We start from the raw sequence: 576,716 nt of genomic DNA, 5'->3' as shown, positions 1-576,716 counted from the left end.
GCCTGATCAGCTGATTGCCATGCGAGAGCAAAGAAAAGAGAAAATAGTCATTCCATGCCTCAGCAAAGATAACCTTATACGAAAATGGACAATTAGGGTGAGTACATATGTGCGACCCTAAAAACAAGCAGTGTGTAGGCAAGAACAGCCCTTTGACGTGCAGGAAAAACAAAAAATGGGCTACCGGAAGATGAAGGTCAGACTGCAAATGCAAGATCAGCACATCATGATAGTACAACTCAGGGAGACTATTTGCTCAACACAAGTGCCCATTTAAACACTAGAGAAGTCATTTTCAATTTCACCTTCAGGACTAACTTGCTAGGAGAAGGTTAACAATAACTTATCATTTTACTTAGTTTTCTTTGTAACTCAGTTATATGGATCTTAATGACAAGTCAGACTAATGGTTGATTTAAAATTAATAATATCATTCCTACATTGGAAACAAAAAAAAGGAAACAGCATCTCTTTTATTATTTTCTTTTTAAACTAAAATCTCTATTAGCCAATGATACCTTGTTGCAGCAATATTGTGCTTTCTGTTTTTTACTCAGAAATACATATTATTCCCTCACCTGCTTTTCCTAATTTTGCAGGAAACAGGAGTCTATCTGCATGGCCCTTCTGTGGCTCATAAAGGTGCAGCTGCTATAAATCAAGGAAATGGTGGCATTACAGAAGGCAGAGAGAGCTGCACGTAGCATTTTTTCCTGACCTCTTTGCAAGAGAGTCAAGTCTAGAGTTTAATGAAATGAAATCTCTTTCGAGGGAATACGAATGAGGCTGCCTCTGGAGCACTGTTCTGGGGAAATGATTTCAGCTGGCCTCTGAGAAGATTTACACCTGGGTCTCCTGTGTCAAAAGCTAAGGTAGGCTGCATGCACTACCTGGAGACCTTCCTATCGCTTATCTTAAAGCCAAGAGCTGCCTCTGAAATTGCGAGAAGTAAAAACATTTTAGAGACAGAAAGAGATATAAACAAATTAAACAAGAGTCCAAGAGGACTATGACTTTCCTATAAATAAAAATGTTAGCCTACCTAGGAATTTCCTGACCATAACAGAGAAAGAGATTATTTATTATTTGCTCAAAAAGGGCAAAGGATGCAGGAAGTTATCTTCCTCTTATTATTACTAATGACTACTGTTTGTATTACAATAGTTCTTAAATCCTACTTTCTAGTCTTTAGTCAGCGAACTTCGCCTTTCTTATACTCAGCTGTGAAGGCTACTGAATTTTTTTTTTTTTGATATAATTTTGTTTGATGAATTTGGGTATTTTTCCTTCAAACTATACAGAGCTTCACAGAGGAGAGAACAAATTTCAGTAAATAATTTGGCTATTGCTTTACATCAGTCACTACACAAATTATACTCAAAGTAATCTCAATTATTTAACCGACTGAACTATTAAAAATCGTGTTAAAAGGAATTTTGTATAAATAAGCCACTACCCTTTCACAACTAAGATCAAGCAAGTTCTTTTCTCAGATGTTAGCAAATGGTAATTGTGTTCCTAAATTAAATCTTTTGATGTATATCCCTGTCTGCTTAATATTAAAGAACTGAAACATGACACAACCACATAAACATTCATTTGGTTAGCTGATCTTTAAAAATGTCTCCTATTTTAACAGTTATATTAATGCTCAAATAAAAATTTACTATTGAGGATATTCAAACGTCTGAATACAGTGATTTAAAATGAAAATACCAAAACCCTGATCCCTATTAGGCTGAGAATCACCAATGCTTCTGCAGTACCATAAATGGCCTGAACTCCTCACAAGAGAATACAAGCAGAAAGGTCAATAATTATGCAAAATGAATAACGGGTTTAGGACCATCACCATTTCCAGCTGCCACAGAGTAATCTCTAAGTCTGCCTGCCAGGTGTCTGTCTGTTTTCCCTGTGGGTATGGCCAGGTCCTTCCAGAAAATAATGCAGTAAACAGCATTGCTCGATACCAAGGAAAAATACCTAGCAAAATTTTTGAAAGAGTAAGGGCCCTAAATACAAATAACAAGAAAAAATGTTTACTTCTTATGTCTGGTCAGTTTTATCAACGAATAAGTTATTTTCATAAAATATATTGGTATGAATAGTATAAAATCATAATCTGAAAATAGTTATCTGAAAATTTTCTTCTTTGCTGTTGTTGTTGGATGAGTCACTTCCAATCTGCCCTCATTTCCCTCAACTACTCAAATTCTCCAGGTTACCACCACTGTTTGAAAAAAGTGAAAAAAGTTTTATAGTTACAACCACAAGTATTTAGAGAATTAAGCTCAAACTCCCATCATACTAAAAATGCTATTACCCTGTTTCAAGGGATAAAATCAATACCTCGTGACTTACGTGTTCAATCTCTTTGTAGTTTGAATGATCACACAGAACTCTTCATAGGGCATCTGCTGCTTAAAATTTGCCAGAAAGCTTCATCAAATGTTTTGAATAAAAATATATCCAAAGGAAGAATGATTCAATTGGGAATTTATATAAGCAAAAGACTTTACTAAGGCTATAGATTAAATTTGGTCTCCTATAATCTCCATACAGCAACAGAGAAAATCCCTACAGTCTAGATCTACTCTCCCTTCCTAACAACCATCACCCTTAATAATCCTTCCATCCTTTACTGGATTTTTTTTACCTTGCTGTATTCAGAAAAATGAGGAACCATGGGCAGAGCCTGCCATATGGTACATGGAGCTCTGCCAGTGCTTCTCTTCTCTAATTTGAAATATCCTTCCTGCTATTTAAATCTTTGGTCAGTTTTAATGGTCCTTAACCTATCCTTAGCAATCAGCTATAGTGCATTAAAAGATGAGTCCAAAGTACCAATCAGAGGCGCATAGAAACTCACCAGCTACACTGTCATTTATGTTTTATTACTGACATCAAGAACTGAAATGCAGGAATTACAAAAGAGTAAAGCATCCTACAGTCCTTCCTGAGCTGGGAATAGGACTTGGACAGTATAGGATGCACTGAAATATAATGGTAGGTTTGAAACACAGGGTCTTGTCCTTATGCAACTGCTAAGCATTACAGGAAATGGGAGGTAGAGCTATAGTAGAGGGGGATAATGGATAATTAAAAAATATCTTCCCGATGTGTCATGGACCCGCCTCTCGTTGGCTACAGGGTGAGGAGAGAATGAAAGACTCTCAGAAAAACCAGACTCTTAGAAAACCCAAGAATTCGGTTCTCTTTGGACTTAGGACACTGAAGTTGTACATGGCAAAAGACGAAGCCATATCAAAGCTGAGACACTGGAGGGTCCAGATATGGAAAAGCCCTGGAGAATCATCCTTCTAAAAGCTAAATATGAGGAAAAAAAGAAAAAGTGAGAGAGAGAGGGGAAAAAAAGCAGCCTCACATTTGCCATAGAACCAGGGTCTGGATTGTACAAATGCAAAGAGAAGTAAATATTACCTCTAAGCAGAAAATCATATGAAATAATGAATGAAATACTTATTCACTTAGAAGTCAGTGCTCTTACATGGCTTGGTTACAAGGAAAAAGGAGTCTCCAGTAACGTCTGCAGTGCGAGCACCGACAGCACATCAGCACGAGGACTTACTGCCTGCCAGTCGGTCCCAGCAGCCTGGGACACGGGAGGCCCAGTACGGCAGGGCTTTCCTGGGGAGCACTGGTGGTGCTGGAGGAACGTAACGAGAGCCTGGCACATCTCCTCTGGTTGTTAAGGATCTCCGTATTAATCTATAACATTAGCCTGTCAGTTGTGCACAGACTAAATTCTCGGTCACAGGCACCCAAAATAATGGTTGGTAGGATTTACACAAACCAGGATGAAACAGCACGGTGTTTTCCTGAGGAGAAAGACTAATTAAGGATAACCCTGGCCTCTGTCCCTTTAGAGTCAAAGAACAATAAAACAAGTCCTAGAAATAAAACAACGACAAAAAAACAGCTTTCAGATGATATTTTGGCTGCGTGACTTTCCTTTGGCTGCATGATGATGGGAACAAGCTCAGATGCAGCCAGGTCTATTTTTCCATAGCCAGGAAATAAAGGTCTCGGAGCTAAAATGTCACAACGCTTCTTATTTTCAATTTTCAGGTTGTAGTCAAAAGCCGAGGCTGACATTTTATCTTGAACTCTCATAGCTGTGGGAAAACAAAAAGGAAAAAAAAAAGGCGCCAAGGCGTGAGGCGTTAGGGACAAAGCGCCGCTCAGACGTGCCTCTGCGGATCTTGGACGCGGGCTGCTCGCGGCTGCTCCCGGGCCTCGTGCCGCGCGGTGTGTGGAGCGCGCGCTGCCGCGGTGGCGGTGGCCGCGGCCGGTCTCTCCGCGGGGCGGCTTGGGCGAGGAGCCGGGCTGGCTCCCGGCCTCAGACCATGGGCACAGATGCCTCTCGCTGCTGCGTCAGCTTCTCCTTCCGCAGCTGAAGTTGAATTTTCTTCCCAGCAGAATGCCCTAAAATTTCCACTCTAAGTGCCCCCAGATTACATAATGGGTGTTTCATTAAATTAAATTAACTGCACCTTAGACACTGTTATTATAATCATTTTCCCCATCAGCTTTAGAGTATCGCACATGGTAAAGATCCTGATTAGACACTAATTTGTCTCTCCGAGATAAACAAATAAATACATGCTCCAATTTCCTATGGGTCTGTCATATAGAACAGGAGTTCAATTGTGTCATGAACAATGTTATTACAAACAATTACGGTTTCATTCGGTGGAGGTAGACTTGCCTTTTCACCCGGGCTATGTTGAAGCTTGCTGCAATCTTTTTCAGCTCTGTCATTTTCTGATAGCAGGAATGAAGGGGAGAGCTGGCTCGTGAATCCAAGCCTCCGGAGCAAACACAGTGGTAAGTGCCACACTCATGCTGATAATCCAGGAAGTAAGCACATGCAATTTAAAAAGGGTCAAAGGCATTATTCCTTAATGTTAACAGCATTCACTCTGAGACTGAGATGAGACATTGTGACAACCTTTCTTATTGCCGAGTGACACGTTTTTGGGATGAAGATTTAAAATAATGCAAACACCTTGCAATAATAAAGATTTATTGCTATATTTACATTTATGTTACATTAATTATTTATGCCGCTGTAATAAACACAAAACAACTTCCTGTGCTTGTAGCTAGCTATGCTCTTCATGCTGTGGCTTTGATTTCCCATTTTGTTGTACGACACCTCTTTTGTCCTTTATACACAATTTACACTCCATTGTTGTTATAGCTCAAACAGAAAATCAGGCCCATATGTTAACAGTAAAACAGTTTTCTGTGAAATCATTTCAAATACTACATTTCATTTTTTGACAAGTTTCTTATTTAAAATACAAAGATTAGAGCTAAGATTGTGCAAGAGAGAGAGAGGAGAAAAAGAGGAGAAAAGCTGTTAAAGTTCCGATAAATCAAGATATAAGTGGACATAAGAGAATAAACAGACAAATGTAATGTGCCAGGATATTTGCTCATCATAAGCATATGCTCTTTACCAAGCTAATGAACTAGCTATTACCTGTACTGCATGTTCCCACCCATTTTCTCCAGCTGCTCCCTGACTCAATGGAAGACACGATATGCATTTTTTTTCTATTATTCTTCCTGTTGCTTTTTTTCTTTCTTTCTTTTTTAACAGGTTTCCGCATCATGGTACCATGTAAGTCTCACTTTCTAACCTTAGAACACCACTCAGCACAGGAATGAATTCAGTAAAAATGATGCATACAGCAAGGCAGTCTTTTATCATTTGTTTGGCATTGTGCTTTGTTATGGAAAAAAGGAGAAGAACAAAAAAGATGGGAAAAGCATTGTCAAGGTCACCAGCATTTTTTTGGTGCAGGATTTCCCCAGGTGAAATTATTTTAATTTACAAATTTGCAGAGATAAAGAAAGGTCCTGCTGTGAAAACCACAATATTCACTGTAGCGTGTGGTGCTGATGAGCTCCACCAGATGATAAAGCAAATTGAAATCTCACATTTCTAAGACCTTTTGTTAGTGGGGGGAAAAATCATGTGAAGAGTTATAATGTAGTTAATGGTATTGCAGGGCTGATCTCACTAATTTTACAATTCTGTTATGTGCATAGGTTATCATACTAATTAGCTTCATCTGGAATATTAGTCATCTTAATAGAGGGCTTTCATGTTTCCTTTTACTTCAGTTCTAAAGCTTCCAGTTTGATGGTCTCAGACTGCAATAAAACTCAGATCTCGCAAAACAGATGAAAACTAGATAATTGGATTTTAAACAAACCACTTTGCTGTAGGCATGCCACCAAAGGAAAAATAGCACAACCGAACTTTCTAGTAGCTCTCAAACCCAAGCAAATGGGAGGTACATCCCCAGAGTCAGAAGCAAATCTAGCGTATGCCAGATACTCTTTTCTTTTGTTTTTCCTGAGCTCTGTCCTGCAGGGTCATGTGTTAGTCAATCTCTGTAAAGACGTGATCAGAGTTAAATTACATAGAGAGGTTTTACCTGGTTAATTTACTACCAGGAATGGGTGGCTCTGACAGAAGAAGGCAAGCAACAGACCTATTTATTTTGCTTGGCAGTAAAGCATGCACACAGCAGCTAGCCACTAGTGACAAAAGCATGTAACACCTCTACAGGCAAAAAACAGATTCCTGAAGGAAAAGAAAGAAAGAAAGAAAGAAACTTTCATATTTGTAAATGACTCTGTATCTTTTTGGTGTTGTTCCCATGAATATTCTGGCAGACATACCTGCTAGCAAGCAGTTCAAAGAAATCTCACCACTTTAGGAAAATATTGCAAAAGGTCATTCCGAAATTCAGAGACTTTTTATACTTTCAATTTAATTTAAAAATTATGAAACAGAATCCTATGATATACTTGAGTTCAATTAGAAGGAAGCAGCCTTGAATATATCGGCTCATTTGTGGCTCATCTGGCTCGAAATTAGCTGTGAAAGCAACTAGCAACTGCTCCAGAGGGAAGTTATTTTTTCTTTTTTGAACACCTTGTAGCCACTTGGGAACTCCCTCTCAGGCTTTTCATTTGCTGTTTGTCCAAGACTTAAAAAATCAAAACCAGAAAACATTCAATGACAAACAAACATGTCATAAGTAATATTCTTATTATTATGTGTTTAGAGAAAAAAAGTTCTCTACACAGGTAAACTAGATATCTGGTGGTTTTGACAAAGTCTTTCATTAGATGGTTATATTTTGGTTTGATGGTTGGTGTTTCATAGGCTCTAAAAACTTTAGAAATACTTCAGCTTCAAGGCAACTTACTTGCTGAGTTTAAAAAAAAGTTTGAAAATAATTTTGATTATTTGGCAATCAGAAACACAACAGAAGCAGTGATCAAAGCAAATAACTTTCTTCTAGTTCAGGAGAATGTTGTAAGGGATCCAGAAAATTTTACTCTATTTCTACAGTTTTAATAAGGCCATCATGAGACATGATTGAGGTTTAAGGATCCCTAGAGTACTGATACCTGAATTATTTTTGTTAGCACAGATACTTTCTCTCAATTATTTTTACAGGACAGGAGATGACTGCTCTTCAGATCTCATTTTTTACACTTCCCTCAGAAAAGATAGTAACTTTAGGCTCAAAGTGATTCTTCCAAAACTGGAGTAACGTGTATGAGCAAGAAAGCAATACCTTTATAAAAATACATATTTACTGCTTTAAAATGGTTTAAGAAAACCTCAGGGACTTTATGCAGGTTCATATCAGCGTTTGTTGTCAATGTCCCATTTTCTACAGTTATAACAACAAGAGGAGAAATCCTTTCTCAGAGAAAACACTGAAAGTAACAAAGCCTCTGTGATGAATCCCAGTGATCACTCTTTTAGAACTGAAAGGGCCAGTTGCCAAATAAGTAATAAAAATTTGTTTTCATCTATATCACAGTAAAACAAAGGATAAGGCAAGGGAAAAATCATAAGCATTTGTTTTGATCTTGAGAGTATTAAAATCTCTGAAAGGACAGAATTACAGCCAGCCATCTGAAAATAAAATTTTATGGACTTATGGAATTACGGACTTATGGAATTCTTCATTTGTATGATTTTATACACAGGGAAACAAATCAGAAATAATGTTTGGGTTGAGATGTCAATGGAGGGTCATAATTGTGCAAGATCTTGCTGGTTTTGGAGCTCTGATGAGGTCAGTAAGACACTCGCTATTTCAGCTCACTCGTAGGATTCACTGCACTAAAAGAAAGGCCTGCTGTTGTGTTTTCTGGTTAACAGATATAGCTGTTCTTCTTATCACCACAGGAAAGTTTCCATAAGATATATATCCGAAGGACAGAAAGGTATTTAGCTATGCTACTGTAAACAGGCAATTTAAGCTTCTTCCAGACTTGGGAGACCATCAACTTTCTATTCTGTTTGGAGTAAGGCATATGTGTTGCAGAGTAAGATATTGCTCCTAAGAACGGCAACCCCAAAAGGTGGTTGTCTGAAGTTAATAGTTTTATTCTGAACATACTGTACACCATGTAAAGGGCTGGCATTTGTCAGCCTTGTTGTGTAAATAAAACTATGGTCTTTATTCTCTAGAACTCGTGTGGGAGCAAGTCAATGAAAACAGGAACCAGGGAGCTGGAAGTAAGATCAAGTCAGTGGCAGTTCTTTGCTTAAATGACCTCTGGGTTTTCAGCTATCTATCAATCCTTACTTCAGGAGGTTTTGCAGTTTCCTGTGAAAAAACTGCTGTGAAGAAAAATGTATAACCCTGCCTTTTGGAAGTCCTAGATCTTTCTCAGCTTTGTTTAGATCTGAGAATGTGAAATTCAGGCTTGCTTTCAAAAAATAAGCTTCAGTATATTAATAAATTTCTCCTTGTCGAGGTTTGTGAAATTGGGAATATGAGAGACTGAGGAGCCAAATGTTCTTTGTAGAGAGTAGGAAAATGGAAAATATTTATAAAAACTGGGCAGTTACTCTTCTTAAGGCTATGGAAGAAGATTTTGTCTGGGTGATGGGTAAGTGAGTTCATATGTTGACAGTAGTTAAACGCAGTCAAGCATAACAAGATGTCTATCTTTGTAACTGAAGAGAACAGGACCAAAAAGTTAGTTTGTTTTTTATTCAGAAGGCCTAACCTCAAAGCTACTCAATGTCCTTCACCCTCAAGGGACTGGCTTAGCACATTGCTGAACCAGGCACTAATTGCTTTGTTAGATTATTTAATTAACCCTGAACAAACTCTCTTAGGGGATGCAGCAGGGGACATTTAACCAACCTCCCTCCAAGTGAAAACCTTGACTGGTGTAAGCTGAAAGCGGAGAAAAAATGGCCCCATATGAAATTACATTGATGACATTTTGCAGAGACATACTCAACGTAATATTTAATTAGCACAAATGCCATCTCATCCACCTATTTTTAGATGAATTTGAAAAACTTGGGAGTACAACCTGTTTTCCTTGGGATCTGCTCTGGAGTGTGACATTGCTTTCCTGTCTCTCATTGCCCCGTCCATCCCTCACAAGTCGCTGCCAGCAAGAGGGATAGCAGCTGAAGGAGAGAGGATGCTGCAGACGTCAGCAGGATACGGGTCTGCTTGTTCCAAGTGACTTCTTAGGACAGCAATAGCCAGCATTTTAACTGGCAAAAATGCATTCAGCAAGCTCTAAAAATGTTAAGCAGAAGGAGCTTATATGACAGTTAAGGCAATCCCAGTTGTGACACACAGGAAAGGAAAATAAAGCACAACTGAAGTCTATCATGCATACAATATTTTCAGGCTGTGCTAAGCAACTGCTTTAACTGTGAACATCAGGGAACACAGAATATATTTAAGCACAGTTCAGTACTGAGTCTTCATGGAAACTCCCCCAAAAAGCTGTTTTAGATTCAAAGCTTGGAGAAAAGCGGGAAAAATCCAGTCTAAGAAATGTGGTAGTGTAATTTACCTCATCTGAGCAGTCTCACATTTTGTTCAGGAGAAAAAAAAGTGTTTAAGATTTTCAGTCTAACCTTTGATGTTTTTGGCAAAGACCTTGGAAACTGTTTCTTAAATTGAGAATGAATAAAGCAAATATGATATCATAGTACCCGTGAAAACTACTGTAGGATATTTTATTGGACGTGGCTGGTCCGGCTGGGGTGAACAGCTACCAGACACTGATGCCCGTATAAGTAGGAGGCGCTGAGTAATATGAAAGTTTGAACAGCTGCATCTTTTTGGTAGCTCATAACATGTCTGCTAAATTATAATATCCAGCATATGGATCTTATTCAAAAATTTTGATTAAGCTATTAAGTATAGCCACAACTAGCCAAGGCAACCATGCAGTGGGCACTTTGAAATTCAATGTCCAACGCAACATTTTACTGCTTCCTTCTTCTGGGCTCTCTTTTCCTTCACAGTTCACTGTGGAAGCCAAAAAGGACAACAGCTCACATGCTCAGGATGTATTTATTGTCTTGTGATTTTGAAAGGGATGCTTTCATAACTACATTTTTTTAAACACTTCTATAGCACTGTGAATAACAGCCTTCATTTCTGTTAGCCTGAAAACACCAGGAAATTAAGGAGAAAAGCTCCCATTATTGAAAACGACCCTGTTTCCACAGACATCCTGCCAGTGAGTAAGCCCAGCCAATAGCAGGGCAAGAAGGCAAGTTTTTATTAGGCAGTCCTGAAGTACCAGGTCAAGGGGCCCTCACCCTACCATCAATTTCTGTTTAAATTGAAAGGATGACAGTCTGAGTACCTCAGTTAACCTCAGGTCCTATGACATCTCTCATGGAAATCTGCAGCTAATAAAACCGAACCACTTCTTTAGGGCTCCAGTGGTCAAAAATCAGTGTCTTAATTGTCTGCCAAAAATCTGTTGGAAACCAATTTCGATAACTAGATGGAATCCAACAGAGAGTGATCATACCATCCATTGCAAAATATGTTTATCCTTGCATGAAAATCCTCTTACTAGTGGACTCAGATGTTGCTGCTGCCAACAAGCATGGAAGGAATTGAATTGTGCCTGTGCCAATCAGTAGATGGCCAGGCTTTGTGATGAATGCCATTCCCTTGTGCATCCAAAAAACAGAAAAAGCAAACATGCTATTGGAGTTTTTCTGATGTCCAGCCATGGCTACAGGCTCAAGTAGGCCACCATGAGAAGTCCTTGTGAGGAAATCAGATAGGCTGATGCAGCATCATGCCCTATTTGTGTTTTTGCCAAGCAGCACAAATTAAACCAGCCTAAAGGTTGCCTTGAATTCTACTGGCAGACCAGCTACAGACACAGAGACCTTTAGGGCCTCTCTACGCTCCCTTTCCCAGCCTACATGGGTGATTTCCAGCCAAACTTTAATATTCAGCCTAGCAAACCTTGAAGTAGTGGTGGGTAATGGAAATATTTTTTGTAGTTTGGACTAAGATTTGACAACCTATTCCCTCATTATTAGATTTCTGGCACATTGTAGTTTACAAGAAAAGTTTGCATTATAAAGTAAAATGCTGCTGTAGTAATTGACTGTAGTGTAAATATAATTTCCTAATGTGTTCTGTGTTTCTGCCAGCCTTATTTTTCTAGCTGGTTTTATGCTTTATTGGCCATTAGAATAGAATATGGAAAGTGTCCTTTATTACTTCATGCAGAAAGATATTTCAAGTTTTGCAGCATAAATCCAGTGCTATCCCTGTGCTCCTTCTCTGCTAGAGCTCAGTCATCTGGATAAGAAATAAGCTTATGCTGGTGTTAGGGTTTAACTAGCAATGAATTTCACTTTATTGCAATATTTATGAAAGCTTTTAAAAATGTGGTTAAGTGCAAACCTTCCATGGGGCTTCAGTCAATATTTCTTGAGGAGGAGGACTTTAAAAAGCTGTGGAGTTTAACATTCTTTTCTGATACCTCACCTTTGTCTGCCTTTCTTCTATTCTGCTATTTCACTGTGTCCTGCCTTTGTATCACAATGGTCAAGGAAAGTTGTTTTCGTTCATTCACTTGCTGTTTAGCAAAGATATCTCCATGTTGTCTATAAGATAAGCAAGCAGCTTGGAAAGCCTGACCAAGAAGCCCAAGACACAATAGTTTCCAGGCCATTGCAAGGTCTTTCCCATTAAATGAGTATAGCAAATCAGCTCCATACAACAGTTGTGAGAATTGTTATATGACCTTACCAAATTGCAGTTACAGCTCAGAAGAACCAGTTTGTAAACACTTCCTTTGCTGAGGACTGTTTCTTGGGATTCACAGGGAATTGGGAATTTTGAGTGTTCACTGCCACACACACCCCTTTTCACAGTTGGGAGGGAGATGAGAATAGAAAACATTACCATGGCAGGAGCATAAAGTGTAGCTGATTAATGACTTATAAATGCAGTATAGGCTGCTGGTTTGGGGGCTGATCTTCTGAGATGTCCAGCACTTCATGAGAGCCCCTAAAGTAGCTGATAAGACTCAACAGTGTCTTCCAAGACAAGATCTAGCAAGGCTTAATTTATTTTTGGAGCAGAACAGCTCTTATAATATGACATCTGAGGGTAAATGTAACTTTAGGCACAACAGGGAACAAAGGATGATTTTATTTTCCCCCCAAAACCCTCTTCATTACAGGCATAAGCAGCCATGAAAAACAAGATTTGGAGTCCTGATCTCCATCTTCCCAGGGATTTATCCTGGTTTCCATCCTGCTCACCCTCCACACCCCATACATCTTGTACTTCTGGTTGCAGGGGAAAGGTGTTAGGAGACACCAGCCTGGCGTTCCCAGCTGCCATATGATTAAGATATTCTCCAGTGAGCTGTAAATTTGAACCCTTTTATATTACAACCCAGCATTCAGCCTGTGGTAAACATGCAGGTGCTAAAAACCTTTCCCTGGTTTTGCGTGAAAATGCAACAGCTATTGTGCTTTGTGCTTAATTTACCCACTCAGTTTATGAAAAGTGCAGTCTGAAGATGCCTTTCACAGCAACTCTCTTGACGGAGTTCAGCTTATGAACTCGTAATACAGATCCCAGGCAGACTTAGCTACAACATGCTAATCTAACCTCTGAGCGTCTGTCGTAACCCAACTTCAGGTGTGAAGCAGCTCCACCAGTAAGAGCCCAGAGTATACTCCGACCTCGAGGGAACATCAGGACACAGTACCATTTCAAGGACTGAAGCCTTATCATTGCATCAAACTGTAGCTCATAGTGTGGACACACCAGGTCAGACCAATTTCCACTCAGCCATTTCTGCACCACATACTCCTTGCTGTAAGACATACCCCAGATGAATAGACAGAGGGTTGCTTTATTTTTGGATCTGGCCTCTTGTAGTTGGAAGCTTAACAGTCTGAATTTTGCTATTGCTTCTTTATCACCCGAAGGCAACTGAAAACCTAGAAAAACTGCTGTTCTCAGCTAGCAAATATCTTCATTGCACCAAGAATTTTGAACTGAATAATTCACAGATGACAGAATAATTTAGGTTGGAGGGTACCTCCAGAGGTCATAGAGATCAACATCCTGCTCAGAGCAGATCTGATTAGATCAGCTTGCTCAGGGACTTGATCAACCTGGACTGCAGACCGTCACTACTAACAGATTGTGTGCCACTGTAGCATTTAAATGTGGCAGTCTGGCTGACATGAAAAAGATCGTAGAATTCAGCGCACTCTTTTTCAGCCACCTTCTGTTTGCAATGCTAAGAAAGGTAGGAAGCATGTAGTTAAAAGTCAGATCTAGTTGTAGATATAACTCTGAACTCATGCAACACACCCATAGTCTTTGGGATGCTTTAATAAAATCGCATTCGTTTGCAGGTTTAAACACATAAAGTGACATAATTGCAAACTCATAACTACAGACAATGAAACAGCAAAGAATAGTAGAGAAGGATTTGCAACAACCTGCAGTTTGCTTTTTAGAGAAGTTAAAAGATCAAAATGAAAGTGATTAGAACAACAGTGATCAAAATCACTTGAAAATAAGGTAACGGCAACACCAGAAACAACAAAAGATTTTGATCATGTCAGAAAGGTGGGATGTCAGAGCTAATAATCCTGGAGGAACAACTCGTAGTCAAAGCCCACCTTCTTTGGAGGGGTCTTCTCCGGGCCCAGCCATCTCCATAAACACAATGTCTTCTGAATCATGACAACTGACACCTCCATGTCCAAGGATTTCACTGCAGGGCATCAGTAATGTCAAAGAAATCTTCTGAAATCTTATGTAAGAGAGAGCTGAGCATGTACAGTAACTAATTTTCTGGACTATAAAACAGCATGAAACAAACAACAAGAGAGCAACTACCACCAGCTGATTACTGGGAGCAAGCATTGAAACTAAAATTTTGCATACATGCTTTTCTTCCCTGAATCCTCTGGGATGAATCGCAGAGAGATGGAAAATATTTGCTTATTGCAATAATACATTTCAAAAGAATGATGATCATATGTATTTTAAAGGCTGTTTTATTCCCAAAGTCTTTAGAGTTTTCACACATTTCAATTTTTCCTGTTTTAAGAAAAATAAAACATCAGTGACATATAAATAAAAGCATTGAAGGATTCAGCTTGCTTCCATGGTGCACGTTTGCTTTTCAGTTGTTATTAACAGATTTTAAACTGAACACCATTGCAGCATAATGCTCCTAAGAAACAGAACTGCCCCGACCGTAGGCAAAGGAAAGTAAACCACCTGTGGTGAATATGTACTTAACTTTATCTGCTTTCTAAAATGTACAAACAGAAACAGAAATCTTGACTGAAAGTGCAATAAAAAGGATGCCAAGGATATGCAGATGCATGTTAGTAAGCAGTGAAACTTTTCAGACTGCCAGTGATGGTACAAGTATTACTGATAATAGTAAGAAATGAGATAATTATATCCTTGGAAAGATAGTTGCTGTCTTATGTCATGAGGATATTATACAGCAAAGCTTCCCTCTCTCTCCCTTTCCAAAGGAATACACGCAGAAAGTGGAGCTCACCAGGTTAAGGACCAAATAAAAGCAAGTCAGGTGCCTTGCCTGCCATTTATAACGTCTCCCTCTTGTAATTAGAGTGACTTCACTTTCTTATCCCATGGGCAATTATCATTAAACCAGAACAGCACATACTTTAAAAAAAATCATTGTTCAAATGATTTTACTTTAATTCCACTAACGACTGCTAACCGTATCCTTGGATCTAGCCCTTGAGTAAGGTACTCCTTTCCAAGCATGGCTACAAATTGACTGCAATTGTTATTCTCCACTCTCCTTGGTGTGCTTTTCTTTTGATGAATTTCACAATTAGCTTATTTCAAAAAAGGCAGGAGGTAGGGCAAGGCAGGTAGAATCAAATACCTTGTTATTTAAACACTGCTTTCCAAATATCTGTGCCTTCAGGCACTTACTGCAGCATTAAAGTACGCTGGAGCCTAATTGAAGAGCACCTATTGAAACCACAGTCCTCTTAAAACAGTTTATTTCTGTAATCCTCACTAAAATATAGTCAAAAATACAGTGAGTTTCTCCCTCTCATTTAACTAGTCCATAAAGAGATGTGAATTCTAGAAAACAAAAGCACCAATGGATGTGAAGCTGTAGAAACACAAAAAGCTTCTGAATGAATACACATTTGTGCATGGACCAGACATGGTACTGCATATGTGTGATGGATATAGCCTACAAAAAAAAAATCTACTTAAAAAAAATTTTTTGGAAATATCATTTTCGTGGGCAAGATAGTATTTAACAGATGTGCATTGGACAAATAATAAAATAATAAGGGATATAGTATCATACTGTATCATACATTTTGCTATACAATAGTCTAAGAAGGTGGTTGAAAATAATAATATTTTATTTAAATGCTGACAAGAGAAAGTGGACTTCTCAGTGAAAGTGCATTATGGTGAGACAGTGAAAACAATATTTCTTGAACTCATTTTTCATAGAAGGGTTGAGGAGGTTAAGAGATTTTGAAAAATATAGGAAGCTGCATTTAAAGCAGTCCAACTAGCAACAAAAATTCTGGTTAGTCATTTGTCCCTGGGTATATGCACTTGCAAACACAAAAATAGCAGAACACAGATAATGAGAAGCACATACAATAACAGGCTAAGACATGAGATGAGAGCACAATTCCTGTTTGCTGGGCCCAGAGATTCTTAGATTTTAAAGTGTCTTGTGCATCTATCCTATTGCAGCTGAGACGCCATTGTGATTGTCCACAGGAATTTTTTTTTAATAGTAGTATTCCTTTACAAAATATTTGTATCTAGTAAATTCAATAAAGAAACAAGAGAAACAATTTCCCCTTGAGGCCTGGATAAGCTCATCCTACAGCTCGAGGATTGTCTTTTTTATTTTTATTCTCTTTGTCTGGGGTCTGGATGAAGAATGCCAATGGTAAGAACTTCACTGAAAAAAATTACTTGTACAGTGAAACAGATTTCAACAAAGCTGCACATTTAAAACAGAACAGAAATGTGTTCTTTGTAAACTCTCTGCCCAGTTTTTCCTCTGTGTCGGTCAGGAATTATGAGATCTTCCTTCCTGCTGGATGAAGCCCTGCTTTCACCAGGTCCCAGTGTACCTGGGATCTAATGGAGAAGAGAGGCACCACAAAAGGTCTTTGCGGCAGCTTTGGGACAGCTTTACCCCGGAGCAGAGGAGATGGTGCTGGAGGCTCTTTCAGCACTCACGCACTCACATTCATGCCCCAAACCCAACATTTCCAACACTGATTTTTGGGAGCTCTGAAGAGGTCAAGCCACCTCCACCGACGTGCCCAAAGAGCAGCCCCCGACCAGGCTACCCTGCGTCCCCCACTCAAAGCACGTGTTGCACCCTTTAATAGGTCAGAAAATCAGCCTTAAGCAAGCCAAGCAATTTCTCCATTAGACATCTGGAGCAGAGCAGAGTTGTCCATCTCATGAATGTAGATTAATTATTGTTTTTCACGCAGTCTTTGTAATGCACGAGGGTTTTTTTTTCTTTTTCAATAACGGAAATGGCTGTCGTTCCTGTGATTTTTTACACAGAGGAAGTACATTTTGCCCCATACACAAAATCTTTCTAAATAGTAAATTCTAAATGGCAAAACTTACATTGCACTCTCTATACTCCATGGGTAGTGCATATTGCACTCTCAGCTTTCACGTTTAAATGAACTCTCAGCTTTCAAAGGGAGGGATCCCAATTTTCTCTTTGCTCCTGTATAATTCCCTTTTCCAGCTCCCACAGCTGGAATATTTACGAAAATGTTGGAGACAGCTCTCAGGAGTCAGCTGCTGTCCTGTTCTTGGTTCACGAGAAGAGATTTGTTAAACATGTCCATAAGACATACTAGCATGTGCAGAGAAGAATAACTTCTCAGAGCTTCAATACAGAAGAGGAAGAAATTACATATTTACATCTCTGCCTTAATATTTAGTAGCTAATATTGCATTTGGGGACACCTAAAATCTAGTAGAGTTTAGATGATCGCAAGGGATGAAGAAGGTAGCCCTTTATCAGCAGTAAAATTTCTCATTTGGGCAGTGTTTTCTGTGTCAAACAATCCAGTCATTTTGATGTTATTTTAATTATTGGGGTTGGCAAGCAAATGATCCTATTAATTATTTTGACAATTATTTAATTTTCTGCTTATTGCTAGCTATGTTTTTCTGCTAAAACAGAAAAAAAGAAAATCAACCTAACATTATATAGTCATTTAATCTGCACAATAAAGAATGCCTGAAAAATGGAATGATGTAATTGGCTAGACTGTAAAACAGCAGAATTCTCCACTCCAAGCTTATTAGCCTGTTCATTTAATTAACATTATGCAAATTCTTTTACAAAAAGTAACATTTTATAATAATATTGCATTATCCCATTCAGACATTCCACTATTTGAATTGTACTAGAGGATATTCATTTAGGACAAGCAGCTTTGATCATAAATATGCACTTATTCACGCCCTGCCATGTCTTATTGATTAAACAGGATATTTTCCCTCTTGTTAGAACGAAGTTGCAGTTCAAAGGTTTTAGAAAAACATTCACTATAAGAAATTGGCAAAGCAAATGTGTAGTGCACTACAACCTCCTGAGAATTACATAGCATTACCTCTTCTCAAGCCTCTGTGGGGGTTTATTGTTGAAAAAAGGATGCGTGCAGTATGTGCTGTAGTTGAAATTTAATAAATATTTGAAAAAAGTCTGCTAGAAGACAAACGTGTTCTGTGTCAAAAGCCATGAAATCAGCAGACAGGTCCCCATCTGTTTATTTATTTAAACATATCATGATGTATTTCATCCACAATCTGCAACACACAAGTGACAACTTTGGCTCGTATCTCCTAACAGGACTAACTCTTGCATTAGACTGAAGAAAAGCAACCCCAAAACATGGCAGAAATGACTGAATCCCAGAGAGTTGTTAGACGTAGCAGGAATCGCTCTGATGCCCTTTGTGTACAAATTTGAGGAACGATGTATGTGGGCTTTTTGCAGAATGAAGGAATACAAAAATATTCCCTGTTCAGACAGCAGGTTTGGGTTGGAGGGGGTTGGCTTGGGGGTTTTGGTTTTGATTTGGTTTTTTTTTTTTTTTTCATCCTGAGCTCTATGTGATTTAAGCATTCTCTGAAGCTCTCAATAATAATTCCTTCTATGGTAAGTTCCAAACTGGGAAGCAAATGTCTCTTGAGCCTCAGATAGAACGCACTGAATAATAAAATAAAACAAGGCTTTGTACTTATATAGCATTCTCTGAGGATTTTAGAGGATTTCAAAAATAAATGAATTCTCACGGAACCTTAGCAGGGTGAGTAAGATCAGGAGACAATAATGGGATTATCACTTTGCAAACCTAGATACCAAGGCAGGGAAGTTGAGCAACTTGCCAAGCCTGCAGGACAGCAGTAACTGAAACCGGATCTCCCAACTCCTGGTTCTAAAAATTAACATAGAGCATTTGTAGTGCCAATGGTTAGCCAAAGTTTGCTGCCTCCAAACCTTGCAAAATCTCTCCTGGGATATTTTATAACAACCAGAAAGCCAGGGCATGATCCAAAACTTATTAAAATCAATGCGAATTTTTCCACTAGAATAAACACGCAAAAGTCTGAAGATTTTCCTGAGCCGTAATCAAACCTAACACTACAAAACTAGACTGGAATCTGCCACTTCCTTCCACACTGCCAGAAAGAAATCTAATAATCATCTCTCTTGCAGCATATTGGAACTACTTTTCTCAGCCTCGGTCAGAGCAAAATGAGGGCGTTCTCAGGAGTATTTGTGTCCTTCTTGGCTGGCGCCGCGGGCCCCGCCGAGGGTGCAGGCAGCTGTTACCCAGGGAGGATGCAGGCCGACAGGGATGCTTTTCTCTAGGCTGCCTTCGAATGCAAAGCAGAGCACTGTTTGCATTGTGAGCCCTAGATGTATTCACACGTTTTATGCTGGCTCCTCACTTTTAAAATGGTCACTGAGTAGCACCTTTCAAGAGAGCTAAAGAATTTTGCAAGCAAGAAGAAAAGAGCAGCTAATTTCACAACTGGATCAGCCCTGTTCTAGTCCATTCACTTTTTAATATCCACCTCTTGTTTGTTTGGGCTTTTTTATATCCTGTTTCCCTGTGCATAACACAGTCACACAAGTCCAGCTCAGAGGTAAGAGTGCCACCTATTGAGTCCCTGACAATATTCGTCATCTGCTACAAGGAAAACGAAAGCTTACATACCTTTTCTTAGATACATACTCCTGTAACAAAAAGACAAGCAGCAGCTTCCCAGTTGAACTCAAAATTTTTATGTATTCAGAGAAAAAATGCATGACAAAGACTGTAAGAAATGATGTCTCCCTAGCCAATACATCTCCCAGTAATTTTTTTTCTTTAAAAAAAAGGAAAAGAAAAAACAAGAAAAAGAAAAAGGTCAAGTACTTATGATAAAAAACAGTGCCTCTATTAAAAGAGCAGTTTGCTTAAAACAGTTCAGCTATAGTTCAGGGTAAGTTTCTCTCCTGACATGACCCAGAGAGAATTTTTTCCCCTCATCATATTGGCTAGTCATTATACTAATTAAATACTTTACTAAGCCAGGGTGTGCTAGATGTCACCTTGGAAACACTTCAAACAGTATTGAGTAATATAAAAGCTGAATATATGCAGCCACATTATGGGGTCATATTACAGAATGAACTAGCTTTTCTTTTTTGGCAGGAAAATTGCAAAGACAGTGCATATTTTTAAAATTTGCTGGAATCTCTAGAAAGTGCAGAAAAACAAAAAGATTTACAAGAACACTGATTATTTTTCCATTTTATTACACTTGCATATGAATCGCATTTTCCTGGCATCCCAAGCAATGACACATATGAGAAACATGTATATTTTTAGAAGAGTTGTATTATTGTTGACTTGGGCGTATATACTGAGTTTAATCATCAGAAATCCTGCCCATATTATATGCCTCACATAATGGGCACTAGCTAGACAAACGAACCATTTCCTGAACTGTGCAGAAAAATAATCAGACAAGAAAATTATCAGAAATTCCATCAGTACACGAATACTTATCTCCCTAGACCAGGGAATAAATGTGTATGCTTCATTTTAACTTTCACTGAAATGCCCGCTTGTTTCTTTCCCGGTGCCGTATTATTTACTCATGCTCCACAGCAGCATCTGAGGACAGGATCTCACTATGCTGGTGACATGAGAAAGCCAGCATGATGAGGGGGATGCAGCGTGAGGAGAAATGCCAAATAAATGCATTCAGCTTAGCTGCAACAAGACCCTGAACTAACCTAATCCTGATTACTTTCCAGGAGCGGTCTCCCTCTCTCTCAGAGCAGTGATGTGTGAGAAATGGAGTACGTGTGAATTCGGGTAGCTTTATTCTGATGTCGGTGCGAGCATTGCTTCCGTGAAGTGCAGGCGGGGAGGACGGCTCTGAGGAGGTCTGCAAGGCAGGTGGGAGAGAGCGTGCATGTAATCATTGCACCCAAACGACTGCAGTGATGATGTGATAACCCTGCGATGAGCAGGCAAACATGACCAGTCGCAAACCCCAAAGTCTGAAATACCATGATAGAAAGCTGGATTCTCCTCAGTATGCAAATATAGGTGAGTACGGGGCAGACAGCTACATTTTCCGACTTCAGGGGTATCTTTTTATCGACATTACTTAGGCTACTCTCCTAAGAAAGCTGAGAATCTGGCCAGTGAGCTATGCAGAAAAAAATCCAAACCTTGTCTTCAGACACTTACTCTATTCACTGCCATTCAGGAGCCAGACTGCCCAAACTCTCCAGTGGTGCAAGGAGATAGATAGCCCTTTCCTACTCTGCTGCAGAGACAAGGCCCTAACTCCTCCTTTGGACCGATGACCTAATAAGACAGTGTAATTCCCACAGCCCCTGTCTGCTGCTCTGAAAGCTCTGACCTTCCTGCACATTGGCAAGAAAATCGGCGGTCACGGGTCAGCGGAGGCAGCTCTGAGGAAGCTCTACCTGCCGGGACACGACGGCTCTCCCAAGCCTAGATGTACGCGCGTTTACACGCCTGGTACACCCAGGATGGCCAAATCCTGCCTTTCTGCACATCTCCAGCTTACCACCATCAAGCAATGACACAGCTCTCTCTCTAGGTAAGAGATGTATTTTTCACTTTATACACCAGAGAAAAAGACGATTCCTGGTCATCCTCACTTCATGCAATTTATAAACTGGACACCAATGCTGGCAGGATGGATCGAAGAAAGACAAGGAATATTTGTTTCACAGGAGCAAAGATTGCCTCTAAGGGTGCTGAGTACCGCCCTCTCCCCGAATGAGTTTTTTGCTTGGGTTTTGGCAGCAATCAGAGAGAGGTAAAAATCGCTCCAAGTAAGGATGGAAAAAAAGAGGGGGAAAGGAAACAAGTCAAACAAATCAAACAAAACACGCTGTTTTAATTTAAAGAAAAGTCCTTTTAAGGGCTCAAGGCTGAGACTCTGTTAGGACTGCTACACAGGCTGGACGACTGCCAATATATCAGGTTGCAATAGGCCATTAGAAGGGGTTGAATATGGATAATCTTCCCTAAGGGCTGAGCAGAGTCATACTGCCTTGATTACTTTTTTTAATTTAGATTAAAAATCCCTATAACAGTTGCAGACTAATTGGAAAAAGACTTTAAAGGAGCTTTAGGAAATTAGGTAAGAATAGTTTTTATTATTGTAGTGTGCAGCAATTGCTACAAACCTCTTCTTTCTGAGAGATGGGGAGTCAATCCCATGAAACTCTTATCAGTATAGAAAACCAACCCTTGTCCCTTATGGGGTTTCATCTTTTGAAAGCTTGTTTTGGTGCAGTCAAGTTAACATCTGAGAGAAAAGCAACTATTTGAAAGGCAGGCTTCTCAATACTCTACACATTTCTGCAGTCTTATTAAAAAAAATAAATTACGTCCACATGTAGATGACTAGCCACTGTAAATATCGGCTCAACATTATAATTTGCTGAACTTCTACAAAAATATTAGTATTAGTATTTCCATTTAAAATAAAAAAAATGTTTCTGATTTAATTTCGGCATTCTCCCACATCGTTGTGGTATGAATCCCCACATTCCAAACAGACATAATCTGCGGCTCTTTATCACTCGTGATTAGTAATCTCTGAACCATACAAACTGTAGTGCTGATTTGAGCTCTGGAATTCAAAGGTCAGGTACAGTATTAAAGACTCCAACCACCATTTAATTTCAAGGAAGAATCATAAACATAACAGTCCTGTGCAGCAGCAGCAGCAGCGTGCTAATGCACAAAAGCCAGAATATGAAACTGAGTTGAAACAAGGGGAAATCTGACCGCCTATTGCCATCACCCAAGATGTGGAAAGGCCCAAATTAAAACAAAATGCACAGATGTGGGAAACAAAACAAACACTGATACATAAAAAATGCTAGCCGAGGCTTCTGCGGCCTATTTCTGAGTAAATTTGTGTCTGAGTTTTATGATAGCAATGCCTTTGCAATCACTGTCAATCTGAAGGAGTAAGAGGATTTGGCTGCAACCTATATTGCCTTCATTAACAACCTTAATAAAAGGTTTGCAGAGGTAGGCACAGCATCCATGTGATTCATTCAGATATGCAATCACTTCATTTCATTTTCAGGGAAATACTGTTTGGGGAAACAGAGCATGTAGCGATGCACTGTGATTTGTATATTCCTGACTTCTGGGGGCAGATTTTCAAACGCTCAGCTCCCTCTGCTTGCATTTTCCAAAGTGCTGAGGGTTCATTAGCTCTATTGTCATTTCTTTGACCAGCTTTTACATATATACACACATATATATCCGTGTGTGTGTGTGTGCGTGCGTGTATCATGCATACCCACTTCTTACGATAACCCCGACAGAGCTCTGGATTTTCAGCCTGTGAACAGGGAGTCGTATTAGTATCTGATGCTTGAAGATTCTCCAGGACTTCCTTTCAACCCGGTATGCTCATTCAGTCTTTATTTTTATTGTGTGGTGCAGAAGCACAAAAGCTAACACCCTTGTACTCCCCAAGAACATCTAAAGCACCTGGAGCCATATTCGAAGAAGAGAGGCTGAGAAAAAAACAGAGCGCTCCGTGTATGTATCAAGATTGAATCTGAAATAATATAAAGGCTGTAAAGGGATTTACTGAGCAAATCAAACTAAGAAGGCAAATTCTTTAGACTCACTAGACTTTCAGAGCAACTTGGTCCCTGACCCAAGACAGTTATTTACAATTCCCGGCCCTTGCTGGAGGTGAATGTGTCTCAGCAAATGCTGCTCAGAGTGTCCCCTATAGCTAAGCATCTGGCTCCACTGTAGACTCCTCTACTAACAAATGAGCAAATGTTCACAAATCTGGAGCACATATTCAAACAGACTTCAGCTAGCTTTAAAATTAAGCAACCCTCACGTAGCATATACCGCACGTATCTGGGAGAATGCGGTGTCTCGTGACGAGTACTGACCGCCTCATTTGACTCAGTTTGGCAAAGTAGTCCCCCTGTATGCTTTAGGCCTCTTTTGCATCCCAGTATCTCACATTTTTTATATACAAAACTAAATTCACATATGTGTTTGCTGAAATTGCAACCAATTTATACACTTGGGGGCCTATCTGCTGTTAGCTAAATCCTTCTTTATAGGAAATCAACTTTTAAACTGTCCTTATTATTGACTATACAGAATGACAGACAGAAATATCATCCTGTTTAAATACTGAATCTAAATCCTGACTAGACATGATTTCTAAATAAACTTTTCCCTTGCTGTTTTTGTCTCACAGTTCAGTCATAACATAAGGGAAAGGCTGAGGCCAGGGGGAAAACACCAGAACTTTTTTAAGTCTGTAATGCCATTATAATGATCTAATGGGAGAGGATTTGTTGTTAAACCTATACATTTAAGACTGTTTCAGTTAAGTAAAAGGAAGTTGCTGTATTTCAGGACTCTTGGTAAAACATGTTGCTCTGCTCTCACACTGTATAAGCAAGTATGAAGGAGCCTCAGAAAAAGATGCCAACTAGTAGAAATTGACACTGGACCCTGGACATTTCATATGTTTCTGTGGTAGGTCTAAATTCTGGTGCTAGATTTTAGATGCAAAGGAAAAAAGGTGGATATAAGTTGAAAAACTTAACAAATAAGATCAGAATACTCTAGAAGCATAAACAATTCATAGCTACACATCAAACAGCTTTATACCCCCAAATCACTCTCAGTGCCTAAACCCTGAGAAATAAAGAATTTATGCATGAAAACTATTCCTCAAAAGCCAATAACAGCATTCTTCCATGTTACTTGCCTATATATGTCTTTCTCCTGTAAGTGACAGAAAGTCACTGAGTCTTCAAAAAGACAGCTGGAGGCTTCTACCACCAGCAGTTTTTGAGCCCACTTATTTGTATGTATTGATATTACAACCAGAATAATCTAGAAATCCCAGTAATTGCCCTCAGTTGCTCCTGCTACATTACTGATTAGGAGCAACCGTCCCCACTGCAACCCAGCTTCCGACAGTGTCAAGAAAACAGCCTCTAAAGTTGCTTAGCTTTACTGTCCCACCATCTGATGTATTTTGGTGACATTTCCATCCCCTTTTGTAATCCATTAACCTTCTTACCTTCTCTTCAGTGGTAAAACAGCTCTCAATGTTTTTCTTCCTCCTAATTTCTGTGTCGAGAAGGAGTCTGGTTACCCGAGTAGCAGAAAGACAAAATCAGACAAAATCAGGCATAAAATTAGAATTTATTAGGATTCCTGATTAGGCTATTCAAGATTAAGAAATTCCTTCCATTTAAACAGAATATATAAAACAGGGAAAGGGAAAGGAATACACAAGTAGCCAAGTTGGATCAAATCACAGAGCAGGATCAGAGGATCACAGGACAGTTCGTGCTGGTGGAGACCCTGGGAAGTCCCTGGTGCTGTGGGGGCAGACTGGGTCACTCTGGGCTTTACTCCATCAGGGCTGGACACCCTCAGAGGACGGAGCTGGCAGCGCCTCTCTGCCCGGCTCCACGGGGGAACATTTCTGGCCGTTCCTGCTGGAGCCTCCGGTGCTGCCCCCACGCCGGCTCTCCCAGCCCAGCCCCACGTGGGACCCTCTTCTGCTGCCTTTCGCTAATCACGGCCTCTGCTTATAGGTCCACACAGAGCATCCTTTACACGAACAGTACCGTCTTGAAGATGGCACTTATGGAAGATTATAACCGGGCAAGAATCACAATATTATTCCACTGGGGTAGCTTTCCAGCTTTTAGCAAAACAGAAACTTCTAATACTTGTGTTTAACAGTGCTTGGTGGACTTTTATTTTTTGAATGTTTTCAGTTGCTTTCTGAACACATCTCACCTGACGATAAATTCTACAGTGTCATGTATTGTGTGGGGAAGAAAAAAAATCTCATTTGTTGTAAGTGTACTGCCAAATAACATCATTTTTTCCATCTTCATTCTATTGTGAGAAAGTGTGAATAATCAGTCCCTGTGCACTTTTTCCACATAGTTCCTGGACTTATCTAGTACCTCCAGTCATTTTTTTTCCCAGAATAAAGAATCCTAGTCTGTTTAATCTATCCTCTTGTGGAAACAAATGGATCATTGTTGTCATCTTTCTCCCTTTCTAGTTCTATTGTGTCCTTTTGAGATGCGGTAACAAGAGTTGTGCTCAGTATTAATGATATGAACATATCTTGGACTAGGGGCATAATAGTGTTTTCTGGTTTGCTCTAATTTTCTTTCCTAATAATTTCTAACAGTTGATTTTCCTTTTTAACTGTCTCTGGGTATTAAGCTGATGTTTTCACAGAAATATGCACAATGCCTCTACAATTTCCCTTCTGAATAGTAACAGTTCATTTAGAGCCCATCACTGGTTATATATACACAATGTGTATATACAGATAGTGTTTTTTTCCTGTGTGCATTACTTTCTCAGCACTGAATTTATCTTTCATTTTATTGCCAAGTCACTCAGTATTGTGACATCCTCCTGCAGCACTTTGCAGTCAGCTTTCATTTTGCTGCCCTGAATAATTTTATATCATCAGCAAACCTTTTTATCTCACTATCTATCCACTTTTCTAGAACTCTGATGAAATTGGGGATTAATACATGTCTCAGCCCATACCCCTGTGGGACTTTACTGGTGAACACTGTAACACCTGTTAGTGTTATTCCTTCTCTCTTTCTCTCTCTCTCTCTCTCTCTCTCTTTTTTTTTTTTTTTTTTTTTTTTTTTTTTTTTTTTTTTGGTCATAGACAGTTACTAGCCCATAACAGAATTTCCTCTTTTGCCCCAGGTCAGTTTAGTATTTTTGACAGTCTTTGCTGAGAGATCATCAAAAGCATTTTGGAAGTCCAGGCACAAAACATCTGCAGGATCACCTTCAGGCATATAATTACTGGCTCCCACAATGAATTCTAATACATTTGCAAGGTGTGATGTCATTCTGCACAAGCCATGCTGAATCTCCCCATGATATCACTTTTATTCATGTGTAGTATTTTCTTTGTATTACAGTTTCTTGCAGCTTGCCCAGAATGGAAGTCAGACATATTTACGTGCTACACCCAGCCGCCTCTGAATCCCTTTCTAAAAACCAGTTTCAGATTTGCCACTCCATGCATTTCTGGTCTCTGTGTCATTTTAAACAGCAGGTTATACACCACAGTTAATAGGTCAGAAATTTCCTGCTGAGTGCCTTTGCAGCTCTTTGTCAAATACAATCTGATCATGGTAATCTGCTGCCTTTCGGTTGTCTTTACAGAAACACTTCAGTTTCACAGTGTCATTGCGGATTCTGGACCTTTCCTTCACGATGCTTGAAACCTCTCCCAGCTTGGTGCCACCCTGGGTGTTTTGGACAAATATTGTCTCTTCCATCATCTAGGCATCAGTGAAGATGCTGAACTGGCCTGCGACTACACGTGAGATACACGGGTGCATCTCATCAGAAAAGGCTTTCTAATTTGACAGGCAGCCGTCAAAAATTACTCCCACCGTCACGGCCAGGATTGAGTATCTTTATTCTCTTGCATCTGAAGCAAAGCCGGTCTTCCCTGGTTTTAGGCATTAGTAGTGAAACCTACCCAGAAGGATATAATATATTTCATCCTAGCTTCTCTGCTGTGACTCTGAGACCCTTGTTACTGAAGGGGAAAGAGCTGGAGGAGCGGAGAGAGCTGCATGTTTGACTGCGCTCGGTGACATTCGCTGCAGACACGCATTTGAGAGAATATCCAGACACTGATTCAGTGCTCTAAATATCTGCCTGGCCTTGTTAGCTCCTCTCTCAGCCTCTGCGGTATTCCTGGCGCTCGGTAAACGGCTGCCTTCAGATGCCTGCCTTGACAACGGCGCGCTCTGCACCGACTGCCAGCACAACGCAAGTTGAATCAAGGGGCTGCTTGAATAATTTATACGAGTGTTGCTTTTACAGCTTCGACACATTTACAGCTAAATCCAATACACGTGGACTGCCATGTAACAGTCTACTCATGGCAAATTGGGGCAAAGACGAGCCTACGCATTCCTGGGATGGAAAAAAAATAAAACAAGAAAGGGCAGCAAGTCAATTCCACTGGAGCTGATTTTACATTTTGTGCTGATTTTACAACAAGAAAATTTAAAAAAAAAGAAAGAAAGAAAACAAATGGCTTATCAGAGCAGCCGCAGCTCAGGTTTGTTCAAGTGTGTGCCTTCAGCCTGCCTCCATTCAGATGTTTTTCCTGGAATACACAGAGCAGTCTACACTCAAAATTACTCAGTTCAGAAATATGTGTTAACTAAATAACTGTTAAATCTGGCCTTACATTAAGTGGAAAAATGAAACATTACACTCACACTGGCATCAACTTGTCACAGTTAAGCTATTCTTACCTCAAAGGAATATAAGACATGAGTTTATATATGTAATTTTCCTATGTACACATTCCTTTTAAGAGAACTTGGCAGAGTAATATGCTGATTATAAAAAGCAAAGAAGCACAATTAAAGTAAATTATGATTGTTTCACTGGCCCCATCTGACATACACAAGGCGAGCATCTGATCTTTTGATTCAACCCACTGAGATCCATGCAAATGATAAGGATGAAGGATAGGAAGGAAGACAGGAAGGAGGGAAGGAAGGAAGGAAAGAAGGAAGGAAGGAATTGGAAGGCAGGCAGCAAGGCAGAAAGGAAGGAAGGCAGGAAGGAAGGAGTTGAGAGGAACAGGAAAGAAGGGAACTCTGATCTTAATAAACAAAGCATTCTGTAAAAAAATAAATAAGAATATATGCATAAACATGCATTATTATTTCAGTCAGTCATTTTTCTGAATTTGCTTAGAAAGAAAAGTGTATTCTGGATATTAATGTGCAATTGAGCAGGGTAAAATCTACCACTTATCTTCAGGGCTGCATTTTCCTCAAGGTGAATATACAGCATAGTTATGTGAGTGGGGGGTTGTCTTGTAACTGTAATTTCAGGTGGTAAAAGTCATGTAAATCATTGATCATTTGTGTGATAAAGTGTGGTTAAAGTCAAATCATAGCTTGTAACTATATAATCAAAAGAAAAATGACCTATTATTTTTATCGTTTGAGCCCAATAAAAGGTTTGTCAAAGTCTTGTCTTGCTTTAAAACTCCTTTCCTTTTCTGGAGCAAACATTGCCATTAAATACAGTCATACTGCCCCTTACTGACTGTTTTAATGGCATCATTAATATTGTAATTGAAAGCACGGTTTGATCTTTTATTATAAAATTTACAGTAACAAAGTCTTAAGCGTTTAAGATGAAAGCCACAAAATAGCTACAGCTACAGCCTCTGTTAAATCATCAGGACAGACATCATTCCAGTGACGAGGGCTGTTACGCAGCACACAGCCAACCTGTTTGCTCTATGCCCACACTTCAAGCCAGGTCTGAGGACACCAGGACCTGGCGGCAGCCGGCACTGGACTGTCACACAGCAGAGCCAGCTGTGATCGGCCGGGGCACGGGCTGAGTGCATTTGTTCATTGCACTTAGTCGGTTTAGTTTCAGGGACCAAAAACCAAACTGTGTTTTGACCTAAAAACAAGCTCTTTACTGTTGTGGGTCTGGCAGCATTTTTGTCTTTCTTTTTTCTGCAACTGTTAAGCAGCAGTAGTATGAAAAACTGTCCTGAGTTAAAGAGGCTAAGGCAAAGCGAAAGAGATTTAGGAAAGAGAAACTTTACTAATGGTATATTTAGAATCTAAGAAGGATCTTAACACAGTTCACAAATATTTTTCCGAGTTTTAACTGCTATCTGCAAAGATAAACACTGCATGTAATAGTGCCACCTGGTGACTGAATCACATTAAACACTTAAATTAATGAAATAACTCTATTAACTATTGATAAATAGGCCCCTGGCATCCCTGGAGTGAGTGACATAAGCCCAAACAATGAGCAGGCTATTGCCCCTGTGCCACGGTTCAAAGCTTAATTCTGAATTTGACAAATGTCAAGATCCAAGCCCTTAGAGCTGGTAATACATATAATTCTCACAAACACAGCAAAGCTGAGGGTATTTAGCCTGGCAGCATTAGTTCATGGTTGAGGTGTAAGTAAGTGCCAATATTTACTCCAGAGTAAATACAGAGAAATGCACTTTCAGATCATATGCCTTGATTCAGTATTATCTGTAAGAGGCAATCCATCCTGTACATAGGAGAAACACTCAGGATTTATTTGGAAGTCCTCAGTAAAAAAGCATTAGCCTCTTCCAGCTCACTAAGTTTTTTTGTTTTTTTTTTTCAGTTATGGAGCCTGGAAGCCACCATACACCAAAGTCTTACTAATAATTGTTCCTGATTACACAAGAGCATCATTGAAAAAAAAAAAACGAACACTTTTTTATTAATTAACATAATCTAGTCAAGGAAAACAGTCCACGTGACAGATAGCTTGTGTAGAAATAATTGACTCATTAATCTTAACCACATGAACATGTTCACATTAGCAGGGTCAACTCCTAGAAAGGATGCAACCTTAGTAGCATATTCACAGAGGTGTGAAGTTGAAGTTGGTCTACTTGCACAAAAACTTTCCTTAGGAGCTGGATGAAGGCTTAAGATAACCATTCAGTTTCAAAAGCAGAGAAAGTTTCAGTGAAAATCTGAAATTGGAGCCTATGGACTATAAATTATTTAGGCAAAGGACTGTCTTTTCATCATATAAAAGAGAGCAGCCAGCACGAAGATATTTGGCTCACTGACTGGGGCCTCTAAGAGTATATACAAAAATACGTCCTCGACTTCAATGCAAAGGTGTCAGTTATAACCTCTTCTTAGCAACAAGGCAACTAAGTCTTCTAAGCTAAATATCTTCAGAGTTGAATTAGGTTAATATAAAAGATTTCACACTTGCAGTAATCATTGGTGACAGGCCTTATACAGATAGTCAGGACCATACAGATGTCCAGGTAGTTTTCCACAGCAAATGAAAATACAGCCAGAAATGCATCAGTGTTAGTTATGCATTATAAAAGATAAGTCCCTGTAGCAGTGCAGCACCACCAATATGGTGTTGCCGGTGCTTGCAAGGGATTTGCGTGGGGCTGTTGGGCCTGCCTCGGCACCTGTCGAGCTTTGGGCTGGGCCTGGCCTGCCTGGAGATTCGCCTTCGCTTTTGCAGCAGTTACAGCAATTGTCCAATAACCAGGTAACTATTCCTTGCTTCGCTTTAGGTTTTGTTTAGCTTTGTGAAGTGATGTGTTAAAACGTTGTTGTTGTATATAGATATGCACATGGTGACTAACAGCCAGCAGTAGGAAGGCACCCTGCACGGCACGAGCTACCCGTGAGCCAGCAGAAAAGGCAGCCCGGAGGCGCACAGAAAGGGAGGGCAGCGGAGGCCCGGGGAGCTCGGACGCAGCTGGCACCAGCGGCCCCAGACCACAGACAAACCACCGGCTGCTCCCGACCACTGAAGGGGTGCAAGCTTGGCAGCTGGGCAAAAGCAATCTTAGTGGTAGCAAAGAAAACAAAGTATCCAACATCTGTAAAACATGCCCTATGTAGTAAGTGTAATATGAACTTGCAAACCCCTTAAGAAAGAGCAAGGTGTAGAGTGAGTTACCAAACATGCAAAATTGGCCTGAAGTGTATCCTAGAGATACACAGGGAAGGGAAGGGAAGGGAAGGGAAGGGAAGGGAAGGGAAGGGAAGGGAAGGGAAGGGAAGGGAAGGGAAGGGAAGGGAAGGGAAGGGAAGGGAAGGGAAGGGAAGGGAAGGGAAGGGAAGGGAAGGGAAGGGAAGGGAAGGGAAGGGAAGGGAAGGGAAGGGAAGGGAAGGGAAGGGAAGGGAAGGGAAGGGAAGGGAAGGGAAGGGAAGGGAAGGGAAGGGAAGGGAAGGGAAGGGAAGGGAAGGGAAGGGAAGGGAAGGGAAGGGAAGGGAAGGGAAGGGAAGGGAAGGGAAGGGAAGGGAAGGGAAGGGAAGGGAAGGGAAGGGAAGGGAAGGCTGAGCAAAACACAGAGAAAGGGGAAGGCAACAGGAAGCTGGTGTAGATATCACATTAACTATACCCAGTTTGAACTGTAATGTTGGTGTCATTGCAACTGGATCACTACAATTCTTCAATTAGCCTGTTAAGATTTTAATTAGACTGACAATGGATTATTGGTTTTGCATGTACGGTGTGTTCCTTTTGCAAGGAAAAGAATTGTGTGTGTAACAAACCTGTGGGAATTCAATCAATCTCTTCTGTAATTTAGGTGCAACAAATTGGTAATACTTCACATTAGTTGCGTTATTTAGCACACAGGCCCATGAAAGAGGGTGGTGTCTGCTACAAGATGTTGCTGCACAGAGCATGTATCACGGTGAAGCACCTTAATTCTTGTGCTGGTGATATTTCAGAGGAAGCACAGAAAGTTAAGAAGGTCTGTATTGCAGCTATGCAGCTCTGAGTTGCTACTGACTGCACATATCTGGGATGTATTTCGTTGCACACTATGTTACTTGAACATGAGATTTCTACACACGTGAGTCAGCTGTTGTGACTGTATTGTCTGCAATAATATACTATAATAAAATGTGGTGTGAATAAGTATTTGGGACCCAGCCAGCTTCCCTGAATTTCAACTAAGCTGTGAGGACAGCTTCTCAAAAATATCCAGGTTAAAACAATTGATGGCAGCTGAGGATCTGGGTCAGCATATTGCAGAATAGGGAACTGTCTCCACTTTGACTATTTGAGAATAATGGTTGAGATAAGCTGATTACCTCTGATCTTCTCTAACATCTGCCTTTTCAGTGTTCATGTTTGCTCTCTTTTAATTCTCTTCCAATTTTTTTAGTTCAGAGATCACATCAGCTCTTAAAACCTATATTTTTTTTAGTATACTGCAGGGTTTCTCTTGGTATGAGTATGGCTTACCAGGTAACAAGTCATTCATTATGGAGTACAGGCCAAAAGGCCAGTTATTTAAGCACATCTCTTCTAGAGCAATGTAAATATAGAGTAATTTAACAGAGTAATTCAGAAAAGTTACAGAAGTTTACACAAGTGCAAATAAGGTTGAACTGTAGCTTATGTCTTAATCAATGCAAAGCATCAAGTACTTGGATGACTCCTCCACCCCAAAAATATAAATAGGCATTATATCTGTGAATAGCGTCTGTATATGCATGTAACCCTTTCAGAATAGTAGTAAATAAGTTTCTCATTTCTTATTTAGATGGGGTCTTTTTAAAGATCTTTCAAATCTGTCTTTTTAGATAGGATATTTCTAAATGTTTATTGGCATAGAAGCCATGCCCCACGACCCACACAGAATCTGCGATAGTACAGGCCCTGGACAGCAGAGAATTTAATCATACCAATCAGCAATGATGAATTTCAAAATAATTAACTGGGATTTCTTTCTTTCTTCCTTCCTTCCTTTTCTCATGCCCTCCTCCGAATTAAGAGAAACAATTACTTCATAATTTTAAACAATCTACAGTCATTAGACAGACTAATCAATCATCTACAACTTTTTATAAGGAAATAAAAAACATTAGCTTTTGAGAAATACATAGAAGGAAAAGCAGGCTTACAAAACTAATTCGTGTGGATGACAGGACAGTCACAGTTCAAACACACCCAATCAAACACCACAAAAAAAAAGGAGATTCCCTTTTAATGGTTACTTAGAAGAACAAAACCTTTCCCACTGAGCTTAGACCAAAAAACAGCACATTTGCCAGTGACTGAGAGATCTACAGCACTTCTTATCTGATCCAGAAAGGGGCTTTTCACTGTATCCAGAAAAGGGATTTTCACTGTATTGGGTAATAACTTAACAGTGGAGATTTTAACCATACTAAATCTGTGAGAAAGGGACACTAAAAGGGGAGGGCGGGGGGTGAGGGAAGGAGGATTCACATTCTATTGTGAATTACTAACAGTATTATTTATTCAGAATAAAGTATTTTTATAACACTCAAATCGCTTCTAGATTTTTCTCATTTTTCTCTGTCAGTTTTCCTCACACGTGCTTTAATAAAATTTAGAGGTTTTGGTATGTTGTGAGCCTCTGCAAGTTCATTCTTTTTAAAGTTTATGGATATCCAAATGCAACCTGTGTCCCCTTAAAGAAAACACAGTTAGAGAGCTAGCTGGCAGAGAAAGAACTGCGAGACTGACAGGTATATTAACCAAATCTGTGAGGAGCTTTCTGGAAGATGGAGAGTTTAACCTGAAAGCTAAATAAAAAGTTAAAAACAGTTATTCAATATACTGTCTTCTGTAAAGATACCATTGTATCACTAATGAGTGCAAGGCAAACTGAAGTTTAGTGAGAAAAGTCTAAAAAGGAAAGAATTGGTTAGCTTTTGCTCTATTATGGCAACGGTGTCTAAGCATCTATTCAAACTTGTCTTTGAGAAGTCCCCCTAGGACTGCACTGCCACTTGCCAACACTCCCAAATGTATAGCTGTTTCCTCCAGCTCTGGTAATTTGCTCCAGACTCTCTTATAAAAATAAACATTTCTGAAGCTATTGGTCCCCAAAGTTGTTTCTCATTATTGAGCAACCTGATTTGCACTCAGCAGAAACAACTCTAATGCTACTTTCGCATGCCCACCTCCGTACCACCACCATGCAAGGCTCGCCACCCTGGCTCCTCTCCCTTGCCCAGCGCCCATGGTGGGCTGCCTCACTTCCCGGGAGTGCACACCTGGATGCCCCGACATTGCCTTGCCTCCCCTCAGTTCTAGACGTGTCGAGCCGTGGCTGCAGCATGCACCTAAAATGGAAGAAACTAGGATCTTCAATTAGGATTCTTTTTTTCTTGTCTTTGCTATAAAAAAGGTAGAATAAATTAAAACTGTTTTCCTTGAACTCCCTGTGAAGTTGATTTAATCAAACATCTCCCACTTAGGTATAGCTATACCAGAAAACTTCTTAAATCATGTTACTATATAAATAAATTTACTCCTTCTGTGGCTTCATTCCACCCTCTTACTCTTCCTCCCAAAACCTGTATACAGCTGAACCTAGCTAAGTTCAGAAGAGAGAGTCATGGAAAGCACACATATTTATGCCAGAGTCCTTTTACATTTCCTTTTCTTTTGCTGTTTTCAAGACATATCTTTCTTTTAAAACTCTTGCTGACTCCTAAAAACTATGGTTGTCCTCTGGAGTAGCTATTTCTGGAGTCTGAAGTGATGGAAAGGAAGGAAGCAATGCTCTACACCTCATACCTGACCTCTTCCATGTTCTGACTTTTTCTGTCACTGTGATAATATGTCATTACATCAAATTCCTTCAGAAGGAAGACAAATTTTGAAGAAATTCACTGCAAAAGGTGAAAAAGCACAAAAATTCAGTTCTGTTGAATAAGATAGCTGTCACTTGTTTTCTCAGTGTATCCATTTCAATAAAACTGGTGATGAAGAAGCTGCATTAGCCAGTGAAAAACTGGATGGCAAGTTCCCTAGAAATTTTTCCCTATATTTGGAAAAAGTTTTTGTGTAATGTCTCATAAGCCTCTTCCCTCTATTTTCTAGCTGTTCCATGGCAGCTCCTCATTCTTTCATGCCTGTGAAATTTAAAAAAAAAAAAAAAGTATTTTTTTCACAAAAACATTCAAAAATATAACATGAGAGGCACTTCAGGAAACTAGGAGATCAGTTTAAAACTGGTAAAAAAAAAGTACTTTTTTACACAGCAGAGAGTAAACTTCAGGAACACGAAGCCAAGGGAGGGGGTAGAGAAGGGCGGTAACAGCGGCTTCTTGCCTGTAGCACCTGAGGGCTGGACTTGATGACCAAGGGAGTGCTGCACAGACTTCTGCCAAATAAAAATGAGCTTTTCAAGAAGGAAAGCAACATTTCCACAAATAGTCTTTCCATTCAACAAATTCCATTCAACAAATTCTTGTTAGCCCTTCCAAGAAGGGGGCTAAATGTTGAGAGTCATCTCTCTCCCACAACAAAGAAACACTAACTACGAGGGTGCAGAAAAAATACACACACACATGCACATACACATTTAAGCAAAAATCTATTGCCATCTCAAAAATAATTTCAAGGAGACTGGAACTGATTCTCCCTACTGATACAATAACCAAAACCTGTTCAAAATTGGTATAAAATGTTAGAAATTAAAATGGCTGATTTCTCTGTCTCCTCTCTACTCTGGGGACTCTGCTGGTTTTCAGGAGAAGAAAATAGAGGTCAGTACTTGGCAACACTTACGCAACATGTTCAACGTTAAGTGAGCACTTAATCCCACTGAAGTCAGAAGAACTCAAATTCCCTGACAGACATACGTATTTTCAGGCTCAAGGCCACCGTGCTGGTTATTTTTCCCTGCATGTGATTATGCAAATCTCACTTTCTATTTGTGATGTGAGCCTTAAATTGCCATCTGCATTATAACTGCATTAGTAAAAGCAAACTAATGGTTTAGTTAGAAAGTCAACACTCCTACACTGTTCTGAGATTACTTTAAACCTCTAACTAGCAACAGATTGCAACAAAGGGGAATGAAAGTACAACTGGTCCTGGTTGTCAATACTTCTGGCAAAGAAAGCTTCCTCCCATGAGCTCCCGCCCCAGCAGGACCGCTTTTAAAATCAGGGAAGATTATTTTAGAACCAGAGTTACAGAAATTTGGGCTATTATGGACTAAATCCAGGCTATTTTGAAAGCCTTACTAACACGTGGTAAGGCACTTGGACCACTTTATTGCAAACATACCTATGCAAACAGACCAAAAAGACCATTTACTCCCTTTTGATGGCTTACAAGTTAAGTCTACCTAACCCTATTAACTGAGTGAATAAAATGCCTCTCCCAACCCAGGGAAAGTCAAGGCATACAGGCATTTAACAAAGACATTCTGTATCGTGATTCCCTGCTGTATCTAGCGAGTTAGGTATCGAGATGCCTGTAAGAAAAATGAACGGTTGCAGTTAACAAGTACAGTCAGCTACCAAAATAGACTGTTTTTTTCCTTAGGTGCAGAGCCCTTCCAAGAGGCTGGCTGACAAAACCCTGCTGTAAAAACAAGGGTACAGCTACACCACGAATACTGCAGCTGTGTAGGCAAAATCAACCTCTCCCTTAAGCAGTGGGCTTAGGTACCGCCAGCAGCACAGCCATGGCAAGACGGACCGCTGCGAATACTGCAAAACCCACTCAAGAGGTTTACTAACCAATGTTTATGTGCCAAACGCATCAAATTATTTAGTACATTTTGCTAACGGTGAGCTCCAAGGAGCAGAAATTGGTGAGATCGCTGTCTTCAAAACTGAAGGCAGATTTGTAGCTTTTACTGCTGCCTTTTCTGCTGACTGCTGCAGGGAGTCTTAGCACCATACTACCACGTGCCACCATGCCTGATGAAGGGGTTTGCGTATCGCCTGGTCTCCGTCCAGGGGTCAGCCAAAAAGCATCCAGCAAAATGTAACATCTTAACTTTACCGTCAGAAGTAAACAATTTCTAGCCATCAATATTGGCACTTTTGTAAAACACCCTAGATGAAATCGCTAATTCCATCTTCTAAACCCCGTACTGGCTTGTGGAGGTGGATGAAGCCTGAAGAATCACATTTGTCATCCCCTAAAGTATCAGATTTGGGGAATAAGCTTTCTATTCCAATTGTTTATACTAATAGAAAAATTGTGTCTAGCAGTTTTTTAACTGTTTTTAATTACAGCAAGTACTTGGCTATGGACCAACAAAGAAACCCAAGTGAAGAAAACTCTTGGCATTGGTCTGAAAGTGGCTCCTTAAATTCCTAGAAAATGCGGATGTTAAATAACCTTGCTTAAAAGAGCTAACATGCACTTCATTTTATGTGTTAGGATGTGCATGATTAAGCATAAGAAGTTGTTATCTTCACTTACATTTGTTATTATAACCTCAAAGGTAAAAAGCAGTGCTCTTTTAAATTACTTTGGGATGTTTCATCCTAACCCACAGTTGGTGTTAAAGGGAAATAGACTAGGAGAAAAAGGAGTGACTACTGCCTAGCAGCCAGTAACCTGAGCAGATATTTTAATTGATCTCAGAAGAGTAGTCTCAAACTGAGAATTATTTGATCCTTTTTGTTTCAGGTATTGATCTGGCATTGAACATATTAATTAGGGATTGAAACCAGTGGGGCTGGCAACTAAGAGTACACTTCCATCAGTGTTTTCGTTCAAATCAGGAATGCACTTCTGGAAAACACCTTCAGATCATTCCCATTTACCACACTTTGTTTCATATCTTAGAGCATCCCCAGAGCTCAAGAACTGGATTTCTTCTGGAGGAAAATGAACTGGAACACGGGCTTTGAGAGGCCACCTAACATTAATGTGATAATTTGTTACCAAGGAGACTTTTTTCTAATTTAATTTTTGACCATACTTTCATTTAGAAATTTCACTGCAAATATGCACTTTTATTTAATAATACAATAAGCATTGTAAACATTGTTTGGATGATTTTCCCTCAAAAGTCATGGTTCCAGACCTGCAAAACCCTGAAGAGAGAGGAAGTCTGCCTCTAATTCATTAACCAGAAAGCTATCTCACATAACGTATAACCAGGCAAGGTCATTGTTTGCCACGTTTTGGAGGAAATGTAACTAGCATATTGATTATATTTTCCAAAAAACTAGTGTGAATTTCCTACAGCATTTGAAGACCTGGGCTAGATAGTACACATCAACCTAAAGGTGACCAGTACTTCCTAATATGTCTGTATTTCATGCTGTCACTGTCTGATGGCAGGTACCTGAGCATTAATGTTGTGAAGTTACTCTTGTCGTTGTGACTGTATGCCTTGACCTTTTTCTGGCTTATAAACTTATTCTAGATAAAAACAAAGCCTTGCACATTCTCAGTCTGTTCGTGTTGGGTGAAGTTTCACTAGCAGTTTCTCCCTGCTCTTCCAACTCGTGCTCTTTTGTCTCTGTCAGGAAATAATTCAAGGTACTGAGGCTTGAAGCCAGGCCTGAGCCCACACTCATCTCTTCCTCAGGTGGTTAAGCTGCGCTGTAACTATTAGACTACAGGACTTCTCTGAAGGATGGCAGGTGTGGGACTTCTTAGCTGACGGCCGCAGGAAGGTCCTTGCACCAAACCCAGGAGGTCCTGGCAGCAGATCACCCCCCAGACAGGCTGGTGGGGCTCAGTTTCAACGTGAGCTGAGTCAAAACTTGGAGGTGGTTGAGAAGATGGTCCAGGCGTCGTCCCTTCCCTAAAACCGATCCCGAAAATCAGAAAAGGGCTTTGCCAGGATCAACACACAGCAAAGCCGTATCTACAGCCCGGTTTCTCTGCTTTTAACACCTTCCTACCCTCGCGCTTCGCTCCGTATCCCAGCGTTCGCCAGCACTGACTGCACTGCGGAGTCTGCTCCGCGCCCGAACCCTCCCCGCTGCCTGTCCCCAGGAGCCCCTGCTCCCCGCGGCTCTGCAGTGACCTTGCGCACCACCGCGTCAGGCAGGGCCGAGCCGCCAGCCCGCTCCCCGACGTGCCGAGCGGCTCCGCGGCCACCTGGGCCGCCGGCGAGGTGCCGCTCGGGCGGCCGAGCATGCGGAGGAGCAGCTGCTCGCGGAGCGGCAGCTACAGGAGCAGCGGATGCGGAAGGAGCCGGTGAAGCTGCAAAAGGAGCTGCTGTTGTTTCAGCAGAAATCTGCAAGCTGATCTTTTCCTCTTTAAGGCTTTTTGGCGACGTGTGCGTGTGATGGTAAGGGAGAGGAACGCAGAAAGCACAGAAAAGAAATCTCTTGGAAATCTCGAGAGGAATTTCACGTTCTGTGTTTTCATGTAATCAAAAAACCCTCTTTTTTTAGAGCTTACGGTTAGCTTTTTAAAGCTGGCTGAGGAGTACAGATTGTATTCCGTTTTCTGAGCTCAGTAAACATCATGTTCTGCACTAAGAGTCACACACATTATCCAGAGAACAAGACAATTTTGAGCCTGATATCTTCAGACACAGTCTCCCCTCTCCTATGCCAAAGAACAGTTAATCCAGAAATTTAAATAATCTCAAAGGTTTACAGACTACCACTGAAGAACAACTGAAGTATGGTTATCCTGCACTTCCTTAGCACTAAATAATTTTATCAAAAAAAAACCCTAATTTGGGGTGCCAAGAAATTTATCATTCCAACAACTGATATAGTTTTGTTTCCATTTTTAGTCTACTTCTTTCAGGAAACAAAGCCAAAGCCAGCTAACTGCTTTTGCTGGAGTTTTTATACAAGCTCACTTTCTGGATTTTTGGGTTGTTTTTTTTTAATAGACAAGAGGATACTACATTTTCAGCAGTTCAACTCATGGTCATTCTTTAAAACTAACTTCTGTCTGTTGAGAAAGATTAATGTGCAAACTTGGCTTTAGGGATATTTGTAGACTACACTGTTGCAGGGTTTAGCCACTGATGAATAATTCAAATCACTAATTTACCCAACATGCAGTCAAATAAAAATCCACAAATACATTTTCCTCATTCCCTCAGTAGCCTGTTTATTTTATTCTTTACTTCTTCTTGAGACAGTTTTTTCTTCAAAGGCAAAAAATATTTATGTATTAGGCATATTACAATGTGTTCAAGTTAACCAAGCAACACAACCTCACATGTCAGTAATTCAGAAGAAAATGAAATCTGTTGGATAGCCGGTGGCAATTCACAGTATAAGGATCTCATCCAAATTTATCGCCATGGCTGGGGAAAAAGCAGATGACCAAGTACAGCCAGGATACACCAAGGGCGACATTTTTATATGTGGCTGGGCAATTTAATTTGTCTTTCCTTTTTATGAATTGCAGGCATAGATGTATTTGCACAAAAATACATGGGCATTTTAAAGCAATTAATTAAGCATGCGATTTATATGAAAACAATTTATTGTCGGACATTATCTAGGCATCCAAAATGCACATGCAATTTCTGTGCCTTCTCATTTGTGGACATCATTTATTTTGATTGTGCAATTAGGAAAGTAGATTAATTAATTTCTGTCTTACAATGAGAAGCAAGGCAAATTCAACAGCCAAGATGTCAAACCTATCAAGGAAAAAGAAAGAGCAACACACAGCACTGAAAAGAAAAGCTTCAGGCAAAGCTTCTACATACCAAAATAGAGAATATAAGAATCCTGAATTTAGGAGTCAAAAGCTAGGTTAAAATGTGTTACTGGAAGACTCACTGTGGGAGAAAATATAGTCAATGCCAAATGTTAGGAACATGAATGTAACAAATAAATGGGAAAGATCGCCTAACTTAGATCAGCTTAATGGTCCCACTGGTTCAGAAATATTGTATGTGGCTCTTGTTAGAGCTCACTGGGACATTTTCGTTAAGATAAGTGTTTCGCAGAAGCTGGAGCATTTTGCAGAGGCATATTGATTTTGATGTGGTTTTCAGTGGGAGAAACAAAGAGAGACCACCAAAATAAATAACATGACCTTCTCAATTGAGAAGTGGACTTTCCAGCATAACGCTATATAGGAAAAAACATGAAAGGGTCACTTTTGCCCCATTACATAGCTTAAAGCTAACTGAGAGTTCTGGAAAGCTTCTGAAAACAAAAGAGTCATTCCTCACCTGGTGTGATACCTGCCTCTGACACTTTCACTTGCCATGAGATGGATCAGCATCCCAGCTCCACTGATGGGCCATACACCTGTACCTACAGTACTGCCAACAGCTTTACAGTTGCTTTCTTGAACTCCCTTTTTATGGTCCTGCTTCAAAGGTCATCTCAGCCTTATGAGCTGTAGGAAAAAAATCTGTGCAAGCAGCACACGGGCATGTTTGGAAGGTGCTGATCGCATTGCCTGAAATATGTAACTAAAGACTGAATGAGCAGAAACCACATATCCTCGAGTTCCAGAATATGCAGCTTCTTTAGAGAAACAAGACATAAGCATGTGCTTTGCAAGGTTATCCACATTTCCAAGGTCATACGCATATTTCAGCGTAGAGGATCCAATGTGAAAACCATGATAGGTCACAGCTGCTTACCATAGTCCTTGCTTATACAGGGAATATATACACAGAGAGATATATACATAGGGTATTCAGAGAGGGTATACACATATAAACATACAAAGGAGATACAGTGGCTCTGCAAAATATGCACTATTGTGCAGAACAAGTTGCCGATGTACAGAGGAGAGGGAAGTTTTGCTTCTGCTTCTTTTAAGTTTTGCGCAGCCATCCAAGGCAGTTCAGAATACTGGCCTTGTTTAAGGCAAGTACAACGACCACATTTTCAAGTGATATAAGTCAATTCCAGCTACACTGATTTCATCCTAGTGCTGCTGATGGACCTCAGCTGCAAACCTGGCCACCTACTGATGCCATTCTTGTTTCTCCTGCTGGTGTCCTACTGCAGACCTACTCTTTTTCTTAGGTTTTGCCACAAATCCTTATTTATGCTCAACAACATAAAGCATAGGGCCATTTGTTAACCTGCAGAACACGCGGACGGTTCCTTGCAGACCTGTAATACTGTGTGGGACAAGCACTGCTTGGCCACGATAGACTTGGAGCTCCCCCAGCCATGTACTGATGAGACCTGATATTGCAGAGTTTGGGAAAGTTGGCAAAATCCAAACTGAAGTGGAGGAAGGAAGGGAACACTTGAGAAAAAAACGTAACCATCTGAACTTCCTGTAATCCAATGAGCGGCATAAATCAAAACATCAGGCCTGGTATTCTCACTTTACAAGTGGGGTAAAAAGTTCCCGCATAACTAAGTGTTCAGCAAAAATAAAAGCCATATTCATATTTAACAAGAGACAAGTCTGTCAAAGGGAAAGCAAATTTCAGTGCAGAGAAAAAGTTACCATGTCCTTCTGCTGAAGAGAGAAAGAAGGGGGAGTGAAGGTGAATAAATATAAGAAGCAGAAAATTTGGCATAGCGTAACCATGAAAATTAATGCTGGAAGCAAAGAGAGGGACAAAAAGGATCTGAAGAAATACCGATAAGACTCCAGAGAAAGAGTTATAATAATGTACATGAACGAGGAGAAGTTGAGGGGAAGAAATATAATATATAGAGAACTAAGCTGGTAAACCCCACAACTTTTATATGCCACTGGATCCAGGAATAGACCGTCTGGGATTTCCCCCACCCCTATCAAATTGATGCCAAATGAAAACCATTATATATTTCATCTAAGAGAACACTGACATTAAAAGACACCCATAGACAAAAAAAAAAAAAAAAAATCTGTAGAAAATTACATGGATTTTCAACATGAAAGGAATTCTTTGTAAAAGCTTTTTGTGTAATGGGGTAATTTCATAGAAAAAAAAAACAAATAAGCAGGAAGGTGGTAACTCAAATTGTTCATTTCTATTAATCTAAAGTTAGTGTGGAAAAACACTGAATTATGGGTTTGTTTCCCTACCATATATCATCTAAAACCTGCCTAATGTGGCAAATCAAAGACTAAAAGAAAGGAGGTCTTTGCTGCAAGACTGCAGAGTAACAGAATAAGGAGCCGAAATGGGTTTGGTAGCTCTAAGAGGAGGAGGGTGAGAGCTAGTTTCTGCATCAGCACTGGACTAGCTGGGCTAGCTAGTGTAATGAGGCACAGCCATCCCAGGGGAATAAAAAAGGACTGGTATCAAGACTGGTCCCCCTGGTTCCCAAACGACAGTTCCCCTGCCCTAAACCTTCTCTACCTGTAGTCTGTTGCCTAAGTGGAGAAACCAAATAGGAACCAGTTTCCTGACTTTAGAAGTAGTACCACAATATATAATTAATTTCCTTTCAGATTTTACTACCACAATTAATCATATTTTTGTCACCAAGTGATTTGGGTCAGGTTTGAGGTTTGTTGGTTTTTTCTTTTTCTTTTTTGGTCTTTTACAAACTCTAAAATAATCAACTCCTAACAAACTACCTTTATAATCAAGTATCAGTCTCCTGTGTTTAATTACGTAATTTCCCTGATTATGACAGAACGAGCTATAGCAAATAGAAAATAAACAGCCTAAAAACTTTATAAATATCATTTTCTTGCACACTTTGCTGAGCATTTCCTGCAGAGGGAGAGCCAGATGTATAGCTGATGTTCAAAGTCAAGGCTGTTCTACAGTTGTGGAGATAGATGGGTAAAGTAATAAATCATAGAGAAACTGACTGATGACACTGCTGCTCTGTGTAGGCTGAGAGTGGAAGGAAGTACGCACCATCTGGATCCCTTATACTTTGGAGGTAGAAAACCTCCCCAAAAATCCATTTCTACTGTCATGCAGAAGGGCTAACATCTGAACTGTGCAGACACAGAGCAGAGCACACAGACAGCACACTATCTTGTTCAATTGAAAGGAAGAGCAAGAGCTCGGTGAGGCATTTTGCAGGTCACTGTTGGAGAACCTCTACGAAATAGCAAAAATCATACACGCAATAAGGGCACTTTGCATCATTTATACACTTTTGAAGGAGAAAAAAAAGTAACTACAGTATAGCCAGAGATGGAAGAGGTGAAGAGTGGATGCTGACCTCAGATAATACTGCTTCCAAACCTAATGTATGTGGTGTTATTTTCTTTCATACTTTTTATTAGGCAGTAACTAAATCCAGTTCCCTGAGATGGATTCAGATACAAATACATTAGATTCATCAAATTCCTCTGCACTGGAGAAAAAATAACATTACTTTATTGTATTTCTTTTTTTTTTACCAATGTGGAACAATGGAAATATTAATGGTATACTCAAAAATACTTAAATTGCTTTTCTACAAGAAAGTATATCATTCATCTTACGTCATTTTAATATATTTATTTATAATATATTATAACTTAGGCATTGGAATTATCGCTCATGATCAATAACTAGTTAATGGTACATTTCTGTGTTTAAAATGGATAGTGCTAGGCACATATTTTCAGCTCATAACTGATGCTGCCCACAGCTTTCTTGCCTATTTTTCATCACTCTGCTATTCAGTTTCTTGCATACGTTATGATGCGCATGCATGGAAACAGGCTCAGCTGCTTAGGAGGCTCCTAAACGTGGACATTTTCTGAACTACTTTGGAATGGTAGTGTTTCAAAACATTGTCATGATGTCTGCAGAAGAAGCATTTATGGTGCTGTTTATTGAATATGTTTCCTTTGTATTATATTGTATGGTATCTTACCACAATAATAGAGGTCAGTCATGACGGGCTACAGTAATTCAGAATATAAGAGGGACTTGCCAACATTCTGCAGTCCTTAAGAGCAGACTAACTGTTCAGTTGTTCCATTACACTCTCATTTTATTGGTGGGAACCTGAAGCAGAGACCAAGAAAGTAACTTGCCCAAAACCACATAAGTGTGTGCCAGAACCAAGGAGTGAGCCCTTTGACTGTCTCCTCCTCTGCCTCTCTGAGTTATGGTCTTCCTCTACATTGATGCCTCTGCTCAAACTAACAAGCCCAAAGATCAGCTGGAAAGATCTCCACCGCCCTGTAGATACAGCAGTGGCAGTGTGTATACGATTTCCTGGACTTTTCTCTCCTTCCTCAGTCAAGGCTCACCTTTCATGACTTCTTAAATCAGGTCTGTGCTGAAAAAGGTCAGTGGCTTGGATCTACTCTTCTCCAACAGATATCTGAGGAATTTCTCTGGGAGTCAGCAGTTCTCATTTTCTCTCACTTTTTCCATTTATAAGCACTAGTGTTTGGGGCTTAAATTCACAAAAGGCTATAAAGCCTTTCAAGATGCCTAAGTTCAAAGGAATATAATTAGTATTTGCCTGGTTTGGGTTTTTTTGTTTTTTTTTTTTTTTTTTTGGTCACATCTTTCATTTAGACATATAGTCTCCAGGGGTTCTCAGTGACAGATTCTTGCAAACAAGAAAGATAAAAATAGTCCCAAAAGAAGTCATTTTCTTGAAGTTACTTCCTTAAGAGTCATGACTCATCACTGCCCTTGTGATGTTTATCAGAAATTGCAAGAGGGCAGAATTAGGTTACCTTGGTAGATGGCTTAAGGACCAAGCAGGCAAGAGATGGATCTTAATAACACTAAGCTGGAGATCAAAGGACACAGTCTCAAAAAAAATAAAGTGTTTGTTCCTCTTAAACTCAACCGCAGTAATTGTGACCTTCATCCTCAGACATAACATCCTCAAATAGCTAACTTTCTCCTCTTTTCAGGAGGCCACTATAGTCCCCACATATATGTTTCTCCATACTTATCAATGAAAAAATTAAACCATGTCTATCTATTCTTATATACTCCAGCTGGCCACAGCTACATCCTGAAAGTCTGTCTTGCCTCATTCATGCTGTCATCTACAAATGAAACAATTAAATAGATCACCTCAAAATGAAAAGGTAAAGGTTTTTCTTCTCCCTTTGCTTTTCCTTTCTGAATGAGAAAATGAACCTTTGATCTGAGCAGACCAACTACATTTTGAGTATGCATTCTGTCATGAAACACAGATAATATAAACACATTATGGGAAGTCTCCTGGCTTCAGTCTTGGTAGGAAGCCTGGCTATATTTTTTCTAGGGACATAAGAATATTGCAGTTTTGACTCATAGATGCTTGAGATTGGCAAGAATGGGAGCGGTGGGGACCAGCAGAGAAGGTCTCTTTAGTCTTTAGTTCTGTCTTTAAAATTCTTTTAAATTTAAACAAGGAACATACAAATCCAGCCTAGTTTTGGGTGAAAACTATTTACAAGCCTTTTTGTCATTAGCCAGATCACCTGCAGGGCTGAAACAGTTTAGTCCATTTTACTTGATGCCAGACTGTAAAGGGCATTTTAGCATGGTCTTTGGTCACATCTTGATATTGCCAGAGTGGTAGGCACTGGATGGTACCATTACATTGAATTTGCAAGGCGGGGGGGAGGTGAGTGGGGGATTCTTTTCTTAGTAAGTGAAGAAAGGTGTTATTGTTGCTTCTTTTTTTGTGATTTTTTTGTTGTGATGCAAATCTTTGCAGGGAAGAACTGTTACACAAGGAGAGCTTACGCTCTGCCCTCTTTTTCTTCGGTCAGTTCTGAGGCCAGCTGCATCCGTGGAAGCTACACCAGTGCTGAGACGACCACTCCTGAGAGGGCACGCAATAACTGTGCACTGTATTCAGCCACCACTACTCTTGAGCTGGCAAGCATATTGCTGAACACACGAGGTAGCTTAAGAAAATAATCTGCGCCGACATTATTTTTCCGTTTGCACTCAACCTTTGTTTGATTCTATTTATGCTTCTGTTAGATGAGAGAATTTGTCAACATGGCTTGTTAGGTAAAAGATTTAATTTGACACTGTAGAGAACATCCTTTTCCACCAGGAACTCAATTTTGTTGACCTCAAAAATATTTCGAACTCCTTCTGAGTGAGTAAATGAGAGAGAAAGATGAGGAGGCAGCAGTTTGTCAGTGTGTGGCTAGCCATAGCAGTAACTAACTTGTTTAAACCTCTGCCTGGCAGCAGTTGCTGTCTTTGAGGTACTCCATAAAATATTTCTAGGAGATGGTTTCCAATTTTCTTTTATTTGAGCCTGTATATCAAAGGCCACACCTGAGTGATTTTTATAATTAAGATCTCTGAAACTCTGATTCATGTTGATCTTTCAGCTTCAGACCTTTCATGCTCCATAATTTCTTTCCTAATATACGGTTCCCAGAATTGAACATGTAGGTTCCAGCTATGTTCCCACTAATGCCCAGCATTAACCAATTTATAATCCTAACCCCTCTCAGTGTCTTTTTACTCCCACCAAAGACTGTACAAATACCTTTGGTGTATTATTTATGATTAAACCTGTTTTCCAAGGTGTTCTTTTTTTCTCCATATGACTCATGTATTTGTTAGGTTTCTCATTTTTAAGATTACTAGCATAGCTTTTTGCCTTCAGTTAAGTGGACTGCCTAAATCAGTTCCAGTCTATCCTTTCTGCTGACTTTTTCTTGTCTATTTGCAGCCAGTGTGATTTTCATTAATATAAAGGACTTTTCCTTCTTCATCTAGCTATTAGTAAAGTTAATTTCCACACTCTACATAGCATACTTATTTGTTGGCAATGAGAATTGTCAGATCCACTCTGCAGAATTTTTGAAAAATTCTTTTTTCTAATGAAAGCTTTTGAAGCTAAAATGTAGTGTCTCTAGTATAGTCAGGCTTCCGCTAAAGGGAGAGGCTGCTTCCACAAGGTGATGTTTTGAATGGTGCTGATACTAGGCCAGCTAGGGATCAGTGGGCAAATCATCATGTGAAATTTGACATTCAAAAGCCATGAAATTAAAAAAAAAAAAAGAAAAGAAAACTACAGGCACATAAAGTAGTGAAGTTAGAGGATGTTATCCATCTACACACAACTCCTAAACAAAGCAGGGAAAGCAGGACATCACTGCTTCAGCAAGATCATGAACTGAAACAGCAGAGAATTCCCCTTGATAAGGCACATCATTTAAAATGCAGCAGATGAGACAGAAAGCAAATGCAAATGCATTCATCCAGGCCACTGCTAAACATTTCACACTCAAGTACTAATGGACTAAAATAGTGCTTTAATAAAACATGAAACCCTTGTAGCTTTTGGTCTTAGAAATGGCTAATGGACATCACAAGGAAATCTAATCAGCGGGTTCAGAAACTGAGTTTGGCAAGTACTTATGCCAGGTGTGCTCCACTTTAGGCACCTCTATGAACCATTTTTCTCAGGCCCTTTAGATTTTTAATATCTCTCAAAGCCTCATTGGTGCTCATGTAAATTATCTTGACTGCAAACTATATAGCTCACTGTTTCTGAGGATAGATCAAAAGAGCATATGTTATATAATCTTTATCTCAAAATGATTTAGAAGAGAAATTATCATCCTCAATTAAAATCATTAACATGGTCTCTTTTGCTTTATCACAGCTGTGAGATACAGACCAGATGAGATACAGATTTTGGATATGAAGTTTGAAAAAGAAGTTCAAGAATTTTTGGTTAAGAAGTAAATATGAAATCAGCCTTTTTCAAAGAATGAAAAACCTGGGAAGAAATGAGAAGCTGTGTCCTAAAATTTATTAAAAATCCTGCAAAAAACACTTTTTCATAGAAGAAGAACAAGTTATTTTAGTAAATTCAACCACAGTTTCATAGAGTTTAAGACCAGAAATACTCAGAATGTCTAGTCTGAAATATTGTTTAATTTCAGGTAATACATCTCAGGTAAACTATATTATGGCCAAAGACTTTGGTTATACCAAACCATTTCAGCCCTTTGGGGTTTCAGCTATGTGCCTTGGGACAGATAAAAATCGAAACCAAAATGCCACCAATATCTGAGGTCCCTGTAATGGTAGGGAAAAGAACAGATGAAATATACCTATATATGTCTCTAGAGGACATTGGTGAGATCACTGAACACGATGCTGCTAAATCCAGCTCTCAGCTACAAGAATGATGTGGAAACCTTAGAGAGAGAACCATAAGAGAAGCTGAGTAATCACAAATAAGCCATGGAAATAAACCTGCTTTGCGTGCTGTAAGCCATCATTTTATTAGTGAGAGTTTCCATGAAAGGTATAAATGGCTGAATAACAACTGCACTAAAATGTCATGAAAACATGACAGCTAGGCACAAAAATGTACTAAACTGTAGTTTTGCTTGACAGTGACTATAATTGGATTGAATGGTGGAGATGGACCATATTCAATGGTAAAGTAAGTCACTCTGAATCAGATCAGAGTTCATTCTAGTCCAGAATCCTGTCTCTGACAATGTTATTACAAGGTGCTTTCAGGAAGATGAGACTAGTAAGGGAAAGAATATGGTGTGTTTCCCCAAAATACCTTCCCAGGCACCAGTGGCTCAGGAACTACATGATTTTGAACATACAACCAGCATTTTCATGTAAAGCAGAGAGGGTGAAAAGGGATCGTTCTTCTACAATTCCATAATGATCTATCAAAGATTCCACTGGGGCTGTGGTTAAAGAAGATGTACAGTCTTACAGAGAAGTGTTTGGTTGGAGGAAGTGGAAGACTTAAAGTTTTGCATGGTTTATCTAAAAAAAAAGTTTTCCCCTTAATTTTGATCTTTGAACATATAAGGAAATAATGAATTAATATTTTCATATGCATATAATCAGTTTTATAACTTAGTTAAGAGTTGCTGCTTGTTTTTCCCAGAAGAACACAGTTAGGAATACCACTGTGTGCATCATTTTGCACATATTAACATTCAAGTTAACACTCTTCCTGCTGCCCAGTTGGGGAACAACACCTGTTTCTCATAAAATAGAAGGGGTTTTTTTGTAATGGAATTCTGTATACATCCCATTGCGTCAAACCACACCATACTTAATCATATTCTATGATACCCAATCCCCTGACATAACTTAAGGCAGTATATTATGTCCACTATGGTGCAGCATACATTTGGGGAGAAAAAGAAAGAGAGATGGCAATGTGAACAATGTCATATGTGTGTTTAAGAGATCATAGACTTGCCTGTTCCACAAAAATCCAATATTAGATCATAAGAAAATTTCTTCTATGATGTGGAGCATTCTGAAGACTTCATCAGGCCTTCCAATGCTAGCCATTCAGAGCTTACAAATTAGATGGGGGACACTGCAAAATTTGGAAAGTTTTCAACTAAACTTTGAGTCCAAGTCTATAACATTCACGGCATTAATAAATCAGTATTATTTGGTAGCATATCCTAAGTGTTAGTCATAAAAACTGCTACTCACTTGAGCTTTGCTGTAAATACAGAAACCTTTTTGTCCCCAAAAAATATGAGAAAGATGTTCATTAGAGAAAACAGAGGTACACACAAAATATGCAGAAAGAACCTTGTTTTTCTTTAAAGTTGCTAGCTGTTAAGTTTCCAGTCAGTAGAGTCAATCTGTGTTACCAGCAGGAAAATAACATCTATCAAGCTTGTGCCCTCTGCACCGTCAGAAGGGAGCAAACTCCTGAAGGAACAACAGGCCTTTTGCTTGACTCTGGCATCACCTCTGCTTGTACCAACCCACGGGGTTCGGAGAACCCTCACTTATACTGGCATCATTCACAGGAGAGTTTGGCCTTCTGGCTCTGTGTTTCAGGCCTGAATAAGAAACTCTGAGAATAAAATCTTAAACAGACGATTTTAAATGCAGGTTCCTAAAAACAGTGTCGGGTTTTTTGAGGTGGCCAAGCACACCTGCTTCCCACCAAAGTCAATGAGCTTGGTTTCAGCTCTCACTTGCACTGATTTTGGGTTAGTATAATACAAGTAACATTATTCCTTAGCATTTTTAGTGAATAGAAAAGAAAGTCATGTCATTTTTTTAAAAACACTGATTTACTTCAAAAAAAGAACACAGATCCTGTAATTTAGGCACCTCAGCGTAGATTTCAGTTCCTAATTCCAGGCTATGATTAGATAGATGACTCATTAATTTCCAGGTATTCGTAACTGGTTATTTGTACACAGCAAGATAACTAATCCTATCTGCATGGTGCAACACTGGAAGTCCAAGGACAATATTACTGTAATACATAATATAAAGTGCAGCTTTCATTTGCACTTTACCAAGACAAGAGCAGACAATGAGCACATCAAACTTTGTAGTTTAATCAAGCATTCAGTAGAGAAGGAAGGAAAGAGAGTGGTGGTAAAGAAAAACGTAATCGCACCATTAAAGTAGTCTTAGCAACTCAATTTGTGCCTCTGGCTAAGAGAAAGCATCGACCTCCCTACTGCGTTCTGCTGTTCGCACCAAAGACAGCCTTCCTCCCAGTCCCACTGTGACACTTACGGATTCCTTGACTTCACAAGAGCTTTAAGCATTGCTCATATGACAAATGACTGACCCCCCAGTGGAAATACTTTTCTTACATGGTCACTGATACATACATTATTAGCAAAGTGAAATAAAGCAGCATTGCAAAATGGAGCAGTTTTGAAGAAATGTGTAAAATGCACTGTATAGGATTGTAAAATTAATCACAGGTTTTATCTTAGCTTACCTACCGCTTTTAGAAAAAATGGACCTCATGTTTTATTATTGATGCCTCTGATGCACAAGGGCACATTTCCAGATACAACTGTATATTGTGCATGCAGGTACTCATTCTGTGAATTTTCAGGCTACTAACCCACTCCTACATTAAAATATTGTGGGTACAAACTCCCTGGCTGATGTTTCAGAAGTATCACCCTATATTTTTTTAAAGACTACAGACTTCCATACAAATGTATGTATCTTTCAACAAAGACTGTTAATTCAGTCTCACTGCATTTTTAACAAGACGCAAGTCTTCAGAAAAGGAGCTTTTAATTTGAATGAGTTACTTTGGAGTTAACAGGTAAAAATCATCACAAATTAATTAGAATGTCTTCCTTTGTTTGGGGTGATTAATAATACATAAGGAAACCAGGTTTTACATAATTCATCAATCTGACGCAAACTGGCACTCTCCAGTTCAACCAAGTAGAAACCCAGCTACTCTGTGACATTTGAAAAACAGCTCTGAATTGCTGCACTACATCCTTTTGCCACTGGACTTAAAGTCATATGGATCCCGTTTGTCACATACTAATGAAGTTTCTAGGAGGGAACGCAGGAAGAAATCAAAAAAAAAAAAAAAGAGTTTGAAACCTTCTTTTTTTTTCTTTTTTAAATGTAAATGCCTAGAGAAAGCATCCTACAAATTACGGATTTTTAGCCTATGCTCATATGAGTACAGCATTATTTCCTGAAGGACGTTAAGTTTCCAAGCACGTTGTTCACAGGGCGATCCAAAGCCAAGCACATAGGACACAAGTTACAGACTTAAATGACCCTCAGAGGGCAAAGGGGAATGAAGCCTGCTCCCCTTCCAAAGCAGCAGAGCAGCAGAACAAGGGATTTCCTCGGGGTGGTAGCAGATCCCTCTCCCTTACAGAGACGCAGGGTAGCAACAAGAAGCCTTTTGCAGTATGAGGCAGGCAGAGAAATACTTCCTGAGAATATTCCTCTTCCTGATATAGACAGACTTTGTCGGAGAGTGCACAAAAAACGTGCGAGCCTTGGTACGGAAACCGTGCTGAGCTCCCGTCGTTTTTTAGCCCTGATCAAGCTACATACTTTTAGCTTCCCTGATCTTGTATCATGGCTCTTTTTAATCCACTGCTTGACTGTGTGGCCCTTCTAAATCCTTTTTTTCCTTCCACATCTTTCTCAAGGGTCTTTAATTGTTTGCTCTCTGGAATTTGAGTTTTTAATGGTTTGTCTTTCTTCAGAGGCAGCATTACTTGGTGTTTTTCCTCCTTTTCACATTGCACTAGAACAGAGGAAAGAAAGCAGCTCCTTGTAACCCAGCACCTTCACCTGATGGGTGATGATAACCTTTCGTTTGTGTTTGTGCAGCATGCCGCACCTGATTTTCACTCCACATGAGCAGACGCAATCAGAGGCGCTTAGACATGGGGGGTGGCTCGTGCCCAAGCCAACCTCTGCGCAGCACGCGATGACACTAGCACTGCAGCCCAGACCAGCCTGCTTGGCCGCCTGTTTCCAGGAGTCTGGGCTTCCTACGCGCAGTGGTTTGGGGAGAACTGGTTCCTCTATAGCTTTAAATTTCTGGGCCAGGTATCTGTATCCTGCATACCAAACACATTTTTTAATGTTCAGTGAAACCTGGACTATGCAAGACAAACCTAAATCTCTGGTGAGAATAAAACTAATTAGCATTATATTTGAAAAAAAATTAAATAAACATTATCAAATACTTAAATCATTAGAAAATTCTTTATTTATGATGTATATGAAAAATGTTTGATAGTGATGTCATTTAATTAGCTATCTTAAATCTCCACATTTTTTTCTGTTGAGAGTTATTCTTTATGGAATATTTGTTACCAAGTGTCATTTAGCTATTCTCTACATGTTGTGATTAGTATAGTATTTGTACTGTTGCTCGCGTTGGAAGGTAAATACTCTGATTGACATTTTTGGAATAAAAGGCATAACATTTATTTTTCTTCCAATTTTCCAACTGATCATGTCTTGAGTAAAAACATATCATAGAGTAAATTCTTGCAATTAATTCTTCGAACATCTTGGATGTTTTTGATCCTTGTACCGGTCTCTCTTTTAAGGCAGAGACTTATTTAACATTAATGGTATTTATATTTAAGTATTGAATTGAAAATCAGCAGCTGGTTCTATTTAAGTGCTGTTCAAAGCCCCCTTTTAAAAACAAGGTTTCTTGCATGAGCACCTCTTCTTCTTTCTTTGTTTAATTAAAAGTGCTCCACATAGTCCTGGCTGGATCATTTATTTATGTTCATATATATCCATTTTTTGAGTGACCTTTTATGTACTTGCAGTTTGAGCGATTTTTTTTTCTTGCAAAAGGCAAATGTTATGAGTTCAGCAACTCAGCTGATTGAGTCATTAGTTTCAGCCTCCTGTTTCTTAATGGATTGTATCTTTCTTGTCTGGTATTGCTTTTCTGAAATTTTTATATTGTAAAATTGTTCTTTTGGGCACCCTCTCCTAGACAACTGCTTCTTGGGAGACTCTAGGAGTGGTTACAAATGACAGTAAAATTAGGATGACATAAGGAAATACTGTAAAATACATACACTCTAGTGCAATACGTATGGTGACGGGCCAGTAACCAAGGCTTGCTTAGTTAAAAGCCAAGCTCTTAATCTTACTATAACAAAACACAACGTTACTACAGAATGGACAAGGGGTGCACCACTGCTATGATAAATAGCTCTGCAAATCACATAGAAAGATCCTGGAGTCTTCAGTGATATACAGATCTATTGATGAATACTCCCTTTTTCTTCTGTAAACATTTGTTTACAACAGAGAAGTATATTTCAAATTCCTCCGGTTAGTTTTATCTCACCATATGATTCCCTGCTTTTGTCCTGCAGAGCACATAAAAAGCATAAGTCTGTAAACTCTGATCCACCTTTCATTAGCCCATTGTTTTCCAAAGGCCCATGGGCATCAAAACATATGGACAACTGCTGTTAAATTACAAACAGATTCATTTTTGATGCCTATCTATATCTTTGATCCTTAAATCTGGTACAATCATATGCATACACCTGGAACTGTACTGAAACCAGAAAATCATTTCCAAATGGTTAGGAAAATACAGTGGGTGATTTTTCCTTCTTTTCTTTTTAAACTAGTAGAGTTTGTTACTAGATTGTTTTTAGTTTTGATGCTTATGTCTCACACAGTGCCTTCGTCTTCACTATTAAATTTTGACTTCTGAATGCATGCTGTCTGTCTTTATTTAAGACTTTTTTTCAATAAATAATCAATATTTGCCTGAAGGATATCCTAAGGCAGTTCTGGAAAAATAAAGTACTACAAGCCTTCCGTGTCAAAGAGATGCAGAAGAAAACAAGTTCACCTGCCCCTTAAGTAAATGACCATTTCTAACTCTCGCAGTAGAAAAGGAAAATAACTCCATTTGTGCTAGAGAGTGGGTTCATCCATAGATTAGAAGCATTTATTTTTTTTTCTAAAATATTTACAGAAATGTCTCCATTTTAATGCTCCTACCATTTCTGTTACAGAAAATACTCCAGTCTGTTCAATGCACATGTCAGCCTAAAATTCCTCTGGGCACCTAGAGGCTTAAAGAAAAAAAGTTGGGAAGCAAGTTAAAACTTCATAACAATTTAGCTCTTTCATTTTCATTGATTTAGTCCCATACTGATCCTGATTCTTCTTTTCTGCAAATCCAAGACGGTGAAGTTGCAAGACCACCTAGGGTAAAGGTGTAACCTGACATATAAAAAAGCCTTGGAAACTTCAACAGACATTTACCAAAGTTGAACATTTTTTCCCCTTTTCTCTGATTTTAGTTTCAACAGACTGTCTCAGAATACAGAATATGAACCTTATTGCACTTCTTAGGTTAGAGCGTCAGAAACTCCTTCTAATCCTCCATCATCCTCAAATTGACTACTGTCTGACATTGTCAGTTCTGAGCACCACACGTACCTGCAAACACTGGAAAGTGAAAAACTATTTCATTCTAATCCAAGAAAATGTAACTGGAACTTCATAGACATTGATTGTGTCTTCTCAGGGAAGGGGAAATTATCTAAAGATATATATATGATTGAAAAAGAAAGATGCTTGCAGAGTATTTGGTTGTGCTATACATTTCTGAGCCAACATTTTATGTGAGAAGAGTTGTGCCTGTATTTTACACTATTACACAGCAGAGATGCATCTTTGTTAAACAGGGAGCATCTACATATTCAAAGTAATAAAGATGGGTACAAGCCAGGGCTGTGAATCCAAACAGATGACAGGTAACAAAGGCTAGTTCAGACAAGAGTGTTGATGGCAGAAAACAAAGGCTTATACTGACAGGATGATACATAAAAAATTTCTCCAAGCTTATGCTGAGGCTGTATTACAGACCAACAGATTTTTGCCTGTCAGCCTCCACTTAAGCTGCCAAATCCTGCCCCAAGGAGCTATCCAGTGCAGTACATCATTTTCTCAACACTGAGTGCTCACAATATGCAAAAGAACAGAGCACCAAGACCTCTCTGAAAATGCCGTGTATCTGGAAAGCCTTTTTAAGCATAGATCCCCCATCTGTTCCACCAGGCAGTAATCGCCTACATTCCCAGTGTTCAATGCATTCATTTTTTTTAAAGTTCCTAGAAAACATAAGCATTGCTAATCCAAGATTTCTTGGATTTAAACTACGCCCTTTCTGGCTAACAAAGCATTGTGAATCATCAGTGTTCCTCTTTTCCTAAAAAGCCAACATCAGAAAAGGGACTTTCACATCCTTCTTCAAGCACACGCTAGTCTAACCATCATGGAAGAAACGTAGCTTGCAAGGCTGAAACTAGGAAATGGGATGTTGGCTTGATCTCAGCAGCCATCATCTCTTGCCAATTAGTCCGTAAGAGCATAATTTTGCACAGATATTATCCATGTACCATATGTACCCTCTCCTTTCTATATTGGCTGAACATGGAAGCTTTCTTCATGTCAGGTCTATCTTCAAGGTTTTTCTTTTCTTCTTTTTCAGTGGATGACAAGTGGCAAGCCCTCAGCTACATAGCTCCTCTGCGTGGGAAGCAGAGGTTTCTCAGGAGCTGAACCAGGACTCCTGAATGAACTTTTCAAGCAATTATGCACCAGCACAAACTTCTACAGGTACATTTTTTCTTCACAGTGCAAAACTGTTTTCTTTTTACCTTCCCTGCTGTCTTTAATCTAAACATGTAATAATCTGCATATACGTAAAGCACAGAACAACTCCCACCAAAATAAGACTCCGTTTCAAATAATTCTGCACTTGAGAACATGAAAGGACAACACATAATCAACGTGTCACATTTTCCTCCATGTGTTACAGGAAGCTCTTCAGCTACTAGAGTGAGGAACAAGGTAGAAGGCATTACATTAAACAGAACAAAGCACCAAGTAAAAAAATGCATTTAGAAGGTATATTGAAGGTTAGTTATATTAAAAAGTACATTTTTACTTCGCTTTCATAAACGTTAGGCTCTCTATGACAACTCCCAACATGATGTCCACTTGAGGGATGTGAACATGGCAAATAGCAAATATTACCCTCAGAACTAAGTATCCGTTGTTTCCCTGTGCCTCCACCAGGCACTTACCACTTTTCAGCCTTCTGAAGTAATAGATCCATAGCTTTTTAACTTATTTCCTCCCTCTTGAATAAAATTACCTCTTAAATGGGTCCAAGCACATGAGTAAGCAACATGTTGTTCCAGAATAGAGTATTAGCAGTGACAATTGAATTCAGCCATATGGCTCTTCTTAAGCCTATATGGGCATCAGATTAACTATTGGCTAGTCAAAGTGCATCCCTTAAATGGACCAGTGTCAGGAGCAATAGGCAGATGCCCTAAAGAATATACTTTGTAAATAATTACGCTTTATCCCATCATTGCTCTCCCAGAACTAGTAAATCGGTTTTAGAAAGGAAGAAAGCAGAGATGAATTTGGGACAGTTTTGTTTGTTTTGTAGATTTAGGGCCATATGAGTCCTAGAATTAGAGCCTTTAAATCCCCAATGGTTATAACATGATTGCATTTTCAAACTTTTGTCTGCAAACGTGAACTCTAGAAAGCAATTTACAAAAATGAAAGATGAGATTCATACATAATCACAAGAATGTGTGGCTTAAGTTAGGTGACAAATATTGTTTATTCACAATAAAATGATAACTACTGGAAAATTTCTGTAAGTCCATAGATGTCTTGATGTCACAGGAGAATTTAGGAGTGAGGTAGCTGCAGGAACAGAACCGCACCAATCACTGACATAAAATTTAGATCTTATTTACTAAATAGGATGGGTATATTGGAGAACTAGTGATTTCCAGTCTCGGTTTTCTGTGTTATGACACAATCAGACTTTCTCTGCAGACCGTGCTCTCACACCCACACTGACCAGCACCAGGGAGCAGGGCACTGGCTCCAGCTGCTACTATTTTCACTATTTTTTGCTTTCTAACTCAGGTGGTCAGCACTAGCCACCAATGGCCTTGTTGGTCACATCATCCCTAGCCAGATTCTATAGCTTTCTCTATACCTGGTTGTTAACTGGACTATTACCACCTTCTGGTCTTCTGCCCCAAAATGTTACCAGGATGTAAACCATTATTATCTGTGCTTCCTCGTTTCTTCTCTGCCCTACCTAATCAATACAGCGGGCCGTAGAGCTCTCAGCTGATCCCCCCGTAACAAGTACCCGAGTTTTCATTGTTTTCAACACACATGTCAAAATCACTGAATGAGCTAGGGCTAGGCAGATGCAGTCAAAGCGGTGCTTTCAGGTAGGCATCACCTTGCCTGCAGGACAACAGTGAACGGGACATCTAGAAACAGCAAAGCTGACAAAAAGCTCCTTCGAACTCCCTAGTTCCTGCCAAACAACCACTATCTTGTTTTTGATTCTTTCGGTGTTCAGAAATAGGTGCAGTTTTTCGTAGCCTTATTTTCCACTCCCCATTTATAAAATAGTGCAGATTTATGTATATACACCTGACCTTGACAGAATCATCTATTCACCCACAAGCATATTCATAAATTCAGACTAGCAAGATCCACTGAGTCCTATGGCAATGAGACAGCAATTACAATGAGAGGACATATGCGAACACGTAAATTCATTCTGACAAATTGCAATTCTGTAGAAACTTTCGTATAAAGCTGAGACCGAAGCTGAAAATTTTAATATTGAAAATTGGTCAAACATACACGTTTTTAATTTTTACATTAATCTTTTTTTACCACAGGTACTTGGTGAGGGAAAACCTGCCTGTGTTGTACTTGCATCATGGTAAACAGGAAGACTAGAAAGGAAATCAGCTCATGAGACTCAGGAGACCACAGCCTCCATATTCCTGCCTCAGGTCTGTCCCATCCCACAGGAAACAGAGCAAATATTAGTACAGCTTTCCAATCAGAAATAATGGGATATTACACCTGACTTACTTGTCCCACTAGTTCTGTAGTATATCCAGGCAACAACAGGAAAGAAGCAGTTGTATCTTTACCTTAGGAATGACAAGACGGGGTTAACTTAACAGTTGTGTTGTGAAATTGTTCACTAAATAAAAAGGGAAAGCTACTTTATTTACACATCTATGTTTTCTGCTATTCTTCAAGGCATTACGTGTTTCAGGCATGGAAACAAAACAGGCTGCACAATGGTCTAGTGATATTACAATTTGCATTGTTCAGCAAGATGACTGCAGAAGAGGAATCATTAATAATAATAAATAAGGAAAAGAAGATGATCTCATCACTCCCCTCCGAAAAAGCCATATCTAGGCAATAACACTCTGACTGCTGACATTAGTCTCTTAACTATCTAGGTTACCAGCCAATAAATACTCATTGCTGACTTTACACTTGCTTTCTAAATTAGAGAAAAGAATCTACAGCGCCACAGAATAGGACTGTTCACGGATTAATTTACAGAGGCCTCTCCTACATTTCAGAGACTCGGGGATGTATTTAGCACTCGACTAGAGGCAAGTTATGATCTAATTCTTATTCACTTCCTTAATCTCTTGTTGCCTGACAGCCTTTCTGTAGACTTTGGAAAAGCAGCGAACAGGATCCACAGCAGGGTTCAAGCCCCAGGAGGAAGGTAGAAACTGGAGGGATCATGAGACAGCGACTGTGTCACCTCTGAGCTCTGCTTCAAATTCACCCATGCCTAGTGATGATCCACGTTATCTGAAATGACCTGATGGGCTGCTTTTCCAATAGATACTTGTAGAAATTGCACCACAAACTCTATCCCCAAGGAACAGAATTTAAAACAGAACAACAACAGGGGTTGCCTTAGGTTTGAGTGAGGAATCTAAATGCCTATTTCATACTGTTTTTGTAATCCTGCAGTCATTGCAAAGACAGGAAATGCTTTTTTCCTTGGTTTTGGAGATAGGCTGAATCTAAGTGATGAAATGGCCAGAGCAGGACCAGGGGTGTTGCAGCACAGTTTCAGAATCATGTTCTACATAAGCCAAGCATGTTATTTAAAGACAGTGGTTTAAGAACATAGGTCTGAATTGATGGAGTTTGCAACTTCACTGGTGTCACTAGGTGCTTTTCACTAGGTAGTGAAAAAACTGCTGAAACACTTATGCAAAAATAGCAAGATAAATACACAATCAAACATACAAAAATCAGGAATTTTTTCAGCAAACATTTGATTTGCCAATATTCAGGTGAATATTATCCTACAAAAAGGGCTCATCTGTGCCAGAAAAAATGCATTTCTATTCAGCCTTAGCTTTTAAGGGCAAAACACATTATTGATGCTTTAGTGTTTTACATCTGAATAAAATTTGCTTAAAAACAATAGAAAAGTTAACAATAATAAAGATCATAAATATGCAAAAAAGCAACTATGTTCTAAATCCATCCCTGGTGCTACCCCAGAGGTAAATGTCTGTCTGATTCTTTTACCAAATCTGGTCTCTACTAAAAAACACTTGCATTTAGTAGTTTTCAGGATATGCGTGTAGTTTGTTTTGGCAGTTGCTTCCCCTATTTATTGAGGAGTACAGAGGTTTTCCAGTAACAAAATTTGTAATACTTAGACACAAAAGTGGCATGTGAAACCAAAATTGTTAAAGACAAAACTTGCATTATATGCATTAAATAAATCATATATAAATGCTCAGACTCACATTCTATAGGAGATTAGGAAATATGCAGACAATACAAAACATAACATTAAGCTGTCATATTGCCATGCCTGAGACTAAGCAGATATGAACAGAAATCTCAGCTACATATTTTTTCTCTATTAAAATGACATTTAAAAGCTGTATGAAAAAGAACTCAGGAACGCTGAAACACAGTCATGTGTGCAAAAGCACTAGATGTGTAATAAACATAGTGTCCTTTACAGGACCAGAGCTGTGGCAATAGCAAACAAAGCCGTGGCTTTGTACCATGCCACAAAGGCATCTGTTGATAGACACATCTGGCAGAGGAAAAAAATGAGCAAGCATATGTCCCATCAGAATTATTATCTTGGTGTGAGCTTCCACTTCAGCTCCATTAAGTAAAAGTTAAAACTTAAAACATTTTTCACTGATAGTGTCAAAGAGCAATATAAAGGAAGAGCTTGGAGATCAGCAAGTTCAGAGCCAGGACCCCCGTGGCTGGGTGTTTGGAGGTTCCCGTGGGTTTCTCAAAGTCAGCTTGAATTTCATGAGGTCCATATTTTTTTAACAGCAGAGCACTCTGGGAGGAAGTGACTTCCAAAGTTTCCTCTGGTGAAGACAGAGAAGAAAGTGGAAACAATTTGCTTTTGAAGCAGAAGCCCATAAGGAATTTGTTGAGCTTCTCTGCTTCCCTTTAGGCATTGATTTCCTTATTTTCCTTCTCTGAGAAGAGACTGCGCACATACAACAAAGGCATCTGCATCCACCGTGGCAAACAACCAGAGCAGACATCAGTTATTCATATGAGCAAACCAGAGATTATCGTTGAGTTGCATCAAATTAGAGCTGTGAATTACATGGAGAGAGTGGTGTGTCCCCTGGCAGAGGACAGATTCACAGCCTCCAAGGAATCACGATGAACATCTGATTTTCTGCACAGTAGAAACCGTAAATGTCAGTCAGCAATTCCTGCATTGGCACTGTAATTTCTGCTTCAGTTATGACATTTGTTTAATAAAGACACCCAAGTCTGGATTTAGAGAACTCTTGAAGGATCTCAGCATGCCTAGTAATAGTAACTTCATCAGGACTGAGTCATCAGTGAAATAAAGATAGACCTGGATACTCACCACTGGATCAGGAACAGCTAAGTCCAGTGAAAATTTTTCTCAAGAAACTCATCTCACCACAGCCAAAGAAGGAGACACCACCCAGCAGAGTGGCACCTGTTTTCCAGATGCTTTTAAAGCACACCTTGCCCAGAAAAGCCGTTGAAAGACCTTTCTAGGCAGGAAAGCTTTCTTCTACATGGTGTTTTGAATCTCCACCTACTTGAATCCCTCTTCCCCCACAAACATTGTAAGCAAACATGCTGTTTGTGCAAACACCACAGAAAGTCCCCGACAGTTAGCAATAACTTAAAATTCTTGGTTTTCCACTGTATCTTGGATTTTATTAAACCATTTATTAAAAAGTAAATAGTCATTCTACTATAGTCTCCACATTATTTTAAATAGCTCACCTATCCTTGCTAACACTTTGTGAGGGGAGAAATAATGTAATGGGTTTAATAAAGACCGTCCATATTTTAAGCAGGCCTGATGATGCCTTCCACTGAAGGTCAATACACTGTTACTGAAAAAAAACAGCTATACTAACGTAGAGAAAATATCTGCATGAACTATCCTGCTCCATAACCTTTAACCACTTAAACTGCTCTAAAATATGGTATAGTTCAGGGGCTAATGAATACCTCCAAAAAAGTCAGCACTTTAAGAGACCTAAACATGTCATATACAGATAGCTGCTCCAGTATATATGACATTTTCCTCTTTGCTTTGGATGTGAGCAATTGGCAAAGGGGGTCATGGAAAGGATAGTTAAACCAGCACTTCAGCTCCTATAAGGCTGATTGAGAACAGGGAAGATAAAATAACTTTTAAGAAGAATTGCCTCGTAAAAATCCATAATATTACTGAAGTGCCACGTGAGTTACAGCACAATATAGCTGAAGTGGCACTTCCATTTCAAGACCCTGCTTTCAAATATTTGTAATTTTCTTAGAAGGAGGCAGAAAATATAGCTGAAATTTCTATATATGTTTTCAGTTTGTATGCAATTTTTTAAGCTTTCTGCATATTTTCTGGTGCAAGAACACCTATTATAAATTAATCTATAGTTTTAAATGCCACAAACATAGTTCAAAATGCCATAAAAACACTAAGGCATACTATATCACGGGAGTGTAAGACTACTGTTCAATTAATCACAGGTGGAAATAATATATATCTTCTTTCACCAGCTTACAAAACCCAACCCAGTCGAGTCTCCATCATGAGAAGATAAGAGTGAAGAATTTTTATTTCTGAAACTGGAATAGATTTATTTTGTCACATGCTTTCTGAGTTTTTCTGAAACTCCTTGCAAACCATGACCGTAAACAAAGCTTTTGTAACAAAATGAAGAAAAAATTACACATTCTGGCTTTAATTAGAAACACTTCATGTTTCCCCAGCAGTCAAATCCTACTAATCTTAAGAACTGACCTTATGACAGATGGAAAAGCCAAATTTTTTCTTCATGCGTTTGGAAAGATGCAGTGGGCACACTGCAGTGCTTGTACTGGATAAGAAAATGTAAAACTTCCATTCAGCAGTCAAGTGCTATAGCTAAAACTTTCAAATGTATTAATTTAAGCTTAGACACCTATCTGCATACATCAGATGTAGGCTAGGGTAGTAAGATGCAAAGCATCTATAAATCCTAATAAATCTTTCTGGCACTGTTAGTGCTGCAAATCTTTGTGATTCAGGTGATGTTAATCTGAGCACGTAGGTCAACCTACATCAGGAATTTAACACTGAGGAGTCAGGACTGCGAAGTCACAACCCACTAGTACTGCACCCACTTTGAGAGTGGCATAACTTCTTTATTCTTAATACATGCTAAGAGCATACAGTGGGGAACTGGCAAGGAGTAATCGTCATGCTGTAATTCCCTATCTTTCATGATTTACTTTGCACTAAGGTTTCTAAAGGGGATTTAAGTGCCTACACAAAGACTTTGGTCTACATTTTCTGGACAAACATCAACAAACAGCCATATGCCCTAAGCAACACCATACATCTATGGGTGAAGGAGTAGCAACATAGAGATTTTACCCTCCTGAATTATGTGCACAGAGTTAAAGCGAAGCTGATTCATTTCGGCTGGTCAAGAGAAGATAAGCGCAAGTCTCGATGCTCCGTATTGGTGCTAGCAGAACTCTCCCGTCTTCATACATAGTGTTAAAAACATTTGGATTTTTGCTTCTCTTCCTTCATAACTCATCCAGACCTATTTTAATTTATATTTTACGTGACTTGATCCCTGAAGGAAAGGATTCAAATACAAATTCAGAGAAGGAAAGAACATGCAAGAGGCATCCTGTATTTGTTACAGTATAGTCACTAGTATCGCCAACTAGGTCACCCGCCTTTTTGCATGGCAGTCTAAAAACACACAGGTGCTCACAAACATGAGCAAGCAGAGACACAGGTTATAGTATTGCTTCTCACTTTACCCAAACACTTCTCAGCACCGCAGTCTGCAAATTCTGACCATGCCAAAAGCAGTCCCAGGTTTCTCTGATATCTCTCTCCAGTGATAAACACAGATCTATGTGGTAAAACCTGTAATAGAAAAAGAAATAAAATCATCCTAGATGACTAAATCACACTGTTTCTGGTGGGTAGCTTAGTAACTGAACTCTTTATCCCCTGAAGGACCACTCAAACCATTTGTTTTCATTTTCTTGACATTCTGTCAGTGTAACATAACTGCATGTGCTGCTCCGCTTGTTATTTTCTGCGATGAAAATGACTGGCTGTGCTGAGGAATCTTGAGAAGTAATGAATACTACGTTAGAGGAACAGACTCAGTCATGCGATCTCTCGGGAAACAACATTTGCTTATACACCTGTTTGCAAACAACAGAAGTCAATGAAGATGTGGGAGGGGCTCTCTTTATGCCTCTGAAAAAAAGAGGTATCTGATGAAACTTTAGCACTTGTTAAAGGCTAGTCCTTCTCAAAAGGATGCCTTTTTTTCTACAGAGAATAGTTGTTCGAATGTTTAATGCTTTGCTTCTTTTTTGCTTTCATTCTTCCTCTACATTGCCAAAGGAGGCGGCAGTCATCGTGGCGGCATTACAGACTTCAGGAGGAAGCAGTAATACCTGGGATATTGGCAGCACAGTGGGTTAAAACATGAAGTCACCCAGACCTTTCATTTCAGGCACAGTGAGCTCAAAATTTTGGCTTGGGGAACAAGGGAACACAAGTTCAGCGATCTCACCCTAGCCTCTAGTGGACATTAATCCACATCACAAAACCACCCGGCAATTTGTCAGAGTAGTTGCAGACTCTGTTGAACAGAGTATCAGAGAATAGCGAGTTCTGAGAGGAATCACTGCTTCTTTTCACAGAGATTTTGCACTGTACTTGGTGTCAGCATCGCTTGCTCCAGGCTTCGTTATTAAATACTCATTTTCATTCACATACCTGCCTGTAAAAGTGGCAGTTAATTTTATAGGGGAATATTGTGAAACCTACACACATGGGGAGCCAGAACCTCATGCAACAACAAGGGCAGAGACACAGCCCAAAGCAGGGTAATATCCAAGCTGTAGTCTCCAGGAGAAATTATCCACCTGAGAATCCTCCTGGAAACCAATTTCTCCACTGGTTCCTCCTTGTTCCCAGGGGATCAAAAGCTACTACCAGCCTAACAGTGCTCAATTCCACCCTCATGCTTTCAACACTAGCTGTGCTACAAAGATCAGTGTTAAAGAGGCAGCATATAGAGAATTTCCTCATCCATTTCCTATCCCCCACTCTGGTGAGGGAATAACCGAGCGAAGATCTCTGCTTCCTTCTAAGTGACAAGACCAAATAACTTTTCTGAAAATGAAAGGGGGCTGTCACATCACATCACGTCCTTGGAAAGGCTGAATAGCCTAGACAAGAGTCTAGTATTTAACCTTTTCCTTCTGTGTAGTTTTCACCCATATGAAGAGAACAGGACTGGAAAAAATTGCCTTCTTATTCCATTCATTTTTTAAAATGTCCTTTTTAAAAAGTTTACTAACGGGGTAAAATAAAACAAAACAAAGCAAATTAGAGTTTATAAATAGTCAAAACTCCTTGGCAATTTTGTTCCTAACTCAGAATTACTGCTATCAGTCAGTAATAATGTTTAAAATCTCTAAAACAGGAATGAATACCTATTTAATCAGACTTCTGGTTGGAATTCTGTACATTTAACAGTTTATAATCTGTCATTGTACTGTGAATTTGGCTTTAGAAAGGTATTTAACTGGAAGAATGTGCATACTTAGCTACAGTTAGCTTTAAAAGGAAAAGTACAATTTCTCTCGGCTCCAAATTCCCATTTTGCGTAGTTCTTGTTAAAAAAAAAGTTAACAGTTTTGCAAGTTTTAGGACCAAAATGTGAGGTCTTCATCAAATTTGTGTATTTCTTTACCATACAACAGTACAGGTCTGACTGATATAGCCCTCCATACTGCCCACCACAACGTGGCAAGAAGCAAACAAGCAATGCTGAGATTGCAATTATGTTAATACAGATCAGAAAGCACTTTCACAACCAGCAGGGATAGCCCCACCATCACATCGCTATGTCCTGCAACTTCGGCATCACTTTATATCTGTGTTTTCTCCCATGTATTCACATCTGTGTTGGACCATGCCATGTTTTATGACACAGGACACCCAAGACAGTATTTTTGCTGTCTGCCCCATCACAGCCAAAGTTCCTCTCTATGTCCTCCAATTTTCACATGTTGGCTTTTCTGAATCATCTTGAAAAATGCTATGTTGACACTCTTACAGAAAGCTAAATGTGACCTTTTTTATGTGTCACTGTAGCTGCAGCTGCCCACTGCACTGTTATCAAATATTTCCTTTCTTCATGGCATCAATCAGCAATTCCTGTTTTCAGATACAGTGAACTATCCTCACCATACTGGGTTCAAAAGACACGATCAAACTAGTGGCTCCATTCTCCAACCTGAGAGTGTTGCCCCTCTGCCAGCTCTTTCTCAGATTTTCCAGTTCCTCCTTCTCATGCTCACGTTGCCATCTCAGCGCAGCAGGCACTACCACAGTTGTCCCTCTTTAACACCCGCCGCTTCCATCATGCCTCTAACCTCTTCCATCATGACTAAATGGGGGTGGGCTTTAACAGAGGCTTTTTACTCTATCCATATGTGTTTCACTACTGTGTTTTACTTGTCCTGCCTGTTCTGCTCACCTGCTGTCATTTACCTTCTCTGGGGGACATTCGTGTGTGTGTGCTTCAAATGTTACGACTGACCCAGGGGCCCTTCCTACTCCTCTTTGAACATGAATGTGAACCAGATGCTGCTCAGTCTGGGGTTTGCTCTGAGAACGCCTGCAATTATTCCAAGAGTACGTAGTCTGTCTGTCTCCGTTCGGGAAGTGCGCAGGGTTGTTACAACCTGAAAAGAAGGAAGCTCCAACCCCTGCCACTAACAGTGCTGTAATTGCATTGTTAATACCAAGCAGCTACAAAATCATGTGTGTCTGCATAAATAAACATAAGCATACATGTTTTTAACTTCTACCCTATCGTGTAGAGCCAAATACCAATAACTTGAGAATAAGAGGGCGTGTAGAAATGACCTGTTAGAGACACAGCAGGGGCCTCTGAGACACAGGCCAGCAGAAGCCCTGCAAACTCAAGGACAGGATGGTACTGGAGGCCCCCAGGCTAGTCACACAAATAGCCAGCTGCTGATATACAGCTGTGTAACAACCTGATGAAGCAGCCCATGACTGATAGCACAGGTGGAGTTGTCTTTAAAATCTATGGAAGACTGCAGCAGAAACAGCCAGCTGTGCTGGAGCCGTATCTCAGAAACAAATATGCAGAGCTAATCTTCGTAACACCCTCTACTGTGCTGCCACATTTGTAAGTATTGTTGTATTATCATTAAGGGGAATTATGTTTTAGTATTTGGTTTAACGTTTTGCTGACCCTGCTTAATGGGTCTGTTTACCTGCCCTTTTGAACTAACTGTTAAATCTAAATGCCACAGGGTGCCTCCATCGGGTCCTCTAAGCTAATCGAAGTTCATTTCCAAAAATACAGTACAGCATTGCAAACCCTTGCTCCTACCAGCGTTTATAACCAGGGAAACTTAACCCCTTGTTCCGTACTCCCTGTGCATACCCGTCGTTTCAGGCAGACCTGAAACTGTGGAAACGGTTGGTTTTCTCCAACAGGGAAACCAACCAAGTGCAGGAGCTACTGCCAAGGAGAGAAAGCATCGGTAAATAAACATCAGTACAAAACAAATATTTACATGAAAAGTGACATAGCTGGGATAGAATAAGGATATCTAAAGTGTCTGTGTGACTAATACTTGGGCAGTATCTGCTACAGCTGCGGTCTATAAAGCTCCAATAAGTATAAAGTTTAGAGACTTTCATGACTTTAACCAAAAAAACCCCTGAAACTGCAAGTCTGCAGGATAATGGTCAATTAGACAGTGCAAACTGAGGTAGCACACTTAACCACCTGAATAGTGAGAAAGCTGCCAGCTTCCTAAAGCGAATAAAAAGCAGCAAACTCCCCCCAAATTGAATTAGATTGCTTCAGGAATTTGTAAGTAGTTTTGTTAAAAATAGGAGCAGAGCTGGTTGAAAAGAGCAGAAGCTCAGTGAAGCTGTCCGTTAAACTTCAGTAAGAACCTCCCAAGAAATACAATCAGTCGTTTCAGTTCAAAAGTGGCTTTATTGCCATTATTTAGCCACAGGTAGAGAAAAGAGTCAACACAAACTAAAACACAGCAAATCAGATCCTTTAAAGCTTTATATAAGGAGAGCCTTGTGCTTTGCCCAGTGCTTGAGCAAAGCTGTTAAGTGGTAATGCACATAGTCTATCTAGCGAGCTAACTAGTTTAATCCATCACACTGTGTGTGAAAACATAAAAGCAACCTAGCTGTGACAAGTTAATAGTAGGGTTAGGCAGTAAAATGGTAACAAAAACACACTTTGATTAATGACCCCGAATTGTCCAGCTCTAGTATGGATGACTTTTGTCTAGGTTTATTTAGTGGCCAATCAATGCAAAATAGATCTGGTAATTTAAAGCATTACACCAGATCAGAAATGTTACCCCATAGTGATAAAAGCTGGAGAAAATACCACATTTTGAAAGGGGAAGAAAAAGTAGCAATTTATATAACTGGAGCTGCCTCGGAAGATGAGAGAAAATTAAAATACACTAAACTCAGGGGCCCTTCCAGTATTACCTGCCAAAGAAGGGGTGCATTATTTGAATAAGATAAGAACCATGCCAAACCACTACTCAAAGAGTGAAGCAAAACCTTCTGTGACCTCTAAAAAGTGTGAGGCACTTCCTTTTCCTTCTATCTCACTTTCCATTTCTGTAACCCTCTGCAAGCAGTTTCCAGACATGGACAGAAAAAAGTTGATGTAATTTCAGAAGAAAACTTGTTTTTGTGGTGTCTCTCCAATACACAGTGTTCTATAGACTCCACTGAAGTATCAGATAGGAACACACTATTTGGGATACATCAGGGCACTGAGCCTTCCTCCACCTTTAGTTCATACAGCCATTCGTGTTAAAAACATCACCATCCTAAAATCCCTGTGGACTCAGCGTGTGCAAAACTTAGGACAGAGACTCCCAACCTCAGGAATTTAGGCACCTTTTACATCCCAAAGTGCTGCAAGCATCAGGCCGTAGAGTTTAATTACCTCCTTTTGACACTTTTCCTCTCAGTTTAAACAGATGTTTTACCACTCTGCAGAAAATACCTAATATGGCCGAGGATATTCCTAGGTATGCCCCTTGTCGGAACTATTTGGAGACTAAACTTGTAGCAGTGCAGAGAGCAATAAAGGGAGACAATAAACTAGCTGTAGGACATTTTACATTTTCTGAGAAATAAGGGATAGAAAGACACAAGAGAAAAGTCTACTGTGTACTGGATACGTTGAAGTAAAAATTAGAGCTAGTCCAGGAAAAGTGGAAGAAAAACGTCTGCTGCAGCACAGCAAGTAACTACATGGAGCCTACTGCTGTATGACAACGTAGTGCATGATCCCAGGCAGAATGTTTCCCCAGCCTGTGTATTTATAGAAAATCAGAATAACAAGGAAGTGCCTCTTTTTTTGCTTGTGCCCAAAACCGCGAGTTCTCCCTTTTTAATGACGCTAACCTCTCCCACCTGCACAGTTGCTCAAAGTTTGGGACTCCATGACTAGTTTCAAGTGGAAAATGGAAATGATGAAAGAATCTGGCCACGGGTATTTCCGAAGAACACAACATCTTGTTTTCCCAAATGCAAAAGGAACGAAGCAACTGGAGGTGGTTGCCTTGAGGGCAACCTCGATCATCCTGCCTGCCAGCCAGCATTGCAGCACACGCAGCCTTCTCACTGTTGCAACACGTTTGCGGTTTCTCTGGTTGTGCCTGGCTTACTTCTCCTTCTCCAACCCTGCATTTCTCTCTTCTACATTTTCTTTCATATAGGCTGCTATTAAAATGTAACTTGATGCATCACATTACATTTGGCTTTCCACTGGTTAAGTTTCCGATCGTGTTCATTCTCTTCCTTTCTTGTGAGTGGTGATGAAGAGCACAGTGACTTCATCAAAGGAACTAAAGTCCTCATAAGCAAATGCCGCCAGCACTGACTGATGCACCACTCAGCACAAAACAAGTTGATGTAACAAAAGCAAACCCACCAGTGAATGTGTCTGTCTTCACCTCATTAGAGCCATCGGAGGGTCTAATTCAAATATATTACACTGGTCTTACTGAAGTGGCCTTTAATGAGAGTTGCAGGCTTATGCTTGAGAACAGAATGCTGTTTCTTAGCTAGTTGCAAATGTATGAATTTTTTTATTATTATTTTGATGATGGCTTTAAGGCAAACTAAGCAACTAGAAAAGTCTGTACATAAAGAGTAAAAAATCAAGCTTGGAATATCTGGCAATTTTTAGCAGAACGGTTCCACAGCTTAATTGCGAATACAGCAACGAGAAACATGGATAAGGCTGTCATGTAAAGTGACAACATGATATGCCTGTAAGTGGCACAGCACTCCTAAAGAGGACTAAATTGGCCTGCCTGTTTGCAGCTACCCAGGATAAACTGCCTATTATAGTACTCTATCAGTAATGGCTGATAGCAAGATGTTTCCACCTATCACTTTTAAATGAGAAACATACCTGTCATCTCATCTAACACATGTATTGTCTAACTATGTCTAGAGATGAACAAGGGACTTGCTGTGTTAGGAAATGATAATAAGCTGAAGTCAAATGTTTTCAAAAAGTCTTTGTTAGAGAGGTATAAAGACAGTGGTACATTGGATCTGCACAGAAGTAAAAAAAAATATGTTGTTGGTGACTATTTTTGACAGTTGGTAGTTCAAAATTCCTGTTACCTGCCAGTATACTCTGGACAGCCATATTCAAAGCTACATACTGAGACATGCACAGTCTGTGATGTCTGAAAGAAAACACCAGCTCACAGCTGCCAGTAATCCTCAAGCACCTTTTAGAGATAAGTAAGTTCAGTGGGTCAAGCTAACCTAGCCAGCTGTCTCCAAACACACACTTACAACATCCTTTGAGATGTGTCGGATTACAAGCAGTGATTTGGAGCATCATCTGCCTCGAGTAGACCATAAGTGCTATTGGCAGTGTCCAATTACATGTTGACACAAACTCCCATAACACTGCAACTCTGATGTGATAACCAGCTTGCAAACCCACGTCTCCCAGAAGAACATTGTTGAATATGCCTACGAATGAGAACAAGCTCAGACTTCACAACCAAGTGGATGTGATCTTGGTTGGTTGTTTCTGGGTTTTGCATTTTTTAAGGGTATCTGGAATAATGACTACAGCAGTTTCATATTTCTACTATTTCCTGAAGGAGCCATGCCTCGTGGCAGAGATAGGCTTTCAGTGCCTTTGAGTGAAGAGTAACCCCAAGGGCTGGGGAGAGGACAGCATTAAAGATCCACAAGCAGTGTGACAAAAAGAACCACTTCAAGGACTTTTCTGGGGTTTTTTGGCAGGACATTTTGGCCTGGGCATGATATAATTTATGGCCACTCAGCAGGAAACAAGTAACACTTAATGATAATAGTAAAGGGCTTTGTCTATTTTGTATTTGTCTAGTTACTACGGTTATTCTCGAGCTTTACCTACTAAATAAGAGCATTAGCCTGACGAATACTGCACAGTAAGGATGGGGCCACCTGTCATGCTGCTAGTTCAGTTTTGAATGTAAAATTACTACACAGTGTACCATAAAGTGCAATTATAATCCCTAAAGAAATAGGCTGAAATGGCTACATGTCCAGGGGAATTTCAATGATGCAAAAAAGCACCTATTGGATTTTTAAAAACATAAGTATATCTTTATAACAAGGTTTTTTAAAAAAATCTGCTCTCATTACTTACTGACTTACCTATGAAAGCACTAAAAAACATGGTGATCAAAAAAATTAAGGGGAAGACTGCTTTATTTCTCGACAAAGCACTAGGTGAAAAGATGCGTTGTTTTTAATTTTCCCTTGAGCGCACGGGAATGCCAGGAAGTGTGCTGCAGTTGCGAACACCTGTTCTATAGCTTTAAGGAGAAGTCTCGTCTGACAAAAAGAAAGGAGATTTTCCTCAGAAGACAGAAAAAGGGAATGAGTGAAAGAAAGGAAAAACTCCTAGGGCTGAGTTTTTCTGAGGGAACATTTTTCTGAAAAGATTCTGTCCTTTCTTTGAGCTAGGTGGGGACTAACAGAGTGGTTTGCCAGGGTAACATCCTCTCTTCATGGAGAATGGGAGGCTGTACTGCAAGATAAGGATGTAAATGGTTAGAGGAAAAGAATCTGTGATTTCATTTTCCTGTATTATTCCTAATAACCAACAATGAGCCTTACTAAAAGTATCGGTTTTATGAGAAAAAAGATTCTTAACTGCAAGTTTTTGTGAAGTTCACATATCACTGAAAACAAACAGGCATTAGGCATATGAAAGATGATCAGAGAACATTTCTCTAAGTGATTTTCTCATAAAGAGAAAGAATGAGAATTAATCTAATCATTGGGATGGAGAGAAGTGGCAATGAAAGTATGGAAGCAAGCAAAAATAAGATCCTCATATTTGATCTAGCAAGAATCCATCACAGAGAAAAAAGAAAAAAAAGGAAGCAAGTCTAGACTGAGAGAAAGGATTGCCACTGTGCTGAGATGCATAATTTCACATATAGGACTTGCTCAGAAACAAAGGGATAAGAAACAAATCCTAGGGTACCATAAACAGATGAGCCTGCTATAAGCGTAGACAGGAAGGAAAACCAGCAACAGTAAGCTCACTAAAACACAGTATTTGCACTGTGTCTGAGAAAGAAGATTTCTGTACTATGCTACTTTCCCTGAAGCTTTCGGTCAGGAAGTATATTTACTGTTCATGGGTTAGTGGGCAAAGGACACCCGCCAGGCGTGGGCAGGATGGCCGAGGATTGAGAGGAGCACAGACTCTGCCCTCCTGCCGCTTAGAGAAAGCCGATGTCCTGCGCATGCCGGTGAGACATGACTTTGGCGGTCATCACCTTTCACTTCTTTGCTCTCACATTGTCCTGAAAGATCCTTGGTTCTCAGCCCGCATCAGGGACGCAGAAATGAGCTAAAACAGAGATTCAAAACAAGCTGGAGATCAAAATGATGGTCTAACTTCCTTCCCTGGCAAGACAGATTACAAGTCTAAAATGCAATTTCTGGCCCCTTGCCAGAAAGGAAGGAGATATATTGTTCAGAGGGATGCGGAGAAAGAGCCAATTCAGACCTGTGCACTGCTTTGGCTCATCTAACTAAATAAGAAATTTACACTAAACCAAACACTTTGGTATAAATGACCATTTACACAGAAATATCTTGAAAAAAACAGAGGGAAATTTCTAAATTCAAGATCATCCAATCTGGTTAATCTTAGGGCTGTTCAGTACCTCTAAATTACTGCAGTATGGGGGAACTATAGTCTGCTGTTATACGCTGTAATAGCTTGCTGAGCATTTGTTAACTCCAGCAGAGTATATGTGCAATTATTTCTAATGAACTCCCTAGCCCCTTAGGAAAAAATAATAGTCTTTTTGAATTGGTTCTACCTGTTGGCTGCATTAAATTTGGAAACAAAAGCCATACATTTTCAGATCTCCCCATACAACAGGGCTCAGAGCAAGATTGGCATGTTTATTTTCAGAAAAACTCCCTAAGCATTTTAGGCATGGCCACACTAATACATCTCTCCTTGACAGTTGCAGAACTTTTATTTCCTTTGCTAGAGTGTAACAGATTGCTTGCAGTTTAAGTCTCGATGTTCGGGTTGCACTGCAAAACCTGACTGCCTGCTGGGGTTGTAAAGAGGTCCCATGCAGAGAGGGGGATTCTGGGAACATCTGCCCACATAAACTTTGTGCAACCGAGGAGTCAAGAGAAGGAGTAGCAACTTGTGGGAAGGTGAGAGAAAACGCTTAATTTTCCCTTACTTATCAGGAGATTTTCTACCAATACAAGGATTTAAAAAAATCTGGCCATCCTTGAAGTTCTTCACTATTTAGCTGGCAGTACAATTAAATAGAAAGAAAACACTCCATCCTAATGAAGGCACTGTTCTTCAGTTTCACAACTTCTTATATTCACTTTTGCTTTCTGAACTTCCTTCTATGTAATGTAATTGGAAATGTAATTGGAAAAATGTAGCTTCACATGAGAGGATTTTCATTTTCATGGCAGATTTACATGAGATTGCCTATATCTGGGAGATTCTTGATCACCAGTCAAAGCAACAGCTGGTGCACTCTGCTTCAGCTGTATTTGGACATTGGGGAATGTCATGTTATCAAAATGTTTTAAGTGCACCCATCAAAGCTGACATAAACTGGAACCTGCTACATCAGCCAGGCAGACTGCAGGTTTATTGCATGGCTTCACATCCCCCTGTAGAAAGCAAATTGTGCACAGGAAGTGAAACACAGAAATTATTCTAATGCTAAACTTGCCTTACTTTCAACTTTCCCAGACAATATAACTCAATTTAGGTCCCAGCACTACACTCTTCTCGTGCTGTTGCTGGAGTTTAAAATGTTTACTGTTCAACAGCCTGTGAATATCTTTCTGAGATCAACTTTAAAAAAAATTATGAGACTCTAAACCACTTGTTCCACCAATATTTCTTACACACTCATGAACCTGGGTAAACAAAACATGCTTTAGGAGTGTAAGGGTTCTGCTAGTGTTAAATGGTGCATTTTACTGAATTTGCCTAAGAATACTTTCCTCTGTGGCTTGCATTGAAACCCACATAAAAATCTTTATGTGGTGTTAGATCAGAAAACATTATTCACACAGAGCTGCAGTCAAATCATAGCAGTGATCTTTGGTACTAAAACGAGAGTTTTTTTCCTCATAAGGTCTTAATTACACACACAGTATGCTAGTTGCATGCAGTTTATCAGCAGCTTTAATACCTTCCAATTGCTTTAGCCAAGGCTGGGTTCAATTGCCTTTTTCATAATGTCCAGATTGACACCATTATTTTTATGGCACATTATTATGTTCTAGAAGAATAAACAATGCACATCACCTGATGGCCTAAGGTGTGTAAGATGTGCACATGCTAACTATTCTTTTGACAGTGGATTTCCAACATTCTTTACATCGTATTTTGGCACAAAATTAGCCCATAAATTGACTGAACGCGGCTTTCTCACATTGAGTTAGAGTTCTGCAGCCTGAATTTCTAGCTGCCAATCGGAAGGCAGAAAAGATTTTAAGTGCAAACAGCTCAGGTGTAGAGGAACAGATTATAAGCATCTGGCAGAAAGTGATGAATTCAGAGGAATTAGATCTTGCAATAATGAGGATGTTGCTGTGTAGCTGCAAAGTTATTCTCTAAGAGAAGAAGACATAGCTGAGCACTTCAGCAGCTCAGTACTCTTGAGCACACGTCTGTTCATAAATGTCCATGCATTGCTCAAAGTACGTTTCCTGGAGCTGAGAGAGCATGCACACACTGGGGCGTGAAACTTACCAACCCTCAGGACAAAAAGTAAGCTTCAGCTTAAGGTTCTCACTTGTGCTCGTACACAGCTTTGTGGAGGTGAAAAAGTCACAGTCTCAGGAATAAACAGAAAAGGCTGGATTTGGTGCTGAGTCTCTTCCAACCTTTCCTAATATCCCAGAGTAGTAATCATTTAGAACTTGTAAATTTCCCCAGATTATGTTTACGCTGAGTAACTCTACCGCATCCTCCACTACAACACTAAGCAGATGTTAAAACCAAAATTCACTGAAACTCACCCAGATATGGCAGAAGTTTAGAATCTCACCCTAGCTGACAGCAGGCTTCACCTGGGGTGACCCAACTAAAACAGCTTACAGTAGACCTGGGTATGCATGTGGTACATGCTCTGTTCCAGAGAAAGGCTCGTGATATGCATCCACACAATCCCATTGTTGTTTTTCAAATCAGACCAAAACTTCCTATGTAAGTTAAAAAAAAGGAAAAGCATTGTAAAAATCAGTGCTCTCTGTTAAGGTGTCTCTGATAAGCACATCCCAGTAGTTTTTAAAAGTAAAGGATTTTTACATTTATACTCTCTTGACACATAGGACTTCAGCTATGCATTGCTTATTTTCTAGCTCCCTCCAGGTCTATGTGTGCTGCAACAACTCAGAGTTTCTGGGGTTTTTTCCCCTGCAGTCCCATCATAACTGATTTCTTCAACATGTATTTACAAAGGGTATCCATACTACAACTGAATCTCAGCCTACATCTGTGTCTCTACTACCATATTCAAGCTAACTGCAGACAGTTAAATAAAGGGCTTTTTGATAAGCCCATCTATGTATTTCAAGAAGGGTCTGTGCTACATGTCTTTAAGTGATATATTTGAGTAAACTGCTTTAAAGAGAGACAAAGCATCTATTTCTCAGAAATTACATTACTGATATTTATTCTCTGTATCAAATGTGAATTACTGGTAGATATTCCTAGCCAGTTATCTTGCATAGGTAAATCTAGCATCTTCTTTTCTTGCTATTGTGATAGTTTTGGTATCTTCATTCTTTACTATTTGACCACCACTATTAAGAATATTTGTTAATATTTTGCTTAATCAAATCCTGTTGTCCTTATTCATTGAAGGTACCACAATGTACTTGTTACAAAATGCAAACAGTAACTTGTAAAATAATGTAATCTTGCATTTCTGTAGTATTGACCTATTCTTTTGAATTCTTCCTCTACTCTTCCTCTAGGGTCTGCATCTAGCTAAGACAATGCACCAAGAATCTTTAAAGCAAAAATTCCTTGTCATTAATTAAACAGAACAAGAGTGGGACGGCTACGCGATGTGAGTGCCAGGGCACACGGGTCCCTTGCTGCTACATGGCTAGCGTGGGTGTTTTTTAGGTGATGCTTGTGATGAAACAGTCCCTGTTTTATTTCTGTGCTTCATCCAAGCATGGTACTCCTCTCTGATTTAGTGTTACCTGAAACTGCTGAAACCACCCAACTCAAAGGTAAAAGTGTAGTAGTTAGCCTTGCACTTCACTGTTACTTATTTTCTTACCACAGGTGGTTGACCTGCAGAAGAGACAAACAGGTAGCCCTACAGGTAGCCCATTAGCCTGAGGAAAGCTCCTTCCTGAGCTGTGGGGCTACCACAGCCATTGGTACCTCTGCTTTTCACATGCACTCTGCCTGCTTCACCAAATCTGACCAGACAGGTAAGGATGAAAGTCAAGCCCAGAGGCTGAACCCAGCAAGACCAAACATCTGGGCTGTCTTGCCAGGCAGCTCTTGAAAAAGAAAAAAAAAAAAAAAAAAGAAACAGAAACAGAAATCTTACACAAGTCTGACTTCTTAAACTAAGCTTTAAAATGTGAATGAGTCTTCACCTCTAAAAATGTAATGGAAGTACAAAATGAAGTATTCATGGAGGGAAGGACTTTAGGGTACAGAAGACCAGAAATAACATGAAATGTCAAGGGTGAAACAAAGGCAGCTATTACTATCATGTTATTTTCTGCAGTGCATACATTTTAAACACAGAGCTCCATTACATTGTAATCTCAGAGATATCCCCCTGTCATCACAGAGCTGTGCTATTTAATGTTATTGTTCTTCTGAAGTCAGACGTAGATTTTTCATATTTGGAAAAAAAGAGTCATTATTCAAATCTATGCAGTCTATTAAAGTGTCTGTGATAAGGGCAGCCCAGTAATATCTAGAAGGTGAAAACCTTATCTTTCTCCTGTCCTTCCACATCACTGAACTTTACATCATTTACCTCAACTAGCGTAAGTGCTAAGATCAACCTTCACTAACATTTTTTACCACAGCCTGAGAACTCAGTTTGTTCTTTCCACCTACCAAGCCTAAGCTTGGCCAGCAAGAAATTACTTCCAAGGAATTGAAATGCCCTAGAACAAGACACAGGAGTCCCAGCAAGAATCTCATCGTAGAGAAACAGTGAGCAACCAACAATTCCCTGATACCGTACTGTCCATGTGAGATGCTTTGGTTACACAAAGGACATGTGCTGAGTGTATGTTAGTTGTCCAAAGACACAAAAGCAATAATTTGAGATAGCACTGGGAGGTTTCTTGTTGAGTCCTACATTTTATTTACTGCCCCATACTGCCATTCCTTATATACATCTTAAATTTCAGAGCAGTTTATTTCCATACTATAAACCAAGGAATATCATGACAGAAAAAACATTATGAATGTGAAAAATGGGAAGTGCCCAAAGTCAAGTGAGTGATTCAACTGCGTTGCTATGTCCATTTGTCTTGTTTGCATTTGGAGGACTGTGGAAAGAGGCTGAACAACCTCAGGCCAACAGGTTTTGCTTTCCAAGCAACTACAAAAGCAGATTGGCCTTCCATTTTGGTGTGCTGCATACTGCCTATCTAGCTCTCTCAGTACTGTATTTACCGGGCAGATTATGTTCTCCAACGTTCTGACTTTTCAGAAAGAAATTAACGCTATAAGAGTGTGATCATGATATGAGACTCATAATCTCATATGTATTATGAGCATCTAAGGTGCTTAAATGACAGTCACAATTATGCTATATGACACTTTAAAAGCGCACTGGAGAAAGAGCTGAGGTTGTTCGTAAACTCGGATGAAATGGGATGAATCTGTAATCCACACTGGAACAGTAAAGTGGTATTGACTTAAAAGGAAAAATATGTAGAAGGCTCCAGCTTTCTTTCCTACTTCTTTTTTGAATAATTATATGGCAGGGTTTCTTTACCCTAATCTGTTTACAGAAATATTGAGCATGCATTACACATCAAAATAAATAATTCCCCCATATCTTTGTACTCCAAAATTTGCAGTTAATTAAACTAATTTGTCAGTTTTTGTAAGTTGGAAACTCTTCCTGTCATCGTATCCAATCACTACTTATTTAAATTTCATCCTTGGCCAGTTTCATGATAATGTTTATCTGCTCCAGAGGATTGGAAATGAGAGTAATACACTGCCATACCATTTAATTTCTTTCTTAAAGCTGGAAAAAGGAAAGCATCAACTGGCCAGTTAGATAACACAATTTCTCATGTAGGTTATTTGCTTAAGATGGCTGGGGGCTAATTTAATTCCTGAGTTGCTTATTTACTGGTTCTGAGAGGGAGTCCCTACAGTTAAGAATGAACTGTGCACAAAGTTCCTACAAAAACTGCATGAAAATTTTCTCACACCAGAGCAGTTTATATATATTAATGCAGTAGAAGTTTAACATCTTTCATTATCTGAACAAAAGAATATTTCTCTACTAGTTGTATACATTTTTATAGTATTTATCTTGCAGAATGAAGATAAAAAAAGGAGAATGTTTAATGTCAAATGCATGCTTCAAAAGCATACAGTTTCTTTATGGACAGCTTACTTTTGCCTCAAGTCTCATTTCTTTTTTAACTGCTCCTGAAAAGTCTAGCAAGAATCGAAGGCAGGATAACTTAAGCCATATAAAGAAATTCTTATGTTTACCTTTCATGCTCACAGTGCTTTATAAGCATTTAGCTAGTTCCAACACCATTTTTTTCAGATGGGGGGGGGGGTCCATGGTTGCGTTTTTGACACCCCAGGAATATTACCTCTTATATAGCAAGGGGCATTTTAAAGCTCCTTCTACTTATAAGAGGGCCCCAAACCCTCCAGACCAGTGAAAATTCTGGGTAGTGCCTGTCCCTCGGCACAGCAAGGATGTTTGCACGTACCCTTTCATGCTCACAGTGCTTTATAAGCATTTAGCTAGTTCCAACACCATTTTTTTCAGATGGGGGGGGGGGTCCATGGTTGCGTTTTTGACACCCCAGGAATATTACCTCTTATATAGCAAGGGGCATTTTAAAGCTCCTTCTACTTATAAGAGGGCCCCAAACCCTCCAGACCAGTGAAAATTCTGGGTAGTGCCTGTCCCTCGGCACAGCAAGGATGTTTGCACGTACCCTACCTCTGCCTTGGACAGCGTGCTGCTTGGCCAGAGAACCCTATCAGGCCTGCTGCTAGGTAAACTTCAGCCCATTCACCAGTATTTTATCACGCTGTTTCTTTTCCTACAGTCTTCCCTATTGTGTACCATACATAATGTCTGTTAAATACAGATGGAAGAGATTGAGATGTTCTTCCTCCCTCTTGTTGGCGAGGAAGATCGCTGACTTTGCTCTCAACAGCGGAGACCTATGCCAAGCATTTCTGTCTTTCGCAGTTTCTTAATGTATATTTTGCCTTGTATATTGGGTCAGTCTGTCAAAGAAAAGAAAGAAGGCAAAGCTCAAGGAAATCGAATAGCTAGAATATGTGTATTGCATATTGTGTCCCACTTCTGCTCACGGTAGGGCAGCATAAACTTCTGTTCATGCTAGGGCAGAAAACAGAAGAGACAATGAAATGTGAAGGCCTTCACATACCTGACATCAGCAAATGGGGTCACAGAGGAAGCTGCCAGGCAGCAGTAGTCGTTCTGCAGCAGGGCTGGAAAAGCTGGACTTCCTAGTCCCCAACATCAGATGCATGTTTTGAACCTCTTCTGAAAGCTCTTTAGGTCGCTGCTGTCCCTTTGCTTGTAAGAACCTTGGACTCCTTGGGTCTTCCCCAATCTCCTCTTTCTCCTGTATTCTTTGCCCCTGAGAAGCGAGGCCAGGATATTGAAGGACCCAAAGTGACTGATCGTAAGGGAATTCCAGCAGAGTTGAGCTGCCATCTCTCTGGTCATTCAACTGCACCTTTCAGCCTTGCCCTTGTCTTCTTGTCTCAGAAAGGTTATTTGGTAATAAGCAGTATCTGGTACTATTTTTAACTGGAAATATTTCACCTTATTATCACGGCAAGCATTTTTTTCCTTAGATCTAAACCAAATCTGTGTGGGAATGAGACTGTTCTTTTTAAGAGTCATGTGGACACCCTTGTAACCAATCTCTTCTAGAAGCTGTCCTACAGCTAGGATGCACTGTTTCATATCTGTATTTTGTATGTGTCTTCCACTCTTCCAAGTCATCTATGTGTGCGTTAGTGAAGTCTTCCTTGTGGCTATTAGGTAGTTTTAGATGATCCTGAAGAGTCTGGTACATTTAAAGAGGGACTATTGAGAGAGAATTCTTCTTTTTGCCGATGTGCATACATTATGTCTCTATATTACACTAAGATTTCCAGCGTGTTCACCCTGACCTAAAAAATATGAATTGTACACAGCTTCATAGACATGTGTTTTAAAGATGAAATCCCATTGTACCAGGAAGTCATCTAAATAATAGCACAGGATTTGTTTCTGTCTATGCAGCGTAAATAGAGTAGGGACTTCAAATGAGTAAATTTGCATTAGCAGTTAACAACAGCAGTGCAATACTTTCTTTTTCTTCTTAACATACCACAAGCTCAAAAGCTCTCTATTTTCTGGACTGCTATACAGAAAACTTATGCATCTGTAATTTGAGTAAACTATCAGCTAATTAAACAATTTAGATTGAATATGCTAATGTAAAGGATCATTAAAAAAGAATAATTACAAAGGGACTTCAAGAGGATAATTACAAATGGGGAATGTTGAATCTGAATAAAATTCTTGCTTTCTTTAATTACTGAAAACTCATCTAAACCAGGGATTTAGAATATCTTTATTTAAGCATTGTGCACAATGAAAGCCGCTTCAGACCTTTGAAAAATATTAATTTGATCATGTATTTGTTAGATATCACCTAACAACTTTCAAAACCTATGAGCTTTAGGCAAAAAAAAAAAGAAAAAAGAAAAAAGAGAAAAGGGAAAAAAAGCAGAGCAAAGAAAAGAAAAGAAAGAAACATCCAGCAATTCTTTTTCTACAAAGCTGGTGATAGGATGTCAACAGTGTTTCTCATCCCAGCAGTAGGGTAGCTTATGCCTTCATCGACACCATGCTCCTGAAGCTGTCAGAGAGGGAGTTCAACTTACCCAAAGGGACTTAACACAGCCCTACCAAAAAGATTAAAGCTGCTTAGGAAGGAGAAACACAACCAAAACCATTTAGTTTAGCAAACAGACGCATGCATACACATGCAGAGTGCTGCTTTGCACGCAGGTCTAGCAGTGGGCTCTGCACCTCTAATGTCCCACTTTCTACAGCTCATGGTTTTTTGGCCTTTGGCGTTTTGTCCCAAGTGTCCGCTTCCTCACATGGTGAACCGTTTGCCAAGACAGGACTTGTGCTTGTTTTCCCTTTATACTTCATTATCCTGATTTGGGGAGGTTTCCATAGCTGCACATTTAAAAATATTATATAAAAATATTTTCACAATCCCACCTTTCAACGCAACAATTTCATCAATATCAGCAGCAGGTCTGAAGAATATTATCATTCAGCCTTTGATCAAAGGGCTTGATGATTTACAAGGCCCTATGGTTTAATCAAGCTAGTAAGAAAGATCATTTGGCAGAAGAAATTACAGTGTCAGTATTACGTATGTGTTGCACTTCTATGCCAGGCTCAGATTGCATTTCCACAAGCAGCCCCTGCAATTTTTACTTAAAATACTAAAACATGTATCAGGCACAGCTGGGAGAAGGAGCCGTTTACAGTCAGACTGTCTTCTCGATTTGTATTTGGGTTTGTTAACAATTCAAACTTTTGACTAACATTTTAGGAGGATTCAGTTCCATCTTAAAAGGTTGAGAAACCTGTTGCTTCATTTCTCCATAGAGATTTGCAAGAAACATGGAAATATAATACATTATTTTTCCAAAGGGAAAATCAAAAAAGATTGTTTACTTTAAGTTTAGGTTCTTTCTATCATTGAGAAGCAAAATAAAAAAAAAAAAGACATAAAACCTTTCCTTTTTATTCACCCTAAAGCACAGCTGAACTAGAGCAATTCTGAGCAATTTCAGCGTGAAAGACACACAGTGATCTCAAAAAGAAAACCTGAAAAATGCCTGTTCATCAGACCATCAGAATCCGCAGCCAAATACAAATACAGAGGTGACAAAGCATCCAGGTTGGGGCTCATAGAAGCTGAAAGAATCTAGTCACAGATGATCTAAGACTGTAAGAGACTAAAATAAGAGAGCTGTATATGTCAATAGGGGAAATTTAAGATATCTGGACTAGATCCGCTACATTCCAAGGGAAAATATCACGATTTACAGTTTTTAGAAGAGTTTTATTTTAGATTTCTTTTTTGTGTGTCATTACATATGCATGCTGGTTCCATCTACAGTGTTTCAAGTTTAAGGAAGAGAGTTAGCTGTAGATTCTTGGGTTTACTGAAAGACGACCACTGAAAGCTGATGAGATGTATGTAGCCATAAGGGAAACGATCAAAGAAATAATGGCACGGAGCTGACTAGTAAGTAGGGTATTCAGCCTGCTGAATTTGGGATATGTGGGTTAAGCAGCTTGTTTTGCTGCTGAAATCATTCAGTAGAGCGCTGAACAGAAATCTTCTCTAGAATCATTGAAATGAGAAAATACTGTGTATGAATGCATTAAACATCTGAATTGCCTGGGTTTGGACCAGAAAGTGCAGTGCATTTTGTTTTCATCAAATGAAGCAAAAGTACTTGTGGAAAGTTAAGAGATGCATCAGAATAACAGCACAAACTTCAGTAGGTATGTGCAGAACCATACAACACTCTGCAGCTGGGCTGCACTCCCAAAGAGGCACAAACTTACAGAAAACAGTAGTGAACTTCAGGAACAGGACAGAGAGCTTGATGCTAGAAATCTAGCCAATTATAACCTAACTACAGAAAAAGAAGGTAGCCCAGGAAATTGCATTTACAATTATTCCACAGCTATTGTAACTTGTAGGACCTGAGACAAGAGAGAGAGACAGGCCACCACCTGTGACTGAGGAGATGTGTAACCTTAGTCCTTAGGAAATAAGCAATCTCACTCAGCCACCTTAAAATTTTCTGGTTTTATTTTACCTTATTTACTTCTGTTTTGTAGCTGTTAGATACAGCATTTTCCCCAACAGAGGTTCTTCCCCCCTCTTCACGAATGCTGGATTATTGAAAATTGAGCCAATCTTCAAGGCAATTGTGTTGCAACATGATCCTGTGAGCTGCTGAACAAAGGCTCAGGATGACTCAAATGTGCCTTCATTTGATGGCACCACACTGTTTTCACCTGCCCGATTATCCAACACTCAAGGGGAAGGCACTGCAGCTCCCTAATTGGCAGAATTTATGGCAACTTTTTCCCTTTGAGGAAAGTTGCCCTCTGAGGCATGGTCTGAAACAGACTCTTTAGAAGCAGCAGCAACACAATCCAATATAGCCATGTCTCATCCTAATTTTCCAACCACAGGTACAATATACATTCTTAATAGATTAGACAAGTCTTCTTTCTGTGAGTTTCAATAACTTCTTTAAAAAATACATTCACTAGATCGTCTGTAATTTCAGCTACAAGCCTGTTCTCTATTCCTGGCACACAGCTGCTTCACAAATCTAGCTTGCCCTAGCTGCCACAGCTGGACCTAAAACTTCTGTTAATACTTTGTGAACTAAGATTTGATGCTACCATTTTCACAGGAAATTTCATAGAAAATGATCATGAAAGAGTAGGAAAAGTGTGAATGTCCTTTCTTATAAACCCAAGAAATATTCAGAGCTGAAATCAATATTCTTCAGTCTCTGACTCTCTAGGACACAGACTGCAAGCATAGATTGCAATTAGACTACAAGCTCTTTGAACTCAAGGTCCTCCACCAACATCCATCCCAAGAAATGACAGTCAGACAGGCAAACTGTAAGACTAAGGTGATGAAGAATATCTGAGACACGAGCCCACAGGGCAGAGCTAGATAAAGAACCAGAAGTCATACATTTAGTTCAATTGACATAAACAGGCATAATTCTGGAACCCAATCCAAAGAACTGCACACAAGCGGATTTTTAAACTGGGTCTTTTCAGCCTGAAATGAAGAAACTAAAATCCAAGGCGAGAAGACTCTTTGCATTCTAGTTGAAGTGCAGGTTTCCTGCAGCTCAGAAAAGATTCTGACCTTTAAAAGCACCAAAATTATCTTCCTGAAGTACAGGCACTTTGAATCTCAAGGAAATGTAGGTGTCTAACTGCTTTAGGAATGAAGAACCTTCAAGGATGTCTATACTACTTATAGATTACCTAATTCATCATTAGATCAGTATTTTTACTCAGTCAGTCCTCAGCTGAAACCATACAGCTTTTAATCTGAATGCCAAAATAATAAAATCAGCATTAGATCAGGATGCACACAGACACACAGGCCTACTGACTCTGATATATTCACTCCGGCATAAACAGATATAAGACTAACAGTAACACTCTGCGTACCAGTTTCTCAATGGAGACTATGTTCTACCTCCACAGTCACTTCCCCATTCACAGCCTTACCCAAGGCAGAGAAAACATAAGCTAAGTGACTTGCAGTACATCCTGCTGCTTTGAAAAATGAAAGAGAAATGCCATTGTGCATTTTAATATAGTGAATGATCTAATTTTGATCTTATACAGGAACTGATTTAGAGAAAGCAGTGGGGTAGTTTGCTATAAAAGAAACACAGCAAATTGAAACAACTGACTTCTTTACTGAATAACAATTCTGAAATTTCTTCAAGAACCTATGGGAATGTTAAATTCATTAATTTACCCTGATACTGCTTGCTGCATGACATTTGCTGTTGTTACTTTTCTGTAGAATCTCTTTGTACATTTACAGTGGACAGTTGTTATTTTTTGATCTCTAGATTTGCTGCATTTCCAACACAATAGCACCAAACAAGTCAAAAATAGTTGTATAATAAAGCTGTAAGTTTATGGCATGCCAAAATCACAGGTATTTTGTATCAAAAGGTGTTACATTGTTAGTGTTTGAAGTCAAATTATCAAGTGTTCCAATATACATAACTACATTGGGCATAACTACAAGCTGTTGCACCAAAATAAAGAATTTTGCAGTTCTGCTCCCAAACGCTTACAGAATGTAATGAACTGAGGAGTCTGAGATGGAAAGGGTACAGTTACGGTACACTGCAGAAATGTGACTGTCACATGCACAGATACGCTTGAGCTAGCCAACAGCAGAGTGGTCACAGGAGAAAGACCTTCAGCACCAGTTTTGCAAACCTATGTATGATCATTGCTATCACCATCCAAGCTAGCCAGATGTATTAACTAAAATAAATGCCTAAAGATACTATGACCTTATTGTTCCGTAGACACATCCTGAAACTAGGTTTTGCTTGAATCCTAGAAGTAGCCTTGCTACTTATACCTATTGACACACATGTACTCCTAGCATTTCACCTCAGATGCGCAGGCAAATTATATATGGACTGTCAAACAGAAATGGCAAGCAATACAGATTTAACATGTGATATGAAATGGGTATGCTTGTTTTTTAGTGCGTAAGTGCAGAATACCCATTTGCCCACTGCTCAGGGAGACAGCAAAATTTCAGTTTTATGGATCAATTTTATGGATGGTGTTTGTAAGAGGCAACTTAGCATCTAAAGGTCTCTCTCCCTTTTCAAAGGCCCACCTCTCCACAAACAACATCCAGATTTTTCGTCTTTGTGTTAGCCCTTACTCATGGCTCAATGTCTTCTGGATTGTGCTCTGTCTCCCTGGACCTCAAACTAAACTCAACCAGTGACAAAATTGAAGAGTTTCACTTCCTCAGGACCATTTCTATTTTGCCATTGCTGCTATGAAAATGATGAAAAAAATTACCAACTCTGGCCAAACTGGTCTTTCCCCATAAGAATTCTTCCAGCTCTGCTGTTGCTGACAACCAACACAAATAAGCCACCTTCCCTATCCAATTGGCCTTTACTCAGATTCAATTGGCCTTTACTCAGGGCTTCCAGCTGGAATACGGACAGGGCTTTTATGGCTTCTCCAAAGACGATCCTGCCAGCATTGAGCACCAGACACACCTCAGCTGTACACAGTCTGCCCCAAGAAATGCATGTTTTGGACAGCGAAGGCTGTTAATGCAAATAGTAAGACATTAATCATATAATCAGTGAAACCAGCCCTCGAGCCTTGCAATGTTTTAGCAGAGAGAGCTGTGAAGGAGTTAAAGTAAATTCTTTGGTGTCTTCTGAGTGAGCTTTGAAAAGCCTCCTGCCACGGCGGGGCTGATGTGAGCGCTGGTGGGGGTGGCTCCTGACTGAGCGGGCGGTATAATAAAGCCAGCGTCTCCTTTCCATCGCAGGCATCCACAGCCTGCTCCGACGCACATCAGCTGTTGTTTTCCAATTTCTTCAGGCCACCTGCTGTCTATACTAATTTAATAGATAGCAAAGCACTTGGAGGAGAGGTGGGGCACAAATATTGTACTTAGTTGGAGTGGGAGAGGATCTGAAACTAATTCCATTTTTAAAGTTAGACTGTGTGTACGCTACTCTTTTCTAGGCATTAAGTACCATAAACACAAAATTTATAAGCTGTCAAGTTTAATGCACTAACAAGGAGTTATAAAATACAATCCCCAAAGGAGGATTCTGTAAGTGTCCCTTCCTTCTAGATATTCCACAAGATCAGTGGCAAAATCAAGCATCTCTCACCTCATGCTATTCTTCTACTTTCTTAGTAATGCGTGGATGCTTGGTAATGACACTGGAGGAAATCTTGCTCCCAGATTAGCACTGCAGGAGCGCCTATCTGCAATGCAGATCCCTGCTGCTGTTCAGTGCATGATATCCACAAATGTCAGTAATCTGAGAACAGAAAAAAAAGGGGGGGACAAAACAGCTCTACCGATCATGTACCACTTTTTTATCCATGGGTCTCAACAATTTAAGAAATCTTAACCGTCTAATCATATTTTGTGAATATAAACTTAAAATAAGCAAATAATTTTTGCATCACAATTGGTGGGAGTGAAGAGTTCATAACACTTCAGAGCTGTAGCTCAGCTCATGAGTGGTTATTTGTTAAAGCTCGGTGACTCCTACACTTCTGAGCATCTGCCCGTGCCCTGGCCATCCAGAGACTTAATTCAGCAACTAGTTCTTCCTCAAACTCTGGCATTTGACTTGAGGCAAAGTACTTCATCTCTTCGGCTCCATTATCATTATCCCAGTCCCCAAGGCTTTACCTGTCATATTTTTTTGGATTGCAAGTAGTGCAGGATAGGTGTGGGTCTAAAACTATAGGCTGTTTTTTTAATAATAACACAATGGGCCTAAATCTGTTTGTAACTTTTGTTATTAAAAGTATAATTTCTTTTTTTTCTGTCTCTGTAAGACAAGGGACAGAAAGATTAAGAGACAGAGAATCTGCAGTAATCCTAGCAGTAAAACTGACAGTTCCTGACTTCCAGTCTTACATGCTGTCCATTCAGTAATGCACCCTGAAGCCTTAGTTTTGACTGGTTATCACCCATTTCCAGAAGGACTTTGATATGCTTGAGAATAGACTTGCTCTTGATTAAAAAAAAAAAGTGATAAATTGGTTATCTATGATTGTTTTTTTAAATCATTGTTTTCTAGAGTTAAACACCACGCTAAAGCATGGAAATAAAAATACTAAATCCCTACTGATTTTAAACTTTTGCTCTCTGCCCAGCTAATTATGCACCATTTATGGAAACAAGCCATGAAGGGCGTTACGGTATTTAGGCTCCTGAGCAGTTAGATCATTCATGGTATCACAATAACACCAGAACAACACTAGGAAAAAGAAGTGTTAAACAGCTCCTGTCCTCTCTTGCTGCCTTATTCCATGAAGCAAAACAAAAAGTGCATGTGAATTTACAGGTTCCACTAAGGATTTTCTGCAGTTTCACAGAATATGGCCAGAAGGGAACACTGTGACCTCCTTTACAACAGAGGCAACAGAATTAATTGCTGTATGAGCTGGAGCATGTCTGTCAAAAATACAGCCAGGTCTGTTGAAAAAAAAATGGCCACAGTTAGAAATTCACCACCACTATTTGTAAGCCATCTTAATGGCTAATTACCTTAGCTTAATACTGCCTTTAATTGATATAAATATTGCCTTTAACTGATAAAGTGGTACATTTAAAAAGAAATAAAGACTGCTGCTTACCTGATTAAAACACTGTAAGAGCAGGTCAGTTCTGAGACCAAAAGTGCCAGGAGGTGTTTATTTGCTTAAACTCTGGCTTAAGAACAACTGTCTTTGTATTGGAAATACTTCTTTTTTATGCAAAAGCACAATGCAATAACATAAGAAATCTTCTTGGTAATGACAATGATATTAACTTTGGTACAAATTAACAAACAAGTTATTTTTTTCCTCCATTTTAGAGGCCGTACTCAAAGCCTTTTTCCGGTATGTGAAGACCATGAAGACGCCATGGGTGGTATTTCCCAAGACAGTAGGCAAGATAAAGTTTGTCAGTTGTCTCATGAGTTGTGATTGCTTAACATACCATAGCCCTGGATGACAGGCAGAGCTTTGGGGAGACTTTTGACATGGAAATGTAGTAAAATTATGGAAGTAGGAGATAGCAAGGACAATAATTGTTTGTGAGTCTGTTATGGGAATCCTCATACTGAACAATTCATCAGGGGTGAGACGCTGTTTAAGGAGGTAAAAATGAAGTTTTGTAGATTTGTATTCAAGAGAGTGGTCTCTTGAAGCGCATAGTCATCTACATTGGGACAAGACAAGAGATAAAGCAAAGGAGTTTCGATGCTGCAACTCTGTTCCCATCTCCTACAGAGCAGTAGGTTCCTCCATTTGAATCTTTCATGGATCAGATACCAAGAAAGTACCATGAAATTGCTGTTGAACCTTTTGCTTAAGGGGGAAGATGGTGAAGCTGCAGCTGAGCTTTTTTGCCACTCCTTTCTCTAAACCTCTACTCCTTAGACAACGTACTCTCGCTGGAGAGCCAGGACTAACATCGGTACCTCAGTCTTCCCCTGCCTGCCATCACCACACTCCTTCCTTGAAATGCCCCCAGAGACCTCCACTGCCAGCCGCAGGACACACAGGACCTGGAAGAGGCTACATACGACAGAGGACAGAAGGTAGCACGAGGCTGTATCATGGCCACTTTGACAGTGTCACCACCTAATAATTTTTGTCATTTGTTCTGGCATTCCTTTTGATTTGCAATAATATGTAGTGGTAGGACACTCATCATGACTGTAGATACATATTAAATCTATTATAAATAAACCATTTTACACAAAAGTTCAGGACTTTAATGTTCTTGGCCTTGACTGATACATGTGCACATAAAATAAAGCACTGAAATACCCCACAGGAAAATGTAGATATTGCTTTGTTTGCTATTGTATTAAATAACATGAAATCAAGTTCTTAGGCTGCAGTAATAAAAGCATGGGCTATATAAAGCTACAATATCTATAACCTGAGCAGGCCATTCAGTTATCAAACAGCAACCAACTGGGGCAGTGCCTAGGTTTCACAGTTCTCAGCACATGTATTCACATTGCAAAAAGTCTGTTATTGTCAAAGGGAAGATGAGAAAAAAATATAAATTTTCTACCTTGAGCATGCAGAAGCAGAGATATCTTGACCTCCTGGTCAGGAAGGGGCTATAGAGAGAATCAAAAACAGGAAGGTGATGGAAATCAGGAAATGAAAGAGATTTTGAAGATTTGTACCAGGCAGGCCATGATCACAGAGCACATAAATCCTCTGCTTTTCAGAAACAAGCCTGTCTTTCTTGGTGCAATTGCATTTTGAGCAAATGTACTGAAGGAAGAGAACCACTCAGAAAAGCTCCTAGCTGGATTGTGTAGATGGTGGCTGAACCATCTGAAGATAGCACACAATACCTATAGTTTAATCACTTTCTATTACTTGCTTGGAATAAAATTAGCTGTATTGGGCAACACAGCTGAGTCAGCCCGAGAGCTCCCATTTCCGTCCATCAGGGTGTCCCAGCCTGGTCCCAGGCTCCTGTGCTGGGGAGGGAGTCAGGCTCTCCTACAAAACTGCCACCTCATCTGGATCATGCTTGGTTTTATGACAGCAGCTGGAGAACAGCATCCCAGGGCAAAATCCTGCCGCCTTCCTGAAAGGACAAGGACAGTGACACAGGCACTGCCATAAGAGCAATATTTCTCCTTGACTATTTTCAAGCTGATTTCAGCTTCTTGCTTTTAATATCCTTTGCAGAAGGAGTTTGAATACCTTCCCTAGTTTTTTTAGCAGTATTTTTATAACTATCCTTTTTCTGATATGTCCTTAACAGCATTACCTGAGCAAAGGGCATCAGCACTGTTCCAGATGGGTGCATGAAAAGTGGAAATGTACTATCCTACAGCATGATGATGCGGACTTCAAGATGGTGACTCAAGTTTGGCTATGGACCAACATTTGAGCAAGAAAATGACAGACTGGCAGCCTGGTTCAAAGGCAATAGAGGCACATAGATAAATTGATCGGTTAGTCCTAGCAGGATGCAAAGCACTGTGGGATAGCAATTGGAAGGTGGTCAATTTAATGTGAGGTAGAGATGTGTCCAAGTGAATGCTAGGCCCCATTAACTTAATATGCTGTCAAGTTAACACCCTTTGCACTAGAATATAGGAAACACATTATCTGGCCAGTTAATTCACCTAAAGAGCCGCAGCAAGTAGAGGTAGGTACTTGCAAAACAAATAAATGCAGTTTAGTGTGAATTAACCCTTAAATCCCACCTAGGATATTCCTTACCCATACCAGTTTTCCAAAACGAATGAGTTAATTTCTATTATATGGGAAAATACGTTAGTAATCCCTTTGTTTGGATTATTACAATTTCTAATTCTGCTAAACACAATAATTAGATTGTAAATTGGCATCAGTTGAAGAATGCAGTGAAGCTGACTTTTTCTGATATTTTTCCCAGAGATTTTTTTCCTTTCTTCTTCTTTACAATCAGTTTCCAAGATAATTGTGCCTCCCTTCACTGAAAATGATGACTGTACTTACGTATTGCCCTGTAGAAAGTGAAACTGCAGGCCTCAGTGAATTCTATCATCATTTCACCCCCTAATGAGAGAGATTGTTTGCAGGCAGATGAAATTAAATTGTAAGCTCTATTGACTTCAACAACAGGTGCCATTTGTGCAAACCCAAAGGGAACCATAGAATTGTCAAAAAGATTTAACTCTTCCTGAAACAGTGCCATCAGATAACATCCTCGTAGTACCTGCACCTCACATAGGCGTAGCATCCACAGTATATAATCTCATCTATAACATCACCGGCATCGTGGCTAGAAAGAGCCGAATTAACTGCTAATGAAATAGCTACGCTTTCTGATTGCTGGGTTGTAGCAGGTCTGCGTTGAATAAAATGAGAAAGGAAGAGAGAAATTAAGCTGGAAAAAACAGAATCTGGAAAGCAGCAAGTATTTCAGAAGCTTTCCGGCTGATTTACGAAAATCCTCGATGGTGAAAAAATACCCTCAAAACTACACTTAGTAAATTTTAGTAGGAAGAATTTCATTTACAAGTGTTCCACGCTTCCCCTATGGCCTGGGGTTACGAATAGTGGATAATTACTCAATCTGCATTTGCAATTAAATTGAGATGATCACTGATAAGCTATGCAAAAGAAACCCATGCAGAATCAGGCCTTCACTGTTTTTGAAACAGTACAGCACAGTTGTGATCTTACAGTTTAAATTAGTATTAGCTCAATGGCTGGTTTTTGTGCAAGTGTAAAACACTGGCACTCTTAGTTCCAGACAGAAAGACTGCCCAAGTCCTGGTGCTGAACAAAATAAGAGCTGATGCTCTTTGAGCTACTTCCTTTTTTAATGCTATTTCTTTCCCTGACATAAGCATTCTGTTCTTGTCAGATTGAGAGTCAATCACTGCTATCTAGCAAGAGAATCCTCTCTGTTTCTGGATATAATTTGATATTTCAATGATGTGAAGAACAATTAAATACTTAAGCATTACATAACTTCAAAAGTCTCTTTTGAGATGAAAAATATGCAAATGATAATGTCTATTATGGTTCTGGTAAAATTCTTTAATTTTGACTTGAAAGCAGGGAGATTTCAAGACAGCATGATATATTTGATCCAATGAAATAATCAAACCAACTTTGTATCACTTTGGTGGCAATTTATCTTCTCCGCCTGAAGCAGAAAGATATTCCTGCTGCAATAATGGATTTATGTAGTTTCTCCCATATCTGTTTCTTTCAGTTTAAGTATTCAGAAATGTGAAGTCCTTTAGTGGGTAACAGCTCCAGGCGTGTAACAGATAGGAGACTTCCAGGAGACGAAGGTTAGAGCGTTTCCTTGTTGCATACGGTTACAGGCTGCAAGTCAGCACTCCCGCTCTCCTGGCGGGCCCTCGGATTCGCTTCGCCACGGTGCTGGCGGAGAAGGAGGGAGAAAGGCTCTGGGCACTGACGGCCCGCGGTTGCACAGGCAGCACGCAGCCACAAAACTCGGGTTTTAATGCCCAGACCGCAGGGCCTCCACGTAGCAGCCCCGTCCCCGGTCTGGCTGGGCGGCCGCTGCTCCCGTGGGAGTTCGGCGAGGCCGGCGGAGCGCCGGCTTCCCGGTGCCTTCAGGCACAGCATCGCCGTCACCTCGGGGCGCAGCGCGGCGCGGTGCAGCGAGCGAGTCGCGCGAGCACCTGGTGGGATAATGCCTGTTTATGTCGGGTAAGAAGGAAAATGTGCTAATAACATCTCTGACATTTAATGATGTTGCTTTCATTTTGAACACATCATTGCACAGATATTGAATCCATTCATTTTGGTAATAGACTCGGAGCTGCGGAGTTTCTGCTTTAATAAATAAATAAATCCGAACAACAGATGCTTTTTTTTTAAGGGGGAGAAGGAGTCATAACCCCCCCCCCATACTGTAAGTGTTTGCATTTCATGAGTTTTGCTCCTCTGTGTGTGTTTCCATATGTCTCTTTGAAAATCTAATTTCATTTTCCTATTCTTGTCTGCAGCTTTTTCAATTTTCAGATCAAGCTGCATATTACTCTTTGTCAGACTGGTTATTCCAAAACGAATGCTAAATCTTAAATATATTACCCATGTTTTCCAATTTGCCTGGAAAAGCTTTGGTTTACATTTTCTTTTTCAAGGTTGTAGCATTTTTTCTTATCAAACCAATTATATTTTGTAATTATATTTCTCTAGCTTGTAAGTAAAAAAGGGAGATTGAAATTAAATCAAATTATTTGTAAAAGCTGCATGGAAATTTTCAGGTTTTGCCAAGACTCTTTTTATGACTTGCAGAGCCCTGCTATGACCATTGCCACCTTTATTTCCCAAAATTCAATTCTTTGTGTTTTTATGCAAAGTAACATGACCAAAAGTATTTGGGCAAAATTTAGTTTGACACATTCAGAGTTGAGGCTCACTATGAGACCAAAAGAGCGGAGGCATACACCAAAATTCAGGTCTGGATTTTCCTCTTATTATAGGTGGGGTTTTTTGGACAGTGCATCCTCCACTGACTCTTTGAAGGTGCACATGGAGTTGAGCCAAGTCCAGAGAGTCACCAGATCCAGATCATGTAGAACCGCATGTAAACTGTGTAGCTGTGTTACCTGAAGAAAACATCTGGTCTCTGCTACAGACATCACCCTAAATTCTGCTTACAACTTCTGCTGACTCTGAAGATCCACCAGCACTTTTTCGGTTGTATTCTGCTAAGTATCTTCCAAGTCTCAGGTCAAGCAAGTGTTTTGTGGCTTGTTTCATTGCTCCAGACAGCCCAGACTTAGCAGAGAAATAGCAATGAGAGGCAATAGGATATCCAGTACATCATATCTGCTCCATAAACTCTAGCAATATGCACACTGCACGGGAGGGCTGACATTTTAGATATTTTTAAATTGGACATAACAGTCACTCCACATATCTTCCTGTAGAAACGTGGCTCAGTGTGAAAGGAGGGGAGGTTGCTCCAGCCCCTTCTGTGGCTGTGACCGCTAGCAGCACATCCCGATCTTTACCTATGTAGTTACCGGTTCCCTTCGTTCTTCCTGTCGACGCCTGACTTCTTTCCTGTCTCATCACACTTTCTTTTGCTGAACTCTCTTCCCTTGTGGAGAAAAGTGTATACTCTCTTGACAACAAGCTGTACTAAAACAGAAAAGAGGGTATTACCTTAATGGGCTCTTGCCAAATTCGGCCACTGCCTTACGTTTTTTGAGCAAGAGTTTCTTCCTCAGTCATAGGGTAACTGCTGAACAGTAAGTTTCAGCAGGAAGGTAATAAGCGATTAATTAAGACATTTGAAGCAAAACATGCTCATAAGATGACTAAATAGGAGCTTACTGAGCGATACAACTGAAAAAATGGGATAAGAGATCAGCCACATAATGCCGCCAGATTGACTGTCCTGTGTCGCAGAAGTGGTTTATGGCTCCGTCTGGCTCGATGTGTTAAGATGAAGGACCGCTCTGCTGTGATCTGCTCTTGCAGATCCGCCAGATCCACACTCTGCAGGCTGCTCTCTGCCTCTGCTCTCAGGTCTGCACGACCGGAGCTGTGGGGCGGTGGGGAATAAGGGAAGCCCTATGGCCTTTTATGACAAAGAAGTTGGAGAAGTTTCCTGATTTCCGAGTTTCTGAGGAAACTCCCGCACACAACAAGTGCAGGCGGTACATAACATAACATAAAGTCATTAGCTGTGCACCAGTGTGGCTGTGTATGTATGTGCATCTCGCTCACTAAATCTCAAGAGAAGAACTTTCCTGGTGATTTAAGAATTAGGTACCCGCATACTTGAAGAAGATTCAGGGCTAAGTAGCAGCTACAGATTTCACTTTTGGATCTAGCTACCCAAAGTGGCGGATAACTATCTAAATCCCTTTAAGGATCTACCTTGCTTTTAGTCTCTCCATCCATCAGTTTCCCATCTACACAGCGGAAACAACAGCAGGGTTGCTGCATGGATTCCCTTTGAAAATAGGTAGGTTAGAGATTAAAAACCACTCAGATAATCCACCAGCACATGAATGCCATTGATAGATGTCGGAAACAATTGTAAATATCTTTTGAGCAAGCAATTTATATCTCCAGTCACATAGCACCTAATATTCACAGGGCTGATGAACCAGCTTGTAACAAACAATAAAAATGGGTTTCTCATTTCATTTTTCTCTGGCTGAAGGCAGTTTTGTGTCTCCTTTCACTTGATATCAATGAGCAGGTCTCCAGCACAGCTGAAACAACACCAGATTTGAAAGATGCACAAACATCGGTAACATCAAACATATTAGCAGCTATGAAAGACAAACCGAGCCTCCGCCAACGGCTGCAGTTAGTTTCCCCAGTTCAGCGTAAAGGCCGAGAGTAATAAAGCAGCTCAACCTAAATCCTGGATGTGGTAGGAGGCAGATGATGAGACAAGATCTCCTTATAACACAAATTACCTGCCTTTACAGTGGTTCCCATATGAAAAATAGCTAGAACCTGAGTTCCAGTAATTTTTTTCCCGTGCTTGTAGAGTCCATGAACCAATAACTTCAGAGCCACCTCACCAAAACTCCAAAAATAAAATCCTATTTTTGGTCAAGCAAATTTTAGGCAGGAATCCAGCTCAAAAAAAGCTTGATTTATATTCTTTGTAATAGGACACAAATTGAATTTTTCATGTTATTACTATCTCTGTCCATATCAAACTGTTCGCAGTTGCCGTGTCTCGCATGGCAATAGTCTTATCTTTTGGAGAGCATTCAACATGAATGAAGTAAAAAACCCCTCCTGACTGCTTTGGATGGGCTTAAGTAGCAGTGAAATACCTTCATTCTGAAAGGAAAAATTACTGTCTCAGAAAAAAACCCTGATTATTACAGAGTGGTTACTTAGAGAGCCCATAAAAAGAAAACAGAATGACAATCACATAAAATTACCACAGTTCTGCAATTGCCTTGGATTTCCTTTTGTTTTGCTAGAGACAGAATTGAACTTGTTGCTGTACTTTTATATGCTTACATAAGGTACATTAAATTACCAAAAAAGAAATCTGCATAACAATGTAAATAAAATAAGATACCTTATAGTCGTATGATAAAGCTGTGACTCTAACATGTATATGTAGAATCATATGCAGAATCATTTTTTTAAATTGATTTCACAAATTCATATCCCAAAAGGGCAAATTTCTACTCAATAGTGAGGAAAATGCTATTAAAACATTAAATCTTCTGAACATAGGTCATACTCCATACTGTTTTGTAGAAATAGATATAAGCCAAAATATCTAGAGTTTTCTACAATTTGTAGTAAATTAATATGCATCTTATAAAGCATAAATCAAAGATTGTATGCTTCAGTGCCATATTAACAATAATGAGCAGTTGACAGAAAAATGTATTCCTAAAATTTCCAGCTTGTTTCTGGGCATCCGTTTAAAATACTTCTGAAATCTGGTATGCACTCCTTTCTACAAAGCATGCTTTGGGACAATGGGTGCAAAACTAAGATTGAACGGTTGGCACTTTTTGAGTGGTATGATTGTAAAGAAAGAATTACCCGTGAAAGATATGAACAGAGGCAGGTTACATTCTGCTCCAAACATTTCTTCAGCTGGTTTCAATAAGCACGCAATGAATAACTTTAAAATACTTCTGCAGATAGTAATGGCATTCCAGTGATGAACTGTATTTTAATAAAAGCTTTTTAATGCACATGGGATCCAAAACGTGCCTTCATTTCAGTCACAGGTTTGCACTGCCAAGGGAAAATGATTCTTCAGTGAGGAAAGCAACCTGCAAGTATATAACGCTGTGTTTTGCCCTTTGTACTATAGGTACAAAAAAGGCACTCAGTATCTGGCAGAAACAGTCTTGGTAGAAACAAGCACATGAATGAGTGATTAGTGCTTTAAAAGTCACATATTCTGGAGCACCTTTCTTAACTGTTTTAGGATAAAGCCACATAGAAATCCAGGTTGATCATATATTTGAAATTGTTAGTTCTTAATGCAAAGTAAACATTTAAGTGTATATCCCCCAGTTCGGAAAGCTGTTTATTAGCCAGCGTATCAAAGTAGGTAGAAACCTAGTTCATTTTCCATGACAATATCACATTGCTATGACTGTTCTACTATCAAAACTGTGTTTTCTTATATACAGGAGAAATCCAAACCATTATCCATGTGTTAATAAGGCGCACCAGTAGGATCTTCAGTCCATCTGCAGAGTAGTTGCCACGCATCTCTCTTCCAATATTTTTCTCTAAATGTTTTTTTCAGCTTTAAGCAACTTTCTACAGCCAGTCAAGCAGACTTCGCAAATATGAGAATGCCTGCATGCCAAAACTAATGCCCAAATCCCCAAGCTATAACATCAGCATGACTTTAAAGGAATGGTAAAATTTGTTTCATATATTAAACTGAAAAGATGCCTCCTGCCTAGTCTACCATGATGTGAACCAATAATGCACTAAGAGCATTTATAGACCAACTACAGAGACAATTTTTCTTGAGAATAAATGCTTGGTTATTCAAAAAGATGCCCTAATATGTGGACTTGCATTTAGCAAGAGGCAGATATAGAAATTGTGAAAGATCATGGCAAGAAACTGCTCTTCTGTAATCAGCTGTCAGTATCCCTAATTAATAATTTCTTTCTAACATGTTGCTAGTGTACTTCTTTCTTTTTTTCCTTTGTCCAGTTTTCAAGCAGCTGACGGTTACAGACTAAAAGTATAGGCAAGCTCCATCCAGAAAAACAACCTTGGGGGGGTGATTTAATTAATTTAAAGACAATTATCCACACACACACACACACACACCAGCCTAGCTAATGCGCCAACAGTATAACCCTAGGATAATATGAAAACCTAGCTCTAAAAAGGGATTACTATTGAATTATCACCATTCATGGGATTTCTCTTTTCTCCCAAATCTCCGTCAGTTAAACAAACCTATCTAACTAATTCCAACCTGAGGCTAACAAACAGTGCCAGTTTTCCCTTAACACCAGTAGCACAATAAAAGTCAAAATTCAAAATTTAATACCCACAGGAGTAAAATTATTAAGAGCTGGGTGGTGAAATTAGCAGAGCTGCCTTCCAAAGCAAGCCAGCAGCCTTTCCCAAGGGATTACCACTAAACCACTGGGGCAGAATCCCTTTTTTGCTCTTACCAACCACGGCAGCAAAATCGCCTGTCTCTGGCAGCAGTGCAGGCGGGGGGAGATCCTGAGGGCAAACTGCAAAACTTCAGCCAAGTCAGAAGAAGAGGAAAAGGAATGAGGCTTCTAACATACTTGGGAGAGGAAGACATGGAGGAGCTACATATTTTAAACTATGTGCACCTTAAAAACTACATCCTTATTTAAGAAGTGATCCAGTCCCACACGATTATTTTGGCATTTTAGTAAAATCCAGCTTTAGGAGCTGGACGGCTCATTTCTGACGAAGGTGAGGTGGGGGCAGCACTACCTTGAGCTTTTTGCCAATGTTGGGTCCCGTTGCACGGTCTTTTCTGAAGAGGTGTTGGTCGTACTCTACCAACACACTCGGAGGACAAGATGGGTTGAAGACCAGCAGGAACACCACAGGGAGGCAAAGGGCTGAAGACGCAGTAGCAGGATTTTGCAAGGGGGCCGAAAGGGCGAATCCCCGTCCCTCTCCGTGCTCACCAAAACCACGCCACTGGAAAAGAAGTCCCGGAGCAGCCCGCGGTGCTGCGTGACCCTTCCTGGGCTAGCAGAGCACACAGATATTTCAAATCCTGTTTTCCTCAACTACATCTTCGTTCAAAGGGCAAGGTTATTGCCTTGTTGACTAAATAAATCCACTCACAGACATTAGAGTTTTCTAGACCTAAAAGAAGTAAATTTGAATCTGCTTCAAGGAGTTTCACCTAGGTAGCTGCACTCACTTCTTATTCTTCAGCCTCCTCCGAAGTATTTGGCAGGCTTTTAAAACGTTAGCCCTTGTATTTGTTTGAAAACTGGTTTCCATTCTTACAGAAGCTGCATCGTCGAGACCCCCGCCCCGCTTTGCGGGGAGGTTTCTCCAAACATGCCTACGTGCTCTCCCCATTCCTGTCACACATCCAGTTCTCCAGCTGCAAAGAGTTCACGCAGACGTTAGCCCCAGAAAACAAAACGCCGCTTTCGGGTAATGCAGCCTCCGGAGATGAAAACCCCTTGGGTCTCAACTGGCTTGGCAAGAAAAAGGGACAGTGCTGAATTCGGTAGGCCCAGCAGCTCACCCACCTTCTTGTTTTCTTCTCTTCGCGAAGTCGGTGTGATGCGTCTAGTGCTTTGCTCTTCCAAATTGACTGCTCTGGTACCGCTTTTTCTGGGGAGAAAAATCACTGCCGGTAGCTCCGTGCTTAGCAGGAGATACCTGACATGTCGTACCTAGCTGTGTAACTTCATACAGTTAGCTACAGTTTGCACTTCTAGGCAGACTAACTACAGAAATGTGCTGAGGGGAGAGTGTGTATGGTTTATAGAGACAGACGCTTTTTGTGAAGCCTCTACATTGCCCTAAATGTAACTCGAAACTGCTCTTTTCTTCTACTGTTATTGTTTTTCCTCAATATAAAGCAAGAGACATTCAGGATAAAAAAAACCCACATTTGATATATTTATCTATGGAAAACATTCAAACTGCCTACTACTAATAAACCCACTAATGCTCAATATTTTTAATCTATATTTGCTAAAAAGAAATGTCCTTAGTTTCAAGGCTCCACAAAATTCTCCTCAATTATGAGTTTCAAACTCGAGAGACACCAATTTTTCTTTTGGCATATTGATGTAACTCAGTAAGTGTTGCACTTCTGAGTTGCTTTTTTTTTAATACCCCACATAATGGCATAATTAGATGCAAATATTACTTAAATAAAAAAACTCATTTTGGAAGTCAGTAAGACTCAGGCACCCAGGAGCTGTGCCTTTTAACCACTTCCCATTTATCTCTTTATCTGCCTCCTATCTTTTTTTAAATGTATTTTTTATACCTCTTCTATCTTTCCTACCACTCCTATTTTTTTTAAAGTCTAGTTTAACAATATTTTATGTTCTACATGTTGAAATACTATTAGACAGTTTTATTATGTGTACCTTTTTAAAAATGTGCTTAGCTATTTCATTTGTTTTGTTTGTCAAGCAGTTATATCTCTCTTGAATTTTCAGTAACATTAAAGTGTTATTAGTCTCAGAGACTAACCTGATTCAAAATGTTCCATTATTTGTTCACTAGCACCCTTGACAGTAGTTTGTTAGCATTAAAGCAGTACTGGGAATAGATTTCTTTAGTTAATTGTATTTCCTTTCCCATCTCTGCAGCCATAGGGCGAAAATATTATAGATACTATAAAATCAGTGGTTGTATCAGTTTTCTTGGGTTTTTTTTTGGGGGGGGTGGCATACACAACAATAAATCTGATGTCCTGGGCCCAGGGTTTAAAAACCATGAGATTTTTCCAGTGAAGGACAGTTCAACATACATAGCAGAAAACACTAGGCAATTTGCAGAATTAAATGTAGCATCCAAGACGAATTATCTTGTCCCATTTCATGCACATAGCACTTTTTGACAGTAATGAATGTTATGATATGCATATAAAAAAGAGAATAAGAAAGAAGCACTTATAAATCAGTGTATGGTAATTGCTTAAAAAAAAAATAAAAAGTATGTAAAGATATGCTGAGCAGGCACTGTTAAGTCCAGGTAAAGCAGAGTCACAAGATGATCTGATATTATAAAATTAAATATTGATAGTACAAATGCAAGCATGGAAGGATGATAACGATAAACTGAAGACAATCCATCAAAAGAACAGAAGCCACAAAGCATCTGATAGAAACAAGGGGATGTCACAGTGCAAGCAGAAAGCTCAATGGCAATACGGGTGCCTCAGCCTTGGCAATTCCCATGAGCCAAAAGCCTGAACAATTCCTTGAAAGCAGGATTTGCCAGAAGTTTAAGCTGCAGATGATTTTACAGCTCTTCCCAGCACCTGAGGTCAATGATCTGGGAAGGTCAGTGAGTGGTAGGCATATACTTTTGTAACAAGGCCCACGAGAATTCTGATTTGGGGCTAGTGAATGATGTCTTTAATTGAACTCTTTTTTTAATGCTCTCACAGCAAGTTTACTTTACTTACAACCCAGGCAAAGATTTTCACTGACTACCATCACTAGCAACCAAGAATCTAGTACTATGAATACGGGCAACATGTGGACATCATTTTGATTTGTCCTTACACATTTTCATCCATTCAAGTTGTAATGGTCCTGTTCAGAAGCACAGATAAAGCTCCAAAATAAAAGGACTGCTGACGCCTTAAAGAAAGTGCAAGACATGATCGAGTGCAATGTAATACCACATATCATAACACTTGGCTTAGGAGAAGGGCAACATCTTTCTAACTGACTGGAAGAAATCAAATATATTGTCTTATACTTCATACATCAGCTCAATCACTGCAGTCTTTTAGGGTGGACAGCAGTAGTAAAACATCTTGTAAATGTGACTAATTTCCAGCAATTCAGGTAAATTTCTCAGTAAAACTCAGTCTGACACTGAACAATGAAGCTTGCTTTTTTCTCATTCATTACATGAAAGGGTTAGCACAGCAACAATGAACTTCATGCCTAAACTGAACCATTTTCTCAGCATGCTACCCTTCAATATTCCTAGGTAGCTTCTTTAAAGAACTGACATGCTATTCATGGATTTTCTCTGTGACAGGGTGAATAAGCTAGACTTCCTTTAAATAAGCCATGAGATCCTGTAGTTCCTTTCTTAGAGGATTTAACCTACCTAACTCATTATACGCAGACAGATATACTCCTTCTCGTTACATTGTACTGAGTCATACACTACGGCACTACATGAACTTTAATGATGTGGTTTTATCAAAGCCACAAAACATTCAGAATTCAGACTTTTTGGAATACCTCCTAACTTCATGTCCGTGTACAAAAAGATAACACCACACTCTTTTGCCCAGCTTTGCAGTGACAAGCTGCCAGCATAATGAAAATAAATACTTTCAGGTTTCATGAAACCTCCTTTCTGGTAAATCCTCTTCTGGGTGAATCTTTTGCTTTTTCCTGACCTGAATGTCAGGTAGAGGTAGACAGGTTAACAAACTCATAGCTACCTAGGTAAATGGCAGACTTAAATCTTTCCAGCAGGAATTTTGCTTACCACAGATGCAAGTATTGCCATTTCTCCAACCAAAGAGATGCAACATACCTGACTTGGGAAAAGTGAACCTCTCTAGTTCCAGAAGGAACTACACTTTACAGTAGTGCCTGGGTTATGCTAAATCATAATGAGACCCATCTACAGCCCATGGAAATCAAGGGAAAGATTTCAACGCACTTATGATTGCTCCCATTAATAGAACTGTTGTGTGAATCAATGCATCAGAGCAATTCAGTGCAAACTGCTTCAGAGGATTTGCTGAACTTCCAGAGGCAAAATGTTGGAAACTCTCAGAAAAGAAAGCAAAATTCCCACATGTGCTCCTGGATCCTTGCAAAGTATCCCATTTGGAATGCAAAAAAAAGCAAAATTATGCTTGGTATTATTACAGGAATTAATTGCCTTGGTACTCCTTCTAAGCAATGCTGCTTCCCCATAATCGTGAGCCATTGGTAAGGACGGTTGGTTTGTTTGTTTGTTTTTTCCTTAAAAGCCACACCGGCTGCCAGAATGATAGCTCAGATGAAAATAGATCAGTCTCATGGGGGGAAGCCTAGCTAAAACCTTCTGTGCTAACAAACACTTTGGCAGTTTACCCTGATATACCCATGGCAGATCCCAGCTGTATGTCCTTCTTCTCTTCTTCATTTCTCACTCTCTTTTCATGCTTGCATCACGTAGCAAGGCTATACAGCAATAAATCGATCACAGCGACAAAGTGAACTTAGAAACGAGTAGACCCACAGCCAGAAGAGAGTATCTTCTTCCTGCCTGTGCTTCATAACCTCCCCAAAGTCTGAGTGTGGGCCACAGGGATGAGAGACTCATCCAGGTGTCAGGACACTGTGAGTTTTTGCTCTACCAACCCTTGCTTTGACACTGTATGTATATGTATATATGTATGTACGTATGTGTAAGGTATAACCGCCCTACCTCTTCCAACCCTGGCGTTCCTCTCCACTCTGTGCTTCCAGATCCCATCTGCCTAAGAACAATTCAATTCCATAGTGTTTCCTTTTCAGTTCCATGCACATTCCATTTCTGCATACCCATTCCAGGAAACAGGCCATCCAAATTCAACAAAATAGCAAGTTTTTCATCTACTTTGGTTTTATTCCCTGTGCACCTCAGGTCACTGACTCTTCCCTTCATGCTGGGTCCCTTGGCTTTAGGCCACGCCTCTGAGCCCCAGGAAGCAGCTGTGGTGGGAATCTCTTCCTTGACGGGTGTATTTGCTCCTTAGTTTCGGCCCCTCCGGAGGACTTCCATTACACCACCTGGTTGTCTGGGGAGTCCTGGCTGCCTGCTGCGATGCTTGGGTGAATACCAGCCCGGGGCAAGGAGATGTGCATCCCCTTTTCTTGCACTGCCACCTGCACAGGCTCAGGAACAAGGTGCTCAAGCCAAGGGAAGCTATGTGAAGATCTACTAGGGTTAAAAGGAAATCCTCACTGCTATGTGAAAGGCAATACTTTTGTATTTATGTAAAACTGGGCAATTTGGGCAATACATGTAACCTGTGTGCTTACTTGTGTTCGGCAAGCCATATCTTCCAGTGTTCTGCAAAATCCAGTCCTGTTATATGGGGGATTAACTACCTTGCTGTGACACTGCATGCACAAACAGCAGTCAGATACTTTAGTGTCGATAAAATTTATTTTACAGGAGGAAGAGCAACAGCTGCAGGAACAACAACAGCAACAGCACAGCAAAGAGAGCGAGTAAGGTCTCTCTGACTGAGCAGTGTTGCCCACCCTGTAGCTAGCAATTTGCATCTCAGCAAAAAGACTTATTTACCTCCATCTAAAATAAACAAGCCACTACAGTGAGAAGTTTTATGTACCCAAGAAAATGCAGCTGCGAAAGACAAGGAACTTGCAAGCTAATATCCTGCCTTTCCGATGTGAGCAGAAGATTTAGCCATTACTTAATCTCAAAGGTGTTACCTCTCCCAAGCATTTCAGTGACACTGGACATGCAGCAAGACACAAAGCACTGCTCTGTCCTCCTTATCCCATTCAGGCAGTCAGTAAATGCTTAGCACTTTCCTGCTGAATTTCTCCACTGCTCTGTTATATTTGGGTGCTTCAGAGATGCAATTTTCTCAAGATTTAACTTGCAAAACTTTCTGGCTGCTCACACAAAGCCCCAGGTCTGGTGCATCCCTGGGGTGAATCAGGGAGGAGGGTTAATGAAGTGCTCTCACTGTGCGCAGCAATGGAGCAAGGCAGGCTGCCGCCAGCAAATCGCAGATCAAAACAGCCCGAGACAGGACATACGGTTGCAGAGCACGGCTTTTATTGGAGAGTGGTTAGAAAAAGAATCTGATAAATAAGGAGAAAGACACAGAGGATGTATGATGTGCAGAAATAGAAATAAAGAGATCGAAAGAATAGGAGACTTACAGCAGCGTTTAAAAGTATTTTTCCCTTTGCTTTCTCCTCCAGATAGCTCTCCCGTGTATTTCTCTGATATGCAGGCTTGAAGCAGGAGGAAGAGGGGGCAGGTGAGTTGTTCCTTCCTGAGATGGCTGCAATTATTAAATAAGAAGAAAGCAACATCTGAAAACTTGCCAAAGCATATGCCCACTACTCAGCTTCAAAAATATATTCATATTTCAAGCTCCTATCTTTATAAAATGGGGTCAGGCTGGCTGCACCTGAATAGGAAAAAGGAGAGGGAATGGTAAAATTGCCGCAATTAGGTGGGGTGTCAAGGCTGGAAAATCTAAATCATCTGAAAATCAAATCACCAAAACGCTCTCCACACAGATTACTAGGACTGTTGCCTGGGATCATACTTTTATTTCACAACGAGTATTTTGAAGATTCGCTTCTCAAGGTATCTGGACCAGATCACCCCACCTTTGTTTATCGTGTGAAGAAGTATTCAGCATTATACAACTACTAACAATGACTTTTATTCCTTAGTCTGTCCCCCATAACAGGCTTGTTTCTTCAGCCTTTCATTTGACTAACTCTGCAATTCGTCCTGCAGTAAAACTGCTTCAGCAAGCAGCAAGGCAGCGCGGCTCCGGCGTGCCGCGCTCGCTGGGGTCACTGCCTGTCTTCTGCCTGGGAGAGGGAAGAGGCAGGCACGGGCAGCCGGGAGAGCCAGGCTGCAGAAAGACCAAGCCAGCCGCAGTAACCGTAGTATTCATTTGCTAAACCATTTAAATGAGAGTCTAATTACACAAGGACAACTAGTTTTGTTCATTAGAGTTCAATTAACTTCATCTGAAATTCAAGAGAGTAGCATTGTTGTAGTGCGGCCATATTAAAGATGAAACATAATCTCTCCTGACTGTTTTCTTTAGACAAAATAAAGTTTTCTTCACAAGGAATTCAGATACAGACATCTTCTTTAGTAAGACAACGAAGGCTGATGAACCGCAGGTTATTTTAAATTAGTCTCATCATAAACAGACTTCTCTTTTGCTGACAAAGTGGAAAAAACTTGATCACAGAACCTTTGTGTTTGCAGAAAAAGAATTGTTCAGTAAGTGTCTTCTTACTGCCATTACGGCTGACCAGAGAACACTGCTTTTAGAGCACCTATCCAGCAATCAAGCACTAAAGCTAAATGAGCCAAGGTGAGTGGCGTGTAAGGTCTTTGAAGAACTCGTACTTTTTATATCATATAATCACAGAAAGCTGGGACAGAAGCAAGCATGTCTCCTTCCTGAAAACTGGGCCTGCTATCCCTGAGCCGCTTCTGACGGATGTTGATCTAAGCTGTTCTTAAAGACCTTGAATAACAAAGATTTTGCAAATCTATTGCAGCACTTCTCTGCCTGTAACAGAGTTGCCATACGATGGGAACAGAAAAGCACAGGACTAAAATTATGCACTTCTGCAGAGTCATTAATTACTGTCTTGGCAACCTGTACTGATTTCAACTAAAATCATCTCAATCCCTGTTGCTGTCTTTAATTACAACCTTACTGTGTGTTTTCAAATACTTGTACGGTTGCTGTTGTTAGCACAGGGACAGTCAGCTAAGCCCAGCCACAGCTATTCATACCCATCCAGTCTGGCCTGGGCAGGGATCTCTGTTGGAAAATGGTATTCCAGTCATATTACCCATATTAGCCAGGGTTAATGGCATGGGCTTTCTATTCAGCTAGGGAACTGCGTACTTCTTCATGCTAGCTTAACTTGGAAGAAACATTCAGACTCCTGTCCTCAAGTAAATGTAGCTCCCTCTTCCACTAATATCTTTGTAATACCCTGTTACCCTGTGTGAGGAGCCATATGTTGTTGAATAAGGAGAGATCACTTGATGCCAAAATGGTAATAAGGAAAAGAAGCCTTTTAATAGGTAACAATAACTGGGGAATTAACTAGAAAGCAGCGTTATGTATTTTCTTACCAAATGCAGAAAATAGAAAGACTGAGGGGAAAACCCAATTACTGCCTCAATGACTATTTAAGTTTAAAGTCTGCTTAAGAATTAAGCTTTTGAAGACTTTTTTAATCATGAAAAGCTTTCCTATAAGGCTTGGCTCTTCATACTCTGCTGAAGAAAATGTCAAATCTTATTAAACTGCATTAAGGCTAAGGGATATTTTGTTCATGTCAGCAAGCAGCCAACAGTCAAACCACAAGAACTGAGAGCAAAGGGAGCGACAGCAGGGCACTGGGAGGAAGCCGCCTTCCAGTACATCACCAGTACCAACCACCAGGCCATAAACCTAAAAATCTGTGCCAAGGGAGCAGGTTTAAGCTTTCTCTCATAATAATTTTAAGGGATATTTGCACTCCATGTTAATTAAAGATATTATCAACCCCTTCATCTGGCAACAAAGTGTTTAAAAGTCATGTGATATATTGTCTTGAAAAAGAAAACAGGAGTGGGCTTTCACTCAGAATTAAGAGTCTGGTGTGCATTGATTTGCCTGCCACAAGACAACTCTTTGAATGGTTCTTTTAAGTAAATAGTTTAGGTACGTTCTTTGGTTTTGTAAGGCTTAATTGAGATTATTCTCATTTGCTAATTTATAAATTTTTTAAACTATACTTCTGTGGCTAAAAAGGTGAGAATCATATCTGTCAGCTAGTCTGAAACAAAATAACCATTAAGAATTAGCTTGTCTTACCCTTTCTTTTCTAGATTGTGCATTTGCAGTCATTTAAAATAAAATTACTTTATGCACTTGAAATGTCTATTCTGCCCCATAAAAGCATGATTAGAAGAGACAGACCAAAAAAATGCATTTACTCCCTTATTTTACCTAACTACAAAAGCAGATAATCAGGATTCATTTTACTGATGAGCAGGGAGGTTTTTAGAAGTTCTAGGTAAAACACAGTGAACTTTCATTATGAAAACTTTGGTTCCTTCTTCTGATCTATACTTCATTTTGTTTCCTCAGGGTTGTACATTTTGGTGGTCTCCTGTGCTACTTATTAGCTCACCTCTTGCCTACCTATTTCAAGTGTTGTTAGAGCTTTAGAACAAAAGGAAATGTCCTATTTTGCAAGAATCCATCATGATTTCTTCATTTCCTAATAGTTTTACTAACCTCTTTTCTAAAACAAAAAAAGAAAAATAAATCCCAGTATTTAGATATCTGATTTACAATTTTAAAGCATAAGAAAAAATTATGCATCCTCTGGTGGAGTTGTGTGTTACATTATGGAATATGCCTGATTAAAAATTCAACTACAGTCACACATCAAGCATCTTAATTTACTGCATTTCACACTTAAAGACAAAGCAAAAATTGGAAATTATGGTTTTATTACTGCTCTACTTTCTGCAAAAGTGACCATTTGTGGCTAGGCATAATTTCTTATCTCTAACAAAAATGCTAATGACATAATGACTGTCAAACGGAATACCTTCACAACTTTTCATTAGCTATCCAAGAAAACTGCTAAAAGTCTTCTTATTTAAAGATTGCAATGAAAAGCTACTAATATCTGTCTAAGGTTGATCAGAACTTACACACTTAGAAATGTATTTTACATCCCAGGACTGTTGCTCCGAATATCCCAATACTCAATTTGGACTTCCTTCTATGGTTTTCTCACCAAAATCATTTTCTAAAATGAGGTCCTTAAATGGATGTGTGGGAATTAACATGATAAGATTCACTGTATATTGTACAGAGATATGTTGCAGAGTAAGGGGGAAACACTTGTGGTTTTGAAAGGCATTTTATAACCAGTGGGAGAAAGCCATGCGGAAAAATGACTTTTTAATTGTACATGCTATCTACAAAATCTTTCAGAAAGATGTTTTTAATATAAAAATGACCAAGCAATTAGTTCTAAAGCAGTTGTGAATGACTTTTTCTCTGTATGCTGCCACAGAAAGACTAAAACTAGGTCCAGCAGGACTTCCAAATCTCTACTGATTTAGCAAAGGTTCTTGAGATATTTTTACTCTGGGCTGAACTCTAACCCCAAAACTGCACCCTTATGAATTGTGAAAGATTCAAAAGGAACAAATACATCATTAAATGCACCTTAAAGATCTTAACACACTCTGCAACAAGATGGAAGAAAATCTAGCTCTCATAACAGAAACTCAGAATTAGTTTGTTCCTAATACTACACTATTATATACAGAACTGTACAACGAAAAAGTGTGTTTTCAGACACCCACACTACCCAGACAGTCGTATGTTAACCACAGCTGGGGAAACGGGCTGCCAGAGAGAAAGAGACAGTTTCTAGCAAAGAAATTATATTGGCTAAGGGCTGTATGCAAAGCATAAAACAGAAAATCCTGATAAAAAGAAACACAGCAAAATGCAAAGCGGTGTTTCTGCCATAGGGAATACCACATAATTTACTAGAGAAAATGGATTACATGGCCTGACAACAGCAAGGGGATGCCAGCGACTGTTCTCATAGCAGAACTTCACTATAATTGCTGCATTGTTATAACTTCCATTGGGCCAAAACTTGGTGGTGGCACAAGAGAAGTGTTGGTGCTAAGCAGTGTTTAGCAAGAGACCTGGGCTCCCATCTTGCATTTGAAAAATCTCTGTTCTATGTAGAATAAAGGAAATTCTTGTGCCTTATCACTTAAACAGGCACATCAGACAGATAACGGCGATAACACTCACTGTGGAGTCAAACCTGCTCTTCCACTGCCTCACAGTTGCCCGAGCAGAGATACGCATGGCTCATGCCTTGGTGTCACTTCACCCTTCAGTGTTAAGGTGCCAGACTGGCTTGGGCAAGAAAGGGGAAAAGACAAGCCAGAGAAGTTGTGAAACAGGCAAATACACCCACAACATATCCTAGTACATCCAGTAAGGTCTACAAACTCCTTTCATGACTTTCTCCCCAGCAATCGTAGCTTGACTGCGCTGGTCAATAACCCAGAGGTAACGTTTCCTTTTCAACTGGAAAAAGTCATTTGTGGCTAAGATCAGTTGCTATTAATCACTGAGATACCACTTGGACTTACATACCAGTGGTGTTTTCCTCTGGGGCCTTTCTTAGTGGCTACTGTCATTTCCTTTAAAAGGCATCATGAAATTAATAAAACTGATGGCTAGTAATTACCCTCCTGGGGTTTCTCAGTTGGTTTCTGTGTCTTTTTAAAATATTAATAATTGACATCAATTTCCTTGCTACTATCCCACCCATTAATTTGATGGACATTTCACAGTGAAAGTGTCTACAATAGTGTTTTCTGGGTTTTTTTTCCCATAAAATACCTACTATTACACAGTTTTGAGGGAGTAACATAAAGTGCTGAAACTTGAGAATGATGCACGCAGATTATATATTTGTGGGAAGGGTTTGCACTCTATATGTGCACCTACAGCACTTGTTAGTGTCCCCAAACGTGGACACACAGTCAGAAATTAGGTGAATTTTCTCAGGGCACAGACTCCTCTTTGATCAGTCCAAAGTCTCAGGATGCTGTAGGGCAACACTGCCGCTGCGTCTCAGGCATCCATACTCTCTCAGGGACACAGACCTCAGAGAGTTCACCACTTGCTTTAACTCACCCTTTTTCCCTAGTGCTTCCAAAGACTGAGTAAGAACTTCACACAAGAACATGTCTTCATCCTGCTCATTTGCTAAGACATGGTGATATTTATACCACTGGACGAGTGCTAACCTATAACTCAAAGCTCCTTCTGCAAAGATTCACCTCTAGTTACAGCAGCTGTCACAGGCAGCCTCTCCTTGCCTCTCCTTTGGCAGAAAGGAGATATTAAAGAGTTTTATTTATGTGGTTGCTGGTGTTATGTGACAACACACCATCTATCAGATTTCCAATTTTTTAAATATAAATACTTATTGAATCAACCCACACAATGTCATACGTCCTCTAATTCCTCCAAGCAGAGGAAAGCCAGGAGGTCTGGTGACTTGCCCAAAATCACCCAGGAAGTGGTGCCAAAGCTGTGATCTGAAGACTGATAGTAGCACTATTGCCACAGCAGGCTGGGCCATGGGTGTTTCAGCTGTGAATGGCAAGGGTGCAAGTGAGACCATCACAAAACTCACATTCTTTACCTTCTGCTTATGACCACTATTTCCCATACTTGCATCTTTCTTTAGCAGTCTGCAAATACACATTATAGCAGGCACACGCTTCCTTAACTGGGCTAGCACCACTCCTCTCTTCCAGGTGGCCCTGGTGCTGCTCGTGTACAAATGAAGCACAACATACGTGGCCCATCAGCCGGGCTTTCGGCAGCCAGAGGAAAAAGGGCCACAGAGAGACAGTGGAGGCATCCTCCAGACAGCAGCAGGGCACTCTGAGCACAGAGCTTTCAGCTCTTTGGCATGCTCCATAGCCATCTATCCTGCACTCCTGGCATGACACAGCCTCATAGAGGAAGCACTCCGGGGAAAAGCAATAATGTTTTCCCGGAAACTGTGTTCTCAAAGTCGAGAGCTGACTACTTAGATCCTTAGCTCGTATCTCACCTGTGAGAGGTCCTACTCAGCTGTGCATAAATACTAAGAATCACTCAAGCCTTATTTCAAGTATCTCATTAGCTTTGAAAAGCTGAATCCCCTTGCCTTTATGCACATGTATTCTCAGTTACAAAGGTATACTATCAAATACCTCTACTCACTGGGGAGATAGCGGGAAAGAGTCATTGTAATAATTCTCTGGGATATGTGATAGCTAAAGCAGGAAGAATGGAGGGGAGGCACTTCATTTTGCAGCACATGCTACCACAGCACTCAGCTTGCAGGGACCATAATGCCTGTATTGTAAAAATACAATATGCATCTCATGCTACTGGTAGAGCTGTGTATATAGCTTAGATCCCTCTAATAATTTCCATGAAAATCTAACTTGTTTTCCCTCTGCCTTTCCCAAGACAACTTTGCTGGCCTTCTTTTTATTGAAGCAAAGAGATATTGTACATGCGTTGTATCTTCACAATGACTAATCATGAAGAAATCTACAAGTTAATTCCACTTCATCTTATTTCAGCAAGCCAATGAAGCCAAATATGCTGCTATCTAATGCATTCTGGTCATTTATTAATTTCTGGTGGACATTATTTTGTATTCAGGAATACACAGTTTCATTAAAAGTAAAACCAATTACGCTTCTAGTTTTTGCAGCTGCAAACATTGCCCTCGAATGATCAAGGACTGAAATTCATGACAGAGGGGGAATTTACCATTGATTTCAGTGGAACTGAGACTTCATTCCTTGTGTTACTGACCTGGATGTTTCTGTCATGCATGTGAATAATTAACTACTCAGCTGCTTCCAATCCCAAAATGCTGAGCAAGGGACTTTCAACATGTGGACACTAATTGAATGAAAGAAACATACTAAACTAACATCTCTAGGCAAGCTCCTTTACACATGCCGAAGTTTTGGAACTGTAGCCATTAAACTAGCTCCCTCACCAGAGACCTCTGTCTTTTGCAGCTGAGCTCCACACTATTGTCAAAGGAAGGCAGAAATTCCTCTTTTCTATTTCCGTGCTTGGAAGAAAAAATTCAGTTCTCTTTCCTCCGCTTTTTGGGAGAAGAGGAATTGTGAACTGGGAGTTTGATCTACAAAAGTGGATAGGAAGAGAACAGAATGGCTCCAACCCTTCGGGAGGATTTTTTTTTTTTTAACCTCAATTGACAAAGCAGCAGCATTCAGCCCAGAAATCTTACTGCTGTTTCCTCCTACTCATCACTGTCAATAAGAGAAGGAAAGAGAGTGTATGTTGTCTTCTGCTCTTCCTTCTCTCCAGTTAAAACAAAGTTTCTTCTGTTTCTGGCTTCCATCCCTTGACAGGGAAACAGTAGTGCCATGCAAGACATCCTTGATTGCCACATCAGGACTGGAATAAGGTAACAGCCTTGTTTTTTACTCATGTCTACTGCACATGCACACAAAGAAATAGGAGAGATATCTGGATTGCAGCAGAGTTTTAGACATGGAAACTTCTCAAAGAAAACTTTGTTCTGTTATGTTGTTCCTTAAACCTTTTCTCCCCAGTAATGCAGCAAGACATCACCATCAACTGTCATTACCTCTATCAAGAAACACCGTATGGGAATGGTGCGCCTCTTCTTCATTCCTTCTTTACCTACCGTACATCCCAAAGAGTCATTATGGTGACTCTGTCCCACAGTTTGTCTAGTGATTAAATCTGTAAATGACGTATCAGGAAGCTTCAAGCATGATGTTTCTTCTTCTGCAAAAATTCTGGCCTTTGCATTTGCCGTCTTCCTCATTTTGCAACTCAAACTCTAACCTTAACACAGAAATTTAGATGCACACGAGCACGCAAACCAGTCTTTCTAAACACCAGTGTGAAAAAAAAACCCAAATAAATCTAAAAGCTGATCACATCTAACTGCCTTTAACTCTGTACAGCAGGACCAGATCCTTGGGAGAACAAAGACAACTGCTCCCTGAATTCATGTAGTAATTGGTATCAGGAATAGCTGTCCTTAAGGGGAACCAGCCTGTAATTTGCTGGTACATTTCACAGCTATTTGCTTATACCAGAAGGCATTTGAGCCTCAGGCATCCTGGGTTCTGCAGAGGACTGTGACCAAATATCTTACTCAGACTCTGGTCCCCCTATTACTTTCCCTTCCAGCTCCATGTACTCTCCTGTCTGCCTTCAATGCTTCACCCTTTTGTACTGAAGTTTATTTTCTCCTGCTTCTCTGTACTACTGCAGCAACACGAGCAGGGCACTGAGAACAAAGCAGAGCCGGTTTCTTTGTCCTTCATTCAAGGGACCAGATCAGAGTTGCCAAGAAAAGGTCCCCTCGGTTTGCAGGCCTGCGAAGGTCAGCGCTGAGCTGACTGTGGTGGCAGTCTGCACGCAGGGACCCCCGCCACCACCACGGTGCACGGGGTGGGACGAGCACAGAAAGCAGATTTCCAAGGCGTTCACTGAGAGCCCTTCCCATAAACATCATAAACCAGGGCGCTCATAGCTGAGTCAAATGGCAGCACATTTACAGAAACACTAACAAACCTATTCCTGATACCTGATGGGCACACCCGCCTTTTCTCCATCCACCAGAAAGTCTTCGCTCCACTGTATAAAGGAAATACAGAGGCTCTCAAATAAATGACTAGGAAACCTCTTTGAGACAGAAAAAACGAAGATTTTTTTCCCCTAATCCTCCTCTTCCAAATGACCAAACTGCTTAAAGCAGAGTTCCCTGACTTTTTTTCAGGCACATAGCTGACACAAAAAAATACAGCTGTAAGAGATATGAATTGCCAAAGTTATTAGTAACTGAAAACAGGCTCTTACAGAAGAATGTGTTGGCAGCTACCGGCTCTGCCTACAATTCTAGATACAGAGGAAATGCATTAAAGGGTTGAGAATAGCATTTCAGCAGCATGGGTCCAGGACAGTTCTGCCTGCTAGTAACACTGTCATAACACAGCCATAACCAAATAGACAGTATATACAGCATTTTAGATGAACTCCAATAAAACCTCTATGCCCTACCATATCATCACTCATTTTATTTTTTCTAGATATGCCAGAGAAAACTCCTTTCTAAGGGATTTAGAATTCAAGGCTAGATGCCTCAGTGATGGCTTTTGAAGTTCAAAGGTGTGTGATAAAATTTAGCAGATCGGTGATTTTTTTTAAAAAGGTACCATCTTTGCGGCACCTCATATGGTACCTTGTGATATCCTTATGTATAGGAAAGTTTCTGCTTGCACACCATACACAAATGATCCTTCATACTAATATGTTACTGGATACCAGCACAAAATGCTTTAGTTTTTAATATAGCAGAAAAATACCATTACAAAATTTAGAGACTGAAAAAAAAGAACTACATGACTCCTAATGAAATTATCATTTTGCCTTCATCTCTTATCAAAGTTAACAGTTGTGACTGTGCCATTAAATGACTAAATGATTAAATGACTAAATCAAGCAGAGCAGGTAGCAAATATATCTATTCATTATTTATCCAGATGATCTTTCAAGCAGGATTTGACTTATCAGTAACTTTTTTATTTACGCTTTCTAGTCTGGAGAACATCACAGTACCCAAGGTCTGAAAGGGTGCATCTGTACAAATCGGGGCAGCTTTTGTCCAGCTATATCTTGTTTATAAGTATCAAGGTATCATTGATTTTTCTGTTACAAAAAATTTGCTGTTCACTTACATCCCAGCTAGAAAGTATAAACAAGCTTCAAAGCACAAAAAATTTGCAGGAATTTATCTATTTCTTCTTTTAATTGAAAAATTTTTAAGCACGGTAGCACAACACAATATATTGTATCATTCCTATTAAGCACCAACGAAATTGCTTTGCTATAGTAATACAAGAGCAAACAGGATTCAAGAAAAGTAATCTAATTTTTATCTAATTCTAGTAATTTGATTTTTATCAAACCTTAGCTACAGCTGTGGAAACCACAGCCATAGTGCTAAAACATTTTATTTTTCAAACCACCATAAATTCAACTACTTCACAGTCTTTTGATAATTTTGAGATAAATGTGAATACAGTGAGAAAAAATGCTTCAATCCACCATGGCCTATCAAAACACAGCTTTGTATGTTTACACACACACACAGACACACGTAGCCTTCAGGATTTTTGAGTATGTGAAACAACTACTCTGTATCTCACATACTAACAGAATAGAAAGAGATTGGTTCTTCTTGAGCCTGGGGTATGCAGTGCTCTCTGCTGTGGGCAGTCAGTTTTTTTTTAATACTTGGAAAATGACCAGTGATTCAGTTAACCCACCTTTAAAGCTACCACTTCACTCTCCTGGACCTCACACAGGTCCTGTAAGTAGAACGGTCATGAATGCTGACTGATCTGATGCTTCTTCATCAGAAAAGACATTTTTGTACCCAAAATTTTTGCAGAAAGGTATTTTCTTACAGCCCAGATGGGATTTTGGTCAAAAATAAAAGAACCAAGATACAGAGAGAACATTTCCAACTACAGTAGCCTATAATAACTACAATAACTACATTTGCATAAAGAAACAAGATGAAGAATAGGCTTTGGGGGGGTCATTTGATGTGGACATACTTCTGGTATTTGGTAACTGCATGGGCAACTTTTCTGTCGTTCTGATGAAGGCAACTTCCCCAGTCAGGGGCTTGAAAGGGCATCAGAGGAAAACTCCTATTTGCTGGATGAAAGATACACTGACAGTTACACTTTATTCTGCTTGTAAATGAGGACAAAGATAGCACATAAAGTCTTCATCGACGTGAGAGAAAAAGCTCAAGGTTTTCTTGTCTATTCAAAATTGTCCATGAGGGCTGCAAGCGGCTCCGCTTTGGTGCCCGCCTGCGTGACTCGGATGGTGGCGAGCTCCTGGTGTCTCGGAGCATGGCGCGCCATCCTCGGGGTGTGCAGCCGCCTCTCGCGTACCTGAAAAGTCCACAATTGATACCTGATGCGGAACTGAAACGTAGATGAAACTTCAGGAACACAGTAAAGGTGCAGGAAAGCTCCTTCTAGACCAGTTTAAGGCCTACAGAGTCCGCGAGTGCCATGAGGTCCTGAGACAGGAGGCATGAAACTGCAATCGTGACGATGACTGTGCTTTTCATTTACCTAGTGCCCTGCTTCTGGCATCTCCAGTGAACAAATCCTCACAACAATCCATGAGATAAGTATCATAATCTCAGCTTAATAGATAATGAAACAAAGACAGAGAAACCAGGAGGTCCAGTTGTACAGACGTCTTCAAGAGACAAAGTTCAATGGCTTAAGTAATAAAACAAAATTCCCATTATATTCTTTAAAGTCTAACATTCCTCCCTACTTAAAACATGGTGTTGTTATTAGAAAAATCTCATGACAAATCTTTGCTTTCCAACAGAAGATATTTGACACAGCCACTTTCCATCCCAACATCCTGAACACCAGGTTTTTTTAAGCCAAAATTTCAGACTTTCCACTACTAAAAAATGAGGCAGTTTTGTGCTTCATAAGGACCAAAGTGTTATTTTCCCTTCAAATTCTGAAGCTATTTATTAAGAATCAAGATAATTATTTTTCCAGTTTGGGAAAAGAAGGAGAGGTATTTTATAGGAAGGTAAAAAGTTAAAAAAAATTATTCAGAAGCCTTACAGAACTTCCAAAGATTTTTTTGCTGACAGATGGAAGGAGAACTGATTCTTGGAGCAAGACAACTGATTTTTTTAAATGGATATTTTATGATTTTTTTTTTTTTTCAGCACATTAACCAGCAGACCGGAAAGAACCTGAAGGGAAAAATTTTGACTCCATTTTATGGAGATTGAGTAGTTTATTCACTGGGTCATAACAGGTCACATCAGATCCAGGCGAAGAACACACATTTGACTTCTAGCCTCTGTAGTATCCCATAGGCTCATATATCTCATTACAAGATACATTTATATGTATTTAACCAATGTATAACATTATAGTTTTGTGAATCTTCATGAGGGATAATAAAATCATTCTTATTCAACAACAGTATGATAAGATAAATAGGTTATCGGTTAGATTTAAGTCTGAAAAAGTCAGCAACAATCCTGCATTTTGCAAGTGAGACCTCTATACTGTTAATTTTTCCTTTACAAATGCCAGGAAGAGCTCTGATACTCTGAAATATATCAGACAGCCCTCACTACACCCTACTACCTCGAGAAAGTGTTCTCAATTACAAATACATTACAATTGTCACAGCTAAGCAATTTCTTTGAGACTAAAGGGATGCTGTGTGATTTCATGGAACAAAAAAGACAGTAATACAGAAAATGTAACGCGGAAAAATTAAATTGTCAATTGACGTGTCACATTGTAAATGGAAAGATTTCACTGTCCACTCTAAAAAAACAAGACTAGCCATGCAAGGGCTACACTGAAACAAAGATACGTGTGCCTCAACATACAAAGGACTAATTTTATCAGGAAAAAATCTTTGGTTCTATATATCCTGCTTTTTGCAAAAAACACCCTAGAAACAGCAGCGTTCAAATTTAAATTGGATTTTGAGAGGGCTTTTTTTCCTGTGGCAGACAGAAATTCTCTTGATACAAGAAACAGATGATGTCATTTTGATAAAGCTCTATTTTAGCCTCATATACCCAAGTGTTTCAGACAAATAGACTGAAAATACATTCAGACTTTCTGCTTTCTGTGAAACATTCAAAAAGGTCAAGATCAAAAAGACAGAAGCAAAACAAAGACAAGAAATCAAAGTACAGTAACTACTAAGTTACTGCTTTAATACTAACCCTTGTGTGTGTCTGTGTGTATACTGTTGTGTACATTGATATTGCATATAGTGAAGTTGATTCCTGATTGATATCCACATCAACAGACACAGAGTATAGTAAGTAAAAGGGTATTATTTATTTATTTATTTTTAAGCATTATTACATTGACAAACTCTTATTTTAAAAGGAAGATCATATTATATTAGTTCAAAACTATCCTGTTAAGCATATATATTTAAACTCTAATTTTACATACACATAATGAAAGAAAATCTTACTTTACAAATAGCTATTTTAATAGACTTTATGTAAAACATGTTTAAAAATAACTGCCAAAATATCCATCTTTAAATATACAAAATCCCCTTACTGTGCTGAAGATTTCTTTCTCAAAAGCCAAAAAAAATTTAAGTCAACAGTTGATTCCACATCAAACCCTACTGAAAGCAGTAGTGATATAAAAATGTAAAAGCACTGTACAAAGTAAATAAGTACAGCTTTTGCAGGTCTTAATAATGTACATACTTTTGTTTGTCTTAAAAATGTTTTATAAAAACTGCTATTATTAAACTTAACATCCTTTCCTGTCTGCAGAAAAAAAATTAGCCACTGAAATCATCTCTGGCTACTAAAACTTCTCCTCTTCTTTGGGAAAGACAATGCAATACATTTTACCTTTGTTGCTGGATCACCCAGAACTTGAATCTTCTCCCATACCAGTCAATGGGAATCTTACCACTGACTTCAGTGGAAGCAGGACTGAAAGTTCTTCAGTATTTAACTGTGCAACCCCTCTTAACCTCACTTCATTTTCCCCCGTATCATGACGCAGAACTGACACAAAATTTGTAATACATTAACTGAAGAAATCATAACTGAAGTACTTGAACTTAGTAGGTTGATGTATGGACTAATTTGCTGTAAAACCAAGTGTCCAATTAAACCCAAACCAATTTAATAGACTGAAGAGATGCCATCTTCGAACCACCACAGCATCTGCTAATGCTCTATGCTTTTCAACCAGCTGTAACCTGTTTGGGTCTCTGCACCACGTGTCTGTGCCTGTGCTTGTGCATGTGTGCGTGCAACTTCATGGCATCCTTTATAGCCCCTTCTGGCACTTTTTCTGGAATGAGCTTTTCAAGAATGTGCGGTATCCCGGGTCATCCACATATTCATTCTTAAAACGGGAACTCAATACTCTCTGCCTCTTCTTTTCTCCCTGAATTATATCTGCTCCATAAAATGTATCTTCAAATCTCATGTCAGAGGCTGTAGACTAAAATCAGACATTAATTACACATTCAGTTTCATACAGGCCATCACACTCTGACGTATTCTAGGAAAGTCACATGTAAATAAAGATATATTTCATTACACTGCTATCAAGTTTGCTATGCTATTGCTTATGCAGATATATTAGAGTTTTCAGGAAAATGCCTCCATGTTAAATATACTTTCTAAACACAATTTTTTCTTTTCTAGCTTTTGCATGTACTATACATCATTTAATTCTCTAGATCTCTACTTTTCCTTAGAATCATGTGACTAATGCTAGTTATCTTCAATTCCATCCAGCGATCAGAGATCACTCTCATTGAGGGTTAAAAGCAGTAACACTGAAGTGATGCAATTGTTCAGCAGGCTCATTCCTAACACTACCAGGTATTATCAACCACTGTGTTTTATTCAGTAAGTTGTAAGTGTAATGCACTATGACATGGACCACTGAAGAAAAACCTGCCCACTGCCTAATTTGCAACGAATAGGAGTTACAGATTCAGCTACTAGTCAGCAAATGTAAAGCAACCGGGCATCAACTGAAACAAAACAGAGGGACAGCAAAGAGCAAGCCATGTGGGGAGAAAAGAAGCAGAAATTTTTGGACGAGCTTCCATTATTGGAGTCAATAGTAAAACTCCCAGGATTAGAAAATTCATCATTTAAAAGGATTCAAGACGGGAAACAAATATTAAAAGATACCCTTAAATTTCTCCATCTTCAGCATGAAGAGGTGAAGGAGATATTAAGAATACTTTGAGGACTAAGCAGCATATTTATAAAATCTGAGGGATTACTAGGAAATCAAGCAGAGGTCTGAGCACAGGCTGGGGTTTGTTTTATTTAGTTGACTAAATTTAATGTTTTTAAACTACACTTAACTCCCATAAAAACTTAATGGTGTCGCACACAAAAATAAAATATCGATCTATAAAAATGCCATTTTTAAAAGAGTAGCATAAACCTAGCTATATCTGTATTGTTATTCTTAGTGAAATGCAACAGTAAAATAGATTTACAGAACATCTAGTTAATTATAAATGCCTTCTACAAATAGTCTGTAAAAACAATAAATGGTAATGGAACCCTTCCTGAACATAATGAAAAACCCCATAATGAATACAGCCAGGTGGCCCATTTAATATTTTTCAAGCCATCTATCTCAACCCTAGATGGTCAGGACACTGAAAGATGAGTACACTTATCCCAAAGAAATTGACAAAGAAGTGTCCTAGTCAAGAATATTTGATCACTGCACCTCCCATTAGAAAGAGCTCTCCTAATCTTCTTTATTCCTTTGGGAAAACAGAGCATCCTCCTGGCTCAACACTGTAGCAGGCTGACAGCCTCGTGTTTCTCCATCTCTCGTCCACTCCTATCCTTGCTGCCCCTTTCACACATGATGCCAACCCTTTCCTCTAACACACCGCTAGCTTCTGACATGCATTGTATCTGTTTGGGGGGTACCTGTTGGGAACTGGCTGCAAGGAGATGCTGATGCTAATGGCAAGAAGCACGGAAAGGGAAGATCAGATTGAAATCTGCCTCAACCACCTCTACCCCTCCACGTAATGCCATGTTTTGTCCAGGAAATTCATCTAAACAGACATACCTCAGAAAATACAGCATCGGATTAGTTGCGCAACACTAATGACAAAGACAGGCAATAGCAATTGCCTGTCTCCTCCAACAGCAGTATATCAGATTTCAGCCCTTTTTAATCATAAAGAGTTATGCTCCTTATGAACCTTACCTCTTTTCCAAATGTCATATATTTGAACAACTATCTGCTGAAATTGCAGGAAAACTGAGAAAATATAGGAAAGCCTTGGCTTTAAACCAAAGACTACTGAAAAGATAGTGAGTCCAGCCATTGATTGATGAGTTCTGATCAGGTACTTAGCTTCCTACGACAAGTTAATTGCATTTTTATTAAATTCAGTGCTTTCAAAATCACAAAGTTCTTAGAACATGGGAAGTTTAAAACAGCAGTATACATATTTCAGAAGCATACAGAAAGAATGGTATGTCTGTCAATTTGAAAAGTTTCCTAACTTGGTCATTCATGATCTGACAGATGTTCTACAAAGATGTTCCCTTCAGAAGACAAGAATTATGTCTGATAACTGCATTTGCTTGTACTGGAAGAACAACTAACCGTTCTCACTGTCACCTATATATTTTTGTTAACTGTTCTGCTAATTTAGTTAGCCATATTTCTACAGCCTTTACAAAATCTTTGTTCATTTTAAAGGGAGGGTCCAGAACCAAGCTGAGGCTAGTGTTACAGGCATTTTGAGCATATAAATACTATAAAGGCTTCATCTGCAAATACTCACAAAACGTGCTTTTACTCTCTTAGGCAGTTCTTCATCTAGCGTGTATATCTCTTCTCTCTTCATTGCTATTTGAGAACCATCTTCAAACTCAACCTAATTGAAAAAATGAGAATTTAAAAATAAAGGAAGTTTCTGAGAATATCTCTGAACAAACACATACTTGCAAACACAAAAGATAAGCAAATATTTTGTTATCTGTTTTAGGAAGGTACAGTTAGGATAAAACAGAAAAAAACGTTATTTCTGATAAATTACAACCCAGTATAGGTTGAAAATAATCACTACTCAGTCTAAAGAACAAAAAGACTTCAAAATCAACATTGACATGCATACATACAACAAAGTAAAGGTTTATTAGATTAGGAAAGCCAAACAGTAGTAACAGACAACACTATTTTGTAGGAGTGGCACATTAAAATAGCTTCATGTCTTTTTTATTTGCCTCTAATTTTTTCCACTTGTTTCTAATAAATAAAAAATAATTTTAACATCCTGTGCTTCAAGGTTGAGGAAGACCATGTCAAAAGAAAGAAAGTATGAGTGACAACTAAGGAAATAGCAGTTAACAGAATTTTATTGAATCTGATGGAATTTCTTTAAAATGCTCTGTTCAGAAGATGAAAAGCTTTATCATGCTTAGGTTTAGATTTAATCCAACATGAACCCTGTTAGAAGAAAATGAGAAAGGAAATGTAACTAGGTGTGGGGAATGTTAAAATGCTGAGGCTTTGAAGCATTTATGCCTTTTCAGTAGCTGCTGATTTTTTTTAATACTTCATCTAACAATAGTGAATTTCAGCTATTATCTGCGACTGTAGTTCGAGTTCTTACAGAAACTGTAGTTAAAAAAAGAGTTTGGCAAAAAGTTAAAAGAAGTCCCATCCCAAAGCCATAAGTGGCTTAATGAGACCATTTGAATGACAACAGACTTAGGTTGGAAGAATAAGCCCAAATACACATATAGGAAAACATTAACTTACCAAAAGTATTATCACAGACAAATCTGAAAAATCATGTATTTGAACTCGTAAATATACTGGGTTTTGCAGGTTCAAATTAAAACCTTGTTATGAAGTTTCAAACTACTACCTTTAAACACAATTAACATGTTGGATGAACTGTGAACATCTGAAAAAAATGATATGGTATATCCAGTATCAACAGTCAGGGTAGAGATCCATGAGCTACTGACATATTTCAAAGCAGGATTTTTAACAGCAGTTTAACAGAGATGCACAAATCTGGAATGCATTTAAAATCCACCACGGACAGAATTGCAAAGGAATCACAAAAGTCATCTTTGCTCCTCTCTGCTCCCTTTAGTAAACCCATAGACATAGTCTGTAACTACTGAGTTACAGAACTTAAAAGTCACTTCAGCTTAAACTTGATGACAATTTAGCTATTTTTCACGAGAGCACAGGAAAGCCTTTATGCTATTCTTATTCTTTACTGCATGAAACATTTGGCAATATGCTTCTTGCATCACTGGCAGAAGAAGTTGGCAGGAAATAATCTCTGTTGACTCCATGTGATCTGAAAATCACTTCCTGAATGGGCAATCCTTTTGGTTTCCCTTGTAGTGTAGCAGGAGGCAACTGCTTCAAACCAGAGAATCTGGCATGTGAGATATACTGAACATTTACAATGAAGAGTAAATGGATTTTTTAAGCTATATTTCAGCATGCCACACTGGAAATAAATTTCCAGTACTGTTAAAGGCAAACACAAAGTTTCCTCTAAGACTTTCAGCAGTATCATGATTCATGCAAAATGTAAACCCACCATCTCTAATTGCTCCAATTTAATACAGACTGTAGATACTATACTTCAAACCAGCAATTTTATCTAGTATGATATTTTGTTTGCACTTCTGCCACTGTACTGTATCAGTCTGTGTAGTATGTCATCTCCATGAGATTTTTTCATATCAGGACCTTATAAATTACAGGGTCAGCTGAAATTGCTAGAAAGCAATTAATAGCGTGAGTGAATGATTTAATCATCTCCTAAAACTCACAAAAATATTGAAATCAATCATGTTAATACTGAAAATGATCATGACATCAAACAGATCTCAGATATTAATAATTTCACTTAAAGTAAACACATGCTTCATTTGGCACGTATAAGTCTGCTTCGGGATTGCGTAGCAAGACTGTTTTGCAGATGTCCAACTGGTTAACACGAATTCAGGTGCACTGTCAGCTCCTGCGTGCACAAGTGCTGTCACATTCTGTGCAAATGTGTCATGAACATGATGAAAATTCACAGATTTACCTGACTAAAATAGATTTGTTGATGTTTTGTAAGATTATAACAGCTTCTTTCAGAGCCTCCTTTTCAGTTTTGCCTTTTGTGGTAAGTAAGAGTTAGAAGGGTGTATACTCCAGCACGTGTGCTGGCAGCTGTCAGACAAAGTGTGCAGAAAAGAGTGGAGGAAGCACTACTGTGTCCTGAGGTTAGCCTTGCACCCTCCATGTCATAGGCTTTTTGTAACCAGCGGCCACGTTATGGTAGCCTCCTATCCTGTCCTACAGACTGAAATACCTGGTAGTCTCCAAAGTCCTATGCAGTGCAATCTGGACTCCTTCTAATAACTGCTATTTCCCCAAGGATAGGGGCTGTTACAAGGCAGTTCACTGCAGTTTCCCATCATTGTTATGCTGAAGAACTCAGAACCTTTCTGAATCTCCTTATGCTAATCTATTTTCCTTAAATTAATCCGATTTCCTTACATTGTGTTAGAAGTCAAAAATAAGACTAAGAGGTTCAGTTTTACTATATCAGTTTTTTCACATATGAAAGATAACAACAACATTCATCTAATCTACCTTATTCCTCAGAAGACAAAACGTTTAGAAGATTAAATGCTTTGAAGATTAACATTACTACAGAACAACAATCTTTATATTTTATAAAGAACTCTTCACCTTCACGACATAATACAGCCATTAAACATACGGGAAGAGGTAAGATTTAGAGACTAGCTCAAGGGATCAGGCACTTAAGGACTTGAGTTCGATTGCAAGTCATTGGCAAAGTGAGAAGGTCACCGCAGCAAGTCATTTAGCCTCTCTGTGCCTTAATTCATCTACAGATACAATAGTAAATTTGCCATTTTTCTAGAGTAATGTGAGGCCCTCAGATGAAAAGAGTTACATAAGTGAAAATGATTATATATATACACCTATATATGAATGAAATGTACCTAGATTCTCATTCCTTCAGAAGTGCTATTATTATTGTGATTGTTTTATTGCAGTTTCTACCATTCACTCGGGTACCAAAGCTGCTGACTGATTTTTCTCAAAGGCAAGCACATAAAAAACCAATGATTATGTCTCTGAAAGCAGAAGTCAGCTTTTTGCCCTTGCCTACAGTGCTCAGTTCCCAGTTCGTTTGCTAAGGATAAAGCACTCCTTAGATTATGTGCTAATTAATATGAAAGTGCCTCGGATAAATGAAAATGGAACTATTTGCACTCTTTTCACTGTCCTTCCTTCCATCCTTTTTATGCCTGAGGCTCATTATGGTCACACGTCACTAATTACATTTATATCATGAGTTAAATAATTACCTGACGTTAAATAAAAGTAAATAACCTAGAGAAAATAACAAATGTCATCTTGCCATCTTAATGTTCCACCTGTTCCACTTTGTAGAATGAAGACTATTGATTAATACTGAGTTCTTACTAAATAACCCATTTTCTTGCTTTCATAAGAACAGATGAAACCTCAAATCCCAAAGAGTGTATAGTGCTTATTAATGTTTTAGGCAGCTGTTAGTGTAAGTACATCAGTATTTATCAGTTACAGTAGAGTTCACCCTCCTACCTTCTGCAGCTTTCAAGCTGTGGCTTGCCATTCCAATGCTAGAGCAGAATCAGTAACTCACAATAAAGACATCTGAAAGACAGGCAACTGGTAATAAATACAGACACTCACCTGATACATGTGAGCTATGTTTGTTCCCAAATACTTTGCACCATACAGTTTTCCATCAGGCCACTTCACTTGGACAACCTCTCCCTCTGCAGGTGGACCCAGCTTCAGGCAATCTCTGCTCTATTTACAAAAAAGGACAGTTCTCAAGTCAGTGAGTGAGCTGCTACATTTTGAAATTAACAGTAAACTCTTCTTACAGGTTGATAATTGGATAAGAGCTATTACTACGTGTGTTTCAAATTTTATAATCTTGCTAATAGGCTAGAAGAACACACTGTTAGCCTTTATGAAAAGGAAATAGTGACCACAGAAACACTCCCTTAACAGCTGGATGTTGCACTGGCAAGACAACATATGCATAAACCAGACAGCTATCAGCAACTGCGCTACATTTCCCAAATTCGTTTCTGTCACGTATTGAAAAGGAAGATTACTAAAGTGCAATTGCGTATTTGCAGCACTTTTTCTATTACATATTTAAGTAATCCATGTTTTGTTAACAGCAGTGCATTTTTGGTAGATGCTAACTTTAGTGTCTGAAACATACTCCTGACTGATCAGACCACATATGTGAGGATGTCATGAGTGCTTTCCGCAGTTGATGGAGGAACACAGACTCTAAATGTTTACAGCAAGGAACTTTTTTTTTTTTTTCTTTTTTTTTTGAGAAGGTATCAGGCAGCTTTTTCCTGTGTATTAGCTTGGATGCTAGTAGAGAAATAAGCCATCTTTTTGACCACGTAAGGAAAATACATAAAATTGTATTATGCTCTCAGTAATTCGTAAGTGTTCAGCTACAGTCAAACAGCTTCCATCAACATGTAAGTATAAGAAATAGGTTTGACAGTGTTGGGTTGTTTCTACGTATTTGAAGCCTGTGAGGGAAGGAAGAGGTGCAGCTACTTGCTGTTAGCTTTCAAATGTAAGCCAGGGGCTAGGTGACACTGTGAAAAAGTATACCGGTTTGCAGACATGGATCCTTATTTTCAAAAGCACCTTTAAGAAGCAATACACTTGGAGAAACAAAATGAAGGGTAATTGCAGGAACAATTACACTTGCCTCACTTGTTGCACATGTCAGAGCAGCACATTTTACACTCATTGCGTTGTGTCCTTCCCATGGTTTCCTTTGCCCCAAATGCCCACCTGCAGAGCACACCAGCCACAGACCCATTAAGACAGCAGTCCCCATCAGGAGCTGCATGAGCAACTGGAGAAAAATTCTTATGTCCTATCCGTGCTTACCAGTTCTTTGGAAGCCATGTCTGCCACATATTCACCCCCCAAAAGACAGCTATAGTTTGTAGTGTAGTCACATGACTTGTGATATAAATCAGAGCTAATTTAGTGGCCTTCTCCGAGGTGTGAGAGGCCCTGATGCTCAGCACCCATGTTGTCTGAGCACACGGCTGAGTGATCTAAAATGGGAAGAGAAGGCATAAAGCCAAAAAGGACTTAGGTTTGTTGGCAAGGCTACTCAGTTTATGGTACTACCTCAGGTTGCTGCAGCACTACTGTCATTCTCAAAGTCTCAGATTTATACAGAGCAGTTTCCTAAAACGTATGATTGCTTTCCTGTATTTTTGAGTTCACCAGGTACTTCAGACTAAGGCTGCCAATCATTATGACAAAGAACAGAAAAACTGAGAGCAAAAACACACCAGAAGTGACACAGGTAATAATCCTGTTTTGAACATTACCTTGTTATCATATGAGATTAGTCAAATCCAGGCCTTATAAACTGATTTTAATCACATGTATCTTAATCCACGAATTTGATTCAACCCTTGAGAAAAGTAATGAAAAGCTGGACTTCCACAGGAACACATGTTCCTGCAGAACAGATGCTGCCTCCGTGGTGCCTCAGGAGCTATGCCAAGGGGACGGCTCTAAACTATGGCTTGCTTGTCTGCCTTGCAAAGGCTGCTGTTGCGGACACAGAAAAATGTATCCTCTCAACTTCGTTATCTACCCAGTGGGTCTGCCCACTTCTAGGGTAGTAGGCAGCATTACTGCATTACCCTGCTCTTCATTACAGGAGTAGACAACAGAAGGAAAAGAAGGGCTGCTGCCTGATTTTCAACAGTAGAATAAATATGACTTCTCAGGGAAGCAGGTATTGCCAAACTCTTTCACAGCACTCACTATAATTTAAATAAGATTATGTTTTGAATAATCTGTCCTTTGTGATGACAGTAAAGATGTCCATTCTCATAACTTATTTTACTTCTTCTGTCTGTCTAGTGTAAGGCACAAAAAGGAAACAAACAAGCAAAAAAAACCCCACAGACATCTTAGCTAAGTGTCTTGAACCAAACTTTTAAAATGCATCATGGAAGATAGCATATTTCCTAAAAACAAACAATCCATCAGCAATGTCAAGCCAAACATTAATTTTCCAAGAATACAAACCCAGCTTGAATTGCTCCCTCTGCACCTTCCATAAAAAAAAATTCTCACAGCTTCCCTAGGAGAGCTAATGGAATTGCTCATATGGAAAATTAGAGTTCTCATGCAAATAACTAAAGTGAGCTGGAATTACAATAGAAACCCATTTTTCATGTATTACCACAATATCCCAGTCAATGGAACAGTGTTTGGGAAAGCCATACTAAATAGTTTGTGCTGCTTTCTGCCACAGAAAACCTAACTTTTATTTTGTATTGATCTACAGGATTTATTTAGAGATTCTATCTTTTTTCTGCAAAAATAATCTTCACCATTTTCTTCTGGGCTAAGATTAGACCCATTTCTTAGGCTGACAAAGCTGCAAACACACAACCTCACACTTCTCAGTTCTATTATGAAAAGTCTGACACCAAGATATGGTGATCCCTCAACATTCCTCTACACCAATTGTAAATAACATATAATGTGGGTTAAATCTACACCGAATTTGCAAACCATGTATATTTCCGCTACAGTTCCATATTTTCTGTTCTGTAAACGAAGCCCCAGCACAGTACATTTTCTTCTTCACAAAAATGGATACAAAACCCACCCATCTGTACTGAAACACTTACGTGTATAATTTCTCATTCCACCTGTTTCATGGAATCACTGAATTGCTGAGGCTGGCAGGCGCCTCCAGAGATCATCTAGTCCAACTCTCCTGCTCAAAGCAGGTCGCTATAGCAGGTTATTCAGGGCCATGTACAGTCAAGTTATAAACATCTCCACAGTTGAGACTCCACAGCCTCTTTGGCAACTTGTTGCAGTGTTAGACCACCCTAAAAAAAAAGACCACCCTAAAAAAAAAGTTTCTTCTTATTTTTAAGAAATTCCAGGTTTTGGAATTTCCTCTATTTCAGCTTTTGCCCACTGCATATCATCCTGCCACTGGGCACCACAGAGAAGAGTCTGGCTCCTTCTTCTTTTCTCCCCTCCATCAGATATTTATATGCCTTGATAAGGCCCCCCTCAGCCTTCTCCTCTTCTGAACAGTCCCAGCTTTCCGAGCCTCTTCTGAAGTGTCAGATGCTCCAAAACCTTAATCGTCTTCATGACCCCTCCCTGGACTCACTTTAGTATGTCCATGTACCTCTTGTACTGGGGAGCCCAGTAACCAGATGTGGTCTCACCAGTGCTGAGTTTACAGCCATTCAAATAATTTTTTTATGAGCTAAAACCTATGCACTATCATAATTTTAAAACTGTTCTTGCTTATTACAACTAATATTTCCTGGGTTTAAAAATGTTCAATTTGGTGTGTGTGTGTGTGTGTGTGTGTGGGTGTGGGTGTGGGTGTGGGTGTATGATATATACATATTTATACATATATACACACACACACACACCGATATCATATATGAGATATATATATGATACGTATACACACACCCCCAAATATATATCATATATATATTTATATACACACATCATACACACACACACACACATATACATATATGCATTTTAATAAAATAGTAAACAATCCATTAGCAACAGATATTGGAAAATATGCTGAAAAGATGCTGAAATACTGTTTTAGTCTCCTAATGCTGTGACTAAGAAATTCTTGGGTACAACGCTACAGATACAGTAGGCATTTTGCTTTTCTCCTACATTGTTTCTCTATTGCTATTCATTTGCTTTTACCATAAAAGTTGAACAACACTTTGTTCCATTAAAGCTGGACAGAATATTTGCAAGTAGCAAATCCAGTCGCAGTGGTGGGGTGGTGATGGTTGACATGCATTAGATATAAGAAATGGAATATATGTGAATCCACACTAAGAAAAACAAAGCAGAAAGTCACCATGTGAAGCATGCACTTGGATCCAAGAACTGAGAAAGGTTGCAACGTTCCCCTAATCGAAATATAGCCACTGAGACCTGAGGTAAATATGCTAATTAAAAAAAAAAAATTAAGGATGTGTTCCTAATATATTATATATGTTGTAAGGACATTTCCTAAACAAAGGCTAAAAAGTATGGGTATTCTGATCTAAAATGAACTGAAGAACAACTGAGACTGTTCCCCAACACTGTCAGAAACAGATGTTCCTTCGACTCCTACAATTTTATTTTAACAATTTTTTGCCTGGCAATTATGTTCTGAATTCAGCTATTCCAAATTCTACGATTGTTTTAGGAATTATATAAATATAAGAGTCCTTGACTTCTTCTTGGTTTAACTGAAAGCAGACATATTGAAAACAAATATTTTCAGTGAATTTGAATGAAACAGAAAATTCTGTGATGCAGTCATCAAAGTCAGCTAGAGTAAAGTTCAGTGCCTATAAACAGAGCATCTTCTGCAAATGTGGTTCAGATCTTCAGCATTGGCTAAGAGAAGCCTGCAAGTTAAAATGATATTTGAAGGGATAGTGTAGCTTTTCATGTAAAGATTGTGGCAGGAAAGGATGAAATTAGTCTGTGACTATGCATATCAGCCAAAGTTAATTTACAAAGGCTCTAGTCTGGCAGAAAGCTAGATACAGAGGTAAACCTTAGGAAGGAAAATATTGGCATAGCCGAAGTGGAATATTTTAATAAAAAAAAAATATAGTTTTCCTTTTGAGGGTTTTTTTTCCCCATCAGTGAGGAAGGTCAGCACTTAAATGAAAAAGACCAAAAGGCTGCAATAAGCCAATTAACATCACTTGAAAAAAATTGTTCTTTTCAGGTTAAATATGTGAAACGCAAGAAGCTCTCAAAAAAATCCCTGAATACTGTGCATGGACAAAATCCCCACCACTACATACCTGCTGAATCTACCAGCAGAAAAAAAATTTCATTAACTTGTATTTTCTGTAATTTTTTGCCCTTAAACAGTCAGTTTATAATTCAAAGTTTGATCTTTTGGGAGCGTAAATGGAATCTTATCCTTCCAAATCTGATTCACTGTCTTGGTGAATGTAGAATATGATTGGTGAAGGAGGGAATAAATCAACAGATGTAAGATTGTGTATATTTAATATCATAGCAATAACATTGCTCATTGTCCTTGAAGTATTTGTTTGAAAAGAAAGAGCAAAACCAAAGAGGAAAATGAAGCCTATATGGCATTTTGTATAGGAAGTATAAACCTAGCTACAGCAGAATATTTAAAATTGCTGCTAGAAAACAAGCCCATTCAACATGGAATAATGCCAATATTTTTTTATTCAAATCATGGGACAACTACATCAAAACCTGGCAGATGCATCAAATCACCCGGCCCTTGTTAATTGTTTTGATTCTAGCATAAAAAATAATCCCAGCCTGATTCAAGAGAAGATACAATAATTGTGATGATGAAGGTCCCAGATTTGATACTGCCAACTGACAACGTAGACTCATATGTCTTGTCTTCAGAGATGTATTTTGCCTTCTACTTGCACTACTGCATGGGCACGGTGTGGAACCTCTCCTGTCAGGGAGAAAATCAATTTCCATCTTGATCAGATCAGAATATTTTTTGCAGGAGATTACTGTTCTTACAGCCATACTTTCACAGTGGGCTTAACAGGGAAGAGGAGGATGAACCATTACATTACAAAAAAGATTTGCAATTGGTAAGCTACTGTCTGAACACCCTCCTTCACAGCTGATGAGTATTACTGGCCATGAGTTTTCCCTGAGCAGAACCCTAAAACATTCAGATAGCTATAGCTATTAAATGAAGACTGTGACTTCCTTTTCAGCTTATACAAAAAAAAGGGTGGAAAAATGGAAAGATATTGATGAAAAGCTCATTTATGGTATACAGAATGAAGTGGGAATAATGCCTGCGAGCAGTTTGTTCTTGAAGTTCATTCATATATACCACTAAGCTATCTGAATAAGCATGAATTATCTCCCTAAAGCTACACTGTTTCACAGACCTGAGGTTTATGCTCATGAACTGGCATAAGTTAAACTACTTTGTTAGACATCTCCTCTAACATGCATAGTTGCCTCTTCCTCTTCTATGCCATTTCGTCTTTCTGGAACTTGTTAAGTCATTTCCATGTCCACCATGCAGTAACATTCCTCTACACTGTTCTCATGAAGGTATCTACAAATTCACCACATGAAGCAAACAACTTTCATCAAGTGTTAACCAAAAGAGTAAACATAATCAGGTGGGACCCTTTTCCATCAGCAGAGGGTCTAACCCACCAGACTCTATCACATGAATAATCTCAGGAACTCCAATTTTATTTTCATGAAAACTAAGAGAATTGCTTATCTGTGTAACTGGCAGCAACAGCACTGAGCCCTGTTATTTTTCATATCTTTGTTTTAAAATGTATTCTAAATGAAATATTTTTTTTTAGACTATATTCTAACCACAGCATTTTTCTCAATGTCACTTATTAAGAACTAATCTTTCTACCTTCTTGACATTCCTAGTTTTTATTTGCTGGTTTGCTTTTGTTTGCAAAACAAAGCACGAAATGGCTCATTATTTATTCAAACTCTTGCCAAGTACCACTGACAATATAATCGATGTGAACAATACAGGGCTAAAGCGGTTAAATGTGGCTCTTGCAACAGGTTTTGTGAGCTAGCACATGCTTCTAACACTATTTTATCCATATGTCTCTGTAACCCAGCAACAGATTGAAATATATGTAATTTTAAAAAAAAATTTAGTTACTGGTAAAGGAATAGTATAGACATTTTAAAAATGTACACAGAATCTGGCTGGTATTATTCTCTCTGAGATGCTATCAGTTTAAAGATAGTTTAAATGTTAGCTCAAAACTTGGCAATGAAAAATACCTATAACAATTATTTTAGCTGAATATATTTTAAACATTTGAAATTGATCATTATTTTTGTACAATGCGACATCAAAATCCTCTAGGAAGACATCTTCTAGTCACTACACTACAGTCTTGCAGGAAGACCATGTAAAAATCCCTGTTGCCGTGGTGCTGCTGTCTATATCCAAGGGCTGTTGAATTCCCCTGTACTGCTCTCAAGTAATTTAGCAAGAAGGAATGGCAAAAAAGCATAAGCAGCAACCAGACTCCAGACCCCTAACATGCCTGGTAATGCAGACCCACGACAGACTGTTTCCTCCCTGACTCACAGCTTTACCGACTTGCAAGAGCTATGGTGCAATATTCTAATCCTCTTCCTGGAAGACTGAAAGCTGATAATCTAGCTCTGAGGTTTTAAAGATCAAAGAGAAATAGATACCAAAAAGATGAATTAGAGCTAAATCAGACTTTATAATTGCAATAAACCTGGCCTTCCTATCCTGCCTATCTCCATTTTTTTCTGTCACTCATCATGTGTCTGTTGGTAATTTATACATACTTTTAAAATCAAATTATGGCATAAAAACTGTTCATTTTCTATCATCTGCTGCATTGCTTAAACTCATAACAATGGCTCACACTTTAGTATTAGTCAATCTAACTGCAATTTGCATGGAGTGAGACATGATATTGACTCATCTGAGCTTTTATAAGTAGAAATTCCATAGTTCCTGAAAAATAACTTAAAAAACCATATGTGGTCTCCAAAACTGATGAACCGCACCATTATCCTCTTCTTCTGGGGACACAAATTCAATTTAAAGCAAACAAGCATCCTAGAATTAATCACAGAATTCATGAAACTTTTATGGAAACAGATACTTTGGACAACTTTAAATGAGATGCACAAACCGCATCTGCTTTTTATTGATAGGATTTCAAGTGAATTTCTAGTGCCTAGATCCATAACCTGAAAAGTATCAGAATGGTAAGTCTGATTATTGGGCATTAGCACAGTAGTAGTCTTCTCACTGACTCCAGTTGAACTGCAGATGCCATTTCTAAATTTTCCTCTTAAATTAGGAACTGAATTTAATTTCCTATCCTACTCTACCACTACTAGGATACCTCCCATGAGACAGTGCTCTCTGTCCTAACCAGCTGAAGACTGTTTTAAACGGGTGGCATGCAGAACTGAACACGTGGTGAGCGAGCTGCCACAAAGAGTTAGCTCTTACTGTGCAAAATCCAGGAGAGAAGGCGGCTCCTGTGGCAAAGCGGGAAAGGTGATTCACCTGGGGTTCCCCGAGGTAGGCAGAACTTCCCTGACTGTGCAGCCGAAATGTCAGCAAGCCCATTCTGCTACGGCACATAATGCAAGTTGTCTCCTCTGCTTATGTTACTTCAGCTAGCATTAACTTTCAGATTCCGTGCTAGTGATTAAGCTTCCAGTCATGCTTACAAGTGATTGTTTTATAAGGAGCACGATCAACATGATTACAGCTAACACCTCTGATTTAGAAAAGCCTGTCATACAGACAAATAACGTACGGCAGTTAAAAACAGTGAATACATTTACTAACACCATTAAAACGGAAGTGAAGTAAGAAACTCCCTGAATATACCTGCTCATGTCAGAAGACTGTCAACTGTGTTTTTCTTTGGGAAACAGACAGCATACAGTACTTATGCAAATTGTTAAAAAAAAGGAAAAAAAAAGAAAAACAAATTAGTTTTCATATGTTCCAAGACATTCTGAATGAAAAAGAGAGTGATAGCTAATGTGCCACAGTCAGAGTTTTATCTAAACAGAAACAGCTTTTTACACAGAACATTAGCATTTGCAAGAGCAGGCCTGATTCCCAGTGGTGCAATTCTGTTTTCAAATTGGTATAAATTCACTGAAATCACCAGATTAACAGAATACTTGCTGGAATTCAACAAATTTAGTCTTGGACCACAAGTGAAAACAGAATGTACAGTATAAAAATACTTTAGACTTGTGTATAATACATTGTCCTTAAAATGTCAATGAATCTTCTCCTGTACAGTGAATATAGGCTTTCATTAAAGGGAAACTGGAAATCAAATGGATGATGCATTCCTGAATGCATTCTAAAAATTTTCTTAATTTCTATTTAGCTTAAAAAGTTACTATTTCAACTCTTACGCAATCTTTCAGCAAAGCATTAATAACACAAATACGTGCCTAATGCTAACTGACAGATGCAGAATTGCCCAAAGGACCACATTTTTAACCCAAACTCCAGAACGTGGCTTAGGATGTCCAGGGTGGCACTGGGCATCAGAAAGAGGTGCAGCACGGAGGACACTGAGGAAGCCTTTATTTAGGGTACAAGGAGCTGTTGTGGAATAGAACTTGGTGCGAGTGGTGGGAAGGTTGGGTTGGCAAGGATGCCACAGTGCACTGTGCCTGACTGGAGTACATGTAAAGTTATAGCAGACTCTAAACCCTGCAGTCCCACCTTGTGCCCTGCCAACAAGTCTAAAGGTCTAAAGTTCCTAGCAAATCTATTGCAAAGGAGTAAAGGACTAGTTCATGTCCTTCTCCTGCACTTGCCTCTGCCTCAGGATTTAATGTACAGAAAAGAAAATGATCCTCCTCCCCCCCCTCCCCCCAAGCTGTACACGTATGGCAAGTCTGGAAATAATCTGCTTCTGAAATGCACAATAAGTGGAGTGAATTACCATATCTGAAACTCCTACAATTCCCAGGCTGCCTCACAAAAAAGAGGAGGGGGAAATAATGCTGTTTCCTTACTCCAACCATTCTTACTTCACCTCAAGCGTTCATGTCCGAATCCCGAGCTTTCACTGCGCTCTGCTGTGTTCTTCATGATTCAGGACATGGGTGTACACTCACTTTGCAAACAGAAGCAGCATTTTAGTCCATTTCCGTCCCTCAGCCGCTGCCTTGCAAAGCCAGCCATGTTATCCGAAGCTGCTAAGTACTGGATTAGCTTCCATTTTGTTTCTGCGGCTGAGCTGTGCGGGTATTACCTTCAGCTCATTGAAAAACATTACTGATACGGTTCTGTAAAGTATTCCATTATGAAGTGGAAAGCACAATATACACAGGAAACTGTGTAAAGATAATACTTACATTTGAAGATTTAATTTGCCCTAGTCTAGCCTATATGCTTATCTGCTGAAATGCCTGTCTCTCATATAACAGGAAACTAAGAAAAAACAAAACCTACAGAAAAATTAATTCTTTTCTACATCCTAGAGTAAACAGAAAGAAGCACTGTTCAATCATTACAGTTACAGTACTGTAAAACAAGCTTCAGATTAGAATAATATTGTTACATCTTTAGAGCTTTTGCAGTCTCAAGAGTTAAAAGATAGAATAAAAGTCTCCACTCTGAATGTGCTTAGACTTTTTAAAGAAGTTTGATTTTAACTTAGTAAGACTAAAGTTTCAAATCCAGAAATTCATTTGCATTAATATTCAGAGGCTATAAACAATGATTTGTATATAGAAAGCATGGCATTTACAACTACAAAAATGTGTTTAAATAAATTTCTCAGCTCACTTGAACGTGAGTCCAACTTTTCAAAACATACTAGATATTTAACTTTTTGGAGTATTTCATAGAACAAGTATGCAAAATCGTATACCATTCTTAGAAATATATTTAATGCAAAGAGAAACCCAAGTTTTCTCTTCAGACACGTCAGGAAATTCTCAAACTTGCTTTCCTGAATTTTTCGCAATTCTCTGTCTACTTTCAGAAATATGAATTACAGAATGGTAAGTTCACTTATCAGCAAGTAATTGTATAATGCTGCAAAAAAAATGTTCCTGCTTAAGACGTGCCTTTGTTGAGACATAATAAAAAAGTTGCCAAACATATTATTATTCAGCCGTTCTCTTTTTCCTGCATCAAGTAGTTCTGACGACATTTTGACTACATTTATGCCAAATCCAACCTATCCTGCTCCCTGCAGATATGCATTACTTATTTTTCTATTTTACATTCTCAGAAATCACTGGTCATGGTGACACTGCTGAGCATCCAAGGTATGTATAGATTGCCAAGAAGGAGCATGAATTCAACTGTTCTAATTTCCTTAGCTATTCTCTGCATATTTACGTACCAGTGTAATAAAAATGAACAATAAGCTATTATTCACTGTCAGAAATCTAATGGATCTTTCACAGGTATAAGACAGCAGCTAACCGCTGCTATTTCAGGTTTTGATTTGAAAAGGTAGACAAGCAGAAAACAGTTGTCAGAAGATGTAAAGAGAGAAAGGCAGACAGAAAAGAAACTGCAGGAAAAACCTCTAGAACCAGCTTAGTCATTTAGAAGGCCAGCCAGGTCTAAGGGGGAAGAAGAGTTATATAATATGGTTTCCTGGGCAGATTTTCACAGAATGCAGCATCCTTAGGAGATGCTTATGGTGAGAATCAAGCCCTCTCTATGTTTCAAACCCACTTGGACATTCATGGACTGCCAAGACTTAAGTGCTAGCCCAGTATTTTCAAATGTTAAAGCAATACAGATATGCAGCAACAGCAAAAGTATTAACGCACATAGTAGCTGAGAAGCTGATTAAGCTGTCCACACAGACATAATCTTGAGCTCTGGGTCTCTAGATCTGATCTTACTACATGCTATTCCCTTTCAAAGGCCTTTCTTCCCACCAACTTTAGAAATGAAGAAAGGTTATTTTCGCACTAGCGAAAAACAGTACTCACAAGCAGCTCAAATCTTTATGGAGAATTTCTTGTTAATAAAAAGACTCTGTTTTTTGAAGCTATGCCACCCCAAGGGTTCTGCCTTAGCCCACAGAACTCCATCCTCCACATGCAAAACCTTCCACCTACGTTATGTCACTTTGCAATATTAAACTACTGTATCCTTCATCAAGCCTCCTGCTGTATTTTATAATCCTCCTTCCACTATAAGGCTGTGGAAGAAATTATTTTTGAAGAACTGCTAGGCTTCATCCCTTTGGTGCTATATCTCAAAGGCAGATGAAGTAAATTTGTTCCGTCTCTCAACAGTCTACAACACACAGAAAGTAATACTATCCTTGGGACAATCTGTATTCAGCCTGACCCCTACACCTATACTTTGCCCCAATTAGTTCACCTCATCTTGGGCAACTACTGAGATTATAAATGCCAATGCAACTTCAAACACCTGCCAGGTATCTAGGCCAGGAAGGATCATTTAGAATCTCGAACAGCCAAGAGTCAGCAAGAAAAAAAGGATAATTGGCAAGCCTAGATGTATGTGTATATGTACACACTAGAGTGCGGGTCAGGAGTTGTTGAAGCTTTCATTTCATAATTTTGTAGGGATGTCAAGTGAGCATTTGTGGGCAAGGACAGAGGTAGAGGACTGCAAAGAAGGTCCCTGGCTGAGAAGTGTCTTTTTTTAAATAGCTTCTCAAATTGCCTTGCTATTACACCGGCAGGTTTTTGTTCAAATGCTAGTAACTATAATGTGCTCTATTCTATTACAAAGAAAGCAGAGGATAATAATTTGGGGCTTTGTGAAATTTAGGTGCACGCTGTAAGCACTTGTAGCCCCGTTCCTCCCTTCATTGCCAGTTGTGAATTTCAAGTATTGATAGACACAGAAAGATAGAGCTTAATCTTCACCATTCTCTTCACAGGGAAGGCTCTCTTGGGTTCACTACAGAAAGAAGGTAGTCACATTAGTATCAGCATAATTCAGTTAAAGGTTCCAGGTATCACTGCTGGCATTTAGAAAATCCACTGCTTGATGAGGGTTTTTTGATGCTTGAATTTGTTCAGACAAAGCAGCTTCCATTTCAAAAAAGAGTGGTAGACCAAAAAAAAAATTAGCTATAATAAGCTATAATTTGGGATAGTATTCAGGTTATGAATTTTAATAAGTAAAGTCCATTACATTTTGGGTTGTGGGTATCTTAGCTCATAGATCAGCCTTAGAGTCTGGAAGGACAATGCCTGAATATATACACTTGATGGTCAGCTAAACTGCCACGTGGGTGTGTCACGGCAGCATGAGTAAATATGCTCATTGCTGTTCACCCAGTGTGCTGAGTAATCAGATGGTGAAACCTTGACATCAAAGAATTCTGTGTAAACTGGTTATTGGAGAACCAGAGTACTTACCAGGGCAAGCTGGAATGGCCATTCCTGCTGCAACATCTCTGCTAAGGCGATTACCTAGTTTAGTGAGATCACAGTTCCTTCAGGTGTGCTCACCTCTCCTGTAGTCAGACCTTCTTGCAGACTTAATCTAATGCTTAACTCCACAATCTTTTTTCTTCGTTAACATAAATATAATTTGGTGAGACCTTTCTCGTCCCCCACCAGGCCTCCCTTCCTAGGATTACCTAGAATTTTAATGAGGTAATGTGGGAACAGCTGCATCCTTAGTTCTAATGACCTTTTATTTATTTATTTTTTTAACTATACTTGCTGTTCAGGCACTTTTGACAGATACAATACATAAAGATACATACAAATACACAGAAAACCTCTATCTAAATAAATCTGGCCCAGCATATTCACATCTAGCAAACTGCCAAGCTGTTCCAATGCAGATATGTCTGTCAGGTATTAAAAAAACCCAAGCAACTGTGGGAAACCCATCCTAAGTGAGCAGCCTAAAAAGCAGAGAGCCTGCCCAGTGCAGCATCTGTTAACTGACACCTGGTCTGCTGGGTCAGCACCTGGTGCTGAGATAGGGTTTGTGTGACAAACTCCAGAGCATTATCCTGGATCATCCTTCAAGGCCAAGTGGCACTCATACATGCTGTTGGTAGCACTTACTGAGGATTGCAGCATACGCACTCCTCACTTGCATGTCCATATGGTTTAATCAACTGTTCAGGCTGCCATCCTATCTCCTTATAGATTTGACATGATATCCTCCTCATTGCAGTCTTTCTATGATGTACGGAGAGAGTTTTCCTGTTGTTTTGTGTAGCGGAAAACTGCATGCATATACTTTTTTGCACCCTCTCACGCCTGCTGCATGAAAGGCGGACCGGTTAGTGCATTACCAAGCTAACTAATGGGTCTAAACAGTGTAGTTCAGGAGTGATTTTTGTAAAAAATTCTGACAAGGTAGAAATGAGATATAGCACCCAAACAATAGCTTGAAATAAAAAAGAAACTAGAATGTAGCTACACCTATTTGGCAAATCCTGATGTATTTAGCAAATGCTAACACAAATCAAGAAAAATACATACGAGAACGATGTATACCCTGCTTTCGTAGTTATTGAAGACTTACATCCATACGGAATTCCATGAAGGAGACTGACATTTCCCTGCTCCCTATTTTCCTCTTTAAAAATAAATCACTGTGTCTGAACACTGAAATAGTGGTCTATTGTGAGCTGAGCTGAAATTATGTAGTGGATTCAACGCATACTGAAAAAGCAGAAAGCTCCTGCTATCTTTGTGAGTTAGTTGAAAAGTGAAAACAGATTAGAGAAATAAGTTCTTCAATAGGCAGCAACATTGCTTTCACACCAGATTTGATGAATAAGTCCTCCCAGCGGCACTAACACCTGATACGCACATTGCATGGATTAGCAAGTTTTAGTCCAGGCAGAAGAAAAAACAGGTTTTTTTTTTTCTTTCCAATAACTGCTGCAGGTATATTATCTAATGAAAACACAACAAGATTTCTCTAAGGAATGTGAAATTCGTTTGGTGTTTCCATCAAACAATTATATGTTGTTCATCCACTATCCGAGAAGCACTGAGGCATATCCGGGCCTGATTACATTTCTTCTTAGCTCCAGATAAGACTACCCCACTAGGGTGGCAAACAGTTTCTCATCTCTGCCATACCAGATCCTTGATGCAGGCATACACAAGAAAGGGGTTTCTAACAACAATACAGCCACATTTGCTTAATATCTTGATGATCCTAAATCAAAATGCCTTTGATCATTAATGAAGCCTTTCAGAGTATTTCAAATTAAAGGATAAATTTTCAAAGACATGTAACAGGGATTTGCTGCCTCTCTTCTGTTAACACCAATGGGAGGTAAACAGCTAAATTCCCATATGCTGCTTTGAAATGCCGTATTTTCGAAAGGCATCAGACTTTTCAATAACTAAGAAGCTTCCAAGAACAACAGTATCATTTCTACTGATGCTATCTGACAGTTAATGCTACTTCCATGAAAATGTTAGGCCTGCAGGAAACAGAACAGCTCAAAAACATCTTTACAGGACAGGAACATTGAGCACTGTTGGGGCTGCATCCCTTGAACTGCAAAGCTTACATCCTCATGTACACCCGACCCTCCCTCTACATCCAGCACAGGACACAGCGTGAAGAGCTGTCTGGCAACAAACAGGACTTTTGCGTACAGGTGTTAGCCTCCTGGAGGCTGAAACTGATTATTAGTAGGAGGTACACGAAAAAGATCAGTTCTGCACAAAGAAGCCTCATAACCACATGAGCGTGAAGGTAAATAAGGATTAGAGTCAAATTGTGACACAGATGTCAAACAGCATCTGATGAACACAATGAAGGTTACCATCCAATCTATTCACTGTAAATACGGAAGGAAACAGAATCCTTCCCAATTGTCTGCAAACACTGTTCATGTCTCTAAGTAAGTACACAATGTGTTCCTTAACAATCCTGAAAAACATGGCAGTTTAAGTGCATAAGGGAAATCAAAATCTCGATTGCTTTTTGGAAATGCAATAAACTACACATTCTTCTCCCTGATGGTTTTTATCATTAATAATGTAATCTTACAAACTAAACATCAGAAGGTGTAAACAAGTTGTTAGAACAGATTCTTGAGAGCTGTTCTTCCCATTACAGCAGAATTTTTCAATTCAGCAAGGAATTTTTACAAGTTATCTCTACGAGACAGATAAGGATATATGGAATTCCCACTCTCATATCCTTTATTAAATACATATTTCTTATTTAATTAAAAGACTTTGTAAGATTAGTTTTGATTCATTTGGTCAAATGGCAGAGACTAATTAGAACAACCAAGGTTTGGAAGCCCATTAGAAAATAATCATTCTCAGCAGTGAAAGTAGCAAACACGAACCGAATATTAAGGCATTATCTTCTGTAAAGGTCAAAAGAAATATTTCAAAAGGTTCCATCTGTTTAATTTTCAAAAAAACAGAAATAACAGGTATCTGAGAAAGTACTTACTACAATGTCTTCAGGAAAAGTATCCCGACTGAAAGAGCCATCATCAAACATGACTTCATAGAAAACTTGAGAAGTGACTCCTATGACTCTACAACTGTAGTACCGCGTATTCCTGTGTTTTGTGATGACTGTCTGCCCAACTGTAACGGCCTTCTCACATGCTTTAGTTCTCTTGAAGAAAGGAAGAATTTAAAAGAAAAAGTAATTTAAAAATACCAGTTTCCTCATCAGAAATTTATCACAGTTAAAACAGAATAGATGAGAATTCCCCACTTAATACAAAAACCTCAAATGCAAAATTATTCATTATAACCATGACCACACAATTTATATGACACACAAAACTTTTGCATTTCATGAGAAAACAAGCAGCATCCATAGAATAACAAATCACAGCATTCAAAAATATTTTTGCAACTGATGCCTTCTAACCTTTGCAGTAGGGCAAGAATACTTAAATAGCTAGCAATATTTGTACATATTAGTTGTTGTGCTGGAACATATACCATATGGCAAGCCTAGACAATGCTACGAAACCATTCTAAAAGGTGTATTTTTTAAGTACTGTATTTCTGTATGATTCTTTGCAATTGCTTAATATTTTGGTGAGTCGGATGAAATAATTAAATGCATACCCAGTTCTTGTCAGAGCTGTCTACATCAGTTTATCTGAGTAACTTCTTAACTAATACTGTGCAGAGCATTTGCTTTAAAACTTCAGACAGCATTGATCACTCTCCATTACTTATTTATGTAGCTCATCAGTAACAATAATTTTCATTTTTCACTTTGAATTCACTAGAGCTAGTTAAGTCACTCAGAAGTGTAGCAGGGTTGTCAAAATATGCAAAAATTCTACATCAGTAACAGCTTGGTAGTTTCTATATATAACAGAATTGAACCTTGTAAGTCAGCAAATGCTAAGCTCACATGATGCAGACAGATATACACATCAGCTCCCAAGTGATGCATCTCCATGAACCTCCTACTTAAAGAGCAAGTTTATTTTTCACCAGGAAAAATAAACTCAGGAGGTTCTTATCCTAATAAAACACAGAAAGCACTTCTCTCCTATTTCACACAAGTCCATTTGCTTACACAAAAGTTACTGTGACTTTGGCTACGGCTGGCCATTTGAACTTTTCTAACAATGGAAGACACTAAGACAAGAGGCAGTTGAAATGGTATGCCTTTATTAAAGTATGTTTGATTAGAAATATTTGTGTAAAAAGCAAGAAACTATTTTATGGCATATGCTAAATTAATTATTCAATTTTGTACCACTGCTTCTCAAATACTTCAAGGCAGTGAAGTCTTCAACCAGTGTAATCAACTATAAAAGTGTCTGGGAAAATCTGGAAAATACAGCTACAGAATTTTTAGCACTACTATGAAAGGAAAACTAAGGGCAGCATCAATTCTTTTTGTTAGACTCCAAACATTAATAGTAATGTCAATCTTTCTGAGCAAATATAGTGAAACTTGAACACTCCTGTTTAGTTCAGGTCACCTCAGATAGTAAAACTCCATTATGTTTCCAAAGCAATTCCAAGTTTACCTAGAAACAATGTTATGATCATACTAACAAACTATTTAATGATTTACCTGTATGATAAAATAATTCTGCAACTTAGTGTAACTACACAGATGCAGAAGGAGGAAAAAACCATTTACTGGCTTAAGTATTACTAGAGTGACTATACTGCTATGTCAGCTGACACTTTTTATCCAATCTTGAAATACCTATAAACATCAAAGTATTAATTTACCAATCAATTCTCAATTTGAGTCATCAGTTATTTGAGGGGGGAAAAAAAACAGAAGTAAACTGAAGAGTATTAACTGAATTACTTGTATGATATAATAGAAATTTGTGACTATAGCAGAGAAGTCCAAGGAGAAATATCTGTATTAAATTTTTTTAAATGTTTTTAAAGTCTTAAGATGGTACTCTATATAAGCGAAATATAATATTTTAAAGACAATACAGGCTCATTTAATGATAAAATCTTCAGAGAAGAAATGCCATAACTCATTAGAACACATAATAAAAATCAGAAATGCATCCTAGTTCAAGGAGAAGGAGTTTATTTTTCAGTATGCTATCTTGGTAGGATCCTTGATTTATTTCACAGGAAAAATATTGACAAGCACACTCTGTAACTGATTGCATGTCCCAGAAAACATTTCCTGTCAGAAAATCCTAAGAATTTATTGATGTTAAGAATGTCATTTTTGATCAGAAAGGACAGTTATGCAAGGGAATCTATCAGATTAAAGAAACAGCTGTGGTAGTTACCAGATTATTGAGGAAGCTGTGGTTTAAAAAGCATGATTTTCTTTAACAGTACCTAAGCCAAGGATGAACTAAGATAGCAGCAGAAATACAGAAAACAACCAAACACAGAGGAAAAAAACTTAACCTCTTCTTCTGTGTGCAAAAGATAAGAGGGAAAATTACTTTCTCCCTCATTTTCTGTATGGCAGGACATACAAAAATCTTGTTAAATAAAATATATGAACTATACATATATAAACATATAAAAGATGAATATCTTGAAATATGTGTGTGTATATATATATATATATATATATATATATATAAAAATATCTAGAAACATTCCCAGACTACAACTTTTAATGGAGGATCCTCAAAATTCTAAGACTGATTTGATATGGAAACATAACTTTCATTTCATCATTTCAAGCTTACTCCCTAGAACCGTAATTTCAACATGGAAATGATGTATGACATTTCAACAATATGCCAAAAATATGCCAAAATATGATTTTTGAATACTATGTCCTTCCAACAAGGCATGCCTCTAGACTCTCTAAAATGCAAAGGAGGGCTGGCAGCAGTGAGCAGGCAGGCGCATACAGTGACAATACATCACTCCTATCCAAAAGGAAAAGCATCTATAGCTTCCACATGACAGCGTCCCTTCATTCCCTATGCGCCTATGGAAGAACTGGCCCACAGTTGCAGTAGATCATCTGAGAAATCAAAGCCCATTTGATCACTTAAAATAGTTCAAAAAACAGTGACAGTGAGTTTTTCCAATTCTTATCCCAACTGTCTCTTCTTAAGACAGTTAGCCTTGCCAAATGCACATCACGATGGTGCCTAGATGGCCTTTTCTGATCACAGTCTCCAAATGAAACCTCACCCATGAGTTTGCTTGCCACCAGCTGACTTCCTCTGGCCCTTAGTGCAAGATTTGCTAACCTTATCATATCAATTCTTTGGGGTTTTCTTTTCCTCTTAGCTGTTTGTATAGTTGCATAATACTTCTTTTTCTCATTTCTTTGTGTATGAGAGAGATTTTTATCATCAAAATGAAACCCATCTGGAGCACCTAAACTCAGCCATAGTTCCAAATGTTCTAGCAATTTGACAACAAAATGATCTGAGGATATTTTTCATGCCCAGGGATAAACCTAGTCAAAAGGAAAAATGAAAAAACTTTGACCACTATAAGATCTGCAGGTAACAAAGCATAGCACCCTCCTTGCATAATAACACTATAATTTACATAAAGAAAATAATATAGCATACGAAAGGAATAACCAAAGCCATTCTGAGTAAGACTTTCCTGCTAGCAAAATTCTGTGTTATTTCTGGAGCTGTACCTTTGGTAAATACAAGACCCAAATCTGAGTGTGGACATCAAAAGTGCATATTTTGAAAAGTCATCTCGCTATTTAAAAATTAAAATTCGTAATATTTGTATATTTACTTCATTTGTCAGCACTATATAGATGCAAAGATTATGCTTTCCTTTATGATGATTTATCATCAGAAGGCCTACCAATATTTACCATGCTTGACATTAAAAATGTACTTTAGGAAGAAATAATGAAGACAATTCAGAAAGAATCTGACCTTCAGTCAAAAAGATATATGAAAGAATATTGATAAATAATTTGGACATCGTTTTCTTGAGATCACAGCAACAAGTAATTTGGACACAAACCTCACCTCAGCATTGCAACAAGCCATTATCCTGAGGTGAAGAGATACACTACCAGTAATAATACATATTTATCAGTACATAGTTAGGTTTCTGGTTGAACAACCTGCTTGATTTATATATTACAATACTACTATAGATATCTGTAATAGCCCAGAAGCCATCCTTTGGTTGGTGAGTTTTGTTTTGTGTTTTTTAACTTGAGGGAAGTAGTAATCAAAGATATTCACTGAGAATTCAGGCATAATATCTACAGGCTATATTAAGGAAACACCAGACAACTATAATTTTGTTTCCTTGAAATGAAGGAAAAACAATAATATCCTTACTTTATGTATAACTTTTTGAACTCCTAAACACCAGAAGAGATTTGTTCGTGCTGACAAGACAATCTAATTTGATTCCTGTAAAAATTTGCAAAATAAGTATAATATTTCAGTCTGCAGGATTACACCACTTTGCTTTCAAGCAAGAAATTTAAAACAGTGGGCAAACAAAAAAAGTTAATTATAAGTGAGAAGCATTCCTCTGCCTAATGGTGAAGAGCAATGTAGTTACTGCATCAAAGGCTAGCTAATAGCCAGGAAAAGTATAAAGAGAAAACCAATGGTGAAAAAAACTTCCACAGGCTTAAAAGATGTGATTAGATTAATTATCCAAAAGACAAAATATAAACCCAATCATATATAAACACACGGCAGTCTCCTTTGTCTCAGGATTAAGTTAAGAATTTCACACAAAAAGAATCTTTAGCAGCATGTCTGACCCTTCCACGTTTTGGCCCAATGAAAAAAACACACTTTCTCTTCTGTACTTTTGGCTTTGATTTGAGCCATATGAAATAAGCTAATCAAACAACTTTTTCAAAAAGGTTGGTGCCAGGTTTCAATAAAGGCCTGACAGAGTCTCATTCTTAACTGAGCTACCTTGTTCATGCTTCAGACAACCACTTCATAAACAATGCAAAACTCTTTTTCTCCATTTTTTTTTTAATACAAAATTTAGATCAAGAAAAATCACTGGGAGAAAAAAAAACTTTGTGGGAGTCCCTCTCACCTTATTAGTGTTGTATTATTTTAGATGAATATTCATTTTGTTTCTTAGCATACAAAATAATAGCTATTTAATAACTGTTTTAACTGTTCCAGGCAAGATGCATACTTAGTTAAATGGTAAGTAGAAAGTAAGCACTGTTTTAAATTAGAATGGAAGCATAAATTCTACTCAAACTGGCTTTCATAATATTGTGTAGGCATTATTAATAATAACTAACATTTATGCAGAAGGGCCAGAAAAGGCCTCTGTTTAGGACAGGGCTACCACTAGCTTAGGTGCTGTGAAAACACAGAAGGGACAATCCATAACTTCATCATTTATACCGCTTTGTACCACAAAAGAAAATACAGTGAAAAACATAATATAATCTATTTGACTTCACAAGGCACTCCAGCATCAGAGACATATGTGTATTACAGGAAGTTCAAAGAATTAAGGAGCAGTGGCAGCAATTCATAAAGTGCGTATAGAAGACAGTATACTACAGGAAGTCCTATTTGATCCAGGAACAGTTTCCCAAGCTAATGATGAAAATCTCACTACTTGAAGTATGGAAACTTATCCAGAACCATTAGAAAGTATTTGGTCAGAACAGCTCTGTTCTTCTTGGCAATGAACTTAACTCAGAGATTTTTAGCTAGTGGATAATGGTTTCTAAGAAAGCCACGAAAGTTATCTGAAAAGTTGCCTGTACAGACAGTGTTTCAAATTTGTTTTGAAACCAAACTAGTTTTCATAAAAAATGTACGAAGACAGTAAATACAAAAGTGTACTGGTTTCATACAATTATTTATTCTAGAAAGCAAAAATCTTTAAAAAGCAAAACTGTTCTGGGGAAGTTTTGAAAAGAACACACAATTAGTCTGCCTTGTTTTTTCAGAACTACTAGCAGACTGAACACTGAGGACTGACTGATTACTCTAGTTGCAAGGTGTTACATTTTATTCTACTCAGAAGAAAAATCTTACCCTTTAATACTCCTGTCTCTAAGACCAAGAATTCACTGACAACCTCTTGAAAGAAAGACATACATTATACTGACTTTCATTAGCACTGTTACATGGGTTTACTCTTTCATTTTTAATGTACAAAGGAGATAAAAAATGTATTCAAATATAGAGTTCTCAACTTGAAAAAGGTGAGAAACCACTGTCTAAAGTATCTAATAGTAATTTTCTTATTAAAACTATATTAAATAGTAGTCATTCTAGTTGAACATTGCGGGGAAACAACTAAAATATGATTTTAAAAGCCCAAGATAAATGGCAAAAGTTATTTCTTAACTGAGATAATAAGAATTTGGTGGAATAAAAGACATTAAAACCTACAAGACAATAATGACTAATTCTGTACGTGTCTCATCTAAAATTAAAGGTTCCTCCTCAGCACAGACTAGAAAATAAGAGGAGACAGTAATAATGGGAATTTTCATGACCAGTGTTACTTTGCCAGATAATAGAATAATTGTAATAGGATATTTTCAAGATATGGTTTAGAGGCAGGATAAAGGACTTAAATATACACCGTATCATTTTCTCACAGTATCTGTGGGTATTTGCAAGATCCTGTGAGCTGGTATTTGTAATACACTCCAAGTTAACAAAACAGAGAATTCAATGACTTGTTATGGCAGCCAAAACAATACATTCAGTAATGACTCTAATGGAAGAATGCACTAGGCATATCAAGTATCATTTCTCCCAGGTAACGAGATAAGAAAAAATCTTTGAGATACAATAGTTTTGCTACGTATGCAAATATGATAGATGAAACTATTATTATACGTGACATGAATCTCTACTCCCATTTTCTCTAGAAACATATTTTAATCCTACAATTCCATTTTTCAATAAATAAGAAAACAAATTCCTTACCACATTTTGGTTGATCTTGTGCCTGAAACACGTGATGTAGACAACATATGGCCAGTCATCAGGCTCCATAAGTACTCCTGCAGCATGGGCACAGGTAACATGGAAGGAAGCTGGGCAGCGTCCGTATGAACACTGAATGCAGGCACCAGAAATCTTCTTAATTCTCTGTCTGCAGAAAATGCATTTCTGTAGAAGAAAAACAAAACAGAATATTTACCATACTACAACTCAGTTGACTTCTGCAAGTATCTCAAGGGCTGCAGTGTTATTTGTGCTTTACCACTTACACTCTATACCTTGCAATCTGCATGGGAAAAGAACAAGCATTTATGAATTATAAGAAAATTCTGTAATATTAATTTATAGATAGCATTTTTGCCTCTTTATGTAAACATAAGGACTATCTGTTTTGTTGCTATAATAAGAAAATTGATACATACATGGTTATTCAAAAGTTTAATTTCAAATTCCATATATTGTTTTGAAAATTAACCTGCACATCCTAAAACAGGTAAATTGAAAAACCTACACATAATTCTGCAAAAAATAACAGCAGGACTAAAAAATAAAGAGAATCACAGAGCCGTGGGGCTAGGAAGGACTTCCAGATACCATTTAATCTCCCCCTCTACTTAAGGCTAGACTAGAGGTATACCTAGACTGGCTTTGGCAGATGGCTGTCTAACCTTTCCTTTATAGTCTTCCACGAAAGAGTTTCCACAACATGCTTAGACAATCTGTTATCTGAATTTAGAAATGTTTTCGTACTATCAAGCCCACAGATAGTTACACAAATGAAGGCTGTTTCCATGCCCCTTTTCATTTTTTCCGCTCTGTTTTTCATTGGTTGTGTATTTGTATAATGGTGATTGAGTAGGCCATATTCCCCCACTTTATGAAAATGTCATATCAAAAGCCTTACCAATGTCAAGCCATACCACATTTATTCCTTCTCCCAAAGTGGAGAACATGACAAAATGCTGTTGCTATTTTGTGTTCTTGTGATTAAGGTTTCTTACTGGCTCCGCCACACGGCCTTCATAGGCAGGTGGCCCATATGAAACAATTGAAGGGACTTAAGCCAGGTTAGCTAAGTCTGTGAAATAGGCTCCATGACGCCAGAAAAATCAAAGTACAAGAAGACTGGTATTGTGCCACCAGAAGAAATCAACATGCTAGACTGGAAAATTACTTTAGTATTTTGTATTGACAACTGAATTACATCATGTGTGGGAATTATTTTCTGTTTACTCTCATCATGGCTAACAATATTGTAAATGTCATCGATGATCATAAAATCATCGGAGCTATTCTAAAATTCAGCCACAATATTTTGCTTAATGATGTGACTAGAGTGAATTTCACAATTTGAAATCATACTGTTGCAGTAATGATTCCTTCCATTTGTTCTAAATTTGCTAGTCACTAATTTTGTTAAACATCCTCTTGTCTGCCTATTCTGTGAACACCAGTAAAAATAACCTCCACTTATTTTCACTGTATGATTAGTAATTCAAAATATTTCAAATTAGCACACATCAAATTCCTTTCTCCAGAATACCAGAGTAGTTATGTCATCGTTAAATTCTCAGCAGCTAGTTTCCTTCATATTCTAAAGGATCTGCAGAAATTGCACTGCAGCACTCAGCACTTAGCTACAGTGGCTTCTGGTGTTGAGTTTATGACCAAAATAATGTTTTTTTGCAAGCGCTAACCCTGTCAAGGTCATCAGAATCAGAAAGCCATGCAGCTTTCTAGTTCATGTATCATTTTGAATAAGAAAAGCTCTCCAAGTCAAATTCTGCCTTCATATGTAACCTGTGAAAGCCTATGGCCTTAATGACTTTGCACAAGGAGAAACAAGAGTACCATTTGCAGCTTAGTTAAATATCTTACCAATCATTCACTAACAGGACCAGAACTTTGACCAGTCTCATGCAGCTGCATTAGGTCTGCAAGAGTAGTAGGAGGTATAGATGATTTCAGCATCAAAAGGAAAGTTCGAGACTTCACTGATACGCTGACATCACATTGCATTTATGCCCATATGCATGAAGCCATTTTCAGACAGGTCAGGCAATTGTTTTCTGATAGAGGTTAAGGATTTTTACATATACATCCATATACGTTTATAAAAATTCAGAGCCCAGGAAATCAGCAATTCCAGAAGGAGAACAGAGATGAAGTCTACCATACGTAATGTCCAGAGACTGAGTTAGGTAAACACATGTTTTGAGTGCTTATTCAGACTGCTGTGATTGAGTTATATATAGAAACTCTTGAGTCACCTTAAGCAAAGAAGGAAAGAATAAAGCATGAAACGTATATGAGTTTAACAGATGTGGATCTTCCTTAATCTCATTCTCAAAAACAGCTGGGTGTTTTGACTGAAACACTCCAACAAGTGCAGTTCAAATAAAATGCAGAGAATGGGGAATAAGGCAAGAATGGTAAAGTGCGGCTAAACTAGCACTAACTTAAGACAGTATCTTACAGCAGAAAATGGTGCTCTCCTTTATTGTGAGCTGCACTTGTTCCAGGAACCAAAGACGCAAACATACATTGGAAGTGATGATGCAGGCATACCTCAGTTTTTTGATGACAGTCTCATACCTAGGCATGCATTTTGAAAAATGCACACATGCACACAAAAAAGCATCTGTATAAGCAAATTCCCAACATGCACAACCACACCAAGCAGCCTGTCCCCATCCAGAAATACGAGAAAAAGCTCCTTTATCTTTGAAAATAAAAGTCAAAGTTATTTAATTTCCCATACTTGATTAACAGAAAGCAGAACAGAGAAAACTATAAACATCTATTCTGCATAGACTTTTGAAACCTTAGCTGAGCTGTATAGTGAACTGGTAGGTATTAGCTGTTAGTAGTAAACTGCACAGTGCTATTTCTGACACATGCTGGTAATTATTTCCTACCAAGCTTCTTGTTGACAATGTATTCCTTCTACTCACATATGGGCTTTAATGCATGGTGAAGTCAAGTATTTTTTTCACCTTTTTCTCCCATGCTAATATTCTTTTGTTAGTCTATATACATGGTATGTGAATGCTATTATTCCATATTTCTAAAGAATGGTATAGATAAAGCAGAACAAAACTGAAACTATTTTTAAAAATTTACTTCAGAGAAAAAAAATCAAAGTGAGCAGAGCAAAAAGATGCAAAGACTAAGGTTTCACTCTCACTCTCCCCTTGCTCAAAGTCTGAATTTTGCAAGTTTGTAAAATGAAAAGAGTTATACAAAATGGGACTGATCTTGAACTGACCTTGCAGAGAGTATGTAAATATGCTACTTGTGAAATTAACAAGCTAGACATAGTACACATACATTTACTGAAATATACTCCAGCTAATTCAATATCCAACTGATAGCTCTTCAGTACCCTGAAACTAAAGCTGCTCCTACCAGGTAAAGCAAATTCAAAATCCTAGATAGCTACAAAGAATCTCATTATGATTTAATGCTTGCTAGATATTAGCGTAAAGCAGAGACAATGGGGGAAGTGGCTGAGAATCAATCTTAATCAGAGATTCAGATGCAAAATGAATTGGGGAATAAATAAAATTGTTTATATAACTGAAGATTAAGAATATAGGACAGAACCATGCACTGCAATTTTCTAGATGGTGAAATGACCTCTCTTTGCCCCCAAAATGAAAAATATTCTGCTGCAAATGGATTTCATAATCATGGAATAGCTCTTTAATATTAATAGATTGCAAATACACAAACAGAGTGGATTTTAAAGAATGACTCTGAGAGGAGGAAACTGGATGCCAACATTTTGCAGATAGCTTTCATAATGATTTTTATGCAACCTTATATAACCTTATATAAACAATTTGATATTGTTTCCCTCAAAGAGAGTAATACTTACAAACCAAAATTCTAGTTCCTAACAGGCTCATGATCTAAACACAGTAAGAGTGCAAGGATTTACAAAAATAAACAAAAGCTGATGATTGTGGCAGAAAGTAGGGGCTGGATTTTGAGAAACAATTTGGAGTATTGATTTCTCTCAAAAGTATTTCTATAACTTAGCAATAAGAGCACCTTATGTGAAGACACTCACTGCAGTAAAACATTAAATCAAAGAAAGATGATCTTTTAAGGGAGCCTCTAAAAATTATTAAAATTTAATTTCTGAAAGTCACTAAAAAGTGACCCATAAGATCTCCTCCTCAACTGTTCCAGATGGCTATTAACCACCAGTTAGTAACTCAGCTGTATATTCTCATCCTCTTTCATATATTTGGCATTTTCTGGCCTCTTAGGCATCATCATAAACAAACAATAAGACAGAGACACCATTTTAAAGTTTAGGAAATAAATGAAAAATAAAGGTTAGCTGTTTCTTTCCCTAACAGCACCTCTGCGTTTGGTAATTCATCCGCTTTGCTCCAGAATTTATATTAACAGACATGTGATATGGCTGTCATCCCTGATCACACCCTAGATACAACACGTTGGTCCTACTGTAACCAAGAGTAAAATATCCCTAGATTTTTACAAAGCAAAGATTTCACGGAGGATATTACAAGGAGGAGCTTCGCCATCTTATCAGCTGTTACAACTTGAGACATACAGTGTTAAGATGCGCAGTGATACTAATCCTTTCTTTCTGCAATCCAAAGGCATAACATGGATTAGAAATGAGAAAAAATTATAGTCTAGTCAACTGTAAGGGGTGGTAACAAGGTACCAGCACAAAGATTTTTCAATAATGCACAACGCTATCAGAAGATATATAGTATGAAGATGTTTTGACACATTACCTACAGGCCAGTGAGCACATGTTGTCTGCACAACCATCTTTCAGAATACAAAGTCAGAACTTTATTTTGGCAGACAGCATGGTGTGTTTCTACAGAAGTGAGCTCATGACTTTCTTCTTTTTATGTTTCGTTTTACCCTGATTAATTTAAAACATGCTAAATATTACAGCTACGAAATTGATAGAACTCAGAATTTGAGAATTTAAAGGGAAGGGGTTTCTCAGTTCACTGTATGCTCCACTTTGCTCAACATATTGAGACAATTATATAAAATTATCCAAGAAAGTTGTTAGGTTATGCCTCAAAAGACCATTTTGTATCCCTCTGGTATGAAAACACAACAAGCATCTAAGGAGAAGACACAAAATGAAACAATGATTGAAAAAAATGACTTAGGATTTCCTTTTACTCAGTAAAGTCTGCCTAGAGCAAATTAAAGACAGCAGACACTATCCAGAAGTAGGTGAAATTCTGTTAATCATACATCCTAGCAGAGAAGTAAACATAACACTTATGCATCAGTAGAAACTAAAAAAAATTATTTTATTTTCTAGTAACACTGAAGTAATGTATTTCGGGTCTACTCTAAGTGAACATAAAAGCTGATTGTGACTGGCAATTCAAGACTTTGAAACTACATTGTTTAATTTTGAATTAAATATCAAAAGAACTTGAAATTGCTCCAAATATACATATATGTTTAATACACAATTTTTAGAGGAGATAAAATATTAGCATGACTAACCAATATTATGCATAAAAATAGTATGCAACTGCTATTTCAATGCAGCTGCTAGGGTACCAATATCACTATATAGGAAAGGAAAGAGAAATATACAGAGTTGAACAAAACTTAGCTCTTCTGAAGCACAGATGTGTATGACTGTAATGAAAAAAGTCCTCATACTGTAGGTTAAATGAGAAAGAAAAACAAACAATGAAAACAAAACACTTGGCAAAGAAGTTCCTGTTAAAAAAAGGTGCCTGGAAGTGTTTATGTTTTTGTGATGTGCACTATATGTAACCTGCTTAACTGGAAAAAGGTGAGAGCTCTGTGAGGCAGAAAGGAAGAAAAATAACACCCTATCAAAACTCCAGCTGTTGCCTATATAGTGCTACTTACCACCACAATACCTATGACCATGCCATACCTACGAAAGTAAATTTCTGTGTATTTATTTTCGGTATTCTTGAAGTCCTCAATATTTGTAATAGGTTTCAGCACCAAGGACTGCAGCTAAGTCCCTACTACCATCTTTTTTCAGGTTACAGCCATACCATTAAGATTCTCTACTGCCGGAGATATCCAGTAAGTACATGAAATGTTTGTAATCCTAACCTGGAGATCTGTAAAAGCGTTGATAAAAATGCACATATCTGTACTTTCTCTTCAAATAGGCTAATTATCAACAAATATCAAAAGGAAAATACGGATGATAAATCATCAATATCCCTTTTAAAAAGCAGAATCACTGTATTTACAATGTACTTGTTGCTAGTACATAGCCTTTGAACACTAGAATACTGCCCTCTTCCCTCCAGATTGAGGAATACCAAGTGATATCCTGAGAATTTCGTCATTCTAACTGCTTCTTTCACCTACTTCCGATGTACTTTCCTTTTTCTGTTTTCCTCTATACTTCCACAAATGCATTTTTATTGCAGGACGAAACAAATCTTTTCACCCGACAATGCCTGTGGCTTTGAAATGTCACATCTCTTGTTTTTTTCCTAACATTTTGCCTAACATCACATGTTAGCATCCACATTGCATCATATAAGCAATCAAACGCAACCTTAAAAAGTGAAAATTTAAAGAAGCATCATGCCTATATTCTGTGCATCTTTCAGGCATCCTGAAATGAAACGGAAGTAGTGATTTACACTGCTGTTGGAAGAGCAATTTTCTAGGAAGACAAATACAAGAGGTTCTAAAGAATCTCCTTTTCATTGTCCTTGAGGAGGAAAGCATATTTATTACAACTTTGCTTCTGACTTGCACAGACCAGTAGGGCTAGATTTGGCATTTACACAAAGGCTGAAAAAACGGACAACCTGTGAAAGGCCAGTTTGGCTGAGAAGGTTATGAGGCATCAGTTCACTGCCCTGCTGCTGCAGCCTCCACCAGATATGGTGGTTAAGGCAGCTAAAATTTAGGACCCTCTTTCCAGCAGGTTTCTGTAGAGGTTAGTGCTTAACCCAAGTACATACTGCAGAGACAAAACAACAATGGAAAAGGAGAGCTTAATTATTTTCGCAGAACCAGAGAATAATCTAGGCTGGAAGGAGCTTCTAGAGGTCGTCTACTCCAACTCTTGCCTGCCCAGTTGAGTCTTGAACACTTCCAGGAATGGAGATCCTACAAGCTCTCTGGGCACCTGTTCCAGTGTTTGACCACTCTCATGGTAAAAAAAAACAAAAACAAAAACAAAAAAAACAAAAAAAAACCCTTCCCTTACATGTTCCTTGCATGTGAACTTCTCGTGTTGCCACTTGCATCCTTTGCTTCTTATCCTTCTGTTGGGCACCTCTGGAAAATGTCTAGCTCCATCTTCTCTGTATCTGTGCAAATACCAATTAGATCCTCCCAAAGCTGCATCTTCTCCAAGCTGAACAGACCCTGCTTCCTCAGCCTCTCCACATACATTTTGTGCTCCAGGCCCTGACCATCTTGGTGGCTCTTCACTGGACTCACTCCAGTGTGCCAATGTCTTTCTTGTACTGGGGAGACCACAGATGGTGCCAAATAAAGAGGAAGGATCACTTCCCTGGATTACCAGCTACAGTCTACAAATAAAGCTCATGATGCAGTTGGCTTTCTTTGCTACAAGGACACACTGCTGGCTTATGTTCAACTCCTTTTCAGTCATGATTCCCAGGTCTTTCTTTGCAAAGCTAATTCCTAGCCTTCTTCCATGCAGGAACATTACTGTCAAGATAAGTTCTAATGACAGACTGTGGATTACTCGGGTTTCAAAAAAGACAGAATGTCAACAAAAACAGAGAGTGAGTACACAAAGAGTTAGAAAAGACATCTAGAATTTGCAAACTCTGATACAAAGTCCTTAGCAGATGATGAATAAATAACTTCTAGGGATGGCCATGCCTTTTCAGGCTTCACTCCTTCATGAGTTGGCTTTTAATGCAAAGCACTGCTCAGAAAAAAAGCTATAATTATTTATACTCAGTAGATAAGAGGTCACTGTTTCTGCATAGTTTATAATAATTGCTTTATAATACTTCATACGAATACATACAAACACACAGACATACAATTTAACATTTTAATAAGAGAGCAGTTAAAATTAGAACATTGAGATGCAGCATTGAAAGGATTATAATCTTAGCAATATCCTGGAAGCAATTTACTGAAATGAAAAAAATGCAAAGAAAGTCTTTATCAAAATAAAGGTACCTACATCTCTTATCCCATAAACCCTCCATCCTTCTGAGAACAGCTAGTCTGTAAGCTATAAGCTAAGAAGATACTTTTCCCCAAAATATATTAATTTAAAATTAAACATATACTCAAGAGACAATCATGCAGTATTTAAGACATGCATGTTCAAATATTTAGAAACAAGAATCAAACAGAAACCTCTGATGACAATACAAGAACACATATCAAAATTTCATCTACCTACTAGCATGACATTAACGTGCTGCTTTGTGTCTTAAAGGATTAGGAAATGGGAACGGACTTCAGTACATGTCCTCTGGGTAAGAAGAGGTCATGGCCAATTATGTAGGTGAACGCACTCTGCCTCTGGGAAGGAAAATATTATGCCTGGGAAGTACACTGCATAGGGACACAGCTGCTTGTCAACTTATTCTCTTTTGAAGGGACACTATTGTGGACAGAATACACTATTAGAAAAGAGGGATAAGTAAAGCAGTTCAGTGAGGTTATGCAACTGGCCAGGAAGCACCTGGCACCCCAATAGTAAATTGAGCAAGTGCGTTATTTCCAGTTGCTAACAATAACATCTATGAAAGTGAGTAAGTCAAATCTGGGAAAAAAGGGGCTATTCCCAATGTGGAGGGGATTCCTTTTCTTTTCTTTTCCTTTTTTTAATTTTGGGAAGGGGCAAGGCACACAATTTAAAAACATTCTGCATCATGGTCTCACTGAAAGATTTTGTTCAGTTTTGAAAAGCTTAGGGAAATGCTTAGCTTACAGAGAAATGATTATTTGTGCAGCTTTCAGCCAAAACCCAAAATCTGTTTTCCAGCAGAGACTATCTTACTTAACATTACACCTCACCAGATAATTATGTCATTTGAACAGGCAAAGGTGCTAAGGCAGTATAGAAAAGCTATGACATACTAAAACGTATTAAGTATAAGAAGTTTAAAAAATTTCACAATCCAAAATCAATCAGCTTGCAGTATCTCAGAAACAGTCGTTTCTAAACCTTTCCCTCATTTCTAACTCCTGCAGCAACTTCACTGAGTAAATATTTAGACTAATCTGATCACACCGCAGAACAGGGTGAGGAGTGTCTTCGAGTTGTCAGCCACTACAAAAATTTGCCAAACGATTATCCGCTCTTAAACCAAAATGTATTTAAATCAATTTTGTATTTCAAATGGTTCTTGGAAAAATGCTGAAGCAAAAAATAAAATTATAACATGTTTAAAACAAGTTGTTTTCCTCCATCTTTTACTTCCTCCTATTGCTTTCCCTCAAAAGATCAAAAATTAAAAGAACAATACCATGGTCTGGTAGACAAATGACCTTCTGCTTCAAGAAATCTCATAAAGTATCATCTTTCTTGCATAAACTCAAAAGTATGTGGATGTCAGCACAGTTGTGAAGAGTTCCAAGTTTGCCATGGAAACAACATTCTTATTTCAAAATAATACAACTGCTCGCTGTGGACTATTGGCATGAAAGCTCCCAATCCAAGCTCATTGACAGCTTGTGGAGTGGACAGATGAGGCATGGAAAATATTTTAAATTAGTTCATTTATCTTGCTGAGACATGGGAAGAGACTGAGAATTTTTCATGTTTATAGAAAAAAGCAAAGAAAGAGAGAGAGAGGAAAGCAAAAAGGGGGAAGGGAAGAAGGAAAAGGAAGAAAAGGGAAAAGGGGGAAATAGGGTAGGGGAAGAAGGGGGAAAGGAAGGAAGGAGAAAGAAAAAAGGATAGGGGAAAGGGGAAAAGAGCAGAAAGGTGAAGGGGAAAGGGGGAAGGAATAAAGAAGGGTGAAATCCTGAAGGGGGAACGGGAAAACAGAAAAAGGGGGTAAGGGAGAAAGAGGAGAGAAAAGGAAAGGCAGATGGCATCTTTTTATATAAATTACTTCAGGTAAGCTAAATTTCACAAAGAATACATTTTTATTCATTAGCAAACGTACTACTTTTTGATGCAAGATCTTAAAAAGAAAGCAAAAGGTTAATGTTAGCTAAAAAAATGTTTTTAACTGGTTTTGATTTTGTCTTCATACTTTTCAGAAAATAAGCAATATTTTTAGTACCCCATTAAATGCAGGCATATTTAAATTATTTTCTCCAAAGGACTGAGATTAAAGGATATTTTTCAAACGTGAGGCATAATTTCCATCCTATACCTCACACATTATGTACCACACAACTCCAAGATGATGAATACAATAGATCAAGTACCTAGTTAATGCAAAGTGTCTTACTGCCATGGAGGCTGTTGGAGCCCAAGTTACAGTAAGGAAGACAGCTAAAAGGACAGAGTAATGTACTGCAGTCAGAAGACCAGTTCCGTTTCTCAGTTTCCACTGGGTCCTAAGAATATGATTCTGACAAACAGAGACAGCGTTCCTCCACTTTCAAAATAATCTTCTTCGAACTTAGGGCATCCTGTGGTTATATCCAGAAAGACAGCTTAGTAGTGCATGAAACCCACTGAGGACCTAGCATACCTTACAAGTACATGTCAGACTTCAAGGGAAGCTAACACTTAAATCAAGTCGCAAATCATGTCATATATAGGAAGTTATACTAGAATATAGGCAGGAATGCATAGCTTTTACACTGGAATAGTGAACAATGCCGGATAAAAATGTGCATATGAAAACATTATAAAGGCCTGTAATTACTGATGATTTCTACAATATCATGTTCAAATTCCAAATATACAGAGACAGATAGAGAGACATAAAATCCTATCTACTTATTGGAATGTAAGTTAGTATTCTAAAAGCACAATAAAAAGTGGAACAATGCCGTTCAAAGAAAACCTGAATAAAACTAAATGTCTTTGTTATTTTCAACCGAATTACCACCAGACTCATGGAACACATGATTGTTTTGTACAGCTCTTATTTCCTATATGCAGCTCATTTTGCTACATATTGAAGCATATATATTTAATTTTTATATCTGATTTATTCAGTATGACTCTCTCTTCTCCGAGCTTTTCTGTGATTAGGCTTGAAGGAGGTTAGACTTTTCCTCACGTCTTTGACATTTTTCATTTTCTAATTTCTCACTCTGGAGAACACTTCACCTCCTTGATGGACATATAATTGATTTGTTTAGTGTTAGTGTTTAGCAAGGACTGCTACCGAAGGGCAAGATGTACGCTCTACCACTGTGATGTCCAGTCTAATAACAGCATATTATAAAAAGAAAACACAAAAAGTCTGTTTTTCCCGTCCAGGGTGTGGAATGGCCCTCCTTTCAGTCTATCTGGACACATTTAGCATACAAACTATTGTTTTCAGTTTTAAAATAACCTTTTCAGCACAGTCAGTCTCTGCTGTCTGCCTCCCTACTGTCTGGCCCTGGAACGCACCATTTCTCACTGTAAATGGAATTTCCTTAGCTTATGAAGCCTCAAACAGGGCCTGGTCCCTTTTTATCTGCAATATGATTTTGAAAGCTTCTTTTCTTCTGTTTTTGTACCACAGACTTTTTTTTTTTTTTTTAGAGTGGGAGTCATTCACAGAGAATAAACAGCTAACTACATATTTTATTTAAAAAACGTCTTAATCTCCCTACCAAACAGTTTATCAGCAATGATATACAGAAAAGTATCAACAGACGCCCAGTATTTAAAAAGTCAGAAGAAAAGAAGAATGTCTAGCATACAGTTTGACTTTTGATACCAATTTTCAAGACAACTTTATGACTAGTTAGACTTTTGGAAGATGTTCTTTCTCTCCACACAGCGCATCCAAGTCTTGTGTTAATGGACCATTAAAAGATGCTTCATTGTATCTTAATGGCATAATACATTACAAAAGTCAGGTGAAGGAAGGAATTACACCTCTCAATCTAAGACATGTCATATAAAAGGCCACAGCTGATATTTTCAGAAAGAAGTATAACAACAATTTGCTAATACTGCACTGCCAAATAATCAGTGAATTTCTGAAAACTTGTCTTTCACAGAAAAGACTTTTTAAAGCTTGTCCAGAATAAAGTTAAACTATTAAATTATAGTCTGAGTTGAATTTTGTCAGTCATTGATTTCAACATGTCACTCACAGCTCTAAGCATCTTGCTAAATTATTACAACAGAACAAGAATAATATTTAAAAGCATAAATTTGTTCTTTAGTTCCTAAATACCTTTTATAATGTCCCAGTGCATCTATACATGATATCTAAAAATTTCTAAAAAGCTCAAGTAGGAATTGAATCAGCACACAAAAGATTAGATTAGGACTAATAAACCCCTGTAATTTCTGTAAACTGAGGCACATATGGTACACATTATCTCACACAGCACATATGGAGAGCCCTCTTCTGAGAGGCCTCTCCATAACCTGGGATTTCACAGAAGGAGGCAACATTGAGCATCTGTGACCCCAAGAAAAGAAAAAAAAAAGCACTGAAAGGAAATGTTGAGGGAATATCCCTGATTCTTTGGAATTCCTATGGATCGCTCAGGTCTGCAGATGACATAAGCATTATTTTCCCTCTTCATATTAATGGGGCACTCATAAATCTCCATGAGGACGGTTCACCCTTCATTTATAACCTCATTACAAATGGCCACTTTCACAGTGAGGAAGCCATACTAGTAAATGACACTTTAAAACAGTTGTTTGTTGTTTTTTTAACTACCTTTTTACAGAACTATTTCTAATAGACCAAAGAAAAGAAGTTGGACAAAGGCAAGAGAACAGACTTCATGTTGTATTTAGGGTTCAAAGGGTATTTTACAACCTTCACTGCTTCACTCAAAAACATTTTTTACTTTTTGTTAACAACTAGTTTTTAAAGTTTTAGGGAGTTCTCATAGAAACAAATAGTAGAAGAGCACCAAGTTCTCAGAGTTGTTTATCAGTAAATCAGAAAAACGCTAAGATTACAAACAATTTGAAAGGAAAAGTAAGAATGTGTTTCTCCCTAAAGTGAACTTTAAAAGAATTTTGTTCTATTCATCTTCATTCAGTCTTTAAAGCTCCGATAGTAATCTTCTTTTCTGTGCTTTCAGGAATAGTGAAAACCATTCCCTCTACATCTTTTTGCCCTGGGGGTAACTGGATCTAAAGCACTGTATGATCTGGAGCTAAGAATGAATGACAACTAAGTGCTGATGAGTTCAGCTATCAGCAATCAGGCAACATCTGGTTTGAACAAAATTACTTTATTGAAAAAATTTTGTGTAGTCCTAGGAAGTGCATCCTGGGATTGTGGTAATGCACAGAGTTCTGGAAAACTAACACAGCATGAAAACTTCTATTGCCACGGCTGTCACCACATTCCCTCTGCCAAAAGCATGACCAGCTAAACTACTCCATGAGACTTTATGAGAACGGATTGCATCAGTTTGAGTAGCTGCATTTTATTGCACTGAAAATGGACAAACTAAAAGGGTGCTTCCCCGCATGCCACTTCTATACAACACCAGCTACTTATCTATGATTTGTCCACAACAGGTGTGTTCAATTACACTGTGTTGCTGTGAAGTAAGGAGATAGATTTCTTTTAGATTTCTCTGATTTTTTGAATCAGTTTAATAACCCCACCTTAGAAATATTGGTACCTATTATGATCTGGTGTTGATGTTCAAAACACTGATACTTAATTTCAAGCTACCCCAGAAATACACATTTCAGCAAGCTTTAATACTATCTTGTACATCTAACAACAGTCCTCTCCTGATATTTACTACACCGCACTTCACACGATAAACTGATAAGTTTGCAAATGAGTTCCAGAGACTCATTAGCTTCCTTCATTTTGTTTAACACATTCCTGAAAGAACAATTTGAAGTCACAATGTTTGAAGTGATCATTTCCAGAGATGTTTCTTGACTAATTTTTATCTGAAAGGTACTGTTTTCACTAACCGAGTTAATCTCATCTCAAATCTTTTTCATTCTATTTCTCTACAAGCCCAGACTTAATACCTTTTTAACCCAGAGAGGAATTTTGCTTTCACTGGAGATTCCTCTTTTGTCCATTACTGTTCCATCAACTATCAAGAGCAATAAGAGGAAAATTAGTAATCCTGTTCTTTCAACTGAATGGCCTTCATGTTTTGTAAGATGCACAAAAACCTCACAAGTATGTGTCGAAGACCTAAATGAAGCATCTCTAACAACTTTTTAATTCAAAATAGGTGAGATTTTCAATGTCACATGATCACATTTTTAAATAAGCAACATGTCCTATCATTTGTCAATACAATATACCATAAATATATGTGCAGAAATCCTTTATCAATCCTTCATTTAAAAGCTAACAACTTGAGAAATTTCCTTCCCCTTAGCTGTATTTTCCCTAACTGAATTTCCATTGGTTCCTCCAAATATACTCCTAAACCCCTGAAAGAGATGCTAGGAGGCAGAACAGCCACTTCTCCTGCTAGAAGATATGGGAAAATAGTCTAAGAAAAAAAATATAATTTATTGGAAGCTGTTTATTCAATGACTACTAAAGTGGTTGTAAACATCTAACCAAGTTATTGTCATTTAAACTGGGATACCATATGGTAAACAAAAGAAAACAAGAAACATCTTTTTGGATACAAAAGCATCAATACTACCAAAACATTGGTGGGGAGCAATGTATGCTTCGGTATTTGTTTATGCAATGTTCAGTATAATTTATTAGAGACCATTTTCGGTTTGTCATATTTGTTTGGGTAATTTCTGTGCATGGTCAAGTTAGTTCATAAGTCTAATACTCTCCCCATGCTGAGTGGATTTTGCAATATTATATACCAGCAGATCAACGACAGAGATGCAACTGGTGTAATAAACAGATTATTGTGAGCTCCTATTAGTGGAAAGAAGACTGTATGCATTTCAAAGCTCTCACTAAAGCCACTTGCATTTAAATACTGTAGAAATATAGAATTTAAAATAAATGTGCTTCATCATATATTTGTTGGGCATTATTTTTCTTCCTTGCAGTATGTTGGGGACAAATGTTGCTGATTAGATATAGATATATGATTAGATGTAATTTCTCTGTATTAATTTTTGCTGATTTTTCAGATCAACAAATATGAGGAAGAATTAATGTGTAGCAAATACATCCAGTACAACGGTATATCATTTTTATAACAGAAATTAAGATAGAAGGCTTTCTCACTGCAAAAAAAACAGACATAATCAACACTATTGATTTTAAATAAATCCAGGGGTGCTTATCCTCTCATTTTTCCATGCTGCATGAGGAAGGAAGTGAATTACACATCAGTTGAGTTTTCACCCACTATAAAGAACCTCCTCCTATTTAGCATTCACACACATTTACTGCAATGGAATTGGAGTGGTTATTTGGTAGGTTTGGTCAAGAAAAGACCTACATTTTACCAAAATACTTGTGGAAGATATAATCAATGGAAGGGACATCTCTAAATGCAGCCTGGATGTTTAGCTACAAGTTCAAATTGCTTACTGACTCCAATCTCAAGCAAAGCACGTGGTAGAGGCACCCTGCCTAGACAGCACAAGGAAGTAATCACAAAATAGCAGCAGCGGCCTACAAAAGGTCTGACAAATGTTAGAGCAGACAGGGGAACTGTGAGTTGTAAAAGCTGACCATCTGCATTTCCTCCTGACTATTCCAACAAAAGTTTCTCAAGGAACTGATCCAACCCACCTGAAACCTGACCCTTGACACTTAACTTTGGCACAACCCAAAGATTTTCCTTAGAGCAGAGTCTCAACTGTAATATGCATATTCTTCTTCTTCTAAGGTCTTCTGAGGTTTTGTTTGCTCATATTGACACTGCCTAAGCACTCACATGAAAGGCATGATGCCCAGACTTTTGTAACACAAATTGTTCAGACTGTCACATAATCAGCACCTACATTCCAGAATGCTCTTGAGTTTGCCGGTGTTTGCTTTAAATTACATACCAGGATGAAAAAAGAAAACAATGAAACCACCCAGAAAAATCCACAACCTGAAACATGGAGCCTCAGACAAGAGCATCCATAATCATTATTTTCAAGAGACTGTCGATACACAGAAACAGCAATATGATAAATGATGATTAACGTGACAATGAGAATGGTCAACAATAACTTCATCTGTGCTTTAAAAATTAGGACAAAAGTAAATTGTCTCAGGATGTAAATTCAAAGATAAGATCGAAATTATTTGATTAGAAGTGGATAATTATGTCAGATGCCTTACAAGTGCTGTGATATCAGCAGTAGATAATTCTCTTCCTCAGAAAGACCTCTAAGATAAAACTTCAGTTTTCAGTCCCTACAGAGCAATGCATTAAAATGAGAAGAATCGGTATGTTTTAACCTGTAACACAAGAGAATGGAAGAAAGAACCTGCTCATATCACCAAGAGCTTGTTAATTAGAGAACCAGAAAATGCACACTCACCTGCTTTCTACCTACCCCTTTTCATTTGCAACATTTCCATATTCTCTGCATGTCTAATGCAGGACCCCAGGTGTCCCTCTTTAACCCAGTGAGCCAGTACATCTATTCAAATGCATGATGATATTTTCTGCCACAGTAGATTTCTAGCAGAACAGTTTCTTCTGAAAACAGAATGCTTTGAAGAGAATACTGCAGCAAAAGGAGTATACTGCTTTTGCTTTAACAAGACAGTTATTATTTGAAAAGTGTTTTCATACATTTTTAGTTAATTTGTTCTCTTCGCTGATGAATGTAAATATCATACTCATTCATTTCCAGACTAGTAAACATATTTTCAAGCTCTGAACAATGAAATATCCCTGCAAATATCCATTGAAAATCAGGTGAATAAGACAGTTCTTACATTTGATAAGTAAGTCCATTTTGAACCTGGCTACATCCCATACAAGTGGTCCATTCAATGGAAAGAAACAGAGCTTGCGTTGGGTTTTACTGCATCTACACAATCACGCGGTAAATGCTATTACTGTTAGTTGGGCTATAGCTAGCTGGGACATACCTCACAGGGACAGTTCATATATTTCTGTTAAAAATCTTTCAGTTTTGCTTTTCAAAGATAAAGAAATACCTTAGCATTAAACACTAATAGAAGAACCCAATCAAATATGCAATAGCTGCATATTCATACAGGGACACATGATGCCCTGAGATGTGTTGAGACTTTGTTAGAATCTGTTCCACTGATTCTAAGCAAAATAAAAGTTGGGAAAACAGAAGGTTGCATGCTTGCAAGAGAAAGAACCTTGTCTTTTTCAGCACTGCTCAGGAAACTGCTCAGGCGCTAGGTACCTCCTGAAGGTACACACTACATAAAAAGGAAAGGGAAAGGATGAAGTGACTGCATCTCACCTAAAGAACCGAGTGACAAGTCAGCAATGGTTGCTACTGGAAACCAGACAAAAAAGAACAGGAGGAACAGTGCTGAAACCAGCATGCTGCCAAAGAAGAGACACTATGGTAAGAACACTCTGCTTTGATGGAGGAGAAGATGGAGAAGAACACTCAGCTGCTGTGGCGGAGAGTGTTTCAAGTGTTAATGTTACAGGGAGGACTAGCTGTCAGTTTTCCACACTCCGCATTTTTACCATGTTTCCTGGACATCACGCCTGAGACTCCTGGATGCAACTGTGCAGCAACAGCAGCCAAACCTTGTTTCCCTAGCTTTCTTACTAAGCAGGGGCTGAGTCATCTGCTTCTGCTGTTCTGTTCTGCTACAGATTTGCCTTCAAAGACCCCACTAGATACTGGTATTGAAAAGTCTACAGAAAACTTGGGACAAAAAGGTCTCAGAATAAGGCTAATGGACCCCTAATCATAATCATAAATGGAGGCCAACACCTAAGCCCTAATTTATAGACTGCTTTAGTTGGGCTATTGGCTTGAACCCAAATGAATTTAATATGTACTCCTTTATTACAGGGGCAACTACTTCAGGATTAGAGCTAGGATGTGCTTATTCTAGTCAACCCTGTGAGACCATAGGTCTTATTTCCATGCTGTAAGGAGCTATTCCAGTACTGACCAGTATTTTCTCCTTCCCTTCTCTTTTTCCTCCCTCCAAAAGCTGAAAGAGAAGACCTCACCTACTGTAATTATAATTTGCATAAGGTATTAAGATTTAGACAAGTCATAAGGCAATTGTGATATTGACATAATACATCTCAGAGAGAATGCAGATTGCTCCCCTATTTGAATGTGTTTCTGTTTGAGAAGCAGTATTATCCAAAATTGGCTCTTCATTGATTTGAAGGCCGTGCTACTGACTTGCAATGTGAATCGGACAAAAGCAGCCTAATTCTTCTATGCCCCCTCATAGGTTAAGGCTATTCTACGCATTTGGGCAGCCAGGTATTTGCAAAGCCACTCCTAAGAATTTGTGCAACAGCTATATCAGAGGATTCTTCCACCCTGCCATTATAATCATAAAATTTATGAAATATAATTAACTTACATAGACACATTGTTCACAAAGAAATCCACTGACATTATCTTTACAGTTCTACCTTTGAAAAAAGTATTTTAATTCCATTCTAAAATCATGCTAATATAGTATCTCATAGGACACAAAATCCACACGGCTTAAGAAGAGATGGAGAAATTTATTAAATGAAGCTTTTTTTGTTAATGATATTTGATTTCATGCACAAGTCTCTAATTAATACATACTAATATATCTAAAAAGAAAGATTTAATTTGGGAAACATTCTTGTGGTGAACAAAAGCAAAACTTATGCACCGATATTTATAATCTGTTTTTAGAGGACTGCTGTATTTGACAGCCTGAAAAAACAATCTACCCTTTTACTTTCTTACAGCAATTCTGAAATTCAAGGGCTTCTTAAAATAAAGGAAGCATTTCACTGCATACAGTTTTGAAAGAAAGCTCAATGGCAAAAGTTATGAACAACACCATAATAAAAATTCAGTAAGTGTGTGAATTGAATATAAACCATATATAAAGGAGCTCCTGATCTCTGAAGTGCTAAATGCTACTGTTTCAAAGACCAGGGCTCCTGCAAATTTTAGATTAGTACATCCGTACCACCTCCGGTAAGGAATATAGACAGGCAAGCCTGAAAGGGAAGAGGAGATAAGAGACTGTGCAAGTAAAATAAATGCTATATAGGGTCAATGGAAGACATCAACATACAAACTAACAGAATAGAAGGAAAAGAAGCAGGTAAACAAAAAGATACTACGGACAAGATACAGAACACATCAGTATTGGTGTTATAGAAAAAAAATGGCACTGAAATTGAATATGGAAGACATTTGACTTTAAAATGCTATGAAAACACAAAAAAGTCTCAGGAAGAAGCAACATTTAGATGCTATGGTTGAGCTATTTCAGGAATAAACTAGTATCTCATACGTTCTATGACCTGGCTCTGCATGTCTGGATATCAGACATCGTAACTTGGTTCTGCGAGACCATTCTGGCTCTATGGCGTGAAGTGCCCTACTCTCCTGGCGTCATTTTGACCTGGAATCTGTTTGTGCTGTAACCTGAAGAGTGTAAGAAATATGTAGGCATTTAAATGAGTAACTGCCCTTTATGACTTTTTTTTCCAGGACAAGGTAGTTAAACATTTAAGAGAGGATATTTGAATTTTTTTTGGCTATCTGGCAATCCTAATGACATGCTATGTTGGCACTCATCCAGACTTTTCAGCTCTGTAGATGCAGTATGATTCTGATAAAGCTCTGCTGGCAGCTTGCCTATTTCATATCCATCTAGTTTCTTGGCATTTTGAGCTTCTAGGGTGTGCATGGCTGGTAAACTCACTATCAAGAGGCCTGAAAGCTCAAAATCTGCTCTTTTGTGATCTAAATTTTAAAAGGTTATTCCTAACTGAAGTGAGACCAAATTGTGAGTAAGCAAAACCTTCCTTCAGAAATACTTTTTTCAAAATCATTTTGGTAATGTTCACAGGGAGAAGTGTTATGAATGTTCTTTGGGTAGCGTCATTATTGTCAGTAACACTAGTATTGATACCTGTTCTGTGTTTTATTCATACTACCTTGTTTCTTTGTTACTTGATACTACTGCTTTCCTGCTTAATTTCCTTCCATTCAGTTAGTTTATTTTAAAAATATAAAGAAGTGCTAATAACAATTATGTAAAAATGCTAACACAGTATAAACCAGGACATAAGGACATTCCAAGGGCTGCATTGTAATAATGAACTGGGAAACAATGTTATGAGCACTATGAAAATGCTAGTCCTTGCTGGAAATACATTCCACATAAAACTGAAAAGAATGATTAACAAATATTATTTGTCTTCATAAGTCTAAACACTCACCAAAAAACTGGAATAAAGTCCATTTTGCAAATCTGTCACCTGAGCAAATCAGAAGTCAGCAGCTCCAGCTGTATGGAAGTCAATTAAGTCTTTTGTCCTGATCTGCTAATTGAAACTGCATGACATAATAATGCTCCCGGGGAATTAAGAACTCTGAGGTACAAAAATTATCCACAGTGATGATCCTTTTTCCTTATAATTCAGTAACATGGGTTGCAAAGACTGCTGAAGCTGCAAGATTATTCTGCACTATCTCTGCAGGCTGCACATTTTATTCCATGGCAGAAACAAGAAAGGTAAGGGACATTCAGATTCAGGTTTTCACACAAGGGAAGGAAGCAGAGTGAGTACGGCAAGAGCATTATATATTTTTGCATGATCATGAAGGCCATCGAAGAAACAGAGGATTGCTTTAGAATTACTTTGTAAGAGTTCTTGTAAAATCGAGATAGCTATACCATACATCACATCATACTTCCTAGATGGCTGCAAGAAATCGTCAGGTTTGCATTTGTGAGAATTCCCATCATGCTCAGCATTCATTTCTACCATTAAGGATCAATTATTTTTCTAGGCAAAGGGCATGTAATTCCTAAGAACCATTGGTTTGAATCCTAGCAATGGCAAAACAGCTATTATTCTACCAAATTAAACATTTTAAGTATCACCAGTTTTTTGAAGATTCTATGAACTGCATAGACATACCAGACACATGGACTGCATATTTCTTTGCAGGTGACAATAAGAGTTTGTACTATAATTGTCCTTTAAATACTAGAAGAGAGATTTAGTCTGAGGAATAAGCTGTATCTGACCACTGCTCTGCATCACAGTTTACTTCACTGTGTATTTCAGTTTCAAATTATGACTTGAATTCCAGATTTTTAGCAGTGGGAAAGGTTTGAACAGCTTCTGACTATTCATCCTTCCCTCCTCTCATCCTTCCTTTTCCCCTTCCTTTCCTTCTTTGTCTTTTCCTTCCTTCTTTCTCTCTCTCCCCCCTTTCTCTCTGTCTCTCTGTCTCTGTCTGTCTCTCTCTCTCTCTGAAGTTCACTCCTAGTCCAACTTCTTTTGTTACTATATGTTTTCTGTTAAGCATAGAGGGATCTACCTTTCATTTTTATGGTTGAAATTTTAATGATTTCAAGAACCTTAAGAATCTGGGAAAACATTATTGTGCAAAACTGAAATAGAGGCAATCAATGATCTGCATGTATAATAACAATAATAATTTATGCTTTATGGATATACAGGAACCAATGAATCCTAATAATGCTTCATCTTTAGTTTTTTCTTCAGTCTCAGGATACAAAATAATGATAGCATAATATGTAGCAAAAGGATAACACACTTCAAGGACAGTGAAAGAAATGTAAGAAAAATGAAAATCAAATGGAAGCATGTAAGAAAACCAGGAATCTATGGGCTTTCGATTTCAAAACCTATACCTTAATAGTCGAATTACTGCTGAATTTATATTTGGAAAGTTCCCTTCTCACAAAATGTACATGGTAGCTCACTGCATGTATTAAATAATGTATGTTTACTATGATAGTTCTGTTGTTGTAGTCATGATGGTCTAAGGATAAAAGCAAAAGATCTTTAATATCACATTTGAGAATCTTTAAAAAATTCTATTTTTTCTAATATAGCAGCATGTCTACTGAATTTTAAGTAGGACACATTAAGATTGTATTAATTCAGACATAAGCAGGCTGTTTTCTGAGAGTTTTCATTTCAACATCTGCAAAGTTTACAGTTTTAGCAAGACCACAAAAACGAGTGACAGCCTCGCAGATCTTTTAATGATGTTTACTAATCAGTTTATTATCAGTGCTGAAACTGTTATCAAAAACCTGGTATTGAAACAAACAAAATGTATTACATACATGTCATTTGTAACAAGATTTCTAGATTTTTCTTTAAATCATAGGTTTAAAAGACTTCATTTACAAGATGAGCTTAACTAAACTGTTCCCTTAGAAATCAACTAAATCCTCAACTTTAATCGCATTCAGGCATATATATTACATCTTCAAACTGCTGAATTGCAAGTACAGATGATACCTCCTTTAAGGCTACTTTTGCTGTAAAGAAGCAATGTGCTGTATCCTTCAGTCCCAAATGTGCCTGAATTAATAGGGTTTCTTAGAGTAAAGCATTTTTATAGATTCTTCAGAGCAGCTGCTCAGAGAATGGGTATTTTTAAATAATTTTATACTTGCATTTACTAAGTATTGGGTCTCTGCAGAAAAGATTTCACAAAAAGCAGAATACAACTCTCTTGCCCTACCATATCTAATGAACTACCACTGCAGCTTTTGAGATGGGATACAACTGCAGTGTGTGGTGTGTTGATTTAAGAAAAAATAATAATAGAAGGCTCATTATATTTCAGAACACTTAGAGTTTTTAGCATTAAATATGGGTCAAAAATCACTAAACATATCAACGACTGACATTCATTAAAATAAATCACACAAAATGGCACTTCTACACTAACATGTTATGACAGTACTACTGCTTTCATAAATAAAGAGTGAAAATTAAATTTTCATAGCAAAATATTTCACTAGGTTAGATTGCAATGTTTGACATGGTCAATTCATCACTGCAGAAATCAGACAAAGCTCAGTCTGCTGTAGTCAGGAAGCTCATTATTTCATTAAAATTACACTATATCTAGGACTCCAACATTCTTTTTATTAAAAATAATTACCAAGAAGTTGAAAGGTAATTGTCAACCTCCTCCACTACAATTTTGGCCTCCCATTTAAATCAAGGCTGAAAAGCCAAAAGTAGTCAATGTCAATAAAATTGTATAGGACTCAGTGGATACAGACAGCAGATGGATGAGTTCAAAGAGTTTATGATTTGTTCAGTAATTCAGAGCTGGTTCAAATGTTCCAGAAAAATAAACAACATTTTTAAACAGATTTTTTCTATCACAACTAAAACTACGAAAAGGGTGGGTCTTAATGTTCTGAATTAAAAATGGGATAGGAAGCAACTTCCCAGGTTTTTGAGCCCTGTCTTCCATTCTGAAAAGCAATCAGTTCAACAGGATCACTTTCAAGAACCATATGAGCTCTAGCATAATACCAGCAGGCTTGTCTGCACACTTTATTCCTATCAGATCATCCGAGAACTTCACTCATTATACAGGTTGAAATCTCCTTGCCCTTTAAAGCCTAAATCTAATCAAAGTCCTTTTATACTGTTATAGTTTCATAAAAGCATTACTCTTTAGCTTCAACAATTAAATGCTTTAATATAGCTAAACTTTCCCCTTCACTATTTCTAAACTTGTGTATTGCAAAGTGGCATTGTCTATTGAAAGATTACCTTATATGAAGGAAGATGAAAAAACAGGTTCAAAATGTAAACAAATAATTTGAAAATGGTTGAGATAAATTTTAATCTTGCTGATAGGTATCAACCCCCTTATTCAGGGTTTCAACCTGGTTCAATTTCAGACAAGAACATTTTTTGATATCTTGAAAATTTTTAGGGGTCAAAAAATTGCTTTCCACATTATTCTAATGGCAACTGCTTTGAAATCCTAAGTCAAATCCCACTAAAATAAAGATAATAGCATAGAACAATAAGGGCCTGCATGGGTGGAAATATTTCCTGACCAGACACTGTGTGCTATATTTAATCCAGTCTATATTCCACTGTAGATCCCAATATGATGCTTTCTCTTGCCTGATTGAAGGCTTCTGCAGAGACCTAACCAAGGGGCTTAGAAAGTCTAAACAATTTATGGGACCCAAGCTCAGAAAACCATTACTAGGCTCAGAAATTCTTATGGACTTTATGCCATTTAAATGTGGCCACAAAGGAGCTGTTGTACTGGGTACTTAAGATTCATCTTGGCCTAACGCTTGAATTTAGACATTTTTGTTTCATTTACAGTAAATGTAGAGATACAGGTATCACTAATCAGAACACATGCATTAAAAACCTAACAGTGACAGTGTGAATATTCCCTTTTAGGGATTTTTGTCACAGAACTCTCTCTAATCCTGCAAATGACTCCAGACAGGCAGAGAGCCGCAATCCCAAAGAGCTCTACAAACCTCAGCAGGTACAACAGCTGACTATGTTTTTCAGAGAAAAATTTCTGCATAGGTCTATACAAGACAAATAACAGCCAGTACAAAATGGTTAAGATTCAAGAACACTAGCAAAGCATCCGCATTGCTAATAGCTAGTCAGTATGGCTTGCTGTGCAGTAGAGGTTCATGGAAGTGTGGGGTGCTCCCAAGGCAGCTAACTCAATGCATCTACATCTTATGTATGACCAGGTAAGTGTGGGCTGCCTACAGATTCCACACTCACTGGTGGAAATGTTCGGATGAAAAAATCCCAGACCATTCTGGGAATGTCAGCCCATGGCACTGTCACAGGGGCAGACTGCGGAGATTTAAGCACTCTGGCCCCAGAAGTGAGGGACCAGACCTCTGCAAGTGCTATGTAAGCATACACTTGACTGCATCCTAATGTGAAGGCCATGACTGCAGTTCCCCCTGTAAGTATTATCTGAACAACACTAAAGCTAATCCAAAAATGCTTGAAAAGGTAAAATACATGGAAAGGTGGAAAAGCTTGCCCTCAGAGCCTCTCCAAAGACACAGCTTGCATGTCTACTAGATAAACACAACATTTCAAATCCAACCTAGTATCTTTCATGACCACTGCACTGACTTTATGTTTATCATAAAATCTTTACAGAAAAAGCTTTTGTGTGTTTCAGTCAGTTTAAGATACTAGCTAAACAAGCCCTTTAAACAGCACAAAGAATATTACACTTACACTGTGATCAAACATTGTAGTAAGACTTATTAAACACAACAAATTATCACTTTGTTTATATAAAAAATCTTTCTCTTTTCCAGTTGGCTGCTCAAGATTTGCCATTTTGATAAGTTTGAAGCTATGTGTTTAGATAAGGAGAAATTTCATCACACACTAAGAAACACAGAATTCAGACAATCACCAACAGTTCTGACTGCTGCACTCTAAACCCTCCCTAACCAGTTATAAACCTGCTCTGGAGAACTGTATGCATTTGTAACTATTGTGGAGTAACATTCTGCCAAGAAATTACAATGAAGAAAATCATGTTTCTTTAAAATGATTCCATTGAAATAAATAAATCACTATTGCTTAACTCTAAAAAACAGCACTGGTACCTACAAAAAGCTGAATTTGGAAAGAACGTTTACTGTTACTCATGTTTTAAAAATATTAAAGTAGAACGTTTTTTATTAAGAGAAATCAAAAGGGGTAGAATTCAGCTGTGATATAATTTACATACTGCTGAACAAAATAGTCTAATATAGTGAAATTTTAAGAATGAGGAGGCTCCAAAACATGTAAATTTAAGTATATTGAGATATTTATTTAAATTAGAACATCTATTGTTTTAGTTGTTTTATTCACTAGTTTGCTTATTATAACTAAGTGGTATGTAACCTCAGACTTCCTTCTTCGTAACTAAACATCTGGATCTGTAAAACTGTGTTTGTTCTGCTTAGCAAAATCATCTTTTTTAAATTTCCAAGCAAATTCTATGTAGAACAGAGAAATTTGAAACCTATATCAAAGGCTATACCTAAGAAATCCAAATGACATCAAGAAAGTTTTTACAAAACAAAAACCATCAACACAGACATATAGTAAGTAACATTTCTAGAACAATTTTGCCCCAATGTTTAAAACAGAGGACACTATCATCATTCCTTCTTCTATAGCCTGGTCCCCGCAGAATAACTATGTAAGTTTAAGGTCACCCCATCCAAAGCCTTTACTGCCTTGGGGTCAGCAGATGAAAAAATGTCAGTTCTGCTCAGCATAAACCTCAGAACAGTGGAAATTTCAACCGTAAAACAAAGTTGATAGCACTGAAGACATCTTTCGGAAGACCAGTCACCCACTAACTTAACCACTTTGCACTCCAGTGCAAACCATATACTATTCACATCTCTTCCCCTCACTCTTCAACATAAACATGCTGGAATGCATACATTTAAAACAAAAAAGCAAGGAAAAAAAAACCCTACAAAAAATTCAGACAACACTGTGCACATAAAATTCAGCCCTTATAGAAAAGATGACAAATTATGAATATTACAGATATTGCTTACATTGCTTCATGACTTCTTCAAATGTTCTCTGATGTCATGATGAGATATGTGACAAAAGAGCTACACCACAATAAAATGCAATACAAGCATTCAGTCTCATATAATACTAAATCACCTTATTGATTTGCAAAGATCTTTGAAATATCTGGAACATAATAGTTACTATATGTACGTTAAATTTAACTCCAGCCTATTAAAATTTTAAAGCAATGACTACCTCATATATCATTCAGGAGGTACAGTACAGCATTCAGTGACAGCACAATCACAAAAAGGACAACAAAACACATGCGCAGTTGCTTTCATGGATTTTGAATTGACAGCCATCAACATATAAGCAATTCTGAGTAATAAAATCTTCTGTAAACAGTAAGTGTGTTTTTATATACCTAGCCTATGTTAAACACAGGTAATCACAGTCAATTCAAAAAAGACATCACTGAGAGAAATAAGAGAAGCGGGTCTTTAGATGCAGTCAGAACACAATGCTTCTTAAGTTTCAATTTGAAATAGCTAAAGAAAAATAGCAAATCAAGGAAGAGGTTACCATGGGACCCCCTTCTTACCTCTTCTACAACTATTCTCACAATTACAATGGAAAATCCAACTTATCACACTTACATAGATGTTAACTATAAATATGGAAATGTACTTAGTTCCATTATGAAAACCAAGGAATATTTAAAGTTTTAAAAGCTTTCAAAATTGAATTTGAATTCAAACTTATTTGATATAGCCATTTTTGTTCATATTTTGCTGTATTATAGAGAAATATCTAGAAAAAGCTTCTGAACTACTTAAATAATGTAGCTGGCCACCCAAATGAACTGAATGGACAGTCATCATTTCTCCTAGTATCTTTAGTTTAAACACCCTCTCCCATTTTGCTTGGATGTAGAGTATATAGGCACTTTTAGGTTTTCTGTCTTTCCTTTCAAATTAAGATTAAAACTACTGAACTATTTGCTGCTTTGCTTATTGATAATAAATGAAAAAACAAAGAGCTCTGTAGTTTAAGCGTTACGTACTGAGAGAGGGCTCATTTCCTGCTTTCTAATCTTCAATTAAAAAACAAAAGGTGAGGAGACAAAAGTTTCCAGTATAAACCCTGCCCTTTGTGTGGATGAAACCTGTCCAAAGTTTACCAAGGCTGATCCATATTTGTATTGACCGCTTGCTAACTTTTTCATCATGTTCACCTTTTAATAAGAGTCTTGAACTTAATCTTCCTCTGATAAAGTAATCTGTTAGCAAGGGATAATATCAAATTTATTTCCCTTATTTCTGTGTTGCTTACATGCTCTTGTGATCCCTGAGCTATTACGTTGTTCTCTTAATTTTTTAAGATCAGTATGAGAAAGGTCTAAGTGTCATGTATTTGGCAATACTTGAATGGATGTTTGTAATTTACTAGGAACTATCTAGGATGGCATAGAGCTTTACATAACACAATGTTCAGTCAGCAGTATTCCTTTGTCACCTGCTTATATGCTAGTCACAATTACTCAACTACATAAACATGGAATAAAACTCTGGAAAATAGCTGTAAATACCACTCAGAACTATCTGCTGTGGTTATTGCTGCTTTGAAGATAAACACAAGGGACCCTCTTAAACTTTACATATTCTTGGCTGCTGTCACCCAAACTAGCTGAAAGATAGCCCCAAAACTGGACTGCAAAAACAGAAAAAATGTGGCAGGTTGGGTCATTCCATTACAATAAGTAACTGCTATAAGTATTGATAAATATAGTAGAATATACACTGTTGGCTCTCTTGTCCATTCTGCTGTCATGAACTTTGGAAACAATCAATTAACTAATACAAGCATTTATTTTATTAACAGAACAGATGTATATGCTCTAATAATAAAAAAAAAAAGACTGAACACTGGTATATTCAAGAGATGTAAAAATATCTGTTTTAATAAAACCTGGAATACTGCTAAAGACTAGGAATCCAAAACAAGTAAAACTTATTGCTGGAATAAAGGCATGCAAATGTACTGCATATTTATTTTAAAATTTATAAAGACAACCGAGCTTTTATATAGCTTTTTGAGTAATTTTCTAGTCAACAACAAATCCGTGAAAGAGATGGCAAGTGACCAAAGCCCTCTTGATTTTTATGAGAGGAGAATCTCCTTGCTCTGAGGTGAAGAAACAAAGACTTAGAAATCCCAAAAGGTAGATCTTTGAAGTATATTTGGATAAATGAACTTGCAATAATAGATTATCTCATAGTGAAGAATTTAAGACATAATGGAAGCTTAGGACACCTGAACAGAGAAGGGGGAAAAAAGTCTTGAAGTTAAATGACAAGAGCAGGGAAATTAGGCACTTTTTACCATAAAAACAATCTGGAGCAAAACCTCTATATTCTCGCAACAGAAACAGCAGGAGGTCACTGACATCAAAATTGACCCTGGATCATTCAAACATTTAACCTCTTTGTGCAAAAGAACAGTATGAATCACATCTTCCTAGCTTCCTATATTCTATTAATATCTGACAGAGATAGAAAGCCAGTATCAACTGTATGTATGAGAATATGTATATGTATGTATGTATGTGCACATGCATGTAAAAGCAATGCAACTGTGTAAGGTTACAGATAAATGTGGGAAAATGAACACACAGAGTAGAACTAACGGATAGCAGATCTTTCCTGTGACATATTCAGTGGACGTTTAGCTCCTACAAATAGGTAAGTTTCCCCTTAAGTCAAAAAGACACATCCAGCAAGAGTGGCAAATTTGCAATTTCTATTTAAAAGCTATCCAGTTGCTATAATGAGATAATTTCCACCATGGCTAGTTAAAGAAGCAGATCAAAGTATTGCAAACAGAAAATTCCTAAGGATAAAAAGACACCTGCATGACAGTCATCTCAAAGACAACTTTCACAGTGACCACAGTATTTTTCCATTAGACAAGGGTGTCTCAAAGGCATGATGCTGAACTGGAAAGCTTTAGGAAGCTTTAGGAACTTTAGGAAGCTCTGATGAGGATAGGCCTACACTGCAAATAGTGTTATAGCACCAAAATGAATTAGCCAGGAATCAGATTTCTGTTATAAAAGAAAATGGCCACTCACAAAGCCACAGAAATATTCTTCCATGATAGTCTAAAATAAAAAGTCTCCATAACTAAAGGACATCTGTAGTGTAACTCAAGCCTTATTACTCCAAATAGAGCTGGAAGTTCTCCAAGATCACAGAAGTGCTGCCTGATGCAAGACTCTAGTTCCTCTGTCATTAAAGAATTGATATTTAACATCTCAGAAGAAAACCAATGAGCTATAGACCAGATGGTTAGCTGAGTACTGTACAAAATCAGGAAATATGAATAATCTTCCTACTTGTTTCACCCCCTCTGGCCATTGTTTCCATGGGTAACACATTGCCTTAGCACTAAAAGATAAGGTAAACAGCTACAATTTTATAAAAGCAAAGACATTAAGGAGACAACAGGCAAAAGATTAAAGGTTTGTTTGTGTGAACCCACTCCCAGGATAAGAAGGTCTTTAAAACAAAGGTTCTATCTGCCATGAGTGCTTATTTACAGCTGTGTTAAATTACACTTGTACAAAAAGAGATCTCAACTATTGTTCTGATGTCCAAAAAACAGAAAAATATACCATTTTTTCAAACCGAGTTAAAAGTCACAGTCTTTATCTGTGCAAAGTCTCACAAAGAAGTTAAATTTTATGAAATACAAAGTTAACATATTCATTACTGATTTTTTGAACTTAATACTAATTTATTTTAGATTTACTTATGTTATACCAGCTGTCTGTTATACCAGGTCTTTCTGTCATACACAGTGTTATTGTGTAACATACAGGCTACTTGAGAAATCGGAAGATGATGTAGGCTGCAGAGCCATCATTTTGGTGTTGGCACATAGCATCATGACTTATATTTGTCAGCCTCGGACAACATAGTCTCTCAGCTTTCCAAGTGCCTTGCTACGATAAGGTGCAAGGAATAAGCAAGCTGCTTAAGTTCAGAGCTGACAAGACAGATGCAATGTTTGCTGGTGATGAAAACAACATACAACCATTACTGAAGACCACACAGTTAAACGCACTCTATATGCCTACCAGAAGATCCCACACCATCATATATATAAAGGAAAATACTCCTTCAGAAAGAAAATTTTGTTCTTTGTTTGGTGTAATTTAAGACACTAATTTATAGTTCAAATTGTGGCTATCTAAAAGACCACACCTTTCTCTGATAACAATGGGATGCAAAAAAAACCAGAAGGATGAAAAAAATGACTGTTAAAAGAGACACATTGTGAACAAAGAAGGACAAAATAGTGCCATTTTTCCTCTAATAAACATGATCTCCAGTAGAGATCTCTCATCCTTTTTTTTAGAAACTGCATATAAAGAAAGCCCACAGAGAAATATTTCCACTAATGGAAAAAATGTAATTCCTGGCAGCAATCCAGCAGTGACTCTTTGCTCTTTAAAATCAACATTAACTTGGGTTCTTCCAAATACACAGTATTTTCTGCTCAGTTCAACCTACTTCTTTCTTCAGCAAGTCCTCATAAATATTATTTCAATTAACAGTCAACTTCCTAAAGGGACACTAATATCTGCTCATGTAGACAGCTTCTCAAGCTTATAACCTGAACTGTACGTTTTTCACTTCAGGAAACAGCTCTGACAATAATGTTCCAAGAATCACTGCAGCACTGCCTTGAGGCAGAGAATTTTAAAAGAGGAAAATGGCAGAAAGAACAGGCTCCAAGCACTTAAAACCCAAACTTCAACCTCTGAAAGGTAAATATTCTAATTGTGCTCAGTTTCCAATGATTTTCATTTGGAAATCCAATTATTTCCAATTATTTCCAAATAATTAATTTAGCAATTACTTGTGGTTCTCTCTCAAAACACACCAACTCCATAAAACAGCCAGTATAACTGACTGAGAGGAACAGAAGTATGACGGAGTGATAAATAATTGTATCACCATCAATGAGAAAACAGGAAGGGGAATCAGGGCATAAGCTGACATATCAAATTGCACTTTGTGCAAAGCTCAGCTGAATAACCATAGAAAGAGAATGTGATTTAATAAATCCATCTTCTCCCCACTCTGATAGGACCTGCTCCCTATCAATCTATCAAATAAATTCCACTAAACAGTGAGCTTATGAGTGACCTACAATCACAAGCCCCTTTGTTATTTTGGTTAAAAAATGTTATTGTTCCTAAATACTTAAATCTTTTTTGAAAGTGGACTCTGACTTAAAATCATGTAAGCACTTTTCAAAGTTTTTCAATAGTTTCGAAGGAGCTTAAGGGAAAATGGAAGTAAATAAGTTCAGCAGTTTTAAAATTTTTAAATTAAGAATATTATAAAAATCTTTTAATACTGATGAAAAATAAAAGTTAGATAAGTGATGATCCTGATGTGATTCTGTTGTTATTTTGCTGTCATGCTAGAGCTCAGAGAGTACATTCTATGTTTAACTAGACCTGCAATGCTATTTTCATACTCATTTTCATCCAAATCAGTAAAAAAAAAAAAAAAAAAAATTAAGAAATTCTACAGCCTTTTTAAAAATATTCTATTAATAATAGAAATTTAGACTATTATCTATTAAATGAAATCATTCTATATGCTTGAAGATTTTCAATCAATTCAAAACACTATTTAATTTAGCTCTGAAATGACATTCACCTCTACATATCTGCCAGGTGAACTTATGAGTTAGCTTTTTCAAACATGCTGCATTAGTGTAGGTTTGTGTGTTGATGCAAATACACACACTCATCTATACACGAATATGCATCATATAGATGGAGAAGGCCTCAAAAATAGGCCCATCTCTATTAGGTATACACAGTTTATTATAGAATATTAATGATTCAAACCTTAAAAAAAAAAGCAAAGTATTTTTGCAGTAAGAACCCATTTTCCTTTGCATAGGTGCTCTGCCTCTTTGCAAGTAAAAGGAAATTCAGATGACAGGTTAACATTCTAAATGCTCTGCTTTGACTTTTACAGATATGTCCAAATCTTCAAAACATTATTTGTAGTCGCACACATCTAATATTTTCCATATTTTGCTGAAGACTTTAGAGTTTGGTACTGCTGTGCGATAGAAATTTGAGAGTTTGCAACAGGATCTGTTCATTGTTGCAAATTATTCTGACAGTAAGTACTATACAGCCGGCAGTGTACTTTTTTTTACATACTTATTAAAAATCTTATGAAGTCTGTGACTAACATATGTATACTGAATTATATTTTGTACAAGATTACAATGAGTCACTACATTTCTAACCATCATTACATATTGCATCTTTACTTTTACATCTTCTCAATTGGAAAAAAGTGTTATTTAAAGTTATTTCAATAACTGTTTTAAAACTATTTGAAAATATTATCAAGTCTATCTTAAGTTTTCCGCCTATTTTGCTCCCATTCTCTTTGTGAATGTATGCAAAGAGCTAACTGATGCATGAGTTTATGCATACTAATAACGATTCTCCTCAGTTGTCCTTCTAGTCATATTTATGGAAATGTTGAAAAGTAATCAATACCTCTTTATATTACCAGAAATGCATAGCAACACTGGTTTACTTCACTGCAAGTGCTTCTTTACTCTTTCACAAACACAGCTGCAATAGTTCTACTATCCTACTGTAGTTTCACAGATGAATTTTATTACAAATTAGAACGCAAAAGATAAGCAGTGTCCTCAAATGTATTTAATCCTTTCTTAGGTTTTATACATCATTAAAACAGAACGACAGGCAAGAGACTATTTGCTCATTCTTTCAAAAGCTCACACACATTTTCCCTTTGATTCCATTCTTCAGTTGGCATACCACAGTGAAACCTCCATATTTTCAGAATTGATGTAGCTTTCAAAACCATAATCTTTGGCTTTCAAGCTCACTATTATTTGCCTTCGGGTGCAAATTTTAAAGTGTATAGGCTTCTAAAAAGAACGTTATGGCCTCAGTCAGTTACTGAATGGCTTGTAGATCAGTCATCATCACAGTGTAAATTTCTTTTCAAGATAATGTTCCTCACTCAGAGTACACTTGTGCTTATACTCAGTTCACTTGTCAAATACAAATTTGAGGTCATCAAAAGCTTCAGGGCAACTTCAGCTATTTGAAAACTCATTTTCTACCTCTATTTTGTTGGAGAAATAGGATTTCAAATGTAAAAATAATAGGAAGCTCTACAGATAAAGAAACAAAGGCACATTATGTGCATGTTTCAGTACAGCATTGCAGTGACTGCCTGTAAGAATAAAGCTAATGCAATACGCTAGCGTTTTAAAACACTGACAATATCGAAGGCAGGTAATATATCTCGCTATTCAGCTGATATGTATTCTATTCAAAACATGATTTTAGGGTTGACATTTTAAATATATAGGCTTAGGAACAGATGCTAATGATTCTATTTAAGTGTTTCTTTTATAACAGATGAGACATTTAAACACTCTCATTTACAATGTCTACTGTTCATTATAAGTCACAAGTCTGACAAGGGTAAATGAAACCAGGCTCAGTATTCCTTTTGGCTTATATTTGTTGGACATATACTAGCAGGTGTGTGTATACAATTCTATTTTTATGTTTTATTAAAATAGAATGACAGACAAGGTAATACTTTTTCATTTTTTTTAAAAGCAGGTTTTTGCTGGAGGGGTCAGTTTGGTTTTTCATATGCAGAGACCTTTTCCTGTAGCTACAGTTCATGTTTATAATTAGAGCTGAGTAATTAACATTCTTTTGAAAGTAAAGAATATACTGAGGTACCTGGGGAGAAGCTCTTCCCTTTCCAAAGTAAAATGGAGTTTCACCACTGACTTCAACAACCCCAAGAATCCACAGTCTGTTTTCTATAACACCGAGCCTTATAAATACAAACAGCCAAGGCAAATAAGTTTTCAAAGTTTGCTCCCAAGTTTCTCTTGGAGACTTAGGCACAAATGGAACAAACAAACCAATAAATAAATAAATAAAGCTCAACTCAGCTAGAGATCCAAATTTAACCTGCTCTGGGGCTTAAACTGTGAAATACAATTAACTATGGTCAGGTTGAAGCTGAAACCACAAACACACAGTCATGCTATGAACTTTTCTCCACATCACAAATTTGTTTGAGGTTGTAACCAACTGAAACGCTCCAGGTACATTTATGACAAATTCCGTATGGCTCCCATCCATACCATCACATCTCACCAACTTTGTCTCTCATTTTCTCCTCTTCTAACATTTTCACTGCCCTGAAATAGTATTTAAATTGCCCATTTTCAGTATTTCCTTTCACTTGTATGTCTGCTGAGATCAGACTATGAGATCTCTGGAACAGAAACCATCCGTTCCTAGCAGCTGCAAACAGATAGCATACTGTATCTGATAAACAAATATGGGTTTAAAATGTGTAATACAGTAAAGTACATCCTCCAGCCATTTCATTTTATAAGCTACGCATAAGCCTCTGAATTCTACATGAAACATATTTGTTTCCTGGCTTTATGGATGTAATCACAAAAGTTAACTTCACACAGCTTGGGACTTAAAGTGTCTTACGGGTATGACCATCCAGGGTCAACCTGAAATAAAGAAAGAAGGCCTAACTCTCTCACAAAAGAGACCAGGAGAGTCTCATTTTTCCACTGATGCAAGTTCAATGGCTGAAAAAAAATAAAAGAGAGAGAAAACGTGTAGTCACAGAAAAGTAAAATAGGGAAACTACAGGTTATATCCTTTTACTGTGGGATGTTCTGTACATTGAGGTTACCTGAGACGCCTTTCACTTTTATGTCAAAAGCAAGCTAGATTCCATCTACATCTATGCCCCTAAAATATAAGGTGTGGTCAAACTTAATTCAACACAGTAGGTGCCATATTCTTTTCTTTAAAATTCCCCTATGCAAAACAATCACCAAAATCTTCTATCAGTATTGATGTAGAATGTTTTTATCCACTAGCATTAAGGAATCATTTCTAAGAGAATTATTTTTTAATGAACATTTCAATGTGTCATGTAAATTTTCAGCAATGATGGCAAACAGCACATAACCCATTGAAATAGGCTGGGGAAACTATGAAAACACTTAGGCATTATATAAAAGCAAAAACACAAACAAAATTGGTTAAGTGAACCTATTAACTTGAAAATATGAAATGGTTGTACAAAATAACTTTGAAGTTATGAGCTACTGCAAGCATAATGCAAATATTGATTTTTACTTTGGAAGAAATGAGTACGTACTGAATATTTAATAATAGAAAGACTGATACAAAACACTGATTCTAAAATGTCTAGGGAATTAAAACTATTTAACAGCAATCAGTATACATATCAACGAGGCAATAAAAATAGCCTACCAATATGTTCATCTTTGCACAGATGTTATTTAAATTGTCAAAAGGAAAACATTGACTTTTTATTTCCTTTGATACTCCTTCATAGATACAACATTAGCGAAAATGTCAGCTCAGACTCTAAAGATCTCTGAAAACAGATGATGTTCGGCTTATTTGGGTTTCTTACTATTTCAGGGGGAGAAAGAGAAATATTTAAAACAACTAGAACTATTTGCTCAAACACTGTAAGATCTAGTTCTTGTTTGTCCAATGCTAAAATGTAAGCTATCCTTTTATATTCTTCTGGGTTTTTTTTGTTTTCTGCCCATTTAAAAAAAAAGATCACCAAACAGATCTCACGTTTTAAAAAGAGACTGGCAGAGTAATTATTTACTATCTTGTGCTTTTACAGAAAGAAGAACATTTTAAAGGAAGTCCTACAAGCTTCTTTTTAAAAAATAAATCGCTTATGATTAATCAGTATCAACAAACAACATACAAAGCTTGCCTTTGCTCAAGCAATGTACAGTTTTTGACTTTCAATGGCTGAGATGGATACATGAATATACTCTTACCCTAAGAAATAGGAAAGGTGCGAAGTAGGAATTAGCTGCTGAAGACCAGTATTGGCAAGCCCAGAACTTCAAAGGAAAGGAAAAACTAACTTGATTCAACAGTTTACAGTTACCCAGTGCTAAAGTCCAAGTCTGAATTACTCATTAAGCTTTTATAGAGTATCAATAGGACAGACTGTCTCAGCTGGCTGCTCCAAAGTACAGAGTATATGATAGCGAGGAGCAGTGGGATATTAGAAAGTAAGTAAATAATCAGAAGTAAGGCAAACAAAGAGATGAGAATTCCTACAGAAAGAAACAGAATAAATTTGGATACAGCTCTTGGTGTTCTGCAAGCCAAAAAAACCTTATGTCAGTGTGCATTAGGATATTATTGTTATTCAGCAGCATCAAAAGTGTATCAATAGTTAGGAAGGGAAGCCCAACACAAGGATGGCAGTTGCATTGGGAACGATGTGGCATATGTACAACATTATTGAGAGCAATCTCTTCAGAGAAGTATGAGCCCAGCTTCTGAGGAAATAAGATAAACCATTTGTGAAAATATCTAATACACAGGCCTTTAAAAAAATAGAGAAAATGCATAAGATATCCGTACAATCCCAGTAAGTATTAGTTTAAAAAAAATGAACAAAATACTATAATGTTAACCAGGAGGTTTTATTTTAGCTAGGTTATTCATTGTGTAAGCTTTGCAAATACATATTTCATTTCATGGCTGGACAGGAGACAGTCAAAAAAACACATAATGGAACTAACCTGGGCAGAACCCACAGGTGGAATATAATAGAATTTTGCCCAATACGGCAGATAAAGCAGAAAAGGAAAAGCCAGTTTCCTGCCTACAGAGTGAGCAATACACAATCTGTCAGCTGGGTTACAGTCTGCACATCCTCCAACATTAATTTTTAGATAGAAAAGAATTCCATATAAAATGATCTAAATGCAAAGAAAAAGACGTCTTGAATTTTTTGTGGCATAAAACATACTTAGAAAAAGATTCATCTCCAGTTTGCTGCAAAGTTCTGTCAGGCCTAAATTTCTCAATTTTCATTGCAGCCTTTTCTCTTAAGCATTCAATTTGTTTCTCAAACAAAAAAAAAAGAAACATATTTTAACTGACAACAGGTCAGCCTTTCTCTCACTAAACAACATTCTTATTTCATTGTTGCTTGTTTCATTGCATCATCTTCACTGTCATTTCTAAAGGCACAGTACTTCACTTGGCTTTACTTCTATTGTTTAAAGAGAGCTATTCACAGCATGCCCAAAGAAAGCTTGTTTATGGAAATCTGAGAATTTGAATGTTGTTGCTGTAGGCCTGGAGATGTTAAGGACTCAACGGGCATTGAAGTTTTTCCTCTTAGGTGTATTTGAATGGACCAGTGTGATAGAGAATCTAAGCAGAAAAAGCTCCAGTTCTTTCTGGAAATTTTGAACCTTTTTAACTTTAAAAAGAAATATCTGATAATACATTCTTATGAAATCATGACGATACAAAAATACGGTGTTGTCAGCAAAGAAAACCCAAAAAAATAAAAGACAAGCACCATGAAAATAAGGTAAAAACTCAAACACAGCAACTTATTTACAACAAATGCCAAAATTTAAAAGCACACTCAGACTGATGGCGTTTTTCAGAGAAGTTCATGTTTTTCTCATCTCTTAGTCAAGGAGCAGCAACATATCGGTCTATAAACAATGAAACGATTATACCATTACAGAGCCTTTTGAGATGGCCAAACAGCACACTACCTTTAAATTAGTACAAGCCTAGCTAATTCATTACAAACTGAATGGAAGAAATTAAGTCTTGGAAAAGCAAGGTTTGATTAGCCAAACCAAGATTACAGTGCTTTTCCTCTCAGTAAGACTGTCCATTACCTGCAGCAATACAAGCCTTCTCGCTATTATAAAGTACCCTGCCTCTCATTTTTTTTGTATTCATCTGAATCCCTTCACCAAAACATTCATTTCACTCAAAAATACAAACTCTTTTACTTTAAAAAACAATATTAAGGAAAGCAAGCACTACGTTTCTAAACACTCAGTGGAGACGAAAAAGGTATATGCAAATCAATACAGTCTGTAGTACCTCAATGTCACATAAAAATTGCAGCAGTCTTCAACAACTGAAAAAACACTAAGGACTGTAACCAGTCCTTCAACATCAGCTGAAGGAAAGAACAGAAGAAAAAGCTTTCGGTTATGAATAACTGATTAACATCATCAGTGATCTATAGTTGCTTCATATTCAGCAGTAATGACCTATGAATTGTAAATCATGTAACTTCATAAATTTCGTGCATTTTGGCTCCATATCCATAATCAATAATTTAAAATTAATTCAAGCCTTCTCCATAAGGTTCCTATTATTCTTCTACAGTTCAAGTCATGGGCACCCGGATTGGAACAAGTATTTCAAAACTTGGTAAATGAAACATTCCTGTGGTCTCAGCCTCCAAATTAATAATTTCCAACTAGGCGAATGTCTGTGACTGCTTAAGGTCTTCAAAAAATATGAGTAAACATATTAAAATAATTTTCTGCGCTTATACTGTTCATATTTTCACGTTAGGAAGAATTTGGGGTTGTCTCAAAAACATTAAGACCCTGTGGGTTAAAATAGGATTCTGAGAAATCTTCTCATATAGTGGGAACAAAAGAGTGTTGCAGGTGTACTGAACTGATTGCAATAAGAAAATCCAAGATTTTAATATTCTGAGATAAGAAAGTAGAGGAAAAGATGACAGATCATTTACCAAATTCCATTTTTTTCCAGGGAAGGTATTAATACTAAGCAAAGCCTGAGATGGCATTCAGAAATACTTTTAAAAGCTATAGAAGTAATCAAGAAGCTTTCAACATTTTTTATAATGAATTATACATAAACTGTTCAGAAATACTGTTTACAAGATTTAAAGAAAGAAAATATGTAAAACCAAAATTGAAAAATCTCTTTGAACAGAATCCTATTTGAAGGGCAGGTTACGAATTTAATTCGGTCAAAGCTGCACCTCCACATTAAGAAAAAAAGTTACGAAAAACAAAACATAATGAATGAAATGAAAATGTAATTAAAGTTTCAATAGTTCAAAATGATGTAGTAAAAAAGGGCTAGTATAAAGTTAGGTAGATCAAGAACCATTTTTGAAATACTTTTCGAAGTGGATACAGAATACTGATGGTGTCATTTTCTTGTATTTTTCTAATCAGCAGCTGATCACCTTCCTTCTCTCAGAAGATGATATCAGATTGATGCACATGCTGTCAAATTAAGTAGTTCTCATTTAACTCACTAAGAAAAATTCTCATCTATTTAATAAGCAGTTTTGCTTGTTTTCTGCTGGTATACAGCAACTTTCCTCAACAGTAATGTTATTTGCGATGAGGTATAGGGTGTAATCATTTGTAGTTGATGCATTCATATTTATGTTTCTCAACATCCTTTAAAATGCCTCCGGAAATAGTTTATTTGTCCAGTATAACATGTGATCTGTTTTGTGCACATTTTTCAATGTCCTGATGGTAGAGATTACCACAGGACAAGTAAGTCATTCATCATTTTACTTCTATGAATAGTTCCTTGAGGTGAAAATACAAAATAAAAAACCCCCAAATATATACTGTGGGATATTCTGGTCTATTTAGGTTTTAGCACCTTCCTCACCAACACAGCTTCAAAAGTGAAACTTTTACAGTGGACATATGTCAAGTTTGTTGTTGTTCTTTTGGGGGATGGCAGATTCAAACATTTTCTATCAAACAACAAAGGCTGCTTGCAAAGGCTGTGAACAGTGTTAATGAATTGCCATTTATTAAAGTCAAAAGCAATAGGCCAATCTTGATAAAACCCCATTTATGTATTCCTTACCCTGAAATAGTTTAGTGTTCTGTAACTGGTAACAGTATTCACAATTCAGACTTTGAATACATTTCCAAATAGTAGAACATCTTTAGATAACAAAGTATATATGAAGCCCTACTACTCACCAATTTTAATCTTTGCAAAGGTATTCTGCTTGTGTCTATCGGTGTACGTTCTGTCACATTACCAAATCTGACTTCCGGGATGGCAATTGCACACATTACATGTGCCCACCTGTAAAAAGTGGCAAGTTAAGTATATCACCAAAAAAAGACAAACAAATACAAGTGTTAAGAAATACAGCAACACTCAGTAATATATAACATCTACCTTTCATTATTTTCTTTTAAAATAGAAGTTCTATTTTATGTTCTGCATTTATTTAAAAGATAACTTCATGCAGTATTAGCAGTTACTTGAAATACTGTCACTGTATTTTGGAGAAGATCATCATAACAAACAAAATTTATTTTGTTAATAAACTAATGTCAATGAAATATACCAAAGCCCTTCCCTTGCCCTCCAACTCCAGGTATCTCCTTACTAAGATTTCTCACTCTTGTTTCAAACATATTTAACAATCCTAACAGTAATACAACTTGGTGTAAATATCATTGCAGGCTGAGTTTTTATTTTATTTTTCTAGGTGGCTGGTACATTTGATTTATGAAGTGCAAAGCTTTTGCACTTGTGTTATCCATATGCATACATAGTCCATGTTATTTCATTTGTGAGCAATTTATCACCTACAGCATTTTGTGTTAACATTATTCAAACTTCAGTAACTATTCTTAGATAGCACACATGGTCACAGGGTCATGCATTTATCAAACCATAAAACATGGCATGCTATCAGGACTTTCTGTTTCCAGACACAAAGGCATAGAAGCCGCAAACTGATCGGCTATCATTGAAATGCCCAACACGAACTAGATCCCTGTGATCAGTGAAAGCACCTGACAAGTGCCTAGGACCAGTGCTACATGTAAGACTTCCATCCAACTTCAGGAGACTTGTCAAATGAGTCAGGATTATGCTATGTGCCTTCTATTCTCATTAGGAAGCACTGCTCTATCCTCTATATATAGAGATTTCCCTCCCCTCCCCCCCCCCCAAAAAAAAAAGAAAAAAAGGAAAAGAAAGGAAAAAAGAAAAAGAAAAAAGAAACCCTAAACTAAAAAAAAAGTCAGTGAATAATTCACGTTTTAAAGTACATATTATATTAAGTAAAAGGCAGAATAATAGTATTTTTATTAAGAAAAAGCAGCTTTCTGAGGCTACATCTAAAATCTTTGGGGCGTGAGGGAGAGGCAGATAACAAGACAGAAATGAATTCCCTAAAATCTGAAGAAACAGGGACATTTCTGTTCTTTAACTCTAATATTTGCTTTATACACCATCCCTCATTGTATACCTTGCCTCATTACTCCATTTCCTCACTTTTCCAAGCTCCGTATCTTTGCCTCACTCCACCTGCTGTAGGTCTCCAGAGACATATACGACAAACATCCTAGCACATCAACAGGAATGGGAGTTGGAAGCAAAAATGAAAAGAGGTAACACGGCAAAGAGGAAATCATTTCTCTTTCCTGCACTACAGAGTGGTGCTATTTCAACCACTAATACTTGACAAAAATATCTGGAAGAGTATAAGAAGAAATACAGGGACCTGGCAAACTGCTGTCATGTGATGTTGAAGCTGTATTAGCCAAAGTGTGATATGAAAGCAGTATGCAAAGATGACGATAACTACTAGCAAACAATATTATTCAGCCCAAATGAAAGCAGATAGAACCTGTAGTTCTATCATTCCATTATTCTGACTATTTTATGTTCCAACTTATAGAAAAAAAATCATGCTTATAGATTTTTATCTCTTACTGTTAATAACACTATTTCTTTTCATTGCTGCCGTCCTGCATACAAAACTACAGTGCCTTAATACCAGGTGTCTTACCACCTAAGGTTTATGGGGACAGAAATGTCATAAACAAAATAGCTCTTCAATCCATCTGCACTTCAGGCTTTTACAGATCTGATACCTCTCACCCTACCAGGATTCAGAACAAGTGCTGTGTCCCCTGAGAAGGAATCTCAGCTATCCTATGTGCCAAAGCTGTTACCCCCCAACCACTTCTGATTCATTAGCTTAACTGTAATGCCCATCCCGCATCTTCAAGTCAGTGTTTTAATCAGGAGAGAGAATGCAGGGAAAGAGAGACAAAGAAGGGAACACATATGTTGGATTTTACACTTCTCGGGGAAAAAAGATGTAATTGCAACACACACAAGTTCGGAACAGTAGGTAATGCTCAAAGGGGTACTAAGGCCTGGATTAAGTGCAGATCAGGGGCTCAGTGTTGTATAGCAACTGTAATGTGTTATGGAAACAGGAAGCAAGAGTAGAAATACTTCCACAGAACTCTCATTTCAGAAATCTGTAACAGAAACCTACAGAGGCATGTAATGCAAAACCAAAGACTTTAGGTATAATTATGCTGAGAAAGTCACTTGCTTCAACCTCTCTGGGGGATTTTCCTATGAATAACTCTTATGAAGCATATTTCTGAAATATTTTAGGTAATGCACAGAAGTGTTTTCAAAGGTTCACCCTGCAATGTCAGCAGCAAGCACCAAAAGGACAATGCTAAATTTTACTTAGATGACACTTTCTTGCTTTTATTTTAACAAGAAAAGCAAGTAGTAAATAATGGCTTATGGGAGTTTAAACTAGAACTAAAAAGCAGTCGAGTATTTTCAGCAGCTGGTTCAAACATTCGTTAATTTAGTAACAATGCTTTTCGAAGACAACATCTGGCTCATAAGCTTCAAGTAAAACCTTCTATTCACTGGACAATTTACAAGAATCATGCAACCATTTGCAGATCACTGACAAATCAACTATTCCAGGTAAGTGGAAAAGGATACTGCAGGTAGATGATCTCATATCACTGAACTCACTTCTCAGCGCATTCCAAAGGGTTAAAAAAGTCTGCATTTTACTTTTGTAGTTACAAAGAGCATTTAATTAATTATGCAAATATCCAGAATGCATAAACTGTTCCATTATTGGGCTTGAACAAATATTAAGCTGCAACATTTTAAGGTTATTTGATGTACTGTATTACCATCAAAATGCACAGAAAAATATTGATTCTGTTAATAGTAAGATGTCAGCAACATTGCTACTTTTGAGAGAGTGTGATAAAAATGTATTTAAAAAGCACTTCAAATCAGAATCATTTTAAAATGTTTCAGATTAATTAATTTAAAATATTTGTTTCTAACAAAAGTTCAGAGGTATTAAATTCTATAATCACAAATTTTCAGGACTAAAGAAGAAAATATACTTCACTATTTGATAAGACTTGCCCATGCAAACAATCTCAAATGAGTTCTCATTGGCTTTCTTTACAGTGACCAGCAGCATTGAATCTGGAACAAGTAGATGTGTGCAAATAATAAAACAAATGTACATTTTAGCATCTAACTACTTTCACAAAATGTCAGTGGCACATTTCAATAGGAGTAAATTTAATTCTGCAGTAATTCAATTTAAAGGGACACTGTCAAGGAACAGTATTTGCAAATGCTCTCTATGTGAGAATGGATTGCAAATAAAGTTTTAAACAAGCAGGTACAATCTTGAAGTATATATTACTTACTTCTTGTCAGTAGTTTGCTTTAATGCACCACCTCTCAAATTGCAGAGACAACATTCCTAAAAATAAAAACAGTGTAGAAACAAGTGAACTTTACTGACTGGTTGTGAAATCGGTTTTATGCAGCTGATATTAAGGATATGCAAACAGTTAGTTATTAATTGCTAGCTTACAACCTGCCATTTATAAGCACTACATTTCCTTATAGGAAGAATACAAAAACATAATAACAAAAAGAGCAATAACGCAAAAGAGCTGAAGAAAAATAAATTAAGTATTACCCTTGAGCAAACTAAGACAATCACTGAAAGACATAGCAAATGAAAAGGTATTCAATCAGTGCTGCAACAGAAAGGCTGGAACTGCCATGCAGCTCACTAAGTTAAAACAAATTAAGATGACATATAATTAGCTTAATAAAAATTACTGGGAAATCTTTGATTTATATTTCTCTGATTCAACTCAAATACCTTGAATACCTGCTGCTTCCTCCTGACAGTTCTCAAATTTATAAACCCATAGAGTACAAGGCAGGTTGTGGTTTCTTTTTTTGCAAAAATTCCCTTTGCGGTTTCTTTTTTTGCAAAAATTCCCTTTGCCCTGGAATAAGTTCATTGCCTTGAGCCTCAGTCCAGCTTCATCTGCTTTCAGGGTACTCAGCAAGGCATATTTCAGCAGTTCCAAGAGAAAATGCCAAACAAACAGGGGCTTTCCCACGCCTACTTAAAACTATGCCCTTCAACAGATGCACAGTCGTATTTATTTTCCAACCTTCCTCTCTCTCTCTCTCTCTCTCTCTCTCCATTCCCTTCTTTTCTGACTATGTCCTTTCCAATTCTCCTTTTCCTTGACCCTTTATTGGGAGGGATGGGAAAGTCCTTCTATTGTTACTTATTTTTCTTTCCTTCTCCATTTTGCTGGTTTCTACAATGATCAAAATGCACAAAATGAAGTCAAGACACTCTGCGCTCTTACATCTATACTGAGAGCGGCTGTCCCCTGAACCCCAAAGTTTAAGTTATTTCATCTTAAAACCTCCAACAATGGAGATCAATGCCTGCCAGCAATCTAATTGAATGCTTTACTACCTTTCCTATGAGAAAGACCTCTCCCAACAACAAATAACCTCCTTGCAACAAATGAATATTCCTTGCAGTTTAAGCACATAACTTTGTCTGACTTTCCAAATACAGGGAGAACTGATAAACCCCTTCTCTTTTACAGCGCCTTTTTATGTATTTAATGTCATTGTAGAGGTGTGGAGAAGTGAGGTTCCTTCCTTTACTCACAAGAGCCCTGGAATGGGACCCAACATGTTCCAGAACGCAGCTCCCTTCGTAATAGTAAACACGGACTATTAAAACAGGAAATCCAATGGCTCAGAATACCACTTCTTTCAGATACTCAAACTAGAGTGAGCAGGAACAGGTGGTTTCAGCATATAAAGGGGAAAAACGGAACATACGGAGGCTGCTATTGCAGCTGTGAGTGCTTCAACTTGTACTCCCTGCAACTTTTCAACAGAGGAAAGAGTTTCAAAAAAAATCCACAGGATTTTTCCATTTGGCTGTTGGAGAATAAGTCAGCCTTTTTCTTCCAGAACTGACATTTTTCCTCAATCTGTACCTCTGTGAGTGAGGTTCTCTCACCAGATCCGTCGAAACCTGCTCTTGTACCAAGCCTAACACAAGATGACAATCCTCCGTTTCACGGAGCGGTGGAGAAGAGGCAGGGAATGAATGAAGGAGGAAGGTAAGGAGATGGGGTTATTTCTCTTCCCTCTTCTTCAAGTTCCCAGGTTATTCATGGTGAAGCAAAACAGAAAGGAACCAGAATTACTCTAAAAACACTTATTCGACTTCCCTGTACAAGCACAAGCAAGGAGAGATCAAGACAACAAACATCCTACAATTCTAGATTCACATGCCAAATACAACTGGTCTAATGCACCCCTTCCTATTCTAGTTTCAAACCTGTGATGCTCTTGAACTACTGAACACAGTGCCTCTTTTCATTCTTTTATCTTTAAAATATTTGCAGATTCTCCTGATATCGTACCCTCTTGCTATATTTTTCTCTAACTTCATTAAATTCCCTCAAGGCCACATCTTCAAATCTGTTTACTACATTTGTTGCCCTTTTCGGGATGTCATTAACATAATGAGGTGCTGCCATCCCTCACAGGTATCCTCTCAAGAGTTGTCCTAACAGAGCCCTATGAAAAAACATTACCACCTTACCCTGAATATGGTATTTTGGTTTCACAAGCAATACGCAAGTGGAGAAGTTACTGAACTACGTAAGAGTGAGGTAAAAGCTTTCCTGAATTAGATGCTAAGTAATCGCATTGTTCAGGCTTTATATATTTTAATTCACTTCACGATGAACTAATTATGATATAATGTGAGAAAAAATCCGCTAAAGAGACGAAGGGCATAGTGCACCATTTCCAGTAAAGTACCACTAAAATCATGGGAAATTTGAAGTTCTGAGATCATGTCACACAGAGAAAACTGTGTATTTTATCCTTCAAGGTCATCTAAGCAAAAAGATAACTTTTAAGTAGTAAAAAAAAAAAAAAATTGTCTCTGTGCTGCAAGAAATGCAAAACCAAAGTGAAGATTAGATTCTAAGTGGGCATTCAGTTCTCAAAGGCAAGTATTTATACATGAAATTTATGGCATGAAACGGTCTCTAGCAACTCAAACCTACCCGGGAATCCAGAGGACTGCTTAGCATGACCACAGAGTAACCATTCAACACTGCATCCTCTCCAGTCTTACTTACTGTTCCTAGAACCTTGCTTAGAGACCAGGAGAGATGAGCTCTTTCTCAGTTATTCCCTTGACTGACTTTGACACCCTGAGGGAACGGGTCATGTCTTCTGCTACCAACTTTTTTTATCTTTACAAATAGAGCTTGCCCACTGTTGTAATGAGCTCCGAGACCTACTGATCAAAGGAATGCTCTAGTCTAAGTTATTCATTTCATATATGACTGTGGGAGATAAAAACAGTAAAAGTAGATGGGAAGCTCCTCTTAAACCACATGAGAGTAACAAAATAAATGAGTCAAGTGGCATAGAGATAATACTCAAAATGGAACAGCCATATAGGAAGAGGCAAATATCACAATCTCACAAAGGAGCTGTGCAAGACTTCCTGACAAACTGATCCCCACCTCATTTGCAGTTCTGCAGAAACCTGAAGCTTACAATGTACACGTAGAATAATATCTGTAGACTGGGGAAGAGAGAACAAGTCTGACTCGACAGAAATTTCTGTGGGGGGAAAAAAGCAGTCATGCTCCTGATTCAAATGTAAAAGCTCAGTGTCTCCTCCATTTCTTTCTTTTTAATTGAAGTACTTTCTTCATGTTTGCCATAAAAATCCTTTAATTGACTGCTTCACTATTTCACAAAATAACACACAAAAATTCCCCTAATTTATCAGCTTTCATGTTCTTATTCCACTTACTTTGAAATTCAGTACTTGAATAATGTGAATGTTTTTTTGCTTGTAATGTGTTTTTGTCTTTTAAGAAAAAGCTTAGTGTGATCCCTTGCTGTGTAATTTGTTGATGCAATCAGACAGAGTCCACGGCCCTAAAAAAAGTTCCACAAATAAATTAAGCTAAAGCAACACACGAAAAAAATCCATATAAGTTGTTACTAATAAATTTCTTCTCTGCAGGTTTCCCATCTCCTAGCCACTGTAAAAATAAAGAATTGAGAATTATACACTGCAAGAGACATTAGGCATAACCCTCACTCACTAACCACATTCCTTTTCAAAGAGAGCCTACACAAATCTTTGACGAACAGACAGTAAGGACCAGGCAGTAGAAAAAGCTTTTTGTCTGCTAGATATAGACTATTATAACTTAGGCCCAAAGAACTAGAAAATTTCAGCAGTGTTCATAGCAAACCTGAGCAAGAAGACGCACAGACTGAAAGCCCATCAGATCTATTCCTCAACTCAGGCCTGCACTGCAGAACATTCCCCTGCATCCACCTGAAATGGCTGTTGCTTTGCCTCCAATTTAACCACACTGCAGACAATGAAAACACAAGGAAACTGACGACTAGAAAGCCTAATATTTAAATTAAAAGCTGATCAGATTCAGTAGTTCTTAGTACAGGTATAGCAGACGTGGACAGCAGTTAAATCAGATGTATATTAGCAATTACAGAAATTACAGAAAAAGAGAGAATTTGCGCATCCATGTGTGCCTTCTGTCTACATGTAAAAATCAGAATAGCAACAGACTTTGTTATAGAGTATCACCTTTGAACTTATCCAATCGCCTACTCACTATTGCTTTCCAAATCCTTTAAACAAGTAATCTTCTTTCATTGGTATTTGCATTAAATAATGATTTCTTCTTAAATATATTATTTTACATTTGTCTAAATTATACCTTAGACCATTTTAAAATGCTCATCTGCTTAAAAAACTCCATAACACTCTAGAATCAAAAAAAGAAAACTTTCTTCCAGTACCCATATAAACTAAGCCACTTCCATATCATTTACAAGCTTTATCATACTATTGCTCCCTTCGTCTTTTATATTTTTAGTGAAGACAATACTTTCTTTTTGTTGATAATACAAATCATAATTTTGGTTCCTGGACTGAACACTTCTCCTTGCTTACAAGAGTACAGTGAATTTTGCAACCAGCATTCCTAATCTGTTTTATTTTTTACTTCTCTATTACAGCCACTACTAGGAACTGCAGGAAAAGCCTAAAGTCAATGTGAATTAAGCATGTCTCCTTTGATACATACATCCAAAAGACGGATCACATTGTTGGAATGATATGCCATTACTCAACTGTAGCTGTATATTAATTATTGTTGCATGGATGAATGCCACAAGAAACGCCTGATCACAACTTCTTATACTTTAAAATGAATATATTTGGTTGTCTTTGAGTATCTTTTACACTCTCCCAAAATTCAACATCACATTGACAGCAATGCTCATAGAAAGCAGTTTCTACCATTCTGTATTTCCATACCTCATCGGCAATAACATTCTGCATGAGACAAGAAGCTGCATAACACCACAAGTAAACAGAATTCAGCCAAGCCAAGGCAGAAGGACAAATAAACAAATCAAATAATGATTATTCCTCTGGAAAACTATGCACATGCCCCACACTGTCCTCTTTCTTGTTAAACAGCTCTCTCATTTTTCCACTAAGACCTTGTAAGTTACAACAGCATCTTCAAAGAATTGTTTTTATTCAGTTAAAGGAAATACAAATGTATCAGGGTGGATATTGACTATGGTGAATAATAACAGTCAATCTGGAAGGTTGTAGCAAATCTATCCAGTAAGTATGAAGAACTGAATTTGTGAAAATGTCTTGATAAATTTTGAATACTAAAAAAATCCAAGAAAACTGTGATTTAGTGAAGGCCGTTATGTATGCAACAAAGAAAGGAAAACTATTTATTCATTTCTAATCATCTTTTCTCACATATTTCTTTCCCCAATAGCTATATCCTGTAGGAACTTTTAATAATATTGTGTCACATAAATACATGTCTGCAAATAAGACAAAAAGAACATAGAACAATGCAGCTGAACAGGACTTCAAAAGGCTATCTGGTCCTCCTAAAAGACAGAGTCAACAAAATGTGTTATTCCTCATGGATTTTGTCAGACATGTTTTAAACAACCTCTTCATAAAATCTGGTGACATAGTTTTCAAAATCTCCCAAACAATCTCTTCCAGCACTTCAATATCCCTGTCATCAAGAAGTTTTTTCCTACGGCTAACCTGCAGCTTGCTTGCTGTGGTTTAAGCCTGTTTCTTTTTGATTCACGCATTAAAAAAATGAACACCAGATTGTTCCTTTCCTTTTTGCCATATCCTTCTATGTACACCCCCTTAGTAGGTTGAACAACCTCAACTTTTTCACTCACCATCTTCCTCTGAGGCCATTTCTCCCCTCTGAAATGCAAGGAGAGCAAAAGCCTCCACAATGCCAGGCAGAAGAGGAGTCTTGCACGCCACATCTCCTTGCATACGCACTGACCTGCTATGCTGGTGCATGCTATAACCCTCAAAACCTCTTTTACAGCAACTGCTTGTATCATTGCTCCCCACCCCTGTGTCTGTTCAAGAGACTATTTCAGTTTCAGTATCTTGCACTTTTCCCTGTTTAATTATATCTTTTTTCCCAGAACATTTCAATAATTTATCACGACATTGTTTGTTTCTGATTAATCTTACTTCACAGGCTTCATTAAAAAAACAAGGATTTGTCAAACACCTGCAACAGCTTCTGCACCAGGGATAACTGAGCAGGCTGCGGTTGTTCAGCCTGGGAAAGGGAAGACAGAGTTTGACAGGTGCCATTAAAAGCATGAGCAGCATGAAAAAGGTGACTGAGTACTTCGACGGAAGAACTAGGTTGCTGCTACCGCGGGAGACCAGAGAGTAGCAGATTCTAAACAAACAAAAATGTTTTCCACAAGTTTACCACATGTGGATGCTAAAAGTTTACACTGCTTGAAGAGGAGGCTGGGTAAGTTCATGAAAGAGAAATTTGTCGAAGGTTACTTTTTACTTAGCAAATACACAGGTAATGCCTTCGGCTAAGGAAGCTTCTTATTTGAAAATTGTTAGAGATTGCAGAGCATTAAGGAATGCTTGCCGTAGAGCTATATTCTCCCCAGGTATCCATTTCTGTCCATGCTGGAGACAATATACTAGGCTAGAACAGACTTTGGTTTAATTCATTATGGCAGATCTTATGTTTTTATGTAAGCTGACATTTTTAAACTTTACAAAATACATCTTAAGATGTTTTAGGGAAGATCCATAGATTTTAGGAAAATCTCCAATTCCTTGGCAATGCCAAGTTTTCAAAGGAAAACATAACTATACTCCACATACACTATGACCCATAAAAACACAGCAATAAATACAGTCAACTCAGTTTTGAATCATCACTTTACTCTCAGGTATCCTGTTGTTATTATCATTTAATTTTCATTGGTTTGTAAGATTCCTGATTCTGAAAAACAAAAAACAAACAAAACTAAAAATAAAAAACAAAACCAAAAAAGCATTCACTGGTATTGAAAACCACCAGCTGGTTAGCAGTGATACCAGAATGAATCATTTCAGGTAAGCCTGCATTTTGCCTGATGGTTGAAAGAACTGCAAGTGCTGATAATGTTTGTAGCACTTTAAGTAGGACACTATTTACCTAGTTAATGATATATTTCAACTCCTCCTTGTTAACTATTTTTCCTCTGCCTCTACTGTCTCTAACTGGTGTCCAGAAGCACTAAGAATCTAACGATAACACTTAGGATAGGTAATTCTTTTCTTTTTTCTCCAAATTTTTCCAGCAAGAGGCCAGAATAGTTATTTTCCTTTTAAGAGTAAACTATTGCAAAGCTCTGTCAGAGTAATGCTGACTTACTAGTCTCATTAAAAAGTAGCTGGATGGAAGAAAATCACAACTAATTAAAACAGACATCTAATCTTGAACTCTGCCACAGCCAAGTCACATCAATACAATTTGAATGGTTGAGGTAGAGAAACAATTTTCGCTTTTTTCAAGTCACTGTGGTGGGCTTTTAGAGAGCAGTCCTTGAACTCAGAATAGATGCCCTTAGTCTTCTGCCTTCTCTCTCAATTGCTTTGTAATGCTCAAGATACCATCTCCCAGTATTAACCCAGATGTGCATCTGGTATGGCATTGCTCCCTTTTCTGCAATCTCATTTCTCCAGTTCATTTCAGTCTGTGTCTATATTTTATATTTGTGCAAAGAGAAAAAGGTTGCAGTTTCTGTTAACACTTTTGCAAGTTTTATTTTCAGAAACTGTCCATTAATTGAGTATTTTAATTTTTCCACAGCAGTGGGATAATCTTCACTTAGAAACTAGCTTTTGAGTTTATTTAGTTTCAATTCAGAGAGTGCTGCTGTACTCATTTTAAGCTATTACCCTAAAATCAGTTTTTTTAGAAACTGACTTCTAGTTCTGGGGGGAAAATATATTCTTAGAAGTAACAACTTACAAACAAATTAAAAGCAGTCTAGTAAAAGGATTCACTATCATGTCTGGAAGCATTTATTAACAGAGTTGCAGGATGCTACCATTTTAAGTCACCATTTTCAGTTGTTTATAAATGTCGCCAAATTTTTACTGCCACCTACTTCAGCAGTGTAACTATTTTTTATTAAAAATAAGAATTTCAAGAAAACCATGTTAACTATGGGTTTTTTAGAAAATGTTACAGAAAAACGTTATTCTGCCCACAAAAATAAAACATTATCAATTTTTTTAGCATTTTGTAGATGCTGAAAGTTGATACTGATTGAACAGGCTGACTAATTTCATGAAAGAGAAATCTATCAAGAATTACTGTTCATTTAATGCATAGACACTACTTCGGCTAAGGCAGATTTACAAGCTGCAAGCTTGAAGAAGGCTCTTGAAATTTGAAGGCGGCTGCACTTCTGCTATAGATGAGCATTTTACTCTTTCTGATGTATTCAAATCTGTTCAAGTCATCCACCTGTGAGAATTCAAAGTCTATATATCCTCAACAACCGACCTGGCACAGTTTAGAAGCTAAATCTTCCAAATATTCAGTCTGCCCTGAGTGTTTGATTCAGGGATGGTCAGAAGTTTCCTTACAACCGCAACTCCCAGGTCACGCCAGGCTGAAGCAACACTGCAGAAAGCAAGTAGTCTTTTTTTCTTGAGCTCTCAGTGACATAGCATTATTGGCTTGATAATATATACAAGAAGAGTGATCTGCCCAAATGCAGTAGACTGTGATCAGCTGACCTGGAAGATATTTACTGGAGAAACAGTGACTGTTCACAAGCATCCCACCAAGAAAGATTAGAGACAAACTCTCCTTTTGAAGAGAAGTCAAAATGAATGGGAAAAGCAATGGGAAAGGCAATAGGAAAGGGAAAGGCATCAAAATTAAAAGGTATCAAATAAAAAACTGTTTTTTTTCCATGCAAAATACAATGTGACCATAGAAAGCACTGCCTGAGGATAACAGTGAGGCTAAACACTTCACAAAAAAAAAAAAAAAAAAAAAAAAAAAAAAAAAAAAAAAGAAGAAGAAGAAGGAATGATGGCATTTAGACTGCTAAAAATATAAAAATACGCAGGATTATTCCTATTATTACAATATACTATTTGGAAGTGACAGTAAATATCAGATTTAAGACTAAACATCATTAGCTGAAAAACTGTTTCTTCAAGAAAGCAGCCTAGCACCAGCTGTGCAGGGCAGGCTATCTTGCTACTGGCTATTTCCAGCTTTTTTTCCCCTCAGTAATTTTGTAGTGATATTCCTAGAGACCAGATAATCAACTAAAAGGACTTTGGGTCTGATCATTACAGCACTTAGGTTAAAATAATATTATTCAAGTTTAACAGTCTTCAGTTCAGTTTCTCTGTCAGGAAATATAGTGTTAACAAACTTGTCTATGTTCTGTCAAAGACTGTTTCTATAAGCACTGCATGCATTGTTACTAGACTAACAGTAAACCAGAAATACCACTCTCCCTACTTCCCGGACCACACATGGTTAGCACTAGCATTTAAAAGTGATTCTCACAGTAAGCCACCTTTCTGTGGAGAAAGTTGGGGAAAAGCCAGATTGAAAAAAACATGTATTTTTCTGGCAGGAAGGGAGAGGGAGAGGAAAAAGAAAAAAAAGGAGAGGAGGGGAGAGGAAAAAGAAAAAAAGGAGAGGAGGGGAGAGGAAAAAGAAAAGGAGAAAACCTACAGTTCAAACCTTTCCTGCTGGAGCCAGATTTTTAAGTTTAGCCCAAAAATTTCTCTTTAACAACATCCAAATGCTTTTAGAGCATTGTTAGCAGTATCAGTCTGAAAATTAAGACACTGTATACTAACTCACATGAAGTGAATTATTTTGGCAGTTATCAGGCTCTAAAAATAGGCGTTTATAATAGAAATGCTGACACAAATATAACCAAACCGGCAAGAAGGGCACCATTATAATAAGATTGTTCAAATTCATTATTTTTAGTAGAATGAAATAATGTTCCAGTGGACTCTTCTGAAGACACAGAAATGTCAACTGAAGGTAGTCTCTAGTTTCTGGGCATGAATACAGAAAGTCATTATATGCCACTTCTCTGAATGTCTTGCAAAAAGGAAGAAAAAGAAAAGGAAAAAAAGAACAGGCTTTAAGAATTCCTTCAACTTATGTATTGGGCTACCTTAGCCAGAAATTCCAAATAAACCAAATGTCTGCAGATGAGCAGTAAAATATAAAGCATGAAACAGTTCATCTACAGCAAAAATACCACACGGCTGTTTCACACTTGCCATTAATATTCCACGTCGGATCCTTGAAATACATGTGGTCTTATAATCAGTGCTATTGGTGAGATAAAATGCTAAACTATTTCTGTAGTGCCAAGGATAGTTAAATTAGTCTGTAAAAAGTCATGCAGTTTCCTTAGTAGCCTTATTTACAGCTAACTTACTATGAAGTAAATCATCCAAGTGCATTTAATTATTTCCCATATTTCTTCTTCTTTCTAACTCTTTCCTCTCCCGATTTTTTTCCCCACTAAATAATAAAGGTATTGTGTTTATGCAGTATAGCTACTAGGTGACTAGATCTTTGCACACAGTACAGCATGTTGCACTGCCTATAATGCCAGTCATTATTCTTCCTGACTTCACTAACTTTCTCCAGCTGAAGCATTTAAGATTAATGAGGCGTTTGTTCTCAATCAAGACACTTTGTATGAATACAGTTACACTTTCAGAGGCCATGCAGATGACTTATTTAATATTATTTCATTTTTTTGTTGTTTTGGGAGGGTGATTTATCACTATTTTGGGGGCCTTAACACAGATGGATTCAATATCACTCTTCTCCCTTGTCAATAATCATTATCAAACAGGACCTCCTGCATAGTAGAATACAAAGATATGCTTGAAAGATGAAAAGGCTGACATAAAATATTGTAAAGCATTCATACCATTACTCTTTCCATAACTTCCATTTTTTTCTCCATCGCACAAAACTGCTTTTTTCCTCATTTGCCAAGCACATTCCATTAAGGATTCAAACTCTTACTTGGAAGAGGATACCTCAGACAGATCTTCCTCAACTAAGTATCCTCTTCCTCTGCAGTAGTGTGAAGAGGAATGAAAACATTTCAGATATTTTGGAAGTTAGAATATGAGACAATAGATATTTTCTGACAATTAAATCCTCTGATTTTGTGCATTCTTCTGATGCAAGAACTGATATTTTAAAAGGCATGTGGGTACATAAGTCCCACAGTTCATCAAATCTGTTTCAAATCATCTACAATAGCCACAGTGTTTAGGAACACTTAACCTGATCAAGAATTTAGATTAACAAGGTTATTTTTCTTTTTTTTCATATAGAAACTTGAAGTCTGAAGCATGTAAACTGGAATATACAATATACTCACTCTATTTTCCCTTAAGCAAAAAGAGGTTGTGCAAACAAGTAGTTTTCTTTAATTATGTCTCTCTTTCCAGAGACACTTACGGTGCTGCAGAGCAAATTAAAATACAATTAAATATCATACGTATAATAACAAGTATAGAAAAATTTATACAAATCAAAAACTGGTTAATAAAAAATACATAAGCATGTAATTCAAAGGTAGCATAAACCTTTCAGCAGAAGTTTGGTGAGACTAACATAAGTTGCATATTTTAGAAAGGCAAAATAGTACCCTGGGCAGTACTATATTCAATTAACTTATCTTTTGTAAAAGATGCACAAAATATTGGTTAAAAGGGAATCATATTTCTCCTAAGTATAATGCTGAGATTAGATGGAAGTATCATACTACTTTGAAGTGAAAGCTCTTAGGCTAATCTAAGGCTATTCTTCAAACTCTGAACAGACAGAAACATGACCCAAACATGATAAATAGGACCCAAAGAAGTATCAGCAGTGCTTAATCATGCAGACAGCAGCAATGGGTTTCCATACACACAAAAATACACTAACAGATTTAAGTTGTATATCAAGCAAGTTTTTTTCCACAGAGTACTAGTTTCATATTGCTTTGCAATGAATAATACTATTCAAACAGGCAATGACAAAAGAGAACCACAAAAAAAGGAAACCTCAGTATCTACTTTATCCTTATGCTTCAAGCAACAACCAGCTCTTCTTCCGCTACTCCTGACAAACATTTGCCTAATGTGTTTTTAAAAATCTTCAAGGAGGAGATTCTGCAAAATCCTTACATAGCCCATTCCAGTATTTCATTATTTTTACTAATAGAAATTTGTGAAATTTCATGAGATTAACATAAACACCTGCTGATGTAGTTTAAGGCTGCTACAACTCGTCTTGTCCTTAGTAGGAAGAGATGACAACTGATCATGTTCCTCTTTGCAGTATACATATAATTTTACGTATGGGAATACTATGCATTTCCCTTCTGTCTTCTCCTGGCCACACTGAAGAAACTGAATTCTTTTCAATCCTCCCTTATGGAATGATTAAGGCCTAGGAAGAACAACCAAAAAAAAATTTTTTTTTCAGAAATCTCAATTACTCCTCTTCTCTTCCAGTCCATTCAGTCTAATATTTTTTGGAATATGTGCGCTCACAGTCAAACACAGCTCTTCAGCTGGGCTCAAAGCTGAAGAGAGCAGAAAGATCGTTCCTCATGTTTTCCTGGCTTTACTCCCAGTATAGAGTTTAACCATCCCCGTGTGATGTTTGGACGTTCTTAGAACAGTATAATACTGATAACTTATGTTCAGTTTGTGACCACTCTGATGGCAGCAGGAGCTCCTGTCCAGGGAGGCACTCCCACCTTATATGTGTGCAACTGATAACTCCTAAGTATTTTATCTATCTCTGTTGAATTACATATAATTTATTTTATATCATTTTTGCAATATAGTAATATTATTTCTAGCCTCATCCTACAAAATGCCTGACGTTCTTCGTACTCAGAGAAAATTCAGCAGGAATGCTTTTATTCATCCTTCAATTTCACTGAAATATTAAAATAACTCAAGAAAAGAATATATTTAATAATACTAGACAGTTGTGGAACAGTTTAACATATTCTGCAAGTTTAACACTTTGGAATTTGCCCACAAAACATACTTCCCAATCAGTTGTGTATTCATCTTAAAATGACTTTAAATGGACCAGTGCACATGAAAAGTAATCAACAAACGGTCCACAGAAATTTATCATCATCTTAATAATTTAAATTAAGAGTCTGATGAGAATGATGGCTGGTGGCCTGAGATACTGAGGGTTGAAAGCAAATCCATATTCCAATATATCTGGCAACTACTGATCTAGATCATATTTCCCTGGCTTGAATATCAGAATCTAAAGCATTATTAAAAGCCTGTGAAACTCAGGACATACAAATCTTATGGTTGTGCCTTTCTCCCAGAAGCTGTCATAGCAAAAAGATTTATTTTTAAAAAAAAAGTTAGTTTCATATGATTTGTTATTAAATACATACCCCTTTGTACTTACAACTTTATTATTGTCTAGGTGCTTAGAAATTGATAGATTGATAATTTGTTTGGTATTTCTCTTGGAATTCAAATTAGATTGACTGCCAACTGCTACTCTCAGTCACCCATTTTCTCCCTTTTTAAAAGAATACATTATTTTTTTCTAGCCTGATGGCAGTTTAGTCTGCAAATTCTCAGAGATAATCACTAATAGTTCTGAGATTGCTTCAGCAACTTAAGAGTACTGAGACGCCCTAATATTAAAAAAGAAAAATTAATCAGGGTATCACTTATATATGAGTAAATAACAGAATTTCCAATACAGCCTTATTCACATGAAACTGTAGGATATTTTTTTTACTTAGCACCAACGGATAGCAGATTTCATGCCTAGTATCTGTTATTTCCTACATCTTTCAACTGACAAAGAACAGTTCACATTGACACGTGAATTACACACAGCATCAAAGAATACAAGACACTAGATTATGATGGACAACCTTTAAGTAAATTTAATACTAATGACAGATGCCAGATTTATTGCCCCAAAAGAAAACAAAATGAGACTATACACAAAAATAGAAAAATAAAGTATGTAAGTAAACAAGCAATACTAATTTAAAGTTTCTAAACACTGCAAAACTAACTAGCTTCTTCAGCTGCTTCAGAGACCTGATCTAAGAATGGGAAAGCAATTTTTTCATCACATATCTATTCAGTCTTCAACATCCCAGTGAAACTTCCCAACTGAATGTCAGAATACAGCATTAAGAATGTGAATTTTACTCAACAGAGATATTTGAATAAGGAACTCTCTTGAGGGCATCAGTTCATTTCATTCAGGTCACCAGATCACAGTTAAAGTTTCAAAAAAAGTTGAAGCTGTCAGCACTAATAATTTAGCTGTACATTTATCAATACACTCCCAAAATCACAGCAATTCAGTTGAATACGCAATAGCTGACATTTACATTAAATTAAGCAAACTGTCCTTCTAAGTGGGCAACATCTAGCATTGAGTCTGCACTGTGAAAATTGTGCTCCATTCCACTTCTATGAGCTTCTGAGTACCTATGACATTAAATCCCAGAAATCCGTTGTGTTCTCTCCAGTTCCTACAGTGTACTTTTCGCAGAATCCAAGAATAGAACCTCTTTGTACAAAATTTCCATTCACCTAATTTCTGTATGCTCTTGACATTCCAGTTACTCTTCCACTACCTCATCTCCAACAATATAAATAATTTGGCCAAAAAATATCTTCCTTACAGATTGGCCTGAGTTTCAGAAAGTTATGTGTACCACTTTTTCAGTATGACATTCATAACTTTTCTCATGTAAGATGTTAATAAGAAATACTACAGTCCCCTCAAAAGTCTCAGTTTTGACAAATGAGTGCTTTCTTTCAATGCGAATTTATCCCCTAAGATTTTGCCAAAGAAAAATCATAATGAGGTCAAGCTCTATCCTTTTCCCCCACATTTTCATTTTTCTATCACATTCCACTATTCTCCCTTACTGCCCCATAGTGAAAATAAGTAAGAGCCAAACCAGTCATTATCTCATTATTTTTGTTCTTATATTCTACCTACCACTGTGCTATCTGAATGCCCTCTTCACTTGCAAAATAACCAAAATCATTTGTAAAACAATCCTGAAACTCTAAACTATTTTAGAAACCTCTCTACAATACAGCATTAACAAAATACAGGACTGAATTTTGTTTCCTTTCTTCAATAAATTTTGATAAATAAACACTTTATAATCAAAAGATGAAGACTCTCTCCAAATTTAATAGGAGACTCCAAGCCAATGATGTAGAGTTTTCAGTGTTTTTAACAAATACATATGATTCAATCCTACTACTGTCATACAAGGTATCTCATGAATCCTTAGAATTCCCATACTTATACACGCCATTGCTGTCTCTCTCCTGAAAAAAATCGACGAAACTTTTCGATAGAGCAGCAGGGCTGTCTAACCCTGTTTGCTTAACTGATAATTAGATTCCAAGTTAATGGCACCCTGACACCTGACAGGGCAGGCTTTTCCCCTCAACCTTACACTGACTCCGGAAGAATAGTTGCAAAAGTAGTTCCAGAGATCCTCAAACTCCTGACTGTCTGATAAGAAAGCTATAACAAGGTTTCCTGGTTACCAATGAAAGATGAAAATTGGTTTTTACCTAGTAAAAATGCCGTGCCTACTAAAACGAGAACATATTATAGAGACAGAAATTGATTCAGTAAACTTTTAATGGCTATTCGCTGAGAGAACACTAGACTAAACATTATAAACAGATCATATTTTTGTAATGAGTAGTTCTAAGTCACTCTTTTCCTTTGGTTTTCCCCAGCTTATGTAATGTGTGCACTATAAATGCCAGTTCCTCATTTGTTTCCTTAATACTCAGTATGCACAAAGGAACTCAAAAATGCTGACCATGTACAAAAGGAAAATGAAAGTTTTCACATTTATTCCTATTTTTACTTTGCTAATACTATCACTGTCAGTTATCTTAAAAGTGAAGTTCATAATTGTAAGAAATGAAGTGTGAAAAGTGATATCACAGTTTCCAGGAGTGCGAATCCTCATTTCTTCTTGAACATATCTAAAAATTTTATCATTCCATTTAAGGATTTACATTTTTAAGGCATCTGGACTATCTGATTTTAATTCAGCAACTGAATGAGGAAGAGCTGTGTTGCCATCAAAAATCATTATCACATTTCCTCAAGCTGTTTTAAGGAAAACAAATATTAGTTGCCTTGGCAGGCCAACTAATAGATTGATGAAAGGTAAAATTTTCAGTAGCTTATTTTTTTAAACAAATATAGAATTTGGGGATTTTATCAACTATTACTTACTTATCTATTTATTTCCCTTTACATAAAATTATTGCACATTCATTTTTATATCAAACAATAGGCATTTAGGAGCTTCAGGAATGAAATCTTTTTCTGATTATACACTGCAGTAAATCTTTAAATGCTGTAAAAGAAAACTTGCATTCTAGACTGCAATTTACTATTCTATTTCCCCTTCTCTGTTCCCCAGCTGCCACATACATACTCAAAGTCTAAAATATTTAGAGGAAATCTCATTTCTTATTCTCTCTCTTACATATATTTAAATGTTCAGTTGTTTCTTTGAACAATGTTTTACACAGAACTATACTGTTAGCCAAGACTTTTCTTGAGCCTGTAAAACTTGTCCAAGTTTATGTCTCAAAATGCAGTTACATTTTACATTGCAATCTAATCATATTTTGCATATAAACCTTTCTTCAACAAAAGTGTCTTCAGAAAAACCGAGATACACAGGCTGCATTACACATATAATGTGTGCTCCTTTTTCTTTCTTTTGATCTGTAATGTGTTAGATAACTGAGCAATATGTGAAACTTACAGCTGTCCAGTCTCCTTTTCTGCATCGAGAACACAACCATTCACTACGGATTTCATGAGAAGGGACACCATAGCAACCTAGAATAAGAGAGCTGGGTTGAGTAATATATTCTGCCTTTCTCTCTATGGCGTCATACAATTCAGTTGTATACAAACACTAATACAATTCATCTCCTGTGACCACGAGGCCCTTCCAATGTTAGGTTTAATGCTATTCCCAAGTAGTCTATGGAATATGTAAATTATATTTACATGCATTTCCCAAACCTCAAAAAAAAAAAAGAAAAAGAAAAAGAATTTTTTATTTCCTTTCAGTTCAATAGCAAGTAACCAATTCTCCCCTGCGGTAACACTGAACAGTTTCAAACAGTGCACTGACATTCACTCTGTGCAATTACATAGCACTTCCATACATGGATTTCACATGGACTTCTCAGAGTCTCAAGTCCTAACATCTGTAGAAGATACTGTGGAAAATTCATGCATTCAATCACTCTCAAAAGCAAAAAGAATAGGAGGGATGAAATTACTGCATATCTATAGTCAAAGGCAAGTCCTCACATATCCTCAAATATAGCAAAATTTTACCCTAACTACTTAACAAGAACATATTGACATCACACTGTCATTTAAAATACAAGGAGCAAAATAGGGATTTAACAGCTAGGGATTGAAACAGGAATCAGAAGTTAGCACTCCATAATTATTGAAAGTTTACAGAAACATTAACAAGGTCATCCAGGATAGCTGATAAGGTCACTGTATCTGGAGATTACAAAATTGTCTCAGACAATGACTGAACCAAGTAATTGGGGACCTTGAATGTAGTACACAGTTGGAACTTTTGCTTTTGCTGACTAGGAGGAAGTGCATCATCTTCCAATCAACGCAACTCCAGATACTCCATGCAAACACCAGCCAAGACATACGAGGCCTTTTGGAACTGCAGCAAAGAATGGTATGAATGCATATTTTATAAAGGTCAGGTTATTGCCTGCTAGCTACCAGAATGAATGCTCTAACTATAAAAGCTTTTTCTTCTTCTTTTTTTTTTAACAGTATGGACAGTAAACTTCAAAGTTGTAATTATTCACTTGTTTTCACAACAACCATTAACTAATAACGGAACATTTAATATAGCTTCTGCAAAATTTTAGCCAGTGATTTAAGTATTACATATGGAAATGTTCTTCAGGTACTTATTTTGACATACCTGATGCCTAGTTAACTATTATTTATCAGTTAAACAAAATTTGATATGACACTTCTATTAACTGAACAATTAGTTTATTTACTTGCATGAACCCGTACACGACACTTTGCACAGGAAATTAGAAGGCTTGTTCCATCTTCTTCAATAAAGGCATTTGATGGATAGTTTTCAGTGTTTTCTTCACTATATATAAAACACATCTCCGGAATAAGTGGTTTCGTCTTTTCATTTTCAGCCATAAATGTTTTTTCAGAGTTTGTTTCCCCAAAAGTATAATTGTCTTCATTATGGTTGTCTGGCTGGGAAAAAAAAAAAATGTATTTAATTAAAAGAAAGGAGAGCTTTACTTACTGGTCCTTCCGATGATGGTGAAATCACTTCTCCCCTCTCAGTTCTTGCACTAACAATGTAACAGTTTTCTAAGAAAACTGATGCTTCTGCATAGCTACCACTACTGTTCTACAGTTCCTTCACTATTCCAATAACTGTGAAATCAAAAAATAGCACTTAAACAGACTGAAAACTGGTGATATTGCAGTTGCGTTCCATGATGCTGTACCACTGTCTCCCTTCGAGCTCTTCAGCTGGGCCCAGTGCGACCGAGATTCATCCATGAAGCTGCTAGACCTTAAAATTCCAGGAAGAAGCTATCTTCTGGTAACTCCCTGGTAACACTGACATATCTGATATTTTTCAGTCAACTAGAAAGAACAATTAAATAAAGTAGCACCTGCCCATGAAGGGAGATTTAATTGACTGGCAATTTCAACCCAATTACGTCTTCCTTTGCCACAAAACCAAATGTAAATGGGGAAGCTGGTAGCCCAGCTTTCAACAGAAAAGGATTTTTCCCACCTGGCAGCTGGAAATCCACAAACATTTCCCAGAGTGGGAAGGCGGGCATGGGAAGCAGCAAGGGGTGTCAGGGGGAAGCAAGAGAGAAACCAATACCAATCCACTTTACAGCCTGCTTCCCTGACTCCTGAAGGGTCAAGAGAGTCTTTTTCTTAGTCCTCACACAGAGGCGGATTCCCTTTTAAGAGCTTTTCAGATTTCCATTAGAGAGAGAACAGAAGAGAGCAGTCCCTAGCACAGTGTTCAGGGAATACACTACTGTGGAGTTATCACAGAATAGCTCTTTTCTCCAAGAGAAATTTTGTAGTTTCCACACAGTTTAGGATTCCTGAGTACGGAGGGCTTACTATTTTCTAGCCAGAAGTTCTTTTCAATTTTATATCAGAGGCCACTATGTTATGCAAGTCTGTGCAGTGTGTGAGATCCAGCAGGCAGCTATTATTTTCTGACATCCTGAAATTCCCTCAGAAAGGACTTTCATTCATTCATAAAAATGTTCAGAATAGTCTTATTCATTAAGGATTTTTATATCTGCTATCATATTCACTTAAAATATTATCAACTTTTAACTTGCAACTCTCCCAGAGGTGGGAATGTTGTAGCAACAAGTATTTTTCTATTCATATACTAGGTATTAACTAGTAAAACCACCAGAGACTAAAAAAAAGATTCAGATGAAAGAAAGGTTTGCTTCTGCTCAACACCTAGTCTTTAAAGTTCAGTGTATTTCATTCCTAATACAGTCATGTCAACACAATACCAAAAACCACAAGAGTTACTATATTAAATGTGAAAAAAATTACTATACACTAGTGTGTCATAGCCCTCGCATGGTATTTTAAAGTAACTTGAAGGTCAGCTTTCAGGTTTAGTATTTTATTAAGTTGCAAGCATTGAGTTTTACAAAACAAACAGTACTTTGTCAGCATTTTTAACTGACATTCGATACAAGAATTCCACAGTCTGATATCAAACAGTGCTATGGGTTAGACTGTTTCTACGGGAATACTATTCCTGGGAAGGCTCAAGCACTGTAAAAACAGTTCCTTCTTCAGCATTGCAGGAAGGAGTGGTAGTGGCTCGTACGAAAAGCATTCGAAGAGGGACATAAAAGAAAGTGTCTAAAAATAGGAACGTATGTGGATTCACCACCTTCAGAACTGTACATTGTCTGCAAGGGTAAGCGTACATGCACTACTACCAATCCTACATGAACCCTAGCAGAGGGTAGATACCATAAGCAACTAATGCTAAATGCAGATGAATGGAGAGATGAACGGAGTGTAAGTTCTAATTTTAGCCATATTGGGTTTATTTACTCCTCATATAAATCAAACACATAAGTTTATCTAATTTCTAATTTACTATTTTACTGGAAATGAAATAACTGTGCAGCTATATCACACTTTGCTCAGAGATGAAACTATAAGGATCTTGCTTACCTTGTAGTATGGCATGAGAAGAGTGCAAATGGCACAGTGTGGTTTCTTTTTGGCACAGGCTGCATTATATTCTTTTTCAGCCTGGAAATTTTGTGCTCTCTTCTGCCAAAGGTATACAAGAGGCCTGGCCCATGTCTCTGTCTCCTGTACTTCCTCTTCAGTTAAGGTCGTCTCAGGTAGTTCTTCAAGAAAACAAATAATTGGTTACAAAGACAAACAATACTGATGTTGTCATATGCACTAACAAAGAATAACAAACAATGCTAAAAGAAGTCTATGTGTGAATACTACCGCAGAAGACTAAGAGAATTACGCATCAGGACAAACACAAAGAAAAGAGATTTGACATTTATGTCATATGCCGACTATTTCACATACAGTACAATAAAGTATTTCAGTAGTTCTACTGCTTAGAATTTGTGTTCATATTCTTATCCACAAAATTAACATCTTTCTCCATTCCTTACTTCCTCCAACCTCTACCCTCTATCATGCCACAGACTCTGCTTTAAATTCTTCATTGATGAAACATGCTGCATCTTGCCAAATAGCACCAAGCAAATCACTTCATTCAACCTGAATGGCACCTTTCAACTTTTTATGTAACCTGACACTCATTCTTTTACAGGAAAAATAGACAAATGTTACAGATATTGAATAATGGGGAACAATCATATCTAGGACATAGCTGGACTTTAAGAATGGCGCATGCTAGACCCCATGACAGGAGAAATGATTTAATAATATCAGTGGTCAGTTCTGGCTCTTGCAAAAGTCCATTTTACTTTTTACCAGTGTTTCTGTGTGGGAATTCTTCATAAAAATATTATTACGAAATTGAAAGCATCTAGAACAGCCGGAGAATAAAACAAGAGTTTTATTTACTATTATTTGAGAGTGCAGCTCAAAGAGAATGAACTTATTGAATAGGAGTAATTTTAAAATGTCATCATTTTCTACTGAGAAAGAGATGTGGAAAATAAGAACCCTAGGAAAAGAAGAGTAGGTGTAAAACCCCGGCCATGATGAAATTACTGTCTTAATTATTAATGACTTAATTATTAGCAAAATTTCAACCGAATCATGTGTTCGAGCTGGTCGAGAACCGCATGGTAGCTTCATGGGCAGTCTAGTTACTTTAGCACCTGCAAACCACACCAATTTTGAGGAGGGAAATGTCTTTTCATTCTGGAAACCTTAGAGTAAATTGTTAAATCTTTTTTTCTGAACTGGGTTCTTGTACACTTATTCTGATTAATGACAAGGTCTGTGGTTCTGTTCATTCAAATGGACTGTGCCTATTAAACCTTTTGTGATCAATGAGAAGGCATATAGGTGTCAATTAAGGTAAAAGAAAATGATGTGAATGTGGAGAGGAAAATGGCATAACCTATTGAAAAGTGATTGAATAGAACTTTCAAATAATAAAAAGTAAGTCTGCAGCATGCAGTCTGTTTCTAATGATGTAGTTAGGAAAAACTGTTTATTTCAGAAAAGAATTCCAGCAACAGAGGAATGTTAAATGAAGTACAATAAGCTGAATCATCACATTCCTTCAGCCCATGACTGCCTACATCCGCTTCAAAAAAATGCAAAGGCTTTATGGATCTCCTCGCATGACAAATTAGCATCCATTGCCACAAAAACATTATAAATTTGATAGCATTTTTATCAGTGTCAAATAAAATACGGATTATATAATACTTATCTACAAGAAAGCCAAATGTTGCATAAAGAAATTAATTAGTATATCCTGCATGTGAATTTTCTTAGATTTTTGTACAGAGGTTCTCAAGAGAATTAGTATTATTTCAAAGAACATTTGTCCATAATCCAGGATAAGGAAAAAAATACAAAATGTCTGCAAAAAAAAGCCTGCCACCAAATCCATATTCAGCAGCAGATCTTTACTGTTGATTATGCAGCTACGAATGTATAGCAATGAAGAAATAGCTGGATACAAGGAGGAGATGAAATATAAAATGCGGACATCATTTTATAGTTGTCTGATTACTTTCTTTTTAGTTAAAAAACTTCTGTCAAGACTTTTTTTTTTGTTACTTATAACTTGTCCTGAATTGAATAAATAAATAGCTCTGAAAACTCTGCCTTAGTCCCATTTCTATGTTTTTTAACTTTCATTACAGAATGATCTCACAAGTGGCTTCAACTTTGCTAACTAGAATTATTTTTTTGGCGTTCTCTTCTTATGCTAACATTATTTTAAATATTTTCATTCTCGTTGCACCCTGACGGAGAATTCTGGGATTGATACTGCAAAGCTATAAAGAAAACAGAGAGGAAGGCAAAATTTGCTGTGAAGGTTTGTAGCTTGCTTCATATCTATTACTCACTTTGAATCTGATATCCCTTGACTGCATCACTCTGTACTATTGCTGAACAGCTCCCCCACGGGATTGAAGCCTTAACCCTGCACCTCAGACTCTCCTCTTAGTCAGAACCCAAAATTCAGTTTTCAACCCTGGAATGGGTCCCAGAGTAAGAGCTCTACTTCTCTCACACAGTTCTCTGATTTCCCACTGCTCCTCCACACTGCTGAATTCATGAGTATATTGGCTCTGCTTTCGATGAGACCAATATTTATGTCTTAATTACATATAAACTCCACTATTTCAGTTCCCTCTTTACAATCCTTTGTAGACAGAGGGAGTGTAAAGAATGCAAGAGCCAGGAAGAAAGCTGGCAACACTCTCACATCCCTTTGTTGCTTTCAAGAGCTTTGCATTTATTTTCAAACCAAAATTCCAAATAAAGCCAGGGACAAAATCATGTATGCAGACATGCAGGACTGCATCTTACACAACCTCAAAAAAATTCAACACTTCGAAACTACTTTAATAAATTCATTTTCCCCTTTATGTTAAGTTTAGGGCAATTACTTCCAGTCAACCAGCCTTTTGACGAGAAGCAAACTCTCCCCAGTTGCCTCTGGTCTCTAACAAATTATTCCTTCTCCTTTGAGGCATGACTCTCTTCTCAATCCTCCTTACTGCAGTCTCTTAGTCCCTTTGCATTAACTACAGGACCCAGCCTGTCTGCTGTGATCCTCTTGCACACTACACCCTGCGATCTCACTGCTCTCTACCAGAAGAGGCTCAGGAACCCACCCAGGAAAGGAACAACATCTCTCCGCCTCCCGGAGAAAGGCTACCTAACCCAGCACTTCGTAAAGGAATGCAACACAAGCTAAGAGCGTACAAAACCAAAACACACACATATCCTTAAGGGATTTAAGTTTTGTCTTATCCTTTGTTGTCACTACTGTATGGTTTATGATTTTCAGTTGTCTTTAAGAATTTCCAAGGCAACCTAGGGCTTAATTTATCATCTTTCATGGGTTTCAGAAATATTGTTTCAACTGCTTTCAAACAACATCCAGCTACCCACATACTGAAATCATAAAATGCCAAAAGAAATTGATATTAAAAAAGGAAAGTTCCAGAACGCATAGCTCCAATTACAGAGTATGACAATAATGCTGCCTTTGATAATTTTCTCACCAGGTGAAACATGCAATCTCATATGTAAAGTATTCTACATAAACTGAATTAGTCTGCCTGGTTCTGTTTCACTTTACTTCAAATGTGCACTGTATCATTGACAGGAAAAATGTGCAAGTCAGCTCCTCAGTTGGTACTGGCAGAGTAGGCTTCCTGATTTCCATGAAGTCAGACAAGTTATGTATCATTTATAAGAAGTGGTTACCCAAAACAGTTATGCAAGAAAAAGAAAAGCAGCACTCAAAAACACTAGTTATTGTTTGAAAGAATCCATACAGTATATAATGACTTTATGTATTCTCTTTAGTGACTCCTTTCAACACTTACTACGTAACTGAAGAGCTATCAGTGACTTAACCTAGAATAAAATTAATTTCCTAATTCACATTGGTATGTGTGGGTTCAGGATAGGCACTCACATGCCACATCTGAGTTCAGAACTTTTTGATCAGATATTTCTGTTAGGACTACAGAAGCACTCTGCACCTCCTCATCCTCCCAAGCAATGTTGTAAAAGGCACAAAGCAACCGCAAACTCCAGTTTCCATCCATTCAAAATTCACCTTAACTGACAACTCTCAAAGAAAGAATAAAGAACAACAACTGGTGTCCATACTGACTGAAAAAATTCAGAAGCTCAGTTGTCATAAGCAAGCATGCTTTCTTCTTCAACTAGGTAACAGTGCAGAGACCCATTACTCAAAACTAGCAAAAATCATGGAGAAAGTATCAGCTCCCACAGTGAAAGAGGTTCAGACTTTCCCTTCCAAAATGACACATTTACTTTCCAAGACCACTGTGCAACGTTTCATGAAGCACTATGAACATGATGTTTCACGAATAATCTCATATATTGCACTTTTCTGAAAGAGCTTGAGAATGTTGTTCGAGTTCTGGTAGAGTAAATTTTGATGAACAGTCACTTACACCCTTCTGCCAACCAGCAACACTCCACGAAACATGCCATCATTCAATCAGACCCTCTTTGCGATAAACTGACTTAGCCCCAAAAGCAGCTACCAATTGCTCAAAACAGACACAGAACAACCTGAAAGATTGAGATCTGCCAATGTGCTGATATGAAGCACAGCACATATCTATCTATAGAGAGCAATTTCTTCACATACTGCATAAAATACAACTAAGGAAGCTATCTTGACTTCTGTGACTGCTGTCACCTGGATCAAATCATTGACAGTTCCTCACAGCTCACTGGCAGTAAGTATACGAATAGGATTCTGTGCATACCAGAATTCCCTGTGCCATTTTTTCACATGAAAATTAAGAATACATTATTCATTCTTGAAATTTTCTTGCAAAGAAACATCAAATCAACTTACCCATAATACAGTATACAGTGGCACATTTTTTATGTAAATCAGAGCACTGTCCCTCCAATTTACACATTAATGATATGCACACCAAGAACACAAAACTGAGTGCTGTAGTACCAGTACCTAAAATTGTATGCACAGAAGACCAGCCTGAGTTCTTCTAGAGTGTTTGGCAATACAATTTAAAGCAGACAGAAATTTCATGCCTAAGTTATAAACCTTCAAAGTTGGAACTCATATTTAAAAAGACCTTTTACCAAATACACTTTGATAACGTATGTCTCACTTGGATTCAAATACCTTATCAAAAGAAGACAATACATCATTAAATATATCACTAATTTTGGTATGCTTTGATAATAACTATATGGTGGCCTTTGCACCATCAGAATAAAACTCCCAGTCATTACAGCCTTCCAAGGACAGCTTAGTATGCGAGGCAGTCAGGATGCAAAAACTATTATTTTAAATACTCGCATGAATAATGTGTGTTTCTTGTAACTTCTCCTATGTTTCTGGCTGTGACCACATCACATATTTGTATAGAAGCCTAAAATGAATGAATAGCTGCCCCCCGCCAAAAAAATTATCAATCAGGTGATGTAAGCTATGCAGAATATTCTTACTTTGTAAATATCATTTCCTACTGCCACCCTTAACAGTGGCCAGAGATCTGTAAGTCTACTGCTTTGTTGTAATATTACTTTACCAGATACAGATCATAATGAGGTTGGGCATCTGTTTCCTGAGGGAATAGAACAAGCGACCTTTGTTTCCAAAAGAGATGCAGAAAGACTTGATAAGTTAATTAATGACTTCATTTAAATGAATAACAGTTCTTACAACTTACTATATGATACAATAATTCAGTCTTAGTGATAATGATACTATATGATGGTTAGCCACACCAAACTCCATCCTATTTCCTGATACCACATTTATACCTAACGATAATATTTATTCATTAATTTGTAATTAATTTCGATATTGTCATTTACGATATACCAGTTCTGATTTACACAATCATTTATAAGAAACTGTCCAGACAAAAAGAAAATTATGTCCTGCAATGTGCTTTGGTACAAAGGGAACTCTTTCTGAAAAACAGTACATATAATCAGTTACCGTGCTGCTTTCCAAATGGCTAAGTGAATAATGCTTGAATGAAATAAATGTTTGTTTTCACAAATGTTATTGGTTTAATAGTTTGTGGTAAACTTGTTCCAACACTCAATACCATTGCTTTGAACAATTTTTGCTTACTAAGTTAAACTCAGATTCTCAGAAGGAAAACATTTGGGCCATTTGCAGAAGGGGCTGTTGCCAGTATTTGCTGATCTAACCTAGCAGATGTGAAAAGCCATAGACGCTAATACAGTACAATTTTCTTCTGCCAATCTCAACAATGATTTTGCTGCTTGGGGTTATGTTCCACTGATGTTTCCTGGCTTTGTATAGCAGCATTCTCTGCTATGAAGAGCATAGCAGCATCTGTTATTTTTCAGGTAGTTGAGCATAATCTCAGCCCTGGGAGGCATTATATATAGTTTCAAATGTCCTGGAGGAAATAACAATAAAAAAAAAGAAAAAGAAAAAATTCAGTCAGGGGAAAAGACTTGCAACTCTGAAACTTTACTGTTCCTGCAGTATATCAGCAACCTTAATTTCAGAAATTGTGCTTCCTTTTTTCAGTCATGAAAGCCATAGAATTCATAGCAAAAGAAAAAAATGTAAACTTTTAATTTCTTTTAACAGTATTATAAAGCATGTACACATTTGGTTAAAGAGTCTGACTGCTGAGTTATCAGTTAAGACTTCAGTTTTCATATGAGTTGTACATGAAGACAGACATACTTGATCAAAGCACTAGAGGCTAAGCCTAAGAGCTCCTGGAATAAATTTGGTTTAGCTCACAAGAGAAACAAATGGGCTGTTCTATTAAAAAAATGTAAAATATCAAAAAGTGGAGAGAACCAGTATTAGCAGACCTCAAAATATTTTGAAAGGTCAGAAAAATTAAGAGTTTAAAAAAAATGTAAAAAGAATTTCTAGAATTGAAAGATTAATTTAGATATTAGGATACTCTGGCTTTTTGAGACCAGTAATGAAATTTATGTTTGTATCATGATTGAACTGTATTTTGCAACTGCTACATTCTGCTAAATATAATTTCTACATGTATGTCGATTTAATTGCACTGCTATGTCACTGTGCCAAAACCAAAATCTCATGCAACATCAGCAAACTTCAAATAAGTCAGTTTTGTATTATGCACTAAACCCTCCATGTGTTTAAAGGAATCTGGTCAGGGTGTATTAAACACTGACATTAACTGGCATAATTGGCAGGATATTCCTGAGGGTGAGTGTTACTCATTACAGCAGTAATGATTACTTTGGCAAACACATGGTTCCCGATTTGGTGTTACAGTTGCAAGTAAGAACCTAATTGAGGAGAACCACACTGAGATCAAGGGCAGGTCGTGATAAGACTGGCTACAGATGAGACCACTATTGGAAAAATCTCACCAATAAATCTGAAAAGGAGGGATGGAAAACTCCAGCTGGGATTTTTCATGGATAGAAAAACACTGCACTGATCCCACTGACACTTGGGATGAATTCAAAAAAACAGAAAGGTTCTAACAAGCTGAAGAAAGAAAAGGGAAAAACAGGGCTGTACTCTTTGTTGGGGAGCTGCTTGTGAGTAGCAGCAGAGATGTCAGAAAAGGAGAAACCTAAGAATCGCATGCTAGAACAAGAAGAAAAAATGATCAGAAAAGATAGCATGATGTGTAAGTGAGGTACACAGAGAATCAACGTAAGTTCTTAAAATCAAAGCTGCAGCCTCAAATTATATCCAGTGCCCGTATGCAGAGGGATCACTTACAGCAATCTACAACAACATTAAAGCAACGGCTGTTATGAATACCAAGGATGATGAAAGATTAGAAGATATCTGGTTTGATCCTGATTCTCCCCACAATAATGATTCAGGTGATCCAGGAGAAGAAAGTACTGTTGAAATGGTTGCTGCCAGGGTAAAAGTTGAACGAACAAAGAGAGCAGTGGGCGTGAACTGGTTGCAACCAACATATTCCTTCCCAGAGACTGGGGACCTCCAGCTTCATGATGCTGAGCATATTATTACAGACCAGTAACTAAATTGATGTTTGTATTGAACTATATATTGCAATTCCTACACTCTGCTAAATGTAATTTCTACTTGTATGGTGATTTAAGTGCACTGCTGTATCACTCTGCTAAACTGAAATCCCATGTAACTTCAACTTACTTCAAATAAATAAATCCTGTGTTATGCATTAAACCTTCCATGTGTAGAATATCTGAAATAACCTGGTCAGTGTATTGGACTCCAACATTTTTCCATGTCAAATGGTAAAATAACTAAATCCTCTTCGACTTACATTAGTGTGTTCCTGGTAAACTGACTTCCCTTGCAAAAGCTCTGAGGACTCCTAGTGTACAGAACCAGGTTATATTTACCTTATATGTAAGATCAATCTTCCAGACCTCTAACATTTTCATTTTTAAAAACTTCCATTTTATTTTGCTTACTTATTCTTACAACAAAATCATTCCCTACTTCAAACAGCGAAACATAAAATACACAGGGTTAAAAACTAGTTTTGCATCCGCTGATCTCCCAAAATAACCAAACAACTTTTTGATGAATATGGAATATAGAATAGAGTGCTAATAGATAAGGCTCAAATTGTCAAAGATGTCCACTAATTCTAGCTACCTAAGCTGAAGCAAAAGCAACAAATTCTTACTGATACTAAAAGAGATGAAGTACATAATCATTTCAAAAAGAAATATAGGTACTTATTATGTCTGAAAACCAAAATCAAAGCTTATTAAATTGGATGACCCACTACTCATGAGGACCCAGAAATGCAGGTGTTCTTACATCAACTGCCCAGTACATCAAATAGCATATATGCGTAAAAATTCCCATCTTCATCATGCATTATAGCAATCCCAGTAATTTCTAGTATCTTTACAGAACACAAGCTCAAAGAATATCCCCTGTCCTTGTAACTTAGTTCAAAGAGGCACCATGTCTACATCAAAACAGAAACAACAGCAAACTTCCTGGAATTTACTGCTTATACCATCAGCAAAAAATGTAACTGGCAACACAAAAGTATTACAAGAATACTCTACAAGCTAAAAACAGGTGGATATCTTCTCTCTTGTAAAAGCTATAATTCACAGCACTGTAAATCATTTATTACCCGCTGTTCTTTCCATTCCATTCCCCCATGTAAATTTTTACAGTGTTTTAATTGGCAAAATTTTCAGTTTCCACTCAAAATCGATTCACTTGCAATTACTGTACTTACCAGTTACAAGATTTGATAAATAACTAAAAATAAATTAGACTGGAATTTTTAGGAACTGCCTTTAGTATTCAAACACACACTTGCTGATTAACTTACGAAATACCATAGTTTCCACACAATTTCAAGAGTTTACTAAAGCTCATTTAAGCTATCAAATTCCAAATGTACAACCTAAACTGCACTTGCATTTATTTTACAGAATTAAGAACTAGTTAGGCCTGACAGTTTGATCATGTTTCCCTTTATGCTAGTATTTAGTCAACGGATATCAATGATGTAAAATAGTGTATCACAAAGGATTCAGTGAAATATATGAGGTTCTTTACATAAAGACAAACGAACAGTATTTTATTTACTTATTCCTCTTTCTGTAAAATTAATATCTCTTGAATCACTGGACACTTAAAATATGGCCCCTGGAAACCAACAATAGAGAGGATCTACCTTTACCAATTGCCTCTTGGAGTTAACAAACAAGTGTTACCTTACTAGTGTAGAAGTATTAGTGTAGTATGTTTTTTCTCCCTACTCTTCTTTCTGATTTCTGAGAATTTTCCAAGCTAACACATAATCTAATCATTACTATTTTCTAAAACTCTCTAAAAAGTTTGTCCAACCTGCTCCTCAACATGCATATTTGTACAAAAGTGGAAAAATACAAAAAACTTTCTCCCAATTTTCAGGCATCTCTCACCTATTAACAAAAAGGGTCAGTGAGATATGACAAAATTATTTGGTAGAAACTGGAATATATTTTCACTGACCAAACTGCCTAGAGTATTGCACAGTCAAATAAGTACACAAGTATTTACTAAAGCCTTTAGAGTGTTTTAGAAACATTACAGACTAAATTCACCAACACCCTCTAGTATTTTTTGCCCCTCTACAGATGAAAAGCTGTACCAAGTGGGGAAAACCTAGTTTATGGTTATTTTATATCCCTAGGGCAGCACAAAATAGCTGATTTTGACCTTTGTCAATATACCATTCCAGCATAAATGTTTCTGAGCAAACCACAGGCTAAATTTTGAGGAATCAGGTTACTCAAATGCTGAAAGTTAAGTGTTGCTAAAGTTCTTTGCTGAAGCAAGGTCTTGGATATTTGCATTTCTTCATAAATTAAACACAGAAGACTCAGAACAGGAAGATTCAATCACAGCTCCAAATTCACATGATAAATCAATGCTTCAATAGGAATTGTAAATCAATAGCTTCAGGCTACGGTCCCAGCACAGATCACTAAAACAAATATCCGGTGAAGGCTCCATAAAGTACATACTCTAGACAACAACCGCATTTGATGTCTCTCAGGGATCAACTTGTGTATGTTTTTGTACATTGAAAACATATTATTACACACACTTCTCAGCCAAGCAAAAGCATTTAGTAAAATAACAAGGGCATTACAATTTTACAAAATTACAACAGTGACAGTCTACAGAGCAGCTTCAGATTTGGACAGGCAAAGGTAACGCTAACTCTACGGGCTTACTTTTTTTATCTGGGAAAAAAATCACTACTGTGGTATCTTGGAACCAGGATAACTTATTATGCAATGCTCTGTACCAATATCCCAGGGAACTAATCCTCCTTAAATGTAAGTCATACATTTTCTGAGTTTCTCTTTGGACTGTAATTATAAAAGCAGAAGCTAGACTCTGGAAGATAATCTTACAGAAGAGACACCTGTCTCCTTGGCAAACTTTACATCCAGTTCGCCTACTGACTCTGCAGCTACCCTTGAGAAGGCTGTTGAGAGGCTGTGCTAATACACCAGGAATAACATTTTCAGTTTGGCACACTTGATAATGAGGAATTCTATATGACTCTGTATCTCAGTCTGCAGTTCTATCCACCACTTTAAGAGGTAAAATATCATTATTCTACAGTATTTTAAAGCTATTTGATAAACATGTGCAATTAGAGTTGCAAGGTTGATTTAGAGCATAATGAGTCTTAATGAACATTACATATACTACAGTCCAGCAAATGGGAGATAAAGGTCAGAGTAGCTGGGTTGCATTCCCCTCTTCAATCAAAATAATGACTAGGTTTTGGTCCTGACATTTGTAGATGTCCAATCTGAGGGAGATTAGCTCTGCTTGTGAAAGATGTCAAGGGACAAGAGCTGCCAGTGGCTATAATCAGAGTTGTCAGTTCTTGCCATTTCTGGAGATGAGCTGCTAGCTCACAAGCTTGACAAACAGTACTGGACATTCAGGGAAAGCTTATCTTTGACATTTCAGCACCTCCCTTTTCTAAATAGCTACTTGAGATTCTGACACAATTTTGTAAAACTCTGAGTTTTCAGGAAACAACATGCTACCTACATGCTAGAGTTTTTCCTTAATTATTATATTATATTAATTCCTGTAATTATTGTAATCAACTCTTCAAAATTAAATTTAGAAACCCAGAAATAAAGTTAAGTACCATAGGAACAGATAGGACAATTTTTTCTAGTGTACTGATATAGTTGTAAGTGGTAGATCATGCTGGTGTTTCTAAAAGATGCTCAAGTATGGAAAATACAAATTTTGTATCTGACCACCTCCCTATCCACACAAGAGCAACATATTTTTGAAGAAGTAAAGCTTCACTTAAAAACAAGAACAATGCGGTATGGAAGTGAAAATGTTAATGCAAACTTTAATACTAATGTGGCAAAAATAAACATGCATCTATCAACTAGTTAACAGATTCCTCTCTACCTCCTAAGTAAATGTCAGAAAAAGAGAGTTCATATTTCTTTCCTAAAGGAGTAATGATCTTCAGGTAGAATCTGGCATTTTAAGCTTTGAAGCAAAAGAACCATAATTGCATCTACAAGTATAATTTTACCTTTTTTCAACATGCTTAACCTATTCATGACTTTCCTGAGTATGCCTTATGAATGAATACTGGTTCGGCTCAAGAACACCTCACAGGATGCTGAGACTGAATGTAAAAAACAAAGGAAGCTTTACTTCTTGTTACAACACAAGGAAAAACAAAACTCTAAAACTAGCAATTTCTCTGATCAAACTCTTGTCTGAACCAGTCCTTCCATTCTCTATAGCTTTCTCCTTTCTGTGTTCTTATTTTACAAAGTACGCAAAATTACTTTGAACTTCTGAATCCTACTTAAAACACTAAACACTGTGCACAAAGAATCCAGCACACACAATGAACTCAATCTTTAGACTATCATTATAGCATTTAGGGCAATGTGAAATTTTTGTCGATTTGAATCTAAAAGCAGTTGCTAATGTTGCATGCCCAAACACTGCTAGAAAGAAATCTCTGGGACCAATCAATGTGCATCCAAAGTCAGTATACTTGCTACTTCTGCTGAATTTGCTTTTTTATTGCTTAAGTGAGCAGAAATATAACTGCATTAAATACAAAAGAATAATATTACCACAAGGTAATATACCCATACTGAGCATAAGCTCAGGGTTCATTATGTAAAACTATTAATATTTTGAGTGTGACATGCAGCTCATGCTGTATTGCTGAACCTATTTTTCTAAACTGGAAGCCAGAGTTGTACTTTCAGGGTCCAATTCCCCTGTTGCCTGCATTCACCACTGCTGTTATTCGTTTAGGCATTAATTCCACCCCACCAGTATAATAAGGGAGAGTAAAGAGTCAGATACACAGAGGGTGAAAAGAAAGAAAAAAAAAAAAAAAAAGGAAGTGGAGGAAAGTAAAAATCTGACACTAGTACACCCCAAAGGAACAATTAGCCCAATCCTTTAATCCTTTTGCTGGAGAAGAAACATTCAGACCATAAAGAAATATAAGCAGTTAAGCAGTGTATACAGTGATATAAGAAAATATAAAACTCAATGTCCAAGCAATTCTGTGAGCAAAAAACTGAACTTCTGCTGAAGGACTGTCCATTAATAGCGAATACAGAAAATCTCTGCTAAGATTCAAGTATGCTGTTAAATATAACAGTATTTTATTTGCAAAACTGTAATTCTGAAATGGCTGACAGTGTCAAACAATGCTGCCTTCTTACTATTAATGGGCTCAGATAACCTGTATTTTCAGGAACATCTTAATGGAACCCTAGGATCTGAAGGACTTCAAATATATTAATTTGAATATAAATTACCTGTATTAGAAACAGCTATAAACAGATTGTGCAACCAGAAAAAAGTGACATGATTTGGGAATGAACTGCAAAGGTGCCTTTTTTTTTTTTTTAATTTTTGCAAACACCACTACCCTGTATCATCTTCTCCTTCCTCCATTTTGTTTACATTTGTTATTTTGTTGAGCCCACATAAACCAAAACATAAACTAATCTATCCAAGGCACACTTTCACCTTTTTAAAGGACAGGTGAACTCAAAAGTTATGGTACCGAGAGACTATACTCTCCTAGCCAAAAGTGGCAACATTTTTTTTGGAAAACCACAGAGAACAAGGACTGTGCAAGTATACATGCTGAATTACCTTCTTTGGTAACTCCAGAATATGGATGAAACATAGTCATAAAGGGGAACAGAATCATCAGTACAGTGATACTGCCTGTTGTTCCCCTGACATCTGACAACAAACTTCCTGGAACATGCTCAGAAAAATCTCCTTTGACTGGCAACCACAGATCTCTGACTTGCACGTTAGGATGGCCAGGAAAGCTAATGAACTTGCCAGAGCAAACATCCCTTCCCTCAGTCCTGTTCTTTAACCTCTCTCCTGAGTATAAACATCCCATTCACCAAAATCTGCTGTTTCTCTTCTGGTGTTCTCACAAAAACATGCTGACAAATTACACCACAGAGAAAACCAGATGTATCAAAATAATATCAAAGTTCCAGTTTTTCACATAGAAAATACCAGTAACTGCCATTTCCAACAAAACTCTTAATTACTTGTTTCAATCAGTAAGTAGATACAAGCTTAAAGAGCTACTTGTCATGATGCTAAAACAACTGCTTTTTCTTTCCTAACCAAAAAATACCCTCATCTACAAGAAGGACAATTACCAGGCACACAGGAAAAACTGACACGTATATACTGGTATGTGATTTGTTGTTGGGATGCTGCTACTTTCATGTAAAATGAAGATCACAGAGTCACAGAATAACGACTCATATTCAAATTAATATATTTTAACTCCTTCAGATACTAGGGCTCTATTAAAATGCTAGGAAGCAGACAAATTACTGGATAGGACTGCAAAAGGAGAGCAGAATCCTTGAGGCTGACCAATGTTTGTCATCACATCATCATCTGGCCAGAGTATATCATAGAGAGTCCATGCTAAAATAGGAAATTTACCGTATGTTTTAACCACAGCCAGTGTTAAAAGACATCAGCAGCTACAAACAATATAATCGCTAATTACAAAAGAGCAATTTCACTCCAACATACCACATATTTAAATCTGTAACCACTTTACTAGATGAACCTTAACATCATTCTTTTTGTGTAAATTACCATAACTCTTTCTGAAATGTGCTCTGTCTAGTCCCTCAAGTTATCCAAACATATCCATATGAGATATGATCATAGACCTAAGCTGTCCCTAATTTTCAGAAAGATGTTTAACAGCTAATTGATATATTGCATCCCAAAAACCTAAGGCTCAGATGAGAAAAGAGAGAGATTACAGCCTTTCAGATTTAGTGAGAAAGAGGAAATGAGTTTAGGTTTTGAAAAAGGTTGGAGATGTCTGGCCAAGGGACTAGTATGACAGCGTATAGTTCAACAGTGCTTAAACTGGTGCTAACTAAAAGCAAAATATTGCTTAGTTACAAAAAAAGAACCAATTAATAGGCAAGCTGTCTCTCTCTGAAGTCAGGGAAGTCTATTTGCACAGCTGTAAGAAACAACCATTCTTCACTAGAGGTAATAAATGAGCAAAAATAAAATCACAAAGCCCAACAAGGCTCCTATACCACCTAAAAGTATAACATAAAAGCACTAGCCAAATACCCAGCTACAAACCGCACGCAAACACTGAAGTACGTAGCAATGCCTGGAACCAGACCTGCAGCCACAGAGGGGATATTAGCTGCATTCTGCATTACACGGAGTATCAAAATGGTTAAGGGAGGGTGAGAACCAATCTTCACTTCTGCAAGCTGAAGAGATTTTGGAGAACAGCACCTGAAAGATCTGCGAGTTATAGAACTAAATTGTTAAGGTAATATGAACAAGACATGTATTCGTTTCCATTTGATGGATAGTTTGATGCACAGTTCAATAAGCTTCACAAGCTACATTTGATAGAATAAAGTAGCTTTATTCATCAACTTCAGCTGGCAGTATATGCGATTGCTGGGTAAAACTGATTTACTTTTTCTATCTCCTTTGGAACAGAAAATCTCTTTCTTGGATAAACTGCTTACCTTTTGCAGTCTGTCCACACAAGATGGTGGCTCTCTAGAGTTAAAGCACTCAGTTAATATCCCTAATAAAGACAGTCTGAGAAGCTCTAAGTATTATTTCAACTTTGTCAATCACTGTGGTAGCCAGCTACAGAGCACTGAATTTTATGATTGCAGAATTACTTATTTACTGTGCACAGGACTCTGTTCTGTACATCACTGTGGTCTATCATCCTTATTATCAGACAAGCTTTTGTTTCTTCTTTAAAATTCTACTTCACTTCATCACTTAGAGTGTCTGAAGGTATCATATAGTATATGATACTACGCATACTTGTGATCTACAGTGAAGATATAGCCCAGCTTGTTCAAAATTATTGATTAACATTAGCCTTCTTATTTAGATAATTAAGTTAAAAAATGGAATTTGGTGGTCACTGGTCAGCATTAAAAAAAAAATCCAACTACTTAAAATACCTAAATGTCATATTATAAACTCGGTCTTAGGCAGGCCTCCTATCTTGTTTACAGTTTTTTCCTACATGAAAGCAAGCAGAAAACTGCTCTACTAAAATTCCTGAAGAATTGCGCAGCTGGGGAAACAGAAAGGAGTCCTTTGGCTGCTTTCAAATATGCAAAGGTTATTTTTGTTAGGTCTAAAAACAGAAACATGTTTTTCCAGCTCTCTTTATGATTGGTACAAACGTGGCCCTTAGTTTTAACATCTTGTACACTACTTATTAGACACAGTTAGTACCACATCTAGAGGTATGACAAATGTAGATGGGATATGCTCAAAATCATCTTTTAAATGACTCTGTTTTACAACAATGTAGTAAAATTGTTTTTCTAAATCTACAGGGAGACAGAAGTTCATTCTTTCCATCTGAAACTAAAAAATCCCAATTCTTGGTAAAGTTATGTTGGTGCTCAGAAGCCAGTGGCCTTTGTCATGAACAAGAACTATGGTATCTTAAGAGAACCACTTCCCAAATGTCTAAAGTCTATCAAAAAAAGACAATTTTAAAGCAATATAGAGGACCAGGGCTTAGACCTAAGATCTTTAAAGTATTTTTATGTCATTTTTACCTATGTATACATGATGAAAAACTTGCTCTCAAATACAACTGCTGTGAATTTGAATACATAATATAGTATTTAAAACTGCAGTTATAACTATATTATAACAAATCTGAACAAGGCAGATTTGACTGGTGAATATGCACAGCAGTTCATATGACTTACTATTCTTTGGAACTTCTTGCAAAGATAGACGTAATGCTTTTAGAGGCATTTGAGTAAAAACAGAAAAAGTATAGGACCTGTAGACTCAGAGATCACACTGAAAGCTTTTCAATGCAATTTTGCTAGATTGTTTGCATTTCCCACATAGAAAGAATTTATTTCATCCCTGTTGTTTTTGCAAATGCCTGGTATTATACAGACAGAAAAACATAAGCAGAGAGACGTACTAAATAATACACTCACCTTCATCACTAGTTGCTTGCTGTTTAACCAAAGTCATTGGAGATCTAGCTGGGGGTTTACTTAGCGGATGACGCCAACTCTTAGATGATTTCTTTCTTTCAATTTCCGCGGACTAAAAAGGAAAAAACAGAATGAAATTAGTCTGTTGCTCTGCAAAGTTAATATTGATGAACAAAATCATTCTTCTATAAATAAGCAAAGACGTCGATTTTGTTAGATAAGTAACTGCTATTATGGTACTCAAAGCACCTCTCCTGCACCAATAAAATGTGTATTTTTTGTTAATCTAGCAGTTGGGACAACTGCTCTGGACATTTACCTCTGCAAAAAAAATTAAACTAAATCCACAGTGGAATAATATTACAAGGAGAAGAGTATGCAGCAAATTATTTTTTTCTGGGAATAAAGAGGGAGGAAAGAATTTAGGAAGGGGAATTTAGGGGAACGGGAATTTAGGAACTAATGGTTAAATTCTATTACTTAAATATCTGTGCCCTTATAGAAAAATAAAAGCAAACATTAACAGATGCTTAAGATAAATAAATGCCACACTGACTGAATAAAGATTAACGCCAGCTGAAAATTAACGCATATTTATATTCTCTGCATAAGACTTCCACAACTATTTTGAAACAGTTCCTTGTTGATGAATGCAATATTCTGTTGAAAAGTATGAAATTTTATTCCTCAGTGCAAACATAATGTTCTCAGTCTGGAAACTACAAGCAATTACTACTAACATCATAGTTCAGATTTCTTTAAAAAGGAAAAATCAGATCCCATCAGATTATTTCTCAAGGAAAAGTACCAGAAATAATTTCTAGATTTTGCCAGAAGAAGAGTTAACATCTCTGAAGTTAGGTAATTTCCAGTCAAAACTTTCAGCAGGTTTTGGGGGAACTGGAGGGCTGGCAGGAATCTGACTGCAAAACCAGACAAGAAAGAGCATCACAGATTCCCACCCACTACAAAACACACCTGTGAAGACATCAAAGGTTCTTCTTCAAGTCTGCCCATGCTTGAAAACAATAAATGAAACCTACAGTCCATATAAGCTAACATAAAAAATATTTCTGTACTATCTAATTTTTGAAAGTTATTTCTAGTTAAATATGAGCAATCAGAAGACATCATGTTGCATAACAGCCAACTTGCATTACTGCATAATCTTGTCTTCCAGATTTTAGATGGTTTTGCCTTTCTGTTATTTTATTCCATTATTTCCATTATTTCTTTTTCTTTTTTCATACTGTACAGAAATACCTCTGGAGAAGGAATCATCTTAGTCCATGTGCTTGTGCACAAGGGACTTCATGGCCCTTCTGGTAAGACTCCCACTGCACTCCAACTGCAAATTACAAATATCTTTATCAACAGGGACGGCAAAAATTCCCTGAAGTCTACAACCAACCATAATCTGATTTCTCCATTCATTCAATCTCTAAAACAGCAGTTTATTTTTGCAGGGTCATCACTCCAAAACAGCCCTGAATCAAAAGTAACTATATGTAAGCTTTTTCAAACACAAATGATTTGAGGGGAGGTTACTCCAGGTCTTCTCTAATTTACAGAACCCAAATCCTGTTTTGTTCATGTGGTATTTGGAAGAGCAGCCCAAACAATTCTGCACAGCCGGAAGTGCAATACAGCCACTAACCGTTGCTGAGAGGCAAAAATCCACTGATATCCCTTGCAAAAGAGTACAAATACTTGAGGAAACACTATCCCTTTGGAAGTTAAAAAGGACCAGGAGTTGAGATGATAAAAAAATCAGAGTCCTCATATACGATTAATATATTAGATTGGGATACCACGAAATTCTTTTCTTCCTCAAATGCGCTAAGATACCTAACATTCCGCTTGAAGACAGCCAAACTTCAAGAACTAAAATGAATTCTCCAATCTCTAGAAGTGCCACTTTCCTGACTCGAAATGTCAGTGGTACAAGGCAAAAATCACAAAGTAAATCAATTGCTTATCATATAAGATCACATACCACACCACCACATTCTGCTCCTCAATATCCTTTGTATAACCTATACACACACTCCTTGACAGCTTTGAGGGTTAAAAAAACCCTACTATAAAATGTGAACTAAATCAAAAACAATGTACTGTCCATAGAAGAAGTTACCAACTAAGTAAAAAGGGAAAGATCTGTCTTTTCAATCACATTTGTGCAACACACTTCTTCACTACAGCAAGAAGGAAAGAGTATGCAGTTATACTGCAATACATCTGAAAACACAAATATAAATGGCTGAGAGGCACAGAAAGAGATAAATATAATCTCTAAAACATGATGATTACAACACTGAGATGATGTTCATAGTCCTCTATGCTGTTACAGTGCAAGGGCTGGAGTCAGGATTATTAAATCTCGCAACCTTGCAAAAAAATCACTAGTGTGCAGTTCATGTCTGTCATAGGGTGAGTGTGATTTTACTTTGACCTCTAAAATACATTTCCTATAAGTCTGGCAATCTGGCAGAAGATTGTCTGCTCTCTCTGACAAACTGGGATTGAATCAGCCACTCAGAAAGATACTGTGACTACCTGCACAGATCAATTTTTCATTATACTTCCTGAAGTCAAACCTGCCCACCTTACACAGCAGAATAACAAGGAAAAAGTGCAAGGTTTTAGGTGTCCTGATGGCACCTAATGTTCTATTAAACACACTATTTAAAAATTAAAACTGATACTAATTTTATTAGAGGGATCTTTTCCTTTAAATTTTTCCAGTCATCTCCAAAATCAGAAAGAATACTAAATTTCAGACCCTGAAATCATACTACCTGTATTATCTTGCTCTAGCCATTCCTTGAGTATTCACTTACTCTAACAACTCCAACACTATGTATTGGTTCGCCCATTTCAATTTCAACTACAGCGAGAAAAGAATGTCCAAAGGACTTCTGTAGATGAAGACATACCTTCAAGTGAATACCTGGCTTGGATCAAAGGGAGCCGGCAGAAGAAGCTATGTCAGATGATGTAACAGAATGAAAACAGATTTTGTTTCCATAAAACCTAATGCAGAGATGATCCTCAGCTTTGTTCCATCTACTTCTTGAGAAGGGCACCAGACCAAAAATAAATTACTACGTGCTTCCTCACTGTTACACTGTTGACTCTCCTTAACACTGTGACAAAACCACCATTTTTTGAAACACTGTTTTGAAACGTCACCAAATACAGTGCCCATCTCTAATAATTTTCATGTCATGTTAATAGCAGTAATTAAAGCTCCTAGCCTTCACCATACTGGCAGGCAGAGAAAATGGGAGCAGCTCAACTATAGTCACTGACAGTTCAGATTTACAGGTATAATGTGAGATTACTAGATAGCTAAAATCAGAATGAAAATACATCAACAAGTAAGCTGCAAAAACATTCTACTTTTGTAGAATATACTCTCGCTTAAACACTTCAAAACATATTTGGATTAGCATTTGATTAAGGTTATGTATTTTCTTAAGTGCTTTAATATGGACTCTATCAGGTCTCATTAGAAACATGTTCATTCACGTTTCATTAAATCCGGAATATATTAATACAATGATGTAATTTGCTTCACGTACACTGGATGTTTCCATGCCACCATCTTCATCCTTTTTTACAACAGGTGTTTCTTCATTTTCCAAACTACTTTCACTGCTTTCTAAGTCGCTGACATCGTGCTCTGCAGAGATGCTCTCCACTTTCTCTGGGCTCTCTGCTTCAGAAATATGTCCCTGTGACTTATGGTATGGTATGGCTGACATAGACTGATCCTGAGATATCAAACACTCTTCTCTTCTGCATCTATGAGGAGTGGGCGGGGTGGGCACAGAATCTTCAAATTTAAGTGGAGGATGACTGAAATCTGTCTCGTCCTCATCTTCGATACTTTTTTTCTCTGTTACTTGAACAGGGCTGGATAATGGCTCTGAACAGACATTTCCTATGGATCAAGAATATTTTTGTTAATAAATATCACTTTATATTACTGTATTTAATTTCCAACAATCTGCATTATTTAAATTCAAACCTTAGTTCTTCACTTAGAAATCATATGAAGGAAAGCAGAAGTAGTACTAGTAGTAAGAAGACATACACGAATGTGTAGTATAGGTTTGATCAAAATAATTTAAATGTAAAAAATATCTTTTCGAGTTTGGAGTGTGAAATATAGTCTTAATCTTTTTAATTCGTAGTTTTTATTTCAATTACAGGAGTATTTTTATGTCATTCAAAATAATCAATATTGCTTGTTTGTTGTTTAGCTTGTTTATTTTTACAGCCTACAAGCACTTTGACTAGTTGGAGAAAAAAACAATACAAAAGGTTGTTATATTGAACTTTATAGTCTGCATTTATACCTATTACATCTGTTTGGAAAACTGTAAATAAACAGAGGCCAATGTTTTATAATTGAAAAATATATTTAAAATAGGTATCAAGAATATTTTGAAAACAAAAGCACTTGCCTAGAATTGAAAAGCAATTAGTGTATTTTTATACCTCAAAGACGCTGAAGAGTGAATTCGTGTGTATTTTACATTACCAGAATTCTTTATATGCTGGTCTTTCCATAGAATAGACACAATACTGGGTTGGAAAGGTCACTCAAAAAAACATGTTCCTAAGGAACTCCATTCTGCACACCACAAATTTTAAATATGTCACATCCAAGATTTTAAAAGAAATGGTCTCTGAAAAGTCCTTTCTTTTTTCTTTTTTACAATGGTTATTTGAACTAGCGTTTCTGAAAATTCTATTTCTGATTATAAAATTTAGTCTTATAAAGCCCATCCAAAACCAAAATGGAATCTCGGGGTATGAAGAATTATGCCTTGACTGAACACCAAGGATGTACTAGCTAGCAGTAATAAAGGACAAGCCATCAGCTCCAATGTGAGCAAGGGAGTTTCCACGATGACATCCAAAAGCTCCCTTTCTCTACAAAGGTCCAGGGACAACCCTTCAGTGGCAGAAAGGACAGCCCTCCACTCTTCTCTGCTTTCTCTTCTCTTGCAAACGAGCACAGAATGGCAATTAAACGTTGGTTTCCAAGTGTTCATGAACTCCCCAAACTTCTGTTAAAGTTGGGGAAAGTTGTAAGGGATTAACACCTTTAAAAAAAAAAAAGCATTCACATACACCTGGAATGGCTTTGATTCAAAGAACACAAACTAATTTGTAAACAGCAATTTCTAAGAGTCCCCACTGAAGTACTACTCCCTTTGCTGCCTTTAATGCTGCTCAATGCTGGTGTTTACCACCTCTGACTCAGATAACCATTAATATTTGCAATCAGAGAAACACTGCCCAAATGTGCAAGCATATTTTCAGTATCAACATGAAGCCAACAAGGCTTCACACAAATTTGAAGATAAGACTGCATTTTGCCTTTCTGAACAAGAGTGTGAACTATATACCTGAACTACAATGAAAATCAGATTTGACACAAGAGATGAACTCCAGAACACACTAAGTATATTGGTATAAAATTGGTGTGAGGAGAAAAGAACCTTCTTAGACTTCACAAGCCCTGTGTAACTTGCATTATCAGACAAGAAACTGAAGTAGGAGAACTCTGAAGTTTCAAAAGTGAACATTTTTGTGCAGAAGGAAAATACAGATTGTTTCTAATATGCAGTTTCCTTAGTGTAAATACCTGTAGCATATTTCAAACATGTATGTTTTATACTGTTTGTTTCAGTGTCAAGAGAGTCCATACTATTTTCTATAAAAATTCTTCAGTACAAGCTATTGAAGAAATGTAATAAGGATAGTCCTTTTTGCCTCTTTAAAAAACACCCAAACAAAACAGCTTAGGTGACATTGCTCTCAGCTCAAAATAATAACTTGGTCATTCTCTCATCCCTACAGTATATCAATCTTCTCTGCATAACTTTGTAAATAAGTATTTTTAGTATGCTACTTAGAATAATACTAGCTTTCACATCCACTGATTTGTGGCATTAGAATACCAACAGCCTGCAACTTTCACATGAAACATAATCAGTCCTTTTCTCACCTGAGACCTTGACATTATCCAATAAATGTTGATCCAGCTGCATTCCATTATTGTTTTCTTCTTCCTCAGAAGGCTCCCCTGTATTTACTAGTCTCACTTTTTCTCCCGGTTTTTCATTGACCTTGAAGTCATCAGCTGCTGCTTCTGTCGCTATGATTTCTGCACCAGCAACCATAGCAGATATTCTCTCATCCTCTGGAGTTTTAAGCTTTTTAGATCGAGATCTGGTGTGCTGGAAGCTGTCATAAGAGATATTGCTGTCAGTGTAGAATGTCTGTCTTGGATAAGATAAAACATTTACCAATATATATGTCCCTTTCACCTGCTTAAAGTGGTAAAAAAAAAAATGACAATTTTTCATCTTTTTGTGCTGAGATAGTGTTTACATTTTATTAAGTGATAGATTAGCAGTTGATTGGATTTAACCTTCTAATCTTTTATCGCCATTCTGTGGCAAAAGTTATTAAACTGTAAAAGTAAAATAACCTTAAGTAACTACTACTTAAAGAGCAACCAAACCATTTTCCTGTACCTGAAAGAAATTAACCCTTAAAAAAAGTAATGAAGACAAAACATTCTTGGTTGCACTAAAATCAGATGCTGGTTCAAAACCCCAAAGCTAATAAAACACTAATCTGAATACCCTTTTAAAATCAAGTTTGGTTTGATATTTTTGAAGGTTTTATATGCATTTTAACACTAAGGAAAAGAATCTGAATGGAGAAAAATTCTTTATCCCCAAACATTTTAAATAGCCATTATAATAAGCAATGTATCTTGTAAATCTATTTAAAAATGAAGTTAAAATAAAGTCTTCAGGACAAGTTTTTGCTACCTTTTCAGAAGTAGAATCACACTGAAGCAAGACAGTTGACAGCCCCTGCCAAAAAGTCGATCATGATTTACGTGCGCAGAATAAAATTAACAGGAGATTGGAGTCTGTTTTCAAATTCAACAATTTGGTGTGGTAGGAGGAGATGATTGTACCTGCTACTTCATCGCCCATCAGGCTCCCAGACAGACACACTAGTGATAAATGCCCACCAGCAGCAGGAACACCAGGAGTTTACAAAGGGCCTTGCATTTTAGCCTTTAGATGTCTCCAAAGAAATGTTTTATTATCCCCTCCACTTCATCCTATGTCCACCAATGCACATCTTTCAACATCCTCACTATAAAATAGTAATTTCTATAGGAACCATGCCCATCAAGTTGCATTGCAACATAACTGCCTATATTATTACTGTTTATGTGCAATCATTATCCGTTACATTATAGCAAAATGTCTCAACTATAAATATCAGAGTTAAGCTCTCTCTGTCCCTATATTTATGATGACTCCCACAGCTGATATATCTAGTTTTACTCTGTTGGAACTTGTCCTATTTCTATAACCAAAATGATCACATTTTCAGTCAACACATTACAGTAGAAGGGAAACTGTATAAACATGTTATTCTCCCTTTGCATCATGCATTGTTACCATAACTGAATGAAAGCCAGATTAAGAATTAAATAGGACAAGGCTGTGTTTACTGGTCTAGTTGGCGCATAAAATCAGTCCATGTGTTCCTATGGTAAAACTTTTAATATAATTATTATACAGTCTTTGCTTTTAATTAAAACTAGCTACCAAACAAGTAAGAGTTCTATTAAATGAATCACTGCTGGTCCAATTGTAAGCCCAGCCAGTTGTACAGTGCATACAGTGAAACTTACTGTAGGGCAAAACGGCACTCAAACAACTCAACAACAAAACTACTCTCTCTTTCTCTGTGTCTAGGTTAGTATTACACATATAGAGAATATTCAAGTGGGTAAATCACAAAGCATTTTGGGGGGCTTTGATTTTTTAAACAACACAGATGTTTCAACAAAATTAATAAGCGGTTTCTAGAGGAACAACAGAGAAAGAGGGAGATCTAACCAGTTGGGAAGCAATATGTTTAAGCCCTACTTCAAAGAGAACCCAGTACTAAAAAGCCCTTCTTATTAAAGTTTTGGGAACTAAAGAATGGCCCTTGCCAGTCAAGTTTTGTTACTTCAAAAGCAGTAATTTTTTTCTTCAATGCGTATGTCTTATATGAAATAACGGGCAACAAAACAAAGTATAAAAGTTGTAACTGATAAATTCTTACAATCTCTAAAAGCTTCAAGAACATTATTAAAGTGAGATCCATCCCGAGTAGTAAGTATCTTTCTTTTTGAAAAGTTACTTCCCCTTTTTCCTGTGTCTTGAAACTGACCCTGCAACCAGGAGCTTTTGCAACATCTGGCAGGATCTGTTCAGAAGTAGTGATGACCAGTTATGGGGCATTAACTCAAATCTGTTACCACCTACCACTTTGCTACCACCTATTCTGGAACAGGACTCTCAATACCATCCTGAGGGGCTGCTGTTTCATTCTGGGGAAATACTTGCAGGTTAAATCGCCTGTCTTAAAGTTATAAAAATAGTAAAACCAGACTAAAAAAATGCCATTCCAGAAAGGGTTCAAACTGAAAGAGGCAGCAGCCTACCAATCCACTGAATTTAATTCATCCAACTGAATGGGATAGGAAACAGTACCTAAAACACACGTTTTGCTCTGGTTGTTGTCACAGCATTAGATAGGTCCAAAATGCCTTTGTTTTGAAGCGCAGTACCAGCCCAAGAAGCAGGGTAATCAGATAAAAGAGGAAGCCTATACCAAAGCAGAAGACTGAAAGCGGGGGCTGTAAGGATGAAGTCCAAACAGCTCACTAGAAACCAAAATTCATTGGTCCAAGTTGGTGTCATTCTACAGCAATGTCACCTGTATCTATCTGGAGACTAACAAGCAGGTTTTTCAGCTTCTTGACTGGTTATCTTCAAAAACTGATGCTGTTCAACAATACTTGTTTCTTTTCTCTCCCAGTTCACTTTCCTATCACTTTTCATAAAAAATACATTCACTTACAAAAACAATGAGGAAATGCCCAGTTTAAAAATAAGCTGGCTAATATATTATAAAATAATTTGAAGATGAAAGAATTTGCTAAAAAGTAAGTACTATATTTAACCTAGTAAACTGCACCCTGCAGTAACTAGATACCAAAAAAACTGTTCATCTCTAGCTAGTACCTAGGGTTAAGCTAGATCCTTGATAGATAATGAACAATGCAATCAATAGAGGTCCCATTAAATAAGAGCAAAAGAGGAAAGCATTAATATTCAGAAAATGCTTATGCAATGCAATGCAAAAAAAAAGGAAGAAAGAAAAAGAAAAGATTCAGACTATGAAACTGGATCCAGCTATGCAATAACTTCAATAAGTAAAAGCTTTGACAGCTTACACCAAATTTTGATCTGTAATGGACCTGTGGTAGACAAAGAGGTTTTGGCAGATGCACTGTGAGACTCTGCCAAGTAGGCAGCATTATCTCCTTGGAGCTAGAAGGTAATGAGGGCTAAGACTATTGCTAGAGACTCCACCCAACTGCCACAACTTCATGCTGTGGTTTTCCAATTTAAGAATAACCATGACTAACTTGCAGGGGACTTCTCCCTTGTCTTTTGGTTGCAGATGTCACTAGAAACAAAGACAACCATCCATACATTCCATTAAAATTTTCAAGGTATCTTTATAAAAGGAAGATCCTTACTACCATAGTGGAATGTATTTTCATGCTTTCTATATGCATCAACTTCAGCTATGCATGTAGCTTTAAGCTGAATATGTTTTTCAGTCACTGAAAAAGGACTTGCTTGACCCTAAGTTCATGTGAAGGAAGAAAACAGAAAAATTAACTTTATCTAAAGTAGATGAATTCAAAGGGAACATCAGAGAAAGGGGCACAAAAGAAATGAAAAGAAAACTGACATCATAGTTTAGACAACTAAATGGAAGATAAAAAAGGATAAATACCACTTGGGTTCATCCTTTGTTTTCTTTTTTCGCTGCAGCCAGGCCTTTACTTCAGGTGTTGATTCAGGAGTTGTTTTTGTATGATCAATGGTGTATAAATCCTTCCCTTGTTTCCACAGCTGGTATCTGTCTGGTTGAAACTTCCTCACAAAGATGTCCATGGATATCGTCACCATGTCTCTCCTGCAGGTGCACTGCAAGAGAAAGCAGACATTTATAAGCAACAAATTATAGAATAGGCTACAGCTTACAATTAAAAATAAATAAATAAAAATCCTGCACGTGAAAAACAGCTCTATCTTTAATCCAAATCTTCCTCATTTCTCCTCCTCTTTTTTTCTTCTAGGGGTAAGGACAGTTCAAGAGAAGATCCTATCTGAACAAATTAGACATTGCAAGATTCCACATATTTACAGACACATCATGGTTTAATTAACTTCCACAGGTTAAGAGCAAAAAATAAATAAGTAAATAAATAAATTATACCAATTCTTTTAACTCTATTAGCGCACAATATTGTGTTGAAGCCAAAGACTGGATATATTTTAAGCGCATCCCAATTTTCTTTTTAAAAGAACTTGAGTAGTATCCACCTGTCCCATAAGTCTTTATAGGCTATTTTAAGGTTCTAACTTTTAACTTTTCAAAAGAAATATTTGACAATTAGGAAATAAATACAAGGACCATATCAGTTTTAGTTTGTTCAGGTTTTCCTACAAAGGAAAGGAACAAGCAAGAAAAGGTGCTTTAGCATATTACGTTTTAAGTCCAGAAGAGAATGTAATATCAAATGGGGCCTAACACACAGGTAAAATTATTTTACTGATCAGCGTTCCAAACCTAAGCATACAAATAAAGTATTATTTCATTACTTAAAAATCATTACCTCTCAGGAACACTGTTTTCTTGCATCAGAAGGTAATGCAATTCAGTCTTTGGAAGTATTCTAGTCTGACATATTCATTGTTTGATCAAATGTAGAACTGAAGGAAAGATTACTGAATTTACATTATGTTCTATCACATTTTGAATGCAAGAAGGGGCAGCTCTGCATTATGATGGTCTAGGGTCTCCAGGGCTACAAATGGAAGTAAGGTATGCTACACCTGTATCCAATACTAACGGTACAGCTTCATTTCACACATTACAATATTAGCTCATAACTGACTGTTGTCAACAGTCGTATACACTGGGACTGGAAAATCCCCGTGCAACTCACCCTTCAGAGTAAAGGCAAAGCTGGGATTAGAACCCCAGTTCAAAGATGTGAATAGAAAACTTTAACCCCTCTATCACTGATACCAGAAATACACTTCAGCCTGATTTTTGCTAGAAAGGCAGAATTACTAATGCTGCAATAGGCACAATTCAGCAGAATTTGACACAATATACTGGAAAATTTAAACTATATTTTTAAAAGAATCTACTCCTAAAATTTTGTATTTTTAAGAATTCAGTGATTTAGTTTATAAGGAATAAAGCCTACACAAAAAACAATAATTTTGTTATTTTTAAACTATACTTTATTTAATATGAATGTTTAAAACCTGACTTTTGGTTAAATCCCACATTCTACTAAAGAGGCTGGTGTAACTCATCCAAATGTCAGCATCAGCACATTATAATAAAGCCCATAACAAAGCCATCTAATGGGAGCAAGAATGTAAAACAAGAAAAAATAAATCAACATAGAAGTTGCGATTTTTAAAAAAAATTAATACAACTGCATTTCACAACATTTTTCACAAAAAAAAACCTGATTAGAATTTTCTCTCTTCAAACAACACCTATAGATATGTACACACACACACACACACTCCATAAAAGTACATTATTCTTAGTGCCTCACATTCAGAGAGTCATTGATCAGTAACAATGAACAGTAACAGAAAAGGAATTGAGATATTTCTGGATAGTGGGAAGTTACACAGACTTTCCATTACAATATGTATCATTTTTAAAATCAAAATTTGTAACATAAGGATAAGTGACACTGAATTTTCTCCTCATTTACACACAAAATCTTTTCATTTTCAAGTCACATTGCTATACATTGATGACAAATGGTTATTTAACTAACAATGTTGATGATAACTGTCTTTGCAGATAGACATCATGACTTACAACAGTGTGGAAAAGAGCCATTATTAAGCCAGCACTGATGTATCAAAGAAGAAAGTCCATCAAGAAAATTGCATTCTATGATGGAACAATAATATAAGAAAAGACTCATAATAAACTATATCTAAACAAGGCACAGAATTTCCTTCTTCCAGTAATCTGAATTTTTCATGATGGATTTTAATAGTGCTACTGTAAGTAAGTGACTTAATAAGAGTGACCAGGTACTAGTAATAATATTGAATTTTTAAAAAGTTTTTAAACTATCACAAACACATATACTTCTGCATGAAAGGTAAAGGAGAAACAACACACAGCACCATTATTGCTTGCTCAAAAATACAGAAGACTTAAGCTTCTAGGCACTAAAGACTGGAAATATTTGGAAGTAAAGGCTGGAAGTATTTGAAAGTATCTTATAACACAATGAAAGTAGATACATTCTGAAAACCAGTTTACTCATTTTCCCTAAAATTTGCCAAGAAAAAATATGTTGCTTTGATAAATGATATGGAGGGAGTTTTGTTCTTTGCAGTGATGGTTTTTCATGTTCTTTCTTCATTTCCCATTTGATTGACTTGTAGCTGACAGTTACTTGGCTTCCTGCTTCTAAGAAAAAAGTGTTACTGAAAGTCTCTCTCTCCAAGGCAAAATAATGTCATTCTGTTGAAGAAGCCTCTGGGGAGAGATGCACAGGACCATGTGGCTTTCTACTAAAACACTCAAGACAGTATTTTCACAGATCACAATAATTTTAGAAGCATCTCCTCACTTTTTTAACAGTAAAAAGTTGTCAAATAATACAATCGAATAATCAGTAAGATCAGAAAAATTAAACGTCACTTCTTTTATAAAATGACAGAAAGAATGATAATCCACCCCAACAAACATACAAACTTAATTTGTCCCAGATCACTGTCTACCAGTGTTCGCACCCTAAGAGTAATCCCCATCATCCAACAGCCCTCTCAGTGACAGACTCACTGGAAAATGACAAAATGAATAAGCCTAGAACATCCTGGTGAAGACTGAAATATATTGAAAAAAAGTGAGAGAATGGTAGGTATTACTGCTCACATAACACACGCCTGTCCACGGATAAACTATTATTTACTGATAACATATGCTCTTTACCTATAAAAAGCATGTAAAAAACAGCTGATCTTGAGACAGACAAACATTGTAGCCTATGCAGTGGATGGAATTCTTTCCTGCATACAGTAGAATTAGGCTGAAACATGGTCTTCGATTAAAGATCAGTATGACAATCAAAATGCTTATGAGAACAGAACTACATCACAATCCTTTGATGTTATTATTATCATCATCATCATCATCATTATTATTTTTCCTAGCATAAGGATACAGCTTGAAGGAAAGTAATTCAAATAACATTTATTAGTAGCTGCAAGGCCTTTAGAGTAATGAATTGGAAGAAAAATGTTTCAGTCACTTTAATTAATTGGTGTAACTAAATGTGAGATATATTTGTAATAGAAAATTGCCTACAAGATATTTGCTTGGCCAAAAGGATTTTTTCAGACATGTTATTTGTGAAGGGAAGAAAGAACACATACTTTTTACTAAAATGTGAAATTCTTCCCATTTTGGGCTCCAATTCTCAAAAACAGTAAGGAATACACCAAGCTTTTAGAACTATGCATGTTAGATACATATTTAGACACCTCTTAAAATAGTGAGAGTCTTTCCCTACCTACTTTCACTGAGGTAAAGGTATGGTTAAGCTTTTGACCTGCAACATTTTGACCTGCTGACATCTATGCTCATATCTAAGAACCGTTCTTGAGTAACATTTTATATATTAAGAATCAAGTACATGTCTTAAGGGTCTAATACTCTAACATTAATATTAAACTCTTTCACCAGAAAGAATCACTGGATTTTTAAATGAAAATAAGAAATATTCATTCTGTACAGAGTTTCATACGTTACAATGGAAAGCAAATAGTCAGTTTCTATTATTATTTGAGTATTAGGTGGGGAGGAGCATTTCTTAGAGGAAATTTCTTTTTTTAGGAAACTTTTTGCTTTGCGCTGTCCCTCCTTTTTTAAGCATTTCAGAAAAAAGAGCCACTTAAATCATGATGCAATTGCACACTGTAGGTAAAATCTTACTTTATACAGCTATGGGATAGCATGTGCAAGAGTAACACTCAAGAAATCTTAAAAAGTGCTCTTTTGGGTAAATCAAGAATGCATATCTAGAAAACACAGACAAATTAGCAGAATGAGGAAAGCATAAGACTGGTAATAGTCTTCATATGTTACATAAATCCCAATACAAAATGGTTCTCTAAAAATGATCTAGTCGTTCTTATTTGATACACCCTCCTAACTGCCTAGAATGATGAAAGCTTTCTTCACGATAGAGAGGCAATGATATATTTACTGGAGAAATGCATATAAAATAATTTAGATGCTTCTTCCAACTCAACAGCAACTGCACTTTTTAAAAGATTATTTCACTTACTGTAATCCAGTCTTCCCACAATACTCTAAAAGAATCATGTTTTAAAAACGTAAAGGCATATTTGGATAAACTTCTTTTTAAAAGTGCTACAACTGGACCTATTTCCTGTAGATTACCTGTAGAACTAGTGCTTGATAGGTACTGTTTTCAGAAGGACAGAATTTAATAAATCACAGTAACAATAACTGTTCTTTGCTACAGAATCAGGCAGTGATATATTTTCACACTGACCTTCTGGCAACTTGTAGGCACTGTCGCAGAAACCTTTGATACCAGTTATCCATCTGTGCAAGCTTCAATAAAGCAAGTGTTCTTTCACTAAAAGTCATAGAGAGTACACTCAGTGCCCTGATGCAAGCAGTCATACAAAAAAAAGAAGGTTGTAAACAGCACTCTTTTAAGGTTCTTTTTATATATTCCATGCTGTTTTAGGTACATACTAGGGCAAAATATTTCCAGTAAATTAGTTATTTGTATTCATATATGCATCAGCAAATATTCTGCAATATTTAAAATGTAGTCTAATATTTAAACATTTCCAAAAATGTATTTTTTTGAATCCTATTTCCAATTTATTTTCCACTTACACAAAATGCCACCTACACATCTCACTGCAGAAAGACTGCATTTATATTAAAAAAAATTAAAATGTAGACTTGATTCCTTCCATGCCAGATGCCACTTCAAAAAATGGCCTTTTTTGCTCTAAAGTATTATTGAAATGCTGATAATAGAAACACTGGGTGATAGGGAACAGCCGAAAGAAATCCATCTTTTCTTAAACGCCTCTCAACCCTTCTTTCCCTTTATCCTATCAGTAGTACCCCTTTAATTATGCTATTTCCTACTTTATATGACCCAAAAATCACCGAATTAATTAAGAGTAACTGGTGCAGATGAGAAAACTGATAAAATTCAAAATAGAACCTAGATATCAATCTACACATGAACGTTATCAAGGAATGTGCTGGAGACAGGTAAAGATAAGCAGAGAAATACCATCTATATAGCGCAAGAGGAGAGAAGAGGCTTTACGTACATGTTGGGGGATTTTACAGCTCTTGAACTCTAAGTTTAGTTTGTCATCACAGAGTAACAGATATGCAGGGCAGCATTCTCACTTTTCAGGTTTTCACACCCATTTGCCAGTAATTTTAAGCCAAAAAGTGGGATTGTTGCAAAAGATATTGCCATGTTTGTTACAGTGAAAATTGAACATCACCGCCAACTGAAAAGTAGGAAAAATCATTCTTTAATATTAAAAAATAATTAAAGCAACATTACCATTAACAGAAATTTCAGCACAACTGGAAAACAAGGAATATTAGAATACGCAGAAGATACATATTTCTGTTTTGAGTCCTTCACCTGTTTACATCTTTTCTAAGCATGCTGTGTTTTGTAATGGTTTTGGAAGAAACTTGGTTTCTGAAAGCCTACGAAAGAATGGCTCAACTGGTTTGAGTACAACTAAAATGAGAAAAAGATGTTTCAGTGATACAACCATTTAAAGCTCCCTACTGTTTTTTCAGCATAACTTGAAAGTAGTTCCTTGAGTTTCCACAACTATATTACCCCTATGTTTCCAGTTACTCTAAAACTCTTCACTGGGATCTTTCCTGACACTGCTCTTACCCCACAGAAGATGTAATCATTACCTATTAATTTTTCTCTTTCCACCTTGATTTCTCTCCATACCCCTACTCCAAATTCTTCTCTTCTTTTCCTCAGATTCACTTCTCCTTCCATCCCTGATACCTACTCACAGAGACCTTTTGCCTAGCGTCTTTATCTCTCTGCTGAGTGTCAAATGCACTCACTCTGTCCTTCATCTCCTTCTCTACTCATCCTTCCTTGCTGAGCACATTTGGATTGCATTTCCTTAGACCCAGAAGATGAAAGTGTTTGTTCCTTAACTTAAATTATCTTGGAATGCCTGTCTTTTAAATCAGAAGGATTCTGGCCCTGTGAAGTTAGAATTTAGTGTAAAGAAATTAATTTCCATTTGTAGTAGAGAAACAGAATAGAATTAACCAATTTTAAAATGTCTCCTGAAGTGAGAAAACAAACACTCTGTTTATCAGTAAAATATATATATTTACATATATATATATTGCATTATAAACAATAAATAGCATTTGTGGGCTACCTAACGCAGGCCCATTACTATTTGATTCCTCATCCTGATTATCTGAATTCCAGGGACACTGTCATGGATATACTTGCAGAATAATATACTACTTTTAAGCATAAAAAAAGAATTCATGAATGACCCAAGTACAGAAATTTTGAACAAATGGATTATCTTCTTAGTTTAGTAGTTCTGTCAGAGCAATAGTTGTTAATATACTCTATGTAAGAGGTCAGTAAAACAGGAAATATAGTAACAGGAAATGTTCCCTTTCTATTCCAGATAGACTCAAAAAAATTGGTACATGGGGTTAAAATTTGAAAATTTTATTTCTATTACCACCTGTGAAAAGTCTCAGAGAACTCCACGTCGCAGATTTGAGGGGGTTCTGGGAAGAAGGACACAGACATACACAGGGTATAAGAATACAGGCTGAAGAATAAGAAGTTTTTCCTGTAATTTTGGGCTGTTTTTTTCTGTTGGCTAATATAAATTGTTACCTTCATTGCATTACTTAAGACCATTTTCCGGCACGACTAATTTTCTGTATTACTATTATGTATTTCTGTATCACTATTAATGTTGCCAATTACTTCAGTTAGTCTAATAATGGTCAGGTCCTTCAGAACTATTTTTTTAATTAAAGTTCTAACTTTCATGTTGAAATTTAATAATAATAAAAGATTCACAGCAATACAAGTAGATAAGTATAGCCATGTGCAATTTTTTCACTACATTTTACACTTTACAAGGCCCCAAATCTGGCTGCTATGTTTAAAAATTATAGTTGCATTTACACCTAATATGGCTCACAAATGGATAGTGTTGAAAACTAGATACAGTTAGACTCATGTAATGTTTTGACACTACTGGGCATTCCAGAACTTTGTTTACGAAGCACAGTATAGAAAAGAGGGTACAGTGAGTTGACCTTTTATCAATAAAATAATAAATTACTTCTTAGAAGTGTAGAAAATAAGTTTTTTCTAAACATTTTCAAGATATTCTAAAATGTCATGATCAAGATACATTTTTCTCAGGTTTCCTCTTTTCATCTAGAATATTGTACTATGGAATTTTAGAAACAGCAAATTAATGTTATCAATGGTAAATCACAATACATAGTGACTTCTGCCTGGGGGAAGTAGACAAAAGCAAGGAAGTTCCAGAGAGGAAAGGTGTGTTTGAGTCTTTTGCAAAGCATATAAAGCACCATTATATTCATTAAGTTTCTCTAAGATACATGACAAATATTCGTCCTAGCTTGGCTGAGTTTTTAAAGATTAGAGGCCCAAAATTAATTACTTATGTATTTTCCATCATCTTTAAGTGCTATGTCAAATAGCAGGCTAAGTGGGTCAGCCATTTTTTTTGTTATTTCAATAGCCACACGATTCTAATTGTTAGGTTTTTTTCTTAATTCAAACTACAAGAATTAACACTAGCATAGATTTATTCTAGCCTGTTATTATACTGAATCATTTTTCAGCAAATACAATTCTTAAATCCAGTTTATGTCTCCCAAAGGCACTTCATTTGTACTCTTGCTCAGTGTAGCAGAACAGTATTTAGCAAATCTATATGCCCCCCAGCAGATAATGAAAAAATCTGTACTTCTATACAACTTCATTCCAGGAATTTCAGAATGCTTTGCAAATACTAATGTTTTTTTTCTGATAACAGAAAGAGAGAAACCAGACCATAGAAATGCTTCTTTTCTCAGGGTCACAAGACAAGCCACAGTCAGAATTAAGACTAGAATACATTCGATTTTCAGTTCCCTGCTCCAAACATAAGTTATTTCTGAAGTGAACAGAGGAAAACAGAATGATTTTCCCAGAGTTTTTAAAATAACATTTTTTCATGGTTCTCTTTGACAGCTCCAATTCTATTACAGAGAACCAAAAAATACAAGGCAGAAAGGAAATCATGGTATAATTCCAAAATGTATTTTAAAAGGCAGAAAAAAAAGAAATTTCAAATAATGTGCAGCTATCCATTAATGTAGGTTATTTTTTAACAAAGGATAGAAAGAAAATAGATAATAGGTATAAAATGTTCTACCACTATTTAAATCCTAATTAAGAAACAGGGTATAGAGTAAAAAAGTACTTTCAACCCTCCTAAAAACAAAAAACAATCCTGTCAGAAACAATGTAAACAAAAACCACCCAACTGGAACACGTTTCAGTATCTTCAGTGTAGCCTTGAAGAACTGCATCACTGCAAACATCTACCTTCAAGTCTCTCAAAGTCAGAGGAGCTAATGCTTGATTAATTATATGTTGAATTATGTCCTCAATAACTCATGGGTCATATTTATTTGGGTTCTAATTCACACCTCTCCCTGCCAAATTTGTATTCCCCCTGCAAAACCTACCAGCAGTGCAGACTTAACCTGAGATTAGAAATGCAGCGTATGCTTCTTCTGGCTCACTACCAGACATTCATTTGTTCTGCTAATTAATTAATTAACTGTTCTGTTAATAACATGCAAACTTCCTCTTTTTTGCCTTTTTTGGCACCTCAGGGCTACCAGGAGTTAAAAAATAACAGATATATTTTAGTCAGTCAAGGACACAGAAATGATTTGGAATATCCAAGCAGGAACAGAATTACTAAATAACATGATATTATTTGTATATCATTTGTGGCTACAACTGCATTTTAATGGGGAAAACTGGAAATTCTATACTTGATGGCATTGTTCAGCTTTCGAATAGAGAAAGCTATCAAAGCTTTCCAGTATTAAAAATTCGGTGAACACAAAATTTTCAATGCATTTGCTCTGTTTATTTGGCTTTTTTAGAACGTCAACCTTTATCAGTAATGAAAACCTTATTTATTTAACAATGATATGTAATAAGCATGGTCAGCTGATGTATTTGATGTATCTCTGCTGATTAAATCATTCTCTGGCCATTTGAAATTCTCTGAGTAATGTTATCAGAACATGAAGCACCCTACAATTTCATTACAGCTAACCAGAAGAAACTACTTCCAGATGAGAATTACATCTTTCATATTTACCTACAGTAAATTATACTATATTACTAAATAAAATACTAAAATGCTAAGACATTCCTCTGTTAACAATAAAAGTTTTGATACTGACTAGTAAAAAGGACATTTCCTAACTTTGTGGGAATTCATATAGCACATGTACTTCTCTACCCCGCTTATCCTCTCCAACTGTGAAATGATATTGTACGAAAAGAACTTGGCGTCCTACCTTTATTTGAAACTTCCCCTTATGCACAAGTATAGTCATGCCTGCTACCAACACAACCTGTTCAGGAAATCTTATACCAATATCCTAGCAGGACTTTACATAATGTTTTGTTTTTCCCACTACTTTATTACTTAATATTAAAATGACAAAAATCTTAAATTAAAAAAAAAAATTCTCATCTTCAAGGCCAAGCAGAACACCACCTTTGGGGAAAAGAACATTTTCTGTCACTGTGCAATTAACCATGTGGCTGCATGTTGTCATCTGAGAACAAAGCATTTGTGATTCAGGTTGTCTGGATTTGCAAAAGTAGGGGAGAAGTGAGACAGAAAATTACAAAAAGGCAGAAACTGCAGAATACACTGTGACTTCTCCTCTAATACATAAAAGCTGCATGGAAAGCCCATCAAAAACTTCATTGTTCGTTTATCAACTCAGACACTGACACAGGCATAATGGTACTGCTATAAACAATCTTGAGGCCTGTGAAGCAAGCCCCTCAAGTGTTCCTGACAGAGTACTAAAAAGGCAAATTGAGCCTTAAAATAGTAACAGTGATAAAAGAATGAAATCTACTCCCAACCCAACTGTTATGGTTAGTATATTGGAACACTGGGCTCAACTATTAAAATTACCCAAATATATCACTTGTAAAAATACAAGCACCAAGAGTCTGTAACCAGAGCATTACATTTCTCACCTGTAGCAAAGAGGAAAGAGTAGCTGAACCAAAACAAAATTCATTGCATGAAGTGTGCATTCAAAAAATGGTAAAATTACCCCTAGACATTTTTTGAAGAAATAGAGTATGTGTCTGTTGACTGAGGCTCTCATACAAAAAAATAGATTCAGTGATGCGAAGTAAAGCCCCTTCTAGCAAGTACTGGGTTATCAACAAATACATCATTGTCATTAAAGATCCGAGAGAAACATCTGCCAATAGTCATGGAAAATTGAACCCATTACTGGAAAATATGAGTTTCCAGCTAACATATATGACAGACAAACAGAAATGTAAACTCCGTGTAAACTGAGCTTGTGTTCAATTTAAACTCCTAATTAAAAAAATAACAGGCCATCCAAACCTACTGGATCTCCTTTCACTCAAGTGAAGAAAAAGATGAAGGCACAGTGATCTTGATAACATAGACCTTTTTGTTAATCTACTTTAAGGTTTCTAGAAGAGTGATAATGACCTGACAGCAGATGACGACCAACATGCCTCTTGCCACAGGTAATTTACCATGTCTAGATTTTAGAAAATAAACATTACTTAATTATTTACCCAAGTGTTTATATTGTCCCAGGTGACATATTGACCATGGTATCTATTCTGGCAAAAATGGATAAGGCAGGAACATTCTCTAAAATGCTCTACAAGTTCCATTTTAGTGATAGTCAAGCTTTTCAGAGAACAGTAAAAGCAGAGCACACTAATTCTACAGCTGTATAAAATATAGGCATTTAATTTGTTGATACCTTCACCACTCCGTAAGAGAGAATGAGATTCGGAGCAAACTACATACCACCAAGTCTTACAATAGGTGAGAATGAATAGCAAGCTGGTATACGTAGCTCACTGCTGGGCATTGAGGCTCATTATTAGATACAAAATGGAAAAACATTTATGAGTATCAGTATTACTTCCCATGTCTTTGGTTCAACAAATGTCTGGTAGTATAAAAGGCCACATCAATAATTAAAATTATACAGAAGCGAAAGACTACTATTTCTGATTTTATTTTGAGATTGACTTTGTAACATGTTAGTTGAGCAGGAATGTGTTTTTCTCCCCAGTAAATACAAAACACAAAAAAAGTTTGGCATCGCAGAGTATTATTCTCATATACTACTGCACGCTTAAAAAAAACTTCAGAATCACAGGCTATGGAGCCATCTAAAACAAGATATGGCCACGTACATGCATGGTCTTTCTCCCATACTCCTAACACACAAGATCCTCCAGTCATCTGGAGGAGCAGGAGAAGCTGGAAAGCTGGTATTACCAAAGACATGCTGTGTGGCTGCAAAACATAAAAGTCTCATTAGTGTCTCTGCTAGATGACCGCATTATAAACCCACTTATCCCACTTTAAAAAAAAAAAAAATACACCGTCACAACTAGTTGCCTTCGGTGCTTTTGAGGAAGTATGCTCAAAGCAGATTTGTCTTCATTAGGAAGTAGCCAATGATGATTCCTGACATGCCAAGTGTGCTGAAATCATGACCTGCCTTCCCTCTTCAGTATGCTTTAATATTTTTAAATCTGCATACAATTAAACATATTTATTAATCAAAGTTATTAAAACACCTTCCTAATGTGGACAGGGCAAAAAGCTACATAAGAAAAAATGGAAAGTTAGGACTATGTATATCTCAGTAGGAGGAACTTCTCAAAAATGTTACTAAGGACTGACCATTTATTTCTAGCTAGTAGATTCAAAAGGCACCATGCTGTGTTATGATGACTTTGCTCTTACCAAACAGCATGCTTATTTTAGTTTTTCCCTTCTCCTTTTTTTAACTAAACAGCATGCAATAAGAAAAATGTATCATTTTATCCCTATTCATTTAGGGGGGACAGTAGGAGATAAAATGACCATCTAAGACCTATGTGCCTTCTTTCAGTAATTACTTTCTAAATGAATTCCTATCAACATTGCTCCCTAATTTTTCACAAAAGATTGGCATTCCACCTGTGAGAGAGTGACAGTATGATGCACTGTTTATTGCATTTTTACATCAAATGAGTAAGGGGTATTTTCCCCACAACAGTGTCATGTGATAAAGAACTTCTGCAGTCCTACCGTCTAGTAAACTAGTGAAACTTCTGTAGGCAAACAAAAATATAGCTGGCTTCTTGTGGATTGGGCCACAAATTCAGGATAAATAGTTCATTAACAGTGACCACTTGATGGTTTCATGATAATCAAGTAATCAGCTTTACCTCTTCATAATCAGCTCATCTAGGATATTAAACACAAATATTTTTAGGCAAGTGTTTTGGGTGAGCAAAAAAAATTAAACACTGCGTTTCTGATGCTGACACTTCCTTAACGATGTTTGGTTTAATCAAATAGACACAAGAGCTTGTATATGGGGTTGACATTACTGTGATTTTTATATACAAGCCATAAAAGATACTCTTTTCTGATTTTATTCCATTTTGAAATAAATAAACTTATTCTATCCCAAATAAATAAATTTAAAAGGCTTTAACTTCAGAGAAATATCTTGTTTACATTAAATGCAAAGGAATATTATGTTACATATTTTTCCCTCAGAAAAGTCTTAACAGCAGTTTTGTATTTGGCAGAGAGATAACAGACTTAACAAATGGTCCTGTATGGTATGCTGGTTGTTTTTTAATCTGTGAAAATCTATTAATGAGATAGAACATGCCCAAAGAGTGAAAAGCATTTCTAATTCAACTCTGCATTCATTTGCAACCATCCCATACATTTTCACAAGACATTCTCTCCAGATTTGCAGCTATCCTGAAATTCACCGTAAGTGAGCTGGTATCAGCCCCTTAGATTGGCAGAGAGAAAAGACCAGTCTAAGATAATTCAGCCTCCTTCTGGCCAGTTGTATTCCTGATTCCAAAAACCACATCTGTATGTTTTATACCACGACAAAAAAAAAAAGATTATTAATATAGGTGTGTAAAAGGAAATCTCTACAGGCAGTTCTTGTATTTATGTCTTGAAAAGAGCCTTCCTATTGTGATCTATTAACAGTCAAGAAGAAAATGCACAAAATGTGTTCTACCTTCAGAAAAAAAATGTGAAGAGCAATAGCTGTCCATTAAGAAAAGCAAAAGCCATTTTCCTTGGCTGTTTGACACAGTAAATTGAACTGGGAAAACTAACTCTAGAAAAACAGAACAAAAGACAAAATACACTTATTGCCCTCAAAGAATCATCATTCTCATTTGATCTTGGGAAAAGCTGTAAGTACATGTTTGTGTTAACATGATTACCCCCGAAAGCTAAAATATCAAATTACATATCTTTTTGACTTGTTTGCCGGACCAACAGGAGAAGAAAATAAACTATGCAGAGAATAGAAGCTCAATGTAAACACCTTCATTAAAACATGGAAATGACCAAATAATTTTTATTTTTCTCCTAATATTTTTTCCTTATTCCCTGATAAACATATTTAAGTGTTTAAAGTCCAAATTCTAGAAAATAGGACTTAAAAGTTTTGTGTTCAGCATAGGTCTTTGAATACTTAATAGGGTTATTTTTTATTTATATTACATGTGATAAGACCAAATTAGATCATTAAATTTTAACATTCCATGGAGGAATGATAATGCCTTTCTGATGATGTCAGAATAGTTAGAATAAAACTTTTGCATTCACTTTTCCAGGGTGATCAGCATCTTATTTTATTGTGCAGATGTCACTCTACCAAATTATTATCAAATTGTTCCATCTTTAAGTAGATAATTCTATGCCATATGTTTGTGTAGGAATTAAGATTTTTGCATTGAAACATGCCATATTGCTCTCTCTCGCTAAAATACAGTTAAAGAATTAATGCTTAATAGACACATGCAGTGAACATTAAATGGCCTGCCTCAGGGGAGGACATGACACAGAAAAGAGCATCAAGCAGCCTTTCCCTTTCTACTATAACCAATCCTAGTGAAAAACAACTAGTAGCTTAATCTGAAGACTTGCACAATCAAGAAATCACAATAAAAAAGACAAAGGAACTCTGAAATATAGTCTATTATAGGTTACCTTTAAGCCTGATCTAACTTCTGAGAGGATGAGAAGTTATTTCAGCTTCTACTGACTTCAATAGAAGCTGAAGATGCACCATGCCTGGTGGAATCAGATGCTTGATGAATATACGTGGCTTAAGGGGAAAATAAAACTGGCTTCAAGAGAGAAATGGAAGAAAATCTAAATGAAAAGATATCATAAATAAAGATGGAAACCTGCGCCAGCAGTATCGCTTTTTTATCTAAATTCATCACAAGCGCATACGAAATTTATATATTGAAGAAAAAACAGTGGCAAGAAGAACTATCTAAAATGAGATGCAAGTCTTCTTAAAATCATTTTTCTGTGAAATGTGTACTTACGAAATACCACCTTTTCTACCGCTCTATGCTGTAAATAGGCAAGGAATCATTTCCAACTTCCTCACTATTACATGTGAAAGAACACAGAAGAAAATGCAATGGATTTCTTGTAAGTTTTGTCTTGTTTTTTTTAGCATAACACTCTTAATGAGGATGTCAACTGCAGTGAACTGAAGTGCTAAAAAGCTCTACCAAGTTTTCCTTGGGCACTCTACCAAGTAGACAGAAATGAATCGCCTAACAATAGGCCTACAATTACTACAGGAAATTCCACAAACAGTGGAAGGTACCTACCAAATGAGGACAGGGCTGTGAGGATTATTTCTTTTAATGTTTGTTTCTTGCAGGCTGATTATATGGGCAAAAAAGAGAAGAAAAGAAAAATAATAAATGATGCAATATATTATAAGAACTAAATGCCATCTCTTTAAATATGGACCAGTTCTTTTCCTATTTTTTACGGACAGCTTTTAGATAGGCTGAGATTTTACTATTGGGGATCCAAACATAAAATAGATTGTTCCAGTCCCTACTACTCTGGGAATCATGAATAGGAATATTCCAGCTTAAAGGAAGCAGAACTTCAAGTGATTTTAATGACAGAAAGAAAAGCAGAACCAAGATGTTGATTTCTGTATCGCAAGAAGCTAAATAGTCATTTTTTTTGCCCTTTCTTCTTCTGCTGCTCTGCAAGTCAGCATTCATGTCTGAAAAAAAAAAAGTCGAATTCATTCTTGCTATATGCTTTTGCAGTTGTTAATGAAATCACACCCACTTCTTTCCCTGTTTGGGCAACCAGGTTGCCAGCTTTAATACTAAGAACAGGACAAGTATTTAGCTATGTTTTTCCCTAGCTATTCTTATGTAAGCCTAATCTATAACTTCACTTTCTGCCATGCATAAAAATCTCTTTCTGATATTACTCTTAACAGATTCATAGATTGCTTTTTTGAACAGTTCACATTTGCGTCCAGGTGAGCACTTCCATATTTACAAAGGCAAGGTTTCAAAACCCAGCAGGTCTGCAATGGGACCCAAGGATTTAGTTACCCACAGCTTGAGTGCAGCTTGGTTTTCTGTGCCCACCCAAAAGACACAGGAATTATGCCTGCACGGAAGAAAAAAAAAAATCAGAAAGATAAAGTGTTATAGCTTGCTTTTCAATCCAGCTTCCATGACTGTGCTATCTACTGAACTCTGTTCCAGTCAACAAGGTTTTTTAGTTTGCTTTCATATGAAAGTTCTCCCTTTTCAACAACTTTTTGAATTAACTTTTCCTGAATATAAGTGACAGGAATTGTATAGGTTTTTAGATAAGTTTTACTACGGGTCTCTATAATGGCATTAATACTCTTATTTCTAGTAAAAAATATTTATCTATAGTATCTAGAATGGCATTTCCTTTATTCAGTAATATCCTATAGGGGTCTCATGGTTATCCTGTAATCAACTAAGTACCCAAGGTCCTTGTACTTCATCATCATTTCTAAATGATGAGCCCCCAGCTGCCAGCAGCAGTTCCTGTTACTTTTTTGCCAGAGGGACGTTTTTTAAACAACTAAGCAAACAAATGAAACTGCAGTATTTGACACTCTGGTAGCTGGCATATGTTCACCAGAAGTTATGTCAAAGCTCTCATATTTCTGCACCAGTTCCACTTACAACTAAGAAATGTTTTTCTTCACATTTAAGAAGGTATGTTTTCAGGCACTAGGGGTGTGACCAGTTTGCACAGTTGTTAGAGATGACAATTTACTTAAGGAGTCTCTCTCTCTCAGTCCCTTTCTCTCTAAAGTAAGCAGCTATTGTTTCAGGATTTTGACAACGACGGTGATTAAGGTCTTCATGAAGTACAACATGCCCCAAAAAATACCCATAAGGCAGCTCCTCTGTCACTACTCCACACCCTCTTTGCCCAGCTTTGATTCAAAGCTTAAATACTGTTGTGCTCAAGGCTTCCCACCTTTCCACCTGACTTTCTCCAGATTTCTGGTACTCAAATATTTGCACAAATAACATTTCTAGCGCTTCTGGAAAACACAAGTTTCTCCAAGCTGGGAAAACTGGGAACTATTTTGCATTTGGATAAAATGAGAAATAGAGACAGTAGATTTGTAATAATTACAGGTTAGGTTAACCTGTCTCCAAGTTTTCTACCTCAGGTAACAGGACTCTTTCTCTGATGTGTCCTGAAAGTTCACCATAATTAGTAGTGAATACAGTAAGGAATATGCTACACAATAGTGAGTACAGCATGTCTGCAAGTTTTTGTTTCAGAATCTGTGACCAACAATCAATATAGACATTTTATAGCTTTTTTAAAACAAAAAAGCTTTTAATCTTAAAGGAGCAACAGCTAACTCTGAAAGAAAAAGACTTTTTAAACAATCAAATATTCAATATGGATATCTGCTTTTCACAAGTTTACAAAGCCGCAACTGCCTCAGATCATGCATGTAGTGTCACTATCTCCATCTGCCTGTTTTTCTGTAAATAATTGTCAAACACTTTTCAGAGAACAATGCTTTTTAAACCATTTCAATTGTCTGAATTAACCTCTTCTAAACCATAGCAAAAAATACACCATCATGAGCAAGGCCTGGAAGAAATGCTTTCACAATTAAAAATGTGTGTTGTTTCTTACCTTGACAACCAGGAGATCTAGGTATTTAATCATTAGGATAACCTAACAGCAGCTTCTTTAACAGACTTGCTGTTGAACTACAATATTTGTGCATACAGTTCCTTTCCAACACACTCACACAGCAGCCTTTTCCTTGCTGCAACACCAGTTTTCATATACCAATACAGAGCTGCGTTGCATCTTTCAGCAGGCCAAAACTATAACTGATTAAGCTTAGAAGAACAGAAAATAAAGCCATATCAGTTTCCAAACCATATACTTCAGCCAAAATACCTTCTTTTCTCCTCATGTAAAAAGCACAGTGAGCCACAGTATATGCAGCACTATACTTTACTAGGTAATATACATTAAGAAAGTTAACAGTCGCAGGTTACCAAAAGACATTAATATTTACCCACTTTCCAAGTCTGGAATTTTATAATATTTTTGAATACATTCTTCAACAACTACACTTAGTTTCTGTAATTTTAATATATTAACTCCTCCACAGATCAATGAATTAATAGTCTCTAAAGAACAAATTCAACAAGCTCTTTCCCAGTGTAAACTGCTTTTTTGCAGGAAGACTTTCATTTTCCTCCATGATTATGAAATCTAGTCATGATTTTAAAAAAACAGGGAATATAAAGATGATGCATATTTAAATGCACTACATTTTTGACTATGTCAATAAAATAACAACTTCAAAAGAGCAATTAACTATTAATCAATCCACAAGAAGATAATGTATTCTAATGTACTAGAACCAATATACCTTCTACAAAACTAATCTACAATACCACATTACTTTAATCCAAGCTCCTATTTATAGGGAAAAAGGATAAAAATGTGGCAGCCTGCACCAAGAAATATAACATTACTGAGAATCACTGAGTCCCACAAATAGCTACAGTATGTAAAAATTTGACATTACGTTATTTGTACCGAAACGGAACACAAAAGGCACATTCTAATTCATCATTTTTAACAGCCATATTCAATTTGACCATACTTTTTTACTGTAGTTCAGAAAATAATTACAAACAAATGCTGCCATCCCACAGCCAAATTCTCATTATAATGATTATGATTTTATTTGCATTTCATATTCCAGTTTTGTAACCATTAAAAGGATCAGAAACATTTTAGGCCAATTGCTACTTGGTGTTATCAGGAACAAAATCTTCTGTCAATCACTAGTAGGAAACACTACCACCAGCCAACTTAACAGAATGTGTACTAGGAACTTGTTAAAAATGAAACTATGAAAATGTTCTCAGAAAAGTGAAAACAGGCACAGGGAAGAGAGATGAGCTAGTGCATGAAGTACATTTTTAACAAATGATTAATCTGTATAAAACACAGACCAAACATCGTCATACTTCCTTACACCCTCGATGCTCAGACTTATTAAACCCAGTTAGAAATTCCCTGTTAACATTTTCTGTTTCAGGAAGTCATCAGTGCCTCTTGGGTTGTCAACAAGGGGAAAGAAACACACACAAATAACAAATCAACTTCCTCTTTGGTTTGACTGAGGAAAGTGTCATCCTGCTTCTGCAATGAAAGTGAAGGGTGCTGCTCAGGGAATACAATAATATTTTATAGCTCCTAACAGTATTTGTAGCTCTGCCATCTGTAATAAGGTAAAACAAACTGATACTATCAAATATATAATAAAAGTTGACCACCTGTTCTGATCAGGAAGAATGCATTTTTTCCTAAAACCAGTTAGTGTACAACAAGGACATAGCTTTTAGGTAGACTACAAATGCTAGCCATAAACAGAGGTAGGGTTATTAACTTGCAGTATTTGTCTGATCCATTAAGTATTACAAATCTTATATTCCACTCATCTTGTCTAAGGAAAGTACAAATGCATAGCCCAAAAGATTTCTTATAAGTCCTAGAAACTTCTGAGAATACAAGTGGTCACGCTACAGATCTGCTTTTTGATTAAATGACTAAACTCACTATACAACTAACTGTTTCACTTGACAAAGCCTTTTTTTATTATTATTATTAAACAAACAGCTTTCACAGCAAGGTATTTGTTGATAGTCTTAAGTGCATGAATGTGTTTATTAAAACTTGGCATACTGAATGCAGGGGAGTAAGAAACTCTGCTGGAAAACAATAAAAGCTTATAGAAGGAGAATTAAGACCCAACCTTGAATGGCTTTTGGCACAGAGTAGGAACAGAACACAGAGGGAGGGAAGGTTTCTTCTCTAACCACCTTTCAGCACTCTGCTATTTCTGTCTTGTGAACAGCCTGCTGCAACTCATAGGTCAGCCACGAAGTTTCTTTGAAGATTTGCTCAGTTTTAGTCCCTTTCTTGGAAAAAAGCGGAAAGATCAAGCAGTGGTCCTGTTCATTGTGGAGAACTGGGAAAAAAAAAATGAGTAACACTGCTGCAGAGATATTACAAGGTGCCTTGAATTTTACTGATCACCACAACAAATTTTTTAATCACTGCTCTAACAAGACACACTTGCTGACACTCTAAATTCCCAAAGGGTGGAAGGGGTTGGCATTATTTGATTACAAGTTGAGTTTCTCACTAGAGCAGGACTATTTCTCCATCAAATAGCAGAACTTCATCTTTTTTTTACAAATAAATCTCTAGTAAGTGAATTTAATTCTCTACTATGTATAAATTTCCAAGTGGATTTTCCCAGATGGGTTTTCAATCTAAACTAACAAAACTACAGTTATTGAAGTATTGAAGTATACACTTAATATATCTCACTCTGCTGCATCACCTGTTTTGGGTTGATTCTGATTTTTTTTTTTTTTTTAAGATGTAGAGCATTGTTATATACTGTTGTAACAATAACAGTTATATAATAAACCAAATAGAACTGAGAAGGAAATTCCTTTTGATTGGTTAAAATTAATTCCATGTACACAAGTTCACATGTCGTCCACTCCTTCTGTAAAAATTTTTCAAAAATCTGAAGAGCCTTTCTCATACAAGTACTTTCTGATATGTTTCTGTTTATTTTGGCCTCTGTTTTGTTTTCACTGGACTGCACATGTCTTCTAGCAAACAAGAAACCCCTTTCATAGGCCAGTGCTTACTTTTGAGTACTGAAAAAATCCAAATATCATATATACTAAACCATATTTTTTTCCACGAAACCCCTAGTGTAAATACATACTTCCAGCATATACACACAAATGAACGGGGCCTGGGAAAAATAAGCAGAAGGAACAAGAATGGCACGTGCTGTCAGAAATTGCAACATCACCAGAACAACTGAGACATGGCAGGACAGTTCACATGACTGGAATGGTGCAATGGACAGATACAAGCTATTCAGGAAAGACAGGCAAGGAAGATGAGGAAAGAGACTGCCCACAAAGTGAAGGAGCAGCTCAGATGTCTGGGGCTCCTCTACAGGATGGGCAAAACACATAGTGAGAGTCTGTGGGTCCAGGTCATAGGAGAGGCCAGCAAGGATGACACCATGGTGGAAGTGTGTTACAGGCCACTGATGAAGGGTGAGAAAGTGGATAAAGCCTCCTCTAAACAACTGGACGAAGTCTCTACATCATAGATGCTGGTTTTCACCGCGGACTTTAACCTCCCTGACATCTGCTAGAAGGACAACGTGGCCACCAGTCAAGGAGATTTCTGGAGGGTGCTGGGGAAAACTATGTAGATAATGCTGGTATGGGCCAAGTAGCGGAAATGCATAGCTGGATTTGCTATTCACAAATAAGAATGAACTAATTTGGGGATGTGGTAATCAAGGGTTGACTCGGCTGTAGTCTCCTTGAAATAGTCGAGATCAAGATCCTAAGGAGAGTGAGGAAGCAAAGTAGCATAGTACAGGCCCTGGAGCTCAGGAAAGCAGATTTTGGCTTATTCCGGAAACCAATTGCTGGGGTCCCGTAGGAGGCAGCTCTGAAAGAAAAAGGAATTAGGAAAGGTGGCAGGTGCTTAAGGACAATGTCCTCTAAGTGCAAGGATGGTTCATCCTGGTACTCAGGAAAACAGGTACATGTGTCAGGAGCTGGCTTGGCTAAACAGTATCTCAGGACTGAGCTCCAATGCAAAAAGGCAGCATATGGGAGTTTGAGGCAAAAGCAGACTACAAAAGAGGAATTTCATGTGTGTTTATCTGGAGTTGACACTTGCAAGCGATATCAAGGGCAAGTATAACAGCTTCTACCACTACTTTAACAGTAAAAGGCTGAACAAGAAAAATGTGGGCCCACTGCTGAATGGGGCGGGTGAGTTAGTGCTAGTGAACACAGATGAGTCTGAGGAGCTGCCTTTGCTCCAGTCTTCGTGACAAGGTCTCTCCAGCCTCTGTGCTTAGTGATAGGGTTCAAGGAGGAGAGGAACTACCAGCGGCGGGCAAGAGTTGACTCAGGGAGTGTTTGACAAAACTCAACCCATACAAGTCCACAGGACCTAAAAGGCTGCATGTAGAGGTGCTGCGAGAGCTGGCCAGTGTCACAGCGAGGCTGCTCCATCATCTTTGAAAAGTTGTAGAGATCAGGGAAAGTCCCTGAAGACTGGAGAAAGGCAAATGTTGTGCCTGTCTTCAAAAATTGCCAAAAGGGCGATTTGGGAACTGCTGGCCAGTTGGCCTGCTCTTGTCGCAGGGAAAATCATGGAGCAAGTTGTCTTGGAATACACTTCTGGGTACATGAGGGGAAGGAGGTGATTGGGAACAGTCAGCGTGTATTTACCAAGGGTCAGTCCTGCCTGACCAGCTTGATTGCCTTCTGTGATAAAATAACTGGATTTGTGATTTGTGGATTTTCCCCACAATGACCACAAAAAAATGTAAGATGGACAGAATGCACTAAATAAGATAGTATGGCTATGATGTGTTTAGCTTAGCAGGCCCAGCCAAAATATTTTGTTTGACCTCTAAGCAGCAGGATTGAGGATTTCTCTTGAACTAGTTTAAAATCTGTCAGCGCTGAACATAAGGAAACTTCAGCTACTTAAATGTAATGGTTAATGTGCCTCTGATGCAGGTTACAGTATATTAGATAGCAAAGATGTAGGATCTTAGCCACTTTTTTTTCTCCTATACAGAATGATTACTTATTATTGTCCTTTCTTCACCTTTTTACATACAATATTATGGCAAGCATAATTTGCTCACATTTTAACGACTATATGGTTTGACCCTATATTCAGATTAAGTACTTTGCCATATACTAGAAGCAGGCTGCCTATAGATAGCTTTCCCTGACAGATTTAAGCTTCTTGTTAGACTTTACAATTATTCAAAGCAATGCAGTCCCTTGCTATTTAGAAACTAATTTTAAAAAGACCAGAGTGTCTGCAAAAGAAGAGCTATCACTAACAGCATCCAAATTCAGATACAGAATCCCATGAAGGGGTGACTAATTCCACGATTCATTATGCGACCGCTTCTGATAAGGTTATGCCCGTAGTTTCTGGAAGATCTGAAACAATCGCATGAACTGGTGACTTGCTGTGTGGCATACTGTACTTTTGGCCTACTGTGAGGCCTCAGCTACGAGGCAGCAGCATGTTGGCAGAGACAGCACAGCAGATGTCCCTTTGCATTCACTGTCCAGACAGGAGCTACACAAATGGAGTAGTCTATAAATGAGAAGAAACAATTCTGGTTAAGACAAAGCAATTGCGGTAGGAGTAGGGAGCAACTGAGATGGAGAGAGGAATGGTATTAAGAAATTTAGCTAAAAGATACTGTACAAAACTACTGTATACCTCTCTGTACTATGCTGGGGTAAAGATATCCCAAGAAAGCTAAACTATCAAAAGTAGAGAGCTCCATAAACGAGCCTGCACTTGTCTCTAAGCAACTGCAATCTTATCTGATAGTCAAACTAACTTGAGTAAATTTATCTGAGGATAGGACCTCCAGCAGCATACGACTGAACTGTAGCAGTATCATTTTAAGCACAGATACAGATGCACACAGAGCAGAATGGGATGTATTCTGCACTGCTGCGATGTCTGCACAAGGCCCATACAGCCATTTGCTGCAGTCAGTTAAATCACAAGTTTGCTTTATGTGAGCTGGGAAAACATGAGAACAAGAGCAGGGAACTGTACGTGTAAAAAAATAAAAATAAAAAAAATAACAACTCAAACCTTTTCTCCAGCCATAAGCTGGTACACAGCACTTCTTTTTTGCTTCAGCTTCACAATGTTTGTTGAATGGGTTTCTGGAGAATAAGCAATTATCATAAACCAGGCTTCTCACACATAACAATTTACTATATCTCTTTCTAAAAAGCCTGGGGTCTGAATCTGGATATGCCCTTTTATGGTCAGAGATGTTCTACATGGAAATCCCAGACTGCCTTAAACAATCTGTAACAGCTCAGTATACAGAGGAACTAAAGTTAATATTTTTCTTGTGTCACACTGACCTCACTAAGAGCGATTTTATGCACAACATTCATGAGTTTTTACAGCCTACGTATTTTTCAATGCAAAGTGATTTTGAAAGCCAAACTGAACAGACTCAGAAAATTGAGAAATGATCAGAAGACATACAGAGGAAAAACAGAAAAAAAATAACTGTTCCTTCCCTAAATATGGAACCTGAAAACAGCTCACTTGGAAATAATTTACAAAACAAAAAGTATTATCTAACATTGCAACTAAAATACTTACTATTTTCATATAAAAGTTTTTTTTATAACTTAAATCAGAAACTTTTATGTGATCACACAGGGAAGAAAACTGCAGCTGATGTTATCAAGCCTGTTCCATGCATAAGGACAGGTTTAAAAAAAAAGAAAACAGGCAATGGAGAGGTAACATACCATAAGCTTTAACACTGCTTAGAAACCAGTGTAGATATCCAGTTACCAGAAAACAAGTACTCATTTCTCAGGCATGTTAAAATTACAGAAACACACTTTCACTTAAATGTATACATATGCTAACACATGCTATAATCAAATTTGCATTTTGCTGTTCAGACATATATTACATGCCAAAATTAGTCAAATTTAATGCACACTACACCTAGAGCATACCTGTGCATAAAGCTACATTGTTTTGTCCCACAGAATCTGTTGTACCTTAATAATCAGCTATGGTATCCAGAGAATTGCAGTCATACTGCATCTGTCCCTACAGAAAGAAAGGTGTATCTTGAATCCACACTATAATAAGACCGAATGCCAAAAGCAGCATAGCTGTAATATAACATTTTTAATGTAAATGCGACTGAGGCATTTAGGAAAAGACGGATTCCAAAATGAAATATAGTAAGGAGATTAGTAAAGCTGCTGTGACTCAAGTATCAGTGAATTCTCCAAGGGTTCAAGCTTATCTGAGTCCCAGCATCCCAGCAGCAACATAATACAGCAAAACTCCAAACACAGATGCAGGGATTTTGAAGCACACTACAGCAACTGGATATATACAACTAAATCATCATCATGATAACGTAATTTTTAACATTTGTTAGGGTTGACTCTAAAACATTTGTTTTAAGATTAAACTTCGAATAAATGCAACGGCTGAATGCTTTTTAAATAGTATAAATAACGCTGGCTGAGAAGAGGGAAATGAATTCTGTAAGCACTGTACCAAGGAGCTGCTTGCCCTCATATCTTGCATATTACTGTTACTGGTGAAAAAACATGTGTAAATGCGGCAGATATAGCATTAAAGAAATGGTTAGTAAGAGCCATATTATAACTCCTAAGAAGCTGGAAAAGACTTTCGAAGATTGCAGTTGACAGTTTACTGTCTGTCCTGCAAAAATCAAACACTAGGTATTTTGGATGGCTTTTGGAAGACATATTAACCTACTGCTCACAATATTATATGATACTCTACTTAATGAAAATAAATATTTCATCAGTACAAAGAGATAATAAATTCTGTTTAAAAATGACTGATGGCAAAAGGATTTATCTTGAAATATCACAGTCTTAATCCAAAGAAAATTAAAAGTTCTATAATATGGTCAAATAAATGTGAGATGGATATTTGGTCTTTTGCATTACCTGTGTTTTTAACATTGGCATTTTCCCATTATGTAATGTTTACTCTTTTATTTTATTGTTAACTTTTGTTTGGTTATTCAGACTCTTCAAGTTTATAAAATAGATGTATTTTAAATGGACTTATCCTTTTTTTTTTTTAATGCTTCAGAGTGGGTTTGAGCTGTAATTTTCCACAAGTAAAATCGTCTAAAAGTGCTAAACAGCTAAATTATCATGGGGCTTTATTTTTTATTTCTATAAAATCAGTTGTTTTCCGATGATCACTCATTTTGTGAAAATTCTAAACTCTCCCCACTCCCAAAAGGTGGCCTTTTATTCTGGAAAGCACAGTGCTTTCACAGCTTCTTTCCCTAAAGAATGCCTGAAAAAAGCTACTAGCATCTTTTTTTTTTTTTTAAACATAAAATAAATTTGTTCAACAGAACTAAAGCCCATGCCTTTTTGGGGAGGCGGTGCCTCACTTGGCTCTTCAGCTATCCCCTTATCCAGTTAAGCACTGTTGACAAGAGCATTGTTGAAAGCTGTGAAAGAAGCCGTGTCCAATCCTCCTTGGCAGCCATGACACAGGCCACGGAAGGATTATCGCTGGGTTCCAACAGCTATGCAGAAAACTCCTGTGCTATTTTTACACCAATCTTTTATCACAGAATTTCCCTACCATCATTATGACCAGTCTGTCTCCACCAGAAGATACAATGATGTAAGCAATGACAAAGGCTAATTTCCGCTGTGTTAACTTTGCTCATAACAGATTTAGACAGCAAAAAGGCAAAGCTGCGACGAGCTTTCAGCACCTTGCTTATGCTGCAGCTTCTACCACTCCTGCCAGCCATACAGCTGAACCAGCGATAACACCCACTGGAAATTTTAGAGAAAACAGACTATCACTGACAAGGCTCCAAAGGGAAAATATGAAATGAGCTTCTGGGTGAAAGAAAAAAAAAAAGCATTAGAAGGGTGAATATATCATAAAAAGCAGTAATAGGTTTGTAGTCATCAGATATCTATGAGGAAACTACTGCATGGATTAGGTAGGGTACCGCGCTCCTAAGCAGCCATGTGCCAGGCAGTTTTCACACATTTGTTTTCAAAGCATTATAAATAATGAGTAAGTGGCAAAGTCATTACACTTCTTCCCTCAAAAAGCTTGAGCTAAAGAGTATCAGAAACATGCAGTTACTGTTCATGCTGAGCACCATTACTGTTAGATAGATCAGCAGAGAAACATCCATTTGGTACTGAGAACAATGATCTGCCTAATAAAAGAATGTAACCAGTGGATAGCCTTTTCACACTTACCAGCTGTATCTTTTTCACTCATTTTAGTCTGGATGAGCAAGTACCATCAGTCCAAACAGATTTTTGTACATTTGGCCATGACAAATAGAAACAGATGGGAATCTACTTTCTATCTACTATGTAAAAAGGAACATATGTATGTTTCTTAAAACATGATACAAAAAGTTTTTATCAATGTTGACATTTGCTATGCCAGGTATGCATCCGTCTCTTTTTCAAGAATCAAGGTTAGAAAATGAGCTATAGTACAGCACTTTCACAGACCAATTTGTTTAATCTTTGAAAGCCAAATGGGATTCTTCACAAATGTTCAACAACCTTAAAAGCAGTAAAACTGTTGAGTATGGATGACAGAATTGAATATACAGCCAAATACATTTTGTAAAGAAAACACAGAAATATTGTCAGAAATTAAAACTAGGTAACACTAAGCATCAGCAGTAACACACACAGTGGAGAGTTATGGGACTGTTCATATTAATATATGAGTGAGGTGAAAGAAACGGTGCCTTAACATTTAGACTTCAGACTAGAATCTGTTCCTTTCCAAAAAACTGTCCTAAAACATAAAGACACTCAGAAATATTTCAATGACAACCCTGCAAAAACGGTTTGCTAACGAAGAGTAAGGTAACACTTCTTGTATAAACAAAACAGTTTGAATAATACATATTCTGTATCTTTTTAAAGCACCACAAAAAAATCATAAAAGTCATGGGACATCAATCTTCTGACTAAATGTGAGTATATATGTCTAAGACAGTCCCTCTAAACTCCCGTTGCAGCCAGTGGCAAACTAGTCAACATAGTCAGTAGGGTTTTGCATGTAATTCATACTGGACTTAAACTGATGTTGAAGGTCTCTTGCCACAACAAATACATCTACAGATGCCTGTTTTCCTCTACTGGATACGCAACAATCTACGGTGACTAGCTCAGCTCTACATCCCTAAACTGCTGAAGGCTAAAGTCAGGGAAGATTCCAGCTATACAGTACAGCATTAACCAGCTGAGATACCAGAACAGCAGGAAGCAGAAGCAGAAAATAAAATGAAATTCAAATCAGAAGGCTAACTTGAAACACAGATTGAAAGGCAAGAGCAATTTGAAAGAAAAATGTCAGAATGATCGCAAGCAGTATCTTAGACGTACTTTGGCCATATGAGGGTAAAGAATGAACAAAAAGAGAAAACTAATGCACAGAAGAAGATGGAAAGATGGTAAGCTTGCCTTGTACCAACATTAAAAGATGTTGATGCATGTAATAAACAGAGCTCAACAAGATCCAACTATTCTGGATTTTCTCACTATTTAATCTGTTACATACTTCATATATTGATGTACATCATCCAAAACAAAACTATAAACTTAATAATACTCTTTTAATTGATAACAGGGGGAGGAAACAAGAATGTATAGCAACAGAATTTCTGTTAAAACTCAGTTCTAGAGATCTCTAATCTCATGTGGCAATCTTTGGTATCTTATTTGTTTAAAGAAATAAAGTGATTTTTTAAAATGTCTTAATAAATACACCAATCTATTTAAAGCCAAAGGATAGAATTAAAATTTTAGAGCAATGGATGGACTGAATGATTTCAGATTCATAAATACAGCAAATGCTCCTCTTGGTAGTGAAAGCAAATCATTGCATTAGTCCAAGGTAAGAGCAGAGACTAAGCTCGTCTGAAATATTTTAATTACAGTATTTTCATAATAAGTAAAGAAATCATTTATACTGTGTATATTCTGTATTGCTTAATAAGCAAAAACTATGAAATGAACAAAAAAGCGAAGGTTATCAAATTAAGCTAACAAACTCCAATTTTCTTCTTTCAGTGAAAAACACTTTTTTAATGTACTTCATAATACATAGGCATTCTCTCCTCAAAAAGTGCTGCATTGAAAAGAAACAACTAAATCCAACCTGAGCTACTTAACAAAGTAAAGTTGCTAGGACTTTTTTTAAATGACTTAAAATTTAAAGATACCAATTAATCCTATTTACTAAAAAAAGAACACTGTTCCCTGGCACTACAGAAAATTGGCCATATTCAGGCTTTTCAAAACTATATTCATTGACCTCACTGGTAGAAATGTTTCAGTGAGGCCTCAGTTTGATCCAGCCTATCTAGCTCTTCTTTACTGATTCACATAGGACCATGAGTCCTCCTTAAGAGGCGAGTAGTTGCATTAGGGTTTAGATTCTTTTCATGATGAACTCTGTTTTAGTTCATCTCTTGTAACCTAGAACGGAAATCTTTCTAGCTCCGTAATTGATGTGGGGTAGCTGCTAATGTTTTATTTCATTAAATCTGAAATTAAATCTTCTGCTTGAGTAAAGGTACAGCACAGAAGTGGTTTGTACATAGCAGTGGTAAACATATTGCAGTTTGCAAACTTCAGATTTGGTTTATCCTGCATTGAGGATAGGAAATATTTATCAGTTATGTGCATGATACTACATAACCTCTCCAAAATATCTAATAATGGATATTCCATGACCAGACAGCCTTTCTGCAAAATGTAAATCATCCTCCATGCAACTTAAGTACCTTTTTTGTATTATTTTGCCTGGACACAGAAAACAAACATTGTCCTCCTTAAAAGACCATTTTGATCACCATGTGATATCCCTCAGACTTCTCCTTTTCAGATTAAACAAACTGAATTATTTCATAAATCCTGTAATTCTTATTGCCACACTCTCTTTTTCATCTTAATACTTTTGGAAGTGTTCTAGCCAAACCAGTTAGAGTATTCCAAAGTGAGGCCTCATCAGCTTCAGATGAAATAACTAACTCCCATGTTTTCTGTAGAATACTCCTGTTAATGCAAGATGTTAGAAATTCAAGTGAAAGATGACAGAAAACTTTCATTAATAAGAAATAATACGAACAATATGGATAACTAGAGAATAATTCTTCTAGAAAAGAATTGGCGCTGATCCCTGAATTATCTTTAACAAATGTAATATGATTAAAACTACTTGTGTATAATAAGTGCAAGTTAAAATTATGTGGATTCTGGAAAACAGAGAATGTCAAGCTTTCAATTAGCTATTGTCATGACAAAGTAGCTGCTGTAGAAGAAGCATTACTTGGAGCCTAGGTTTTCAATAACAAATACATAAAATTTTTTGTTTATATATAAAACTATTTTTTATATTTTTTTATTAACTCAAAAATATATCTAATGCTATACAGTTTGCAGCATTTTTTCCTTGTAAAATAAAAGCATGCTGGAGACAATACAGTTATTTGTAAACAACAAGAAGAGTTAGTAGCAACTATTGTATTAAAATAGCTAACCTTCTCACCACAAAAGGGTTCTTGTAATTGTTTCTTTGAAAAGCTCACAAGTTTTCTGGTGCAGAGGCATTCACTGTCTGGCAGGGGAGATACTGGAAAACTAAGGAACTTCCATTTATTTATCCCAGAAAATTCTGTTCAGCTTTCCTTGCTTTTCTTCAATTAAATTATGGCAACTGAAGAGCATAACACATACTTTCGCAGCCAATACCAAAGCCACATCATCATCTTCACTACTACTGCACTATGCTGTAACAGCTGAAGCTACTCTAGCAGCTTCATTAGGGAGCCTGCCACAGACACTCTCCATCTAATCTCCAAAAACAGCACCTCTTCTCAACAGGCCACGTGCTTCCAATTCATGCTCTTACAGCACCAGAGGCTGGCAAGGCACCTCCAAATCACCTGCTGTCAGGGGGAAAAAAAGAAAGAAAAAAAAAGTTGCCATTACAGAAACCCATCGTTTTTGGTTAGGACATTACTCTGGGAAAATCACCCAATTCCATAGCAGAAATAAAAAGGGAGAGCAAGCAAGCTGAGCAAATTATATTATGTCAGGGAACAGTTGTCCAGCTACCACTTCAAACACCACAGTGCCTTCTGATACTACATAATGTCATTAGACCTGCAGCTCAGCAGGTTTAGGTTTCAGCTACAGGTTTCAGCTGCAGGGCTTCAAGGTAAAGAGTCACACTACTGAAAAGTGCAAAAGGATACCTAGTATTTCCTGATTTTAAGTGTTTCTTCTGGTAGAATTACTTTCTGTAATGTGTACCTAGGTGTACTTTGTTTAGAATAAAGCCTATTTTCTGTTTTCCTTATATATTTCATGACCATAGCAATTGCCCTACATTATAATTTGTTTACAACTTACATAAACTTCTGTGAATAAAGCTGGGGCAAGACCATCTGATATTCTGTGCAGCAAGCTGAAAAATGTATATCCTTTCCATTTTATATCATTAAAGTGTTAATTAAGCTGGAAAAATCATCAGTCATAAGAAGGTATTATGCAGGTAAGTAAAAACTAATGATAATATGCTAGCCCAAGTTCTACTCTGCACTTGTCATGGATTTCAGCAGAAATTATCACTATTTCCTATACATTGCCTTCATCTCTCTATCTGGAGGCCAGCCTCAAAATAATACAAAATACTGTGCCCTTAAAGCTGTTTTTCTTTTTGTAATGACGCAGAGGATCCTCTAAAACAGATAGTTCCTGGTCCCTCACCACACTTGTCTTATTGAGGGTCATGCACAAGGTCACCTGCCCACAGCAGTGCCCATGTCATGCAAGGATTCTTCTACGTAAAAGAAATCTTCAACTGGCAAAGTCTCACAGCCTTCCTTCTAACATGGCAAAGTGGACAAAGACACATGACTTTCAGCTTATGAACTATTATCTTAATCTTAATAATGATGAGATATTCACATACATGGATATTGTATTACATCAGATTTAATCATCTTTTCCATCCAAAAACTAATGGATTTTGGAAAAAAGTTTCTCAAAACAATCCTCAAGACCAATTCAAAGAAAGCTTAGGAACAATTAATATGATCGTACAGTTTTATCCACAGAAATGCTTACAGAAAGCTAATATGCCACTGCTTAGAGATAACATAAGTCTATATATTTACTGCCACTTTCCTTGTTGCATCATTCCAAACTCTTAAAAAGCTCAGTTATCTGTCACTGATGTATGTTATATCCTCTAAAGCTAAATCAATCTTTAGGAGTGACTTCAGCAGTCTAGTTTCTAGCAGCTTAAGTGTCCCAGTAACACTGTAGCATGAGCTATTAGCATTACCCAACCCCACTGGATCAGGCACAAGTTTCGATGAACTAACATTCACTCAACAAAGCAAAAAAAATCAGAAGCTCTAGGTATGAATCACAACACTAATCAAATCAGTTGCACTGAATAATTTATTTTTAAATATATATTACTTTAACCTTTTTTTCCCCCCCAAATTAAGTGTGTGAACAAGTTCAAGATACTATTCAAACACCCTCCGTGATGGAGTTCAGCATTAAAAAGTAGTTTAAATTACTTTCAAAGTAGTTCATATAAGCTCAGTAAAGACCATTCAATTTTCAAGTCACACTGCTGGAATATCCTACAGTGATGTATAACACTGTTACAGGAAGAGCATTAAAATGCAATTAGAGTCTGATTCTGCTTCATTCTCAGGAACTCTAGAAGGTGCTGAATGCCTTTGTGCTCCTCGGTGCATTGGCAGGTCTGAGTTCTGACTGCGTTCATACACACACACACACACACACACACACAAACACCCCTTTCCAAGGGCTGCTTCCTCAGAACACATTTATTTTTACAAGTTCTACACAAATGCTGACATAAGCACATATTTTGAAAGAACATAAAGAAGGCAAAGTACCAATAATTTATTAGATTAGCTGATACACAGGAAAAACCCCCAAGCTTTTTAGTCTAGAATATAACTGGACTCTCTCACAAATTTCCAAGAGCTTAAACTCACATTATCCTCCTCTTCACATGATCCACATGCTTTTAAAGTTGAATTATGGAAGTATGTTTTAATTTCATCCTTGAGCCTTGCACACACCATATTAAGATAATAACTTTTCTTTTAGAAAAAAGGAGAACAAGGGGACAGCTTCCAGCAGTTTTGTCTTGGGGGGAAGGATATGGTGCTGTCAGGCACAAAGTGGGCATCCCAATTACAGATGTCTCAGGAAAAGGAGGACACTGAAATAATCTCAGTCCCTTTTCCAGCCCATTCTATTCTAAGAACATACATGTATTTAAACAACCTCAATCCTTGAGGGGACTTAGGCGAAAGAGTACAATACCTGGCAGCTTGTAAATAAATGCATACAATACAAAGTTCAAGGTCTACTATGCCACTCTGAAAGCAAACTTTTACTCAGTTTCTGCTACTTGTGATTTATTCCTTGAAAATATTGAAACATTTGCTCCACATGTTTATTTTGAAAGTGCGAACTGTAGAAAGCTCACCTTGTTACGACTGTGGATCAAAACAGCAAACAATGGAGCCAAATTCAAATTCATTTAAATGGAATCCAATACAAATACATTTAAAAACACAAAGTCTAAGTCCTTTTAAGGAGTATATTAAAAAAACAAATCCACATGCAAAAAACATATTTAGAATTCTCATGTTCTTTGCTTAGCTGCAGGAAATGTATTTGCAAACTTCGTAAAACTCACTAGTTAGAAAAAGATATTTAGAAGACTGCCTGAACTAAGCGGCTGACCTAGAAATGATTTTCAGAAGTAAACCCCAGCTGAGCTACTGTGTTTACAACCACGATTAGAATTGTCTCATTTTCTAAAAGCAAACATAGCCACAGAGTATAAATTTGTCTCAAGTGGGTAGAAGTCCAAACACAAACTGAAGAAAGCCTCTCTTATCCAGCCAGTTCTCATATCTTATAATAAGCACTATCACACAGTGGAGTAATTAAGAGTTGATCTTATATAGGAGATTGGGATTTTCTCATGGCACAGGTATAAGGCATCCATAATGAAATACTGCAGAAGAAATGCTAGAATAAAAAGATTACTGATGGCCTTTATCTCAGACTACAGCAGGCTTTGTTTGCTAATACCGTTGACTTATTAGGTCAGTTTTAAATCCTGGAACCCATTCACCTTGTATAAAATGATTTCTATTTATGCACAAAAAACTGTTTTATTACGAACAGAATATACAGCTTGCATTAGACTATATTCATGTTAGTCTGCAAACTGTAATATATTTCATCTTCATACATATATAAAAAACAAAACTCTTGAGATGAAACAGGGCAGAAAGTGTGGTGGAAAAAAAAAAAGAACTTCTAAAGTATACCTCTAAAAATTACCCAGTTTAAAAAAAGTCTTTGTTAAAGTTAAGTGCTTGCTTTTTCTCAGGGCTTACATGGCAAAATTATAGTTGCGTTCTAGAACAGAAAAATCACTAGGAAAACAATATCCAAAAGTACAGCGTGTATAAGGACATAGAAAGTTGCAGTTTAATCATAAGCAGAAAATCACACAGAGCATTTTAAAGTATTCTAGTGAAAAGCTGATGCCACTTTTCAACATTAATGTCAGTCTCAGCACATTCCCATGAAACCCACTACTGCAGAAGAATAACAGCATTGCTACTTTTCATTTCATACTCACTATTTTTACAGGAATACCCTCAAAACTTGCTTTGCTATATGAGCAAAAAGCGCTCTCGCCCCTTCAGTTTAAAGAATGGGAAGGGTCATTAAATCTTGTATTAATTAGTTTTCTTTTGAAAAGTGTTAAGACATGAGGAGCCAGAATCTTTCATGATCATCATTTGCACTAAGCGTTTGGTTTACTAAACAAGGATGCTGCAAGAGCAGTTTTTATGCAGGTCTTTCTTACAGTGCTCAGAATCAGATTTGGCACATCATTTATACCAGCAATATCATTCATATCTTTTTTAAAAGACTTATGATTACATGTATTGGGAGGAAAACAATGCTCAACTACAGCTATTTTGCAAGGTGCATAGTAATAAGGAAAGTGAAAATCCCCAAAAGTTCTTTGTACTATTTTCTCTACAAAAGGTTACACACTTTCAGAGTAGTTCTACAATGCAGTACAATCTGTGCAATGGAAGTTGTATGACAATATGAACTTCTGCTCACTACACCTTTTTGAAGAGCTTATCACATCATGCATTTCTACACGTTCCTAAAATGAGGACAGTAGAACTGAATCCACAGTACAGCCTTGGTTCAAATTTTTCACAAAACTGAAATTAAACACCAGATTAATGATTAATCATCTACTGTAAATTTATCTATCTGGCTATATCTACAAAGAATCTATTTGGATACTAGCTACTTGTTGCTTTTTATTCACTTAAACATATGACGGTGCATCACACGACAGAGATTTATGTATCTATATTTTAAACTACAACTTTAATTCATTAATCTTTGGCTATCTGATCACCATCTGTTCATTCTCTGTCATGATACTCTGTCTTAATGTAATACAGTTGTGTGATAACTTTCACTGAAAGTATCAGATATGTGCACAACAGTAATTTTCACAAAACCCAATGGTGTCTTTCTTTCTATAATATTTACATTTTAACTTAGAAGTGATTATTTAATTCATCATCTTATTTTTGATCACCAAAGACTTTTTAAGGTTATGCCTTCTCTTTCTAATGATTACTGAACCTACAAGGTGATTCCAACAACGTCACTTTAAATTGGTCAATGGATCTGCTTACAGAAAAAGGAATCTGCTATGTACAGAGACGTTATATTGCCTAGTCATTTTAAATTGATGGCAATTTTTTACTTATGTTGAAATAAACATCTTTTTGGTACTTCCACTGTTCAGATCTCTCCTCTAAATTAAAATTAATATTAATCATTTTTAAAAATCATAATTGTCAATTGGGCTTTTTATATGCAAAATACAGTAGTCACCATGCAAAATTAAATTCTTACCTCTCATGCAATCCTAAAGATATCCTATCTAGATATGACAATAACCTTCTCAATCTCCAGTAACTAGAAAATGTGATGCTTCTGCTATCACTATATAAACACCGCAGGCATGTCCTGGATTTTTAATACAATACTGTTTTAAGCTGCAGTAGAGACAAAGACAATGAAATGACTCAGACTTCATTAAAACATCACTGTTTGCGGAGTTAAGTGATGAAAGAAAGCAATAAGTAAACAAACAATTCAGACATAAATAAAATGCGATCATAAATATATGCAACCAGATATAAGTGCCTTCTAGTGCCCTAATCATTTCTTACTAAAATCATGTGTTATTAATGGTGACTTGCATAATAAAAACTAATACAGTACATTAACAAACCAAAGAAAATAACTCATTCATATTTTATAAATACATTAATGGGTGACCTTATTAAAATAAATCCTTTCTTGAAAAAGCATTTGAAGTTTCCTATACTTGTCTTTCAGGATATACATTCATCTTACATTATAAAAGATACGTCTCACTTCCTACGTTTTAATATACGTTTATGCAATTGTCACTTCCTTATTTAATCCCAACTTATCTTTTATTCTGGATAGAGCATACGGCTCTCTAAAAGCAGTATTACATTCTTATGGATGCAGTGTGAATGACAGCATGAGTGTGTAAATGCACCAGAGGAAATGGTAGATGAAGTTTTAAAAAAATGTATATGCAGTAAGTCAAAATAAATAGAAAAGACATAAATCTAAGGAAGAACACAGATAACAAATAAGCAGGTGTTGCGTGACTGCAGCAGGGCCAAACACCACAGTTAGGGCCACAATACAGAAGTAACAATGGTGTGACAAAACTTAACTTGGCCTTATGTATAAAGTACAAGGAAATCACACAGAATCATCACTGATCTAGAAGAAACCAAAATATGTGATGAAAACTCAATACCCAGTATTCCCTTGTCCACCACATGACAACAAGTAATCCTAGTCAGACTACTTGGACATACACATTTCAAGGCTTGTGACAGAATCAGCATAACAGAATGAGAGGAATCTATGAGGTACTGCATATGACTAAATCAGCTTTGTTTAAAATTAAAAAAAAAAAAGCCTTTTCCTTTCTATACAGTCTTATATTGAGATTTTTATATGGTTAGAAAGCATACGAAGCACAGTTGCTTAATAGCATCTACTTTGACTATAGCACTGCTATCATCACTGGAAGTGATTATCCAAGAACTGTACATACCAAGTATAAGCCATTTGACATTTGGCATATTCAATTTATTCTTGTGCTTTCAGTTTTGCTGGATTTTATTTTGAATAATATGCCAGCAAAGTCTAGTTTGGTTCATCTCTAAGCTCCAGTAAGTGATATTTTAACTCCAATTTACAAAAAAAGTATCACAATGAAGGTAAAGAAAAAGGAAAGTTCTGGACTTCAGGTACCACTAAAAATATTTTGTAGACAAAGCAGAAATCAATTAAAGGACTTCAGTTCCAAATTTAGTCTTTTATGCCTCAAACTACCAGAGGGGAGAAGTGTCTCAAAAGGTATAATTAGTCACAGCAAGTTGTGCACCAGGGATGCACACACAGTGTTCTTGACTGACTCCTGTGAGATACACTATCTTACTGTAACTAGCTCCAAAGGGAATAGTATCCTAATTCTGTTAGCAAAAGGTCTTAGCACTGTCATACTAGAAAGGATTTTAAAGAAAAAGTAGTCTTGTAGGACTTTAGGACTCACCAGGATTGTGAAAAGTTCCACAAGGTAACACAACTACTCATCACAGTCTAACATAACAAGGCCTCTTTGAAGCTACTGCAAGAAGTTCACGTAAAATGATAAAGTTACATCAATATAAGGATCCTGGTAAGAATTCATAATATTTTCAAATGACGGAAGAGGAAGCCTCATCCATAAAAAGTTCAAATTTTCATCACTTTCACTGCCTTTTTTTTTTTTGTATTCCAACCTTTTTAATACTTTCTACTGGTCCAGGATTACTCTAACCAGCAAAGCATGCACGGTCTAATTCTTGGCAACAGTATGCATGTATGGAATGAGGAGTGTACAGAAATACTCCTCAAGACTCACTTGAAACTACACAGCTATATACTTTCAAGCACAGACAGAAACAACAGATCAAGGAAGCACAGCAGAGGAGAGAGAAAGAAGCTGTCAGAAAGGTATAAAGAGTTGGAAGGGAAGGAAGAGCACAACTGGTAAGAGAGTACGCAGCTGCATGAGAGAGTTAGAAAAGCCATAAGGAACAGGAACAAGGTGGAAAAAAGGATTTCGATAAGGGTAGAGAGAAGCTGGAAAAGTCTAGAGGAATGAACAAGTAGGGAAATAGGAAGAAAAGGCCTCTAAAAGCCAGGAATTGGGAGACAGAATGGAAAAACAGAGGTGGATGAGGCAGAATGGATGACGACTCACAATATGCATGGCAAAGAGGGGAGGCCAGTGATGGGGTGGTCGTTAACTATTTCAGTATCGTCTCCTCCAGACTCCTGAAAAGAATTTCCAGGATCCACACTCCTCTTCTGCCGGAAAACAACTTAATCCAAAAGCAGAGTTTATGTCTCATCCCTTCTACTATTGATTAACACTCTGTATGACTACCCGTAGCACCTACGAATCACTCTGTCGGCTTAAAGGCAAGAGACTCTGTACTGACAATGTAAAAGTCTCATGGTAAATCACACATGACAAAATTTCTAATTCTCTTTTTTTAATAGATTGGAAATTTAAATTAAGACAAGAACAGAGGCTGTAAAGTCAAGCATTCTCATACAGGAAACACTAGGATCGAAACTGCATCAGTACTTTTGACATATTCCCCTGTATCTGTGCATTACAGTATGATTTTCAATCATATGACCACACTGTTTTTAAACTGAATCTTTTTCACTAAATGCACAGGACAGGTCTGACCTGGAGCAGAATAAGAATTTTATAATTAATAATACTGAACCTGTCTCTTTCACAGACACTTGAAGATGTAAGGAGTGTGAAGCAAAGTACACCCTAAGAGAACGGACAATCTCACTTTTAAGGAAGCAGAGTATGGATTTTTTCCTTTATTCAGTCAAAGACTTCCTGCATGATGACAGGCCAACCACAGAAACCAACTTTTCATAAGTGGTAACTAATAAAACGTTCCATACACTTTGCTGCCCAAATGGACAGCTTCAAAATGAGCATTTTTGTCCGTCATTTCAGTCAACTAAACTGTGCTTCAAAGCATTAAAAGAAAACACTAAAACTCTGTTAAAACAGGTCACAGACATCTCGTATTGGACACCTTAAATTAACAAACTGTTTCAGCATTGTTACCTCTTGAGCTTAAGTTTCCCAGCAGTAAAATGTAGGTAATAATATCAACTAATTCACAGGAGTATTGTGATGTTAAGTTAACGTTCACTATCAAATGTGCACATCAAAACATCAGGGAGGCTTTTTTTTTTTTTTAATTTTTGGTGCAAGGTTTGAATGAGGACCAGCATGACTACACATTAAATGAGTGAAACCCAAATAAATGGATTTAGTTAATGGAGGAAGGTCCTGTGGAAAAAAAATATATGTTTATACATTTAAAGATTACATCATAACATACCAACATAATAGTGCTGAATTAGAGTTTAACTGACTCCCTGGTTTTGACAGATTAATTTCTCAGTACTTGATTTTTTAACCTCGCTGTTCTTTTAAACACAGCTCCTTGGTGAGTATCAAAATGACCTAATGATCTACATTAATCTCACTAAACTGTAACAGTTCAATTTTAGTCTCCTCATTATTAAGCCATTTATATAAATAAAGTACAGCACATCTTCTTGCTGACATGCAGACAAGTCAAAATACATGGATTGTTTCAAAATCCAAGGCTGACATTTTACAAGCACCTGTCTGTGACACATTGTGAAGATGCATTTGATTTGTTTTTATCAGTAAGGTGTGTTCCTCATGACAGGACCTATTTATAGGAACGGTTGAAATAAGAATGCCAATTACTTTGCTAATCTCACAGTAAAGCATCTCAATGAAAATATAAGACAATCACTAATGTCTTACAACTGCTGAGTTATATCGGCTGAAGGAAATATTTTAAAATACGTTCAACATTTTTGAATAACTGAAGTGTGTGAGCAGTGACTTTTAACAAATAATATTGACCTTTCATGTAAATAACTTCAGTTTTGATTCCATGTTGATCACAGGTATAGTTATAGCTCATTGAAAAGGAACTACTGCCTTTATGACACGTAGTTCACAATACTAAAATGTACAGAGTAGTATTTTACTCTGTTGATTTCAAGGTATCTTCATAATAGTCTATTGCAAAAATAAGTTTGTTACATTTCTAACTGCAGTTTCCTGAAAAAAGGTATGTAAATGCACTGTGTAGTACATGGACACTGAATCCACTACTTGAAAACATCAGGCTTACTATGATCATTGGCTAGGTGATGAGCACGTGCCCATCTAGCACTGCCAGGACATACAAGATCTCCATAATTCAACTTTGCAGCTCTGGCACATTTATTCTGACACTTCCTGGAAGCTTCAAATGCTACCTAAATAAAATACTTGTCTGGAAACCCACAACTTAGGAGACATCAGGCTAAAGGAAGGAAATCTGCTCCCCGAAAATCTCCAAAGCTGTAGCATCACTAAACTTTGAGCGCTGAAGTAGCTCAATCACGTGCAAGGGGGTCTGTTTATGCTCACAAACAATATGCATAGCAAAGAGAGAATGCCAGTGATGGAATAAAAAATCCAAGCCTTTTTTTTCTGGTTGTATTTCTTTGACATGTTAAAAAATATGTGGCACTCCAAATCTGTTTCCGGTCCCTCACGGACAAACTGGACCACCAAGATAAGTACTACTCTGACTAATCTATGACAAAAAGAAAAGTGAACTCTCTTCAAAAATCTCAGAAGTTAGGACAGTTCAGGCTCCAGGAGGCTACTGAATCTTAAATCTAACTTCAACTCTCCATTACTATGCAATTTTTAATGGCAGGACTACTGAAGTCATAATATGACTACTCCGTAAGTATAACTACCCAGTACACTGAGGAAAAACCCTGTGCCAAGCCTTCTTTTAGTGGGAGATTATACAGGGTAAGTTTAGGAAATCGTACCAGATGAAGTTGACAATTTGATGTCATATATATTAAAAAAAAATAATAATAAAATTAAAAAAAAAAATCGAACATTGTATACTATGTAGTCCAGGAACCATAGAGGGCTCCCTTTCCTTCCCCTCTTCCCCCTCCCCCCAAACAGACTTAGACGGATGTAGATCCACCTATGTTTTAAAAGTTAAATTTGCAGGCTTTACATATCTTATTCAGGTGCCTGAATTAACAATTTCAGCACTTAAATACTCTAAACTGCTCTCCAGAGGTCCCATTGCCTCTGTAGGGAACTCAGGATATTAATTCAGGCATTGCAGTTACATGTACAGAACCAGGAAAGCACAACTAATTAATGCATTTTCTATGTTAATTCCACTTTTAGGGAGAGATTTAACATCTTTGTTTCCATATAAAATTTTTCATTGCAATTAAATACTTTTAGCAAGTGGAATGTGTTAAAACTAAGGAATACAGTGATTTAAATCTGATTTGTAAATAAATTTGTAGATAAATTTGTACTTCAGATTATAGAAGTACAAATTTTCCTCAAGACCAATTTTAAAAATTACTTACCTAAATATGCAGGTATATATGTACTGGAATTTTTAGAATTACAAAGGGGCCTAAGTCACAAAAGCTCTCCACTGTCTTCGGCCCAAAGAAGACCTCACGATCCCATCAATAAACATCTTTTCCCATACTACAAGAGCCTGCATTTTCTTTGTACAGCAAAGCCGATAGCTATTTGAAAGATGTTTCTGGATTACCATATCAGAGCTTCATAGGAAGTAAACACTGGCTTCCCTAAGGCACCTAAGGGAGACACACTGATAATGTTAAAAATACCACCAAGAAATTTCTAACAATCACAGGCAGGATGGTTTCTCCTATCCTACATGCCCTCAGGCACCTTTTCCTTTAGCACTCTTTCTCTGACAGTAACAACAAGAACTCTTTAAATATGCATATTGAATTTACTCCTGCTATATTTTTTTACACAAATTATTTCCACAGAAAGGTCATGCAAGTCCTGCATTCAATATTATTAGCACCTTATTGCAACAGAAAGCAAAACATTTTTAAACAACTATAAATACCAAAAGATCCCTGATTTTAAAGTTTATTTCCCTTTCCTTTAAGCAATATGATGTATTTAACACTGCTAAAGAGGATATATTCCACCTCGCAGTCTGCTCTTTCTGATTGTATATATTTCTAAAGCAAAATGACAAAAAGACTACTATGCAAGTAGTCAGACACTGCTAGTCAGACACTGCTGATTTTTCTTACATGAAAGTTGCTACACACGAAGCTGAAAGATTTGAAAAGACTTTTGGTTACAAATAAAGATAAAACGAATTGCCTGTATCTTTCTTAGGACCCAGAAAGCCAAACACAGAATATGGATTTCAATATAACTAGGTTAAAAGTAAACCCTTAACACTAAATGTCTTCTGAAATATTAGTGAACCACTTCACATTTTTATCTTTCACTATTCTGATAGCAGCTTAATGAAACTCAAAAATGAATCTAATCTACTTTTCCAAGTGAACCCACATTAGACTGCATCTAATGCTTTTGGCCAAGTGTGGTTGACACCTTAATCTTCTCTTCCTCACTAATACTTTGATTCACTTTTAATCAGCATTAACTTTCTGCAGGACCAAGAAAAACTTCGTCTCTCCCGGAAGAAAAGTTCACAAAAGATACACTTTACATTCTCTTTATTATCACCGTTTAAATTCCTCCCACTGGTCGTATATGTTGAATAAGTCCTTCTTTTCTATTGCCTGTAAAATACAGGCATGTTACTTCCAAGTGAAGTATTAGAAATACAACCTAGGAAAGGCATCTTTCCTCTTCTCTCTTCTCCTCAGCATCACTTTTTAAATTTGTTTGCCTTCTAGTACTTTTTTCTTACCTCTGTTCTTGGATTCGTATAACATAATTCTCCCAAGCAAAATTTTCATTACCAGCAACACTGCTAGACCTCATCAACAAAGCGACCTCAACACTTCAGAGTCTTCCTCAAAAACATTTCTCTCCAAAGATGTGTATCAACAAAGATCAGCAGACTTTGACCCTCTGTTCCACCAGTATACAGTTCTCAGTTTCTGCCTGAAAATGACAGCTCTTAGAATTGCTCTGTGCAAATTCAGACGAGAACAAGTTGGACCTAAGTTTTACTAGCTGTTTTGTGATTCTGTGAAGACTTGTTTCCACAAAAGCTTTATTATACCAATAAGCCTGCATTAATCAAAGCCAACATACACTATTCTCAGTTCATGTGTCAGAATTAAAACACAGAGCCCGCAAAAAGTACATATGTCTCACTGTCTTCCTTCTAGAAGCCACACACGGTTTCCGTTACTTCGGCTTTAATACAGTATCAACAGAAAGGCAGTAAGCTTTTTCTCTCCACACCTTTTATAAGCTATGATAAAGAAACCTCTCCAGTCTTAACTGAATCTTTATCTAAGTTCACAGAACTGATTTTTGTCTTCAAAGAATTCTAAACAAAACAGTTCACAATTATTTGGATCTGACATAAATATTAAGTTTTAGCAACAATGAAAAAGGCTATTCTAGAAAATTTCAAAAGCAATCAGTTGCTTACTGCTTGGTAAAAGGATTTTTAAGAGTTTTCCCTGACAAGCTCAAACCAGACTCTTGAGTGAGAGACAAAATTGAGAATGAGCAGGGAAAGTGAAAAAGAACAGAGTGCAAGAATAAAATAAAAGTGCTTTCCAATGTTCCCTGAGACATAATAGTTTCCCTACAATCAAAAAGCAGTCATGGAGAAAACAAAAGAGCAAGACTGTCAAATGTGACTATGTAATGAAGTTCAACAAGCTCATAGTCTATGCAGTGCAAAAAATAAAGCAGAGAAAAAAAAAGCATCAGACATTCCAGCCAAAGCCAGTACTGCTGCTATTTAAATAGACCATGCAAATTTTATTAACCATCTATTAAAATTGAAGCTACCCGTGCAAATAAACACTTATGCCACAAGAAATAAAACAATATAAAAATCAAACCTCCTCTCCTGTCACAGTTATGCCTTATTACGAATTGGCTTTTCCCCATACAACTTCCCCTCTTGTCATTTCCCCCCTTTCTGTCTTCAGTGCATTTTCCCAGATTTTCCTGATTATTTCTTTTCTCCTACCTTTGGTTCTAAAGTTTTCTGACTCTTGTTTTTTTGCTCTTTTTATTTCTTCCTGCTGCCTAAGGAAAGTTGCAAAGAAGAGAAGGAACACAGTGCCATGGCCTGCGAATGCAGCTGTGGTTACAGCAGTGGACACCAACCTGAACATCATCCTTCCAATCTGAGCTATGTCTCATCCCTACAACAACATAAGATGCTCAGGAGATTGCTCCCAAACTCTGTACTGACTACCTGACTGTCACCTATTATTGAGTATAGTCACTTACTACTGGCGTATAAGCAGCTGGCTTCTTTCTCCATGCTCATCTTCATGGAGTATGAATTGTTGAACTCATTATGTATGAACTCCACACACCAACACTTTGCTTAAACCACAGTAGCTCATACTCATAAGTCTAGACATCCCTAGTGTAACCCACAGTACTGCTGTCACAGGACAATCCTATTTCCAGCACCATACAACCAACATTAGACCCATCAGAACTTATAGCAAAGATGAGAACAGGGTGTGAGAACCAAACAGGCCAAGTCAACTAAGCAGTCACTATCAATAAAGGGTGGCAGACCTGTCCAAGAAACACACACACAAAAAAGTAAGCTTTAATTAATTTGATGCCTATTCCAAAGTAATACAGAATATTTGTTTTTATTAAGCATTTCTACTCCTCTTATACAGGCATGAGAAGTTTATATGAATATACTAGGTAACTTATGAGTTGTGACGAGGGCATTGTTTGCCTTATTCAAAAAAACTAGTGCATTCAATTGATTCAGAGGCAAAGTAACTTGAATTACCCACTCTCCCCACCTTTTATTGTATAAGCTGTCATTCTCTAGATATATCAAATGTATTTTCTAACTGAAACAATACTGTTTTCATAATTTAAACAGTAAAAAGACACTGTGTGCTTTCTTCATTATAATTTGCAAAGGCCAAAAATGTATATAAGCTCATTCTAATCTACATCCCAAAGCATTATATTGTGGTTTAAAGAGCTCTTTGGGAGCTGAGCAAGATTTGGTACCAGTCTCTAGTTCCACTTATGTATGAAACTACAAAATACATTCCTCCTCTTGAAAGCATTCCCAAGCAGAGTATCTAACCATGGTTAGTCTATTTCAGAGATAAATTCTAAAATAAAACATGTAATGGCTCAAAACACAGAAATCATACAGAAAATGAATGAATTCTGGTATGTTTTTTCTTCTTGGTGTTGAGATATGCTTATATGGGAAGTCTTTATGATATAAAGAAAAGTCAGTATGTTGCCACACAACACCAAGACATACATATTCTCTTTAGACATATATGCATGCATTATCTTATAATAAAATTTATAAAACATGTACCCATAGTATCTGCATATTTTCATTCCCAGAATCATCACCCCCCCCCTAAAAAAAGAAAAAAAAGAAAACAAGAAAGAGTAAATACCAGTAGTCGAAATTGAGACAAACTGTGGCAATAAACAATAGCTGGCTTTATTGTTCCAGTGGGGAAGAGATCAGGAACTTGATTCATCTAGGTATCATAAGAATATTCCCCAATTAAATATTTTGCTGTTCAAAAATGGTCATCAACTGATGTCTCTGTTTCACATCAATTTCAACAAGATTCTGTTTCTAATAAAAAAATCAAAATTAAATATCTTCATAAGATTCAGCTTTAATCCAATTACAATGAAGTGTGGTTCATTTCTGTTTTGAAATTACATATTTTGTAACATTTACTTATTACCTCTTCATAATTTAGGGATTTTTTTCACACCTGTTACTATACCAATTACCAGCTGGCACAGCACAGCAAGTACCAATTTCCAAATCAATTAATATGCTGATTAGAATACCAATTTCCAAACCTATTCCCATTTAGAATTCTATTATACTAATTACATTTATCAAAGTAAAAATAACAGTCATCTATTATTTTGTTTTATAGTATAGTTTTGGAATTATTACATGATAATTATAGAATGTACGACTGGCATGCATTATACAAGATTTTACTTTTTTTTTTTAATCAAACTTTTTTCTTTTCCTATCATTCGTTTTTCAGAGAAACTGTTACATTACAAAATAGAAAGAAAGTTTTTCATGAAAATCATTATTTCAAGTGAAATTCAAAACAAGTCAAAGGGCAAATCAGTAACACTCTCTACCGATTGGGACAATCATCGCAGTAATAACCAGGTTCCCAAAACAATTTCTGGAATATTGTCAAGATTTTAGTTTGCAGTGTGGGGAAAAAGTTTACTACTGTTTGGCATTTAGTTTCATTTGGAATATAGCATATGTTGAAGGTTTTACATTCTTGCAAGTGTCTCTGCTTGCTGTTTACCATGTCTTACTTCCAGCAAGGCTGCAGTTAAATGATTCAGGTAGTTTTCAGCTAGTGAACTCCTATGTCAACAATTTTTTACCAGTTTACTTTGAACTAATGAAAACAATAAAAAGTACATAATAATAATTTGAGGCTGAGAATGACTGGTCAATAATAAGGTCCCTAATCTAAATCACAGGAAGCACTGCAGGATATCTTCATTTGACTCATCTGAAAAAGTAAGCTCACTGCAATGACCCCTAACTCATTGCTTACCTCCAACTATCATATTCATTATTTCTTTCTGGAAAAATGTTTTAAAATAAAACCGAATACTCTATCAAGACTTATTACAAAGAAGCCTATTTTCAAGGAATGCAAAGCTTTGTTCATATTTTTTTCAATAACTATTGAGTATGTCCTACCTTAACAGAATAAAGGGTTGTCCATTTTCTCCTAAATACCTGCTTGCTCTGTAAGAGTAAAGAGCATTCAAAAAAGCCAAGGAACTCAGCATGAGTTCACTGAGATTACCTTCATTAAGACAGTAAACAGACAAACAAAAAAGCTAAAGGAAAACCACCACCGCCAACAACAAAAACACTTAAAAGACATCCAGCTATAGCCTCAGAGAACACGCATGGAATAACATTTCCTTAAAATGCTCTAATAGATTCAGGCAGAGAAGAGAATTTGAACTGGAAATTAATTCTTTATCAGCTGTCACAAAACACAGACATCATTAAAACTAGAAAATATAACAAACATGATACAACCTAATCCTTTTTATATACTTAAGTCTGAAATAATACCAAACTAACAGTCAGACACACACTTAAATTTTGTCAAGGTAAAAGTTCAAACAGTAGTACAATTTGAAACATGGAAAAAATAGAAGTTTGGATTCGGTTTTATCGCAGTGATTTCCACCACTTATAGCATCAACAACAGATAGAAAAAGAAGTCTGAAATACATTAAACAGTTGTGTTTTAAGAAGATACAGCAAAAAAATCCATATATAAAACCTATTTAAAAAGAAAATTCAAAAGCCAAGAGAAGAAATAATCGTGACGGAAGTCCCAACTCTCAAAATTGGCAGGCCAGTGATATGTGGAGAGCAGGCACAAATCCTGGTAAGAACATACGTATGAAAGTACTGCCTCTTCATGGCTTAGGGTATCTTACATGCAAAATCCATTTACCTTGACTTTGTACAAGAGCCCAGCCCTGTCCTCACGTGGGTTATGAGATTTCATTTAATTTTAATGAGCATCCTGAATTATTAATATCACAGTACCACAGTACTGCAGACTGACATGAAACTTAATGGGCTGATGCATTCCTGTCATAAATCAGTATTAATGCCCATTTCTGGGGATCTGTGCAATGCAGATATATAGCTCTGGATCAGCCTTTCATTCTTATCAAGTAAATGTCAAAAATCCTTATACCACATTAAACCTGAGATCAGCAAAGATAACAGAATCCAATAGATGCCCAAGTGCACAGCATGCAGGAGAAACAGCCTTTTGGCACAGGCTCCTCCACACCAAAGTAACATCACAGAAAGGATATTTAAGGTCCCTATTCTTTCTGGAATTACCAGTGAACGCTGCTTCCCTCATCCTGGTTTGAACACACCTCTTCCCAAATTTCCCCTGGCAGTGTACAGAGATTCACCTCTATTTCAGCTTCCTTTAAGTATGGATTTTAAGCAGAATCACGACAATCAAACCTGCAGATATCAACAGAGATCAGTTAGGCTTGCCATACAGTATGTCTCATGTTGCATATACTTTCAGTACAGTACTGAAGACGTACTGACATGAAAATTAATTCACAGCTCTAAGTGCATGAAAATGCAATGTAATTGTAATTACATGAGGAAGCAAGACTGTCTGTCGAACAGGTGAGAAGGAAATGTCAATCTCCTTTAAGACTGCTTCTGCCTCCCACCTTCTTTCAAAGGAAGGGCAGTAAAACCTAGGACAAGAACTAGCCAGGGGTATTCAAGTATTCACCACATCCAGGAAAGAATGCATCTCAAAATGTGTTTTATACCAGAACAGGTGAAAGCAACATGTAGTGGATTTTTCATCTTTTAGCTATGCAAAGGCATACCTGGCCAAGGGTTAGGTTCGAGCTACAACCAGTGGCAAGTGGCAGCTGTTAAGCTGCAATCTGTCATATTCCTCTTGTAGTCTTTTGTCTTGTATAACCAAGACAAAAAAAATGGATTCAACAGCTCTGAGATCAGACAGCTAATGCAGGGTAAAGTTAGTTTTGATTGTCCTCATTATTCCTTTCAAAACACCTGTTCAAGAAACTCAACAAAGAAATAGGGTATTGGGGTGGGGGGAGAGAAAATCCCTGCAATTTTCTATGCTACCTACCACTTCTATATACAAATATACTGGATGCTGGGAATGAATGGTTTTATCAAAACAATCTATGCTATCTTGTCATACATACAGTTTTTCAAACATTCAACTATAATAAGAGCAGCAGTACGTACTGTTCATCTGTGGTACTATCCAAGTCCCAGAAATGACTATCATGCACTCATTTTTAATTACAGTAGACAGAAAAAGGACACTTGTAGCTGTACATATCCTTTCCCTTGCAATAAAACTACAGAAATACAAGTTTAATTACATAAGGATTTCAACAGAGCTTGAGACATGAAGCTTTTTTTTTTCAAAAAAAAAAAAAAAAACTTTTCACAATCAAAATGAGACTATTTAAATACAAATGCCCAATATAAAACATCATGGGAGCCCCAGACCAAAATCTATTTCTGAAAACAAGCTTGTCAAACATCATTACTTTGGTTTGAAAGTACGTTCTAACAAGCAATCAGAGTGAGATGCTACAGATGCATCTATTCACCAGTAGTTTACAAACCTTCCTCAAAAATCATATCCTCCAAAACTCTAGAATCTGCATACGAAATGTCTATTGAAAGATTATTGAGTACCTTCCTGCCTAAGTACATCTCCATTAAATTCATTAGTCACCAGTCACTGTGTTACATAAGCACTCTGAATATTTTGTATTTTAGTGGGAATTTGCTTAAAAAGATTTGAGTTAGGTCTCAACTTGTCCACGAGTCTACATCACAAAGCTCCTTTTTCACTTGCTCAGTATAACATATGTAACAATTATGGAACAGCAGTAGCATAGATACTTGCTTATTAAGAGCACTTTTTATAACAAGGATGATTTACGCATCTGAATTACTGAAAAAAATCATTCTGCTTTGTTCTAGGACATGGTGTAATGCCAAATAAACAGGACATGATAGGATGATCAAAAATTATCTAGTTAGCACATTTTAAGCTACCGCCTCTCTGCCAAGACACAGTAAATGATCACATGCATATGCCTAGCTATAGCACTAAGAATGAGAACCTGTTTTACTATGCTAGCTTCTTTTTCCACACATAACCCTGTTCAAATTGATAATAAAATTACCAGCTGGAGGGAGATGTCCACAAAACCAAAATTTGCATTCACTCCAATTAACTAGTTTTTAAAAGAGTAAACAACCTTTAGAATAAGGAAAGACAATAAACTATGATGCTAGAGAACTGATTTTTAAATTATTTACCTAATGTACACATTTGCTAGCTACATTTGTATAAGCACACTATGTTAATTCTGAACATTTAAAAATGCTGTATTTAATTAACCATTTGGATGCATAAGCGCACTACATATATGCATGCAAATTTGGAGTGATTCTCTAAATAAAAATTGGAAAACCATAAGAATTATTACTTGGTGCTTATGTTCCTCATCCTAAGATTTTAAACTCTTTAGAAAGGTGAATGCATATAAATTGGTCTCATTTTGCAACGAATAAAACTGGTTGATTGAAAAACTAAGTGATTTACTTAAATCATATAATTAGGGACAGATCTCAGACTAGAACACAGAATTCATGAGCACAGCAATCTGTGTAAAAAATTAGATTTTAGAGCTACATCACACTAAATATAGACTTTCTTCGTGACCTATTCTGCCATTCATATTTGCATTCAGCACTAAAGACAGTTTTATTGTTGTTTGTCTGTCTATACCTTTTAAATATTGGCAAATTAATGTTCAAAACAATTCTGGAGAAAGAGGAAGACGAGTATTGTCAACTAACGAATGCAAGAAGACTGCATTTTCAACTAAAGAGATGGATGCAACTGCTTAAGGTCATTTGGCAAGTCAAGGGCAGAGCTGGAACTAGACCTCAAAATCTTTTAATCCTAGCCTCATGTTTTAACGGTGGTAAATGCTGCCTGTCCCACGCTGTTAGCAGGAATTGTATGTACACACTGACAGCAAAATAGACTCTTTGAATGTGTGATGCCCAAAGGAGAAGATGAAAAACAAGAAACCATATGTCTGAAATCTTTCTGAATATGCCTCAAGAGCAGAGGTAGGAAAGCATATTTAAAAAAGAAATTTTTACTGCACATGAATATCCATTTTAGGACTCCTGCTATGTTCTGAAATAGCTAAATGAAAATTTAAATGGAAACACAGAAATCAGAGGATTATTATTAACATGATGTACCCTGAAACGTTACGATACATAGAAAAGGACACACACACTTTCTAAAGGCCTGTAAAGGCTCATTTTACCTCCACAGCTATAAAACCAAAATTCATTTTGTCACAACATACAGAATACCTTGTAATGGAGGCTTGAATCCACTTTTTCTGAATTATCACAGCATAGCTTCTCATTACACTTAACTTACAACACAAGTACTTACAGTTTGTAACGTAATTTAACTCATTCAAAATGGATTTAATCCCACAGATTGTGGAAAGAGATGACAGTCTCTCAAATTTTGCACAAATCTGTCCCAAGAACAGATTGCTGCATCAACTAATTGCAATTTACATGTCTGGCAAAAAACGAGTAGCATACTTTGCCAGGACATTATCTGCCTACTTGTAAACTTAAAACACACCTCCCATTAGGCATAAGTACTAAAAAGTTTATATAGCCTTATGAAAGTTCATAAGGAATACTAATACCACAGCTCATTGCTTTTTCATCATCACTTCACACATTTTCTTAGTATTTACAAGTAGGTGCTCTTTTAGTTAAAGCTGGAAATGAAAAGATCAACAAATTAATCCATTTCAAGCAAATGTATGAAGTTATATTGCCCTCTGCTGATGAATAGACTAAATTAGACATAAAACAAGAGCTTGGGCTCTGAAAGATTTGTTCTGAAAACTCTTTTTAAATAATGTATTGTATGTTACTGAAATTCAAATGCTTATTTTGCTATGATATAATTCCAACAGACCCCAAATGTCAGTTCTGTTTTTCAAAGAATTATCAGCAAATAGAACAACATAAAGGAGATAAGAAGAAAGAACATGCAATTTCAGGTTTTTCTGCTCCATGAGTCGGAAAATGCACTTAGCTAATTTCATTCTAGTCTAAGATAATTTTGTCTGCATGATCCCACTTGAAATTATTGACCAAATGAAAATGTTTGTCCAATCAAGTTGCATATTATTAACACTGTTTTTCCTTCAAATGAATATGAAATGGTGTTACAGTTAGCAATAAGCACAATAATCTACTAAGCACTGCTATTAAAAGATAGTTTTTTAAAGAAACTATACAGGAAAGGCTAGGAAACAACCTTATATTCAGTCTACAGAGACAATATTATGCTTACATACTTACATAAATTACAAATTACACACTATCTTATCATATAGCCTCCAGGTTTCATCTTGGTTAAACACTGGATTTACATTTATAAATATTTTAATTGTTACTTAGAAGGAATTCTTGCAGCCTTTGTAAATCTTTTTTTTTCCAAACAGTATAGCTTACTGTTCTAGTAATACTAATGTGTTATTAATACTCACTGGAGCCAGAGAGAACCATGTGAGCCACTTAATTCAACACATTGTATTGGGAGAGCTTACAGATCGTGTTGTTCATTTTAGCCTTGTCCTTGCCTAGACTAGATAATTATCTTCAATACAGTTAGTCTGGATGAACAAGAACACTGCAGATACAGCTGAACATACTCTGAGACACTTCAGAAGACCAAATTATAACCTAAATTCCTCTCCAGCCTTTAATTTCTTGGTCCTGCCTGTGCCAAAGTACAATTACTTTGTCTTGACTATAGCTTTATGACGCCCTAATTAGATCAGACTAGGTAGTTTCTTTTCATTTCACACCTTTAAGCGCTAACCTATATAGGCCTCTGTGGTTTCCTTGTAATCTTATTAAAACTTCATTACTAGCACATAGAAAATAAAAATATAACCTTGGAATAAGTTACAGTATGTCACCCCAGCATGTAAATAAATAAAAACATGATCTTGCATTTTCTCAATAGCATCCTTCCATAATGCTTTTTTACCTCAAAAGAGTTCAGGCCCAAGATAAATTTGACAAAAAGGAAACAGTACCTATAAGTTACACTAAATAAAAGAGACTTTTTCCTCATTTTAGTATGAAGTTTTTGTATTCCTTCTGTTTTAAAGGCCACTTCTATTACAGCTCAACAAGCTTAAAATGATGAAAAGAGAACGTTTTGTGATTTTCTGTGATTTTTATCTTGCCAACATGTGAAAAATATGCAACATGTGAAAAATATGCAACATCTTAATATAATGATATAAATTTTATGTGCAATACTCATACACACTGCAAATGAACAACATGAACTATTTGAAAAGGAAAGAAAGAATAATAACCAAGACAAAACACTGGTATTTCTTTGGTTTTTCTAACTAGCAGATAGGTTATCAACTAACATACAGTGCTGATGAGATTAAGCTAGAATACTCAGCTGTCAAAAGAAACAAATATGTGAAAACTGTAAATAGGTGTAAACCAGGCAATTGGTGTAAAACTGAAAAGGTACTGTCACATGTAAAGAACCATACCTTCTTTTTATTTCCTTTCTATATTGCTGGTTGACACTTCTTTTTTGAAAAAAATTTTTAACAAGATCAATCCTAAATGGCAAATAATGACCTGGTCCTGAAATGGAGATTTTGAGTTCATACTGTATTATTACTCACGCTTATTCTAGTGCTTATTTCCCACCCAAATGTACCCCAAACTTCAAACAAAGGACAATCTGGATAACTTTACCCCTGTGTTCAGACCTCTTGGATTAGGTAACCATGCCCCAGTTTGTTCCTCATTACATCCTAAAGAAAAATAAGGGCCTACTAAGCTCCTAACACTGTAGCTGAAGTCTCACAGCACATCTTAGTCTCTTTACAGATTTATTTAGGGCATGGTTTCCGTCCCTACAGTACACACAGCTCGATTATAAATCTGACCAAGTTGTCTTTCACATCTGCTTAAAACTTTTTGCCACTATGATCAGTACAACTGACAAAGATGGTCACGAAATTCCATTCCTCACAGTTACTTACTGAATAGCCCCCCAAACAACAAACAGTCGTTTGGAATTTCAGCTTGCAAATGATTTCCAACTACGTGATATGAAGAATGTCTTGCAATGATTTTTGCCACACTTTATATTAAAAATAATCTATTTCTAGAGCCACCAAGATTTCTATTTGCCTCAGCTGAACAGCTGTGTAATTATTTTCCATAACCTTTGTTCCTCCTTGTCCTTTCCTTCTTTCTTTTGTGTTCATTTATTTCCCAAACTCACTTCTTAGAATGCAAGTTTTTCAGGATATGTATCAATGGATTTCTGTAAATTTGTTGGATAGAACAAAACTATCGGATGTGTGCCTTAAGCCACAGATACCTATATTTTTGGCAGTGGAGTTTCCAGGTTATCTATAGGTTTTACTGCTTATGCTTAATATCTGATCATTTCTGTTTTGGGAGTGCTAACCAGCTCAATATCCAAGCCAAACCAGGATTTCCAAAATAGGTATTATTAAGACAGGCATACAAAGAATATTCTCAACACACACCTAGCAAGATCGAGCTCCACCTGAAAGTCCGCAGCCATTTTCATTCAAATACTTCATCAGAAAAAACATCTGACCTTGGGGAAGCTGCTAATGAGCACCTGATACCAGGGAGGCAGCCATCCTCCATCCAACCATGAAAGGTTCAGAGTTTGTGCATGTAAAAATATCTGAATCGTCATCCTCATCATGTGGTTGTTCAAAGCCATGGGTGTCCCTGTAGGTAGTACTCTAACTGTTCTGGGGGAGGACACTGAAGCCACGCAAGTAAGCCATGCCAAGCCACACGGTTAAAGCAGCACCAGTGCCTTCACACAGGAAAGATGGCAAGAATACACTTGTATTGCCTAAATCCAAGAAACTGAAGGTTTCATGAAATTAAATAGCATTTTCCAGTTTCTAAAGCAAAGTGGTCACAGCAATCACACATAAACCCCAGTCTAGTTACATCTTTAGATGGGACTTCAGAAGGTCTTTAGATATTCTTATGAAAATAAAAGAGTAACCAGAATTGGCCCACTGGTAGAAAAACGGTTATATGGATGGGTTCTGGTCTGTCTGAAACGATTGCTGCAAATAACGTAAAGTGATTTTTATGGCTCTCATGAGGCCAGACTTTCTGAATCAGAAGTGCTCAGTGTAAGGACCCTGGGAAACGCCAGCTGAAGGGAAAGGCTATCTCCATGGTTTTCGAAACAAAACAGAAGTCTTGAAAAACACATGTTATTCTGTACGATTGAACAAATGGTCAGAGAACTGATCTGGTTACAAAAGGAGTCCCAGCTCAAAAAGGTGCAATGGAAATAATAAAAAATGGAAAGACTATTTTTAAAGCCCTTTTGAGAAGACACTCAGAAAAACCCAAAATGGCAGAATAAGCTAAAAATTCGCTAAGGTTACATGAAGCAATTGCTCATTAGGCCTTTCCCATCTTTGAATTTTCATTAAGACTGTTGACCAGGTTGTACTAATTGCATCCCGGCTTACAATAATTACCAGTTCACTTGTCTCACTGCAAGCCACCCAACTTTAACAAGTGCTTTCTGGATGGTAATACAAGGTGCTGAAATACAAGGTGCTATGAAATTTTAAATTAAAGCTTTCCTGAACTTGGAACCAGAATTTTTCCATACTTATTTTTCCTGCCTGGGGCAAAAAAACACAGTAAGTGAAGTCAGAATTAAGAATGATCAGGGAGTCATTAATCTTTTCTGGTATCTAGGGCCATTCTTAGTGCTAAAAAACTAAGCCTGTCAGAAAAATACTTGAAGATATTGAATGTTCAGAGACTGAGCTGTGCACAAGAGCTTAAGAGCCCAAAGATGGAAGAGATAAGAGGTCTACCAGTTCTTACCTGGATAAGAGAAAAAAAATGTATATCAGAATTGTATAGAGAATGTGAATCATGTTTACAGCTTGCCTAATAATAAATCACTGATTTCTGTATATTATTATTATTAAAAAGTTGTGTGTACATTTGTTACATTGTAGGGAAGTGCTGATGCTGAGTAATTATTTCAATGATTAATGCTGAAAGTGGATTTCAAAATTACAATAGAGGGCATATATTAAAAAACAGCAGAACAGTTTACTTTCTTTGCTGTCAAGAAAACAAAAATCAAAGATGCTAAATGGAAAGAATGAAGAACAAATGACACAATGAAAAATATTTTCTCCAACAGACATATAACAACATTCAAAATTATGCCAAAGTACCCCCCCAAAATCAGCCTAAACTAAAGAAAATCTCTTGCAGGAGTGAGAGAGTAAACATGACCACAAATTCTAACTGATATTTATAACGAAGGTGCCAAACCTTGCTAAACCTAGGCATTAAGTGACATACCATTACCATATAGCACATTGCCCCTGAATTGTCATTACCTTCAGAATTAAAAAACAGGAAAAAAAAAAAAAAAAACAGAAAATAATTTATGCTGAAAGGCAAACATCATTCCAAATAACAGATCTACTAATTAAATTAGCGGTTCTTTGGACACAGAGAAAGTGCTCTATGGCTAATCTACACCTCACATGCACCAGAACTGCAATACACTGCAGTTTGTTCATGACCATACAGCTCGATGCTCCTGCAATGTCCTCTAGTCAACAAACCCCAAATCACATGGGGTCCATAAGAAATTTTAAAGAATCGAAGTGGTTTCTTGGTCCAAGAAGTTCTGGAACTGCCAAACTGATCTATAAAACTACACTTCTATAAAGATGTATTCCTTCTAAGAGTAAATGCACCACCACCAAGGCACTTTTTGTAACTTTAAATTATGCATTCAAGTCCAGCAAAAATCCCATATATTTTTGGTCTAAAGGAAATCATCATAACATAGTAGTTTCTAAAAGCCAGTAACATAACCCTGAGCAGTACAGTACACTACTGCAACAAATAGAGGATTTATTTTAAAAAAAGTCTACTTTGGAATCCGCATTTTCCTCATTTCACTGTATTTAAAATTTCAGGAAATCCTACAAGATTTACACGCTAGAGAGCCCTCAAGAAATTACAATTCGGTGGGTCACCTGACTTTATTTTCTTTCTTCTGAAAAGCTATTTATCAGAGCCTTTCGGCCTCTGCAAAATACCAAATTTATCACCAGTGATTATTTTAGACAGGGCCAAACTGTGATGTAAGAAACGATATGAAATGATTTGTGTTTATCCTTCTGGTCACTACAAAGTTATCAAAGAACTAGAATAACAAATACAACTTGAACCAATTTTGCCTAACTCAGAGCCTTCCCTTCTTAGATTTACTGGAGCAAATAGTCCATTTACCAGACGTTTCCACATCTGCTTTATTCATCTGCACTCTTTTGATATCTGTGCAAAAAGTCAACAACTAATCTTCTTACACGTAAAATTAAAATGGAGTATTAAAAAAAAAATCATTCAGTTAGCTGATTGTCAGCATTCTTATTTACAACTACATCAATTCTAGCTTGCTTTCAAAAGTTCTAAACTATCAACTGCTTTTTTCTTCAAAAGAATCACAATACCTTACATATCAATACAGCCCTGTTCTGATTATCTGGTTAGTTCTTCAGTTTTTCTACCATAAATTCTTGTTTTCAGGTATTTCTAATTAGAGCCAAAATAGATCACAGAAAGCAAGGCAAAATAGTTTAAATAATATTTAAAGTAACCATGTATAAATAATGCAAAAGGTAAAAATAAAGCAAAGCAAACCAAGAAGTCTGCATTATGAATTGCCTGGCAGATACCTGTGCCTCAAAACTGGCCTGGAGAGCTGAAGACACTGAACTAGTGAGTTCACAGAAATATTTTACTATTTTTACACTTTTAACATGAACATTTGAAGATTGTTCATGCAGAAGATATAAATTCATTATTGTTCAATAAAAAGCAGCCTCATTAATACTTGCAAATTGTCTAGTGCACCTTGATAATAACTTAAACACAATGTTCAGTCCTTTGTTTTGTATGGTATTTTCTTGGTCAGTAGGACATTGGAGAAAGAGAGAAGAAGAAAGTAGCACAATTTTTAGTTTACGCTAGTGACGGAGACCCACCGTGCATTATTTAACTGAAGTAAAGGAGGAGATGAATAAATCTGGCAAATAACCAAGTACACTGCTTTTACACAAGACTTCTACACAACACTTGTATTAATTATTTTGAGAATGCTTAACCATACATGAGTTTGAAAAATAATCATGGCCACAGGCCTGACAAATACACAAACATGTGCCTGTACAGAAAAACAGAAAAAGTAATTTGGAGAGGAAAATTCTTTTACTCTACGTTACCTTTCGCACCCATGCATCTCAACAGGAATTGTCATAACTGCAGGTAGAACGATAATGCAACTTGCAGAGCTGCTTGCTGCTATGATTTTATCGTGAATCATAATAAGACCCATCAATCAGCCAATCCCAAATGGACTCAGAGGATATAAAACAACCAAAAATGGCATACCCCCCAAAATCCTTTCACTTCAGGACACTACAACTGTTCTAGATTTCCTTCTATCTTGTCAACATATATATAATTTTGCTTCCAAAAATAACAGTACGGTCTGATTAGATCAGCATTTTCATGCTGTCTAGTATGACGGAATGGACATAGTACCACTGTCTTAGCAATATCAGAAAGGAAAAAAAAAACCTTCCCATCTGTGAGTCAACAGTAGTTCAGTCCTTCTGACTGAACTCAAGCAAGAGAAGTACTAATACAAGTTCAAAACTTGGTGTCTGAGGCTGCCACTTAGGCAGGTTTCTGTTTTGCACAAATATTAGCAAAATACTTCTGTGAACTCACTGGTTCAGTACCTTCAGCTCTTCAGGCCAGTGTTGAGCCACAGGCATCTGCCAGACAACTAGCTCCACAACCTCACTTTCTGATCACCTGCTCTCCTCTTCAGTATTTCCAGAAACCATTTACATTACTTCTCCTTTATATGCATAGACACGGAAATGAATCACATCTTTATCACTGTACCTTTATAAATAAATGAATGTATGCCACTTTTGGTTCCCAATAATCTTACAACTCTCTTATCTAACTGCTAATATTACCACTAAAAAGAAAAAAGAAATTAAGCTATAATAATAACCTTTAAAAGGTCATTGAACAACATAGCATTCATGTTTTGAGTTGGACATAACACGAGTCTTTAATTCTTGATTCTTTTCAAAATATACAGCACTAAAAGCTGGCAACTACCTTGCTAAAAAATTATTAAGTTTGAGACGGTGCGCACTCTTCAATGCACCACAGGCACCAGCAACATAGCAAAGCAACATGGTAAGTCACAGGACGGAGAGGGAAAAATAGAAATACTTCACACTTTAGCCATCATCCCTGCTGTTTCAGAAACTAGTACTAACAGTACCTCAAGTAATAAGAAGCAAAGAAGCACCTACAACATTTCAGGAATACATGAGCATGGATTTGCTAAAATATATACTTAACCTACCCTCATAAAGAAAAATGAGGTTATGGTCTGATTTTGATTTAACAAATGTATATAATGTCAATTTAATTAGCACGAATTTTCTTCACAGTCATTTTGTGACTAGCTGTGGAAGGTAAAACAAGATTATTGAATTATAATTATAAATAAAAATCTAAATGAACTGCAGTGGTATAATCAATAAAAATTACATTATTTAAATTAAGCAAAATTTAATTAAAGGCATTCACATTAATTTTATTGTCTTTGGATTCAAAGCTTTCTAATTCAAACTGTTTTATAACAAATTTTACAAGCAGCAAAGCAGTCAATAAAATTTCACATTATTCTAAATTAGCAATTATGTTAGTCACATTATTTTTATGAAACAAAATACAGATTCTGTTCCACGCTGGAATTCAGCAACAGAAACACTAAATGATAAAACTACTTCAGACTCCAGGCTGATTCTGTGCAAATGCTCTGTACTGCTACTGCCCATTTGGTTATGGTGACCCATGTTACACCAAGCTACTGAATGATTCTACCTCTTTCCTCTTGCAAGATACGCACTATTTGACAGAAGATATCTCTCACAGAAAATATGAATCTGCCTACAAATATACATGTAGCATTCTTCATAAATGCTGCAGAGCCCAAAAGCACCAGGATACCCATTGCAAGTCATGATTAAGACTAAATTTCTGTCTGAAATTAAACAAAAATTATTGCTTGATTTTTAGAGATATTATTATAGCTGTCTGTGATAGGCCATAGAGAATTATGATAGCACTGGACCTGAAAGTGCTCAGCACCTCCCAAAAGTCAGAACTAAAAATATAAGTTTGGTTATCTGTGGAAGCTTGTCAGAATACATTTATGTCAAACTACCTTAGAAAACACAAACACAGACAGACAGACACACACACACAAAATTTGCATTACAAAGTTAGCGTTTAGTTTACGTACGTGAAAAATGTTGCAAGGACAGACTTTCTGGTATTTATTTATGTATTCCACTCCACGCGAACATAAGAAATTCACAAGCATAACATTTTTTAAAATTTTATTCATCTAAAAGAACCCTTTGAATAAGTTCTAACTGTTCTACAGTTAGCTTAAAAATCTTACAATTTTGAATATTTTTCCAATATTGCAAATGACATTTTTCTGAAAAGTTCTACAAAAAGTTTTTTTCCTAGACAGTATAAAACTTACATTGCATAATTTTGTTTACAGATTTCTGAATTGAATGGATTTGGACAAAAATGCTCTCTACATAGAGATTTAGAGCAGGCAAGAACAGAAATTGTCACACGAGAACCACAACACGAAAACATCAAGGGGCAGTTACTTTTAAGAAATCTGACCAGCTGGGATTGCAAGATCAAGCAGCTAACAAATTAGTCTGTCAATACCACGGAAAGGAAGGGGGAATGCCTAACTCAACTATCGCAAGGAAGTTTCAGCCTCAGCCACAGAAGGACCATGAAAGGCTTCACTTCTTTCCAGGCAGACAACACTGTACTGCGCAACATACGCAAAATGTCACAAACCTTTCTCAAAACAATCCATTTCTCAAAACTTTTAGAACTGATAGGTTGCTGATCTTAAGAAACAAACCTTGAGGTGTTTTTATTTAAAAAAATATACATATGCACATGCAACACTGCCACTGGCTAACTGATTAAAAGTTTGCAGATTTGTCCCCCCTGCTGCAACACATAGTGTAGTATTATATTTCAAAGGCCCAAGAGCTATACTACATAGTTGTAAAGACAAACATTTCTTAAATTCCTCCTCTCAGTGATCTGGGCATCAGGAAGTCACAGATGTTATAAATGGTCTTCCCCTTTTTTACTCTTAGAGACCCTGTTTTTGTCTGAATCAAGGGTGAATGTGAGGGAACAGGGGAAAAATATGGCAAAGCAAGCCATCTGCTTGTTCTGCTGCTAACGCTGTAGTTATTATAACTAAAGATGCTTTGCTGAAAGCCTCTAAGTTACAGATTGTACATTAGTGCTTTATCCACATTTATTAATACCAACTCATTTTTTTATATAATTTACAATTGACCTATTCCTCCCACCTCTATTCTGATCCCTTACGCACAAAAAATTAGAATATACAATATTCTAAATACAACAATTTGCTTACAAGACACCAGTGCTCTAAACCATCTCTTCTACAAGATAATTAGAGCTCCTGAACAGAAGAGCTATAAAACTATCCTGTTTTCAAAACGCTATCAAGGCTTCCTTTTCCACTCAATAAAGTTATTTATGAGTGCTTATTGATGAATGACTCTTCTTGTATGTGCATGACTCACTATTGTTCTATTAACATATGGCATTTCATTTTTAGGAAACATATAACGGGGAACTGATTGATAATAATTGATAATAGCTGGCAAAATAGTTAGATATCTGTCACACATGAAAGGAAAAAAATTCCAGCAGAATACTTAAATCTTTGACTGTCTAAGTAGTAACCAAAATCTGTAAAACTAATATAATCACTATAATGATCAAGACATTGTTGCCACTTACAAATAAGCCAATGGTAATTATTTTAAAAAGAGGAAAAAAATCAGTCAGAATGCTCCTGAAACAATTTATAAACTTTAAATAATGACAAGCAAAACACATATAATTTGTATTTGCTATTGCAAAGTGCTTGCATTATGGGAAGAAAAGCCCTGTATGCTTTGAGACCTGTATTCACAGAACCTAACTCCTGGCTGCCCATATCAAACTTGCAGGACTGTTTGCTCTATAGTGAGAAAACTAACTGGCTTGTCCAGAGTTAGGCATTATCTGCTCTACCCAAATCAAGAGAACAATTCCCAGAATGCCAAGAACACTTTGTACAATACTCAACATTAACACAGCCCTCTTCCAATTAAATGGTTTCCTAAAACTTAGATTACTGTAGAGAGTGCACATTCAATTTCAGAACGCAAAGTTTGAGGAAGAAAGAGCAACAGCTCTAGAGAAATTTAGAGCAACTAAATCTCAAATTGATATACCAAAAAAGATTAAATAGATCAAATTTGGCAATTACAATTTTTGTATGATAGCACCAGTTCTCTTGCAAGCAAGCGGGGTTTGGTTATATCAAGCATAGTAACTTCTGGAGAGTCAACAAATTGGAGATTAGAAAATAAATCATAGAGGACTTGATCTATTTCCAATCAGAGATGCTTACAAAGTGCACATATTATCTGAGCTCATCCACACACTAAAGCTACAGAACCAGCAGCACTTTTTTCTAAAAACCAGAAAGAACTTCCAAACTATTTGCTGAATAAAGAATGGTGGAGGCAGCCACCACAGCCTAATCAGGGTGCACAACTGCAGAAATCATGCAAACTTATTAAGCAACTGACTTGCTTAGATACACTGCTGATTTTTTCAGCCATATTCTGAAGTCAGATTTAGAAACACTTCCATCAGTGGGGCTAACTGCAGGCAAATTCTTAGTTTAGTAAGGATTGGAAACTGTGATCCCGTGGGACCAACTAATTGTTATTCACAATAAAGTATACAAGGACTTATATACAATTATTGCTTTATTAAGGCAGCAGAGATTACATTTTGTTAACCATGCAGAATATAGATCTTTACTAACATGGGAGTCTTGATTAAAACCTGTGACAAATTAGTTGTTTCCTTCTTATCTAACCAATGTTGTACCAAAGTAACTCAAACCGTAATTCCTGTATGACATCAGAGCAAAAAGAAAATACTCTTCTTCTCACTACCTGAAAAATCAACAAAAGATTTCTTTATCCTTTTCTTATTAACTCTTTGCAATGATATTCCATTTAGGCTCTCCCATTTCAAGACATTACTGCCCATTATTGCTTATTGTCATCCTGACATAGAAACCTCCTTTTTTCAATAGAAACTGCTGAACACATGCCCAGTCACTTTCAAAATCACCCCAAGATCTTCTCCAAAGTCTGACTTTCACCATAATGCTGTTACTATTTAATAGGAAGCACGAATCAAAAGAAAGATCCTGACAAAAGCATTTTAGTAATTCCACCATCTCAAGTAACTTGTTTTGTAATCTCCCATGTAATAAGAATTTCTATGCTGTGCAGATTTGAAATCAGGTATATGTTTCTTTCACATTCTTTCCTAAGGATTACATAATAATGGTTAAAATGGTATAAATCCAGTAATTCTGAGACCCACCCCTTACTTTTGTCCAATCTGTTCCATATTGAATCTTATATCCTGATTAAAAATTAAGAGCTGATACATTAAGCCAAGTGTATCAACACTCCATCATCATCCATACAAAGAGAAAAAAGCATACAGAAAAGTATTTTGTTGCAGGGTTTTTTTTGATGAAATCCTTTCCTTTTTGATGTTAAATTTTGCAACCCAGTCTTTCTCTTGACTCATTGGAAGCATGAATCAAAACAAAAAACGAAAACAAGAAAAAAAGAAACAAAACAAAATTGCAGTATCTGAAGTAAATTTCTCCTCCACATATCTCAGATACATGCCCACAGCACTCCAATTCATATTAATGTATCAAAACATTCAGACCTCTTTCTTACACGTTTAGATTGTTCTTAATGTGGTTTGAAAAACTCACCAAACCTCAGTGTTTACTGTCCCCTTTTAAGGTATTTAACTCAATTGGAATTGGCTTAGCATCACAGATCATTCACATTGTGTAAATGACTTCTCTGAGCCGATACCACTGACACCATAGAGTGAGACCAGTATCAAGTGCAGGAGTGCTTCACCTCCCCTCTGCTGTCCCACTGAAGGCTATGTAAGTTAATTGAGGTGAAAATAATCTAAATAACTAATAATAAATAATCTAAAATAATCTAATAATCTAAATCTGAAGCTTTATCTCAATGTACAGAAAAAAAGGAAAAAGGAAAAATTCCAGAAACATCTGACTTCCAGACAATATCAGACACCAACAGAAACTGGATGGAAGCACAGAGGCAGAATGATTTGTCATATCTTGAGAACCTGCTTCCTTCTGGAGGCAGCAAATTACTATGAAATCTCTGCAACTGAAGCGCATCTCTCACTCTTCTCCCCACCTTTAATTAGTAGGCCACTTCGAGGACATTGCTTATCAGCAGTCCCCATTATTGGCCTCTAGCACCAGAAATATCTGCTACAACAGTGAAGATCTGAACTGCTTGATGATTCAAAGTCAATATGGCTGCAAGTCATAACATTTTTTATTCTTTAGGGATGCATGAGGGGTTTGGTGTGCAAGGATTTTTTTTTTTTTTAAAGGAAATTGAACCCTAACATTTAAGAAAGTAATTCTTTTGCCTATCAGGATAGGTAGCCTCCCTGTGTCAGCATACACAATATGCTAGCAGGGATAGATAATCTACTGCCTCTTTGGGTAGAAGAATGTCATTAATTTTTTGACAACTTTACTGAGTATAAATAAGAGAATACAATGACAGATAGCTCACTTCAGTTGCCTGAGCATCCAGTGCTACTTGGTCCACTTTCTGGTATCTGTGACATCTGCCCAAGCTGTAAATATCACTAAGGACTCATAAAAGACCTGCACTCCTCCGGTTTGACAGCGGAAGGCAACATATCCTAAGGTACATTAAATGTTATTAGACACCTGAGTTTCAGTAGCTGGTTCAAACCCAGACGGTCTATTTTGTGAAGCTCAAGTAAGTTTATGAAAATATTTTCTTGGTTTTAGTCTTCTTCCTTTAAAAACCTGGAATGAAAATGATCTCCTAACAGGCTGTGACATTAATATATGGATAGAAAGGTATCTAGTGACAACATTTTTTTTAGTAAATCAAAGATAATTACAATCTGCATTCTGCCGAAAAGTAAGGAAAGAAAAACTGCATTGATTTTCTCAAGATTTCATATAAATGATATTCTGAAAAGACAAGTTTATTGCAAACTATTGACTTTTTCTAGGAAATAATCACCTAATTCTTTGGTTAGAACTGCAATAAAACAAAAACTTGTAAATAACTTGGGGGCTTCCACCAAGTATTCCAACTTGGTGTATTTATTACTTTAATAAATGGAACTTCTACAATATCACTTAGAAAAATCTCAGAAAAATTGGATTCTAGCATTTCTACTCGCTTTCAGCTGCCAGAATGTACAGCAATATTTAAAATCTTATTTTAAGGAAATCTCCTCCCCTTACTTCTTATTCAAAGCTGCATAAAAAAGTATATATCTGATCACATTTACCATAATATGTTTAATACTTTTGATAGTAGGGTCTATTTGATTTGAATTTAATAAAACAATAAAGCTTGCTTGACAATCCTGTCCTAAAAACACACGTTTTACCTTAGCCACACATACTGTAGCATCACACAAGAAAAGTTAGGTCAGGCACACATAGTACACACAGGTCATACTTTTTACTTCTTGTTTGTGCTCCCATTTGTTTAAATTCACACAGTATCTCCACTAGCCTCAGCTATGCTCCTATAGGAAGACAGTCACATGTCAGAATTACATTGCAAAATCTGTCTGTTTTATATGGCTAGTCCTGTATTACACACAAATTCTAAGTAATGCTTGAGCTGCATGCCTTAGAAAGAAATTGATTCATTTTACCCCTTGATGATGTCCACCAAAAAAACAGCTATCCCAAGTGCTGCTTGCTTAAGGGGAGAAGTAAATGGGAATGCATCATTACATTTCCCCTAGGTACTCTAACAATGCCTTAGATGGCAATCACGTATATTTTTAACTTTAAGTGTAACCCTCATTTCAAAAGATATAAGTACTGCTACTTGGCTGTATTCAGGTGCTTCCTCTGAAGCTCTGCACTGAACTACGCCATAGCTTTATATTATGCATGCGTGATTATGAGGTGCCAACATTTTCACTAATTTCATGCTGCTTTACAAAGCAACAAGCTAATTTCACAAAAACATAGGTACCTATCCAAAAAATGTGATTAAGAAAGGGAACATGAGTGAATATTCTGCAGTAGTCTGTCTTTAAGAACATTCCATGACAACTATGAAACACCACTAAAAGCTAAAGGTAAACAATGATTATGAAGTGAAATGTCAAACTGTAGACTGCACGGGATTTGCTGTGAAGTGGCATACCAACATCAGGACCAGAAACAGAAAGATGTCTAATTCCTGAATCCTTGTAAGATTTCACTGGCAACCAAGTCAACAATATAAGGAGTCTAATTATGCTTTCTAGCAAGTAAAAACATTAATGTGTACATCTTAAATGATGCTGATGCTGTTGCAAACTGATACCAGACGTACCAAGAGGCAGCATTAAAGAAAAAAAAAAAAGTTACCTTGACAGGACTACATAATTCAAACTAGTAAGATGAGCTGATGAATTAATCATTCATGAGCTCACACATGTAACTATTGCTGACATTCAGTATTAAAACACTGGTCTATGAGTAGCCACATACTTTAAGCCTAGACCTTAAAGCCATTTGCCCTCATTTTTAAAAACGGGCAATTGAGTAAAATCTGTATTTTTGTTTTTAAACAGATGACTCTTAAATTTTCTTGTACAAAACCAATTCAAACTTAGTCTTCATTAAAGAAATTGTTATATCTGTAGACTGTAAGAGGTGGAAAAGTGTTTTGTGTGGTCACTTAATGTAATTTTTTCTCCAATAAAATTAAATCATACATATTGTCTCTCAGTGTATGCACTCAGATAAATATATTGCCTTCTGTAGCATGAGCTGGACATGGCTATCCTCAAAACAATGATTCTTTTTTACCCAAACAAATCAGGATAGTAAATAACTTTTCTTTCCTTTGAAAGAATCATAAGCGCTTGAGGCTGCTGCAGCACAAAAACAAAATATCTTCACAAATGTCTCCAAACACTCAAGCTGAAAATCTAAGCCAAAGTTTCATTTAACAGCCTGTCAGTTTTTTGATGTGAAGCTAATGAATGCAGTGGCAAACAAATCCATCAAACCTAACATCAAAACAACTGCACTTCATCCCACCAAAGGGAAAAATGAAATACAACCTTCAGGCCAGCACTTTGATCTAACCTATCCACAGAAAACAGGTTGCTAAGCAGCTACAATTGAAGAATATGCATGCGTAATTACTGACTTAATTTTATGAAAGGAGGCAATAATACTTAAGCAGACTGAGTCTTGAGCAGAAAAGGTTAGCAGGCTTCTCTTTTCAGGTTCTACACATCAGCTAAGTAATGAAAAGATTTCCAGCATAGAATCCTTCAACGTCTGAAAACAAACCCAGTTTCAAAAAGAGCTATAATACAAAGGAATCATTATAATTACTAGTAAAATCACCTACAGTGACTCTGTCCCTGATGTAAGGCAATATAATTTGCATACATTCGCATTGGATGAAAGTCATCAAGTGGTGCAACAAAACATACACAGCGAGCGATGAGAGCAGCATGTGAAAATGCCAGCGCCTTCTCTGAAGCTTTTGAGCGTAAGAGTATTGGGCAAGGGATGATGGAGAGCAGTAAGCGGCTGAGACAGGAAGATTCGGAAAAACAGACCGGAGGATGTGGGAACTTAAACAGCAACAGAAGGAGGATGGAAGGGAGGAAACTAAAATAATCACAGTGAGTGAAAAAGAACAGAGCCTTGAGCGAGTCTGGTCACATCACCAGTCTCCTGGATGTTTTGTATACAGACCCTGCTTCTGAACTCAGTCCCCTGCTCTGAGCACTTCATTCTCCCATATCCATTGAGATTAGGTGGACCATGCGGCCCAGAAAGGGACCTCTGCATGAAGTCCAAGGAAGTCCATTTGGAGGGGGATCCCCCGTAAAAAGGAAATAATTGATCTGCATCCAAGTTTTTCAAATGACCACTTATGAACAGCAGCAAAGGAAAAAAGAAGTGACAGGAAAAAAAACTGCCTGTATACAAAAGCATAGGATTTTCTTTGAAGTTTCAATCTCTTTCCAGTTCTTATTGTCAAACTACAAGGGGTAAAATTCACTGATCCTATCCACAGAAGATGTCTTCTAGAGAGAAGATGAGGATCATCTGAGGATCTGAGAACCCAGATTTTGGCACCTGTAAATGAGGGGTTTGGCGCTGTAAAACTCATATGAGGGAAGCACTAGCATTCATTAATAATAACATTTACAAGAACAAAAAAATCACTTTAAAATGCATTTATCAAATTAAAATGCATATATCAAAAAGACCATTCAAAGAACAGTAACAGTCAGAATCAACACCCATTCACAGCAGTGTCTTAGGAACATGCTACATACTGAGTACCACACCAAATTCCTGAATCAATGTTATAGTTGCAGTATATATGGGAAGATGACCCAGTTTGCAAATTAAGACTCATCTGATCCCAGATTTAAACCTTCATACCCGATGACGCACAACGAATATTAGAATTTGAAAGCTAAACACATATAAAGCATGATGAAATGTAGAGATGCAAGACTAAGTGATACTGAGACATGCAGGACACCACAAGTTAAGCACACAGAGAACTTTTTCATGAAGATTGGAAGGGGATAAATATATTGATAAATAAAACACATTTTAATAAATTGTTCTGCACAATATGCCTGGAAACTGATACTTAAGATCAGTAACTGGAAATGACAATCCCTCATCTTAACCTTTGTGTGCTAAACAAAAAGATCTCTGAGGGTGAAAACTAAAGGAGATTTTAACACAGATGAGATTTTAACACAGATGCTCTACGAATTATAGGGTTTTCCTCCCCCACCCCCGCAGCTAATAAACATTAAATCTCAGCTAAAAAAACACAAGATTTTCCTCTGCTGAGAGATGTGTCTTTTATCCAATTGTTTCAGTCTTCCTCTTCATACACAGTCTGGAAGTTTCACGCAAACACTGGAATACAAGCTGAAGGTACATCGCTGCTCCCATGATTTAACTACTGCTAGTAGGTAGGGTACAACACAGGGGAAACAAGATCACGAGTTCAGCATTTTCCAAGGACAGAAAATCATTTTCAGAATTTGCATCTATAGTCTGTGCTTAACCCAATTTTCCAATACTAAGGGTCTAAATGGTCTTTGATTTAACATTTGCAATCAATTTCACTGAACCTTTAATACGATCTCATTTTATGCAGGAAAGCAGTATCATCACTTAACCTAAATATTTACTACGACTTTAATGGAAATCTTCGTACGATTACATGCCTGCTTTTTTTTCCCCCCCAAATTAATGAAGAATGAATAGTGACTGTACTTCATGATTTTTTCTTTTTCTAAAACAGATCCAGCTGTAAGCAATTAGAAACTGTTCTGTAAAAATAAATGTGTTGCCGTAGGGAGACAAATAATTAGCCATCAACATGCAATATTCTCTTAGGAGAATGCAGCAATGAACTGACCTAGATATTACTGCATTTTGCTGACACAAGCAATTTCTCCACTACAATGCAGAGCAACCAGGAGATCCAAAGTATTTTTTTCAATTAAAATTCTTGTACATGCTATATATAGGAAGAAAAGGTAAGTTAAATACAACATTAGCACTCTAAAGAATGACAAATGGGAATGTAAAGTTGTTTGATTTGTTGGTGAAATCATGGTGTTACCAGAGTAGCAAAAAAACAAAAAGACAAAAAACAAAAACAAAGTAGAATATCAGCATCCTCCGGGTACATAGTTTCTTTCCTTTTTAATTAATAACTTCAGGAAACTTTCTGAAGTTGTGTTTCTTATGTTTTCCTAGAGAAACACCATAACCAAGAAACAGAATACCCAGTTTGCAGTAACTCTGGTTAATTGTTTACGCTTTCAAAGCATCACACAATCACAGTTGAAGAACAGACAGCCACGTACAATGCTTTCTCGACGTTCAGCTTGCTTACCATATTTTCAAGGCATAAACAAATATAAGGAAGTATTATGTAGAATTATTTCACGACCTTTCTGTTAGTCTCTCTTCTTGAAAGCCAGTAAAAGTTTTTTTAAAAAAATCCAACTATTACCACTTCCTTGCATGCTCTTTTTATTTAAAAAGAGAAAAATATATATACTTTAATTCCCGTGTGCTTTTTGTAATAAATAATAAAAAATAAGTAAGTAACATTAAGCACTTAGACCACTCTCCAAAGAAACTGGAGTTCACATATGACTGTGGTATCTAAGATTTCTCCATACAGGGAAGCTCTAATCATTATTGATTTGGCTGCCACTTTGAAACTTTCAAACATTTAAACTAAAGTGCAGACACCACATACCTAGTTTAAGTTCTTATACTATATATGTACACAATACTGCTCTATGTGTATTATCACATAGCACAGAAGTTAGTGTCCTGTGATGAAAGTTATATCCACATACTAGACTTCTAAATAAGTAAAACTACATTTAAAGCATATAAAACACAACTACCTAGTTAAAAAATTCTTTAGCTTTGACAAATTATCTTCTAATTCCTTCGAATTTGATCCTGACTCTAAATTTATGGTATAATACAGTAACCGAGAGACCATACTGGAGGCATAAAAAACATGATAGTTCTTTTCTGGGGCAGCTACATAGAAAAAGGTATACTGTGATTTTTAAAACATGAGAAGTATGAAGCCTATACACTGAAAGTGATGCAGAGGAAGGCATCACCAGCTAAGCCTCGCTACACGCAGTGATAAAACTTGCCATTCCTGAGGTCTGACTGAATCAATTTTAGAGCTGTAACAAATCCACAGCTTTTAAAATTCAGGAGAGTTTTACCTGCTACAATAAACTCAGCAATGCATCCATGCCCATTTTTCTCTCAGACTTGTTTAACTGTACTGTTACTACTGAAAGTCTGAATTATTAAATACATAGATGTTTTTAATTGACTTTACAGTCAATGCCTTATCAGTTGGCTATTATAAAAGCAAGTTTTCCATTAAAAGTGAAGACCAACCAGACATCAATGCATACTGGTATCTTCATTATCTTCACACACCAATTGGAAAAAAAATTTGTAAATAATGTGGTTTTTTTCCACATCTTTTACCTTTTGAAAAATACTCATTCTCATTAACAACAATAATTGATAGTGCCTAGAATCATAAATTTCTAGCATTTGAGAACTTGGTAGTAGTTCTTAGTATTCTTAGTATTTCAGATACTTTCCAGTATTTGAGAACATGGTCTTCCAACCCTAAGTGTTTAATGAGGGCTTTCTACAGTTACATCACTGTTAAACTTGCACATCCGGTTTTGCACTCTAGTCCACGTCATCTTATTAGCTAATATAATATACTAAACAAGCCATTATGTTTTCCTCAGTAGCGATCATTTCAATGCAGAAAATGCCTTCACATTAAATACTTTTGGAAGCATATTAACCAAAGCTTACATAAGACATAATTCTGAGAAAAACCATGTAATACTGAAACAATCCTTTCCTGAACAAATTGCGTACTTACTTGCTTCTGTATATGACGTTCTCTATATGAAAAGAAGCCAAAAACATATGCGGCATAACGAAATTTCAGTCTAAAGTAGCTTCAATACTCAACTTTAGTAAAATACAGTCATGGTTTTATAACCTGAAAAGTATCTACTTGGGGTTCAGAGTTATTATATCATCATATACTATAAGCTATCTGATAACTTTAAAGATTAATTGGTTTTTTTTAGGTAAGATTTTCTTAGGCATTAGTTCTGCAATGTGACTTACCAATTTTGCTGCTTTTCCATAATCAATCCAACGAATTGTGGCAAAGTTTGTTGATTCTGCACAGTTAAAGCCATGGTTAAATCCTGCATGGTATCCATATGGGAAAGTGATCATAAATTCCCCTGCCTCTTGTGTAATCTACAGCATAAAAACAAACAAAATGAAAAAAAAAAAAAAAAAAAAGAAAGTGAACCACATTGCAGAAGGAGTTCTGCTCCTGAAGAAATGAAAACTATGCTTTCCTTTGCAATTACATAAAAATAAATAAAGATTTTTCCCCTAGCATGCAGTTGAGATTTAACGCATGCAGAAATAATATATTTGAGAAAATGTTATTGACTATAATTTGGAATAATAAAATTTGGCTTCTCAGTATAACCATACATATCACTTTACAAATTCAGAAAGTACTTTCAATGAAGCAAATCTAGCAGCATTCATTGCTAATAAAACCTGGAAAGGACCAGGAGACTGTGCAAAAGCTATACCAATCTTCTTGATTGAGAGGAAGCAGAGGTAGAGTGAACCAAATGCCCATGGTTATCAACCCTAAATACTGGTGCATATTAATTGCTGAAGAAATTATTCTGTTCACCATCCTGAAGATGTTTCTCTAGAAGGGCACCAGAATTAGTCAACTGTTCCTGGAGAGGCTGAAGAGATCTTATTCCTATCCCTCTCTCCCGTACTCACATATTTCAAAAAAAAAAGTCTGAAGACCTGTGACTGAGTGATTCATTTGGCTTTAAAGTTACTTATTATTGATGATCAAGCATAAAAAAGTAGGAGGAACCCTAAGTAAGTTAATGAGCCTCGGCAGTTAGAGAAAACATGGTTTTCATGCCAAAGGAAACACATTATAAGCAAAACAGTGAAACACAATACATTGGGAGCCCTGAAGCAATATTTTCAAGTCATTTAGGATAGGGAAGGAGGAAGAATTACTGTAACTGCACTGCACCACTTCTTCAGCCTTACAGCTACTAACAGGGCAGGGAATTCTTGCATTGTAAAAACTATGCAGAATTTCCCAACTTTAAGCAAATAAAATCCTGCTTTTACATTACATTAAAATGAATTTTATTCTGCCTCAATGATTCCCTCTTTTTTTTTAAGCACAATTTGAGAGCAGATGGATTCTAGTACAATCTATGACCAGAGTTTGAATATGGAAAGCACTGAGGGATCTGGAAGAAGATTCCCAGAGAGGAAAAACTTGACTACACTTAAGCTCTTGGCACCGCATTACAAAATAAGCAAGGATATTTCCAAAGGAACACTCTGTTGTTTACAAACACAGTGAAGATCATATTCAAATAAAAGAAGTCACAGGCCACTCTCTCAACAATTACAGAAAAGGAAACATAAAAAAGAAAAAAAAGCCACCGCAACAGATAGTTATGTTCTGTATAGCTTAAACAGAATTAAATTCCTAAGCACCTATCAAAATCAGATATTAGACAAAAACAAGTTTCTAGAGCACATTACAAAAAACACAGGGGTAAAACACACCAAAGATCAGCCAAGATACTCTCTTTCAAAAGAGAAAGACTCATCTTACTGTGCTAGCACAGACTGGTGCTCTCTTCTACACATGAAAAGGACAACAAGCATTTCTTGTCACCCACTAATACTCTCACCACTCAGGGACAGTTTTAAAGTCATGCCACCAAAGACTACGTCAAGGACAAACTGGTCAAAGACCAGCAATGACACAACCACACTGTCTTTTCAGCCGTTTGAAGGAGTTAACAAACAAGACGATTCTGAAGTAGAGAGTATAATGTACATTTTAAGAATGTACTTACTGATTATTGGAAAATAAGGAGAATTCATAGAGATGAGACAGATTTTTCTTTTAATTGTATGACAATGCTTTGCATAAGCAATCCAGTAAGAAAGAAATTGGAAGGACAAAGAACACACTTTTATGGAAATATATTTATGATTTTAAAGAGTAAAAATGAAAATTTAAACAACCAAATTAAATCTCGCAATTCCATACATTTTTCTTACTAAATTTTCACGCCTTAAACCTCATCTTCTTACTGCCATAGTAGTTTTACACATTCCCACTTTTGAACCCCCCCTTTCCTCTCCCTCAAAATTCTCACCTTAAAGTCATATGAATTGTGCTTAATGCAAGTAGAAATATACAGGGTTAGTGATTCACATATTTAGGTAAATTTTGGATATTATTAAGGAAGGATGGAGAGAGAGAAAAAAGAAAAATATCATTAGCAGAATAAAAGAAGAACAAAATACAGAATTAGAAAAATTTACATTTGCACTTCATACAAACTTGATTTTGTGTGGGTCGTATGTGGTATACACACAAACTCATACAGGTACATGTATTATAACTGTTACTGTAGTTCTCAAACAATTTCTGTGGGAATGTATAAGAAAGATTATTCTCAATGCCAGCAATTCCCAAATTTATCTCAATACACCCTCCCACCGATGACAGTATAGCAGGTGTTCTATTGCAGCAAGCAGCAGTTCAGCTGTCACCTGGCAGGCGTAGGCTGTCTTATCAGCATTCAGCACGTTTCCACCTCTATCACTTCAAGACATGAGAGATCACAGCCTGGTTCTCTCTATTCACTTTCTCGCTAAATGCCATTAATTACAATTACACTTGGGTACAGTCTGCCTCCTCCCCCTAACACTAGGTGACAGAACTAAACTTAACTATTCCTAGCACTCCTTTTCAAAATTAGAATACAGGAAAATCCAAGACACTGAAATAAAGCCATCAGCTCAGAGGGGTGGTAGTGAAAACAAATATGTCAGCATTCAGCGAGATGCTGCTGTTTATACTTCAACCAATGAAACTGTTCAGATTAACATTCAGTAAATCCAAAACTATAAATCCAATTTGGAAGATGTTATATGACACTTCATGATGAAGTACAAGGCTATGAAGAGAGTAGTTACTTATATATTACAAAAACTGAACTCCTCAACTGCATTTCCATATGATAATATATCATTCAGAAAACAAACTACTTTTTATGTGAGTAAAAGCTTTCTTTCCAAGGCAGGCAGTCTCATTCCAGCTGCCTACATTTTACACTTAGCTTGATTTAAGCACGAAGATTTAAGCAACCTTCCAAGAGACATACAACAAATCAATGGCTCCATTCCACAGAAGTCTACCTTACTCCTGGCTTCTTTGCTTTTATTATAAAGATGTACTTCTCACAAGCTTCTTCCAATCAAGTAACCTTTATAAATTTGCATCCACTTAGTTTCACTGAAAGCATAAAACATAACTGGCTCTACTACTTGGCGCTTTTTTTTTTTTTAACCAACAATAACACTATTGATAATTACTGTTGTTGTAGGCATTGATTATTGGTGTGTAGGTTCTTGCATGCTTTTCAATATGCTATGCAATACTATTTTTAAGAGTTTTGAGAACCTCTTACATTGTTGATAAATTGCTATGGTAAATCCCTTTAAAGACACAATCTATCTCCAATTGTATTTACTTCTTCAATAATGTATACACTTCAGGTGAGAGTACTTAGGTTATAAAGTACAACATATCATAAGACCATCCTGTAAATTTTAAGATTACAGTTTTTATTGCTGATAGCATTATACATGGGAAAATATTGCCTTAAAATATTATTTCTATGGGCTACGTTTCGTGCTATTACATAAATCTCAACTAAAACAGGTGAAGAGCACCACCTTAGTCTATATTCTAGGCAGGGAAAGTGAGAAGCTGAGCTTATATACAAAGATCCTCATGGTACCTATAAATAAAATACCTCATATGAAAACAGAAACTACAACAATAAACAAGGAGTGTGGCAAGAATGGTTTATAGGATTATTTTGCAAGGGGAACAGAGTTAGAACAAGTACATATTGCCTGGTTCTTCTGAACACCTTAAAACAGTCCAGACAGCGGGAAAACAAGAATCGTAATTGAATAGTGATGAGAAGGCTTTTAAAAACTCAGTATAACAAACAGATGTTCAGGCAGGGAACTTTCTGAATGAAGCTCTACACTTCTGTGTAAGCTCGCAAAGCTGTTGAATTTAGAAATTTAGAATTTACAAATCTGTTCAAGATACAGAACGCGGATGCTTAAAAAAAGTGATACAGCAAAAGTGCTTTTACTAGCTAGCATCTACATGAAGTCCAAAGTTATTCACAAGTGAAAACATTCTAAGTGGAGAAGAATAAGGCAGAAAATCTTTCAGGGAAGGAGACTTAAAAGTCTTCTCAAAACAGACGTTAAAGTACACTTAGAAGCTTTTGAAAGCAGATATGTATTACATTCATCCACAAAGAGAGACAAAATTGTTCTTCCCACTTTCTGTTTACACATAAAGTTCACATTAACCACCCATTCTGAACCTGCCGCTACCTAGCAGCATTAAAAAAAATTCACCAGTTTTGTAATAAGTTACAGCCTTAAAAATATATTTTACATTAAATAATATTTCTTTCAGTTTTATTCTACTCTGTAAATATTCTCAAACTTTTTAGATAATACTATCAATAAAGTCACACTGAACTTCATCAGAACAGCAATATGCAAACAGGGACAAATGAACATTCATTTCAAAATATCAAATATAAAAATTTAATAATAGAAAGGGTTTAAATCAACACAGAATCCCATACAAGCTTGCATGGAAATAAAATAGAAATAAAAATACATTGCTGATGTCTTAAAAGCACAGAAACTTTCAGGGTTCAAATTATGACACCTCCAAGTATCTTCTACTAGAAAATTCCAGACTAAACCACTTAAAAGCCATAATACTATAAGCACTTGTTTTAACCTTGTCAGGAAGACAGCACCTAAATAAAAAATAATAATTTTGCTTCATCTTTATTATAAACAATCTTTATAGTACACGCAATCTAATTCAATGCATGAATGCACTGTTTAAAAACAAACACTAATGTACCTTGTCAAAAGGAATTCCATACTTTTTCAATATTGAGGGAGAAATCAAGGTCATCTTGTGGCGAAGAAAAGCATCACATCCTTGAGAGCTGCTTGGGAAGAACCCTAAGAAGGTAAAATAAGCAAAATTGTGTTTCTTTTAACTAAAGCAAATAGGAAATTTTACCATTTTACAATAAATAATACTGTTGAACATCCAGTCATTGCTAGTTAGTGAAAGATATGTATAAAAAACAAACACAGCTCCTACGTGTTTTCAGCTCTTTTTTCCTCTAATTTAAAAAAAATGTAACATAATTTAAAATTTGGACATGTAATTTTGAGCATCCTTTCTTTCCTTTCCAAAAATGTTTTGTTCTATGTATTTCCAAGTTTAATGATCATCCTGCAATGCCTGGACATATCTCCTGCACATATGAAAAATCAACATTAATATTTAAATTTAGAAGCATCCCAAAAGAATCTGATTTACTTAGCACCTCCAGGCCACCTGCATAGCACACAAACATATCCATCTACCTGGAAAAGGACAGAAAGTATAGCAATCTTATTTCTCTCTATTCCCCAGATTTCATAGAAACACCTGGTGCGTTTCTAAGCAAGTATTTTTCACTTCTTTGCATCTTGTTCTGATTTGTATGAACAAAGATTGCTATTCAGGTTTCAGCCTTCATCATTATTTATGTAGCAATCCACTAACCCTGATTAGTTCATTTCATAATGATACAATGCAGTTGATCAGCATACAGAAATCAATGAGTGAGGGCTACTCATACCAGCTGTTAATTGGGCCATGTGTTGCTCTAGTGAGCTTCCCTCATGGCATCACTAATAAAAGATAGCATAAGGAGACTCCACCTCTTATTTCCAACACTCATTATCCTCTTCCATGTGGGAAAAACACAACTACGCGGGACTTGATTCTGCACAAACTTCAGGATTCCCTTTCTCAAACAGGAATAACACCAACATGGAAAAATAAGCAGGTGTCACTGTACTCCAGTATCTGGCCCTCTAACTGGGACTCCAGGACCACAGCAGCCACAGTTCACATCAGCAAACCAGTCCTGCCCTCTCCAAAATGAAAGCACCAGGTTCTTCGACCTAACTATATCACAGAAAGAAAATATTATGCAACAATAAGGAAAACAGGGAAAGACAAGAAGGACAAAGAGGGGAAAGGCTTCCAGAACGCAGTTAATTCAGCCCTTCCAGACTTCCTATAGCAAGACTCTCAAAAGCTGAAAGCACAATTTCTGCAAATGATAAAACAAAGGAAAAGAAGGGCATAGTAGTTAATGACGGCAAGATGCTCCAGAAAAGCCCAGAAGATTGAAACACTGAAGGAGTATGGTGAGAGCCATCTAGCCACCTACATTTCCCTGAATATGTGCTCCCAATCCCTCTCCTACTCAAATACAGGTATATTCCCCCCTCTCAGATGAATACAAGTCTCTTGCTGGAGCACAGAGGAATACCTGTTATGTTAAAAGGTAACATAACAAATACACAAGAGCCTTACAAAGTTACACTAGTAACAGACCAACAGAAGCATGCCGATAGTAAAAAGGACCAGTTAACTCAATAAACAGCAACAATGAGAAAGTTTTTATTATATTTATTATAAAGACTAATTATTATTTATCTTCACCTGGGGGGAGGGGGATTAGTATTTATCACTACCAAAAACCACCAGGAGATGTACTAGGAATAACTGAAATCCATATACTTAACAGTCGTGGAAAATATGTAGTTTTAATGTATCAAGGATACAACATTTGAAAATAAACCATTTTTCTCCAGTTCAACCTCATTTTATTTATTTATTGCACTTCTTTATATAGAGTATATTTTGCAATGTTACCAAGACTTACTGCTCTTAACAGTTCACTGCACTGTATATGTCATTTATTTTCCAGAGATTTCTGAACACTTTGCAAAGATTGGCAGGTTACTGCCAAAAGTAGTATAATAAAGTAATTGTTTTAAAAATATATCCTAATTTTCAGAAAGCATAATTGAGGCAGAAAGAAGTTCGCTATCTGTAATAGCTTCATAGGAAAAAAGTAAGCACAACAAAAAGCTGAACCAGGAAGTCCTGGTTCCTTGTCTTAGTCTTTAAGATCACACTGTTAGGTATACAGAATTTCACCACTGCCCTCTCTTAAAACACATGCATTTTTGCGTGTGTGTGTGTGTGTGTGTGTGTGTGTGTGTGTGTGTGTGTGTGTGTGTGTGTGTGTGTGTGTGTGTGTGTGTGTGTGTGTGTGTGTGTGTGTGTAAGTGTAAAACAAGGATGAAATTAAGATTTGTAACTAGAGAAATGAGAGTTAGCATGACTACTAAAAAGAGTGGAGTAAAAGAGGTTGATATATTGCATTCTGACAAGATTAGAATAGAGTGTTCTTAGAAAAGATTTTTAGAATGATTACAAAATCTACATTTCACAATACAAATGTTCTGTGCAAACAATACAAATAAGTAGCTTAAACTTTAAAAATCTACAGATTTGTGCTGCATTAAATGAATTAGAATTTATATTATAATCAATGAAGAAAGCAAGGTCTGAGTCACTCTATACATAGATTTGTAATCTGGCCCCAAACTAATGCACTGACTGGTCATAAATTAATTTAAATTGGAAAACCATTGAAGGAAGATAATGTGCATTGTATTAAATATTTCATTTAGTTTGAAATTTATATTTACAATAAACCACATACAATTCAGTCCACAAAAATTATTCATTCTATCATCTGAACAAAAACACATTATGTACAAGGCAGAATATATCTTTTATAAAATGAAGGAGAGTATTTTCATGAACTCCTGTTCATGAAAGTTAAGCATAAAGTTGAGCGTCGTAATAATATTTAGAAACTTAAGTATTCCATTTGATTTCCAGAAGTACTAACCGCGCAACACAATATTTAAGGTTAACTTCTTTAAAGTAAGGCCACTTTGTAGTTTCCTAAATAGGATTTTGATTCCTATTTAGTAAAGAAATTTTAAGAAAGCTTGTGCTTCAAAAAATACTCTCAATGGATTCCCTCAAATTATTTTCAGTTGTATTATAAATCTACCTAACAATTCATAGGTAAGAAAATTCCAATATAAAGCCATTTAAGAACAACGTCTTTTTTTCCAAATACAAGGAGAACATATATAAAGTTTCTCTCTCAAGTAAAAGAACTGCCTGAGGACAAAATTAAAGTGAAGCAAACACTGTGTATAAAAAAGAAAACAAACAAACAGAAAAAAAATCCTTACTGTCCTGCATAGTAACTTGCAGTGATAGTGAAGTGGAAGAGACCAGTGAAGGTGCAACACCAGTTCTTTGTGGTTAAAAAATTTAAAAGAAAATATTTTGAGTTACTGATGTATAAAATGACATTTTATGCCTGAAGAACATAAAAGATCTTTGAGGAAGATCCAGATTGACAGACTTCCTGCAAGTGTTTGTCCACAGGGAATATATATATACAAGGATGATACCTAACCACTCTCCAAACTGAATTCTAACCATTTAGCTGCAAAAATATGGTAAATGTATAAAAGCAGTAGGAAGAAGTCACTCAAGAAAAATAAACAAACGTGACTAGAAAAATGCTATAAAAATATTGCTTAGCTGACACAAATTTAGCCACAGGACATTTAACTAAAATAAGGACTTTCTGTCATATCTTTACTGTGTCTGCACACTTGAGTTATATCCTTCTCTTGCAGATATTATGTTGTCCTTCACAGATACAGCTTCAATCTTGCATCAATATGTGCAGTTGCACATTCTGTGCCACTACAATATTTTTTGACTGTCAAAGTCTACACTTAGACACATTCAAATTTTCAGTCTCATTCACAGCATTTCTCAAAAACAATTCTCTTCAATGAACACAGGATGAAAGAAGGTAGTATCACTGTAAGAGTCTCCGTTTATAAGGACTTCTGTTCTGCCTGGGCTAACTCTAAGATCACTGGCAATACTGCACAAGCTTTTCTCTGAGCAAAGAAAAACCTTAAGCAAGAATAGGTTAGCAGATATAAAGGTATATCTGCTGGCATACTGAATAGAGTACTTCACATTACAAGTATAACAAGAGCCTTACAAACATATTAAATGTACAGACAGTAAGGAAGGAACTTTTAGGAACCCTGAAATTTAAATAAACAAAGTACAATATAATTTTCTTCTATTCCCCTTCATCAGTTTCCTATTACCTTTGAGCCATTCCAGGTCAATTCAAGACAGGCCAGCAACATAGTTCAAGACTAGAACCTCCTCAAAACCGATGCTGAAATTATTTACAGGATTACCTGTTAACACTAGTTCATTAGTAAAATCTCACATCAAAAAGAAAAATACCTGCCATGTATCCAGAATGTTCACAGCATTCAAGTTCTGTAGTAGATTCTTTTAAATGTTTTTATTAATTATGTGAAATTAAACATCCATTAACTTTAAATCATCTCTACAAAAGCAGGAATTTTGTGGTAATTCCCATGTAAAGCCAATTTCACAAATGGTCTCTTGAGATGTGGCAGACCTTCTACATTTCTTCTAGGTACTCATATTTAGCCAACTGGACCTTCCACATCCTCTTGGAAATGACTACACACAACCCAACAGGCCAACTCAAAATAACTATTTCACAGGAGGGAAAGAGCAAGTCTGGAAAGATCAGAATCAAACAGAATCAGTCTGCGCATTGACTTATGTTCATGAGAAATATACTGGTTCAAAACTTCCCCAATTGCTGATTTTCTGATATTCTCAACACCTGAAGCAGAATTAGAACCATCTCTGACATAAGAATATGATCCAAAATTTTGGCAGCCAAATGTTTGGTTATGAGCAAATAAACTGCAGGTAGAGTATATTCATCCAGGAACTGAAGGTCCCACTGAGGCTTTGTAACAGCCATATCTAGTTACAGCACAAATAACAATTGCAGACTGTGCTAACAGTCAAAAACATGCTCTCAGAAGACTCTAGCCGCATACTCTGACAGATGACACAGACCAAAATGAGATAATCTTACACAAGATATTCAATGTTGGTTTTACTAACAAAATGACATTTTTGAATGACAGTCTTAGCACCACTAGGCCAAAGATGCACCTTTTGTCAAAGCTATTCCACCTGGTTAGACTATGATGTGCCAACATAATTATTGGTTTTCTGACCCATATTCCAGATTCGACCCAAAATCTTCTTGTTTTCAGGGGAAACTGGGGGTGAAGGGCACCAAGCAGATTGCTAGCTATATCTGAGGAGGACAAGATTCACACACACACACAGGAGAGTGCTGCATTAACAGTCTTTAAGGGTAACTGAACAGGATCTGAGATAATTTTAAAATAAGTAAGTTCAGGCCAACCATTAGATAAATCATTCAGGGACGATGAACATTGCTACCCAGAAGGCTCATTTTTTTCAACCTGACAGTAGCATTCCTGAATGTCACCCACAACTATCAGATGACTGACTCTTCATGTCACAATGATGACTCCTGCAAATATAAGTAGACTGGGTTTCATTATCTGGTTGGTTAGCATTTGAGATAATTGGAACACTTATCTACACTACTAGGAATGCATTCATACTGATTTCAATTAAATTGTTCAGCTATGATCATACACGGACAAACTGAACACTTTTATTCCCAAAAGGATATCATATTTTGGCCAACAGTATTATTTTACAAACATGCATGAAAATCATCTTCTGAGAGAACTTACAGTTCGGATTCTGACCAGTGAATTAATAAGGCAATGCTGACTATCCTACACTGGCACACTGCACACTCAGTTCACACTTCACCTGAAATTTTACATTAAAGGTGCTGTATTTCTAACTTGTTTCTCAATATTAATTTAAAATGAAAATACAAAATTTAAAATATCCAGAAGAGAACATTACAAATTGTAAATAACTTTAATGTAATTATATGTAATTAAAATTATTCTCAATTAACATAATTAACTAAAGGAAGGAAAGTCAAATTTGATGTAATTTTAACTTATGTAGATCATCCAACTTCACTTAAGGGACTTCAAAACATACAAAATATTAATCCTAATTCATTGATCAGTACTCTCGCAACACAGGCAGATATGAAGGAAGGACAGATATTTTAGTCATTTTATTTTTACATTTTACTTTGATAGGTACAAATAAAAACTCGATATAATGTATTTGAATGAATTTGCAGTGATTTGAATTAATGTGGTTTGAATTTCCATATTTCAGATAAAAGAAAAATTAGAAGAATGAGTTTGCATGGCAACAGTCCTCACAAAGAAACAGTGGCAATTTGTATGCTATATAAAGCACAGAATACTAAAGCCACAAAAGATAGCAACTACTGTGAAATATGAGTGTCATCATGCCCAGAGGAATATGTTACAGCCCAAAGTTTCTTATATCTTAGATGCAAATTTCCTAACTTAACTCAAATAGCTATCAATTGGGAAAAAATTCTGTTCTTCAGATGCTGCAGTTTTCAGATTGGAGGCACTTACAAGTTATCCAACTGCTGCGTTAAGTTTCATTTCAACGACTATTTATACTTATTTTCATATATATTCATTCATATTCATTCGTAATAACTTCTGCATGAAATTAATTAATACTATAAACCATACAAAGCTTTTTAAGGCACTATTTAAAATATATTAAACTTTACCTTAGTTTCTACTTTAACATAATTGAACACCACAGACAGATGTCATCGCTTTTCTAAAACAGTTACTGCAGTTAAAGGATCTATTAAAAGAACCTGAAAATCCTTCAAACTGTCATATCTGTTTTGCCTCCCTGCTTCTACTTTTGCTTTATCTTCTAACCTATTTTGTGAAAACAAAAAAATCCTTTAAAATACTATGGTATTACAGATTAACATAACGAGTATAAAAACTGCAGTAACAGCTCACTTGAGATTTTTATTACATTTATGTCTACATAAAATTGAAAAAACCACATAAATGAGAAAACAGCTGAAGGGCAAAAATCAAACTGTTGCCTTTATTAGAAGCAAGTCTAATGTCTTTCAGATAAAATATTTGTAGGTGCCACAGTCAATCAAAATTTCAATGGAAAGCAAAGATGAAAGCACTCATGCACAAAAGGCATGTGTGATAATTGCGATGTACAGACAAGATAATGGAAAATATCCCAACCTTCCTTTCATTTTATGTATCAACTGCTGCCTTGACCTGGACAACCTGCCACATTTGCTGCATTATTTTATTTTAATTATTTAGGAGCATTCAATTAATTCAAGAGGTATCTGGTCAGCACAGCTAACCTTGAATAACCTGCTTTTTTCTCTTCAGATGTTGCAGTCCTGTGAAAGTATGATTAAAAATATTTTTAATAAACATGTAATTATGTCTAAAGGTCTCATTTCTGCCACACTTTTATTAAATTTTATTATTAACTCAATTGTAGTCATTAGGTTGCTTTACATTTTCATCATTTTAGAATACCTTACTGCAAAACTCTGAATGTATTTTAGCAGGCAGCAACTGCAGCATGGAAGATCACATATGCCTTAAAGTCCGTGAGCAAGAAAATCATCAGAAATGGTAACTATTTTAAAAAATATGAAAGTATATGTCAAAGTGAGCATAAAGTCCATTGTCTATGCTTAAGAACTACAGAATCATCTTCTGGAATCTATTCTGAGCTATAGTTAGATATAGACATGTAGCTATATATTACAGTTAGCTAACTAACCTATCTACCTTATAAAGGCCTTAGACAAAATCTTTGAGCGTGCAAGCTTTCCTGCAGAAACCCAGTTTCATTCAGTGGACACAACAGAATAAAGAACTACTTGAAATTTTATCTTCACTGTTCAATATCTGATTCTATGTTTTATTTGGCATTCACTGTTCAAAAGACAGTTCTGAAATAGAATAATTAAGCTTTTATCATACACATAATTCATCACAGAAAGTAGATTTCTATTCACCACACTGGTCTTCATAACTTGAACTAACTTATAAACAATAGCTATGGTAGAAAACTTACTTGAATGCAGAAGTGCACTGGAAAGGAGTAAGTGACATGCTTCCACAGGTTCTTTAAATATAGCAATCAGCAAGGATCAAGGAATTGGGTTCCTGTTCCAAGCTCTGGAAGCAAGCATGTCTGCGTATCTGTGTCACTCAAGCCTGATCCCTCTCTCCCTATCTTCCTCCAGCCAGCTCTAGTCCTGAGAACTGTTACTCTAGATGACACTGAAGTCCCTTCTAGCCTCTTATCCAACCATGGTGTTCTGACTTTAGGTCCCTGATCCCCCAGTACAACCTATCAGCCCCTGATAAACAGTGGTTTTAGGGATTTCCACTTCTACCCCTTGCTTTATGTCTCATTCTTCTTACTGCATTATTTTCAACATGCACCAAACAATGCAATCCCTGAATTCCACTTAATTTTTAGAAATGGATGAATGAGTGTTGCTGAAATTGCCCCTTCTCTTCTTTCTCTCTCTCAAAAAAAGAAGTTTGGACATGCACTCCTTTTGGAACATTTAAGTCCAAATACTTTTAAAATTCTTCACAGCTGTAAGAAACTAATGTGAAATCCTGTAATAAACATCAGAGTAGCCACACTATATTAACGGCAAGGTCTATCTACCCAAGAATCCTGTTTACAGCAAAGGTCAAAAGCAGATGTAGAGAGAAGAGTTTAAGTACAGCATGAAACCTTCACTTCCTCTGAGTACTCATCCAAGACTAACTAGTCAAGGTTCAAAAACTTCCAAAGCCAGATGTGGTTTCTATGTCCCCTTTAACACATTTCTCTCCCAGTTTTATCCAGTCTCCCCTTGAATCCATGTAAACTTTTAGATTTACTATTGACAATGAGTTCAGACTGTGTGAAGAACCATGTCCTTCTGTTTTTTTTTGAAACGGCTGAGACACTTCATTCAGAGTCTGCAATTGTACTGGAAAATCCAGTGACCAATCATTCTTTAGTCACTGCTTTCATGCCAGTCATCACAGACCTTTATCATACCCCTTTTCTTTGACTCTTCTCCACATTGAAAAGTTCTAGCTTTCTGAACAGTTCTTTGTACAGAAAAGCCACAGTACTGGTCATCCCTGCTGCCCCTCTCTGGACCTTTTCCATTTCTCCATTCCTTTTATTCTCTACTCTTTTCCTGTAACTCTTAAAAATAACTATTGAACAACCATAGCCCAACTCAGTGTCACCTGCACTGCCTACAACTAATACCGATTTGTTCACTAGTGAATCCTGCAACCTTTAAGGTGTACATATAAAGCTTTCTGTACTTTCCAAGTTGTAAAAAAATCTTGAAAGGAGAAAATGAGTGATAACTTTTTCAACTGGAATGATGGGTAAATTTAGGACTATGGAATATAATTATCCAAGTTGACATCTGCCCACCTGAGAAGGTTTCTTTAAGAGTACAAGCTCACAGGCCTTCATATCTCAGTGATACACGCCAAATTACTGTTCACAGTTTAAAAAGAGCTCAGAATAATGATCATGCACATATATGCACACGAAATGGGTCCGAAAAGAAAATGTACAAATATTTTCAGAATTTAGTCCTCATGTATGATACCTAGTTACCAGCTTTCAATAGGATTTCTCATATAATATGATTAATAGCAAGTTACAAAAGTGTGCTGCCACACCAAGAAACATGTCTAATTGCTCTTATATTCATAATCAGCACTCTTAATCTGGAATGAAAAAGGGGGCTGCAGTATGGCTTAAAATAAACCAAGTTACTATGTGAGAAGAGAAGTTATTTTCCTACAGATAAGTAATACTTGGCCCTTAAATTTCTTCCCTACAGCAATATCCTCTGCTCCTTCACAAAGGTGGCCCCTCTCACCTCTGGAGGGCAAAAGCCAGCTTACACTTTGGCTAGGCTGGATTTATTTGCTTGTTCACTGGCCAGATAGTCTGCTATGAAAACAGGATTTAGAGTTGGAAGGTTTTGTCTGCTCCCTCTTCCCTGAAGGTATTAACTATGTCTCCATCTGGGCTCTACCCAGCCATCAACTTTCATAAAACTTCGAGACTCAACTATCTTTGACAGTTCTATCTTTTTGTCAAATTTGGCTAAGATCAGCTAAAAGATTCAAAAGTTACTGGGGACACGGAGCTATGACAAGGGAAAAAAGGGATCGAGGAGACAATGATACCATCAGTAATAATCTAATGAACAAAAAGAACAAACTAGCTTCTTTTTCATCGGCCTAACCAAACTAAATGGGCCAGTACAAAATTAAATACTAAGAAAAAAATTATTTTGTTTCTTAAAAACTCCCCAGAGTACTAAACAGTGGTTCCTTGTTTGAAAACATACTAGAGGCAGATAAAAGCAGTATGATATTAAGAAAGAATAAAACACAGTTGGCAAGTCAAGGACTAGGCTTTTCACTTTCCTGAAGGTTTGTCCTTTAAACACCTTAAATACTGAAATACTGAAAATATTACCTTGAGCTAGTCGTTCAAGACGTCTCCCATGTTCGGGAGGAATGGCATACCTAAAATTCATACAAGGAAAAAAATAAAGTGTTTAAAGACATAATTACTAAACAAGCCATAGTTTCATATAAGCTAAATACTGAAAAATACAGAAGCCAGTAAGATTAAAGAATGAAGAAAGGTATAGTCTGCAGAAAAACTAGTGATTTCGTTATTTTTGAGAAAACATTTTAGTTTATCTCTAGCTTAAACATTATAATATATAGTTCAAGAATGTTTTACTCACTATGTAAAATCATGCATATTGACAATATTTTACCTGATTACACCACTTACCATAATTTCAGTTAAAAGAAGATGTAGGTATTTTTATTTTCCACATGAAACAGAAACACATACAATAGAATAATATCCAATTCATACAGCATTAATTTATTTGAGTCTTACCATGCTTCACAAAAGTTCAACAGAAAAATATGAGCATTAAACAAACTTCTTATATTCTTTACTTATCGTCAATGCTGGGGAATAAGAGAGTTACTTGTCGTTGTAAAGCAATAAAATTAAATCATTTTTTAACTCCAAGAAATACACTCTCTTTAAATTCAGTAATTATACAGTCCTTGGAAACACTCTACTCTTATTATATACTACTTTTAGAAGATTTCATAACCTACTTGCAACAAATCAGTAAGAATATAACAAGACTGGAATCATCATCATGTTATTTTTAATGTTTACTACAGCTAGAAAATTCCAGATTTTTGAAAGGATGAAGTTTCATTCTGCTTTTCTGAACAAACACAGAATGTAAAAAAATGCAACTTTGTTAATCACTTATTTAAAGTACTTCATACATTTACTGTATGCATTAATTAGTCTGTACTAATCAACTTCAACAGCTTGAAAGTGATATAATTAGCTTCTATTTCAGTTTAATATTGTAACAGATTTGGATTGAATCTTCTCTATAAAAATATGGTTCAAAAAGGAAGAAATGCATATTTAGCAGTACCACATAGTCCAAAGCCACATTTTCAAAGCAAGCTGACATTCAGCTTTTTGCTTTTACTACTCTGTGAGCACAGATTTCATTCATCTCCCTTGCCAACTCACTAACATTTACAATTTGACTAAACCAAGTGAAGCATCCTAGGCCACTCGTTTTGCACAAGAATTAAACACCTCCTTTTCCCACCCCTGCCACTACTCTGTACTGCAAGAGAAACTGCGGCACAGAAGCAAGATTTCTATAACCCAGAAGTCAGTGTTCCAAGTACAACCATAACAAAGCCCATGCTCATTGACGACCCACACCAAACAGTATTAAACGAAAGGAGATTTTCAGCTTGACTCCATTCACTGTTTCAGTTTTAACAAGAATTTCATTATCTCCCCAAAATGAATTGTTTCTCTCCGTTTGTCTTTCCAAACTGTTTATACGTCTGTCCTCTTATGTATCTCTACACATGCATCAGTGTGTACACAGTAATCTAAAATACATTTGCATCTTTCACAGCCCAGTGCAAACAAATTGCTAGGTATAGCACTGTGTATTGTACTATGTCATTAAATTACACAACTCCATAAAGTAAAACCAAAAGTGACAGTGTGTCTTTCTAAAAAAAAAAAAAACTCTAATTAGACCTTTCTTTGCTTTTCATGCCTCTAATTAGACCAGAATTCTTTCTAAAAAGTTGCTCAGTACAATTTACTTTATTTTTGTGGTAATATGCGTCAAATGCTTCCACGTGTACACGTGGGCATGTAGGTATGTATCAACACCATAAAAATGTAAAATTTGACAGCTGAACTCTCAATATATCACTTGGAAAGATAAGACACGATTTAACTAGGCTGTACCTATCTATTCAGGGAATCTAAAAACTGTCAAGCAATAATGTATTAAATGTAAGCTAGTCCTTTTCACCACTGTCTTGTTTCTGATGATACCATCTACTCCTTGATCTTTCGTTTCTTGCCAGTGTTGCTATTGCCCTCTTTTCATACTTAACAGACCAAGGAAAAGAAACTCTTTTGTAGTACCACACATTAGAAACCCAGTTTCACTCTCCAGATACTTCAGGCTAATGACTTTCCTTGGTTCCAAATACAATTTATTAGAAAATTGAGCTTTTCAATACATAAGCAGCTGCCTTGGATACCAGTCAGATTATGCCAACATGAATCTTATTACTGTCTACAGTACAGAAGATAAAGCAAAACACCCAAACCCTAACTCAGACGTAAGTCAATGAAACTATGGAAGAGAAAAGGCCAAAGGAGTACAGAAAGTCCTAAAGGAGGCACAAAGCACTCCTTCCTTTACTGCAGTGTTACAGCTTTTAGAAACCTTGTGTCCAACCTCTTTTAGCCACATTACCAAAAAGCCACTAATGTCTGACTTCTCAAATCTTAACAGCAAATCCTACCCTCTTTAAAAGCAAATGTAGTGGGTGTTAAATGCTAAATCACTAGGAGGCAAAAAGACTGTTTCTCAGATACAAAACAGAAATATATTAAAAAAGAAAGAAAGAACAGTATTATTCTTGATGCTAAGTACCTTTTAATTTTATTAGTTCAGGAAGACATGTTTGTATAAACTCTTGAAAAGACAGATGTGTGATAAAAACTGAGTTCATCACTGTTCATTGCTAGATTCACACCACAAAGGCAGGGTAATTATGGTAGATACATATGTTGAATATTGTTCAGGAGCATCTGCTCTGAAATACACAATAATGCAGCAATGCAAGGGTACAGACAACAAGATAACTATAAATAAATAACAACAAATATTGTATGCAAGTCAAGACTTTGTGTCTCTCAAACAGGTATATACCTAATGTTTCCATTACACTGTCAAGGTTAAACACTTTACATGATTTCTCAGTGCACTTTAAGCACGCTAAAAAATTCTTGGCCTTTTTTGTTTTTTGATAAAAATCTCAGTCTTAGGGAATAACGCCCACCATTTACCCACAAATCAGTAGCAATAAAAGCTCGCTGTCCTATTCCTCAGCCTCCTGGTGGATGCAATAACAGGCAATAGTCCAGTCCCTACAATCACTCAGTCATGTCTTTAGCTCAGAAAATATGATTGGTGACAATTAAGACTCTATGATGTGGAAAACTGGTCTACTGGGAACTTGGCTGAAATAGCTGCTTAATAATTTTAGTAAGTACTTAGGTCACTATTGACTTTATACTCAGAAGCAAAACCTTAATAACCTCTGATTTACTGCTACCTTCATGTTGTTTTGTTTCTGCTCTGTGACAGCAAATTTATTTTTTGTCTCCCTATATGACAACTGCTATTCCATTACAGTAAAATACGACAACTTTATTTCACATGGCAAATAAAATCCAGTGCAGAAAAAGAAAAAATAGAGGTTTTACTAACGGTCAATAGAAATGAGTACAGAGATTGAGTTTTATTAGGAATGTTTGTACATTACGTTGAGAAGCACACACACAGCAACACACCAAGAAAAATACTCCTTTTCCTTTAACTAGGGAACTGAATCTTTAGTCCCTCACTCAAAGATATTCATGAAAAGCATGTGGACTATAGATGAAACTGCATAACTCAGAAGAAAGTGTGGATTAAAATGGCAGCCTTCAGAAGAAGCAATAACTAACACAGTTTTCAGAAGGCGCAAGGCAAACCATCTGATGTCATCATATCTCCATAGCAATATCTACTTTTTCATATTTTCGTTCAAGAGACTGTTGCAGAAACATCAGACAACATGAAATAATTCTATTATACAAGCAACACTTCTGTGAAACTGGACTAAACATATCTATCTCAGCTGACAACATATATTTTGAAACAACTCTAGGGCATGATCATTAACAACTGCATCACCTATGGATAATTTTGCGTATTTTGCATTACCTTTACACTTTTTCCCCTCACCTTGTAACAGTGTAAGGTATAACCACGACTCTTTAGATAATGAATGGAGGTCATTAAAAAAAAAAAACTGTTCAAAGCTGACAGATATCTAAAAAGGAAATTAAAAAGGTTAAATTTCTACACTCATATCAAAATGAGAATGTGGAAGTGGCAGGGAAGAAATAGCAAAATTAGCTTTGTTCAGAAATACTATTACATTAATGTAATACCAGGGGAAAAAAAATTGGGACATGAAAAGATATTACATTAGCTGAGTTTTAAAGGAAATTTTTGATTCAATCATTCTCATCTCTTTCCCACACCTGTATCCTGCAAGTGCTCAAGAAGCCAAGCTTTCCAACTCCAGAAGCCAATTTTAAGTTCAGCTACTTATTAAATCACTGTATATAATTTGGGACTGCACATCTGTGCTACTACTACTTTGCCTGTTTATATTAAAATTCAAGTAAATTGAAGAATCGGTTCATTTCTCAATCTGAAGCTTTGTAAAAGAATAGTAATGACTCCAAAATACACACAAATACATACAGCAGGCCAAGAGTGTTTCAAAGGAATCACTTGCTTAGAGGAAAGAAGATACTTTAATGCTTTTTCTCCCCCACACTAGCAGGTTGCACTGAAAACCAGCAAGTTCTCACAAGATCTTGATTCTGTTCCCCAGTCTTAGGGTCTATCCATTTATCTAATGACCAGCTAATGGAAATTACAGAAACTTCCTGGTAGCAGATGTTATAATCCAAGACTCCTCTCCTCCTGTTTACAGACAACTTCCCTCTTGCATGATGTTTCTTTGCTCCCACGAATCTTGCAGCGCGGAACAGTGAAGCTTCAACAGGTTATATGAAGACTATATCCCCATAACCTAAGGACTAGGGGACACTGTTAGGAGGTAAGGTGTCAACGCCTGAAATAAAGAAGGAATTGAAATAACATTCCCACTTTTTTGTTGGATTCTAATCAATAAGCAGTTTTACAAAAGGGGGAAACTCTCATCTACTCTTCTTTAAAAAAAGTGAGCAACTTGCATGCTCCAGTGGTATGACTTAGGTATAGGACTTCCAGAAAGTTTTTCTGAATCTCAGTTCCAGTTCCCACAGCTCAGTGTCAGACAGTTAAGCCCCAAGATTTCAAACATTTCCCTCTTTTCAGAGTTGCCTGCTGGCCAAAAGTTCAATAGCTTTCCCTTCAGGATGCTGGCTGCAATATAGCCCACTTGGAAGCACCTACTTTCAGACCTCTACACTGTGTCGAACTTCAGAGATTAATTCAGGGTTCTGAACTTCTCTCGGGGAATAGCAGCCTAAAAGTTAAGCACAGTTCATGACCCTAAATCTCTTTGCTGAGTCAGCGCTAAGTTTTCATAGAACAGATAACCAAGTCATCTGCAGTTGCTTCTCAATTCATAAAAAATGTATTATTTAACCAATTCTCACACTTGTTTTGTGGTATCTTCTTGATAATTTATCATAAAATAAGATCCAAAACAGCACCACATCAAATTCACCAACTGCAATGTCTACAAGGCCAGAAATAAAAAAATAGATATGACAATTATCCAAACCTTCTCAAAAAATGGCATCAAAACAAAACACTTTCCACGCTACAGCTACTAAGTCCTTCCAAAACTATATTGTCTTATTTTTAAGACAGTAATATGATAATATTTATTTAGAAAAATGAAATGCAGTATTACATTAAGTCTAGTGCAGCCATGCTTCCTGAAACAGTATTTTACATATAATTGGAAAAAAAAAAAAAAAAAAAACCTACATACTGTGCTCTTATGGCTAAAAAGAAAGGCGGTGCTATTTGTCTGTATCAAAAGGACGAGTTTCATTTTTCCTTAAGTCATAGCACAGACTTGATGAGAATTCTATGTATCTATCTATTCTGTCCTTAATTAAGCAGAAGAGCATGACTGTATGTTGGCCATGGTTAATGTGCATTTAGCATCGAGCAGTATTTAAATAAAAAGAATCAGAAGGCATTAGCTAACATTCTTACTAATGCCATTTTAACGGCGTCAGAATCTCAAAAGGTTTCCGCCTGTCCTACACAAACTATTAATCTTGAGTGTCCTGCCAACAGAGTCCATCCTACTGCTTATACAAAAAACTTCTATCTCCAAGTTTGTTCCAACATAAAAATCATAATTTAAATACATTCAAGAAGGAAATGAATTCACAGTCCTCACTTTAGGAAACTTAGAAACCGGTAAAAGGTCAATGCCTTCACTGGCTGCAAACAGTGCCAAAAGCCAAATACCTGAAGCATGCTTTAAGAATTGCACAGTCCCCAGTTATCACTGTGTAACAAACAACAGTATCCTTCTACATTTTTAACTTAGTGTGCATGTTTCCCTAGAAAGTGAATTTTACTTTAATAGCAGGAAAAGTAGCAGATCTTAGTGAAGTTGGAAGCAAAACCTTACCATCTTTAATCCCCTCTCTAAAACGCCACGCAGCTGTCTCACTTTAGCAAGGAGTCAACAGCAGTACAAGAGCTGGCCAAACCACAGACATCATAACGTTAGATACATGCACGTAAAGATCACTGCAATGTAAGTTGGGGTTTTCTTTTTCCAAAGACCCAAAGTCCATTGACTTCACTTTGAAGATCAAGAATGTAGGCCGTAATAGCCTCTGAGAACCTTGACCGTGAGATGACAAGTCCCCAGTTTCCAAGAACAGAAAACGAGATCTGTATTTGCTATAAAAAAATACATCAAGTTATCTAGAAAAGCAAATTTCCTATGAATATTATACGGATCAGCACAAAATTCTATGAACTCAGTCACTAGACTGACTGCCACACTTCTTTGCCTTACCTCCCTTTAATGTCTGGAACAAAAGAAAAGAAAAGAAATAATGAATACAATTTGATTTGCCCACAATAAAGATAAGGTAGAGCAGCTCGTGAAGTTAGACTAAAACAGAAGATTTTGCACTGCAAAGCATTTTAAAATCAATAATAAATGAATCTAAATCTTAATAATACTAAATTTGAAGTTATGAATAAATAGAAAAATCAAAGAATTCCAGTTTATACAGTAAAATATATTAAACAAAACAAAGAGCTAAGCACTTGTAACACAATTTTACTAGAATAACGTGTGGGAGTATAAAAATTCAGTCGGTCTTCTACAAGTTTGTTTTGTTTTTATCTATGCCTCACAAAGTAATTATATGAACCTTCACCACATGAATAACATCGTTCTATATATCAGAGCCAAAGTTGTTACTTTTTGTAATACAGAATAGTTCTTATTGTACTGTTTTCAAATTTATAGTTCTACTGACACTACAAAGCTGAATTCTGAAGGAGTCTGTTCATTCCATCTGTCTCAGTAGAAACACCAAAACCCACAGACTAGCAGAAAAGGTCGTTTAGTGGATTGGTCATTAGCTTTAGAAAACTTGCTTCTCTAACTTATCATATGCTAAATTGTTCAAAAATAAAGAAGAGGTCACATATTTTGTATGTTTTTAGCATATACAAAAACTGAAAACTTCATTCCAAATAGCAGCTATCAATTTTCTGGCCCTATGAAAAGTATTAACTTAACCCAAGAATTGCCTTTAAGAGAAAACAACATAGTTTCTTCTTGACCTTCAAGTTCAAAGTTATTTACCAGATACGGGACAGCACTTCTACTTTTGCTATCTTTGTTGTTGCATTTGTTCTGTGAATAGAGGGAGTATCTCCTCCTTTTCTCCTCACTACTTTCAAACCAGTATTTTCAATGGCTTTATATTTCTAAGACTGCAGATTAAGAAAAATGCTGGCTAAAAACATGTAAGTGGATAAAAACTAGAAAGAAATAGCTGCATAAATGGTTGCAACTGAATTGAAAACAACTTTACTTTCTAGTTTATAGTTAAATAGATAGGTAAAGATTTGACTCAGACTATAGTTTGAAAATTATCCCAAAATTACTTTCAGTGTTAATATTTTCCTTCAAATTCAGTAGCAGAATGATAGAAAAGTTTAGGTTGGAAGAGACCTCTGAATGTCATCCAGTCCAGTCTCCTGCTCAAAGTATGGCTAACATCAAAGTTAGATCAGGAGCCTCCCTAAACAACCTGTCCCAATCTCACTGAATTTTTTTTTCCTATAAGCAATTGGAATTTCCCTAGTTGCAACTTGTGATTATTCCTACTTGTCCTTTGTTGTGCCTGTGCATCACTGAAAAGCATTTGATTCCATCTTCTCTATAATCGCCCTGTACCATGGGCTACAACCCCAGACCATATGTAAGAACGTATAACCTTTACAGAAATTCATGGGTCAGCTACTACACACAAGTAACTATCAGTTCTAAAATGTCTGTTTGTCCAACTGACAAAAAATTTGTCCCTAAGGATAGATGAAGTAAGGGAAAGCCTTTCTTAGTATTTTGTAGTTTGCATAAGAATCTGCTTACACTTGCCTGTATTGTTACTTCTTGTAAGAACCAAAAGGTCAAGTTCAACACTAAAAATTAAAAGAGAAGTCAGAGTCCAGAAAAATGTATCAGTTCTCAAGAAGTATCCCATTTGTTTGAAAAAATACTAAAGATTTAAGTAAGCATGAAGCTTCTTCAAAACTAAGCCTCCACAGATTGTGTACCAACCACTCAACCACATTATGGGCATAAGTGTGAAAAAAAAAAAAAAAAAAATCCATACAGAAATACATAAGAACCACAGAAAGATACAAAATTGCTCCAATACATGCATTCATTAAAGGTGTTCATAATCAGCAAAGAAGCCCAAAAGAGACTATTCAAGTCTCAGCATCTACTGACATACTCCTCCTCTTTGTTTAGTGTATGGTTTGGGGGATTTTTTAAGAATACAGAAAATGAAACTTATATTAGCTCTTATCGATAAAACTTAAAAACCTATCTTGACTGACACTTAGCATCATCAAAAAAATTCCATGTAATTGGTAGTCTGCATTGGCTTTTCTGTCTTTCTGGCAACTTCACGGACACTGCTCTTCAATGTTGCATTTTACAAATTGTATCCTGCAAATAACGGAAATGGTCTGGAAGGTTATGTCACTCATTTTGCTTTTTGGACTATATGATAACTGGTTATTCAGTACTGTAGAACTTCCTAAGTGTAGGCAGCAGTTATATTTGAAATTTGAAAACTGGTAAGGTGCTGAGTAAACTATATGTTTCACAAGCAAGACAGCTTTTAGAACAGCACTATTCAAAGTAAGGTAAAAGCACATCAAAAATAAAGAATCGTAGATTTAGTGCTCAAAAAAAAAAAAAAAAAAAAGCCAAACAGCAAGATGGTCATTGGACAAGCAGCAGACCTTTGTATCCACCCCATTATTCTTATCTCAGTGACAAGAAATAAGATGGGAAACATGGAGTTCTTTTTTACTAAGCCAGATACATGCAGCAATAATGGATAATGTCATCAGATGCAAGCTAATTCTGTGTGACACTAAATATTTTACCAAGCTACTACTCTGAAGCCCTTGTTACATATTGGCAGGGGAACAATAGCTGAGGATTATTCTGTGATAATTACTATTTAAAAAATTCCAAAGCTTCAAAGAAATAAAATGTTGTTAAGCTAAACTTGTAACTGTAATTTGTTCACAGTAAGTATAATTCACTGGTTTCACAGTTGATAACATGCAATTTGCATACTCCAGGTTACAGCAAAGTAAGGCTCTCTAATTCCAGACACTGTGCTCAGAATCCCATGCCAGTCCCAACAAGCAACACTAGTTTGCGTTACAATCTATTTAGGAAGTTAATATTTAGTATATATAGATTTAATAAATAATGGATTTTTAAAATATAGATAATTTCATAAAAAGTAAATCCTCTTCCATTGTGTTTCTGATTATAACTCCCTTTTAATTGGATCTGTCTTCTAATTCTTATTTCTAACGCTTCTGACAGTTTTCAACAAGTCAGTGTGGCTAACACTCTCCTCTTCCAATTTAAGCATAAACATCTCCCTACCTCTCATGGAAGTTCTACACTTCACTGCTGCAGTCCACATTAAAATGTTTGCACTTTACTATTTTCTTTACCTATTTTTCATAATTTTTCATTTTCCATAAAACTTAACTAAGAAACATGCAATTTTTGTCAACGGTACACATAATTTGTGCGAAGGCAGCAACATACTTTCACTCACGCTGAATTCTCCATCACCTGCCCCAATCTTAATCAGTCTTTTTTAGCTGCTGATCACACTGAAAATCCTACTAATACAACTCTGGAAGACTCTGGAAAAACCTTTACACTCCAGCTGAGTCTCTTTTACATCACCTACTTGATTACTGCATTTGTTCTAAAATCATACAGCGTTAGTATCAGTCCTACATCTTTGTGTACATAATTTTAACTAATATCAGGATCCAATAATTTTACACCACCATATGCATAACCCCCTCACTCCTTTCTCTACTACGGCATTCAATTCAAAACTCCTTCCTCATTTTTCCCTTAATGACGGAAGATCATCAGGTGTTGGTACACTTCCCCCCCGCCCCAGCAAATCCACAACCATATATTCTAGCCACATTAATCAAGAGGCAACAGTATAGTTGAACCAGGCAGAACCTTAGGCAGTCTCAAGAGGATCGTACTTCTCACTATCCTATATCCACTTACTCTAGAATAGTGAATTCCCAAACCTAAATCACATGCTTTATCTTAAGCTTCACCATGGATTCTTTTCACTCTGCTCCTTTGAAATTAATCACTAAACTGCTGGGTGAAGCCTTACTCCTCTTGTTCATCTAATTTTGGTTAAGTTATCTTTCTCCAAAAATTTGGCCTCTTTTTCTTGACATTATCACAGATGCGGAATGATCTTCCCTTTCTGCAGCATATATTTATCTTTATTTTATGACTGGCACTCCCTGTAAGGTATTCTGTAATATACAAAATGCATTACTACATTTAAAAAAAAAAATACAGTACATTATCTCCTGGCATTTCCAGTCTGTTCGTAAGAGTTAAGAAGTGACCAGAGAAGACTAGACGGAATGTCACAGGAAACATCCTCACAAATTGATACATATTCTGTTTGTATTATACTGCAAGTTTACACTATGTACTTCTTAATAGTAAGTAAAGTATCAGACTCTTTATATGGAAAATAATTCATATCTCCACTGTAAAACATAAATGGTGAACACAATTTAAAAAATATTACAGTCTAAAATAAAATACTAAATAGATTCTCCACACATCCTTACTCTTTTTCTCTAACAAAAATAAGAATAAATGAATCCAATTATTATTATATTTCAAATATCCACAATGCCATGAAAATAACTGCTTTGGGCCTGCTTAATAAACATTTTCACATATTCATTATTAATATACTTCTAGCAGATTTACATCATCTTAATCCTTCAAGAGGCAAGAAATTCCTATCAACACTACTATTTTTCATATGAGTCAGATAAACAGCACAAAGAATGAGCACTGCTTTCCGATAGTTAATACACTCAGAAATATTTTCCAAAATGTAAACGTCATATTCAGATTTTTTTAGTTTAAAAATCTATAATGTAAATTGAATCATTATCTATATCTTATGCATGGATCCCATAGACAAACCATAACTAGCAATCTAGTATTATTTTTGCTATTACATACTGAAATCTGTTTTCTACAACATATTAATTTCCAAGAGCAGTTCAATACCTCAACAACAGGATACAAAACAAAATTCCTCAAATTATCAAGTGAAACAAATAAATCCTGTTTAGTCTTGGCCTATAACCCTGAAATAACAAGTACATGGAAGAAGAAAATATTTAAGAACAAATGCCAGAATGAAGAAATTTTTAATAGTAACAAGCAGCCCAGATATACTATTATGAAATAAGTATCAGCAACAAACTGAATTAAGAAATTACGTAAATCATCAATCACTCCAATGATTCTTCATGGTAAGAAATTTATTTTCTAAGAAACTGTGCTGTAAAACAAGACATCATCTTCAAGATGTTTTCTTCCCTCAGAAAAAAAAGCGACAGGAAAGTTGCAGTAAAAATTCTGCCTGGCAGCAAGCAATTATAATAGATTCTATTCCCTTTTCCAGCAATTTTTTCCTCACTACATCCTTCTCTCTTCTCCCTTCATATTGTTCTGTTTATCAGAACTTTAATTTTGTTAATTGCTTTCTGTCTTTCAAATTATTTTCTGTATTTAGCTTTTTTTTGCAAACAGAAAGAAATATAAAAAGCAGAAAATAACTATTACCCAAATATACACACACACACACACACACACACACACACACACACACACACACAAACATCCATATTTATGATCTGGCAACCTTAGACAAAAATTTTTCCTGTGTTTCATATAAGGCAGTCAGTGGAGAAATCAGTATGCAAAACATGTAAGTTTCTTTGCATAACTATGGATGGTGAAACTGCACAGAGAATAAGAAGAAATTAAAGTTAATCTAAGCCTAAATACCAGTGAACTCCAAATGCCAAAAATATTGCCATTGCAGTCAGTTGTAGCTGTTGTCTGCAAGTCTGGGCTTCCAGGAGGAAGTGAGTCTCTTCTTACATAGCATAGAAAATATACCATGCTTTTCTCAGTTCTCCATAAAACTGATGTGGCTGTCTTGAAGAACTACACGCATAACCAGAAAAATTAAGGAGAAAGGTATTACTGACCATGCCACTCCATTTCAACTCACTCAGGAAGCATTTGTCAACTCGTTTAAAACTTTAAAATGACAGACAAGATCTTTACTACCTGTATCCTAAGATTCAACTCATCCTCCACTTTTGGAAGAAAGTATTACACTAATATGTTAACATTTGGTACACTTTACTGATACAGGAACAGCACCAGCATGGATTATTACAGCATTCTTCCTGTAAGAGTATGGGTATAAAAACAAATATAATTTTGACCCTCTTTGGACTTTTCTTTCAGTGCTGCATTTCCCAACAATACCTAGTTAACTTCACAGATTCTCATATGCTTGCATAATATCTTTGCATTGGCTGCAAACATAAGGAATATTTGTTTTCAATGGTAATGTTTGTTTTACAATAGCAATACCTCTATTTTGGCTTAACCCAGTATATTTTTCCTTTCCTCCAGTGCATCTACAACATGGGCCAACATGTTCAGGAAAGACTTGTAAAGGTATTAGTATCCACCACTACTACTTCAAAAGATGAAACAGACACTGGTTAATGACTTTGTTTATCTGAAAGTGCAAGCAAATAGCCATAAACTAGAAATGCATTTATCATTTTATCAAGTCACAACTTCATCAAACTAGTTCAAAACAAGTTTTCTCAGCTCTTATCCGCTGTGTCCATGGACTTCAAGACTTAAATAAATGAGTCAACCAGTTAGCATTTTAAAAAAATTTAGTGAGGTTTTTTTAAAATAGTACCATTAAATTCCCAAGAATATAAAACAATTTTTGGTGCAATCATTGCTTTCATTAAACTGCACTTACGGTCTTGCAAAACTGCACTTACGGTCTTGCAACATTTTGGAATTGCCTGATCTTTGCATCCATTTTTAAACACAGCTTTCATTCTTGTGCCTGAGGAGGCTCTCTTGATAGATTTGGTTATTCTAGCAAGCAGCAATTTCCAACAACATAATATTATTAATCAATGCAAAACTGACTTGCATTACTCCAAGAAGACATGTTTACCTTCTCTGTCTAAACACAAGAGATTCCCTGCACAAGAAGAGCAGGTAAGTATAAAGCAGTTACCTAAGAACACGCAGCTGTCCAATTTACTGCACTCTTACAATAACACAATCGGAAAAGTGATTTTTTTTTAATTTGCCATTTAAATATACAATGGTGCATAGGTCTTTCTCTTTGGCATGGATATAAAAAAAAATAACCAATATAAAATCTAATGTAATTTAATAATGGCTGAAGGAAATATCAGTTACAAAATTCTCCATATAGTTTGGAGGACTAGAAACTGTCAGGACATAAGGACTGCCTATAATCTGTACATCTTTCTAATGCTTTTACAGCCTTTTCACAACTTTTTAAAAAAGATTTTCTGATCAGTACAAAAACATTGCTCTCATATGCATAAATATGTAAGTATACCACAATCTGTGTAATTAATTTACATTTTTCTCCACTGGTAAAAGGCTATGCAAATAAAAAATATAAGATTATGGGGAAAGGACAAAAACCTCATACTTAGGCAGTGCCTTCAACATTAAATGTCCTCTCTTACTTGGGCTGCTGGGTAACAGCAGAGAATATGCCTGATTCAGTGCATGTTTAATATAAAGCACATAGGCAGTCTCAAAAGACTAGTCACATGTCTACACGAATTGAACCTAAGAGACCGATTTTAAAGAGGCCTTAGAAGAACTCTCTCAGATAGCATGAGGGGTTCCCAACTCATTAAACTTCGCGTACTAATTCATTACTACTTTTTTCTATTGAACTCAGACAAGCTCTATATATTTTTTAACCTTTTCCTTTAAAATAAAAATTCGAGTTACTGAGATGTTATTTACACTGACAAATATCACCTGCTCAACTAATAAAACTATTTTGGCCTGTCACTCTGAAGCAATTCTACCTCAACTGTTTGCTTCAGTCAGATCAAACAAACAAAAAACATGAAATGAGCTTTCAGAAAAATTTAAACTTGCCATGACTTTGGCTCCCCAAAATGAAGATAATTAATACTGTAGAGATCCATGTCTTCAGTGTGCCATGCAAAGGTTGTTTTCCACATGCCAAAATAGAGATACGGGGTATTTACACCCTCAATAGAAATTCCACAGTCTTCTCCTACAACATCCAATATTGTATTAAGACGGGCAATATTCCATTCCTCAATATCCTGAAAAAGACATGTAACAAATGTATTAATAATAATAAATTAAAGTAATGCAACCTAATTTAATAGTCTCACTCAAAAGATACATGCCTGATCGAGAGTTTCAGGGGAGTACAGATTACAACAAATTTGTAAGTTCCTTGGCAGACTGCTGAAGTTACCTGAAAAAAAATCTTTTGACCTTTAGTAGGATTTAGATCAAGTTCTAACTTCCAGATGTTCAGAGCACAGAATGTATAGAGTTTCATATCTGCTAAGGCTTACTACATCAATCCTAATAAGGATTAAAACTCCATCTACAACAGAAATAATAGCAGCAGACAAAAATCTTTGATCAGTGAATAGCTAGAAGACACTAAGTTTCACCAGGCATATCTACGCTTTCAAATTACTTATAAAGTAATACTACACAGTATGAAAAATGCTTAACAAATGGTAACTTTCCTCTACAAATTTACCATATTCTCTGAAAGGTATGAAAAATAAAACCATTACATCACTTCAGAGATATTTCTAATCATAATGAAGTACTGCACAATAGAGCACTTCAGAAGAAATCTAGTGATTTCATGCGATTTCAGCTGTTTTTCTTCCATTATTGCCTATACAATTTGTGTATTAAAAGCCCTCCATGTAGTTTTTGTTGTATTTCAGGTTCACCCACAATGTGCAGTACTAATCTCAGGTCATACAGCATGCAAAAGATCAGCAGGGCCAAGATCAAAGCTACAAAACTGAAAAGAAAGACTGCATTTCATTATAACAGCAATCATTAGCGCCTCCAGGAAAGGCATTACCAGGTGCACAGACAGTCAAAAAATAAATAAATAAATAAAACTGTGGAATATAAGCAAAGCCATTATAAAATCAATTCCAGTAACTCGCCTTATTGAGAATACAGCACTTAGGCATGTTATGCACCACCATATCCCCCCCACCGCGATGCTACACTGATACACTGCACAGTTCTGGTAATCTTAACTCGGGTCTGGGGAACAGGCTGCAGACAGACTCAGCAGATTAAGACCAAGAAACATGATAACATACAGCAGTTGAACAGGTGGTGAAGGAAGTACATCCAAGTTAAAGGAAGAAATAACGGACTGTTAAAACTCTCAGTTTTCATCTCCTTGCTTTTTGAGATTTTATATCAAGTATGTTATGTGTGCAGCAACCAGAACTGATATACAAGACAGTAACTTCTGTATGAATCTCAACCTTTTAGTTGAAGAACCACCTCTGACTGCAGTGACTATTTCATTTAAAAAGAAAAACTATCCTTAAGTTGTCTGGGAACTGGAACAAAAGAGCTGTATTTATACAGTGAGTTAATTCCTGATAGCATTTTTCAGCTTTTAATGAGACCTTTAGATTTGATGCATTCACATGACAGAAAGGGCACTTGAGCTTAAAAAATAGATACATACATACACACACATACATACACACACATACATACACACACATACATACACACACATACATACACACACATACATACATATATGAATGATAAGCATTATCAGAACAAACAATTAAACAAATATGAATTTAAATAGTAGATGCTGGTAAAATTTGCAGCTTTCAAATCTCAAAATCCCAAATGTGAGCAAGGCAGAAAAGTTATGAGATAAAAAATTTGTTTGAAGAAGGAATTTTAAATTCATTATTCTTCAAATTAATTTACAGATTTACTTGAAAAAAACACAGATCTTTGGTCACAGATTTTGCACAGTCATTTTGGAGAAACAAAGTCTACTTATTATATATACACAACAAAAAAAACAGATATCTACTCAATAACGGGGTCAACGACTTAACCATGGAGTCACAGAGGCACTTACATAAGGTTATATCACAAGAACAAATACACCAGATAAAAATCAACTGTTAATCAACTCTAGATCAACTTTCTGACAGTGGCCAAAAGCAGACATCTAGGGAAGAGCCCAAGAACAGGGTAAACATAATAATACTTTTCCAGAATACCTGTCCAGCCTCCAGCAATTTGCAGATTGAAGGTTTTTCCAGCCAGAGGTAGTACAGCTGTATTTAACAGGTCCCAGTGAGCTTTTCGCTCATTGATTTGTCCAGTCACTTTTTTTGAATACGCGTAAGTTTCTAGCAACCATAACATCCTGAAATCTTACTTTGTGCTCACTAACAATTAAGTGAATGTTAGGAGAAAAAACTGATCTTTTTTTTTTCAAACACCACATCTCATTTTCACACTGCATATTAAGTCACTGCTAGTCAGCAAACAAACATACCGCTAGTGTTTTGTCCCTGACACAAAAGCCAATCATCCAAAGAACAGAAAACTAAGTTGCTTCAAGATGCAGAACATACAAAATATACAACCTCTGCAAGAAACATGAGCCCTTTCCCAATGATTACTTCAAACAAGCTGCAGAAGTTCTACTTTTAGTGGAAACGCTCAGTTGAACTTTTTTTTTTTAAGTTTTATTTTTATATCTAGATTATTACAAGCTGTTACTTTGCCTCATAGATACTACTTTTTTTGATATTGCAAAACACTACATAAATGCTTATTTTAATTTTTAATACAATATGGTTCAAAGTTTAGCAATAGTTACAGAACTGTTTTTAAACTTTATACTTGCAATGCAGACTATAAAGATCACAGGAGCTTTAGAAAATACTTTAAAAAGTCAAAACATAATAATACTTCTCAAAACTACTTCTCAAAGTATATCTTAGAAGGGTATTTCATATTTAATTATCAGCATTAGAGCAGTAATACACATATTACGTGAACTTAAAGCTTAGCTGGTAGTTTCTTAAAAATACAAAAAGCTATCTAGACATTATAATCTATTCAGTGTTAAGAAAATAACAAATATTTATTCTGATTCCAGCCTGTATCAGAATATTGGTTTACAATAATTTCAAGGGAATGGGTTAAGAAAATATTTTAACTTATCCAAATTTTTGACAGCAAATTCTTTAAAGAATACCTGTCATGTACCATTCAATCCAACATCAGGAAAAGGGTGAAAATAGCATATTTTGCTATATTTACAACAAAGAAATAGTTTTCCAATACCACAAGCTTGATACAGCCTATCATCCATGGTCTTTGCTACAGCACATCAGACTTGCCTTACACTTCTTATGAGAAATATTATAAAGGTACAGGCAGCAATTCATACAAAAGACCACTAGACCAATCTTTATTAATTTGCTGCACAAATCAAACACTGTAAATTGCTGTCCAGAGTTGTTATGGCTCTTTTAACCTCATCAGAACCAGTTTTTAATGTGATGTGGAGATAAAATGGGAGAGCTTACAAGCAGCTTTCAAAGATCTGAACACTTGCATAGTCTGGAAGGAGCTGACCCATTCCTTTTCTCAAAGACACAAAGAAACTGTAGCTCTCAATACCTTGCACAAAAAGTCAAGTTCAAGATTTTAAACAGAATGAGGACCTCTCTGCTGATAAGACAGGATTCAAATGAAATTAATTTCTATTCATTTCTCCTTTTAAAGCAATTACAATAGTGATGTAGTACTATTCTTCACACTTCCTTCCACAAATCTGCCAGTCTGATGTACTCTGTTTTTATGAACATAATTTCTGTATGTATATGTCAATTCATACAATCCTCTTTCAGTGTTCAATTTTTCTTTAAATTATCTCATGGGTTGATTTCGATAATACCTTGACAAACAAGAAATCTGCTCTATAACAAGGATTAAAAAGCCCCTATGACTAACAGCTCAAATAAAAAGTAAGATTAAAAAAAAAAAGCTAATTAAGACAAAGTGAAAAGATGTAGGAGAAATATACAGAAAAATTTGTGCTTGGTCACCCATTCCTCTCTCACTTTTTCTACACGCCCACCCACTCACAGCCACAAAAATAATTTAAAAATGCCAGATTTTTATTATTTCTTCAAGCTTATAAAGTACAGATAGAGAAATGCTATGATCAGAATTCCTGCACCATAAAATACCAGTTCAGAAATGTAATCATTCTTCCTTTTTTAATCCATTTTTTTCTCCTCAGTACCTTTTCAGGTATGACTTTTGTTTTGCAGCACCTTTTTGAAGGGTGAAAAATCCAGAAGTAATTAGATTGCCTTTGAAAATGCATACGAAAAACAAGCACGTAAGTGAGGTAATGACCACCTCGAACTCCACAGTGGAGAGATCATGAACAGAAAGGATCTCTCATGCAAGCATGTGCTAAAACACCTATGACTTTCCGCATTAAAAAAAAAAAAGTACTGAACTACTTTGGGGCCTTTTTTGCAGTCATTATAAAGTATGCATACACAATTCTACTGGGAGATAAGGAAACTGCACTTATCTGACCAGGATATGACTGAGGTAGCTAGCCAAATTCTGGATCCTGGCTCTTAAGCACAGTACAAGAGCAAACTGGGCAAGTCACGTGCCCAATAATGCCCTTTCTGTTCTTCTACCAGTCTTTATAGTTACTTCTTTCTACTCAGTGACTTTTTAATTTACTGTAAATTGTGATGAGATAGAACTCATCCAAACTTCAAGACTATCATCACTCATTATCAGAAGCTCATTTTACTGTTCTTTTGTTCTTATATTCTTATGTTTTGTTCTTATACTATTATCTTTCTTATATTCTTATTCTCCAGTCATTGTTACTAAACACACTGTACTCCACATCTCCTCATTAAGCCACACAGTAACTTCTTGTATCCACTGCAAAGGATGACATACAGAATGATGACAACAGATTGCAAGAGACAATCTGTAAGACTATGTCAGCAATTTCTCCACAAAGTAACTTGATAATTTCTTTCAGTTTAAGAAATTTAAGATAGTTGATGAAAGACAGCAATTATTGACAAAGTGTCCACCATTAGGAACAGTTCTAATGTACAAGTCACAGCTATGATGAAAAAAACAAAATCTTTTTTGGTATACTACACAGAACACATACAAGTTAACAAAAAATTCCTCTAATCTAATGGAGGCAAAGTACAGCTGCTCTCCTTCTCAGTCCTGTAAAACACTCCTGAAAAGATTGTTTCCTTCACATCTGTTGTTTGATAGCAAAAATGGCCTCTTCAGTGGATCAACCCACCTTCCCAAACTTGCTCTCTCATTCAAAATTTTCATGTTTCATTCTTGAACATCCCTTCTAGTCTAAATCTCACATCTTTTATAAAGCTGTTCCACATCCTTACTCTCCTAGTACCACCAGTCTTAATTCTTTAATGAGCAAAAGTATGGTGAAATTCTCTAATAAAGGAAGGTAGAGGTCAAAGATTATTTTGAATCACTATACAGTTATCAAAGACCTGCTGAGTTGAACCAAAGGAACAGAATCAGTTTTCACTTTCCTTTACTCTTTCGTTTAATACCAGTCTTCTACTCCAGGTATATTTTGGTACCCCAGCATCCATTACCCTACAAAAGAAATATTGCTCTCTAACCCCACTGACTTGTCTCTCCTAAAGCCTTAGGTTAAGTTACAACACCAATGCTGTCCCTAACTCATCTCATGGTCAAATTCAAACTCTACGGCTAATGTTAGGTGGTACTTTAAAATCAGCTGGTCTATCAAAGGAAACAGCTCAAAATTCAAATACATCTGATGCTACAGTTGCTATTGCATTAGAGATGTAGCTACAACACTATTTAGCAAAACTAATCAACGGTTAATCTAATGGCTCTGCTAATCTAATCACTTTACGTTACTGAACTAATGTGCTCCCTAAAGCTAAGATATGGGAGAAGGCAACCGTCTCATCAGACAGAATAAGACTAATTGAGGAAGAGAAGCGGAATTGTATCTTCAAGCCAGGAGCTCAAGAAGAGTGATGAGAGAGAGGCAGGACAACAGTTATACCCTACTTCTTCCAAGCCCTGGCTTTTCTCTACTGAACAACAGATTCCATTCACAGTCAGATCTGTTTTATGGCCTGCTGTAAACACCAGACTAACCTGGTGGAGGAATTTGTCTCTGGAAGTTCTTTTGAAACAAGGAAGAATTTTTGCCCTAGATGCTAAACCAGCCCATGTAGGCAGTCTATGCATCTTTCCCACCCTTCTGTGCAGATGAAATTTCAAATAAAAAAACTTGCTAGGGAAAAGGCCCCTAGAAAACAAGTAAAGTGAATTTGAGCTCCCAATATCTGATACAACAAGGAGACAACCTAATCTGCACCCTCGGTGACTGGTGGTATAATTCCAGCAACAGCTAGGAGTGGCATGGAAATGAAAGATCTGACAGTAGTTCACCAGAACAGGCACTGCCCAGAAAAAGTAAGTGAACTGCACTCTCCAATTTATTAAGAGTTATAATTGCCAGACAAGTTAATAAATTAACATATGAGGAAACAAAATCACTCTCTTCCTTCATCCTTCCTGATGGGAACAGTAACTTTCTGCAGCTGTTTCACCTTCTTAGACTAGACTGACTGAAGTTGGTATAAAATTCAAGCTAACTTGCAAGGAAGACAGGTCTCTTGAAATAACATAATAAAGCAAAAATAATTACTTTTCAATTTAGCTTCCTAAACAAACATATTTCTTACCTGTTCACAACCAATTTGTGAATCAGATTAGTAACTGAAGCTAATGAACTGGCGATTTATTATTGACATTATAAGCTCTATACTGTATCAGGAATATTCACTTTCACTCAATTCCAGATGAGCCTATAGCAACAGAAAAACAGGACCTTGGACATTTATCTAATAAACTTCCTAAGCTTTCCAAGTCACCTTTAGAATTAAGACTTCAACACAAATAATGATCTTTGCAATCTATTCTTTTTTTTACAGTACTTCTCTGTATTAGTCACCTGTATTATCCTTCTCTTACAAAGCACTGTAATTAAATGTAAAAGCAATCAAAAATGCATACAGAATAATACTTCAGCTATCTTAAATTTATCTGAACAGTGTACAGACCACTCGTTCTCTCAAGATATTTCCTAATTCATAAAGATTTCATCTGTATTCAATAATGACAGCTAAGCATAAATGCAACATTATAAATACACAAGAGAGATTCTAGAAAAAAACATGTATCACAAGAGTTAGCTTTGGATCATTGATAGTCGTTGCCAAATTCCAAAACATGCATTTATAGTTTTGTTCCTTTCCTATTTCTTTTGTCCTGTATAACACAGGTTTTACAACTTTGCCCCTCCTTCCAAAGCCCTCAAAATCTGTCATCTGCTGTTCTAAGAAAATCAAAGAACACTGCGTGATCTATGCTCTTTCTAGCAAAAAGCCAGTAAGGTACTGGATTCCACAAGTCAGAATACTATTTCTTAAATACTCTAAATAGTAAAAATCAAGACTTCATCATTCTTCAGAGACAGATTTCTCAATCTAAAACTCAATGTCATCATGCAAAAAGGAAATGCCAGTGGCAATTTTTTAAACTGAAGAATAAGGACCTGCAGCACAGCTGCACTTCTCACCAATTTTGATGGTCCAAGTATAAGCAAACATTATAGTTTCACTAAAAATACAAAGACGCAATAAAATCTAACAACTGCGCCTGTGTCTAGCATTTTTAACAGAATTCAACAAGATATTTACCTGTCTGTATTAAATGTAATGTCTGTAGCACAGTCTTTTTTATAAAATGCATTTCATAAAAAGCAAACATCTGTCTCATTTATCACAAATAGGCTGTTATGACAAATTAATTGTCATCCCCTTTCTCCTATATTTTGCCCAAAAAGGTACGTAACTGTATTCATCCCCTTTCCCTGAATAACGAAAATCCATGAACTGAATAAACATATAAAAGCAATACCTAAATTCAAAACTAAATCAAAAAGATAGTCTCTTAGCATTCACTACTTTCAAGTGAACAAAAACGAAAAATACTAGTTGCCCAAGTGCACCATCTGGTGGCCAAAACTAACTTTGGCAAAAATGTTCTAACAAGAACCAGTAGCATCCATAACATCCCAACCAACAATTTGGTACCAGAGGTTATTCCTCTCTTTCCTCTAAATCCCACTGAGCTGTATAACCTGCTGCAACATTAACTATTCAGTCTGTTTACACTCTTTCCTCAGTCTCTATTCCTTTCACTGGCATTTCTCCTTTGTTACCCATTTATTATTAAATCATACCTATTTAATCATAATCATCTAATCCTTTTGTTCTACATTAAGATCCATTACTTTTTTCTTCCCCACTAATTTATTCCCTTCTGCCTATACCTTTCAATGCTTCGTCTCTCCCTCCTATGTATCTAACATTCTTGTGAGTTAAGACCGTACTTCTCATTTCCCCTCTTGTTTTTTGTTCTTGTTCTCTACCTTAGCCTCCCAGTCTAATGACAGTGCAATTCCATCAGAAGGAAATCTCTATCCTTCTCTTTGACCAGTTAGCACCCCCCCAAAAAAAAAAAGAAAAAAAAGAAAAAAAAAGAAAAAAATCAGACAGTACTACCTTCTCTTTTCTTTGGGGAAGTAATCTTTAGTAGATTTTAAAACCAAAGAAAACAATCAAAACAAAGTATATATTTGCATGTTATCCGCCAATGTTAAAAAATGAGACACGGAAAAAGGACCTACTTATGCTACTTATTGAAAGAAAAAGACTGTTCTCCTGTATTTCATTTTGATCTCCTCAAACCAACAGCTGTCTATATCTGAAGTGTTTCTTCACCAAAACACCTAAACTCAGAATCTTTGATGATTTCCTAACTAATTTTTATACAGCTATTTGGACACACAACAGAATTTAGACTTGCTCCCTTTTTTAAAAAAAATGACTATTGTACATTTATAGCTGTGTTTTGAAGACTGCATAACCTACTGAAGAAAGTCGAATTGCCTCAAACCATGTTGGCTGATTGTATTTATTTTAGGACAGAGTCCGTAAGTAATTTCTTTTTTGTCAAGAAATATGAAATATTAGCAGGCCCTCAGACCATCTGCCAAAGGGAAATTCTGCTATTTTTAAAATGACTGGAGAAGGGAATTACAGAGAATATGAAGTAACTTCAGAACTCTACACAGGATGGATTCTTTTGGAGAAAGGTTTGCCCTGTATTTTGCATGACCTGAAACCTTTTCTGAAATTCTAACATTTCTACTGTTAGTCTCATTACTTAAATAATCCTTTCAATACCTAGTTCCTGTTGTTACATACACAGCAATTTGATTCCAAGACATTCCATATGTCTCTGGGTAACAAGATCTGTATTAATAGTCCCTTTTACCCCTGATGACCTATGTCAGTAACCAGCAAAATTCATTTCCTTAGGAAGTTTCCTTTTTCATCTATGTTAATTCAGAGGTACACAATAATTTTAAGTGCATTTCCAGGAAATTGCAGACATTCCAAAAACATAAAAAGTATACTATCGATTTTCCTAAGTGAAAGAGAGAAATAAAGTTACCTACCTTAAAACTAAAAGATGAAGTAAAGTTAGTTAAAAATCTCACTAACTTTCCACACAAGTACAGATAGGATGTATCTTGAAACAGTTAATAAACAAAGAAATAAATCTTAAAGAAGAAAGGAAGGAATCTCAAAGTGCTAGACAGTTCAAGGCAAAAAAGGTGAGGAGTCTTATAATTAGGTATAATGTCAATAGCAAGAATAAAATTGTCTCACTCTTGCAGATGTAGAGTTAATTTCGACCTTGCTTGGAGTCTTAAAAGAGTAACACAAAGTTTTCAAAAGGACAGATTCTCAGGCATTAAGCAAGAATGCAACCTTTAAGTACAGGACCCTTTAAAAGAGGGCAAGGAGAGATAAACTTTATAAAAAGCTATGCGTACTTCATCATAAATGCTCCCATTGATATCTGCTCCATAAATTGGTGCCACAAAAGTCAAGTTCTTCCAGTATTTACGCTCCAAATCTTCATAATCTACGTATCTTGGAGTGCAGTACCTGCAAGAAAAGAAGTTGGCAAAGGTTCAGCATAGTCTCAGCAACCACTTTCACTATGGACTATGTTCCTGATTCTGCAAACTGAATTCTAACAGATCACTTCATTTCAAATTCAGTGAAATAGAACTATTAGTTGTACTGAATTCCTAGTTTCATAGTTCACCACAACATGATGAACTATCCTATCTGATAGCTACAGTGACTGAAGCCATATACCTATCCATCATTTGCTTCAATCTCCAGCAGCTAAACAGTGCACCTACTGACAGCCCACAGGCTGAGGTCTTCCTTTGTGTTTCTCTTCTGTAAGAAAGAAGCACATGGAAGAGCTGTTTCTCTGACAGCTGGGCAGTATTTGTTATTTTCCTCTTCAATTCCTGCTCTGCAAAAACAGAAAGGTAGACCCAGCACGCGATGGTCTCAAAACAATACACAGTCATCCTAAAAAAAAAAAAAAAAAAAAAGCAGTACTTCCTTCTCTACCTCCTTCCCTTGCTTTTGAGAAAAGTCGTAGTATTTTAAATAGCTGCCCCCTCACTCTCCCCTCCTGCAACAAAAACACAACATCAAAGGAAACTTAACTTTTCCCCTTTGCTTTTAGAGCAGCCCAAGGCAACTATGCTTCTATATACATACACACTTTTGGAAGGTTACTCAAACTTCATAGAAAGTCTCATGGAAATACAGCAGAAGCACACAACCAGAAAAGTCATCCATTAATAGCTTTCACTTCAGGATCCTTTTGTTTGGCCTCAATTCTCCCAAACTTAGGTCTTTACAAAAAGAAAGCTTGCTCCTCCACTCTTGCAACTCTGAGAAGACAATTTCACACTGGCAGTGCCAATGTGACTGTGTTTGTATTACTGCAAAGAAAATCTAAACATACAAGAACTAAGTAGACTGAATACATTTATATCATGCAGTAACACAGAACAGAGAGGAACACGTTAGCAAAAAACATGTTAACCAAAACATTTTAAGCAATGCAATTGTTTCCACTATTTCCAATCATATGGCTCCAGAAATCAGCTTCTATTTCTGCCTTGCCCTAAGCAATATGGATACATAAGCTCACTTACCATAACACGGGGATCTCTGCTGTGGGATGCAGGTATGCCTGTATTTCCCAGAGCACGAGGTGGAGAACCACCTCATGGTCAACTGAGAATCCCGAAACAAATAAGGCATGGAATACATTAACATCCTAGACTGGGCACACACAATCCTTTTAAACGCAACCATCATTTTCATTAAGATGTTCATGGCACTTCTCTTTCCCAAAGGAAAGGGCTAACAGCATTAATACTCAAGAAAAGCAGCTGTGCTCAAAAAAGAAGTACAACTTCTTCATTAAGGAGCAAAATTCCTTTTACAGGAGAATTTAGAGTAGCTCTCAGCTACTGAATAGTATAAGAAAAACAGACTATATTAAGAGTCTCACAGGAGGTTACATGGCACATTTTCTCAAGAGCAGTGACAAATATTTAGAAAGAGACCCACAGCTAACAATAGGTTAAAAGTTCCCCAACTGTTCTTACCTATACTTATGTAATAAGTTGCAGCCTGATTTCAGTAAAAAGAGCATGAAAACTGAAGTAAGAAGTGCTTCCAAAATATTTTCCAAGATACAGAATAAATTAAATCTAACTAATATTGCGGTATGTAATAAACCTTCGTAGGTACTTATTCATTATCACGTCTATTTTAAGAAGTTAGTACTTATCATTTTACGATACATTAATCAAACCACATATAAAGCATATTTAGGATAGGAATGCCATCAGATAGCATATATGTTTTATATTTTATCCCCGCTCTAACAGTTACTGCACATACAAGCATAAGATAGATTCCCATCCCCATTTACCATAGAAAGAAAATTCTAAGTGTGATAACATCAGTTTTTAAAAAGTAATATATGAGCAGCAACATAATATTCCTGCCTAATTCAATAAAGGAGATCAGTTTTGCACTTTTACAATGGCAGAGATGTTATGTGACATTTGCTGAGGATTCTCTTTAGGAGTTCCTCATCTCCTAGTTTTTGCTGACCTTGATAATGGCCTCTCTCAATACCTCTTAATTTCTCTTTCTACTTAAGAAAAACTTTCCTTCAAATTAGGTCAGTCTTATCTTACTTTCTTTAATTCACTACATTCAAGTATTTTTTCCAAGGTCCTTTGACCCACCATCCAGAAATTATTTCCAGTCAGTTTTGGGGAAACATTAAAGTAGAATTCATTCTTTTTACTTAGTCAAAAACGACTGGGGAAGAATTCCTCCTATCACTTCCCTTTTCTTCAAATGTCCATTGACTTAAAGCTTTTTAGGCTACTGTCTGGCCATTCATAGCATATTTTTTTCCTCCTTTAGTACACATCTTGTCTTAACCAGAACGTGGAGGTTCAGTAGAAGCAGTATTGTTCTCTTTTATTACTGCAAAAAAACACTGGGTGAGTTAAAAAACACCATACCTTACCACCAAAAATCTTAAAATTATCTGACTATAGGCCATTACAGTATCTAGGCGAAATGAAAGTTACACTGTGCTGTTCTTCCACAATTTAGACAGAGTAACCCCTAGTGAGAAGTAAAAAATATCACCAGCTGCCTAAAACATTTCAAAGAAATCACTGTATAGAAACGAGTAAACATTTGTCTTTCTAAACACAACTCCATATATACATACTTGTCACTGTTGGCCAGCTGCCTGAACTCCTTCACTGTCATTGGCTTTTTCTGAATGTTGTACTGTGTGAAGAGCCCCGACTGACCAGTGACCATCTGCTGAATTGGAGCAGGAATCACCAAATCTTCAATATCATTATAATGTTTTCTTGGTTTCCACTCCTTTGGTGGGATAACCTGAAAATTTGGAAGAGGAAAAACATGACATCAACAGTGGAACGACCAATCCGTAACATGCTGTAATACCCAAGGAACCAGCAGGGTATGCCCACGGGACGGCATGACCACTTGCCGGCCCTATCACAATAACTAACTGACCAAGTGAGTGCTCCCAGATGATGCAGAAGCCACCTCAGCTTCTCCCAATGTGCACAGCAACACTGTCAATATCTTAGTGGACAAGCAGCAACTCACTGATCTACAGTAATTCAATCATGCACAACTGTACAAACATGTACATGCATAACGTAACAGGACTGGCAAATATTTTACCAGCAGAAAACCTTACACTTCACAAACATTACATACTGTATTATGAAACTCTTATCCTCAATTATAAAAAGAGAGAAGAAAGAATCATACACAAGATCAAAAATCCCCTGTCCAAATATTATTTGGCATATACAGCACAAGTAACTTTATTTTTAACTGAAAAATGAAAAGAAATAACAGCTATTAGCTGTTTTCTGTTTACTCACCATACAATTGTAGGGTATATCTCTATCTAAATTAGTGCAATCTCCTACTGTGAATATAGTGGTTTTATATGAGCATAATATAAAGCTTATAATTAAAGATAAAAGCTATGTGCAGAGAAGTATTAATCAATTGTAAGGTTAACATTTTTATTTCAAATACAAGTGTTGCCCAAGCTCTTTCAAATTCTCCAAAAATTCCTCAGTAGATGCTACAGAGTCAGCATTGAAGTCATTAGAAATGTCAAAGACTCTTGTACTCACAGCAGCCTTAACAAGCTGCATAATTTTGAACATTCTTTTTATATATTGGTTTAGCTGAAAACCAAAAACTGAGGATTTAATGTACTTCTGCTCTTAAATTTTCTACTACAAAATTGCAACAATTTTAAAACACAGCAATAGACATTTTTAATGCACAGCATTTTTCACAAGCATTGTCTTGGAAGCTTTTTAAGCAATATACAACAAAGTAGCCTGGCTTTCATTAATACACATCTACCATGTGTAGTACATCTTACAGTAACTGGAATGATTATCTTGCATCTTAGAGGTAGCCTTTACTCCAGGCTAGCTTGATCTTTCTTCTAACAAAGATTTCATGATTATAGGCCAACTTTGTTTATTAGAGATATTGTTTTTAAATAACTCAGAGAAAGTAAAAAATTCTTTAAAAAATTATCTAATATCCTGACATCATTTGATACCTCTGGAAAACAATCACAAATGGGCCAATCTGTAATGCTAATATACTTAATATTCTACACCTTGAGAGAGATCTGGTCAACACGATTTGTAGTACCAAAGTGTACACAAAATCAGATGCATCATGCTAAAGAAAAGTTATCAGGTGGTAACATACTTCCACACCTAATATTTTTAGCTTTAAATGTAAATAGTCTATTTTATTCAGATTTTACATGGATGAAACTCCTGCTTATCAGTCTTTCCTCCTCAGCTTCTGTGGGACCTTGGCTGAACAGGGACCATAGAGCAGAGTTCAGTGTTTTAGAGAAAGAAGAATATCCCATCATCTTCTGATTCCTGCTTATTTCTTTCACACAAATACTAAATTATGCACACTGTCAAAAAATACAAAATGTTGCTTTGGAAGCAGAGAAGCCATGCATTCAGAATATATGCATAGAAATCAAATACATGTATAGAGATTTCCATTTTCATGATTATTAAGCATGAACTTGTAGGTTAGGCTCAACTATATATGAATACTGAAAAATAAAACTTGCATTCTCTTATTTAGTTCAAGGTCAATGTGTTTTTAAGGAGTAAAGATATTTTTGTGAATGGTGGTTCAAAATATCCTCTTCCAGCTAACTGGAGCATACTTCATGTTGAAATTAAAGTACTGCTTAGAGAAGTGAATTCTGTGTAGGTACTATTATGCTAAGTATTATTTTAAAAGAAAAGAAAAAATAGTCTCTTCCCCCAAAGACTGTATGCTTTCTAACAAACAAAGGTCATGGCAAGGAATGGAAACATAAAAACATCCTGCCCGAAGCAACACACAGCTGGTCAGTATTAAAGCTGGAATTAAAACTAGGTATTTGAGTTTTTACAAAGAACCTGTCCCACAGAAGTCTCTTCACATTCCCTTTAGAAAATATAACAACTTCAAAGTCAGGAAAGTCAAGCTTATCCAATGGAAGCACCTTTGACTGTGAAAAAAGGGCCAGCTTTTGTCATTATTCTATACACATATCCTAAGCATATTAGCACTGACTAGTGCAATTCACTTGTGATATGTATTTAGTTTTAGGTGGAGGATGGCATAGTCAAACTTATACCAACTCCTCCATGAAGGCTGCGCATTAGTACACCTGAAGTTAATTAAGAGTGCTGCCAATCAGTAAATTTTTGTTAAATCCTCTTCATGTATTGGTACTCACCTGCTCTACAGTCGATTCTGCATGGCGCTGGCTATTTTTTCTATGTAGCTACTGCTGTTCAAAATCTTCCAAAAAAGTTTTCTTTGTACTTGCCAACATCCATTCTCAGTGTCATGTTCCAAGATTACTTTTCTACTTGCCAATTTGACTGCAAATTTATGTCACTGTTTTAGTCTGTATAAGTGCAGTTTCTGAATCTCCAAAACACTACTTACTCAAGAAAAGAGCAAAGTAACCTATAAGTGTGTCTTCTTTTTAATTTGTTGTTTTGCTTCCATTACTTCCCCCTCCCCCCCTTATTAAGCATATAATTCTTTATATGAGAGACTGAAATACACTACCTATGCCTAGGATTCATCCCAGGCTTTCAAAAGCCTACTGGCAATTTTTCAGCCAATTTGGTCCAGGGATGTCAAAGTATATCATCTGCTCTGGAAATGGTTTAATGTTGTTCACCTATTCATGAATCATTTGTTTCAGGCTTAGCCTTAGTGACTTCATAAACTTCTTAGTTTAACGGAAAGCCACAGCCTTCATGCTTTTCCTTTTAATTTTGTGGTTTATGCTATCCTAGCAGTATTACTCCAATATATAATTTTAATTTGACTTTACTCAGTTGCAGTTTTATTTTCTCCCCTTGCACAATGGCTAAAACAGCCCACCTACCCTCATCATAGATGCCCCACAAATAAACACTCAGTTTCTTATTTGTGTAATAGGCTAAGCTTTCCTACCCATGTAGTTTTTGCTGATTTATCCTGTAGTAGCATATGCATGCAGAATGTCATCATTTCATTCACTACTAGTTTTTTCATACTCACAGACATGTTTTCCCTCACTTTCCAGTTCTCCAGGCTTTGACATACTTCCCCTGGACACACTTATTTCATGTCACTGCACCTGCAAGCACATTACATTTTTTCTCTCCCTGTAGTCTTGTATTCCCCACATAAGTCTTAGATTTATTTTATCTCCTCCGTTCTGCATACATGCACTACTTCTGCACAAGTAAGAGTTTTTTTTCCCTTGCGTTTTCACATTTAACATAAATTGTTTGGTAACCTGTATGCCTGCTCTGCTTATGGTTTGTGTTTAGTGGTTAAATTAGTATTTCTGCATATGCCTACAGCTCTTGTAGTCTTCCTTTATTCTCTTTCCACTCATATTTGTCCTTACGCACCTTTTAATTCTAGACTTAATACAAATTAGTTCCTCTGTAAGTTCATTTCATATTACTTTCAAAATGTTAAAAATGGTTTCATTCTTATTTTTATAACCAATTTTCAAAACCCAGAAAATGTCCCTTAAACAATACCAACTTGATGAGCTTGAAGTTTTGCAGCATAAATTACTGACTTTGTGATAAGAACTGTCTTCCACTATTTGTTTTAAATTAGCCAGTTCTTTGTGGGTTTTTTTAAACAAAACTAATTTAAATGACCCAGCAAAAAGTTAGAATATAAACAATCCAATATGATTCAAGACTCAATATGTTACAATTTGTTCACAAGGTAGAGGCAGCCAAGGAAGCGTTAACTTCTGTACTAGTACCAAGCAGAGAAAGGATAAACAGACCTACAGGACATGGTTACAAAGGCTCTTCCTCATTTACAACTGGAACACAACTAAAATGATTAAAGTATTTTTAAAAGATTTCATTACAGTCTCTTGTATCATTCTTCCAGGTTTTCTGTAAACCCTAATCAGATATCCTGTACGCATATATTATCAGAAATATAAATTTTTTTTAGTGCTCCTGGAACTATCATATTTGAACAACCTGTACAGTGAGAGCAGCTTCCCGAGCTGTTTTGAAATGTTATCTATGAGATGGGAGGGAAATCCTAGGTATCTAAATATACCCATTTCATTCAAAGATCATTTTCCTCCTACAGTGAAGTTGCACCAGAGCTGTATGGCCAAAAAAGGAGGTGCACACATTTTCAATCATATAACCACAGGGACATTAACTTCAAACAAGCCCAACAACACTATGCAAATACCACAAAACCCTGATTATACAGGCAAATCCTGTCCCTATCAAAGGCATTCACAGTTTCAGTGACTTTGGCAGAAACAATATGAAACACCAAGAGCTATAAAAGCAGTAGCAATCTGTGTAAACCAAATCTTGGAATCATTTCTAAGATTCTGCTAATTTCTAGTTTCTCTTCATTTTATATATATATATAAATATGTACGTTTGTACATATCGATACATAATCAAACATATATATATACAAACAATACGTACAAGAAAACAGTACTTTGGAAATAAATTGCTTCATGCCTACTATCAGATAATTTTCTATCAAGAGTTCAAGCACAACTCTTCAGAGATTATGTTAATGAAGAGCCATGAAGGAAAGAATATCACTTCCTTTTTAAAAAGAAGGAGGAGGGTGTTTCTAATAGTACGATCGTACAGTACAAGTGAAGCTACAAAATAAACGGCTATAGTTTGATAATGGACAGCACAGAAATATTCATCACTAAGGAAGCGGCACGTCACCTTGTTAGGGAACGAAATGGTTTTGATATATACTGAAGTACATTTGCTTGATAATTTAAAAATTAATACAGGTACTGACTAGGGATATGTATACTATTTTTCATCCTAACCCTTTAAACTGAGGTATTTCTCAAGTGCTTCAAGTTCTGTTACTTGAAAAAAATACCATTTTCACACTTTCGTGCACCTAACCCAAAAGATTACTACTGTTCTGGCCTACTACAGATGGGGCTAATATTCCTTTAAGGTATAATACTTGAACTTTGAAGCAATGTTTACAGGAAAGAATCTACAAATCCACATTTTAACCCAATATTGCCACTAAAATGACAGCATAACTGTATTTTATTGATATTTATTTGATCTTTGCCTTTCCATAACAAGTGAATATTCGTATCACATACAGCTCATACATACAAGAATTAAAGTCTGCTGAGAGAGAAAGAGAGAGAGAAAAAGAGAGAAGCAACACTAAGGATAAGGAGATGATGATGACAGCAGGAATATTACAGATGAAGATGATAGGAATATTACAGAAACATGAAATGACACAATAAAGGCATGACAGATTTCACATCCTTTTCTTTCCCATTCTTCCCTAAAGTCACTATGTCAGTCCTTCTCCGCAGGACATCCTCAATTTTTCAGCAGGGCAGTTTGATGGTCAAAGCTTTTGCCATTTTCTCCTAACTGCTTGCACTTGGTTTTATTGCTGGATGACAGGAAGGAAAGTAGAATCAAAAACCAGGTAAGGAAACAAATGAGAAAAATGACTGAAGCCATATTCACATCTTGAAAAATGCATCTGAAGAATGTGTACAGGCTTTCCATTATTCCAATAAGACAAATTCATTCTCTTTCTTCACTTCCTACTGGCCAAAATTTTGCCATCAAGAATGCCAAGATACAGAAGGTTTTCCTTCTCCAGGCATCCTGAAGTTCATATATACAAATGACTAGTGCACTGCACTTGATCCAAGGCATATTTTAGGCCCATGGTTAATCAACAAGCCTCACTGAGAGCACTTAGCACAATATATCACGAATATATCATTGAGCAGAGTTCCCAGCTTTTTCGGTCCCTGACAGATAAGAATAGAATGTGCATAAAATGATGGGGGAATAACTGAAGCTCTCATTTATTATGAGTAGCTCTGGGAAAAAAGGAACGTAAGTTTGCATAGCTGTTTTAAGGATACAGTATCATATCTGATAATGCACCTCCAGAGAATTATTAAAAGGTAACAGAAACAATAGATGTACTTTTTCCATTTTCCTTTAAAATGGAATATAATACTGTAATTCATTTTTCAAATTAAGAAGCTTCTCTTTTTGAATATTGCCTGCCTAAAGAAAAAACGAGGTACAGACTAGAAAAGACAGAACCCATGATAAAAACCATTTCACAAATATTCTTCTTTTAATTAGAAGTATTTCATTCTTTGTTTTTTCCAAACATACTACAGACAAATGTTGGTTCATATAATAACTCCTCATATAGCCAGGGGTAGCAAGGGATACAGCTTATGCCTACTTGTCTTAGCTTTATACACAACATACCAAAGAAAGCAAGCCACAATCAACAAATATTGTATTATATATAAATAAAGAAACTGCAATAGAAGAAAACCAGTATCATTATAGCGGGTCCTCATACAATAGTTTCTATCTATTTTGCTAGATTCTACAAAATGACATTGAAAACTAGCACCAGTTGAGATAAAACTGTTTAAACAATATTTCTGTGAAAGTAAGGATTTTTCTTTAATGTTAAAAATCCATGTACGCAATCCACAAAATAATGCATAGCTTGAATCTCCTGCTCACAGACATATTATTGGGGGAAATTCATTAAGCACCACAAGAACAGGTGTCACAATGAACTTGCTGTCAGTCTTACTGTTCAAAACAAGAGGGCCGTAATTGTTTAGCCCCATTCAAACAAAAAGGTCCCATAATATAGCTGAGTATGTGAAAAATCTGTTTTTCTCCCTTCCTGTTTTGCCTATTTATCACACCTGTAGCCCTCATGTTTGCAGAGAAGAGTTTGAAAATACGATCCATATTCACTCTACCATGAGAAAGCAAATAAAGAAATCGTGAGGCTTTGAAAATTTGGGAGGATTCACTTTTGCTGTGTTTTGTAGTGAGTAGGGGCGAAGGAGGAGTAAAAATGAGTTGCAGTTTTGGTTTCTCTTCTCTCAACTTTTAAATGCCTTGGGTTTGCAATATAGACTTGAAAACCCAGTGATAAAGACCTGTTCTTACTGACTACTTAAAATGACTAAGCTAGGATATCTAGATATGCACTGTATTGTTGGTTTGAAAAGTAACAAAATAGATTTAAGGCACAAATACTTACATGATGTAACACTAAATTACATCAGACTTAAAAATCTGACAATCACTCCCCATTAGGGGATGAATACCTGCTGTAAGATCCAGAATATATCATTAATCAAAGGGTAATGCAACAGCTGCTGATGTGCTTCAATCTCATTAACAAAAAGGCGACACATTTACCATTAAAAAATAAAAAATTTCATTTCAATTTAAGGTAGAGCCTCACTAACTGCATGCATACACCACTGACTGTAGAGGGATTGCATGCTTTAATAAAGTTCAGCACAACTCTAAATAGCCCTAAAAAACTGAGTTCTAACTCTGACAGATGAAGATTTTCTGATTTATATGATGTTGTACTATCTTGCACTGCATTACTAAAAGCTAGTTTAAATCTGCCTTACACAGAGACCCTCTTTTGCTGTTGCAAAGATGGAGACAAAAGTATACCCTGCCTTCATTAATTTACATGAAACATGAGAGATATCACAAAGCTCTTTCTTAAAAGAGTAAGAGACTAATGTCTGTCTATTGAAAAATCACTGGAAAAATGAAAATCACTGTCCAAAAAAGTCAGTTTTGTAGTCAATGAAATACAAAGATTAGGAAAAGTAGTATTAGGAACAATTTTCCTTCTACACAGAAGATGCTTACCTTTGCAACTCCAGCCCTATGAGCACCCTGTGATTCCATGTATGCTAAGTACTTGTTGAACTCCCTGAATTCATCCATTGAGGGCCTGAAAGTCATAATTTTGCAGCTTGGGTTTGGAGGACTGTCTGAGATGACAGCAGCCATTGTGGTTCACTTTCAATCCAGCTAAAAAAAATTACAAAAGGAAAAAGAAAACAGTAAAATATGCTTAAGAGAATAATCTTCTGTTAAATGATTTATGAGATTGAACATGTGTTTCAAACATGAATATAGCTTTCAAAAAACCTCTGTCCATGCTGGTATAAAAGGCACGAAACAAATGTTTAGTTTTTCCTCCTACTGCTTTAAGACTATTCAACGCTTACCCAGAACGAACAGTCCAGTCTGTAACTCTTCGCTGTTATAGCATATTTTCTAGAACTAGCCTTTAATATCACATTAGCACCTTCCTGTGGTGATCCATCTGCACATTGCTGTCATTTCTGTCTAGATAACTTACATTAGGCAGGCCTAGAGTAACAAAGCTGCAAATTTAATAAAATATCACTTCCCATTTTACACATGGGAAAACTAAACTACAGATTAGTGATTCTCCAGTCGCACCATAAATGTAAAAAAAAAAAAAAAAAAAAAAAGAGAGAGATATACACCTGGATTTCTTAACTCTCACGTCAGCACTTTAACCACAGGATTATATCACTCTTCATTCTTTGAACCTCAACAGAAACAAAGTATGCAAGAGAAAAACAGAAAGATGTGTTCTCCCTTACTTCCGTATCAGCAGAGAAAATGATCTTCAAAAAACAACAAAATCATATTTCCACACTCATTTCACACCATGATACAGTAGTCATGAGAGGAAAGAACTTTAGGCCATTGATGCACATATTCAGCTTCAGCAGTATTTCAGCTTCAGCTGTTTTTATAACTTCTAACTATACATCATCACGTGTCTGTACGGACTGCCATTTACTGTTCAGAGAATTCTTCCTTACCTTACAGAAAAGCCTTACAGAAAAATTACAAAATACAAGTAACTCAACTTTGACTAGCTTTCAGCTATTTTGCTGTCCTGAGCAGGTGATTTAACCCATGCCTCATTTTCTCCATCTGCAAATGCATGCAACCATGATTTTGTTGCCAGACCCTATAATCTTAAATTCTGCTTGTATGATACTGTATTAGCCCACCAATTTCATCACACCTTCATGTCTCTTCTAGCTTGGTTTTGTATCAATATCTGCACAGGAAAGCTGTATGTAGAAGATTCCTTTGTGTCTCCCTCCGCTTCACTGTCCTGCTAGTAATCCAACATTCAGATTTTTTATCTTTTTATTTATTTTGTCTTTATTATTCCCCATATTTCAATTCCCCATTTCACCTGACACATCACTCACCATTCTTAGCAGTTAAACTGATTTCTTTCTCCACACACCACCCCTTCTCTCTAGAAGTCATCACTTCTCACAGATAAGAAGTTACTGCCCAATTGATTTGGGGCGAAGGGCAAGATGAGAAAAAGTATTTCTCATTTTTATCTGCAATCTCTATTTCAAGAGCTTTTACTTTCTAATTAATGAAAATAGAAGTGTGAAAACTTGTAGTCCTATTTGGGAGCAGCATATAACAACCTAAGAATAGCAATAGGAAATCAGATGAAGAGTTCATCTACTCAGCCTCAAGCTTACACAGTTGCTAACAGCAGATATCTAGGAAAAAGTAGAAGTATTAGGGGAGGTTACACTTTGAGAAAGTCCTCAGCCTTCAGCAGTTCACAGCTTAAGGAATCATGAGACAGAAGGGATATCTTTGCATTTAGTGGAGTTTGGTGGACTTTTTTTCTCGTCCATGATTTTGAACCTCCACAAGCCTTTAATATCCAGGACATTCTGTGATGAAGCATTTCACAGTTCAACAATCTGCCAAGGGAAGTATCTCCTGTATGTTTTGAATATTTCTAGTTTCACCTGGCATCTCCAATGTGCATACGGGAAACAGCTGTTCACTGTCTTCTCATATTTGCCTTTACGCCACAGATGAGTTACAGACCTCTATCATCATCTCCCTCAGTCATGTATTTTCCAGGCTGAAGACTCCTAGTCTAGTTAGCTATGCCTTGCAAGGGGGTGGGCAAAAACTGCCAGGCCTGCTCAAGATATGAGCATACCATGCATTCATACAATCATGTAACAACATTCTCCTTTTTAGGTCCTCATAAATACCACAAAGTAGTTTGGCCTAGAACTCATTTTTTAAACAGATAATTTACTACCTCCTAAAAGTTCAGAAAAATGCACATAGCTAATGCAGCCTGTAACATTGCTGGAGACATAAACAGCAGATGGCAGAAGTGAACTGACAGAGCACTTGTACACAGTTCTGTCAGGTCTCATTTTTTGCAAGACTTTCTAATTTGGTTCCTGTTTCACCCTGCCTACATGTGTACCAGAAATGCATGCACTTCTAGAACATGGCTAGGATACCTCTCCAGGATGACCCCCACACCAGATCCAACTTATCAAACCACCAACCAGATTAAAAGGTTCTACAGGGCCTCAGAGCAGAAAACAGGCTGCAACTTAGCTCATCAGCTGGACTGCACATGCCTTTTAGAAGGTGTCCCCACATGAAGAACCAATACAAGAACACAGGCACGCTTTGCCCACATGCAACTGAAGCCCCTCCTCCACAGTGCAACAGGTATGAGGATCAAACTTATCCTAAGATGCATTAGATGGTGGTTAAAATATTTCTCTTATATTAACTTCTTTCTGTAAGCGGTGCTGAATTTACCAGACGATTTCACATCTCCATGATTGTGTACGAAGGCATATTTAAGGGGGTCTTTACAGTGAATTTTAAAATCATAGCCCAGCTGCTATCAGTAACACAGTTACTGTGTTACAGTTGCTTCATGAACACATTTTCATTTTTTTCCACACATATCAGGAGTTTCACATATATTCAAAAGATGCAGTATCGCTGCATGGAATGCAGTAAACTTTAAAAGTTTCCACTTCAACATGCAACATCGAAGACAGCTGTACTGGTAGGCCTGCATTTTTAAGAGCAGCACCTAACAGTCAACCTAGCCCACAGGAATCGTGAAGTTTAAGAGATGAATTACAGGGGTATGCTAATACACGGAGAAAGACCTGACTGCAAGAAAGTATGCTTGATACTCATACTCAGTATATAACACTTCTCAGATCTTAGTACAACATAAATAACTAGTTCACCCCCTAAGCATTTCTTCAAGAGCCCATTTCTAGAAACAAATGAAAAACTAACTATATGGCAGGTTATTAACTGCCTTTACAGGTTATTAACTGCCATCTACTGCCACTAGATATTCTCAGATGTAAACACTCTGGATTTCAGAATTACTTAAGATCTTTGCACAGATACACTAAGGTAACCATGATAGCTTTTTTCACAAGCAGCCACTACATGGCAAATCCTTTATCAGATGCAGAATAAGGACCGGGGGGGGGGGGGGGAGGTAATCAAGCCTCTGCAGCCAGAGAAACAAAGATGTGATTACCCCCTTGAAAGGCACAACATGACAGACCTCAAACCATAGACCTTTTCTCAAGTACAGAACAAATCATCTCTGTGACCTTCCCAATGAGCACTTCCCCTTCTGTCTCCTGAGGGGAAAAGAAGTCATGTGATTTCCCCTATCCTTACATCTTGTTAGTATAGCATATTCCTGGTCTAGTAGTCAGGGAAGAGCCACACATGTCTTTCTGCTATTAAAGCCGGAAGTACGTGCTCCCTACTGAATTACTATATCAGATACACAATAGTCATACTGCACTTGTATAGGCTGCTATGATACTCAGAGCAGGGGAAAAGCATTTGATCAGCTCACATGGTAAGTCTGGGAGTGAAGAGGCTCCTAGCCACCAGCCACCTCACTTCTCCTGAAAGCCCACACATTAAGAATCCCTGGTCATAATTTTCCCAGGACATACAAAAGTAGCAGTAGGATACACACAACAGAGTAGGAACACCAAAAGCAAGCCATTGGCTGAGATCTGGCAAGTCTCAGCAGCAGCCTTTCTGTAGCTCAGATGCAGCATTTTTTCACTCATTTGACATACGCCAAACAAGAGTTCGGCCTTGAATAGTATGGCTGTTCAGTTATGGCACCAACACTCCAGCTTGCTCCTACTGCTCCCAACGGGTTCAAGTCCTGCAAAAGTCGTTAAAACTTCCTCCAGACCCTAGTTCTTGCAAAAGCTATCGGCTAATCTCAGCCAAAGCATAACGAATTCTTGACTGGAAAAAAGAATAGTTTAGTAGAAAAAGGCCTTGTAAATATCCACACAACTGTCTTGAATGAAATTTATTCCTAAGATTGCTAAAGATATGAGTGTGGATGTGCTCACACCAGACAGACAAAGTGTCCCTTACCCACAGAACGTGTTCCTCTCTACAAAAAGAACCTTTTACCTGGCTAAGATTAATTTTGTCACTTCGAGCTGTAGGAAGCAAGCTAGGTAATTCGGTAACCAAAACACAGGCTGTTCAAAATTTTTGTCTCAGATATGGGGTATGGGTTTGGTGGGGTATTTTTGTTTGTTTCTACTTTTTTTTTTCTGTGTTCCCCAAGAGTCTGTTATTAAGCTAAACAGACTCACATGGTAAGGGGTTTTTTTCAGGAAAATAGAGGACAGCATTCAGAACTAATTTCAGAGAAGGTCCAAATCAATCTCAGAACACAGGCGCTTCCAAGAAGTTCACCGATACATCTTCTCGGTCACCAATCTCCTACCCTTCCAATTAAAGCAAAAATAAAATTTTAAAAAACTATGGACCGAGCCTCTTAGAAACTGAGATCAGGTCCATACGGAAGAAAGCAAATAAAGATCTTTCATGTGAGCTAGAAAGAACTAAGTATGCACAAGACTCATGTGCAGCATGGAAAAGTTTAAGTCTAAAGACACTAAATTTCAGAGAGGAGCAATTGTATACTGCAGTTTAGGCTAGGAAGCTGTTTGCAGCAGCTCTTAATGATCTAGTAAAATTACTATAGCTTTTCTTTATTTGACAAGGAGAAATGGATATCAAATAAAAAGAATCAGAGGGAAAAGAGAAAAAGACGTAAGAATTGGATGGCTTTTGCTGCAAGTCACTGAAACAGCACTGTATACTACTTGCCATGAAAAATGGAGTAGGTGAATGAATTTCTCCTCCTCTTCATCCCCCCAAAAACAGGCTAAATTTCATGCTGGTTTAATGCAGTTATCATAAGTTTTTACACACTCAGTCATCCTTATTTACTCATCTGCATCTGTCTCACTCCAAGTACAGAACTGATACAACCAGCAGTCTGTCAGGAAACTCAACACGGCTGAAAATAAGGATTTGGGTATTTTAGTAAAACCAGGACAAGAAAGTACCCATTGCACATCATAACAGTGGCATCAATTCCTCACTCCCATATGAAAGTCAAGAGCACTTAAGCATGAATCTTCTAAAGTTCTACTTCTTGACTAGAAGAAAAGCCTATCGGGCAAAGACAGTTATTCACAAAGAAAACAGAGCACTAGCAGAACACAGGGCAAATTCCCTAAGCAAGTATTTCTGCCCCTCCTCTGTAGCCCTGAGTGCCCCTTTGCCTCATTTGCTGCAGTTCCTGCCATAGCAGAAACTTTACATCCTACAAAGGAAATTCTCTGGTAGCCACTGTTTAGTAAATACGATTATTTACTCCTGTTCAATACTTCAACTATATCTTGGAAGAATGGAGCTCTTACTTCTTCCTCCTTTAATTTGCAAAGATTACAGACACTGACATGGCCAACTTTTTTACTCCCTCTCTTCCAACTACCTTCATATGTATACACATACCTGTTTTTTCGTGTTCTGTCATGAGAAGCACCTAGCTTTTGCAATCTGTATTGCTGTGCTCTTCCCTAAGTAGACATAATGTGCAGCTGACCCCATTCTCATCAGCCTCAGAGCTGGCCACAAGACTTCTGCAGTTCCAACAATCCAGTTAGACTGACAAATATTTTATCTCACTTTGATGCTATTTGTAAACTAAACCTCCTCCCGACTGTAGGAAGTAGAAAGCCGTATGTTTCATCAGAAAGACCACAAAGTCTCTTCATAAAAAAGCTGAAACTCTTTAAACCCAATCTTGCAAAATCTTCTCATCTCATCTTCCCTCCTCCCTCATTAGCCCTTTTCCAGAAATCATTTCTGTCTTCCACATTAGAAACACTGAAGTTCCTCCCGTAAGTATACAGTGTTTTTTTCTGAAATCGCCAGGTTGTCTTACTAAGCAGGGGAGTAAAACTGAATAGACCAGTAATTTTAATACTGACATTCATAAGCTTGCCCAAAGTAGCTGATATATTCATAAAATGGATACGGATTTCTGCAACTCAGGAGATGATGTAAGAACTTGCAAGTGCTTGCAATCTAGCTTCTGACTTCACACAATCACTATGGTTTATCAATAACAAGCAATTAGGATCCTTCTCTTACAAAAGATGCTGCAGCTTAAAGTGGTAAAGGACCTATTTCCATCAAGCAGCATTTATCCCACAGCAGGATGCACTGAGCACTTCCATCATCAGCTCCTTGCCAGTGTACACAAATCTTAGAAACTCTAACAACTACCTTCCACTCAGCTGCTTCCTGGCCTATTGTTTAACATGCCTTTTGGTACACCTTAACAATTTGCACTCCACAGTCTATTGAACACGTCAGACTGCCTCCACCATGTGTCCATTCCCAGCTTGAAAGTTTTTTTATATATCTATTATTTTACTCCATCATTGCTTGAACCATTGAATATCGACCACAAACTAAGACTTTCTGTAGTTATAACCTGGGCTCCAAAATACCACATCCAGTACTTCTCACAAAAAGAACATTTTTATGCAACCTAGTCAGCACTTACTGCTCCTCCTCTGGCTACTGTGAAATGCTGCAGCAGGTAAAGAAAAGCTCCTGGAAGGTTCCACAACTTAAGCAAAAATGCAGAAATGGTTGTTAGCAGAGCACTTCATCTCACGATAAAGCACTGCAAAGCAAATCCAAAAAAAAAAGAAAAAAAAAAAAGTAAGCACATTTTATCTCTGCCAGGTGACTGACTTTTATAAAACATCTTCAACCCGCTAAGGCTAATCAGGATAGAAGAGAGGGGCAACATCTGGTATTTATCATTGACTTTCCTTCTGTCTGTGCTCACCTGATTCTCATGATAACATTTCTTCCTCTAAAGCCCACAATCCCCACATTTTCAGGACTAATGAATGACAGTTTAGCGTCAAAATTTCCCAGAAACCACCATCCACATATACTACTCTCTTCAGAGCACTCAGAGAATATATAAATGGCATACCGTTTAATACAACAGGCTGCTTAACATGAACTCACAGAAAGGATCCTGCGAAACACATGGCTCTAATCCACAATACTATAACAGGAAAGAAGCAAGAGTATTAATTTTGCTTGTGTTGAAGTTGCAGCACTAGTACATTCTATTGCTTTGTGATGCAAAAGGCTCAATGAAGAATAACCTGTGTTTTAAATATTTGTACAGTGGGAATTTGCAATGATTTATAACTCAATAAAAACAAAAGATATTTCCACTGGGACAACAAAAGAACAGCTCAGAAATATCGCCAACTCAAATGTAAGCCATACCTACAATTCCTAAGGTGACAAAGCTGCTAAAAGGCAACATTTTTTCCTCTATTGTTACCTAACATTTTTTCTAATATTAGATACTTATTTTTCACTGACCTCACTTTCAACTATTTGTCATCATTCTTTCAGACCAAGTGTTCCGAATAGTTCAATCTGTAATCAAACCAAAGCACAAAGAGTTTTACTCTTAAAAATATAAATTTATCAAAACTCCAAGAATAAACCCCAGATATTTATAGAGGGTCATGACAGATAACAAAAAACCTTTAAAATCTTTGAATGAGAAATATTCTACTATGTATTACAACTTTTCTGCTTAGTTCATCTTTAACGTTACATGTCAGACCCAATTGTTTCTTAAACTTATTTTTTATTTCTGTTCCTTCATTCAAGTCTCATTTGCAGACTTTTACACTTTTTCCCCAATTCTAACTTATTTAAGACTTGAATTACAATTACCTTTTTTTTTCCTAAGACAAATACCTTATCCAATTCAAAGTAGATTCATTTATAATTTTATCAAGTTATAAATCATTACTCTTAAGTAAGGAAGTAAACCTTGAAACAAAACCTGGTCCATCACAGCAATCTCTTTATTATAAAGTATCTATTTAGAAGTTTGAAGGGAGTCATTATCTACATCCTCTTAAAGAATGGTTATCCATTAACATTTCGGTTTTATTAGACAAAAACCAGCCAGAAATCCTAGGTCCAGTGAGCTAAATCACAACAGCCTCAACCAAGTTATTCAAACCATTCCAGCAGAAATGCCACAGAGGAATGGGAATGCATTTTGTTTGTGAACTTAAAGCACTCCTCTATGAGGTCTGCAACAAAAGCAATGAAGTCCATGTTTGTCTCTGAGTCTCTGATTTGGCCTCTCAATTTTTAAGGGAAAAATGGAAAAAAAGAAACTCTAAGTATTACAATTTTTAGTCTTTAATTCTTGATGAGTAAGTAGATTACTGAGTACAATATTTTGTATTTATGGGTCTGATTCTTAAACAAGTCAGGTAGACAGTTGTGCACCGAATCCAAATGCACAATTATGTCAGTAATGTATTCAAATCAGTAAACTACATTGGCAAGTGCTAATTACTGTAATTGCCCTAAGCTATTATGCACAAATACAGTAATTATCTTTAAAAAATGGTGATTTCACACCTACCAATTTTAAAAAAATGATTAAATAGTTTTTTAGGCCTTTTTCAGTTTCAGTAGCTCCTGATTGGGCTACTTCTTACTTCTGTAATTAATTAATTTTGAAATTTTCTGTTTTTTTTATACATGTCTTTTACTGCAATATGCTTCTTCAGCATGATGCTGACCATAATGGGCATGGGGTTTATGGTTCAACATTTTAACACTTACCTGGTGACAAATCTTCCTAGTCACCTGATATCTTAATATTTCATTTCTCAAAGCAGTAAATAAGTGGCATGTTGAGTTCTTTCCTTGCTGCTTAGATTCATAAACTGACTCATAATTAAGCTAGTTTAAAGAACTGTAATATTTTTATACTTGAAAGATAGTAACCGTTGCATATCAAAACGCTATAGAGAAAGTGTTTATAAGCACTTGATGGAAAGCCTAGGGTGCATTGTAAACTCTTACTGAGGTTAGTAACTACTTCTGGTTTCTTAGGTAACATCATATATTGCAATTCATACTGTTTTAAGCTTGAATTTTTTCCAGTGTTATCTCCCTCTGTCAAAAATTGTGACACAAAACACAGCTTAACTTTATCCTACACTGTCCAGAAAGAAGACATGGAGCAAACACGAGATGTAAAAATGTGTTTTAATCTCTTCATCCACTTTGAAGACCCAGTGAAACAGCCTTTTAGACCCTTCAGAGCTTTTTCGCCAAGCAATTCAGAACAGGATCGTCCTGACCTAATATTACAAGGTAAAACGAGAACATGAGACTATTTTTCCGACACCTGCTGGTTTCATTTTCTGTTCTTGATTCAACCCGCCTATCCACCTCTAAACAAAGCGGGGCAGAAAGACCCGCTCCACCTCCCGCCTCAGGAGACCCCAGACCACACCACGGCGCGCGGCGTTTCACCCCGCCGCCGCCCCGGCTCCTCTTAACGGCGCCCCCGACTCGGACGCCAAGGAGATGGCGTGCGCGCAGAGGCGCACCAAGACCCAGCGGCCTCCCGCCCCACCGCTCGCACCGGGCCCCCCAAGCACCTGCACGGTCGCCGGCCGCCTGCCCCAGGGCAGCGCAGGCCCCCTTGCCCTCCGGCCCCACGGCCAGCCGCAGGGACGCCCCAGCCGGACTCGGCCTGCCTCTGGCCACCGCGCCGGGACGCCCCCACCAAACGGGGAGCCGCCTCGGCCCACCCCAACCACCCTCACCCCTGCCCCACCTCAGCCAACCCCTTCCCTCCCCACATCCACCCTGGCCAGCTCCTCTTCCCCCCCCCACACACACACACACACACACTCCGGCCCACTTCTGCCCCCCCCCCGGGCCCCCGCGGAAGCCCCGCCCCCGCCTCGCGCCGTACCCGGCAGGAGCGGGTTAACGCCGCGCCGCCTCAGTGAGAGGAGGGCGGGGGGGGTACGGGGAGGGTCGCGCTCCGCTTCGCACCGGCGCGGGACAGGCCCGGCGGCGGCTCCCCGCGCCCCTCCTTCCCCCTCCCCTCCTCCCCGCTCTCTTTTCTAGCCTTCTCGCTCCGTTTCTTGGGTTTTTTTTTCTTTCTCTGTGGGACTTCTTGTTCCGTGCGCGGATGACAGCTGTTGGCTGCGCATGCGCACGGCCCGCACGCGCGCAGGGAAAGGGCGGAGGCCGCCCCGGGGAGCACGTGACTGGGGGTGGGGCAGGCTCAAATAGCCCTGGGTGACGGGGTGGAATGTCATGTGCCCGCGGCGCCGCTTCCGGGGGGGGAGACGGCAGCGCGTGTCTCGCCGCGCGCGGGGAAGGTGCGCTCCCTGCTTTAGAGGCATGGTGGCAACGTGACTGGTGACGTCACGGGGTGGTCACGTGGCTCCAGCGCTCCGTCTTGCTCCCCGCTGACCCCCGTAAGGCCAGGAAAGGGGGCGGGGCAGCCCCTCGGCCGCCGCGGGTGCTTACCTGGGTGGGCGGGGGGCGGGGCGCGGGGCTCGCCTGCTTGTGGCGGCCAATGAGAGGCGCCGGCGCTGAGCGGCTGCTGGCGGCTGTTAGGAGCGTTAACGTTCGCTGGGGGAAGCCGAGGTCGCGCGGCGCGCAGGTAGCGGCGGGGGGGGAACGTGTCGGGTCCCCGGCGCTCTGTGCTGGTCAGTGCCACGGCCCGGCACCGGATCCGGTTCTGGGCAGGGACGGGCGCCTACGGGAGCCGGCCGCGGCGTTGCAGGCAGTCGTGCGAGCGGCCTGCTCCTCCAGCGGGCCGGGTGAGTGCTGTAACTCGCTTTGGGAGAGCTGACCATGGAGGAGGGCCGTTGCTGAGGGGAGAGGAAAGAGGGCTGCAGCTGCGTTCTCTTTGTCTCTCCAGTCGTGCACACTCTGCCAGGTGCTCTTGTCCCAGCGCCTACAAAGCAGCGTGTGCCCTCGAAGAGACGGCAGTCATCGCCTTCCACTGGCCACAGTGGGCGTACTTGGAAACACCGTGGCACCCAACAGGGAACTTGTGAACAAAATACAAACCATAAGGTTACAAACAAAGTTAGCTGTAAACCTCTGCAATCCCTGAATTCAATAAGCAAGAATTTCCTGGTACCTAGAAATGGTACATCTGTTGGAGCGAGCCTCCTAGGTCTTCCACCTGCTTATCCTAGTTTTTTTACATCAACCCATAACCTTATCACTCAGTGCTGCTGTATCGGGGTGTATTTGTTTCGAAACCTTTAATGTTGCTTTTCTCCTTGCATGCCAAGTGTTTGCAGAGTCTACGTCCTGTTATGCAATGTGTGTATTGTGCATTTAGTTTCTGCAGTGCTACAGCACAATATAATTTTGATCATTTAAGATGCTGCTAAAATAAATCAGTTGTCCTCTTACTGTGTACTATGCTTTTATTTAAATTTCTTATTAATCAGTACCCTCTGTCTTCCATTTTAGCTGCAAGTCACTATCTGTGCTACAGAAAGTAATGAAAATCGAACAAAATATAAAGAGTAAGCCCTCTTTAGATATGCTTCTTAAAACATATCTTTTGTAACAAGTCTTATTTTAGACTTAGTTTTATCTTTAACTGTCAAAGACTTTTTACAGTACCAGTCATTAATAATGGAATTACTAATGGAACCTGGAAATAGAAGGAATATTTTCAAAAAAGAAACTTGTCTAGCACTATAAGCTAACTTCACTTGCAAAGTTACAGTGTTTTGTCATTTGGCCGAAGTACTACACCTCAAGTGATAATAAGTATGCTGGGTATACTGTATCTTCAGTCTTGAAAACACTCATGCAATCTTTAAACATCTCTGTGTGGCAGAGTTACTTCCAGTAGTGTCCACAATGAATTTTCATACTCCTCATCTGCCTGAGGAAGGGAATATCATTTCACTGAATATAAGCAGGAGAAACAGAGGAGGTTATTTGCCTCCTTTTTCCTTCCATTTGCCTTTGCAGCGATGAAGAAGAAAATATTCATTTAATGCTTTTTCAAAGAGAAAACTGTAGTTGGATACAGTTTTCACTCATTTTTTCCTGCTGTCACTGATTCTGATTCTAAAGCACAAAAGATTGATCAGACTGAGTGACATATGATTGTTTTTGAGTAAGCTCTCTTAAGCCTCATGCTGAATATTTGTTGAAGAGAAGATACAGCAGTGATGTGACTTGGTTTGTCTCCTCATCTGGGCTTGCATCAGGCTGTAGTGTATCGTAGTATTGCCTGAGCACATGTCTCCTGTACCACTGCCTTAGGACTTTTAAGTGACAGCCTGAGGAAACAAGTAGTCTGAACACACTAACCCTCATTAGTGTGCTGCTGCTGTGGGAACCTATGCCTTCACATCATTTTTCAGAGCCAGTAGCTTGGCACCTCTTGCTAGATGGAGATAAGGCATTAGCCTTCTTCAGAATACTGTACTTATGAAGCTATACAGGGTCTATAAGTCAATATTTTTAGCTTTATTAAACTGCTGTAGCACAATGCTCTCAGCACTTGCAGGTCACCTTCTTTACTTTAGTGGGTTAATTCTGTACCTCTGTATTTGCTGACATGTTCCGGTGGCATGCAGATTTTTTTCCTTAAGGAGGTTTAAGTAGGCTTTTGTGTACTTTTTTTTTCACAGCCTTTCATATTTTGGACTATGCATAGTAACACCCTAATCATGCGACCACAGCCCCAGTGGAAAAAGGTTGTAAGCTATCGGTTCCCTCACCTTTGTTTTAAGTTGCTGATCAAAGCAGTACTGGCTTCCGAAATCATAGTATAGGCTTCTGCAGCTCTTCAGGCACCAAAGACATGGATTTCTGGGTTGACTCTCAAATACATGTTTATAAATACTAGCCATGCTACTCAGAGAGATATTCCAGAAACTCAGGACCAAAAAAATGGCCTTTCTGCTGCATAATATTCTCAGTTCTTTTCTTCCTTAACACCTTTTGCCTGGACTGAGATTAGGCAACAACGTAGAATCATGGGATGATTTAGGCAGGAAGGGACCTTTGAAGAACAGCTGGTCCAGTCCCCTGCTCAGAATGGCTGTGACTAGACAGGCTGTTCGAGGCCTTGTACAGTTGAGCTTTGAGTATCTCTGAGGACTGACATTCCACAATTTCTCTGGGCCCCCGTTTCAGTGTTGGTACTGGTATCATGGTGATTTTTTTCCCCTTAGTCTAGTCTGAATTTCCTGGAACGCAATTTGCATCTGTTCATCTTCTCCTACCACTGTGCATTTCCAAGGAGAGTCTGGCTCCATCCTCCCTACGTTGTCCCTTTACATAGTGATGGACAGCAACAAGATCACTCCAAAGCTTTCTCTTCTTGAGGCTGAACTCAGTTGCTCCTCATATGTCTTGTCCTCCAGTCCTCAATAATCTTGTGGCCTTCCACTGGACTTATTCCAATATATCAATGTCTGCCTTGTACTGGGAAGCCCAAAACTGGACACAGTATGATCCTTCATCCAAGTTTGATTCAAAGTGTTTTTTTTTTCTTCTTGGATGTAGGTCAGTTCTATACTGTGTACCAATAATGCCAAGAAATCTTTTCAGAACTGTAAGCAACCTGTTTGCTTAACATGTCAGTAGCATAGCTATCTGTTCTGGGGCAGAAAAATCTCTCTGGTGGAATTCCACTGCTATACTGCCGAAAACACAGGAGGTGGCAGCAAACTCCAGGAAGCAAACAATGCTGCCAGCGCAGAGCAGCGAGACAACTTTTGCCATGTCCCGAATATTACTGGGTAGTCTGTGCAGTTTGCTGAAATTTCCATTATAGTACACTGAGCTATAAATCAGAACTTGAATGCTGGCTGTTTGAATGTAATCCTGACTGAAACTTTCTGTAAACTTTGTTTTTGGGTAACAGTCAGTATGCAGTTCAGCAGGGTTATATAAGTTAGTAGGTTGTGTGGACTACAAGATAGAACAGAACTGTTTTCTGGACTACGTATCTTCTGTCAGTTTTACATTTATGTCACATTATCTGAAAAATGATGTCATCAATGTGTAAGCATATTTCTTTTAGAAGCATTCTGTAAATGCATTCACATATGGAACCGTAGCTGTTTAATATAGTTCAGTGACTTCAAGATAAAGTTAGACTGGAAATGAGGTATATATATTTAGCAGTAAAAATAGGGAGTTAATTTACTCAAGTGTATTAGATAAGTAGCCTCTTTCCCTTAAAGTTGTTAAATCCAGATCAAAAATAGTTGGAGTGCTGCAACTCAGGCAGAAATTTTACAGGCTTCATGCAGAAATTCTGAGAATTTCTCTGCGTCTCTTAAACAGTTCAGACAAGATAATCATAAATACCACTTCTGAGTTGAGAATTCACATTAAGTATTTATTTTGACTTCCTGCTGTTTTATATTAAACATAGACGAAACCTTACTGTGTTTAATATTGATCACTTTTATGGTAAAGCTTAACTATCCAGACAGTGTTCCTCTCAGCAAGTAGCTCCCATTCCCAAGCAAGATGTCAGGGTAAAATGGAGGGGCTGCAGATGGCAGTTAAAGGATGTCCATGGGGGGACATAGTTGGGGGAACTATGCTGGAAGAGTGCACTGCAAGTCTTCTTCAGTGTTAAGTCTTACAAGCCCAAGTTCTGGCCTCCCAGTCGGTTCAGGTCTGTTGGTGACCAGGAGTTGATGTTAGAGAGGAAGAGTCACTACTGCCATCTTAAGCATCAATAGTACCTAACAGCAAAAGTTGAATTACATTGCATTATTTGGTGATAACTGGCTTTTTCTTTGTCTGGTTGTCCTCTTCCTCTTAGTTGTATGAAAAATTTAATACTGTCTATCCCTACCAGATGGTCAAGAATCTTGTTTCTATTGTAGCACAATAGGGATGAAAGATTAAAAATACCCAATGAGGTCATCTTGTCTCCCCTCTGTCAGTGAAATTTTGTTCCTTCCAGTACAGCGAGTGAGCTGTCTGACCTAGTTTTAATAGTATTCTAGTCAAAATTTTCACAGTATCATCTGCTTATTTTCTCAGCTGCACCATGTGACTTCCATCATCTTTTACATGCATAAAGACAAAGACCAGGATAACAACAAGGCTGAAGGTTAATACTCAAAATGAGGAAGAAAGTTGAAAATTTTCTTTCATTTTAAGTAAATAGAAGAATAAATATGTGTAAACTCATCCTAAAAATGGTGCAAATATACCTGATCATTAAATACTTCACCATGTTATGTGCTATCATTTTGCTTTGTTTGATACCAATATCCACTGAAATACATGAAAAGAAAGTTTTCTAAACCCTAAATTTTGGCACAGACTCAAGAGCATCCTCACTGTAATCAGTGCTTCCTGGCAGTTTAGAAATGTGTTAGAGGCACCAAAGTCTTTTAATAGCTTTGTTAGGAAAGTGACAGTGGTGTGTGGAGTAGTGTACTGGGAACAACTAGGAGAACTCTCTTAGTGCTTTAAGCAGATCTCAAAAGAGATCTTTTAAGCAGATCTCAAAAGAGGAAATCTTGTCCTGTGTTTGCTTATTTTGATCCCCCATTGCATTGCCTGCATGTTATTTTGTTACATACAGATTCTGTGTTTCATTTCAGTACACAATAGGTGGCAGTCTTTATTTTCTGTTTGTCTTGTCCACTACAAGTTCATGAGTCTTTTTCTCCATGCTGAGAACAACTAATCTGCTCAGACTGGAACAGCAGAAAGCCAGGAAAGCTGAGCTTTTCCCACAGTCTATCTGCTTGTACTGAAGCCATAAATTAGCCCTCTGTAAACTGCTCATGAGGCACCCAGACTCTGGCAAACATGAACATGAACCTGAAAACAAGTGGCATATGACCCTCACCATCCTTTTTTGCCAGGGTCTGATTTAAGAGCTGAAGTGACAGAAATTAATTAAATCCCTTTATAGAGTCCCCAATCCAAAAACACAGACACATTTTACCCTTTATAATTGGACAGGTGAATGAGAGGGTTGCTCATGGTGGTTTTGCCTTGCACAAGAAAGGCTGAGAAGAAACACCAGACACTAATTGGACAAGTACTATTAGCAGAATCTGCAGAAAAGAGCCAACAATCTAGTTTAGCCTGTCTGCTGCTAAAAATGTCTCAACATGTGAAGAAAAAAACTGTCTTCAGTTGTTTGATTATGTTTAACCAAACTGGAATTTTTCTTTTATTAAATCAGTTTGAGTAAAATACTGTATTTTTTTCTAGAGCAGTGCAGAAAGTTTTTGACAGCCTTCTCCAATCAAAAGAAGTCACAGCTGTTGGCCTGATGCAGGTAGGGTTTAACAAAACTTAGCTTTTCAAGTTGAGGAAGTCACAAAACGTGATGGACATGGTCTCTACCACAGTTGACTTAAAACGAAAGTCAGCCTGCAGAGAAGTCCAATAGTCCCATGATCATAAGCAGAAATTAAGAATACATGTTTTTAAAAAGGTATTACTCCTATGACCTATCCATTAGCTACATTGTTTATTCGATGATCTTTTGCTTTTAAAATCCCTTTGTACGATAATCCAGGAAGAAGCTGAAATAACTTTATCTTCTGTTCATTACACAGAACAAGTGTAAAGGAGAAATTTACCTAAGTTTACATGGCCCAAAGTAATGTCTCAAAATACTATTTTCTAATATCTATTCTTGCTTTAGAATTCCTGAAGACTGGAAATTATCTGTAATTTATAGTAAACAAGAGTTGCCACACTTCTAAAATTCACTTAAATTCAAAATTATAGTATCTTATATGGAAGAAGAAAAGATAGAATCATACAAGAAAAGAATCCAAAGGAGGAAATCTCATTTCTGCATTTAAGATTGTGTTTCAGACATCAAAAAGTTTGGTGTCAGTAGTAAGACATTTAACTAGCTTTAGGTTACATATGAAGCATCCTTTAGTAAATAATTTAAATTGTGATTTAGAAGTAGTTGGAATTAATATAAAATAGATAAATGTTCTTAAATTTGAAGTTTTAAAGGCCGAATGTTTTGAGAATTAATATAATGTAATTAAGAACTGAAATATACTCAGTGATTTGATTTTGATACTCCACAGTTTTATAGCTTTATTTTTAGTTCAATAGTCTTTACAAGAATCTTTACAAGGATCATATATTTTAATTTACTTATGTAATATTTTTAATGAAATGCAAAGCACTGTTGCTGTCACATCTCTTAGTAAGTAACATGAATTCAGAACCCTTGAGGATCTGGGAACATACTAACCAAGCAACTCTATAAGGTGGCCTCATAAGTGATTTCATTTAGCCTTTGGTGTTCTTTGACTTAGTTGTTCATCCCATTAATACTGGTATAATAATGCCTGTAGCATCAGAGTACCTGAGGAGGAAGTCCAGAAATTCATACTGACTTCATCCAACATTTAACTGAATATATTTATCTATATTTATGTCATTCTTTCCGTCAGTAAAACAGTGAAGATAGCATCTGCTATACTAGACTCTAACAAGGATAATGTCAATAGAGTTTCTATCAGTAACACATAGCTAGTATTATCCTCATCTTGGTACATTTTTACTTTATTAAAAACACACAAAGCAAGTTTTTGTTAAATAGAAAAGACTGAAGTCAGCAATGGAATAAATATTACATGCAGGCTGATGTATATGAATTACAAGTTATATGGGGAAATGCAAGTAGTAAGCAGGTGCATTGTAAATACTGTTTTTAAAAGAAGTATATGAACACTCTTGAAGATCCATATTTCTCTACTCTGAGGTCAATATAAGAAGCTGAATTTTTAAAAACAATTTTTATTGTTGTATTTCTGTACGTCTATTCCATACAATATCTTCTATCACTTTACTCTTTCTTCCCACACACAATCTCAGTCCTGGTAAGTAATTATGCACCATCATGTGTCTATTCAGAAAGGACATGGAAAAAGTTTCTTTAGTGCCAGTAGGCTTCCTTTCCCAGTGCAGTGATGGGATATATATACTAATTATACTAATCTGCTGAATGCCGATATGAGAGGTCTGTACTATACACATAAAAAGTATCCAGAAATAGTATCCAGAAAAGTTAAATGGAAAGTATCAGAGAGTTAGATTCCTGAGCTCAATAGCTAAGAAAAATAATATGCATTTTTAGGGTAATATCAAATCTCCTTTTTTAGATTGAATGGAAACATCTGCTAAATATTTCGAAAGAGCAAATCCTTGATTCTTCTCTGCCGTGTTTTTAAAGACATACAGGAACTTTGAAATGTCTGTCCAGGGTAATGACGACATTTTAAGGGACGATAGTCCAAGCTTTTTTTACCTGAATGACATCAGTGACAGCTCCAATCTAGAGGTCACCCAAGGAAAGATAAGCAAGGGTCAGAAGTTCCACAAAAATGAAAGACTTTCGTCAGCCTAATTCTCTTGCATTTCTCCCTTTTTACCCATATGGGCAAAATCTGACAGAGTACCGATTCAGTTCTTAATTCCCATCAGCTCCTCATTAAGATACATTGAAAGCAGAAAGTAATCCCTCTGTTGCAGGTATAAATGAAAGATCCTGGAACAATGTCGAATGATCTGGCTTCACAGTTCTGAGGAGAAGGGAGCTTGAAGAGATTATGCTTTAACAGTGCACTGTTGCAAATAAACCTGGCTCAGGTAACCTCCCTTCTTCTAACATATCTGGAGTTTAAAAACATGAAAAAGCTGGATTTTAGGTTTGGGACAAACTCATCTTATTGGGGCTTGTACAATTGGCATGGCCTCCAATTTTTTAACTGGATCAAGGTCTTGGGACACGATAGAATTAATTAGAGGACCAGGACCACAAATTAGAACTTCTTTTAAAATGAGTAAGCCAGCTGTCTACGCAGATTTTCAAAAGCTTTCACTACTATTGTGTTCATACCTTTCATTTGAATTTTAAAAGAAGGAAATTCATCATTTGATTTCAGAGCCTATTGCTACTAGCAATGTTCTTTTCCAGCTGAGCCACTGCTACATGACTTTTATTCTTCTGTGTTCCTTTTATCACTTCAGTGTGCTCTTCCATGTGTTGCAAAGTACAGATGGTGAAATGCTTTAGGTCATGCAATGTTGTCTATTAATTCTTTTGTGAGCTGTGGTGCCAGCTAATCCCCATTTTTCAAATTCTGATTAACTCTGTACAATCAGTCTCTTTTGGTTTGATCATTAGGCCTGAAGTAAAGAACAGCTCTTCATAGCTAAAAGTCAAAGGCATTAAGCCAAATCATTCTTCCACAGACATCCCTGCAATTTATTGACTTATCTGAAACTACAAAGGATAGCTAAGGGGAAATTTTTGTAGTGATAAAGTCTTTACGAATATGAGAAATAAAGGTATGTCAGACAGCTACAGTAGGTACAGAAGAAAGCATGCTCCAAATAGATGATCAAATGTACCAATGGGGTAATTTAATAAAAAGAGAAAAGGGTAAGGAAAACAGTGAGAGACAGAGAATCAAACTGTTAGAGTGACAGATGTAGAAAATGGTATATAGTATTACAATAAACATCATAAAGCATTCGTTTGGCCCAAGACTAACAGTATGAATAGTATAAACCTGTGGAAAGAAGTTTAAGAGGGAGCTGTGTACATAACTTACTTGTAGCACTGGTAAAGTAAGCCAATTAGAATAAAACAGTAACATTATTAATACACACATGCAAGTCTTGATGTTGGGCTGCACCCAAACATTGTCCTTTCAAAAATGTAGCTTGATAATGAAATGTGACATTTTGTATGTTTCAAAAGCACAGCCAACAGAAGCAGAGAGACTTTCCACAGTGTGCAGGGCTATAATTTAGTATCTGCCCCCTAAATGTGGAAGGCTTAGTGGCATTTGTGTTGAACACAGCACAATTTCTCATAACATAGGTTAGGCCAATCCAACACCTTGCTCCTCCTGAGAGGGGAAGACCACATTCCATATACATGTATTTGTACGCTTCTACCACTTACCTTTCATCAGCTCTAGGATTCACTAAATTCTCGCCCTCAGCCGTGCAGACTCAGCTTATTAATCAAGCAAGTAAGAAAACAGATAATTTTCTGCTAGAGAATTGAATTAGCACATAAAAGGGGCCATTCAGTGTAAAGAGATTTCACAAAAGCACATGGGAGAAGCAGACAATGAAGTGAGACCTCTTCTTTTCAACAGTAATCAGTTCAAGCTATCACGTGTTATGTTGCTGTCCATTGGTTCTCTTCTGCATTCTTTTGCTAATATAACTTTACCTGTTTGTCTCAAACCTTTTTTACAGAATTTAGAAATAAATAAAAAGTGACACTTTTCTGGATCATTTCACTTCAAATTAATGAGCAGTCCATTGAGTTGAGCTGCCTGAACAATGTAGAAGGTACTGTTAAGAAAGCTGATCAATGAATACAGAACCACCACCTACAACTGTAAGTTAAGTCCTGTGATAGTTGTAGGGTGTGCTTCTCTACTTTCCAACTTAAAAGGCATTTTGGGAATTCCTATATTCTTTAGAAAAAGTAGTGTAACAATATCTAGTTGTAGTGGTATCCTCGCCAATGTTTGGCATTTTTGCAGAGATGTTGCATGAGTATGCTTCAAATCTATAGAGCAATAAGATGAGCAGGGTCAGGAAAAGAGCCGCTGTAAGCTGTACATGCAGTTCCCTTTAGTCTTTCTTTCCTATTTGCCCATCTTTGCTAACTTTCTACAACGCCACCATTCTTAGCCCCCATGTCAACTTTCTGTAAATACGCCTATACAGTAACAATTACTGTACCCTGCTACCTTGCTGTCTGTTTGCTGTTGCATCTGCTTTTACTGTAAATGCACAGCCTACATTCTTGATTTAATCACTGCTTGGCAATTGCTGTGACCCTCCTTCCCCTACCAGAGAGCACACAAACAGCTTGGTAAGCAAACAGGAAAGGAAGGCAAGCTTTTGAGTACATGGGACAGTGACAAAGGTGTTACTCACCTGAGTAAACTTTGTAAGTCCTCATTGAATTATTCCAGGACTTTGCCCAGGGGGAAGGAACTCCGCCCCCCTACTTCCAAGGCAAAATGAAATGCAGGTTGGGTCTGACAGCTGTGTCAGCCAGATCTTAGTGTCACTGTCAGCTGCGCATCTGACTAATCTTCCAACTACAGTAGCTGACACTCTAAGAGCAAATGACAAGCAATGTGAATGTACAGGTTCACAGTTTGAGGAGCTGCGAACCAGTCTGATCCAGTGTGTTGGCATGCTGTCTATGTACTTCCCTTCTTTTTGGCTAGAAGGCATGCTACAAGAAAATTCTTGAATGACGTACGCTTGTTTTCATACATCTGGTAAGCAAGAGTTTTCAGGTTAGTTTACAGATTGCTTCACAAAGAATGAAATTCAAGAGATTGAGGACCTGACTGTTACACAGAGGTGTGTAAAGAGTCCTTTACAATAAAGTTCCTTTTTCCCACTCTACCACAAACCTTTGAAAGACACTTCTGATTTTTTAGATGACTACTATAATGATGCTTTTTAGTAAATGGAAATCCTAATACTAAGACTGCAATTTCAAGAGAGAACGTGAATGGATCTAACAGCCAGCTCCTTGCTGCTGCTCCTTCCTTTCTCACTTTCAGATGCTCCCAGCACTTACAGACTTCTTTGTTAGTTGATCCAACTCATTAACTAAGCAGAAAACTAATCCAGAAAAAGATAGTTTTCTGCATGATTAGCAAGATGAAATGGTTCATTATCCAAGGGAGGAGGTAGAAACTTACGACTGAGAACAGGGAGAGAAGAGAGGGAGAAAAGGAAAGGAAGGGCAAAAGTTACTCTTATTTTGGCAACAGTGAGCTGTCATAAAACCTAGAGCCTTAGAGGTCAGACTGCTCATGTCTTATGAACAAAGAGCTGGTAGTTACCTTAACCTCAAAAAAGACTTTGCAATACTGATTATGATTAATGAACATATTAATGAGCATTATTGCACTTTAGGATACTAAAACTAGTTTTCCCAAAATATAAAATACTAGTGTAATCTAATCCTACATGTAGCAAAAGAGAAAAATTGTAACTACTCAAAAATGTTCAAGTTTTTAAAAATTGAAGATTATAATTATTTTTACAGAGAGACATGTGTATTAAAATTCTTGCTGTTTGTTTTGAGGAAGTTAGAAGCTGGTTTAATCAGCGCTGTTATTCTGATCCACAGAGTTAGAATTGAAAAGTGGTAGTTGGGAGAAAGTAAGCAGTGTAGATGGAAAGAAATATAAAAACGGAAGATGAAATATGAATAGAGAAAATGTAATTGTGATTAGTGGGATCTCAAATAAACAGTTCTACCTGTGAGCAGGAAGAAAGAATGCAAATGTATAAGCAAAGGAAACAACAGAGTAAGCGAAAAGTTGCTTTGAAAGAAAACTTTGAGGAAGACAATAGGCAAATGGAGTGAGCAGAAATGAGAAGGCAAAGAAGCAGAAAAAAAGGATATAAGGGTATGTAAGGAAAAAATAGAACTGACACAAGAATGATTATAACTGGTGTAAGCTTGAATCCCTGAAATGTACTGATACATTCTCCTAGAAAGTATGTCCTCACACTTGTCACCTGCCATATTTGCACAACCCCAAGCACAGAATGCATGTTTTCAGAATCATCAGATTTCTAGGATCCTGACTGCTGGTATTTAGTGTAGTTACTACTTCCAAACCTGAAGAAAGTTTAGAAGATGGAGCACCAATCTGCTATTTCTGCACAAAATGCACTAATTATAGGGCAATGCTGCCATCACAGCAAGGTAATAGTTCCTTCCCTGTAGTCAAGTTTATGCAGGAAGGAAGAGGGATTTGAAAATTGTTTTCAGTATAATTTCTGTCGTTTGGGGTAGACATGTACAAATATTAAATCCTGTTGTTGCCTAGGTGATTTCATCACTTATTGACTTTTTGTAGCTCATTGCAATTTTAAATACTTTTTCTGGCTATTTTTTTACTTTGTCTTCTGAAGCTCAGCCAGTGTTAAAGTATAACCAAGTCCTCTTCAGGTACACAGATTTTACCATGATCATTATGATTACTAGTAGAACAAAATGCCTTCTACAATACTGATCAACATCTGACACTTCAGAAAAAAAAATACATATTCAATCTTCTGTATTTGGACAATTGTGTACTCTGGTAGCAGTTTTGCATTTGAATGGTGAGAAGCCGGACACAATTCAGTTTCATTGGGCTCTAATACCAACTGGTTAAGTGATCCTGAGTGCTCCAGGCAGGTAGGACAACCTAACTATGTTCAGTATAGAAGAACAGGAAGGTATAAACACATGGGAAATGAGTTGCACGTAGCACGGGAGACCATGATGGTAGGGGAGATACTCAGCTATTTACTCTTTTTTTATGAAAAGAAAAGAAAAATTGTTGGTAACTGTCTACCTGTGTGCAGTTTACAATTTACCAGGGTTCTCTTCCTAAATTCACTATCAACAGAAGTTCTGTTCTGCAGGGCAGAAGAGCATCTAGTGAAATCTGACAGGATTGTCTATGGGGGTGGGGAGAACAATGGGATTAGATTTTACATTAACTTTTTACGTGCTGGTTAGAGTTCTGTGTTTTGAGAGACTGTTCTCTCTTACTTTGCTTCAGTTTCTCAGAAAGCTGCCCTGTCTGTAAAATAGGTCATGCTCCAACTGAGTCAGTTTTTGTAGATTATTGGCCATCCACAGATTGTCATAGACAATCATAGTACATTTCAAATTCTATATAATTGAGTTTCACAGGAACACAAACGTCAACATGCAATACAGGATTTCACTGATGATTTTATATTCAATTCTCTTGTCTAATCACCTATATTTTCCTCTTAAATATTCCTGTGGTTTAGGAAAGGGATACATGGGGGAGGGGGTTAGTTTTATAATATGTTAAGTACAATTAAAATCTCAGCTCAGTAACATTATTTTAAAAGGAAATAGAATCTCTGAAGCAGTGGTTCTTAAATTGTTTTAATTAAACAGACCATTGACAATGCTCATTTTTTTCAGTGGACTGCTATCTACCTTTTCAAACACTCAACAGTTGTTTTCATAAATTTCCTATTTATATTTATTTCGTAGATCACTTGCTCTTGCTTTGCTGACCATCTGGAACCACTCTTTTAACATCTCTTAGCTCTATGTTTAATTACTTCAGGTTTCTTCATCCATTGCCTATTCAGTTTCTTCCACAGCTATTTGCTGCTTTGAAATTGCTGAAAAGTTCAGACTAGTTTATGAATGAAAATGCTTAGAGAAATATGAAAAATCGTACTTGTGGCTGATGAGAAGCTCAAAATGGAGGGTAATCATTTTTCAGTTTCCGTTTTCTGCTTCTTAATAATGGGTGATCTGTGCTTAATTCTTTGGTTATTTCTTACTTTGCTAAAGGAGCTAATGCAAAGAGATGTGGCCAGGCACGCAGAAAAATCTGTCCTTATTTTTCTTGTTATTTTTCATTACCAATACTGCATTCTATCACTTTAAGAGTTTTTCAGTACTAAGTCCCATTTTACAATGCATATTGCTTACCTTGATTAAAAATTGCTTAGGCAAGGAGATACAGACTGTACTAATCAATGTTCCTTGCTGACTACTTTCCCTGAAAGTGATCCTAGACTTTTTCTTTGGAAAGGCATATTTATACCCTTTATTTTTATTTCAGACTTCATCCATGTTGATTAATAGAGTGAAGGTATTCCTTAAAGCACTAAGCTGGATCATGTTTTTTGTTTCTGGAAGCTCTTTATGACCACATGACAGAGGTAAGTGTAGGGGCACACTTTTCTGGAAAGCAGTTGTCACTCACATGAGGAAGTGCAATTGTGCTCTTTCTTTCTGCAAAATTCGCAGAGGCAGTGTTTCTGATTCGTGTTAACCTTAATCAAAGAAAAAATAAGGGTGAGTTGATCCTACTGTTTATTTCAGCTTTTAAAAAGATTGCCAAAGACAGTATTGCATAATGTCATTTTGCAATTGGTAAACGTAAATACAGAGAAGATACATTTTAAATATTTGCACTTACAAAGGCTAATGTATTAGCACTGTTAAAAGATGGCAATCTCTGATGTTCTAAATGCTGTACTAAGAAATTAACAGACTGCTCTTAATTAACTTGGTGCCCATTGGAAAATAAAGATACACATTTTAGATTAATCCATGGGTAATAGGTGTAGTGTACTATAAGAGCAGGTGTAATACGAAACTCTAATTTTTCAGGTGCTAGGAGTATGGAAATTATAGCATCCTCCTGCTTCTCTTCGTCTGTTTGTTGTTTTGCCATGTCATTCTTTGACAGAATGGCTGTGACAACAAAACGGTATGAGACAGGGTCCTTTGTATGTCATCATTACATTAAAATACAACAAAGGAACTCTTAGTAGCATCTGAGGCTTCTCTGCTTCCCCCACCTTTGCATGATACCGTGCTACTTTAATTACAGACTATGAGATATCTGTTATATTTTACATCCAATAAAGTGGAATACTCAAAAATCAGGAAATGAAGGTGTAGAGTTTCCTTTGCAGGTTTAATCTAGTCCCTGGACATGTGCATTAGCATATTGGTTTTAAGTATTTTAACTCACTGTTGTTTCCATAGGACATATGACTGATTTAGCAAATGCGTGGTTATTCAACATTTTTTTCTCAGCTCTACATTTGTAATTTTTCCTAGCCTCCCCAGGTTCTTTTTTCTTATTCTTATCCACTGTTCAGCTGTATCTTGATCTCTGCTCCCACCAATTATTTATTCCATTGTCCTCTTTCCACATAAACTATACTGACTGTCATCAACATTTCTAATTTATTGTGCTCTGTAAATTATTCAAAGCTGTATTTTTCAGCTTCTTGCTGCAGTCTGCTTTTCCAGCCACTCCCCAAGATCTGACTACTGTTCCTTCTTCATCTGAGTCAGGATTCTGCCTCATTCTACTACACAAAAAGATAGGTGGACCACTGGTAACACAAGGGTATTTCAGTCCTACCTCTCACAGTGCCGACCACATGCAGGCACTTACACATATCTCATCCCCGGTGGTTCAGGCCTGTACCATTCCCTTCTTCATGGTTCAGGCCTGTACCATTACAAAATAACTAATATCTGAATTAGTTAAGGCTCAGTGGCACATTAAAGAGTCCTGCTGAGAGGCAAAGTATATTAAAGCAGTATTGCACAGAACCAACAAGATTACATGGCTCTTGGGCCAGATCTGCAGTCACAACTATACAAAACATGTGCAATCACTGACAGATTTAGGGAGTACAAGTGAATGGTAAATCCTGCTCAGATCATGCCACACCAAGCTAAAGCATACTTACTGTAGATGGAATATTTAGAGAAGTTATGGCCAAGCCCTAAGAAGTCTCTAGGAAGTATATGCAAACTGATTCCTTGAAAAGTTTATATGTTAGCCACATTTGGAGGGTTTACATTTTATTTTTTAACAGAAGTGGCAAAAAGGTATCCAGTACCAGAGCTAGGCCACTCTAAAATTTCAAGCCTTTTCTAAGTTATCTGTTAACTAAAACATTATGTAACATTAGAGTATTTATTCAGTTTTGATTCCAGAGCCAGTGCAGTACTGATTCAATCTTGGTCTGTGTTTAACAGGCTCACACAGCAGTGTTCATTAGGTGTTTTTAAAGTAACACATACTCTAACCACTTGCAAATGCAGTTCAGTAAGAACTAACCTTAACAGCTGCTGTCACCAAAAGAATCAGTCCAGTTTCTTTTACTCCTCTATCCTGGTTGTGCAGTCCTGCTTTCTCCACTGCCCTGACTGTGATACTCGTCTTCTGTAATCCTCCAGTGTACCAATTAAAATCAATCGGCCAAGAGAAGCATTCCCTTTATTTAGCCTAGATTTGGGACAATGAGATCTTAGATCAGTTCAGACATGTTATTAAACTACATCTATCAAATATGCCAATATGGGCAAATCTCTTCCTCAGTAGAGGAAAATGGCTTTGTAAATGATTTGCTATGGCCAAAGGATCTTGATCATGCTGGAAGAGTAGTAGAAAAACAAAAACACTGAAATGTGAGAGGCAGGTGACCTGATCTTGGAAAAGGTTTTTAGTCAAAGTCTTGCAAGCTTTGGTTTCATTAACACCTGTTTAACTGAAAGTCCTGATAGACATCTGGGAACTGGGCACTTTTTTCCAAAAGAAAAACTGAAGAAAACTGTTTTTGCTGAAGCTGTCATCCCAGCAGTTTGTAGTGGCATACTGCTTGAAGTACAAGCAAAAGTTGGAACTCTATTTCTAACATAAAATAACATAAAATAAAACCCCACACATATGCAGAAGGGAGTTTTCTGAAAAACAACCTTTTAGATTTCCTGAATTTTCAAAATCTATGCACTCTGTTGCATAATACCTTTAACTCCTAGATAAGAATAAGAGAGGACAGATGTTTATTTCCCAAAGAGTATCTCAGTACCTTGTCAGCACTATACACCTGTTGGGGTAACAGTATATATCTGAATGTGCCAGAGAGTACTTTTTATTGCCTAATAAAACTAGATTGGGCAAGAAAAATTCTTGCAGAGCAATGTGTATTACACAGATATTCGTAATAGATAACATCTATTGATATATAGTATTTGAAGAAGTAAAGTTTTAATCATAGAGCCATATTTAGTGTTTAAAAGTCAATGGACACAAATAACATGATAAGAGGTATAATGTATGAAGTAACTGAATTAGTATTCAAGGTCTATCAAGCTTACCTTTGAGCCAAGTTAAAAAAGAGCAAGAGACAAAAAGACTAGAAAATCACCCACTCAGCAGCAAGTAGTTCTGAACTCGTAAGGAATATAACATAGATCCTCCTGATTTTTTCCTTTCTCACTTTGGAATGTTTACAGAGGATAGGTGTAGACTTTTTAAAAGATTTTTATAGATTTTTAGCAGCTGCACTACCCTAGAGTACTACTACAGTGTTGTAGCATTGTCACAGAGGTGTGTGGCAGTTCAGTTAGTCACAGCGTGAGGGAGCAAGATGGCAATCAGAGAACAAACCTAGTGACGTTTGTAGGTAATTCACCATCTCTGCTCTGTAGGAACCAAAGGTGACTGTGGGAATCCCCAACTCCAAACACAGAGGAAGAGGATTTAATTCATCTTGAGAGGTTAAGACACCTATTTTGTCAGAGACTCAGAATCCTTCAGGAGCTTTTAAAAATCATTTTAATGCATGTGGATAAACCAAACCTACAGAAAATCCATACCTACCCACACTCTTGATTTTTCTGTTATGAGTGGATGTCAAGGCCTAAATGCACCAGTAGGCCTTAATGGTGCTGACCAGCTTCACCTGGAGCCTACACCCACACTCTCCTCACAGGCCCAGGGGCTGCACTTAAGCTCAGCTCTGGGCCTTCAGCCTCTGCCTGACCTGTGTTGGAGGAGTGCTGGTGTTTGGCTTTGATGCTTAGATGTGTCTGTAACCTACACTGTAACTGGCTTGTCTCCTCATTAGGTCCCTTGGATGAATGCTGTAATGTGTCCCTAGCCTGATCTGCTGCATAGATATTAGACTCATGTTGTAGCCTTATCTTTGGTCCTGTCTCTGGCTTTGTTTCCTTTTGCTGCTGACTAGACTCCGTGGATGGACTCTAAACCTAGTTCATGCCTTGCCTGGGAGCATCTATGGACCCTGTTATGAGCACTTGACTCTGCCTACTGTGTCCAGACCCTACGGGATCATGTCCTGTTGGTGGGGTCACTGCCCGCACTGGGGTAGCCCTTGGCTTCCGCCTTGCCTGCCTTTAAGGAACAGATGGACCTCACTGCTCCCTGAAAGAGGAAACTGACAAATGACATTAAGGACATTTAGTACCTTAAGAAGCAGAATATTTGTACTTTGTTCACTTCCTGCCACACAGAGAGGAGGACTGGAAGGACTTTACTCTGAGCTTAATATTCAAAAATGCTTATATTTTTCTATCTTCTACACATTTTTTTTCTCTAGAGTCTTAGGGATTTTTTTACAGTTCTTCCTCCTTCTTTCCTTCCTTCCTTCACAGACGTATATTTCCTTCAGAACTCGCTATATCATTCTTCCCTACTTGTCAGAAAGTTTGCACAAATAATTTATTTGAAAAGAAAAAGAAAACTGTATTTGAATAGTTAAACATGAATATGAGAGGTAGTAAATTATGTATGTACCTATATCTATGTGTGTGTATCCAAGAAATATATCCAGAGCCTAAGTAGTTATGCTTGCTACATTCACTTTGAAGAGAAGAAATGTGTATGGTCCCAGGTCACTGGCTCTACTGAGATTTAATGATTATTACTTTGAGATCAGATATGCTTTGAGACATACTCTCTCAAATGGTAAAACATTCAAAGACTGCTACATTGACTTTGCAAGTGTGGTACATAGCAGATTTGTTAAGGCTTGTATTTCAAAGAGCACAACGAAAACAAAGGCTGCACCATGAAGAAACTGAAGATGTGGATGTGTATGAGAGTAAAAATTCTCCGGTACAAAAACAACAAAGTTTGGTATCAAAGCTTGGCATTTGTCATACAATCATCGGAGGAAGCACAGTTCAGTTTTACTGTAGTTCCAGTTTATCAAATAACTGGAAACGAATAAAGTTTGAAGTTTTGCAAGTGTCAGCCCTTAACAAAGTACAGGGATCCTTCTGAGTTCAAAACAAGTAAAAGACTATCAGCCAGGGACTGCCAGATAAGGAAGGTAGCTTAAAAACTTAAAGATATATTAATCTAATATATAAAACACAAAGTTGTCTAACAAACATCTCACTGTTTTACAATGTTTTATTGTAATAATAATTATTTACAAAGTTTTACAATGATTCTTACAGAAACAACTTATACTACATTATCTGATATGATAGTGTTACCTGTTCTTTCCATGGACCACGGCAGTCCTGAAAGCAAACCACTGTGAGAAATCTCCCACATGCAGTGTGTTATCTGATGTACTAATGTAGATTTTATTTTATGATCCAGTTGTGGTCTGTGAAAGAATAGCAGCAAAAGAGTAGTTAGCAAAAAATGGCTCCTAGCCCTTCAGCAGTAATGGATGTATTAAGTTCCTGAGGGTTATTATGAAGTCAAGAATAGTTAGAAGTTGCCTATCTTTCCTTAATATGGCATTGCATATCCTACTACACTGTATTCTGAGGCGATGATATCCAAAGAACATTTCACAAAACTATCCTATTATGTTTAGGAATATAAAAACTATTTTCTGGGTGCAGTTTCTATGCGGTTCGTGGTTCTGCTAACCTTTAGTATAAAGGTATAAAGAGATCAAAAAAAAACCCAAAAGAGGTCAATTCAGACCTCAGTAAATACAGGTGTATGTGTCAGGGGATAATTTACGCAGATGCACTGGTGAGAATTAATTTTCCCCCTATTGGTAGCAGCTGGTAATTACTTATGAAAGAAGTATGATGTATTCCTCCTTTACTTAAAACAGTAAGTTCAGAAAGAAGAGGAAGCAATTCCTTTCTTCATACATAAGGTGGATATACCTTTAGGCAGTGAGAGCCACAGCACTTTTCAAATCTCATTCTAAGCAAAGAGTAACGACCTCTCAAAGGTAGTAATGTTTGTAGTACAAGCTCAAAAGCAAGAACCATGTCATATTTTGTCTTTTGCTTTCTAAGGGCTAAAATATTTTTGCTAACAAGCATATGTATTCTTCATTAATTAAAAAAAAAAAAAAAAAAAGATTTCTGTGACCTGTTCTTCTTTTACGTATTTAAGGATTGAAGATGGGTAAAGATACAGAAAAGAAAAGCCTCAAAACCATTACTGGTAGAAGTTGAGGTGGTCTTCAGTAGCAAATTAGATACAGCCAAGCTAAAAGAGATACTCTGCAGCTCTTATGCCTCTGCATTTTAAGACAGTTTCAGGATAAGAAAGTGTGTTAATGAGAATGTCCTCTCTGTGTGATTAATACTCCAGATAAGACTGGCCATTAAGAGGCCTTTTGGTAGGCATTCCTCACTTGATAGGCCAGAGCTGTCTGTAAGTAGTGGTGATGGCTTAGTAATTTTCTTAAAAAAGGCATCGGAGGTAGCTATTTCAACTGCTAACACCTTTCTTTCTGTTGAGGAATTTTTGTAGGAAAAAAAAAATCCTGTATCAGGACAGAACTGAGCATATGCTGGACATAAAGCAAAACAAAACATGCAAGTATCAGTGCAGATATCTGCATGTTTTGTTTTGCTTTATTGTGTCTCGTGTTGATCATGGTATTCTCACTGATTTATGGTTTTATTCAAAAGGGAAAAAAACAAAGCTTTTTACAGTCTAACAAAAAAATCTGTAAAGGCAAGGCCATCCATATAGTTCAGATTTTTTAAAATCCTCAGTATGCCTTAAAGTCTAGGAAATAAACCTTTAGAAATATTTTACAGAACAAAACAAGAACACAAGAAGCAGTATTGTATAATAATACAACTTATTTTTAGTAGAATAAGCAGATTTCTATAAACTTCTTTTCTGAATGCATGCAAGAGCTCATGAGTATAGTTGTGCTGGGGTTTCCCAAAGTTCTGGGGGTTTCACGTTTTGTATTTTTGCTGGAATTATATTGCAATTATATCAAATATTATATCTTTCTATCCCAAATAGAAAGAAACTGTGCTTGAGATTCTCTGTTCAGCACAGATCCTAGCTATCTTTTGCAAACAAATTAATGAATATTGAATTTGAAATAAGTAGGTAAATCTGCTATGTTTAGAGTTGGATACACCACCAAGAAATTATTTTCCTCAAATTTGGCATAAAAATATTCTTTCTCAGTACAGAAAGTGACTTATTGGAAACTTTAAGATGGCTTGCACACTAGATTAGAAAACTGATTTAGATTAATATGTATTTATATACTGTTGTAAGAAACTCATCATGCTTTTTTGTTCAGACTACTTAAAAATATTTTTATTTATTCTTACAATAGCCCTATATTTCCTTATTAAATTTTTATGGCTCAATCCACTCATGCAATCTCCCTTTCCTATGAAATGCTTTGTTGCAATGTCTTAGTCGTATGAGTGCTTTTTATGGCTTTAAGGAATAATAAATTGAGAAAGGAAGGACTATAATGTGACTGCTCTTGAATAATAAATTGTTACAGTTGTTTCACTAAAAGTTTATTTGGGATCGGTTGGCAGCTGAACAAATTTTGGGAAAAAAGTCTGTTGAGAACTACTGAATACAAAAATCTCAGGCTCCTAACTGTCCGTGGCTAGAGAAATATTCCAGATAAATATCAGTACCTTTTTGCCCTACTCTTGTATTCCTCATTAGATAACTGCAGTTGGTACCATCAAAAACAGAATATTGTTCTAGGTGAAACTGTAGCCTGACTCAGTATATCCCTTATGTTCTGTACTTTAAAGGTTCAGAAGCATATTGGCTGAAATACGGTGTCAGTTTTGGATGATAGGAAGGAATTTAAATTAATCTTCAGAGCAAACCACAATTTTCTTATTGTGTTAGTTTGTGAATTAAAATGAACAAAGAATGTCAGTGTTAACACAGAAAGCCTTGTAGTATTATTTGTAGTAAAACACAGAGTTTTTAGCTAAATGACTAGTCAAGGCATATTATAGGATTTTTATCCTTATTGTGGTACTCAAATAAAACTAAAAAATACAAGCATTAAGGAGAAGAGTATGTATACAATGTCAGTTTAATATTAATGATACAGGGTTTGCTGTAACCAGTTTTGTTATTTTGATACTTGACTCATGGGTTTAGGTATTTTGTAACAAGTTGTTGTGGTTTGGGTGAGGACAAACTAAATGCACACGTGAATTGGTACACAGTAATTGGATATGTGTGAAGGAGTTCAGGTGTTTATTGCTTCTGTGAAGGAGAGATTAATAGTGCAAAGAACATTTCAAAGTAACAGAAGAGTTGTTATCTTTGCTTCACCTTTCCTTGCTGGCAGGAGCAGTGGATGTCAGTAGTCAGGAAGAACAGGATGTTAAGTGCAGAGGTTCTGGCTATGCAAGCTTGGTCCCAGGCATCCCTGGAGGTCCTCTACAGCCAGGTATCCCCAAAGGCAGAGCTGTGCTCCCCTTCAGGCTGAGACATGAGGCTTATGATGGGGAGAGCATCTTCCAGGCTGATCTTTACTGGTTGATGGACCGCTCTCAGCTCTCGCTCATCAACTGGTGTAGCAATTCAGTACTCCTGTGCAAGGTTAGCTTTTCTTTTTTTCCTACCATTTTTTCCCATACTACCTCCCTAACTGTGCTTTATCTAATAAAAATTACATCTCTAATAACTATTTAGCAACATACTGAAGGTCAAAGTGTGTCAAAAATCATTACTTGAGTGATGTCAGCTGGTTAGGCCAAGACACAAGCATCTCTGAGCTTTGCATGAGTAACTTTAAAATCAAGAGGCTGATCTGCAGCCCTGTACTCTCTTCTAGCAAATATATTTTCTCTGTCACCTTTTCCTTTGCTTTACCAGAGCTGCTTTCTTAATGATTGTGGATGACATCCCTATCAAGTCATAGGCCTCACTTATATTTTATTGGCTGAATACTTTGAAGTGATTTGTTTGAAGCAACAAAATTAGCTATATTTTATTGATTTGACATCAAAGTGTCATTCATATTTACCATCAAAGCTTAGTTTTCTATTAAGGTTCATATTCAGGATCCCTATTTTGCTCATGAAGGCCATAGTACAGATTTTAGGAGGTAGCTAGATAGTTGGCTGACTGATCAAGCACATAAGCCAAGGCATGTGTCCTCTTCACACTGACTGCATGTCACAGAATCAAAGGCCAGTTGAGGTTGGAAGGGATCTTTAGAGATCATGTAGTCAAAATCCCCTGTTCAAGTAGGGTCAGCTACAGCAGGTTGCCCAGGACCCTGTACAGACAGCTCTTGAACATCTTCAAGGACAGAGACTCCACAACCTCTCTGGGCAACCTGTTCCACTGCTCAGTCACCCTCACAGTAAAGAATTTTTTCCTCATGTTCGGGGAGAACTTCCTCTGTTTCAGTCTGTGCCCATTGCCTCTCGTCCTGTTGCTGGACACCACTGAAAAGAGTCTGGCCTCATTCTCTTTACAACCTCCCTTCCGATACTTATACACATTTAGAAGATCTTCCCTCAGCCTTCCCTTCTGCAGGCTGAACAGTCCCAGCTCTCTCAGCCTTTCCTCGTAGGAGAGATGCTCCCGTCCCTTCAGCAACTGCATAGCCCTTCACTTGACTCACTCCAGTAGATCCATGTCTCTCTCATACTGGGGAGCCTACAACTGCACCCAGCACTCCAGGTGTGGCCTCATCAGTGCTGAGCAGAGGTGAAGGATCACCTCCCTCTACCAGCTGGCTACAGTCTGCCTGATGCAGCCCAGGAGGCTGGTGGCCTTCTTGGCCACAAGGGCACATTGCTGGTTCATGGTCAACTTGTTGTCCACCAGGACTCCCAGGTCCTTCTTCACAGATCTGCTTTCCAGCAGGTCAGCCCTCAGCCTGTCCTGCTGCATGGGGTTGTTCCTCCTCAGGAGCAGAACCCTGCACTTCCCTTCGTTGAACTGCATGAGGTTCCTCTCTGTCCCTCTCTCCAGCCTGTTGAGGTCCCTCTGAATGGCAGCAGAGCCCTCTGGTGTATCAGCCCCTCCTCCCAGTTTTGTGTCATCAGCAAATTTGCTGGGGGTGCACTCTGTCCCTTCAGCCAGATCATTGATGAGTAAGTTGAACAACACATGGTCCATGCTCAGACAAAGGTCTGTGCTGAGTTTTTGAAGGAGAAAGTTGAAAGAGTACAGAGAATGGCTTAGCATGACACTCCAGATGTTTTCATGTTTACTACACAAATAGAGAGCTTGTATGAGTCAGTGCAGTTTGTGCAAAGTAGGTAAGTTCACTTTTAGCTTCAGAAGTAGTGACCAGTTATCTCATTAAATTTGGAAGAGAGGTGGCAAAAGCCATGACAGAATTAAGATGAAATCATTGTATGTCTTGGGAATATATTTATCTTTCCTTGTGACTTTATTTAAATGCTAATACCAATATGTGTCCTCAATTTTGCTATACTTTGTGCTGTTACTTGCAAATAAAGATCCACATTCATAACTATGTCAACATTATCCTCAGAGATGCAGAATTGAAATGGAGAAAATGGTTCTAGTTAACCTCTCCACTACCCAATACTGACTCCATCAGCTGATTCAGCCTCATAGTTTGCATTAAGCCATTGTGGCAGCCAGTTACCATGTGGAGCACTGTGTGTTGCTTTCCTGCCGTCTTCCGCCTCCAGGGCCTCTAGGTCAGCTCACAGCTTTTTACCCTCATGGACAAAACTCTTTGAGTATATTTCAGCCAACCTGCATCTAGAAATCTTAAATTGCCCTGATTCATGGGGCTGTCCTTAATATATTTAACAAAGAAAACAATTACAGAAGGCTTATCAGGGCCATCAGTTTACCACAAAAAGTATAAATGGAGTGATGCATAAAAGGCGTAATTAAATCCACAGTAGAGACAGACCTTTTACAAAATAAGCATGCAGCCTAATATTTAATATTCTGTTTGTAGCATTACTTCTAAATAAGCTGAGCCCAAATTTGTTATCATTTATTTCAGGTCAGTCTAAATAATTCAACGTACTGCAGCAAGAGAGATGTAGATTTTCTGTGATCTAGAAGAGCAATTATTTTGATCAGAGAGATCTCTCACATAGCGGACATGTTAGTTTTCCTATAGAGACAAAACTGGTATCTGTGATAACATTAGGTGTCACCAAGTTCTTTGTTCTGAAAAGTCTGCTAGAAGCAGCTTTCAGAAGACTTATATTCGCCTTAACAGGAAAGCATGGCCATCGAGGTACAACCGGGGAGAACAGCTGGACTTTCATTTGTTGTCCTTGTAGTTTCCTGATGCTTGTCTACAAACCATTCCTCAGGTGTGCGTTTGACACCTCACGGTTGCAATACTCACAGCAGACGCAGTCCAGACAGCAGTCTCAGCGAGCAGTTAGATCATGCAGGTCACAGCCATGAGTGCTGAGGCAGTTCTGGTTTTGAGTGAGCCTGACGCCAGCGTGCAAAGCTGCCTCTGTAAGCTGTGGTCGTCAGTGCAGTGGAACACACTCAAAGCAGCAGCACTGGCTGGTGCTGGTCAAGCTGCACAAACTTGGTAATTGTAGGGTGCGTGATGTTATTTGGTTTGGGGCACTGGACTTTCGGGCCATCTTAAGCAGTAAGGAAGTCCAGGTTAGAACATACGTACGTGAGTTCAGTATCAGCGTGGATGCTATGAAACAAAAACTGCGCTCTTACGCCCCGCAGTGAGTAGCTCGTAACTGGCCACCATTTTCTCTCCTGTGCCTTAGTTGAAGGCCCTCTTCCAGCTAATGAGTCTGTTTAAAATAATTAAACAGCACTGCAAAATGAAAAGAGCAGTGAGTTGTGATAGTGTTTTGCAACCCACCACTGTTTCATGCTTGGTGCGTACCAAAATCAGCAATGCCGGGGAGTGCCAGTAGTGCCCACTTCACCCCTACGGCAGTCTCCTGTCTAAGAGGAACTCGCAGAAGGACGATTTTTCCTCTTTTAGCGGCTACAGACAGTGTCACTTGTGGTTCCTCCACAAGGTAGCCACTTGGAAGGAGGCCTCTCACCTGCCGCGGGAAACAGCCACAAGCCTTTGTTCTCCGAGGGGGGCCTGGCTCCTTCCCAGGACCTTCCCAACCGCCTTCCACCGCGGGGTCCCGCCGGGGCAGGCGGCCAGCGCGCCCCACCCTCCCCGGCCGCTTCCCGGGCGGCTGCCCCGGCGCGGCCGTCCCGGTCCCGCGGCGCGGGGTCAGGGCCCAGCGGGGCGGCCCGGCGGGGCGGGCGGGCAGGTGGCGGCGAGGCGGGGCGAGCGCGGCGCCGCCCCCGGGCCCCATTGGCGCCGCCGGCGGGGGCCGCGCCGCGCCGCCCCCCGGGCACAAAGTGGCGGTCCGCGGGCGGCGGCGGCAGCAGCGGCGCTGGCCATGCAGAGCTGCGGGCGATGGTGGGGGCGGCTGGCGGCCCGCGGGGCGGCGCGGCACCTGCGGCCCGCGGCGGCGGCGGCGGCGGCGGGGCAGCGGCGGTGGGGCGGCGGCGGCGAGGCGGCGCGGTGCATCGAGCGGCTCCTGCCGCCGCACGACGACTTCTCCCGGCGGCACATCGGGCCGCGGGACGGCGAGAAGCGGGAGATGCTGCGGGCCGTCGGCGTGCAGGTAGGTGGCGGCGCCGCGGCCCCGCGCCCCGCGCCGGCGGGGCGGCCCCGGCCGGGCCGGGGGTGCTGACGGCGGCGCGGCGGTCGCCTCTTTGCAGAGCGTCGAGGAGCTGATGGATAAGACCATTCCCGCCAGCATCCGCCTCCGGAGGCCGCTGAAGATGGACGACCACGTCTGTAAGTGCCCGCTGCGCCCCGCCGCCGCCCAGCCTCCCGCACAGCCCTGTCCCGCTCGCCCCCTGCCCGCCCTCCCCCGGCTGCTTCCGGCCTCCCAGACCTGGGTGGCACCGAGGCAGGGCAGGGCTCGGGGGGCTTCCCTCCCTCCCGCTCAACGCCCCTTCCGAGGCGCGGGACAAAAAGACCTCCCGTTTGATGTGAAATGACGGGTGAGGTTTAGTGAGGTGGCGGTACCCGTCACCGATCCGCTAATCTTCACCCTCCAAGTACAGCAGTGTGCTTGCTGCGCTGCGTGGTCCCGCGTGTGAAATCGGTAGGAACACTTGTGCGGCAGCCTGGAATTGCCTGGGAACCGTTCTTGAATTCAAGTGCTACAGTGCCTTCGCTTTGTCCCGGGAGTCTGACATGGAGGGAAAGGTGTGGTTAAAAGCCGTCACCGTAGTGCAGACTGTAGCAAATCACCCTTTCAAACGAGTTGCTCTCTTTCATTGGCTCACACAATTTGCATGATTTCTCTGTGAGTTTTTCAACAATAGCACGCGTATTCAAATAATACGCGAAGCCTGCATGCATCTCCATGTAACATGCACTAGAGACAATGGTTAGCATTTTGAATCTCTTTGATTGAGGGAAATGGATGAACAGCAGGAATACAAGACATCTGAGCCAGTCGTAGTGGCACTACAGTAACTCACCAAATTGCTTTAGAAAACTCTGATGTGACATGATGTTTTAGTTATTCACTTTTTTAAAGTTAGGCTTTAATCAGAGCGGAAAACTGCTAGCTGTATGAATTGCAATCTTGATAGCTAACCATGAGCATCATGCTTAGAAAGCCTGCTAGTGTAAGAAACACTTAAAAATGCAGCTAGCCAAGTAGTTCCGCGGAAATGTACAAAGCTTAGTAGCCATTCAGCCACTGGAGACGATTACATCAATATTAACTTTATATTTGTGTTAGGATCGTTTGCCTGTTCTGTTAGCATTTTGATCCCACTTGCTGGGTTTTGCCCTGCTCATCAGCCCATTGTAATGGGAGTGTAAACTTGAGCGCCCGGAGCGTCTGCGGGGTTCCTGGCCATTTCCATCTGGTCGGTCTGAGATGACATCACACAAGAGAGGCAGCCGCCACGATGAGCCGCCGGGAAAACTGCAGCCCGAAAAGGCAGATTCTAGCCAGGAATAATACGATAGTGGTTAAAAGTTTCTGTTTTTAAAACATTTTATCTGTACAATGATTATTTTTTTAGATAAGTTTTTCCATCTTACTAATACGGGGCGTAGGAAGGGTGGGAGAGATGAAATTCAATTCTCCTTTGCACAAGAATAGTGTAAATATTTCTTGATGTATTCAACCATGGGAAATGTGTTTTAATCAGGATATTCCCTGACTCTAAGAGTGATTTTTCTTTTTTTAAACAGGCCCGCAAGGGAAAGAACTTTGTGGGGGGCTATTGTTGTTTGGGGTATATTTAGGTCTGAAAGAGGGGATAATGTAGATTGTTGTTAATAACTACATCTTAAAAATCATTCTAGATGGTTTCTTCATTACATTTTGTATTTAGTATATGAAACTATTGTAACATTGTTCATTATTGAGACTTTGCATGAATGTGATACAGTAGAGTTAGAAAGGTATTAAAATAATCGTGTGTTATTTAAAACTAAGCCAACACTGTCAACCTAAGTCAAAATCTTTATGCATTGTTTTGTGTGTTCACATACTAATTTGCGCAATTATTTTGAGGTAGTCTCACAATTCATTACTATGAATTAGTGATGTTCTGCTGTATGCAAGTTCTCATTGTACAGCAGGACCTCATTAGCTAACAGTGTATGTAGTTCACTGGTATTTACTCCATGTGCTGTGCCGTTCCTTTTCCCTTGTAGTAAACTTGAAAAGAATGTGACTTGATGCAGACTCTTGCGCTGCATGCAGCAGCAAATTTGAAAAATACAGATATTTCCATGAGGTACAGAAAACTTGTCTGTACACTGTTGCTTTTTCTTTTCCCTATACTGTGATGAACTAACTACATTTTGTAATTTAGTGTGTAGATTTTTGCCACTAGTTTTCTACTGTTTTGCTAGAAGAAAACCACACAGACTGTAAAGACCAATTAAAAGCCTCAGCCTAAAGTTGTGCAACTTCACATTGAACATCTTGTACCTAGCACACTGTATTCTGAGTCAAACTTGCTTTCTGCTCAGTGCACTATTAGCTAGAGCACTGTCTTTCTAATCATCAGTGTGGGATTGCTCCATATGTATGGTATATTATTCCCTTATCACATCCTTCATATTAAAGAGAAACAGCAAAATTAGTAAAATGTCATGACAACTGCATTATATTTTAGGTGTGGTCTGTTAACTTTGATGAAGACAGTTTTACTCCCTTGCCCCCAGAACTCAAATATGCAATGAGAGAACAGGGCAAGGCAACTCCAGTTGTGTTCTTCAACTTTATCATTCATGAAGTTCATGATTTCATAAAATGACAAGTTATAATGGCTTAAATAGACACTTCTAATTTTTTTTGTTACTTCAGTTTACAGAATATTTGTGGTGACTCCACTGGTCAGAGTGCAGCTAAGATCAGCTGTGCTTGAGCTGCTTTTTGTTAAGAAATGCAGCTTGCCCTGAAGTCTCATTCAAATCAATGCCTACAATTCAGATTAGACAGTGGCCTGAAAAACTCATGCACCCACCATAAATAATATGTCCGAATGTTAGGTCTCTATAATTAAGTCTCATTTTTTTTAACTTTAAATCTTCAGGCCTTGTCTCAGGTGTGAATGTAAAGTACCATAGCTAAATTCCTAATTAGGAGGAAAAACATTACACAGGAGGAAAATGTCCATTCAGAGTTATATATTTGCATAGTTAATCTATGTAAGTTGCCAGTATTCTTCAGCTTGGGCAAGGTTGTTATGCAAACTGTGTAACAGTACCAACTACAGAGAAGGGGGGGATGTCCCTGGTGGAGACTTTTTGTGTATATCTGTATTTTCAAACTTTGATTAGGTGTGGCAGTAGGAAAGATTGTTTTGCATTACTGCTGGTTCTGTTGGTAATTCTATTGGTAAGAAGTTGTCTAAAAGTTCAAAAATCTGTAAGCTGTATCTATACAACAGCAATAAAATTTCCTCGTGTGGTTGCAGTTTATATTAAAAAGTTGTGTTTAAATGGTCTAACATTAGGAATGATAACACCATTCCTAAATAAAACATCTTATTACAGTAGAAGCACAGGTTTCCTGACATGTTTTGTCTTTGCCAGTCTTTTCAGCACAGCCCTACCTTCAGTGGAAGAATCGGGCTTCGTTACTTACCTGACTGACAGATTGACACAGAAAGCCTGTAGCCTCCACTGGGTGTTTGTTTTGTTTTGCTTATGTATGAATGAAAAAGCTATCCTGGTAAATGCTAAGTTTTGCTGATAAAAGTGCATCTACACTAGAAGTGCTCTTTCAATACTAGAAAGATCTACTAGGTAGATTCTGGTATAGAATTGGTCAGTGATGAAGAAGAGAAATAAAGGAATATAACTTGTGCTAAGAGGTATCTGAAATGAATTGCTTCCTTAGGTATGTAATATGACAGGAGTGTCTTATGCCACTGTCTTGATTAAAAAAAAAAAAAAAGCCATTTTAGAGGTGCTGCTGCCATGGGCCTGTTGACAGTTTGTGTTGTAAAACCACCTGAATGTCCCACTGAAAATCAGTAGGGGGGTAACAGAACGCACTACCTGATTCTGAGAACAGTAAGTTGCAATCCCCTATCTCAGCTAATTCTCGGAGGGAGGCCTTTAAAGTCATCTTTCTTGGTAGATGAAGTTCAGAGGAAAAATGTTATTTTGGGATATCACTTCTTTTCAAATCAGTACTGACAACAAAGGCCAGATGTCTGTTTGATATTTAATTATTAGCAATCAGCTGGTATTGTAGAGCTCTTTTCTCACTGTCACCAGAAGTAAACTTTAACAATCAGCTTTTCTTTAGATACTGAAGGCGCTTTGGCACATATAGTGACTGACCTAGTTGAAGTAAAAGAACAAGCCACCTTATATAAGGGTAATCCTCTTTCTTTTATCCCTGCAAACCTACTGTGTGTATTAGTCATAGCTATCCCTGTAATGCTTCTTGTCATAAATCCATCTTTATTTCCTGGGTGTATTCAATGTTAAAATTCAAAGACTTTATAGATCATGATGCATATTTCTACTTTTTGAATCAGAATTTGAATTAAAAGAATTATTCTACAAACTTTACAATGATTTTCCACAATATTTCAAATTTTACTCTAAAATTTTTGTTTGTAAATGTTGGTTAAGACCTGCATAGGCAACTAATTGGATCTCTAATCTAAACATTTTTAAAATGCACGATTCAGAAGCAGCCATATTCAAAAACAGTTTGTATCTTCAAGTTAATTTTTCTTCTTGTCGTTAAATATCTTCTAACTGCCATTTTGAATTTAAAACAACACTTAAAAGTAATTCTGCGTGAGACCGATGTCAAGGAGTTGGTTTTAAGTAGACTTTAGAGCCGACTTTGTCATTTCAGATTCCTTACCACTGGAGTGCATATTGCACACTTGAGATCCCTACAGCCTGGACAATCACTGTCCTCCAGGGAGCTGCCACAAGTGGCACTGGAATCTGCTGTCCCCCACAGCATTTCACTCTTCAAGGCACTTTTTGGCTGCTGCTCCCCTTTCAGCAGCTGGTAGGCCCTCAGGGTAGGAAGGCGAAGGGTGGGCCAGTTGCTGGCCCTTAGCCCCCCCGTGCCTCTCTCTCCTTGCAGCACCTCAGTGGCCTCTGCTGCCCAGGCGAGCTGGGTAAGTGCTGGGTGTGAGTGAAGGGAGGAGGAGGAGGAGGAGGAGGAGGCGGGGCAGCAGATAGTGTTGGCTTTCAGCCCTTCTCTTGAGGAGCCTCTGGCAGGACTCCTCACATGGAGCAGGCACTTGTCCTGGGCCGTGCTACAGCATTATTACATGTCCAACAGAATTTGACAGCGCTTCAGAGCAGTTTTATGTCTATATAACTTGATTTTCTCCCAGAGACGGAATTGCTGAAGCAAGGGAAATAAATTGGCCCACTTTTTCTGTTTGAAAATCTTGCTTACTTGACCTCAGAAGCTAGATTTCTTAAAGGATTTACCTGATGTGAACAAAATGACATCAGACGAATAGCCTTTTCTCTCTTACATTGCAGGTTTTAAGTTAATCTGCATCTGTTGTCTTGATTTCTCCTTGGGTTGTTCCCCCCCTCCCCCCCATCTTAACTTCTACGGATACCCTACTTCCTTGCAGATATCTCACAGGTTCAAAGCAAATCTTCTATGCTAGCCAGTAAAACACCAGCAGAAATAATAGCATTAACATTTTAGAACTAGGTAATTCCTTCCCTCTTCCTGTTTCTGTGATATATTTTGCCTCTGTTTTACCTGTGGCTCTGTGGGTGTGCGTGTGTATGACTGGCAGTCATGAAGTGTCCTCACTGAACTCCTAGTGAGAGCCTTAGTGGTTTTCTCCACAGTTCTAAGATGACAGTACTGCAGGATCAATGAACTTTATTCTGGGTACTGCCTCTGATCTTATTATCTAGTGCGTTGAGTGTGGGCAATAAAGATAACTGCAGTGACTTAGCTGGCAGTTCTTTTCTTGCTGAATAAGGTTCTTGAAGGATTTGTAGACTATATCCAACAGAATGAATTCAAGATAGACATTTCAACCATGCTTCCTAGAAAACTGGAAACAGACAGCTGACTGTGATGGCCAGTTTCCGAGTGTTTCTTAATAGCATTGATTTTTTTAATCCTTTTTTGTTTCGCCATTTTGTATGTTGCTTCCTTACTTTACCAGCTGGTGGGAAGAACTTAAATCAGTAACCTAGCACAGAGGACTTAAAACAAGCTATTCTTAAACCATATATATTGGAACCTTCCAAAATACACTAGTCTTGTTCATATGTTCTGGCTTAAAAGAAGAATAATCAGGAATTATTTACATGAATACAGTGGGCCCAAGGTGTGTAGGGTCTGTAGCAGAAAGATTCTATGTTTCCAGGCAGTTTTTTTTGATTTGATGGCACTCTTGTCTACCAAAATGGAAATTTAGCAATTTAATTTTGATTTTGAAAAATTATTTTTAAGCATACTGAAGATCAGTCTTGCAGTTATAGCATTCTTCTGTCCTTGTACTGGATGTTCATTTACAAAGTGAACAATGCAGTGTCAGACCCCTTCCACAATTCATGTTATGGGAATCTAGAGTTGAAAACTAGGCTTGCTGGAATGCAGAATATAATCACTGCTACCATGGGGGAAGTGGATCACAAGACAAGATAGGTTGCCGCAGACCTAGTCCGACCTTCTGGGATCAGACGAGGTTGCTCAGGGCTTTAATCAGTTGGCACTTGAAAACTTCCAAGATGGCACAACCCCCCAAGCCCCTGTTCTGCTGCTGGTCTCTCTTTGGTGGGGGAGAGGTTCCTTGTCTCTTGCTCTCACCACCCACCTCTGTGAAAAGCCTGACTGTATCTCCTTGTTACTCTCCATAGGTGCCAGGGGACAGCTAGGGATGGTTTCACAGCCTTATTCAGCTGTGTTTGGGCCCCAATGCATGTGTTAATTTCCTTGACCCTTGTCTGAATTTTGCTTAAGTTCAGAACCTTATCAGTGTAAACCAAACACAGATTTGATTAAAAATTACATCATCTTAAATCTACATGTACTTACATTTGTTCTTAGGGAAGCCAGGCTGGACAGTCACATCATGGGCTATTGACAACAGTTACATGGGTGTGCAGTTCTTTATTGGTTGTAAATATCTTACCAAAATGATGCCTAGTGCTTTGACGAACTCCTTCAAGGCAGTGTTCAGTCTAGGGCAAAGTGGAAGGGCTGTTTACCCCAGATCTCTTTGAAGAGGCATGTCAAATGTAGGAGATGAATATTTGAGACCTGCTGCTGTTGCCTTTGTAGTGACCAAAGGATCAGGGCAAGTGAAGTGAATCAGAAATGGAGGAAGTGTGCCCTCCAGCATTTTGCTATCCTGATTAAAAAACTAGTAATATAACTTTCTTCACAGAAAACTTTTATATAAATGTATATGTATAAAATAAATATATATATAATATATATATTATTTTATATTTATATATATGTTTATAAATATTTATATTTATATAAATATATAATGAATAAATATATATATATTAAAAAATATAATCTGTTTTGGAATCTGTATGTGCAGCTCTTCTCGACGGCATGTAGAAGCTTATTTGGTTCCTGAGCTGCTTACTGTCTCACTAAGTTTTATGCTTTGTTCCTTGAATCTATTTGGGAAAACATGGTGTTATTTCAGAGAGCTCTAACACAAGTTCAGTGTCTTCCTTTGGTAGTTGTTAGCTATATCTGCTGAGAAATGACTCTCAGCTTTCTAGAATAATCATTCAGTCAAGTTAACAAAGGAAACAAATGCTATCTAGCACATTGTACAATATTTTCAGCATGTTTACTACAGAAATCTTGCTCTTAATGCATTTTTTTGTGTGTGGCATTGGGCTAGTGAGTTAAATGCTACCCAACATATACCTTTAACTGAATTTAGAGTTAAATAAACAAATGCACTAGCATTTCCAAAAAATGGTTGAAATTTGATTTGCGTTCTGCAAGAATACAGAACCAAAGCTATGCACAGAAATGCCTTTCATCAAAATATTTGTTTGCTAGTGACAGAGAGGAAGAGGTTTAAAATGTTAAAACTCTCACTAAAAACAAAGTGCATTTGTCTGAAATAAGTCTGTAGGAGTAGCATGGGGGAGTGGGACTGTTTACTACATTTCAGAAACTTTGCCTTGGGTATTGCTGAGTTCAAGTTCAATGAATATATGATCCTTGAGTCCCCAGAAAAAAAAATGTATTCTACTGAAAATAAGAAATTTATTTATACATTGATTTAACAATGATGAGTTTTGAAATCAGAGATGATGATCAATAAATAATAAAGTATATAATGTAAAGTGTTATTATTTATTATGTGGCTGTGGAAGAAATTAATTGAAAACCTGGAGATTTTCAATACGAAATTCATGTTTGTATGTTGAATGTAATAGTAACACTTTGAGTAAGTGGCAGAGGAGAGATGGGTTTTGAAATTAGAGGTAAAGATTGATAAATAATGTCTTTGTTTATGGCTATGGAAGAAATCAGTTCAAAACCTGGAGGTTTTCTACAGAGAATTATTTGCCATCAGGTTCCAGGGCGTTAGACCACTGGGACTGTTTTGATTTGGTCTCTCTTGCTGGAGTGATTTACACAGAGAGACGGATTTTGAAACGTGCAGGGCTCAAGCTATTCTCATTTGCTTGTTTATAGCCTTATATTCCAAAGTCTCCTTTTCAAACCGCAGTGCAAAATGAACAGAACTTAATGCAACTGCTGGAGTACCTAAAATTCCAAGGTCAGATTGAAAAAAAGATCTAAGCACCTAAAGATGCAGATAAGTACATAGGGAATTTTCAGGGATACTTAGAAGGTTAGATGTCCAATTCCCATCCAAATTCATTAGGTTAGGTAGTCCAGTCTCTCTACATAATCTTACAGAACCTACTGACCATCTCTCTGCATCCTCTGGTACTCAGGTATGTTGTAAATCTTTTCCTTTGGCAGATATTGGCTAGCATTATTCATCAACTATTAGAAACAGTTTTGCTGAAGGTGATTTTTGCCGGAAGGCAGAGGATGTTGAGGAATATCTAGAAGCAAGACCAAAAACTAAAGCAGGGGTTGGGGGGGACTTTTGCCTTTCATCTCAACACTTCAGTAGCATTCCATTGTAATCCCTCTTAATTAGACTGACAGACTATTTTAAAAGCTATCATTAAGTGGAATTTCTTCAGCTAGAAATACTGTATTCACACTTTTTTTTTAAGTAACCTGATGAAGCATGTTAAATTTGAGAGGACCTCTTCTGTTTTACCAGCTGTTCAGGGGAAAATGTCACTGGGGTCTGCAGAGAACATGAAGTTCCTGAATTCTAAGAAATTATTCTTGGATACTTGGTGTGAACTCAGTTAGTGCAAGTTCTGCTCTGTTAAACACACTAAATCTTAACTGTGAATGACCAGGACTTCATTCCATGCTGATTCTGCAAGGTTCAGCTAATAAAAAGTCCTAAGATTTGTTTTAATGCATGTACAAGAGAACCACAATGCATGTTGCATTACAAACAGAAGACTGTCATACACCACTTCCCCATAACAGCAACTACTTCTCTTGCTATGGTTTTCATGTTGGTCAGAGTCCTGTGATGATTCAGTTGTTGCACGTTTGATAGAGAGTGACATTTACATTGTTTAGGTTGTGCAATGTTCTATTTAATGTTAAAAAATGAATTACTGCCTAAAATGAAGTATTATGACAGAACTGTCAAATGTGATTACTGTGAAAGAACTGAAAATGAAGCTGTTAACAAATATGTAATTCTCGTTGCATCCAGAAGAGTCACCTCATAGAAATGAGCACCAAAAAAAAAAAGAAAGAAAGAAAAAGAAAAGCCCACAACTTAGATCTGGTAGAAATTAAACTTTCTCAGAACATTTTAGCAAGTTATTTTCCTTTCCTGTTCTTGATTGGTAGCTTTTTCTGATACAGTTTATTTATTCGTTTTTTTTTTAACACAGATACAAGACATTTTAGTTGAAAACTGCTAACATTATATGTAACTAAACTTTTCTGCTATCACTTCTTTTCAATTAGGTGAAAATGAAATCCTTGAAACTCTATACAATATTGCAAGCAAGAACAAGATATGGAGGTCCTATATTGGCATGGGTTATTACAACTGCTCAGTGCCTCAGCCCATTTCACGGAACTTGCTGGAGAACGCAGGATGGTAATGTACAGGATTTCCTTATTAAATGCATATGTATAAATACATGCTTAGATTTCATCTTATGAATGTGCATAGACAGGTATGTCCAGTACCCATTTTTTTGACTAAGGCTTTTGTATGTTTGATACTGAAGTTGTAACTGTAGGAACTACATTGTTTAGAAGTTAGAGAGGGAAAAGTGACTTTAGAAGATGCTTGTTCTATGAAAGGCTTCTGCTTACAACATAGACTTCCATGACTTCTGTTCGCAGCTTGTATTTCTTACGAACTAAAACATGAATGTTTTAGTTTGCTTTAAGGAAGTATTCAGATTTAACTCTAAATAAAAGTAATTGTTTCCTAGATTCTGCCTAAAACTAAAGAGCTCCTTCCTCCACTAGTATGTCCAGTTATGGATAGAGGTATTTAAATACTATGCAATACTCTGATTATGGTTCTGTGATTATGGTTCTCTTAGGAAGAACACAGCGTTGGAAATCTTAAATGCTTTTCCTTTGATTCCTTTGATTTCTTTTCTTCCTTTTTCCTTTTCCTTTTTTTCCTTTTCCTTTTTTTCTTTTTCCTTTTTTCTTTTTCCTTTTTTCTTTTTCCTTTTTCCTTTCTTCCTTTTTCCTTTCTTCCTTTTTCCTTTCTTCCTTTTTTCCTTTCTTCCTTTTTTCCTTTTTTCCCTTTTCCTTTTTTCCCTTTTCCTTTTTTCCCTTTCCCTTTTTTCCCTTTCCCTTTTTTCCTTTTTTCCCTTTTCCCTTTTCCCTTTTCCTTTTTCCTTTTTCCTTTTTCCTTTTTTTCCTTTTTCCTTTTTTCCTTTTTCCTTTTTTTCCTTTTTCCTTTTTTTTTGAGACCAGAGAACTTCAAAAGTTTGAATGTATATCCATAAAGTTTCTCTTTGTTTAAACAAATATCTCAGTCTACCGATTGCCAAGAACAGGTTGATGGTGTGCTTTATAATTAATTTTTGACTAGACTGAGAATATCATACTTTGTTCTCAGAACCCGGATGACAATTCAGTTGTTAGGGATAAGCCAAAAAATAGTCTGTCAGACTTGAATTTTACCATTCTTCTAATGTAAAATAGAAAAATCTTTCAATGCATTTATTTATATATTATGGGCAACATTGTTCTAAATAGTAAAAACCTTTGTCTCTCTAAGAACTTTTCAGGAAAAAGGTTCTAAGGCTTAGTTATAAGTACTCATTTAGCATTGGACGTTACTCTAAACACCTATAACTCAGAGTTAATACATCAGAAAAATGAAAATGAAATTCAGTCCACCAGACTGAATGGCAGTGATACCATACATTGTCTCATTTTGAAGTTCCTGTGTCTTTAGTCAATAAAATCCTTTTTTGCACTATAATTCAATCATAACTGACATCTTTGTTACTAAGTAATTTTCATTTGAATAAAAACAATATTTAGAGATAATAAAAAAATGGTTAATTAAAATTAGTTATTATAAAAAGCCATTGTTAATTAGGTACTATACTTTTATCAGGTTAAGCCAAGTATTACTTGTTTACAAATAGTGACTCACATGTACTTCATGTTGGTCTCTGTATCTGCAGACTTACAAGACTATTTATTATTAGACTTTGTTGTATTTGTGTATCATCAGACTTTTGAACGGACCAAGAAGTTGCACAGATATTTCAAAAAGTTGTTCTTCTTAGATCTGAGGAGTCTATGCAAACAAATATTGCGTTGCTAGAGTCAAAAATAAGAACGGTTCAAGTAAATGAGCTGAAATAAATTGCATGTTCTTAAATACTAAAAAAATATATAGTGTTAGTAAAGCAACTGTGAGAGTTTATTCAAAAAATCTATTCTTGGACTGTCCCATAAAATCAAACTAGAATGCGACAAGCTAAGCTTACAGCAGGTTAAAGTGAGTTGCATTTGCTGGAAAGAGGGAGATAAAAGCAAACTTCTTAACCACACAAACTTTATGGAAGCTATGTCAAAAATACAGCCTCTTCTCACATCCGCTAAGTGTGTATCTTATAAACACTAACCTCTACGCATTGCAGCCTCAGGGGAAACGCTGCAAGTTAAGGTTTATTGTTTCTGCTCAGTTCTGTATCTTTCACATGATTTGTTGTTTCTCATTGCTTGGGCATTCTTTAGAATTGTTCACAGAAGTCTGCGAACACAGAAGTGAAGGACTTTTTAGGACACTCGGGCTTGGTAGGAGGAGGTAGGAAGCAAAGGGGTAGATTTCAGGAAGAAACTGTTTAGCACAAAATGTGTTTTCAGCTGGATGTGGGACTGTTGACCCACACTGCGTTCTTTAGAAGATTTGCCAGAAAAATCTTGCAGGATATTAGATTCTGCTAAGAAAATATTCAACCCTGCCAGAGTTTCAAAGTTTTTTGAAGCATTCAGACAATGGTGTACAAGATCTCTGTTCGCAATAAAAGCTTGAATAGCTTGATTAGTTTGAGATGAAATTGTCTGACCAAAGCTATGTGCTAATTAAGTGCTTGGGAAGTTGGCATTCAAGAATATCTTATACTGGTAGCTTTTGGAAAAGCATAAGCATCGTTTTCTTTTAAGCCTGAAACCCGTTTGAAAATTCTGTGTTCTTGAAAGAAGCTACTTAAAAATACTTTGGGTAGATACTCTTCAGACAATTTCTTTTATCCAGAGAACACTCTGATTCAAAGTTATAAAATTAGCCGCAAGTTTTCCATAGTGACTGTTGCTTGACAATTTTTTTTTTTAATTTGTCAGTGAATTAAATGTTTTTTGTCTGAGTTATTTAGAATTTTTTGTACTTTTGTTTGAAACTGAGATGTCTTCCATAAGCATGCCATTTCATAAGACTATTCAGCTTTCAAACCGATGGGTAAGTTTCAGGATAAGCTTTATGACAACTCTTCAAAGATGCATAAAGTGCCAAGTGACGTGCCTGGAACTCTACAAACAGCAAGGCACTGGGGAATTTTACAGGCCAGGTGGAATTGCTTGAAGGCCACCAGTTGCACAGCTTTGCTGTACTATCTTTCTGCACTACAATATTTATATATTGCATATTTATATTAAATACAGATGGTTGGGGGGGGAGTGGAGGGAGGAGTTCAATCTTGGCCTTCCTGATGAAATCCAGTCCTTAAAATTCAAAAAAGTCTGATAATTTAGAAAATTCATGTACTGGGGTTCTCAGTTTTCCAGTGTTTTAAGATGAATAAATTATCTTTTTTTTCAGTGGCTTATGTATATCTGTTTCAAATTATGCTAGTGGTCTGTCCTTACTTTAAGATCATTTTATCTTACTGTCTGTCAGATCTCAAAAAGAATGCTCTATATCACTGGAAATTCAAATCAATTCTAGCTGTGTTACTGCATGAGATTAGTCTTGCTGATACCTAAAACTGCAGGAACTTAACTTACAAAATGTTAAAAATAGAAAGTTGGTCCTTAATTGCAAATACATTAACTTTCTCAGGACTCAAACGAACTATGGAAAAAACTACTGATGAAGATATTCTGGTGAACTGTTTTACTAGAACTTAATATATAGTAAGAAATAAATTAAACTTAGTCTTGGACTTATTGACTACATAGCTACAAAAACTAATCAAGAAGTAGTTCACTGAATACTCCTTGATGATGGAGTTTTCTGTATCTTTTCTGTGATCTACCATTTCACTGTCATTTTCCCCAAGAGCCTGTTTTTAGTCAAAGTAACAGCAAGAGCTGGCTTTAGTATAAAGAAACTGTAATTGCTAATTCTGCAGTTAATGTATAGTCTGTTTGTTTCTTTGTTAAATGTAAAACTATTCCAGCTTCGAAATAACGAAGACTTCTGTTCCTTTCTCAGCCAGGTCTTTTGATCAGCGAACTAGTCTTTGGCTGAAAGCATGTGTTTCCTAGATACTGCTTGCTTTGATGCCAGTCTGTTGATCCCAGTCTCTGGGGCCTCCCAGGATATATAATATTACTTCAGAGTCTTTTAAAACATTCATCAGTATCTTAAAGTTTGTGCTCATGCAAATACTTTTGAGAGTAGGATGATGTAAAGGGCAGAAAACTAAACTAAAGCAAAGAACTTTTAAAAGCTGCAAAAACTAAAGCCACTCACCCCCGGACTTCTGAAAGGCCTGGCACTGACTCAAGAAAGACTCCTTTAGTTTCTCTTGGAAGGTTTCTTCTATATCGTGACCAATCTGCCATAACTAACGTGGGAATGCTTGTAGATATACCTCTGAGCAGAAAAGATACTGATGGAAAAATGATTATTTTCCACCAGTTTAATTGAACAAGAGGCCGTTTGTATTCTTTGTCACTATAGTAATTCTTCCTTTTTTAAATTCAAATACTGCCGTTGCTGGACTTGAATTAAACACAAAATAACCACTTGAACAAGCATAAGTAGAATAGATGTTTTTTTTTGAATGGGAGCCATTTCATATGCTCTTTAGAGATTTGATTTGTTGAAGTTTACTTTAGAAAGTCATTTTACAAATAATACAGAAATAATGGTTAGAAAAATTCAGGCCGAAGGCCAAGTGTAGACTAAAGACAGCTGTTTTATTTGAGGAAGTGGTTGAGAACTAGAATTATTACAAAAGGATTTAGATGCTTAGACAGTGTCAAACCACTTCTGAAGAAAAAATATATATTTAAGCAAATGTTTTTTTGATTTAAAAGGTGTCCTCACCATGTGCTGTAGAACACTTAAGCTTCATGCATGAAAATTTGCACTAGTGTTGGATGGAGTCATTACTATTAACCACATCTTAAGAAGGGTGCTTTATCTTTGAAAACAAAATAAAGAATTTGCACAATATGAATAGATGGAGCTTTAAAGTCTTCTAGCAAAATTTACACTGAAGTTTAATGTAAGGTGTTGCTTCTCTACTACTAGGTGTAACTTCTCCACTACTGATTTTTTCCCTTTGTCCTTTCTCATTTTGCACCAGTCCCTAATTAGTAAGGGTTTAGTAACACAATGTCTTTGCTGAAATGAAAAATACAGCCTGTATATGCAACCTTAATTAATATCTCATTTCTAGTAACTGATTATTCTGTCAAATATTAACCAATGTCCCTTAAAAATCTGTCTTGTTCACCTCCTATCAACTTTATATCGGGCTTGAGCTTCCAAGTACTTCCGTCTCTCTTGAAAGATGATACCTTCACTCATGCATCGTAAAAGGCCCTTTCAAAAGTCTGGAGCTTATCAGCATCCTTTCAGTAAGGAAGCTGAAAAACGGAGGCTATGCCTGTTCCTACTCATTACTTGTTTCTGCAGTCTACTCTGGATTCAAACTGGCATAAAATCTGGCCTATTTCACCCTGAAATCCAGGAGCCCAGCATTTTGGAAGTGAAAAGAGAGTCTAATCTCTATTTTTGCCTTTCATCTCTGGGCTCCTGGCCTTCTCTCAGTGTGCTGTGCAGCTCTATTTATTTACTTATTTATTTATTTATTTACTTACTTATTTATTTTCCCTCTATGTTGTTCTAATGGGGGGTAGCAAATACACAAATTGTAATTTCATAAGAAGTGGCATATTTCTGAGCTTGATCCTGCAAAGTGCTAAGTGCCTTCCGTCCCATAAGAGCGGACAATACTCAGTAAGTAAGGACTTTGTAAACAGTATCTTGAAAGATAATGACAATACCTAGACATGCCTGAACAAAGCATTCTCATTCAGATATTGTGACTTTACTCATTTATCCCACACTCAGTTGATTACAACTTTGAAGTCCAATTTCCTCTTAGTCTCCCCCACCCAAAATGTATACTCATGGAGAGAGAGAGAAGTTATCTCCTGTAGAGAACCAAGTCAAAACCAGTATGAAAAATATTACTGTCATGGAAGCCTGAGAATAAATTGCAGCCCTCTAAAAATAGCTGATTTGAAATAGATTTTCATGTTAGTGAGTTGTGCTTTACAATATTTCTTTTTCAGCAGAATAATTCTGCATTATGTTATGCATTTCTTTTCAGTGATCTGAATTCAGAATTCTTTTCTTACAGGGTTACCCAATATACTCCTTACCAACCTGAGGTTTCCCAGGGCAGACTGGAGAGCCTGCTAAATTACCAGACTATGGTGTGTGACATCACAGGAATGGACGTGTCTAATGCATCTCTGCTGGATGAGGGGACAGCTGCTGCAGAAGCCATGCAATTGTGTCATAGGTAATATGTTTAAATGTATGGCTAAATTACATCATCAGAAAGGAATTTTGGAGTTTGAATGGCATCTCCGTGTAGAGGTTAGGCAGGTGAGTGAGCTGACATGGAGTGTGGCCTTTTCACTGAGCAGATCAGTGATCAACTATAGCCCATGTTATTAAGCCACAAGAGCAGTTTTTGGTGTTGCTGTGAATGTTTAACCTGGTGTGTTTGCCTGTGGTATGAATCTCTTGCATCCATGAGCACTCAAGATATGAATTACTTCTTTTTTCAACTTTTGCTTGAAAGGAGGTTGTAAAAGAAAAAAAAACATAGTCAGAAGTGAGGTATATCTGAATTTACTTTCAAGGATCTGCACTGTAGGGATATTTGGGGGGGAATCTGCAAACCAGAAGTTAAATCTGAGAGAGATTATTGAAGGTCAGTGCAGGTCTGTATATCTTGAAGAAAGTTACATAGCCAAGGTTGTGTTGCAACTATTCAGTTGTTCAATGCATCAGTCTGATAATAAAGTCATGTGTTAGTCTCTATTTTACTACTTGGATGGCACACAGCTGGTTATCTGGGACAAAAAGGGGATCTGTATTAAAAATGACAATTGTATTCCTCTTCTGTGCTTGCATTTTAAAAAGTATGTGTGGATGGAGTCTTTCTTGCTGTTTAAATTGGCTCCTGAATTTGTTACATAGCCTACTTTAATTATTTTGCCGTGCACAAATCTCATTTGAGTGTCTGAAATGAACTTTCTCATTCTAAAGGGAATAAAACCCTCATTCAATCATATATTTGAGTTATGATAACTAAAATTTATAATTGCTTTTTACTTTAGGAAAACTCATATTTTTAAAAGGCCTGTGATATTTTGCCTCTGTGGAGAATATATTATTGATGCTTGCTCATTTGTGTTTCCTTTTTGTTTTAATCAGGCACAACAAAAGAAGGAAGTTCTATGTAGATGCTCGATGCCACCCTCAAACGATAGCAGTGGTCCAGACTAGAGCCAAGTAATGTTTGTCTCCGTTTTTCTCCATTGTATTTTCACTTACACAAATCATTTTTGATAGCTCTATCATATGCCTAATGTGTTTGAGATACAGGATTACTCTTTTTCTGTAAAATAAATACGGAAATCTGATATTTTTGTTGCTTCTACTTTTCCATTTAAATATAATTATGAACTAATTCAAGATGTTTAAAGAGGGCGTAAGCATATGACAACAAGAAAATATTTAATTTTCCCACTAAATTCTTCATACAAATATGTATATTTTGTTATTGAATTCAATCTAATCATTTTTAGCTAGGAAATGACTTGCCCTTGATAGTAAAACTTTGTCAATAAAAGCTGAATCCCTTTTAAGTTTACAGTTTGAGGTACCTATTTTATACCAATATTACTTGGGTGTCAAAGTTAAAGTTGTCAAAGTGGCAAAATGTTGAAATCAAGTAGCATATGCACTGTCTGCTCTGCTCCATAATTCTGATGGTGAGATAAAATGCAATTCCTCTGTACTGTTTACCACGACACCGTATTCTCTCAATATTCCATGATGCAAAGCAGGATGAATTCTCTGTATGTTAAAAAGAAATCATAAATCTATGAAAATATGCCTCTCCAAGGCAGGAAGTGTCTTGAATATGTTGTCTTCTGCGTGTTTTTGTTTTCCAGTTACACCGGTGTTATTACTGAGCTCAAATTACCGCACGAGATGGATTTCACTGGAAAGGATGTCAGTGGTGTATTATTTCAGTACCCAGATACTGAAGGGAAGGTGGAAGACTTCTCTGAGCTAGTTGAAAGAGCTCATCAAAATGGGGTAAAGTAAATTTTGGTTGGCCATTCAGGTTTCAGTCTGATGCATTAAACAGCCATAGACATAGACAGTAGATACTGCATGGGATACCATGCAAAGTTTATTGTTGTGCTTCAGCTCTTTGTGAGTTATACCATGTTCAAACGTAGCTCTGCTGCAAACACTGTTCCTTCAGAAAAGAGGGTGACCACTTACCCATTTCTGTTTTCAGACTCTTGCCTGCTGTGCTACTGATCTTCTGGCTCTCTGTATTTTGAGGCCTCCTGGAGAGTTTGGGGTAGATGTTGTCCTGGGTAGCTCCCAGAGATTTGGTGTGCCACTCTGCTATGGGGGACCCCATGCAGCATTCTTTGCTGTCAAGGAAAACCTAGTGAGAATGATGCCAGGCCGCATGGTGGGCGTTACAAGGTAAAGACTGCCTTTCATCTCTTAAGTGAAAATCAAAATAAAACATGTTAGGACCATCTTGGATAGCCCTTATGAAGAATACCTGATCATACCATTGTATTTAGCACCTTTTTTTTTCTTGAAAACAAGGAGAAAAATTGGCTTCAACTTTTAAGAAACAAGCTTAAAGAATTGCATTTGTGTAGACTGCAGCTGTGAACTATTTCTAGAGTGTTTGCTGCAATGTGGGATGAAGAGATAACCTAGACATTAGAAAGGACTAACTGTGATGGCACAGAGCTTTGCCCAAACTAATTTTTTCTGCTTATTCTATGCTGTAATATTTCCTTCTCTTATATCCAATAAAACATGACTGTAAGGAAGTAAATAATACAGTGAGCCTCCCAAATAATCAAGAAAGCATTCAATGTAGTTGAAGTTTTAGTCGAACCTCAATGAGGAGGAAAAACAGTGTGGAAAAACTTAATTCTAATTCTTATTGATGTCATAGAATTTTGATATGTGTAACTGAAAATAATAAAAATGCAAACTAATTGTTACTGGAAAACTGCATATTATTTTTGGCTTGGAAGCTATACAGAAGTGCTTCAGTAACCCAAATAACTAATGACATTAATAGTTATTAATGAGTTTTGAAAATATTTTGTTCATATAGCAACATTCTTTCAAATGTACTTCTAGTCATCTTGCTAATTCCAAGTGTATTATTCTTAGGCTTGACTCATAGTTCTAAACTCTGATCCGCATCTTTTGGGAAAGAATAGTAGTTTTATTTATCAAGGTCATGCTAGCACTATACTGTAACTACATGCAGTTTGGTATTTGTCATCTATTTTCATCTTTCTGCATCTCCAAAAAATTGGCGAAGAAGTGTTAAAATGGAAATTCCTCAGTGCAGCATTTTGCTGTGGATTTTTTTATTAAGTTTTTGATAATAAACTGAGCTGTGTAGTCAAAATCCTCAGAACAGTTGCTAGAACAAAAATGATGTAAATATCATACAGCTGATGAGCAAATACTTGAGGCAAATAGTCTAGCTATTCAAAACCCCACTTATATATATGTATGTACATAGATGGCCTTTTCTTTTTTGTAGCTGTTCTGAAAATATTCATCCTACTAAAGGATATTAGACTGAGTCTTACCATCCAGTTTTGACATGCTAGTAACTCTACAAAAGGACCTCTGAAATGATGGATTGGCCAGAGCTCATTCGGTTGTCTCATACAACATTGTTTGGGGAGTTATTTTTATATATAAATTCTGCATGTTCTTGCCTAATATTGTTAGGAAAAAAAATGCATCCTTATTGGCATTCGTTCAACTTTATTTCTGGGTTACTACCTAATTAAAATTATTACAATTGTTTCTAGCACTTTAAGGTGAATAGTTTTTGTGCCATTTGCTTAGAAAATGCACTGTGTGCTCTGCCTGATCAGACACGCCAGCCACGCATGATGTAAATGAAAATCTAGAGGCATCGGTGTTTAGAAAGCTCTTTGGAGCAAGTCTGCTTGTTTGTAGGATGATCACTGGAAGAGGCAAATGGCGGCAAAGCTATCTGTTCCCTCTGTCCCTTCTGGCTTTATGCAGGAGTACAGATCCCATTCCATGTGCTGCCTGTTCAGAGATGTCCTATCTGTCCCACCTTGTGTTTATTCACTTCAGCAACTTTCTGTCTCTGGGGATAGACAACTCAGAGCCCCATCTCTTAATCTACTGTCATTTAAAGTAACAGAAACATTTTCTTTTGTGACTTAGAGATGCAAATGGAAAGGAAGTGTATCGACTTGCTTTACAAACACGAGAGCAGCATATCAGAAGAGACAAAGCTACAAGCAATATCTGTACAGCACAGGTAACTTGTCAGGCTTTACTTTTAACACTAGAAGGAAGCTAGTTAAACCGTAAGATTGTAGCCATATCATCACAGTGCTTTGAGTTAGCTTTACTTTTGTGAGTTTTTAGGGGCCTTTTTACTAGAAAAATGAAGGACATTGAATGTTCTGAAATGTGCCTGCGTACTTGTTTTGAGTCCTTTGAAAGATGGAACCCTGGTTGAAAAGATGATGTTAATATCTGCTTCCTTTATTTACCTTAGCCCTGAATTCATGCAGTATCATGAGTCCATCTGTCCCATAGAGTGAACTTCACTGGGTAGTACTGTGTTCATTATAAAGCAGATCTGTCTCATTTGTAAAACAGAAGGGAATTCTAATGTTGCAAAATTGCCAACACAAGACAAAAATTCCATTTTGAAATTCTAAAACTCTTTGTAGAAAAATACAAATTGTGGCAATTTGATCATGTGATTTGATACAGATATTTTATTACACTACCAAATATCTATTTTTACAGTAAAATATCATGATTAAATTAGTGTTCTGTGTTCTAAATAGTTGTTTTTGGCACCTATCCACAGATTTTCATCCAGACAAGCTTAAGAATTTTTCTGTTCATATAGATGCTTTGTTCATGCTCTCAATGTTGTGCCTTATTCTGAGGAGGGATTAGTGATAATAAAATGAGTTTAGTTACTTAGCATTCCTGAGATATTCCACGAGTTTCCTGGATTAGTTTTTCCTGAAATACTTCAAATACCCTGTAAGATGCAGTAGTTGTTGAAGTTTAAGTTCCTGTTAATTACTGAAATATTTAAATTTCAATGGACATTGAATTCATGATCAGTGCTTACAGTTTCATAACAATATTTTGCCTTTCCCATCTCTTGTTTTGTGGGTTACATATAATCAAGTGTAACATCAGCTGAGGGTATATGGCTGTCTCTGGGTGCTAAAGAAACTTTCTACTAAACTAACATGAAATAACCTTTGGTAATAATAATGTTGTAAAATGTGCTTGGATAATAGGCTCTTCTCGCTAACATGGCAGCCATGTTTGGTGTCTACCACGGTTCTGAGGGATTAAGGCATATTGCAAGACGGGTGCATAATGCTACTCTAATCTTGGCTGAAGGTGAGTTTATAGGTGAAAGATTACAGAAACTGACCTTAAATCCTTATACCTTCTTAAATACCAGCCATCAGTCTTTTGCCAGCTGATGTGTTTTAGCTCTCAACTACAGAGATAACATTTTTATAAAAAAATCCATGGCTAATATGTTTATATCCTTTTGACAATGAAATCCAAGAATTAGGTAGCTATGTGATATGAACTTGCAAGTATTAATTCTGTTTCCTTGGGAAACTAAGAGATAGACTTCTCACAGCAAGTCTCTGGTTGATAAGATTCAAATGCTGTTTTCCAGGTGTAATCACTTAACTTACTAGATCATTCTGGTTCACAGAAATATGCATAGGGTATTACTAGCATCTGCAAATATAGTTAATAGATGAGATTAAAGAAATAGAAACACTGCAGTTGGTTAAACTGGGTGTAGAACCATAGTGCTATGAGCACTGAAATCCCAAAGCTTTAATAGCTGGCTGACAGCACAGAATCTTTGTGTTTTGCTTTGTTAACAAAACCTGTCTGAATACTTCTCTCCCATTTTATACAAATGGCTTCAATACAGGTGTTTGAAGAATGTCTGGATTGAAAAAGTAAATCCAGCCGAGCTGGATAAACTTACTATTTATCTAGCGCAACTGCTGCTGTTAATAAAAATATTCGTGATCAGCAGAGGGTTTCAGTGCATGTGTTGAAGGGACCAGCTGGGACAGCCATACTCCATGTGATTTGACCAATGGATTTTATTAATAATCATAGGGGGTTGTAGCAACCACTGGTTTTTAAATTGGGGAAGTTCATACCAGTATAACTGCAGGAAACCTCTTGCTTCCCTTGGAGGGAAAAAATACTTGGGAATATGTCTTTCCATACCATGAGTGAAGATTAACTGTACTAAAACAGTTAGTTAAACAACTAACGGTTGTGTTAAGCTGGTTGAGGTGGTAACTTGCATAGTCTGGTGCTGACCTTGACCTCAGCAAGCTTGAAGGACACTGTAGTAGTAAATGGTGATCTCAGTGGTGTGGTGCGGTGCAGTGGTGGTTGCTGCTGTTCATCAGCATGGCTACTGTTGCTCTGCAAAGGAGCTGCGCCAGCTGGTCCTGGGAACTGAGGAAGGATTGCCCAAATTACCCATGCTTTATTTGCCAGCATAGTCTGAAGAGCTGTTGCTGCTGTGTAAAACTCCAGGCCTCTTGACTTCTTTTACCAAACCCTGTGATAGCTAATATATGTTTATATAATGTCTTTTTTCTTTTCAGGTTTGTGGGTTTTTGTCCTTATTCCATTCATATACCAATTCTGCTACAATATATATTGCAAATTCGATGCATCAGGAAGATCTTATGTAGATTCTATATGTATTATTAATTAGGTCTCAACCTGGTTTAGATGCATTTCATGCACAGTGACATTCACTAGCTGGTGATTTCCTTGCTATGTAAACGAGGGAAATGTCTTGCTTTATCATCTAATAGCATTTACTTAAGAGAGAGATGTAGCATTTTTATGGCAGTGTTGTATACACAAGCAATAAAGCAGCTAACGGAATTAACTTACTGTTTTTTGTAGGTCTCAGGCGAGCTGGTCATAAACTACATCATGATCTGTTCTTCGATACCTTGACGATCACATGTGGATGCTCCATCAAAGAGGTTTTGGACAGGGCAGCTCTTAGAAAGATAAACTTTCGGATTTATAGTGATGGCAGAGTAAGCAAATGTCTAAACCTTTAAGAAATTTTATAGCATGACATTTTTTACATTGTTTCTCATCATTACATGTGCAAAATGGAACAAAAGTAGTTGTGAAGTCCTCTTGCTAATTTGCTTAGATAAATCACTCATTTATAAAGATAATATAAAGAATGAAATTATTAAATGATGTACAGAACTTCCAGAAATACTCATTGCTGCTCATTTCTTGCCTATTTAAAAAGATTTTCTTCACTTTAAGTATGCTACTAAAGGCTAGAGTGGAGAAACTCTAAAACTTAGCAATATCCCTGAAATGCTAGATGACCTCCAGAATTCAGGTCCTGTGGAAGTATTTAAAGATGAAGACTGAAGTCTGAACCGCATTTTAGTAGGCATGTAAAAGCTTTTTGCAGAGTCTAATATGTTCTTTAAAATGCAGGGTTGGAGGTGGGGAGGAATAGCAAAATGGACTATCTTCCTATTAAGTAGAAAATGCTTAGACAGAAATGTTGAAAGGGAAGCCACAGATTTTGAAGCTATAACATGCACCCTGGGTGGTTTAGCAGGGGAAAAAAAGATAGGAATTGGAAAATGGTGTGTAAAAAATACATTTACATATCTATTATGATATGAAGTGAAATTTGCAGACTGTTAGTGGATTGGAGTCTTCTTGTCTGTTTTTTCTCCTATGTTTCTGGAGTGTTTTTCTGGACAAGGACAAAGCACTATACCCCTGGATCTGAGAGCTCTGAGTAATTACTGTTGTTTTTATCCATAGCTTGGAGTATCACTCGATGAAACTGTAAATGAAAAAGACCTAGATGACATATTGTGGATATTTGGTTGTGAGTCTTCAGCTGTAAGTAGACAGTAGATCATATGGATTAAATTCATCTGAATGTTTCAGTAACTCAGTGAAAACCAAAACTGCCCTTTGGGGCAGTGGTTGCCTATAAGACGACTATTATATACTGAAAATTTGAAATCTTCCCTTAAAGAAAGAGACAGGGCGAGTTAACAGTGATCTATGTAACTGAGTAATGCCATTCTGTGGTTAGAATGCTTCATTCCTTGGGTCAAGTTTTGTTTAGGCCATTAGTTTTTTTGTGAGGATTGAGACATTGTGGTCAATTACTTCTCTCCCACTGGAATTTTGTTGCACATCTTTGGCAATTAGCAGCAACGCTTCCAAGTTGTGTATTACTGAGATCCCATACTCTTTTTAATATCAAGCTGTCGATATGCTAGATATGTACAGGTATGTATGCTAATGAAGTTCATGATCTAAAGAACTGTCTAAATTTTGTGGTAAGCTGATAGTTCTGATGATAATTGACTATGAGAAGAAATATCTCTGTGAAGATACTTGACTTTGTGTTTCTTTGTGTCAAAGGAACTAGTTGCTGAGGGTATGGGTGAGGAAACCAAAGGTATTCTTAGCACCCCATTTAAGAGAACTTCCAAATTCTTGACACATCAAGTTTTCAACAGGTTTGTGATATTACTGTATATCTGATATTTTAATGAAATCTGAAAGCATCTCTGTTTCATAAATTGTACTGTGGTCAGTTGGAGTTTTACATCTGTATGCATAGGGTCACTCATTACTCTAAAACTATCTATGTGGTAGCTTTTTTAGATTGACTTTCAAGTTTTAAATGAGCAAAGCAATGCTCTTCGTCGCTTGGGGCACGTGTTTGTCCATCAGTCTGCTACATCGTACAAGCAAGTATTTGCGAATGTAATATTGCTGGACTTAGTAGAACCTTTATATTATGTATCTAATGACAATATTTGTGGGTAAATGATAATAGATGTTTTTCATCCAAATTGTTCTTAGCAGACATGAAATACAGATTTGGAAGGAGGTACCTAATATATAATAAAAATTAAAAGAGGAGGGCTACACAATCTTAATTCTTTTTTATGCCATTTCCTGTGTTAGAACATAGGTCAGCCAGCTTGTTTAGTTAATCTGCTTGCCTTAACATCGCATTTTGTATTCTTCAGCTATCACTCTGAAACAAATATTGTTCGGTACATGAAAAGATTGGAAAACAAAGATATTTCCCTTGTTCACAGCATGGTTCCTTTGGTAAGTATTTACCAAAAAGAAGAAATTAGGCATCATATGTATATAATTATGCAAACGCTGATATATGTGTTTCTATTTTTAGGGTTCCTGTACAATGAAGCTGAATAGTTCAGCTGAACTTACAGTAAGTTTTAAAAAACTATGCCTTATTTGAGACTCACTTGAAATAAACCATCTAGCCAGTCAAGTAGGGTCATAATAGATATTAGAAGTACAGATTGCTTTTGATCTAAAACTCCAATTGAGAAAATAGATTTGGAAGTAGCTAATGGCATCAGCTGCCTTTTCTGGTAGGAAAAAAAAGAAAGTTTCAAGAAGTGCTATGGGAGTGCCTTGAAACCAAAAGATTGTCTTTCAAGACTCCATTCTGAAAAAAAGGTTATGAAAATAACTTTTGGAATTAGGCATCAAACTCCCATTGAATTTAAGTGGTATTGCCATACCTAATTTGTAGCTCCTTAACAAATCTTGCCATAAATTCTCAAGAATACAAGAAGATTGACATTTCATAGCTCTTCGTCTACTTGCCAATTCTTAGGTTAGCACTCCTTTTCTTCATCTGATGAAAGGGAGTTTCTGGCTCTCTTCATTATTCCAGGTTGTAGTAGCAAAGGAAGCAGAGCCTTGGCTATGCCCTTTGGGGGTACCAAGAACTGTCTGACTCTGAATGGGTTTCCTCTGCTCTCTGCAAGTTGGCTGTTTGCTTTGATTGTTCAGTAGATTTCTTCAGTCCCTTTTCTCTCAATCCCTTCTGTGCATCTTGTCCTTCGACGTGTTTCTGATATAGTCCCTTCTAATTAAAGTGGAAAACAACAGATCTGCATGCTGCTAACAGTGAGTGTTAGCTCACTTACTACTCTGCTTTGGTCCTTTCCTTTTCCCTTGTGATCAGAGCTCTGTTTAAATGTAGGTTTCAGAATCAGCGATAACAGCACTTGAGTGTTTAAAAAAAAGTTGAGGTCAGGAGTTTACCTTGCTACACAAGAAATGCTTTGGTTTTTATTTGAGCAGAAAGCAGCTTTTCTTTCATTCATAGAGTTTTAACAACAAAAGAGTTGTCTTCAAATTAATGAATCTTTAAATTTTAGTCAAGAAATTATTATTAGAAGCATTATTACCTAAAAGCTAGAGTACCTTGCCTCTTAGCATTAATTCTTTTGATTCCAGCAGATACAAACACATACATATTCAGAATTTCATATTACAACCTTTTATTTACTTATTTATTTTTTAGCCTATCACATGGAAAGAGTTTGCCAACATCCACCCTTTTGTGCCTCTGGATCAGGCTGAAGGATATCAGCAGCTTTTCAAGGACCTGGAGAAGGATCTGTGTGAAATTACAGGCTATGACGCAATCTCCTTCCAACCAAACAGGTAGAAAAGTTTTTACGGAACAGCTACTTCTTGACATGGCTCAAAAAGCTTATCTCAGAAAAATGTGTTAGCCAAGAAATGGATGAAGTTTGTGGAATTGAATTTCACAAGCAAGTCTTGAATGCAAGGCTGAGACAGCAGGATTTGTTTTTGTCAAAACTGCAGAATCTTATTTTGTCTGTTTTATTCTAAAAGTTTAACGTTTAGGGATAGTAATCAGTCTTCGTCTTTTCACTTCTTTTAATCATTTTTTTTCATGTTTCCTTCTCTTTGAAGGCTAGCTCCTTCACTGCTGCTTGCTTAGAATGGTGATGTTAAGTTTAATTCATACAAGAATATCAGCAAAGTTTTGAAATTGGAGTGAGCTGGCTCCTTTAGTGTTGTTGAAAGTGATATTTGATGCACTAGGTTTTACTGGAGAATCCCTAGGATCTGCATGCTCACTGAAATAATTGAAGCAGAACTGAATGAGTACTGTTGCTGCCTTCTTTTATCATCTTTAGTAGTTTTGATTATTAAATGAGTAGCAAGGACTTACTCAGATTCTTGGGGTTCTACCGAAAGAGCTCTTATGCTTGTATGGCTATATATTATGCTTTACCATGCATTTCAGCACTAGTTTTCCTCTCTCTAGTCAAGAAAGCAGCCTCCTGCTGGGTCAGAAATGGGGATCAACTCAACAACCAAAGGGACTGAGCCTAGTGCTGTTAGAATATAAAACACTATAATGTTTTTCCATGTACTGTTTGAAAAAGATGCAGGAGCTGTTAATCGATGCTTGTGCACATGTAATTTAAGCTGTATCTCTTTTAATTTGCTGACGCTTGGTTTTGTTCAATAAGAAGGATTAGGGCAGGATAATTTTGAAGTTTCATTACTGTACTGGTACATGCTGGTTCATATGTTTACATAACAGGCTTTGTGTTCTTCTTGCAGTGGAGCCCAAGGAGAATATGCAGGTTTGGCTGCAATCAAGGCTTATTTGAATGCAAAAGGAGAACGTAATAGAAGTGTAAGTCTCCACAGTTGTATGGGGAAGAACTTTGGGTGGGAAACAGGAAAAGGAGGGATGGTGCAGTAACTAGGATTTGCTTAGGACTGGAGAAACGTAAGTTCTGTTTCCTAGTCTGCCACAAGCCTTCAGTATTCCCTGCTTCCCTCACAGATCATGTGTACCATCTTCAAAATCTTCCTTTTCTGTCCAGTCAGCGGGAACAGGACTTCTCTAAAGTATGACTCAAAGATTCACTGAGATGAATCCAGGCCCAGGTGTCCATGTCCTAGAAATAAAATGGGCAATGACAGTTTCCTGATTTTTCAGGATGCTATGACATTCCTTTCCCAGCTTTTTAAATATAAAGGGAATAAGAATTGAGTATCTAAAACTTGTAATGCTTGGAACATCAGTCTACTCCCAGAACACTCCTCACAGAAGTAGCAGACAAGGTTCTGATGTACCATGGCACATAAAACAGACTGATAAAAACTCCAGGTTCATCTGTTCTTGTCCATTCAAACTATCTGATAACTATATCCCTCTAGGATTTACAGAGATAACCTTGCTTCACCCAGGCCACAATACCACGGATGAAAAATGTAATCTGGCTGTGATTCATTAGGCTAATCATATATAGGTAATGTTTGAGTCAAAAGGCTTGCAGGTTTTTGTTTTTGTTTTTCTTTATTATCCTTTATACTAACCACCTGAAACTTTGACCATAAGGAATTACTTCTTGACTGTACTGTAGAAACTTACCAAAATGGAGTTCTTGTAAACCTTAGAGGCAATAGCAAGCGTACCAGAATACTTACCTGGAACATGCTTCCAATATCCACTTACTTGCAGTTCAGGAACTTCCTAACCCAAAGGTTCTGTTCATGAATTTTTCTTCCACTAAATTTGATTAAACTTTCGATATTTATAGCATCTTGGAGAAAATGTCTGTCTGTGGCTTCATCCTGCGTTATATGTAGAAATACTTCCTCTCATTTTTTGAACTTTTTTACAATTTTATCCAATACCTTCTCAATCTTCAAAGATGATGCACTATTTTCCCCTGTTCATAGTCTACATATCATGTGTTAGTGCTGAAATTTTTATTATATTCTTCCTCAATTCTGTCTTCCTAGTTGATTACAGTTATTTGTTCTTCTGTCTCACAAAAGCCGTCTTAAAGGTTTGATTATCATCACTTCTTTGTCCCTTTTCCTTTGTTCTCTTTTCCTTTCTAACTTTTCCCATGCTATTTTTCCCTCAATACTGCAAGATCTTTCTGAGTGGCAATGGGTTCAAAATTACAATCATTGTTACGTCATGTTAAGATTTGATCTCTTGCATATTATTCTAGATGTATCTGCGTTCAGTATCTTTTATTTTCATGCCCATCACTTAGTACTGTGGGATCTTTACTGAACTATGTCATCAGTTTTTTATTAGCATCCTGAATAATTTTGGATTTTTGATCAGGATATTTGTCACCTCCCTATTCATCTCTTTCTAAATCAACTATGAATAAGTTGAAATGCTAGCGTCCCAGGACAGGTCTTTATACTGTAGAATACAGCATCCTATTAGATGACCTTTCTCCATAGCGAAAACTGACCATTTATCTTTTTTCCTTTATTTTAATGAAGTATTTGCCTGTGTGGACTTTTTTCACTTATTCCACTGGAAATTAGTTTAAGCACTTTGGTTTGGAGACCATATCAAAAACTTCTTGGAAATCTGAGATCAGCTAAATCTTCCTCTTTTATACTCTCAGACTTAAATGATAGGAAGAAGTGCTTATTATGACAATACCCATATTTCTGAACTTAATTTTGAACTTAGCTTTGGAACTCATTTGCCTGCTCAAAAGGCTAGGGAAGGGTAGCAGTCCTGACCTCCTGGAGACTATAATCTCTGTGTGAGGAAACTACCTAAAATTGAATGGTGAATGTTAGTTTGTTCTCTCTGTCTTTCTCTGTTTCTTCGTCGTACCAAGTTCACCTCAGACTTCCTAGAACTGAGCTGCTGACAATTCGTTCTAGTCTGACACAATTGCTACCATAAAATCTCAGGAGCCTGAATATTTAACTTCTGGTTCAGCAAGGTAATTATAAAGTATATTGATACTGAAATCCTAACTTTTGTTAGGTTGAAGAGAGAATAAACCCTACATCAGTGATGTCATGCAAAAGGATCCACAGTGTTCCTCAGTAAGTGGAATTCCCAAGAACTATTAACGTAGGTGTATCTGAAATTCATCCATTGCCATTAAGTATTGTGTTACAAGCTTTGGCCCATGAGTACTTTTTCTCAGTCTGAAGTGAAATTAGGATGAAATTTATTACAGAGATTATTTTGTTATCATCCATGTTACTGCTTCTCATTTTTCATACAAGATATCATAAAATATTGACTCTTAAACTGAAGTGACGTTCTCTCCTGGGCTGGCCAGATGTAGGCATAGCTCAGAAGTATTGGTGTTGTCCACGCCATTTATTCAACCTATTTTGTAGCAGTGTTTATTCTAAACAGCTGTTTGGTAAAATTAGATCTTTAATGCAAAACCTCTCAGATCATGTTATGAAGAAATGTTCTTTTAGCTATCCTTACTTGAAGGCTTAGTGGCAAAGATGTTAAATTATACTATTTTAAAGTCATGCTGTTAATCTTTCATTGATGTAAAAAGTGTATGTTATTGAGACTTCTGTTATCATTATTCCATATCTGCATGGCAGGTAGGTGCAAAATGAAGAGAAAGCCTAGCATAGACAGTATGAATTTTAGAGCAGTAGTCAAAAAGAGAAGGTTGTGTGACAGGGTTTGTTGCTGGCAGGAAGCCTAGTCTTTGTGTTAGACCCATAAAGAGGTAACAGAAGAGGGTGTGTAATGCTTAAGGGTAGAGTGATGTCACTGTCACCCAGAGTTGGACTATTTTGAAGTTTAATATATGACACTATGGCTTTGCTGCTGCTAGTTACCAAATAATGTCTGCACTTGTTAATAACAGGTTCAGGACTGCTTCACTTCATACATGTTTCTTTTCAAGTATTGACCATCTTAGAGAAAGTAGAGATGTCTCACTAGCTTCCTCTGCAGAGCAGATGTTAAGAAGTCAGCTAGGGCTTTTGCTCTGAAAGAAGCTTGATCAGCTGCTTTACTTTCTTTCCTATCAGCCTCATTTGCATTTGGTGCCCCCTCGTGGAAAAAATTTTGGAATTACTCTTACACAGCACACAGCAGCTGTCTGCTTTATTGCCTTGCTGCCTGATCAGTAACTTCTGTGTCCAGTGGCTGCAAATGCAACCCAGCAAGACCTTTACATTTCTGCTGTACTGTTAAAACTACCGCAGACACAGTAGACAGTATAGACCACAGTGCATTCCACCAGTGGACTGGGATCCTTGTATATTTCTTTGCAGCGTGCTTGCATAGTAAAATATTGATATTTCACTGCAAGCAGAGAAAATATGCAGGTGCTGAGATAGACTGATTTGTTCTTTTGTTAGCTTTTGAAGTTTTACTGTAACTAACATTTATCTTAGCATCTATATGAGACATCAGATAGGGGCCGTAATGCAGTTTTTCTTATAAAGTGTCTTACCATCAACTATTTAGTGCAGCTAAGGTTTAATAACTTATTTACTTAATGAACTAGTTGTAAATTCATCCCTGAAAGAGAATCATATTAGAGAAATGTTTCAGTATCCTCACTCAATAAGTTTTGGTTTTTTTTTTTAAAGAAAGGGTACACTTGCTGTCTTTAAGTGTGGTGGAGGTCATTGTAAAAGTCTGGAAACATCCTGACCTCTATTTTGCTAATTAACAGCAACAAAAACCTACGTTTATTTAGTAAAAAAAAATGTATTTTTTAAAAAATCAGCTATATAGAAAATATAAGCAGCCTTCCTAAACTTTTTAGCTATAGCCAAAATATTTCAGGCTAAGATCTGTTTTGGATAAAATACAGAAGAAAAAGCTTTGGAATTCAGCTGAAAATAGAGTGGGAAGTACACTTTAGGATATTTTTTCCTTTCATTTGCTATATGTATGGAAGCTGATTACCGTTTTAAAAAAGGAGTGTGAAAATAAAAAAAAAATCCTTTAATGTGAATACCTGAAATAATGTTGTGGAAAAGCAGTCCTAAATGTGAGTTTAGCAGCAGACGAAACTTGATTCTGGTAATGGGTATTCTGACACTGCTGCTTGTATGTTTTTTTTTTTCCCCCCTCCAAGGAAAACTGAGTTGCAGCCTTTAGTGCAAGTGGCACTTTGCCAGTAAACATTCACTCAGGCTCCCTTTAGAAAACTCTGATAATGAATTGCAGCTGAGGATAACCAGCAGCCCCTTAAGATTTTTATAATTACTTATGCTTTAGACCCTGCTTCTTTTTCCTTTTAAGGTTTGCCTTATTCCTAAATCTGCTCATGGTACAAATCCAGCAAGTGCACAAATGGCAGGGATGAAGATTCAGCCAATTGAAGTGGATAAAAATGGGAGCATTGACGTCGCCCATTTAAAAGCAATGGTGAGTATTTAATCAGCTTTAATGTTCAAGACAGGAACATTCCTTCTCCTCTACAGGTAGTAGCGTTGGCAGCTGAATCAGATTTTTTCCTGAGGAAAAATAGGACAAAAAAATAGTGAATACATGCCTGAAAAGGATAAGTAATTCCTTCCTTTTTTGCTAACTCAGACACAGGCCTTGTGACACTTGTAATCTGTGGATCTTTTGTGCAGGAGTGGCTGAGCAAGTCTTTTTACACAGTAGGCTCTTTTACAGCAGAGCTTTTTCTTCTGCATTCAGTATCTGAAATGAATGAAGCATGTTCATGAGTCTCAAACATTTGCAGTTGCACTTTAGCCTTCACTTAGAGAAGCTCAGGCCCACCTCTGCTGGGGGAAATGTTGCTAGGCAATTTTTTTTGGCTTTTTTGAGTAGAATGGCTGCAGGTGAATCTTGGGAATCCAAGGGATTAGCTGGATGCATTTCTAAAAATACCTATTTGAGCAGGCTCCTATGGTAATGCTAGAACTGTATTGCAGAAAGTAGGGGGATGGTTACTTGATCACATTACCTTTGAACGCTAAATGTTGAACTTAGCTTGTTTTAAAGTCTCTCAGAAGTGATCATACCTGCATCTTTCTGTATCACGCCTTCTTCCTCAGTTTATATTCTGGCTTGTTAAGAAATCCAATTTTTTTTTTCCATAGAGATTGCTGAAGGGAAGTGGTCAGTATCTTTTGCTGTTGGTGACTTACATTACCTGCTGACAGACTTGCTCCTCACCTGTAAAACACTTGATAGGCTTAACTGCACGTCTTTGTTAAGATCCTCCATTAAGACGCTTTATGAGGTTCAGTGATCCTGTCCTCTGTCTTCCCCCCACCCCCCAGGTGGATAAACATAAGGAGAACCTGGCAGCCATCATGATCACGTACCCCTCTACCAACGGCGTGTTCGAAGAGGAGATTGGAGACGTGTGTGATCTGATTCACAAACATGGAGGCCAGGTTTACTTAGACGGAGCAAATATGAATGCCCAGGTATGAAAGCTATTACATAGATTTGTTACAATTGGGACTGTACTTTCTCTGTAATAAATAACAGTGCTCAGTTCAGACCATAGCATAGCTTCATCACAAGATTATACAGTGTTTGGGTGAGGGAGGTGAAGTTTCCAAGAATAGTAGTAAAAATTGGATGGTGAAATAGCTCTTTAATTATCTGAGCTTTCCTCTAAATCTGTTACAAGATTTATAAAATCTGTTATAAAAAAAAAAATTCACTGAAAATAGTAATGGGAATTTTAAATTTCTTAGTCTGCTTAATCCTTTTCGAAAATATTCTTTACATATGAATAAGAATTTCTAAAGCAAAAAATACTGTGTTTGCCTCAATTCTTATTTATGAAACATCATGTTAAAGGAAAATAGAAAGGCGTATAACACCTCTTACAGCCTAGTTTTCTTAAATGCAGTAACAGATCTTAAAGCTTTAAATGGCAGTAGTATTTAGGGGATCAGTTTGAATGTGAAGAGCTTTTCGAGACAGAGAATGTCCTTCACAGGTGGGTCTGTGTCGTCCTGGGGATTATGGCTCCGATGTCTCTCACTTAAACCTTCACAAAACGTTTTGCATTCCCCATGGGGGAGGAGGACCTGGAATGGGACCAATAGGAGTGTGAGTATCTTTTTACTAGGTTTTCTAGAATAAAAACAAACTCAGTGAGTCTTGGTTGGCAGTTCACTTAAGTATGTGAGAGCTGTACTGTTGTTTATAAGCTTTTGTTTTTGGTCAGGTTGGTCCTATCCTGATCCGCTGAATCACAAGTTTGCATGTACTCCCAAGCCCTGCTTTTGTGCTTGCCCTTTGCTATGTACAGTACATCTGGCTCAGCAGCCTGTTTTCTGTGTAGGTGCAGAAATGTTCTGTGGGCTTTGAGAACTGATATTGTACATAGTCCTGAATGCGAAAATGGTGCGTGAGGAGCATATAAACAGGAATCTATCCTATAGGGCAATCCTACTCCTTTAAAAATCGTTTTGATTTTGATATCTGGATGAATAGATTGAAAACTGAGTACCATTCTCCATTGTCACCAGCTGTGCTACTATACTTGCTGTTGAAGAAGACGTAGACTAGAGTCTCTGGTGGACTTCCTTTGGAAGGAAGCTGAGCTGTCCAGGAATGATAACACAGAAGCACATATTAAAGTTCTAAAATCAGTGTTGTTGGGTTTTTTGTTCATTTGTTTGCTTTTTTGTTTTAGGAAGAAACATTTGGCTCCCTACTTGCCCACCCATCCTGTCATCAAAATGCAGATGGATAAGGATGCATGTCCTTTGGGTACTGTCAGTGCTGCACCGTGGGGTTCCAGTGCTATATTGCCTATATCTTGGGTGTATATCAAGGTGGGTAGACTTTTCTAAGGAGTATGAGCTGAGGGTCTGTTTCTGTTTAAGTGGGTCTAAAGACCCTATCACTGGAATCACATAAACAATCTAAGAGTAACTCTTTATATGCTGTTTGCACAGACTGTAATACATCTGAAGATGGTGATCATAGTGACAGATCACATAGATCCTTTGAAGTTCCTCGTTTTGCACTATAGAACAACCTATTGCCATCAGCAGGGCAATAATAAGAATAATAGAACAATGTACTGCCATCAGTGGGGCTGTGACTGTTGCAATTACCAATATAGAATGGATGGCAATACAATTGCTGTAAATATGCAGCCTGTTTGATTCCTCTTGTCTCTTGTCTGTAAGATTTCTTGAGGCCTGGATGCTAAGCCCACAAGACAGAAAGCTGCAGTTGGGCTTGCCTCTCCACTGTCTCTGACTTGAAAGTTTTCATATTTGAAGAGCTGCTTGGAAATTAGTGTTTTTCCTAGAATATTTTTGGCTGTATGCTGCAGTAGTGTTATGTGACCTGTGTAATATTTAACTTTTGAAAATCCGTTTAAAAAGAGAATAACTTGAATTCCAGGAGATTTTACTGAATTTGGAAAATGAACTTAGTTTTGACTGTGGATGTGTGACAACTTGATCATGATCTAAGTAATTTTGTAATGATTTGCAGTCTGCTAAGTCTAAATATTTGGTAACATACATGGAAGTATTCAGCCGAAAGAGATGGATGTAGACTCAAATCCTATTTCTGAAGAGGGTATTCTAGGGTTCTGCACAGTGTTTAAAGCTTTCAGTGAGAGAAAGAGTTGCAATAGTGAACTTCAGGGCAATGCCATTCAGAATGTCTCGTAATCATTTTGATACCTGCCCTGGAAACACCCAATCCTGGCAAACCAGTTCTCTCTGGATTTGAAAGTAGCAGGTATCAGCTGCTACAACTTCTGTGGCTACAAAATACCACAGTTCCTATTACAGAATATTCAAGCTGGTAAATTTGAAAAGAAGCTGTTTCTTCACAATGCAAAGTACCATCTGTTTAGACTTTCCCATCTGAAGGGACTATCTTGAAGGCTGTTCTGCTATTCTTCTCTGCCAACTTAACTTCTAGGTTTAGTGTTAGGAAATCCAGATACAGCTCAATGCCAGCACTTTATGCCATGGTTTAACAAAGAAGTAAGTATACTCCTGTGTTCATTTGGCTCTGAATTTTGTTAATATACAGTGTCATCCACAGCACCAGCAAGCAGAATTTGAATTGCTGGGATAATTTGTACATACAGTAAAAATAGCTTTTGGGGCACCTCTGTGGACTGCTTTTCCCCTGGGGAGAAAGAGATGGTGACAGGCAGGATGTACAGCACTTTGAGGTTGATGAAATTTGTGAGTTTTTCACTTCAAAGCTGTTTAGTTTGAGGAAAGGTTTGGATTGTTTGCTCATTTGTTTTAAGCAAATACTCTTGTGTAATAAGCAGTCTTATAAGCCATGTGTACCCAAGCTACTGGAGTTGCACTGAAGTAATGCTCATTGCTTTTCTCTTAGTGTAGTATGGAGAAGTTAAGTATAATAGTTGCATGACTGCCTTATAATTAGTCAGATGAGGTAAGATGCTGTTGCCTATCATGTTTGCCCATTACTAGAACATACTTAGCTTGCTTGGGGTTTTCAGATCTGTTTCTTTGTATTATTCCTCTTTCAGACAATGGGAGGAAAGGGTCTTAAACATGCTTCTGAGATTGCTATATTAAATGCAAACTATATGGCAAAGAGGCTAGAGAAGCACTACAAAATCCTTTTCAGAGGAGTAAAAGGCAAGTACTGAACACTTTGTTTTCTGCTGACAGAGATGACTTTTTTCTAACTTTTAATGTGAAAGTTGGATGGTAATACAGTCTCTTGTTTAATACTGTGTGGCAGCTGAGTCTCAGCATTCTCCTGATGCAGCTCAAGGAGAGAAATAACCTGCCGCACTGGTTGTGTAGAGGTATCACAAGGGAACTGAGAGATGCAGAAGTAGAAGAAAAAAGTGCTGATTTGTATTCAGATGAAATGATGACGTAAAATAGAATGAACTTCTGCATCAGATTTTTCTCCTTAGAGTCTATTAGCAGATTAAAAAAAGAGTGGAAAAAGGGGAAGCTGCAGTGTCGAGACCTCCAAATATCTCACAACCAAAGGCACAATAATTAAAATTTGAAGTAATTTCTGGACTTGTACTTTTCCTTGCACACATTTTCTCTAAAAGATGCAAAATTTCTCTCCTCATTCCCACCCCTTTTTCCTTCAGAAGGGGGAGAAAATGCCTTTAGCAATGCAAAGTACTTTAGCAGCATTCTAGTTCCTAAAGTCTATGCAAACCTTTCTTGAATGTGTTCCAGCTGTGGTCCCTCTGTCTTATTCAGTATTTTTGTCCTGCTTTAAGAGATGAAAGAATTACCTATTAATATAGACTGTTGTAACTATCACAGCATACTATTTGACTTTTGCTGAAGTTGAGTGGCACCAAAAAGCTCTAAATCCAATATGTATGTTATTCAGAGTGTGCATGTCTTAGCCTTAAGGGACTACATGTTGGCTGAATCTGCAGGTTGTATTTTAAGAGACTATACTATTTCCTCATGGAAGTAAATGAAGTTGCAAATTTTGAAAGGTTCAGTACTGAAATAAAACCAGGTTCTTCTGACTAATGGATGTAAGTTTAGATGAATCTGCCTGTAGCCTCTCTATAATGCCAGATTTGAGCTCCTCTCCTGCATAATGTGAAACCGATTCTCTTCTACACTACTAATTTGAGAGAAAACCTGGGACCCAAAGGGTGCTAATAAATCTAATTATTTTTCAGTGTATTTGTAAATATTACAGTCTGCTTTGAGCCCTCTTTCCCAGTTCTGATCTTAGAAAATGAGGCCTTTTCTTATACTGGGACTCAGAAATGGCTAATCTTCAAATACTGAATTGTATCTTCTACCTATTAGTTTCTCAAGTTTGAGTTTTCTCCTGAGTATATATTTCTTAATTGTCTTTCTTCCCTGTTCTCCACCAAACCCCTGAGAATAGACTGGTAGACTACAGTGTTCTCCCAGAAAGTAAGCACGGTACACCTTTTTTTTTTTTAATTTATTTTTACAGGTTATGTAGCCCATGAATTCATTTTGGATACAAGACCTTTCAAAAAAACAGCAAATATTGAAGCTGTAGATCTTGCTAAGAGACTTCAGGATTATGGTGAGACAAAGGATTTCTTTTTTCTTTTTTAAAATAGCAGGTTAAGTGAGAATTTCTTAAACCTCTTTTAAAGGGTACCAAAAACATTCCAGTCCCGTGCTTCTGGATCATGAATCTGCCATGATAACCTCAGGAGTGTCTGTCTTTGGAGATATTTAAAAGCCATCTGGACAGTCCTGCACAACCTGCTCTAGGTGACCCTGCTTGAGCAAGGGAGTTATACTAGATCTCCAGAGGTGCCTTCCAACACCAACCGTTCTGTGATTCTGTGTACTCATGTTCATTAAGGGCTTAGAGAGCTATTTGCATCAGCTGAGTGATAGTAACTACTTATGAGTCTGCTGCTACCTCCCCATTTCTGTAAATTGCCCTCTCAAATTTGTGATGACATGATGCACAGCAATTTGTGCAAGTGGGTTGGAACCAAGATTCTAACATCAGACATGCATAGAAAATAAACAAAAAAGCTTTTGAAGTAGGATAATGGGATTTGAACACCTGCTTCATCATACAGCCTAGGTAGACGTGTTCCCCCTGGGGTGGGCACTCCAGAGATGCCCTCTGTTACCTGTTTATACTTGTTCTGAGGCATCTGATTGATTGATCCTGGTGACTGGAAAAGATGAACCATTGAACTGCTTGATTCCAGTTGACCCTACAACTATGCTTCTAACTTATTATGAGTAAAAGCTGTTTAACTGGGTAGTAAAACACTATCCAGTGTTTTAATACCTTGTCTGTGAAATAATCAAAAAGTCTTGATAGCAAAAAAATCCTCCCTGATCTTTGTAGAGGGCTGCTACAGTCTTGAATGGAACGGACCACTTTAAACAAACCTTTCCATACATATGAAGGTGAGTTATCTGGATAAATTAAAGTTTCATCCCCTGCAACCTGACTAAAAGTGTCACAAGGCTGTAATTAGCAGTAGTGCAGGAAGGGAATCATGAGAGAAGACCACCTTTTCTTTTTATATTACCACTTGCACAAATCTACACTTTGCCACTCAGTCATGAGAAGGTGAAGTTACAAACACTTTTATTGAAGTGAGCAGAAGGGGACAGGAATCACCTTGGGAAGAAGTATTTTGCGCTGAAAATTAACAAAGCTAGAAAGTGCAGGTTTTAAGAGCATATCATGAAATCATAACTCTGTCATAAATAGCATAATAGACTAATGCTTCAAGGTTCAAAACTAAGATATTTGAACAGTCTCTCACATCTGTAACTACACTGCCAACCCATATGTTCTGTCCTGTAAAGAGTCCCCTAACAGAAAGGACTAAATTTGTGAATCAATGATAGATAATGCTTATATAAAATCATAACCTGTTGTCAGTGACTGGATTTCTTTTAATCAGGTTTTCATGCTCCAACCATGTCCTGGCCAGTGGCAGGAACACTTATGATTGAACCAACAGAGTCTGAAGACAAGGCAGAGCTGGATAGATTTTGTGATGCAATGATCAATATTCGACAGGAAATTGCTGAAATAGAGGAGGGCAGGATGGACCCCCAAGTTAACCCACTAAAGGTAAGATATGTAGATCGAGTCGTCAATATAACTTAGCCTTTGAGACCACTTTCTAGTCTTCCAATACTCTGCAAAAAATAACTGTGTTGCAAAAGTTGGCATGAACATCGCCAGGTTGAATGTCACAAGCATGAATGGTAGTTAAGGATCCCATACTAATTTGTTCCTGAAATTTTAGTTTTCTAAAAACTTTTCAAAATTTGAATTTTGATTCTCTCCCCTGCCAAGTCAAAAGTCTAGCCTCTACTGAGAGACTGCAGAAAGTTATTTAAGGAAGCATATGATCTATATATCTGTTTCAGGGTCTTCTCAAAGTGATGAAGAGATGCTTATTTATCTGATTTAAGAAGGGAGGGTGAACAACCTTAAAAGCAACTGTAAAATAAAAATTTAAACAATTATTTTAGCAATTGTAGCACAAAAAGGCTATTAGCACAATTTTCACAGTAACTGTTCTAACGTTGCACTGTATTTTCAAGTACTGCGGGATTTTTAGTAAAAAGCTGGATGCATATTCAGATGTCAGATAGTAATATTTTTAGCCAAATTCAAAAATCTAGATTCTGTCTTGCTTCCTGTTTTAGATATCTTTTTTTTTCCCCAGATACACTATAGTCTCAAGAGAACCTCTAGGCATTAAACTCAATTATTTGTATGTAGTAATATGGATTTGAAGGAGGGTTCACACTAACAGTCAATTGAACTCAGTGTCTTAACATCTTCCTGCCGTAGATGTCACCACATACTCTGAACTGTATCACTTCTTCAAAGTGGGATCGTCCTTATTCCAGAGAAGTAGCAGCCTTCCCACTGGTGAGTAAATGATGGAAACTTAATGATCTGGTAATATGTAAATTTGCCATCTGCTCTGTGGTTTTCTGGGCTGTTGTAGAACTAATCTGATAGGACTAACAACTTTCGAGCCTTTTTAATGTTACTGAATTTTTAGAAGTGTGTAAGCTCTACAGCAGTCCTACTAGTTTTGTTTTTCAAGTTAAGAAAAAAAAATCTTTAAAAATAAGTCTCTACACATAGAGTACAAACTTTGATTTCTAAATCTCAGTGTTTAAATGTTGGATATTCTTGTTGGAAAGAGAGTTAGAATTCCAGTCGGTTCAGAGCCTCCCAAAACCAGCCCACATCATGTTCAAGGCTCTACTCCAAAGAACTTAAATGAAGGTTTGACAAGATGCAAGGGCCACGTGGGACAAACAACACTGATGTGAGCCAGCTACAACTAAAGGCCAGATTGGAACTGGACACTGGACATGTCAAACATCTTCAGAGAACTATCCAAAATTGCTTCCAGAATATTAACAGCTGATTTAGAACTTAACTATATGTGTAACTTTTCTCATTTGAAACCAAATTGTGTCATCACCTTTATTGCTATTTACTGTTTCAAAGAATTTAATTGCACTGTGAACTTTGCCCAATATACATTATCTGAAAGGGAGAAAAGCAAGGTGGCACTTCCTTGTGAGACTTGCTGTCTCTTCCCCTTTTCCTTGGTTCCTATCTGTTAGCCAGTTATTCATAGGACACAGTTTGTTTGTTTTTTAAATTCCATGATAACTGCTTCTTTGTAAGCCTTTTTTTGGAAGACATGGTTACATTCTTTGAGAATCTAAATATTGTTTTGACTGCCAACCCTATTCCACATCCTTGTTAAATTTCAGGGATTGCAAATAGCTTTGAGGTACGACTTCCCTTTAAAAATCCACTTTAGCATTTTTCATTCTTAAACTAGCATCTATTACACTTGCACAAATTTTCTTGGTATGATAGATAAAATAACTAGCCAATTCTTTTTCTGTATTTAGCCTTTTGTGAAGCCTGAAAGCAAGTTTTGGCCCACAATTGCTCGCATTGATGACATATATGGAGATCAACATCTGGTTTGTACCTGCCCACCAATGGAAGCTTATGAATCTCCCTTTTCTGAACAGAAGAGAGCAGCTTCGTAATGCTGCCTCCAGCTGCCTGGATTTCTGAGTCCATCAGGATGGCTTTTTTGTCCCAGACCTGATAGGAGATTTATATACTGTGTATATTTTGGGTAATCTCTACAGTTTTTAATTGAATCACTGCTCAGTTAAAATGTAAATACAATCAGTGTATTAGGTGTAAGCAAAATGTGTTAGTTCCACAGCAGTTAATGTTAAAGTTGCCTTGATTCAAGCTAAAGTTTTAACAATTAACATACATAGAATTTTCAAAACGGTATGGAAAATATGTTGCAAAAAAAAGTAAAATAAATGCAGATGCATAAGGCAATAGCAATGAATATTAACTGCAGGAGTAATTGTTTATATTTTGTAAAAACAGATGAAGTAGATTGTTCAGTTTACTTCACTGATTACCACCAGCCTTGCTAGTGTTAATATTTCTTACCTGTTTTTTTAACTACCAGTGTTAGTATTGCAATAAAAATTGGTCAGTTTTAAGTGTTGTCACATTTTGGGTCTTAACTTTTGAAGTAGATTTATGTAACAGCAGTATGAAAATAAAGCCTGTTTTAAGTTCTGATTTGTCAGAACTGCCACAGTAATACTAGATACTACACAAAGTAAAATACTGTCTACACTGTCAAATACTGTAAAATACTGAGTTTAACATTATGGATTTGTGTTTCTCATGAGCTAGCTACAATGATCAATCTTACTTTTTTCTATATCACATCAATTTTTCCTTGTAGTTCCTCTAAAAATCATCAAACAGCTTTTCTAACATAATCTGAACTGTCTAGTTTGAGCTAACTTGTCTAAGTATGCTTCTTCCATGATATTTCAAACCTCTTATTTTGAATAGTGGCTTTAGTTTAGGCACTGTACTCACCTTGCCTTGTTTTGACATTTAAGTCTATGGCTTGTGTAAAAACTATTTCAAATTTTCACTCTGGCCCTCCAAGAAGACCAACAGAGCATTCTGAGACCAGAGTCCTGCTGCTAAACATAATGCTATATTCACTTATTAGGTATCCTAAATGCAAACCTTAAACAGGAGTATTTTATAATGTTTCCATAATTTAGCCTTAAAAGTGAAACTTAGTACATTTGACAGTAAAATAGTGTATTTGGAAGGAACGTGAGAACCCTTTTGTGCAGATCGTTAGACAAACTAACTCAGTCACATGAAGCAGGATTTTGGTGCATCAGGAAGGTACTGTAGAAACATTCAGACTGGGGAAAGCCTCCACCTTTCTACACTCTTCGAATAGTAACTATTGGAACTCTTTTTGAAGGTGTAAAGGCACATAAATGGCTGAGGGCTTTCTCTGAAGAGACACAGATGAGGCTAGTGTTTATACCACTGTTTTAAGTACTGTACTTTTGTGTCCTGTATAGTGCAGGTTTTGGAGTTGCAATTCTTTATCTACCTCATAACTTCCATACAGGAATTCAACAGAGACTGCAGATAACAGGAGAAAGGAAGGGATTTCATTAAAGGAAGGTTGGGCCAAAAACCAATTTTGATGTAAAAATCTGCATCTGGCTCCTAAGATGTCTGAATACATAGGTAAGAATAGTAGCAGATTCTACATTAGGAAATTTTACAGAAAAAGGCATTTTTGAGTAGCTGCTGATACAGCAGTAATGGGGAAGGGTATGAAATTGTGATACACCACTGCAAAGTCCACTTGTAATGTAAGGGAAGACAAGCTTTCTGAGTTGCCAGCCTAACTCCATGAAGTTTTGCCAGGCTACTTCAGTGTTTGTTATGTCAGTTTCACAGTGCCTGATTACCCCAGCCACTGAAAAGATGTTAAAAAAAAAAAAAGTTTACAGTTTTAGTACTGAAAGGAGAATTTCCCGTGGCAGACTTTAAACTGACAACTTGGCAGCTAGTGGTAGATTCATAGTAAGCTCAAAGAGATCATCCTGCATTAATACGATCCAGAAACAACTACATTTTCTAGTAAAACCAGATTCACTAACTCTTCTGAACAAGAAAAATAAAAATAAATTCTTAGTTTCTTAGCAAACATAATCTGAACTATTCACCTTCTCTACTCATCTAAAAATAAACACAGAAGTGTTCAGAAAACAAATACTGAACACTAACCATGTAAATTTAAGGCTGGGGGGGGGCATGAATTAGAAATTTTGAGAGATTTTCCTCTTCACATGATGCATTAACTCATCAGTTAATTGGTAAAAGCCATCAAATAGAAAAAAAGCACCAGAAGGTATGAAATACTTCACAGCATTCATCTGTCAAATAAAAAGTTGCAGATCTTATGGGCTTATTGCATGGATGAGTATGACTGTTACAGAGGTAAAATTACATCTGTTTTCACCATGAAGTATTGAGCTATAACTGTCAGTGCAGCCCCCCAACGACACAGGTAGCCTCTGCCTGGTGGCTGCGCCGGCCCCACTGCTTTGCCTGCTGCAGGTCCTGGGACTCCTGCTCTGGTTCGTGGACCAAGCGCTACTGCACTGCTCTCAAGTGTTCAGCAGAGATCCGATTGCTGCACCAGAGTCACTGCTGTAGAATATGTACATACCCAGTGTGTTAAATCCATGAAGATATGTTGGGTGACATTTTCTTAATTTCTTGGGAGAAGAAGGCCTTCTCTTTGAGTCAACATTGTTCTTTTTTCTTGATGAATGAGTTAGGGAATATAAACCTTCATGTTTGAAAAATAAGCAGCCCACATACAGAAAACATTTAGTAATCTGAAAACAATACCTCCTTTTTACAGGTCATGAATTAAATAAGTTGGATAATAGGGGAAAAAAAACAAAATTAGCAACTTTTCTGAATCATAAAATATTTAATAAGGTATATTTGGGGGGGAAATATATTGTATATAAAATTTCAGATCACAATATGAAGCTATTTGAACCCTCTCCAAGCTAGCACTGCCTTCAATGCTGTGTAGATGTATTGCCACTGATACAAGACCTACTAAAAGCATACAGTTTAACTAATACAGAAGTGGCTTTTTTCATATGAAATATTTTTTACACAACTAGAGTGTCTTGAATACCCTCTTTAAGTGCAAAAAACACAGATCACTTTACACTAATGCAGCAACAATGCATTCATATTGTTCTCATTAGTCATTAGTAGTCAACTTGCATAAGATACAAGAAAAAGCACAATGAAGCTCACAAAAATAGACTAAAAATCAGCCTGTTCTTGCAAAAAAATACAGCATAATGGAAGAAAAAGACAAAAAAGGATTATGCACACCACAGAATTTGCAGTTCTTTAATCCAGCTGGCTTAAGTGCTGTTTCTGTTTTTTGCTGTTTTTGTGGGTTTTTGTTTTGGTTTTTTGTTTTTTTTTGTTTTTTTTTTTTTTTGTAAATCAAACCACATGGACCAGGCACAACTAATATTCAGGAGGCAGTGTGTAGCTAAAACTTCACTGAACTTTTTATCATCCCCACAATTTATTTTCCTCTGTCCTGAGGTAGTTACAAAAACAAATCATAAATTAAGCATCAGCTAGGCCAGTTAGAGCTGAGGCTTCTTTTTTTTTTATTTAAAAACTATTTGTCAACTGGCCAAAACTACCTTTGATGTTAAAAGACAGCTGAGAATTAGAGTTCTCACTACACAAAAAAAGATGGCTATGAGGGGAAGAGGGTTAGCTGCTTCAAAATGTGACAGTATATTGAGTCCCATCAAGCTGGCTGGTCCACTGTTGAATTTCCCATGTTTGTTCTCCTGTACTGTCTATAAAGTCACTGGGAGAAGTTTGGAGGGATGTGAGCACATCATCGTCCTTTACTGTAACCAGGGAAGAACTGGTCCAGTAGTGTCTGCAGTATCTTGTTGGGAACCATGGTGTAGCCCTTTCCCAGGTCATAGCGGCAGGCAGGGCAAGTGAAGACTTCAGCTCTGAAGGAGCGCTGTAAACAACTCTAGGACATACAAAGACAAAGAAGTATATTGTCAGAACTTTGCTTTATATTGACAGCTTAACCATCAAAAACTAAGCAATTATTATAAACCAAAGACACAACTGCCTGTACTTCCAGAAAAAGGAAGTCCTTACAAAGTACTTGGGTGCCTATAGCTGCATATAGGGTTAAAATGACCTAGCAAAAGAACTCTGCTCTAGGCCAGGATGTGAAATGTGTTTCGGAAGAAGTAAGAAAGGACCACTACTGAGATTTCCCCTTCATTTCCATTAATGCCTCTCTGCGGACCAGAGCTATACGTGCAGTTTCTTTCTAGCATCCCTGTTAGATTGCAACAGTATTTCAGATCTTCAATTCAAGCCGTAGCTGAATATAAAGGTACAACTTTTATCTGACAACCTGCACCTACCTCATCTGCTAAGATTCAGTTAAGCCAGTTAAAGATGTGTAGAATAATAAAATACATTACATTCAATACAATCTCTAACATAGTGGTATCAGCATTTCCCCTTCTTTGTTAGCACAGGCTGCAGCAGATGGCTGAAGCATGCAAGTTCAATGAGAGAAATTATTCAGGGCAGATATGTGCCTAAACAGCAACACAATTTGACTAATAAACTATTCCCTAAAGCTTTAACTAGATATTATTTTCTACCTGCAAATTACTTACTGACAGCTTCAAATTCTGTGCTTTCTGAGTTTGTTGCCGTTCAGCTTTCTCTTCTCCATGGTTTTTCAATTTCCGTCACTCTAAACATTAACCCCTTTATTAACTTTTCCCTCTATGTAACAGCAATGTCTTTGAAGGAGAAATAATCATCCTGTATGTGTGCATCAGATCTCTGTTTATGATTGTCAGGGGCTATCCATAACAACAAAGCGAGTTACAGTGGATTAATATATACCTTCTTAAACAACGAATTTGTATCATGAGATACTGTACTTGGAAGATCATTAGTTTGAGTCCTTTTAGGCTTCTAGGCAGAAATGTTAGATATGACAGGCACAGTTTAAATATGCACCTTTCGGTGCATGACTCTATGCACTTGTGGTATAAAAATTAACTCTACTACAAATTGGATTTCAGACTCCTTATGTCGTATCCAACTGTTCAAGATTTTAAGATACACAACTTTTAAATTAATGTCTCTATTTAACATAACTTCTTCACCCCTCCTACTAAATATAAATTAAGCTGAGAATAATAAAATAACTTATTCCTAATAAGTCCAAATACAAAAAAAATAAGCCCAAGTATTTTTTTGTATTTACCCTGTATCCTTTCAGCAACTCAGAAGTGTAGCCCGTATTTTTCAAATCTCTTTTTATTCCTCAGCCATATAAAAATAAAATACTGTTACTATACCAGCATCTACCTCCTGGACCAAACAAATTCCTACAGTAACTCCACTAATTACAACAGAATGACAGCAATGGTCAGCTTGACTCATTATATCTGTAAGGAATTACACTAAATATGCTTCTACCTTCCACTTTTTTTTTCAACATAAAATTAAGATTACTTGAATACACAGCAATCACTAAAGGCAAACTTGTTATGTTTTCTTGCTCATAATGCTAGGCAATAATTGTCTTCCTAAAATGCACTCTGGCTCTGGTGACTGGTGTCTCAGAGCCAAGAAAAAGTACAGAGCAAGACAGAGTTCATTCTTACTTTGCAGACATTGTGGAGGCACTCTGTTGTCACTGGCTGGTAAACCAGCTCCTGGCAGCAGACACACATAAAGGATTGTTCCAGTTTCTTCAGAAAATTCTAATGTAGGGCAAAGGAATAAAAGAGTCAAACTCTATTAAAGGCGCACCCACAAATATGCAAGCCAGAATAAAAATAAAAGCATTTTTATTTTAACTAAGCTAATTTTTTTCAAACTACACTGCCCTACTTCTGTAATTACTGCACACATTTACATTACTTACAAACTTAGCTGCCAAATTCACACTGAACTTTCAGACCTAATCTGAGAAAATAAGTTGGCCCTCTGAAAATCTGGCAAATACAAACAAATTTATGAGATGCTTGTATAACACAGCTGTTACTCTTTTGCCAAACTCAGTTAGCAATGAATAAAAATATTACACAAGTACTGGAAGCTGTGAAATTCAATGGACAATGCAGTTAGACAACAGCTTTACCTTGCAAAGAGACTGCTTATACAGAAACTTTTCTACTGTCTTCAGGACTCACTCCAAGTTTCAGATTTCCTCCCAGAGCCAACCAGCATCAAGCCTATACTGATAGATATTTGTATAAAAGCATTCTCACACCCCCTGCTACTGTAATCTATACCTATGTGCTGCTCATATGTATTATACTGCTGTTTACAGCCTCTTCCTTCATGCCATCATTATGGAACCATGTTTTCTCTGTTTGTATTCAGTGGACAGTACTGCTTTGTAAATGCTGCTTATTCCATTAACATGATGAACTTTCGAAAGTTCTTAGATCCTCCCTATTCACGAGCAGCAGAGTGTGATCTCTAAGAGCAATCAGGAAGCAGGTCCACGACCACCATTTCTCTGCTCGTCCACAAGTTAGAGAAGGAAGGTTTTAAGCATTATTTACTTGTACATGAGTATTGTTATAAACAATATGAAACAGATCATCAGGCCCCTCAAGCCTGATTCTTAGCACAGACAATTCAGAGGCTAGTATCTATATTTAGTGTTTGTTGCTAGAAATTCATACCCATGAAAGATCTCTGCTGCTCTGTCAAGGGAGAAGGAAAAGTACCTTACGCTACTTCTATTAAGAAAGTCACCTCTGCAGCTCCTGTTGTGATTATGGACTATGGCTAGCTTAATTGCTTCTTCTGTCCTCACTCTCCAATTTATCTGCATTAGGTAAAAGAACCTCCCTGGTTTTTCTGTCTTCTCTGAGCAGCTCTGAGGAATGTCAGATACATTTGTATCATGTATTTTATACATACAAGCATGCTTATCTCTGGTATGTCAGTGATCTGCAAATATCTAAAAAAATACCAGCACGGGTATAGAGAGAGAGAAAAAAAAAGTAGATTTACAGTTACTCAAAATACAGTATTACACAATCATTTTTAAAATATCACATATATCTTAAACTATACCTTCTGAAATGGAAAGGTGGTTGTTTCAAGCAAAAGGTTTATATTTTCACTGCAGCTACATAAAGCTAGCTCTCTGATTCCTACTGCCTTTAGTGGCAACCATACAGAATTTTTATCAAAATTATGTGTAGGAATCTGTAGAAAAAAGACTTTCTAGTAATTGGACTGCCTTTAAAATACTTTTTTCTCCTTTTTTTTGAAACACATCTCTCCCGCCTAAAATTGTATCACGTACAGTTTTAAGAATTGAAATTCCTTCTAATCAATTACAAACACTAGACAGTACACAGATAAGAGGTAGTAACTTTACAGTATTTTGCTGTAATAACTTTACAGTATCAGCTCCTACACAAATAGAAGTGCAGTAGCATTATAGCCAAGATAGCATTTTAAGTGGAAGAACAGGGAGTTACAGAGGTTTCTTCTGTCACAGAAACAGCAAAAACAGCCAGAAGTAATTCTCAAATTAACAGATTATGTATGTTCATTTTTAGGCATCCATTTTCCAGCTAGTGGTCTGGTTTTTTTCCTGAGTTGATATTGACCTTTATCAAGTCACTTTAACTTCTTAGTGCCTTCATTTCTTATTCTGCAAAACAGCTAAAATAACTGAACTTGATATTGATAAGACTAGTTATCACTGAAGAATATAATATGCCAAGGGATATTCCTTCTCTAGTTTTTTTCGTGCTAGTGTCTAATTTCTTCAATCTTGAACTATTCTTCCTATTTTCTGGACATGTAGGGGGAGGGAAGTATTTCTTTTTTTACTTATTTTCATTTTATATGCAAGTCTTAACGTTTGAAGATGACAATACTTCTGCCTCCTTCTTAAACAAAGAGAAAAAACGGTATTTGCTGTCATTTCTGTCTAAAGAAGAAGTAGTGACTGAAACCAGTTTTCCTGAAGTCTTATTTCTCATCTCACCACACAAAAATGTATTTTGAGAGAAAAATGCATTACCTTCAAAATAAAAGCCAGTACTTTTTACATTAATATGGTGTTTTGAGTTAGAAAAGAACTCTACTATGTAGGTGCAAACCTTGTTATCAGTAACAAACTCTACTGTTTCCTTGAAATCTGCATCCTGCAAAAAAATAATGCTAGAAGTAGTATATACCCAGCAAAAGTACAACCAGCAAATTAAGTTTTAACAAAGACTCAGATTTTTCCTTACACTAAAAAGAAAAGTTAAAAATAAAAAATTGAAGCATGCACCAAACATACTGGTCCTTCCTTAAGAGAAGCAAGTACTTCATCCCACAGTTTCTGGTTCATACAGTCTTCTCTAATCAGCCACTGCTGTTCTTGGGTCAGCTGGAAAGCCTCTCCTTTCCCTCCGTCTCCCATTCTCATGGCTTTGGATGTATTTGTAGGTTCTTCTATACCTGCTTAAGATTACGACCATGAGACACAGTAACAACAGAGAGTTAGTGTGAACTAGCAAAAGGGAAAGACAAAACTGTTTCTAGAAGGCTAAAACATGGACCACTTCCATGTAATGCTGAAATAAAGTCCCTATTCCAACTAACACTGTTAGCGTTATTTTGGACTGCAGTGCACAGTTGCACAGAAGACTCTTCATTTTTCTACAGAGCTTAAAGAAAAGAAAATCCTTAAATGTAGTAAACAGAATCTTAAAATCCCTTCCCTACTACCTTGTTACTGAACATTTACTTAACATTTTATATTAGTATTCCAAAAATCTTCCTGCTTCCGCAAAGATTTATGCTATTGGCTTAATAAACACAACATGACAGTCTTCACTGACGAATGCTAAAAAGTAAAAAGAAATACCATCGTCAATTGTCCTTTTCTGGTTTCCATTACTCTGGCTGGTTGGCTCCTGTTTCACAGTTTGCTTTTTAACCTTATCTTTCTTCTCCTTACTAGCCATGGCTTCCAAATAACCTTCTGGATACTAAAATAAAAAAATATTCGTTTAAAACAAAACACACCGGCATACAGGAATTTCCAAATACCAACAAGACTAACTTCTAAAGGACTCTAAAATGTGATGACTATATATTGAAATAATTTAAAAAACATTAAAAACCTGCATGAAGGAGAAAACTTATAAATGACTATCTATTTTTAGAAAATTGTAGTCAAGTCAAAGGATCTGATCTGGACTGGACTGTATTAAAAGGAACCTGATATCCATATCTACGTCCTTCCAGCTATAAAAATCAGCAAGCTAAAGTTAAAGATGTTGGCAAAACAAACCATTGACTTTCTGAAGAAAGAAACACTATGTTGCTTCTTTCAATCTTTCACGGATTCTGCAATGGCCAGTCCTCATAGGTTAGTTTACTTCCCCACCTGAAATACATTATCTATACAAATTACTCACTCTCACGTAGAGAAAAATACATACAAATGTGTAGTTTTCATGAATTCTCAGAGGGACTCACATAGACCCAGCATAAGGATCACAAAAACAGATTCAAAGTCTTAATTTTCTAATCCATGTATACAAAACAATGCACCGAGAGGTGGAAAGTTTCATCCACAATTCCTTCTGCTTTGTTGGTATTATAGGATTTTTCCAGTTTACAGATAATCTTAACTGTTTTTTGGTATTAGATCCTGCCACAGTGAAGTAGAAGAAAAAAAAGGGTCTTGAATTTGACTCTGATTCCTATTTCTGGAATTTATTTATTTGAACTAGGAACAATTCTGTGAACACTGATTCTGACCTGCACACTCAGACCGAGTTTCTTTGACCGCTCCATCCCTTCTGAAGTCCAAGGCGCAGGCTCAACATCATCTCTTCTCAGAAGGTAGCGCCAAACTAAAAATCCACACTTTCCAATTTCTGGCCAATATTTCACCACCTAAGTAACAATAAAAATTTACTGTCATAAACACTATAGACTTTCATTATAAACAATGTAAACAATTGTAAACATATAATCAAAGTTTATAAAATGTCATTAGAAACATTATTTACTGTCATAATCATACATTCTATCTAATCTAATTCAAGAAAACCTGGACAGACATTCAAGGGTCACTCTGCTAAGCAGTCATTATTTTATCACAAGCTAAATGCAGGCATGTGGTCATACTTTGATTGTTCAAGAAGAAATGAGAAGCTGAGTTATACAGTATATATTATACAGCAGGTCTTCCCTCAGTTGCACAATTTTCATATTTTTGATAATGATAGTACTCTTAAAAGACACACACCTTTATTCCAGACACTGAGAAGTCATTAAATGTGCAAAAAGCTAGGACATAGTTGGAAGGAATGAAGAAATCAATTGATATCCAGGGATAAAAATGATTCAGTAAGCACAGATAACATAGCTTACATATTCAACTTTATATAACCTATTATGGATTATGTTCCATTATCACTGCTCTAAATATTTTCATTTCCCTTTATTACAGAATGAGGTAAGAATAAACTCTCATCATGGAGACAAAAGAATTATTTCTTTGAAGTAATAACAAAGAATTTGCAATGTAACACGCAAGAGAATTTTTAGAACAGTGTATGAAAAACATGTTATGATGTACTCCATAGAAATGAGAATACCTTGTAAATGCCATCATATCTGTTGCCTTCCTCTGGGGCATATTTGCTGATCCTGCGTCCTTTTGAGCTGCGCACTACTCTGACTGGCTTGCCAGCTCTCCAGTTCTTGGACTCTGCTCCATTTTTATCATCCAGTGGGGCATCACAGTTAAGGGCCAAAGCTCTAAAAACACATTTAAAATCTTCATAAACTAGCCTGCTTCCCACAATGTTTTACTGAGAATGAACATAACATATTTATCTGTCTTGTCTAATTATGCTTTATCAAGCAGCACAGAAATTTACTGGAAATTCTTCAAGAGACCACAGCTCTATGGAAGCACTGAGACCCATACTACCGTATGCAATACAGGGGAAAAAAAAAAAGTAGAACACATAATATTTTATTGCCAATTTTCAAGATCAAAACTTAGGTAATATAGTTAAATAAAATAAACCAGTCCTTTCAGATTTAATGTTCTTCATTTTTAAAAATAATCCCCTCTTAAATAACAGTGAGGCAAATTTTCCCTCTCATTGTTCCACATTACTGCAGATTACTGGGCTTAGTGGGTACACTATATTGATGATTATGAGAAATGGTGCATGGAAAAAAGTACAGAGTAACTATCCAAAGAAGTATCAGTTATTGAAATCTTTCTCATAATCCATAAATTGCCTCTGAGTAGGAGTTAAATAACAGTAGCTAACTCAAGAACAGGCAAATGCTTTTGTTCAGTAATTATATGAGGACCCTATTCCAGGCACCTGGAGCAAGGCACTACAAATACCTACTTGACCAAATTGTTGGAATGGACAATATCTCTACAACCACAGACTGATTTGACCATCTATTGAAAAAGCTTCCAGGATCAGACTCAAACCAAATCATCATGTTTCATATAACAGAAGAAATAATATGGACCACAAACAGTGATGGCACAAGTCTAAAATCTGCAATGTACAAAACAGTAAGGAACAGGCATGCAATGCAGATTTTAAAGATGTTTCCTTTGTAAAGACAAACTTAAAAATAAGAAAATTATCTGCATAAGTGAAGAACAATTCTGATTCTACTACACAGAATAACAATAATCTTCTCCATCAGTCATCGAAGTGTCTGAGGACTCTGAGGAAATTCAGTAACTGACAGCACCTTATACTCTGTGTGCACCAGTTGCACTTGCTAAGAAGAGAGATATGCTGAGACTAAGTCCAATTTTCTCTTCTAGTTCCAAAAGAAAATTCGCTCTATTCACGAAAAATGCTTCTGAAACCCACTTTCCATCTCTCTTCCCTCTTTGTTCTAGTTCATGGCTCAGTCTCTACCTCTCTCCCTTCCTCAGCATCCAAGTCAGGCTTTTCCTCCTCTTCTCTGAGCACCACCAAAAACTTTGTAAGAACCCTTCTCAACTCTCAATTTTTGTGCTTGACTGTAGCACATCACATCTAAAAACAAATCTGGCAAAAAAAGGTCTCAGGCAGTCTTGGAACCTCACAGCTAGTGTATGGTCAGTTACCTTAACATACAGATTATGCATTCAGAAAAGGAGGGAGAAGTCTTAGTTCAGACAGGCTTTCTAGACCACATTACAGTACTTTAAGTAGATGTCTAATTCATTTTGTTTTCAAACAAATTTGCTTTTTCAAGCAACTGTTTTTGACTACAGTTAGGAAACAGATCAACCCAATTTTATCAGGGACATCAGAATGCACATCTTTGAGACAAAGCAATACCCTAATTCCTTGTTCTTCATAATAAATTATGATGGCAGAAGGCGCTATCAAAATATGAAATATTTGCTTCAATATGGGCAAATGAATCTCCATCTTCATACTTAACTTTCACAATCCATTAAAAAAAAAAAATGGAAGAAATGAAATGAATAAAAAATCAAATAATCAATCTAATAAATCAAATTCACTAAGATTAAATTTAAGCTCTTCGCTTTGAAATATTCTTTAATTTAATCTCAAAACTTACCTGTTCATATGTGTTAATGTCTGATCAAATGAATGCTCTCCAATTCTTTTATTGCCAGAAAGATCTCTACCTCCACTCCCAGTATAAGTGAATTCATCTCCTCGATCCTGTGCAAGAAGATTATCCTTGGTTTTAACACTCCAAATTAAAACAACTGAATTGAAAAAACACTGCTTCATTGATTCTATTCACTCAGACAGAAAAGAAAATAGTCCAAGGCATTGAAAGATGTTTTCAATTTCACCATCACTGTCATGCCAGCACAAAGCTACTGGTCTACACGTAACATATTCACCAGAAAATTCTTATAGAAACATACCTGCCCTAAAAAACTGAACTTTATAACTTCTTAAAAATTGCTTTTAAACACAAAATATTTCTGGGGGAAAGAAAACATTCTAGTTAGTCATTACATGCTCTGTAGCTTTGAATCAGTTTACAAGAATATCATGTTTGTAAAATACGTAATACATAACTCAGAGGGTTCGCCTCTTGCTTGTGCAAGAGGCTGTGTGCTAATAACGCATAGCTATTTGTACTTAAAAACAGGGCAGGTCCTTTAATGTAGTAATAATTTCAGGTATTCTGAACCACTAAGAGCTTCAATTTATTTACATTCAAATTTTATAAGCTAATACAATTTTGTGCTATATTTCCTGAGGCTAATTTTTTGGAAATTGAAGGAAGGTTGATGAAACCTTTTACCATGAACCTTAAAAATAATGGAAATAGACATGCACCTAAGTAAAGCCAGTATTACTGTTTTCTTTCAGTAACATATCACAGACACTCACAGCATTTCTGGTGAATTCAAATACCGCTAAAAAAGATACAATTATATTTAATATGATAATTCTTCAGAGATGCACAAAGCATGAAACATTAGCGTATGATGAATACTTAATAGGAAAGTAATGTTTATATGAACTTTTATAGCAAAAATCTAAACATACTGGTATGCGCTAGTAAAATTCAGTCAATTTCTTACCACTATTAAATGTTTGAAATTAAGGAAGTAATGCAAATCCATTGCAAGATCGTAGTAGTAGCTATTTTATGACGGACAACATGAGAACAAGAGAAATATAGAAAGAGAGATACTGGTTGTACAAAGCCATGAAGTAATTACAGATTTTATATGTATTTAATTCTATGTAAGGAAAACTTAACAGAAATTCCACTGCAAAATTAGAGCATTTCTCTCTCAAGATTTCTCTAGACATAACAACAAGCGAATACTATAAAGCTGAAAAGATACTGAAAACCTAACAATGACATTGTACAAATTCGGGTATAACCTTTCCTAAAACACTCTGCTACTGCTCAATGATTCTCCAAGAAAATACAGCAGAAAGAGATAGTGTTATAAGAGAACAACATATGAAACAATTTCAAAAGGATGAAAGACCAAAAAGACTAGAACCGTTTACTAACAAAGGATTTAAAATAAATCATACAAAATGATGGGGTATAATGGAATTGAGCTCTAATCTGTTTATTTTTTTCAGTGATTGTTAATTAAAGTCACAGCAAACAAAATGTGCTGCGCACATAAAGATGACAGGAATAATAATAATGTAAATAGGGCTGTCATACAGATTGAAAGGGATTTGCCTGATGAATCAGGCCCATTAAAACAAATTGCATTTTAAAACTGAATAGGAAGCAAGTGCAAAATTCAAAATAACCAGAAAGGTGTATCCAGGAAAGTCATGAATCCAGGAAACTTTTGGATTTCATAACAAACATGAAACTGAACATACGTTCACGGTCCAGCAGAGTGGCAAAAATAGCTAATGAAGTTTTTTGATGTATAAGCAAAAATAAGCTGAAACTGGTAAGTGATTTTACCTCTTTCTGTAACATTGTTGAGACAAATATTGGAATATCATATAAAAGCATTTAAAAAACTGGAGGAAAAACAAAAAGAACATAAATGTTAGCAAGACTGGAAAAAATAGTCTACATGGGAGAAAGGTTTTTGATAAACTGTACAGTCTATCAAAAGAACAGATACAAGAATCTTCATGAGGAGAAAACAACTTTTTTTTGATGTAACGGACAAGCATACATCAAGGACAAATAGCTAAAGACTTGAGCAAAACAAATACAAATGAGAAGGCATAAGTGTGACTATACTGGAACATACTTTTTATGTTTGGAGCTACTGGAACGTACTTCAATAAAAACAGACTAAACTTAAATGGGTTAAAAACATCAAACTTCTGATGTCTTTGGAGCAAGACTGGTTGGTTCTCTAAGTGATATTCTTTAGCCAAAGACAGCCACAAGATTATCAAGCCTAATAACACAAGCTGGATACAAGGCCTTGAATACATACTCACTTCCTGAAGAGATTCTAATTTGATCAGTCAAATTTGCATCTCTTTAACTATCAAAGTGTTCTACACATAAAGATGCAAAATTATATGGATTGTGGGCAAACTGGAAATCCAGAAGGAAAGTGAGGGAGAAACAGAACCTTGGTATCTGTGTAGCAGAACTACAGCTTCAAGCATCATTGTTACAGGTCAAATAATTGGATGGTATCTGCTAATGCTTTCCAACATAACAGTACCCTTTATCTCAGTATTTATACTCAGCTTTCCAGAAGAACTCCACACACTGATACATCCACTTATCTAACAGATTTAAAAAAAAGTGTGGTGAACAAAGACACACAATTTTTGGAATAGGAGGAAAACATCATAGAGATCCTGCCATACAGGGTGCTAGTTCTGATGAAGAGAAATGGGGAGGACACTGGAACCTCTGATATGAGAGCAACTCCTAGAAGAAGGAGCGGAAGAAATTCCAGGAGAATATAAAGCTGGCTGCAGAGACAGAAAATCTAGAAAGGCAGGAAACAAGGTTGCACAGACCAGAATCCTTACAGTGAAATAAATGCACATATAAACAACCTATGACACAGAGAAGTGAAAGAGGGATACTGACAGACTGGAGGAAAGAACTGGAGATCTACAAGACCTACTTCCACAATGGTTAGAATATTTTCCTTTGGAGTATGCCAGAAATATTCACACACCTAATTATTAGGGATCTTTTGATGTGTAATGACTCATTAAAACAATTCCTCAATGGCTTTGAGCTGTGACTACACCTACAGACAATGCTGCATCTTTCTACAACCCTTTGCAATGTTCACCTGACAACCTGTGTGTGTCAGCTGAAGTTTTATCTCAACAGGATCACAGGGCAGAGCTTAAGATGCTGATAAATTCTGCTGTAAATTCTGATCTAACAGGTAAAGAAAACATTTTGCAAAGGGAATTTATCACTGATGTCTGAATGTCCTTCTTTAAGAAATAATATGACATCGAAAATGCTATTAAAACATTTTTCTTTTTCTTCTCTTCCTTCTTGCTACCTTTTTCCAATGTTCTTACCTTAAAACAGGTAATTAAGGCATTTCCTGTTTCTCTGTTTTCCACAGGCTTAATTCAACTTTCTGCACCAAAACTTTCTGTCAGCAGCTAGCAAGACCTTTTGTTATTCTGTTTTCTCTTAATGCTGTCTGTATTTCTCTCTTTGTTTTGTGTTGTTTCCAGAAAGTTAAGAAATAACTGTCCTGGTAGCACTAATGACTGAGATATTCAGGCATTCCAGTAGAAGATGAACCCAAAACTCTCTTACTATGAGCTAGTCAGCCTCAAACATACAAAATAAACTGAAAATGCCAGACAGTCACAAAGTAAATTACATTACATCGTGCATCCCTTTTTCAAAGTTGTTTACATAATCAGTCTTAAATCTATCAAATACATAATGGAGAATGCAAATGTAAATTGTAAATGCCAAGTAAGCCCTTGACCACAGTGTTTCTATGGGTTGTTTGTACACAACAGATGATAGAGGCATTAGCCACTGCAAGTTATTCGTGTTTCAGCTATCTCAAGATGGCTCCATTTTTTTTCTCTCTTTCCATTCAACACCTTTTAATTATTATATTCAGATTTCAAACTTTGGTCCCACAAATACACAAAAAAATTGCAGCTACCAATTAAGTAAAATATTCTATTAGCAACACAGAGATGAACCGATCTTCTAGATGAGCTTCAATCTTCATCCAATCAAAAATCTGTTTTACTGGCTTTTTAATTAAAAAAACCAAAACCTAGATGCATCAGTTTCACATATGCAAAAGGCACTGAATAAAGGCTAAGATATCTGTTAGTATGACAAAGCAAAAAGCACTAAGCCTTTTTAAATGCAGTTATTAAGACATTTTAAATACCAGAATATTTTGTTTGAAAGGATTTTTCTTTCCCTGGTAGAAGTACCTGAAGCCAAATCACTTCCTTGTTCCTCTCCATAAATGTCCAACAGGACTGTACGAGGTAAATGCTGACAGCATTGGTCTATCTGTCCAATTTTGTGATTTACTTTTGTCAATTTCATGGCTTAGAACTGCAATAAAAGGTACCAATTAAAAGGAAGTGTTAAGTTATATATTTCATTTGTAAATCAATAAAAACCTTTGCAGTATGTTCAAAGCTTGACGTATCTTATTCAGGGTTTCTGGATCCTCACCCCACCCTTGACAACAAAAACCTTCCAGTACCACAGCATATTCCACAATGATAAAAACTTTTTAACCATTTCACTGACAGCCAATCTAGATTTCCTCAAGTTAAAAAAATTTGCAGAGTAAGTAAGACTGCTTCAGAGCAGGAAACAGCAAAAATTGGCTAATTGGTCAGGAAGGTATGCCAGCATTTTGCAAAATGACTCCCAAATGAAAGTACTAGAGAACTACGGTATGTGTCCCACTTTCCAAAGTTTTTCTTCTTCCTCTCAGTGTCAAGTGCCAAAATAGTGACTCTCCAGACATTTAAAATAAATATTAATATGTAAACTAATGCAGTATACCCAATCTGGATTCATTATGTTCTGCTCCCAGAAATTCAAAATCGGGTACTGTTTGTGGGTACTGTTTCAGACTTCAAACCAGGTACATCCAAGATACAATACACAGAAAGCTTTTTCAGTTCAAAGACCTTCTTCTGTAATGGGAGAATATGTAGGAGATGCAACAATTTTTCGAGACATTTTTGAGTGACAGATAACTTTTATTATTTGCTGGAGTTCACTGATACATCCTCTTTTTGAGGGCAAGGGACCCTGCACTCTGTATGAAGAATTTCATTAGCCTAATATAATGATATTTAAAGCAAGACAAGGAAAAACCTTGCCTGTCTCAAAAGACGTGCTCTTAGTATTTGGCATTCATTTGTTTTTGTATGCAGAATGTTACTTTAATTATTTTTATTTTACATATTTAAATATATGCCTAATATCACAAGAACGAAGTTTTACTGGTGTTCATGTGAAAAATACACAAAATCCTGGAAGAAACCCCTGGTTTGTGCCAGGGTTGGCACAATGGAAAAAAAAAGGAAGACTAGTTTAACTATGCTGATCATCAAAAATTTCTGAAGGGAACAGAATGATGATACTGTATATACTATTATACTAATAGTATATACCTTGAAATACCTTATATACCTTGAAAAGATATATAAGATATACAAGATACACCTTGAAAAGAAAGAAATAGTCTCAGTACGTTAAGCATTCACAAAAAGAAGTAGAGATCTAGGTCCTTGACATAAGGTAGTCACAAGTCACAGAATGTTTCTTAGAAAGTATGTAGTATTAAAAAAAAGCATAGGTAGGAGCAGTATGGACAAAGGTTCCAAACCAACTTTGAAAGAAGTGGACAAAAGAAGTGGACTACTATGACAGACATAACACCAGCAGCAAAAAAAATGGCAAAGGATCTGTAGATAAAATAAAGCTTTTCAGGATGTTAAAATAATCCTCAATGCAATGCAGGTACAGAGGAGAAAATGAAGGGTTTTGAAATGAGGAGACACAGAGGATTTCAGAAAATAATGTGAGAAAGGTAATATTTCGTATTAGCAGTTTGTATGGACTGACGGTTAACAATATGGAACAACGGAATAGGTGTAGTCAAGACTGCTGGAGAACAGAAGGTGTCCTGTGAATCTTAAACACCAGCAGAAAGTAAGGATGAATACTGATACTGCCCAATAAAATAACGTTGAGTATGGAGGTAGAAAGAATGGACAAATAAAAAATCTGAGTGAGAAGGAAGATATTCAGTAGCTATCACCATAGTGAGAATCACAAATTGTCTCACATTACATTGGAGTTCCAAGTAGATACCAACCGAGCAGGGTCCTCAGACCTTGGAAACCTGAGAGCACCTGAAAACAGCAAGCTTCAGGACAGCAAATGTCAGATTTTCAGCTAGAAAGTCAATCCAGATGGCTCACAACAGACAGATTCTCAGTGCAACGACTGCAATGAAATTATTATGTTGGATTCTCAATAATATAAAGAGAACTGGGAAAATCTGAAAGGACCTGTTCCGTTGGCAGCATGGCATCGTATTTCAGAAAACTTACATAGGATACTTCTCTTTTGTACCAAGCACAGAGACACCAGGGTTCACACTGGATTCAGGTGACCAAGGTAAACTCAGAAATCTAGTTAGTATAGCTGCAGATAAAACATACATACCATTGTGACTAGCAGTTTACTCAGATCTTTGGAAATAAAACATTTTGACTGAGACCTGAAGCTCCTACTGCCACTTGATTTGGATTTAAAGCCATTTTAGTATGCAGTTCACCAGCCATGGCACTGGTGGAACTGTATCTAGTGGAACTGATCTAGTATTTTCACTGCACAATGCACATTAAGCAGAGGTTCAGATACGCTATCTCCGCAGCACAACGCTCAGGCAAATCTAGAGCCTAAATACTATTTATTTGTAATTGGATGATTTGAAGCAAATGATACAGCAGCTGTTCTGACACCTTGGAACTGATTACCCAAACACAAGAATGACGTGAAGACACAGAACATGCAAAATGGACAGTGGACCACTTCATGAAGTAATTGGTTTGATGTAAATTAATCAAGGAATCTAAGCAACACACATACTTGCTTGGGGTCCCTTTAGAGTCATTAGAGAATCCACTTGCTTTTACACCCTCAGAATCTTTTACAGGAGGATGTGAGTGATCCCAGCAGATACTGTTCTCCAAGAGATTTTGAATCTCAGTTCTTAGATTTCCCATATGATCCCATATGCAAAGCACTTAAAGAAGAAACAACCTTTGTTCAGACTGAACTGACCACGACGAACAAGATTAATTTACCATCTTAATGGTAACTCTTGGCTACTTCAAACCAGCAGAAATATGGATCCTGAAACTTTTAAAAGGAGTGAATAAACATCATTTTTACCCTTGCCTCATACAAACAAACTAGAAAGCTAATTTTCAATTTAAAAGTGAAATTTCTTCAGATGAACAGACACGTCAAAATGCTTTAATTATGAATATTGTGATTGCACAATCATTGTTAATGGCTAATACCCAGCATTCTGAATCCTTATAAATGTTAGTCCATACCGAAATAGCTCTCAGATTTCAAATTCATGAAAAAATTCTCATGACTTCTTCAGCTAATGTTCCCTTTACGGTTATTATCAAGAACAAGACCAGAAGATCTGCAGTATTAACATATCCAAGACTCTAAAACTAACCATTATAATTATTGCATCTTAAATCAGGTAACCTATGTAAATTAACTCTCTGTTACTAAAATCCTAGGTTAAAAATTTATATCCCTTCCAAAGGGACAGCATAAAAATGACAAGAATTGGAAACCAAAGAGTGAATTCTATTTCTGCAGTATATTTTTTTGCAATTATTTTTACCCCAATGGTGAACTGTTAGTTTAAAGCCACAAGAAGACCACTAAGATGCAGCATGTTAGCAGTGTGCGAAAATAGTTTAAGATTGTAAACATACAGTAAAACACACAGTCTTCCAAAATGCATTTATTTCTCAGTCTTGTCAAAACTTACACACAAGTAACTGTATCATACTACTAAAATTCGAGCAAGAGTCACCTCTCGTGTCTTGTTCTTATACAGTAAGTGACTAGATGTGAGCAGAAGATTTTATTTGAATTTTTATTTAAAAGCTTTACTGGAGAAAAGAGATACTGTGTTTAGGATACTTAAAAGTACAGAATTTGATTTTTCCCTGGGTGTTCTTAGATCTTAATTTCAACCTCTTTCAAAAAATGGGAAAAATGGAAGTAAACTGGAAAAAAATGGTATGTGAAAAGAGGACTGAGGAAAAATTAATATCAAAATGCACCTGGGGAAAAAAAGGGTTTTCTACTGAATCCTTAGTTTACAGCACTGCAAAAAACCTGACATTCACGAAGCTTTTTAGGGTAGCACCTCCAATATTTCTCCCCAGCTCTGCTTCTTCAAAATTGTGTATGCCGTTAAGACTGTGACATTACTTAGGTGTCCACAAAAACACATGATCACAATATCACTTAGCCGAACTGGAAAAGACATGCAAAGGATCCAAATAAGTTTATTAAATGTTATGGACTGAATAATTACAGCAGCAGAAATAAGGCTAACATCAGTATCACCGCCAAAAAAAAAGGAATCGGCAGCATCCCGAGCTAGTAGTTACAACTACTGAGCAACAGTGTTCTTAGGATGCACTGGCTAAGGTCCTAGAGCTTGGGTTGGGGTTGACTCCAAGGATGTAGTAATGTACCAACACCAAGTACCTCCTCATGTGACTTGTCCAACAGAGAGACACAGACGCCTTCAGAGGCAATACCCTGCAGCAGCAGCAGCTGGTAAGTGCTGTTGGCAAAGAATACATAACATCCTGATGCTATTTCAGATGCTTATTTCATTTCCTTCTCCAATGCCTTGTTCTTTCTGATTAGTAGCTACCCATGTTTTCAAAAAACAGGTTGCTTACTGCTTTATCCTTCACCTGACGCATGACTTAAAATCCCACCTGATGGAATAGAACTGCAGGAAGGGATGTACCTTGTGTAAACATTATTTGATTATAGAGAACAGTAATCTAATCATATACAAAACTTGGTCAACATCATGAGAAGAAAGTCAGACAAAAATATCGTTTTGTTTAGCAGTATAATTGCTTTGGCTACTGCACTTAGATGTTGACATCAAAGCAGAAATTTTTCCAACATCTTCCTTTGGGTATGATAATACAAAATATTGTGACTATCCTGAGAAGTTCTGAAAGCTCTAATCACTAGGAGTCGAGAACCTTCAGAACTTCATAGAATCACGCAACATGCATATTTTATCCTTACTTCACTAAAATAAATACATCCTATTTTATTTAGGAATACAATAAGCCCCCAAAAGGTATTTATCTGCTTGATTGACTGGGAAGCAATAAAAACAATGACCAAAGTAGAATCTAAAATACATAACTTGCATATAGTTATGGTATCAGATATTGAATAATGATAAATTCAGATAATGAGAGTATACTGAAATATAACTCCCCTAAACAATGTAAAATTCAGATGTAATTGAGGTATTTTGCTTGAGCATAAGTATATACTTTAAGAGAAAATAGCTTAAATATTTCTCCCCAAGGTACGAAAAACTACTGGGTTTGATATCAGTAGTAGGTTTTTTTGCATAGTCCTATTTGCAAAAGCACTAATTTTAGGATCAGCAAGAACATAAGCTCTCCATCTTTACAAACTTTAATACTTTAGAACAGCAAAACAAAACAATGGCTTGGATAAATGACATACCACTTCATCTTCAAATCCTCCAGCTAATACAAGTGAATAAGCTCCATCATTACTGCGTCCATGGATTCCACCCACATGGGGCCTGTGAACACCTGCTTCGCTCACCTGGCAACAGAAAAAAAACAGATTCTAAAATTTTTTTTTTCAAACAATCAGCTATCTTCAATCACTTTTAACCATCAACTTTCTGCTTAAAAAATATCTATGGACATGTCTGTGTAAACAGTTAATGTAAGACTAAAATGAAAGGTGAGAATTTTACATGTTTTTAAGGAAGAAAAGCCAGAAATAAGATACCCAAGAAAATGGAAAGACAATATAGGACAGTGCTAACACCTGAAGATATAAAGGTATACTTTCTTCTTTGGGAAAAACTTCCAGTGTACAGTTTTTCCACTGCTTGTTTCAAACTACCAAGTTATATTAAAAAAAAAGCCTAAGTATTAATTAAGTATTTTCTAGGTAGGTAATACTAAATACAGTGTTACTAGAACTAAGGTTGCCAGCAGGAAAAAAAATAAAGATCCCTCCTTAGAGCATTCCTTCATACCTAGACATTTTCTATTATACTGATTCTGCATCTCCAGCTCCTGAACTTTTTCTCCCAACCTATACTTTTAAGCAACCTCAGTAAAAGTTTATATTCTTTTGCTACAGTCTTCTACTCTTATAATCATGTAACACATCAAATCAAAGGTCCAGCTGGCCAGAAGTGCTACCTCTGACAACATTCAAGAGCAGACAGCTGTGCACAACATGAAAACTATGCAAGGACACAGTGATATGTCCTTGCACAGCTTCTCAGCTTCCAGCTGTCTGTGGTTGGGACTTCCTGAACTACTGTAAACTTTGAATTCACAGTATCCAAGAGCAGAGTTCACAGTATTACTGCATGTCATATGAACTAATGCTACTGTTCATTTTGAATCCGGCACCCAATCGTTTTGTTTGATGATTCCTCTTTTTGCATCACAAAACCATGTATAGGTGTTCCCTAATTACTTTTTTCAATACTGTACATGATTTTGCATGATATGATACGATCTCTCTTCCAAAATGAAAAGTCTCCTCAGTTAATTCTTGAATGAAAAGCCTTCCATTCATTTAACCACCCTCATTGTTGTTCACAATCTTCTATTTTTCTTCTCCTTTCTTTCTTAAAAATTTAAGACTTGATTTACATTTTTGATCACTACTGAGCACTGAGAGGGCCTATTTTCAGAATTATCAGTTAGAAGATTTCTTTTCTAAACAGTAAGTAGCTGATAGCCCATCAAGAAGTATGTAAAGTTAGAACTGCACCCCACCCGTGTTTGCTATCCATGGCCACTTAGCACTCTCACTCAACTTTGTCAGCTATTTGCTAGTTTTTCCAGATCGTTTATGCTGAATAAAAAGGCCCCACTATCATGCTCACCTTTCCTGCTCTATCAAACATCCTTTCATTCATTCCCCCCTCCTTTCTTTCACTTTCAGGATTTATGAATTAAATTAAGGTTTCTAGCAAGTGATTCACCCCAGTGACGAACTCTGGTAAGTAATTCACATCAAAGATGCTCTCCAGATGCAATTCCTTCTAGGGAAAAGAGTTTGTGTAATAAAAAACCATGCAAATCAAAAGTGAGAAACCACTGTCTCTAAAGTCTCATGGTGAGATAAAACCTTTTCTCATACAAATGAGAGAAATGACAATCAGTGAAATGAAAAAAAAGTATAATTTAACTACTTATGTAAAAGACTTGTCAATCTTATTTTTTCAAAATATTTTAGGAATGAAGTAGTTCATTTGTAGCCAAAATTAAATAAGTATGTACGAACGGTAACTTGCCTTTTGATATCTGTTCCTTTTATGTGTGCTATAAGCATTCTCAACCTTCTGACAAAAACAGCTCTCTAATTACGTTCCTATTTGCTATCAGCACTAGAAATAGCTGTAAACTATAAGCTTGTGTGTCACCAACGGAATTTCTAACAAAAAGGTGAACTCAATTTTTCTCACTGCTGAACCAGTGAGAACGAACCTTGATTTTGAAAATTTAAGTTCATTTAAGTAATTTTAAAAGTTTCCCTGATTTATGAGACTAGACTTAACCTGGAAGGCAATAAAAAGATTAACAGTTACACATGTACTTTGAACTACTTATTTTAATTTCCTTCACATTTGCTATCTCTCTGGATATCATGGAAAATACTCCTCAGTTGCACCCTTTTACACACGGGAGAGATAAAGAATTAACTGATTCAGAAGATAAAGATGCACCCATTTCCCTGACTAAACAAAACCCCAAACAACAACAAATGAATGATAAAACAAAGATCAGTGATATCAGGCAAGATGAGAGTAAGGAAATCAGGTTGCCATTTGTTGGACACTACAAAATCACATAAAAACAGTATTGGCACAAAAAGATGCTGTCTCATCCTCCCTGCTTTGTTCTTTCTTGCCCCTCTGTATATTGGCACTGCATTTGTATAACCAAAAAGTGAAGAGGACTGGGAAAATTTACCTCCTTCCTCCCCTAAAGGAATTATTTTTCTGTCAGATTTGTTGCCAATCTAGTTTACTGTAGAGTTTAAGAAAATGGGACAATACAAGACAGAAAATGGGACAGTGTAAGAAGTAGAAAAGGCTGAATAGACAGCTGCTTTCAGTAGTAGTACTAGTGTACGCTGGTTTAAGCCATTCTTCAGCCTAAAATAAGATTTAGACATCAGTTATGTACGACCAAAAAAGAATAGCTGGTATACAGCGATACATTGTAATGGTTTTGGAAATTACAGTCTACATCTCCTAAGGTGATTATCAGTTCACATAAAGGAGACTTCATAAAATATTTGACTCTACCACTAATTATCCCCCTTTGAATTTTAACATGTGAGATCTGTTCATCCTAATTGCAACAGACTTTCCCTTAGGAAATAGTTCAGAATTTAAAAATACTACTCATTAAGTGGTATTGTAAAATCAGTATACTTCAACTTTCCCTAGAATTAGCACCATTTCCAATATTACAATTATAATGCAATACTTTAATTACTTCTGGTGAAAAGGACAATCATCAATCCAAATTTTGTGCCCGACCCATACCTATTATTCTTTCGTTCTTCAACTACAGTTAACGCTAGAACAACATACCTGAACTCTGAATTTCCAGGTTGTCCCAACAGGAACACCAGGTATAGGTCCATAATGATTAGAAGGAACAATAGTGCATTCCTTAGTGCGACCAACACAGGCCATGCCCTAAAAACACAGCAGAGAGAATTATTAGTTTTTAAAATATTCGAGGCTATTTGAAAAATCAGACGTATGCACTAATAACTCTGATCATAACAAATGCATACTTAAAAATATATTAACAATTGTTAACAGGAATGTTAATTAAGTAATGTGCATTTATGGGGGTTTTGGGGGTTTTTTGTTTTGTTTTGTTTTACCTTCGGTCACCTTAACAATTCTTCAGCTGCTTTAACTTTCAGTAGATAGTGGGCAGGATTCAACATTGTTTTATAGTCTGTACAATCCAGTACTGAATTTTGTGTAGTGCATGAATAAGTTAATTATAGATGTAGCACATACATGAACAGTCAGAATAATAGCTATTTCTAAAATACACTCTACCTTGCCCCAGTCTCTCTGGCTTTCAGTACTGGCAGATGGCATCTTTGCTTTCTTTTTACTCTGTTTGAGCTTTTCTCCAGCCTTTACAACTTCATTAGAATCATTTTTGCAGGAAGGACAATACCTAAAAAAAGGTTTTAGTAAATTCTCAATTACTTCATAATAATGGCAATACATTTCTGGTAGCCAAAATAGTGTCAATTTGTTCATCCTGACTGAATATTTTCAAGCTAGCAAATATATATATCAGTCTTAAGCAACTGAGGCCTCAGATTGGAAAAATAAACCCAACAAGAACAAATACTGTCAACTTCTAAAATAGGGCACTGCAATGTTCTTTCTGCAGGTAGAGTGTTAGAGGCAAAACATTGCCCTATTCTTTCTCACACGATGTGTGAGAGGTCCCCATGTTTGCTGTGTTCCCTTTTCATTCTGTCCTCTTTTGTTCAGATCATGGAAGGGAGAAGATAGCTGAGATTAGTGTGGTGCTAAACAACGCTCAAGGCTTGTTTCTACATCCTGCCCACTCTACCCTGATCGTCTTCTACTGCACCAAACTCCAGACAGCCGAATGTGGAACGGAGCCAAGGCATCCTGGACCTAGTGTGCGCACGCACACACACCCCCTACCCCACCATGCCTGCAGCACTTGTAGGGAGATTCAGTGCAGAATAAACAGGAAGGGTGATACCGAGCTCCACTTCAACATAGTCCTTTGGACTAGGCAGCACGGGGGGCACTCATTCCAGCTAATTCGATGGCAGGAGAGTGGGAGATAGCAGTACATAGTGACTACAGCAGAGGGAGAAAGAGAGCACACTGGTCCTTTTATTGCTTCTAACAGCATTTTCATCCTGCTCCAGGAATGGCAATGCAAAGACAGTTGCCCTTGTTTCCGGCTCCCATGGGCTGGGTTTGGCTCACAAACCACTAGTGGAATTCTGATCTACAGTAACACTGATAATATAGTTAGATAACTACTTCTACTAGCACTACTGTTTTGGATTTATTAGTTCACTGTTTTATTTGGATGTGAACGAAAGAATCAAAGGGCAATAAGTCCCTGCGTAACAGATTTCACAATGATTGCCAGTGTATGAGTTTTCATGCCTCTGTAAAGAAGAAGGGAGCTACTTCAAACCATGTTTTTATCTGTAGGCTACAATGAATTTTGACACGGATCCTTAACACAGAAATAAGTCAGTTTACAGTTCAGCTCAACACCTGGATCTCTGTACTCTCAAAATACTTAAAATAACTTTCTATTTAAAAGTAATCTACAAGTATTCTAAAAATTGAAAGGAAGCAGACTGAAACAACCATTTTTGGATCACACCTGTTCAATTGAAAGGTAAAGAGATATTTGCCATTTTGAAGCTGACATTCCAGTTATGTTCTCTCCTGTTCATACATCATCATCATTAATAAAGATTTAATAAATCAGTTCAAAGTCATGTAATTTCTCCTTCTTCAACACAGTTATTCATATATAACTGAACTGCAACTTTAGGCTTTCAGGTGAATTTAATTAATAGTTGTGCTCTGACGCCAGATGTCATTGCAGCTTTCTCCCCTATCTGTCTTGGCTCTGTAAGGTAAAATGTAGTAACATCTTCCTTATGTGAAGTACAAACATGGACAGGTCTCTTGAATTAGAAGTTGCCACTGTCAGTTTTCCAAACAGTCATAAGTAAATGAAGTTCAGGACTTCCTTCAGAGGTTTAGAATATAATAAACCTGTCATATACATACAGAAGTACAATGGCAGAGAGGTTTATAGGAGCAAGTATAAAGGAGAAGACTTATAGAAATAATGAAAAAATAAGTTAAAAAATATTACCGATAGTTGGATTCTTTGAAGTGTGTAGACCTATACACAGTAACCCTTGCAGGTATACATGTACCACTGTCACTCAGAACCCCATTACTTTTGCACCTGGCAAAGACAGGTTTTATCACACCACATACATTATTATAAAAGGGTGATATGAGGTGTACGTTCATCAATTCCTTGCAATGTCTGGGGGGTCTCCAAGGAAGAGAGAAGAAAATAAAGAGAGAGAGATCCCAAAGCGCTTGTGGACAATACAAATCAAAATAGTCCAGTTACTGGTAAGTCACCCACTTTTCTTCAAATGACAGTCGAAAGGTACATGTACATTCATGTTACTCTAAACAGTAATCTCCTTACTCATTAGCACATTCACAGATAACCCTATGACTAAACACAGAACACTCAGGTGAAGGGGTTTTTCTTCTTCTCTAAATGTATCGTTTCCTCATGTCTCCATAAAAGAAATGGTATGGATGAAATTTAAGTGACCACTCAACTCAGCAGGTGTCTTCAATACTGAAGGGTGTAATGCGTCCTGCTCTCCACATGCAATTCTATCTAGGGGTTTCATAACAAATTTTTATCTATCTTACCCATTTCATGTGGTCTCTGTACGCAGATCAGATATCAGATGTCATGTTGTAAGACCACAGCGGTCTTGGGGAATGAAAGGGAATGTTCTCATCTTACTGCTGAGGAAACCAGCAAGCTATCACAAAACCATCTCAGCCAAAGAGTCCATCTCAGACTGATTCAATCCACCTTCTAGCGAGAGTCCTGCAAACCTACTCAGAGAAGTTGATGAGGAAAAAATGTAAGAGCAGAGGATGAGGAACTAAGTTAGAAGCTTATGCAGGAGTCTTTGCTGACAAATGGTCTAGCTCCATTATTACATGATAGCTCTTCAAAACACTGGATGAGGAAAACATAAAATTTTCCCTGAGAATCTCATGAAGCCTAATAATGTCTCCTCTTTTACAAGAAAAGCATCCATATCAGGACTTTTGGTAAGCAAAAATAAGAAAGGTGGCTCAAAGCCCAAACTTCCAAGCCTGCCTCATGATGACAAGTGCCAGAAACTTAACATCAGTATCAAAGGTTTCAAAATGCTTTCTCCAGTGAATGCTGGCATCAAGAGGTTATCTTCTGAAGCAGAAGAGATGCAATTTAATAACTTCTGTGGTCGTGGGAGTGTGCCAGAGCCAACCTAGTGCAAGATGGCTCAACATACAGCAGATGAGAAACTTGGTCCTATATAAGAGTTTTTCAAAATCACATGCTATCCTGCATTTTGGCTAAGACATATAACTTGAGCAGCAAAAGGTGGCTGCAGTATGTATAAAAATAACATTAACATAATTTCACAGTAAATTGACTTGTTTGAATTACACATAAGGAGAGCACTGCTGCTGATTAAAAAAATAACTAGTTCATGGACAGTTACGAAACAGGTTTATAGAAAATTATCTGAGGGTATTTTGGCCAGAGTGAAATTATTACAAAACTCCAAATAATATCAATGGGAACGGATTTCATTGTGTCAATAAAGGCGTTAAAGCCCATTAAGACAATGAAGTTAAATTTATAAGAAAGAAATGAGAAGTAATACAAGATACTGAAATTGATTAACACTGTAAGAGTTTGTGGATGACATTACAGTTGTCTGAAAAAGAGCATTCAATTGTTAAGTAAAAACAAGGAACATGACATAATGCAAACCTACAAGAAGGAAAATTTAAGAAATTTCCTGCTTCGTGATTGGATAAATAACTTATCTTAGTATTTTTTAAAGTCATTTTTGTATGGAATATTAAATACTGTTTAGCATACAGAGTGACTTCATCTTCACAAAATTATCAACATTTCCTAAACTGCAGACCTGGTCCCTTCAGAGAGTCTTCCAAGTTTTACACTAAAAAAAAAAAAAAGAAAATTCTTCACTTCTAAAACAAACAAAATCTGGCAAGATGTTAAAGACCAGACAGTGCCATGAGCTTTTGCTAGTATGCAGGAAAAAGGGAGAACATAGACCTGATCTTTTCTGCTATGAGACACTGCATTGCTCAGTATAACTGCAGTCCTTTTACATACTACCAAGCATTCAGATTGCACAGGGCTGGCAATTAATAAATACACTAAACTAACTGTCAGGAGCCAGTTCCATAACTGTACATCTCTCACCTAAGGTCACACAGTTGCATAGCAGACAAAACCAAGTTAAATACCTTGACAGACTTTTTTCAAGATATTTAAATTATACCAATTAAATTTTTACTACTTGAGGAATTTCATAATCTTTTAGCCAGAAATGTAAGCTGAAGAGTCTAAATATGTGCCTAATCCACAATGAAAAGACAGTGTTGTTGAGCAGCTCAATTTTTATCTGGGACTCTACAGAACATGAAGTCTCCTGTATGGTTGAAAACAGTCCTGGGGATGTATGTAATGCAGTTACAGTTATACTACTGAGTCAGTCTAGGGAGATCTGAGTAATAATTACAACACTTTGAAAAAATATGGATTCTTCAAACTTTGTCTCTAGGTCTCTGAGACAGAAGTAGGATAACTCAAAATAACATCTGATAAGAAGCTCCTGATGAAGAACAGGTGTCAGTGAGATTAGAACAGCAATATCTGATCTGGAAAAATATCTGAAGCATCCAACAGGCCAAAATAATCCCAGGTGAGATTTCAGTATCAGTATTCCTGATCCTAAACCTGTTGTATGTTTGAGGATACAGAAGAAACTAGACAGAATAAAGTTTTTCTTAGGGTAGAACAAAGGATTTGAGGTGGGCACTGTCTTGGAGCATACGTATTTTCTTCATTAGAACGCAAGCAGACTTTATGACGGCAGAAGTAGTGGTTTAGAGCTGTTTTTTCTGAGTAAGAGGCAACCGAAGAAGAATGAATGGACTGAACAGATGTGCACTTTCAGAGGACAGATCTTAAGTAATATCTGGTCTCACTGAATACTCTGAACGACAGAAGTCAAAGAACTTCTCACCTGCTACACCCAAATGCCAAGTGCATTCAAGTAAGAATACTGCTAAAGGACTACAATCAACAATAAAACACTTCAGTGCTGAGAATGTTTTCCAACACATCTTCAACTCACTGATGTTAACAATTAGTAGGAAGCAAGAAAATGTCATGCAGAGAAGACCAACCTGACCAGACAGCAGAAAACCTGGGGATAATTAGGATTCATGTGTTGCCAAATAAACACTGCTGAATAAACACTGTAATCATTTCACGTACTCAAGAAATGGATGGCGCACAGACAATATTCAAATAAATGCTGTATTTAGTTCCAGTGACCCATGTGTATTTCCAGTTGGTACTGAAATATTTTCAAGGTAGTGTTTCAAGTCAGCAATTCCTCCAAAGACAGGAAAAACAATTCTTCTTGATTCAGGAATTCCATAGGAAAATTACCAATTGGCAACAAAACTATCTTTGAAGCTAAATGTACATTGAGAATCACCTATCAATCTTAATGGCCTCTATCGCTAAATTACACACTGGCATAAACAGAAAAGGAGTTTGGAAAAACCACAAAGTCCCAGTACATAGGCAGAGCATTAGGCACTGGCCAAACCAATGTACTTTATATGTGGCAGTCACTATGGTATAATAGATTGAGTTATTTATTCCCAGAGAATGTTAAAAATTCCAAAGCACTTAAACTAAAATAAAATTTTTATTTGAAGTGTACGGTTCCACAAAATTAACCACGCAGTCCAAAGAGATTCCATAAAATGTATCCACACACATCTTAAACATCCACTGATGCTATGTAATCAAAAGCTTTAAAATAATATTATACTTATTATTCATTTATAAAGGATTAGCATCTGATGTACATTACAGGCAAGCTATAAATACAAATAGTGTAAGCTGCAGACAACTAATAAAGGTGAAACACGGCACTGAGCCAAAGCCCAACTTAATGGACTGCTAAGGGCTCCAAGTAGACTCATTTCAAAATAAAGTTATCTTAATATAACAATGCCCATTAGCTTGATTTTGCTGCTCACAGAGTCCAGGGCAGTAGAAATGGAGAGCAGTAAGGTGGTAGTCATCTCACAGCAGAAGAAATGAATTGGGCAGAGGCAACCAGAAAATAAGGTAAGGGCATAGGGGCAGAGGTTGGAGGGGAAGAGAAGGGCAAGGAGAGAGAAAGACAATTGTTCAAGCAATGAAGCTTGAACAAAACTAAAAGGCTGGGGAACAATCACTGTAGATAAATATAAATCACACCAGATAATGTCACAGAAGATCATAAAATGAACCTACTATTTTTTGAAACTCTATGTAATGTAAATCAATATCATGATTCTTACTACGAATGATTTATGGATGGTTTCCAGAAGTTACCTTAACAGAAAATGTAAATGTTTACATAAAGTGGAAGGGTGAAAAAGACACCAGAATTACAAAAATTCTTCAGTACTGTCTCTCTCTAGGTGCAAATAACAAAGGAGGTACCTTGTGTAGAATGGTAATATAGATAAGTAAATCATCCTTGTATATTTACCAGTCCTCATCTTCTGGTATCTTGCTTAAGGGAGGGTTCAGGCAGTATATATGATAAGCCATGTTACATTCATCACACAGGAGCTGCATGTGAGCATCCTGTTTTCCACCACACAAATAACAAGAGCAAAAACGGCATTCCTTATCTGGATCAGCCCTACAGTGCTTGCATTCAGGGCCACTCTTTCCTGTCAGTAACAAAGAAAAAAGTAAAATGTCATATTTTAGAAAAGTGCATTACTGTATCAACATGAAACAACTGTTTCTACTTATGAACACTGCTGTCTTGCAAATTTTTTTTGAGTTTATTTTTTCCGTAAAATAAGGTATTTGGCTACCCAGGCTAATGGGATTTCTTCTTTTTCTTCCACAGAAATGAAAATGACCAATCAGCAGCTTCTCTGATTCCGCCTCTCTCCTGCAACATCCCACCTGCACATTCTCCCTACAGACTGAGCCTTGCACATTCTTTAGTTGGAGTCTTCTTAAATACAGTTAGGAAGAAATGCTAATTAGGAAATGGATAACAGTACAACGAAGATCTAATTACTATTTGGAACAACTCTCTTCCCCTCCATATTAAATTTAAAGTGGATAGAAGAATTAATAGCCTAGACCACCACAGATCATCAGCTGTTTCCCAGCAGATGTTTAGTTTAGACACAAAGAAATGCTGACTTTCTGTTTCTGCACATCTGAACTAGTGAAGTCCCCTCCACCCCCAAAGAAAAACCAGTGGCACTGGCTCCTCAACTAAGGGGGAAAAAAATGCTTTTACAGATTAGGAAGAACATTCCATAGGCTAAACAAGGAGGTACAGAAGATGAGAGTGAAGAAACACCACTTACATATAGCAGAGAACATTTACAGAGAAAATCCCTGAAGCAACTGGAAGTTCCAAAGTAGTGAGAGAAGGCTGAAGAAGAGAACTTAACCACAGCCCAAAGAACCAGGACACCAAAACAACTTTGATCTATGTGCTCTGTGTCAAAATCATCCAGAAAGATCACGGAAGTGAATCTGAGTCTGAACTAGACAATATGATAATTATCAGATTATCCAAACTACTCTGGAAGTAGTGTTCTGCCTGTAAGAAGAAACTGGCTTTGAATCAGAAGAGGAGGAGGACCAGAAAACCTACTCAAGAGTTTGGAGTTGGAAGTAGGAAGCTGAAGGATCAAGACACTTACAGTAATAATGGAGAAATTAATAGCATAGTTTTTCTTAAAGTTTGGGATATGGGAAAAATGAAAGGGTAATTACTTAACTTTCTCCAGCCTTACTAGGAAGTTTACAGCTTGATTCCTTGGCTTTCTGGACCTACCACAATATTCAGTAATCTTACTCACTTGGATGGACACACCTTTTCTCTGAAGATTTTTGATCAGATAATGCAAGCCAGAGTAGAGATTTCTTTTATGAGTTAGTTCTTGAATAGAAAAAAAAGATGACGTGGTTTCCTGATGATTCCAGAAGAGTTCTGGATACTTATATATCTTTCCTAAGTGTATGGAGAAAGAAAGGAATGACTTAAAGGTTTGGGGAAATCCCTGCCTGTTCCTGTTAGGGAAAAAATTATTCTCCCAACTGAAAAGACTTTACAGAAAATTTGATCCATGTGGACTAAAACCGTTTGAGAGTATCTCAATCCTGGAAGTCTTACAAGAAAGGAGGACTACACAGCCAACTCTTGTGTAGTCCTTCTGGATGATCTTGAGCAATACTCTGTCTTCACAAGTGGAAGAGGTGCTAGAACACTGAAGTCTGTGAACTTTTTTTCAAGAGAAAAAACCATAGAAGCTGAAAAAAACACAAGAAGAACTACATAAGAGGCAAAATTACCAGCTACAGTTAGAAGGTCTGGTGAGATGTGCTGACCTAAAAACTTTAAGAGCAAATTTAAAAGGCCACCAGCACTGGCTGTTTGACGAAGCCTCAATGGCAAAGGTAAGACACACTTAAAAGAAAGCATAAATCTCTCAGTATATTGTGTCTAATGAAGTCTAGCCTAGATTTTTCTGCATGCTATGAGAAGGGAAGTGATCTGTTAGTCCGAGACTCCTCTCCAAGGTTTCACTGGAAGAGAAAGGAAACATCTGAAGACAAATTTGTACATGGCTGTTTCTGTGGTACTTCCAGCACAGCTGGGCAAAACTCACTAACCTGTCCAGAGTGCCAATATCAAGTCAACTCAAATCAGACCAAAGTTGGTCTCCCTTTTGAAAAATCTTAAAATTGATGACTGAGCCCTCCCTAAGAACTCATTGATGGCCAGCAGGCAAAAAGATACTGAGCATTTTTCTGTATATATCTTACCTCCACAGATTGTCTAGGCCTATGTAATTTACTTGTTTTCTGTTACAAGACCAGATTCTCAGGTCAAAGATTAGTAATTAACTCTTTTTGGACTTTATTCTATGTACAAACAAAATATAAACTGTCAGGTTCATAACATGACTTGAATTTTTCCAATTTCTGCTTTGAATTGTTTTAGTTAACTCAAATTTTAATTCATGCACTGATTATATCTGTACCATTTGTCAGAGACAAGTCTGTTCACACCAACCAACACTGTAGAGTTTAGTTGCCTATATTATTTCGTACTCTCTTTTGCTGGAAGAGTTATATCATGTTTACAGTACAAATACTGATTCTGATTTGTTATAGTAACAATGATGACTAGCTCTTATTTCTGTTTTGCATAAAACCTTTGCAATGCATTTTTGAGTATGTAGACCCCTCATTTTCTCTGTTTAACCCCCATTCTTTTCCTGGGCTGCAGAATTTCGATTAAATAATTTCAAAATAGCTACCTTACTCTTAAATCTAACAGCCAAACAAATAATTATAACTCATGCCCATTTTTCTCTAATTTAAGCATGACACCTAAACTAAGATATTCATCGTCAAGGTCGTCTGCACTGACAGTGACATAAAAAGGTTCTGAAATACTCCAGCCTTAGATTATAACAGAAGTCTAAATTATGACAAGTCTGTTTCATTTTTTAATTCAGTAATATTTATTAGTAGTGCTGCAGATCAACATCTTAGTGTCTCCCTCATAAAACCACCTTATTTTACATCTTCCAATTTTAATATATTGTTAAACTTAGGATAAAATGTTACCCTACCTTTTAGATAAGCTGCCATCAACTCCTTCCTTTGGTGGTGGGGGATGATGAGAAGACACAGTGTCATAAAGGGTCAATCTAAACATCAAGTATCTGTTTTTTTGATAGCACTAGCAGCTTTGGTATGAAGTTCCCTAATCTTTTTTCATTCTTAGATAATGAGAGGGTTAAAGTGCAGCATTACAGACTCAATCTGTCTCTGGCATTTCTTATTTTATTGAAAGTTTAAGTAACATGTCAATTGTAATAGTAGTTTCAGTGATCTGGAAACCTGCCTAGGAACTTAGCTGAGGTTGTTATCAGCTGTTCCCTGTTTCTCTGCTCAGGACTAATAGCACTAAAATGCTATCTCTTTCTAAATATGTCATGTAGTAAAGTCATCTTACAATAAAAACACTTTCAAAGCTGAAATCTAATAAGGATTCTATGTTATTGCTTTCCTGAACACACAAAAAACAGTTATTAAATTATTACCTCTACATGCTGATCCTTGTACTTTTTAAAGAAACACCATTCAAATATTTAATTTATACTCCTATTCATATAATAAAAAAAGCATACTTTTGAAATCTCCATCCCCAAATGTCAACGGATAAGCTCCTGGCTTTTCAATCTTGTACATTTCCTCTATAAAAAGGATTTTACAATCATTTATTGTGTCTTCTGGGCCTCTGAAAAATAAAAATAAAAAGCACATTCAACTTTGTTTCTCAGACCTCAGCTTCTGTAACCGAGAAACCCTAAGCAATGGGATATAGCTAACCAACATCTTACCCCACCGCCATCACTGATAAAATACTTATTTCAATTCATACACAAAATTCAGTACAGTGCTGTAACTTCTAAACATATAAAACATATACTTTACACTGGCATACAAGAAAGAGTACCTCATTACACCCAGATTACCTGGCTGCCATATCAAAGACTGCAACTGATTATGTCCTTATTGACAGCATCCCGCAACACCATAATTCTCCTTCTAAAACCTCCAACAGTTTTGTTGATTATACCATATCAAACATTAAATATTTCTACTGACATTATTATAAAAGCAGACAGTCAAAAATGAACCAGAATCATGACTTATAAATGATACAATAATAGACAGTAGGAACCTTTAGAGTAAGAAAAGCAATAGCAGAGATTATTGTAAAGTCTTTACCTACAGAAAGTTCTTCAGAAACCTTTCTTTGACTTCTAAAATGTTTTGGAAAACTAAAATACAATCCTGCAAGGACACGTACAATACCTGATTTAATATACTATGAGTCCTGTTAATACCAGATTTCAGTGCAAAATCCATTCACCAGGTCCCAGTGATAAATAACAAATCCTCCATGATCAAAGTACACCACAAAGTACACAATGTTAAAAGTCTTCTAAAGAAGGAATGGGTAACATCAAACCTACAGTGAAGGTTTTCGCCTCCTCCTATGTCTCTTTGCACTTGCTGAAGTTCTAATCCAAGTGTAATGGTACCTAGGAAGCAAATGCCATAAAAACACCAAGTTTCAAAATGCTCCGTTTTCCTCTCTCCTCAGCATGAAACTGTGCCTTCTCCACCTGTGTTTTTTCTTTCCATTTTCGATTTACTACCTAATTCAAAACAAAGTAGGAACTTTCAGCATGACCGATATTGGAAATATTTAATATTGAACAGTCTCGTTAACTTCTTTGAGCCATGTGTGTTATTACAGATTGCAGGATTGAGCAATCTGACAGAGAAATTAATTTACTTGCAAAAGAGCTTTATTTTTTGCACATAGTGAGACCTAGCTGTTTAAAAAGAAAACAGAAAAAAAGCATGAAGGAGATTTGGGTCTGCTGAACTCTCTTTTCAAAATTTCATTCAACTCAAATGCACACCTGCAGTCCCTATTTTGGTCCAAGCAAATACTCTGAAATCTGAAATTACACAAGCAACTACAGGAATAGAGATTATAAACACTATAGCTTTAATTATTAAGATTAAAATGTAACATTTTATCAAGACTGTGATGTTTGTAGTGAAAACGTCCAGTGAACATCCTGCAATACAAGAAACAAAACAGATTTTTTTCTTCTTTCCCATATAGAAATACTGGATGTGCTGGACATAAAAGAGAAGCAGCAGCACACAGTCAGCCTAATTCCAGGTCAGAAGACAGTAACACTAAATAGCATTTTGAGGATCTATTCTGAATGGAAAAACAAATTACTGTATCGGTTAGAGTTCAGTATTCGATGGATGTTGTGTAAAGTTCTGCCAAAGCTGAAGTGCAGCTGCACGATTACAAGTGTCTCTTTGGAAGCACAGAAATCATGAAAATGAGTAATTGTAAAGTAATGGTTAAATATCCTGGTTAAAAATAATCACTAAATATTGCCAAACTGGAGACTGTTTTCCAGGTGATGACCACCAGTAGGATTAAAAAAAAAAATGTTATAGTTATGTTTCTTTCATGTATTTAGACTGTACACACAGGCCAGAAAATATGCAGCAATTAGGTGAACAATTAGGGCTTCTTAGCCTTATTTGTAGGAAGTAATCACAGAGATGACTCTGGAATTCTTCTGAAGAAAGTCAGCCAGGCGGTGTGTCTTTATTAAAAACCCATGGCTGCATAACTAAATCAAACTATAGACACGTAGGGAACAGGATAATAGGGTCCCTAATAAATAACTGCAGCAACAGAAAAGTTTCAGAACAGCTGACTGCTGCCTGGGATCTGTGACTGAATATGATCGGATTCACAGGTCTAAATGAGCTGGGGAGCTTTTTTACTATTACTAAAAGAAATGTGGGAAAGAAATATATGAAGAGTATGTCTTGTATTAATCCACCTGAATCTCATTACTGTCTCTGCCCTATTATTACCATTGCCTAAGAACTGTTTTACTATCGAAGCAAATACCAGGCTTTCCTGTCATTGTAAATCCCAAGTAGAGTTTCAGAAGACTTTGATGGTATCTTGATTCACGGACTGCCTTTTATGTGTATGAACAGCTATTCACTTCAGCATCTGTATTTTCACCCCTTTTTTCCTCTCCGTTTCACCTTTTGGAGGGAATTAATGCCCCATTCTTTGTCATATAGATAAACAGCAAATGCTAGCAAGTTTTGAAGATCTGGTATATTAAAGAGAAGAAACAAATGTTGTATCAATGTAAATGTATCAATCAAAAATATAGATTGAGAACAGTTCATTTTCCTGACCAAGAAAACCATACATTAAGATGATTTTCTTTTGTACACTAGGGGCATTCTATAACGCAGTTCTGTACATTGTGGAAAACACCCCTCAGGTCTATTTAAGTTCCTATACAGTGCAGTGACACACAGAAAGTCTGATTTTCTGCAACTCAGTCTGGATAAAGCTGCAAGGTCCGACACATTAGAACTTTAGACTCCAGCTTCTGAAATACAAAACATGTCTCTGACAACATAAAATTACAGATACACTTTCAGACTGTAAATAGCTATGGCACTTAAATTCTTCCAGCTGTCTTTTACCATGCCTGCAGCTATACTAGAAGAATGGTCCCTAAACCACTTCAGACAACATCTGCAGGTTTGGCCTAAAGCTAGTACACTGCCACAGGGAAGGGGACAGTGGAAGCTCCTTCCTTCTGCAGTAGCGCAAAAAGATACTTCAGCTCAACTAAAATGTGAACCAAAAACTAACAGTCATAAAAGAAATACACATTGAAATATAGAGGAAAAAGGTAAGAAATCATGAACACAATCTCTGGCAGGAAAAACAGTGAACAAACACAGACTAAGCTTTTCAGAGCATCAAGATTTCCCTGCTATTTTTTCTGACGAGTCTTTCTTAGCTCCCTTGCACTTTTCCTTAGTCCAAGAGTCCTTAAAGGTTTTTAAAAAAATGCTGCTGTGCTCTTCAGTCTTCTAAACCATGGCAACAAAACTCCTGATCTTCTTCAGTGCTAAAAATCTAGTTACCCTGTTGGGACACTCCCTATCTATACCACTGTTTGCCTGTCCAGTTTGATTCCTCTAGGCCATATTTCAAATACAACATTATTGACAATTTTATTATAAAAGATCACAAAATCACAGAATAGTAGAGGTTGGAAGGGACCTCTGGAGATCATCTGGTCCAGCCCCCCTGCTTAAGCAGGGTCACGTAGAGCACGTTGCCCAGGACCATGTCACATTTTAAGCATCTCCAAGGATGGACACAACCTCTCTACAGGCAACCTGTTCCAGTTCTCCGACACCTCGACAGTGAAGAGCTGTTTTCTTACGCTCAGTGGACCTTCCTGTGTTTCAGTTTGCACCCGCTGCCTCTCGCCCTGTCACTGGGCACCACTGAGAAGAGTCTGGCACCATTCTCTTTACATCCTCCCTTCAGGTATTTATACACGTTGGTAAGATCCCCCCTCAGTCTTGTCTCCTCCAAGTTGAACAGTCCCAGCTCTCTCAGCCTTTCCTCATAGGACAGATGCTCCCGTCCCTTCATCACGTTAGTAGCCCTTTGCTGGACTCGCTGCAGTAGGGCCTCCCTCTCTTGTATTGGGGAAGCCAAAACTGCACCCAGCACTCCAGGTGCAGCCTCACCAGGGGAAGGATCACCCCCCTTCGACCTGCTGGCAACGCTCTGCCTAATGCAGCCTAGAAGGCTGGTGGCCTTCTTTGCCACACAGTGCCACATGGTCACCTTGCTGTCCACCAGGACTCCCAGGTCCTTCTTCGCAGAGCTGCTTTCCAGCAGGTCAGTCCCCAGGCTGTACTGCTGCTTGGGGTTAGTCCTCGCAACCTCCTCTCTGGGGTTGTGAATCCACCTCACTGTCTGCCCATCTAGCCCACACTTCCTGACATTGCCTATGAGGATGTTATGGGAGACAGTGTCAAAAGCCATCCTGAAGTCAAGGGAGACACATCCACTGCTCCTCCTTCATCACCAAGCCAGCCAGCTCATCACAGAAAGACAGCTATGAGGTTGGTCACAGGTGATTTCCCCTTCATAAATCCATGCTGACTGCTCCTGATGACCCTTTTGTCCCCAATGTGCCTGGAAATGGAATCCAGGATTAATTGCTCCATCACCTTCCCAGGGATCGAGGTGAGGCCGACTGGCCTTGAATTCACCAGATCCTCATTCCCAAAGACAGGAGCAACATTTGCTTTCTTCCAGCCTTCAGGAACATCTCCAGACACCACAACCTGTCAAAGATGATTGAGAGTGGCCTCATAATGACATCAGCCAGCTCCCTCAGGACTCATGTGTGCTTTCCATTGGATCCCATGGTCTTGCATATATCCAGTCTCTTCAAACATTTCCAAAGCTGATCCTCTTCCACCAACAACAAGTCTCCCTTGCTCCAGACTTCCCTTCTCATCTCAGAGGCTTGTGATTCCTGAAGGCTGGTCTTACCAATAAAGACTGAAGCAAAGAAGGCACTGAGTACCTTGGCCTTTTCTGTGTCCTTTGTCACCAGGGCCCTTGCACCACTTAGCAGGAGGCCCACATTTTCCCAAGGCTTTCACAAGCATATAAGCACAAAAACACCTTCCTGATGCCCTTCACATCCCTCACCAGGTTTAACTGCAGATGGGCTTTAGTTCTCCTGACCGCAAGATCATGTATTCATCATCTGAACTGCAAAGTGTTGAAGCTCACCATGCTTTTTGTTCTGCAACTAGTTAAAAAAAACAAACAGCCACCAATTAATGCTAGAACTCTCAAAATACTAACAGAATTCTGTTGCGAGCAGGTGACTATTTGGTAAAAGTTATGTTTTTCTCTCATAGCACTACAGTCCTACTGACATGAGCAATACTATTTCCATACATAGAACTGATAGACAGAACTGATAAAGTAGATGGAATTGATCATTTCAACAGTACGTATCAGGTTACTGTAGATACTCCTCCACTTTTGGCTGTCTCCCCTGTATATATTGTGATAAGAGCACTCAGAAAGTAACTTTCAGAATAAGTTATTCCTAAAGGCATATCCATTGTTTGAACCAGAAAAAACACTATATCCTGCTATAAGTAACACAAGTAAGAAGAAAACATTATCGAATACCACTAAAAAGCTGTTATATTTCAATAAATATGACAGTTGCACACCAGGAATTACTGTGGAATATCAGCTATCAGTGTGACGACTGATAGCTAATAATAAAAGGTTTAGTCTTACCAAAGCTGAAAAGCTCTGGTAGTTGCTCTTAAAAGGCTAATTCTTCTGTCAAATGACAGAAGCTTGTAATAGCGATCAGGATGCACGGTCATTTGTCTTAAAAAAGTTAAGATTATGTAACAAAAATGTGGTTACATTATTCTGTCACATATACGTACACAAGCAAGAAATAGCATCTTTCTACATTTCTTCACCTTTCACTCTAAAAATGAGAACAAAAACATCTTAAGTCATACATTATGCATAATTCATGAAACAGCATCTATGTTTTGTGAAAGTACGTTAAATTCCTTAATGAAATTAAACCCCAAACAGAACCAGGCGCTGCAATACAGAAGAATTCCTAATACAAGATATCCTTTTAGATAAGTAAGCCACAGCCAAAGAGAAATCTGTACCACCTTACACTTTTCACTTTTTTTTTCCTCTTAAAGCCTCAGGTTGCAAAGTACACAAATGTAATCACAGTTGACTAGAAATCTGACTTCTGGGCATTATTCTGCTTATTTCAAAGGTCAGCTTTCCAGAGAACAAAAGCTACTATATGTCAATTACCATTATGTGAAAACTCCCATCAGTTCTTACAGTTTGAGCGATTTAGTTAAAATTACCAGATCTCTCTCTGATTTTTACCACTTTACCGTATTTAATTTTTTTCGTGTTTTATCGCTTTACCATATTTAAATTAACAAAAAGTTATTTCGACATGCATTAAGACTCAAAATGTAGTGGTGAATCAAAACAGTAGAAGTTTTACTACTCAACAAATACACACATATGTTATATTCACATATTGAACCATAAAAGGAAATGTCCAATGACAATTTAAATTTAGGCCTCCTAATAGTAAAACCATATTCACACCAAGTCATGTTTGCCACAAAATATTAACTCATCAGCTTCTATGGTTACTTTTAAAGGACATCATCAAGGCCAGCAGATAAATAGCCAAAGTCGGAACAAAAACTGACAGAATACAGTGCTGGCTATAACCTGTAAATGTGTGAATTCATTTGACAAATCATATAAAAATTAAAATATGACCAAATTGTTACCAAAGTAAGTTAGTTCTCTTCACTTTCAGGACTTATCTTTTCATACGCACTACTTTGTTTACCTCCTATTTATAATCAACCAGCCTTTATTCTATAACCTTTGCAAAGTTTTCAAGCAGCAGCTTTGTCTTTTATCCTGCACCACTACACAATAACTGGATAACATCTCTAGAACTATAAACAGCTTTTTCATAATTACCATCTACAAAGTTTGTTAGAACTGTTTTTACCATCATGCCCCTAAAAATTTTACAACACTTAGGTTCAGAAACTAACGTCTAGCATTCAAAGCAGAAGCATGTCATTGCTTTTTTGCACTTTTTTGTGCTTTCAAATTTAACTGCTGCATGAACTTACATCCTCATTTGTTCAATATACACTTTTTGAAGTAGGAAACAACTTCTTAAAATACATTTCTTTAGCTATGAAGCAAGAAAAACTGGTTTCATGAACAGAACTCCCAGGCACCAGAAAAATGCTTACTAACCTTTATTATAATTAAGTTATGAATAATTATGATTCTGTTAAATTTATTAGGCTATTGTGCTATTGTTCTAAATAATTTCTACAGAGAGCCACTCTGAAAGACAGAAAATACTGTCACATTCACTTTAGCATATTCAATCTAAGTCATTATCAACTGAAAGAATGTTTCTGAAATTAAAACAAATGCAGACAACAGTACATATATTTCAAAAGAGGTAAAATGGAAAAAAAACACAATCTGACATGAAGTGTTTGCAATGTAAAAATTTAACAAAGTTTGACATAAGATGGAATCACTACCAGTTGCATTACATTTAAAAACAAACATTGGCTAAACTGCAATTTAAATAAACTGCAAGCAAGGTTGTTTACAAAGGCTTAAACAAACCTACAGAACCCACAGAACACCTGCAGTCCTAACCAGACATTACTGGAGATCAGTGTTTTTTCTAAAGGTGACCTGAAGAATCTTCCCTAATCAGGACAGCATGTTATATTATTAATTTGATCAAACTCTGATAGGTTGCACAGAATTACATTGATGTTCTCTTCTTTTGTGCTGTATGCAAACTGAAAATCAGAAGATATTTTCAAGATTCTTTCAGAATGTTCCACAGCCATTTGGGTTATCATGAAAATACAAATGCATACTTACAATATGGAACAGGGTTAGCTGTGCTTTTAATGCAATTTAATTTATTTTCATAACATGAACCACTGTAATGTCAAAGATATAAGAGGCAAGACAGAACTTTTCAACTAAGCAAAAAAAATTTTTTTTTTACTCTAATATACAGAATTAAGACAAGCTCTCTTTCCCAGAATATGCCGAACAAGGTGTTTAGGCTTAAAAAAAAAAAAAAAAAGAAAAAGAAAAAGAAAAAAAAGAAAAAGAAACCAAAAAAACCCCAACCAAACAAAAAGACGACCACAATAACACCCTACACTACAGATCTGCCCTGCAGATACACACAGGAGAGAGGCCAGGATACTGCTTTTTTAATCTCAGTATCAGCCACAGGGTTTATATCCAAGGTTCATCATGCTTCAAGCATTTATGAAAAAAAAATCTATTATAGGATCATGGGCACAAACTCTGGAATTGGAGGTCTGGCTGCAGGAACTATCCTTTTCTTCCTTAGCCTGAGCTCTGTAAAGGAAATGAATACTGGAAGACAAAGCATGATCTTAATGCCCAGAAAAAATGGAGAAGGCTCCTGGGCCTGAGAGAACACCCAGTTAAATTGTCAGGTGCTAATGATCTACTGATCAAAGTGGCTCAGGAACACAACTCTGCCCTATGACATGAAATCTATGGAGGAGATGGCAAAAAAGGCACTAAATGAAGAAAGATTCCACAGGCTCACAGAAAAATCCTCTACTTCAAGATCTGCCTTCTGCCTGCAGTGTACCAGCAGGGAGGACCTGTCCATGGTTCTGCAGAAAGGCCACGGGGTTGGAACAGGAGAGGGGAGAGAACTTCCAGTTACTAAAACTCTTCCCTCTGTGAACTCGATTGTTTGGCACTATCACAAAGCTAACTGGCAGTCCACGGATTCCAAATTCATGTTCGAACATTCATATCAACATCTATTTGACAGAATATTCAGAAAGAGTCAAGCAAAAAGAGCTGTTTCAAGATCCACAAGGATGGAACCCCGAAGGCTTCCCATGTGGAAGATGGCCCTAAGGGATCTGAACTTGGTAGCTGTGATGGTGTGCTCCTTTCCCCCACCCGATGTGCTCTCTCCCCCTCAATCTGACCTCCCTGTAAACAGCATGCAGACAGGGGCTAATTGAGCATGCACCAACTAAGGCCCATCTAGTATGTAAATATGGCTATGAGTCAACCATCTCCCCCTCCCATACACACGCAGCAGCCCAGAGCCCATTCAGCTCTCCTACACAGCAGCGGGCTGCACTGTAGGATCTCCTCTTGAGCACGGATGCCTCCCAAGGTTACTCCTCAAGGTCAAGAGATTCCTTACCCATGACAGATCCTCGGTAAGTGATTAATAGCATGCTGAAACTTTGCAAAACTTTACAAAACCTTACTGAGCTATATCTCTAATTGATTGTGCACATAATCCTTTAGACACACAGACTCCTTTCTAAAAGGAATTTGGAAAGCAAGGGAGTCCATTCTGAACCTCAGAACTCAACGGCAGGGTCTTCTTCACACATACTCCCTTAGGCATGAACCGTTGACCAAGTCTGGAACGAGGACTGGATCAAGCCACACGCAGAGACCTCTCTGAAGGAGTCTGGAAAGCAAGGGGGTCTTTTCTGAACCTCGTGACTCAACAGGAGGGTCTCCCTGATACTTTCAGTTGACCCTGTCCTCCATACAGTAAATAACTGAGTGAACTCTGCCATTGAAGCTCGTTAAATCATTGTCTTATTTACATTTGCACTTTGTTAAGTCACTATTTTACTGCAATAAAACATAGTGCTGCTTCTCTCCTACAAGTGAAGTGCATTTCTCCACTTAACCGCAACAGTAGCATAGGGCATGATCTAAGCTCAGCCTGCTCTTCCTTGTGTTTGTGGCCTGAATCACAAGACTCAGAACAATGCAAACAGGCTGCTCAAGACATCATTCCAGGTGCCTGGATCAGTCACTAAGCCCTTTTACAGCAGGAAGAGGCAGAGCTTAAAAACAGAGGTGACTCCTACTGGAAGAGGTTGAAGGCCTCTATCCAGATCTTAAACTATGTTACATTCCCATGAGTACGTGCAGCACACTTCCTAATCAGCTTAAATACAGTCATCATAAGAGAGCAATTTGTGAACCCAACTGGATTAAGTGAGAATCTCAACTGAAAAACAGGAGAAAAAGCAGCTCCTCTAGTAATAAAAACTGACAGGAGTTCTACCAGGATAGAAAGACTTCCAGAAAAGAAAGAACAGCAAGTCTACTCCCAGACTGTATTGCTGTTAGAGGCACTTCCTTCTGATGTGCAGGAAGACTCTGCATTTGTCCTCTGACTCTGCTGAATTTCATGAGGTTTCTGCCAGCTCACTCCTTCTGCCTGTTCAGGTCCCCCTGAATGACAGTCCTGTCCTCAAGTGTATCTGCTGGTCTCCACCAACTTGGTGCCTTTTGTAAACTTGATGAGGGTGCACTGCATTGCCTCCTCCAGGCCATTGCTAAAGATATTAAACAGGACAGGTCCCAGTACAGACCTCTGCAGTACCCATTTGTTACCTGCGTCCACACAGTATATGACCCATTAACCACTATCCTCTAAGCCTAATCGTCCAACTTTTTTTCTTAACCATATAGTTGTCCACCCACACAGACGACAACATCCCAATTTGGATATAAGAATATTGTGGGTAACAGTGTCTAAAGTCTTGCTAAAGTCAAAGTAAGTAATATCCATTGCTCTCCCATTGGCCACACGTCTAATAATTTTATCACAGAAGGAAAGCAGGTTGGTCAGGTGCAATTTACAGTTGGAAAATCCATGCTGGCTATTCCAAATCATCATCTTCACAAGACAAGAGCTTCCAAGCAGACCGTCCCATGATGTTCCCTGGAGTGAAGTGAGGCTCTGGCCTGTGGCTCCCTTTTGGTCTTCTTCGAAGATGCATGCAACATCTGCCTTTCTCTGGTCATCAGGGACCCTCCTCTGATCTCCATGGCTTTTCAAAGATGGTAGAGAGCAGCCTTACCACAGCATCAGCAAGTTCCTTCAGCACACTTAGATGCAGCCCCTCTGGTCCTGTGGAACTGTATGGGTCAAATTCTGGCAAGCAATCTCTGACTCGATCCTTAGGCACTGCTGGTAGTTCCTCTCTTTGAATATCTTCACTAGGCACAGCAGCCTGAGAGACCTTGCCAGTGAAGCCTCAGACAAAGAAGGCACATCAGCATTTTCTGTGTTTGTTGTCATTAAATCACCTGTCCTATTCATCAACAGGTCCACATTTTCCTTGTTTAGCCTTTTACTACCAAAGCAGGGTAAAAGCTCCTCCTGTTGCCCTTTATGAAGTTTGCAAGTGTCAACTCTAGACAAACTTTGGCTACACTTCGGCTAACACCATTCCTACATTTCCAAAATTCCTCCTTTGTATCCTATGCCTGATTCCAACTCTTAGGTACTGTCCTTTAGCATTGGAGCTAGGTCATGAGTTCCCTGTTCAGCCTAGTCAGTCTCCTGATAACTCTGTTTATTTCCTGAGTACTAGGATGAACCATCCTTGAACTCGAAGGAAGGTGTCCTGAAGCACCTGCCAGCTTTGCTGAGCAGCTTTACTCTTTGGAGTTGCCTTCTATGGGACCCCACTAGACATCTCCCTTAATAAACTGAAATTTGCTCTCCTGAAGTCCAGGGTCTGTACTCTGCTACTTTCAGTCCCCTCAGGGTCTTCATCTCTGCTATTCTATGGTCGCTATTACCAAGGCTGGATTATCACCTCCCCAACCAGTTCTTCCTTGTTAGTGAACAGGAGATCTACCTCTGTGGCACCTTTGGTTGACCCATTCAGTACCTTTATCAAGAAGTTATCCCCGACACCATCCAGAAATATTCTTGACTGCTTGTGCCCCACTGTGTTGACCATGCCAGCAGATGTCAAGGATGTTAAAAGTCCCCCAAGAAAACCACTATCTGTGACTCAGAGACTTTTCTCAGATTGCTTAAGGAAGGCTTCATCCAATTCCTCACCCTTATCAAATGTACTGTAATGAGCTATCATGTCACCCTTTCCTCTCCTCTCTTCCTCTGATCTGACCCACAAACTCTCAACCAGATTATTTTTCATCCCTCTGAAGAGCTCCATACATCTGAACTTCTTGACATTACAGCAACCCTCCGTCCTCATCTTCCCCACCTCACTTTCCTGAAGAGCTTTTACCCATCCATCTATCACTCCAGTCATGTGAGCTGTCCCATCAGCTCACAACTGTTCCAACAATGTTCTAGTTCTGAAACAGCATGCAGCACTCCTGCTTTCCCATTTGTTTCCCAGGCTGTGCATATTCATGTACATGCACTTGAGATGGGTGACCCTGTTTTATTGTTCTTGAGATTATCCTTGTAGCCACCAACCTTACCAAAAGGTAAGCCACCTTTTGCTTATCACCCCTGTCTGTCCCTACCTCTCTTAACTGTGGGTCATAATTTCTCTCCACCATCTTAAGCTCTCTTCACCACGCTGGCCAGCCTGTTAGCAAGGATACTCTTGCCTCACTTTGTCAGGTGGATGCCATCTTCCCCTAGCAGTCCTTGATCCTCAGAATGGGTCCCATGATATTAAAAGCCAAATCCCTGTCAACAACACCAGCTGTGCAGCTAACTATGTGTTGGTTCTGCAGGAATCATCTGCTCCTCCCCAAACCTTTCCTCTTCACTGGCAGGATCGAGGAGCTCTTACATAACTGTATTGTTAAAGCTAGAGAGATAGCACTATCTCTAATAACATACACTTGGTTTGCAAGCCCTAAATATGTATAAATTTCATGACAAAAACAGCACATTCACAGTCCAAATGACTCAGCATGAATTACAAGCACCTAGTCTATTTTCCCTCTATTTTGGGAAAGCAAACTGCAACACTAATGATAAAGTATGAATTCTTCCATATTGCCCATTAAGAACACAGAGGATATGCAGGGGGGAGTGGCAGGAAGGCCAAATAAATGACTTCATGTCAGGAACGGGAAAGTGTCAGGAGATGAGTCAGATTTCTTCTAGTGAAAGAAATAATGACTGGTAGGGTGTTCCCCTACCTTCTGGGCACTTTCTCCTACACCCCAGCATCCACTTTGACTATGACTCTTTTTTGCATAGGAAGAGGCACTGCACGCTACTCAAAAGTCTCTTGAATAACATTCTGTCCTCACGTCCACTATACCTTTTAAATCTTGAGTCCTTCTTCAGAAAGACAAGTCAACTGAGATAAGATCACCTAATATCTAATCCAGAGTTTAAAAATAAACTGTTTAATTGGCAGTATTTTGCAATTCTGCACTTTTTAATGATGTTCTGTCCAAAAAGATCCTTTTTTTGACACACATCACAAACACAGGATCTTTGTTTTGTCCAACATGACAACTAAGTGGGGCCCAAAAGTACTTTTACTGTTGTTAGTTAGCATCACACCTAGTAAAAACTGCAAGATGACTCTGTAAGGCTGTGTACCACAAGAAGAGCTATCTCTAGTTATAGAGGCTAGCGAAAGGCATTTTAACAGATGCGCTTAAGAAGTTAGGCATCAGCTCTACAGGCTCACCACAAAAAATCCCAGCAGGCTTATGGACTATCAGAATATATCTTCACTTGAAACAGAGGACTTGATTAAAAGGAGGTCTCCTCTTCAAAGGAGGTGATCAGCTGCAGTAAAGTCATAGGAGGGAGAGAGGCAGAGAGAGAGGCAGAGAGAGAGGCAGAGAGAGAGGCAGAGAGAGAGGCAGAGAGAGAGGCAGAGAGAGAGGCAGAGAGAGAGGCAGAGAGAGAGGCAGAGAGAGAGGCAGAGAGAGAGGCAGAGAGAGAGGCAGAGAGAGAGGCAGAGAGAGAGGCAGAGAGAGAGGCAGAGAGAGAGGCAGAGAGAGAGGCAGAGAGAGAGGCAGAGAGAGAGGCAGAGAGAGAGGCAGAGAGAGAGGCAGAGAGAGAGGCAGAGAGAGAGGCAGAGAGAGAGGCAGAGAGAGAGGCAGAGAGAGAGAGAGGCAGGCATGAATTAACCCTTCCAGAGGTTTTGTCACCTAGAAGGAAATAAGCAATTTTTATGTTTGTGCAAGAAATCTTCAGGCAAATTGTTTCAACCAGTTAACTTAGTTATAGCTGATCAAGTATGAGTCAACAAAATCCTTTATTAGAATCCTTGACACCGTAGTACGAAAGCTATTTGAAAAATAGCCCTAAAGTAAATCTTATTAATATTCTACATCTCAGTAAACAATGTCTTCTAAGATCAACCAGCAAGTACCAAAGATGCAACATTAAAGCAAACAAATAAAATGGGAAATTACTTTGGGTACAGAATTATACCACAAGAGTATGGAAACATCAGTAAAAAAGAATCCATACAGACTGAAATTCAAGGCCTAAATAAGAAACGTGTAAAATCAGGACTGCACTCGTGGGCACCTAAACAGCATCACAACAGCAACCATAACAGGTTGAACGTCACATACTAGGAGAGATGAAAAGTAGCAGTAGTACACTGGATGAATACGAGAACAAGGTGCAACTGCCAAAAACATTTTTTTGGACCAGACAGATAAAAATCCACAAAAGCAGAAGGAATTCTTGAACTGGTCTGAAACAGTGTGTGATAGCTTTAATTATTCTGCAGGGATGTGTTTAAATTCAGTATCTTTGCAAAGCTACAAAAACAAATATTATGCATGAATTCAAATATAAAAACCAAGTAAAAATCAGAAAACTTTTTTCAAAAAAAGTAGAAGGTGCAGGCAAGAGTAAAATTTGTACAGGTAGCACGAAGACTGTTCAGACACAACATACTGTGTTGTGAGAAAAAATGTTTGCCAAACACATGAATAAAAGGAATCAAAGCAAAGGCAAACTCCAAAGCATCCTACAAAAAGCAGAAATTGTGTCCAAATGAGGAAGATAAATTCAAAATCTGGTCAGTTAAACATATAAAAACATAAATAAATAAATAAATAAACATAATAAGCATATTAAAAAATAGAGATCGATCTGAAAACAAAGAAGAAAAATCATTCCCTTTTAGGAGTAGGAAGATTCACACAAAAACCTGCAGAACTAAAAGATGATCACTATATAAAACTCGCATATTTTAAGACCCTTCCTATTACCTTCCATTATCACTACTGATGCAAAACCCTTGAATTCATTAAATATTCACTTGATGGAAGATTTATAAAATCTGAAGAATAAACTGATTTTACTGATATCATTGAATTAATCCAAAGGTTTACACAAAAGACAATTCACAGTATTGACAAAGGTCCTTGCCAAATTCAAACCTTCAAATGTTGACTGAAGAAAAGAAAGAGCTGATTTTGTCCCTATTTATCTTCAAGTCTAGCAAGGAAAAATTCACAAAGTACCATGTGAACTACTTCAATTTGATTTGCTGGGGTGATTTTAATTATGTCAGCCAACTACCAAAGTTAGGATGACTTGTGAACAGTTTGCCCCGCAATTATCTTCCACTAACTGGCACTTGATACATGCCCTTGAAGGTGCAGAGAAGACAAACATTATCACTCTGCATTACAAGTAACTGCTTTCATCATAAAACCTAAGATACTCCCTAAAGAAGAATAAAGGATGACCAGAAATTCAGAGGTATACCCTGAAATTCAGCTCAAGCTAGTCCAGAGGTAACCCCACACACAAAGACAATGCTGAGCTGTAAAAACAGTCATAGAAGACTATAGTCCTCGGCAAAGTAGCACAGTGCATGCTAAAAGCACCTCAACTTCACTGGCGTTTGTATCTGAGATGCATTAAGTCCAGTCTGGATAGGTTTTAGACATTCTACAATGACAACTTTCAATTGCAACACAGATGCAGTACAAATGAGAATTATTAATATACGATTAGTTCTTCTGTAAAATGATGGGTTATTTTTTGTTCCTCAGTCTCACTCCTCGCTGACAAAATTCTCTAATCTATACTTCTTTCCAATGCACAAACTAATGATGACATATTTTACAGGATTTTTTTCTTAGGTTATGGTTGAGACATGAATAACACCTAGGAGACATGCATGTCAACAGATATGTAAAAAAAAAAAGTATTCATCACAGGTTCTACTGACTCTAAAGCATTACCACAAACAGTACACACATGCATGTCCTTGTTATTTCCTGTCATTGTGCCAACAGCTCCATGAAACCTCTGTAAAAAGCAATCAAGATCGATACATCAATCAAAAGTTGCACTGTTTTGTACAAAACCTATTTTAATTGCTTTATACAAAGTCTAGGGAAAAGTCACAGCTCTGAACATTTCTGAAGCAACTCAGTATTGAAGAGCTGACCCCCTTTACTACCTGCCAAGTTTCTTCATAAGTAGTGCAAAATTAATTAATCACTAATATATACCATAAAACTTTCAGGATAGATTATATCTTTATTTAAGATTATATATTAATGCTAACATTATATTAATAACATTAAAATAAAACAATCCCTTATTGTTTTACAAACCAACATACCTGAAATGTAAAGTCATCCCTGTTGTAGCACATTCCCCACACCAGCTTATCATTACTGGGAGATTTATGTTGTACTTTTACCGTTAATTGACTTAGGTAGCCCAGGTGATTCAGAATTACTACTTTGTAAATTACAGAAACAGCAGGGCTCAGAACATCCTGCTTTCCGCAAACTGTCATGGTTTATTGGCCATATACATAATCTATCAATATGTAAATGACACCTGAATTCTGTGTCAGGCAGAATACTCATGAAAGAAGAATCTGCTTGCAAAATGAATTTAATATAGCCAAAACAAATTCACCACCTTAGAATACAGTACTTGCCTACCATGACTTCTACCAACCTATTCCAGAGGGTAGTGAAATACGAATACTACAGGGAATCCCATACTAGCTCCTATCTACCATCCTCAAATGTAAAGCTTAACTATCAGCCTATTTAGATTAAAAAAAGACTGCCCTACAAGTTCTAACTAGCATGAACGGAATTTTTATAATTAGTCACCATTTGAAATAAGTGCTTCTTTTGGCTGATATCAAGCATTTTGATTACCACATTTTAAAAAAACAGGAAAAATTCTGAAAGATACCCTGCCAAAAAAACCAACAACCCCAAACCCCTGCAAACTGTTGTTTTAAATAATGTCATCAATAGACATTTCAACTTCATTTAAACTGGTATCTGGACAGCTCTGTTTGGAAAAGGTCGTGAAGTCCATCTCTGTGGTTCACAGAATGTCATACAAACATTAAATACATTACAAAGAAAATCTTCATCACTGTGGATTGGCCTCCATTTTTTAAACCTCTCTACTTTGTAAGTTAATGGTTAATAATTCAAACTTCCCACTCAGTTTCTGTTTTATATTTGAATTCTTTTTGCTTTGTCTCCTGCTTTATGTAACACCCTAAAACAATGCCCTTGATATTTTCTACAAAACATGTCTATTGTTCTAAAATTTAAAACCACACACAAAACAGATTTGAATTTTTTCAAATTTTTCATTTTTCTACTTGTATAAGTTACCAAGTCAAAGTCTTTCATATTTCCCCATACTATATATGATTGTACTTTTAAGCAAAGTTTTGAATGGTGTAAAATCATAATTTTTCTGTCTCTTCCAATTAATCATGTCCTGCACTGCAGCTCTTCCTACATATCCAACATTCCTCTTTTCTCATAATGAAAAATACTCTAAATAGTTTGATCAATTTTAAGGAATATCATTCCAAAACTATGATGCTACTCACTGAATAAATGTAGGACATGCCAACATTAAATCAATCATTTAAGTAAAAAGAAATTTTCACTTCAGTTCCAGTTTTCAGCTTTAACATCAGTTTCACTCTTGGTGTGCAAGTGCTCTTGTCTCCCTCTTCTGAAGGGATGAAGATGACCGACTGGATCCAATTGTATTCAGTTCCTTTGTGAATACAATATGGTGAGAAAAGGACTACGTCAAAAGAGCGAGGAAAGCTGATGGGAGGGGGAAGGCTACAATGAGTTCTTCAGCAAGACTGTCCATAAAGATTGCTCATCCTTTCCTTCCTAAGGCAATCATGCACTTATTTAAAGTAACATCATATGGATTTCTGCAGAAAATATGGTTCCAAAAGATCTATATGCAAGTTCTTAAATCAAACAGGGAAATAAACCAAGCAAAAACCATAGGTAAATTAGGCCACATGAAAACTCAAGTAACATAGGCATCCTGCAGTTCCATTAACATTCTACTGCGTATCACAAACTGTACTTTCCTGAGGAACATTTTTGCATTTAAAAATTCTAACAGCCAGTTCAGAGATTTACTCGAATTAGAAGAGATAAGCAGTACTTGGTAACACCTAGATATTCCCAAATGACTCAAAAATTACTGAAAACACGTGGTTCAGCTTTGATAGAACTGAATATATATATATAAGTACACTCCAATCACTGGAATCACAGATAATAAGAAACCTTATGATTACCTCCAGCAATTTCAGGAAAAGCAAAAATTCCAGCTACATGACGAAGCTTCCACACCCTAACAACCATGCATTGTAATCCCATGACTCAAACAGCTGTGGAAATGAAGTATCACATTAATTTGAATTTAGTGATGACTAGTAGACAAAAAAAAAATTTCTAAGATATGTAAACAGACTTTACTAATTGGTCAAACAAATCTTACCCCAGCAGAATTTTAGCATGAACCTCTTTGTTAGTCCTTGAGATTTCTCTCAAAGAGGTAATTTCTGCATCAAACCAAAATCCTCTTTCTTCTGGAGTCTCAACATTGTAGTTAACCATCACCACATCACCCACTTTTAGTTCACTCCACTTCAGAATGGTTCTTGCTCGGGGTCGAAGATTACTGGTGTCCATTTCTACTATGCCATTCTCTGGGTACCTTCAAAAGTGAAATCAACAACAGGAATGATTACTACTCCCATAACAGTAAAGAAGTAAGTCACAGACAACATTTTTCAAAAGCATCATTTTTTAAGTGAATTTTGGGATTATTAGGAAAAAAAGTAGAAATCTGACCTAGTATATTTTTGAAAATTAAATTTTTTAATCTAAATACAGACCTGTAATTTGACTAATCTCAGACAGAAATAGCCTCCATCAGCTTTCAAAACAAAGAAAAAAAATCCATAATTGGAATGTGGTCAGGTTCAAGTTTCACACAGATATGGCCCAAATTTGCTCCCAGTAAAGTCAACGTTCCAAGTAAACCGACAATGAAAAAACAATGAAGATTAAACCTAAAATTTTCAAAACAGCAAATTACTAGTTTAAGTCTGCTTTCATAGATCTGTTACATTTCCACTAACTTCAACACACTTAACACAGATCTTTAAAAAAATCTCACCTACACACATAGTGTATGAGACCCATGGGATGAATATAGTCCAAGTCCATATTCCATGCATCGAGTTTAAAAAAAAGGCTAATTACAAAACCCAATGAGCAAGAAACAGAACTAAGACTCTCTCTGAGACATGAGGTAACAATTTGAAAATATTTCCCCTTTTAGATAAGGAAAAATTTAGAAAGAAAAAAATTTTAAACAGGAAGATCATCCCTTCTCCTCTTGACAACATACTTCTCTTGATAAGATGTAGGAAGAAATGCATCAGTATTAGAAAGAAAGGAAGTTGCAAGAAAATAGTTCATTAAATCATATGTAAGAGATGTTTGTCAATCTGTTATTTTTCAGTGGAAACCTGGTGACTTTTTCCACAATTTTACACAGCACTTTACAGAACATTAAACACAAATTCCTGAGGTTTACGAGCAATTGCTTTCTTCTTCCTCCTGTGCCGGTGTATATCATTACAGAATATATATAAATCAAAGAGGAACTAATAATGAATAACTTATGAAGAGCTCCACTTCCTTTTTTAAGTTGTGAAACATTCATTTAGCAGAATTAAGATAGGAATATTTGACAGAACTACAACTAGAAAACACAGAGCAAATAAGAAAGCTCTTAAGATCTTGGGGAAGCTGATTTTTCAGCTTAACAACACAGCCTTCTTAAATCCTGTGTATAAGGCAACTCTTCAATAACAGTAGAGATTGTATAGTTTTCCCACGTGCTGAAAAAAACTGCACACTATGGACACCACAGAAAAATTGCTGGCAGAAAAAAAGCTGGTCTGTTATAAAAAAGTAAAAAATGAGATGCTATATTAAAACAGATTAAGTTAATTTCTGATACTGTAAGTAAACAGAACAAATTTCCATCATTAGACTAGTACAAGATTCTAAAACTAGATGTTTTGCGATGAGGTCACACTACAGATTTAACAAATAAAAAGCCTGCTGCATGCAGACAGCTGTTATTAAAAATACATTTTTTTCTTAAAAAAAAGTAACTATGAATGCTAAATCTTAAAGTAAATCCCGATCATGTAATTATTTTAGCAAGTAAACTCACGCTTGGTATTTATATAAACCTTTATCAAACAGTACAGTTAAATCACAATGGCAAATTCTATACTAACTAATAAAAGTATGACACTGACTTTCTAGCATGCTTATCTGTGGTGAACAAAATAATTCTGAGGTCTTGGGGAAGCCACACATTTTAACTCACTGCATAGAGAAGTATATAAACTACTGTCAGTAGCAGCTGAGTCTCTGACAAGGTTTATCCTGATGTCCACTCTTAAACAGTTGATTCAAAGTCCACTGATACAAGTGGAGACATTCTCTTTCACATGAGTTCATTATAACTTGTTTAGATGTCTTCTATTAAATCTAACACACCAGCCTGCTACTACACAGATGGGTTACAGAAAAACAAAACCTAAAGGCTGATGTTCTACCTCCAGGACTTTTATTTGTCCTCTCCTGTGCAGGTATCTAAAACATGGCTTAAATTCGTTGGTAACATCAAATTTGTTTTGTTTAAAAAGTATGTACCACAACAGTTTAAAAGTGGTTGTACTTTAGGCAAACCAAACAGCCAAGTAGAAGACACATCTATTCTTAATTACTTACAAAAGTTAAATCAGGAGTGTTTTCCCCCTAAACATTTATGGATTTTTCTAATTATCAAAGTCTACTGAATAAGAATAGTGTCATTCAAATACAGGTATTTGGGATACAGCTGTTATTCAAATCACAGTGTCATGTGATGTAGCTCTTCACAGCTTCTAATTTTTTACTTCATTTCAAATTCAAGTGTTTACTGCAAAGCCAATATCTGTATTCACCTTTTGTCTCGTGGCTTTCCCTTCAAAGAACTATTCTACAGCTACAATGGTCTAATTATTACAATAACTGTAATATGCCCAACTATAATATGCCAATAAAACGGGTTCATCTACAGGTAAGAAAAACAATGCAAAAACCAACTATAATGAGATAATTTCTACTTTATTGATAAGCCTGGATAATGACACAGCATTATAGTACAACAGGCTACCAAAAACGCAAACAGCTGAGCTTCCAAATAGTGGTCAAATCCAATTATTTTACAACAAACCCTTCCTAAAATTCAGAGAAGAGAGAAAGTAGGATATAGTAAATAGAGGATCATTTTACTTTAAGCCTGAAATGGAAACAGGACCTAAACATCTAGATACTAAAGAAGATTTTTTTTTAATAGACATTTCATTTATGTACACAATGAAAGAATCAAGTGAAAACAGTAACTGTAAACAGTATGTATGAGACAAGAGGGGCTATAAAAATACAGTGCATATTAAGAAAGTTCCAATGTTACTATCTATCAAGAATTAAACAAGTGTGATTTACAACACTTCTGATTCATAAAAATTAACCTCCCTCTGAAAACCTATTTTCCTTCTAAAATTAAAATCTTTTTCAGGTTCTCTTCTTCCAGGGAGACATTTGGAGAAATTCATCTTTTACTTCATCACTGAGAGCTGTTTTGATCCAGATTCAGCTTTGTGCTCTCTTTCCCATTCCTGTACAACTCAGAACAGAATCTTTCCTGCTGTACTGATGAGGAACTTACAAGATTTTCTTTCTTAACAATGATTCCAGCTCTGTTCTCAGAAGCATCTAATGAAAGAACTCAAACAAAGAAGACTGCCAGCAAGCATGGGTACAACAACCAAAACAGACACCCCCAAAATGCCCTTTTAGAGACAGAAGGAATCTAACTGCTTTTGAAAGAAAGAAAAGTACCCAAAGGTAGAGACTTCACTGAGTGAATTTCTTCTTTTACTGGCTGCTCAGAGATTTAGGTTCGGAAACTTCCCTTTGGAAGAAGAGAGTTACAAAAGGGGCTTGATTTTCCTTGTCAGAAGTCACCATTCTTTTGCATCAGGTTCCAGACATCGAATGTTGTACAGAAGATTTGGTTTAATGTTTCCACAAGACATCTGATGCTTCAGGAGCACCTCTAAATCAACAGTACTCCACAGCATAGCTAAAGCACTACCATTAAAGCAGAAGTTCTTCTACTATTGGAGCTGGTCACTAAACATTTTGCCCCAAATTGAGCAAATTCTGTAGTGAAACATCCCGCCAGCAGGGAAATCAGGCTTTTAAAAAGAAAAATAATTTTTAAGCTTTTCTATCTTTCCTGAACTATGCAAGTGTTTCCAGAAGTTCATCAAGAAATTTAACAAAACCTGAACACACTCAAGAGTCCTTTACTTCACTCAACCGTTTGACTTTTTATCTTCCCAACTACAGAAGAACTGTGAAGAAACAATATTTATTCGTTTACTGCATGCTTTTCTCTGAATGCCAGGTTTGTCATGAAGACACTACAGGAGAGGTGTTCATTAAAGGCATTATTTGCCTTCCACCCTTTCAGACCACTCAGTCATCTCATCTCAGATGCTATTTTCATTCAGGAAAAATAAAGTCCCTAAGTGGTTGAGAAAGAAAGAAAGAAAGAAAGAAAGAAAGAAGTGTCAAAAATTGAGAAAAGCGTACTTTTTAATTTTTTAAAATACAAATCATATAACCATTTAACTAGTCACCTGCTACCGTTAAAGAAAAATCAAGTCACTCTAGGAGAGAAATCAAGCCAATCATCTGTTTTCAGCATAAGTCAGTACCTCCATAACGTAGAAACTGATCAATGATAAAAACAAGGATGCCATGTACTGGAAAATAAATAAAAAATAAAAAAGACACTCCACATGAGCTCCCTTATGTCTCTAGTCAGCAACTTTGAGAAATGAACTGTTACACATCTATAGAAAATTCGCATAAAAGAAGTATATCAACTGAACAGGTCTTCCTTCCTTAGGGCTCACAATTTTTGCCTGTCAGGAAGTCTCTGGCTAAAAAGACTAACAAGTAACAGGCTCTTACAGCTGTTAGCATTCACCAAAATCCTGGTTCAAGGAACCAGTTCTACAAGCTAAGGGGCAACAGTCCTTAAGAGCAATGGGACACAGACAGGATTAGTGGCTAACTGTTCACATTTGTCCGTGACACCCCAGGCACAACAGACAGACACTCACGTGTAGCTGAAACAGCATATATCATAAGCTTCTGAGTTAGGCTTAAAATCACACATTTGGAGTCAGACCTAAATACGTTAAGCACAGTAACACTATTCCTCATTACACTAAGTATTTCCACAGTAAACTTCCGATCTCAAATGTAACTAATGCCACAACTTACCAGAGTTAAGTGTGGAGAAAACATACTGACACTAGATAATGCTACTCACATCACGTTAAGTTTACCACAGATAAACATACTTGTGGTTAACATATCACGTTATTTGTATAAATCACACAATTTTACTTTAAAACCTACAATCCTAAATGTGCAAGGCTAATATGTAATTACAGTATCACAAAATGGGAATATGTAGGTCTGTGGCAATCAAAAGATACAAAACAACAAATACAATTTTTTAACAAGGCTCAAGAACTAAGTGAAGGGCCCATGCCAGCAAACCATATAAAGACTACTGTTAGACATCAGTGTCTTTAGCAAAGGTGTTTTCTTATCTACTGACTTGCTTTTAAAATCCTAAGATGACCCTCAAGAGAAAACAGAATCTGCGTGTTTCACAGCAGATATCAAACCTAAAAAATTTAGTGAACACAACACACTAAATGCTGTTCTAATTAGACCAGCTTAAGCTTGGTACAATTCAAATGAAGCTGATTTGACACAATTCAACCTCTGAACTTAAACCAATCTGAGATACTATCTTATTTTTCCTTGTTTCTAATTACACTTGGCATCTAATAGTTAAAAAGCAGAAATGATAACAGCAAGTATAGTCATAACGGTTAGATGAATACATCCCATAAGAATTCTCACATTCATTGTTAAGCCATGCTATAATTTCCTATCTCAGTAGGATATTCCTTAGCAATGCATTACCCAAGAAGTAAAAATTCCAGTATTTCTTGGCTACAGTCAATATCTGTGCATTCCTAAAATGTTACTATAACAGCTGGAATTGGAAAGATAAACTCCTGAAATTCATGCACTGGAACCAAAGTATAATGTCAGCACTTCCCTGACCCTCCTTCAGGCATGATGATGCATAATGTTAGCACAAAAGTAAATCTTACTACAATTGTTATTTTCCACTACAAACAAAACAAAAGTGTAATTGATTTTCCCAGCCAACAAACTCAGAAGAAAGTAATTTAATACATATCCAGAAATGGAAAACTGGAAGAGCACATATGCGCACGCACACACACACACCCCAAAACCCCACACCACAATGAAGATAAAATCATAAGTACGGAAGTAAACAAAATCTTGGAAAACCTGACCTAACAACCAATAATTACAGATATCAACAGTTTAGCAGCCTGAACACTGAGAATCATTATTAATAATTTAAAGAAAAACATCCTACTTTCCTAATAAATTTCATTCAAAATATTGGGCAAAACTAACTTCCAGATGTGCACCACTGCACTGATTCTTGTAAGAGTGGAAGACATTGATACATTGAAAGAAGACAAGGTGGAAAACAAAGTATTGAGACAAAGTTTGGAAACGATAAGAAATACATATAAAGAAGAATATTTTGTAAGAAACTGCTGCACCTTATAAAACCAAATGCGGCAAAAACAGGAAAAACGTTTGAAAAACAGCTGGAGAGGCTTCACTGCTGAGCATGTAGGATGACAGAGGCCACACAGCTACTGGAAGACTTATTTCTTGAAAAACCTTTCCTCAGGTGTTCAACCATGTGACTGTGCAATGAGAACACTCAGGGCTAATAAAAGACTAGTAAATAAGAAGTGGAAAGAGCTCAATCACTTTCTCATCTACCCTACACTTTCTTTCAGCCCCAAGTATCAGTTTACAGAAGAAAAAAACCCTAAAGTTTAACTGTTGACATTTCACAGCAGGACTCCTGCATGACTACTAGGACAGCAAAGCTTCCCTCCCTTGATTGTGTAACACAAACAGTGTTTCAACTCTGTTCTTTACAAAATGTTCCACAGGGCCACGACAAACATCCAGCTTTTCTCCTGACCTTTTTCTCCTGATTTCCTTTCCAGTTGGTAGAAAGTCTCTACGTCCTTTAAAATGTACGGCTTACAGTTAATGCCAATTTGTCAAAAACTTGAAGACCAATAAATACAAATCCTTCAGGTTAATAAAGCACAGGTGATACAGTAGGGAAATCCACAGCAAACAGGATTCTTACAAATTCTTTCAATTCTTGAAATTAATAGCAGTAAAGCAATGTGCAGCCCACTCCCCAAAAGGACCTTAAGTTTGCATTAATTAGCTTGGACAACCACATCAAAGTGGCATGTTTTCACTACTCAAGACTCAAAGAATGAAGACCTAAACTGTGATCTAGCAGGTCTCCTTTTAGCATTGTCTAATAATGTCTCGGTGTGAGTTTTGAATGATTAAACAAACCGACACATATTGAACTGACATAGCGGACTAGAAGAAAAAAGTATGCAGCTAATACAGGAGATGAATGCTCCCACTTGTCATCCAGACTAGCCAAAAAGAAAAAAAAAAAAGCTCTTGACAGAAGATCCAAGAAAACATGTGTTTTGCTCAGGAAAAGCTTCTGCTACGAGAAGATTCTGCTGGGCAGATAACACAGCTCTACCCCCTACTGCTTTTCTGAAATTCCAAGGTAAACAAGGTGAACCAAAGATAACAGGTGCCATAATGAAGCAGAAGTCTGTGGCTCCTGAGACTTATTCAAATTTCTATCCATTAAACTATTATCCTTCTAAAGAAGTAACTCCCCAGTCTCCCCACTTCAAATGCTGAGACTACTGCTTGAAATTTGACAGCATATTCGTTCCTGATATGGACTATTTCCTGAGCTTAACGGATATAAAAATATTTATACATATACTTCAGCAAAACATGATAACAAGGGGTATTTGAGAAATAAACTGTGTGTAAAAGGAATTATTTTGGCATTTCTTCATGGAAGACAAAATAAAATTGTTTGCAGGGTGCACTGCTGCTAAGTCTGTATCTAAGGGGATACCTCCAAGGAGCAGTACTTTTTCTTTACGCTGTTCTATCTCTACTGCGCAGCCACAGGGCAAACTGTTCTGATTGACTCAGCGAGATGAAACTCACTGAACGTTCATTCGGTGAGTTACTTTTCAGAAATATCAGCAAGCAGGAACACTTCACCCTACAGCTACACAACCACTAAGCTGAACATAACTGAAATGTCAGGAGTACATAGTTGGGAAGCAAGGTAGAAAGAAGAAGCAGTGGCCATCTCATCCGACAACAGTCCGCAATCCCTGATCACATCTTTTTTGTTTCAAAAATCAATCTACCATCTAGTAGAAGTGACACCTGTGGGAATTCTCGAATATAGTCTATTAAGTCCCACACTACTACATTTATTTGCACATTTTATATTAAAAAATATGCTGAAAATAGCCCTTTTAAACAAGTCTCAACTACAAATCACTTTCTGAGGAAGAAAGAACAAGTTTAAGACTGTTCTCCTTTTGACAAAAGCTCTTCAGTGAAGGAGACACTTTCAAGCAGAAAATTATTATTTTTCTTGACAAGACAGTACTTAGAACAAGGAACAATGTGCCTATTTAAGACTACTATTTATTTGCTTCCTCATTTCCTTAAATCGTTTTGTGCTTTCCAATAACACAAAGTTATAATTTTGAGAAGCTGGAATAGAACAGTTTCAGCTGCCCATAACAAAGTTTACAAGAACGTCAGACTGCCTCGTACATTACTTACACTGCACGTAGGAAGACTAAAATTCTTGATCATGATGACAATTCAGTGAAACCCTGATGTTATAGATGTCTAGATACACACATTTTCTAAGAAAATGCAGAATTGTATGAAAACATATTATTGTTAGTGGATGGATATCAGTTATTTTTCTGGCCTATAAAACCCTAAAGAACTTGATCTGAAATAAGCAACACTTTTTGTGAGGAAAACAGCTAAAGGACAGAACATTTTAGAGCACTAGCATATAACACATTCTTTCAAATAAAGTGCCCTATAGTTTTTATTTTGTCCTCTCCCTTTTCAAAAGGGATAATGAGTTAACACCTTTAGCTTTCATTGGGAACTGTTTCTCTTCACTCCTCTTTCAAGGACAACTTCTCTGTAACCTGTAAGCCTGTAACCCTGATTAGTCGTGGACTAATAGAATAAAGAATATCTGAGAAAAAGGTTTAAAAAAGCAAAAGTAATTGGCCTGACTATGAGAAGTCACCCTGTATTTAAACACTGCTCTACAACAACATGAAATAATACTGGAATAAACATTTTCCATCTGGGAAGGAGGAGATCTGGGGAAAAAGAAAAAAATTTTAAAAAATCAAATAGGATTATCTCCACCTCTTTTCCCTCTATTTTTTCATCCTGCCCTGTCTCCCATTCCCCTAAATAAAGCGTGTTGCCGAAGTTCCTAATTTATTCTCTCTCCTGGCTAGCACAATTCAGTATCACAAGCAGACAGTAAGCTTAGAATGGTAAAAAAGAAAAGCAATCTCACAAATTCTTCCCAGATGGAAGCAGAAACAGAAGGAAAAAAACCCCACAACATGAGAACAGAGTTGAGAGGTCAATGCATTTAAGTAGTATTTAAACTGTAAGCCTTCCATCTCCAAAAGAAAACTACCACTGACAGACTGATACAACTGTATTAGCTCAATTTACATTTAGGAACACCAGAGTGTAACAGATATCCTAGATCACTGAGATCAGTCCCCCAATTTATGACTTTCAAGCTCTAAGGTTACTGTTATATTTTCCACAGCTCATTTTTATTTTTATAAAGTTTTACACAGCTTACAGAAGACTAACGGCTCTACTAAAATAATGGCTAAAGACAAATGATATCCCCCACTGAAGTACTGACTGAAGCTTACTTACAGACACAGCAATGGCACATTCATATGTGCCTTTACTTTCAAAGACTGCTGCAAACTCTTTGGGGTTAGGAATGTCTTTTTTTTAAATGGTTCTACAGACTTCAGCACAATAGTATCCTGATTTATTCTTGAAGACTTCGGGTCCTAATTAATAGTAGTATTTCATGAAAGCATGTCATACATTGATACAACCTATTTAGATGCAGACAACCAATTTAGACACAGAAGTATCAACAACTTCATAGTAACAACAGACAACTGAGCAAAGTTAACACTTTTCTGAATTCTTCATGCTGAAGAATGAAATCGACTACTCACTAGTAACTTTATTTCCAAGAAATGCAGTGCCCCATTTACTCTGTAAATGCAAATGCCAGGAAGCACCTTTGTAACAGACATAGATCTGCATATATTCCCCTCCTCTCCACTTTTTTTCTTTGGGGGTGGGAGGGGAAAGGGAGTTACCAAGGGTATGTGTGAATGCACTGCTCCAAAAACTATGTAGCTGAGTTTTCCACAGGGAAACTGCAGAGGTCACCATGCCCAGAGTGCAGGTGGTGAGCTTTGCCCTAGCAAAGACATCTTCATGGCGACGCCTGCTCTGCTAGGCCATGTGTAAAGAAGTTCACCAGGACTGTCTGCACAGCACAGCTCTTGGTCCTACTCAACTGCAAAACCCCAGTCAGCACATAGAGTCCAGGATGGATCGATGACGAATGTGCACATGGAAAATATACCTCAGAGAAATCAGTTGCTCTTAAGCATCTCTCTTTTCTGTTTGTTAGGCTACATGCACAGTCGCTCCCAACATGCACAGTTTACATGAAGTGGATTTCTAAGTTCTTTGTTATACAACAGTTACCACAGGATCACGCTCAAAGACAGCATAATTTCCAAATACTTAACTATAATAAACAGTGCTCAGTAACAGCATATGCTAAACATGCCCAGAATGGAGACATTCATTAATATGATTACCAACATACTTTACACTCTGACAGAGTGTGCTTAAACTCAAGGGTAAATGTCTTAGCAGTCTTGCAATGGATTTTCACATTGCCAACATTCACTGAAGCCACCTCTGAAATTACCACATGCTTATTATCTTTCAGCTAGTGACAGAAATGACTAAAGCGACCACCTGAAGGATTGGGTCACAAGCAAGCTGGACAAGGCCTACTTTCCATCCAGCGTTTGAAGAGACATGGAATTTTGGAATACAAGGAAACTAATATCCTAACCAAAATGAAAACTGGATTCAAGTTTAGTCTAAGTCAAAACTTAAACTAGGTCCTAAATGAAACCTTGTAAGATAACAACAAAAACACATGTAGGCTGTCATTCTCCCTGTAGAAGTGAAAGAAACCAGGAAAATCACCTTCCTGAGGAGATGAAGTACCAAGCTGGTTTCCGCAGGCTCTGAAAGTTAACATCAACCATCAGTTTTCCACTCCGTTAATGATCAGGATCACACAAAGATAGGAGCACTCTCACTAAACCCAGAAGAAACCTTAACTTAGATAATGTGCAGTGAGAGAAGCCTGAGGAACTCACCACTGAAAGACAGTGAGCTGATATAGTAGCAAAGACTCCAACTAACTTAATCGGCAGATATACCCTTAATATCCATTGGACAATCAACGAAGAACCTCTATTAGACAAGGAACATGCTTGGATAACAACAAGGCTGACATGTGGCAATGTAAGTCTCTCATGTTAAAATCTTCCTGTTACCAACAAAGACATAGCTCACCAACAATGACCAGGTCTATTTTAACAAGCATTCAGTACCAGCATGGGGTGGGCAGTAAGAGTATAAGGTCTTGGAATGGTGCAGTACCCCAACTTCTCTCTGTACAAATCCATGAACTTTCTGTAGCTTCTAGGAATTCTCACCAACAGCAATGGCCATCTGGATACCTAAACTGTCTTAACCAGGCTGGGCACACAGTCCACTGTCACTGCATCACATTGCTTTTCTAAGGGGTTCTTCACAACATCAAAGAAAAGACATCCATTTAAATTCTAATGAATCATGAAAACCTCCAGGACACATCCTAAACAAAATAGAAGGACTACAGTCTTCTGCTGGACTGAGAAGCAAGGATACCTGAGTACTTCTACTTCTGAAAGAGCTCAGAGGGCATCATTCCACAACTTCTGTTAACCATGACACAAACAGGTTTTTTTAACAATCACTTTTGCTAAGGTATTTAGCACCCTAGAAGAATAAACCACAGAGTGGTGTACTTTATGTCATGCAGTGCAGATATTACCCTAAAACATAATTTCAACTTCTTTGTTGATTGATACAATATCCTACAGGCATCACCATCAGAATGTGAGGGCCCTGAATAAAAAGTTACACACACTTGACTCATACTTAATTATTCGTGCATTGATAGCTATGCATGCTGACATTTCTCAGGCTGCAAACACCTCTAGCATTCCTGGTGACAACCAATGTAAGAGCCTTCTTAGATTCAGGCCTTTACTACAAATGACTTGAACAAAAAATATAAGAAAAAAACAGCATCTGTTTATAAATCCACTTTCTTTCCACTACTTTAGTGACAAGCTAAACATCAAAAACTATCACTCATATACTGAGTATTGTCTCCCTGAAAGTAAACAAACTATAACCAATGCTGCACAATAAATGCAAAATGGAGTTAGGTAATGGCAAGCTTTCATATGATGCAGTATGTAAGACTTGTCTTTGTTTTGTCACATTAAGCTATTAGAGTCTCCTGCTCATCATCTAGGACTGATTCCTAGGAAAGCTAGCAGTGGCAAAGACTGAACTTACAGTTACCTCAGTTACCTTGAGTATCTAAGCACATCTCAGATTTTCATCCTCTCATAATGTTTTTTTAATAAAAGACAGTTGGCTCAGGGCAGAAGAAAGGACTGGATGATCACAGGGTATGAAATGTGATACGAAACCGTGACTTAAAAGTCTCTAGTGCCCATCTGTGATACCAACACATGCTAAGGTGAAATAGAAACACAGTGAATAAAGTGGCAGGAAAGGAAGAAGGAAACACTGACAGAAGTAGGAACACACCTATAAACAGGCAGCCCCACGGCTGCCTGCAGAAACTGATCGACACGATGAAGTATCAAGCAAAAGCACTGACACCACCACCGGATGCCAAGAAAGATGGTACCAAAGGCTGACAGAATGACAGCACCGGTAAAACTCATATTCTGGTCTCTACCTCACTGACGACGACAGCACTCTTTGGCAAGCACAGCATGGTTTTTAAGTCATTCAGTTTATGAAGAACTCTGTTTAACCTGGAACTTAGAGGTCCTGTTCCTCCAAATGGCAATAGGTTTTCTATAAGCAGAATCATCCCTCTGCAGAAGTATGTAGGCCTCCTAGCTACTGCAGTCCTGTAATGAAATGCTAGGCCTACAGCCTCTAGAGCAAAGAAATTCAAACATTCTGTTCCTTACCAAGTAAGAAGAGATACATAGCACTCATTATAATTTGCAGTGGTCACACTCAGGAGGGACTGGTAGTTGCCCTTTTGAAAATTACTGTAACTAAGTTCTTACTCAGAAAGCCTAATTTTTCTTCACCACATTCTTTACCAGAAGAGCTTTGCCGTTTTTCCCCCTTCACATTTGCTGTAGCCATACTACTTAAACAGGCAATGGAGGGAAGAGATGAAAATTTTACACAGGACTTGCGATACATAAATCTAGCAGTGCCACAGTTAAGACCAGCCTTCTCAGTTAAGGGAGGGACAAGTCCAGTTTCATCCTCTAAAAAAGGCTGTTCTTTGGAGAGTGTAGCCACTTAGAAGTTACCCTGTTGAGAAAGAACGAATGATTGGTTGGCTCCCTCTCCTGAGGAGACTACCAAATATCTCTGGCTGGAAAACAAAAGCCAGAATGAACCTCAAATCTGTTGATGATCTTTTATCTGCTTTCAATGGTGAAGCCTGAACTGTACAGGCAGCCAGCCTTCTTGATGCACAACTACAGAACTAACTAGGAACCAGCGGCTAGGGCAGCACTAACCCTTACTGAAACTGAGGGAGGAAAGGTTAACATGCCACAATTTTTGCAGACATTCTAGCTGAAAAATTCTTAATTAATTCTTAATTAATTCTTCATTCTCTCTCAGACAAATATAGCGAGAAGTAGAGAGAAGTGTGCTTCAGAATAACCTAATAACAGGATAATTAAGCACCAGACACAGTCCAAGAGAGAATGATGAAGTGAAGCTTCACCTTTAGATACAATCAACACTCAAGTTCTCAGCTACAGAATTCTGAGAAAGATGGTGTCAGACAACACTGTCTGTAACTCAGTCCTGAATCTAAGAAAATAGTGTCAGTACTAATGGGACAGCTAACAAAAGAAAGAAAAGAACAGTTTCAGGTCTTCATCTAAGTTGAGACATATGGAGTCTGTGGGTTTTGGAAACAGCAGGGGAACAAGTTCTGCACTAGAGGATTTTTTTGTGAGAACCGGACCTATGACAGAAGACCTGCTCCTGATACAGGACTGAACCACTGTCCAGTATCTCCTACCTAAACATTGCTTCTAGAGTGACTGGTTCCAGGCATCAACAGAAAGAAAATGGATGTTGTTTTAACTTCTTTTTTGCACTGTCCGACTAAATCTGCCACAACACAGGATAGTAAAGCATATTTGTCATTACCGTGAAGTCTTGGAATCAAAGTCATGGGTTTGGAGAAGACCATTTCAAAGCACTACATCTGACCTATCCCTCAGCTGTAGCTTTCTTTTTGGTAAGATTTCTCCAAACTGGAAGATAAAATAAACAGAGAGGGAGAAACAGTCTAGAACCTCAGCATCACTGAGGATTTCATAAATTGTGGACCTGTGTTAGAGACAGACACATAGTCTTTCTACAGTGTACTGAAGTAATTATGATGGTTTTACAGGTACCAGGCTTATGCTGTCCATCCGTAAGTCGTTTTTATTCTGCTTCTGAAACTGGAAGTGCTTTCCTCTCTGGTAAAAATATACCTACTGTGGAGAAGGCAGAGCTGAAAGCCCCCAACCCAGCAGAATCATCTTCTATAGCAGATAAAAGGAAGGAGAGCTTCTGCAGCACAGAACACAGCAAAGTCAGACCAGAGAATGTCAAGTCTGGAGGCACACAGCACAGTCCAAAGCTGAAGAGCAGAACATGCATGAACAAGTAACTATGTGCAGAAGAAAGAACTTACAATACAATATGAACCTCAAATGAATAAGAAGACATAAGAAATTAGATGAGAATTAGTTGATTAGGAGCAGAGAGGAACTGAGTGGCAAAGCACATCGTGCCCTCCATATTTATCCATATCAAGCATACAGGTGACAGGATACACGTGTGGTTTCAAGATACAAAAAAGGTAAACACCAATACATAAAAACAAAGTACTATGAGTGCACACAAAACCACTGTACAAACGTGCATGTTAATTTCCACTAAAATAAAACCCTGTAACTGATAAAAGTACAGGTCTTGCTTACTTGAAAGCCTTTAAATAATTTTTCTTTCCAAAAGCTCAACTTTCAAAGCCTTGGACCAATCAAGTAAATAACCACAACTTCAGTGACCACCTTGTAACACTGTGTCTCTATGCTTTATGAGATTTTGCTGGCTAAGAATACGCAACTGCTAAGATCTTCCTACAGCAAGACTAAAAAGATGATTGTCTTCAACTGCTGAAAGTCCACAGCTAGATCCTAGAAGTATACCTAGGACAATTTTCTTTTTTTTAAGCATGGATATAGGTAAGTCAGTCAGATCTGTTGTGCAACACCTACTTCAGTACTACTTTGACTCATAAAGAAACAACAATATCCACAAAATGAGGAATATAATGTCACTGAAACAATTAAAAACATTGTTTCTCACAAATTTTTGCCCATGGCTCACTTAAATACATCTGCAGTGTTGTAAAGTTAGGCAGTCTTAAAGCCAGGTCCTGGAACTCACACCACAATGCACTCGTATCATTTAAGAGAAAACATCTTCATTTTGATCATCCTGGATGATTAAGTTGTTCCCATGCACTTCTTACAACTTTTAATATTTCACTAAATATTTAAACATCTACTTTCAGCATTGTGATTATTTAACATTAAGTGGGCAAACTTAAAAAGTTGGAGATATAAAACTTTATCTGTACTCAACATATAGTCAAAATATGCCTCAAGTTTTTTCTACTACTACTACGAGCACCAGCAAGGTGCTCTGTTCTGGTCTGTAACATTTAAAATTTTCCCAGCAAAACCATCTTTGCAGTTGCTTATTGAAATAGATAAACTTGAAGCAGATCCTCTAGAAATGTATTTTGAAAATTTAAATTTAATGAATTTATCCTCATGAAGACCAATAGTTAACATACTTGATGTTTGTCTACCCTTAAATCTCACACTGCACATGTATACCACTCTCAGTAACAGAAGTTGAAAACTCTCACTGATTCTATTCTTTCAGCAGCTTAGTTTGCTGCTTCAACAAATGTTATTAAAGAAATAAAAAAAAGACCAATTTCTCAAGGGAATGCAATGGTACAAAGCTGTTGATAAGAAACTCCACTAAACTGAGCATCCAATTCAAAGGGCTACTCTAGTAGACTGCTAATTAATTAAACTCATATTTTACTTGGAAAACACTTTCAGAAAAATTCACTTATACAGTTTCATTTTCTTATAAAAGAGCATGCATTAAGTTTCATAAAGGCATGACATAGAAATTAATACTTGACAGGAACTTAGGGATGAAAAATCTCTTTACTCCCAAGGTATTCACTATATCCAACTGACAGGTGTTATGCTTTTTTAATATTTTTTCTTGGTTGCAATATTGAACTTGCTTTCTTTGGTTCCAAGTTTCTTCAAGAAATTCTTGGTTTATACAAAACCAAATAACAATATGCGATGTCTTCAAAATAATATCAGGAGCACTTACTCATCATACTTGATATGATAAATAGCTTCTTCACCAGTGTCCATACAGTCTGAGTAAGATGTGGATGGCGTACTGTCCAAATTATTTGCATTTTCTCTAGAATGATCTTGACTTAAGTTTCCATTAGTCCTTTTGTAAGTATTACCACTCTTTCCTTGAGCTTTACCATTCTTATGTCCCTTTGTTGCTCGGGTAACATTTTCTATATGAGCTTCAAACCAGGCTCCAATGCTGACATCTCGGGCATCCACCAGTTCGTTTATCTAAAAGGGAAATTCAATAATGAATTCATGCTTGTTTTCTATAATTCTGATTAAGAAAAAGAAAAAAGAAGAAAAAACTACAATTGATTATGCAACTAGTTAACTTCATTATCAGTGTAACATTTAATTCCAGTAACTGGTTGAGCTTGTGCAAGTTCGAGTGACCTGCAGTCATTACTATTTTGGCTTTCAGTATTTTATTCCTCTCTTCTCAATAAAATGTGGTATGAATATAAAAGGGTGTCTAGATGAGTTTTTTTGTAACCTAAAAGTTAGCTTAATCTGTCTTTCACTGATCTCTTTCACGGGCTTCACAAAATTGTTTTTTTATGACTAAAATATGTTTATACTTCTAAGGCCTTAAAATAAGAAGAAAGAATCCCACAATCATGCCCACAGTCACGGACCTCCATATTGGAGTTATTACTTAATGTCCCGTCTTTCTGGACTGCAATGCTCTGAAATCGTTCAAGGTTTGAGAAGAGAAAGGGAAGAAACAAACAGACTCTCCAGATCTAACAAGGCTGACATCTCAGTCAGCTAAAATCCTTCGACTATAAGAAACAGAAATATCTCATGGCGTTTCTCTGCTCACAATAACACAGGTATTAAGCAACCAAACTTTACTATTTTACAGCATGTTCCATTCATTCAACTCCTTATGTGTTTTCTCAAGTCTTCAGCTAACTCAGCAGATGTGTTTTTAATAATAATGAGAACAATGCATTTTTACAGTTAAAAAGCCACGAGCATTCTTTGAAACATTTACTGGATTCGAAACATTGCCTATAAAAAAACCTAATCCACTGTACACCAACTATAAAAAAAGCATCATTGCAGCACAGCTACTGCAAAGCCATACCATGGAAAAGGTCTTCAAAAAAACTGATACGGTATATACATTATTTACACTATAGCCTTTGTCAAGTATTCCAGTAGTGGCAGGAACAGATATGTTCTCTTACTAAACTCAAAGACTAGCTTCTAAAAACTAAATAACCTGATTATAGCTAGACAGGAACAAGTCAAAAACATTATCAATAATTATTAGTCTTCAGTGTGAAGCAGTCTTTAGGTAATCTGAAAGTGCAAATGAAGGCAGTTCCTGAGCTAACAAATCTATCCCAAGATAAGAAACCAATGTAATACTTCATATTTTATTTTATTTTCATTCACCTTCTTAAAACAATCTCCAAAACTCAACCCATTTCTCTTTCTCCCATACAAAATCACAACATATATTTTTCATTAAATCTTACAATATTCAAAAGTACAGCTTTTACCAGAATGAATGCTTCAAATAAAAGCACAACTTTATTTTAAATATATATATTGATCTATTTTAAACATAAAAAGTGGACTGTGTACTTCTGTAAGGAAGCCTCAAGAAAGCCTCCCTACATAATCTTAGGTGTTTGAATTAGTTGCAGCTTAAAGTGCTTCTAAACTTCCTACTCTTGAAAATACAATCAAGAGACATTGCTGCAGTGGTTATCTCTCGAGACCACCTCTGAAAGTGCCGGAGAAGCCCTGTTATCCAAGTCATCACAAGTAGAGCAAGAAAGAAGCCCATGCAAGTCTCTCATGCATCCTTCCATAATATGATACGCATCCTTACGCAGTAGGCTTCCCACCCTTGTATAGAGCAAAGTCAAATAGTTATGAGCAGAGACAACTGAGGAACATCAGATAACAGTGCAACTACATGCAGTCCTGCTTATTCCTGACTGAACTTATCTTCCTGACAGAGACTCCAGCAGAGATTCAAAGGAAAAAGTGCTGAGGTGTACTTTTATGCAAAATTATTTCAGTAAATGTGTTTGGTATGGATCATAAGACAGGATACAACTACTTGGGGGTGTTTTTGAGGAGCAGGAGATTATAACCAAGTTGTGCAAAGGAGTATCTTACTGAGGAACAAAAGCTACATGAAGAAGGTATGAAAAAATGCAAACAAAATTAGAGTTCTAAGGCAAAGGAAGAAGATTAGTCATTGGTGTAACAACAAAAAATTCTTTTTGCATTCTGTTATCTGTGCTAGAATTTAAATTTAAAGTATCCATCTTAGTTTATCAGTTAAAGACAGCCATCAGTGTAGTTCATGTGTTTGTAGAACAGCATCCAATGAGACAATTACAAATGCCAGTACCTATGAAATTCAAATCCTTTATCTAGAATCTTTGCTAAGTAGAATTTGAATATTAATAAGAATTCCTAACTGTCACAGAGAACATGTAACATGTATTAAGACCACTAGAAGGAGGAAATGTTACCAACTAATATAATAATCCTAAATATTTGAACTTCAAAGACTTATGGAAAAAATAAAATAGGAAACATCATGCCAGATCCCTTTTTCCATAAGAATTACACTGGTGGAAGCATAAACAGATCTCACCTTTGCCCTTCTTTCTAATTTGAAGCACTACAACCTAGTTCACTACTGCATTACCTCTACTTTACTTTGGAACACTTAAAAGAATCATTCCACTATTTTCTTCACAATATGAAGACAAATGGTCAAATAATTAAGAATGCCCAAACTTAAGCTGCAATAGCATGCAGTTCAGTATCAGCAAATTTCCAGTGGGACATATGCAAATGACAATAAATGTTCAGTCCAATCACACCAATAGGGCAAGCTCATTATTATCAAATAAAATGAGTAAGCACACCTTTAATAATTAAAGTATTATGTGCAAGTACAGTCATAAATATACACATACGTACGTATGCAGAGAAAAAACCCCCAACAGACTCCATTTTATTTCTTCACAGAGAGAATCTTGAAATTAAAAGGTCTGCAGGGCAGAAGCAACGGTAGCAAATAAAAGTGGGTTTGTGTGGTTAACACAAGGAGCCATGCAACAAAGAAATTAAAGACATTACAAGACATTAGAAAACCAGAAAAGCAAAACAAGCAACTTATAAAACCATATAAAAATGTCATGTAAGAAAATCCAGTTCATGGAGAGTTCCTAACAAGAGAAAAAGGTATGATGTAAGTAAGAGGAAAAAAACAAAAAAAGGAATAGTATAGCCTAATCTCCATCAGTCATAGAATCAGTGGGGTTGAAAGGACTTCAGGTGGTCTCCAGTCCAAACGCCTGCTCAAAGCAAGATCAGCACTGAATTCAGGTCAGTTTGTCCTGGGCTACATCTGGTTGCTGTGTCTTGAAAACCCCCATGGATGGAGATTTCACAGCCTCTCTAAGCAACCTGTTCCAGCATATCATTATCCTAATAGTTACTTTTTTTCTTTAAAACCAGTCAGAATCTCTCCTTTTTAATGCCAAACAATTGTGTTTCGTGCTCCTGTTCTGCACCTCAGTAAAAAGCCTCGCTTTGCCTTCAAAGTAACCTCTCTGCAGGTACTGGAAAGTCTCCTCAAACCTTCTGGTTTCCAGGCTAAACAAGCCTCAGCCTCTCTGAGATAGTCAAATGCTTCCACCTCAACAGTCTCGATAACTCTCTGCTGAACTTAAGTTTATCAATGCCCTTCTTGTACTAAAGCACCCAAAACTGGATGCAGTATGCTGCGTAGCAAGTTACAAGTAAAGAAGAAGAATCGCTTCCCTCAATCTACTGGCTATGCTCCTGCTGATACAGCTGAGCTCCTGCTGATACACTGTCAGCCTCCAGTGCTGCTATGGTGCACTGCTGACTCTTGTGTTAGCCAACTGTCCAACAACGCCAGGTCCCCTACAGCCACTGCCCAGGTGGGGAGTCAATGCCCCAGCCTGTGCCACCGGAGGGGGTTAGCCCACCCTAAGTGCAGGACTGCACATTTTGTCAGCCCATCTAGATCCCTCTGAATGGCAGACGTGCCCTCAAGCCAGCTACACTCCCACTATGCTCTTGTTCACAAACTTGCTGAAAGTGTATTTCATCTTCCCCTCCATGCCACTGATAAAGATGGCAGGACAGACACTTGAGAAACCCCACTTGCAACAAGCCTCCAGGTAGACTATGAAACATTAACCACTACACTGAGCTCAATGATCCTGCCAGTTTTTCACCCCTTTAGTATTCCACCTATCCTGACCATAGTGGCCCATTTAAAACAAGGATACTGTGGAAAACCATACTGAAAGCTTTGCTATAATCAAGGTAGACAACATTCATATCTTTCCCTCATCTGCAGATCTAGTCATTTCATCATAAAGGCCATCACGCTAGTCAAGCATGGTCTACCCTTAAAAAAATCCATGCCGGCTATTCCAAATTATCGCCTTCTTCTTCATGTACCCAGAAAGAGCTTCCAAGAGGACTATTCTATGTTTGACTTTTCCAGAAAACAAAGTGAAACTGCCCAGCCCATAGCTGCCTGGATGGTCTCTCTTGCCTTTTTTTGAAGATAGGTACAACATTTGCCTTCTCCAGGCATCAGAGACCTTACCCAACCGTCGTGACCTTTCAGCCTTACAACGACAACAGCCAGCTCTCCTCACACCCTTGAATCACCTGCCCCACTCAGCAATGAATCCACATTTTCTTTGTTTATTTCTTTGACTGTAACAATAAAAGCTCTTTTTGTTGCCCTTTGCAGGCTCTACCACACAGTGGTATGCAAACAATCCAAGAGGCTTCTGGAGGGTGTCAGGGCATCTTCTAATCTAGATGCCAGAGGGGCCAACCAAGCGTGGCGCTTTGCTGAACTTGCCACCAATTCTTCCCGAACAAGGAGAACTTGTCAGGAACACGATCATCAGTGACAGCCTTGGCTGTAGTGAGATCAGGATCCTGAGGGGGACTGATGAAGGCAAGTAACAGAATACAGGGACTCCAGGAGAGCAGACCTCGGCTTAGTCAAGGAACTGGTAGGTGGAATCCAGTGGAAGGCAGCCCTAACTGGCAAAGGACCTCAAGAGAGCTGACAGGTTTTTAAGGATAGCCTCCTCCAAGCACTATGCCAGTCTATGCCCACACTCAGGAAAATGAGCAGACATATCAGAACGCTAGCTTGGCTAAGTAGGCTATCCATGACTGATTTTCAAAGCCAAAAGTATACAGAAAGAATACAACAGGTACAGCAAGCACAGGCTACAAGTTGTAGTAGTATTACTTGGGCACACAGAAATAGGGTTAGAAAAGACAAAGCTCAGTTTGAAGCGTGCATGTTTCCCCTTCACATTCTCAAGCAGGCTTCATAACTTTTCTAGAGAAAATCTTGGGCTGTAGTCAAAACTGAATCTGTAATTAAAACTAGTTATTGTTTAATACTGCTTATAAAGAGCTAATAACCCAGTTCTTAAACCAGACACCATTAACAATTCTCAGTCTCAATGACAAGGAACAGGAGTTGAACACGGTTCCACCTGCTACCGGTCCTTCAGGACCCATGCTAGTATCAGTTACCAGGTGCAACTGGAATACGCTACCAGGTAAGGCATTCTGATTTATGTAACATACAGAAACCACACAGAGAAACTCTGTTTAGGTCACTGTTTTAACCACCTGGCAATAATTTAATTATCACTAATCTGTAATTTACAACAAAGAAAAAGAAATCAAGTCATTGAAAAGAAAGGAGGAAGTGTTAGGTCCCTAGTATTAGAGATGGCAAAATTTTCAGCTGACTCAACAGAAAGAGTTTTCTTGAACACCTTATCCAGTCTCACCATCCCTTGTTTTGTTTTCTGTTTTAAATCTAATTAAGACAGCTAAGAGATAAGTTGACATCACTGTTAGAATTCTTGAAAATATGCATTTTAACGTTCCTTTCCTTTGATCAATCCACCCTCTCTTGAGGCCTTCCAGCAGCCCAATTTTCTCCCTCATTATTTCTCACATTGCAATTAATCAATAAGGAGTGTAAATGGTAAAGCATAAGAGCTAAAGAAATGGGTTTATTTCCACTGTAAGAAATGGTGGGAGAGGGGAGTAGAGAAGAAGATGCCTGCAAGCTCATTTCATTGTACTTAATTTACTGATTTTCTAACTCCCTGCTTCCTTAGAGAGGAACTGTAAAACTCCTTGAACAAAATGCTGCTGGAACAGAGAATGAGTAAATTATTACTTGCCCTTAGTACTTGAAACATCGAGTAAGAGTTTACATGAAACTAAGATAGCTTTGTATCAGGATGATGGACCTAAATAAGAACATTCCTCTAACTCATACAAAATTGTACAGGTATAGCAATCATAGTCTCCTTTTCTTTTTCTATAATTTTGGACACTTTCTAGCAAAATAATCGCTGTCATTGATATTTCTTACCTGAGAGAAACGCCTGAAAAGCAGATGAAGTGCTACCATTCCTTTTATATAGAAATCCTGCAGAAAAGCCAGCTATTTAGCAATCTGGAAATTGTCCATTTTCTGTTTAAATTAAACTTAGCGTACTCTGGTTTAATCCTACCTGATAATATGGTAAAATCCGATGAGGTACAAAACCAATGATAAATATAACATACATGATTCCTAAGCAAACTATAAAAAAAAGTCAAACCCTGCATCACATATAATTAAAAAGCAGCATGTATTTCCATAATTTATCTTGTCCTAATACCACACTGATAGAATTTAGATTAAAACATGTATTTTGATTTTCCCTGGACTGGTTAGATCCATAAACAAGCACAACTGCAACTATTAATTCCAACCAAGAGCTCTCAAATACACAACTTACTATTCATGTGAGATCAGTTAAGGAGTCCTCTTTGAATTCTCTCCTCACGCTGTTCTAAGACATTTATCCTACTTTATGCAAACAGCAATTTTTATCACTGCTCTCCCAGTTTCTTCTAATGGACAACACTGGCAAGCTTGAAAATAAATAAATAGGGTGAAACTAGAATTTTTCCACAGATTTTTGCACTGGCTACCTCTGTTTATAGAAAGTTATTTATGTTTCAGAGGTGCTACAAAAGTTTTTGAAGAATACTAGAGAATATCAGAGAATACTGCCGGCATTGTGTTGGGGATTGTGAGCCCTCCTGTAACCTGCAACACTAGTGACACTGGTAGAGAGACACTTCAATGAGTCTGCAAGAGTCAGCTTCAAGGTTTTAAGTTAAAAAGCTTGACTTCAATACTGTCCCCAAACTACTTCTGCAAAATCAGATTTTCCAACATAGATGACTGAAGGTTGATGATATCTAACTATAAACAGATGCTTAGTTTTTTGGTAGAGCTGGGTCTGTCACATTATCAACTGCTCCTGAATCACTGAATCAATCACTCCTGAATTCTATCCTAGCACATTTACTCTTTGTAGTTTGAAAATGCAACACTGTCATTTAGGCATAAAGTAATTGCATTTTTTACATAAATTCCTCAAATAATTTAAATAACTACCTCAATTAACATCTGTTTAATTTGTGGAATGCATCTATCAGTGAAGCTTCAGAGAACTATAGAGATACCTACCTAAGTCCAGTTCAGTTCCACTGAAATCAAATTTAAAGTCAATCATGAAAGCAAGCAATAAGGACAGAGGCTTTTATAGACAATAAAACTGAACTGGCAGGGTAAGATAAGGTCCCAACATTCATAGTTTGCACATACCTTGTACAATCCAATGCCAGGATCAATTAGAAATGAGCGAGATGATGTAGATGGCTGATTGGGTGATCCACTACCTGTTGCTTTCTTGACTTTGTTCTTACAGTTGGAAACAGCACAGGGGTTGACCTCTCCATCCTGATCTGTACCAGAAGCGGTGGTTGGTGCTTCAGATTCAGAACGTATCAAAAGCTGAACTATGTCATTTAGTCCAACATTGTAGTCAAATAAAGTGTGTCCATCTTCCAGCTGTCAAGAGAAAAATATATTTGTAAAATTCTACCTTGAGCTAAATATGCAGGTTCCAAATCTTCCTTTTAAAGATGATAATCATATAGACCAGAAATTTGCTTTAAAATTATTTTCAAGCTGCATCTATTTCAAGAGGCATCTATTTCAGGTACATATAAAATGCCATGTCTTCAGTAAACTCAACAGCAGACTCCGATCAAGTTAACCGTGGCCACAATTTCATCCAATGACATCACTCACAAGCTTAAAATTAGAAACAGACATCTTTACAGACTTTGGTTGTTTTTATTACGGGCCAGTATCTGAGATATTGCAGTTACTTTCTAATCAAAACACAGATAGGACCTACGCTGCCTCTTATACTATATATGCAATAATTAAAGTGAGAATTTTTTAATTAACAATCATAGCCTTGGGTACATTACAGCAACATTTCACAATTCACTCTTTCCCCACCTTTTCTAAAAAGCAACATTTCCCTAGATCTTGCAGACTATTTTCTAAATAAAACATCTATATATAAAAACCTCATATACACATAACTTGATTTACTTTTCAGAACTCTAAGATCTGAAAATACCGTGCAAGAGCAATTCCAGTTAGACAGAAGCAACACCAAAAATATGTACAGGGCCTTCAAGTTTACACACGGAACTCTCCTAAATTGAGAGCATCCAAAAACATTATTCCAGATTCAGCCAGTTTCCTTTTTTTTCCAAGAAGCATCAAACATAAAAATTCAATCATCAAAAACAACCTAACTGATCAGTTAAAAAGCTATTATAAAACTGAAGAAACAGGCACAATGTTGTTTTCCTTCAAACAACTTTATAAGGCCCTGCAAATATCAGATGCAATCAGTTCCTGCAGAACACCAGACTGTAAGTATGAGTAAATTTTTCAGTCATATCTGTCTTTGAGTTACCAGTTATTATCCTTTAATTTACCTAATAATTTTACCTACCCACAATGAAGCTAACAAATTCACAAAAAAAACTGTCAAGTTATTTGACAGGAGAGAGGAAGAACACAGGGAGTAGTGAGGACGGCATTTTAGTTAAATATTCTTAATGACCTGTAGCATCCTTCAAGTAGAGAATATCTAACTTATCAAAAGGTTTGATGCATTTCTTCAAACCTCAAAACTAGAATTTGAGTGGCTACATTTTACTTCATGTTGCGATGAAATAGGAGAAAAGTACCTAACTTAAAAACCAAAAACAAACAACCCCCCCAAAAACCTCCTACCCAATTCCAAAACTATTTTTGCAACAAAATACTCCTTGATCTTTTCTCAGGAGAACAGGTACTGTTTTCATCACCACCGTTTTAGGAATCTTTTCAAACAGATCTAATTTTTCATCAAAACTTCGGCAGTATCAATTCAACAAGAAAAAGGAGGGAGCAGCAAGAAAGTCATCCTTCCATTTCTCTCACGATATGCTATGCGCAGGCAGACAGGAAATACGTATTTTGTAGTGCTGCACTTTACAGTTTAAAATCAAATCAGGTAGGATCTCAACTTGAACAACCTGAATGCTCTACCATAACCAAATACAGTAATCACCTGTACGTTCTAGGCAGCAAAACTAAAGTGGATCTCTAGCAGGTTTCTACCAATGGCTCTTAGACACCATGCTGCAACCCCATCAAATCACTTAAGCGGAGTAACTCTAGGCCTTAGAGAACTTTATCCGCAACCCCCACACACGTGAATTTTGTTTATGATAGCTCCTTGTTATAAGGTAACTCTTACACTTTTCTTCCTTAGCTTTCTTCCTTCAGCCCCCCCATATCAGCTTACTGGAACCAAAACTGTTTACTTCGGTACATAGGCACTTAAAACAGAAAGATGCTCTTCAAGATAGTAACTAGTGCATTTTTCTGTATGTGGCAAGGATTCCTTTATTTACTACTTCTCTACACAAATTTTCAAAAAGATGCAAGATCAGGATTATAGACTGCTGGACACCTTAGTGCTTAGTTTTATCTTCAATTTTCCATGCACGTAGTCACCTGTACTTTTGAATCTCCTACACAGAGTCCAAAATGTAGCTGCCAAACGTATGCAAATCCCTCTATCTGTAGAACTCTACAAGTAGTAGCCTTGGTACTGAAGAAATCAAGAAATTAGGCCAGGATCACAGGGGAACAGTCAGAGGTAGTGCCCTGCCTGACGCTGAGAAGTGTCATTTTCCATCCAGTGCCCATCTAGGCATTGTATTGATGTGCAAAAGCTTCAAGAACAGATTAGTTGGTATTTCTTCTCTATCTACAAAATCCCAAACCATGATGTTTCTTATAAGACTGATCCTGGTAAATGGTAATATATACAAGACTAGAATTTGAATCAGACTGGCTGTTGCATACCATAAAATGACTTACAAAAATACTAAGAGACCTGCTAGTGTATCTTTATTTTCATTCTTGCTTAAATAGTCAAGTTACAGTTCAGGTAGTCCTGTTACATAATATTTTTCACTTTTATCAATGCAATTGTACAAAATTATTGCTATAAATCAGCTCAACTGAAGCCAAGAAAAAACAAATCACTGCTTATTCATTCAAATGACTTAACAATGCATCACTTTTACTTGGAAATGCTCATTCATCGTAACTAAAAGCTACTCTCCTCTGAAGTTCCAATAAACAGTAGACCCAACAGAAAGAAAATTCAGATGGGTCTTCAGTTGTTTGAATCACGTATATCTTTAAAAGTACTACTATGACTTAAGAGAATTTAAGCAAGGTTTTAGTTTTGCTTCTTTATAAATACACCTGCCAAAAACCCACACTATCTGATTGACGTAGTTTTGATACAGTAAATATAAAGCTTATCTGGGAGGGGAGATTTAATTATCCTAAAATACCTCCATTACAGAGGGTAGCAGTCAGACTTCTGGTTCCCAGCTATGCTTTGTAGAGAACCCTCATTAGAATGCTAACATTCAGCTAAGAATACCCTGAGTTCAGTCAAGGCGATACATTCATCAGTTACGACTGCAAAATAAGTTATATCCTCAATCCACTACTGAATCCCTTCTATTCACAGGTGAAGGATGAGGCAAAGAAAGAAGACTTGAAGAAGTTAGGTAATCTGTCAGGGAAAAGTTACATTTAACATATTCAGAAAGCCAGACATGCTTATCTAAGCTAGGCCTTTACTAGGAAGAAGCCTTCTCCAGTGAGTCGCACATGCACCACCATGCGCAAACTACAGATTGCTTCACAGTCAGCCACCTTTGATTAACACTAGCTTAATGCTTAGCAGACTAAGCTGATGACTGCAAGGTTGTTTAATTTACAATACCAGTTTACAGTTCTGTTTTCTGCCCAAGGGTTGGGGTTTGTTTTTTTTCTAACACAAGTCTTCTTCGCAGGAATGTTTTATGACCACAGACTATTTTGTGGCTAGTGATGTCATGTTTAAGTCTAGAAGCATAGCAACAGAGATAAAACTGCTGCAAGCACGCTTCAGATGAGGCAGGATGTGGTGTCTGGCAGTATATTCAGGGAAAGAATATCTGTTTATAGTAGGAGCAAAAATAAGTTCCTAGAATATCAGCAAAGGTATACATTTACACCAAGTCAGCTACTTTGCAACAGTGCCCACTTCTGGGGATGAAGTGGAAATATACATAAATGTAACTGGCAAAATCAAGTCCATGTGCTGACTAAAAATAACTAATATGTGTATCTGCAAGTATATCCACACTCTGAGTCACTAACGGTTAAAACATTAAGGGTAACAGAAGCAGGCTGACCTGCTGGAAAGCAGCTTTGCAGAGAAGAACCTGAGGGATAACATGATCATGAGCCAGCAACACACCTTGGTGGTGAAGGCCGATGGTATCCTGAGTTGCATCAGGCACAGCATTGGCAGCAGGCTGAGGGAGGTGATCCTTCCCCTCTGTTCAGCACTGGTGAGACGCATCTGGAGTGCTGGGTCCAGTCCAAGGGTCCACAGTACAAGAGAGACATGGACACGAGCAGCTAATCCCGGACACCATTTCCAAGCATATGAAGGATAAGGTGATCACAAGTAGTCAGCCTGGCCTCACAAAGCGGAAATCCTGCTTAATCAATCTGATAGCCTTCTATGACGGAACGACTAGGTTAGAGGAGGGGAGAGCAGTGGATGTTGTCTCCCTTGACTTCAGGAAGGCTTCTGACACTGTGTCCCATAACATCCTCACAGGCAAGGTCAGGAAGCACAGGACAGATGAACAGACAGTGGGGTGGATTGAGAACCAGTTGAACGGCAGAGCTCAGACGGTTGTGATCAATGGGGCAAAGTCTAGTTGGAGGCCTGCAGCTAGCAGTGTACCCCAGCAGTAAATACACGGTCCAATCCTCTTCAACTTATTATCAACGACCTGCATGAAGGGACAGAGCGCACTCTCAGCAAGCTTGCTGATGATACAAAATTGGGAAGAGTGGCTGATACACTGTTTTTTTGTACTGCCATTCAGAGGGACCTCAACAGGCTGGAGAGATGGGCAGAGAGGAACCTCATGGAGTCCAACAAAGGGAAATGCAGGGTCCTGCCCCTGGTGAGCAATAACCCTATGCAGCAGTACAGGCTGGGGGCTGACCTGCTGGAAAACAGCTCTGCAGACAAGGACCTGGGAGTCCTGGTGGACAAGGTGACCACAAGCCAGCGATGTGGCCTTGTGGCCAAGAGGGCCAATGGTATCCTGGGCTGCATTAGGCAGAGTGTTGCCAGCAGGTCAAGGGAGGTGATTCTCCCCCTCCCCTCAGCCCTGGTGAGGCCACACCTGGAGTGCTGGGTCCTGTGCTGGGCTCCCCAATACAAGAGAGACATGGAGCTACTGGAGTGAGTCCAGCAAAGGGCTACTAAGCATCTCTCCTATGAGGAAAAGCTGAGAGCTGGGCCTGTTCAGCCTGGAGAAGAGAAGGCTGAGGGGGGATGTTATCAATGTCTACAAGTATCTGAAGGGAGGTTGTAAAGAGAATGAGGCCAGATTCTTCCCAGCGGTGCCCAGTGACAGCACAAGAGGTAACAGGCACGAACTGAAACATAGGAAGTTTTCTCTGAACTTAAGGAAAAACTTCTTTACTATGAGTGTGACAGAGCACTAGAACAGGCTGCCCAGAGAGGCTGTGGAGTCTCCATTCTGGGAGATATTCAAAAGCCTTCTAAACAGGGTCCTGGGCAACCTGCTTTAGTTGACCCTGTATGAGCAGTGGGTTGGACTAGATGATCTCCAGAGGTCTATTCCAACCTAAACCATTCTGTGAAGTTGGAAATCAGTCAGCATTTGATGTACTCCACAACAGAAAGAGACAAACTATAAGATGTGGTTTCTTGAATTACTGATTTGATTTATTACTTGTTAACATTACAATGGTTATCTTAGTCAGTAAGGCTATATCCTCACAGCCTATTACAGCAAGGAAACAGTGACATCCACACAGGGCTCTCCAGTGTACCCCTTCCTCCAGGTAAGATAATACCTCCTACTTTGTTCCAAGTTGGCTAGGCACCGTAAAAATGACTTTCCAAGTGGTACTAAAGCAGTGTCAGATGCAGAATATTCAAGATCTAGCACTATGTCTGGATATGAACAAGCTGAAGGGGTGGGGGGGGAGAATAAAGTGTGATGCTTTCCTTTCAACACTCAGATGGCATTTTAAATCCACCTTGGAATACAGTATTCTTGCCAAAAAACTCTTATTCCCAGCAAACACTGCCTTACTACAACACCAACATTCATGAAAGTATGACTAAATCAAGTTCCAAATAACCCCACACACAAATTAAATATTCAGCCCAGAATGGTAGAAAGTTTCATCAAAATCAGTCAGGCAATTTGTGGGAACAGGTGCTGAACGACTGTTCCCTGATCACTTCTAACAATGGTTATTTATGTAACTGTATACGCGGCAGAATGGAATGAACTTTCTTCAAAGACACTGAGAAGATTCCCTGAGAATATGTTCGCCTGGTCAGTGTACTAAGTAAAACAAACAAAAAAATTACGTAAGATCATCGGATGATTAACTAGGTGTTTATAAGGACACTTGTCATTCACAAGTGTATACACACAAATTACGAACAAAAGTTGTCAAGTAAACAGTAGACAGTCAAGCTGTATCTCATGCAAATCAGTGATTAATTTCTAACGTACCGAAGCAAGAATAACTGAAAGGCAATTTATTAAAAAAAAAAAAAAAAAAGTACTTGTTTCCATAGAAGTAAATTTCTTTTTCCAGTTTTTCTTCCTTTTAATGACTGGCATAGTTCTAAGAGCATTTTGAACAAAGTGTCACCGAAGAGCAGTTGAATTTGCGGTATGACAAAACTAACTCTTTCAATACACTAAATACACTAAATCCATAAGCACAGAAATAGGTTACATTCTTCAAATATATTCTCCTAGTTCAACTTCAAAGTACTTCTAGAGCAGGTTATTATAAATACGTAAGGCAATACAACACTGTGCTCACACTACACAAGGGTACCTGTAGCAATGCAATACTGGAATTAGTACCTACTTACTACCACTGTTAGAAGACCTCTGTCTTGTAACATCAGGCCATGAACAACTTAGAAGAATGTAGAAGCTGCACTTACACAACCATGAATGACCGTGCACAGTGCCGAAAAATAATACTGCATTACTTCCAAAAAAAGCCCGACAAGTAGTTCACTAATTTTTAATCACATTAATTTGCCTACAAGTCCCAGCAGGACAGTTCATTTTATTATGGGTTATACAGCCCATACAGAAACCTCTCAAGAAAGCATGCTACCACTGCAGAAGAACTCTTAAGATACATTACCTACTAATTTTATCTTACAGTGTGATCTAAGAGGATAAATTCCTAGGTCACCTTAAACCAGTCATTCCACCTGACAATCAAGAGCTTTAATCACTTACAGAAGTGCCTTTAAGTATCTTCTGAGGTTTTCTTTTCCAAGAACTAGAGCAGTACCTAGATCTAGCAGTAAGGATGAGCGATTCTATAAGGCACACAGCAGAGCATTTTTGTTTTTTAATTACAGAAGTCAGAAGACTAAGTGATGTCAATCTTTACTCTGCACAGGCATAACATGGTCCCTGAAACAAGTTTCTTGAACAGAAAATACATAAGTGTAAACAAGTTAAAGTTCAATAAGTAAAACTTGGTTAACTTTTTGGGGGGTTTTTTGTTGGTTTTTTTTTCCCCCCCAGAGTTTACCCATAGGGTAAGTTAGTCTGAACAAACCAGAAGAATCCAGAACCTCCTGTTGCTTACTTACAGAAAGGAAGGAAAGCAGACTTCTCGAACTTCCACTGTTCTCAATCTCAACACTTACATACAAACCTTGCTCTTCCTGCATGGAAGAGGGCTAATGGAATTGTGACTTTCATGTAATATTTTCCAGAAGTTAACACTTCAAGACATCTGAAATACAGAGCACATTTCATGGAGAGTTCCCTGTTGAACACTGTCAAGGAAGGTTTTCTTCTTGTCAAGAGCAACTTTATGTAAGTGTCTTTACACAAGGGTATAGCGCACTGGCCAAATGCTGCAATTTTGTGTACCAGCCAAGAGCTTTCTTTTTTTCATATCATTTCAAGAGTCCTTCACAGGATTTGAGTTTAACAAGACTAAAGAAGAAAAACCCATGACTTAGAAATGACTCTTGGCTGGCATCACTGCCAAATCAATAGAATTGCCTACTTTTATTCAAGGCTTTATTCAAAAAAGGAAATCAGACTTCAAATCTAAATCTCAATATCATCTTGGACACTGGAGGTCTGTTCATCTAGGGTAAGCATTCAAACATATCTCCAACCAGTTTCTCTGGCAAACTTGAGTAAAAATTCAAAATCAGTTTTTTAGTATGTAACAGTGAGACCAATGCAAGAAAATTTCAATAGCCTTTAGTAGACTACATTACACATTTAGCTCACAGACTTCTGCAATTGGCAAAGTCTGCTCAGTTTTACTTATATTTTCAAAACAGAAAGAGAACCTGAACAGTATTTTTTTATTGCATAAGGAAAACTGTAGCCCAGACCTTGATTCATCTAGTACCTGAAGGGAGTGCGTTAGGATACTAGAGTTTTTAAACTGGCATTAACCACATCCAGAGGATGCATGCACAATGTCAAGTTTTAAAAACAACTGTGTACTGCAACTACTTCATAAAGAAATGCTGTTATCTCACCTCCTACAGACATAAAAATTAAATGAAAGGAGATTTAGTAGCTGACTGTATAAAGGAATTGATCATCTTTTTATGAATTGGAATGTTTAAGGTGTGCTATCTGAAAGTCTTTGTAGCTCCAGGAGGTCCACTTTGTCCTCAAGAATTTCTATTATTAATAGCAGATGTTCCAATTCACATACAGGCTGCCTCATCAAAAAACATTTTGTCTTTAGGTCATGCTGTTAAAACTTCCCATCTCCTTTTGTATTTGTACATGGGACAGTTCTACCTCTAACAATGACATTTTTGAAAGTAATGTATCAGCAATTTTTGATGGTCCAGAAAAGTGTTCCTAGGCTTGCAGAAGGAAACTCCACTCTGACAATCCATTATAACACAAGAATAAAAAAAAAAGCAAATAACCCCAACCAAGCATCATTAAGCACAGACTGCACCTCCAGGAGGTTTAGTGACTCCCTGTCTCACCTCTATAGAAGACATGGTTTTAAAGTACATATTGGCTTTATCAGACGCATCCCATGTCTAGCCAGGTTTTTGCATATGCACTGTGTAGCCATAAAGAGACCCTGGCTCTCTTTTTTTTTGCTTAGCACTTATGAATCATTCCCTGTAATTCCCATCCTCCTTGCTGCTGGCGTTGTAAGCATAGATGCTAACAGAAGTACCTATCAGTTTCATACAACAATTAATTATAATAAAAGGTTTAGTTTCCTAAATGTGGAATAATTGAAGTTATGACCTTAAGGTTAATCTTAAGGAAATAATATTAATAATATTAATCTTAGGAGGCAAGAAATACCAAAAGAAACTCCAGGTCACCCTTCACCAATGCTTTTCATCATTTCATCTTTTAACCTCTAGTAAGCTCTTCAATGAATGCAGAATCCAAGCAGAAAGCAACAGCGATTTTACAAACTCATGATTTTTGCTTGCCACTAAAAGCACCTCAATATACACAGTTTTATTAGAAATCCTATCATTGATTATATGTTCTCAAAGATTTGTATTAACTTTTTAGTTCCTATAGCTTGGATTTAGCGGACTGCTGTTAAAAATAGCTAATTAGGATGGCAGATCACCCCCTCATTTCAGGGGGGAGAATTTACTCAACAATGAAAAAAAATTCAAATCATTGCTCTGTCTTGCTTGCTCTCCCTTATTACTCTTTTCAGAATAGACTACATCAGTAGATGGAACTGCAGGACAAGGAATTTCTCAGACAGATCTGGATCCATATCCTCTGAGAACAGAACACAGGTAGATCATATTTCAAAAACTACACCAATTAAACAGAAAATTACCATTTGGAGAACATGACCCAAATCAGACTCAGTTCTGCCACTCTCCTTCACAAGAGGTTCACATTTCAAAGTAGCCTACAAGAATGCTTGAAGGTGTGACCGCTATACCACCAAATCACACCAACACTTTAACACGAATTAATTATTAAATCAGAGACAGTGCTCTTTTGACTGCTTACGTACATCATACAACAGCTAACGATCTGCCCTTGACTCAATAAAAAAAAAAAAAGGTAGTCATAATCTCAAAAGATATCCAACATCTTACTCTCAATAAATCATAATCTAGATAGGTACCTGTGTTCTAGAAAACTCCCGCAGTACTCACTGCAAAGTTTAAAGCAAGCGGAACTCCTACCAAGGAAGCACATGGAACTTCCAATATTTAAGAAAGCCTTTTCTAGAGTTATAGTGACAACAGCCACTTTGAACAAAGCACAAGTTGTGTGAACACACTGTCCTTGTTCAACTCTGTACACAAAGAGAATGTTTGGCAAGCTGTATTATAAAGCCACACAAAGCCACACAACCTAGGAAATTATAGTATCCTGTTGCTGACACTGTCATGAACTACACGCCTACTTCAGGACAGACACCACTATAAATGTCCACTAGTCATCCTGCTACTTAATTAATATAGCTAACTTTCTTTAAAAAAATGCATACTTTTCCAGAAGTTCTATAATTAATGATAAGTAGAGAAGCCTAAGTTAACGGCCACACTGTCCAACAAAATGGTGCTCTTTACATTACTACTACAGAATTGTTTGTATAGCGCACAGGCAGTGCTAAAACATTTTACCTTTCTGTTTGGACTAACTACAGTCCAAAAAAGCTTCCGATGCACAAGATTAGTGCCAACATGAAAACAGCGGAAAGCCAAGAGTTGCAAGAAATGATTCCTTGACATAAGCAGAATATCAAGTTGAAGGCAGTCATTCTCAGTCTCAAGCAAGGACAGACGCTCTACAAGATTCAAGTCTGCAACTCTTCCAAGTTAAACTTTTCAGTAAGAAATATCTTCTTTTGGAGAGTACTTCTTCCTTTATTATTGGGTGAGATGCAAAACAAGTTTTATTTTGATATGACATGTTCTTCTCAGATGTAATTCTCAATCCCATTAAAGGAATATTTGCTCATTAACTCCTAGTTGGAAGAAAAAGTTATGGAAACAAGTCTTCTTTTCTTCAGCAATTCTAAGCAGTCTTCCAATCGGGGGGGTGGGGGGAAGTTCACAGTGTCTTCCGTCTCACAGTGAGTCTTACCTGACACTTTTGTAACAAAAATGTATGCCAAAAAATAAAGGTGCATGGGAATCCTTAGAAGCATGGAAAGACTTCCTTGTGCTGCTTAGAGTTGTCAGGTACCTCCTGTATGATGGAATGGACTCTTATAGCACAGGCAACTGAAGTTCAGCAACAGTGATGCCAGGGAGAGCAAATGACTATCTGCAGCTTGTAAGGATACCTGTAATGAAGAACTAGTTATTATCTGACCTTCCGTAATCAATGACAAAAGTCTAAAAAGAATTACAAGGAAGAACCAAGTATGTGAGCGCAGTTATTTTAGCATAATTAACAGTCAAATGATTAGGAATGGAGATCTAATTAACAGCTTTTAAAGAAAGGAATCATCTCAAGACAATTGCCTTCAGTATAAACAATATCAATACTTGATCATATTTCATCACTGTCAGGCAATTCTCATCATCCAATTGTCAGTCCAGGGCACGCATCAGGTTTGTTCTGCATTTAAGTTTTTCTTGGAAACATACAATTTGCAACAGCTTCCAAATTAAGTTAAGAAAACCACAAGTGCTAAACTATCATACCTAGCTTACATAAATAAATATACAGGCCACAAAACATATCCTTAAAGTAGGCTGTCATTTCCTACAAGTTATACTGATTCTGGTTTTTCAGGTTCCTAATATTGAAGCCATATCTGCAAATTAGCATAAAAAACACTGTTTTCACACATACTGAAGATTTTCCTTCAGTTTGTCTAAGCGTTTTGAGTAACATGTACAAAGGATTGCAAAGTTCCATTAATAACTCCATAGTGAAAACGTAGCAAGAAGCTGATTTAACACTTCTGAAATTATATAAACCTATAAGTACCCTGTTAATAGGGCTACTAATCTTCATAACAAGTCAATCTGAAGTACACACTACGAATGTTTCCAGAATTTGGGGATGTAGTCTTATCTGCCCTGAAGGCTCCAGATCCCTTTCTTTTATCCAGCTATAGCAGCACTACCAGCTTCATCAAAGAACACTAAACACTTCCTTTCTAAGACAGTTGGAAATTATTTCTTCAAGACACAAAAATGTAGCTGCTCAAGTTGAAGATTTCTCACACTCAGATTCTGCCTCAAGCAGATGGGTTTTGGACAGTTTCAACCAAAAGTGTTATAATTTTTTAACAAAATAAAGCTGGGAGAAGATTGTGTTAAGAAATTCTATTGTTTTATGAATAGGCTTGGTACTCCCATTCTTTGGGGCAAGCCTCCGCAAATAATGCTCTTCTATCTTTCAGGGAATTCAACCAATCTCTAAGTTTTTAACTACACAGTTTATAGGCCTGAAGTTTGGAAGCTTAAATTCATGACACTCTATCCACTAGTCACAGGCCAGGCCAAGACAGCAGAAGCTAAACTCATGTATAGAAAAGGCTGTAGGAAAACCAAGGCATGTCCTGCAGCCAGATTTATAATTCTGTGTTCCACTGAAGCTGTTTTACCACAAGGATGCTCTCAAATAAAACTTAAGCCCCTCCATTTCTCCTATACTCAATCTTTTCAGTTAAAACTATAAAAACAAAACCCTAAGCACTTGGATATTACAGCATTGGCCTGACAAACTATATACTTAGGAGTCAGCTTGCACAAGTAACTAACAAGATACATGCTACCATATTTTCCTGTACATAACAGCTCAGCTTCACTTCTAATGGAGTAAATCTGATTTGCTGTCTTACTTCAATTTGTTTCTGACACTAAGCAACTAAATAACTTCAATACTACCACTTCTACCTACTGACTTTAATCTTCCATGAAACAGGTTTGGAGTGTCTTTTTCACAAACAACATAACTTACTAGCAATTTCTATCACTGCCTCATACCCGTACTCAGATGAAACGTTTGGGCTCCATTCCTCTGGCAAGCGCTATGGAAAGCAAACTGAGATGAAGATTTCTTTAATAAAAGATAGTTGTGTAAATTTTCACAGAATTCAAATTCCAAGGGCATGGCAGAGAATGAAGGAAGAAGTCAAAATAAGATTATATTGCTTTTATGTTCCATAAACAATACATACTGCTCTAAGGGCTTTTAAAGCTACCACTTAAAAGCGCAGGCTACTGAAGTACATAGAAATAAACCTGCACACTATTGTAAGACAGAAGTTCAAATTAATATGCATGTGGTCTTATGGATAATGTTAAGTTCTGTGGCAACTTCTCAAACTGAAACCTCAATATATTTTTACTGCTCATTTTTTCCAGCATTGCAACTTCAAGCTGGAAATCCCACAATAACATCTTAGTCTGTTCTGTTAGGTCACGATGCCTAGAATTCATCTGCTCTAAAATTTCCTTCACTTTCTAAGATATCCTTCACTTTCATTAACGAATACTGAGAATTTAACTATTCTTATGAAAAAGCGCTAAAAGTTTTCCAGTTATGACAGAGAACATTCTGCCAGAAGTCAGACTGACTTGTTTTACTTTTGTCATCTTCAAACCAACTCCACACAGAGCACACTGTAACTTACCAGTTTAATAAGTTAACACTTAACGATACATCTATAACATTCCCACCTAATGCTTTAGAGTGTAGCAAGTGTATGGCATTATTTATAAACTCCAGCATAGAGAAATATTTGTGTTCCTCCAAGAAACACTCTCCAGCTGATGACATTTTTTTCCCACTAAAGAAAGCAAGAAACATTTCACTACACCTTTCTGTGTTCTATATAGTTCTCTGGCTAACTGTAGGCTAGCTTATTATACCACAGTAAAGAACTACACACACACTGCTATAGCCAATCCTCAGAAAAATCTCCATCGATAGAATGACTTGACTTGTCCAGCTGATACTAAGTTATTTAGTTCTACAGAGAAACTGATCTTGAGGGAATCCAGGGCAACCTCATAGTCCAAATGGTGTAAGTTACAGACTGACCATCTTGTCCGCTCTTCAGTGACACTTCTGCACAGTAAGTCCTCCTAGCAGCGCAAGTGAAAAACTGGAACCAATCTGTTCAATCATGAAGTGCTTTTCCTTGCTGCACTAGAAAAGACTAGTAATACAAAGCACTACGTTGACCACAACACTAGGTTCTTCATCAGTAGTTGTACAGTATTTGAACCCTTAAGAACAGAAGCATGAAATATCATAAGGTCCTACATTTAAGTTTGAAGCTCAGACTACAGCAAACTATAGTATACCAGGCAAATTACACTAACTGGTTGCGGCACTCTTGGTCCAACTCAAACGCAAAGGTGCTCAGTCTAAAAATCTTAGGTTAAGCTGTTCTCACATTTATCACAAGCGAAGAACATGAAGTTTTTGAAATTCAGCACACAAACTGTGGCTGATTTAGACTTCTGTACCCTTATAACCTCATAAAACCTCCTGTTTTTTGAGAAGAAAGGTACTTATTCAGTCAGTCTGCCTGTACCCATCACCTGCTAGGTCACAGTATCTCTGTGAATTCCCAGACAGATTACAAGTGGTACTCAGTAGTACAATCACAGTTTCACTAGCAAACCATCCAGATTTAACCATACTGACTGCTAAACTGATGAAATAGGAAGAGAATGTGTGGACCAGATAGTGTTTTTTCCCCACTAAATGCAGGAATCTTCCCATTTTTTTCCATGTTCTTTAAGCTCAATATACTGCCTTTTGTTCACCTCACATTTCACTGCGAGGAAATTTTTATTCCATTTGCTTTTATCACATCCCTGGGAGAGCTGCAGCTGTTTTCTCCTTTGCTAATTCTCACTGTGTCCAGTTTTAGTTGTGTAAAAGCAATCCTTCTGACCTTTTTTCTACTCGCTAGCACATTAGGATCACAAAAAATGATGCAAGACCATCAAAGAAGCTTCAGAAATTACAATAATTACAAGAAAATAGACACAAGTAGTTCTGGAATCAGTGAAGCTACTAAAAAAAAAAAAAACTACAAAACAACCACTCTAGCTTTACTGAACACCATCCCAGCAGTATTCTAAACTGCATAAACTAAATACTAAACCAATAAATGCTGCTTGTGTAGACAGCTTCATCCATAACAAATTACTATATTTATTAAATACTACTATATTTACTTTTAAAGTAAAACAACTGCTGACTAAAATCCACATATTCAAGATAATTAGTCTGGCTACAGACAGACAATACAGAAAAGCACAACTCAATACAGGCTCATCTCCCTGCTTCTCAGGCGAACTGTGTTCCACACCAAGCTCTGTACTGAAGGAAGAGGTATGCTGGTACAGGCACAGCGCAAAGCTAAGCAAGTTATACAACTTCAAGACCGATGCTTGCATTTAGCCTCCTCAGAGAAACATGAGATTGTAATGGTCTTGACAGACGTGTGCTTGCTCAGAAACACTCCTTCTCATCAGCGTAACACAAGAAATTACGCATTCGCTATTGGTTTGTGGCATGTTTTAGACTACAGCTTCAAAATCTAGACTTAGTATTTAGTCTCTAATGACCACCTCTTAGTCAGAGTTAACAGCGTTTAATTCTTATGGCTGTTTCTGTCTGTGTAGATAGAAACTCTTGCTCACTGACCCAAGGCAGAAATCTCACTCAGCTTAAGTCAGCACCACAACCGTCATCTGTCGTACCAAGCCCCATCCTGCAGAGCCGCCGTCCCAGACATACACCTTGCATCTGACACCTTTTCTCCCAGCTTATATCCGCGCCCGACTCGACCACTCGAGCACCGCCCACGTAACGCAGCCCTGAGGGCCGCGCCGCTCCCAGAGAGAGAGAGGCGGCCCGGGGCGACCCGCTCGGACCCCAGCGCACGCACCCGCACCCGCACCCCCACCCGCGCTGCCGGGGAAGCGCCAGCTCGCGGCGAGCGAGCCCCGCCGGCCCCGCCGCCGCCTCGCGACGAAGCGCCTCCGCCGGCCCGCGGCGGGGCGGACCGGGCCGCGCACGCGGCGCCCGCGCTAACGGCCGAGGCGGGAGCGCGCCGCAGCCCCCCGCGCCGCCGGGCGGTCACGTGCCCGCCGCCGGGAAGCGCCCCCTCCCCTCCCCTCCCCCCCCCCCGCGGGCGCGGGGAGGCAGGTGGGAGGGGTTCGCAACCGCCGGTCCCCGAAAACCGTTAATCCGTCGCGCGGCGCCCGGACGCCGTGGGAGGGGCGCTCCGTAACGACCCTGCAGCGGGTACTGACGGGACATTTCGCTTCGCGCCGCCTCTCCCCTTCCTCCCCCCCACGTGCGGGCCCCGGAGGCGGCGTCCGCCTTGGAAACCGCCCGCGGTACACCCGCGCGAACCGCGCTCCCCGCAGCCGGCCGGGCGGAGGGAGGAAGGCTAGGGACGACCGCCGTGCCCCCTTCCCTCGACGTGGGCACCGCGGAGGGCGGGGGACTGCCTCCCTCTCAGAGACCCCCCCCCCTCCCCCGGCCGCCCTGTCACTTAGGTACTATAGAGGATGGGGGAGGAGCCTTCCTCGGTTCAGGTGGGAAAACAAAAACACAAAGGGCCCTCTCTAGCACCCGCACGCCCTTAGGAAGAAAGGCGGGCAGGAAGAGGGGGGAGGAAGGGACCCGAGCTGGGCCCCGGAGCCTCTTGTCACGCCAGCCGTCCCGGCTCCCTCCTGCCCCTCGCCTCCCTCTAGGCCCGCCGGGACGGGGGTAAACAAAAGCCGGAGTGAGAGGACGACACATGGGTGGGGAAGGGGATCTTCACACAAAGAGCCGAGCGGGAGCAGCGAGGCCCGGGCCGGGAGAACGGGAAAGCCCCCTGCATCTTCACCCTGGCCATCCAGGTAGGGGCGTTTCCGCCTCACCTGCTTGCCCCGGTAGAAGAGGCGCTGGCGGTCGGGGCTCACGCGGAAGGTCTCCTGGATCTTCTCCCGCAGGCACTCGATCTTGGTGAGGCGGCTCAGGTCGTCGATGGTCTGCGTCTCGGTGCCGTCTATGGTGCGGACTTGGATCCACATGGTGCGCGTCTCCCGCTACCTCAGCCGGCCGCGGGGAAGGGAGGGAGGTACCAGGGAGGCGGTGGGAAGCGGGTCCTCTCCCGCTCTCCGAGTGCGCGGCTGTAGTGCGCGAGGGAGAAGGGGAGGGGGCCGGGCGCTTCCCCCGCTCTTTGTTCGGCTCAGTGGGGCAGGATTTTTAAATCCCGCGGAACGGGCGCGAGCCTCCCCGCCCGCCGGGCCGCCGTCCTCGCTCAAGGGGGCGCGGAGAGGCGCGGAGACGCGAGCCGCTCCCTCCCCGCTCCGCGAGGGCCCGCGCCGCCCCCTCCCCGAGGCAGCGCCGCGCGCGGCAGAGTCTGGCGGGAACCGCCACGGCCCGCTCTAACGGGCGCCGCCGGGAGCCATCTCCGAGCCCCGGGGAGTGTTTACCAGGCGCCGCCGCTCTCACATGGAGGTCACGGCGCCAACGCTGATCTCGCGAGAGCCCCCGGCCGCGGCCGTAAAGAGACAACAACACCGGGGCGGGGGGGGGGGGGGGAGAGGGGAAGAGGGAAGCGGGCAGCACCACGCCCCCTCACCCTCTCGCCGCGCTCAGGCCGCCAGCCCTCGCTCCGGCCCCGCGCACGGCCCCGCCCCCTCCGCGCGACGGCCCCGCCCCCGCGGCGCTGCCCGCCCAGCGGCTGGCGCGAGGCCGCGTGGGGGGAGGGGATGGCGCGCGCTGGGGGAAGCGGCCGTTAACGTCTCCATGGCGGCCAAGCGCGGCCGCCTCGCTCGCTCCCCCGCGGGGCGGGCGTACCGGGCCTCTGGGGCCCGCGGGGCCTGCGGCCTGGGCTGGCCGAGGGGCCGGGTGGCGTAAGATCGCCCGATTCCGCATCGACAGCAAGGAAGGCCGTGTCCGCTCGTGAAAATCTAGGCCCCAGCGTCTCCGAAAACGGAGAATGGTTCAACCAGATTTAGCTCTGCCTAAAACATACAGGTTAAGTCTAGGTGATCCTATTATAGATGCAAATGTGGGACAGGTCAAAGGCAGAAAAAAACCTCATTTTTACCGCAAATCAGATGTGGCTTTGATTGTGAAAGTATCCGATACGGGGCTCGCTGGAAACCAGGAAATGGGATCATGGAGACCTGTGCTTTTGAGAGGAATTTGGAGCAGCTGTATTGCCTGAGTAATAAAACTTTGGCAACTGGGTTAAAATTCATACAGACTGACAGGATACAGATGATACCTGTGTAGTTTTGTGGCATTTTTTGTACCAGATGTTATAAATACCTCTGACAGAGTGTTCAATCGGGGAGCAACAGATTGCAACCATCATTTATTGATCTATTAAACACCTTTTGTTAATTAAGCTGTTATTATTAATAGACTCAAAAAGTTATTAATATCAGAATAGCTATTCCCGTAGCACGTTCAGTCACTCCCTCACACTCGCTCACAGTTAGGCAGCCGGAGCAGCGGTGGGGCGGCCAGCCCCAGCGGGTTACTGGGAGGCAGAGGGTCGTACCCACCTGCCTGGGGCTGTGGGCAGCCGTCCAGAAAGCCCCTCGCGGGGCACCTTGCTTCGCCAGCTGCACATACGTTATCCGGTGGTCTTGGTCCCCACAGAGCAGCCGCGGCCTTCTCAGATGTGGGGGGGGTTACAGACCCCGTGTTGGGGGGTGCTGGCGGGTGCCGGAGGCTTTGGAGGGAGGCGGCGGCGCCTTGGTATCCTCAGCTTATTGGCTCTTGCTCTAAGAGGAGCCTGAGCTCTTGGGGGACTTTCAGATGCTTCCTCTCAGCACATACTTTTCCTCCCTTCAGCCTGGTGTTTTCTGGTAACTATTTCTCTATCCATCCAGAGGTGCCTACAGAGACCATTCACACAAACATGGCTTTTATGACAGTACGACAGCAAAAATCCTTTGTATTTTACTTTCAGATTTGAGGATTCCCACTGTTTTGGCTGAGTTACTTTGGGCTTGATTTTTGAGAACTGAGCTTGTGCAATGGCAGCTGCAATGGTGTTTCTTAGTCCTTCTGAAAATCTGCCCATTTCCTTTTTACCTTGCTAATCCATCTCTGTTGTTGAGATAGCACACAACTTTTTTATCTGTTGCTACTACAGCATGTCACCAAATCGCCTGTTACATAAATTCAGTTTAATCTGTAGTTTATTGGTGTTATCACAGGCTCAGACTCAAATGCTGTGGTTCATATAGTCTGTTTGGATTTTTGGGCCCCAGCTTTCTTGGGTTCCCTGAAGCATTCAAAGATTATTTAAAACGGAGGAATATAGTAGGAATGTGGTTTAATGGTCATATGTAAAAAAAGATAAGCTGTCTTCAGCTTTATCTGAAGTAGTTACACACCACCTCTGTAATAAAAAGAATAGTCTCATTATAATCCCTTTGCAATCTTCACTTTTGCAGAACAGTCTTTTTCTTGAAGCTTGCAGTTGAAGGTTTCTCTCTTCTGCAATAGAGAAAAAATTCTGAAAGACTTCTGAAGTGGGATAAGTTCTACCACATTAGAGAGAATGAGATGTTTTTTTCTAGTGAGCCTTTGTGGAAAGCACAGGATGGACTTGCTAGAACAGGAAACATTTTTTTTTTGGTAGGGAGACAGAAAATGAAAGGGGATCAATTGCTACAGCACTATTTGGAAATATATTGCCTGGTTTGTAAAGGAAAAAGAGATCAAGTTGCTGGCACAGGAGTTAACTGATTAGAAAGAGCACATGGTTGTGGAGCAACTGTAGGTGGCCTGTTTTATAAAGCATATGATGGATTAAAGACTAGAGTATAAAGGAAAAGAAGGTGTGTAAAGGGTGTTGCATTGGGAATCTGCAGCAGAATGTGAAAAGAGGTAGTTACTGAGGAGGTTAGAGGAAGAGAAAGCTGATTGTTGAGATTACAATAATGTCCTCTTAGGGCTATGGGTGTACTGAAGAGCAAACTAGTTATTGACGAGGGAGAAACTGACTGAGCAGCATGGTATGCATTATGTGCTGGAGTGACAGCAGCAGCAGAATTACTGGAATGAGCAGAACAGAGAGAAAAGGAGTCAGAGATACGGAAGTAAAACATGGAAGTAGTGAGGAGAATGTAAAGATCTAATTGGAGGTGCAAACAGAAGTTAGTGACAAGCACAAAGATGCACAGAAAAGTAAAATTTGAAGTGAGATTTTGGAGGAGAAGACTGATCTTTTTTATGGCAAAACTGAAAGAAGAAGAATGAAAAAATAAATGAAAATTAAATAAATTGAGAATAAAAACATAACCATAAGCATGAGTTTGTTTTGGAGTTAAGAAGAAAATTGACGATGACATGTTCAAAAGCAAACCATGATGCCTGTCATTCTTCATGAGATAAAGCAGTACCTTTACAAAATAATAATGTGGATATGAGGTGTTCCCAGTGCTGCTGCTGTATTTTCACCCATGAGAAAATAGGATAATGTGGCTTTCAGTTGATATACGTGATAGATGTCCATAGTATGTATTGAGTGAAACTCAAAAGTATAGGGTGAAACATGGGAGCTTTTTGAAGACTGAGCTTTTGTCTATGTTGGTATTTTAGTAATTTTCCACGGGTAGATTCCTCTAGGATGTAAATAAAGATAATTAATAGTTTGAAAATTTGTTTGTTCTCGCATTTGAAATCCTTTATGAAATCTTAAAAACTCAGGAGATTGCCCTACATATTTTAAGCTGGTCAGCAGAAGACCATGTATTTGGTTGAATGGTTTCAACATGGGTAAAGTCATGGGTGTAGACAGAAAAAGCCAGAGATGAGCTTGACAAAGTGAGGAATACATAAGACAGATGAAGGAAGGGCTGGAAGAAGGGGAGCATGATATGAGGCAAAGGAAGCAGAAAGAAGCCAGCAGAAATCCTACATTACTTAAACGTTTGAGACATTGCATTTTCTTTCAAGTTTTTATTTACAATTTTGGTGGTATTATTTCCAAATCTAATGATATTGCATCCTTTATATGAATCTCTTCTTACAAAGTTCCTAACATGCGAGCAAAACTGTGGTGTTGACTATAGTATTTATAGTTAATTATATTGTAGAGAAACAGTTTATGTGTATGATAAAAGCAGACTACTACAGCTAGACAGATTAAAATTAAGTAATTTAATAATTACTTGAGAAATTTAAATGCCAAGTAATGCTACTAACAGTGAGTTGGCAACTGAGAGTTTAAAAGTGTTAAGGATGAAATCACAACTCTTCATTTAAGCATAGATGTCAGAAAATCTGGAGCAGACCTTAAATTTTGCTATGTGGAAGGATAGAGGCATATCTGAGTTTATGCACTATTGTCCTGTCTTCCTCTGACTCAGAATAGGCAGTCCCCATAAATTTTGAGTGTCTATGATTTTTGAGAGCAAATAGAAGGGTGATACAGGGCCATTTAATAATTTCCACAGTACTATTATCATTTATGCATGCGGGGATTTCCTTTTAGAAGACGGAGTGGTGTTACCACAGTCTTGTGCTAAGTCCTACCCAGTCCTCAAAACCTTGCTCTGTTAAGAGACTTGGTCCAAGGAAAAGCACCTAAACCCTGAGCTTTGTTAGAAGTCTGTATGTTTTCTGTCCATGGTCTTAGATATGTGAGCTTTTTCTCACAGGTCTTACAATATTTTCTTAATTTTTTTCTCATTGCAATGCTTTCCAAAGAGATAAGACTTTATGAAGGAAAACTCCAAAATTTTCCTAAAGTTGTGGATTTTCTTGTGGTCGACCTAGAGTTAAGATAGAGATGTTGCCTTGTTTCCAAATAATGTCACTCCATTGTTGGTGAAGATTAAAGCTATTTGTTTGTGTAGATGCTAATCTTATAAGATAGTTCGGGCTTGCAAAAGAAACTAAAAAAGCAGGATAGCAATTAATAGAGCCCTGACGTTACTAAAACATCAACCTTACTGTAACCTACTGTTCTACTGCAGGATTTAGAAGAAATATGAAGAGAATTTTCTTTTAAAAAGCACCTTTTTATTTCAACCTGAACATATATAATTCACATGATAGATTTTTATTGTGCTACTACGTCTTTAGCTTCAGACAAGAAATTCATCATCCCCAGGAGAATATATGCCACTATTGTTGGCATTGCACAAATAGAAGAGACATTATGGTGATTTCATAATTGATTCTGAAGCATTAAGAGCTGGAAGCATCCCATATATTAATAAAAGTTAAGTGAATCAAGTTGTCCCTTGGTTTTGCTTGAACTTTTTCAGTAAATCCTGAATTATGCCGTATGTGAAAGAAATCCTCCATTAGGTTCAGTGGAGAATTATTATCGCATCTGAATCAAGCTTTGTAGAACAGCTCATTTAAAATCAGTAGAGCATTTATAATGCTGTCTTGACTTAGCATTTGATAAAAGTCCTCCCTGAAAACCAATGGAGCATTCCTACTGAATTTTTACAATTAGCAAATCTATAGTTCATCTCCTTTCATTTCAACAAAGTTGTGTTCATGAAGTAGAACTTGACTGCTGGATTTATTATATATGGGACATGTAGAATGACTAGTTTTTAAGCCTCAGTTTTCCAATTGTGTTAAAAGATCCCTCTAAATCTCCAGCTGAGATTAAATAACCATGTCCTGCAACTTTGAGTGGAGTTGATCACTCCAAAGCTTTTGTGATCTTTCTGTTTCTGGAACCTCTTGGGACCTCATTCAACTTTTGTTATAGTCAATAGAGAAGCTTACCTCACCTTCAGCAACTCTGTGCTAAACTGTATTTAGTTAGATAGCTGAAATGTGGAAATATATTTCTAGTTTAAGAGTGTGTGAAAAATGAGCTCAGTGAGAATCTTTACTGCAAAACTATAAATCTGCAAAAAATAGGTTAGTAGTAGAAACAGGTAAATGGAATAATCTGGATGTAGTGATATCCAGTTCCAGTGTTATTTCTCAGTAAATTTCAAGACTTTATTTGATGTAAGCTAATGTAGATTTTTTGTGCAATTATCCTTTTATCCTGCATTCTTTTACTCTCCCAATAATGCAAAGAAAAGTGTACTTTACGAGTTTTACAGTTAACTTTTAAAGAAACGAGTTTGAAAAGAATCTTTTCAGAGGTTATATTAACCAAAACTGAAGCACAGCAGCACTGTCACTCCCACACCTCAGGAAGCTCATGTTTCCGAAGTTTGGGAGGCAGGCATATTTACACCACATAAATCTTACTTTTTCTAATAGAGTAATTTTGGATACATGCAAAAGGACTTAAATGGGGACCCCATTTGTACAAAGCTCTTACGAAGCTTTAACTAAAACACTGTTTACCATGTCAGGAAAGCTCTCAACCAGGCATAGGTATAGAAAATTGCTTCTAGGACAATTTACAGAATAGAGAATCTGTCTTGGAAGACTAGAAGAGATGGCTGATTCATCTTAGCAAAATAAAGGTTAAACACAGCAAGTCAAGATGTGTGAGGGAACAGTAACTACAGGAATTTAAGGACGGTATTGTAGAAGGAAAAATAAAATATTTAGAAAGTTCTGAATTAATTTTAGGCTGGAAACTAGATGGTGTTTCCAACTATGAGAAATTTAGATTTTTTTTATAGATCTTCATTTTTAAATTATCAAATATCTATCAAACATTTTAACATCTATACCTTGCTGAGATGTTTGAGGTAATTTCATGTTTGAAACTACTTGCATGATTCTGATGTAGCCTTTGCTGCATCAAACTGTATCAGCTAACTACAGGTCAATCTAGAAAATCAAGCTGGAGCAAAATGCAGAATTCCATCATTTCTTTGTGGCAAAATACTTCACTAGAAAATCATGATTTTCACTGAATTTGGTTTGATTTCCATTTTGAAGTTAAAGTGCTGTTTTTCCTTTACGACTCTTCAAACAGATCAGAGCCTTACTACCTAAGATACCACCATTTCTCTGTGAAGTTATCACTGGTGACAGGACTGAAGCTCTCCCATGGCTGTGTGTAGAAAGCAAGAGCTAATAGATGAATGCTCTTTGTAAAGGCTGCACCTGCTTGAAACCATCTTCCACCTCAGTCTGAAATTCTTCCTTTCTACTGATGCTCAAAACATGCGTCCCTATGGCTTTGCCATCCAACTGTAACCCCTAGCTTGTCAACCTATATTGTTTGCCTCAGCTCTGCTCTAAACTTGACCTGATGGCGCCATGTATAAATCAGCTCAGCAATTCCTTGTGGATCCAGGTATAACAACTGTAGCTCAGATTGGTCTGGTCAGCCAAAACAGTAATTTTAACCCTAATGCTTACAGCTCGCAATAAGCCAATTCTAACTCTAGATCATCAGTCCTACACCTTACTCCTAGATTACATAAAACGTGATCGCAGTATATCGTATTCTGCCAGTGCAAACACTAGCCATAGCAGATGTCAGGCAACCACTTCCAGGTTAAACCTAAGTCTAAGAACATGACTCAATGATTTATAAATATGTAATGAGCGGGTATTAGTAAAGATCACATCACCTAATTCAAGGTCTTTCTATAGCTTGACCTGTCTGCTGGTCCTCACTGAAACCTTAGCCCAGCAGAGCCAACTCCAGCCTGATTTGGCCTTTCACCTATACCAGACCTAGCTGTAACTGTGGCTCATCAGCCTTTGCTAGTCAATTTCCTAGCTCAAATGCTGACCCTAGCCCTAGTTTTACTGCCTTACATTTCTTCTCTTCTTCTATTAACCCAGGAGTGAAGGCTCTGATGTTGCAGTTATGCATATCTTCACTTCTGAAAATTAGTTCTGGTCCAAGAAAAAAAGCTGGACCTGTTTGGTCCCATTGAAAACCGAGGATGAAGTTTACAGCTCTCAAATGAATACTTTCAACCTTTACCAGTTAACTCAGAAGGAAGCATACAAATGCTTGAAAATTTAAGTTCATACTGTGTAGATTTTTTCGTGCTAGTTGACTAGCAGTCTAAGTGAAAAGTATGTAAAGGCAAAGTAGATTACAGGTCATTATATCTTTGTTATAGAAATATGTATTTGTAAAAGCTGAAGCAATTAGTCCTCAATAGGGAGCACATGCTTGCCTTATTATTTTTTTTTAAATACAGCTATTTTTAGTTACATGAAATACAAGGTTCGATCTGCTAAAATATACTCATTTGTGAGAATGTATTTTTCCTTACATAATGGTAATACTATTAACAAAATGTTGGGGAGAAATGTAATACAAGGCTGAAACCTTTTGTACCAATGCCAGAAATAGCTGTTTTTCTCAGTAACATAAGCTCCAGAAAATAGAACTTAACAATGGAACTACAATTTTGTTCATAATCAATTTGCCACTACTGTATATTGCTTCAATATACGAAAATAAATAGCAGTCAAAATGAAGAGGAGGACTACTAGAAATGACTAAGTTCTACAAATGTGTAAGTAATGTAAGATCAGCTGAATTATACTATACCTATGAGTAAAACTATTACTGTATGTTTTCATAGGGCTGGTCTGTTGTGGCACTAGCTACAAATATGGATTATCTGAAAGATATTGGATTATAAAGTTATAAATAAAGTATATCACTAGCTGTATTACCTCTTGAAGAACTTTATAATTTTGTCAAGTGATTGGTAGTAGCAGTAGAGTGTATCTTTTCAGAAAGATCCCCACTCCTAACTCTACATCACAGCAATGATTCCTGAATCACGAACAACCCCAAACCAGCAATGTGCAAGGCCTTTCTAAGAGATTCACATTTAATCCTCATTAAACAGAAAATGCAGAAGATTCTTGTCCTTTATGGCTGTCCTAGTGGCCTACAAGAAAACTGGAAGGTCTGTTGAGCCAATAGTTTAGGAATCATTGACCTGCACAAAACATTCAAAAGTTCATATTGATGTGCATGGTAAGTGGAAATAACCTCACAGCAATGCAATACCATTTAAATTTCCTGCACAGAGTACACACTAAAATTAGACACCCAAGAAGGATATCCCAAACAGGGAGTGTGATGAGTAGGGAGCTGTAAGTATGGACACTTTGTAGCTGTCTAGATCCAGAAGCACAGAAACAGTAAGGGGGATCTTAAATTCTGTTTTATAGATAATACACACAGCTAAATCTGGATCTCTGGTTAGTCAGTCACTAGAACTGAATTCTAAAGACAAATGCTTATTTTGTTTCTTTTAATGATGTGGACACAACTCACTTTTTTTTTTCTTATCATAAAATCAAGGAGATTTGAGGATGGCAAGACATACTGTTGTTTTTGATTTCATTCTTCTGAACTATCTTTCCACTTTTTTTATTGTAAATAGATTAGTATCTGCTTAGCAGACCTTTCACAGCTAGTTAAGAGGAAAGGCAAGGGAGCTTACCTCCAAGCCCATGAGGAAAAAGTGCATCTCATTACTGCATTTACTGAGAAAGAAAAAAAATGGGATTCTTTTACAAGAAGAAATTTTCTGGGACACGGATGAGTTTTTATGTCTGTATATGTGTGTGTATATTGTTATTGATTTATTGCATCAAGGTTACAGACTAGTTTGATTCTCCCTTAATTTGTTGCACAACTTCTGCAGTTTATGTGAGTCAAAGAACATACATAATATTTGTAAGGCCAAGAATCTGCTGTTAGTCTAAGTAAAGTATGAACAGTCTAATCAAGATTAGTCCATTTAGATTGATAGTGAAGTTTATAGTTCAAGCTTTGTACCATTAAAACTGATACACAAAACCTTTCTAGCATCTACCCCTTTCTTTTATCTGATGCTAATCTTTCAACTGACACTTTGGGTCTGGCACATTAATGATTTCAGTCTGGGGACCAGTTTCAGCAAGCTACCAGCAACCTGAATCCTTCACTGGGAGGAGTATGGTACTGATGGTCAGGTTTCTTCCTCCTCCTTGCTAGGAGGGATAAAATGTTCTTATTGATGATTTCTTTCTCCTGACTTTAGGGTCTGTTGGGATCATTTTTATATGTTCTATGCCTTTCTCTTACCTCACAAGTCTGCAAGTCTAGGGTAGATTGAAACTGACCTTAAGTATTTTTTGCATATGTTGGGTGCTTGTTCTTGGTTCTCTTTGTTACCAAGGAAACTGGTTTTACCCAGCTCCCAAGATTGCACTCCTTTAATGACCAGCAACCAGTCATTGTTGTTCATAGCCAGTGAGCTGTTCATAGCCTTCAGCCTGTAGTATCATTCTGTACCTGGGCTTTCATGGCCTCTACTGGCATCTAATTTCTCTGCTCTTCAATGCTGCATTGATACTTCATTCAACAGAAAAAAATTACCAGTTATTGCTATCTATTAGTTACAAAAAGGCGACAGTTAGTTACAATAGGCATTACAACACCCTATAGTGCAAAGCTAAACAAACACTAAAATGTATTAGGTAATAGTCACCTATTACCTGATACTAGATAATTACCAAAATAGTTAGATTATCGCTCTTAGAACAAAACAAGCTAAAATAGAGCTCTGAATAGGCCAAGCTAAATCCAGACAAGTCCTGAGTTTTTATCTTGAAACAAAGTCTGTGTCCTGTTACAAGAAATGGCAACACCAGCTTTACTGGGCTTCAAAGCTGCAACTTAAATGTAACTAAAAGATAAATCAAGTACAGGTAATGCTAAATTAGATGAGTTAGAATAACATTTGCAGTTGCTCTAACAAATATTAGAATAAGGAGCATTTGCAGGAGTCGTGTTCAGGATACAAATTATCAGCTGAGAATCAGGAGGATATTCCTCTGCCAGGGCCATGGTATGTTAGTACTGCCATGGCCATGCAGATTAAGTTGGGCATTGTCTTTGTCTGAAACTTCAAATATAATTTTATTATATAACCCTTAGATATTTAAGTGTCTCAGTACTTACAAAATATTAGTTTGCGCTCCATGACATTTTAAAAGAATCTGTGAGAGAGACAAAATTAAGCATTATTTTTAGTGCTACAAATGGCTCTTCTGATTATTGCCTGCATTTAAGGTCACTGTACACTATTCTACAATCTGATCATAAGCTTATATATGTGAAATTTTCATAGCTATCTATAATGTTATTTATATTATAGTAAGTCTTTTGCTGAAGTCTTTTCATATTTGGGACATAGTTTAAGCCAAGTTAGTAAGAATAGAATAGGAAGCAATATTGTGGGTTAGCAGAGAGTGTATGAATGTATATACAAATGTGTGCAACACATCCTGTGCACATCCAGTTTAAGTGGAGTTCTGTGTTACAAGATAGTATTCAGAAATACGTACCTGTAAAATGGCTTATAAATATCATTGGTGCTAAGCAGAATTTATATAAGCTGATCCTATTATCTCTCTCTGATTTTGGATGGCAGCAATGTTAGTCTTTAATCACTGTATCCAATAATAAAAATTAGCAGATGAAGTCTATACATTATGAATGGTCTTAGCTACAAGTGCAGATATCATATCAATCTCTTGCACCAAAACAGATATTGACTGCTTGTAGTAGAACATGCACGCTCTCCCTGCCCATTGTTGGACCTTCTGTGCTTCTGTTCTGCCTGTGGGTCCCTGGGACTTGGTCCTGCTTTATTGTGGAAAATAAAGGATTTTATTTCATGAGAGAATCAAGTCCTTGCTGCTGTTGTGCCAGCCACTCCAGGAGTGCATAAAAACAGTGCCTGAACTTGCATTTGGTACATGTTGACACAATTATATGCAGGTAGACAACATTTTTCCTTCGTTTGTATTATAGTAACATTGATTTTCTGTTTTCCTCTTCAGTTATCTTATTTTAAAGTAGTCTGCCTTGTAAACTGAAGGAGATCAAACTTAGGTTCAGCCTGACTCTGTAGCCGAGTTGGTCATTCAGAAAGCTCTACTCACTTTCTGTGGAACGTGGCAGTTTACAATAAATAATAGCATTTAAAGTTTTCTTCAAATAAAATCTCTGTCTGTGTACAATAAAATGTCACTCCTTGAAGGCAATATAAGACAGTTCTCCTAGCCAATGAATTGACCCTATATAAGTGATTTTGATTCTTGCTTGCTGTGATGGCATCCTGAGCATTTAAGTATGCCAGAGTGGTGTGAACACCATGGCTGTCATCTTATGTTTCTGCAGAAAAGTAGGCTTTTGAAATTCCAATGCGCAGTTATGTGTTCAGTTAATTCAACATGCACAGTGACATATTCAACATATCGGATAGTAACTATAATGTATTAAAATAATTAAAATCAAAAAAAAGAGTAAAGGTTGAATGTTGCAGTGACCTTAATACATTCAGTAAAATAGCTCTTGGACATCAGTGGAGTTTTATCTGAGTAAGGCTCATAGGCATGTAAGATGGGTTCCCAACAGAGTGAATTTGCTACTGGTGACAGAATGAATCCACTTTTTCTGTTGTTTTTATGGTGATGGCACTATAAGATGTTTTATTGTCTGATTTTGAAGGGAGTTAGCTGAGAGAAAAAGGAGGAATAAAGACATTTTACAAAATCACAGAGTAAATAAGGTTGGAAGGAGATCATCTGGTCTAACACTGCTGCTCAAGCAAGGTCAGCTACAGCAGGTTGCCCAGGACCATTCCCAGTCACATTTTAAGTATGTCCAAGAATGGAGACTCCACAACCTCTCTGGGCAACCAGTTCCAGTGCTCAGTTACCCTCACAGTGAAGAAGTGTTTTCTTACGCTCAGACAAAACTTAATGTGTTTCCATTTGTGCCCAGTGCCTCCTGTCCTGTCACTGAGCATCACTGAGAAGAGTCTGATTCTGTCTTTACATCCTCCCTTCAGATATTTTTATGCATTGATAAGATCCCCCTGAGCCTTCTCTTTTCAAGGCTACGGAGTCCCAGCTCTCTCAGCCTCTCTTCATATGACAGGTGCTCCAACCCCTTAATAATCTTTGTGGCCCTTTGCTGGACTCGCTGTAGTATGGCCTTATGTCTCTTGTATTGGGCACCCCAGGACTGGACCCACCACTCCAGGTGTGTCTCATCAGTGCTGAGCAGAGGGTAAGGATCACCTCCCTCCACCTGCTGGCAACCCTCTGTCTGTTGTAGCCCAGGATAGCATTGACTTTCTACAGCAGTTGCTGGCATGTTGCTGGCTAATGGTCGACTTGGTGTCCACCAAGATCTGGGATCTCTGCAGGGTTGCTCTCCAGCTGTTCAGCCCCCAACCTGTCCTGGTGCATGGGGTTATTGCTCCCCAGGGGTTTGGCACTTCTCTTTGTTGAACTTCATGAGGGTCCTCTCTGCCCATTTCTCCAGCCTGTCAAGGTTCCTCTGACTGGCAGCACAACCAGTTGGTGTATCAGCCACTCCTCCCAATTTTGAATCCTCTGCAAACTTTCTGAAGGTGCATTTGGTCGCATCGTCCAGCTCATTAATGAAGAGGTTAAATAGTACTGGACTCTGTATCAATGCTTGGGGGACATCACCACTGACTGGCCTCCAGCTGGACTTTGTGCCACTGATCACAACCTTCTGAGACAGCTGTTAAGCCAGTTTTCAATCCACCTCACTGTCCACTTATTTAGTCTGTACTTAATCAGCTTGTCTATGAGGGTGTAATGGGACACAATGTCAAGAGCCTTACCAAAGTCAAGGTAAGCAACATCCGCTACTCCTCCCTCATCCATCTAGCCAGGCATCTCATTTTAGAAGGCTATCAGGTTGGTTAACCCTGATTTCCCCTTTGTAAATCCATGCTGACTACTCCCAGTCACCTTCTTGTCCTTCCTGTCTTTGGAAATGGTATCCAGGGTTAGTTGCTCCATCACCCTCCCAGGTATCTGTTGTTCCCTGGATCTTCTTTTCTTGCCCTTTTTCAGTACAGGAGTGACACTTGCTTTCTTCCAGATCTCAGGAACCTCTCCTGATTGCCACTACCTGTCAAAACTAGTTGAGAGTGGCTTCACAAGGGCATCTGCCAGGTCCCTCACGCTTGTGAGTGCATGCCATCAGCTCCCATGGACTTCTGTACATCCAGTTTAAGTGTTCCCTGATCTGATATTTCTTTATAAAGGCAAGTCTTCCTTGCTCCAGACTTCTCCTCTGATCTCAGGGGTTTGGGATTCTTGAAGGCGGAGAATGAGGTGAAGAAAGCATTGAGTACCTCGACCATTTCTGTGTCCTTTGTCACAGTGGCCGCTACCCCATTTGGCAGTGGGCTCACTTTTTTCTTAGCCTTCCTTTTACTGCTTATGTGCTTGAAGAAGCCTTTCTTGTCCTTAACATCCCTTGCCAGTCACTCCAGATGGGCTTCCCTAACCCCATCCCTGCCTGCTGGGACAGTGGCTCTATATTCCTTCTGGGTCACCTGTCCCTGTCTGCAACTCCTGTACAGTTCCTTTTTATGTCTGAGTTTTGTCAAGAGCTCCTTGCTCATCCATGCAGACCTCCTCCTGCCTTTACTTGATTTCCTGCTTGTTGGAATGGGCCATTCTTGAGCTTAGAGAAGGGGGTCCTTGAGTGTCAACCATATCTTCTGGACCTCCCTTCCATCCAGGGCCATGTCGTATGGGATTGTCCCAAGCAGGTCCCTGAACAGGCCAAAATCCGCTCTCCTCAGTTCCTGCATTGTGATCTTGCCTTTTGCTCTGCTCCCTCCTCAAAGGATCCTGAGCTCCACCATCTCACGGTCACTGCAGCCAAGGCTGCCCATGGCCTTCAGATCTCTGACCAGTTCCTTGTTTGTAAGTATGAGGTCCAGCGCAGCATCTCTCCTCATCAGCTCCTCATTCCCTTGTGTTAGGAGGTAAATCAAGGCACTCCAGGAACCTCCTGGGTTGCTTATACCCTGCTGTGCTGTCCCTCCAGCAGGTAGCAAGGTGGTTCAAGTCCCCCATGAGGGCTAGGGCCTGTGAACATGAAGCTTCTTCCAGTTGTCTGAAGAAGGTCTCATCTACTTCTTCCTGATCAGGCAACCTATAGCAAATGTCCACAATAATGTCATCCATATTGATCTGCCCTTTAATCCTTATTCCTAAGCTCTCAGCCAGCACATCGCCCACTTCCAGGCAGAGCTCCATACATTCCCACTGCTCTCTCATAAAGGGCAACTCCCCCTCCTCGCCTTTCAGGCCTGTCCTTCCTAAAAAGCTTGTGCCCATCTGTGGCAGCCCTCCAGTCATTTGAGCTATGGCTCTGTGATACTAGCAAGGGCAAATGGTAAATGGCAAATGAGTCATGTCCCTGTAATCCCACTGAGATCATGGTGCTGCAGCTGTGCACAGACCTCGAATTCCTCCTGTTTGTTTCCCAGGCTGCATGCATAAGTGCACACATGCTTCAGAGAGGCACCTCAGCACACTGACCTAGGAAGGGCATGAGATCTTTCTCCATAATATGGTCCCATAGACTCTTCCTTATTTGCATGCATATGTTTGGGACAATTCCACTTCCACCCTGTTTTGCTGAGTAAGAGTTCCCTTCTTTCAAACAAATGTCTGTAGGATATGGACAGTAGAAGTCTAAGACATTTTAGGATTTTGTTAGGAGACATACAGGAATTTTAAGACTCAAGGTGATTTTATCAAGTAATAGGCTTTGCAATAAGCTTTCTGTAGAAATGCAGCTAAAAAATGCAACCAGCTTGGAAAGATGAAGAAATAAGAGGGCTGTAAAGCTAATGTTTTATACCACAGAGGATGTAGTTTCATGTTACCCTGTATAACTAAACACCATGCCTTGTAAGAGGTCCTGCAGTCACAGATTTTACCATCTCATCTAGAACTAATACATCAGAAAAATTCCATGCAATCAGCTGATTGATTGGGCGCATCCTGCAGTAACACTATTGTTAAACCTAACTGAAGAAAGCAGTGAGCAGGACTGCCTATTTTAGGGTCAGCTTGCTGTCACATAAGACTAAATTTAATGTGACAACTCCAAATCCAAGCTGCTGCGGGGACCAAACCGTACACTGGCAGACACCTTTCATTTTTATCATTCTAAGCTCCCACAAGGCTGAGCATTTTGAACATGCCTCTGCTCCTGATTTTTCTATGCCATGTTGCCTTTACAAGGGTTTCTAAGTATGATGGATTACTTAGTGTTAGGATCATTATGTGTGTCATTTGCTGTAGTGAATTATAAGAATATGGCACAGAATCTAACCCAATTCGTTTTAATTGTTTGCCAGTGTATTGTGTGGGTTTTTTCCTAATTATGTATCAGTTCCACTTTTTTTAATACTCATAGATTATCAGTGGCTCTTTTGCACAGGGAACAATTTCACTGCTTTGGGAGGATACTTTGTGTTTGCAAGTCTGTAGACTACAAATGGATAAACTTTTTGAGTTATTCTGAGCAGCTTCCCTAGTCATGAATCCATAAGATGCAGGGACACATTGATAACGCAATGGTTATGAAATACAAAAACAGAGAGTGATAAGGGAGCCATCCAGTGGGCTAATGTGAAACACACAGCGAAGACAAATCCGAATTAAATCGTCTCAGAGGTTTTTCTGCCTTTTTGACTTCAGGATGTTGGGTTTTGTCCCTTTTGTCCAAAACCTGGTTGTACATTTAATGCCAAGTTCTTTCACCTGTTGTGTTCATTGTAAAGAACGAATTGTCCCCAAATCCTTATCACTTCTAAAGTTTTTGAAGATCAGGACATGGAGCTATATTCACTAGAATCATTCCATTAAAGCCTGAGCACTGGGCTCCTTTTTCTTCAATTTATATGGTGGAAACAGAAACAAACCGTAGAAGAACAGTGAGATAGGAAGATTTTAACTCATCTCTTTGAATTCTGTTCTGAAATACAGTTTTATCTTAATGGGTTTTGTTCTAAATGTGTGATATTTTAAATGAATTTTAATGCTTTCTAAATTACTCATTAGAGATTTATTTAGAGACCTATGAGAGGTTTTTACAGATGATTTGTTTACTTTCTGGAATAAACTGAATGGGGATGGAAAATATGTCTCTTAATGTTTGTAGCAACACAATGTCTGCGAGTCAGAAAAGTTTAGAGAATAAAGAATAAACAAGGAATAAAGAGAAATTCCCAGTGTTTCCTAAGCTTGGAGAATATGTTAATTGAAAATAAATTGAAAATTGATCCTTATTCACTGTTGACATAGCACTTCGTGGATTTTTGCTATGATTCTTATTGATCGGAATTCAGAGCTGGATCATTTTCAGTTTGATTGATTTTCAGTAAAAATCCTTGACTTTGTTCCTTGGAAAAGAAAAAGGAAGAGAGGCTTCAACAGTTAGAATACAGTTATGTAAGCACACAGTCAGCAAAATGTGCAATTGAGCAGCTGTAATCTGGGAAGGAAAGAGGAGTTTGGCACAGTACCAGAGATAACTTTCAAATTTTTATTCTTCCCTGTATAACATACTTCTACAAGACTTTTTTCTCTTCTGATCACCATGAAAAACTGTCAGTATAAAATGGGATCTTTTGCTGACATAAAAGCTAGTGTAGTCTTTGAAGCAAGCCAACCCTTCTTACTTCTTTTTTTCTCCTTGAGGCAACTTGAAATGTTTTGTACTTTTTTTATTTACCTTTTGCAAAAGGGTAAGCAAAGCAAATTCGGTGCAATAGTCAAGAGTAGTTTAAATAAAAAAGTGACAAAACTCAGTATTTAGAGAAGTTACAACATCAAGCCATTGACGTAGTTCCACAGCAAACAAAAATATATCAAAAGGATCTTTACAAAATTTAATTTTATTACAGGATAATAAGAGCTATACGTAATAGGATTTGTTACTTCACTTTTTAGTATAAAAACCTGAGCTCTGTAAGGATGTTCTAATCAGGCTTTTAAGTTTGCTCATTTATTTTGCTACAGAATCCAGAAGCATTTAAGCCTCATATAGGTCTGAAACAAATGCACACATTAGGAACGTAGTAATTCAGGTATTATTTCTTAATGCCTTTAACTGGGAAGAGCATTTTCTTTCAAATAGTTGTGGTGCTAGATGTAGGTTGCATTTTAGATGGAATTATGCAGAAACATGCTAATTTTTCATGTTATTCTTTGACACTGGAGAGAGAGTAAAGAGTTCATTTCACGTATGTGATTCAAAGATGAATCCTGTGTTCCATCTTGTGCTGAATTCTCTCCTTTAATTAAAAGGAAGTGCAGCAAGAATCGCGTATCAGTGACATTACTGGAGGATCCTCTGTACAATGAAGAATGTTGCATAATTATTTAGCCACACTGTAAGACCAGTCTTCTTGAAATATGGTGCAAAGTGATCATATTTCAGGTGCTTATCTCACAGGAAGTCCAGTTCTGTATTTTCAATACAACAGTGCCATTTTATTTTTTCCTTTCTTCCTGAAATTCTGGTAAAATCCAATTTAGTCTGTTTTAAAGTGTATTTTATGCAGAATAAGTATATTTAACAGCAAACATTAAGGAAGTGTGAAGAATTTTTAACTAAGTGTACACTTATTTAAACTTAGTTAAAAAGGACAATTTGTTACTTTAATTAATGGTGGGAAAACAATTCCTTCTTCTACAAGATACCAGGCTTAATATACATTGTATGCCATGTTTCCTACTAACTCACACCAGATAGAAAATGGTGCTTTCTCTTTTCTCATGGTAATTCTATTCCTTGGCCTCCTTTCTTCTTGTTTTTCTGTTTCTATTCATTTTTTATAGTACTGGACAGGAGAATACAGTTTCTTGCCAAAGCTGCTTTTTGTGTGTGCTGGGGGAGGAAAGATCAACAAATAGTCCTTCTGTATTGAGTTCCAGGAGAAGGGAGAGGAAGTAATCCAAAGCCTATCCTTCTTGTATGTATCTGTAAAGTTTTGGGGTCACAAAGAAGCCTATCTTTGTTAAATAGCATGTTAATTGGAGATGTCATCACTCTGCATTTTCCATGATAGCGCTGATAAGTAAAATAAATTAAAATGCCTGTTCTGTTACAGAATATATTTCACTGGCTTATTTTTACTCTTATAAATACAGCAGTATGTTTTAAGATTCACAGCTACTGTGTGAGCATCTTTTTTATAGAAACGACTGCTAGATGAGACTGTAGAACCAATCTTCCTTACAGTCTCTTTTCGTATCTAAAGCAAAAAGGGACAAATCTTCCCAGCTAGGGATTCAAATTTTTATGTCACCCTCCTATATAGTTAACAATGAGGAGGAATAGCAGATCTGTTCCTAGGCTTTGATTATATTGTTTACTGAGGTAGCACCAAGCTATATTTGATTCATTTGTTTGCTGAACTTAACAGGTACCGGGCTATGCAAAACATTCTCTTAGTGCACCCTAAGAAAGATATGCAAGTGGATTTACAGAATTATGTATTTTGTTATATCTAAGAGAATATAAAACCCATCAGGTTCTTAGTTAAACATCACTTTTTCTCCAAGAGTTAATTTAACTGGACAATCCTGAATACCTGTCATACAAAATAGCAAAACAGAAGGTCTAAGGAGTGAAAAGACATTTTAGAGATGACCACTCTTATGTGTATTATGTGGCTTTCTACTTTTTTCACAGATCTATGTTCTGTAGTACTTATTTCCCCATAACTAATATATAAATCAGAAATGAATATTTATAATATCATTTGCAATATCTTTTTGAATTTCTTTTCCATACTTTAACAGCTATACCTAGAACTGCATACCATTATCTACTTTACCTCTTGTAAAATGTTTGAAGCCCTTAAAAATGACAGTATCATGCAAAAATAAATTGTTGTATTTTGTTAAGTAGTTAAATTCCTAAATCAAATATTATCAGAGACTAACACTTTATTTCTGAGATTAAATTTTCAGACCATGAAATTATATTCCAGTCAGGGACCAGTTTTGAAAGCTGATTATTTTCAAAACATAAATTAAAATTACTTTCAGGTTTTACCTCTGCCTCTGGCCTTCTTCTGCTGTATATGAGGGTTTAGTGTTACATTATTCTGTTTTAAACAATGTTATCTTTTTGTTGCTGTGTCTAAAACCCATTCAAACAAAAGAGGATTGAAATACAGTCTTCATCCTGCAGCTGAATCTGCACAGCGTTCAAGCAACAGAACAGTTACTAGGAGATCTAGGAAATGATAATTCAGGATAGCCCTAAGCCATCCTAGAGTCTGCCCCAGCCAAAATCAGCATGGTCCAAGTGAAAAACCTTAGAAACACGTTTTCCTTAAGGCCAATTCCCCACCACCACCACCTCCCTATGGATTAATTTGGCCCAGAAATTGATATGCTTTTCTTTTCTTATTAAGTCAGGGGCTTGTGCTCTACATTGTACGCTGTTTTTTGAAAAGTGATTGGTTTAAAATAGTCACCTATTTAGACCAAAGTAAGACTAGCATGAAAAGCAACAACTGTTCTAATGCAAGATGAAGCATGACATTTTAACCCAGGGAAGGTGACTGCAGTACTATCACTGCATTCAACAGCACAGGATTGTACTTAATATTTTTGAATATGACTGAATTTTACAGTTCAGCAGAAGAACATGCAGGATTCAGAGACAGCTCTTTCATTAGGCACAATGGGGTCTGTCCCCACTATAACTTTACCGTGGCAAAATCGTTCTTTGTGCTGAGCTCAGACAGCAGCAGCCCAAATGCCAGCGCCAAGCCTAGCATCATGGCCACGGAAAAGGAAATACACTGCACTGTAGCCCTCGGGGAGGTGGGGACCAGCTAAAGAGCATCACAGATGACACTGTTGTATGTCAGATGATAGCTTACATTGGAATCTCTCTCAACTTTACCCCCCAAACTGCCCTCATCTGTAGTTAAGTAATTTATACAATGAATTTATGCAATAAAATTATTTTACTGTTAATCATTTGTAGATTGGCAGCTCACTGTACTAGTAATCTCCTTTGTTTGCCAAATGCATATCCCATTGTGACAGGGTGTATTATTAGGCATAACAATGGAATTACACTACGTATGAATTTAAGCTATTTGCTATTATTTAGCTATCTGTGGATTCTTGTTTTAGCAGCTTTCTAAACATTAACTGTTCTGTTTACTAACACTAATACCATGGAATTGCCAGCAAAAAATTCCTGCACTAATTCCAAGTTGGGAGTGGGAGAATTGCTCATCAGTGAAATATTTCAACCTTATTGTTAAAAATCGTTGTTATTAAAGTTAATAAAAGACTGAGTGGTTGTAGTAGTCAGTATGTTCTTTGTATCTGTTTAGTGGTTAATGGCCTGTAGTCAGAACTGGGGATCCAATTTACTCAAACATATTTTGTTTAGATTTCCATTCGAGGTGTGACATGACAAGAACATATAACAAACAATAACAAGAAAAGGATTACAGGCAAGAAAAGAGTTATGGTATACTGTGTGTATGACATGCTCTCTTCTCTGGAGCATTATACTTTTTGTGGGTTTTGATGCATTTGGGGATTTAGGAAGGAAGCAGAGGAAGTAAAAGGTCTTCTGGGCTAAATGACTAGAGACTAAATTATGCCTCTGTGTCCATTTTGCTTCTAATTTCAACAACCAGGTTTTATGACTCAGCAGATCCTTTCCACATCCATGTTGCACAGGCAGTGCATTATTTGGTAGCTTTCAGCCATCCATGGTAAATTCCTGGCCCTATGAAATGAATTTCAAAGTCAATTTCAAGTCATGTTACTAGAGTTAGGGTTTTATCAGATGGAAGCTGAAAAATAAGACAAGTATCTCAAGATTAATCTGGAATAAAAAGAAAAAGTTTAATTCATTATCAGGAATTAAAGTAATGCTTTCAGAAACTGAACAGACAACTAAAAGACAAAACAGAACATTGCCATAAAAATGAAGAACTCTGTCCTGCCATATATGAAAACTACAGGACAGAGGCCCAAGATATACCCTCTACAATGTGAAGCTAAGCATACTGACACTTAGATTTTCAGATGGCTTATTATGAAGATATGATGTTTCTTTATTTCCAATTATTGATTCAAATCTATCAAACTTTAAATGTGTTTTGAATAATCAAGAGGAAGGCTGGGTAAAGTAGCTCATTTTTCCTGATCATTGTCCCCTACTAAAAAATGTACTGTGGCAGACTTTGAAAAATATGGGTAAGTTAAATTTTATGTATAAAATTAAGGCAAAATAGAATTAAAGAAATATGATGTGCTCTGTCTTATACATATATTTCTGTATGCTTTGACATAATCAGCTAATTTCTTGTAATAAACCAAATATTTTTCTATGTCTCTGTGAAGAAGGACCTTGAATGAATCAGCAGGCTGTAACCACCTTTCTCTGTAATCACCCCCTGCCACTTCTGTTCACCAGGTACTTGGCTGCCTTTATTTCAGGTTGTCTCTGACATGGCGCAACTGTGTAACCTTGGATGAGACTTCTGTGAAAACGGCTAAATTGCGAGAAAGAGGTATGAAAAGTTGAAATAGCTGAACTGTGAGAAAGAGTTAAGCCTCACCCAGGACCTCCACCTTGCACCCTTGGCTCGGGGGGGGGGGGGGGGGGGGGGGCGGGCGCTGCATTTAGGCTTGCATTGCTGCTGCTGGCCTGAACAAGTACATTGCTGATCCTGACCGGGCCTTGCTGGCTTGACCTCCGAGCCACCTCATCGCCGAGGGCTACCCCAGTGATCCCTGGACTCTCAGCCACCATGGGAATGTGCCCTTGGTTGCCCTGGCACTGCTGGCTCACCATCCCTGGCAGAGCAGCCAACCCTTGCTGCTCCCCAGCAGGCTGTCTGCCATTTCTTCCTCCAAATATCTGTGTTACTAGTGTCACAAAACTCTTTCTCCACTTTTTATTAATAAATGCAAATTCCAGAGCTTTTTGTGTAGGTCTGGTGATCAAGTTAGCCTAAATAAATTAGTCAAAATCTTACTGAGTTTAAGAGCTTAGGATACACCCAAAGAAAAGGATTGCAGCAAGTTAGTCATCTTGATCTCTCTGAAACCAAAAGCTCTGTTTGAAAGAAGAGATTGGGTTTACTCCAATAGTGTTTGCCAGAATAGGTATAATCAGAACACTGACAACTACTGATATGATAGCAAATTTCATTTCCCTTCTAAAAAACAATTATGAATCTGCTGATAAACTTACCAATTCTATGGTGTCTGAAGTTTCTTCTGTATTAATTTAAGCATTTCAGTAAAGGCAGACAAGCTTTCTAATCAGTTTAAGACAACTACAATCACATACGAAACTTTATAACACAATGCTGGTGAATCTGATGCTCCTCTCAGATGCAGTTTTTCCAGGAATAAATTTCTTGCAGCATGGAGATCATGAATTATCACAGAATTGCAGAGTAATTAATGTCAGAACAGACCTCTGTAGACTGTGTTGTCCCACCCCCACTCCTCAAAGCAGGGTCAACTAGAGCACGTCATTCCTCACTTGAGGTGAACAGCATCACTTTTTACCTAATTCATGGCTGATCATGAGATCCATTTGATTATCAGGAACAAATCCTGAAGTTCTTGTTTTCACCTACCAAATCTATAGGGGCTGATTTTTGTGCTGCATCCAGATTACATTTTGTAAGCTCTAGTTTTAAAAAAACACTGGCCAATTATCCCTGTTAATTATTAGACTCATTCAAATGATAGATAAATGGGAAGAGTAATTACTGTCCAGATATTGGAATGGCTCTAGATACTTTGTCAGACAGTGTTTAGTAACATAGCTGGTCCTTGCCGTCTTGATTACATGGCTTAGAAATATAATTTATAACGAGCACCTCAATGTAACATGGTGAAATATTAATATCTCTACTAATGTCTCTACTCTTGAAATTCCAAACTCGTAAAAGAGTTTTAAGGCTTATCTTAAGAGTAAAGCTTAATTGTCAAGAAGGAGCACCTTAAATATATTCTGTATTTACAAAGTATAGTTCTTTATAATGTTAGTAGTCAGCATTTGGTGATAGTTAATATCAGTTCTCATACTAAAGTGTTAGTATCACTCATAGTATTTAGTATTACCTCACACAAGAGAATAAAATAATTCCAAAGAAAACACTAAATTAATTTCAGATTCCAGGAAATGCGAAGCTTCAAGTAAAAGAAGCAGCAAAGGTCAGAATACACAAGTATTCTTAAACAGTACCTTTTAATTGTATAGACTTGTTTCTAAAGAATAGCTTGACATATAGAAGCTCAGTCTGAAAGCAAGCAAGGCATAATTACTAATTAATTGTCTGATTGCTATTTAATTACTATCTAAGCTACAAATCAAAAGGTTGAAAACTGCTTGAGAGATTCTGCAGATTCTTTCATGAAGCTGCAGTGAATCATGAAGAACACATGACTCTCTAAATAGCCAAAACTGAGTACCCCAAATCTGTGGATAGCTATGTCTAGTTGTATATACCCTTTTCTGCATTTCTCTCATATGGGAAAAAAAGTCACTATATATGTCACTTCAAAGAGACACTTAAAATGGTTGCTACTGTGGAGCTAATGCCTGCAAACAAAAGGTGACAGATTAAAGTTTCTTTTGTGTATGAACATATACCTAAACGTCATAACATCTCTAAAGCTATGTCATATTTCATACAGCTGTAGTCTCTGGGCAACCTGTTCCAATTCTTAACTACCCTTGTGAATTTTTCTTTTTTTACAGACAAAATTTCCCTTGTTGCAACTTGTGTCCTTTTGCTGTGCACCTCTAAGGAAAGTTTGGCTTCATCTGTAATGCTGCTTTAGGTGGGTGAAGGCTTGACCTTCTTTTCTCCAAGCTAAACAAACCCTGCTGCTGTAGCATCTCCTTCTCCAGTGTTCCAGCCTGCTAGCCATCCTAGAGCCTCTCCTTCACACTTGCTCCAACTTTTAATTACTCTTTTATACGGAGGAGCCCAAAACGGAACACAGTACTCTAGATGTGACTTTGCAAATGCCAGATAGAGAATAATCGCTTCCCTTGACCTTCATGGCTGCCCTCTTCTGTCATTTCAGACCCATGTCCAGAAAATGTAGGCGCTGTGTGAGTTGGAATTAACTATCAGTGCTTGGAAGGGAAGAATGCTTTGTTTTTCAGCTAGTGAGACAAAAAAGCTTACTGGTGTGGTAAAATTTTGAAACAGTTTTGCTACCGTTTACCTGGTGTCCACGAGATGGTGCTAGAAAATGGTGGTTTTCAATGAACTGTGCCTAGGTACATGAATAACTACTCTTTCCTCTGTGATACTAATGAGCTCACGTAATTTGACAGAGAAAATGGAGAGAGGAGCTGGAAGGGAATCTGCTATTCTGCACCTATACCCAAAAGACGGAATATGAGGAGTAGCATTTAAGACACGAACGTCAGAGGGATTTAGACTGCCTATGATTTCTTTGGCTAAACAAACTCTGGACAAATAGAAACAAGACTAAGATTGCATTAAAAAAAATCTCTGTACACACATTGTAGTTTAAAATACACACATTTGTCTAAAACCATCACTCAGAATACTGTTCTGTTAAAATCAGTGGGTAACCATTTGATTACTATCTATTGTTACAATATTCATATGTATATTAATATTAATATCTATTGTAACATTAAGATTCACCACATCATCCTATCTAAGGAGGGAAAGTCCTTGACTTCAGATTGTGGATGAGTGGAAGGGTGAGAACATCACATCAGGGAAGAGGCATAAAGGAGACCTATTGTCTGTTGATTTGTTGTATTACTAAAGATCCTTAATAGAAACCGGTTGGGATGATTTATAACTGTCAGTATTGCTGTCACTGCACTAATGCCAAATTGTTATATTTTGCTTAGACTGTAAAACACTTATTAGACTAATAATTTCTAATTTTAATTTCTAGTTCTCATAGTTATACGTAGTGAAGTTGAGTAGGTAGTAAGTATATGCTACACCCATATTTCAGGTCTACCAGGGCTGGCCACCAATCTCCTGCTTTAGCATGTGGTAATTTCTCCTTCTAGATTAAACAGACACTTGAATGCAGTGATTCCTTTATCACTCTTCAGTGTTTTTTAATTTAAATGGGTTCAAACCTCTGTGAATTTAACTCTGACATCTAGAAAAATTAACCTGTAGAGTGTAGAAAGATTCGATGACCTCTTTTGCATACACTATTTGGTTGGCTTTTGACAGATTAACTAGCAAACTTGATGACCTGGAATTAAAACATTTTTTCTATTTATTCTGTATTGATTATATTAACACTTTTACAAGTTTTATTCTAACAAGTTACAAATATGGTCAGAGTACTAGATGTACATGAGGTTACATTGTACAGAGTACTTACATCAAATTGTTGTGCAGCAACTAGTACATAGTATTTCTGTTAAGGCACAGCTTTTGAAGAACATAAAATATTTTCGTTAACATTAATAATTATTATATCTGCAAAGTAAAAGTTACAGAATATCAGTACTGTTTTCAAAACAAATTGCAAAATACCCTTTGTATTTCACAGTCAGCTTTTAGATACATTGGATAAATATCTTCTACATTGTAAAGTGTTAGAAGTTACATTTTCAAAAAGGCTCAGTGGCTTTGATTTCTTATTTTGAAATAAAGGTTTGGTTTTCACATGCTTTGTACCTTGGAAAATACAAGTTTAACTGTCACTCATTACAGATCAGTGCAAATTTGAAATTGTGAGTTTACAATTTTTGTACAGGTGAAATAAGAGTTTAGGAAAGAATAGGATCCAGAAATTGTTATCTCTTTTTCTATGTAAATTTATAGATGCAGAGCTGACTGATAAGTTTTCAACAAATTCAAATGTAATTTTTGTCTTTTATATCTCAAATCTAAAACTTTACAAAAATTACCATTGCAGCTTTCCATACTGCCTTTTGCCCCATACATTAAAGCATTAAAAAGTCTTAGAAAAATTAGAAGTGTAGATGGTAAATAGGAACATATGCATATGTTCATATGCATATGAACATAATTTGAGCTTTAACTATAGAATAGTTCTAAAATTCCCAGAGGTCAAAGAGACTTTTTTCTGACATTAATATGCTTTGTATGAACTTCATGTTGAGTTGTAGTGCTTTTATCAACTTATTTCCTAGAGAGTATGTTCTGTAATTTAGTTAGGTGATTACATTACCAGAAATAAATGCATGATTATAATATATTAGTGTTATATTATTGTATATTAATGTATAGTGTATATTAATGAAATTTTATCTGAGACACAGTTGAATTTATTCCTTGTGCAACATAATAGATAGTTCTAGTGGAATATATGCTGCAGTCAGCATCTGTTTTTTCCACTGACTTCAGTGACCACTTAATAGATCCAGAAGCCATGAGTATTATTTAGGGAAAAGTCAAAAACTTTCTTCTGTTTACTCAGCATTGAAATCAACAAAATGATTTTCACTCTCTGGAGAACACAACAGTGAGTCCAGCAGTGAAACACTGCATGGCTCTTGGGGGGAAAAAAAAATCTTTTAAGCACTCACAAACCTTTGAGGTTTTGTCTACTCTAGATAAATTGCCTTACTGCCATGTGCATTGGTGTGATTGACTGACATTAGGATTCCTGTTTAAGGTATGCATTGTCTATTATATTTACACCGAGCAGTTCCTGCAAGTGCTGAGTAGCTTATAGATTGTTCCACTGCAGCTGAGCCACAACTTCTTGACATCAGTGCACAATGTCTAGCATTCATGTCTACATATGTGCCTGAATGCATTGCACCAGGGAAAATTGCCACCAAATCACAGTGGGAAACTTGACTCCAAAGGAATGGGGAACCAGATCTTCCACATCTAGTGATTCTGTGTACAATTTAGGTTTGTTTCCTCTCGTATTTCAAATATTTTGTGCCTGGTAGGGTATAAGGTATGGACACTGAGGGTCCCCATCTTTCATTTCACATTGCCAGACCCTGTTGCTGAAAGGCAGCTACTCATATCACACCTCTAACGTACATGAGATAAGCACTGGAGTTTATTTTGATTTTTCAGTCATTTTGAACATTTAGTTATTGTTCAGGTGTTGTCCTGCACTCTGCTTTGCAGCCGAACACTTCAGTGTGTTTCCCTCTAGGATTCAGAGATGGAAACCAGTAGGTCAATTAGAGTAATTTTGCTGCCAATGTTCAGAGGCATTTGTTAAGAGCAGTCAGTCCTGTTTGCCTGCCTTCTTTTGCCTAACATGTTGTGAGTCTCAGGCTATACATAGGTTTTCTTACAAAGCTAGGGTGCTAGACAGATGCTTAAATTGCATAATGGAATATATTTTCTTACGTTAGCTACAGAGGAGGTAGAAGAGCTCTTCTGTTTAACTAGTAGCTCTGTTCCTCTGTTTTTCTGCAGATCTGAGACACCCTCTTCACTCCTTTCCTAAAATCAGTGTGTGTGTACATGCACATACGCATTTAATGACATCTGAATGTTTTGTTCTTGAGCTCAGATGAGCTCTTAAGAGACAGTTTAAAAGAGGAAAATGTTTACAACATGGAAAACTAACTGTGCTTTATATTTCATACACATGTGTGATACCCTCTCATATCTCTGTTTTTGAGATAAGCTCTGTTTATTTTTCCCCTTCAGGAAGAACTCAGCTACTCAAAACAATAATTGTGCAGATAAAATACCAGCAGACTTTGCTTTCCAAACTTAACCATTTTCTCTTCCTATTGTACAGAACAGAACTAAAGGATGTCACTCATAAAATGGAAAATTGTGACTCAAGATGGTAAAAAAAAGTCATAAAAAAGGCAAAATAGAGATTAGTTCTATATGATCTCAATCTTTTCTGTTAGCTTATTATAGGAGTTTTATGGACACTTAGGCCACTGAAAGGTAGACAAATTACTTTTCCTACAAATATGACACCCTGAAGTAAAAATTTTTCTCCCCATCAGGTTCTGTGTCTTCTGGCTTGCGTATGTCAAGTGAGTCCTCATTCACATGCAGATAGTAACTTGTGTCTTCATAGCATTGGAACTTCACTGAATCTCCTTGGCAATGCATGATGAAAAAGAGATTGTCTTCACTCAGCTATGAAATATGCAAAACAAAGAACATTTTTTTTTAAAGCATTTCTATAGGAATTCACATAGGAAGACAATTCAGAGATGTTGCAAGCTTGTTATATTCTGAATGTTTTTCTCCAGTGGTATATATTTACCATATTTATATGATAAATCTTTGGGAACACCTAATCATCTTGCAACAGATTCCATGGTGACTGCAAATGAAAAAAATACCTACCCCCCTCAAAAGACTGGGTATTTCTAGACACATAGCTGCATTCGCTTGCTTCCCCAAAAGACTAGGACAGTTTTCCTTTGCAATACACCTCTCATTGCGACCACTTTTGTTTTTATCTTGTTATTTTCTTAGCAAATATTCCCTGCTAGCTGACTCTGGCAAATCATGTCAAGCCACAGTTTCTGTTAAGCTAAGGTACCGTCCTTCACTTTATAGTAAAATTAGAATGTTATAGTATCAATTACTCTTAAACAATTGTTCTATTACATATGATTTTCTACATATCTCAAGTTTCCAATATGGTTTTTTAGGATTCATCTTTTGAGGAATGGCTATCGTAGTAACAGCCATCTCTGTGTGTGTGTGCGAATGGTCTCTGTAGGCACCTCTGGATGGATAGAGAAATAGTTACCAGAAAACACCAGGCTGAAGGGAGGAAAAGTATGTGCTGAGAGGAAGCATCTGAAAGTCCCCCAAGAGCTCAGGCTCCTCTTAGAGCAAGAGCCAATAAGCTGAGGATACCAAGGCGCCGCCGCCTCCCTCCAAAGCCTCCGGCACCCGCCAGCACCCCCCAACACGGGGTCTGTAACCCCCCCCACATCTGAGAAGGCCGCGGCTGCTCTGTGGGGACCAAGACCACCGGATAACGTATGTGCAGCTGGCGAAGCAAGGTGCCCCGCGAGGGGCTTTCTGGACGGCTGCCCACAGCCCCAGGCAGGTGGGTACGACCCTCTGCCTCCCAGTAACCCGCTGGGGCTGGCCGCCCCACCGCTGCTCCGGCTGCCTAACTGTGAGCGAGTGTGAGGGAGTGACTGAACGTGCTACGGGAATAGCTATTCTGATATTAATAATAAGAACTTAATTGATAAAAGGTTGAGATCCGTGTCTCACCCAACTCCATGCCCTATCAGGGAGCAGGGAATTTATACGACCTTTTGGAAAAGATTGAGATTGTGAATGAATACATCCTAATCAAATTGTTTCTTCTTCTTCTCTCATGAGTGATCTGTTGTGCTCTAATCCTACTTTCAAGACAGTTCTATATATCTGACCGGTCTGGTGTAATATCATTGCACATAATTCTTAAGTGCAACTCTAAATTGAAACTGAATGTTTGGGAAAAATCTAAAAGCTGAGGCTCAGGAAAAGCCTCAGCAGAAGGATATTAAAGGGCCCTCACCATGCTGGATGTTACAGCATTGGCAATAAGTGCCTTTCCATGGGAGGAGGATCATGTCACTTCAGCCCACAGGACAACAGGTGATAGAGAGCAAATGTTCTCCAGTTTTTCAAGAACACATGAAGTGAAACTTGAGCATAGACCTCCTCTGTTAGCGAGACTATAATGGGGATCAGCTAAAACATTTTGTGCTGATAGAGCCAATGCAACAGCATAATATATTTCAGCCTTGATCTGAAAACTTTTTTTAAAAATAATTATTAAGAAAGTTGAAGCTAATTGTTCTTTAGGAAAGGAATACCTTCTAGGGACCCAGTACAGCAATAAGGAGACACAACTGGAGTAAGAGAACCAGACAAATTCAGAAAAAAGAAAAAAACTGCAGAGGCAAGGAGAGGAGTAAGTATGGAGCTAGTCTCCTAGAGCGAGGGAGAGTCCAAGGGGACCTGGTGAAGCTCAAATTAGCTGCTTGTAAGAACAGATTTAGATGCAGTAATTAAAATAGCTGCTGTATCTACATGACATGATGGAGAATTAGATTGGGAGCATTAAATGAAGAACTAAATATCCGATTTGCTTAGTGACAAAAAATATGCTTTTACCCACATCCCACAAGAATTTCAAAACAAATTTCAATAGCACATACTCATGTTGGAAAAATGCTGGCAGTGTTATCTCCACAGGGTAAAGTAAATTAATCTCTTATGTGAATGACATGGTCAGAGTTGCAGAGGAAAAGATTTGAGAGAGAAGTATCCAAGTTTTAAAATAAATAGAGCCAATAGGATTTAAAATTTTTATGAATAAGGCACAACTAAGGCAACTCCACATTAAGTTTAACTGCTGCAGGAAATAGCTAAATGATTAGGAATGAATATCAGGGCCAGCTGAAAGAGAGTGAATCATCTTACACCATCATGATATGTTAAACAAAGGAGTACAGGGCATTCTAAAATATATATTTGGCCCCAGATGAAGCAAGAAAATCAGGATATAGTTATAAACTGTATGAGGCATGCAATGATGCAAAAGCAAACTAGTAAATCAGAGCCACCACCTGAATTGCATCAGAGAAGCTATGGACTATGGCTAATTATATAGATCAACTGCCATGAACTGAAGAAGTATATCAGTGTTTCCTTGTCACCAAAGGTATCTTTTCAGGCTGGGCTGGAGCTTTTCCCACAAAAGGGAATACAGCCATGATAATAATAAAACTACTGTGTCAGGTAGATATGAAACACTGATAGGGATAGAATCTGATGAAAGAGGGGCTTTTGTAAATGAAGGAACTCAGGCCTTAATAAATAATGTAGGGTTAAAACAACAACTGTATATACCCTCAATATAGATACAGTCCTCCAGAGTGACAGGAAGAATATATCCAGCTATTAAAAATAGTTTAAACAATGTTGCAGGAGAATATTCAAAACCATGAACTGAAAAATTACCCTTGACATTAGCAGTTTTAAGGAGTACTGATAGAGTAGGTATTGATTAACAGCTGTAGAGAATTATGTCTATATGGTCCATGCCTTGCTGGCTGCATGCCCAAGACCTGAAGGAGATCAGGGGGAACAGGTGAAAATATTACAACAGGCTAAAGAAGAAAACAAGGCCCAGGTGGAAGAAGCAATACACGAAAAAATAGGGAAAATGAGAAAGGCAGAACCAAATTCTTATATATCTTATAAAATAGGGGAGCAAGGAATGAATTGAAACTGGGTAGAAGAGAACCTGCCAAAATGGAAGGGGACCTACTACATTACCCACAGAATGAGTCCTGTAACATATCACATCAAGGAAGCAAGCAGTAAATATGAAAAAGGTCATGTTTCTCAGATCGATCTCTCTCAGAGTAGATAACTCCAGAATCAGCTGTGGATTTGTCAAGAATACAAACACAGAAAATGCCCAAAAGTTCAACTTCTAGAGGTTGTTTAGTCTGACTCCTTCTCCTTCCTACTTGCAGCAAGCCCAAATGTAATCATATTCCTCTAAAGGAAAAGGGATGTTGCTTCCATGTTATTTTAACATGCATCTGTGTATTAGATCTCTTTAGATGCTTTTATAGTAGTGTTATTGTTTTATGCTTTAGCTTTTGCTTGCCCCAATTCAAGCTTTGCACTCACGCACTGGTAAGGGCGGCTCATTCTGTTGGACTCCGAGAGGTTACCCGGAGTTGCCACCATTTTTATCTTGGCTCTGTATTAATAGTTTCGCTGTTTCTATAAACTGTGTTAACAGTGAGCAAATCAGCTAGTGACTATACCCTGATAGGAAGAACTACCAGCCTCGGGCTTCTATGAGTTATCACAAGGCAAGACTCAACAGGAGCCTTGTGGGAGCAAACTCCTTGAAGAAGATCTTTATCTCAGACCTGATTAGGAGCCTTGTGCCACAGGAAGGTCTGCAGAATCATTCCTGGACTTCTGAGTAATAACCTTTAATCTACAGACTACCAAAAGAGAAGGGGAATAGTGACCTGTTACCCAGAAAGCATGGCATTACTATTACTAACAAGACCAAAAGTTCTGCACCAAGGTAATTCTATAGGCTTCTCATTAGATTTTGGCTATTTGGAGCTTTGTTTTCTTTATTTTGGTCTGTTTAACTGGAGTAACCAGTAATTCCTATAAGTTTTTTTTGTGACTGGGTAGCTAACCTGTCTCTCTTGGTTGAACAACTTAGTGAGGTTGACAAGACTCTAGAATAAAAATTGTTATAGCTTTTAAGATTTCAGTCCACCTAGCCTGGGGAATCACAGCCAAAGTTTTGTGAAAATGCGCTGCAGTTACAGTAACTTAATATCATCAGTAGTTTTATTTAGTTAGTTTTAATCCTCTGAGGGTTAAAAACTTGAAGAGAAGCAGCCATCCTAGTGACAGAATTGCTGACTTCGGTCAGATAGACTTTTCTTTCAAGCAAGTGTATAAGTCAAGAAGGCTTTCAGAGAGGGTATCAACCAAGAAAGGGAAGAGCAAGGGAGGTTTGAAACTTAAGGGATACTGAGTGCTGGCAGCACTTAAGTAAATAAAAGCTGAGAGAATTGGGGGTAAAGGATATGTGCGAAGTTCTGGGAGGGGGTAACATACAGTGAATAGTAAAACATTATGATTGAACCAGAAGAGAAGTAGCATTGAAAGCAGACAGGAGGATAAGTACTGGAGAAGATGTGTCTGATAACCAATAAACCTCATTAAACTCTGAATTTCTTGAAGAGTAAAAAACAAACAGTAAAGATTTATACATAATAAATGAGAATGGTAAAATGAGAACGGTAAAAGTCTATACAGAAATGTAACGACTGAGAATGTAATCTGTGCAATTCCCCCCACTGCCTCCTCCTCCTCCTATCTGTTTTGCTGGCTGTGTCCCAAGCATCCAGGGCTCAACCCTGATATTACACAGCTGCATATCTAGCCCAAACTTGTGAGAAAGCTGCCAAGTGATTAAATAGCTTGCAAAAATATAGGAAGGGCGTAAAGCTGGAAAAGTCTAGCTCAGGCCTTTGGTTCAGATCACGCCATTAATATCAACAGTGAATGCTAAATGAAACTGATCTAAACATCATAACCAGACGTTATTTTTCAGAAATGATCTTGGATAACACTATTCATGTGCTTAGGCTACATTGAGTGACAAAGTCTGTATTTATAATCTTACTTGTCCTAAAAGAGACTGTATTGCCTAACAGGACAATTAGTCTCCCCACTGCTGCTCTGGCTGAGTAAATGTGAGTGAGTGACTGAGGGAATGACTGAATGTCCTCCGGGAATAGCCATTCAGCTTTTAAAAATGTAGTATTTTAATAAATATTGGTTGTAATCTCTGTCCCCATCTCAGCTCAGTTCCTGTCATAAGAAGCTCTTACCATAAGCTGTTATTTGTTGTTATAAGCTGTTATTATTTTATTGTAATAACAACAGTTTAATTAATAAAGGATGCTTATTGGTCAGCAAAGACTGGTTGTTAACTGTGTCTCCTTCCAACTTTATCAGGGAAACAGAAATTTAAAACACTACATGTAACTTCCTGATGCGATAACAGCAGGCCTCACAGATGTCTCACATTTCTGGTAATATTGAGTCTTTCAGTAAAAAAGGAAAACGTCTGTCTTCGAGATTTTTTGTTAAAAGCAAGCAGACTAAATATCACATCGTAGTACCACATAGCTTTGTGTTCAGTCATGAGAGGTATATCCTCATCTTACACAACTGCTCCTGCACTTTTTCACCCTCTGGAAAATGGAGGCTTAATTGCTTCCATAAAGAATTATTTCCTGATCAGTCCACTCATTGTAAGTTTATAAGAATCTCATGATTTACATTTGACTATCGTTTTGCCTTGGGGTCTGCTGGATGTGACTCAAGTGCAGGCTGCTGATTCCTCCTCACACAAATGAGTAAGATTTCTAATTTTCTACTTGAAAGTATCAGCAAGAAACGATGATAGGTTGCTCATTATCTGTCCTTTGGGTTCACAATGAATAAGTTCTCAGAATTAATTCTTCATTTTTATCTTCTATTTAGAAACCCAAAGTGATAAATAGGTCTCTCCAGGCAAGTGTAATCGTTCTTCTGCCTAGCAATTCCCCAGAACTTGGAGCCATCAAAACAATTTTTTTCCTGTGAAGAGTACTACAGAAAACAGCATTACTTTTCTTTAAAAAAACCTATGGAATATATTTTTAAGAATGCAATGTGACTGTGATAATATATATCATCTAAAGAGGAGACTAAAAGTTGTCTTATATATTTTCTGAGCCTCATTATTTCCCCTTCTATATAGAGCCAAGGAATTTTTGTGGCAACTGTGGAACTGAAGGACCCATTGGGATTTCCCAGTCCTGGTAAGCAAATTTTCTCATTCATTATTCAAAAAAAAATTTTTTTTTGAATAGTATTGTAGCTCCTACCTTTGAAAATTTATTTCAAAAAAACTTCCGACAGGAAACTTCCAGTAATCTTAGACTACCAGATTTCCTTTTAGATTTAGGAGAAATGTTAGAAATATTAGGCTGTGAACTTCAGCTTTCAACTTTTCAGTTTTGATTTTATGAATTTCTGCATCTGATCCCAGACAACTTTAATTGTGCTTACAGAAATTGGAAAGATTGTCTTTTTTATCCCCCTGACTAGTAAGTCAGCTAGAGCATGACCCTGCAAAAATGATTACTGGCTACATCATCTTAGTTTTTAATTTCCTCTAAGTTAGAACATCTGTTTAAAAATAAATTATAATACAACTAAACTAGTTTTCTTTCTGTATTCACAATGTTTTATTATTTCTATCTAGAGAATAGCCAATCAAATCAAGCTTCCATCACAAAAATATGTTAAGAAACCACCTGGCTACCTGTATTCCTATACATAATGCATTATTCTTGATTTACAACCTTCTGCTGATTCAGAATTCATTCTGAAAATGCTTCAGAGATTGCTTATTTTTAATTTTTTATTTATATTCAGTGTTTAGCACTTTCTCTTTTGTGTTTTTATTACTTCCCAGAAGCTCTGATTTTTGATTGATGGATTTACTATTCATAAAAACATTAATACTCTTTTAAATTAACATTTTAAGAGCTGCTAATATACCCATATTCTATATATCTCCCTGATTTTATACAAGCACAATACTGTGGGCAAGATCTCTTTTGTCCTTTGAGTTTTAATTTAAGCTCAGATATTTTGCCTGTAGACTGAAAGATGTGTTTGCATATAGAAGTCAAGGCAAAAGTAAGGACAAGTTGTCCATTCCTTGTTTTCTGAGGAAAATACTAAGAATCAGCCAAAATATGAACATAAATAGTTAGTCATTTAATGAGTAACAGCCGGATTGCATTAAGCTCCACCTCTTTTTACACATATGCCTGCATACACACTTTCTCATGCACACACATTTTTATTTGGCTAATCATGATTACATACCTGTTCGAAGTCAGGATCTTCATGCTTGCATATTTTCGTGTTGCATCTTTTCACTTTAGCATAATCTGGTTTTGAACAGCGTGCTTTTAAGACCTGTGTTTACAACCACCCAGATTGGTAATTTTATCCTGATATTTTGGTCTATTTTAAACCACCATATGTAGTATTAATTTTAAAGAAAACTCTAATTTTTATAAATTTCATAAATGATTACATTCATATTATCCAAAATGAGCAGGTTGTTTAGTTCTCAACACGCTTCTGTGAGTACATCTTTGTCTTACCATTTGCAATGCAAAATGAACAAATACCAAAGACAGTCCTTCAAACTGTTTAAAGCCCAGATTCTATTTTGCAGTGCAGGCAAGGCTGAACCATGTTGTAACAGAATGCCCAAAACTATACTGTAGACAAGGAGCTTTGTCTTCTTCCATATGAGAATTCTTATTGAGATTAAGAAAATCATCCATATTTGGCTGGGAAAAAAAGGGTTCATGAGCTTTCTAAGGCTTTTACGTAGCTGGGAGACACTAAATATATCTTACCTTATTTTCAGATAAGAGGTATTTTTCATCATGTCAAGGAACATTACCTAGTACAATCTTGTACTTTAAAATAGCTAATTGAAAAGTAAAATCTACTAGGATTCAACACAGTTCTTTCTCTGATTCTGTAGTACACCTTTCAAAAAATTCATTTATGAAAAGTTAATCTCGGAACCAATAAAACCCTGTATAAATCGTTGCTCTTGCAAGGAGAGAAAGGAAAATCCCAGTGGGATAATATGTTATAATCATAATTAATATATCTTGTACCACACATTTCCACAGATAATTTCAGGAAATGAATTTGATGGAAAGTCATCTACAAATTAAAAATAAATAGAAAACCTTGAGAATTAGATTTGAGAAAGCATTCGCTGATTTACATCATCATACATGGCCAAGGTTAGATTAGATGTTATTCTTTATCTCATACAACCTGTATAAACAGAGCTTCTTAGACCTTTGCCCAATTTTAGAGGGTAAACTCCAACTTCCTGAGACAGATTTCAGTAAAGCTCTTCACCTATATTAGGGAAACTTAACCTTGCCTTTTTACCATAAACAAACATTGACAAGACTGGCAAAAATTAGAATGTTCCAACAACAGGTGGCAAATGTTTAAAGCAGGTTACTAGATGCAGCTGTAATTTCTTTTCATGGTAAATATTCCTTTCCTCACCTTGTAATTCAGGTGTATCATGAGAAAATAATTCCCCTCTTAATCTCACCTGTCCCCCAGGCAACATTCCTGCCTTCCTTTCCTTTTATTTCCTCCATGTTTCCTAGAGAGGAAGCCCCCTCTCTCTGCATGGAAGCTGAACCCCAACTTGCCTTCCACTGCCAGTAGTCACCTACACAACCCAATGCTTTTTGCAATAGCCCATTCCAAATATTTCCTCAGAGAGCACACAAGGAGGTACTCAGAAGCTGTGAAATGTGGAAGGCAGTAAGAAGGGAAAATGAATTTGCAAATGGACTGTGGGGAAGTTGTTCTACAGTGAGAAAGAGGATCTGCAAGTTACAAAGAAAATGAATACTTCTTACCTTTAGAGAGAGCTGCTTTTCACCCTTGCACAACAGGACAAATTCATTAAGCTTTGATCTCTGCGTGAGGATCACCAGATTTTTAGCACCTGTTTTATCAAGAGGAGAATTTTGTAATAAAATGCTTATCACTTTTCAAAATTAAGCATAAGTAAAGAAATATTTTGTAAAGAGACAACGTTCAGGTTCACTTTATATTG

The 576,716-nt window shown here is 37.4% G+C and overlaps 4 protein-coding genes and 2 long non-coding RNA genes across 27 annotated transcripts in view; 3 read left to right on the top strand and 3 right to left on the bottom strand.

Annotated features, from left to right (window-relative positions):
* Positions 1-119,488: 119,488 nt before the first annotated feature.
* On the bottom strand, positions 119,489-374,976 carry KDM4C (lysine demethylase 4C). Of its 10 annotated transcripts, none has more exons than XM_064502917.1 (26): positions 374,648-374,976; positions 373,501-374,024; positions 372,226-372,282; positions 371,822-371,896; positions 371,378-371,500; positions 364,459-364,623; positions 356,349-356,524; positions 353,545-353,659; positions 343,584-343,777; positions 329,023-329,072; positions 318,541-318,644; positions 313,605-313,742; positions 241,640-241,833; positions 237,753-237,991; positions 235,312-235,673; positions 231,728-231,839; positions 214,691-214,872; positions 212,476-212,692; positions 211,182-211,258; positions 194,264-194,319; positions 190,724-190,832; positions 150,197-150,382; positions 143,293-143,463; positions 126,945-127,064; positions 122,995-123,087; positions 119,489-120,653 (listed from the first exon to the last, which is right to left on the bottom strand). In XM_064502917.1, the coding sequence occupies exons 6-26, from the start codon at positions 364,600-364,602 to the stop codon at positions 120,477-120,479; spliced, it is 3,216 nt and encodes a 1,071-aa protein (XP_064358987.1). In that variant the 5' UTR covers positions 364,603-364,623; positions 371,378-371,500; positions 371,822-371,896; positions 372,226-372,282; positions 373,501-374,024; positions 374,648-374,976; the 3' UTR covers positions 119,489-120,476. The 10 variants fall into 10 exon arrangements, with proteins under 10 accessions (XP_064358987.1, XP_025953281.2, XP_064358988.1 ...); XM_026097496.2 differs by having other exon boundaries at positions 373,881-374,024; XM_064502918.1 differs by having other exon boundaries at positions 371,378-371,443; positions 372,226-374,024.
* A 278-nt stretch (positions 374,977-375,254) lies between these two features.
* Positions 375,255-395,398, top strand: LOC135324860 (uncharacterized). Of its 2 annotated transcripts, XR_010386095.1 has the most exons (4): positions 375,255-375,509; positions 380,929-380,995; positions 389,364-389,463; positions 393,304-395,398. It is a non-coding gene; the product is annotated as an uncharacterized LOC135324860 (long non-coding RNA). The 2 variants fall into 2 exon arrangements; XR_010386096.1 differs by lacking the exons at positions 375,255-375,509; positions 380,929-380,995 and adding an exon at positions 384,979-385,111.
* Positions 395,399-401,667: 6,269 nt separating this feature from the next.
* On the top strand, positions 401,668-443,219 carry GLDC (glycine decarboxylase). The gene is made up of 25 exons (XM_064501262.1): positions 401,668-401,920; positions 402,018-402,096; positions 411,860-411,995; positions 417,979-418,143; positions 419,067-419,144; positions 419,810-419,957; positions 420,166-420,362; positions 422,124-422,220; positions 423,233-423,338; positions 424,905-425,044; positions 425,808-425,888; positions 426,423-426,520; positions 427,040-427,124; positions 427,207-427,248; positions 428,359-428,501; positions 429,438-429,513; positions 433,891-434,016; positions 434,886-435,035; positions 435,560-435,672; positions 436,262-436,403; positions 438,104-438,215; positions 439,534-439,629; positions 440,990-441,162; positions 441,895-441,975; positions 442,986-443,219. Exons 1-25 carry the CDS (start codon positions 401,693-401,695, stop codon positions 443,127-443,129), a joined length of 3,036 nt encoding a protein of 1,011 aa, XP_064357332.1. The 5' UTR covers positions 401,668-401,692; the 3' UTR covers positions 443,130-443,219.
* Positions 443,220-445,922: 2,703 nt separating this feature from the next.
* Positions 445,923-539,292, bottom strand: UHRF2 (ubiquitin like with PHD and ring finger domains 2). Of its 9 annotated transcripts, XM_064501265.1 has the most exons (17): positions 538,616-539,291; positions 521,845-522,090; positions 514,075-514,337; positions 497,483-497,701; positions 479,015-479,124; positions 475,324-475,510; positions 468,950-469,073; positions 468,464-468,571; positions 465,328-465,432; positions 455,653-455,759; positions 453,690-453,852; positions 452,845-452,982; positions 451,943-452,066; positions 451,373-451,536; positions 449,821-449,944; positions 448,716-448,814; positions 445,923-447,040 (listed from the first exon to the last, which is right to left on the bottom strand). In XM_064501265.1, the coding sequence occupies exons 1-17, from the start codon at positions 538,766-538,768 to the stop codon at positions 447,012-447,014; spliced, it is 2,463 nt and encodes an 820-aa protein (XP_064357335.1). In that variant the 5' UTR covers positions 538,769-539,291; the 3' UTR covers positions 445,923-447,011. The 9 variants fall into 9 exon arrangements, with proteins under 9 accessions (XP_064357335.1, XP_025953240.1, XP_025953241.1 ...); XM_026097455.2 differs by lacking the exon at positions 449,821-449,944 and having other exon boundaries at positions 538,616-539,289; XM_026097456.2 differs by lacking the exon at positions 449,821-449,944 and having other exon boundaries at positions 451,373-451,533; positions 538,616-539,289.
* A 25,461-nt stretch (positions 539,293-564,753) lies between these two features.
* LOC112981639 (uncharacterized) overlaps positions 564,754-576,716 on the bottom strand; it is a 21,113-nt gene continuing 9,150 nt past the window's right edge. For 2 of the 4 annotated variants that reach the window (XM_064501337.1, XM_064501338.1), the window contains exons 5-7: positions 576,517-576,605; positions 574,928-575,020; positions 564,754-567,604 (exon numbers count right to left, since the gene is read on the bottom strand). In XM_064501337.1, the coding sequence (XP_064357407.1) occupies positions 567,425-567,604; positions 574,928-575,020; positions 576,517-576,605 (362 nt within the window). In that variant the 3' untranslated portion in view covers positions 564,754-567,424. The remainder of the gene's footprint in view (positions 567,605-574,927; positions 575,021-576,516; positions 576,606-576,716) is intronic. The other 2 variants (XM_064501339.1, XM_064501340.1) reach the window with 1 other exon arrangement.
* Positions 573,167-576,716, top strand: part of LOC135324655 (uncharacterized) — a 6,328-nt gene continuing 2,778 nt past the window's right edge. The window contains exons 1-2 of the long non-coding RNA XR_010385951.1: positions 573,167-573,402; positions 573,789-573,849. This is a non-coding gene — a long non-coding RNA (uncharacterized LOC135324655). The remainder of the gene's footprint in view (positions 573,403-573,788; positions 573,850-576,716) is intronic.

The sequence above is a fragment of the Dromaius novaehollandiae genome, chromosome Z (assembly GCF_036370855.1).
Source record: "Dromaius novaehollandiae isolate bDroNov1 chromosome Z, bDroNov1.hap1, whole genome shotgun sequence".
In the NCBI taxonomy this organism is placed as follows: domain Eukaryota; kingdom Metazoa; phylum Chordata; class Aves; order Casuariiformes; family Dromaiidae; genus Dromaius; species Dromaius novaehollandiae.
This window is presented reverse-complemented; position numbering and strand designations above follow the sequence as displayed.

What these genes read in the sequence shown, in the direction of transcription:
- KDM4C (XM_064502918.1), bottom strand. Translation starts at nt 364,602, where the DNA reads ATGGCTGCTGTCATCTCAGACAGTCCTCCAAACCCAAGCTGCAAAATT. An exon ending in CAGCTGGCCAACAGTGACAA is followed by an intron (nt 353,660 to 356,348) that starts GTATGTATATAT and finishes CTTTTCTTGCAG; the next exon opens with GTACTGCACTCCAAGATACG. An exon ending in GAAAAGGAGACTGGACAGCT is followed by an intron (nt 194,320 to 211,181) that starts GTAAGTTTCACA and finishes TTTTATTTTTAG; the next exon opens with GAATGTTGTCTCTGCAATTT.
- GLDC (XM_064501262.1), top strand. Translation starts at nt 401,693, where the DNA reads ATGCAGAGCTGCGGGCGATGGTGGGGGCGGCTGGCGGCCCGCGGGGCG. An exon ending in TACTCTAATCTTGGCTGAAG is followed by an intron (nt 423,339 to 424,904) that starts GTGAGTTTATAG and finishes TGTTTTTTGTAG; the next exon opens with GTCTCAGGCGAGCTGGTCAT. An exon ending in AAGTAGCAGCCTTCCCACTG is followed by an intron (nt 441,976 to 442,985) that starts GTGAGTAAATGA and finishes TTCTGTATTTAG; the next exon opens with CCTTTTGTGAAGCCTGAAAG.
- UHRF2 (XM_026097450.2), bottom strand. Translation starts at nt 538,768, where the DNA reads ATGTGGATCCAAGTCCGCACCATAGACGGCACCGAGACGCAGACCATC. An exon ending in CATGCTAAAATTCTGCTGGG is followed by an intron (nt 479,125 to 497,482) that starts GTAAGATTTGTT and finishes TTTATTTTTCAG; the next exon opens with AGGCCCAGAAGACACAATAA. An exon ending in GAGGATTTGAAGATGAAGTG is followed by an intron (nt 455,760 to 465,327) that starts GTATGTCATTTA and finishes CTTCTTGCACAG; the next exon opens with GATCGAGGAGATGAATTCAC.